At 45.0% G+C, this 548,829-nt stretch overlaps 6 protein-coding genes across 8 annotated transcripts; 3 read left to right on the top strand and 3 right to left on the bottom strand.

The window, feature by feature from the left end:
- Positions 1-53,991: 53,991 nt before the first annotated feature.
- axin2 (axin 2 (conductin, axil)) lies at positions 53,992-73,100 on the bottom strand. The gene is made up of 11 exons (XM_088927556.1): positions 72,846-73,100; positions 69,983-70,932; positions 67,480-67,620; positions 63,746-63,845; positions 62,300-62,440; positions 61,110-61,621; positions 60,275-60,457; positions 59,877-60,107; positions 59,243-59,338; positions 58,338-58,505; positions 53,992-55,534 (listed from the first exon to the last, which is right to left on the bottom strand). The coding sequence occupies exons 2-11, from the start codon at positions 70,807-70,809 to the stop codon at positions 55,408-55,410; spliced, it is 2,526 nt and encodes an 841-aa protein (XP_088783682.1). The 5' UTR covers positions 70,810-70,932; positions 72,846-73,100; the 3' UTR covers positions 53,992-55,407.
- A 21,744-nt stretch (positions 73,101-94,844) lies between these two features.
- On the bottom strand, positions 94,845-239,807 carry cep112 (centrosomal protein 112). Its single transcript, XM_088927448.1, has 26 exons — positions 239,671-239,807; positions 238,068-238,189; positions 237,340-237,530; positions 235,903-236,063; positions 228,010-228,106; positions 225,776-225,853; positions 218,559-218,606; positions 218,339-218,416; positions 200,975-201,061; positions 195,754-195,853; positions 192,852-192,970; positions 192,078-192,221; positions 186,414-186,568; positions 185,133-185,262; positions 184,797-184,889; positions 183,881-183,940; positions 182,294-182,373; positions 166,235-166,370; positions 160,868-160,975; positions 153,997-154,179; positions 139,335-139,565; positions 125,371-125,433; positions 119,099-119,248; positions 107,770-107,859; positions 97,155-97,256; positions 94,845-94,913 (listed from the first exon to the last, which is right to left on the bottom strand). Exons 2-26 carry the CDS (start codon positions 238,165-238,167, stop codon positions 94,845-94,847), a joined length of 2,853 nt encoding a protein of 950 aa, XP_088783574.1. The 5' UTR covers positions 238,168-238,189; positions 239,671-239,807.
- A 1,340-nt stretch (positions 239,808-241,147) lies between these two features.
- Positions 241,148-246,785, bottom strand: LOC148824271 (beta-2-glycoprotein 1-like). 2 transcript variants are annotated; one of them, XM_088927713.1, is made up of 8 exons: positions 246,626-246,784; positions 245,367-245,543; positions 244,370-244,469; positions 243,939-244,015; positions 243,217-243,405; positions 242,269-242,448; positions 241,617-241,814; positions 241,148-241,276 (listed from the first exon to the last, which is right to left on the bottom strand). In XM_088927713.1, exons 1-8 carry the CDS (start codon positions 246,693-246,695, stop codon positions 241,212-241,214), a joined length of 1,056 nt encoding a protein of 351 aa, XP_088783839.1. In that variant the 5' UTR covers positions 246,696-246,784; the 3' UTR covers positions 241,148-241,211. The 2 variants fall into 2 exon arrangements, with proteins under 2 accessions (XP_088783839.1, XP_088783840.1); XM_088927714.1 differs by lacking the exon at positions 242,269-242,448 and having other exon boundaries at positions 246,626-246,785.
- A 4,523-nt stretch (positions 246,786-251,308) lies between these two features.
- Positions 251,309-442,699, top strand: LOC148824270 (protein kinase C alpha type). The gene is made up of 17 exons (XM_088926771.1): positions 251,309-251,713; positions 255,629-255,660; positions 322,024-322,106; positions 363,598-363,709; positions 365,337-365,465; positions 386,149-386,305; positions 386,912-387,046; positions 389,148-389,241; positions 402,521-402,661; positions 404,258-404,431; positions 406,940-407,031; positions 408,344-408,406; positions 409,117-409,255; positions 418,071-418,151; positions 422,176-422,283; positions 427,507-427,647; positions 437,136-442,699. Exons 1-17 carry the CDS (start codon positions 251,544-251,546, stop codon positions 437,298-437,300), a joined length of 2,016 nt encoding a protein of 671 aa, XP_088782897.1. The 5' UTR covers positions 251,309-251,543; the 3' UTR covers positions 437,301-442,699.
- Positions 442,700-454,353: 11,654 nt separating this feature from the next.
- Positions 454,354-480,978, top strand: LOC148824269 (voltage-dependent calcium channel gamma-5 subunit). Of its 2 annotated transcripts, XM_088927875.1 has the most exons (7): positions 454,354-455,038; positions 468,454-468,690; positions 469,678-469,719; positions 473,539-473,625; positions 475,682-475,822; positions 476,930-477,075; positions 477,904-480,978. In XM_088927875.1, the coding sequence occupies exons 2-7, from the start codon at positions 468,483-468,485 to the stop codon at positions 478,159-478,161; spliced, it is 882 nt and encodes a 293-aa protein (XP_088784001.1). In that variant the 5' UTR covers positions 454,354-455,038; positions 468,454-468,482; the 3' UTR covers positions 478,162-480,978. The 2 variants fall into 2 exon arrangements, with proteins under 2 accessions (XP_088784001.1, XP_088784003.1); XM_088927877.1 differs by lacking the exon at positions 469,678-469,719 and having other exon boundaries at positions 454,709-455,038.
- A 40,960-nt stretch (positions 480,979-521,938) lies between these two features.
- On the top strand, positions 521,939-538,259 carry LOC148824268 (voltage-dependent calcium channel gamma-4 subunit-like). Its single transcript, XM_088927280.1, has 4 exons — positions 521,939-522,161; positions 534,659-534,742; positions 535,510-535,650; positions 537,047-538,259. The coding sequence occupies exons 1-4, from the start codon at positions 521,939-521,941 to the stop codon at positions 537,568-537,570; spliced, it is 972 nt and encodes a 323-aa protein (XP_088783406.1). The 3' UTR covers positions 537,571-538,259.
- Positions 538,260-548,829: the final 10,570 nt, after the last annotated feature.

Here is a 548,829-nt window from a genome sequence, read left to right as displayed (position 1 = left end):
GGGGGACCAGTCAGGCTGCCGTCGCGCTTCTAGGTCTGCAAGGAAGAGGGGTCGTCGTGTAAGGGTCACGCGTGTCTTTCTGAAAAAAGAGAGGATGCTTTTCAGTACCATTTTAAACTCATGAACAGCACTTATTTGAGCAAGACATCAGCTATCAGATCCTTCATCAGTTCTACCAAGCGGTGTGCGATAGGCTCACTCTTAAACTAGGCAGTTAGCGGATCTGAGCACAGATAGAAGTGAAGGATACTTTACTGCAGAGCAGAGTGATGAAGCCAGTTCAGAGATGGGGCCAATGCTGGGGTAACACCCCTAATCTTTTCAAGAAACACCCTGGAATTGTTAATGACCACACTCGGTTTTATGTCTCATCTGAAGGACGGTGCCATTTTTACAGTATGGTGTCCCCGTCACTGTACTGGGGCATTAGGACCCACACAGACCACAGGGTGAGCGCCCCCTACTGGGCCCACTAACACCTCTTCCAGCAGCAACCTTAGTTTCCTCCCAGGAGGTCTCTATCCAGGTACTGACCAGGCTCACACCTGCTGAGCTCCAGTGGGCTGCCAGCTGTGAACTGTGTACTCCTGCTAGTAACCCACATTCCACTGACTCCAGTAAGCCCTTTCTATACCGAAACTTCCCAGTCCTCACACCCACATGAGAATGAGCTCTCTAAACCCTTGAAAGGTCATCTAATTAACTAACTAGCACCCAGTGTGTGAATTTACAATGACAGAGGCTTTTAACGACCTGTAGCGGCAGTAGGTGCCTCAGTGCTTATAATTTCTAGTGCCTTCATTAAGTTAAAATAATACATACATCTGCTACAATTACTGAAGAGATTGTGGTGAACACTGCATTAAACATCTTCACTGAGATCAGGAATCTGACAGGTAAACTTCTCTAGCAAAGTCAGATGAGCTACACTGGGGAAGCCGCAATGGATCACATAAATTGATTACAAGTGGAAAAAATAGATAATGGTGTTTTTTTTTTTTAAACTTAGCCTTCGTCAGAAGTGATGAATATGAGTTCCGGCTGATGGGTGTATGTGGAACTAGACTAAAACCTTTCATATCTTCAGGGAAACGGCGCCCCCGTGTGTTAACAGCCCTTCAGTGACACTTTTAGATCTCTTGTTGCGCTCCAGCTAAAACACACGGTTTCTGTGGTCGCTTTCTCTTTGTTCCTGATTCTAAAACTCATTGTTTGTTCTTAACCTGTTCCTGACGTCATCCTTCCGATAAATGTATTGTAAACGTGGCTGTTCCCTCCTCACAGCTTCAACAGCAGCGTGCTTTCACAAAATGACAGCTCCAGATGAAAGATTTGCTCGTGGTGAGGCGCTCCTTCTGAAGAGGCTTATTAGCGCCACGGAGAAAAACATGACCCCGTTTATACGAGACAGTGTTTGGTTTATACCAGAAATGTGTTGTGTTTAAACGATATAGTTAATTTGTGAACAATGTTGCCTACTATATTAATACTGTATATTGCATTGTACTGTATATGCAATGCTTTTGTCCCGCGCAAAGTAGCATGGACTTTAACAACGCTCTTCTCGATGAGAAGCTGCAGAAACGGATACATAGGTGTTTGTCTACTCTCTAAACATTGAACGGAATATTTTCACGATGACCTGATACTAAGACTTATACCAACTGTTACTGCTGGTCACAGTAAACGGTAAGACAACAGTGTACAACCTGTATAACGGGTTGTGTGTCGTCCTGGACTTTTTCTGCTTGTTTTTGGCAAGATTTAACGAGTGACCAGCAACAGCAAGCCAACAGTAGGTATCAAGTCTGAGGGTCAAGTCGTGTAAATGTGTTCCATTCAATGTTTAGAGAGTCGGCAAAAATCCATGTATAGTACATGTTTCTGCAGTTTCACATCAAGAATGACACGTTTGGAAAGCCGTGTCAATTCTACTCGTCAAACAGTGACAAACACGCGTTTCACCCAGTAGTGCTCAATGACACCGTGCTCTACTTCCTGTGTACAAAACACAGTACGCGTGAAACTGTAGAAACATGTACTGTACAGCATGGCTTTTTGCCCACTCTTTGAACATTGAACGGAATACATTTCCGAAGAATAGACAGACAGCTTCACATCAAGAAGAGCATACGTTTGGAAGGAAAGCCGTGTCATTTCTGCTTGTCACAGAAACGATGACAACAATACGCGTGTAACCGGGGAGCGCTTACTGACACGGTGTTGTACCTCATGCATATCAAAGACAGAACACGCGCTCCTTCAGGTTTTTTTCCAAAAAGAGGAGTGTGACGATATTCTACTGTTGTTAAAGTCAGCGCTACTTTTCACGGGACAACATTATTGCATATACAGTACAGTGCAATATACAGTATTAATTAATCAATTGCTTACACTTATATAGCGCTTTTCTGGACACTCCACTCAAAGCGCTTTACAGGTAATGGGGATCCCCTCCACCACCACCAATGTGCAGCCCCACCTGGATGACACAGTAGACAACATTGTTCACAAATGGACTATTGCGTTTAAACGCAAGTTTTCTCGTATCATTTATACTATAAACGAGATACTTTTCTCGTATAACCGCAATAATTTTCTCGTATAAACGAGATACTTTTTTTCTCCGTGGCGCGAATACGCCTCCGTACTCCATAAGCGAGAGACGCTCTATGGAACCGTTCTCTGTAAGAAATGCGCCAAGAATAAGAATATGTTGGAGTTGTAATAGATTCCGATACTGAGATATAGACACGGAACGCTTGCTTACACTAGTGATCCTGAAAAACGTGTGATCTGGCTCGGAGACAGGGGAGTTGGAGACAAAACACCTGTCACGTAAACGAAACTCGGTTGAGGTTCACAAATACGGGGTCCCACTGAGGAAGACAGCTGTTACCCCGCTTAACAAGCTGTCAGAGAACAAAGAGGCTCTGCTGCCCCCTTCCTCTTGCTCTGGGATTTAACAGGAGCCGGTGGGTTGCCGGTTAGAAGTTCCCAGCTGTGGGAGCACGGAAACTAACTTTACAGGCCAGGCTTTTCATCGCGCGTTAAGAAAAAATGTCACCACTTCGAGTAGGCATAACGCGTTTAATAAAACCCTGACACTCAATCTGCGCCCTTTGATCCACTAAGACCAAGGAAGAAATTGAGATAGATCGCCGAGGCAGCACTCTGGGTTGCGCATTTTCACGAAGGCAGTGAAACCGGGTCCGGGTCCGTCCGAGCCAGCCGCGGCCCGGGTCCGGGTTACGCGCCCCGACAGCCGTGGCTGACGGTCCCGCAGAGTTCTCGCAAGACCAGGGGCGGTGTTAGTACAGCAGAAACCGCACATAACGGGTCCCTCTTTTAAAAAAATAAATACAGTTTAAAGAGAGACGAATAACGCTTTAATTTATAAGAGAGGGAGAGAAGAAGTTAAGAATTGATGTGGCCATGATCTCTGTGCTAGTTCCAGGAGCTCCCACTATCTCACAAAGACATTTAGCAGTGTTTGAGATCAAAGAGGCACAAACTCCTGCTGCTAAGCTGAAATGCGAAACTCGCGATTGCCTTTCTCTGCTCTAATAATATCGTCTTTATGTAGTTAATAAACTGCACACTTCAGTCAAACTATATCATTACAGAGGACTTAGGGAGCTAATAATTTAAAAGCACAGAATCGCCTCTGTTCTTCGCTTTGAACTTAACAACATTCTGTTGAGTGAGGAGGGGAGGGGGGACTTCAAAGCGCTGCCACAATAACCGGCGAGGCTGGAGCATCAGGCTGCACAAGCCGTCTGCTCCCGTCGCTGCTGAAGATTAAAGATACGGCCTTATCAAGCCATGGGCAGGACCAGGTGTTCCCATTATAGTCTCCGCGGCCAAGTCATCAGGTGGCTGGCTAATCAATGCGTTTGAGCTTGTAAAGTAGATACAAGTGAATTGAACCTTTCACTTGCTTATTTCCCCCCCAGTAGCTTTTTAGCAAGACCTTTGCTTTTTGTTTTTTCAACCTTTTTCATCTTAAACGAGGTGTGTGTGGGGGGTGGCGGCAGCTTTCAATTTGCTGCTCAGTCTCCCCCCCCCCCCCAGCCGTCTTTTCTGGCTTTTCGGTGAATGTCAGTGGATAACAAAGACCCACTTACATCTTCATCCAAATCTCTCTCTCTCCAGGACCCCGATAAACTTATTTGTATTTTTTTTACATGTTTTTCGGAGCGACAGGCGTTTTAACAAAAGCATCCGTATTTGTTTACAGGCAGAGCCCGAGCCGGAGAAACGGGGTAAACGGAGGCAGAGGGTGTTTCCTGACCCCACCCGCGAATTGACTTCCACAGTGTCCAGAAGCACCTTGGCTTCCGACAGGTCAATACATTCCCAAGATAAAACAATGGCAGAGGATCAATAGTCGTTAATGCCAATTTATAAGGGATTTGGCCATGGGACAGAGGTACTAGTTTCCAGTAACGAGCTCCTGACAGGTGTGTCAAGCCCGACTCTCACCTGCTGGGCGTTATATCGTTTTCTCTGAACTCCAAGTGTTTGTTTGTTTGAATAGTTCTGTCAACGGCGGCTGGCTTCGCTGCGGGTGTGCTGCTCTTAGGAACAGGAGAGGGGTTAACGCCAGGCTGAAACTTTTAAAATAAAGACGAACTCACACGTTTTGGCTGCGGACCTAGTAATTGCATTTTGTAGTTATATATATATATTCAATGACATCTGAACAGCAGCCGGACAAGAGCCCGGGATCCCTCCCGCTCCGAGCGCGTCTCACGGGCCAGCGGCTCGCCTGTCCCCCTGAGGAAGGGCCTGGAGAGAAGCGACCAGTCTGCTCGCACAAGAGAAAATACAATTACTTCGCAATTTTAATTTTTTAAAACTTCTTCTTCTTCTTAAAGTAAACTCTTAAGATACGTGTTTCTCACTAATCCCAGTTCTATAATATAGATATCTGTTTAAAAAGTCACGTTGGCGTCTGATAATGTCCTTTATTCACTCAAGCTTCGTTAATGCAAATAATCAAATCGTTTTTATTCTCGTTTTATATTGGTAAAGGGTGGTGCTGATTTCTCCAGATTTAAGGACCTTTTTGAAGTCCACGTTAACTCTGAAGACAGAGTGATAGGTTGAGACTCCAGCGCTCTTTCTCAGTCCGGCTCATTGCGAAAACCGTCGGTGCTGAAGGTTTGCTTTCCCGAGTCTGAAGCCTGTCCCAGTCTATCGCGTGCACGTTTAATATGTTATTAGTCATTTAAGCCACTAACTGCGCGTGCTAGTGCAAGTCATTTCAAATGACACTTCCACAGTGAGCACTGGAGAACGTGGATACTGGTCCTCATGCCAGGGCGAAAATGCACTAAAGTTTGTGTGCCATTATTATAAACTTTGTTTACACTCGCTGGCGCTTGGCGAATATAAAAAAGGAGATTTGTCTCCTCCCTTTGGCAGTACAGCGCAGGAGACGGAAGCGCTCGGGAACCCTTCGAGGCGCTCAGGTAATTGCTGCGCCCTCTGGTGGACACAGGGAAGATCGCGCCCTGTGTAAGAAAAGCTGCACGACGCGATCAAACAGGAAATCCCTGAACTTCACTTTTCCTGAGCAGCTACCGGCTTTGGATAGCTAGTCATCCATTCGATAGCATACCTATTTTTAAATTTATTTTCATTTAAAGTACACAATACAGCACTGTTTAATGTTAATTTGCCATTAACATTACTTAATACAGGTCTAACAGCTACAGACCAGACTTGGGCAGCCCAAGGCCAGACAGCCCCAGCTGAGACATCCTGTCAGGACCCTGTCAAAATAGACAGGGAAGGGTGGAAAAAAAACACTCAAAGACTTTCTGTGCCCTTAATGAAAATAACTAAGTAACAGACACGTCTGATCTATTTTGACGAAGTGTATAATGAGCAGGCAGTTCTACGAAGTTATTTAAGGTAACAAACAGCAGCCAGAGAGTTTAAAGGTGGCATCACTGACGCGGACTCATGGCAAAAGCCCAGACCGAGGAGACTGTGTCTGAGACAGGCTGAGCCGAGCTGTCCCTGCGACTCCTGTGGCAAACGGGGCTGGCGGGCGCCAGCTGTCTGCAGAGGAGAGCTGTGGCAGTGTGGGAGAGAGGAGACGGCCCTCTCTGCTCGTGCCACAGCTGGAATCTCACTCTGCATGCCTTCACCACCCCCACCGCTGCCCAGGGACCTCTGACCTCTGACCTCTGCCTGCCCCCTACTCCTCGCCAGCTGGCTGCCACCACGCTGGGCCGTGCCATGCTGGGAGCACAGGGCACGGCTGCCCCAGGAGAGGCTGGGAGGCCGCAGGGCATGGGCAAGTGAAGCTCAGAGGGGGCAGAAGCTGAGTCTCAGCCCGACGCCATGACCTTTCCCAACAAAGACCCCCGAGACCCTAAATCTGCCTGGACTCAGACAGCCCGCTGCTGCGCTGGGACACTGGGATACCGGGCAGGAGCTTGCAGTCGGTCTGTTACAGGTGGATGGGATTATTTTGAAATGTGGAAATGTGCGCACTGACAGGTGAGCGTGCTGTTTGAACTCCTCCTCCCACACGTGCCCCTGAGGTGCCGATAGCCTGTGCTCGGAGCCGGGCCCGCTGGCCCAGTGCGGTCCGGTGGAGATGGCCCGCTTCTACACGCTCAGACTCTCTCTCTTGTCTCGACTCCTGTGTGGCAGCTTGCACAAACACAGATCATTTTGCAACCAGCCACGCAGTCAGGAGGAACGAATCCTGGGCAAGTCTCTGCAGGGGTTGGCTCTGCAGCTGTTCCCTGGCCGCAGGTTCAGCCCCAGGGACCAGCAACAGCTCTGCAGCCTGTGGGCCGGCTCTGCTCAGCTCCCCGAACCCAGTTCCGAAACAGGCCAGCTTGCCAACACTGTTATCCCGGCTACTTCTCAAAGCAGGCCAGACAGCTCTAGCTCGGCAGTCTCCCGCTGCCTTGGTTAATTCAAAGAGCTTTTTATCTCTTCTTATTTTTCCCCTTGACTCCCTTTCTAAATGAAACAGGCAGAGATGGGGGATTAACATCACGGCGAGGTTATCCAGTGTGTATTAAAAAGGACACAGCTCTCCACTGAACCGTGACTAGCCAGGAACCAGTACAAAACAGCAGGTCTGAAGGCCTGCGGAGTCTTTTAAAAAAAACACAACAACTTTAGAGCCAAATACGGATTACATTGCGAAGGTTCCCATGAAGCGCATCTCTTGCAAAGGTTTCTGGGATACTGCCCCCTGGTCTGTAGAGTCCCAGTGCTTTTCTAGTTAAGTCTCATAAGAAACAAGCTGCTCACAGCTGTGCACGGTCACAGTAAACTCTCTTCGCATGAGAATTCAGCCCGTACTGAAAAATAACAAAACTGCTCCACCCCACCACTGAGTTAATACTGCTTTAGAACAGTCAGGATCCTTAGGGGTTATTTAACATGATTAGTGATTAGAATAAAAATAAAAATAATCATCATTATCATCAAGTCATCACTTTTTGTCTGGCGTGACAGAAAGAGAATATAAGCCCTCTGCTTCAACATCTACAACAGGCTCTGTGCAGAACCTAGAGCTAAGCTGCATAAAAAAGTCTGCTCTTTTTTATGCTTGGTGTTGTCACGTACACTACACATTACCGTGAACTGGAATCCACTCCACAGCTGGATGATTTAATTGCTGACCTGCAGCAGGGTCAAGTCATGACCCTACCAGCGAATGGGCAGCGCTGTCCGACGGAGAGCGGTCACTTCTGACCCAGAAGAGCAGCGCGACCGCGGGCGACTCCCCTCCTCTCTGTCTCCGCGCCAGCGGGGGCCCGTGCGGAGGGGTGCAGCAGCTGGCGTGCGTCAATCCCGAAGTCAACATCACACTCCTCCGGCTGCTCTCATCTCAGGATCAGGCCCCTCCACGTCAGCCGGCAGCAACCAGACAAAAAGCCGAACATGAAACATTGCCAGCAAGCGGCGTGTTTCTGTAGTGCCTCACAGCGTCTCCGCTGCAGCACGTGCGTGAGATGTCAGTGGTGGTAAAAATCAACGCTGGGTTTTCGAGGCAGAGAAGTCGGAGTCACAGCAGCTCATCCACCCCCAGCTCTTAGAAAACACGGGAAGGAGAAGCTGCAGCCACAGACGCTGAGGAGCTCCAGCCCTGAGCATGCTTGGGAAGCTCAGGTCAGTGCTGACTGGCTGGCCAGTGTAATGACTGCGGTCAGCTGTGGGCCTTCCCAGCCTGCCCCTGCTTCTCTGTGAGGTTCAGACAGGCCCTCGCTGTATCGCTTGAAACATCAAGAAATCCTGAGAAGTCCTGGACTGCCTGTCTTCAAGTGACTCAAATGTGAAGCAGCTGCAGACGTTCTTGGTCACAGTGTGCGGAGCAGACGGGCTGAAAAGGATCAGATTAAAGAGTAGAGAAGAAGAGCATGTCAATAACAGCATAAAAATATCGCTTGCCAGATACTTGATCTGCTGGTCATCATAAATAAACCATGTTAAACTTTCTTTTTGAATAGTGTTATTTTTTATACTTTCTGTTAGTAACTGAGTAATAAACAGTTTGCTTTCATGAAGTATCCTTGACTTATTTGTGTAAGAGAGCTCCCACACTGTGAACAGGACAAATGGTACCGTGACTGATTAAGCCTTAAACAGAAAAGCTGAATGCAGAAATCTACAGAACCCTTTTGAGAGCGCCTCTGATCTGGGCAACAGTGGACTGGAATGAACTCCACAGCTCTGCATGGATGTCCTGGCCCTGGACTGGACTGCAGTGGACTGCAGGTTTGCCCTGGGTCTGCTCTTTCTCACACAGAAGATGCACAAACGCACGTGTACACATGCACGCAAGCTGGCATGCACACCTGGTCAGGATTAAGATCTCTCTGGCTGGGCCCCCGCGCCGGGCTCAGTTTCCCCTGCTGGTGAAGGAGCGCCCCTCTCTCTCGCAGCCTCCCGAAGAGAGCGCTCTTGAGGGCTTTGTGCAATGTAACAACTGTCTCCTCTCAAGAGCGCGGGGGTCAGGGTGCAGCTGATTAGCGGCATTGAAATGCACCGGTCTCTGCCGCTTCCAGGTCACCGGCAGCCCTGGGATAAGAGCCTGAGGAGGCACTGATGGCCGGCGAGCTGCCTTCTGGCCTTGTTAAACTGCCATCAAACACGTCTAGTGCCACGAGTGTCTTTAATCCCCAAGAACAAACCCCCTTCTTCCCTGGGTTGCCTGTCTTGAAGTGAGTCAAATGCGAAGCAGCTGCAAACTTTCTTGGCTGCGATGTGCGGACTAGACAGGCCGAAAAGGCTCATTCGCCAGATTAAAGGCAGTGGTGCTGCAGGTTGGAGGTTCAAAGACCCCAGGTCTTGACAGGGGGGCAGGGGGCTGGGAGTCACACAGACACTCTGAAACCAGCTCTGCAGCATCCGCTGAGCAGCTCAGGAACACACCATCATGTCTGGATGGAGGGACTGGGTTCTGGGTTCAACCGGAAAAGAAGCTGAATTTATTTCATGATGAAAAGCAATACAGTACGGATACAGAATTTCTTGTGGTCATTTAGCCCAAGTCCCCAGTACCACAATGTGTTGTACTTAGCACAGGGATACTGGGATCTCCAGTCACAAAATGTTAGGATATACTTATCAGAATTAAAATCAAGGAATATTATGATAAAATCCTGAAATGCTCTAACAAGATGTCATTTATTCAAGACCTCAGAATGCAGTGTACTGCTGTGGTAATCATGACGTAAAAGCACTGCTCTGGGATCTGTCCAGAAAAGAGCAGCCAGGGGGTTAATGTCCCACACTGAAGGAACAGAAGCACTTCAGTCTTGAACAATGCAGACCATGAGGGGACCTGATACAAGTATTCACTGTCCTCAAAGGTCCTGACTGACAATGTCAACCCACTGAACCAACAGAGACACCCAAGCCTGAGGACACATGGAAACGATGTGGAAATGCATTCGATATGGAGAAAAAGAGGCCCTTCTTCTTTACACAAAGAGTGGTGGGAGTCTGGAACAAACAACCCCGCAATGTTGTTGAAGCCGATATCCTGGTATCTTTCAGGAAATGACTGTATGAGATCCCGGGATCAATTACCTACTAACTACAAAACAGGCTGGAAGGGCCAAGGTGCCTCCTCGCGTTAGTTGCATTGTAAGATGTACAACAAAATGACAAAAACCAACAGTGGGCAAAGCATTCCTAAACATCAATGTCTGTGCCTCAGTCATCCACGTGGTCAGCTCCCACAGCTTGGCTCTCATGAAAGTGCTGAGTGGTGTAAAAACAAGTTACAGAGTCAACACGTTGTGTGATTGACCACCGCTGGACTCGCTGACTGCAAGACGTCTGCACCTCCCTGGGGCAATGACATTGGTACTGTCTGTTCGGCTCTTGCCCTGAATGTGCCCTGTCACTGGAGTAACTGGCACTGTCTTGTCTCATAGGTGCCGTCTGGTGTTTCTGTGACATTCCAGCTCGAATTTTTGTCACTTCATGTGAAAAACATTTTTTTGTAGTACATACATCCTGAACGGCTTTCAATTAACTGGACGCCCTCTGTGTCAGTGTGCTGTATTTGTCATGCCCGGGTTGTGTTCTGGGGGAGTACATACAGTATGGAAGAAGAGTGTGCGAGTGTGTCTATACAGAGCGTTAGAAACGTCTGAGACTAATACTGTACAGAGAGAAGGACTGGAGAGCCTTTTTCAGAATCTATTTCCATGTTGAGTACTAATCTTCATTTTATATAGCGCCCTTCACGTCACAACAGGACACCCCAACAGCCCCCACACACGTGCCCACACTCTGACTCACAATCCTGTTCTCACAATTGGATCCTAATCAGCTGGATGAGGGGTTTATGCATCTGGCAGATTTCTTTTCTGGGGCAGTGGCTGCCTGCAGAGTCTTGTCTCTCCTGGTCCTGTAACGAGCTCGGAAGAAGTTTTGCTGCTTCCTCGGCAGCAAGACGAGGTACCTGGGCAGGAGCCTGAGTCAGAGATGCACCGTCAGATCACTTTTCAGTGCAGCGGGCTTGTGAGGGAGTCGAGCGAGCTTTGTTGTTCGCACATGTCTGACTTCAGAAGACAGCCACTTGTGTTTCCAGAGATGAAAGGTAACATTTATTATTTCGCCGGCCAATTTGTATAGATGTCTCAAAGTGAGAGGCAGTGAAGGGGTGGGGGGTGTGGGGGGGCGCTAAGGTGTAAACAAATTAAATAATTCATGTCTTTTCTAATTGCTGCAGGGGAGGTGTGATATAAAGGGACCCCTTTCCAGAGGAGTTTCACTTTAATCCACTGGAGGAATTTCACTTGACAAGTGATCAAAGACCAGTCATGGGACACCAGGTGCTTTAGTGCTGACAATAATGCATCCCAGCTTTAAAAACAAAGCTTTTCAAAATGTTGTTTGTGTTGTCTGGAAAAGAAGGAGAGAGAGTGTCTTCTTCTTATTATTATTTTTGAAGATATTTATGAAGGACAGATCTGCTGAGATGCAAAAGTCTAATTCCCTGGCATGTTCTGTGCTATTTTCACACGCTGAAGAACTGAGGGCCTTCAGATTTCAAATTAAACCATGCTGAAGACACCTAAACCGCAGGACTCACCATGAGGATGTGGCATAGTCGGGCGCACTGTAAGGATTATTATTTATTGAGCTACAGTCTTCGTTAAGAAAAAAAAGCAACTACTGTTGCCTTCTGCATTTAGGATCTGATTGTAGTCTCCAAGCATTTAACATGAAAAGGCAGGGGAGTAACAAAGGCTTCTTTCAGATCCTTTCTTAATCTGCAAATGAAAGTGCCGCTGTCCCAACCCTCCGACTGTGGCACTGAGGTAACACAACACTGGGCACAGGAGGGCTGTGTGCACCCTTCCCTGTGAAGCTTGTTTCTGATCAACGGTTTCGCTCCTCTAGTTTTAAACACATCTGCAAAGCAGAGCAGGAGGCCTTGTCGTAGACAGGGGAGGAGCTCGGGTCCCCGTGATGAAACACAGGGATGGAAGACAGCCCTGAGCTGCCCACTGAAATGGGCGCTGTAGCCTTTGTCCCCACCCTTGGCTTGGATAGAGTTAGAAAACATGGACACCTACATGGAAATGATGAAGAACATATTTTTGAAGAGCTTCACATCCATGATTTTGGAGACCAGTCTCCCACAGAGATATGACTCTGTGGGTGTGTCTCTGTGCTTGTGTCCTTATGGATGTGTTTGTAGATGTGTCTCTGTGAGTGACTCTGTGGGTGTGTCTAGGTTGGTGTATCTGTTTGTATGCACAGTATATGTTTAGGTGCTGTATGTGATCATTATCAACAATCTTCATTGACTAATTCCCGGAATTAAGCCAGTTCCACACTTTCTGCTAAACGTGCTATCATTACACAGTTCACACCTGCAGACGAATTGATTTCAAAGTCTTTGTTATTTCTCACGGTCCAGGTCCACTGCTACTTCAATACAAGCAGAAAGACCATGAGGAATAGTTCCACCCCAGCATGGATTTAGGACTGTTTTCCGGAAGCTTTGGATTTTTAGTCCAGGGAAGACTGCAGGACCCCCCTGCGGAGTGAGGAGAGACCAGGGAGCAGCTGTACAGGTGGGGAAGGGGTGGAGGAGGGGTGCAGAAAGACGGAAGGCAGTGGCGGCGCACTGCACCATGAGCAAACCAGAGTTGGCAGCAGCCAAATGGCAAGTCATTACAGAACATCACCTTCGAAAGCAAACCAGTTCAGCTCAGCGGTGAAAGGACCTGCTGTTTCAGCGATTCTGGCTTCGGGTGGGAGGGGATTCCAGAGACGAGGGACCTAACAGCTGGAGGTGCCAGACGATTCAAGATCTCCGAAAGACGAACACAGACCCGAGCCCGCGATTAGGTACCCGGGCACTGACAAGCTCTGTGGCGACTAGGAGCGCCCTAACCCACAGAGGACTTCATACAGCATTGCAGCTACCTGAATTCAGTCTGAGATCTCACAGGACGTCAATGTAGGGACCTCAGCACTGGGGGGATGTGATCAGGCAGGCAAGTTCCAGTCAGTCCCCTGTCGGCACCTCTGTGTCAAGCTGAAGGCTTTCAGTTCTGCGGTCTGGAAACTAGCAGACCCACTCAGCTGGGTGAAATGGGTCCCTTCCTCGCAAAACGAGACATTTGGGGCTGAAGAGCATTGTGTCAGTGCAAGGAAGTATTACTGGTATTTACTGCCAAAGCACATGGTTATACAGCTGTTCTCACTGCCTTCTGCCTGCACAGAATAAGGCTATTTTTACAAGTTTGAAACCAGCTCCTGGAAAGCCCCCTGATTACTGACCCAACCCTGTTCAGTCACTAGCAACCTTGATAGGTAAATGGACCTTGAATATGAAAGGATCTTTGTGGAGTTAAAATAAGGTATACCATTGCAATAATCTGCAATGACTATCGCAACTCGTTATATGATAATTTCCTTGGCAACAAGCTGGCACTACAATACAAATAAAACCCATTTCACAGTGTTGCCACAGCAGGTCATGGTACAGTATGGTGCGACATTCTATGGTAATTGTTTCGGTGCAATTTGTTACATAAAACAAAATTTAAAAAAGACAAATACAAATAAATGATTTTTCCTAAATTGTGGATGAAAGTAAAAATTGAACCAAAAGGACATACCATACCAGGACATTTTAAGATACTTATAATAAACTTTCTGCAGGGTTTTCAACAAGTTCAGTGACATTGTGCAGTTCATTTACTCATGTGATTATTTTGTTCATACTTTCCAATCATTACAAGCTCACACTTGCTAATACCTAGGACGTTCTCTTGAGTTAATTTAAGTTTAACAATAATTTTGTCAACATTTGCTCTAAATAATTTCTGTCCTGCTACAGGCAATTCTGTCTTATTCCTGTATACTGGATACTCATTGCACGAAAAGCATCAAATACCTTGCTAATGAAGACATGCTTGTTCATATAAAAGGATGTCATTTTTACTGCCCTCCTGTGTTTAAGTGTGGCATTGCAGGACGTGTTTTGGCCTTGTAGGATAATGGAACTTCTATGATAGTTAAATCAGACAACACAATATTAATGTGGATATAAAAATGCAGAAGGTTAAACTATTTCATTTAAAAAAAAACCAAGATTAATCCTCCAAAAAAACATCAACAGTATAAATTCCAGGAGGACTTTTAAAGGAAAGTTATGATGAATTGCTAAATTCAAAGATAAATGAAATGACATAGGACAGCTGCATTGTAATTGTTATATTACTCTGCTGGTGCCAGGAGCTGTGAAACTAGCCCTAGTTTACCAACAGGAATATTTTTAAATCAGTCATCTGTGCAAATTGAGTGTAGTTTAATGTACCGTTCTTGAATTACCATGCTTAAGTCATTCATGTTCTTGTTCTAATGCTTTAGCAAGGGACACAGCTGGAAAAAAAGATGTGTAATGATACAGATATATGAATATTAACTTGCTCGTATAATTAGGACATAAACTGGAAAACCATCGACTTTGAATTCAAATTAGATCTGGCGCCAGCATTTGAACACGGAGTGTCTGCTTTGCATAAGCCGAGGGTATTAAGCTTAAATTTAAATGTGCCAGGCCGTGGTTCAGTTTGAGGCTGGTTCATGACTTCAATGGGCTGCTCAATAACGTCGAGCCCGGGTTCAAGGCAGCAGCTCTGTGCCGCAGGGAGCTCCGAGCCCCCCGCCGGCCGCAGCTGAGAGCCCTGCCCAGCCGCCAGAGAACGGGGCTCAGACCAGGACCTCGGGATTTCTAACACGCCAACATCTCGGAGACGAACCGGCAGGCAGGAGAAAAAAAACTAACGTGCTCCATAATGTTCTCTTTCAGTCACGTACTCCAGAGTCTGGCCGTTGCCCTTCCAGCTTTAAGGGCTGTTCCCCATGTGCACACCCCCGATCTCGAGCAACTCGCTGCGCCGAGCTGGAGGTCAGAGGACTCTCATGCTGACAATCATCATTAACGCAAGACCTTCCCCTGTGCTTCAGGAGAGGGGGCGCTGCTGGGCCCTGTGGGGTTTCCCCCGAGCGTGATCGATGCACTCCAGCCCTGGCGCGAGGATGGACATGACCCCTCGGGGTTGTCGTGGGTTCAGCTCGCAAGCCAGGCTGGTCATTCGAGCGACGAGCCTGGGCTTCCGATGGAAAACTCCAGGCAGCAGCTTCCGCCTCCTCTAGAGCAAACCAATGCCCGCGGGGTGTGGTGTGTCTTTCTGATACGAAAGGGCTTCTGAATTGTCCTCCCAATATCCAGGGTCACTAACTCTAGGGTGCCGTCACCAGCCCTGACTGCCCTGGTGGAATCTCACCTGTATTAACACATGGCTTCCTCAGTTTCACTGTAAACCGCGACGCTTTACTCTGCTTTTACCACGAAAGCCCCTCAGTGCCAGCTGCACCATCCCAGCCATTCACACGCGGCCGTCTGCGAAGGCTGGAGGCTGCAACCAAAAATGAATCCATAAGAATTATCATAATAAGCAATTGTCACGCTTCTACTAATAATTCATGGACGCGAAGGAGGGGAACAGACTGCTGGTTTTGTGCTCGTCTCTGGACGTGGCCCCTGTGCTCCATGCCCCGGACTCCTCCTGTCACTCAGGGCCAGCGCCGGGCTGCCCCCCTCCTCCCCGGTCATGGGGGCAGCTCGGGGGTCTGCGCAGGAGGGGGCACGAACAGCTGGTGCGGAGATCCACGCTCCAGCTGCCCTGCTCGTCCCCCGCCCCCTGACCCCCGTGCCCCAGGACCGGGCAGTGCGCATCTCCCAGCCAGTGCGATCGGAGTCCAGCTCTGGCAGAAATCCACACATTGGAAGCCGGCCCTCAAGGGCCCCGCGTGTCCCCGCGGATCACAGTCCCAGCGCCGGACCCCGCTGCGCGCCTGCATCTCCTTGCACTCGTCTTCACCAGCACACTTCTCATTCTGCACCCCGGATAAAACAGAGCAGATCGACGCAGCTGGGGAGTCACCCCTGCTTGCCTTGCCTACAGTACAGCACTTCAAGCTGTTCATTGAGCCGAAAGCGCAAGCTAGTGAAACAGCTCTGCCCTGCGAGGCAGGCACCGCTGGGCAGTTCGCTGGTGAGCAGATCGTCCCGCCCAATCCCTGCACAAACCTTCGATAATGGAAAACCGATCAGTTCTGATCATTTTTAGATCTAAGGTTTTTCGAAGCCGTTCTACATGGAGCAGCACAGAGGGAGTTACTGGTGATGCCCGCCAGTCACTCTTGTGCATGGTTAGCTCGTTATAGCCCAGTGAACTCATGGGCAAGGCACAGAGGACTCAGAGGGTAATAGCACAGGGTGAAGCAAGCTGCAGGACATCATGGCAGAGCAAGTCGGGGCACGCTCTCAACGTGCTCAAGCCCAGGCATCGCCAACCAGATTTACCGCGGTGAAGTTTCAGGTGGCAAACGTGCCAAGACAAGGCCAGCGCAGGCCCTGTCCAGGAGTGTCGCTTCTCTGACTGATGTCCACCTCACTTCCACTCTCCTGTGCTTCCGACAGGCTCTACTGGCAATCCCGCATACAGCCCAGACCTGTACAGCACTCCGCACTGCTGTGGTTCAGAGCAGAAATATGAAAGAGTTACATTACTGAGTGTTTAGGTTCATAATATAGTGTTATCGAACTATTACCTAATAGTATTGCATTATTGAGTACATTATATATTAGATGAATATTATAGAGTTATATAATTATATTACCCCTATAATACAGGACAACAGGAGCGTCAGTGCTCATAACCGAAACAGGTCTGTTCAGAACCAAACCAAAGAAACAGTCCATTCTGAGACCTGCCTGTGCAAGCAGAAACCCAAACTTGCTCAGCTTTCAAAAGACTCACATCCAGTAAATAAGAATTATACAACAGGCGGTACATGAAAAATGAAAATAAAATGTTTTTAAGGTTGAATGAGGCAAATTATCACAGGAAAAAAACCCAACAACAGTACCTTTGTCTTTAGAAATCAATCGCTTGGTCATTCTGTACAACTGTTTCGATAATGTGGCTGTGCTGTGCACCAAGCCACACAAAAAAAACAATTATGTTTATCAGACAGACTTAAAAACATATTAGCTGCAACAGCCTTGATCTGCAAACAAAAAGCTGTACTGCAACACCAAAAAAATAACAAGACGGTCTCAAAAAATCAGAAAGGAGAACAAAAAAATAGAGCCAGGAAAAAGAAAAAAGCATTTTTCGCTCTAGCTGTGTTAAATTGGATGTGAATATGACAGATTTCAAAGGCTGTCAAAATAACAAATTTACATCATAAATGCACAGGCTCCTTTCAACAGACCTCTTCAAAACTCTGTCAGGCTTTTAATGGTGGGCTAGTTCAAAGTGTCACTAGACTCCCACTGCTTTAAAAAGATAGAAGTGTACCACTGCAGTCGCTGTGTTCCAGATAATGCCTCTCTCTCTCCTTTTGAGTTAATAAACCATCCTCCTGTCAGATTGTTGATAAATTAAAAAGACCTAGAGACATTGTTTTGCTCCATTATTGTGCACTGGCGAGGGATTGCTGAAAAAACCCACTGCATCGTCCAGCGGGTTCAGAAAACAAAACCAGGAGCCCAGACTGCATCTGCCCGCAGAAATCGTACAGCATCAAAGACGGATTTTTTTTTCCCTTCTCCACAGCGGCAGTTACACAAGTTCTGAGTCTTTAACTTCTGATAGCTGCTCATTAAAAGACCTTCAAAGATTTTTATTGATTTAAAGGGATTCATCTGAATTTTTAATCACTCTCATGGTGCTGTGCTCAGCACTGGCCTGTATTAAGCTATCTGTTTCCTTTCGTTAGAACCGTAACACCGTCTTAAATGGAAACGTTAGGAAAATGTTTCGCTGGATGTACAGTCTGTAGCTGAGAGAAGGGAGGGAGTGGAAAGGGCCAGAGCTCTTGGTATATGTTGGAGCACAACATCACCCTCAAACGTCCACTTTCAAGGTTTGTCCCCAGTCATTTCTCTAATCATGACACCACTGGGATTTATGGATTATACAACTAAATGACCAACTCCCCCTTTAGTCCACGATTTACCACACACTTCTATTCAACAGGCGACTGTTTCTGAATACACATCCGCAAATACCTTCCATGGCCAACGTCAGAAACATTGCAGTATGGCTTTTCAACATCTGTCTTAAGACACAGCTAAAGGAATTCGACTTCGCACAGTAAAAGAAACTCGTGAATGATGATAGTCCCTGTTTTACTTGATTTTTTTGTTTTGTCCGTCCTCAAAATTTTACCAAGTGTTTCCCCTTTCTATGCACATTCATCTTTGGAGTTCACTTCTCCTGTGAAGTGACAAGGATTCCTTTCTTGGGTTTTAATTATGAAGACTTTTGTCGAGTTATGGAAACAATCAGGGAAAGAAAAGAATAATCTAGCTATATTGCACAAATAGGATTTTAAGAATCCAAAAATAAAGGCAACAGCCCAACACCACAAAGTAAAGAAATCTGTAACGAGATCCCCTTCAGAAATGAACCGTTAGCAGCTAAAGACAATCTGCATTTCAGAAATAGAAAAAAAACAACAAAAAAGCTTTAACCGTAATAAAGCATAGTGACTTTGTCACTCAAGAAATAACAGAGGGAAAAAAATCCTTTAGATCTTTCTGCTAGAAGTACACCTTTAAATCTGGATTTCCTTCCAGAAAAATTGCTTTGAAATCTAATGCATAAACATTATCCTCAGTTTTTCTTAACCTAAAGCACTGACTTCTGAGATACTTTGGAGAACTTTCCTTTTTAGATCCTCAGTAACTTAAATATGAAGTGGTTTGGGATTTGGATATTGTTGTGTCTCATCAAAGGGAAAGATCTTTAGCAATCCTCTCCTGTCTGTTCACAGGGTGTCTGTCAACTCTGAGTCTTTAAGAAATGTCTCTCTGCGGTTTATGTAATTTGTTTCAAAAAAAAAAGGGAAAAAAAATCTGAATTTTGAATTTTCTCTTTGTGGAGCCTTACCTGTTTTCCTTGCAGAAAAGAGGGTTTCAAAGGGAGTAAGCACGCACACATTTTTCATTTTGCAGAGAGGAAAAGCACACAATGTTTTAGAGGTTGGCAGTAATTTGCTCAGACTTCAAAACTGTGGCAGGATTGCCTTCTTGAGCGTGTCTTCCCCTGAACGGGGGAGCTGGGGAGCTGGGGAGCGATGGCTATCTGATGAAGCCGTTGAGAAGTGACCGGCGCTCGCTGCTCAGGGTTCCTCATCCCTGGGAGGCTGGGTGGGTAAATGAAGCCCTAGTAAGTGCTGCTCTGTGCAGTGCTTTGTTAACAGGTAAAACACAGCCTGAGCCATCGGCTGGCAGGCCAGCTTGAGGAAACCGCCAGCGGAAGACAGATCTGCTCGGCGCTGACGTTCCCTTCAGAGGACAGACACAGCAGCTCTTCCACAGGGGATGTCATTCCAGAGGCACCTGCACACCGGAGTGTCAGCCTCCTACGCCACTTGTTTATGTTGCTTTTTTTGTGTGCTTTTTTAGAAGTAGGAATTCTAAAAACATATTGGCATGGAAACGCGTGCATGTTCTCTGCACTATTATTATTATTATTATTTTCTGAGGTACAAGGGGTTCCCTTGTGTTGAAACAATTCCAAATATTCAGCAATGCAACTTTCTTCTGGGGGGGGGGTGTAAAATCACACACTGAGTGCTTTTCAAACTAACATATAAGATTTAGGCGGTTTTTCTTTTCTGGGTTACCAGTGAAGATATTTTTAAAATCTTGGCTCATCACCTGGGTTTTTCCCCTCCCGCCCTGCAGTGTTCGGAAGAAGGAGCCCCGGCCCAGGCTCGGCTCAGGGCCGGGGTGGACAGCGCTGTGGACAGTCCAGCCCAGTCTCCTCTGTCAACCTCCCTGCTGCGCTCGGACGCAGACGCACAGCATTATTATAGGAACAAAAATAAAAATGCACACTGCATGGAAAAGCAGGCAAATGGATATTTAAAAAGCCAGTGAGCAAATCAACCTCGTTTTGAGGAACCGTTTTGTTTCAGCTAGAGCTCTGTGCCTCAAATGCTAAAAATAGGTCAGAGGGATTGAAACAGGCAGCGAGCGGCTCCCATCCCCTCGCTCAGCCAGGCACGCCAACCTTGGGCGAGCAGGAAGGACAGTCCAGGAGGGCCTACAGGCGCACTCTCACACTGGGCTCTGCTGCATCAGGCAGCCCGGCCGTCTCGTCTCAGCCGTCTGTGCAGGGCAGAAGTGGCACTGACAGAGATATGACTGGGCCCACTGACGTCCCTCTAACCCCCCTCTGACAGATCCTTTCTTGGCCACTGGCGGACCTCGGTGCAACACCTTCCCTCAGACCCTCGGAACAGACGATGCTTCCTTGCACCCCCTCTGCCTGCGGTCTCCATGCTCTTCAACCAAAACAGCTGCCTGCCCCTGCTTTCTCTCTCCGGCCGTGGGCCTGCGAGTGTGAGTGCGGTCCGCTGCGCCACAGACCTTATGAGGTCCAACGACTAGAGGAAGATAAGGAGCTCGTCGGCCTTCATGGCTTGGGAGCCCCTGAGCTCAAGCCAGCGGAAACTTCCTTCAGCTCAGCTGTCCACCCACGCCGCTGCTGCTGGCCACCTTCGCCGCGCTCTGAGAAGACACTATTAATTTACAGGAGGGCACTCGCCGAAACACCTCTCCCGCCCCCCTGGCGCTCGCAGCCCTGCTCACCTCTGCCCGGCGAGGTGTCTCGTTTGAAGGCGTGCGTGCAAACTGTGAGCTGCGGCGCAGGCTTTCGTGCGGAGAAGACGAACGAGTGAGAGGAGAGGCAGGCGGGATTCAGCACAGAGGCTGTGTGGCATTTACCTGCACCTGCATTTACTCATTAAACACCCCGGCGATCTCTGCAGGAAGAGCTCGCTGCTCTGGTCCTTGCGAGAAAAGCAGGAGAGGAGAAAAGGCAAGACAGCGCCATCAGAATGGGCAGCACTGCAGCAGGGTTCTGCGGAAAGTGTTCATGTGCCTTATCAAAACCCACTGTGAAAGACGCTTGTGCGGGTTTGCTTGTTTTTTTTAATCTGTCGAATTTGGTCTTGCAAATACCCATTATGGCAGCTGGTGCTGCAAGTGCAATAAAGACAAAAGACTGGCTCCTTGAAAAGCTATTCTTCACAGCTTCTCTGTAAGTTAAACCTTGATAGGAGCCAAGAACATCAGGGCCTGTGTGCATGAATGGTTTAGAAACCTCCGAGTCTAAGGCACAAGTAAATTCCAGAAATATTGCCATTTTCCAACATTCCGTCATATTTCCTTGATGTGTTTACCCAAATAGGGCGGTCACACCTGACTTATTACTTGATTTATCCTTCACACACTGCTATTTTTTCAGGTAGGTCGCTATGGAGACTGTTGAAAACTCATCCACACAAGAGGTTTGATCTCCCTTTAAAAATCAAAAATTAAAAATAAAGAACACAGCACTGCACCATTCTGACCCAAGGATCAACTCGCACGATTAATACACTGCAAAATCAATAATCTGCAGCCTTTCCTTCTACAGTGGGCTTAAAACCATCTTTTCATTTAATGAACATTCTCCTCCCTTATTTCCCTCGAAGGCAGAATAAACGTTTCATGACATTATCCTCGCAGTAGGCTACAAGGAATCCATGGCAATTTCCCTCAATGTTTGATGTTCAAACAATTTTTTTTCCAAATACCTCGTTTCCTTGAAATATTCGACATGATTAAAAGGAGACATTCTGTGCACTTTCAATTCAAGCAAGCAGATTCAAAAGCCGAAATGCTGTCTCATACAAGTGAATTTGTTTGGTTTAATGAAACATACAGACAAATGACCGCAGAGATCAGTGTGTCAAAGGAAAATAGGTTGTGAAGCAAGAAAGGTATATCTACTGTTTAGGGATGCATGACAACTTTTAGATCTGATGTCTGTCTGATATCTGTCACTTTTTTCTCAAAGAGCAACCTTTATGTCCAGGAGAGAAGTTAAGTAACAGGTGTGTGTGGGGGGGATGTTGCTATAAAATGATGCCATTGTTGCAGGTAACCTCATCATGTGGGCTAACGAGCTCTCCAGCTTTGAGCTGCATATCTGTTCATAACATGTTAAGATAAAGCTCTGCCTTTCATGCAGTATTCAAAGCAGCAAAATGCAGAACAGTGAATCCGGCCTTCCTGGACATTGCTAGTATTATTACATGACTTTTTGGCATGTAAAAGTCACAAGTTGTATTGGACATTTTTTAGAACTGCAGCTTCTGTCTTCTAGAGGTGATTTTCATTCCCTGGAAATTGAATTCCATGAATTCCACGGTAATTCCCTGCCACTCCTCATGCTTGCTCGCCCATCCCCAGTGCAAACTGTGCCTTAGCCTGCCACTGAGCCCTGGAGTTGTTTTCAAGTTTACTTGGTTCTGCTCTCTTCCACAGAGTCAGAAGAGCCTGGGGAGTCTCTGCGCAGTCAGATGTCCTGAAGTTCTGAAACTGGCTCCTGATGTGCAACAAGAACGATTATCTCTGGATATGGGGGGAGTCTGGCGCTCTCCTTTTAAAAACAGCTGACCGTAGTCACAGAAGGATAAAGACAAACGAGATATTAAAACTTCACTGCGATGTTTCAGTCTGTGTCGGGAGGAAATGAAGTATTACTAAAACAGAGTAGCCTCTGACTTAAGGACTTACTGCATACGACCTGTGGGCAGACCCAATTCTAATTTATCCTTTTTAATTTGCTTAGTTGACGGTTTTATATGAAGTGCCTTTCAGAGATGATACCTGTCTATTTTTCCGTGACAAAGAGCGATCACTCAAGGACACAGCTGTGGTGTCTTGCCTGGGATAGGACCCCGTGACAAGAGCCCCTAGCCACTGCAGCTCACTGGCACCTCTCCGTAAGGGCCTCCGTGCTTGAACCGGCAGAAATAAAAACTACATCTGAGGAAATTCTTCTAAAAGAATACGACCCCTTGCTGTCCTGAAATCAGAACTCGTCAGGTCTCCCTTCATCTCTAAGTGTGGTCTTTCTTGAGTTCTCTTTATTTTTAATAGGTGGATCCAACAGGAAAACTCGCTGTCTCTCGCTGCTCTGATTCACCTATCATGTTCCAAAAACAGCAAACGTTGTCACTCCGAAAACAAAAGCAACTCAACCAAATCAGCAGGATTTTGCTCAGGAATGCACAGAGCTTTTTTTTTTTTTTTGACAAATGGGCCCCTTCAAGTTAGGCTGTATTTTCTAGGCCTCTCAAATGAAAACATGGTGTGGACAGGCTCAGCGCTCGGCAGGCATATGGAGGCAATCATGCACATGTACGCCTTTGTGACGTCATCGTCACGTGGCCAGGTCACGTGATCACGGAGAAGCTGGAGCAGTACGTTCTTCTCAGCTTGTTTTCCTTGAGCCCGGAATTCAGGAAACATTCCACACAAATGCCAAGCCTGTTCAGCTGCAGGAGATGGTATTGCGCTGAGCTTTTCATTAATTTGTTGAGCTTGATATTTTTTGCTACACTTCTAATTTTACTGCAGGCTCTTTCCTCCTGGGAAGTGGTCGCAAGATGCTCTGGTGAATTACATAATTCACAACACAGGCTCCTACAGTAGCACTTGTGTCTGCAACTGTGAAAATGGACCCCAACATAATATCAACAGGGTATTTCAGCAGTCGGGTATTATGTATGGATTTTACAAAGCTTATTTTCAAGGATGACTGTCAACTCCCGATACATGTTATATGTCAGTAAGGTGATGCCATAGTAAATGTCGGCCAGGTGTTTTGTGGGCACTGTGCTGTAATTCTTCAATCTGTTTGTCCTGCACCTCAGTGCACCTCAGCTCAAGGAATTGTCTTGCTTCACAATTATTTCCCTTTTGCCCATGTTTGAGCTGTAGTAACAGCAAAATCAGGAGAAGAATAATTGGAGAGAGAAAAAAAGACGACCATCTCCTTAATTGGCCAGTCTGCTGCACAGGGGACCTGAGCGATGGACAGGCCAGTCAGTCTCCTGGCCTGAGCGATGGACAGGCCGGTCAGTGTCCTGTGCTCCTGCATCTGCGGACTTGAACTCAGTGGGCAAAAGCCCAGGGAATTTGATCCCATTGTTGCCCGTGTTTCGTAAAAAAACGAGAAAATCTGGTATAAATAACTCACCACGAGTCACAACAGAAAAAGATTACAATAAAGACAGAAGCTCCTTTTCAGGCAGAGGTGGCTTTTTGTCTGTTTGTGTGCATTTCCTCTCTTCTCTAAACTACTAGAAACACTCTTGTCTCCTTGTCCAGCATTGCTGAAGGGGATCTGAGGACCCTACCGGCTGTAAAGAGCATCAGAGCTGCAGTGAAAGGGGACTTTATTCAGCTCAATCTACTTTATTCAGCTCTGTCTGAGGGTGTTATTTTTTGTTTATTTGATCCACGGAAGGGAAATAAATCTTGTGGTCATATTAAGATCACCCCATCACAATATGCAATGTGTCTTATCGAATTGTAACCAATGGGCAGGTTTGGTTGGGATATCTTTGATAGTTCCCACAGACGTCATGAAATTGCCGTGTGAGGGAAAGCTTTAAAATATGATTTAATCCATTATTCAACCAAGCAGCAGGCTGATTTGAAATGAGGGCTAGGTGGGTTTGCTGCTTTTGCTCTCAGCGATGTGATCCGATCGGAACCTGCCGCTGACCCAAGTTCCTTCACCGGCCGCCGTGCGCAGCAGAGCACCGAGCCGCTGAGAGCCGCTGGGAGCCCGCAAGGAGGCGAAGGAGAGTCTCGGGTGCCGCCACAGACGGCCGTGCTGTTCTGGACAGTCACAGGCAAGGCTGTTGCTGCTGGCGAGACCTGGGCTTTTTTAGCACTTCCTCGGCGGGGTCTAATGTCTGCCCTCCGCCTGAACAGAGCAATAAAATGTTGCACAAGCTTGTGCAAACAGTTACCTTGCTGCTATTTGCACATCTGTCTTCCTGCTCTCCCCTCCCCCAGACACATGCTTTTCCTGCATTTTTTTCTCTCAATGGAGATAAAGAGGTGACTTTAAGTTCTTTGTGTTTCGTATAAGTTACCAGAGGAGTATCAAGGCCCAGGCCGGGAATAAGGGACTCTTTGTTGACTGCAGGTGTGCGCTTGTGCCAGTCGCCCTCAGTACAGGATACAGGAACAATGAGTTCCTGTAAGGAGATACCTGAATCCGCACATGGAGGTGAGAGAGGCAGATCAGGGTGAGATTATACCAGCTCAGACCTCATGAAATGCGCTCAAAAAAATGAAGGCATGGAGTTAAGGATAACGATCCCACAGTATAGATTCTCTGTGACCACCAGATGCAGAGAACCTGAAAGCATGAAAGCCCCTGCAGTTTCTTTTAATACAACTGTGGGTATGTGCCCCACATGTGTGTTCCTGTATCAAACTGAAGTAAAGATTTCTCTAGACATAGCAGCGCAGGACCGCGGTTCCCTGCACAGGGAGAGTTGAGATTGATTAGGGATGTGGCTCCACCAGAAAGAGTTTGGACCGCAGGGCTGGAACTGTTGAAGCCTATTGCAGAGTGGGCTACACTGTTCTCCGGCTGCTGTTGGGATTCCTGGAGTCGTGCTGCACACGTTTCAATGGAGGTCACTCTTCACACTTACTTCTCAATATTGGTCTGCAGAGCCCTATTTTTTGCACAAATCTCCTCTCCCAGCCCTCCCTCCTACCCATCTTCACCCTTGCAGCTGCCTCCCTGGTTCATTCCTCGTGAGCGAGGGCGGTTGAGGCAGACCTGACCTCAGGGCCAAGGCGGTCGCCTCCGCAGCCGGGCGAGGCCAGTTGATGCTGGACACAGAGAAACGAAGCCCACAGCTGAACAGGAGGACCAGCCAGAGAGCTGAGAGCCGCCAGAACCGGGGAGCAGGCTGGGCTTCTCTCTGCGAGTGGTGCTGCCAGCCGGGTCGAGGGTGCTAGGAGGCCACGTCACTTCTCTGTCAACAGCTCTGATGCAGAGGGCTCACAACCACAAGAAGCAGGAGGGTGTCTTCACCTCTTACTCAGGATAACAACAGCAAAGGACAAATTTCACTGCACTACAGAAATCCATTTCACGGCTGCTGACAGCATAGCTCCCCCCACTCAGAGAAAACCCATTCCTTCAGCACAAGACCACTCTGGGGCTCAGCCCCCCAGCACTCACCCTGCGAGCACAGCCCCCAGCCCCCCGTTTGTACCCCACAAACTACCACTCACAGGCTCGGAACAAAAGAGAAGAAGATTAATGGGTTCATTCGTTTTATAAACGTTTCGCAATGATGAAATAACGTCTCTGTTGACGCAGGAGCTCGGTGAACCCAGCCCCTGGGGGAGGTTTGGGAAATGACAATCAAACCATCTGGGTGAGCTGGGCTTAGTGATGGGGCCTTGTGTAATGAAAGTGTTGTATATCAATCTGGAAATAAATTGCAGGCTGACTTGGTATCATTTTACTTTCTACAGTACACCAGTGCTTCATAAAAAGCCGATCTATGCGACAGACCAGGATGTGAGGAAATTTCTTCACCGGTTTCAGCAAAAAAGGTGCAAGTTCACTTCGCTATCAATGTTAGGCTTTATAGGAATGCTGAATGCATTTTTTAAAAAAAAGTTATTTGTCATTTCATGATAAAACGTTACTTTCTAGAGCAATTTGCGAGTCTGCTACTCGTAAGCAAAATAATATTTGACATGCACTTCGTTTTTTTTTAAAGCATCTGATTTTTTAAGGTTCGAGTCAAATGAACACGTCAAAGTGGTGTGTTGTCTTATATCCAGGACAGACTAATTAAAATCACAGTCACCGTGTGGAGAGCAGCGCACTAGGGCGTGATCGTATTTCACAGGTGTACACGCCAGCCTTACCGCACGGTACTCAGGCTCCAGGTAATCATTATATGCGATAGCATTATCAGGTTTCAGGCAAAGACACGGCGAGCCAGTTTGAAAGAGTCGCAAATGAAGCACCCGAAACCACCGCAATGTTTTTCTCTTCGTGTGGTGCCAGGTTTAAAGTAAGACATTTCAGAAACCAAATAAGACAAATGAAACAGATGAAACGAGCGCCAAGTTTTTTAAAACCACCAGACGCGTTTTTTTTCTCTTCGAAAGAGAAATCTGTTGTGTTTTGTCATCCATTGTCATCCCGCGAACCGACACGTACTGTACCTGTTGTGCACGCCACAGCCGACACTAAACATGAGTTTTTTTGTAAAAAAAAAAAATCATTCCTAGCACTGAAGATGTAAAACGGTTCTGGGAAACGGTTCCTGAATAGTAAATCGTTCTCCACACGGGCGTCTTTGTGCTGAGTGGAGGGAGTCGAGGAAGCTGATGATTGTCAAAGGGAGTGTGTCGGGACCGATGTCACAAACAGCAGTGTGGCTCTGGAATGGCGTAAAGGGCTTCAGCTTTTATTTCATTGTCGCTTACTGGCTCTGGAGGATGGAATATTAAAATAAAGCACTCCATGTGATAACTGCTGAAAAAGGACAGTGAAAACTACAGGCGCAAGTGCAAACTGTTTCAAACCGGCCAGCTTTCAACACGTCCGGTGGAGTGTCGTGGAGGAAGCTAGCCTTGCCGAAGCAGCCGGCCACACCTCTGCTCACCTGTCAGTCAGTGCCGGTTGCCACGGCTACACAATCAGACAGGAAGCCTGTTTCACCAGTGGGCTCCTTCCTCTCAGGTGCAGCAGGCTACTTAAAACTGATCTGGCAGTGATAGAGTTTAGTACTGATCCTAGGCTGCTAAGCATTACAGTGATGACCGTTACAGAAAAGATTTTTATCACCCATGAGCAGTCCATGTCACAACCATTATAAGAGAAAAATTATTGAAAGATTGATTTCACTAGGGATAACAACACCCAAGAATTAAGTGTACTGAAAGGACTGTGGAGTGTTCAGCAAAGATTTGGATTAATCCGCTTGGCCTAGGGCTGATCTCCTGGCCGAGGACGAGGAAGCCAGGACCCCCTGCCGAGAGAGGAGTTACCAAGGGGCAGCTGAAGAAGTGGAGATTGGGTGGAGGTGGGATGCAAAAGATGTATGTGAGGGAGAGAAGGGTGTTTAGGAGAGGAAATGACGTTACAAGTAATTGCTAATTACTGAAAGCCGATTCCGATTTAACTAGGCTGTTGTCATCCCTCCCAAACTTTCGTTACAAACTGCATAAATTGGCTGTAGGGCTGTTGCTATGGTCTCCTATGGTTTAAACGTAGGTTGTTGTTTTTTTTACTGCAATGGACCGTAGGAATACCATGATACAGGATGCCAGAGACTTCAAAGGGTTGTTAACTACAGCACGGTGAAGGCATGTTCAGACCAAAGCAAACGAGCACAGCTTTAAGACTGAGTCTTAAAAGTGTGATCTAAAGCTCCAGTAAACTGCAACAGCCCCTAAACCGATCGTCCTGATGCTGTTGGCTGAAGCTGTGGGCCTATGAGGCACAACGAGAGAACAGAGGGAAGTGCTTGCCTAACTGGCCACCTGTGCCCCGGTTTCACCCTCCTGTGGAGGTGCTTTTCAGCTCTCAACATCCCCAGAGGTGCTGGGGAAGTCTGCTGAAGACATTGCTTCAGGCACGACAGCGGAACAGGCTGAGAGACACTGGAAGATGCGTGCGGGACAGGGGGCAGGAGCCACTTCTCTTCACAGAGCGGATAGGTTTCTGCAGGAGGCTGGCTGGCCGTGTGGCTGAATTTACTGCATCATCTTTTCATCCCAGGGGACCCCAGATCACTTCTCTCTCACACACACACACACGGCAAGACCCTTTACACTTCACCCCTGCCACAGAGATGCAGCTCCACCTGGGCGACCCGGCCCTTCCACACCAGCTGATCAGAGGGAGAAGTGAGGAGCTGCTTCATCCACTGAATTCAAGGGGAACTTTCAAGGCAGGCCTGCCTGAGGTCCTCTGAAGTGGAATCTAGACGGGACACTGGGGTTATTAGCCATCAAATGGGCGGGACAGATTTATAGCCCTGGTGTCGACACAGTGCATCGTCTGTCTGCAATCACTGGAGAAAACAGGGCTCATGCAAGACGTAATTACACTGTTGCAAGCCACCTCCACTCCTCCTTGTCTGGGTCAGACCCGTGTGGGACAAAGGAGGGGGGGGGGGGTCAGAAACCCCAGAGATAATGCAGCACACACTGCCCCTGCCCAACATGTGGAACTCATGCAGAAGTTCTACATTTAAAACAATAGCTCATAACAATGCCTGCGAGTTGAGCCTTATGCTTTTGTGGACATGCTCAACATATTTGATGGGCTAATTATGCAGTTAATTAGCTTTTTGGAAATGCCAGTGTGCTTTAAAACATTCTAGCTACAAAGAAGGTGATGGCGAGGCAACGGAGGTACAGTGTGTGAGCTGGCTGCTAGGTGAGCAGGCAGGTGGAGGAATGTGTGAGTCTCTGAGGCGTGTCTACACTGCTGCACGTCTGTCGGCACTCATCCTCTCCAGCTTCAGCCTGCGAACGGAAACCCCGCACATGCTTCTGTGTTTACATGCCTGCCTGTGCGTGTGTGTGTGTGCAGCTTCATGTTATAAAGCAGTCCTTTTATTTTGGTTCCTTGCTGAAGGTGCAGATGTGCATTATACTGGTGTGAAAGAAAGCTAATTAAACTGCACGCACTCAGCGGGAGGCCCAGCAGACCTGCGGTGCGAGAGACGTGATTGATTTGGACTGTCACACGGCTCAGCTGGGTGTCACAGTGCAGTGACAAATAAAGGATTACAATGTCTCGCAGTAACCTTCCCTTTATTGTTTGCCAGACATCAAAGCACAATGGGGATATTAGCATTTTTAATAAATCGGTAGGGCTTGCAGAATGCCAGAGTGCAGGGTTACTTTAGGGGAACATTTTTATTAACAGCACTTACAGGGTTACATTTTTGTAATGTGGTGATCAAAATCGTACAGAGCATTTTCAGTGAGGTCTTATGAAGACATAGTACAATTATCGTACAACATATCCTATCATTCTGTGTGACATTTTATTGCATCCCCCACATTGCCTGGAAGATGAAAATTGTGTCTGTTTTACTGTACAATAAAGTATTTTACTAGCTTGTTTCTCCAAGCTCAGCGCCTTGCATCTTATATCTACAGTTAATCTTTGCTGCCTGTGTGCAACACTCTGTACGTGTCTACACTAAATGACACCTGAAGAAGGCTCCACAGCCAAAACATTGTGTTTCTCCTCTTCTCTTGTCAGCTTGGAATAAACCTGTATTTGTTCCTTTACACTAAATGGCACCTGCTAGCTGCTTGCCCAGTCTTGAATTTTGTCCACATCTTCAGCTTTCATAGCAGTGGCTAAACCTCCTATCCACTTTGGTTAAATAATTTTCTAGAGTAGTGCAGCCTAGATACACCCCCTGAGACTAACGAGGTGGTGCCGACGTGATTTTTAAAGAACTACTGTATGTTGTTTTGCTAGGTGCTACACAAAAATAGAGAGTTCTTCCAATCACATGGAATAAGATGGCGGGCAGATGCCCTTAGCACACTATACCTGCATATTTGCAATAACTTCCCTTATGGAAGAATGAATATAATCATATAACCGTGGCTCCTTAGAAGTGTAACAATGGTTGCCATTTGTACCAAAGTGAAGCTACACACCATTGGGCACTTCGTGTATGAATAAAGCAGAGCCTGCTGATCACACAGCAGCAGGGATCTTAAAGAGCCTAAGACACTGCTTGAGCAGTTCACGGTAATTCATGATTTCTTTGCCTGGAACGAAGTAGGTTAGCTGACTTTTCCCACTTGGCCTTCAGTGATTCAGCCAAAAGCAGGGATGGGATTAAGGCTAATGGCTACAGTCCTGTCACAATAAATATCAATAGCTTCAATTGTCAGTGCGGCACACAATCGTATCTGCTACGCTACAGAAGGCTGTTTGCTTACTGGTAGTGGCCGCCATAGTAAACCATTCTAAGGCAGGGAGACGAGCAGTCCGACATGGACCTAGAAATCTTTAAAGCCTCTTCTGTCCCTGTAACTCTTATACTATGCACCAAGCGCTCAATACAATTCTGTAGAATCACAAGCTGGGCCACAGAATGAAAAATTGATCCTGAAGGCTTTTTTCCCCCCTCTGCCTTCTCATCAAGTCACACCGCATCTTTTTGAAGTCCCCCAGACTGAGCACACCACTGGGCCACAACAAAGGATTTCTCAGGATCTTTCCAAAATAAATGAAATTCAGATTTCTGCAGGAAGGCAGAATCTCCTCTGTAGAGCATGCAAATGCAGAAGGTACTTGGGCAGGTTAGTGTGCAACATCGAGCTCCTGATAATCTGTTTCAGAGAGTAGCTGAGCACCTTACTCTGCTTTACTTGGTAGCTACCTGTGGCAAGACACCTTTCTAAGACTCTCACTGCACTTCCCAGCAGACTACCATGGGCCACAGGGAGCCTGTCTGTCTCTCTTCTTGCTCAAGGGGCTCAGACACCCGTTTGGTGTAGCCAACTCCTCTAGGTGGTAGCACACAGGTTAAAGTTAGATGCATGCCTATACACTGTTCCATTTCAGACCACAAGTTACAATTCCTCTCTCAGACGCAGCTCCGGTACCCCAAACAAGCGCCAAACATGCAGCCCTAAAAGAAGGCCATTCACCTGGTACTGAAGATTTGCGCACAATTTGGAACTGGGGACAGTGACAGCACCTTGTAACAAGGGGGGAAATGCATACAGTGGAGAATCTTTTTTTTTTAAATGTAATTGAACAATGCCATCTCATTTTGTAACGCATCTGGTCGACATACCTACTCCTGCTGCTCTTCCCCAAAAGGTGGATTGGAATGTGGGCTGGCCTTCATCGCATGGCTAGCTTGCAGTGTTTGTCCTCTGGGCCATTGGAGGTCTGCTGTAGGTGTGGAATAGAATTGGAACATACGAGCACCCATGATCCTCAACAGCCCTGACAAAGTCAGCCCAGTAGGTTCCTTTGGAATGAACGGTGGCACACGAACCAGAGGACACGGGTTCAGGAGGATCCCTTGCCCTGCTGGTGAAGCCAGCACCCTGGTTTATTATTTTAAAATTTAAGGTATTATTACCTTCGCTCTTCTAATTCTGCCCTCCTTACTGTCCCCCTAGCCCGTCTACATTGTATGGGTGACATGGCCTTCTCCTGTTCTGCCCCCAAGCTCTGGAACTCTCTGCCCAAGGATATCAGAGAGCCACCCTTTCTAAACTCCTTCAAATCCAGACTCAAAACCTTCTTCTTAAGAAGAGCCTTTACTGAACTGGTTCCCTTCTTCACCCCTCTGCTTTTCTTAGTACCACCATTCACGGTCTCCTCTGTGTATTATAATTGTGTTTTATCTTGTCTATTCTTTTTATTTATCATTGTTCTAATTCTGTAAAGCGCTTTGAGAAGCCACCTTTAAAGGCGCTATATAAAATAAAGTTTATTATTATTTAATGAAACAGCTGGATGATCTCCTCAAATCCATTACTCACTACCAAATTGGCTAGATGGACCAAATGAACTCCTCCCATTTCTGATCCTTCTTATGCTCTTAGAATTCTGCGAAAAGACTCTCATAGCTGTGTAGCTACACAGGTGCTCATGTACCCTTAGTGTTTCTCAAGAGCTCAAACACCCGAGCAGCAACGGGTGCCCGTGGGAGGAGTCGCAGGACAGCTCCGCAGTCCCAGTGGAATACGAGGCTGCCGTTACAGGCTTTCACACGGGCTAGTCTCTTCACCTTCACAAGATGCAGCTGCTGTAGTCCGAGCTCTCGGAGCGGTGCTCTGAATCGCCGCGGTGTACAGCAGTGTGCTTTACAATTCACTCCAGTGAAAAAGTGCGAGAACTATAATAAACTGTGGTTAACGATGGTCAGCTGAGGTACATCGTGGCTGGCTTTGGAAAATCCCATAGTTTTTCCATTGTTTGTTGTCACCATGGATTATAGCAATTGTCCTAGGTTTGTGCCAGAATTAAGATACAGTATGAAGGAGTAATAGCAGTGTAGAATATTATCACTGTAAAAAGAAATAACAGTATATTTTAGTCTCCAGTGCCCCTGCTTTATTACCACTGGCTCCTCTCCTTACTTCTCGTGCCTGGGGACTCCGTGTAGTGGGTGTTTATTTTCAGCAAATCTTATGCACTAAAGAGTGGAAGGAAAAAAGAGCCTTTTGAACAACTTGAAAACGACCTTCATACATTACTTCTCAACTTTGATTATAATAGAGAGGAACACAAGGAGGCAAATGCTGGCATTTCTGATGTATCTATAATTATACATCAACCAGGATTTTAGTTCATCAAAAAAAAAAACACAAACTTTTCCTACGCCCCTGCTTCACATCAAAACACGGTTTCCAAAGGCATTTCATTCCACAAATTACTACAGCTCCAGCCTGTTTTAACCAGCTTTCCACAAAGACATGTAGGGAATTGTTACCATTATTGACATAATCCCCTATAGGCATTTTTCACATATTGTATGGGGAGGGCAAATGTCTATTGTCGACCCTATGGCTAGGAGCTTTCAAATAATTCAGAAAGCATTCTTTCAATGGAAGATTCCTTCAAATGCTTTTTTTTTAAAAAAAACAGCAAGACTTGAATCTATGCAAAGCAAAACATTTGATGTAAAGAAAGTCAGATGGTATCTTTATTGCTCCCATTATTGCAGCGGAATGTGAGATAATTGGAGTCATATGGCAGGTGAGCTTGTTAAAATGATCCAGGACGCTTTGCTCAGCTCCCTACGATGCTGTAGCAGACATGTCCAATCGCAGCACTCCCAGAGCCAGGGCTGGGATTAATTCACCCTCCCAGGGCCAGGACTGGGATTAATTCACCCTCCCAGGGATAGACTGGGAATAATTCACCCTCCCAGGGCCAGGACTGGGATTAATTCACCTTCCCAGGGCCAGGACTGGGATTAATTTGCACTCTCACAGCTCAGTCTAGGTTAAATTCATGCTCCCAAGCATTGGATTGGGATTAATTCACCCTCCCATGGTCAAACCTGGGATTAACCAATAAGCACAACCACCACATACATGTTCATTCAGGTCCTTAACCAGATCGGACCAAAGAGGCCCAGAGGCAGCGAGGCCCTGCTGCTCCCAGGGCAGTCTGGAGCCCGGCCACTGCGCCGCCCTGCTGTCCAGACTCCATGCTGCCATGAACAGAAGGAGGCTTTGAGGTGTAGGATGTGGGCTTTGGAGTGAGGGTAGAGTTTAGTGGTTTAACATGAGAAATTCAACCTAGTATTTCTGGGCTTCTAGCATGACTTGACGATGGCTTCCACCAGGAAAAATGGCTCTGTCGTGCACCCTAAGACACCTCAGCTCAGCAGGGGCAAAACCACTGGGAGTCCATGGTAAAAGTGGGATATTACTGTGGCACAGTATACCAGGTGGAAATAGGACCCAAGTCTTCGAGCCCAGTGGATTTCTTCAGAGCGAACAGTGAGACACAAACCAGAGAACATGGGTGGAATTGAATAAAACTGCAACAAAGCTACTCAATGAATGTATGTAAAAGTAGTTTCCACCCACTACCCATTTATTGATCCATTTACTTAGGTATCACATACTGCTGTTGTGATTTCATCTACTTCATGTGATTTTATGGGACTTTTTTTATAATTTGCTTGTTGTGTGTTTTGTCCTTTTATGGGAGAAGCCAAAGACAAATTTCCACAGTAGTGGACAATAAAGTGTCTATCTGTGAAGGTTACATGAACTTAAGTCTGGGAATAGGAAGCACTTCTCTACCCAAAGGGTGGCGGGAGTGTGGAACAAGCTGCCGAGCCATGTTGCCCAAGCTGATACTTTTTTAGATCAATTAGCTACTAACTAACGGGCTGCTCTTGTGTGGAACTGTTCCTCTCCTCTTATCAGTGACCCCCAGATGGGGTCAGCAGGGTCTGTAACCTCAGCACCTTTCCCTGTGCCAGCGGCCACTCCACTTCTTAGGGGCTGAGGCGAGGGGCACCTCTGACCCCCCCTCATGCCACTTCACTGCTACAGACCAGTTCCCCGGAGGCCACTAGCAGCGTGCAGAAACGCAAACAAACTGCAGATGACGAATCTGCGGAAGACAATTCTGCTTAGATCTCTGACTTATCCTATTTCTTGGGTTAAGGCATAACCGTTTGATGTCTGGCTTTACATATTAATACCCCCCCCCCCAAGTCGGGAGCCACCGAGAGAGTGCGTTCAGAAGAGCGAGAATTACAGAAAGGGAGACGCTCAGAAAACAAAGTCAGAATTCACCGCCCCTCCCCTCACCCGCGCCCCAAACTCTTCAGCCCCCTTCTGCTGGCGAGGTCACCGTGAAGAACGCGCACAGAAAAACCCCCCAAAACAAAAACGGCTGAAAACAACTTTTTAAAGAGAGAGTCCAATTACGGAGGTCGTTTCCAGCACGTCGCTAATCTGCAGAAGTATCAGTGTATCCTTAGAAAAACGATCAAATAACGCAAAGCTAAATGATCGATAAGCGTCACCTCGTCGCTAACACTGTTTGGATCCGAGGTCTTTGAAACGGCGCGCGCCCCGCAGCTTTACGAACAGGTTTTATCTGCCCGCGGCCTGGTGAAAGGGCGTATTTCGTCTAATTGGTGACAGAATGCAATAAAAAGAAATCATGACGGTCTGGAATTCGCACTTTCTTACCGTACGAGAAAAGGGAGCAAGCGGCAATCTGAAAGGGGGCAGACACACATTAGCGAATTCCTGGCGTTCGCTAAACATCGCATGTCGCAGCACCATTAAAACTTAATCACGGGGAACTTCTTTTAGAGATGCACTTTATTAAAAGAGAAGAAGACACACAAACTCAATTCATTATCACTAATCTAGTTATCTCACTTTCATGTGTCACTTCTGCAGACAATGTGTTCCTGCCTTTTCTGACTTTCAGCGAATGCGCGATGGCGAAGGATTACGTTCATCGCGGGAAGCCTTTGAAAGGGATATGCTAATTTTCCAAAGGAGCAGTGCCAGTGAATAGCCAAGGGACTTTCAAGTCTTAATACCCCTCAGAAGTGCTTTATCTCCTAACACAACCTGCATTACAGTATAAACAGGAAGGGAAACCGCCGAGGCATCAAAGCAGCGCCGGTCCGCGCGTGTAATTTTAGATCGGGTTTAATAAAGGTTATCTGTCGCATGCTAATAAAACAAAGGGGGTGTGTGTGTGTGTGCGCGCGCTTGCCTTTTTTTAAAAAAAAAAGTCATTTGATAATTTGCGTTTAAAGTTCCTCATCAAAGGGAGTGAAAACAGCATGCGAACCTACCCGCTCTCGCCGCCTGTCCTCTGCTCTCCCGGCCGTTCGGAAGGCGTCCGTCGGGAGTGGAGGACTGGCCCGGCAGTCGTTTGTTTTGATGCTTCACTTGTCTACCTCATTTTTTTTAAATGAGGTAAGATCCAGGACTTCATATCTGTTCCCAGTACTTTCGCGCATTTCTCAATATTCACACCCCAGCTCTCCTTCCTAACCGTGTTGCTCTTTTAACAAAAAAAAAACGCAGGGTGAAGTTAGCAGAAGCACAGGCCTGACTGCGGGCGAGCAGATGGACGCATCTGGAGTGGTCTTTCACGTTTCAGACCCCTTGAAGGACAAAGGACACCTCTGCCCCCCCAGTGTCACTCCCCTGCTAAGGACAAGTTCCCTGCCTCACCCGGGTGATGTCCCTGGTGTGTAAACTACCACATGTTAGCAACACAGGACACTGTTTCTCCCTCCCTTTCAGGGCTTTTGGGAGAGCTGGGGACTGCTCCCTCACCTCCATTAGTCTTCTGGGTAATGAACAACAGCAGCACCTTCCTAATTACCATGCTTCACACCTGTCCTTCTGGGCTTTCACCCTCCACCCTTCCAGCCTGAAACTTAGACACAGACCCAGGCTGCTTCCCTCCAAATTGCTCCTGCAATTGCCTTAATGAGCTCAGAGGCATGGCTGATTCCACACAGAGCCAATCCTGACAGCTCTTCTCCCTCAGGTGCAATGTCACCCTCTCCGAGGGCCAGGTGTGCCCTGTCCTGTGAGCAGGTGGATCCCTCGGAAAGCCCCCTCTTGCTGGCTCAGTCCTGCAGTGGGATTTAACAGCCCCTGCGGATCAGAGCTGGTCAGTCACCTGTTGCGCTTCATTAGCAATTTCTAGAGACCCTGGTAACAAATGTGCAGTTCTGATCACTTTAAAAGGTCATTTGTTCAATAAACCCGGGAGTGGTCAGCTTTGATCCTGGAGATCCGAAGGCAGGGTCCTCATTCCAAAAGCATCTCTAACCTGCTTGATTTAGTACATTAACATGCTGCCTCAGTGGAAAACCCTTCTCCATCTTTTGAAAGTGACGAATTGAAGGCGTGACTTTGTTAACAAGGTCAGGCAGGCTCTCTGTTATAGCTCCTGCTGCTGGGCAGAGTATTTCTCTGCTCTTACTGTGGTGATGCGCGTTTATTGCACATTCTCTCTCTTCAGTTACTTACTCCTGCAAGACCTGGGACTGCTGGTGTAAATTAGCTGGTGGTTTCATCTGGGTGTGATACACTGCATAATGAATCACAAGTGTTAATAATGTGCCTGACAAATAAATAAAATAACAGTGCGATTCCGATCTGTGCTTTTCATCCAGCCCTGTTTTTCTTCCCGAGTGAGTCACCCTGCTCCAGCCCGGCGAGCAGAACAGGTCTGAGCGTCAACACCACAGACCTTCAAGGAGACAGGGCAATTCTCTGATCTTCTGTTTGAGAATCTGGGCAAGCCCTCACCCTGGCCCAGAGTAAAAGCAGACGTTTTTCCACCCGGATATCCCATTGGTGGTTTCCAGTGGGCAGGAAAGCTCTGGTAAGAGCAGCAAAGCTGGCCAGCGAGCCGTACGATTCACAGCTGGTGGCCGGTGGCTTCTTCTTGATTTATTCCGGGATTATTGTAAACAAGCGCTCCGAAACGAAACAAATGATTCCCGAGCAATTTCATCAGTTATGTTTACTTCAAAACTGAAAAGATGAAATAACAACTAACTTTTTAGGGCAAAAAAAAACTTTAAGCGACTAACTTAAAGGGAAAACATTTCTCTATTTATTTAGAATAAATCTGAAACAAACATGTGGTAATACAACTGTTTAGACTGAGGGCTTGGATCGCTTCCTGGACCCAAGAGCCAATGGAAATCTTAATCAACATCATCCAGCACTGGGGCAGAGCCCAGTCCCCCCCACAGACCCACAGGGGACTGCGGATTTCACATACGAGCACATTCAGATACACTCTCAGGGCCGAGCAGCCCGGATACTGCAGCTGAGGACGCAGATCTTCACAAAGCACGAGCGTGTCCTACCGCTGCAAGCCCAGAGCGAGCTCAGAATGGGGAGCACGGCTGGGTGTCTCCATCAGACCTCGACACACACACTCCACGCAATAGATCCTTTTGTGAGCCGAGAAGGCCTTGCTTTCGTTCTTCAGGTGATTAAAACACACAGTCGTGTGGCGATTCACATTAAAAGATGGAGAGGTTGCGTTTACACTTCGGATTATTTGCAGCACTGCAGCTTCGTGAATCAGTGTAGCAGTCCACACCGGACACTAGCAGATATCTGAGCCAGATGTGCTGAATGGCTCCTTCTCTTCTTGTATTTCTTATTAGGGCGCATCAGTGGGGTTTAGCCAACTTTACATGGGTGTACATACTGTATGTATCTCACAGTGAAGGCTTTTGCTCCTTGTATGTATGCAAACATACTTAATATACGCATGAGCAAGATGGAAGGGGGCAGCACAGTGGTCAGCGTTACTGCCTCACAGCTCTGGGGTCCTGGGTTCAGTTCCTGGGGTGCTGTCCGCGTAGAGTTCATGTGTTTGCGTTGGTTTCCTCTGGAGTGCCCCAGTCTCCCCCCACAGTCCAGAGACATATGCATGATGGGTTCATTGGCTTCTGGGAAACGCGGCCCTGGCGTGAGTGTGTGTGTGTGTGCGTGTCGGTGTTTGTGGCGGTCTGCCCCGTGATGGACGGGTGTCCAGGCCAGGGTGTGCCCTGCCTTGCACCCACGGCTTGCTGGGACAGGCTCCGGCTCCCCCTGACCTTGTATTGGGTAAGGCAGTTAGAACATGGATGGCTGGGGGGGGTTTATGAAGACCATTGTTCAGAGGACACTCGACATGGCGATAAGAAAGAGCACTGGGCCCAGTGCTGTTCTGAAGTCCCTGCTCTCTCCCTACTCTAAAGGCGCAGGCAGCACAAGGTTCTTTCTTCACGACCAGAAATCTAGAAGAGATACGTCTGTGAAAGAAAGAAAAGGGAAAATCTCAGCAATTTCAATAAGAAGGATGAAATCAGATAAAGAAATTACTGTATATAAAACCAGCATTGCTTCATTTCTTAAGCCCAGGCCTTTCTTCTCATTCTTTTTATCTCTGAGGAAAAATAATGAAAGGGGAGGCTTGCAACCGCATTTCCATTGATGTTAGAATACACAACCAGCAGATTCAAAAAAACTGTCTGGGATCAAAGGGAATGGTTTTCATTCCAATAAAATTATTACAGAGATGGAGCTGGGGTATGGATCTCATTTACTAAGACTGTGAGGCAAATAGTTGTTAAAGAATGGGCTGTAAGTAAGCCTTATATGAAAATACCTCAGATTCCTCTGGATTAGCATAAGAAACCTTTCTGCAAGACTAGTTAATAATACTCATTTAAAATAAATAAATGGAAAAATGAAGCCAGTTGAAAAATGAAGATTGAGCATATTTATTTAAGGCTATTTAAATGAAAGAATAAGATTCCAGAGAGTGCTCAAAGGACAGTAGATTCTTGCTGCTCTGAGCTTTAAGACCTGAAAATTGAAACTATTAACAAAGCACTTATACAGAGATTCAGACTTTCCAGATCCCATTGGAGGCAGGTTCCCTGGTCTAGCTCCCTCCTCACCCTTATTAATTAACGGCTTCACTGCTGTCATGCTCTTTGCCATATTAAATTGCATTACACTCATAAGTACAACTCACAAGGCCCACTTTACCCTTGTGTCATTAGCAGAGACAGACTTGCATGACACAAAAGAATGTGCACATGCCATTGTCCGAGCTCTGCCTGCACTGACATTTTAGATCTCTTCATTCATCCATCTGTCCATCTTCTCACTGCATCATCCAGTGCAGGGTCACATGGGGACATGGTGGGGCAGGACGCCAGTCCATTGCAGGGCAGACAGACATAGACATAGACATGCACACACTCACAACAGGGCCATACAAACTCCACCCAGAGATCTCACCATATGTTGGCATTATTTAAACAAGTAGTTAAAATACAAGCGAGCTTCAAAGTCTTCAAACTTCAAACTGTTCTAGAGCCTGTTTCACAGTTGCAATGTTATGTCGGCCTGTTTGCTATCTGATTTCCAGGAAGGCAGGCTGACCCCCTCCCCCTCACCAGGAGAGACAGCACCAAGTGCAGGAGGTTGTTCAGATGTCCCCCTGTGCACTCTGAGTCTCTCCCCCTCGGAGCAGGTCCTACCTACAGAGCAAAAAAACAACACAAGCCTCCTCCAAGTGCAAAAGGATGCCAAAAACCCTCAGAAATAAACCCTATTAGCAATTACCTTTGTCTCTTTTAAGCCAACTGTTCTATTCTAAACAGCATAGCAATGCATGTGCAAGGAAGCCAGTTCCTTCTGGGCTGTCAGAGTGTGTGTGTGTGCAGGAGAGCAAACGTGAGCACGCGTGTGTGTTAGTTTTTAATGACCAAAGACTCGCCTGCTGCTTGGAGACTCTGACAGCTTTAGATTAAGTGGAGAAACTTCAGCGGTTTCTATAGCTACAGTGGCGTTCAAAGAAGGCCATGCTTCCCGGCATAACAGGGGAATAAAGAGACAATCAGTGAGGGTGAGGGGAGCCGGGACCTGCAGGTTACATGTCAGGAGCAGGAGCAGCTCGCCAGCCTCGCAGGGTCCCAGACACTGCGTCTGGGGTCACTGCTGACACACCACTCTTCATATCTCCCCGACATGATGCTGTCTCCTTCTTAAAGCGAGGCTTTGATGTGACACCAAAGTGACTATCTCTCATCTCTAACGTCAGTATTCTAATGCTTCATTTTTTTTTCTGAGCGCTGACTTCCAAAACTGCCTGGGCTCCTTTGATTTATTTATGTTTTTTTTTTCTATTTAACACGATGCTTTGAAATTTTAAAACACTAATTTAAAGCATTCAGGCAAGCAAAACCCTGTTCGTTTTGATTCTATTGTCTCTTTCAGCTTGACTCGTCTTCCTGTGTAGAGTCATGGACTGTTACTGATCTACAGTAATAAACCTAAAATGAGACTCATGGCATGGCCACTGGCCACTGAGGTTTATTTGCTCTTCCCATAATACAATATGTTTGATCTTTGACTTCATTGGCTTTTTCTTGTGCAAATTCTTTGCAGTAGCTGGTTATTTTTCTCTATTGTACAAACATCCCAGTGCTGGGCCAACACTGGGGTTACTGGTTTATGCCAAGCTGGTTGCATTGGGGGCAATTTAAGCCAATTGTCATGATCCTTTTTTGCCCCAGACCATGGGCACAGATCTGCAGAAAATGGTTCTGATGAGAAGAGTTTGAAACTGGAAGTGTTCCGTCCATCTTCAGACCTCCCAGTCGCGTGTGAAATTCCCAAAAGAGCCCGGAGAAGGGAACGGAATTGTCATTTGTTGCATTAACAGAATAAGCAGAATGAGTTTCTCCAGAAAAGCAGAAATCAAGTACAAAAAGGATGCGTGTGATAGGAACCCATTTGGTCCATCTAGCTTGTCTGATCGCTCATAGCTGAAAGATCTCTGCAGGCAGTTTCTTGAAGGTTTACAGCATCAGCTTCAACAAACTGTTCCAGACACACTTTCCCTTTTTTAAAAAAGTGCCTCCTACTTCCAGAACGAAACACAGCCCCTTCTTAGTTTCCTTGTGTGCTCCACGTAGAAACTGCTGGCAGCTGAGCTGCGTCTTGTGTCCAGATCTCTGCTGCTCCTCACTGCCCGTCTGTCCCCTGGAGCTCGGCAGGACCAGTGCGGCACACGGGGCGGGGGTTGTGCGATCGTTACTGAGCTAGACACTTGGGCGTGCAAATGAAAAGCTATCTGACTGCTCCATTTAGAGCCTCTTTTCTGTTGTTCCTTTGGTGAATGGGGATCTGAAGCCTCGAAAACAAAAACCAGCCGTTCGCATGGAGCGCAGCTCTGCGATCTGTATGGCAGGTGTCTGTCTGTCTCGCTCTCTCCTGCTCCCACCCTGTGTCTTTTCCTCTCTGCTGCTCCCCTCTCTCTTGTCACAGTGGTTTGTGCTCCTGCTACCAGTTTGCATCAATGACTTGAATCATCAGACCACAGTAGGCCGCAGAACAGACCTGGTACAGCTATCATGCCTCCGCTTCCAGTATCCTAAAGAAGACCCCTGTTTGCTGAGCTCACAAGAAGCTTGAGCTCCATTGAAGTTCAAATGGATAGCTTATGGGCAAGAGCTTCGCAGGAGGGAGGTGGGGGGGGGGGGGGACTCTGCACCTTCTCTACTACATCCTACCGAGGAAAAAAGTGTAGCTTTTGGGGCTTTGTTACTTCAAAGGAGCTGCTTCCCTCTGTTTTTCTCCTCCAGATATGTCAACAAAATTGGGGGTAGGAATTTAATTTCTTCAGATGAAAATCACTCGCCGAAGTTCAGTGGGGTTTTGGCATGAAAGGCCCTGGCTCGTCTGAGTCGTAAGAACGTTAATTATTAATGCCAGTCCCCCTGTCCCCCTGCCCCCCAGTCTTCCAGGACCTGGCAATTTCACCCACAGCCTGTGGATATCTGAAAACCTGCCGTGAATCCCTCTGTCCTCCCTCCAGGTGAGACTGGCTCGCGCGGCCTCCTCAGAGGTGTGAGGTGTGCAAAACATCTACCTGGTGTTGGCTTTCACTTGCGGTTTAGGATTGCAGAAAAAGCCCAGCGCCTGATACTGCATTGCAGTGCCCAGGGCAGGCACAGCCCGCACTGTATCAGTTACAGCGAAAAGAGGCCACGGAGTGCAAATCGCTTCACCCAGCAGCAGAGAATCCCTGTCTGGTGGAGCTGATTAAACTTTTTCCGATGCAGTTATCTTAATAATTTAATACACACCCTCTCACAGCACCCCTCAGCCCTGGTTTTAACGTCAGGCGCAGCTGGAATCTGAAACACTTTTCCTTCACTCTCGATCTGTGAGAGCCCCCTTGGAAAATTGCTGGATTTCCTTTCTTTTTTTTTCCCCAGAACCTATCATTTGGACTGTAGAACCAATATTTTATGATAATTATGAGAAAAAGCTGAGTTTCCTGATGCAACAGATGAAGTGAGCACAGCAGCGCCGTCTAACCCTCCAAACAAGAAACATATGGGCCTTTTCTCTCACCCCAAAACACACACACACTTTCCATGGGAAACATGTAAATACAGAGATCCAAAAACACATGTGCTTCGCTGTAAAACTGCAAACAGGCCCTTCTTCACAGCTCCCCCCCTCACACGAATCACATCCCCCACAGCCCAGAGAAAGACAGGCAGAAGAAGAAGCAGTGAAAACGATGTCCCTGAGAATTGTTGGGCTGGGTGAGAGCTTTGGTTATCTGTGTACAGAACAGGGAAAACAAACGGGGAACTGGCGACGAAAGTTGAGTCTTGTCTGTGGGCTGCAATCCCACAATGCATTCCACACATTGCCTACACCATTGTCCTGCAGAGCCCATTTAGTAAAAGTAGTGTGTAGGCCGTGTTAGACAAACATCGGACACAATGCACTACTGTCTTATAAGTATGGCTGCTGTGGTCTGCAGTGGTCTAATCTCCTGCTGAGAAGCCCCACGGGGACGAGCCGGCCCCAGCGTCTGCCGCCGCGGTGTCCTGGAATGCACTGCGAGGCGCGGGGCAGCTCACAGGCCCTCGCGCTCGGGTGCCCAGCGCGGCTGGGGGTGTGGGGATGCCCGTGGTGCCAGGGAGAGGTGGGTGGCTTCGCCTCGGTCCTGGAGCTGCGGTTTTCCCAGCTCCAGTCCGGGGAAGGGAACGGGAACGCGCTGGCGAGCCGGTTTTCCCCTTGGCTCTCCTTCCTTGGGCCCAGAGAACAAGAGTCTCCTTTTGCTTTCCTTCCAGCAGAGCTCAGAACGGCTGGTGAGCGACTGGACCAGCTGGTGACCCAACAGGTCCAGACTGCCACTGTCTCCACTGGGGCTTTGCAGCCGCCTCTGAGCCCCGCAGGCCTGTAGCACCCTGAAGCCAGGATTGGGGCTGAGAGTCCTAAAACCCTCAATTGTACTTGAACTTTGAACAGGAGAGTCACACAGTATCTCTTCAGTCAGTTTTTTCTGCTGCTCCACAGAGCACCACTAATGTCCCTGCATGTAATTCAGAAACTCCAGATATTCATGGACCACTGAGACAAGCCCTGATGATGTGGGGCACTTGTGACGAGTCTTGCGTGATTTACTTTAAATTGTTTTCGCATAATGAAAGCACACATCCGAAAGCATTTTGTGAATATGGTACTCAGTCCTGTAAAAACAGGACTGATGTCTTTGTAGCCTCCCCAGTGTCCTTCTTCAGTATTGTACAGACCTTCAGGGGGAACAATTGAAGATGCACGACTACAGGAAAACATGCCAGAGCTGCGATTTCTGCAGGGAAACAGTCATCTCTTGTCTATGGCGGGGAATGTGGCTGTAAAGATTTGTTAAACTTCAGGTACAGCTGATTTAAAACATCATTACGTTCCACAGTGACATTTTGTAAATAGGCATTGCATTTCACGTTACAGTCTACTTCCAGGTGAGCAGAGTGATTATTTATAGGCATCTTTCCAGCTGAAGAGACTGTGGAAAACAAAACACAAAAGTGAATTTGAAGGCTGTGCGTCTGCTTTTTTGTCTTCGGTTCAAGGCAGAGACAGGACAGGAATGTTTGGAAGTGAGTGTTGCAGGAACAGAGCCGAACAATCCCAGCATTGGTGAGACTCCTAAGAGATGCGACACAAAGGTTTTTGAAACATTCCTTCACTTTGAGGAAACCGCTGTTGTTTGGCGTTTATCTGAGGAAGAGATGACTGACAGCCAGGAGATGCCAAGAATACAACTCCTGCTGTTTGCAGTGTGAATACCAAGGTTTGAGATCTCAGAATAAGAATAAAAAATATGGATCTGTGAGATATTTTTTATATATATACACAACACAGAAAGAGAGACACTCTTTCAACATTTTCCAGGGTAAGGCGAATTTAAAATAGATACTGCTGAGTTTATTTTGCAGGCTTCCACCCAGTAATGCTGGGTTCAAGTACAGCCGAGAGAACACTGAGAGCATTTCATCCAAAATCCCAGCGTCCAAGGCCCGTGGCCCAACACATCAAGCATGAGCAATTCCCAGATTTCGGTCTCATGAAAGTTTGATAATAAGAAGTTGGCCAACAGACTAAGTTGAGTGAACAAACGAGTAAAACGTGATAAACGGACCCAACGTTCTCCACTCTTTTGTGAGCCTTTCTGAAGTGCTCCACCTTTAGCAGTTGATTCCTGCATTTTCCTGGGGGATTTCTGCAAGGCGTCTGCGGTGTATTTGTAGGATTGGAATGGTGACCCAAAATTCCTGAGATTTTGTTTTCGTGTGGTCCACTACAGACCGATGAAAATGCTGTATTCCCAGTGAACCCCCTAGGACACAGGGAGTTTTTAGTGGATAATGCACATTTTAAATCAGGTTCAATGACATTTTAATTAGACTTCAATAAATACAGTTCAACTATAATTTTTACAGAAAGATCCTATAATTGTGCTGGTATGCTTTAAATGCGTATAATGGACATTCAATGCATTCCATATTTTTAACATACACCCTGGGCTCTTCAATACATGTAAATTACACACTACCTTTAGAACTGGTGAGTCACACAGACCAGATTCGCTCAGTCGACACAGACAGCAGTGCAGCAGAGCGACCAGCAAGTCTGGCCTCTCCGAAGGAGCTGCGTGCTCAAAGGAAGTGTGTCTTTAAGATCCAGCTTGTTTTTGCAGGGAGTTGCCTGTTGGGTTAGACACAGACCAAGATGAATTCTGTGGCTTCCCCACAGCATCACAGCTGCCAAGATGCTCTGTTTCATTCATAGAAAGCTGTAAGTTCCATGTGGATGAAAGAGAGCAGATCGTGGACCTGTGAGAGACAGACCGTGCTGGGACCCAGGGCTAGGGGAACAGCACAATGCAGTGTGCCACTGTCATGGCCAACAAGAAGAACCCCTTTATATAAATAGGTAGAGAGTGGAAGCTGAAGCTGTCCCATTGAAAGCGTTTTGCAGATGCTTTTATCCAAGGTGACTTACAGGGACAAGGGGTTGAAGTTTGGCCTCAACATCTGGCGCTGCCGACATGCTGACAACCAGACCTCGGTCTGAACACCTACCATCGACCAGAAGGCCTCGAATCTCTCTACCAAGGTCATTGAGAAACAAAAGGCTCAGGTTGTCCAGACGTTGCCAGATTCCAGTGCCAAACCTACTGTGGTGGTTATTCTCTGTACTGCGACAGCAAGAAGGAGCAAGAAGCTCGCTGGGTATAACGATTAAATAAAACACAAGAAAGGATAACTTTACATGTTACAAACACACTCTGTTCTGGCTCTGTTTTTAACCTGCCTTTCTCTGTAAGGCTGCAACCATCTGGTTCACAATCCTGTGCACACATCCCTGCGAACAGTACGAGTCCTGAGCAACGTGGTCGGTCACATGGTGCCAACTCTCCTGCTGTGGTGGCTGGAGGCCGTCCAGCCCAGAGGCAGCCACACCACAGCCATACAGCTGTCTGGGAAACTGGTGGTGAAAGACAGAGACATGCAAGGCACTATATAGGCTTTTATTATTGAAATTCTTGAGGTTGTGCATCCAAAAACAGAGACCTAGGGTGGACAGAATCACAAACAAATTTGAAATCTAAGCATCATTCAAATGCATCAAAAACAGCCACAGCCTCAAGAGATCACCTCCTACAGAATGATGAAAGCTCTGCGCCCTTTGTTCCCACAGCTCACCTTTTTAAAAAATCTCTCTGCATGCAAAGCCCTTACATGTAGATTGTAATCCCACCCAATGGGCCGTATCCAAATTTCTGTTCTGAGCAGAAGTTGTGACAGGGCTCAGAACTGACAGTGTGGCTGAAAGATCACTTTGACATGCACAGTATCTGATGTCTGCCAGGTCAGTGTCACATACTGGAAGCAGAGTTCAGCCTGGTCACTCTTGCTGAACCATTGCTTCCCTTCACTTAAATTCAAACACCTGCCATTGTGGTGAGAAAAAGCCATTCAGATTTTTACTTATAACTCTCTGAACGTTCCGCTTATAATTGGCTCTCACCCCAGACAGTGATTTAATGTCTAAAATGCTTTGTATCTAAAGTCTGCATGGACCAAAGGAAATGCAAAGACCAAACTGTTCAAAACATGTGCAAGGGCACATCTCACAGATACTCAGTTTGGGTTTAAAATCAATTCCGATGTGTATTTGCAAGAGAAATCTTTTTACAGGTCAAATATCTCTCCTAAAAAGTTCTCAACAGTTCATTCGAAGCCCGTGCATTCCTTGACTTTTTGTAACAATGGTTTTAGAAATGGGTGTTTTACAGTGTTTTTTAAAAATATCATGATTAAATATTTCAGGAGGTTTAATATTCGTTTCCCTTTTAGGATGGAGGGCGTTGAGTCCGAGCAGGCTGACAGCGAAAATGCATTTGCACATTTCTATTTTCTTTGCATGGGTCGGGCCACTGCAGTCCACAGACAGTACGGATAGGGTGTCAGTGGCTGTTTTGTTTCAGGGGCTTGGTATGCAGCCTTCTGCACAGTAAAGATCAGGTTATCAGATCACTGGAACAGGGGCTGAAGTCGACACACTTGAGTGGCCATGATACCAGCTGTAATGAACAGGCATCCTGGAATGGGCCTCACTCTCTGTTTCCACTTTGTGAGAGCATTCAGCAAATAGCAGATCTGCAGTGAAAAATCAAACATATCAGGCTTGAACGTGACTGTAGTTCTCCTGACATGAATACAGGCCAGACCAGTTAGCAGCTCATTTCACTCACAGCAAATGAGTAAAGGGCACCTTACAGTGTGTAAGACAATGGCTGGACCACAGGGGAGGACAGCTGGAAGCAGTTAACACTCCCCACTTCCTTGTTTGGGTAGGAACAGTTGAGCAATCCATAAACATCCCTAAAGAAATGAGCGTTTCTAGACATGTGATGAACGTCAGTATCTTTATAATAGGTTACTGTGGTTTCCTATGGTGAAACAGAATAGGGAAAGCACAGTGAAATCATGATAATGCTTATAGAGCTATAGTTACAGTCTGACAGAAACCATGAGCAATGAAAGTCAATACATTGAGGTTGATATAAGCGTGGTGAAACCCTAGAGGAACCACAAGAATGCTGTGTGAACTGTGGCGAAGGCGTGTTGTGAGGGGACCCAATAAGGTCCTTGAGGAACATGTTGCTTCTGGGTTTGTCTCCAGACTGGAGCCATTTGAGCTCCCCTGTTGTAGAGGGAGGTGTTACCACACAAGGGTAAAGTTCCTGATTCTTGGGTTCACCTTGGTAAACCATGGCAAGGCACAGTAAAGCAAGGTGAGATCATGGTAAAGTAAGGTATAAACTGGAGACAACCAAGGAGAAGCCCAGTAAGTGTGGGGAAAGTGAAAAAGTGAAAGTACCAAGCAGTACGGGCAGCAGTGCGGAGCCGTGGTTGGGATCCTGGACATGGGAACGGAAGGTTGTGCTTTCGAATCACACCTGTAGTAGGTAGGTTTTTTTAGATAAAGTTGCTCAAATTGCTCCAGTAAAAACACCCAGCTGTATAAATAGATCCAAATTGCTTGGGATAAAACATTGGCCAAACAAATTAGTAATAAAAGTACCATGTTAAATGTCCACAAGGGTAAGGGAGAGGAAAATGCGGTAGTACAGAGATGAGGACAGAGGAAGTGCAAAAGCTCGGAGGAAAGAACCTCTTCTTCCAGTTGGTAAACTGTAGTCTTCCTTCTTTTCTGCTGTGTAGTATTTTTTAACAAAAGTTCCTATATTCGGTTGGCACAGTGGTTCACAATGCTGCTTTGCACAGCTGGGCTCTGGGCTTCGATTCCCAATCTATGGTGCTATCTGTGACGAGTGTGGGTTTTCTCCAGGTTCTCTGGTCCTCCCACAGTCCACAGACGTACTGGTAGGTTAATGGGCTTCTGGGGGAACTGGCTCTGGGGTGAGTGTGTGCGTTTGTGTTTGTGCCCGTCTGGCTGGTGTCACATCCAGGGTGTAAGCGACCTCGTGCCCGTTGCTTGCCAGGATGACCCTGAATTGTGAGAAATGGTAAGAAAACGGATGGAGTTTCTACATTGTCCTGTTGCGACACTTACTCAGTGTTGACTGCCCGCTGGCTTTGTTTTTCAAGCTCACCCAGGTCTCAGTGCTCTGGGAGAAACACACGCTTTACTTTTCACCAATAAAACACACCAAAACCAAGATTATGACCAACTTCTTCTCCCCAAGTCGCAGGCCACTATCCAAACAAACAGGGAGCATCTCTGCGCCAGTGCTCTGTGGATAGAAGTGGTTTTGGACGTGGTTCAGAGGTACTCTGGCACTGAAACCCGGAGCCTGAGACATTCACACGCAAACACTGAGCTCCACCACAAACGAAACGAAACATAAAACTAAATTTAGGTTGAAACAAGAAAGAAAGTGGCAAGTAGAGGCATGACCCATCCTCCAGCTGTCTACCGGCTGTGTTCGTGGAGAGGCCACAGTCACAATAGCTGGCGGACCGACGGTTTATTTCCAAACAAAAAAGTCATCCCGTCTTGCATTACAGGCGCTCTGAAGGGGATTTTTTTTCCATAAAAATGTATCCTTCCTGCTCTAATGCAGCCCTGACAATCACCTCCTGCTTTCCCGGTGAGTCTCCTGTAGGAATGCTATTTAAATTATTCCCAGCAACAGGAGGCTTTTCCGTATGTTGCTTTATGCGACGGGACTTTCGTCATGGTATCGTTACACACTGGCTGGTACGTACTGTAGCATTCACTCATGAATCGGGCCAGACTGGAAGAACCTGCAGAGGAAAATGATTAACAGTTAGTTTAGCTGGGATACTCCTCGGTTCGCACTCTTGCTGGTATTACCTGAGCATGGAGAAAATTCCAAAGACTGGAATTAAAAAGAGAAAAAAAAAAACCAAAGCCTGTCTTCACACTGGCTTCTATTTCTTAAAAAAAAATCTTACCACCTTTTTTTTTAAAGGATGAAAAAAATATTTTAATTAAACATTAAAAGACAATAATTCTGCCAAAACATACTGAGTACTAAACTCCACCTATTTATTAATGCATGGTTTTAGAAAAAGGATTTTTCAGATTTTAAACATGGATTGAATATTTTTGGCATCATTTTGAGTGATTGTCCCTTCTTGACTGCCTGTGACGAATCCGATTGACTTTGAGTGTCAGAGGACCCGATGTGCCCCTCTCATTAGGGGAACCGCAGCTGTGTGCCATCAGCAGCTCAGGGGCCTCACCAGCTGTGCAGCCCGGTTCCCTGCAGCGCTGAATCCAGCTTCTGCATCGCCCACCCCGATGGGCATCGGCGAGTGTGGCGCAGTCGTATGCGATGACTCGCTCATTGTAGTGAACAACAGACCACTCGATCGGAGGTCCAGGTTGCTGGCCTGGCCAGGAGAGTCTAGTGACTTGCGGTGACTGACTACAGAGGGATCGAGCCCAGGGACCCCGCTCCCTGCTCTTCCTACAGCAGGACTTCATACCTCCTGACGCTGCTGGTGCAACAGCTGAGACAGTGACAGTCTTACCTGGGACTGGAGCCCCACTGCACGCTTGTGGGATGATCCAGGATGGAATGTGGCACCCAGGGCTCAGACACCAGTGAACCGTTACCAGGTGAGGAAGAGGACTGAGTCCTGCAACAAAATAGAATAATAAATTCCCAGTACTGCATAGCTGTTAAACAAAATATACGTAAAATTTATGAAAAATATTTAGCAAGCTTGGTTGGCATGGTGGAACAGCGGCTAGCACTGCTGGGGCTCTGGGTTCGTTTGCAGACCGGGGGTACTCTCTGTCACGATGCATAGTTTTGGGCCCTATGCAGACGGTATAATCCAAAGTGACTGGAATAAGTCTTCAAGGGAAACACAGACAGCAGAAGCAGGACGGGATGGCAGACAGGGGGGCGTGGCGCAGGCGAACAGGCTCAAACCAGTCCAAACAGGGAAACCAGGGCAGTGTCCAATATCCAAAACCGGGAGGTCCATCCAAGACAAAAACAAGAGTTAAAAACCAGGAACAGGGACATGGAACCAGGAAGTTAAAAATAGACTGACGAGGCCAGGCGTACGAGCCCCGGAGTCAGCAGGTCAGGACGCCGATAGGAAGACATAGCAGGAGAGCCAGGCTTAAATAAAGACGGACAAAACAGGGGGCAGGTGCATGAAGCAACTAAAATCTGAAAGGGTCGGAGCACCACTAAGAGGAGGGATTCCGATCGTGACACTATCCGTGTGGAGGTTGTATGTTATGTTTTCTTCTGGGTGCTCTTTTTCCTCTCACAGTCCAAAGATGTACTTGCTTCTGGGAAAAGTGTGTGTGTGTGTGTGTGTGTGTGTGTGTGTGTGTGTGTGTGTGTGCGCGCGCGCCCTGTGATGGATTAATATAAGAAACTCCAAAAAGTTCAGTTGTTCTATGATTTGGTAAACATTTTTTACCCAGAGAAGACGAGAAGATTCCTTCCTTCGGTTTCTAGGTTAGTTTTTTTTTTTAATCTGTCAAAATCCTTTCTACCCAAAAAGAAAACTTTTTTTTATGATGTAGAGTATAAATTCCCTCCAAGAAACAAACTTCCAAAAAAATGTGGTTCACTCTGTAAAGTAAAACAAAACACAAGACTCCTAATATTAAATCATTTGAATGTTTTTTCTTCAATATACTTTCTTCGTAAACATTCTGGATTCATTTCAAGTTCGCAGCGCTTGATCTACAGTATCTCTAAAGCCTTGAATTCAGTAGTACCTACATAGAGCAGATTCCTAACTGTATGTTCCTTTTGGAAATGTCCATGAAAGCTCATTTGTACTTTTTTATAAAGAGATGATCAGTGCAGTTCCCCAGAAGATCACTGTCCCCCCCCACCTCCAGTGTGAGGCTGGAAGACTCTGTTTTTAATAAACAGACAGTTCAAACTGCAGGGGCTGATCGCCAACAGCCAGGCCTCTGTTAAACTCTAAACTTTACATGAAAACTCTCACATCTCTTTGAACTCTCTCTCTCTCTCTCTCTGGCAGAGCATCCCAGTGTTTATGCGTTCGTCGAGATTGCTGGCGGGACTGGTAGGAGGGCTTTAATTTTTTTTTCCCATGCAACCTCCAGTCTTCACAAGCCATTAATGCCCATTCAACATCAAGGCACGACTTTGAAGTGTCTTCTGGCAACTGCCCTTCACTTTCTCTCTCTCTCTCTCTGGATACTGTACAATTAAATAATTAAATGGATTGTGAAAAACTGCTTTACCTGGCAATTAAATACATTAGCGAGGCTCGCTATGAAAGGGGCTTAAAGCCCACTGCAAATCTACAGAAGCTCCCAGCACAATGGCCTGGACTGGCGGGGCTGACACAGCCTGCTGAGCAATCCAGCCACATGGGCAAGACTGCAACGGGCACCGCGGCGCCAAGTACCCAGCACAGAGCAGCCCTGTCACCTGTCCCAGGGGTACAAGGAGACGTTTCCTGTTGGCACAGGAAGCCCTAAAAATAAACAAGGGGGTTTGGGGCATTCACGGTGGCCCTGTTCTGCAGCAGCAGCCATCCCCATTATCTACTGCCTGGACGTCTGCTTGAAAAGGCAAGACTTTATAAGGTCTCCGTCTGTGATACGTGCAGAGCAAGGGGCAAATCTAGGGTGGGGTTTTTCTTCTAGAATGTCTTGCTGGGGTGTGTTTCACTTGCTGAGGTGTTGCCTAAGCTGTATAAAACTGCAGCTGAGTAAAACTGCTTTGCTAAACCCCTTGGTGACACCCAGTCACTGGGGTAGGACCTGTGAGAGAAGAAAAGTTCACACACACTGCCAGAATTCAGCACCTGTGCACTTATCCCAGATGCTCCAGGAATGATTTGACACAGAGAAGAGGCTTTGAGCCAGGTCTCCTTCAGCTCCGAGTGTTGATGTGTGTAAGTAGTGTGGCCTCTGTGAAACAAACTCGGAAGTGGTGTTTTTCCAGGTGCAGGGGATTTGACTTTCACCTCTGTGCATCTCACCTAAGAACACCGTCTTAGTAAAGCCTGGAGCCCCTGCTCATACCGACTGGAGATTCGAGCAGAAAGGTGTGCTCCCGGACAGACGTTTCCGAACACTAGCGGCCATAGGGTAAAAGAAGCTCGTTTGCAGCATTTAAAACCAGAACTTGGTGAATACCCTGCAAAGCGGAGGCTCTTCACTTTGCTCAAAGTATATACTACAGAACCCATGGAGCTCAGAAGTTAGAAAAGGGAAGCCGAATGAAGGAACACGTATAGAAACTGTATGGTGCCCCATATATTCAGAGGGATCGCGAGTGCTCAGGACTGCAACAGGATTACTCACGTGCAATACACAAGTGCAGCATCCTCCATGGCTTTGAAACACCCCAGGGACGCCCCCCCCACCCCCCAGGGCAATAGAGTAGGGTAATAACTCAGAAGGGGCGCGCCGGCCGAGGAAGGCGCTCGAGTTAGACAACGAGCCACCCGTCCTCCTCACCGCTGGAGGAAACTCTGTCTCCCTTAATAGATCATGTTAATGGCCAATCCAGCAGGAGCCAGATGATGACATTCCAGGACATTATCCGCATTCCCACAAGCCCTGCACCGCGGGAGCCGCAGTGACATCACCCCCCCCCCCCTCCCCAGCAACACCACAGAACGCCAGGAGAGCCGCGCTTTCATTTGAAAAATATAAAATTTTAATAAAGGCTACATCTCTTAATAATTACAATAATTAAAGTACCAAGTAATCTTTTAAATGAAACTCTTTTTTTATATATAATGCATAATTTACAGTTTAAGTAGAACATCAAAAAAAAAAAATGGCATGGAAAAAAAATCCAAAAACATAAAACATGATTACAAGACTTGTAATAAAAGCATAAAAATATCTCTTGAACATAAAACCCTTCTGTAAATGAAGGGAATATTTAACCCTGAATCAGGGTGATGCATGGCAGATTACCTTTGCAGGCACAGGTATGCACTAATAAAACACTAGCAAGAGTGTAATTATTTCTTTTTTACAATATGTACAGAAGCCCGTTTCCATTACACTGTACTATAATACAACACAAAACCACTTGAACTGCAGAGTGACTTTTTCAAAGAAACAGGTCTGAGAATTTGCTGCCATCTGCAATGCCTCTGCGTTCGGCAATGAGCAGCCGGAGACTGTCCTTGGGACGTGTGAGCAGCAGGATATTGATAAGCTCGCTATTTTTACTTCCTTTAACGACAAATGGTTTATTAGTTTAGTTTGTCTGTCGAGTGACAGTTTGTGCTCCAGGAGTCTCCTCTGAACGGGCGGATCACTTTCCTGTGCAATTCCTGGGCCACGCGAGTAAAGGCACTGGATACAATGTACGATGGAGCTTTCGGCTCCGAAACTCCTGTTCACAGCAAGACGGGGAAAAAGCTTTTCAATTCCATTGTACATCAGCAGCATAGGTTAAGACTGGTCGACTCGGACACCAGTGGCAAGCGTGAGGCCTGGACTCTCGGCCAGGCAGGGTGGGGTGTCACTCGGGCCTTGTGTTGGGGACATGAGGACTCTGACCATGAAAGCAGCTTGTCCCGTGACAGGACTGGGGGGGGGGGGGAGGGGCGTGAGAGTTAAATAAATAATAAAACTTTAGAATAAAAGCAACATTATAAGTGTGCCGGCATACATACACTGTGCATATATGCACAAGCATGCCCGCGATGAATAAGCGCAACATGAACCAACAGACACGCGATACAGTTTGATGTCAGTACGTTGCAAATCCCCAGAAAGCCACAGTCTCGTGTAAGACAGTCTCCCTGCAGGAAGAGTCTGTCCCTCCTCTTGGCCCACAGTGGTCATGTGTGGAGCTCCCTCTCTCTGCAACGCCACGCCTGCGCCGCCCTGCTCTAAGGCTCATCGGTTTTACAGTCGTCTGTCAATCCTACTTCACCGGTAGGCCTGCGGGCCTTCAATAGCCCGTCCTCCTCCTGCTTGCGGCCTCCTGGATCAACCTCTTTAGCTTAAAAAAAAACATAGCTTCTTCAAAAGTCCCTTTTCTCCGCGGGGCCGTGTCTCGTGAAAGGAGTTCTCCAGCTGGTCGTCGCTCAGTCGACTCTTTCCACTTTGCCCAGGACTTTGCCCTCGTACATGGGCAGGACGGTGCCGTCATCCCAGACCTCCTCGAACACCGCGCCGCACTCGAACTCGTCGCTGGCTTTCTTGAAGTAGTACCTGCAGCACAGGGAGAGCAGAGGGGGTCACGCTCAGCCGACAACTCGCCGGTCTAATAACCCCGGCATTTCTCACACACGCAGGCATGGACGAGAAACCGTGACTCATACAGGCGATGGCATTTCACCTGTTGTTCCATTTGCCCCCCCCCCCCGAAAAAAATAAAAGAGGGGTTTAAATGAATGATTTGCACAAAACTAAACTACACGTCCAGCTCTGGTCGCTGAAAGACTCGCAGCACAGAGGCACCCCGGCATCATTAGTCATTCAGTATGCAAGCACTGACGCTCTCCATCTGAGAGCAGCTAACAATCATGTGGCTTCTGAAGGTGGATCACGAGGGCTAAATAGCTCTAGAAAGGAAGTTCTCGCAAAGGAATAAATTAAGTATAAAAACAATGCCACAGAGGTTGCTGGCGATTTACACAAATGAGGCCCAGTCAGCAATGCTGAACACACAGCCTGAGGGAACAGGAGACTGAGACTACATCTTCCTAGCCTTCTTGGTGTTATTCTCATTACACTTATTACAATGTTAATTTTTCTTGAGGTTCTGTTCTGCAGATCACATCCAGCAGGAACTGAAACAGGCGTGACTGCAGGGCTGGAAGGACAGAGAGGCGTCTGCAGACTCCTCTCCGGGTGCACAGGGTCAAGTGAGCTCCTGCATTCCATCTCAGTAAAGACACAAGACGCACAGATCTTTTGTGCATAAACATACAAGCGAGCACAAAGAGGCAGCCCCGAGCTAATGTCCAACATTATGCCCGACATGTGAAGAAGCGCTCTATATCATTCCGAAATTAGACGCTCTGCGTTCGTGATTAAAGGTCCCCAAAACCTCCGCGTCTGTACGCTCTCTCTCACTATGGGCTACTGCGTGCTGCCAAATGAAGGGTTTCCACTCGGAAGGCTAACATTTCGGGTGCCAGCGAGTCTGCGTGCTGCCGGCGCACGCCGGCGCGGGCCGCCTCTCGGGCGCTCCGGAGGACCGGGGGGGGGCGCGCCCAGAGGAACGAGCGGCTCCAGGCTGGACCCGGTGGTCTTGACAGCCACGGGTTCCTCAGGGGTGAAAGGTCACGTAGCCATGCGCTGAAGCCCTGGAGAGCTGATCGCTGCTGGCCGGATTTTGTTTTAAAAGGGGGCAGAACAGGAGCTCTTTCCTGATCCTCTTTGCAATGGAAAATACTTCTGTTTTACAGACGAGCGGTAAAGGGTAGAATACCAACGCGCCTTCTATACAAGCGAGGCTGGCTAAGTCACACCGAACAACGTGTGGAAAACAGCAGTTTTTTTCTCCTCCCCCAGCTGCCCTCATTTTAATAAACCAGAAGAGACGGCAGGTCTGCTGGTCTTGACGTAATGGAGACCAGCGAGTGTCCCACTGTCAGGTCTGTTTCAAACGGGCGGCGGTTAGCGGAAAAAAAATAAACCCAGGATCCAGAAAGGAGAAAGTGAAAGCCTTCTCGTACACAGCGGTACGAAGGTCAAGCGCAGTCTGCTGTTTCAGATGCGGGAGGGGCTTCACCTGGTGTGAAATGTGTGCTGGCACCGATCTGCACTGCTGTGGCTGTGAGAACGCCATGGATCACCCGAAACGAAATGAAAATGTAAAAAAACAGCAGCGTGACATTTCACTTAATTATAACCTTATTTCTCAGGGGAGAGAAAAGCAACATCCTCCCCCACAAAAGCTTCAAACAAGAAACACTTATTTGCTTGAGAGAGAGAGAGAAAAAAACTCTTTCCATTGAAACATGTTTAATGTGGCAACATCTTCTCTCTGCTACATCTGGCACCAGTAGTCTGGCAGGAGTGGTGTTACTGTTCTTTGTTGAATTTCTGCCATGTTGAAATTACCCAGCTCCACACATTTTCTGCTATTAAAACCAGCAGACTTCAAGCCCTTTCCTTGCTTAAAAAAAGGCTGCAGCATTGTGCACATACCTTTGTCCAGAAACCTGATCTCTTTCAAAGGAGGATTTACAGCCACAATCATACATGCTGACAATCCGTGTCTTATAGCAGTTAATTCACTAGAAACATTGTAAGGATGAATGAGTGTTCAATAAACTTGGGGAGACTGGTGATATTTAAGTCTAGGCTAACAAGAACACGTAACGTGCCTTACTCACAACCCTGTTTCAGATCAGGGTGCCAGTACTCTGTACGGTGTCTTGAATATGTATATTTCTCATGTGCAAACTATATACTGGCTCTTCTAAAGCATAATAGGTGCACATGATGTTGCCTGATCCAATCATTAAAGAATTTTAGAGTCTACCATTTGTACTAGTCTTTGTGCATAAAATGAAAGGCCTGAGCTTCAAAGGCATGCTTATTAAGTGTGCCTTACGATGAAAATCAATGCCAGATGTGACCAAAGCCCTCTAGTTAAAATTCTCTTTCCTTTTCTGTACTGCGCTGGCACCTCACCACCCCCTCTACCTCAGCAGAAACACACACGCATATAGAGGACAAAGGTCGCCTACATCTTAATCAAAATGCAGCCAAAGAAGATCAGATTCAAAGGAAATCTCTTCCAAACTTGGTTGACATTTAATAGTTCTCTCCTGATTCCCCTCCATTTAAAGCAGAAGAACATTCTTCTGCTCCCTGCAGAGCACATTGAGATTTCAGAACCATCTGAGCGCTAGGCATGGTGATATCTCCCTGGAAAAAACAGCCGCTCGTTTTGAAATTGGATAACCATTAGGAAGGAGCCAATGACCGCATGGTTAGTAATAAGCAAACAAAATATTTCCATGCGCTCCGGACTGGGGGGCAGAAACGGGGTGTTTACCTGTAATTGCCCTTTTTTCGAAGCTGCTCTTTGAAGTGCCCCAGAGTCAAGCTGTGTGTCTTCATCATCCTGCGGTAAGGAATCTCCTCTCCACAGAAGAAGTAAGTGACGACCAGCTCGGTGCCCAGTGTGCTGTGAGCACCAGCCTGCTTCTTTGGCTCTTTGTACCTGCAGAAATGACAGCAATAAGAACAATTCAATGAAGAACACTAATGCCTCATTCCCACCGTCAGGAGCCCAGAGAGAACCAAACAGCAGCCTGGTCTGGAAGCCGGTACGAAAAGATGCCCAAGGACGTCCCAGAAAAGCACAGGTCTTTGCAGATCAGAACCCACGCTCTTCCCCCAGACTCGACAAGAAGACTTTGGTACGCCCAGCCACCCAGCCCATACAGGAAGTGTCTGCGCTCTCAGAAAACAGGGCTGGACCAGCTCTGGCCGAACGGCGAGCCGTGCCACGCGGGGCAGGAACCCGCTGCAGGGAGCCTGTCTGGAGGCTGCGAAGGGTAGGCCCACAGTAATTTAGTCTTCCTCATTTGTTCCGGCTCTTTGTAGCCCAACTTCAGACAAGCCTGCTAGCAATGACAGCTGGCCGGCTTAAGGTCAGCCAATTAAAAATAAAAGGCCGCAGTCAGGTGGCCCTGTCCTGACTTCAAACAAATCTGGCTGAAGATGTGAGGAATGAGAAACCAAGGATAAGGGGAAAAAAACTAATCATTAAGGTTATGTTAACGTTTTCTGGGCCGATCCTCTCTGAAATATCCAGGCTATCTGCGTGCATCTTTTCATCAGTGCATCGCAGCGATAAATAATTCAACACCGGCTCAAAAGGCAGGTGCACGGGAACCTAAAAGGCCACTTTCTACTTTAAAAGAAACACAGACAAAGAAAAAAAAGAAGACTTACTCTTCTGTTTGAAGCCCAGGAGTTGATAAAGGTGCAGTGCCACTTTGGAAGGACACAGGGTGACTTCGTTCTCTTTGAAGGCTTGACGTTGAATGCCTGAGAGAAAACAAAAATAATGTTAACAAGAGTCTGAGAAATGATATTATGCTCAATTGTGGCCGATGGGTGAATGAACACAGCTGCAGAAATTCTACAGTCCGCTGTGCCACCCAGACACTGTGGCGTTTGTCACTCGGTCACTCCCACAGGGGGCAGTGCAGTGGGGAGAGAGGGCTGTGCTGCACACACTGCGCTCTGCAAGTGTCTGTGCAACTGCCTGTGTCTTGCACCAGTCCACAAGGTTAATAACCGCAGACAGGACACAGGTCTCGCACAGGAGCTTTCTGACCACATTCTAAATGAACTGGTGCCTGGCAGTTTTTCTTCAAGCCCCAGTGAGTTAGCCCCACACAGCCACCAGCTCGAAACTTACAAATGGCAAAGCCGACTCGCCATGCGCTGAAGTTGGCACAGGCGCGGCCGGATCTGGTAGCTCAGCGTGCAATGCGGGGCCAGACTCAGACGCTCAAGGCGCGTGATGCCGGGCGCAGGGCAGGGTGGCGCAGCGCGGCGCACGCACACTACAGACTCTTACCTCTGCTTGGGGGGCTTGGAGACCTCTTCCAGACGGCGGCAGGCCTCCTCCAGCTGCGCCAGGGTGTTGGGGGGAGGGAGGGGGGGCATGGCGGGGTCCTGGATGAAGGGGTGCGCGGGCTGGTGGGTCCGCGGGTGGCTGCCGCCCGCCCAGGAGTGCTGCCGGCCACACCTCTCGCCCGCTGCCGGCCGGGACGATTCCACGCCGTAGGCCTTCTTCACGCCCGGGGCACTGCGGGCAAAGGGACACAGCAGAGGTCAGCGTCTGCCCCACCACCAGTTGTGCTGTGCTCTTGGAGCAGCAGTTGTCTGCTACTAAGTTACACCTCGACAGCAAATCTGTGCAATGAATTGACCATTTAAAACGGCCTGGACACGGGGCCTGGTGGGCCGACTCACCAGTGGGCTTTGTGCTTGTTCTGCCTCTCGCTCTCCAGGATCCACTGCCACACGTTCTGCGACCGGTCCGTGCCATCGCTGGGGAGCAGGAGGGGCGTAGGAGGCAGGCTGCCCTCCCCGTTCAGCTGCGCCACGCCGTCACTGGCCTTGCACGCCCTCTTGGACAGTGTGCCTGAGCGCCCCCTGCAGACAGAGGTCAAGAACCACACCACAGTTACACACCACAGGCCCGGCTCGACCCGTATCCCCCACCGCTCCAGCCCGGGCTCCTCTCGCAACCCCTCAGACTCGGAGAAATATCAAACGTAGCAATCGGTTAAAAATTAATGTTTCTTTTCCAGTAAAGATGAAAGGGAACAGTAAAGAAAAAAAAATCAAAGGGAACCCAAATAAGCTGAAACGTTAGGGGAACAGAGTGAATCAAAGCCCATTCAAGAGCATCTCTTTCACCACGAGCGAACAGATGAGGCTGAGCTGACTCCCTAACGAGCCCTTACTTTTTAAAAACCGCTTCAGAATGTGGGACACTGCACAGCGCGCGCGCTGCTGACGCAACCGCTCCCCACACCGCTGGGCAGCGCCGCTACTGCCAGGCCCATCTTTCCCTTTGAACTGGGGCCCCTGCCCTGCCCCCTGCCCCCTGCCCCCACCTGCACCCCTGCCCCCTGCCCTCAACCCCCTGCCCCCACCCCCACCCCCACCTGCACCCTTGTCCTCGCCCCCGCCCCCACCCGCACCCCTGCCCCCTGTCCTAGCCCCCCTGCCCCTGCCCCTATCCCCACTCCCCCTCGCCCCCTTGCTTCCTGCCCCTGTCCCAGGCCCCAACCGCACTCACCCTGCGAACGGCTCCGCGGGGCTCCCGCACTGGTCCTTGGGGTGGCTTCTGCCCCTGGGGTAAGAGCAATAGTCTGCGCTGCCGGGGCACAGGCACTGCACCCTCTGGGCCGCCTCCACCTCGATCTGCTCCTTGGTCTTGGGGCCCGAGTGGTGGTGGATGTAGTGGTGGTGGACGTGCCGGGTGGACTGCTTGCTGACGAAGGCTTTGTTGCTGCCGCAGCCCAGGGGGTAGGGCAGGGACGGGGAGCCCAGGGCTGGGGGCTGCAGCTTGGGGCCCCCGCCCCGGTGGAAGGGGTGGTCCGGGGAGCGCGAGCGGGGCGAGTGGCGGGCCACGCCAGGGGACTGGCAGCCCGGCGTCTTCAGCACCCGGGACAGGTGCTCGTCCAGGATGGCCTGTGGGTCCTCCTCGTAGGCGCCGGCGGGCAGCAGCCCCAGGGAGCTGGGGGGGTGGTGAGCGGCGGGCACCTCGCGGGCAGCAGGAAGCAGCTCGGCCTCGTCTCTCTCTTCCTCCTGCGGGCACAGGAAGCGAAGCGGGGGTTAGGAAGGTGCAGGACACCCCTGGCGGGAAGGGGCGCCGACCGGGACACAAACGGGCAGCCCTGCCGTGCTCTGTGCTGGGCACTGCGTCACAAACCAGATTTAAGTGACAAGGCAGATGGGTGTCAGGGTGTGCCATCGTGCCCTTCAGCCATTCACCTTCCCTGTGGAAATGCCAGCTTCCATTTCCAACCACCACAAGTGCGACAGGGTGGTTCCCTGCGTGAATCGAGCCGCCCTGCCTTCTCGTGCTCGATGAGTACCTGCTGTGCGGCGTCTGACCACGGGCCGACCAGCACAGCGCCTTCGGCAACAGCCCCCGTGAGCTGCAGTACAGCGCGTTACTGCCGAGTGTCGGCAGGACACGGATCTGAGTGAAGGAGGCTTGCAAACAGCTCTGTTTGCAAAGCAATACGGCACGAATGCCTCTGCAGAGGAGACAATAACCCGGATGGAAGGAGCACCCGTTATTCAGCTCCAGCCCCGCCTGTGCCCAGATCAACACCCCACAGCAGCTCAGGCTACCGCTCCTGTTGAGCCGCTCCCCTGAGCTGACCACCGCTGCACGAGAAACATGCGCCCCGTGTCCAGCACTTCCACACACACACGCACACGGGCACGCTGCTCCACAGGGGCGCCGGTCCGCCTCACCTCCTTGATCTGCTGCAGCCGCTCCTCCAGGCTGCTCATGGCCTCCTGCTCCCTCTTGAGCTTCTCCAGCCGGGCGATGAGCTCCGCGGCGAAGGCGGCCGGCTCCACGGGCATCATCTCCTTGGGCAGGCGGTGCGTCCGCTGCAGACACAAGCGGGGAGAGGGCACGGTGAGCCGGCGGGCTGCGGGGCGGCATCGCCGGCCCAGCCCGAGGATCCCAGAGCCGGACGCGCGGCCGGGAAGAGGGGGACGGAGGAGGAGAGCGGGCCGGGACCGGGGGCTTGAGACTCTCCCCTGTCGACGGCAGCTCCGCCTTTATGAGCCGAGGCGGCTCGGCTCACACGGCCTCGCCAAGCCTCCTCCTCCTCCTCCTCCTCCTCCCTCCTCCTCCTCTGCCGCCCTGCTGGCGCTGGCATCACTCCGCCCGAGGCAGGAGCAGTTGGTCGCGCTCCGAGGAGCCCCTGCTTGTTCCCTCTGTAGTACAACCAACCCATCAGCAGCAACTCTGAAGTCAGGCGGCTTCAAAGACTGTTGTCAAACATCAAAAACACACTGGGGTAGGAGGGACAGAAGCTTTAACTCTAGGAATAAAAGCGAGATATAAACAGAAAGTAAAAGGGAGAAAATTAAAAAAATAAGTTGGGGAGGCGTCTGGTGGTGGGGGAGCCAAACGCTTGCGGATCAGAAGAGAAGTGGTACTGTTTCCTGGCTGCACACTGGGCACCTTTGAGGCAGTGTTGTCTCAATAGTGTCCTGTTTTTTTTTGCTGCTCTTTCTTGATTTCACTCTCTCCCTCCTTTCCTCCTTCTCATCTCTTTGTAGAGAGGATGAAGGGGAAATCGGGGGGGGGGGACAGCGCCACACCGCTGAGCCCCGCTGCCTCGAGCTGCTCTGCCTCGGGGAGGGGGGCGCTTGAAAGAGCCGGCGAAGACGAGCGAGCGCAGAGCTATTTTATCTCAGGTTCGTCCGTCTCCTCTGGCCGGGCGTGTGCGCTCTCTGGCTCTACTCTTCACCCTCCTCTTCCACTCCGCCACGCCCCCCCCCCCACCCCGCTGCCCCAGACCCGGGTCCCACGGGCTGGGGGGGGGCAGATCACAGTGCCACCGGGGCGAGACCGTCACCCTGCACTCCCCAGGACCCAACAAGCTTGTGGACCAGCCCACCCCCAGATCGTCACGAGAAACAGGCAAATTCATCTGCTGTTAAAAGTAGTAGAAATATCTGCAGTCTTTTAGCAGCCAGAGAGGGGGGGGGGGGATTTTTGTTCATGACAACAGAACTGTAAACAGCAACATTAACATGCGAAACATGGATTAAGGGGAAAAAAGGATCTCCCCATGAGGAAAGGCCCACTTTGACTGAGAGAGCAGAAAATTCCCTTCTTTTATCAACCGCGCCTGTGAAAGGAGTCCGGTGGGAAGGAGCCGCAGGGACCTGGACACTTACGGGAAAATGAGGTAGAGAAACTTGTCCGTTAATTTTAACGCTCCTGTGCATCTCGCGTTGCAGCTGCTTCTTGCCCATCCTGTAGGGGGGGATGCCATCTCTGCCGGGAAAAGAGGAAGAGGGGGTGAGCTCACAGGCTGGGGAAAGCCCCCCAACAGAAGCCCCCCGGCTGCCATCGCCGATTCCGCCTTCACCCAAGCCAGAGGCGAACAGCGCCCCCGAGGGGAGGGGACACTGCGTGCGACTGGATCGCCAGAAGGGCAGAGGGGCGTCAGCAATGCCCCCTTAGCCCCTCATGTGGCAGCTCTGACACTAAGGACCAGGGACGCCAACTAAACAGAGCACCTCGGAGAGTGACCATCCCACCCATCTCTCCCCCACCCCTCTTCCGGAACCAACGCTCCACAGCCGGTCGCTCACCGGCTCGGGGCAGTGCCACTCCTTTATCCACCCAACTGCAAATGTGTCCTGTTGTTTGAATTCTTTTATTAAAAACCCTTTTTCTGTTTCACAATTGAATTTTAGGTATCTGGGTCAAAGCCAATATAACATGTGAGCAAAACAATTTCCCACTCTACAGTACCCAGCCCTGATATCTTAAATGAACATTTTAATTGAATCACACAAACCGTTGCTCAGAGTTTAGAAGCAAAAACCAGCAAACTCTTGGGTTCTTCTAATAAGCAATCTTAAATCGCATTCCTCTAAAGGAATAAAAAACCTTCTGCGTTTGTTACCATGAAAACGGCATTTGTAAGAACCAACATTTTACATTGGGAGTGTTACAAAAGAGTAACAGAACTGTCTATAATTGTAAACATGTGGCCTAAAACAGACAAGTCCTACGTTCTTCCTACAAGCCCTGCTTCCCTCTCCCTCTCTTTTTAAATCTTTTTCTTTTAAGGTCTGCACTCCAGTCAGCTGCCATTTAAGCCAGGCCAATTATCTCAGCCTTTTTTAACTCAGAAGTGTCTGACCCAGCCCAACTGCAGTTTTACTGCCTCTTTGAAATCTCACACTCATGCGCATACACACTCACTCCCGTCTTCATTTGGCAACGGCGCTGAAACAAGTCTCTGATCTCAGCAACATCAAAAGGCTGGTTTGTAAGATAAGGTAATGTTTGAAGTTCGCACAGCAGCATTCCCCCGCGTCCAAAGTAAATCCATAAATAAGATATAAGCAAAAATCCGCTTTTTTCCTTTTTTCTTTATCTAGAAATGAGATTTAAATTTGCACTGTGCCTTTTAACCATAATAAAAAGACATACTAATCAAATTGTTCCCCCAACGAGAAGGAATCGGCTCTTCTGTTTCACTCAGCAGCGTGAAGCACACTCTGCCAAGCCTCACTACAGTAATGCCCTAAATGCCACACAGCGTTTATGGGAATTTTCTAATTGGAATTTAGACGGCGCACTCTTGTTCTTGAAATTGTCATTAAAAAGACTTATCACAATAGGAACCCAGGGACCATCCAGACTTCCTCACTCAACGAGGAGGGGGTGTATTAAACTGAGGCGAACTCGCAGCCAGCGAGCTCTTCACAGCACGAGGGAACCCAGGTCCAGGACCATCGCTCGCTGCAGCGGCCCGGCATCCTCGCCACCGGTACCAGCCACCCCCTGCCCCACTGCCGCCCCGACTTCACCAGCACACTCAATCACCCCCCGCCCCTCTCGCAAGACACAACAGTGGGGACCCCAGGGGTACAGAGCTATTCAGCAGAGACAGAAACCCCCTGGCCTCTACCCCCTCAGACCCCCAAAGAAAGAAGAACCCCAACAGCTACCGGTTCGCCCCTGAGCCCCTCGACCCCCCCCCCCCCAAATCCCTCCTTGCAAATATTAATCCCCCCAGCAGTTTAATCAACCAAGCTTCGCCACAATCTCTTCTGGGTCCGCGAGGGCCTGGCTATTGTAGTGGCAGGAAGACCAGCCAGGCTCCTTTCACAGGCTGCATTATAGGGATCTCCTATTCACTTGTGCAAGTAATTTTCAAAGCAGCCTGCCTTCCTCTTATCCCCCTAAGCTCCCCTAGACTAACAATAGGCTGAAAGCGATTCAGTTAAGCCTTTCATCCAGCGTGTACTTTATTTCTCCCTCCCTGCTCTCAGCTATATGGCCCTGCAACTGGCACCAGCGCACTGTCAGGGGAGGAGGTGTGTGCATATGTTTTGGTGTGGGGGGGCAGGGAGATATGGGGGTGCATGTACTGTCCGTGCGGAGCAGCCCAGGTGCCCTCGCTCTGGTCCAGAAATGACTAACCCCGGAACACATGATCACACTCCACAGGGCCCAGTAGGAAGAAATAAAATCACCATGTGACTAAGCTCTCTTTCATTTACTGCCAAAAGTTTTCAATGAGTTTGTCTTAAGGCCTGCATGTCTCTTCTCCCCTCCCCGCCTCACTCTCTTTTATTGTCTGAAGGAGAACAATTGTATAATTAAAGAAATACTTTCGGTATCTGACTGGCCTAGCGGGGACTGAGGTTATTCGGGGTTGTACTTATTTGTTGAGAACGGGAGGGAGAGGGGAACCCCACCCCAGGAAATGGGGGCTTTATCTGCGGAACATTTTAACACAAACTTCAAAGGCCACTCCGCAAGGGTCCAGCAACCCGTATCAGCCATCGAAACACATAAACCAGCGGAAACAGAAATCACAAACTCTGCGCAATGGACTCCAATGTGACTGAACAGGGTGATGCTGGAGAGGCTTTTTTTGTTAGCTGTCAATTAAACACAGGTTGGCCTAAATCTCCCAAGACTCATCACACACCAACATCCAGCAGCCTGGAGACCGAAGACAGTCATTAGAATGGCCCAGTTCCATAGGGGTGCAGAGGTCTGACCTTGTCCAGCCCTTACAGCACACACATCAAACAGCACTCCTGCTTGTCGGCTTCAGAGTCGTGCCATACAAAAAAAAGCTCCCTGCCTCACTTCCTTCAGAAATGTGAGGATGGAGAAGCATCAATTAGCACTCCAAAGCAGTATTTAAACGCAGGCACAGCGCAAACACTGGACGACAACCTCAAACAGGCCACGCGTCCGAGCCAACGCCTTCTGCCCCTGCCCTGTGGCCATCGCTGGCTGTCGATGCCTCTGCACTAATTTATTACACCTCCTTGAGATTCTGAACGCTTTCCAGCCTCGAGGATCCCAGAGCAGTCCGCAGGCAGGAGGGGGCCCGGGCTCATCCAGCCCGACCGTGCAGGGCCCACAGCACAGCACCCCAGGGTGGAGGAGCTGCTTCACCGGAGCACTGCTGGGGCTCTTCCCGGACTGCGGCGCCCAGAGTGGACTTCAGCCTGGGCACCAGGGTAAACAGCCCTGCTCTCATTAACACTAGCCTGGGTGGGATCTTTAATGGCCAAGCAGTCAGGACCTCAATGTAACGGCACAGTGTCTCTGGTCACCATACTGGCACACTGGTTTGGAAATTCTGGTCCGGTGGTGAGAGCGCCACCTACTGGTCTGCCGGCGCCACTGACGGCAACAGCCCAGGTTCCCCTGGAGTTTGTGTTTTCACCAGCTTTCCCTCTGAACGGATCCACCTGAAACCTTTCCGGGGGCTCTGCACTGCCAAGAGCAGCCGTCCCCCGATCCACAGGGGGGCTCGGACCCCGACACGGACGATGACACCCCAGCACGCTTCAGGACACGTTCGCCCCGAGCCCGGCCCCGCAGAGGGCAAAGCGGAGGAGACGCCCGAGGCGACCTGGACACTTACACACTGCTGTCGGTCATGGACAGGGAGTCGTCGGTCAGCACGTCGCTGGACATCTCGCTGTCGTTGGCGCTGGTGGCGGGCGCGAAGCCATAGCCGGAGTTGATGTGGTAGGGGCTAACGGGGTCAGTGCGGCGGCCGGACCTGGGGGGAACCAGAGGCGTGTCACTGCCCCGCGGACGGATCGGGTCACAGCACGGCGCGAAGGCCCGGCGGGCGGCGAGCTGCAGGGCCACGCCGGGGCCCGGGGCGGCCCGTTTCCGAGAGCCTCCGCTGCGGGCCCTGTGCGCGTGTGTCCGAGTGTGCGCACTTCACAACTTCAAAGGCAGCCACCCCTCTCCCCTCTCCCCTCCCCCCCCCTCTCTCTTTTCTTGCTGGGGTCTGCTGATTTTAATAATTAGAGTCATTTACACGAGACTCGGGGGCCTCAGGAATGGGACAGCATTGCTCTGCGGGGGTTTCCCCCCCCCCCCCTTTTAAAACTGTTCTTTCATGTCACCCCCACCCGGCAGGCAGCCCCTGTGAAGCCCGAAGTGAGCAACACACTTGTCTCCACCGACAACAGCACTTCCTCCCCCCCCCCCCCCCGTGAGTCGGGGGGTCTCTGGTGCTCTGTGGGCTGTGCCCCCAGCTCGCTCTGGCCCGGGTGAGGGGGCTCCCCCCTCCTGCCGCGGTGCATTCCTGTTGCACCAGAGAGGGGGGGGGCAGAAAACTTGAGCTGTGAGCCCGGGCAGGCCGGAGCGCAGGCGGGCCGGGAAGGGGGAAGGTGGCCTCTTCTTTATGAGAATGCCTACTGCAGAGAGCAGCTCGCAGAGAAGCAGCGGGGCTGCGGCCTCAGGCCCCGGCTCCAGCCTGACCTTTGGCGGCTGCTGGAAGGAGTCAGGTATTTAGCACAGCTGGGATCGGATTCTCCCCTCCCCTCGCTGCCTCCCCTTCTCCCCGCCAGCCCGCTCTCGAAAGCGGAGATACAAAGGCATCCGGGGGAACATACAGAGGCCTAAAACGAAAACGGGGGGAGAGAGGGAGAGAGCGCCGAGCCGAGCCGAGCCGAGCCGTGGCGGCGGGAAGGACCAGGAAGGACGAGTTCCACGTGCTCGGGCTGGAGCGGTGGTGGGGCGGGGGGGGGGCGCACCGATCAAGGTGGGGGACACGGCTCCTTGCGGAAGGCCGGACACCCCACTAGCACAAGCCCCACCAGCGCTGCCCTCGCGCGAAACCCTCAGCCCCTCCGCTCGCTCCGGACACAGCGCGCAGGGAGCCGAAGGGCGCGGCAGGTCCTGCGGACACGGCAGGGCACACCGCTGGGGTTTGAACCTCACGGTGATCGGGAAAACCGCGCAGGCCAGAAACACACGTATCAGCGTCTGCAGACGGGTCTTTCCCCCCCGACTTTATAAGTAGGAGAAAACAACTTCGCTACGGTTTCAAAGAGAAAAAAAAACAGAGACAGCCCCAAACACATTAACAAAAGCGATTAGTGCCGTTTTCCTGTAATTATTTTTTTGAAATCGACACATGATTGTAATTATGGCCAGATGGCGAGGAAGTGTTTCTGCCGTGTGGACCTGTACGTCCTCGGCGATTCCGGCTGTGGAGAGTGCAGCGCTCTCGACTCGGGACACAGCTGAGCAACTCATACAACTTCTCTACTCGGGTCGAACTCAAGACACTGGGGCTTCCCGTGTCTCCCCTCTCACCCTGGCGTACGAAGCGCCACAAACCGTTCTCTAAAAAGATAAATGTGCAGATGAACATCAAAGAAAACGAAAAGGAGAGAGCTGTCCGGTCTGAGCGGGTTACAGCGGGTAACAGGAGCGATGCGTTACTGTGCGTCTGCCCCTCCACACGGGGATTCTATGAAACCGGAGCATTTGCAAAATATTGTTGTTGTTGTTGTTGTTGTATTCCTGTCAGGAATGGGTATTCCTGCCCCCGCGCATCGCGCGCCTGGAAGGCTTGGGGAGCAGGGCAAGGCGCGCGCGTCCAAGGGGACAGGGGAGCGCGCGACGGCCAGCAGAGGGCCGCCGGCGGCGCGCCGCGCGGTCGGGAGGACAGGTGAGCAGGGGCGGCCGCTGCACCCCCCCCACCCCCCTCCCCGGGCAACGCGCCGCCACCAGCTACCGCCCCCGTTTTCCGGCATCACGACCGCCCGCTCCTCTCTCTCCCACTGCAGCGAGCCCCCCGGCGGGACCGTACAGACCCGGGCCGCGGCGGGGGGTTCAACACGCCGAAGAAGGAAAAGTTTCTCCAAGTGCTTTTTAACAAACCGTGCCCACCGCAGACACCGCCAAGGGACAGTGCGTTCCTGTTCGCAAGGTCTGGACTATTTTAGCCGGATGTTGTACAAAGTTTAAACAGTGAGTCCAGGGCTCAAACTATTTACGATCCGCAAAAGACGGAGCGGGTGAGTTGCAGAGGTTCGCCTCCAAACGAACAGGCCAGCGAGAGGAGGACTGGACCCTCGCTCGCCCCATCACATGTTAAAAAGAAAGGAGCCGCTTCTTACCTGTGTCCGCTCTCCAGCACCTCCGCCGCCCGCAGCGAGGCGGTGGCCCGCAGGGCTTTCGCCGATAGTCCCACCACCGAAGGCAGCCCCTCGGCTCGGAAGTCGTGACAGCTCCACTCCTCCTCCTCGTTCAGGGTCGGCAGGTACCCGCACACCACCTTCAGGCTCCCGAGCGCGCCCGCGTGCACGAGCCCGGGGCTCTCGCACCCGGTGCGCACGTACTCGAGGTATATGTCAGACGTCAAAAACATCTGGTAGGCGTTCTCCTCCATGGTGGCTTGGATCTCCGTCTGCGCCTGGTCAAACATCGCGGAGTCTATCTGCTGCTTCTTAATACTATCCCGTATGTAGGTCTTCGTGGCCGGCTTCAGCTGCTTGGCCACGATGCTGTTGTTCTCGATGTACCGCTTGTAGATGGCTTTGGCAACTCGTAGCGTTTTGGTATCCTGCAGGTCCATCTGCCTGAACCCGTTGCAGGCGAACCAGAAGTCCAGCGTGTCCACGCATTTCTCCCGCTCCAGGAAGGTCCTGAACAGGTGGGCTCCGTCCTGGTCGCCCAGGAGCGAGTGCAGGGACTTGGTCCAGCGGGCCAGCGGCGAGTCCGGCGAGGCGCTGCCTTCCGGTTCCCCCAGGCCGCCCTCGTTCCTCCTCGGCGTGGACCCCAGGGCCGCGAGCGTGGCGGCTTTATTGACTTTGCTCTGGGGTCTCATCGCGGAGATCTTGTTCGGGTGGTGGCATGGCGCCTCTCCCTCCTCCCCCGGCACCGGAGGGCGAGGGGCATCTTCTCTGAAGCTGCTGCTGATGGGCTCCGTGAGCAACCTGCTCATGTCTCCGATCTGCAGCACTGGAACGTCTTCGCCTCCTCCTCCTCCTCCTCCTCCGAGCTCCGCGCAGTAATCTCCTCACTCTCTCAAGTCAGCGGGGGATCTTCTGAGAACCCCTTCTCCTCTCTGAAACAAAGTATTGATCTAATCAAAACCAGATCCGCCCAACTTCAAAGACAGGCATGAAGTAAACAGGCTTTTCAGACCCTTTCAGGTCTGAGCAGAAAGGAAGAGAGAGAGGGGGGGGGGAACAGCCCCGCTATCTGTGAAGTTAATCTGCACCGGAGAAATCAAATGCGCTTTTTAAACAAGAAAAAAATCAGATGTAGAAGAAATTTAGAACTTGAACGACAGGATACCAGACTAAGCATCTCAAATCCTCTTAAACGGGGGAGTTTAAATGCATTGTTTTTATATGAAGAAACTAGTTTTAACCAGTTTTTAGAAGCAATTATTTTTAATAAAGTATGAACGCTAGAAACGTCGCTGCTGCGGCGGACAACAATAGTTCCGCCGTCAAACGACTGTCAAACTCTGCGCTTTGAGAGGGACAGCAGATCTGACAGAGTCCAAGCGGCCACAAGGTACTTCATCGCACCCGGACCCTGTCTGACCTCTCCCGGTCTTTTCAGAGCGGCAGCGGACTCAAATCAAAGCGAATCGGTAAGGGGGAAAGTGCACCGTCTGATCGGGCGTACAGTTCAAAGGCATATAATTAATCGATAAGGCGCGTGAAAGCCCCCACGCCGGGGCGGGCGCCCCCGAGCCAGCTCCCCGGATCGATGCTTTGATCACTTCCCGGAGTTCGCCTCCGCTCGGGCTCAGCTCCGCCGCGAGCAGACCCGGGGCGCCCTTCAGCTAAATCACTGCTCGCTCATCGCTTGTCCCGGCTGCGGCTGGCCGAGGAAAGCGCAGCCCTCCGACCGGCCGGCTAGCTCTTCCCGAAATGCTAAAACGTTTAAAAAGATATACACCAGCCAGGCCATGTCGGACGCCCCCCCCCCCAAAAAAAAAACTGGCCCGGCGCTTCTGCACCCGACATTCAGCTGACTCCGGCTGCACGGAGAAAAGTTGCCTCTAGCCGTGAGGTACCTGCGTGTTTTTCACACTCCAGACACCGAACCCGAGCACTCCTTCCCAGCGCACGTCCGATACCTTTAGTCCCACAAGCACAAGCAAACTGGGGGCGCCAACATCCGAAGCCGGGACGCCGAACGGAAAGCAACCACACAACATCTCGCCGTTTTTTAAAGATTAAAAAAAGAGAGACACCCCTCCGACACACATGTGCCTCCCTACAAGACGAGACAAGCTCGCTCTTACCAGCGAAGGCAGCCTTTGGCGCGGAGTGGCATGTTCAGAGGATGCGCCTACAGACCTAGCACACGGCAGGCTTCAGAAAGAAGCAAAAAAAAACACACACACACACGCACAGGCGAGAGGTGAGAGTGGGCAACTTCAAGAGCCAGGGTCCTCGTATCTTTCCCTCTCACGGATCTGGGTTCTTATAAATCCGACAGCAGGAAGAGCCGCGCTGGCCGACGAGCCGGCTGCAGCCCCGAGTCGCCCCGCGAGTGCGGTTCCGTGCCCGCAGATCCCCGGCGCTGGGCAGGCTGGTCTCCGGTCCCGCCGTGCCCCCGTCCTGCTCAACGAAGTCCCCTCGAGTGCTCCGGCAGGACCCTCTCTTCTGAGCGAGGAGGGTGGGGTGTGAGCGAGTAGGGGGCTGAGCACACACACACACATCACACATCTCGCACTTTTTTTTTTAACAATCCTTTTCTTTTTTTTTAAATTAAAAAAAAATCTTCTCTCACACCCCCTTCAAATTAAAAATAAAATAAAGAAACCGAACGCAGACGCACGCGAACATCGATCTATACGAACAAAACATCAGTTTCTACCTTCTTTTTAAATTTCGCCCAAAGCCAGAGAGAAAATAGCCTTTCTCCCCCCCCCCCGCACTTCAAAGCCAGCCAACAGCACATCAAAGGAATAGAGAGGGGGCCAGCGCCAGGATCGCATACATTCTTGTAACTTACCATCGACCCATGAGTTCACTCCTCCAAAGAAATATCCCTCGTCCTCACCCGCAAAAAGGGGGGAAAAAAAAAGTAAATCCACAATCTCCAGTGCGCCGGAGTCCCTGGCGTTCCCGTCGCTGATTTATTATTTGCAGGAAAAAAAAAGAGAAAGAGCGGGCGAAAAATGTGACTTTCTCCCCCCCTGAACGGACCCGTTTCGCCCGCTGCTCCCCAGTCGCGTCCCGGCGCTGCTCGCCAGCCCCTGCGCTGCTCTAGGCGGACCGGGCTGCGGGTTTAACTGCGGACATCAAAGCGAGGAACCGACGGCCCGGTCCCGAAAGGTACATAGAAAAATAATGAGCTCCCCTCGCCTCTTCGCGTGCGGAAAAGCGCCCCGCGGTCGGTGTCGGTGGTGCCCGTCTCCAGCCCACAGCGCGCTGCCCGCCCGGCACTGCCGAGCTCTTTTGATTTTTCTTCCGAAAGGCGCTCGAAAGGCTTTATTCGAAAACGGAGTTACTACTAAGTTGCAAGGACCTTATCAAAGACTAGCAATCTTGAGCCAGCTCCCTGAGGCTTTGGGACGTCAGGAGTAAGTGATCTGCCGCCCCAATAGCATTATCCCCGCAATCCTTCTGTTGCTACATCAACTTTAAAGACACAGGCCTCTCTTTTCTCTAAAGACGTGCACACATATATATATTTTTGTGTCAGATTTTAACCGTTTCGTGCCCGGCACGCACGGAAGAAGAAGGCAGACGACGGGATCCTGCTTCCTGCTCCAGCGCGTATTTCCACCAGCGTGTTTTTACCGACAGTTTTCTTTCTGTAACTCTTTATAATGCCCGATTGAACAACAACAAAAAAAACACAGCCCGGTGGGGGAGAGTCTTCCTGTGTGTAATATGGGATGGGTTCCGAGCGTCACTGCGAGGATGCGCAACCAGGAGATGAGCTACTGATCTTACGGCCGTGGCACTTCAAAGAATATATTGTTGCTTTGATGTTGAACATTAACTTTAAAGAAAAAGATATAATTAAATAAATGAATTCTTAAAGGGGGGGTGCAGTCTAAAGCAGCCAACAGCGCCGACCTCTGAGTCTATCATTTAAATAAATTTCTTAGAATATTTTTTTTTTACATTTTTATTTTTATCAGTGCTTCGAATGACTAGTTTATCCTCCTCCCCGTGGTAATCCTTTAACCCCCCTACCAACCAGAAACACACACACATTCAAACATTTTCTGAAACATTGAACAGCTCACTGGTTAAAACTGTATCCAGCACATGACGTTATACTGGGCACCAGCAGTCAGGATCGTGTTTTTGCTCTGCGGGGAAGAGGTTAAGGTCGAATTCTACATGTCTGAACACGGGGGTTCGGCTGTATATTATGGACTCAACTGTTTTTTCTAGTTATATAGTTGTAGGTCGGAACACCCCCATCTTCAATTGTTAAATAGTTATTGGTGTTGTGAATTTATATATATATAACAATGACACCCATAACAAAACAAACAAAATAGCACCCATTGTAATCGTCCCCAATGGCCAAGGAGATGTGCTCATACACACATATATATACTGGTATTCACAATCGGACATTTAATAAATGCATCAGTGTGGAGCGAGAGTGAGTTTTAACGGTAGCGTATGCCCCAGGGCACAGCAGAGCAAAACGATTAAAGTGCGCTAGGTAATTGTAAACTTCAGTTTCATCACAGTTTATACTTAACTCACAATAATAAACCCTTTTCAGCGCGGGTCTGGGTAACCTATCATTAGCGTTTCATTCAAAGTTTTTTTTCCCCCTGCTGCAAACTACAAGAAAGTTGCGCAGTTCTGTTTTAATTTAACCCCGAACGCCTATACGCAGTAATGCGCGCAATGCATTTACAATGTACGGTAAATAATAATTAGCGACTCGGTCTCGTGCTTCTCTCCGTTTTAATTGCAGTTCCCGGGCGTGTAGGTGCTGCTCGCCGCGCTCGCCTTACTGAGCGGCATTTTCTGCATATCTGGTCGAACACGCAAACAATAACTCGCTGCCTTTGATGTTTGTCACAGACAGCAGAACAAAGAGGCTGTAGGAAATTGCTTCAGAGTTTCAGCTTCTTTTTCGCAATTGGATGAGGGATGTTTACTTCCCCGTCTAGGCAGATACCCCTTCATTTCACACGAAAACCTCTCCTTTTAAAAAAAATCACGCTTGTGTAATTATTATAGACCACTGATCAAACTCTCCTGCCGGCGTTTAGCGCCGAGTGAAGATACAACAAAAGCGTTGAACTATCGGGAGATATTTTCATTTTCGCGTGTCGACTCCTCCAGCCCATTAAAGAGCCTTCCTTTGAACAGTATCTAAACTTCGCGGTATGTTCTTGTAGATTAAAACTTCGACGTATGCTGTCCACGCTCAGCTGGGGAGCCACGGACGGAAACGTGGCCGAGTTAAATGATAAATTCGTGCAGATCATGGGTTTACCCCGGACGTGCGGGGAATGTGTCGGCAACACACCTTTTACCCGAGTGGTTGAGATAACGCGTTGGTTCTGGCGTAATTACATTGCAGTTTACTGATTAATGACAAATACCGCGTGTGTATGAAGGATGAGACCGTGCTGTGGGTGAAAACAGTTTTCGAGGTAAAATCAGAAACACATTTGGTTCAGGATACAGCAAGAAAACGTGAATGAATGCATAATGACCCTGGCTATAAACACAGTTACACAAGCCTACTGGTAGCACCGTTTTCACCCATTTTTCTCATTCGTTTTACAGTCGCCATAAAGCCTAAGTGGTCCGTTTAGTCTCCGTCCATCCATTTTCTAATTCAGGGTCATGGGGCACCCGGAGCCTATACCGGCAAGCAACTGGTGCAAAGCAGGGTACAGCCTGGACGGCACACCAGTGCACCGCTGGGCACACACACACACTCACACCAGTGCACCGCTGGGCACACACACTCACACAAATGCCAATTTTCCCAGAAGCCAGCTAACCTACCAGCACTGTGGGAGGAAACCAGAGCACGCAGAGGAAACTCATTCAAACACAAGAAGAACATGCAAACTCCACACAGACGGCACACCTGGTGTGGAATTGAACCCAGGGCAATATTATTAACCACTGTGCCACCCCTCCATGAGTGCTCCCATGAGTGAAATGGAGGAACGCCATTTTAAAGTGATGTTCAATATTCCGTTTACAGCAAACGTCAGGACACTCTTAAACCTTTTTAGTAGCATTTGGAGTCATGGGACTCATCCTTAAAAAAATCTTTAAGAGTCGGACTTCAGCACGGCACACTGTAGACATTTTGTGTTTTGTATATTGGCCAGATGCACAAAGACACTCAGTTTCCGATGCTTTTGCCATAGCACGAAAGTAGAGAGCTTGCTGTTGTACAGAGAACCATGAGGACGACACAAGAGCTTTCCCAGAGGAAGAGGAATCCTTCCACAGAGCAGCCTCAGGCCCAAAAGAATTGCATGAAAGCACAGCGCGAGCCGGAACTTTCCCCATATGACCTGATTCACAGAAACTGCCACCGATGAAGCACACAGCACCCTGGCGCATCTGATCAACGGGGTTATCTCCTTCGAGACGGTCCACCTTCCTCGCTCGCGAGTGCCGACTCCCTAGACAAACCGTGTGGACTCCAGACTCCGCAGAGCGGACAGGTGGGCAGACTCATGACCCCATTCAAACTGCGGGCACCCCCTGGGAAACTGGGGCACTTCACCATTCTCTTGTCTTTCCCTGTCCCCATGCAGAACTGGGAGTACAAATGCCCCCGGTGCAAACAAGAAAGACCTGTGTCTGAGTGGCGTTCCTCCGCATGTTTTTCAATGGTACTGTTACGGTATCGACCTGGATTGCCCCCCTACACACAGCTCTGAGGTTCAGAGGGGTTACGGGCCGGGTTCTGCAATCAAACCCAGCCTGATCCTAGCACCTGGCAGTTTGGGGCGAGTAGAAAATACATTTTTAATAACGGCGGAATATTATTTTGGTCTCAGCTGCTGCATGGAGCTCCTGCTTGTTTCCCTGCATTAGAGACTGTCATCGGCCCCATGCCTCCCCCCTGCATTAGTAAGTTTAAAATCAGAGAAGAGTTCGACGTGGGGAGGGAGTCCCAGCCTACATAAACACAAAGCTGCCTAAACACCGAGACCCTGGGCATGCATGGACACACCTACACTGGCACAAGGGAGCACAATGAGCACACCTGAAGTCACACTCAGATCCAGTCCTTCAGGAGTTCACAAGAGCTGTTTTGATATTTCTAGATGATTCACCTTGGCTCACACTGCATTCTGAGGGTTTAGATGCACTCTGGCAATCCCTTGCACTGCCGTTGAATTCTGGAGGCGGGTATTATCTGGCACGGCTACTGTACGCTGTGCCATCCCAAATTACTTCTCCTAATTCATGGCTCCCACACTGAAGATTCTATATATACATCTGGGCAGTGAGAGGCAGAGCTGCAAAATTAGTACCAACTGGATATCATCCCCTGCATGACAATTCCATTGTTCCAGCTTCTTACAACAAAACACAGATTCTCTCACCAGAGCCTGACATCAAACGGCAAAGATGACTTATAAAAGCAGTAAATAAATGCTCGTTCAACAGCTATATGCAACCTACACATCATTATTGTATTTCCCCTGACAATGCCTTTGTAGCCTATCCTTGGGATACAGAAATGTTTTTTTTTATACATTAGGTGCAGAATAAAAAACTGTTTTTTTTCCAGCCCTTGCTGCAGCAAATAAAATATGGGGAGTGCGCAAAGTTACTTTATATACTCTATTGCTCATCTAGCTAACAGTAGTGTTTGAAGGATGGGTTGCTCACACACAGTCATGTCAAATGTATTGTGTCAGGGCTTGTAGGTTTCTCTACTCAGGTAATGAAAACGTAAGAAAGTGCTAAAGACAAAAGTCATAGGATGCTGTACAGTCTTGTGTTATATTATATATATATTTTGAATGCATTTCTGCAGGGGAACTGACAAACCTGACAGTACCGTGATCGTAACTACAGATAACACATCAGAGCTCATGTCACAAAGCTTCATGTACCCCTTCCTGGTGATCAAGTCATGGAGTGCCCAGTTAACCCTGATTAATGTATGTGAACAATGCAATGCATTGCAATATACCCTTGGCCTATAAATATCACAGATATAAATACACCCTGTAAAATGTCATCAGTGGTTTTCAAAACCATGAATTCCTAACTCCCCTTAAGTATCAGGTACACATTGCACCCTACATAATGGGAGTATTATTACAAACTTTATTTGTAACAGGGTTTTTAAAGAATAGTCTAATTCATATTGTTTTTATTCAGACCAGGTTAAACATATCTTAGACAGTAGACATAATCTAAGACAATTTTTTTCAATCGTTATTAATATCTTGGGAGTCAAAAGGCAATATCTTTATTATCTACTCTTCCTACCACAAAAGAGCCCTGTAACATGTTCTTGTTATTCCTTCACAACAAGGTAGACAATATCAGAAGCTGGACTCAGACCAGCTGTGTGCTGAGCTGGGATTTGTCTCACTTGTTTTGATAGGGGAAACTCTCTATTCTCTTTAACTGTCATGGTACAGAACGTTCTCTTCACGACCGTCTGTCTTAATCCTTTTTCTCATCTTATTGTCTTCCTGTTTTTCAGCTCTTTGCCCATTTATCACAAGATATTAATGAATTACCTACTCTGCCATCGTCACTCAAGTGTGCAGCTATTTCTACCCTGTTAATAAAATATGTCTGGTAACATCACGACTGTACAAAGCTCTTTGAACTCTGTCAGTCAGGTTTCAGAAGTTTCAACAGTACTGAAAGCACTCTGGTGGCGGTGACTAATGATCTCCTCATGGCTCCAGAAATTGGCATTGCTGTATCACGTCTATGTTTTACTGGAACTCAGTGCTGACACTGTTAACCTCTGCAAGGTTTTGATTATATACCTGTGCTAGCATTTCTGGAGTTGCTCTTAAAAACAATCTGTGTGTCAATAGGAGATAAAGCCTCTGATGTCATTCTGGTCACCTCTGGTGTCCCACAAGGCACTGGTCTGGGTCCTCTATTATTCAGCATCTGTATGTTACTACTTGGCCAGATCATCTTTCATCACGTTCATTAACTTCAACTGTTAACCTGGAGACAGTAGCCCTAGCAGTCGCTATCTCTACTCTTGGAGTCTGATTAACTAGATATTAAAGTGTCTTACAGTGACTAAACAAACAAGACTGAGATGGGGCTACTGGGACCTTGTAGAAATGTACAATATGAACAGGACATTTGTACTGTATGTATATTGTATGAGTATATGCAGGCCCCTGGTCAAGCTGGCCAAGACAGGGGACACCGCTGGGGCTGTCAGACCTGCTCCTCGGGCAGAAAGAAGAAAGGATCAGTCTGCGGCGAACTCGAGCTCGGCATGCCCCACGCTCCACTGTGACAGCTCTCTGCGGAGGAAGCATCGGAGCCTTTTTTAAAAGCCGTTTCGGGTGTTTTGCTCATCAGCCTACAAGCATTACCAGTGCATTATCACTGAGATCCCCTGTGAGTGAGTGGCCACCGCAGACAAAGACTTAATAAGAAGACGGAGATAGCCAGGTCAGTTTCTCTATACAGAATCCCCAGGAGTCAGAGAATGCTGATGGACTTAAAAGATTCTGGAACTCCAGAGTGGATGGAATATAAATATTTTAGGAGCATTTCCTTTTAAGTGTGATACTAGGCTAGTCTGCTGTGTTTAGTTTCAGTCCAATAAAGTGATATAACGTGATATATTACTTGGAGAACCGTTGAACGGTTCTTCTTTGAATAAGAATCACAGGTGTCCTCTGCTGACCTGCAGAAATGGGGCATCATTTTCAGACACCTTTTGGGACTGAGATCGTGTGTCAGAGCAACGCACCTCGAGCCCTTGAAGGCTGACAGCTGTGTCAGTGACAGCACTTTCTTAATTTGCCTCCTTTATTTGTTTATGTAAATAACCCTCCTTTTCTCCTGAATAAGAATGGCGGCAGAGCAGGCTTTGAATTCTCTGTGGAATCCAAGGGTCAGGTTCTCAGATTTCAGCCTCTAACAGGATTTAAATTCAGTTACATTATATTGTACTGTAGGTTGTGTTCCCATGATGTCCCCAGTTTCATGTTCATTCATTCTTCGTGTTGTGCTATGCAACGTTGTCAAACTCCATTCATTGTAGAAACAACAATTATTTTATCTAAGATAATTTAGATGAAGGTCTCAGCAAGAAACCAGCTCAGTTTCATCAGAATGGGTTAACGCAAGAGGAAGCCATTTGTCCTGTCGAGCTCTTCTGGTCACTCGTGCCTGTGTGATCTGAGCAACTGTTTCTCCCTGAAGGGTGTCAAGCTGCCAGCTTCATCGACATGGCTGGGAAGCCTGTTAATCATGGCTGAACGATCATGCTGATGATTCCAGTCAACATGCCTGTGCTGCCGTTACCCAGAGGAACATCTGGGGAATGCAAGGGCTGCTGCTCTCGATTCAGAAAGTCCGTCAGCCTTGATTGGCAAACCCTGGCGCTGCACCACGACCACTCGCCCACCTCTGTGTCCCTGGCCGGGGGCCGGCAGGAGCTCGGCCGTGAAAGAGTGCTGTAAGGCCTCAGTGCAAGCTGACCTCCTGCCTGACCCCTCCTTGACACTACACTTTACATCTTCGCAAGCAGACACGGCCCCTTACAAAGCACTGGTGGGCTGGGGAGAGCACAAGGCTGCTGGCCTTTATGGCTCTGGTGTCTGCTTGTGAAGGTCCAATAAAACAGGGTTACTGATGGGATAGCAGGGGCGTTGTGAAGGCAACCCTGGCCGCAGAGGTCATGCCGGCCTCTCCTGCTGGTAGGTGGTTATACAGGCCTCCCTGCTGTGGGGTGGAATTACTATATATAATGTATACATATATATAGACATGTTTAATTTGTAAAAAAGCATCCTAAAAGCTGAAAGCAATCTGCCATGGAGCAAGAATAGCTCTGATCTATAAATATGCTGCTTCGCAAACCTTAAAATACCAGGGCAATTTTTCATGGTGCATGATACAGCGCAGAAGGTTTATCCCTTAAAAGCTCTGAAGTACCATCGTTCACACTACGTGCTTCCGCAGCAGGGGCACAAACTTCCAGTCTCAATCTTCGAGCAGCTCTGGGCCAGAATAATGTCGATTACTTTGGGATTTTTCAGTGATTCTTTGTTGTTGTGTACCAGGAGGCATTAAAATGTAACAAATTTTGTTTGGTCTAAACGCTCATTTATTGCATTTATATGAAATCAGTGTCTTCATCCAAAGCCCCACCTGCAAACTGTATCATTTCTGCTAGTTTTGGAAAACAGCACCAAGGCCCAGAATCTTGTGAAATCTGTCACAAATTAACTCTTTTTTTTGCTATTATAATAATTTATCCATGGCCTGATCATTAAGAGTAATGTCTACTTCGTTGATTTTTATATTATCATTCCCATTTGATATAATTTATATTATAATTTCCAATTTTATGTGTAATACCTATGCTAGAAAGGCTAGAAGATGCAATCTGGCAACTTTAAAAAACAGATGAACTTTATGGGGGGATTTGAAACTTTGTTTTGTGTTTTCCGAGGAGCGTCCGTGTAACAGCAGAACGCGTCTGTTAAGGCCGACATTAATTGTGAAATAAATGATTTGGAGTGGTGCTGAGGACACAGGGACGGGCTGCCAGTCCTGGGCTGGAGGGGTGGGGGGTGACAGGATCAGCTTCAGGACTTCCATAAACACTAATAAAACTGAGAGGAAAGTGTGCCTGCTCTTCTCTTTGAACAACCTCTGTGATCTCTTACTGCTCTCAATTACCGTATTGTCCCTCTGTTTCTCTCTCCAGCTCAGGGTTAAACTCTTAGCAGTTCGCTTTGAAGTGATTATCCCTTTATCTCAGGCCAGACCGAGGAATTTCTGGAGGACAATAGAAAATGAAAAGGGTGGGGGGGGGGGTTTAGGGGGGGAGGGAGGCTCACAACAATTAACTAGCAGGTCGCAGCAGAGAGAAGTGTGAATGTCCGGTTTGAAAGGGCCTGTCGAGGAGAGGGAGAGACAGGGAGACGGAAGAGGAGCTGGAGGAGTCCTGGTGCTCCGCTTGTGGGGTTCGGAGAGAGGGAGAGAGGGGGGGAAAAAAGGAGAGAGGAAGGGAGAGAGAGAGAAAGCAGTTGTCAGCAGAATCAGATGCCATGGAAGGCAGCAGGCGAAGATACAATTAAAGTGTGGAGTTAAGAAGGGCTTTGAAGTCGGACATGGTACATAACACTCTTAAAGTTAGAAAAGGCCGCCATTCATCGGCTTGTTATGGGCTGTTAAGAGGATCTAGTTAAAAGAGACAATTTGGGAAAATAAACTTTCATTTTTAACTTTCAAATAGTCACTAAATAAGTATGTAACTGGCGACGGGCAGAATACTGACATTGCTGCAACCTGTACAATTTTAATAAAGTTATGCCTGCATGGAAGATTCCAGGCATAGAAGGTTATTTATTACTTTTTTTTTGTTTTTAATCCCATTTTTCGCTTGACTTTAAAGTTTAACAATGTATCGAAACAACGTCTAATGTTCATCCTAATCCCCTTCTTGCCATGAAACCTTAAAGGCCGTGGTAATGAAGTCTCACAATGTGGCAGCCCTTTTTTCCCTGTTTTTTTTAAAGGAGGATAGTGAAAATGCAACTTAAAGGTTTTTCTTTTTAATGTTCATTAAAGTCCCAGAACGATCCTCAGATTACTCACTGGTGTTGATCTGCTTTGAATAAACACAACCCTGAGCACCAAAGACTCAAAATAATGAGACACAACTGTGGAAGGGACTGTGGCCATAGGATCTATTTTCTTCTCTAACCCAGGCAAGCTAATGCAGAGAATTTAAGGCTGAATTAAAACCAGAAAAAAGAAAAAAATTAAGAGGCTAGAACATGCTCTTGTGAAAGGAGGAAAAGGGGCATTCTGTTCCCATCCTGCGCTGTCAGAAATGTGTTTTTGTCATGTTTTTAGATGCGAGATGAGTAGAAAAAAAAAAGCTTTTATTCTCTCTCATATATTAGCAACAGCAACAGCAGCCGGTCCTGCTGACGGACGAGTGATCCTGCTTGATCCACTCTGAGTGAACAGTTGCTGCAATCAGATCTAGGCTTTGTCCACAATCACTCAACCTTGCTGTAAAAACCAATGAGGGGGACGCAGTCAACAACCAGTGCCTGCTTGCTAGCCAACCTCAGCGATTCCCCTGATTGTGGCTGTTGTCTTTCATATCCTGAGGAATAGTTCATGTTTGCCTCTCTTTCCTTCTGACGGTCCAAGACTGACTGCAGGTGGAAATGAAAGTAAGCTGTCACACTCCCGCCCGTATCCCACGGGGAGCCGAACGCAGCCTGAGCGCTGGGTGGGATGGTGCTCGAAGGTGTATGAAGGCGCAGCTGGGGCCCAAGCCATGTGATCTCTTGCCAGGTGTTCTCCGGAGCGAGTCAGGGTGGGGCCCGGGTGGCTCAGCGGGTTCGAGCGCTGTGCTACCGAACCCCATGAACCCGAGACTGTCACCGTCGGCCCTTTCCCTTCCACTGGCATCGCCTGAAACCGGGGCCCGAGGAGACCTGGGGGGTGACGAGCAGAGAATCACGACACTGGCAAGAGGCAGAGCCCGATGTGATCTTACAGAGCAGGTGCCCGTGGGTTTCTACAATCAGCTGACTGAGTTCAGCAGGTGCCGAGCTGATGTGCGATGCTCTTTGGGCCTCCTGACTGGTGAAACCAGGCACACCAGTAGGGTGACTGAAGGAGACAGCAAGTTCTTTCTTTACGCTAAGAGTCGTAGGTGTCTGAAACAAACGGCCTAGTCTGAAACCGAAACTCTGGGACCCTACAAGAGACAAGCACGTGCGAGTCATTGCAAGCCAAAGCAAGCCTCTGCTGCATCCTACTAAAAATATGAAATGCTAAAAAGAATAAAAAAAGACAATAAGGAAAACACGTATGACAGTATGTTGTCTTGCAGAACTGACAAGGTGCTTGTAAAACTGTCTGGCCTTTGACTTGGCGCGCAATTAACAGCTGCAGACCTGACAGGAAATCCATGAGAAAGGATGAGTGAGCCGAGCTGGCGGGCTGAGGGGCTCCGTGTCAGACACGGGGGCACTGCCTGCCCCTCCACCAGACAGCACGGCTTGGGGAGCGTGCTCCTGCTCGAAAACAAACAGTCACATTCGACAACGAAAAATAATAGGTTATTTATGCAGTGTGCATGAAAAATAAAACCACATCCTCTGAGGGATTCACTCGCCTATGAAAAGCACAACTGGCTCCGAGAGCTGATTTCCTCGTTTTGCTACTGAGCCCAGCCATGTGTTCATACTGCAGCTGCAGGTTAACATAACTGGGGAAAAGAACAGGCCGTGGACAACATGAGCTAGCAAACCTGGCCTACTGCAGCTGAAATTAAATCACTTCATGCTTTCACTACACACGATTAAAAAGCTCATTCAGGTAAGGCATTCAGCCTGTCTCACCTGTGGTGTAGCTAGCAGCTAATTAAACACTAAATAAGTATGTAAGTAATTAAAAGTAGTTAAAAATGAAAATGTATTTTCCCAAATTGTCTCTTTTAACTAGATCCTCTTAACAGCCCATAACAAGCCGATGAATGGCGGCCTTTTCTAACTTTAAGAGTGTTATGTACCATGTCCGACTCATCCCACCACTTCTTTTGGAAAAAAGCCAGGTTATTGACTTCAGGATCACAGCTGGACAGCTTTCTTTTCATGCACTTACAAGGTTTAATTAAAAATGCTGAACTAATTTGATCTTTTAATTGAGATTGTCAGACTGATGGTCAGAGGGAAAATCTGGCTGACGCGAGAGGTGAGCACGGTGGGTCAAATACTTTTTCTTTGCTATGTTGAGGCCTGACACGCTAAAGTTTTTAAAGAAATGAACAACAAGTCTTGATGTGTGATTGTTTGCAATTTTTTGGTTTGCAGAGGGGAAAGAAAGTGCCTCTGACAGCATGACCATCGTTGATCATTCATGAGCAGTTTTGCTGTAATCACGTATTGTGTTGCAAAAAATAATTCCTTGCTTATTCATGACCAAAGTGGGACACATTTAAAATAATTTCAGTGGACCAACTCCACCGTTAAGGCATTTAGATTGTTTAGAGCTGTGTATTAAAAAAATAAACTTTTAAGCTTTTTCTGCATGTTTATGGCAGGTTGGCCAGATTAGTCCCAGCTGTGCTGTTTTAGTTTAGGTCTATGTGCACGACTATGTGTATGATCGGATTGCTTATTGTAGATGCCCACTGAAATAATCAATCAGACTCTTTCCTCCACACAGAGCTCCAGCGGGTTCCCCCTTGTGGCTCTGTCGGTGTGCTGCAGAGCCCTGCAGAGCCCTGTGGAGCCCTGCTGCCCACAGATCAAGCCATCCAGTCCAGGGTGCAGCAGCCTCTGATGGGGGTCGGGGGCACCTGGCTAAGCCCTGCTGGGGTACCCTCGACTTGCCATACACCAGTGACCCCAGTGACACCTGCCGCTGGTGCAGCTTTTGGGGTGCTGTAGTGGCGAGCACAGCAGGTTAAATGCTGCAATTTGCAAACTGGGAGAGAGGTCATAATAGAAAAAATAATAACTTGCCATTCAAAATAAGAAAGTGGTGAAGGACATTAAATATATAAGTTGAATCAGAGAACAGGAGCGTGGATCGCAGCATGCTTAGACACTTCCTCCCAGCTTCTAGCCTTTTCTGATTAAAGTTAAATTTGCCCTTTTCTCCTTTTGTTAGTAATTTGTTCATCTATTTTTAGAAAATAAAACATTCCTCTTAAAAACATAGATAAATTCCCAGTGAACAACACTGCTTTTCATCCAGCTATATTACGGATTGTGAAATATTCAAGGGCTGTGTGTGTGCAGGCACCATTTCACAAACGGTACGGGCTTCTCTTGTTTTTATGAAATTTTAAAAAGACTGGCAAAAATGTGTTTTGACCTGTCCCTGTATCCGACCACCACTACGCTACACACACCGCCCAGCACTTAACAGGAGCCTGACCAAGTCCAAAATGCTGCTCTGCCTCGGCAGAGTTTTCAATACACACAAAAGATCCTCTCTCCTTTTCCCGCTCAGTCATTCGTCCTTTTTAAAATGCCCCTCAAAATGACAGAACAACTTTCTTTCTAATAAGAAAAATAACCTCCCCTTTGCATTCCAATATTTCCTCAAGTGTGTTTTTTTCCTCCATCTCTGTTTTGCTCATTTATGACTTTGTGAGTGTCACAAACATTTCATCCCTCACTCAGATTTTCCTGAGACAGTCCAGCTTCGCATATCTCTACAGCACATCTCTGGTCTCCTCTTGGCAAAAGGTCATTCTGGAGAGCGACTGTCATCCCCTCTGTTATCTCACATTCTCATCCAGCTGTTTCAACAACCTCACAGCCTCCTTTCACCTCTCAGAACTACAGAAGGTGTTATCAGGCGACAGCCCGCAGAGCCGCCGAGCATCTCCAACACTCGCTGGTCCTGACACCTTGAGATGAAGCAAACCGGCCAGGGGTCCGCACTCCAAGTGCCAAAATAACTGAAGCTCTTTCACGTAACGTGATCTCATGCCTTTACTCTCTCGTGTAACCAAGGCAGATTTTGTTGGGGTTTTTTTTACCGAAAAAAAACCCATCCCGACATTTCAATATTTACATGCTAAAAGCTAACAGCCTCTATGAACAAACTTTTTGAAAGACACACAGTATGTTTATCAAAATCGTTAGGCGATATGTGCCGAGACCCTGTATCTGCGAACTGCGGATCTTCTGCGGGACACGAAGAACCGGAGTGCCGACAAAACACACAGAAGCGGTCAGTTCGGGCGCCCTGGCGCGCTTTGAGTGAATTACAACGCATAAGAACAACAGAAGCAAATAAAGAGGCAGCTGTCAGCATCCCTGGCTGTGAGAGGAGAAGGCTGCTGATGTCTCTTGGGTTTTTCCCTGTGCTCTGCCCCCCGAGTGGGTGGCGTCCCGGCTGACCATCAGACAGCTGGGTCACACCACCGGACCCAGCGTCCGAGAGGGGCGGCGCACCCTGGATCAAAGGGCCTGGCGGTGACCCCTGCCTGCCTGTATCCAGCAGGGAGGTGCCAGGCAGTGTGCAGGAGCAGGCTGGGAAGGCAGTGTCCGTGCGGGCAGGCTGCAGTGAGGAACCAGCCTTTGAGACGTACAGTAAAAACATGAAATAAATCCAATCGGCGCTTCCAGAGAGAGGCAAGGCCCCATGCTTGTGTCCCTTAAAGCTCAGATCAAAGAAGCCTGGACTCTGAATTCCTTAAGCATTATAATGCATCTCAAATGTCTTTATCTGGTGGAAATACACACTTTAAGTCTCCAGTTGTCTATGTATTGGGGAATACAGCAGCTGCTTGTGCACACGCATGTGTGTTTACGTCTTTTCCCTTGTCTTTCAGTGTTCCTGGATGCGAGAGGCAGTGGGGGAGGGGGCTGTGTGTGAACTGTGCCTTTTGTGCTAAATCTTTCCAGAGCAGGATACTATTGTTTTGAAGATTTCTTTCATCTTGCAAACATGCTAAGATATGCAGCGCTCCCCTGCCCCTCCCCCTAAATGTAGGTCCTTGGCTTCAAAAATGCTCTACAGTGCATTATTTCCCAAACCTTCAGCCCACAGGACTTTCTGCAGTCTATCCCCAGTTTGCGAATTAAGATTTGCTACCTTGTTTCTGACTAAGCAATTCTTAATAGGTGATCAACCTAGGATGACCAGACACAGGTGTGAAAGACACTGTATCAGACACTCCCACAGTGAAACTGAGAATTAACGCTTACAGAACTATCTTTACTGATCTAAATCAGGAAGAGACTTTTTTTTTTGTCCATTGATTCTTGATGCATCATTTAAACTTCAGTCACAGTAACACAAATCGTTTTACAAAATTCCTTACTATTCATAATTAAGTTATTTGCTAAAGGCCTTCATCAGATGGCACACTATTCAGTGAGATTCCTACAGCCAACATGTTAAGGAGAGGAGGAAATGTGTCTCCCTCAAGGTCAGTATCCAAAATTGTCAGAGGTGTCAAAAAGTGTAAGTAGTTAGCATCCTCTCTCTCCTATCATTCCAGAAGCACGGAAATGGATTTTTGAAGAAATTCTGCAGAAGAGTCCTGTGCTAATCTAAAAATAAAAAACTGCAAAATTTGAAACCACATAGAAGAATACAGCAGTGCATATTAAAATTCTGCTCATCTTTCCTTCAGCTCTTTTTCTCAAAAGACCTTCTGACCCTTACAGTAGATCTAGAGCCTTTTAGGCACAAGGCAAATTTCTCCAAAGAAACATCTATCCAGTTTAGTGACAGGCTATAGTTTAATCCAATTGCTGTTAATACTTTATAATTTATGGAAAGTGCCTCAAGGATGCTCTGTATGGAAAGGCTAACTATATAAGAATAAAACTGATAGATTGAAATGTACAAGATTCCTGTGAGCTAGTCTTAAACTATATAACTAGAACAGCAAAAACTAATTTATGAAAACATAAAAAAGGGTGTGAGCATAGCAAAATTACTTTCTAAAGGTTTCAAGATTTAAAAATAAAATATACAAACTTATGAAAGCAACTGCACACTGTTTTCAGTGATTGTTGGCACAAAAACTGTACCTTAGGACTAACAAATGCCTTGGGTTTACTTCAAAACAACATGCAGGTTTTAATTAAACTTGAGTGCCTGTTGTTGGGGAAAGGATTTGTTTCTCATGAATGAAGAGGTGGTTGGATGGCTTTTGCAAAGAAAAAAACATCAAACTCAAACCTGGAACCATAAAATGTGGGGCTCTCAGACTTCAGAGTGAGCTTCTTACGGCCCCACAGGTGTTTGTTTTAAAATGGAAATGAGGTGATCAGTTAAAAGCGATTAGCCCTGATCCCCACATGAAAGGAAAGGAAGGACAGAGGCTGATTTCCCCCTGTGACCTCTTAACAGCTCACAGTTTTATTCCTTGCAAACTATGATTTATGGACTTAGCTGCTTAGTGATCTCTGAATTAAGCTAACAGTTTTTCCTAAAACACCTGTTGTGCATTACTGCATTACCTTTAAGAAAGAAACAAAAAACAAATCTACCAGAAAGCCACATTCCCAAAGTCATACCTGTGTTTATAACAGCCCTACAGCTTGCTGAAACCCGAAGGCTGAAAAAAATGATTTCCAATTGGATGTTTTTTTAAATGTCTAATTACAGATAGCTTATCTTGAAGGAAAGGCATCATTAAATACAATTATCTTTAATTTAAAGAGCTGCAAAAACAAGTATACTTACTTAAATCTATTTTAGCTCATTAATGAACCTTTTGAAAAGCAGGGCCTAAATTGCATGCGTTGCCACCACAAATCTTCAAAAATAAAGATTTCTACAATTTTTTTCAAATACTTCCCCCTACTGTCTTTTAAAAAACATGGTTCATAAGTGGCTGTTCAGTCTCATCCTTGCAGCAGCTTCTCTAAAAACATTGCTTTTTGCAGACACTCAGATGACAAACAAATTCATTTTATGCTAGATTAAAAAAATAAAAGGGCCCATTACTGGATGGACACTTCAAATATCACTGAAAAATTACAGGCAAAGACATCACATAAAACATGTGTAATTGCTCCTGCTAAGCCATCGCCTCAGAAATAGAATCTCACTTCTATCCCCTTGCAGCTCGAAGAGCAGATAATATGTTTACAGTCAAGTTATGATACCATATTTAAGTGCGCCCTTTCATTTTTAAATTCGCTGCTGAACGCTTTTTTATTTGCAGCACTTGATAGGAAAAAAAAATTCCATGTTAAAGTAAAAAAAAAAATGCCCTCCATTCAATGGTGACTTCCTGTTCAGCTCCCACTGAAATGTGCGGGGGGGCGGGGGGGGGGTGCTTTCTCAGGGCCCGTTCTCCAGACAGCTCTGAACGGCCCCGAACGTCCAGCCGGTAACTGGGTGGCCCTCATGGCCAAGAGGAAATGAGCCCTGTGGCTTCCCGGATCGGCGGGAGTCTGCGGACCTCTCGCGGGAGAACTGCAGCGGTCCTGTGGGGCCCGCAGCGGGAGAAGAGGAGGACAACGGCAGGACACCAGCACGCAGGTGTGTAGCTTACGGCTGGCTCTCCCTCTCTGTTCGGAGAGCTGAAGCTTTGTCCTCCCAGCAATTAAAGAACGGGCAATTCCAAAATCGGGGGTTATGGAAAGGAACGAAATAAGTGGCAAATTCAAAATAAAAACATGGTCCTGGTCTGTACCAGTTGCTGCTCTTGGACTCTGAATTCAAGAGATATCAGAAGGGACTGATCTCAAGCTGCTCAGCTGGATTAACCTGGACGCTCTTGCTGTGCATTAAGGCCAGCCTTGCGTAAAGCGCAGGCACCTCTGACAGGGCTATTGTAAGGAGAAAGTTAAACATACAACAGTATGTGCACTGAAACGGACATGAAATATGGGCTAAGCCACAATGCAGGTATGTCCCCCTGGCATGTGTGCAATACCTTCACACAGACAACAGGAGCAACGGTTTCTGCAAAGCCTGTGCTTAATGGTTCAGAGGAGAGATAAAAGGGGTGTCATGGGATGGTATAGAAAAATGTCAGCTCAAATTCAAAACAAGAGAAATTCCCCAGAGACCAGAATCTTGTCCCTAAAGCCTCCCTGCTTTCTTCTCCCTGACTACCCAGCCAGGAATCAGTTAAAGCGTCTCTCCGGAGAGGCCTGCCTTGCCTTGACCCGAAGAGAAGACCACACCACTCCAGAAGAGAGGAAAATCACCCCTCTTAACCTCGCCGTGCTCAGCTGGCATAACACATTTATTAGGAGAACCTCTCATTTTGTATTTCGTACCTAGCTCTCAAAAATCAGCATAATGGGAAAGAAAAAAAGCGAAGCTATTTATTTTTCTGGCGCAAAGTGCATCCTCAAACCCCCCCATCTCTCACATCCAGCCCAGCTGCTGCACCAGTCCTCTCAGCAGCAAGGCTGGGGCTCCACGGATGAGACGTACAGTTGTGTATGACCATGCTCTGCTGACAAAATAATACAGGCATGCAGCACAAAAAACATTTTAATAAAAGTGGGATGTGGTTAGGTCATATAAAAATAATAAAATACAATCAATACAAAAACCTTCATTTTTTTTGTTAGAAAAAGTTAATACCTGATACAAAACAACTTAAATAATTGCGTGATGTATAATGCAAAATTCAATTTGACCACAATGAAAAAAGAATATGAAATGAGATTAGAAAAATAAATAATGAAACACAAAGTTAAAAAAAAACAACGCCACTGTGATGTGTGCAGATCTCCTTATTGAAAGACACTCTAAGGGGACAGTGGAAACTGTCACAGTTCTCACATCTGCAAGCGATCTCTGCATCTCCGGATCTCCGGACTGAGCAGGACCAGGTGTGGACGAGGGGGAGGGGGCTGTCCGAGTGCAGCAGTTACCTATGAGGAAGCACAGAATAAGGGCGCTATCACCTGGGAGAGAACAAAACAGCTGGGAGACAAACTACTACAGTGTCATCTGGGGACATGATATATCTTTCCAGTCAAAGACTGAATAAACAGAATCACACACATGTAGGAATCCATAAAACAACACGCTGTTTGTTCTTGAAGTCTGGATTACAGCACCAAGCCCAGCCAAATGTACTTTTGAACCAAAAGCCCAAGGTGGTATAATGTGGGGTTGTGTCTATCAACACAGTGCAGTCAAGCTAATTATCTGTGATTCACCAGGCTGTGAAGTGTGATTCAGGAGTGATTTGCTGTTTGCAGTGCTAATGGCTCAGGAGTTCCACCACTGTGGTTCACTGAGCTCAAAGGCTCCACAGTTCAGATCCTGACCAGAACCAGGGCACAATGGCAGTCACTCCCAGACGGCTGCCTTTTTTTCCTAAACCCACCTACACCCCCCCCCCCCCCAACTTTGAAGGACTTCTTTTTTTTTTCTTCTTTCTCTTTTTCTCAGTCTTTCTCTTTTTTCTTTTTTTAGCAGACAAAAAAATTCTTACATTCGCAAAAAATAATTAAAACACATCAAGAAAAAAAAGATTAATTCAAAAACTTCCTCCTCATATTCTTAACATCCAGTGCCATTCAGTCCAGTGTGTCTAACGGGCCCCAAACCTTCCTATACTCATTACCTTTCCCCTGTAAATTATATGAAATCTCTTCAAATTTAACTTGTGATACAGCCTCTTTAATCCATTCTCTGTAAGACGGTCCTGTACTGTCCACCCATTTTTGCAATATTATTTTTTTTAGCAATAATACAGTCAAGAAATTATTTTTATATTGAATTGCTGCTTTTATCTTTGATAAATCACCCAGGACACATGTAATGGGAGAAAGTGGAATTGAGATATTTAGGTGCCTGAGAGCTTTCCCCATTGTGGAGGTCCAGAATGACTGTATGTGCTGAAAATACCATAATAAGCGCAATAAAGATCCTTTATGTGTGTTACATTTTGAACACATGCCTGTTTTCTGCCACTTCATCTTTTTCAATTTTTCTGGGGTATGATAAAGTCTATTTAAAATGTTGTACTGAAGCAGTTTGTTATGTAAAGCTCTAAATGGATAACTAACATTACGCCACACAGTATCCCAGTCTGTCCTCTGACCCCACAGCTGTCCACTGAGATGCACAACTATCAAAAGACTTGTCTGACCTTGTATTGATAAGGTTGTAAAATGTCCGAGCCTTCACTTGTATGTTAGTCTGCAATAGTTTATTGCTATAATTATCCAGTTGATGATTTAGTTCACTTGAAGGAAAGGTTTTAGACAGCAAAATTAATTTAAAAATTTAGTTTTAATTTTAAAAGTTTGATGAGATAATTCAGAAAAAGGCAACAATTTGTTATCTCTAATCGTATGACCCAATTTACTAACACCAACTTGGATCCATACTGGCCAATTAATTGGTCTCGACAGTATAGTTAGCCAGACAGATGTTTTGAAGTTCCCCTTTCTCTCCGTTGCTCAGTGTTTCCATTGCAGTTCAAGCAGGGAATTATTGGAATCACTGAGACGCTTCCCTTTCAACACAACAAATAAATACAAACCTAAAACTATCTGAAGGATTAATTAAATCCAATTAGAAACAGGGTACGTGGATGTTTGTTTTATCATGAGAGTGAATGAGATAAAAAAAACCCATTACACACCTGTTAGACCTTCAGTCATGTATTAATGATCAGCGTGCAGTGCTTTTGGGACATCATCATCTCACAAACATCAGAGGTTTGGGCTGCAGGTGATTAATGACCTGTGTTACTGACACTCTGCTGGACTGCGAGATCGTCTCTCTAACATAAAGCAGGGTGCATACACAGGCATCAATAATTTGTAACTAACTTACTAACCAAGACATCCATGTGTAGTTTACATATACCCTATTCGTATTTTATTTTTCACTTGATAAAATACTAGCAATTTGCATGTTTCAATCTGTGTATATTACATAGGCACACACACACATACAGCTGGGCCAGAATGTACTTATGCCCTGTATCTGAAACAAGACTAACTTCGAATTGCAATGCTTATTATTATTTATTAACCTGCACCTCTTCCCGAAAGAGTTTTAAATTTTTGGATCACTCAATTCATCCTAGTGAGAGACAAGCTACACGTTCTTTATGAAAATAAAATCCCTGCTGAATACAGGGCCTCCATCGTGGCTTTTGTCAAACCTCTTACTTAACCAGCGCATCTCTACTGCGCATTTACGCTTTGCTGCAGAGAAGGTGAAGCTCTTTAAGGAGGTGAGAAACTGCGTCAAGGGACTCGACACCTGATCCAGGAGAGACAGCTTCCAGCTGCTTCCTGAAGGAAATCAGGAAATCGGTTTCAACAACTGAGCAGGGCTGCTTGTCCACGCTCCCACACCCCTTTAAATCCTTCAAAATTACTCAGTTTTATTAATAGTGATAAGCCAGTGTCCATCATTGTAACCTGGTTTGGCAAACAGCACTGAAATCCCAGGACGAATGGGTAGATGATGGAGCAGGGGTCAGGACTCAAGGCTCCTGAGAGGGTCCTGGGATCAAATCCAGGTAGGAACCCCACTGCGGTACCCTTGAGCCAGGTACTGTACTCAGATTCATCCTAGGAGCCAGAATTAGTTTGCAAAAACAAATCAGCTGTGGCAATGTAATGTGTATCTGTGACGGAAATGTACATTGTTTTCGATAAACACATCTGTCAAACATATTACTAATAATTCTCGTAGTCAGCACCTCGTAGTGCCTCATCCTTAATGGAACAGAGCTGTCTTGAGGTATTACTGTTTTATGACAACACTACTAGTGTAGACAGTCAGCGTCCTCACAAGATACTGACAGTTTTAACAGGGAACTTTACACTGCAACACACCTTTACACATTTCACAACTGCATCACACTTCCGTTCAACCTGTGCTTTTGGCTACCATCCCCTCCAAATTCATACCTTTATTTTACCTAAAAAATCTGTAATTGGTGAAAAGCCCCTCGAGTAGGGCTCAGCATGCTAACAGGCGACAGGGGATCAGTGAGCTTTCCTGAAGGCTGCTGGGAGAGATGCTGAATCCCAGGACAGCACAGTGACACCTGTAGGCCGGGCAGGGCCAGGCAGTCCAGGACTAAGTGAAGAGCCGTTCGTTTCCCCAGGAGGGAGCTCTTCCTGTGTCTTCAAGAAGACTAACCATCCCCTGATCTACCACAGGTGCTGCTAACCGCCCGGCAGACCCATTCATTAGGATCTCCTGTCCTCGTCTCCTCGGCACACCTCACAGGTTCTGGCAGCACTGGGTGGAGCAGCAGCCGTTCCGACCCCTCACCCCGCCCGCTCAGACCTCTTGCACAGTCCCGGAGACGTGTGCCGAGAGAGGAGGAGAGGACAGAGCCAGCCTGCAGGTAAACCAACAGTCACCTCCTGCTGCGGCAGGCGTCCAGGTCCTCCTGAAGGACAACAGCGCGCTTCTGGAGGAAGTTCACCTGAAACGAGAGACAACGGAAGTTCCTCAGACCAGCTGCAAAAGCCGAGATGGATCCAGAGCCGTTCTGAAAGTTAGTGGCTGCAGGGCAACGGGCTCCACTATATCAGCAAGCACAATACCCTAGTCCAGAGCATTTTCCCTAAACAGGGATGTTCAATTTTCCCAGTGCTGCTCTACCTCTGCAAGTTGCGAATGCAGAAGTTTTCAGTGCTGTTCCATGGCAATAGGCCCTATTTTGAAAACGGCAGTACTCCAGCAGGCCCTCATCCATGCAATAATAGCAGACGAAAATGTTGTCAAACGTAAATGCAAATGTTTTTACCCCTTTTTTTTGGGCAAAAAGACTGCCTTCTTCCATTTCTATATTTTTTCCAAAACAGGAAAGAAAACCATGAATTTTGTTTGCAACTTGATAAGAATGCGCAGCCTGATTTGTTGAACTCTGTTTCTGAGGCACCGGGGTGAAAAAGCATTTTTATTGTTGTTTTTTTTTTGTCTTCTTCAAAGACAAAAAACACTGCTTTGTTTTACTCATACTGCCTTTGCCCAGGCAATACAAAACATCCTATTGTGAACTTATTTCACGCAGTTTATATAATGAGAAACAAAAAGAAAAACATTGGCTGAAGACAGTGATCAAAATGTTTAATTAGCTCAAACTCAATCTAGACAAATTGACAAAGAGGACTTGAGAGGACCTTATTCAAATATTCAAAAACAACCTAACAGATATCTTCAGAATCAACAGTGAAACATTAACTTGTGGAAAACGTTCCTGGAAAGTACAAAACTATTACAGACACTTCTTTACACAAAACATTGTGGGGGTCTGGTACAAGCTACCCAGCCATGTTGTTGAGGTCGATACCCTGGTTTCTTTCAGGAAAAGGCCGGGAGAGATCCTGGGATCAGTTAGTTACTAAAAACCACATGAGCCAAAGAGGCCAAATGTGTCATTCTCCATTGTTACGTTTTTTTATATTTTTTTGAGTAGATGAGGCCTTTTTTGCCACAACGCATAATTTGCACTTATTATTGCAAATTTGAACACAAAGCTGTGGTTATCAAATGCAAAGAATTTGGACAGGGCTATTTAAAGACTTGCCTTTGTTCAGCAGGCTCTTGACTGCTGCAGTACAAAACATCTATTGTTCGCTTTAAAATATTTAACACAAATTCTCAACCACAGCTGCATGTACAACAAGGACTGCTGTAACTAATAACTAATTTTATTGAATCCCTGAAGCCCATATTAATGTGGTTCCACTGTATAATTGTCTATAAACTGATCAAATGGTTCAGACACTTCAAAGCACAACAGTTAAATCACATCCACGTCCTTTAAAGCGAACTGCCACTGCTTGCTTCTGACATTGGCTTCAAACAGACAAAATGGACCCAATCAGACCGAAACCTTCGGTGAAAAATTAGCATATCTTATTCAAGACATTTTTTCTTTCATTTTCATGTTTGAGGAAATATATTTTCATGTTTGGCGCAGCAGAAGGCGTACTGGTTAAGCCACATCAAATAAGAGAAAACACAGGGATATCTACAAGTTCCCAGGAGGCTTTTGAGCACATTGGCTCCGAGTGCAATAACATCTCTTGTGCTGGTGTTGTAATTTCTCTGTGCAAGTATGTCAAACACTCATCTCCCCCTTTGTAATGCCTTCTAATTGCAGCAACACTCCTTCACTTTGAGAAACTGGCTTGGTTTCGATTCTAGTAACCCAGGCAAGTCCTTACACATCATGCGCAGGCACTATTAGGAAACAGATCTGAAATACTTCAGGACAGGAAAACGACTTGTCAACATTCCTAAACTAAATAATAAGACTTGTTTGTCTGCTGTAGGAATTGTGAGTCGTTGCCTTAGATTGGCTCTAATTAGGTTGTCTCGGCGAGAATCTACATGAAACCTTTGAAAGCGCTCCATAAATACACAGGTGCGGATTCTTCAGTAAAAATGTTAGGTTGAGAAAATGCTTCTTGTACCCCAATATTTTCATCGATGTCTGGAATGGCTTTAAGCTGGCTCCATGCCACTTGGCTGAGATGGCGAAAAGAGAAGAAAAGAAACACAACGTTTCGGCTGTGGAGCCTTCTTCGGGTGTGACACGCGAGCCCACACCCGAAACGTTGTTTTTCTTTTCTTCTCTGTTCAGCATGGAATAAACCTTTGCTTGTTCCTTTGCAGCCTGCGCATGCTGACGCAGCTCCCTACTTGATCTACTTGCCTGAGATTTTAAGGAGGCGATGGTGTCCTCCAGCTCCTGCCTCAGAGCCGCAGGCATCAGTCCCTTGATCTTCATCTCGCACTCCTGCCGGACACGGGTGACCTGAAAAGGGAGCAGTGAAGTCCTGTCACATATTGCACGCTCTCTTCCACCAATACGAGTGCAGTTGGTTTTGTTTTCTAGATTCTCTACAAATATTCCACACCCACCCTACAGAAGCACCACCTTTCTTGCTGGCACAGAGCATCCTTTCTAGTATGGTGCTGCTGTCTTAGCGCAACCAAATTTTGTGTCCAGTATTGTGCTACACAGATGCTCTAATTTCAATAAGGTTTCAAATGCAGGTAACACTGTGGGCATGCCATACCTCCCAGTCCTTGGGTATTTTATCTTATTATATAAAGGCATTTATTCACTTTGCTAACACCTTTATCCAAATTGAAGGTTGAGGGGAGGAGGGCAAAACTGTTCCATAATAAATCAATCCTTTCAATCATGTGGTCATCATACTGTATATGTAGCAGCCCTATTATAAATGTGCTTCTGTTATAATGAAATGGAGGTTAATGAAAGCACTCTGTGTAAAGGAGATTAAAGAGCACTGAACTGTGTGCCTGGGTTTCCTTAGGCTTTATGTCGTTAACTGTATGGCTGAAACTGCACTGACTGTTCCAACTCACTAGGCTGTGACCAGACCTGCTGTAATAAGGTTCACCACGAAGGCTGTGAGCAGGTGTTGTGTAACAGTGAAAACTGACCACTTGATTGGCAGATTGACGGACTGAGTTACTCCAGCAGCTCTTTACCAACGAGCGATCCCCCGCATGCTGTTCATGACGTATCTTCAGCCTTAAGCCTTAGCTTTGGAAGGCCTGGAGAAGGAGAGGAACGGGAGCCAAATGCATAAGTGCATATAGGCTCATAGTGCACAGCCCCTCACACCCAAGGAGCTCACAGCCCACTCGCCGGTCCTGACAGTGTCCACTACCCACTAGTGCACAGCCCACTCGCCGGTCCTGACAGTGTCCACTACCCACTAGTGCACAGCCCACTCGCCGGTCCTGACAGTGTCCACTACCCACTAGTGCACAGCCCACTCGCTGGCCCTGACAGTACCTGTACCCACTAGTGCACAGCCCACTCGGTGGCTCTGACAGTACCTGTACCCACTAGTGCACAGCCCACTCGCCGGTCCTGACAGTGTCCACTACCCACTAGTGCACAGCCCACTCGCTGGCCCTGACAGTACCTGTACCCACTAGTGCACAGCCCACTCGCTGGCTCTGACAGTACCTGTACCCACTAGTGCACAGCCCACTTGCTGGCCCTGACAGTACCTGTACCCACTAGTGCACAGCCCACTCGCTGGCCCTGACAGTACCTGTACCCACTAGTGCACAGCCCACTCGCTGGCTCTGACAGTACCTGTACCCACTAGTGCACAGCCCACTCGCTGGCCCTGACAGTACCTGTACCCACTAGTGCACAGCCCACTCGCTGGCCCTGACAGTACCTGTACCCACTAGTGCACAGCCCACTCGCTGGCCCTGACAGTACCTGTACCCACTAGTCCACAGCCCACTCGCTGGCCCTGACAGTACCTGTACCCACTAGTGCACAGCCCACTCGCTGGCTCTGACAGTACCTGTACCCACTAGTGCACAGCCCACTTGCTGGCCCTGACAGTACCTGTACCCACTAGTGCACAGCCCACTCGCTGGCCCTGACAGTACCTGTACCCACTAGTGCACAGCCCACTCGCTGGCTCTGACAGTACCTGTACCCACTAGTGCACAGCCCACTCGCTGGCCCTGACAGTACCTGTACCCACTAGTGCACAGCCCACTCGCTGGCCCTGACAGTACCTGTACCCACTAGTGCACAGCCCACTCGCTGGCCCTGACAGTACCTGTACCCACTAGTCCACAGCCCACTCGCTGGCCCTGACAGTACCTGTACCCACTAGTGCACAGCCCACTCGCTGGCCCTGACAGTACCTGTACCCACTAGTGCAGCAGACAGTGGCACGGCACTCTTTACCTGGGTCCCAAGCACTGTGACGAGTTTACTATTGAGGCCATGAAGATTCTGATAATAAAGATAAGCATTTAAAAGCACGGGGTTCTCCTGCAACTTCTTCTTAAGAGAAAAACAGAAATCTTTCTCTTTAGAGAAAAAGAGAGCGAAAGAAAAAGAAATGACGATTGCTTTTCCTAAAATAATTTTCCTGTTGTGGATTTAACTGACTGTTCTGGCTTTTGGTAATTAATCTTTCTGGGCACAATGAAAGGATTGGGAAGCACTTCAAAGGGGAGAGTGTGAATTATCTGAAGACAGAGCTCAGTTTGTGTCCAAGTGCAGTGCGCAGCAGATTGGGGCTTCTGCCAGTTTGGCAATTTTACATTCGTCACAAGTGTTAGGCCAATAAGGCATCCGAAAAAATTATTCGGTTTCCTTTCTGTAGAAAACACATCACAAAAAGAGAAAATATTTTTGTCTATTTAATTCCAAAGGTCGGTACTCAAGGTTCAGTTTTAGATTTGTCTTCACTCACTTACAGTACAAGCACAGGTCTGTGAGCATTAACAGCAAAAACTTTTGAAAGGGGAAGACGGGCATGTTCAGGAACAGCTACAGGTGCTACAAACAGCACACAGCTTTTTGTCAGAGAAAAATAATTGCTAATAGACTGTTTTACCATGGTAAAAGCAGAGAGAAGTGTGGCAAAGCACTATAAAATCATGAAAGAGTACAGAGAGCTGCAGTAAAGCCTGACACAAATTATGAGACACCACAGCATACAAAGAAAGATGCATGTTGTCAGTGTGATAAAGGCAGGGAAATAGCTAACAGATATACCCTGGTGAACTTGCATGAAAGAAACACACAAAGACCATAAGCCTTCAACAAATTCCATGGGCACGCAGCTTACAGTACACAACCACAGCACAGACAGCTCTACCAAAACTACAAAACAGCACCTCCAGATATTTCCTATAAATCAGTAGAAAACGTGCTCAGCAGCTGCATTAGTAACACTGGCATGTCAGAGACATAACACTACTACACCACCATTGCATATCCTGCTCAGGGGACCAGGCTGAGAGAGACTTGGTAGTTGGTACTTGGTAGACTTTTTATTTAGCAGGGGGCTCCTCAAAAGAATACAAAAAAAATCTTCACCACGTCGGAATCATTATTCAGAACCTATTTTCCGAGCTCCTGTGCTGAAGCCCTGATTCAGAAGGGTTGCCGAGGAGCGTATGTCGTGCTGCCTGTGGGAGAAAGCTGTGCCCCCACCCCACCGGCGATGCCAACCTGCCGCGGATCTCAATGTCCTCAAAGAAAGGCTTGTAGGAGGAAAGACAGCGGCTGTACAGGATTCCCCACCGCGGAATCGCGAAGCAGGGAACGACTGGAGCTTAATAAGCAAAATGAATAACTACTACCCTAAGGTGTCCACATATTACCTGCTGAAATTAGCTATGGTATAAAACAACTGTGAGCCAGGCACTCTGTTACACATTCCATGTACCTGCTTAAAGTTGTACATTTAGTTGTAAAGAGTACAGACCTCACTTTACCCTAGAGCAGGATGGTTTCACGTTTGATCTAACATTTAAAAAAAACTGAAAAAGACCCCCCAGCAACAGATTCCTATTTTAATTACAAAGTAGATCTATTCTGCACATGAAAAAAAAAGAAACAAGGAAAATATGGGTAATGAACAGTACTTGAAGCAGCTGGAAAGGCTAGATGAACAGACACACAAATGCAAGAGGGACAGAGCTCTTTTCGCAGCTCTGGAGCTACAGGTTTCACACTTCTTAAATAAGACGATGCTTTATTTGCAGTTCCAAAGAACTCTGCAAGTTATTTCTCTCTCCATACTGTTTGTTTAATGTTTCAAAGACCACTGCTTTTTAATATGCAAACTGAAAGGCCCAGAGACCGTGCAGGATCCCATAACAGATGTCATGTTTACTCCAACAAAATCTCTGTAATTGCGAGCTGTGTGCGGGCTCACGTCTGTCCTTACTCATTCCGCCAGAGCGAGGTGATGAAAGCACTTTGTCACATCGCACTGCAGCTCTGTCACCGCTGGCACCTAACCTACTGTCTGCCATACAGCAGGAATTTACTTTCGAAAAATACTGATCTCATTGTCTTGTCCATTAACACATTTTTCAGAACTTCATTGAACAAACAAAATAATTTTAGAATTCACTCTGGGGTGAAACAAAAGATTGCATTTTGGTTAAATCATTGGTAGCCCTCAGCATCCACAGTGCTTTAAAAATCTATTCATTTAAATACTGGAATGTCCCTCCAGTGTGTCCCAGCTCTAACTCAAACAAGTAATATCCTATATTACTATATATTTGTATTATATATAATACAAACAATTAGCATAACTGCTTAAATAAGAAAAAAAAAACTCCAACTAGACTTTGACAAGTTCTTTTTCCAGATAGCTCTCCTTCCTCTCTCTATATGTATACTTTAGATACATAATTTATGTTAAGAAGAAAAACCGATTGTGTAAAGCAAGATTTCAATTTAAAATAAATGTGCCAAGTCTGGGACTTGTTCACTCAGTGCTGAAATAAATAAATGATATTCAGTTCTCTAAGTGATGTGTTCAATGCTAACAAACTGGCTCTGAGCCATTCTGAGGATTCTGAAACAGCACCAGATCTAGACAGGTTTATTGTTCTCTGATGGACAGGTGATCAAAAAGAAAAGATCTCTTAAATGCATCTATTTATTAAGAGATGATACCATCATCTCTCACTTACAAGCTTTAAAAGAAAGCTTTTCATCTCTCTGATTTTCCTGTGTTTTTGTTTCCAAGGAAAGCGTTCCATATACCAGGGGCTCAGAAAGGCACATTGTTGGTTTTTATTCTTAAAATGACAACATGTCATCTATATATAGCCTTTAAATTGTACTCAGATTTAACTTCTCCTTGCGTTGGTTGTCACAGGCTGATGTTTTTGACAGCTGCCAGCAGAGAGAGACGAGCGCTCAAGGTTCTGAAGTTTCAAATTAAGTTTGTCGCATCGTCAGCCGCCTGATGTTGGCTGATAAAGGGAGCCGAGATTGCGAGAGCTGCTGAAACGAGAAAGTGACAAAGGCCTGTCAGATCCATCTCGGCGAACATCAGAACCCCTGCACCTCTCTCAAAGCCTACATCCCCACATCTCAAGACATGCGCGGCGCATTCTGGGAGAACCGTGTCAAATTCCTAAGTGATATGCATTGAAACAAATATCACAATAATAAAAAAAAAAACTTTTACGGGACAGTTCTCTCTTTTGCTATTAATCTTAAAAGCATTAAACATGAGTCACTGTTAAGCACAACAAGAGAAGTATCGTGAACTTTTCAGCTCCGTCTGAAGGGGACTCTTCTGAGGTTCAAAAGCACCTGAGGACCTGCTGTGCAGGAATGAGAACAGAAGATGTGTGCTCTTTTCTCCCTCCTTCTTCAGAGCCAGAGCTGCTTTGCATTCTTGTAACAAAATCCTTTCTGCTTTACCAGGGGTTGAAATCCCTGCCATTTGTGAAGAAAAAAGAAACGGAATCTGTCCGGATCCCGGGCAATGGTCGAGACCGCGGGCGGCGACGCTCGACATGCTTCCTCACTTCCACGGGGTCTTGGTTAGAAGGCGTGGCCACGCTCCTGCAAGCTGGCGCTCCCAAGGGCAAGGGATCTTGGAAATCCACGGACGACCAGCGCGGACTCCACGAGGCCTTGCGACTCTCGGCAAGGGAACAATCGAGGGGACGCAGACCAGCGCTCGTGCTCATTCTCATTAGGGCTGTTTTCTTTTTTTTTTTGCCTTTATCTGCCGTCATCAGACCATTACTAGAACATACAGCGTGTACAGTAATAAATGAGAGGAGGCGCTTTGGCCCAGCTAGCTCGTTTGTCCTATACAGTGACAGGCTGCCTCCCACTCTGTACCAAGCAGTTCCTTCCAGGGTTTTCTATAAATGTCATCGTCGTCATCGTCATCGTCATCGTCATCGTCATCATCATCACTCTTCCTTGATTAGCATTTTCAAGGTCATTTGCTTTGATTCCAGCACATTTCAAGTGCCTCTTGCCTTTTAAGACTATGACGTTAGAAAGCTTGGTTCCGGTTTCTCTATAGCTCTCTATTAGGGTCTACAGTGTCCTTCAGGGAATCTCAGAGAGAACAGCCCTGAAGAGACACATCTGATTAATGTTACCAGAAGCTGCGATATGCTGTATTCAAGAGTATTTAAAATCCATTTAAAAACAGGTGGGCTTTACCACCCGTTAAAACAAGAGTCTTCTTGCAATGCAAAACGTGCACTGACAATTACAACAAAACACACCAGATCTGATTTTTAGCTCAGACTAACACAAGCTAAAGCTGGAGTTATTCTAAAGGATCAGATTTCATGCTCAGGAGTAGTTAATAGGACGTGTGACTGCACACACTTCAGTAGCATGTTTTGGATTAAAACAATGCCTTTGTAGCTGCTGAAAGGCAAGACACCATACAGAAATTCAGGGTGAGCCTTTTGTTTTTCACAGGGAGACAATGGAAGCAACATCGAAGAGAGATACAGTATCTAGGTCTTTGGGTCTGGTTCAGTTTCCTGGTTACCATCATGACAGAATTTATTCCAGTGTAGCTGGGAATCACCACAATTAGTCAGTTAATGACGAGGTAATTCAGTCACAGTCATCCAGTTTTGTTTTGAGATTTCGCTCACAGACACACTGAAGACCGAGGTTTGATTTTAGCATTTTTTTTTTTTACAGAGGAGCCCTGTATGTATTCCTCCTGCCTGTGGGCAAAGATAAAGAAAGCCCAGCTGAGTTTTAAAGACAGCACAAATAACCATAAAAGACCACCCCCCCCCAAAAAAAAAAATCAAGGTTTTAAAGAAGAACAGAGGGAGCCAAGAGAAAAAAAAACCTTCAACATATGATCAAAAAGGCTAATGGTGCAAATTCTACGACAGTGTTCAATCGGACGAGATGGCATGGGCTCACAGCAACAACCTTCTCTCCCTTTTGCAATTTATACTTGTGTTCTTGTACAGTGTTCCTGATTGCAAAGGGCTCCAAAAAACATGATGTTGTTTTGGTTTAGGTGCTACAGAGCATCACCTCTGTTACTCAGAGTCTAACCTGCTAAGGGCTGTCTGACAGTGTGGCACTGTGGTGGTTGACGCTACACTCTCACAGCTACATGGTTCTGAGATTGATTTCAGACTTTGCCCATCTGCGTGGAGTCTGCATGGTCACCCACAGTATCATCTTCAATCTTTATTGTATTCAAATCTATAAATCATAGATAATATTTTTTCTTTGTCAATAAGCAGAGAAAGTTGGCATGACAGAAAACTGTAAAATTAGGTCCAGTGTGATTTTTATTTTTTTGCATGCTTGGAAGGAGAGTAACTGCATTTTGTTAGCCTCATGTCTACAGGCAAAAACCTATAGTGCAGCAGCAGCAGAAGAAAAAATGTTGGGGTGGATCTGGCCAAAAACTGGTAACTTCAACCTGCTTAATAATTTTCGTAGTGGGGCTGAAGCTGCAGATGTTGAAAAAAATGATTGGCGAAGCTCTGTCTTCAAATGAGGTCAAAAGCACAGAGAATAAAACAATGGAGGGGGACAAGAAACGCTGACACATTCTGTCCTGCACGAGCTGAACTCTCTGCTGTCTTGTTCTGGTAGTATTTCCCTGCACAGGAACTTCACCTTCACTTACATCTGCCCTGTAAAGGGCAGCTATGCATTCAAAATAGGTTGCACTAGCAAGGCAGCGAGCCTCCTCTACATGAACACAAAATGAGATGACATCAGCTGACTGTGATCTGCTTGGGTCAGGCCTGCTGGTCCTGCTAAGCCACAGAGAACCCTTCAGTTTTCCTGGGGTCCACACTAACTCTGCGACAGGCTGTGCGGGGCTCACAGTGCTGAAAACGGCCGATGGCTTTGGGAAAGGATCGCTTTCCCAGTCCTCATCCTACAGATGGGTGCAAGCTTGCAGTGGCAAGCTGAGCTGCTGGCAAACTCAGTTCAGTGCGGTGCAAGGTGATAAACTGGGTCCTGTTTGGTTCTCAAACACATTCCAGATGTGGACTGCTGACCACGTTCCAGAGGGCTGGTGAATAACCTTCACTGCACTGATGCAGAGAGGACAAACACACTCAATGCAAATGGTAAATCCTGAATACTGTAGGAACATCTCTGTTGGATTTGCTAGCCACTTTTGTGCTGTGCACTGTTTTTTCTGAGTTACAGAGAAAACAATTCCCGAGCACTTCGGTGCACTGCAGAAAACACAAAAAGGTTTCATGTCTGTTTTGTCTGAGGCTTTCAAGCCTTTTCTGTTCTATGCAGCATGACCTAATACATGAAGTTGTCTTGGCTGCTCAGGCAGATTCATCAGAGCACATTCTGCAAAGTAAAATAAACCTAACATATTAAAAAAAAGAAATAAGGTGATAGTTTCGAAGAAAAATTCTGCCTTTTTTATGACACAAAGCAGTTTGAGCATAACCTCTGTTTTTTTCAGTGAAGTCTTCATATTTGTTTTTTTATGGTGGACCCAGTCAGATGCCAGAGATCCCTCCTGTTTGCAAAGCACCACTGACACAAATGTGAAAGCCATTTCAAAGAAAGTCTGGGAACATCTGTTTGAAGTCTGGACAAAAACAGGGTTTCTTCATGCGAGGGAGAGGGATTGTATTACAAAGACTCAGACATGTCCAGGATGATAAACTAGAGTAATATCATTGTATGGAAAGAAAGTACACCTTCAACTTTATTACCCAGGTCATAGACTTTCATCTTAGCCTCTCAGACAGCAGACAGAGCTGGTGTGGTATGCAGTTTTTATCAGTTAGGGAGAGGATACATTTTAAAGAGATTCTTCTTTTGAAAAAAGTGCTGAGCAGCCCTTTGTGGTGTTAGGAGAAGCCAGGTGATGAACCTGAAATTCAGAGTATGCAAAGACCACTGCAAAATGAGCAGACGACACGAGTAAGACTTGTACAGTGGCCGGTTCTTTAACAGATTGGAGCAAGACCACATAGGTGCCCTCTACCAGGTGACCCAGAGGCAAGAAACAGCAACATGCTACACAGACTTCAACGGTCACAAGAGTCGCACAGGCCCATGTTTAAACTGCATACCGTGGGCCTTTTGTCAATGGCCTTTGATGTTTCACTTTGTGTTTTTATTGCTAAAAAAAGTACATCATCTTCTGCAAAAGGAGAAACAGAGGGAAAAAAAAAACTTCTTAAAACTTTGAAAGCCTGGTGTGGGTTTGTCACCGACATGCATGCGAACAGCAGGACCGAGGCATGAAAGGAGCTGCTGTGACATCAGAGTCTCTGGGCTGCTGGGATAGCTGTGCTTTAGCTAGGACAACTTTCATGCTATTTAAGCTAAAAAAAACTGCAGCTCACAGCTGGAGTCCTTGTAAAAACTTTTTGAAATGGCCATGATATTTAATTTGGAATAGTTAAGAGAGATTTCACACAGTCTTTGAGTAACCACATCAGATTTTAAACAAAAAGGGCTCACATGACGGCGTGTAAGATCACAGTGAAGCAGGTTAACCTAATAATATTTCCTGTTCTTTAATCAGGCTATCAAGAGGTTAATTAGTGTTCTGGATACAACTCCAGGTTAACACGGGTTCCATGCAAGAGAACTATGAGAGATAATGCCTGCAGCCTGCAGTACTTGCACTGCACAGTACTTCAAAGACAAAAAGAGGAGGAGAGGAGCAGGGCTTGGAGCTGAAGGGGGTTCAGAGCCCCTGGGGACTGACTTGGCTGGGTAAGATCCACGGTGCTGTGTGCTGGGGTCACTGTGCGACCGATACACAGTTCTCGACACATACTGTAGGTACTGATTAAATCAAATATTCAACCCCAACCAATCACAGGAGGAAACACCGGGGACTTAATGGTAAAATATATTGCCCATTCCCCCATCCTCCTTTCTTCTTCCCTCCTGAAACCAGCCTTAAAGAATGGCCAAGTTGTGACTGTGGATTAGCAGAGACTGGGGGGGTCAACGTTTAGCCCCAATCAATGACTTAAACTCAGAGTTCTGCAGCCCACATGGTCATCAGGCTTTGACCAAGAGCAAGAGGTACACCTGGTACACCTGGGCAACTCTGCTGTGTGCAAAAGAAGAAACGTTGCACAGTGCAAACCTGGATGAAAAGTGATGTACTCACACACACAGGGCAAAGGCTCTTCGAACAGTGTCTGATACAAAAGGAGGTCAGAATGTCTTCATGTGTTGCTCACATACCAAGCCAGTGAAAACACTTAAACAGAAGACATTTATTTATTTTAAAAGTTTGAGCAGTCTGTTATTAAAGATAACAGGGACTGAATTTGCGCTGTGAACTTGAGCGGCCAAAGACAGCTCTCTGTGCCCCTGGCACTGACTGTTAGTGCCGGATTCTGAGGAATTCTGGAAATGTGTGAAGAAGGAAGAGCTCATCCTTCAGTCTGATGGGTGAAACTAGGTATCGGATTTAGTGGTAAAATATTTTTCTTTAGCCCCAGGGGCAGAAGTCTAATAAAAAAACCTAGTGTACCTGCTCCTGATGCTCCAGCTCTTTGTTCAGAAGCTTCTTCTCCGTAGAGTTCAACAAGCTCTGGAGATTCTCTATCTTATCCTGAAGGGCCTGAAAGAAATGAAGAAGAATTTTAAGGGAAAAAAAAGAAGAAACTGGAAAAGTGAAACTCTTTGAACAGGGGTGTCCTGGTGGTTTCAGCTTGAAACAAAAGGCACAGTGTGAGTTTAGGGTTTCACTCATAAAGTCCACAGTCCCTGTGTCTCCAGAGGTGTAAGAGCTGTGCAGACTGCAGGGGTTATGCGATGCCAATATTGGGCAGCTTGGGTCAGTGAAAACGACCGTGACCCCTCCAGACAAGGCCACGATGAGTCCAGCACACAGTGAGAACGGCATGTTCAACTGAAAATGCTCCCCCCAGGTTACTGACATCATATTTATTAAATAATTCAGAAAAAAACACATAAAATACATTGTCTGTTTAGTTTTTAGGTCAGTAAACTTAGTTGGAAAAGCAGTTTTCTGCCTGCTGGAGTGGAAACAGGCCCTTGGATCTTGCACTGAGCACATGCACTGCTCTCTCTTTGCTTATTACTTCCGAATATCAGCATGTAAATATAGCAGTTTAAAAAAAAACATTTCTCTCCATGGAGACTTCTAAACACAAACAGGTTTGCTTCTTTCAGCGAAATGTGACTAACCTAACTAACTAATGGTGGGGGAGGACTGGGACTGCCCTCAGGATGCCGTTACAAACCATGCCGTTACAGAAAGCTACTTTTATAAACTCGGAAAACCCTTAGATCAACAGTGGAAAAATGACTTACCTCAGTCTAAAAATAATAAATGTGAAAACTGTCTACAAGCTTGGGTCTTCCTGTCTGTCCTGCAGGAACAGAGCAGCACAGTTTCCCAGGGTACCAGGCTGCCCTCTATGAGCTCACTGCCCAGCAAGAGAGGGAGGGTGCCGCCCTACTGGCCGACATGAGAAACACACGTGCTCTGTGCACTGGCGTTTACCTGAGGAACTCAAAGCTTTCGCCACCACGATCCTGAGCGGTCAAAGCCAGCAGCATGGAGCTCTGAAGTCAGGACCAGAGAGTTGTGTGTTGAAATCCGCGGTGGCACGCTGCTGTTGCACACTTGAGCAGGGAACTTCAATAAATTGCTCCCACAAATACCCCAGTGTATAACTCTGTCCTCTCCAGGACTCTCCAGGTCATCATTATAAATAAGAATTTGCACTCAATTGTCTTATCTGGCGACATACAAAATAAAGGTAGTGTGGAAAGACAGATGTTTTTTCATAGCTTTGTAATGACAAAATAACAATGTGGTAATATCCTGATATGAGATCATCATGCATGCGAAACTATAGTCTGAGTATCGTTTAATTGTGCTAATGCTCCTGACACACACTGGGGTGCTCCTGAGCTAAACTGCACACAGAACATACCTCTAGATAAGGCAGTCTTTAGCAAAGGGAACACACGGACTTGTGCAAAGTCTTATTCTAATTCTCCCACAAGCCAGATTGGGATACATGATACAGAGAGTTGAAAGAAGTTTTACAGCACAATGCCAAAAAAATCTAGTTTACAACAACACCGCTAACGTAGTGCAGCTCTTTTCCTTACAAAATACACCTGTATCCCAAGAAGACAAACTCTAAACTTCTGACAGACAGGGCTTGGAGAAATCTGGTCAAGGTGATGCAGAGAAGGCGAGTGGCAGAGGTGTGGCTTTAGGAACCAACATCCTGGGAACACCTCTGCTGCCTTAACCACTAGATCACAGAGCCTCCTGGAGCCTGGGTGCTGCTAATACAGTGACCTTCTTCGTTGTGACCTTCCTCCTTGTGGTACGACGGCACAGGAGCATTTTATTCTTGGATCCCGTCTCTGAGAGGAGACCGGGCAGAAGTTCGACAGAACTAGTTTGTGTTGTCCATGAAAAAGTGTGTTTTAACGAGAAAGTGGGTTTTCTCGTTACAGTACAGAGTGAGCCCTGCGTTCCTGAGATCAGCATGCTGCCCGATTCCTCGCCTCTCCTGATAAGCAGACACTGGGATGTTTCAGGAGCTCATATTAGAGAATAGAGGTCTCAGGCCAGGACACGACAGACAGAAGACTGGAAAACTGTCTTGGTCTGAAAGCTCTGTGAGCTGGTGGTCATCTGCAGCAACGATGGCCTTCAGCCATGTGAAATTAGAAAGCAAAGGAAATCTGACCTGTCTTACATTTTAAACTCAGCTTTATAGGTGCTGCAGGGATTAACCCTTTGCTTTAAACAGGGTTTAGTAATTTCTGCATAAAATATTACTTTCACACAAGCCAGGTGTCTCTTACAAAGCAAGGCTGACGTCACTGGTGATGCCAAAACGTTTATCCGTGTGCAAAGGGAGTCAATGGAGGTGATGAGGTAACTCACCGAGCTACTCAAGATCTTTCAGCAGGGCCCGGCAGTTACAGGCGTCAGCTGAACACAAGGATCTTAAGGAGTTTTAGAGTTTATCCCAGGTGCTGCCCAGTGAACTTTAATCTGCCCTGCATGAATCAGTGATTTTCACAGAGAATCCCTCAAAACAGGGCCAGATGGTTGGAAGCGATATACCCTTTATCACCTCCCTCAGTCTGGTATAAATTAAAACGGGGCGAGAAATTCGGAAAATTCAATTTCCTCAGGGGGGCCAGTATTGTTACGACGGCCATGGTGTTATAAATATGCATGGCTGCTTCCTTTCTTTTTTGACTGGCTCTGCTTCTCAATCCTTTTCTCTCAGAAGACATGAATCGCCGGTGTTGACTTGCGTTTAAAGAACACACACACCTCCGAAGGTGGGACCTGCTTCCTTGTCTTCTTCCCTGGGTGGTCTTTGTGTAAAGATAAGGAAGGCATGTTAAACCCTCTGGAAGTGAAACACAAGTTTGGCTGTCCTTTTAAATTCCAAGCCTTGTTTTGTTAGCACTAGACCTCTTTTTATGTGGAATTCGGAGTGTAGTGAGCTTTAAGAGCTCTTCCAAACTCCAGATTAAAGGGATTCCTCTAATGACAACAAGTCAGAAGAATGACTTCTTTAAAGTGTAGGAACCCCTCATGTGCAGGCCCTGAGCTCTACCGAGCAGGTATATAAATCTGTTTGCTCAGGATTTCACCCCTTTCCCTAATGCCGAGAGACTCCCTGCCTTTCCGTGTTCTTCAAAACGGACAACTGCTCAGGCACGAAAGAGGAGAAGAGGAGAAAAGAATGCTGAGGAAAGGAAATCTTATGGTTTTTAACCTAATCCACATGTTTTCGCTTCACATATGGCAAAACTCCTCGCTGGTGGGAAACCTTTTTTTTTTGTTACTGCAACACAATATATATTCTCAGAAAACGGCTTTGATGTTTGCTTGTGCTTCAGATGTCATTCAGCTACTGACGTTAAACTAAAGAAACAAAACCATCTTTTGCGGTGCTTCTCTCCGTGTCTGGCAGGGCCTCGGATGCCTCGATGCGCAGGCCGAGCTGTGAAGACGCCCGTGGAGCCGCCCGGTGCGGCTGTTCTCGGCCTGCTCCCCGGGCCGCCCACGGGCCTGCCTCAGCGCACGCCCTGCGCCACCTGCCACGGCTCACACGCCAGCAGGGCCCGCTGAGCCCTTCACCTGACTACCAGCACAGCCGGGGTGAGCGGGGAGCCAGACGCTGAGCAGCGCGATTAAACTGCGCCTAGTGCTGCTGTGTCTCGGTGAAAAAGCAGAACAAACACCGGGGCAAACTGTGGTTGCTTCTTGGAGCTGTAGCAAGAAGGCTTGACCAGGAAGGATGAAGACGACCGTGATAATGACAGTAGAGAAATGCTAATTGTCCTGGGTGTATCTGCAGTTTTGCTCCTTGTGTAGAAATTGCCCACGGACGGTGACAGAATTCTGGTTTGGTACAACCGTACAAGAGTTCTGAACCAATTTTGGAATGACCCCTACAGGATGAGAATCAGCACCGTTGAAGGCCGAGGCAGGGTAGACCAGAGTCTTCAGTGGTGGGAGCCCGCTACTCTCTACCCTGCCAGATCCACATTTCAACGCCTCTGACCCAAGACACCCCCCTGCCTTCCCTGTCAACCACAGCTTTCCTCTAGGGCAGTTAGGCCCATCGGGCCCATTTGGGTGTGTAATAGCAAATTGATCTCAGAAACCCAAACAACCATTTCTTGAAAGGAGGCAGGGTCTCGGTTTCACAAGATGGCAGGGCAGGTTGTTCCAGCCTCCAATAATGCAATGACGTGCCTCCAATAGTCAGTTTAAACGCTCTTCTGTTGAGATTCCACTTGTCTCCCCTGGATCGCTACACACTCTTGTAAATGTCCCTGAGAATTGTATTTACTTGAAGCAAGTCCCATTGTAGTCAGTTTTTTAGCCTGTCAATGTTTGTGTTGTGGTATCTCAAACCTACAATGTTTGATATGTATATCCAGATATGTTGAACCCGACACATCCATCTATCCAACTTCTAGCCATTTTATCCAATTCAGGGTCGAGGGGGAGCCGGAATCTATCCCAGCAAGCAACGGACACAAGGCAGGCTACACCCTGGATGGGGCACCAGTCCATCGCACGGCACAAACAAGACACAAACACACCCACTCACACCAGGGCCACTGTTCCCAGACTCTATCCCAGTTAACCTACCAGCATGTTTATTGATTGTGGGAGGAAACCAGAGCACCTGGGGGAAACCCACAGACTGCTGACAGATAGGTCAGGAATTGAACCCAGGGACCCAGTTCTGCGAGGCTGCGAAACTGTCGTTGCTAGCCACCGCGATGCCTGAACCTGGAACACCACCGCCTTATTTCATAATAAGATGTATAATTTTAGATAAAATACCTGTAATTTCACCACCAACCCCACCCATCTCCCCTCCTTTCCCCACCACACACGTCATCTATCCTTCACCTTCAAATTCATTTCTCATATGAAGGAGAAAACAAAAAAAAAACACTGTATTGCTGGGATGGGAAGAAGTATCAGAAAAAGAAAATCTGAACCCGATCCTTGAAAAGCTGTCCTTCCCAGAGGCAAAGATATCTTTCAGCCAAGCTGCTGCCTTGTTGCTTTCAATAACAGCTGAGTAAAAATAACTAAGGGTTAAACTCTGGCAGAGATGCATTTATCAGCACTCCCACACAGAGAGATGAATCAGAGTGAAGACACCAGCGCATCCGAAAGAAAGCTTTCCTGGTCTCACAACAAAGACATCACTGAGCTCCACAGATCCGCATGAAGGAGCCTTTGCCAAGCCCACTGCAACTTCTGGCTTCTGAAATCTGTCAGTTACGCGACATCAAGTAACAACCCAATCAGACTGAAATAACTCGGCTCCACCCCTACAGAGACAGCATGGAGGACTGGGTTGTCCTTAACAAACTGCATAAAAAAAGCCAGGGCTTCTGTGTCAGGTGCCACGCCTGTCCCCATGACACAGCCGTAAGGAATACCATACTCCACCACCCAGGCAATTAACGAGATCCTGTCACAACTTCATAACTAGTTCCATTACATGGCCACAACAATTCAAAAACCTCTTTGATGTTTTTTTTTAATCTTATTTTAGGCCTCCAAAGGGGGGACTCAGGGTGTGAGAGAACATTTTTTAAAATCTTCTGTCCCGACATGGGAATTGTGCTCTTGACTAATCAATATAATGTTGACGTGCTGTTTCAAATGGAAACAAAACAAACAAAAAAAAACATATCCACAAGTAGGTGCTTGTTCTTAGAAATTAGGAAGAAACGGACTTAATAGACTGGTGGAACTAAAATCTTTTTACTCTGTGACCTCATTTCTCGCTGCAGTAGGAACTGTTAGAATTTTAACAAGTCATTCATGAAATACAGATCTAATTCAAGAGGAATGAAGATAAGAGTTCTGGAGGTACAGTGCTCACTGCTTATTTACTGATGAATTCACTTGTAAAGCAGTCTGGCTTAGCTTAAGCCCTCTCTAAAACAACCGGAGAGGAAACAGTATCACTGCAGCCAGGCCCTGGAGCCTGCAGTGAGAACTATGCACTGAGGTCTGCAGATTAGCCTGCTCACAGCTAAACCATCGCAGTCGGCCCTCATCGTGGGAACTAAGTCACGTGATTCAGCACAGCAAAACCACCAAGGCCAGCAGGGAGGCCGAATCCCGTAGCAGTGAAATGTCAATATGTGCTTCACCCCGTGATTTTCCTTTCCCAGTGGGACCGGCCTGCTTTCCCGATCGCTACATCCACCAGCCCCTGAAACCTGGAGCATGTCTAGTTGTCAAAGATCGTCCCGCCACCTCAGGCCCAACAGGTGTGTTTACACTGCCACTTCTCATCGGGGTCTGTAGTCTTCTCAGTTACCACAGCCAGCTGAAGACCTGAGAAAGGTCACAAAGCAGAGGCCATTGGGTCCAGCTGGTGTGGTGAATAGCCGATCGTAGCTTTCTCCAGACCCTTATTCCAAGCTTAGTAAGCCAGTGGCAGTGGCCGAATGAATACCAATACAACATGTGAATTAATAAGCATTTATTTCATTTAACACCACTATTATGAATTACTGATCTATCTGGCTGATGCTTTTATCCAATGCAAAATACACTTGCACCCACTTTAATAGCTGGGTCTTTTACTGGAGCAATTCAGGCAATGTATCTCGCTCACCGCCTTCCAGTTTCATGTCCAGATCCCTTAGCACTGCTCCACACTGCTACTACCCTATGACAGACAACAGACATAGTGATCCCTCATATACCTTATTATGGGTGGGGTATGGAAAGACGACAGTATTCAACAGGTGTTTCTGCACTCTCTTAATTGGATCTCTGATATAAAAATCTGGATGATTCAAAAACATCTTCATTTAAACTGCGACAAGACTGAAGTCATGCTACTCGGCACCTCCCATCACCTTCATAAAGCCAATGCAGGAACGCTGTCTGTGGACGGCGCTGTGCTTCAATTTCAACCAAAATGGAAGAATTTAGGGGTGATATCTGATCCAGGCTTGGGTTTTGACCCTCACATACAGAATACTGTAAGAACGTCATTCTTCCATGTCTAAAATATTACCAGACTACAAACTATGTTGTCTTTGCAGCAAAAAAAGCTGATCAACACATTTGTCTTTGATTACATCAATGTCCTACTTGCTGGGGTATCAAAATCCACACTGAACAAACTCCAATTATGTTCGGAATTTGGAGGCCGGAAATCCTGTCCAGGTCGCGTGCAAGTGATCACGTTGCACCAGTCGGGATCCTTGCACTGGATTCTTATCAGGTTTCGAATCGACATCAAAATCCGTATGTTCACCTACAAGACCCTCATGGCTTGGCACCTCAGTACCTGTCTGACTTATTACCCATCTACTCCCCACCTCCCAACCTTCGTTAGCCTGACTCTGGTCTCCTCTCATTCCCCTAAGACAGGGCCTTTCCTGCTGCACCCTAGTAACTCAGGAATTCCACCCCCAAGGATATCAGAGTCACCTGCCCTGAGTGCATTTAAATCTAGACTCAAAACCTTGCTTTGCAGAAAGGCTTTTATCTAATTAGTGTCTGTGTCTGCTCCATTTTCTAATGGCCAGGTAGTGTATCTGCTGGTGCACTTCTAAGCACTTGTCTTTCTTATATGTGCTTATTATGTAACTTGCTACCCTTGTAACCGTTTACTCTCATTCTAACTTGTTTTTTTGTGTTTACACCTAATGTAAAGCACCTTGATATGCTACTTTTAAAGATGCTATAAAAACAGCAACACTATTATTGTTGTTGTTATTATCAACCCATTAAGAAAATTGCAATAAAAATCTCACACCTGCAAGGTTACCTTGGTGTCCCTGCTCTTAACATTTCAAATCAAAATCAAATCCAAGTTTAATTATCAAATGCACAACAATACAGCGTGCAGCAGTAGTTGCTGGCAATGAAATGTATTTTCTGCGAGCACAAGAATCACAAAAAACACAAAATTAAGGTTACGAAAATAAAGTTGCATAACAATAGATAATAATGTAATAGAAATTGAATAAAACTCAATATGAATAGAGCTGCTATGTGTCCATGGTGTATGCAATATATTATGTCCAAGTAGTGCAGTATGCTGAATACAATGAAAACTGTATGTCCATGTAGCCATTACTACTGTATGTAACCATTTCTAGTTTGCTTTTCAAATCGGCCTCATCTAGCTTATGCCCAACACATGGGACGCTACTGACGTTGCCTTTATGGTGCTTTGAATAGGAAAGCCGACATGCTGTGGAAATAGATGGAGTGCCATGTTGAATTTTGGCTTTCATATCAGATTCCTTGGATGCAGTCAGCATCTCATTTGGATTGAGCACTCCGGTGCCGGATGCTCTTCCTCTGACAGTTTTGATAAATTTTAGGTAAAGTTTAAACTTCAGGTTTTGCAGAGAAGAATACCACTTGCATTGTCAGGATGCTTAGTGTATATTTTTGAGGAGGAAGCTGAATGGGTTTGGGGTGAGTCAAACTGTTTCAGAGAGGGAGTACAGAGTGTTAGTAGAAGGCATCCTTACTGTCGGTATCACAGTGTGATGTGGTAGCCTGAGCATTAAGAGTAAAGGTAAACCGGGCAGAATTGTTGATGCTGCTTGTAAAGTAATTGGTGGACCACAGAAACAGTCTAAAGGGCTGTAGTACAGTGTACTGCTGTTCAAAGGAGAGCTCAGTTTGTCATTGACGACCCCTCCCTCCCTCTTCATTCCCATTTCCACGTGCTGCCTTCAGGGAGGCGGTATAGAATGCCTTTGGCCAAGGAAAACATCTACAAGAAATGTTCTATTCCCTGTGCAGTCAGTATATTAAACGCAGCTAAGTGACTTTTTCCTGTATGAAACCATTGGATTAGTATAATGACAGTGTAATATAGCCAGAGTGACATGTGTGTATATATATGTATGTATTGTTGCATGGTTAGGACTGCTGTTTGTTTTAACATGTATTTATTTTATGTCGAGTGTTATTTGTTTCGGTTTGTTAGTAGTGATGCCGAAGACAATTTTCCACCCTTTGAAAGAACAGTGAAGTTATATAAAGGTTAAATTTGAAGAACCGTCATGTATTGTTACAACACACAATAACCTACAGTATGTACACGCTGCCCGCGCATCTTATCACAGTCTGTGTGGAAAACCATCATCGGGCAGCAGGGGCTCGGGAGCTACAGCAGCACGGAGGAGCGACAGGAGAGCCGGCAGCAAGGGCTGGGTTTCATGTGTGAGGGTTAAGGGTTAAAATATTCCCAGGGACGCGGGCAGGTGAAAGGCTGCAAATACAAACACTACCCTGACTGCGGAAGGGCTTCGCTGTTTGTTTTCTAGGAGTCATCTTTCTGACAGCAGCCGCACGGCACAGCAGGGGTCCTGTGACGGCGGCGGCCGCCTCTGTAGGCGCTGCTGCGATTTGCGTTACAAAACATCAAATGTGTAACGTCTCTGAGAATTTGCATCGAGCCTTTTGATCTCCGGGATTTAAACAAAGCACGACCGTGTATGCAAAAAACCGTGAAGGTGGCACCTCGAGCCAAAAAAAACACCTTTGTGTTGAGATTATTTTTTTTTAAAAAGTGGGATGGAAATATTTCAAACATGATCTATGCCAACACGCGTGAAAAAAAAATGGGTTTCAATGCTTCTCTCTCTGAGCGGAAAATGCACAGCAGGACAGCGACACAGGGTGAAGATGATGGTCTGGAGAAGCTTCTAGCTTCCTCCGAGGGACAGCAGGCTGAGACGGCTCCGCAAGGGATTCTGAGATTTCAGAAAGAGGGAGCACTTCAAGCCAAATCAAAACAGATCAGCGGTTTCATCTTCAAGGAGAAAAAGGACTTCTGGTATGAGGCCGAGCAAGCAGGACTACTGTACAGGAATTCTTACATTTCAGTGTGCGGCGCTTTGATGGTTTTCTTCTTTTGTTTTAGCCTTTAGCATTTGTAAGCGGTCTTTGAAGCGCGCAGCTGGGTAACGCTGTCGGTATGCAACGTGGTCGCTCTGCGCTCTGAAGACAAACCTGCATTCCTTTCTCAGCCTGCCTTTCTTATTTCCCACTCCCGGTGTCTCTGGAACTTTAATCAGCAGCCTGCAATTAACAGGCCTTGTTAATGTACAATTAATTCTGAGGGCGGGCGATAAAGAAGGAATGCTTTCTAGTTGTGCAGCCCCAGCCACATCCCTTGATAGCTCACACATGCAACGTATTGTGGTTGGAATGTGAGATGTGGACATGGGGAATGTTTTCTTATAATATCCTGGTCTGTGTACAAGGAGTAGAAGGTTTGCAACAAAACCGAGAGAGACCGCTAGGGCCAACAGTGTCAGTGTCAGTTACTGGCTATGTAGTCTGGAACGTGAGCGCTCAGTTCTTGAAATCTTAGGTGCTGAATCTACAAGAAATAAGAGGGGAGACTGCTTAATTTAAAAAAGAAATAAAGTACTGATGCCATGTTTGACAGCTCACAGAGGGCCCAGTTTTTGGGATGAGATCCGACAGCCAGGCCAGTTGGAACAGACTGCAATGACTGGAACAGAAGCAAGGCCCCTGTCTTCGACAATTTCCAAACCTGCGCCCCGACTGGGGACAATGGTGTTGCCATTAAGATCAGCCAGTAAGCCGAGCTCCTTGCTACTTGGTCTTGACATGTAACATCCTGCCTTTCTCATGTTCAGATGGTGAAGCAGTTGCTCTCTCCTCCCATGATCTGCTGTGCAGTGGGGCTGAAGAGCTGCACCCAGGAGGGAGGCACACTTTAGGCCTGGATACGGGGTGTCCCTTCTTAAATATAAAGCACTCTGGGATGCATTAGAATGAAAAACTCTTTATAAAATGTAAAGAAATGATGATTATTCTCATTATTCCTGTCGTGTTGTGCTGTAATGCTATTTAAAAAAAAGTGGGGTCCGAAAAGCAATCACAGATGCTTCCCCCCCTCCACACTTTCCATTTCCTCACCTGCAAACTGCATCTGTTAGATCACATCACAGGCTGTGTAGTTGGGAATACGAGTGCTCAATTCCTGAAATCCTAAATCATCTTTGGTAAGTTTGAAAGCTTTGAAAAGCAACATCTACATGTGGGTATAAATGTGATGCATGATGTAATGCTGAGTTATTGAATGCACTGTTAATTCCATGCACTTCTGGGTTGATTATAGTTTCCATGTTATTTGAATGGGATGCTTGCTCTAAAGAACAGTGCTATGGAAGCACAGCCCATTATTCTCCAGTACGTTTCTTTTACTGACGGTTGGTTCTTTTACTGTGTTGGCTTGGCCCCCAGGTTTGGAAGTATCTGCAGGGGGAACCGGCTGCATTCCTACCCGGATTTCCCTCTCGTGATCGCGGAGCAGCTGCCTCCTCTCCTCCTCCCAGCGCGCGGCTGTCTCCTGGAGCTGGTTCTCCGCTGCCCGCTGGCGCTGCCGGCTCTCCTCTCTCACGGTGCTCAGGCTGGTCTGCAGCTCCGTGATGGTCTGCACACACGAAATCCAATCAATCAATCAATCAAACAAACAATCAATCAACCAATGCATTACCTTTTATGACTGACCTGTCTAAATCGTCATGCAGGACTATAAGTCAAAAACGAAACATAATACTGTTTTGCTTGATGCCTTGCATTTTGATTCAACAATTAATTTAGAAGAATTTGCAACTTTCACTGACCCTGGTGAGTTTTACTCCTGGCTGGTAACTTGGAATGCACCGCTTGGAGCAGATCTCAACAGTTCCAGTTATTTTGTGGATCAGTGCATGTTTATGTTCATATATACACATAGAAACAGCAGCATTCCCACTTATTTAATTGATCTGGATGTCTGAACACTTGCATCACAGTCACTTTACTGCTGCTGATCCATCATGCTACTGTCAAATGTTTAAAACGTGGTAAAGGCAACACGTCAAAGATGCAGAGCATCTTTCCTTAAAATTAAGATGCTGCTAGTGAGTGGTTCACACAGGTTGTGTTTTTTTTTTACATTTAATTCAGTGTCCTGCTGGACCGTGTCTGGAGAGTGCGGGGCTCCTGTGTGTGGTGTGTTCAGGCTGGGCAGCGTAGAGATGGTCTATGACTAAAGATGTCACAATATGGACCCCTCTTCTAGACAGAGGGACTGTGGAGTCTCGGATTGAGCCCCGTGTGAACAGGAAACTGAAGAGTGCCGCTCTGGAAATGGAACAAGCTTCTGTCTGGACTGACCCCGCTCTGAAGAATGAACGAGCAACAGTGTGAAGCTCTCAGATGTAAATGTTATAATTTGTGAAGCATTTGTGAACCCTCTGGTCAAAGGGGCTGGTCATTAGGACATGGTAGCCCATAACTGGAGTCTGGCTGCCTTCAACTCCAGAAACACCAGTTAAAAGTCAGTAAAGACAGACAGCAGCTATCTTAACTCAGAATACAGTGAATACCTACTCAAGAAAGTAAACAGAAAAAGTAAAATAAATAAAAAAAATTCACATAATTTTCAGAAAGAATCTAACTTCTAGAAAAAAATAATACATCCCAGAGTAAGAATATATATGTACAACCACATGAACAGCTACACCTAAAGATCCCTCCTACTTTCAGTTTTCATTTTCTACTTCAGAGAAGCAAAAAACAAAACAAAACAAAAAAAAACCTCAATGCACTATAAAATAAAAATAAATAATCCTTCCACAGATAAATCCTATCTATTTTCAAAACAGAGTAACCCTCAGTTTGCGAACTTGTGGCTCACATCAAAATAAAAAGTACAGGCAACCGCTTTGAAATCCTCTTCGAGTCAAAATTAACATTTTATTTAAACCCGAGCCAAGACACGGAGAACAGGGCACTGCGGCTGGCTCTCAGCAAGACGGATAATTGTTTATTGTGTATAAACTTCGAAGGAACAATCTTACTGGAATATATTCATTGTGTGGGTGTTGGGAGTGAACACTTGGAACAACCGCAAAGAGAGAGATTAGGGTTATTCTGACAGCGAGGGAGCCACATAAAAGTCACAAATGACCCATTATTATGGTAACATCAGTTTTCTTAGTAATAATTATTTCGCAATATAGACCTTCAAGTCTACACTTTAGCCTGAAGGAGTACACTAATACTGCTTTTTTTGCTGTACCAGTCTTTTACTACCTGTTTTGCTGGCCCTTGACTGCTACGTCACTGGGTTTGTCTTTAATTTTACGAGTATACTACGGCTTCTATTTCGGGTGTTTTTCATTCCTCACTTGGTGTTTTTTCCCTACTACAGAGTATTCAGCATGAGCAGGGTGCCTCTATGACATTCTTACCTTATATAAATCAGTTTACTCACTGCCACACTGATGGACTTATAGCCCTTTCCTACATAATACTTCTATTTTTTAAGAAGTGTTGTATTTTTTTCAAGTGTTTATCTTATGATACTCACTTCTCACATACTCGTTTCTCTAGGAGAGACAATATAAGAAATAAATGAATTCTTGCTTTTTACACACTTTTCTTTCCTACCCGTTTGAAAGTGTGTTTGAAACTGAACAACGCTGTGGAGAACGATACATGGAAATATCACTCTATGGAAGGAGCAGTGTTTTTTTTACATCACACCACTACGGAGTGACACTGTTCACGAGAAACCACACGTAGGAGAACCAAGCCTGTCCTTGCTCAAAGTTTAATAGGAAGCAGTGTCATTTCACCTCGTCTGACAACTGCAGACCAACAGAGGAAACCAGCAACATAAGCCTGTTTATGTGGACGTGAAGCCCACAGGAGAAATATGCAAGATGGGAAAAAAAAAACAAATCATTCCCTATATTGTTATTAGGTTCCCCCGCCCTGGTATGACAAACAGCCGATAACTGAACAATATGAGGTCAAAGACAGTTCACACGAGGAGTCTTCACAGGGTGTGTGTTCTGCCTTAACAAGGTGAAAGTTAATTAAGACATAAAAAAAAAAACTGAAATCCCACGGTGACGCACAGCTTGGTGTGGTATGGATGTAACCGAGGCAGTTTCGACACAGCCCATGATGCTGTCGGGCGCACTGTGCTACTGCTGTTTTCCCCAGGGGTCAGAGCAGGGGAACCAGGGCTCTCAAACCCTGGCTCAGTTTCTAAGAGCAGTGGGGCAGCAGAGAGAGTGGTTTCTCAGGGATCGGTATTTGGATCACCACTCTGTCTCCTCCAAACACAGCTTGATGGCGACAAGTGAAAATTAGTCAATATGAACAGTTACAAATGAGAAATGCTTGTTTGCTAGCATACTGGATCCACAGCCCAGAGAAGAGAACAAAGGAATTTGAAATACTACATGGGCAAGATATACAGATAGAATTGATTAATCTGATTAACCACAAAATACCTGCACTTTAAGAGGGAAAAATAATAAAAAAAAATGGTAATCAACATTTTAAGAAGAGTGTGGAAAAAGCAGTATGACACATTTCTTTCAAATCTTCAGACAAGCCAAGGGTTAATAAGCGATCTTTTCACATTTATGTGATGTTCACAATTGAGTGATGTTTTCACATCTCAAAAAGATGCACAGCACTGGATTGGAGTTTTTGTGTCAATCGTTAGTTAGCACTCGTGGCAACTTTCACACTGCAACTCTTTTGATGTTGCGGGTTGTGTAACCTGATAAGCTACTTTTGTGTACAAAGTCTTTATGTCTACTTTAAGCTCTTTTTGTGGCCCTTCAAATAACAACTTAAGATAGGCAGAGATAATGAAGCACAATTATATCACACAGGATAAGTCTTTACCCAGGCAGACATTTTCAGATAGCTTTATAAAAAGAAATAATTTGAAGCTTGACGTTAAAGGCCAGTCACTTGCCGGACAAAACCCCCTTCAAAAATAAGCCTGGTTTAACTCAAAATTAAAAATAAAGCTACAAAACTAAGAGCGTCAACATACTATGAGAAGGACAGTTTGAAATTTATGGCAGCTTGGAGAATTTAACTCGCCTAACAACAGTCAGTTTAAAAGATTAAATCTAATGTTAAACATATGTCTGGGGTCGAAGAATTCACCGAATCAAGGCTTGCTCATGAGACACGTGGAAAAACACCAGGGTTAGATCTGATACCTTCTGTGCTGGTCTGTTTGGGCTCAAAACTTCTAACTGTTCAGGATTTAACCTTCGCCTAATGTGAAACATAACCTATTTCGGGTTTGCTTTTGTAAACTCAAGACAGCAAAGAAAAGAAAAAAAACAGCAGCCACAACGTAACTGTGAGAAGTGCACAGCCTAATCACAGAAAAAACCCTCATTTTAATGACAAGATTCCAATGTGCTTGCTAAAAGACCCCTGGCATCTTAAAATAATTTTTCCACTGTTCTTCCACCACCTTGCTATAAATCTCAGCTTTTTTACATGAGAACGTGTGTTAGGACTGAAATGACAGAGAGGTCCTTTCTGTGGATGTGAGGTTGTAGACCACAAAATTCAAAGGAGTGACTTGATTCTGTTGGGCTCATATTTTACACTTTGATCTCTACACAACACTCTGAGATCCACATCTCCGCCACCGTATGACTAACATTGATTTAGGAACAGTGACCCCTGTGAGCAGTGATTTTTCAGACACTTAAAAAAACCCCACTGCACGATGATCACAGAGGAACATTAAAGTTCAGTGGATACTAATGGATCACATCAAAGGAAAACTTTGGATACACTCAAGACCATAACGTCCAGAATGAGAAATGGCCGTTGAGATCTGCCATGGTTGCTCGGACCCTGGGCAAGTGATGCGGACCCTTTAACGCTACGGAAAGGACCTGAAACCCCTGTGTAGGCAGCTGGGAAAAGTGTAAACTAGGAACCCATAAGCATATAAAGGGGAGCTGCAACGCTATTTTCATATTTCAGGGTTAGAAAGAATCAGCATTGATGACTGCACTTCAAACTGCAATAAAAGTCAAACGTACACAGTCATTTGTAAAAACTCCAATTGACTCCAATTTTGGTGGATGCGCAGCGCCATTTCCTGCGATTCAGAATGAGGCAACAAAATATCCGATGACATGCTGCGGCCAAATGACAGTGTAAACAAGCAGGCTTGTGAACACACTAGTTTCAATCCAACAGAAATAGTGCTCTCGACTTCGAGACGGTTTTGCCGACAAATACTACTTACTTGTCAATTCTGCATGAAGATCACATTGGAAACTTTCTGCAGGGAAATGTCTGCCCCACAGACTGTATTTATTTGCTTGACCATCGCTTATGTTAGTCATTACGGAGACCAGTTTGCATTAAGGGTCGCATCTCTTCGCAATTCTGCTTCAATTTAAATTCATGGAAACTCAAACGCGAATTTGTGACAACATCGGCTTAGGGAGGATCGGCTTGCCCAAGGACATCAGAGAGTCACCTTCTCTAAACTCCTTCAAATCCAGACTCAAAACCCTCTCCTTCAGAAGAGCCTTTACTGAACTGGTTCCATTCTTCTCCCCTCTGCTTTTCCTAGTACCACCATCCACGGTCTCCTCTGTGTATCGTAATTGTGTTTTATCTTGTGTTTTCCTTTTTATTGTTGTTCTCGTTCTGTAAAGCACTTTGAGAAACAACCTTTAAAGGCGCTATATAAAATAAAGTTAATTATTATTATTATTATTATTGGGTACTTTCACAAAGTTAATTCAAAATTTGGAAATTCTTTCTACAATGTCAATGAATAGATCACAAAAACAGAGGAGCCATGCAACCCATCTAGCAGTTAACTGATAGATAATAGGTAATAATAGGTATTAGCCAGTAACTAATAGATTTGAGGATCTCATCCAGCCATTTACTGAAAAGCCAGGGTATTGGCTTCAACAACGTTATAGCAAAGCTTGTTCCACACACCCACAACCCTTTGTGTACAGATGTTTGTCCTCAGTTTAAAATACACTTCCACACAGTTTGATAGCTAAACAGGTCTCCATTCCAAGAGGAAGTCTGAGCAAAGTCCGACAGTGATTTTAGATTTTAAAGCATTTTTACTACGAGGGAAGAGAATGCAATGGCTGCTCTCCGACATGCACACATTTCTCATAAATTTACAGCTCCCTCACCCCCCCACCACTGACATGCAGCCCTGCATCTCTGTACATAGGGGTGGAGAGCTGAGATAACATTCCTTCAGCAGCCCTGGAACAGAAACGCAGGCTATCTGATCAAGGCATACAGACTGCCAGCTGTCTGGCAGAGAGGCACACTGCCCCAGCTCTTGCTGCAATCCTCCCTGCTATGGCTCCCCTGCACAGCTCACCTGGTGCAGCCTAGGGCTTCCTAATGGGAAGCACATGGAAGCAAGCTGGGGTACTGGAATCACCGTGAACAGAAAAGAAAAAAAAAAGCTTGAGAATATATTTGTATAAGACAGGCCTGCGTATCTGTGTTTTATCTAGATTTATTTGTCCAGGAACAGTATGTCTAAATTTTGCCAGGGATGTGGTGTGTTATATGCATGTCTGTTTACCCAGGGAGGTAGGGGGTGGGGTGGGGGGGAGTGTTTTTTCTTGGAATGCTAATGTTAGTTCTTTGAAAATAATTCTTTTCAGCCTCTCTCTCCCTCGCTCGCTCTCCCTCTCTACAAACTCTCGCTATTTTGTGTGAAAAATTGTTTACCTGTGAAGATTTGGCAAGCTTCTGGCTGTATTCCTTCTCAATCTGCTTCAACCTGCTGTTGGTCTGGGAGGAACAAAACAAAAGGCGAGAGAGAGAGAAGAGAGAAACATGAAACCCGATCGGCTCAGAGGAAGCACACGCACAGACACTTAGCTGTTGACCCCTGTGCTTGGCACCTCATCTGCATGCCTGTCGCTGAGTCTCTGGGCTCCGTGCCAGGTCCGACGCCCCTTTGTGGCAGCCAGAACAGCACAGGGGTCTGCCTTTGATCTGCAGCCAACGATTCATCACTTAAAAGGAAGAAAAATCCAACCTCTGCTGCCAATTATTAGAAAAACATAAAGGCCTCTGTGAAAAGAGAGAGAAAGAGGAAAAAAACGAGGCACAAGTTCATCAGGATGACCTCACCTCAGTCAGAACAGGAGCCCTGCTGCTTGTTAAAGACTGCAAGGACACTACCTGGTAATTATTTATGAGTAGGTATATGTACATAACGTCTAAATACACAAGCTTATTTTATACATAGTTTGTATGTGCATATATAATGTACCCAATGCACTACCAAAATATTAGAGAGTACTAATGTTCCACAAGAGTGAACCATCCTATCCAAATCAGCAGGTCAGCAGGAATGATTCAGCTTGTTAAAGTCCCATGACTGGAAAGGACTGTGAAGCGGACCACAGTGCTGTGCTACGGGGACGAAGAAATGACTGTACAAGTCGCACAGCTATTGGCGCACATGCTGTGGGAACATTGTTTAAGGCCACATCAGACCTGGCTGTCGTGTCAATTCAGACAGCCTCAAGGTGGTTTTCGGCTGTGTGTGGCAGATATAGCACCATTAAGAGGAAACACTGATTAGAGAGTTAGCACCAAAGGCACAGACCAACAGAGTCCATGTCATGTGAGAAAGGCACTGAGAGGTCAAACTCCTCCATGCACACCTGTAAACACCTGTTGTGGCCTGCAGCAGCTCTACTGCTGTACAACTGGAGGCAGGCAACCCACTGTTAGGGGGTTCTCTAATATTCTGGGAGTCCAGTGCTATATCTGCATAGACATGTACATACATGGTTAAAACAAAGTACATTATTAGTACAAATTGCCAACACATAATGAGACACACATTTACAACATAACCCTTTAAGTATCACTTCCAGCTGTCTGCGAGATATTCTTACAGAATTATGTATGTGACTTGTGCTGCCAAGCATTTTTACATCTTGAATTCCACAAATTCCATCTTTTGCTTCAAATTAGAACACAGATTTCCACAAACTGAAAACCTTCGATTCCTGTAAAAACTTACTTATTTATTCAGTAATGGGATTTTAGGACAGGAGGGGGGTTTTTGGTTTAAATGGTTGCTTACATAAGGGAACTAACTGATTAAGATTAATAGATGCAGGTCTTAATTTACAGTGCTTTTTTTGTTTAAGTTACACCAAAGGAAACGTAAGTGCAAATACCATAAAAAGGATATCTGATTTACGAGATTGGACATTTTCAGCATTTTCAGTAAAAGACCACAGACATACCTCTTAGGCTTTTTACAGTACACTATAAAAAAATAATGGTCTTACTGCCACAGGGGACGTAAATGTGCCAGTATTGTATCACTGATTGAAAATACAATCAAACACTTCTTCCCAATGTATTTTTATTGATAGACCAAAAGCAGAGCCATTCTAAAAAACACCGCCTGTGGGAACCTGGAGAGAAATGGAGCTTGGAGAGGTTGTACGAAAAGCACTTGGGGATGTTTTTCTGAGAAATACCCCAAGATTGATACATGACTAATATGCACGTAAGAAACTGTGAAAAAAATGCTTTTCACATCTGATGTTGATTAAAAACAGTTACACTTCGTTTGAACATGGGCTGCAACAATGCAAAATGTCTGAAGTGGTAAAAATGATTGTGCCATGCAGAAACCTAAATAACCCACACTCTGACTCTGCAGCAACGACTCGCGCACGTTAAACTTTCATACAAGGAAAGGTTAATATTCAAAGTCTTATTATTCAAATATTAAGCAAAAACAGCAGTACAACATCGCAAGGGGATAAATCATCTTTTAATAAAAATACCTGAATAAGGCCACACTTGTGCTTTTCCTTTTACTGTTTCAGAAATGTAGCAAACCTGGTTTTGTACAGATACCTGTATCTGGCAAGCAAACCTATTCCCTCTCTGGACTGATTCACCAAGGTACTGAAGCTTTCAGGACTCTCTCATGAGAGGTACATTTCTAAAACAACAACAACAACAGCAAAGAAAACCAAAAACTACTGGTTCTCCAATTTGAAAAACTGAGTATTCAACTATAAAGAGGAAAGCTCTCCATAGAGACTCTGACCCTTCTCAGCTGAATATTAAGTAAATATTCTTCCCTGCTCCCTTAAACATCAGTAGACAGAACAGAAAAAATTAACTCCTTCCACCCATCTAAAGGAACATAAAGATCTGATTATAAAAAGAAATCTAGAACTGTAGGAGCAGAATGAGGTGAACAGCAGTAGAATGAGGTGCTCACTATACCACTTCCAGACTGTCAGTCACTCAGTTGAGGGCCAATGGCTATCTCTCGGACTCTGCCGCTGTTTCATTAACATTTGAGGTCAGACACACCCAAAGGACCCACGGGATCACACACCGAGCACCCCGAATCAACAGCTCTGAAGGACTCACGACAGGGTGATCACACACCAAGCACCCCGAATCAACAGCTCTGAAGGACTCACGACAGGGTGATCACACACCGAGCACCCCGAATCAACAGCTCTGAAGGACTCACGACGGGGTGATCACACACCGAGCACCCCGAATCAACAGCTCTGAAGGACTCACGACGGGGTGATCACACACCGAGCACCCCGAATCAACAACTCTGAAGGACTCATCTGAGGGTGATCACACACTGAGTACCCTAAAACAACAACCTCGAAGGACTCGTGACAGGCTGATCGTACCCCGAGCACCCTAAATCAATTCTGAAGACTACCAACAAGATGCAGCGTTCTCTGTCTGAAAGTCTCTCAGCTGATGCAAAGGAAAGCAAACAAAATCAAAGCCTTTCAAACCATCACTGCAGTCATTATCGATGTCACCATAGAAACCATTTCAAAAAGTATTTTTGTAATTTGGATTGTTCTCATTTTTCCCCCCGCTTTTAACAATATGACCCTAGAATAAAAAGATTCCCCAGTGAAAAGAGAAGATATCTCCTTTCTCTCTGGTGGGGTCTATTTCTTATCACGAAATGGCAGGTTCATCAGAGGACAAAATTATAAGTAAAACCCCTCCTTCAAAATATGGAATGATAGATAGATAAGACTTTATTGATCCTGAAGGAAAACTGATGTGTTACAGCAGTCCAGCCGAAGACAAGCAAAAAATAAAAACAGACATCAGAATAGACGAAAAATTAGAATATGTACAGTAATACAAAATAAATATAAAATAAAATAAATAAATAAAAATAAATACATAGGTGTGTGCAAAATATGATCATAGTCACTGTAAAAACAATAAAAAAATATTTAAAAAAAATCTATTTTATCTTTTCTTAAATTAAGGGAAGTACAGTTAAAATGTTTGCATTTATCCTTATGTTGTCACTGTGGTATATCAAGGTAAAATGAGAGACAAAAATGCAAAAGTAGAGTGAAATTATGGTAAATCATAACACATGCAGCAGCCAGTAAGAGCAAAGACAATGTATAGTAAAATTACAGAGAGCAATGGCAGAACTGGAACCAACCAGGTTGAGCTACTGGGTTAAATTTTCCTTTAACTAAAAAGGTGTTTATAAGGATATATAATACAGTATAAAGATAATATATATAAAATATGTGTTCTTTGTTTCTTTCTTCTTTTTTTACTGAAGAGAATGTGGAGACTAAGATAACTGCAAGACAAACACTTCAGTCTGTGCTGCACAGCCAATAGTATCTGTGTTTGCTTTACTGGTGAGTACCTGTGCCCTGCCACTGGCATTTTAATGCTTAAGGCAGTCTGAGGCGATATCAGATACTACAATCGCTTAATAATCCTGCTGGAATGGAACATGGATGCTTTGAAGTCTGTGAAAAGAACACTGGTACAGTATTTGGAAACAAGAACATGTACTGCCTACAAAAACTTAATTAACAATCTATAGCTGGCATTGTTCCAGCTGCTAGCCAGTCACAGCGCAGTGAAAGAAAAAAAGACTTTGAGGATGCAAAGCCAGCTGCAGACTGCTGAGAGATACAGACACACAAGTACATCAGTGCTTTGCAAACAAATATCATTTGGAGAAACAGGAACAGCAGACAGAATTCAGCCATTGTAGACCAGGCCTAGGCTATGATGTTTTCTTCCTCTTGCTTCATGCAAGAGATAATATCACTCTGAAAATGCTCTTTTCATTTTAGGAGGTGGTGGTGTTTGCACCTTGAAATAGAGGTTTTTATCTCACAGAAACCAGGTCTGTTTGCAGCACTGTTGGGGGAAAAAAAACGCCTTGTTCCCTTGGTGAAGAGCTCAGTTTTTAGGAAACAAATACAGCTATGAGCATTCTGGCACCTACAGCTCTCCTTAATCGAAAGATGCTTGTCTGGACCTTTACACAGTTTACTCCAAACTTTTACAGCGTCTTCATAGAGAGTTGAAAAATGGAAAAAAATGCAAAGCATTTCACAATTTTGATTAGTCTGTGACCATCTGTGCCCAGGTGAGTTATAGAAAAAGTTGTAATAAATCAGTGATGTCAGTCAGAAAGCAGCATTAGTACCTCAGTACTGTATTGTACTGTACGGTGGCAATGCAACAACCAGGCAAACTCTTTGTTTTAAGGGACAAATAAAAAGTCAAACCAGATCCCTTCCCCAGTCATTCCACCACACTTACAACAAACACAATGGTATCGAGCAGTTTAGCATCATATTATTTAACATGGCCGTCAGGATTTTCTACACCTTCATTTTTAATTATTTTAAGGGCTCCAGTTTATCTCTCCCTTTGACCCCCCACTGTTGAAATGGCCTGCCTTGTATTGTAGCATTACAGTTTTCAGCTCTCTGGTTTTAATGACAACACGAATTCCTCCGCCACAGTGCCTACCCTCTGTGCATTCCTGCTACTGCCCTTTCCGTCTAACCACAGTCCTGGATCGTGTGGTCCTGTTTTTATTATTATTATTATTATTATTTTTAATTGTGAGCATCTTGGTCCTGAACCCTGAGCACTTTAATTAGGAGTGTATCATTCCAGCAGCTGGGGGCCGTTGGTGGGAGACCCGATTAGCTCAGACCTTGTATGCATTTCAGAGTGGATTTGCTGGCTACGCGGCTTATTTTGCGCCAGAATGAACGGCAGCGTTTGTTCCTCTCCCCTTCTGATGTCTTAAGAAGACGGCTCCCTGCAGGTCACCCCTTTTGATGACCTTCAGAAGGAACGGAGGACAGGACTGGACAGGGGAAGGGATTACCGAATCAATTACGTCGGTGACTGAAGCCAAAATGAAAACTCTTGAAGTTCGGTTTGTAAAAGACCTGCTTTTATTTACTGAGCTGCAAAAGGCAGCAATCAGCTCTTTGGCTCTATGCTTATTAGACTCCCTCCATGAGTGGTGGTGCTTTCGCCTCTGAAGTCCTGCCTCCTCTTACAGCTACAGCGCAGTGGCCTGCTTTTGACCCAGGGAGGTTCAAGTCATTCATCTCTGCTTTGCCCTGAAAAAAAATCAATCAGGCACCTTCACATCAATTTCGGATTGAGCCTCTAGGAGCAGAGCCTAGCTGCAGGCTCAGAGGGAGGATGAACCTCGGCTATTTCACAGGTTCCCAACATCCCTGGTTCTCAAGAATCCATTACCTTCTCATTTTTGCTTCTGCTAAGCTCTTAGGTTCCTTATTGAAAATGTGAAGGAACAAACATTTGTCACATAAGAAAGAAAAATAATGAGTAATAAATAAAGACCTGGAACTTGTGTCGAGTTACCGTGCCTGTAAAATAAATCACAGTTTTCAAAACAACAACAAAAGTTGTGAGCTTGTAGGTCCTGAAAGGCCTTAATAAAGGTCCAATTAAGAAACGTGATCAGTTGCGAGTTTCAATTAGTGCTTGAGTGGGAATGAAAACCAGCGGACACTGGGGCCAAGGGGCCGGGAAGGGCTGAGCTGTTTGACCTGTTGTGTCCCAGTAAGGCCTGCAGGCCTGCAGGATGGGACAGACGGAGGCAGGACTCTGGGAAGGAGGGAACTGGCCACTGCAGCAAAGCAGGAGAAGCCGTAACACACCTTGCACACCATCCCAAAGCAGGTGACACACGGCTGCATCAGTCCCTGATGAAGCCAATGCTGACCGGAGCAGTCCGTTCGAACCGAACGGCCCGTGAAGTACGGTAAACCAACACGCAGAGAGGGCGTGAAAAGGGCTTTAACACGGCAATGAACATTCTCCCGCAAAAATGATACTATCCCCTTTCTTTGCTATTAATCTTTTCCCCTCCATTAACAATCTCCTATTCCAGCAAACTGGGACTGGGGCTTCACGGCCGACCCATGTTCATCGAGGACGGAGTTTGAGGGTTCAGGAACACGGAGTCCAGCCACAGACTGAGACTGGATGACATCCTTAGATCACTAAGCTACAGTACTAATAAACACGCTGGGCTGCGCTGAGAGGCTCCTCTTGGTTACATTCTTTCTGAAACTCCTAATGCTCTTAAGTCTCTTGTGGTCCTGGTGATGCCCTTTCTTGTTATACTGCGTTCCCTCAACCTTGATGGTTTAGATTTCTCATGTTGTAAGGGGCTGAAACTTTTTAGCTGTTAAGGCCTGGGCTCCTGACCTTTCTTGATAAGGTAGTCACACTGTGACAGCCTATATCACTTTAAAATAAAAAAAACAATAAAAAAACTTAAATTTCTAACCAAAGACCCACAAACCGTTCTAAAACACCCAACAGGCCGAGATAGTTTAAAATCTGATTTTCTACAAGTTAAACACCCCTACACCACTGTGAGGTGATTGTGAAATTTCTTTGATCTTTCTTCCAAATTTATTGCTCTACATAATCCATGACAAAAAATAATGTGATTTACTGTATCTCTAAATGGCAGAAAACCGGCTGACAGAAATTAATAAGTTAGCACAAGAAGAAAAACCTTCTGGCAGCAAAACATACAAATCATTATTGAGGCACTTCAGTATCAAGTTACAATGAAATAAATGCTGACTGAACACAGACTGCAGACCCGACTCTGAGCCCTGCGTGATGATGGCTTGCTCTGCTGCACCAAGAGCCCAGTCTGCCAGTATTCTCAGAATGTGCACAGCTTGCAATAACCATCAGGTTTTTGCCGAATACTTCTTTTCTCTGCTTTTCCTTTTAAAATGAGTCCAGCTGAACTGAAGCCATTCCCATCATGCATGAAAGTCTTCTGCTTTTAAATCTTCTCAGAGCTTGAGAACAGAAGAAGGACACAGAAGCACACATGATCTGGGACAGTAGTGAGGGATCTGGACCTATTTCTGGAGAGTCCTGGGTTCAAGAGACCACTTTTTTACCCCAGTTACTCCGGCCAGCTCTAGGAATGTAAGAATGTGCAGTGGCATTACTGGGAGTTAATCTGTGAAGGACTGGAGAGCCCAAACTGGGAGGATTCTTTAGCCTCAGCTCAGTTAGAGCAACAGAAATTAAGAAAACCTTGGAATTCAGCCTGATCTTTCACCGTGACCTGCTCTTCGAAAAGCATGCACCTTAAGGCTCACTTTCAACATAACATTTTTGACAGAACTCATCTTGCAAAACATAGTATTTTATAAAAAGGTTCCTATAAAATGATTCACACTAAAGTTCTCAGTTTGTGGAGAGCAGGTTACCTATTTTAATTAACCTGAACTTTTTTTTCCCACACATTTATGAATGAAATTAGAACAAGCACACATACTGGTGTTAACTGATTATGTGGTCATAATAATGGGGGACTTCCATGTGGAAGACTACAGCTGGATTTCATCAGTGAGGAAAGATGAGGCTGGAGAAGTCAAGCATGGGGAATGACTCAGATATAAACCTGATCACAGCACTAAAAAGGTGGGCAAGATGTCCTTTTTTTCTGGGTGGAGCTCAGCACAATAAGCTCCGCGACCCTGCCATGGAGCACAGGAAGGGAAAGAAGCTTCAAGCTACTTCTGAGCCGATTTGTCCTCCTGTGGGTAAACCCGCACGAGCTGGGGCGCTGCTCTGGAGTGCACCTGAGGGGAGTCAACTCTCTCCCACAGAGTCGGGAAGCCAACGCCGGCCCCCCTGTCCTGCGCCCCCACTCCCCACGCCCCGCCTTGGCACTGCAAGGACGCGTTGCGTCCCGCGGTCTCGCGGGCACGACAGGAAAAGAGATAAGGGGCACAATGGCAGAAGAAGGGAAGCAGGCAGCTGTGTTTTAAAAGGGAACAGCACACTTGGGCCAGGCTTGTGAAGCGGCAAGTTCCTTTTATATAAACGCTAGAAAGGCACAAAGATGTGGCTGTTTCCTAAGCACTTTTCAGTGGTCCAAGGTTACTTCCGCAGAGCATTGTTAGAGCGTCTTCTGATCTACTGAGGTCACAGTTTTCTGAGCACTGCCTGGCTTCCATCGCCAGCAACACGCACTACAGATGGAAACGGCAAACACCACCCTCCGTCCAAAACTTACATCTGCTCGTATTTAATGTATCTGCCTCGGCTAGATCTTTCTGTAGCTGGTGTTTTGTTTGAAACTTAAAATATCCGCACCAGTGGTTTGCTCTACACCTAGTTACCATGGCGATTTCAATGGGAAGATGCAGTAGGGCGCCTGGAATGCACACAGCTGTTGCTGTCAGCCAGAGAGAGAAAGTACAAAACAACACAAATACACATCGTCCCTGACAGCTTCTGATCCACCTCTCTTTGCTTTTTACAGAGATGCAGACATAAGGCTTGCCACCCTGCCTCTTAATCCAGTCACTTGCTAGGACAAAGAATAAATGAACCAAAAGGTGTTATCGTCAAGCTAGTTTTCAATTAATTAGTTCCTAACCTAGTTTCAGATACAGGTTGCCAATAAATCATGACCAAACGAGTTATATGGGCTGAATGGCCTCCTCTTAGTGGAGGGACCAGTAGGGGGCGCTCACCCTTTGCTCTGTGTGGGTCCTTATGCCCCTGTATAGCAACGGGGACACCATACTGTAGATGAGGTGCCGTCCTTCAGACGAGATGTGAAACCAAGGTCCTGACTCTCAGCGGTCATTAAAAATTCAGGGTGTTTCTCAAAAAGAGTAGGGGTGCTAATTTCTGTGTCGTGGCCAGATTTACCCCCAACCTCTACCAGTCTTGGTCTCCTAATAATCCCCATCTCTGTACTGGTTTCATCACTCTGCTCTCCTCCCCACTGAGATCTGGTGTGTGGGGAGCGTTCTGGCACATCATCCAGGTGGGGCTGCACACTGGTGGTGGTGGAGGGGATCCCCATTACCTGTAAAGCACTTTGAGTGGAGTGTCCAAAAAAGCGCTATATAAGTGTAAATATTACTACTACTACTACTACTACTACTAATATTACATATATATGATTTTTAATTATTATTATTAAAAATTGGCTGCTGTGTATAACAAGCCATCCAGCTAGAGTGAAAGTCCTTTGTTAGCAGGAAGAGGCACAGAGCTGCAGTTTCCCCAGGCTGAAGCTGCAGGTCGACAGCAGATCCAGGGAGCTGACCCACGAACAAAACTCATCTTCTGCCACTAAATACAGTAACGCCATGCAGCAAGTCTGTGCTCTCTTAACTGGAAGAGGCAGATTCCTAATCCTACCTGTTCAAAGACTGACGTAACTGAGGGCAAATTCCTAAAGTTGTCTGGGTACAGCTCGCGCCAAACTCGACCTTTTCAGGGTGTCTATGTTTTTATGTGGGGGAGGGGCGTTCTCCACACATGTGAAAGGGGTGTGATGGCTGTATGCATATCAACAGGTAGCTGAAAGAGCTACAATAGGTGCGAAAAGCTGGCTGTAAACTTCTGAGGCTAAGTACAGACAGGTGTGCTCAGAACCAATTCAAAACATTTCTTTAGAGCTCATCAGCAGCCTTCTCTTCATAACACTCACCCCCATTCCAAAGCCCCAGACCCATTTTACAGTTTTCTGTATTCTGTATTTTTTAATCCACATAAATTCTGAGCTCTGCTAGCTCTGTTTTGCATAGTTATACTATACAGGAAAAATACCTGGAACAATTGGACTGTGCATCATGGCAATTCAAGTTTTTGTTTTCTTTTTAATTATTTTTCCTAAAAATGATTTCCATTTGTTTTTCCCTTAAATACTGTCGGTTACAAGATCTTATTAAAGGTGAAATAAGGTCTGACATGATTTCAGCCTTTACATCAACATAAGCTGAAACTTCAAAAAGGGTGTGTAGACGTTTGATGTCCACTGTATTTAGGAAGTTCTGAATTTCAATTCAAATTTCTGGAGCTCAAATCAGAACCTATGAAACCTTTGAAAGTTTACAATGGCAACCATGCAAGTGCCCTGCCATTTTCCTTATCCCCTTAGCAAGCACGGACCTCTCTTTGCCCCGGTTAGAGCTGTGTCTGTCCTGCTCACCATACTTCTCTGTGCTAATCCACTCTTTTCTTAGGCGTTACAACACTATCACAGTTTCATCATTCCTAAAGCCTTAATAAGGGAAACATGATTTCTCTGATGGTTCAGTTCTGTAAGCATACAAACAAACATAATAATAAATAAACAACAAGTGCCTCTTTTGCAATTTCCAGGTAAAGCCCGTATCAGTCGGCAATAAATGTTACAAAGCTTTTAAATGCTGCGGAAACATGCTACTGTGAGGCTAGTGAGCCCAGGGCACTGTGCTCTCCAGAAGGAAGAACCGATGCTACTGAAGAAGGAGAAAGTGGAAATCTGCACGGATGCCTCCATGCTCTCCAGACCACCAGACGGGCGATTCCCCTTCAGCAAACACTTGTTGCCCAACATGTCCAGGCTGGTGACCTGACCAGCACTGGCCATGTTTTGAGCTCGGCGACCCTTCAGGTAGCGTATAAAACACTGACTCTTCCTCGCGTGAATCAGGCACAAGAAGAGCAGGCTCATCAGAAGTCCGCTCTGTTGCAGCTGGACACATAGAGAACCGAACGCTGGCTGGACTGGAAAGGGTTCAGTCCCATGGGTCTGTTTGGGTGGCTCTTCCTCAGCACGAGCTTGTTCAAGGCCTCCCTGCCTTGTAATAGTAAGCTGGAAGCTAAGGTGAGGGATGCCATTAACAGCTGTAGCAAAGGCACAGCAGGAATATCCAATGGTGCAGCATGACCAGCTGAGTTCCAACTCAAACAGAGCTAGAAGTTTATCTCAGTGGGCAATACGCATCATTCTTCCATATTCTTTAATTCTCCAGTTTATATTTCTCTTCCCTCCTCCTTTTGAGGGCAACACAGACATGGAGCAATCAGCGCTGCCATCTGATCTTTTTGATAGTCTGTTGCTCAGTATTATTTTTCACAATCCCTTCAAACAAGCTTATTTAATGAAAATACGCTCCCCAGCTTCATGGGTTTAATGGATTTTTGTCTTTTGTTCATAGATTCTGTAAAATGCGCTGAAGCTCTGACAGCACATTTTTAAAAATGCTGACACGAGAGGGAAGAGGATTTTTGTCAGCGTAAGGCTATCCAAGCTTACAAAACAGCCCGCAATGTCTTTTAAAAAATATCTCACTCTACAGGTGAAGTTTGAACTTTGCATACCTTTTAAAGTTTGTGAAAACTGTTTATGAAAGGCTTTTCAAACAGAAAAAGTCAAGATCCATACACAGCCTACATCTCGGTTTTTATGCATTGTTGATCACGTAATTCGCCTTTCAAAAAATGTTTTAAAACTCTCTCATTAGTTAATACCGGATTACTGTACAGTCAGTCCAGCACAACAATACAAATCAAAAGAAATAGTTCAATGTACAGCGTTTAAAACATTCATAAACGAGCTGTTCTACCACTGCAGTGCAGCCTCCAATTTTTAACAAAGAAAAACTGTTGGGGTGATACAAAGAGCCAACGGAGCACAAATTAATACCATTCGGCCCATTTATCATGTTTCTTGAAAAATGCCAAGGTATGCCTTTCATCAACTTGAGTGCCTTGTTCCATACTCCCACCAGTCTTTGTGTACAGACGTGCCCCCCCCCTTCACTCAGTGATAAGTGCACTTCTCTGTAGTCTTCCTTTGCTCCACGGTCTTCACTTAATCATGGCCTTGAGGATTCTGAATACCTCAATCTGATCACTTCCAGTCTTCCCAGTTCAAAACTAAAAAGGGTCAATTATTTTCATCTGTACAAGCAGGAAATTTCTTCAAGTGTGGCACTGTATCTGGCCACCCTTATCTGGAATGATACCAATGCAGCAATTCTTGAAGCCCCAGTAGTATCATGCTGTTATTGCAGATTCAGAGAACTGTACCACGTTGGTTAAGCAAGACCTACATTTTCTAAAGCCATGTTGACCATCCCCTATAATTTCCTCGAGTGCGATTTAACTGGAATTAGGAACTGTAGGTAATGCGAAAGGATATTAAAGTAGATCCAGCTCTAACTGGCAGCCAGTGGAGGGGTCTCAAAACAAGGGTCTGTATTGAAGGGTCTGTATTGTTATGCCATGTTTTGTTTCAGCAGGACCACTGGAAGGCCAGACTAAAAAGCTGTGACCTCAACTCTTTGAGAATGATGTAATGCTGTCTTCACTGAGGTATTCTGAGGGGGGGGGGGGTAGGGGGGAATTTATCGGGCTCCTAGACATCTTTCTCCTGTTCGTCTTTGATAAACTAATGCTTTTCTTTAAACTAGACCTTTTGCCTACTAAGGGCAGCTGCACAGCCTTTAATATAATTTCACATCTGGCTTTGAAACCGGGTATTTCCAGGCTCAAAGACAGATTATACCAGGTCTATGAGCTCATAGGCTTTTTTTTTTAAAAAAAGAACATGATGAATTTAAAAAAGAAAAGAGTTCCTATCTGAACTACAAAATGTAAACAGCCTACGTCTTCAGTGTTTTTATTTTACATACATTTAGAAAAGAAAAAAGGCATCATTTAAAAATCAGGATTCATTTGGAATAATATACCACCATATGGTACCAAAATGGAGTCACGATTTATAGACATTCGCATACCACGATAATCCAGAGCAGATGTCTTCAGAGGCTCCATACAAGTGACGCATGAGTATTAATGAAAGCAGTATAGCTTTGACGGGCCTGATCAGAATCACAGGTCCTGATGATCAATGTCATCTTTCCTAAGGTCCTGCAGGAGACTCTGGTTCATTTCAGCAGGATGAACTGCTATCGTAAACAAAAAGCAGAGGGATATTGCAGCAAGCAGACTAGCTCCCCACCGCCCCATCAGCGAGACACTCACCAGTCTGCTTTGTTTTACTGTGGGGCACAGCAAAGGCTCAAAGGAAAGCCCGTGCTAGCCCTTTTCTTTGAGAGGCCAAAAGAAAACTTTACACCTAATAAAAAGAGAAGAGAGACTGATAAAGAGGTGTGCCTGCAATATCAGCTTCTCCTGCCATTAGCAATTGACGGAAAGCATAATAAACACTGAACGTGCTTTTCAAGCAAAGCGAACAAGCCCATCTGTGCATCTGATTAAAAACACAATTTAACAATCGTGTGCCAGGAAAATATGTTTGTGAGCTGCGTTTTCCCACAATGCAGTCTTCTTCGAATTCATCACGCGTCCTTTTTATTTTGTGAGCGGGTTAAACTCACACCATAGGCAAAAGTCGAGATGAACCAATCCTGACATGTCTGGGGAACAGCGCAAGCTCTGCCTCTCCGGAACACCTTCAGATTAATATCCGGGTCCTGTTAATTCCCGATGACTGATCTGGCTGTAGGGAAATTTTGTAAAGGAGGGGGAAATCGGGGCCGTACCTGCTCCAGGCCGGCCTGCCTCTCGGCAGCATGCGCCCTCTCCAGGTCCACCCGCGCCCTGTCCATCTCGGCCCGCAGCCGGCCCAGCGCCGCCTCCTGCTCCTGCGTGGCCCTCTGCCGCTCCTCCTCGCGCTGCAGGCTCAGCTCCAGCAGCTGCTGCTTCCGCTGGGCGCCGGCCCGCACGAGCTCCTCCCGCAGCCGCTGCACCTGGGCCTCCAGCGCCGCCACGGCCTGCGGGAGGAAGAGGAGGCGCTCAGGGGCGATCCCACCGTCCCCGGCGGGCGGGAGATGGGCGCTCGCGGCCGCGTCCTCTCGCAGGAGGAAGCAGCCAGGCTAGTTCCCAGTCTGACGGGAGCGATGCGCTCAGACACAGGAAGGGAAGTGAACACAGAGGAGACCACGAGAGTGGTGTCATTCAGGCATCAAAGATCCTGAAAGGCATTGATGCAAGTTGAACTAGACTTATTTTTTAACACAAACCAGCCACCATACAAAGACCTGATGAAAGAAGAGGACATCTGGAAGCATTCAGGGCAGAAAACAGGGAAGTTTCTTTACAGAGACTGGAACTAGCTCCCCAGCCATGTCGTTGATACTTATTCCACAGGATCCTTCAAGAAATGACTTAACTGGATTGTTCAATCACTCAGCTACAAGCAAGCAAATGAGCAGGATGGGCTGCATGACCCGTCCTCATCTGTAACATTTCATACTCTCTCGTTTTCTGCTCCACCATACCCCCTCAGACTCTGTCACCTCGAGTCTTGGAAAGTACAACACCAGTCGCTGCAGGATGAGGCAAAGAAAAACACTAATGCAAAACTCCTTCCCAAGAGTTCACAACCCTTGTGTTACACTTCAGATTAGAGACTGTACAAGGCATGTGTATAGAATTACTGTAATAGAGTGACATGAATGTGATGAAAACCAAGATTTACTATAGATTTACTAGAGACCCCTAATGCTAGACTATGGGGTATATAAATCCTCTTTATTCCATATATAATAACATTAATGGATTTTTATAATGGAGACCTAACTGAAGTCTTACCAACGTATAGCAATGTAAATTACAGAAAAGGCATGTTGATGCCCTTAGGATGTAGCGTAAACTTGGTAAGACAAGACCACGAAGCAGTGAGAAATGATGGTGCATCTGAAGTTAAAATACTGGAAAACCAATGTAAAAAAGGGAATTACAAAGCACAATACACGACAACCTTATAACTGCAGTATTTCCTCCTAAGGATGGCAGAACACCGAGAGGATACCGTTAGAAAGCAGATTTGTGACATTTCTGAATGTAATGGCTAAAACATGGCCGAGCCACAGAGAAACAGGCCACTGGATCGTTCAGTGAGGCTCTGGGCCGACCCGTTCGGGACTGGCGCAGTCCTGTGAGTTACTGTGCCGCTGAGATCACAGGCATGCAGGGCCACTCCACTTGGCTCTGAGAGAACGGGCGGCACCCTTTGGATCTGAGTCCCAGAGCTCTAAACCAGAAAAAAAAGAAGGACAAGGCAAAACAGGGGCTCGGCGTTCCATTACATCAAAGGCCAACAATCAGCAGATCAGCACAATCAAATCCCGGGCTTGAGGTCACTTGCTCATGAGTTATGGAAATTGTTGCCACATAACTTTTCTGAGGAAAACCAGGGACAGACATACGGCCACTCGCCTGTTCGCCCACAGCCAGCTCTTCAGTATTCATTGTAATCCTCTCTTTGATACATCCACAATGCACAGCATTAAACGGCACTCTCTATAAGGAACACAGAAAGCCGGCCCCATTAGAAAGTCAATTGGTCGGCATGAATAGATGTTTGCTACAGCCACTCTTAAAAAGCCACTGTTGCAGTGACCTTATGCTCGACCTTGAGTGCTTTGACCTTTCAGAATTGATTTTGCTCAGATTAAAGCCTTTGATTTAATACATGGCTGTAAATAGAAAATTAAATTACATACCGAGACGATAAGCAACAGAAAAAGATTATTAAATGATGATTTAAAAAATGTTGTTCAGCCATACAGTTGTCATTTAATAAACACCTGAGCTGGAGCGATATTTTATTCAAGACGACACCTACAGTATTAGAAATATTTAAATGGCTTATTTTTCCATGTAGAACCTGTCATTTCACACAGATGTAAAAAAGAAACCAACCGCTGCTTAAAAAGACTACATACTGGAGAAAATGTCTGTTTTCTGTAGTATTTGAGTTCCTGGTGTATAACAGAGCAACCCCCCCCCTTTCACAACCTAACAAATTATGACTTGAATACTGGTAGGTACATAGAGGTTCAGAACAAACTCCATTTGAACTCCATCTGAAATTCAACCACTCACACTACTGACGCGATCCTCAGAGGGGAAGGGATTTATCAAGTCACATGGCAGGAGGGATGAAAGAGTCTCATGGCGACTTCAAAAGAATTATCTTAGATTTCTCAGGGTTTCACAACAGAACTAGTTCCCAGCAATACTTGGGCACAGTGATTCATAGTCAGCTGCACACTGACTTCAGCGGCTTCACCTGTTTGGTCTTAACTGAAAAGATGCACCATCCTTTCCTCAGGAGTCTCTTTCCTTGTTATTGTTATACTTATTTCTATCTGAATTTTATAGCGGTGGAAATTGTTTTGCAAAAGAAATTGGCAAAGACATGAAATAACATTCAATGTTAATTATTACTATTGTTTAAAAGCACATGATGCAATGCTCATGTGAAGGTTTTAATGAATGCACTTCAAGGAACAATCAAGCTATAATTAAATTGGAGTATGAGGTAACATTTAATCTGGTCTCACAAACAATCAAACATTTAGGATTACGCAGATGGGAATTTAAAACTTCAACAAAAAAACAGCAGCACATCAGTGATACTTAAAATATCTGCAGACATATTCTTAAACAACGAGTCTTTGAGGTATTTATTAAACAAACCCCCTTTTAAAAGTAGTGATCAGCGCTGGATTTCTATTATCATTAACTCCTCATCCAAAGACACAGTAATTAAAAAGCCTATTTTTTTAATTCAAAGGCGCTTCAATGCCCTTTTCAGGATGCTTGTTTTAAAATCGGCCATTCTCTTTATTTGACAGTCCCAGAAGCCCCCAGTGGAGGAGGAGGAAGACAGGAGGGCGATTGCTGTCCTGCATTGCTGCGGTGCCGGGCCAGAACCAGGGCCTCTGGGCCTCATAGTTTTCTTTCCAAACACACTCCTGCTATTGACCAGCTCCCTAAAAATTGTGCTCTTCTAAACTAACCCTTGAGCTTGCAGTTTGGGATTTCACCACATTTCTTCATGCAAAATATCCTGACTTTGTAAGGCGACAGGTTGAAAATTAAAGGCAAAAAACGTCTTTTTTACCACTCTCTTTACAGCTAACAAGTATAATAAATAACAATGCTGAGAATGAGCGTTGCTGAGACTGTTTTTGGGAATAAGAATCACAATCAATAAACTGAACAACTATCTGCTACACCACAAAAAGATGCAGGGTTTTCAGGTTTTTCAAAAAGATTGAATGCATTTTTAAAAAAAAAGTCTTCGTGGCCTCTTTACATGTTGCACGTCTTGTCGATCCCAGAAGAAACAGCTCTGCCTGGCGTGACCGGGTGCTTCAGAAGGATTCACTGCAGGGCGAGGAAGGAAACAGCCCTCCGCTGAGGGTCCCAGCTGCAGGCCTCAGGCCTGCATGCCTCTTCTTTGTATACATACTTTGCATCTCAAACTAGGGTCAGTGCACAAGCCCAAACTGTCCAGCTTGAACCAGATCAAGAAGCTGCACCGCAACAAGCTGTGCTCTGCTTAATCTGAACTGGGAGGTACACAGACAGACCAAACACTGTAGATAAAGGCAAACTAAAATCAAAGGATTCACCAGTGAAGGCTGCTGAACATCTCCTGTTCTGTGTAAATTACAGGCAGGAAGAAAATGTCTCTTACATTAGGATACTGACTGATGAGCCATTTCTTTCCTAATTGTTGATGAAAGTCTTAAAAACACAAACCAAAATGGAGCAATAGTTCAACTTTATCTGATTGCAACTCGTTTGAAGCTCGTTAGACTGTTTCCTCTGTGTGTTTGAGCCAGGCTGATACAGGCACCGTGCCAGCGTGTTATCCCAGCTTGTGGTGCTGGACAAAGGTCACTCGCACTCCAACCGCATGGAAGATACTGGTCCAGTGTGGGGACCTCACCTGTGATAACAGTTTAAGAGTCAGCTGATCTAATTCCAGCAGGTCAGGGCTTGCATGCAAGAAAGAGGGGGACTCTAATGTAATAAAGAAAGCAGAGGTACGGGTGCATAGTGTTATTTTTACTACTGTAAGTATTTCTTTAAAGAAGGCATTACTTAGCTGTTACAAGGAAGTGACAAAAGGCTTTTATACCACAACAATGTGCTAATAGTCATCTTGGAAAGTTCAAAAAGTTTTCAAAAAATGATTTAATGATCTACGGGAAGCATTAAGCCTCAAACAGCTAGCTGAAACAGAGCATTGTGCTTGAACTGCGTAACAGGGTCTCTGAGATACTGAGAAATGTTGAAGGTGTGTGTGCTGGGTGGGGGGATTTTCCCGAGGAAGTGTTGTGCCATATCTGGAATTGATAAGCTCTGTAGCTTCAGCCAAGAATGCCTCATTGTCTGATGTCCACTTCCACAAAGTTTCCCCATGCCAGGGGAGCAGCAGCAGGTGAGCAACCCCCCCACCCCAAACCCAGCGCTGCCAGCCTGCCAGGGCAACGGTTTGGGGAGTCTCCTACAAGCCAGCTGCCCCCTTTTACAAGAAGGAGGTCAGAAAGGCCCTATCGGACTCCACAGGCGTACCTGCCTACAGAAGCCCAAGAGCTACAAACACACAGAAAACAAATAAAAAAAACAGAAATGCACACATGGGGAACCCAATCTATATCATCTCATCATTACATTAATATAATTAGCATGTGCATAATTAGCTACACTGCAGGACCATCATTAAACATTCATAGGCATAAATATCTCCTCTTTCTTGTTACGTATGCCTGCCTCCCCTAAATGATAACTTGAGGCATCAGAAAAATGCTGTGTTCGCTATTTAAAAAGCACAAATCACCAGCTAGATCATACCATTGCAAAACAACATTCCAGAGGACCATCAGGCTAAGTGTATGTATGTATGCACACACAGTTAATAATGCAGGCCTAGTCCAGATACATCCAGCACCGCACAAGGCGATGAATCCTGAACTGACGAAAACCGCATGTGCAGTATGCGCTGGGCAGAGAACAATCCCTTCACACATGATCAGCTCTTCTGACTGAAAAACTACATGAACTGGTTAAAAACCAGTGCTGGAGAATGCTGGGTACTTTCTCTTTAAGCACTTCCGAGACAAGCCCATTTGGATGGCCATCTCCCATGCTAGCACACATGCCCTTACGCACATGGCTTTAATTTCTGCTGCCTCTTATCTTCTTTTTTCAGGTATTAAAAAAAACTACAGAATAAGAATCTGTTTTCTTGCTATGCAGAAAGAAGAAACGGCCTACACTGGAGTGTCCTGCAGTGCCGTGTCTATTGAATGCAAATCAGAAGCCAGAGCACTAGACGGTTGCAGCATTCATTTCCAATTCGAGAACGGTAGCGCAATCAGAGGTCCCAGGTGGATAAAAGGAAAGCAGTTCTCTGAATATTAGCTAATGCCACATTTGCAAGTCTTCAAGGGAAAATCCTGAGCTGTTTGGGGGGAAAAAAAAAGAAAAGAGAGATCATTTCTTGCAAAACCTATATATGAATCACTTTGTACTGCTGGACTGATGGAAGCGATGCCTGGGTTGGGATTAAACTCTTTTCATCATGAAACCCCATCTGGTATCGAGACCACGTCTGTCAAAGCCTCCTTCCTTTAAAGTCCCGTTTTTGATTCCACATCAATTTATTCCGATCGCAGCTGTGTGACTTTAAAAAAACACGAAAGGACAGCACCGGCTTGAACCACACATATTCCAGGCTTGAAAGGGACTGCTATAATTAAAAACAATGGGCATGAAAGAATGATAAATGGATCTTTTTCCCCCATTTTCCCCAACAAGTGGCCTTAAGTCCAACAGATGTTAGACCTTTTAAGATGGTACTAAGCCAGAAAGCTGACATTAAAATTGGCTCCTGGGAAAGCGTGGTGGCTCAGTCTTTCACACGCTGGTGTTTCTCTAAATTATCCAGACCTCACCATTGCCCTGTTGCACAGCAATGACTAATTAGGACTTTACTGCCTTTGCTCCAGAGTAAAGAGAAGGATGGCTATCAAAACATAGAACTTCATTTATTCTCGGTTTTCTGATACCAAGAGCTTTGGTTTCTTTACAAATTCGGCTGGTTTCCTCTGCACCAGCAGAGCACAGGGGGAGGTTGTGTACTTGCTGTGTTGAAATACCCAACCTGTTCATATGATTGAAAGTCATGTACTGTAAATTGGCAGGAGTCCTTGTACTACTGCAACCTGTAATGTACAGTAGGTAATTAATCTAAATATATTAAAGCATTAGTACAGTGTGTGGTGCAGTTGATCTGTCTTAGTTGTATTTATATATTTTGATACATTCACATAAATTACCGGGTCTGTCTCTCCTTGTCAAGTTGATCTTTATACACCAGTGTCATCCATACACAGAATCAATCTGTAATCTAATGGTGTTGAACGGCACAGGGTGAGTGAGGGGCATATGGGCAGGATATCCTTTTTGGGAGGGAGATGCATGTAAGGACAAGGAACCAAGGAGGAATGGTGGAAACTCGTTTTTTAAATCATAAAGGTTGGAAGTGCTGTTTTGCGTGTATTGTAAAGGTGGCAAAGATGGACAAGTCTGCTCTCAGAAAAATACCTTTGCTGTGGTTTACAGATGTGCACATTACATGAAATGAACCATTATAATGCAGAAGGAGAGAGTCAAGAACACAAGGGAGTGAAAATTAAAGTCTGCTAACCTCTTATGCATTATATAATTAAGATCTGAAGTCCTTTTTATGCAAGGAAGCCAAGTTTAAACTAAACAAAGAACGAGCTAAAACCGACAGTAAGAAGCAGCTTTTTAGTTATATGGTTAGCACTCTTTTAGGTACAAACAATAGGGCTGCCATTAGCAATGCTGATTTAAACTGGGGGCTAGTGTTACTGGGGCTTTACGTCAGGATGGGATAGCACCTTTGGCTGTTCAGATTCAGGTGAACTGAACATGCTAATATAACACTGGACTATATCACATTCAAACGGTTCTACAGCTCAACTATTTTTCTGTTCATCTGGGGGGGCTGGTTGCCACAGGCTGATTACCCCTTCCCCGCCCTTGTTGTGCCCTTGGGAGAATGTAAAACCAAACTAGAAATGGATAAGCAGCTGATTAAAGTGCCACATTCAAACACAACTGGGTCTGGCACATACTACAGGAGAGGCCTGGAGTCCACTTAGTCTTCAACCCTGTTACTGTTTTAAAAAAACAGTTTGCATCAGCATGCTCTCAAAGAGAAAGCAATGACACATCTGTGCACATGTTCAAGTCATTTTGGGGACCATGGTCCAGTTCAAAACTGCAAAAACAACACTCACGGTATGTCTGGGTTTCACAACACTTTATGGTGGATCTGCTGACCTATATTTCTGCCTTTTACTGTTCTGTAATAGCAGCAATACTTAATCGTATATTTCTATTTGACTGTGTTTTAATTGGAGATTCGCATTGAAGGGGATTTCTTAAAGGACATCATCCTGCCAGGAAGCCAGGGAAGAGCCAGAATATTACAATACAGAGCAACTATTTTATGATTGAAGTTAACTATCTACATACTGCATAAACGTAAAGTCTCTTCCAAGTAATCTTGTGAAGTGGTTCACGTGAGAAGACGGTGACTGAAGTTCTAAGGCAGAAAACATTTCAGTAAACAGAATACAGGAATACAGTACGTGAGCCAGCCTGGGCCAGAGACTCCAAATAAATATAATATAAATCTTCAACCCAATCCTTCTGAAGAATCTGCAGAGCTTTGCGAGCTAGTGAGAAAACCTCTGCAGTGAAAAACTGCAGAGATGAGCCATAATGAAAAAACAAAGCCAAATCTGACTGACTTAATATGCCTGCGCTTTTGTTATGATACTGTAAGTGTTTAAAATTCTCACATTGAGCACGTGTGGCACAATCTGAAAACAGCTGTGATGCTGCGAAGTCTACATCTTCTTGTCTTAATTAGCTGCTCTGGAAGATGCTCTTTGAAGACTTGACAGCATCATCATTTTGCCAATCACTGCTCTGGAAGGAGATAGCTGCGTTCTCTGCCTGTGATCTCTCTCTGAGCCAGGCCCTTTCAAGTCCACGCAATATTAATGGTCTTGGGGTGCAGGGATAACTTGTGTGGAAAAAAAATATCCTTGAAACGTGCTTGAAGCACAAGACAGCCGATTTTAAATGATCTAATTAAACATTCCTGTTGTTAAAGACAACAGCCCTGAAGAATTCCCATTGTTAGTCTTTCTCCAGTGGTAAACTACCACTAATTTCATGTCTGCTCCAAATCAAGTGCCTTCAAAGGGAATGTTAATCTTGGTCTATTACAACACTAATAGAGTGTCGTCAATTAAAATGCTTCTGCAAGGTCTTATTCTTCTTAAGCATTCAAACCAGACAGTATATCAATCTTTATATTCAGCAAGAGTATTCAGTGCAGTGGTGCTGTAACATGACAGTGCACATATACACAACACATTAAGCAATTAAGGTTTTCATTTTCTGGACATACAGGGTGGAAAAAAAAAGAGGTATATCAGAAAACGACAACAATATCGTAAAGAACGGGTGGTGGGGGGTCAAAAAAACTTCCCTGGGCTTCCGTTGACTTCCCTTTCCATTCAGGGGCTCTCAGCCCATTCTTGTTATGAGATACAGCGCAGGAGGACAGCAATACGTCAAAACAGACTCGGGGTTTGATGGGGACAAGCTAACAGGCTCAAAGCAGCATGGTCAAAGCTGGACAATTCTTTTAGACGCCTTCTACAAGGTATTGATTTATTTCTTTTGGTGACAAACAATCTTTGCACCATTTATTGGTTATTGTATAATATAATTAATAATTAATTATAAATTACAGAAGCTCAACCCTCTCTTCTTTGGTTTCTTACCCCCTTCTCTGAAAACCCCATACTTTCAATTGCAGAATAACTGAGTGCAGCTGCAGTGTACCAGACTGGCTATCCTACAGCAGCAGGAAGCAAGAGAGAAGCCACCTAGACATGGGTTGTGGTAGCTGGACCCCTGTGCTGTCCTTGGATGCAAATACCGATTGTGCACTGCTGACACGAGCACTCAACCTTCAGGAGACGTGACTTCACTCTTGTGCATCTTTAAATGTCTTCAAATCTGACTCGAAGTAATAAACTCGCGAAAACATCTGAAGAGCTGTCAGTGAAATAAGCCCCACGTTGCGCGCAATGCAAACTTAAAAGCAAAAACCGACTCCCCCCCCATCACCACCAGTCCTGTCAAAAGAAACAGGACAGTTCTGTTCAGATCAAACCCCAGCTGTCACACAGTTTTCCTGCACCACGTCATGGCTCCTGTCAAGCCTGCACAGATCACGACAGTGTTTGAAAATACTAATAAAGTAATAGACAGCTGGACTCTGGAAGCAGGACAAATAACACAATACACACAAGGAAAACATATACATATACATAAATATATTCCAGAACTTCCAGTAATGACAGAATTGATCAAGCTAGGGTAAACCCTTCATTCAAAATTTTCTCCGATAACACACAGGGTCCGGCAGGGCCTACTAAGGGCTTCCGAGACACACTAATGTTCTGAAGACTGTTCCAGAGGATATATAAAGGTACCTGTGCTTTTAGATGGCAGGTTTCCAGGTGCTTTCATTGCCTCAGTTTCTCTTAAAAAAGCTCAGGGAAACTTCTCTCAAGAAACAAGCGGTATCACAGAGTTCATAAAAGAGGGCGAGTGTATCATGCTACTTCATACCTTACTTGTAATCATCTAGGCAGACTGTTCTGGCCTGGTGTCTCACACTACAGCTGTAAATTCTTCCTCTTGCAGAAGTAACTACATAATTGACATAATTTGTTGTGTTTTTTTGCTCCTTTTTGTCCTTGCAAACAATATTCCACTCTTAACACCACAAAGTAAAATATGTATATGATATCAATGGTAATAACATTGTGAAATGTAATCTTGTAATTACTTGCTTCCTTTCTGAAATTGATCCTATAATATTAGAAGTCACATGGGCTAAATAGGTTTGTGAAATTAAATCACGATATTAGTGCCACAAGTATGTACTACACTGTTGTAGCCAGGTTCTGGTGGGCAGCAGTAATTGATGCATATGCAGGAAAGGTTTACAGATCGTTTCCAGGTGGACCAAGGTGAAAGGCTTGTTCTCCTGGCTGGAGGTGCCTGGCCTTGCTGCCAACACAGTGTGTGTTGCCCTGGTGAAGAGACCCTCTGGGATATGGGCATCTGCTAAATGAAATGGATGTTCTGAAGATACACCTTATAGTCCTCAGTTGGGACCTCAGTGGAGGCACAGTGGGGACCGGGCTTGTGTGCAGAACGAATGTCTTGCATTAACTCTGCAGAACCAATCAAAGTAATTTTCATATAAAAGTGTTAAAAGCAATTGCTAACTTGGTAACAAAACTTTTTTTTTTGGCATCAAATGTGTCCTCTGTTCTTTTGAAGATTTAAGCAAACTCTGATCCTGTTCTTAACATCAAGAAGCTTAAAACCTTTTCTCTTCATACTGTATTAACCTTCTCAGCAAACCGAGGAAGGGGACAAGTAAAAGAACTCATGTGGCTGAAAACAAGAAGTCTTGATTTCAGAAACCAAAAAGGCAGGTCTTGTGAAGCGTGGAGGATGAAGCGTTTCTTGGTCTCCCGGGCCAGAGAGTGAGTAACGAAACCTGGCTTCAGGCTGCAGTCTTTGGATAAACAACTATCCTACGGTGACTGGTTGCCAGCTCCTAGACCTCCATCTCCAGAGAGCAAAACATCATTTGATTCTGTTCGTTTGTCCTTTCATCTTTAAAGAGAATTGGGTAAGGCTGTGCCTGAGGGGTGTCGAGATCACTGCGCAGGTCCCAGAACAAGGTCCCCAGGATGGGTAAGTTGGGCCCCACGAACAGTTTTTTTTTTGCTACTGGATCAAGAGGCCTGAGGTTTCGTATTAAACACAAAATAAGCTTCCAGCCAGCAATCCTGGATCCCTTCAGAGCTCATGGAGACCACGAGCCAGGCCAGGGCCGGTGGCAGAGCAGGGAATACAGCGGAGAGGAAAGATGGTCATGAAGATCTCGGACTGAGATCCAAACAGCTGTGACTGGTTAGCAATACGTGCGGGGTAACATCAGTTATAACAATATACAGGAAGACAAAACTCGTGTGGGGAAAAATAATCCACAAATCATGAAGGATTGACTTGTATGAAATGTAAAATTATAACTTTTTTCAAAACCAAGTTACCCAGCGGTAAAGTGGATGGCTTTGACTGCATGATAGCTCAGGGAAAGACGATCCCTGCGTTGGTCACTGAAAGAACGTCTGCCCTGTCACAGCCTTCTTTCTTCTGGGCCTCCTCTGAGTAATAACAAACCACTATGTCCTTATGGATGTTTTCTGTTTCAAAGGAGCAACTCATTTGTTCCTGTTCCCAAAAATACCACCCGACAATCTCCCTACAGAGAAAACTCAGCTCAGAAAACTGGGAGACTCACCACATCAAGAGATGAGTCTGAATTCCGTTTGTGCAACTGGAATCTTACTCATCTTCAGGACAGGGCTGCTACCTGCTCCCTGTGCCAACTTTCCACACTGGAACATTCAAACCAGTGGCAGAAATTCCACTAACAACCAAGTCCCATCATGCGAACATGAGACACACAAAGCTTTAATAAATAATTAATGCCCATGATTAGTCATTTAGTGGATGCTTTTATCCAAGAACCACACTTCCTGCATCCATCCTTTCAGCCTCTTCTGGAGCGGGCTGAGCAGAAGGAAGCTCGGTGCTTTGCTCTGGGTGACGCACAGCAAGGAGGCGGCACATTCCAGGAGTTGGAGGGGTCAGCCGTAATCTTTCAATTGCATTTTATTTTGCATTTAGGAAGATTTGTGTTTTTCGGTCTCTATCTATTTAAACCTTGCTCAGAGGAATCCTGAAATGTGGAGCCCTGCAGGGACCTGAAAGACTAAGCTCTTTGGCTATACCGCATGTCAGTATTTTGCACCTTTATTTCTGATTCCTCCCACTTCCTAGTTTTCTAAACGTGTATCTCTTTCCTGGAGCTCGATGAAGAATGACTACTCCCCTGAGCCTGGATGCAAGGACTCTTGTTTCCTCAGACTCTCCGGCAGTCCTTCCCTCATCCCAACCATCTCAGCAGCACCAGGCCCTGTCTTGGTGAAGCTATCACCTTCAGCCAGGTTCAGTCACAGCAACTACTTTGTGAGGCTCTACTACTGCACTACACCTCCTCACCAGCTCAGGCCCACTGCACTATACCTCCTCACCAGCCCAGGCCCACTGCACTATACCTCCTCACCAGCCCAGGCCCACTGCACTATACCTCCTCACCAGCCCAGGCCCACTGCACTATATCATTTCTCTAATGGCATTGTGGGATTGATTTGGGCAGCATCCTGTGGGGTCTGAACTTCCCTAACAAAAGTTAATACTTTTGCAACTACTCCTGATTACAGAGACCTGTGAATTGATGCATATCATCCAGTCTCCAACTCTGCAGAAGACAGAGGACCCTAAATAATTCCAGGTGATGTTATGTATGAGCTCAGCTTGTTCAAGACTGTCAGCTGTGATTGTCCCAGTCTGACAACAGACGAATGGTGGTAGCCAAGAAGATCATGCTGGCCACCATGAAGTACTTCAGGAGATTATCAAATAATCAGATGAACTATAAAACCCATGTGAATACCAAAAGGAGTCAGCAGACTAGTAACGATTATGACAACCTGGGCTGCTGTTTGTCAATGGTTATCATGAGTGTGCTGCTCTGATTATGGCCACTTTAAGTGTTCAGTGAAAATTTAACAGTTCTTTAACGTCTCATAATACATCATCTGAGATACTCAAACACAACAGTCTTGACACATGATTCTTTAATCCTATGACAATGCTTGAGTGAGTGCCGAGTGATGACAGAAGTTGTTGCTGAACAAGGTCCTAATTAGATGTGATCCTCAAGTTCCTGCAGACGTACAAGCCTGGTGTCCACCACACGTACACGTGGGGAATGAACAGACTAATCAGATGTAAAATTGCGAGCAATTCACCCATTTTACCCAGTTTCTGAGCTCGTTCTTTGGAAAAACATCCATCAGCCCCTCCGTAGCTCTGCTGAAACTGTCTGTCTGGGACATCACAGGAATTACAGTGTTTTGCTTTAGTATCAAATTCTGGCCTTGAATTGTCAAACTGGTGTGTGGGAGAGGTTCTTCAGTTCCAAACTCCAGAAGCTTCACAGAAGATAAATCGAGGTATTCAAATAATACAGACATAATATTAATTTTTTTATCTCAAGAAAAAGACAACATATAAAGGTACAAAGTCTAACTCCTTTGTAGGGCACAAGGGCTCAGTCTACCATACAGATCTGCATTTGTTTCAGATATATTATCACTTCTTAAATGGACTTTTGCTGCAGCTCTAATTTTTCTGATGCAGGGAGCGAGCCACAGCTCCAACCTCTCATACAGCAGGCTGCCTGCGTGTGGACATCACCATAAGCCCATAAGCTGTCCTTCATAAAGCAACACCTCTGCTGTACTCTGGCTATGAACCAATATAGCTCTTTCCATGCTGACAGCGCACATTTCAAGTTTGAAGCGTCAAACATATCCACAGCTGGGGGTCGTTTGTCAAACGGCTCCCCACCGGGACCTTGGGACGGATGGACTGGTTGGGGTGGGGGGTGGGGTGGGACAAACCTGCTGGAGGAGAAACAGACATTATAACTGTCTCACTACCGAATCCTTGTTCATCGACATTCTTTTTAAATGCCAGATACAAATGAGACATAATGGAAAACAAAATACTTCTTAAAAAGGAGAATGGTGTTGGCTACCTGCAGTGCAGAGAGAGAAACAAAGGGCGCCCCCACCAACTGCAGCGCATTTCCTAGGGCTACAGGCGTTCGCGGCTTCACATTCGTGATGCGAACCCCACAACACAGGGAAAAGAATGGAAAAATGCAACCTAGGGTTTGGAATAAAAGGCCCGAATTGCACTGTGCCGGGAGATTCCTTTAAATCTGGCAACCTGTGGTTCCTGCACATTGGTCTTTTCACTTCAAGCATTGAAAACCCACTGCGCAACGGAGAAATACGGGATCGCGTGAACTCGGGGCGTTTTGTTTCTTTTTCTTTGCTTTATGTCTAGGCAAGAACCCAGATGTCCACCTGCCCGCACACGCGCCATTAAGAATTCTTCTGAAAACCACAACTTACAATGGATTTTACAACCTCATCTTGTCTTGTAAGTGGATGCTACTCGCCAAAACACTTTAAATGACCGCATATTTCAGTAAATACAACATCACACGTAACAAGCAGAACGACGGTAATAGCAGAACCAGGAGGCATGAGAATGGTACCCCACCTGAGTGTCCCGTTTCCTCCACTCCTGGGTCTGGCTCTCGTGTTGTAGCATAGCGGCCCGGGACTGCTTCTCCAAATTCTCGATTTCCCGTTCGTGATCCTGGACCAGGCTGTCCTTCTCGGCATTGTGCTGCTGGAATAGGTGCGTCTTCTCCTGCTCGTGCTCCAGTTTTAGCTCCACGATCTGATTGGGCAACGAGGAGCAAGACTTCATCAGCAGAACATCCCTGTCGTCATGACAACTTGTCCACAGCCCTGCTCTTAGGCTCTTTTTGCCTCACGATGGAATAAGTCGGCATGCTTTTACATCATCATTACCTCATTTTTTCTCACATTTAATTACCCGTAGAGGTTGCAGCACTGCGCGATTCCAGACCCTGCCTACCCTTGTGTCCCCAGAACAAGGTGCGGAGCAGGCCAGCTCAGGCTTACTCTGGGGTGCAACAACCACCTGCTCTTTCCAGCAGCATCGTCCGCTTCCGAATTTCTAGGACAGCAAGCAAGCTGGCTTCAAACGATGCCTGTTCTCCGTTCTCCCAGTCCTCTTTACTCACAGGAGGCAGCAAGCCATACGGAGGAGCAAAATTAAAAACTCAACCCAACAAATGTGCTCCTGCAAGCTACTTCGACTCATAATCCCATTGTTTCCAACGGACTGCGGTAAGTAGAGAAAAAAAATTGTAAGAGAAGGAAATGGGGGTTAATTCCGAAGTCCCAATCTAATCTTAATGCCATTACTATTTTCGAGTTTTTTTTAAAGATCCGGCTCAGACTGTCGCGTCCAGCAACCCCCCACCTTGCCCCCAGACCAATCCCGTCCCCCCCACCCCACCCCGCCATCGCGTTCCCACCTCAACATGGTCTTATTCTACACCCACCCCCCACCCCCCACCAAAAAAAAATAACGCTCCGCATTTCGACAGCACGATATTTCCTGGTGCATCCAGCAAATGGCAGGAACGGCGCATGCATACAGTTGCTGTTTTCCTTTAAAAAAAAAAAGAAGGAAAAAAAAAAGAAGGAAAAAAGAATGAAAGGCAGAAAGAAAGAGCGAAGGCATTATCTCGTTGTCAGCTACGGTACTCCGACACAAACAGATGTACACGTATCAGAAAGGCACCTGCTGTGCTGCATCTCTGCGCCATGATTACATATAAAGGCGGCGATTCCCAGAGTCCTTTCCCAGTCCCATCCACGCTGGAGACGGTGACCTTGGCCAGTCGCTCACTCTCCCCGCCAGGGCTGAATGGCAGCCCAAGACCAAGGGCCTAGTCTTCGCAGCTTTGATACTAATCCTCCCACATTGTGCTCCACGGCACCCTACCTGGCCTGCGAACTATAGGCAGTGAAACAGGCATTGAAAACAGGTAATGAATGGAGGTCTGCAGGAAGCCAGCTCCTCTGGCACAGTGCAGGCCACACAGCTGCTGAAAACAGTCAGTTGCATTTTTCTTCAGTTTTGGTGGATTTTCAGAAAAGAAAAAAAAGAAGTATAAAAAAAGAACTGCGCCCCCCCCCCCCCCAGCGCAATTTATACACATACAAGAATTTCAGTGTGAGAAAGACATTTTCTTCTCTCCAAAAGAAAAAAATCTGGTCTCTCACACACACACAAGTAGAGAAAAATAAAGAGACTAACAGTGGGAGCCTGCACAAACTGATCCTGTCTGTGTAAAAGAATAGCGCCTGGACCACTTAGTCTTAAAGTCACAGCACCCCCTTTCTCAAATACTACCACTCCTGTGTCAATATAAAAAAATAAAAATATACAGAAACCATTTTGAATTTTTGCATACTGCTGTTTTTTATCTGTCAAAGCAGAAACAGAAATTTGGGAGGGAATAAATTTGGACATCCAGACTATGATCTAGTAGTATGTACGAAGGTATTCCAAAATTCTTTTCAGAAAATAAAAAATTCCTAAAAGGCAACCAGAGATATAACACAGAACCAACCGCTGCCTCTGAATTTGAAACACAGCAAAACGCATTTACGACTTAATGGCCCACTTAACTGATGTTAATAGGATCGCCACAGGAAAAAGGCTTTGACTACATTCACAAAAAAAATACCCAGAAAAACACAGAAGGATAAGGAGAGTGTTGAAAGAGAAACCTTTTTTTAATTTACGAGCTTGACTGGAAGGAGCGATTTGACAAATCGATTCAAAGCAGATTGTGGTTCCTGATATGAAAACTTTACACATGTATGAGAAAAATGAACTCTTTTACAAAAAAAGGCAGAGAATACAGGACCACAACAATAAAAGGAAAACCCGAACCTCATTGTAACGTCATGTTTAGACAGCCGTGATTATAAAAGACTGCTGGATAAAGCTTTTGGGGTGGCAGCAAAGGCAGATTTCTCACCCCGTCACAGCGCCCTGTCATCAGCCTGATGTGATTATCACCCCCTGCCTCGGGGGTAACAGCGAGGCTGTCGGACATGGCGAGGCAGCCCCGGCAGTGATGTGCGTTCGTGTGAACCCACTCCGCATCGCGGAGTGCCGTCGCGCTGGGAAGATGACCGCCGCATGGGCTAGGCTCAGCAGGGGGCAGGGCGTCTGCTCTTCAGACAAGGGGTCTAGTCTGCGCCCAGACTCTTCAAAACCCCAGCGCGGGATGAAGGGTGTCCACAGGATGAAATGTCACACCATTTCTGTTCGGGAATCCCTTCTATGTGACTTCAAGACAGCGTGCTTCTGCTGTGTCATGTCAGAACAGAGGTCGCTGTGTCGGAAGACTCTCGATACACGAAACGCACCGAAAACAAAAATCTCTGTCTCCTGTCCTTCCAGTTCTCAAATTCCACTTAGTTCTTATATTCACCAAAAACCGTGATGCAAGCTGGAGTGAACATTAAATAAAAAAATATATGTTCTGTCTAAAAAAATCCAAACGATGAAATATTTATCGCTCAGTGAAGTCTTCCTTAAAGTGCTTTTTGACCTGCTCATGCTATGCAATTAATAACTCTTGAAGGATGTGTTACTGTTGCCACACAGTAAACAGAGAGAGATAAGTGAGAGCAAAAGAAGATTGTTTGGAAACAGCAGCTGACATTACATTTGGACTTCTTAGTTCTTTCTGAACTTTGTAAGCATTTTAAGCAAAAAACAGAAATGAAGAAATAAATCCATAAAAACTCAACCAGTAACTGCGATAATAGTGTTGTGATAAATCTCACAGGGAATCATTTTGTGGTTCGTGGACCTTTTGTTCAAAAGAAAAGTGAAGAAGTGAAGAAATGAAGCCAGAGCTGCCTAGATGACACAATTAAGTTAAACATTGTTAGCCATTTCCTACTGTTTTCATAGATGCTGAGGGCAATTCAGTCCCATGCTGCAATCTCAGTTACAAGTGTAAGAGTGACACAAGATCATTTTAAATTTGGCAATATTGCAAACAAATGTGACCCAGTAAGAAAGTGTGATGAGTTTACAAGCAAGCACACACACAGAGCCAAACTGAGCTAAATTTTATCAACGGGGGATGAGCACATTTTTTTTCACGACCACGTTAGTAATTAAATGACTGCACAGCTGTCTTTGAAAAGGGCCGTGTGTGAGGAGAGGCAGCAGGCAGGCTAGCTTCAGCGGCACTTTTCACTTTTCATCACGAGATGCCCGTGTCCTGCAGACAGGAGCATGCCCACGAAAGTGGGCCGGGCTTCGCCTGTGTGGGAACTAGCTAGGACCACCCCTGCGATCATTACAGCCCTCAACCAGACTAAATCAGGGGCTGTCTATTGTAGTAGCAATTGTGGACCCCAAAGTGCTCCAGTCATCAGCAGAAGTGACTTGCAACAGATCTTGTGACAAGCAGCCTTCTGTTGAGGTTTCTTTTCTGCGTTTCCTTCCAAAACGATTTAAGGACGATACACAACTTAAATACAGCAATTGACTCAGTCTTGTGTGACCAGTGCAAATTATGGGATCGCGCTGTGCTGCCTGAACTCAGGAGTGTAATGAGAGACACAAATGGTTTAAATGGTTTTTGGTTGCATGTGAAAAAGTTCTGTGTCAATTAAATGTTGTACAAGAGCATTTTTCAGAAACCCCGAAAAATGATGCCAAACCTGGGGCAAGAGGCAAGGGCCTGTCCTCTGGGTTATTGCTCACAACCATTTCAGTCTTTACCTTCACTGCCTCCCTCCCCAGGAGGGCTGAAAACAGGAGGGTTGGGCATCCTCTACCCACACTGCTGAAGCTCTTTTACCCTGGGCACCGAAGCCACTCGGCAAGAGAGGAGAGTGATCTCTGTGTCTGGGTACACAGACACATTCATTAGACCAAGTGTCATCATGCTAAGTTCCCTTCAGCAAATCTCCTTAGGTTGCAAAAACATGAAGTTTGATTTACTCCAAGGAACTCATTGAAAATGCATCCCGGAACATTATTCTGATGCACTCACAACCCACTTCTCAACACAAAGACAGCTTGATCATCCATGGAATGTGCCCAGTGGTGAATGGTGTATCCCTTACTATGCCACTGTTGCGCCCCCCATCCCGTGGGGAGGTCGATCTGGGGATCCCCACCAATGAAAGGCAGCTGGACTGGGCCAAGCTTTGAAAGCCACACATTTAGGGAAAAGAAGCTGGGACCACTCAGTGAAAGACATTGTGACAAAGAGCCACCGAAGATCCCCTATAGTATTTTCCCGGGTTCCTGTGTGATGCGATGTCCATGGAAAGACTGTTTGAATCCAACTGTTTGCATCTTTCTTTTCCTCCTATCATGTGGGAGGCCCACCCAGAATGCAGCAGAACATCCAGCTGGATCAGAATTTGATTCACCAAAGAAAGCTGTGCTGGGTTCCATGGGGAACTAAGACACTTGACCCAGCAAGCAAGGAATGGTGCTTACCGCAAGGAAAACCAACTACAATGTGCCAGCTAAGCTGAGTCTCCCTCAGCTAGGCTCACGGGGCTCAACCCCAAAGGCATTCTAGTGCTGTCTGCACAAGGCTGAATGACCACCCTGGTCAACTGCAAGAGACAGTCCACACTGAAGTGGGCGGCAAACATCGAGATTCCCTGGTAGGATGCAGAGGGGAGAGGTGGGGCCAGACTGAGCCCAGATAAGGAAGATGCAAAATGAGGCGAGGAATTTGGTTTGGCGTTCAGGTGATTGGACAAGTGCTTCACTGCTGCACCAAGAGCGAGCTGGTGTGAACTGAAACTTCGCACAGTACCATGGAAGCCGTGAAGCATAAAGCGTGGAACACATTTGGTTCCGAATTGATGGGCAGGCACAAGCCAAGCTGTATGTTGGAGAACCAAACACTATTTATTTGAAAAAATAATAACCACTGCTTTAGTGCGGGGTTTTGCAGGCAACCATGGAGCCAAGATTTTCTGTTTTTTACTGAATCCACGCACTGATCGGACCTTATCAGCAGTTTTTCACATTTACTTGTGATTTTACTTCCAGGGCTTAATAAGTTCCAGTCTTTTGTAAGACAAGAGAATGCTGGACACGCAAGAAAACATGATCAGTTCGCTTACAGTCAGTAACTGACAGCTCAGCTGGAGTGAAGCCCAACAACCACTGAGGCTCCAATACCCAGAATGGGGTCATTCTGCTTTGGAGGTGAGAGTTTCTGACTCAATGCTTACAGACAAAAAAATGACAGTAACAAGAATCTTTGAAGGATGGAATTTTAAAAAGTCCCTGGTGCAAGGAACCAATCACTGGTATCGGGATGCTGTAAGATACGCTCTGCATACATGAGACGAGCATTCACATTATTAATGGCCAAAGCATCTTTCTTCAGAAACTTAAAAAAAAACCTCATCACCACCACCTTCATCTCAGCAGGTGCCTTTCTGTGCAAGAGCTACACTGATACAATCACTTGTAGAGCTTATGTAGCTCACTCATATTCTGTTCGCTTTCCTCTAAAGTCTTTTAGGGCAATGCAACACTCTCGACTTCCTTTAAGAAAAAAAAAAGAAGAAAACTTCAAAAGAATCACAAGCCCACAAGCACCGAGATAGCAATCGGACAACTTAAATTTTATTGTGGTTGCCATGCTACCCATCAGAGCAACCGAGAAGAGGGTGCTTTGAAATGCTTGGAAATATTGATAAAAAAGTCTGCACTGAGCTTTAAAGAGCATAAACCCTTACCATTGATGTGTCTTTTTTGATGTCTCGAAATGTGTCATCTAATATTGATGTCATTTAAATTTGGGGCTCTGAGACATGCCCTACAGACATTCTATTTTAACAAACGCGATCTGGTCCTGGAGGGTTTCAAACGTTCTGAGGTTAAAGCCAAAAGATCTGTCAGTCAGAAGTTGCACTATTAACATAAGTTTTTCCCTGTTTTTCTCACAAAGTGATCCAGTTATATAGATAACAGATGTCCTAGCAAGATAATTAAATTCTGTCTGCATCAAAGGTAACTTTCTTTTTGCACCATGAAGTGAAACACATTTTTTGCATGGATTTATTAATATGTAACATTATCATAAATGAAGGGGTGTTGTGCTTTTAGATTTGTAATCAAGACACATTGATGTAATTGTCCAATAAAATACAATACATAATGTTAGAGAACTTAAACCTACTCAGAATGCATATACTACATCCTCCAGGCTAACTCTTTAGTCTCTAGATTTGCCACTTTCTTTCTGAAGTCTGCCTGATCCATAAAGTGACGCTTGGCATGTTTTAATAAAATACCCAGAGGGCGAGATTGCTGTGATGTATTTTGAATGGCAACAGCACTTGAAGATTTTGAGTTACACAAAATAAAATGGACAAAAATGTAGAAAGACACACAGACAGCTGGACAGAGTGACAGAGATGAGAGATGAAAGCCAGACGTAAAGACAGAACTCATATCAAACTCGCAGAGGACTGACCTGTTGCTCATATCTCTGCTTGAGTTCCTCAAGTTGCCAGGTGAACTCTTTAGATTGCTTCTCACGGAGACATTTTGATCTTGCCAGATCTGCCTCGACTTTCTCCATCTACAAAGTGAAAAGAAAGAGAATTTTTAATTCTGTGCTTGTGGCCCTGAAGAGGAATCTGACCTATTTCAACACTCAACAGCACAAGGCCCAGTCTGCGTGGGGCTGGAGCTGGTGCGGCCTGTGATACTCTGCCCTAATACCCTGGGCCGACCAGCAGGGGGTGCCACTTTGACCAACAGGATGATGGTCAGAAACCCATTTTTGATTTCAGAGGACTGCAGTTTCTGTATGAAAGAACATCAGCCCCAACAGTGGGGCATATGCTCCATAATGCAGGTCAGTAAGCTGGCATTTATGATTCTAGCAAATCTGCTTTAGCAAACATCCTGACTTAGGGATGCCACATATACAAATTAAATAAAGATGGAGATGCTGGCTATGGCCCCAGTATAACTTCTATGGCAGAGCTCATTGGTAAAACAAGAGCCTTCAACACTGAGATCTGGCCTTGACAGGCCTTGATCCAGAGATTGGGACAGCAGACTACAGATAACAGGGACTGGTCCTTTATTTCTGAAACCAGATGAGTGCATTTTTTGCAATTGCTGTCTGTACAGTATACTGTTTTAGAGATTTCTTAAAAAATAAAATAGTCTAGTAAATTCACGGGGGATAAAGTGAGCCAGGTGTACCACATGTGTTTTCCAGTAACAGTGACTGAAACAGATGTTAACTCATCACTCAAACATTTCACATAAATGCTGCATCCACTGAAAGGTTTTGCCAAGCATGGTAATGCCATCACAGATGCTAGTGTAATGAAACAGAGACAAATGACCAGTGGAAAAACTGACTGCCGAAGACAGGTGTGAAAACTCCTGCCTTTGTGGGTTTTTCGAGTGGTTACAATGGAAACGTACATGCTAAGTGCATTACAGCCTGGCTGGCTCCCACACCACGCGTAGCCCTCCCACACACCCTGAAGGAACTCCGATTGGTGAATCTGGAAATGACCCACCTCTTCCCTTAAGAAAGAATTTAATACAGCACCCAACAAGCTGAACCAACCAATTCCACACAGCAACTTTACTACACATCAGAGCAATTCACAAAAATATGGAAAGAAACCCACTCCTTCAGTTATTAGTTCTGTTCTATTCTGTCTGTTGTGGACATATAATTTAAAGGCTCAGCTCAAGAGCTTGCAAGCACACAAGTATGTACTGTATACCCGAGGGTCACTGTACTCTATGTCCTACATGTTCTCATATGAGGACGCTACCCTGATACACAGAGAACTTAGTCAATCCGAACAGAGTAACGTCATCGGAGGCCTGTTGTTCTACACTAATTAAGTTCACAGTGGCATGATTGCTGGCAATAAAAAACTACAGCTCTGAAGGCACTGGACATGTGATGCAGGAAAGTGATTTTATTCACTTCTAAAGCAAAACATGTTTGTCTTTCTTCATTAAAACTATTCCATAATAGCATTAACACTGTCCGAAAATTTAAAAGCCTTCTTCTGCACACAGAGGCCACACAAAGGAAACCACACCGCTCCAAAGGGCACCAAACTTCACAGAAGTTCAGAACCATCTGACTCCAGGATCCGTCTGCTCAAAACCTTTGTTTAACACCCTTCTTTCACTCCAGAGGGGCGTGAGGTGATATGTGCAGATGCTTCTCTCACTTGAACGTAGTGTCAGACACACAGAGGCACATGGCAGAGTACGGAAACTTTTAATAAGGCCAGTGAATAATGAGGTCTGGCAGGGCTCAGGATGTGTTTTATCGTACGGCTAAGGCTGCAATTCATCGCCTACGAACTGGCTTTGAAGTACATTATAAATTAGTAATATATACTGTAGATGCTGAAACAGATCTTCTCATTGAGATTACTCTATACTGCCTTCTTTCATGATATCTCTCTCCCTTTCTTCCAGGAAGTTTTCAGCTATATGCAACGTCCTTGGAGATTTCTGTGTGAAATTAACCCTGGCATGCACAGCTACCCACAGTCTACACTGTTCCGACATGAAAGACGGGAACAGGAAGGCGATGGTGATGAGTACTGCTGCCTCACAGTTCCGTGTTCTGGGTCCGATTTTAGCTCTTGGGTTGTTTGTCTGTGTAGAGCCAGGTGCTCGTACTGCCTTCCAGCTCTCCCAGCTGGGCCTGAATGGCTGCTTGGAGCCAGTCACCCTTCTGAACCAAATAAGAGTGAGGGGCAGAACGGGCTGCTCTGACTTGCGGCCGATGTTCGGATGCTATGTGCTGATGTATGTTTTCTCAGAAAGGGTGACTTACTGTTGCAGGCAACAGCTTCTGAAACAATGCCACAGTGGGCAGACCCTCAGATGCTGGGTCTCGAAATGATTGCCAATGACCAGTCAGGAGTGCTGACGCACCCGTAATGATTAATAACAAAGACAGTTGGGCGACAGAAACATCTGTCACTAAACTGTGAAGGAAGGAGGGTGGTGGTGACAGCTATAATGAAATTACTGCTATACAAAAGCCATGCCATGTCTGCAGGGCATAGAGCTGCAACCTTGAAGACAAGTCACTGCACGCCACCACAACGTCGCAATACAGCAGCTCGTGCGAGCCAGGCGGACAGGCGAACAGTGAGGGACACAAAAAACCTGCAATAAATGCAACACAGGCTTCAATCACCATTTATGCTCATTTAAGTATTTGGGTCAACGCCAACCAGTCATTTGTATGGTACATCAGCACAGACTGATTAAACATGAATTAAGACAAAACACAAAATTAGTGGGGTTTTTCCATACGTCCATACGTTGTACATAAAGCGCCTGAGGCCCTGAAGCTACAGTTTTAAACTTTTGTGAGGCATCTGGAGAGCGAGTCCTCAGGATTTGCTGGTGTGAATCCTCCTTGGTGTTAGCATGTAAAGTTAGAGCGCCAGAGTCATTCGATTTTCGTTATTTAACCTTGCATTATCGAAACCGACACAGAGAATCTCAAGGGATCTGCAGTTTGCATTTCTGAATCTTATCGCAGCAGAATTAGTGGCCAGGAAGATGGCGCTGACTACTCAGTTGCAGCCACTGGCAGTGTGCGAGGCATTTTGTTTGGGCAGACGCAAAGAATTTTTTGTTGTCTTTACAACAGGCATTGGTTACGGTATCTTTTTTACGGTGTTCATACTTTGTCGAAGTATTCCTATGTTCCAGTGTAGTGAAGCACCATTACACTATATTGTATCTAGAGCAAAACTGGAATAACTATAAAAGTGAAATAATAAAGCAAACTATAAAAACAGTACATACTAAAAGTATGAAAATATAGTATTTTCTATCATTAGGGTGAAAACTATTGGCAAATTTGTAGGAACTGTCTGATTCCAATGGTTGTATGTTGCCGAAACTTCAGTGAATTTTTGAGTCCTTGCAGAAGATTCTTTTCCCCAGGGAACATCTTCATTTCATTAAACGGAATGACTCAAACATGGATGCAGCGCTGCCTGCATTTTTAACTGGAAGAAGTGGCTTATCAACAGTAAAAGCTCGCCCCAGTGAAGAACTCTGCACTCTATTTACAATTTTTTAACTATTTAAGGCATCCAGACCTACTTCCGAAATTTCAGTCGTGAAATAGTAAAAATGAATTGTAAATTTCATTTTGAGCATTTGTGCTGCGATAAAAAGGATGACGTCATGCCAAGATTCCACTGATAAATTTGAAGTCATTTAATAAAAAGTTTGTAAGCCCTGATGCAAATACCTTAAGGACAGCAGTAAAATTTCAACTCTAATTAGGCTATTTTTAACTTCAGGAACCTAACCATTTCTTTAATCTCAAATCTTGGAATATACAACCACATGGTTTCTTAAATACTAGAGTTAACCTAAAAGCCAACAGGAAAAAAACAGAAAAACTATGAACAAAGCCTGAAAGTTGTTTGTAAGCCGAAGAAGATCCCTGAATGACAGAATCCACACGTATCCTCACGTATTAGCCTCCAGCACAGCGAAGCTGGTTAAAGAAACAGCGCGTGAGTGAATATTGAACACAGCTGGGTTTTTCGTTTTCTTTGTTATTATTATTTTTGCTTTGTTTTCCTTCACTTCAAAGATTGGAGTTCATGGAGGTTAATAAACAGTATGTTCTGCAGAAGGGGACTGATTGCACTCCTCCCTTGTGGGACTCATGGGGCATGAGAGGGCTCTCCCTGTCCAGTTACCCCACGGAGGACAGGTTCTGCAGGGCAGGGGGGTGCTGATGTCCTGGGACAGGCCCATGTTTTACCCAGCAGTGAGAAAGGAAGGAATTGGCACAGAGCAATGTGGCATCGTGATTTTCCTCAGAGCTTCTGCAACTAAAATGGATGCTTAGCAAAGACTGAGGCCATCCTCATCAACAAGAGTACATTATAAGTGACTGTTGAAGTTCCTGACGAATCACGTTTGCATCAGGGAGGCTTCCCAAGGTGAAGGCGGAGGCAGGTGTTTTAGGGAACTATAAAAAGGAGACTGTGTAGGCATCATGCTAAGCCAGAGGTTCACTGTCGTTACCTTCCACAGTTGTAGAGCAGAAAGCAAATACAAGTTGCCGGACTACAAAAAAACAGTTTATGCCGGCTGTTCCAAAAACAAAAGAACAAAACATTTTTGTTCAGTCCTCTGTGTTTCTTTCTCTTCAAACTCTGAGTTTTTGGTAAACAGGATACGGCACACACTATGTGCGGGATGAGGCTCACCACTGTGGTGAAGGGGATTTTTATAAGGCATGATGTCAAAACCACTGAGGCAATTTGGGCATCACATCTTGCCATTTTATCCTCTCTGTCTGTTTCAGTGTACAGCCGTGGGCATTGTGGGCATCACTGCAAGAATCCACACAGAACGGAGCACCAGCATGACGGTGTACTGTCCAGCAGACACAGGCCTGTGTATAGCAGGGAAGTCAGACTTGGATCCTGGGATGCTATTGGGTCCTGTTCCCATTGTGTTTATTTCTTAAGGATCACAAAGCAGGGACAGATATCAACAGCATCAGAGAATGTTCAGATGCAGAAGTGAGTTCCAATGCCAGTGAGGAGGAAGAGTGTCTTGGCTGACCGAGGCACAAGAGACTCTCACATTGTCCACATACAAGATATGGAGGATGCTGGCCAAGCACTCCACAATTTAAGGCTCATTTTAAGACCAAAAAATGGAACAAGGAAATTAGAGAAAAAAACAGTTCCTGCACAGCTGCTCCCAACCCAAAAGACAATGACACTGTCATGGGGAGGATGTAGATCTGAGCCAGTCTTCACAGGGACTGCTCCTTCCTGCCTCTCACCTGCTGCTTCATGTCAGAGTAGGCCTTCTCCGAGCTGAGCTCCACCTGCCTCCTGAACTGCTCCAGGGCCTGCTCCGCCTGCTGGGCCTGCAGCTTCTGCTGCCCCGCCAGCCGCCCCAGCTGCTCCTCCTTCTCCCTGAAACACAGCAGAAGGCACAGACCCGGCCACACATGAGCTCAGCATGCACCCGGACCAACAGACGAGTGACAGAAAGCTCTGCCGCGCTCACAGTACACAGTGAACCCCCTTTTTTTGAAGGAGGGCGTCTTGTGAGGCCAATGTCATGTTTGTACGAGATGACATGACACAAAGTGCGGCCTCTCTCCTCACACCTGCGGAAACTCCAAAACAACATGGAGTTAGGAAAACTCTGCCTAGCAAAAGAACGGACAGGAGGCTTTTGTAGTGACATTTGCCATTCCGTCTCTGGAATCCTGACCAGGTCGAAGGTTGAAATCTCATGGGTTCAGCTTGCAAAGCTGCTGCTGTTCCCTTGAGCAAATTACTCCAGCAAATTCTGCTATATAGATGCCAATATATGTATTCAAATTAATCGGCATATACAACCTCTGTAACCTCATATCCACTCTAATTGAGTATATAGGTGCATTTCCATCTTTGAACAGCTGTTCAAAAGTCTGAGATAGATTCTTAAAAACCAGAATTAGAATAAATGCATCTTCTGAGCATCAACAACGTGCTCAGAGCCTCCACTGGTGTTTTCTGCTGTTACAGCAGCAGTCTCATATTAATACCGCTGAGTTTGGGCAGAGATTAAACCAAGATTGTCATTCGGCATCTTCAGCTCAGCAGCTCAAGGTGACAACACACAAGCTGCCAATACGAAGTGTCTTAAGAGCTCATCCAGCACATGTACCGGTCAGGTCTGATGAACTGGTTTTCAGGTCTTCCTCATCATTAATATCATTTGTTCCCCTCTACACAGCTACAAAAGCAAAAGACTACTTTCTGTACTACAAACATAGATCTATGAGAGTTAACTGATAGGTTATAAGAAACAGGCTGAGATTTAAGTGGATGATCACCAAAGAATTGTGTTTCTGCATAAGGAAGGAAAAAACGAGTGAAAAGAGCACAACAGTTCAAGATTTTATCACAACAGTACATGCAAATCAACTTTACAACCAAAAAAAAGTTAATAAGATCGTAAAACATATGTCCTAAATACTTTAAACCTGTGATACTGTATCTTCACATGATAAACCTGCAAAGTATTGCCTCTTAATTGAAGAATGCAAGGAAGGCATTATAGCCTATTCACATGGTTCAGAAGATAAGGAATTATGTTCTTTATTAATCCTTGGAATTACACAGAAAATCCAGAAAGTCATTTGGACAAAAAAAAAACAACAAAAAAGCTGTGAGTATGAGTTCAGGATCCAAGAGGTATTATTGGAATTAGAAAGTAGATTCTTCCCTAATGGAATGTTGAGGTATTAAGACTACAAGATGAGCCGCACACGAGAGTTTCTTTTGGAAGAAATGCATATTTACTGAAAGGAATTACGACCTCAGCTCTCACATCTCATTTCAGTTTTTAATGAAATGTGTTATGCTGGGATTAAATATCATAGATATGAATAAAGGCAAGGAGATAAAAGGCTAGGGTTTTCTGCTGGTTTAGTGCCACAAGTTGTCTTTCATTTGCCAATCAAGGAAAACCACTTAATATCTGCACACCCCTTATGAGAGTACAGTTTATTACTCTGATGTGCTGCATAGTCACAAATATCAGTGACAGCAATATGCTGATTCCTTAACATTATAGAGATACAACTGAACAGACAAGCGACGATACCAGGCTGAGATTACATGGGGTAATCTCAGTCCTACACGGCTCTACATCATTTCTAATAGGTATTCAGGAGACTTCAGCCACACAACACACTCCCAACCACATCCACTGCTATGCTGCAACACAACTACTCACATCTTAGTGCTCTTTCCTTCATACAATAACAATAACTTTCAGAGTTCTGCCACTTTTCTGCCGGGAACACTGCACTCTCACTAACTGCTTCTCTCTACCCAGAGTATCTTTATTTGAGGACATTACAGAGATCTTCATGGAGGAAAAAAAAAGAAAGAATAAGAGACAGTACAGAGGCCATCCAAGCCAAACTACACATTTTAGCCATAAATTCATAAAAGGATTTCAGCTACACATGATTATAGCTACACATACAATAAGCGCTACTTAAAATAACTCATGTGCTGTTTAGTTTCAAGGCCCATGATGTGATATTGCCTATTGCATTACAAAGTAACTGGAAAAGTAAAAATACACGGATCACACAACTCAGGAAGTAAAAATAGTGCCTTTGTTCTGTTGCTCTGTTGCCACTGCTATGACAAACTTGGGCTCCCTCTTGGGAATGGCACTAGGCCTTCTTTTTTATATTCCCTTTTTAATGTGTTGCCAAACAGTAGACACTAACAATAACAGGAAATGCAGCCTTAAAAATAAAAAAGGAACTGTAGGACCTTTCCTCTTTATAACATTTTTTCTTTGTAATTTTGGTCTCTCTCATGTCTGACATCAAAGATCCAGAAACTGTTTTTCCCGATGCTGTGTACTCTGTAATTATTAATCTGCCTCGCAACATGACTGCCTGCAGGGCAAGCCCAGACACAAAAGACCTTCTCTGGAGCTCTGATGTGGAACACACACATACACAAAAACATTCACACGACAACCGGCGCACAAACTTTCCAATGAAAGGCTCCGAGCTTCGGCAGACGCCGAAAAGGAGGTGTGTGTGTGTGTGTGTGTGAGTGATGAGCACACAGGAGGGGAGAGGAGCTTCTTGCACTCCATGAATACAAAACCGGATACTTCTGTGTCTGCCAGTTGCTCACCTTGGGAGTGTCTACTCCCCCCGTCAACCCCCATCATTATACGATTCAGTCACAAAAGTCACTTCGCTTTTCATTTTGACGTTTCTTTCTACTGTTGCCATAAAAGGCAAGACTTGCCCCTTTGGAAGCTTTCCTAAACTAAATTGTGTTTCGTGGCTTTTGTTGGAGAAATGTCTTCGTTTAGGAGAAGCCAGAGCCACTCTCAATGGAAGCACAAAGAATATTAGTCAAGTACTGTAAATGGGACAGCAACAAGCCCAGAAACAAGCCCGCGTGTCCTACATGTGTCAGTCGCAGAACCGCCCATCTGAGGTATTTGCAGTACTTTGATTTACCCTGTCTGGAAGCACTGTAAGAAGTGTGTTGCACATCAGCCCAGTTGAGGAGACAGGTGACCCACTCCACTCCCGCACTGCAGATGCACACACACGCCCTCTGCCGTGACTTACTCTGATTTCACTTTACTTTACTCTGCTTTTATCATGAACCTGAAAGCGGTAAGAGGTTAAGGGTAAAAAAAAAGAAGAAGTGCATCTAAACCTTTCACACAGAGTTGTGGGAGCTTGGAACAAGCTACCCCAGTCATACTGTTGAAGGTGGCACCCTGGCTTCATTCAAGACACAGCTGGACCAACTAAATTAAAAACCAAATGAGCTGGATAGTTTGAATGGCCTACTCTCGCTTGCAAACTTTATGTCCATAAGTTCTATAGTGCAAATCTTACCAATATTGCACAGCGCCATACAATATGATGTGTTCAACTGTGATGATAACCTCCATGCTTTGTCCCAGTCCTTGCCATGACCCTTTGAATAATTTTGTGCCCTTTCTCCCTCCCAATCTATCAATACTACTGCTGCCTGCAGAAGGGCTGATTTCTCAGTGATGCAGGATCTATATTTAGGCTCAGAGCTGCTGGGTGGCCCTTCAACTTTGAGGATTTGTCAACCAAGTTTTAATGGTTAATTTGCCTTTTTTTAGAGAGAGAGAGAAATGTAAGGCCTCCATTACAGTCTATTCGGTGGCCTGCTATCAAAAGCCACAACACAGATTTTCAGATCATCTAAACATAAAAAAAAAACACTTTTTTCACAATCAGAAACATTAAAAAAAAATTTGTGTGGATATTTTTTCCCCAACAACGAACTTTCTTTCCCACTCATGTATTTGCTGAGAGTTTCTTGATTCACCCATTTTCTGTTTTTGTTAGTTTCTTCTCCTTCCCGCTAGAAATGAATGGAGAGCAGTGTGTGAGGTGGGTGGCGGCGACAGAGGGTGTGGAGAGTGGTAGCTGGCAGAATTGTCACAATCAATCAGGATGCTCTGGGCCTGATGAGAGGTTAGAGAGAGCTGGAACTGCCTGAGCTTTGAGGTCAGCAGCTTAAAATGGTTTTGGGTTGGGAAGTGGCATCTGAGGAGGTCCAAATTACAGGCACGGAGACAGAACCAAGGAAATCCTCTTAACCTTCGAGACGTGGTTTGTAGCAGGAAGACATTAAGAGAGATGCAAAACACAAGTGTCAGAAAGAGGCTCAGTAATACTTCCTGTACACTTTGTGGCGAAGAAGACTGGAAAGCTGAGCCCACCTGTACCCCCCAGATCCCTGACAGTCCACTCTCACCCACATATTTGTTTACAGAAAGAAATCATGCTTCAGGAAAGTGTAAATCCAAGCAAATCTCCAATTTCACTCCCCTGCACAGCAGTCTAAGCCAGTTCAGGTTTTCCACGCTGCAGACTTTGGGATACAAGTCAAAACCAGATGCTGACATCTGTTACCTTGCTGAGTGCAAACCTGCAATATGTGCCCACAGATTGCTGAAGTCAAAATGGATCAAATTCCTGTGTAACGGGAGTCTGATTTTACTCCTGAGGCAGACGCCACAGAACTGGCCTGACTCACAAAAAAGGCTTTAATCTTAAGCAATGACCTTGATTAGTTATAGATCTTCACGAATTTAAACAAAGAAGCAAACAAACAGAGACTCAGAAACATGAAACAAAACATAATAGGGTTACAGCAGTGAACAGCATAAGAACTCATTTCATTCCTGTTTAAGTTGTCAGTGTGTTATTAATATCTGCAGAGAGTAATTAAGGGCTGTTCAGAAAATGCCGCAGTTCATCAGGGTGAATTCGCACAGCTGGTATCCACATAATGAAGGCACTGCTACTAATCGTTGACTCCAGACTCTTTTGTAGCTGTTCTCATATTAAGGCAGGAACATATGCAGTGTGCTTTATCTAAAATATAATAAAACCAAGTGATCCCTAGATAAATTGCGATATGTGCCTTCACATAACCAACCTCATCATTAGAAATGAGCAACCAATATTGAAATGAATGATAAAACATAGAGAAATTCTTTTATTTCCTTTCTTTTTAGATTTAGAATATATTCACCTGTAATCTAAAGTGGACTGAACACTTTACCGGTACTATAAGCACAACATCTGTTTCTCTATCCACAGTGGGAAATAAAACTGTGCATCAGAAGTCTAAAGGCAGCAGAATACCATGTGATCATTTTAATTCACAGCACCTATTATGGTATTCCTTCAAAAGACAAAGAGTAATGTAAGGACTGAATCTATATGATGTCTATAATAACACTATTTCAAGTGCAGCTGGTATGGACTATGAGTCACTGCAACAGCACTATATTCTGGCCGTCATTTCAGATGCTCCGGATGTTTCATTGGTGATAAAATTATTCACCAATAAATTATTAAGTGTAATAAGTGTTGTTTAACACCCCCTATAATTTCATTGAATACTCATTCATCCCAGAAAGCTGAAGAGAATGTTGAGCGAATTAAGTAAAGTTTCCCAGACTGTATATCTTTAACTATACGTTTACATATAACCACATATATCCAGCACATATATGCATATGTATATAATGTATATAAAAGCAGAAATTCAAGCAGGGAACTGTGTCAGTGTCTGCTGGCTGCAAAGAAACAAGTAAAGGTTTATTCCACACTGAAGAACGCGCAAAAACCACAATGTTGTGTTTTCCTCTTCTACTTTTTCAGGGTGATGCTAAGCTGTACTAGTTCACATACAGTACGTACATATACAGGCAGCAAACATACACTTGTGTGAGCATGTATAAATGTACAGTATAAATGCTTGATGGCGAGAATTAAGGTCTACAAGCATACGGAATGTATGCAGATTGTTTCGTTCTGGCAAGGGGATGGAGGAAGACAATGTGAACTCATCCAAACGGAATGATAACTAACCCAAAGCCAGATCAAAGGATCCCGCAGTTAGAAATGCAAAACTGGAATATTTATTCCCTTCAAAACAGCTCTCTTGTTCCCTCCCCGGAGACTGTGAGAAACACTGTTGTAAGAAAAAAAAAGGCTCTAACTCTGAAGAATCACAAAAGACAAATAAATAAAGCAAAAATTAGAAAAGGAGAGAATAGAAAACATTCTCATGGTCACAAACTCTGGTTGTAGTCGTCAAAGAGAACAAGCTTGTCATAGATATTAAATAGACAAACAGTCGGGTTATAATGAACAGAGCTATTGTGTGTTTACAATATGCACGCCTTAATTTGGAATAATCAGGTTTATGTTATATGTTCAGCCTGGTATCAAAAGGGCTAACATCCATATGTCAGTCATTTCGGGCCAAGAGCACTGGAGCTGATTAAAGCAGCCGTCAGAGATACTGCTTCGGAGTCAGGGGAAGAAGTGGGCACTAAAACTGCAAGTCATATCCTAAATTAGCAATGATACACACCACCAAATTAACTTCCATCAAACATTTCCTTGTTCCAGCTTTGCTTTCCTGCTTTTACACCAAGATCAGGATTTTTAAATAAGATTTTCTCCGACCTTAGTTGTCAGGTTCTTCGAATTATCCAATTGAGCGCAAATTAACTTACAGATAAAATGATTTTAGTCAAGAACTGCAGTGGAACCAATTTGGCCCACCAAACAAACATGAAAACCTCAGGAAAATCCCATTCTGTATTGTTACCTATCCTGGAAAAAAAAAAAACTTTTTTAATGAAACAGTCTGGCGGACCAGAGATATGGGAAAAGCTAAGCACATTAACAGAACAACAGGAAAGAGAAATTTAACAAGCACTGGTGTTGTCAGGGGAATACAAACACCAAGTTACAGCAGCAGCACAGCCCTGCGTCCCTCCAGCCTGAGCCCCTGCTTGAGGGTTGTGTCGTGCAGCATTACTGCTAGATATTAAAGAGCAAACCGGGAACCCGCTGCAAGGCGCCCAGCCGTGTCTCTGATCTGACGAGACTTCCTGATCCTGCGCGCAGTGAAAGACGATATGACAACAGACCACCGGGTAGGAAGGCCTTTCCTGAGACCAGCTGACAGCTTCAGTCACACGGCAAGGCTTTAAAATAAACCCGACTGAGCGCCGTGCGGGAGGAAGAGGCATCCACTCCACAGCTGTCCGGGAGATCATCAGTACCACCTGCGTGCCCCCTGCTCTCCCCATGTCGTCCCCATTCCTCTATCTTCCATTCCAAAACCTCGGAAAAAGACCCACCGGGCTGACCTGACTTGGCACTGAAACTAATTCACCGAGCAACACTTTCAACTTGATGTTATTTTTAAAAGTCTTCTTTGAGATTGGCGATACGGAAATGACTAGGGGTAATTGGATCTCATTAGATATAGTATAGCTGGTTCCAATACAGATTTGTTACAGTTTTACATTTTGCAGAAGAAACATACACGAGGATAGCAGAAGCTAATTTGTGGATGAGTTTTATATTAAATATCATAAATTATTCAGAATACAAATATTTTCTCCAAAGAACCTACGATCACAACTGTTTTTAATGTGGTCTTCTACTGCCATCTAATTAAAAACAGGCTGCTCATTCCACTGTTCTCCTGCCCAGCGTGTTTACATGAAAGATACACTTTTCGACCTCAGCTTCAACGGAGAGGCAGAAATTGACGAATGCTCCGGGAGTAACGAGAAAAAAGCATTTACGCATGCACGTTTTTTCTTCCCCGTCGGCCATTACAATGGCCATGATAATCGCTGGGGTATAAAAAGGTACGTGCTAAAACCTTTATTTTTCAAGGAAGGTTCAAACAAAGGGAAGAAAGAGCAGGACTTATCTAAGTTCAGAAAGGTTTTAACTCGAGCAGGGTGATGACTCAAAGGCTATTCTTGTTGTGCCTTTATTGAGGTCTCCTGAAGGGAGACCAGTGTGCTGTCTGCCCACTTTGTATCGTGCCCCCTACAGAGAGAGTCAGACCAGCAGGCTGCAGGGGCTTGTGGAATGCCTATAACACACAGTGGAAACTGTGACTGCTTTTGATTTAAATGGTTTCAGATGCTCCTAGGAGGCACATAGCAAAAAACAGCTGGTTGGTTTTCCATTGATTCACACAAAAGCTCAGTGTCTCTTAAAGGAATCGGGCAGAATTAGTCTGTCTCTCCAATTATAGGACATGCCAATCTTTCTATTTAAATCACTGTCAATTATTATTATTTTATAATACAAAAAAGACCTGTAAAATCTCATTAAGCCTCAATAAAGGTTGTGTCCTATTTTTACATATTGTATTACAGGAGACGGAGAAGTCATTATATTCCAATACTTTTTTTTTTCTGCCACTGAAGATAAGATCTATCAGGGGTACTTTGAAGTCAATCTTTTTTTTTTTAAAAAAAAGATGATTCACTTTGCCTTCCACTACAATAGCTGCATATCAACAGTTTAATCTAGTATAGGGGCTGATTTGTAGAAGTCACATGTTAGGGGATTTCAATCATGCATTAATAAAGAGAAAAACACATTGTAAATCAATGTAGATAACCAATGTACTGGAAATGGAATGTTTGACTTTGTTACAAAAACCGAGTGATCTAAGAAAGAACGGAACTGATTCAATTTCTTTAACGCTCATATCAGGACCAAATGTTCTAGGAGTCTTCTGATGCTTTTTAAAACAAAGCCAGTGAGTTGTTCAAAAAAGCGTAGAGATGCCACTTCCAGATCAGATGTTCTTGTGACGAGGGAACAGGAATGGAGGGGGAGAGAGAGACTGGGAAGGCAGAAACAAACCTGGAACAGGCAAATTAATCTGAAATAAATAAAAGCTGGTTCTTGGACGCTTTTCTTTACACAGACCTCAAAAATACATGGGGGAGGACGAGCACGAGCCTGCAAACGGTTTACAGTGCTGAATGACTCACCATCACTTCAACACATACCTGATTCGATCTGCCTTTCTTTCCACACTAAGTATATACACACACTAAATAAATTCACCTCATAGCGCCCAGACTACGTGCAATATTTCAGCTGGATAAAAATTTGTTTATAAGCATCTCCTCTACTTCACTTTGTAGTACAGAAACATCGCAACGCTACTGTTTCTCTATGTCATGAAGCCGGCAGTAAAGGCGCAGCTCCTGATGCTGGGTAAAATGTATATTATTGTGCCTTTCTGTTTGTCATCAATATCGGTGGGACTTGGTTTCAGGGAGCTCAGTTCTCCTGACGGACGACCTGAGTAGCTACAAAGATGTGAAGATTTGTTTTGCCCCTCCAGTTCTATTTAAGTCAATCCTGACACCTCTCACTTGGACAGGGCTGGTCAAAATCCCACTGTAATGGAGGAGACCTCCACCACATGAACATAATGAGCCTACTTAAGAATGTGTTGGTGTGAACTGGAAATACAGGTGCAGCACCCAAGAAAAATTGGGTGCAAAGAAGCTCAACCCGTCATGATCGGCTGCCTAATTAAACATGCGTCTTAATGAGTACAAAAACTCATTAAGACAAGAGTGTGATACGGAGATGACAAAAATGCAAACTGCAAAATGGCCATGTACTTGCAAGTTAGCCACAGCCTTGGCTATTCAAATTACCATTAGACTGTTAACAAAGTAAATCAGACTGGGCAAATAAGAGCATAAGCTAATCATGCTATCAGGGATGTCAAGGTCACCACAGGCCTGGATTTCTCGTTTTCGGAGATTATCCTTGGTCAGACTCATTTCAGACTGCATTAGTTTTAGTAAATACTCTTAATAGCAGTCTCCTGAGGTGCCAGCCAAGCAATTTATTCAGCTATCAGTGTGCTCAATTACTGTGGGATGAGAACAGCTCTACTATTCAATCCTTCCCAGTCTACCTGCAAATAGCGTAGAGGAGTGTTCTGAGAGATAAGGCAGCTTCAATTGAACATCAGCTTATTGATTTCCACACAAACCAATCTCTCCAAATCAAAAAAGGTCACACTGTGTAAAAATCAAAAGGGGCTTTTGTTTCACAATTGCATGCTGAATCGCTGTTGGGAAGGCTGTTCTATAACAAAGCTGTGAATTTAAAACATGCATTTTAAGTGTGCCTAACCCACTTTAATAGTCATAAAAATAAAAATAATAGACCAGATTTCTTTACCTGCACTTTTTAATATCTGTGCAGTGTGTACATTTAAAAGGATTATGTGGTTTCCTTTTTTGCTGTGAATATTAATTACTTTTCTTGCGTGCGAGTGTGCTTTACAACCAGAGGAAAAAGCAGCTGCATACAAGCTGACTTCTCTCTTGGAAGCTGAGCTTTGTTCATCTTAGAACTCTTAAAATATGAATGACAAGTGCCACTAGCTTTCAGGGCTCAAAGCTCAGCCAAAGGAGCTCCCCAGAACCTCTCTAATGTTCTGTCTTTAACTCTCCTGTTTTAAAGTCTTGCCCACCTGCCTCTGCTTTATCTTCCCCAACAAACGCCAAGCCTTAGCCATCATGATGTTCCCTGCTGCATCACTGAGCTTCCTGCTGCGAGGCCTGGATCCCTGAAGCAGACGCCTTCATGGTTAATGAAAGGCAGGTAGCACTGCCCTCTCCGCACTGCAGCACAGGCTGCAGGACGGCGCTGCACCTTGAAAGAGGAATGGTTTTGATCAAGAAGGACTGGTGGTGGTGCGGATTCTGTATAGATCAGCCAGATTCCTGAGGAAAACGGAAATGCCGATGGCCTGAACCTTTCTCCTGAATGGGAGATGTTTTTATCGCTGGCTCAAACCAGGGCCCGCCTGCTCAGCAAGACTCGCTCCCAATTAACAATTGCTTTCCACAACATGTTCTGTTTCCCAGTATGCTAATTTCCTCTGATGATTACAGCCACACGGGGATGAAAGCAACTGCAGAGAAACTTTTGAGTATTTTCTTTTTTTTTTTAGGGCTTTGTAGTGTTTTATGCTGTTGCTATAGAAACTAGAAATCAAATCTACGTTCAGGTTTTCATTTGCATGAAGAAATTCAAATGCAAAAAAACATTAAAAAAACAATGAAAGGACAAATCCAGCATGCTTGCCACAAACACATACCCCGCAGAAACAAAAAGCGAACAGGCTTTCATTGTAAACCACTTCATGTTCCCTAATAGTGATGAGCAAATAAAATAATAAAAATACAATCAACGGACAAAAAAGGCTTCTAAATCCATCGCTAAATAATACCACCTCGCCACTCGTTCTATCTTTTCAAATGCCACTATGTCTTTTTAGACACACCATCGGGCAATATTCACTCCACACGAGCGCTACCACCCTCCTTTGAAGTCCCTGATTTGCTCTAAAGCTGGAGCACTTACCGTGTCGCCCGTCAGGGTCTGTGCATTAAGACTAGCTGCAGGTGAAAACGGGCACTGCCTTTTCGGCCCACAGCAGACAGCAAGCCGAATTGGCTTCGGCTAACAAACCGAATCAGAGCACGTACAGTGTTTCGTCAGCTCAGTGCCAAAAGCAGCACTTGCCTTTCTGAAGTCTGCACAGCGCTGCATGCTTCATTATTGATACTGATTGATTGATTCAGAGATATATGTCTGCGGATTCAGGCCATTTCCCTCTGATGTGTGGAGTACTGCAAAAGCTGAGGTACTGTTCAAGAGTCCTGTGTCTGAGGGCACCTTACGCCCATGAGTCATTGTTTAAAGTTAGAATTACACGCTGGTGTGGACAGCGTATGGGAGTGACATATCTTGCTGGAGGCTGTAACAGCGTCTGTGTCTTCAGAAAATGCTTAAACTTTCTGTTTGTAAAAAGCAGAAAACACAGCTCTGATATGTGGTTTTAAACGTTTCAAAACCGTTTCGATGACATTATAAAGGAAAGATGCCTATACAGAATTTCAGTGGCACATTTTTTTTTTAATGGAAAAATGTAAATGGTGTACGAGGTTGAAATTAAATGTTTTTTTTAGCTAAGAGGCAAAACTCAGCCATAAAGTCAAAGCAAAATAAATTAGCAAATAAACAGCCAAATGTCAGACACTTTTCTAAACAATAACTGACATTTTAGTCAATTAATTGATTATAAATTTGCATATCAATTTAGAGTAAACTCCAATTTCAAGCTAGCTCTGAATGATTTTTTAGACTAAAATACTAAGTCTCTTAATCTGTTTTGTGATATAATTAACATTAAAAAACAGAGGTAATTTAAAACAAGGACTAACAAAAACAAAGACACAGCTTGCATAAACAACTTTGCTGATTTTTTCCTGTCCCGTTTCCAAGCGAAACCTTGCTTTCTGCTAAGCTTCTTTCTCATGTTTTGGCATCAACAATGTTTTTGTAAGTCATAAGGAGATAGGAAACTGATTACAGTACACAACCCCAACACCACTCATCCTCCACGTACTGCAGTTCAAAGGATCAGGAATCTCATATTTTAGTACCACTGCACATTCCTTAAGTCCTAATCTCATGAAACACTGAAACTGAAAAAACTCAGCAACACTGGCTACTGCTCAGGATATTTACCATTTATACACTTTAGACAGTAATGGTGTAAAAACACTTTCTTGTTTTATAAACTATAAAATCTGGTAATTTGTCAATACACAAATAATCACATGGTTTTATTCATCCTTTATCTGCACTTTCGTTCTGTTTATCTTCACTAAAGTCTTTTAGGCTCACCTCCCAGTTCCCCCGATTCTACCCCTGAAGTGGAGGAACTCCCTGGAAATTAAACTTGACACTATTACCAAAAACAGCGGGCTGATGGGGGACGCACACTCTCTTTGCACTTTGGGAGATGTGCGACAGGCATTCGGCATGCCGTCATCCTCGGAGCAAGAAATCCCAGGCTGCACCACTGAAGTCCAAGCATAGGAAAACTGCCCCAGATTTCCTTTTCAGATCATGGCATCATGTTTGGAACCGCCTGTCGTGTCCATTGTGCACAACACACTGCGTTTCTAAGACATAAGAACTTGGATGACTCCTCTCATCCACTCTTTTTAGAATATACTCTCCTACCCTCTGGAAGGAGGCACCCGATCCTCTGTATAAAGACTAACAGAGCATTTACTTGAAAAGAACAATGAAATGACCAATGAAAAGATTGTTTTGGAGGTAGGGATCTCATTACTATTGTTGCTGATGTTGTTTTAGACATTTTACCAGCTAATTGTCTGATTTTAATTTTATGATACTATATTGAGCTCTGACCCAGCAATGTTGTTAAATGTTGTTTGTATCACGGTATCATACTGTTGCTGTATTGTATTATTGTCATATATATTATATGTTGTGAGCACTTGATGTGCAAGACAAATTCCCTTAGAGGGAATAATGGTTAATTTAATTTGATTCCAGTGCAATAAAATTTGATGTGGAACCGGAGCCCAGCTTGTTCCAAGACATAGACCAGGCACCTGGGCTACTCAGTGGACAACAGAGCAAGAAACACTAGACAGTGAGGCAAGTGCGGTGGACACAGCATTGAGACATGGGTGCAAAGACAAACAGTATCTGCCGCAGTCATCTTCACAACAACAGGCAAAATTACAGATGATGTAATTTCTGTTTTGTCAGGCAAAACTCGGACGCCAAATATGGCTGTGTGCTGATGCTTCCTCTACTGTAATTGAATCTGGAAAGCAAGTCCTGAAGGAGTGTGATATCTCACAAGGAAGAGCCAAGTAAACAAGCAGTAAACAATTACATCATATGTGGGACTAAACCAGGGCTGACATCATCCCCAAGGCCTTGGACGGGGGGTGTGCTGGGGTGAACAGGACATGAGGTTCTATAGCATTTGCAACAAACAAACAGAAAAATGGTAACAGCTCAGACTGGAACTGGAGGGTATTCCTTACCGGGCTGTTGCAGGAGGGGAAAGGAAAGTGGTTTAACAACGTATACAAAAGTCAGAGAACAGAGCCCCCACCACCCATTCACAATTATATCACAGCTGCTTTGCCCAAAAAGCTTCCATGTCTAACGACTTCCACATTCAGCCACAAAATTCTTGTGGTTAAACTGGGCTCCTAAAGCTCTGCCTTGCTAGCGATAACAGACCATCAGAGAAAGTTCACTCAGAGCCCAGAGATAGCATGCTGTTGACTCAGGAACACAGCCTGACAGGAGAATGAGGTCCTTCCCAGGTTTTGGGAAATATTGACTATAATTTGCAATTATCTTCTTGTTTCTGTTTCTCCTGAGTACTTATTATCTTTTTATTGCATCACATAGGAGCTGAAATGCTACTCTACCTGGAGAGTTCAAAGACGGTTTGGGATGAACTGTGTTTAAATGAAGAGAAGGGGCATATTTGCTCCTGAGGAATCCTCCCAGTTATTTTACATCATTTCACTATGAAATACCAAGAGTCTGCAGGTAAGGTGGGGGCTGCACATTGGTGGTGGTGGAGGGGAGCCCCATTAACTGTAAAGCGCTTCAAGTGGAGTGTCCAGAAAAGCGCTATATAAGTGTAAGCAATTATTATTATTATTATTATTATTATTATTATAAGGTAGAGGAGGGATGAACTGGGATTTCACTTTAGTCTTTCAGCAAAGTTGTGATGTACTGATTTTTCATTTTCATGCATGAAGAAGAGTTTTTTGACCAATGGAATTTGCTTACTGTTTAATGACTCTCAGCGAATTTTCTCAAATGACATCAGGCTCTGGCTGCACAAATGTTTAATGATCAAATATCTCATAATGTTAAGCCCTATACCTTTTCCCTTAGCTACAACGGTAACTTTAATGTTACCAGCAGCGAGCAGCCATATCACTCTGCAACTCACAACTGGCAGCCCACTGAAGCTAAGCAGGTGTGAGCCTGGTCAGTACCTGGATGGGAGACCTCCTGGGAAAAACTAAGGTTGCTGCTGGAAGAGGTGTTAGTGGGGCCAGCAGGGGGCGCTCACCCTGCGGTCCATGTGGGTCCTAATGCCCCAATATAGTGATGGGGACACTATACTGTAAACAGGCACCTTCGGATGAGACGTAAAACCAAGGTCCTGACTCTCTGTGGTCATTAAAAATCCCAGGGCGTTTCTCGAAAAGAGTAGGGGTGTAACCCTGGCATCCAGGCCAAATTTCCCATTGGCCCTTACCAATCATGGCCTCCTAATAATCCCCATCTATGAATTGGCTTCATTACTCTGCTCTCCCCACTGATATTACTTTGGTCGTTGCGGCGGCTCTGTGGCTCAGGATCTGCACATTTGGCTGGCAGGTTGCCGGTTCGTCTCCCGTGGCCGGCAGAGGAATCTTACTCCGTTGGGCCCCTGAGAAAGGCCCATAACCCCAACTGCTCCAGGGGCGCCGTATAAATGGCTGACCCTGCGCTCTGAGCCCCAGCGTCTCTCCCTGTCTGTGTGTCTCATGGAGAGCAAGCTGGGGTAAGCGAAAAGAGACAAATTCCTAATACAAGAAATTCCTAATACAATAAAGTGATCTTATCTTATCTTAGTACTATTTCATACAACTGCAGAAGAAGGAAAATATGACATTTGGGATAGGATCTAATACAAAGCATACTAATGTTTCTTATATTGGTACATTACATAAAAAGGTTTCAAATAAGAGGAGGGCATTTTTCCATGGCGATACATGTAGCCCATTTGGTTGTTGTCAGTACAGTAACTGATCCAAGGATCAAGTCTGCCAGCTGAAGGTATCCAGCACATCTGGACAGCCGGTTCCATACTCCCACACTTTGTGCAAAGAAGTATATTTAAAATTGAGAAGAGCAGAGACTTCCACAGATCCTATCCCAAAGCTTCCCAGTTTTTTACTTTACAGCCTTTTACACTTTAGAGCTGCTGGCATAACAAAAAGACGAATGTATTTTGCATTTGTCTCTAAGTTGCTTGGCTGAACACACAGTAAAAACCAGGAGTCTGGGAGCAGGCCTCACCTGAGGGCCTCCTCCAGTTTGCCCATCTTCTTCATGGCATCAGCCTTGTCTCTGTCCGCCTCGCTCTGCAAGGCGCGGACCTGCAAGGGTAAAGGCGAATACAGTCACTTCCCACTGTTCCCTGCTGAAACCACTGCTGCTGCATTTAGAGTACCAGTAAACTGAGAATTAATCATAAAATGTGCCACAGAAACACAGGTAATAATGCCTCTTCTGATGCATTTAATAGTGAAACTCTTCTACCTCCTATAAGACACTGCTTTACACCACCAGTTGCCCCTCTTCAGGGCTTTAAAGCCAAGTTTCAGTCACACGCTGCTTTCCTTCATAGTGTCAGCCAAAACCTATCGCCAGTTACAATTCCTGTGCAGGACTTGCGGCAGGAATACAACACAACTGTGACACACCTGCCAAGCGCAGATTATAAACCTATTCCTGATGGTGGTTTACCACTGGGCTGAAGTCAGTCATCAAAAGCCCTTCCCCCATTCACCTCAGCACGGGGGTGTAATATGTAATTGGTAGAAAAGCCAGTTTTATCTTAACCTGAGCAAACTAGTACTGGGGGTAAACAGCTACAACAGTGACAGTAACCCTAATATTATACACTCACTTGCTAAATATTAGAACCTTCTATACAATCAAATAACTGGTGCAACTCAGAAAACAGCTCAAATACAGTGTTTATTCTACAGGGATTTGAAATACTTGCAGCCCAATCCCATCCCATGCTTCCAGTTTCAGATGAGGCTTAGACACAGGTCATGGTGTGCTGGTAGCGGGATGGATAAATGGGGATCGTTACAGCCAGGGAAATCAAACAGCCTGTCTCATACTACACAGGCCAGACACACTTAGCCTTCATCCAGTGCAATGGAGGTACCTAATATTTTAGCCAGTGAATGAACATTTAAAGAATTGTTCAGTGAAGTCCAGCAAACAGCATCAGGCTCACAGTGGCCTGAAGGACTATACAGCTTCCTTGCAGATGTGCACCTGAGCAAAGCCCTTTTCTTTACAGCTTAATTGGCACAGCAGGAGCACGCCTCCGGCTCAGACCAGGTGCTTTTCCTGCTATGAGCCACACTTCAACCACCCATCTCCTGATTTTGCAGGTTAGGCCAATTCATTAGGCAACAATTCCCCCTTTACAACGTGTAACCGTCTTTGATCCACCATCAGTGTGTTTTGATCTTTACAGGCCAGGTTCTCAACGACACAATCAGACCACAGAATCCGGACAAAGCTGTTCCATTTTTACAACATCCTAAACTGATCAAGGCACCTGATCTGTTTTGCCCCTGGTGTTCTACCTGTCCCTCTGCACTGACTTCTGCAAAACCTGCTCTCCAGGTCAATGGATTCAGAACTGATACCTTCACAATCAAGAATACTTATTTCCAGCTTTTCGTCGCTTCGGATATTCAACACCAGAACTGCTTAAAAACTCCTTGAATATGAAATATGCAAACAGATCACCAAAGTGCTTTACTAAAACTATGAATTTGAATCATTGTTCAAGAATGCATCCAAAAAACGAATTCGCTTTTTAAAAAAATCTAAAGCCATTTGTATTGGGAAACGGACCTTTTTGTCGTGGATATGTTCCAAGTTTGATGTCTCTTGATGAAACTTGCTTTCTTGTTCCTGCAAATAGAAGCAAGAAAAGGTCATTTCATAGGCAGAAAATTCAAATGTGGATTTACGAGCTAAAGCCTGTTTAAGTGTTTTAAGAGTTTTAGACTGTTTATTCTGCCAAGCCCATGTCAGCACAGCAAAATACAACAAGTTTATGAAGGGCTCCAGAGCGGATCGGCCAGTAAGGCAGCTTGCCCAGGTCAGGCTTTGTGATCCAGATGCTGTGGGTTCGAGGCTGGGTCACGTCATTAGCCAAGTAGGACTGGGATCCCCCAAGCACACAGTTGGCTGAGCCCCACAGGGGGGTAATAACTGGTGATTCTACAAAAAAAAGCTCTGGATAATCAAAAGGGGAGTTTATTGTAATTAAGGAACAAGAAATACCAAACCTCCTTATTAAAAAATAATAAGGAGAAACACAAAATTTTGGATGCAGAACCATCTTCAAGTGGTTGTCGGGTTTATTCCAACGAGTTTCACATATTGCATGTCTCTGCTCAGCATTTTACAATGATAAGAAGTCACCGATTCAGCACAACAAACACGAACTCCATGTGAGCAGCACGTGGATGCTATAACATTCTGGAGGCTTTTTTATTACTGTGTCGGATTTCGACCGCACTGAGCGATGAGCACAGGGGCCTGAGAGGCTAAGTGGGTTTGAGGCAGTATACTGGTGGCACCAGGGTCTGGGGTTCTAACCCTGCCTGCTCGCTGGTCCCACACTGTGGGGTCACTGGCTTGTTGGACTCGTTGGTGATACAGGGCCTGAGTGAGAGACTGAATTGAGGAGGAAGAATGCACTAGCATGAGTAGTGCTCTCAGTCTTTTCGGGGCCTAACAGTGCTAACTGACCCCTACTCACCCTCAGCTGTTTCTGCCTCCTGTGTTCAGTGTCGCGGAGCTCTTGTTTAAGCTGGGTTACCATCTTCTCTAACTCTTCAATCACCTCTGAGGCCTGGAGTCAGAGACCACACAGATTACTACAGGATTATTACACGATTATTAACATACTTCTTTTCTGATACGCACCTATAATATTCACCTTACGCGGAACACATTCTAGGTTGAATTACTGTAAGTGTCACTGTTCTTGTTAAATTATAAATTATTCAATTCCATCTGAAAACGTTCAAGCAGACTTAGAGGGAAGTCCACGTATTGTGCAGTCTTTCGCACTTAGGTTAAAGTAGAGGACTACCTTGGCTGCCGAGAGAGCATGTTCCTGCTGGAGGTGGCTGAGGTCCGCGTCACGCTTGGTTTGCATCCTCCGAACACTCTGTTCATGCTGCTCGCTGAGCTGATCCTTCTCCTTCAGGAGGGAATTATTCCTTTGACACAGAAGGGATATCAGATTTCTTTGAGCTCAAAAATAACGCCCTGTCTTTGCAGTCCTGCCACTGGTACGACCCAGCATTGCATGGTAAGAGTGCAAAGGTAGGGATTTATTAACTTTAAGTCTTCAGCTGCTTATTAAAAAAGACAGAGCTACATCCTTTGAAGTTCACATTGAATAGTCCTGATGCAGAGAACTGATTATCCCATCAAATAAAGAAATAATTCAGCATAAAAGAATACAAAATGCTTAAACCTTTTGACTATGAGAAGTTAATAAGGTTTGGTATTACTTTACGCAAGCCTCCTGGGACTTGAGGCTTCAGACGGGATCAGAAGAAATGACATAGAGCAGCAGACCTGACTACCCAATTCCAGTCCTGCAAAAGTCTACTGACATTGCAACAGTAACAGTGAGGTCTGCTGTTAGCAATGCTCTTCAGCAAATCTCTTGGTCTTAACAGACTGTCAGCATCCAATACTAGTTTCCAGACAAATCTGCATATTTATAAATATTTCAAAACTGAACTTCAGGACTTCAAAATCACACCCAGTTAAATATGGTACCGAAGGAGGAAAAAGAGAGATGTAAGTAATGTATGAGTACTATTATTTATTTAAGGGCAGCAATGAGAGTTCTAACTTTTACTTCCTTGCAAGAGGTCCACAAGATATTAAGGAGAATGGGTATTAAGAACCATACACGTTTAAAAAAGTCAATGCCAAACCTATTAATGTGTGAAAAGAATCTAATGAGTATATAATCCGCCCTTTACATAGACGGATTAGGACTTGAAACCACCAAAGTGGCAGGGCCTGACAGTGGATGAAAGAAATCACATGGGTCACACAGCTGGTGCTCCCGGACAGAAGATCACTATACACTGCTGCACAGCTCCTGGGTAGGTTTACTGCAGAGTCATCTACTGTCACTACACTCATCAGGGCCGAGAAAGTCACTCTTTCCGATTTTAAATGTCCAGAACAGACAGGTGGACCTTTATATCGGTGCCTCTTGATGATGGTGAGAAATACTGGGGGGTATGAAGAGGAATGGGGCTCGGCGGCCCAGTGTTCCTTTCACGGAGTTAGCGGCTGACACCAGAACCCCCCCTGAGGTCAGGGTCCCTGGAGCCCCGTCTCTCACCTGCGGCAGGCCTCCTGGAGCTCAGCGCTGATGCCTGCCACCTGGATCTCCAGCTCAGCCTTCTCCTGGGACACCTTCTGCCGCAGCGCGTTGCTGCTTTCAACCTCCACCGTGAGCTGCTGGACACGCGCCTCCAGCTCTTTGACCATCTGGTCCTGCAGACGCACGGACACAAGACAACAGCCCAGTGAGCCACTGGAGGGCTTGCGGCGGCAGGAAAAAAGTTTCCTCTGTCTCCCACACCAAGGTTGACCATACATCCCGTTTTTGCTCGAAACCACATTCAAGGATTGTCCCTGGAGTCACAGCTCTTGTTTTAAAAAAATGAATTATCTGTCCTGTTTTCCAAAAAGCAAATGAGCTGCAATGGCACAGCCTACCCCACCTTGTCCCAGAAAGTGCCAAACCCAGATTTCCCTGTTTTCAGCATTGGGGAATATGGTCAGCCTACCCAGAACGCCCAGGTGCAATTCTCCAGAAATGTAGAGGGTGTACCATAGACCTGCTCCCCCTTCCTGGCCAACCTGCCAAGGACAACCCTCAAGGAGCAAGAACGTCAGGGCGCATACAGTACATACTTACACATACTAACTCATAAATATCAAGCTGCAACAGAAATTATTACTGAAGATAACTGAACCTAAGAATGGGAGCTCTATTTAATCATTGACCGTTACTAGTTATAAATCAGAAAAACACCTAGAATCACAGAACAGGGAAATTAGACACTTGCCACTGTTTAAACAACAATAATTATGGTCAAACCAACCCAGAGCCACAACAAAAAAATTCCTTCAACAATTGAACTCATAAAAAATGAACGGCCTACATATGCAATTACGAAAAACAAAGAGAGGCATTTTGCAAAACACTGTGGGTGTTTCTTCAGTTTTGTTTGTTATGAAAAACTCACAACTTCACAGGAGATTCTGTATTTTTTCAAAATCCCCACACCAAATGAAAGGAAGAAAAAAAGAAAAAAAAATCCTTTGTGCATTCTCTACAACGTAACCAAGGCTGAGCCCTTTCACTCTTGAAAGTGTTACCTGACAGGGCTTCCAAACATACGCTCCTGTACAGCTCAGCAGCACTTATTTCTATTCAGGGCAAGCGGGTCTGCAGTCCATGGGCCACAAATCGAATTCCAGTTTCATGCAGTGTTTAGAAGCTCGCTTTAAAGTCCTTTCAGATTTTATCTGGTGTTATTTTTAAAGTCACCTTTGATGTTGCTGTAAGCACTTTGTTCTATACAGAAATCTGAATGTGAAAGGAAATTCTTATTCGGAAAAACACAAAAGGACTTGGAAAGGTCTGACTATTCCAGAACACAGCCAGGACGGCCATCACTTCTGCCAGATCCAGTGTGTGTGTGTAGATTTCCATGCTACACACATACAAACAGTAGATAACAAGGTTTCAAAGCTTTCAGGTATCTGACTCATTCTTTTAGGTATTTGACGTATTCTTTACGCACTCTTAGCCTCTTTGTTCCAAACACAGAAAAAACAAAAGACAATACTTCAGGAAAATGTTTATGATCTAGCAATCAAAGTTCAGGACTGCCCAAAGAACACAAGAAAGTTACGGTAAAACCAGAACTGCTGTTTGAAGACTCATTGTGCAGAGTTGCTAGGATTAAAGATGGCACACAAGGCAAGTTTATACACCTGATGAATGACATTTGATTAAAGATTCAGCTTACAGCACATGGCACTGCTGGAAAAGGACCGAATTAATGGGAATGGTCAGCTACAACTAGGCTTAAAGGGGATTTAGATCAACAGTTTTAAAACCAGCAAAGTATCTGGACTCTCAGCTCTTCTTTACAAACCTGACAAATTCTGAATGAGTTTGCAGTTCCTCTTCAGCATCCCCCACCTAAAATAGCGACGTACATTAAGGGTACTGTGCTTTAAGATTCTTGAATAAGTGTAAAAATAAGACAAACTAAACCCATAAAATGGAATTTAAAACTCACTTCCTAAGGAACAATGTCATGACATCACAGTGTCAATCCACACAGAGGACTGAGAGCTCCACAAATCTCAATCAGCTTGCTTACTTGTTCAGCACAGAGTACTGTAGTTAGAGGGCAGCCGTAACCTGCCTGCTAAAAACCAGGCTCTTCTAAAAGTCAATTCTAAAACTCGGATCTCTGGCAGATTCTGGTAAATGTATTCATTATTTAATTTAATATCCTGTCTTCATAAGAACATATATTTTTTTAATTTACTACTATAAATAAAAAATGCACCATTGCACATCCCATTTAGTGTTTGTGAGACAGAAGTAAGAGAGTCACTCATGGCTGAGAATGCACCTCAAAAGGACCCTGGCTCCGAGTGGACACAGCACACAGGATAAACATGACGTCAACTGGCCAGGAAACGACAGAGCTCTCACAGTTGAGCAGCACTGCACCCACTATCAGCTGTCGTTGAACAAGTGTCAAAATGGGCTAACGCAGGACACTAGAGCACACTCACATCAAAGGTGAATAAACCCTGCCAATTAGATAAAAACGTAAGAACCAGCCAAAAGCAGTAACAATGTCAGTTGTTGAGTGACTGCTGGAGAATCCTGACTGCCCAGTGTGGGGGCATTGCGAAATCCCATATTTAGTTACTGCAGTGCAGACAACGTTTGGGATGTTAAAATAATGTTTCCCGTCGGAAAGTAGCTGTTGCGAAATCGCCATCAAAGCCCCGGCAGAAAGATAAAAGTCTGCTGACGGAGGAGGTGCCATCAGGGCTGCAGGGCCGTCGGGGGAGCTGCAAGCAGCCATCTGAGTGCCTGTGGGCAGACTCCCACACCAGCACAGATCCGCAGTACGTGCGCTTAGGGGAGGGAGGGGTCACGTGTTTCCGATGGGATTGTCCAAAACATTGGGCATTTCTCTTTTACAATTCGAACTCCCGGGCAATCAGGCAAGAGGGAAACAGGGCAAACCTGCGTTGTGGAGTTAAGAGTGGGATGGATCCTTTGTGTCCACTGCCAAGGGCAGACCCATCAGTGGGAAGCAGAGAAAAAAAGTCCCGTTTAATAAGGGTGAAAAACTAAATAGAGGAATGTGTATTTTTAAAAGAAAGCATGAAAGATTACCAGAATTTTACAGCCCTGACAGAAGACAGTGATGTCATCTGGCCTGCACTGTGTGCCCTTTTTTTGCTATTGTTGTGAGGGGATTAAAGTAATGTTGTTCAATTTGATTTTTTAAATATTTTCACAAAAGTCTCTAGTGTAATTTTATTATCATCAAGGGTTTACAACTGGTCTACAAACAACACTGCAATTGGTTTTAAAATGTATTTTGAATCCTGAGCATTGCAAAAGCATTCAAGAATAAAGCTGGAGGAAAACGGTCTCCTCACACAAAAGCTCCCATCTGTAAGACTGCCAAGGCCTTCTCCTGTGACATCATCGCAGCTGCTGCACCTCTCTGATAGTTTTCAATTTTCGCACCAGCAAGGTAACGCTTGAGCGGCCCAGAAACAGACCAAAAAAAGAGAAGAAAAGGAGCGAAAGGAGAGAGAAACATCAAGATGCCAAAAACAAAACCGGGGAGCGACTACCCAAACTCTCGCGCTCGCTTTAACTGACAAATTGACATCCTCAAACTTTAGGAGAACAGCAGAGAAGAGGGAGAAAATCAGCCTAAACTAACAACAGAAAAAAGAGAAACTAATTTCCAGTGACAGAATCCTCTTTCATCTTCAGCCATGCCTTGAACTCTACCTTGTTTAATTATTAAATTGGGGGCTGCTCGGCTGGATCTGCCTGCTTTTGATGGTTCTTAAATTCAATCCTGCTGACAGACCGCGTCCATTTTCCTCTGCATTTACAGTTACCTGTGACAAGCGATGAATGCTAATTTAAAAAATGCAATATTCATTAATGACAGCATGAAGTTTCGTTTGACTGCATCCCTTTTCCCCTCCTGCGTTTGCACAGATTATTACGTTTTCTCTCCTGTGTGCGACTGACTCATGCATAGGTCTGCGGGGGAGGGGGGGGTCTCCCTATCACAGCTTACGACTGTGCCCCCCATCCCACTGAAGCCCAGGAAGTGTGAGCCTGGCCAGTACCTGGATGGGAGACCTCCTGGGAAAAACTAAGGTTGCTGCTGGAAGAGGTGTTAGTGGGGACAGCAGGGGGCGCTCACCCTGCAGTCTGTGTGGGTCCTAATGTCCCAGTATGGTGACAGGGGCACTATACTGTAAAAAAAGGCAACGTCCTATGGATGAGACGTAAAAGTGAGATCCTGACTCTCTGTGGTCTGTGCTCAAAAGGAGTAGGTGTATTACTACAGCGTCCTGGCCAAATTTCCCCCTGGCTTTTACCAGTCACGGTCTCCTAATAATCCCCATCTCTGAACTGGCTTCATCACTCTGCTCTCCTCCCCACTGAGAGCTGGTGTGTGGGGAGTGTACTGGTGCACTCTGGCTGCCGTCGCATCATCCAGGTGGGGGCTGCACACTGGTGGTGGTGGAGCCTTACATAAGTGTAAGGAATTATTATTATTAAAACTTCAGGGTGTCAGGGGAAAAACCTGTCTCTTAAAAGAAAATCAAGAAAATGCACAGGACTAATACCACAGACAGGTGCAGATTTTGATCAACATCCATGTCACTCTTCTGCTAAAACGCTGTGCCAGAAACCCTGGGGCGGGAACTGCAGGAACTGGAGTTAACTGGGCTTTCTACCGGACTGCAGACTCCTCACTGAAGGGATGTGGGTTCAAGCTCACAGTGGCACACTAGACGATGCATCACCAAGCAGAGCTCTGCACCCTGATCACTCCAGTGCAGCCAGAGTGGTACCAGAATTGCTGGGGGAGGCACAGACCCAGCTCCTGTCCAGGGGGGAGTCAGTCCAGTTAGAATTTACACAAACCAGGAGATGTTCCGACCCAGCAAGCCACAAGAACACACTGATTTTTCTCTACCACGCTTTCCTGTGGTTGCACCATGGCACCAGCAGCCTTTAACGCACTCTTCCCACAGTGTTCGGCAGTACACCTTTAGCTGGCAATAAGAAGAGGGAGCGGGGATCACAACTACCACAGTGGCAAGATTAATCGATCACTAATCCAGCAGAATTGTCTGCCTGTGCTTGGATTATAAATGGGTTAGCATGAATCTGATGAATTCCAGATAGCAATCAAACGGCACTATGGCACTAAACAGTCCGGCTTCTGAATTCTGAGGGTCAGATGAAACTCTGCACCTGATAGGGTATCAGGGTATCTGACTGTTTTTTTCAGTAAATGGCTTTCAGCCCTAATTAAATCTTGAGATACTGTATATTGACTGATGGTGCACAGAGAGAGGGCTATAGCTCATGTTCCCTACAAAGTCCATCTAAAAGAGAAAGAAGGGAAATAGCAAAGAGGTCCCTTTCATCGTACATCCTCGAACTTGCTGACCTCTACTCGCCTTTACAGCTAACAGGGGTCAGGTTAAAGCGAAGAGAGCTATTAGTTCATAATCAGACTCTTCTGGGCTTGGGCTATAACTTGGCAAGGCCATTCTGGACTAAGGAAACCTCGATTGCTCTAGTTGAGCCACTAATGAGATTACACTAATTTAGAGGGTGGAGAGCATGACTAATTGGCGGTACCCCACCCCCTCTCTGCTCTCTGTGAGCCCAGCCCACAGTCCTCACCGTGGCCTGCGTCTGCGCGCCATACTCGGCCTCCATCTTGGCAAGACGGGCGTTGGTGTCATCCAGCAGCTCCTGGATGTTTTCCGTGTGCTTCTTCTGCAGCTCAAACTTCTCCTGTTCCATCTCTGCCACCGCGTTGTGCAACTGGGAGCAAAGATGAGGAAAAAGGAAGAAGAAGAAGTGCTTTTTCCATTGCCTTTCAGCATCTTTGCAACACCGATGAAAATGGCATCCCCAGAACTAATCAACCCATCCAGTTGTCCACAGTTTACCTGCACACAGGTCTTATTATTATCAACAGCTGAAGACCATTGAATAGTGCTGTATTGGTCAAGTTATGCTGAACATCAACTTAATTAGGTCATTAAAGGCTCAGAGAGAAAGTAAACCAAAAGAGAATGCAGGCCTGCAGGAATGCGGTTGTTCACTGCCATTTTAACCCGTCTATGCTGAAACAGACCCTACTGCAAACTGGATATCTATCTCTCAGGCCAATGCATGGCTTTATGTCTGACTGTTACAGTTTTGGGTGTGCATACATTCTGAAATGCGTATAGCTGTTCTTTCTTTATCCAGTTCTTACAGTGACACATCCAAACATCCACCAAAATATTTCAGTAATCCCACTGCATTGGAAAATGTGTTTTAAAACCGAACAGACTTTGTTGCTATGTAACATACAACTGCTGCAGTATACAGAATGATGTCCCTGTTGACTGTGGTGCAGTTCTCCGGGAAAATCGGAAAACGTGGGCCTGAGATGAGCTTCCTTACCTTTTTTTCCCACTCGTTTTTCAGAGAATCGGCACTTTGGTCTGAAATTTTCTTTAACTCTGCAATCTGCTGTTCCTTGCTCTCCCGGATAACCTGCGACTCTCGTACCAGGCTTTGAACTGTTGAAACAGAGGACAGACACCATCAGGCCATGGGGCAGGGAAATTCCTGCTGCCTTTGACAGACACGGCACCCAGCCTGCCTGGGCCTCTGCGTCCACCCTCTGCACAGGGCAGAAACCCACTGCCTTCCCCATCCATCATATACACTGGGAGAGAGAAACAAGTAGTTGATAGTGCACAATATATTGTATATAGAGACTTTTATAGTCTTTTGTTTGGATTATAGTTAATAATGCAATTATACAAGTAATAGGTTTATTCCATGCTGAAAAAAAGAAGAAAGAGAACACAACGTTTCGGCCGTGGAGCCTTCTTCAGGTGTGAGAGAGACAGGGCAGTAGGCAAAGGTAAAGTAGCAGGAGAACAAAGGTTGGGAGGGAGGAGGAGTGAGAGGCGGGAGTAGGGGACAGAAAGAGAGGCCTATCAAGAGGTGTGAAGTCAGAATGGGTGCAAAGAGCTGTGAAATGAAACTTCCAATGAATGGAGAAAATTTAAAAGAACAGTAGTCTGTCGGCTGGGTAGAAGAATGCTTCTTCGCTTCCTACACTGGCTATGTCCCTGACCTCTACAAACGATATATTGATGACTGCGTTGGTGCCGCCACATGCTCCAACGATCAGCTTGAGTTCTTCCTGCACCATTTCACCAACTTCCACCCGTCCCTCAAATATACGGTTAACATATCTTCCACTACTCTTCCGTTTCTAGACATCAACTTCTCTATTAACTACCCCCGACTGTCCACTTCAGTTTATTACAAACCGACGGATTCACACAGCTACCTCCTGTACAGCTCATTTCACCCCAACCACACTAAAAACTCTCTTCCTTTTTCACAGTTCCTTAGGTTATGACGATTATGCAGCGACGACATCGACTTCGAGAACCAAGCCCTCGAAAGGTACTCCTTTTTCATCAACAGAGGATACCCCAGCAGTGTGATTGACAGGGCCCTTGCCCGAGCCAAAAACACCCCCCGGACCATCAACCCGATCAGGAACTCCCGCCGTAACAACCGCATTCCTTTGGTGCTTCCTTACCACCCTAACACACTTCCTATCCCCAGGACCATTAACCACAACTTTTCCATCCTACAGGATGATCCCTCCATTGGGGCCCTCTTTTCTGATCGCCCTATCATCTCATATCGCCGACCACCTAATCTGCGTAACCTCCTTGTTCACAGCTCCCTTGACCGCCCTCAACAACCATCCACACCTGGCACTTTTCCTTGCAACAAAACTCGCTGTATCACCTGCAAGTACACAGCCACCACCACACTCATTCAAGGCCCCTCAGGACAATTCCGGATCACCCAGACAGCATCTTGTACCTCCAGCAACCTTATTTACTGTATCTCTTGCAGTAAATGCCCAGCCATCTACATTGGAGAAACAGGAAGGAGACTCGGAGACCGCTTCAGAGAACACGTCAGGGCTGTGAAGATTAAAGATCTCTCCAAGCCCATTGTTTCTCATTTCACCTCTGACGGCCACGACCACTCTAATCTCTCCGTCTGTGTTCTCAAAGACGGTTTTCCGAACTCATACATCAGAAAGACCACCGAAACTAAAATTATTCTGCAGCTAGGATTACACATTCTCCCTTCCCTTAACGACAGACTACTGTTCTTTTAAATTTTCTCCATTCATTGGAAGTTTCATTTCACACCTCTTTGCACCCATTCTGACTTCACACCTCTTGATAGGCCTCTCTTTCTGTCCCCTACTCCCGCCTCTCACTCCTCCTCCCTCCCAACCTTTGTTCTCCTGCTACTTTACCTTTGCCTACTGCCCTGTCTCTCTCACACCTGAAGAAGGCTCCACGGCCGAAACATTGTGTTCTCTTTCTTCTTTTTTTCAGCATGGAATAAACCTATTACTTGTTCCTTTGCAGCCTACGCATGCTGACGCAGCTACCCACCTGAACTACATAATGCAATTATATTTAGGTTGCTGCTAAAGGTAACCTGCCTATTCAACAACTGCAGTGCAGAAACCTGTCTTTGGGACACATGTAGATGGGACACTGAATAGCGCCGTGCAGATGTGCTGTCACAGTCACACTGAGGCAAGTCTGCACGTCCTGCAGAGCTGCATCACTCCAGACACAGCTGGACAGGACCCCCAGACCAACTACCTGCTAAAATCCTACCAAGCTGGAAGTGCAGAGCAGCCTCCTCTGGTTTTTGGACCAGATATCATTACTGCACTGCAATTTCTACAGCCGTTTTGGTGTTAAGGAGTTGAGGAGAGTGTTACGCAGTGTAAAGCTGAGAGGGCTGTACTTTAACCCACTGGGTACCTGATGGCAATTACCCAAAAGCTCCTTATTACAGCCGGAAAGCAATTCCATTTGAAGAGAAATGACAAGTAACAAATCCTAAAAGACATCCCTACCCTGACGGCAAGTGATGTTCAGTTCAGTCACTCTACTTCTTCACAGAGAAGAAGCACTGTTTTAAACAAATGTGTCATTCCGACTCACTCTACAATATCAACTCCACAGACTGACTCCATGTGTTCTGTTTTAAAACTGCAACTCACACTGCTCTGTTTACACTGTGTGCCGTGTTTCTATGAATCTATTTATTGCATTGTATATGCATGGCTGTGGTCTCATAAATGCCCCATAGCTAGTGTCTGTGCCCCAACAGATGGCCACACTTCCAATGTGAACTTGTTAGCTGTGTATGTGTGAAATTCGCTAGGAGAATGTGCTCTCTAAGCCAACAGCATACAATCAAAAGCTAACTATGATTAAGTCCAGGCACATCACACCTTTTTTCTCTAGCTTGCGAATGGTTTCTTCAGATTCCTTCTGCTTGTTCCTGTACAAAGTCTTCAGCTCTTCGATCTCATTGTTCTTTCTGTCCAAAATCTGAAACAAAGCGAGCAGATTTCACTGGACGTTCCAAACCACACGCTCTTGTGTTCAAAGGCACACATCTCTAAAAAAGTATATACACAATGGTCTAGATTTGAACAAGATAACGGCAATGATCCAGAACCAGTGTTCATACAGTTCAGCAGAACTTCTTTAAAAAGAAGTTTAAAAGTATGGTGTCACGTCTAACCACAGAAAAAACAAACCGTACAAAGGCTGCCACGTGCATGTTCTTCCCCTTTGTTGTGTTTTCATACAAGGGATTTTGTTTTACAGTAGGTTGGCTACTACTTCTGCCAATTAATTTCTAAGAGTAAAGAGGACTAAAGGGTCATCATACGGTGCCAGTAAATAACTGCCCCCACATGTATTGCACAAAATGGAATAACTTTGACATAGCAGCCCACTGACCTTCCTGCTAATCGGTTCCTGCCATGCAGTTCTGAGGCATTAGGTTAGCCCAAAAGACACAGAGTGGATTAGACTCACTGAGCTGTGCAAAGACACAAAGCTCCCTTAGCTTTTTTCAACTGTCAAATGAATTATACTTTTATTAAAGGAAAAAAAAACTTTAGCATTTGAAAAGGGGAATTGAGCAGCTGAGCTTATCTTAAAGTTTTTTTTTATTAAGAAACCTTTTTTTTAATGGGAAAATCTAGAGAAAACCATTAATGACTCTGCAGGTGCATCTTTTTGTGCAGGTTCCTGCTGCAGGGTCTGTGTGAACCTTTACTAAAACTGCTTCACGCACATATTTACTTTGAGTTTTTTTTCTCTCTTGTCAACGAACAGTGAGAAGCATGAAAGATCCCTCCGGAAGCAGGATTCCCTTCGTCCCTCTTACATGCAATGGCATCATGAAGAACTAGCAGTAGATCAAATACCATATTCGTGCACAGCAGAAAAGCAGTGTCTCATAAGGAGCTGGCTCTTCCCTGGTGGCACTGTTTCAAGGAGAGCAAGAGGAAAAGCCCATGAAATCTGCTTTCTCTTGAAAAAAGGCAGCTAGAGATTTTTGAGAGAGATGCTGGAGTGAAACCTTGACCTCACCAAGACTTGTAGGACTGCTATAAACTCCTGTCTGTGGCAGATTTTGTGGTGTCTGACATTCCAAATCTTACCATGGAATTTTATACACTATATGCCTTGGTCAACCAAATGAAAACAGAGACATCTAAAGCCGCCTTTAGTAAATTCAGCATTTAAAACATATTGACCCGGACTGTTTTGGCCATGACAAGTTGTTCATCAGACACACCACAGAACATGGTTTGCACATCAGCTAAAACAAGCATATTATTCAGCCCTGTTCAACCCCTGAACAGGACTATCCTTCCATCAAAGGAATCAAGAATGAATGAGTCTTTAACCTTTTACCATTCCAAATGGGAAATTGGGAAATTGATGGGTTAAGGATTCTTGTACCAATCCAATGGGCACAACAAAAATGTTCATACCCGAACACAATATTTTCTAATATGCAGTTGAACTGTATATACACAATGACTTTATTTTTTCCTCAAGACAGAATATAAGCTGTCCATCAACTTTTGCTGTGCATTCCAAAAAGAGCTCCCAGACAGTCAGGCAGTGTGTTCAGCTGTCTGAGTCACATGACAGGGCCAGGGACTAGCTCACGGCCTGGAGAGCTGACTTGAGTTTGGGGGGGGGGGGGGCCGAGCAGAGAACTGGGGTTACAAGGCCCAGGAGAGAAGGGTAGAAGGGGGGGTTGCCATCCACCCCTAATTCTCACTGAGATGCTTCCTTCAGAAGATCATCTTTGCTCTGATGTATTCAAAAGCAATGCAAAGGGACGGAAAGATGCACCTGAGCAAATATTAACATCCTTTATGAAGGCCTTTGATGTGTGACACTGCAGTGCAGATCAGCTGCCTCAGTGTCTGTGATTCAGCCTGGGAAATGTAATGCAAGGAACCTGAGTGAAGCCTTGTCTGTGGTGGGGGATCCGGCGACCAGGACTAACTCAACCTGCAACGACTCTTTCAAACTGAAGAATGTGTTTAAATTTCCAGTTACACCACACACACACGTCGCATACTGGAAGAGAACTTTACGCATTTCAGGAAACGTTTCAATAAATGCGTGACCTCAGCAGCTGGATTTATCTGCATTCAATACAAATAATAAACCTGCTTAATAAGAGCAGTGTAGTGCAGTGGTTGGGGTTCTGGACCCGTAACTGGAAGGTTGCGGTCGCAAATCCCAAGTGAGGCACTGCTCGCCGTTGTACCCTTAAGCAAGATAACTCGCCAGAACTGTTCTAATGAAATACTCAGCTGCACAAATGGGTATAAATGTAAGCTGCTTTAGATGAAAGCAGCAGACAAATAAATTAGTCAAAGAGCAAATACTTTTGCTCTCCCCCACCTTTAAGTGGAAAAAGGAAACATTTTTAGCTGTCCTCATGTCGGCCAAGATATAAGTGAAGCTGTATGAACTGACAGAACTGGACACAAATCTGCTGCACAGGAAGAAACTGTAGGGGTGAGTTTTGGAAAAAAGGCTAAAACAGAAAAAAGCTTTTTGAAATACATAGCCGATGATTTTCTCCAAATGCCACATGGACTTCACAGGGTGATCCCAGCTTCTCCATTAAAATCCCACTCTAATGTAGAGCCATTCATTTTCGTCGTCTCATGGACACAAGATGAAAGATGCAGACGTCACGGTAAATGCGAATTTTATTTTTTGAAAATATTTCAAGGCTAGGCAATCTTCCCTCTTTATTCTCCTAAAGGAAAACATTTTAGCAGGGCTCTCATCTGAGTTACAGCAGCAGGTCACGGCAAGGATTAGGACAGCACAGGCTGTAAAGAGTCAGGCTCCTGCTTTTAGGAGGCTTTGAAGCTTTAAGAGCAGCTCTTCAACAAAAAGCCACCAGATAAAAACTGAGCACTTTAGATTCTACCCCTTGTTTATAGTAGACTAAGGGTTTTAGTTTTTCTACTATTTGAAATACAAAAGGAATAAAAAGCGTATAAATACAGTGTAAAAGGAGGAAAAGGAGAAGGAAGTCCATTAGAAGAGGTTTTGGACATTACGCAAATTTCTGTATTCCTCTCCTGGTTATTTCATGCCAGTCATTCTTGCAATCTCTGAGAGAAAGCTCACGGACGTGCCACTGTAACAGTGTGCTGACCATTATGACCAACGGCAGGCTGTCCTTTAGGAAACAAGCATCACACAATTAATACAGGAGGACCCTGCATCTGGTCAGGCATGAAGGAAAAATCATAGTCTGGAACAGCCTTTTCCAAGTCCCCAGAAGCCACATTATGAAAGTCTTTTTATTCCAAGACCCAGCAGAGAATATCTTTAAATTTAACGCAAAGCCATTGCTAACTGGCAATGTGCAAATGCCATGTTTCTCAGTCGTCATTGTTTTTCTAGTGCTGGAGAATGTTTTAATAGAGTGCTTCAATACAATATCGGTAAAGTCACTTAGCCCTTCCAAAAGAGCCTCCAGTCTGTTTTACAGGAAACACCAGACAAGATTAGAAGCCTGTGCAGCTTCCAAGCCTTTCATGTAACAAACAAGACCAGCCAGTTTCCTTGTCACTGATGTTTTATAAATTGTGCAGCTAAGCTCAGGATTGCCCAGGAACAATCTGACTCACTTCATCACCACACCTATACAACAGGTTTCAGAGCCAGTAAGTGACAGATAAATGTGCTGAAACAAAGCACTATGACAAACGTACTGTATCCTACTGCACAATAAGCTTAGGAAAATGTATTTACTATTTGAGATACTATTTTCAGTAGCTTCAGTGTTCCCCAACAGCCTTTTCACCATCTTCCTTGGGCTTTTATTTCAAAATAAAAACTTCCAAATAATATAAATAGTATTCAATTTGCATAAAATATATGTTATCTATTATAGTTACATAATTCAGCCATATAATTCATTTTTTTCTACATTAAAATGAAGATGTATTTTTAATTCACATTTAAAACAATTATCAACTGTACTGGAATAATTCATTTTCTGCTAAATTAAGCAAAACTCTGTTTTTCACCCTTGGGTGCATTGTGAGGTCCCTGCTTCAGCCAGTTTCAATGTGATTAGGGTACACTCCAAACTACTGGTGTGTGCTTGAAACAAGTTCCCCACAAGCCCAGCACAATTCTGGGATGTCATTTACAGTCATGCCAGCAGCTATAACATCACCTGCAACTCACACCTGGCAGCCCACTGAAGCTCGGCAGGTGTGAGCCTGGTCAGTACCTGGATGGGAGACTCCTGGGAAAGCTAAGGTTGCTTCTGTAAGAGGTGTTAGAGGGGCCAGTAGAGGGCGCTCACCCTGCGGTCCGTGTGGGTCTTAATGTCCCAGTAGAGTGATGGGGACTCTATATTGTAATGAAAAGGCGCTGTCCTTCAGATGAGACATAATGTACTAACTCTCAGTGGTCAGTAAAAAATCCCACAGCGTTTTTTGAAAATCATAGAACATGTAAGTTTCATGCACGGCTCCCACACCCGAGTCTCACAAAGATAAACCAAGACTGAGCTCCATCTGTTACTTTACAGCTGTATCGCTCTCTGGCTCCTACACGGAGCAGCTCGAAGAGCATATCCTTGGACAAGAAAAAAGCCACCTGAAATAAAAAGGGGCTAATGAAGCATTCTTCTGCACAGTGTCCAGATAAGATGATCTTACTGTGAAAAGTCTTAACGAATGTCTCATATGCAACTGGAGGAGGACAGGTTTAGGACTATGGATTTGATGAGGTGCCCTCCCAGTGCAATTTTGAGCCCCACTGGGGACTGTTCCCCAGAGTATTATATTTCACTGTTTGTGTGGTTATACTGTACATCACAGTTATATATAACAGTGCAGTACAGCAGCAGCATTACACGTCCCTTTAATACTCATTTATTTACTGAATTTATTTATTTGAGGCCAATATATGACAATATAACACCTTGTTAGCGAACAAATGTAATCCTAAATTTTTCAAAAATGAAAAACGAAGAGCCAGTGAAAAGAGACACGTGCACCGCTCTGCTGCTGAGTTTGAGACACATGCTCTCTGCAGATGGAAGCGTAAGAAAGGCCATGCTGTTATCGAACCGAACCAGGCTGGGCTCACCTTCTGAACATCAGCATCATGCTTCTGTTGCATCTTCAGCTTCTCCTCGTGGCATCTGGCCTCCAGTACTTTTGTCTTCATTTCAAGCTAAACCAGGGGAGAAAAAAAAAGCATGAACAGCAGGAACCCCGCAAATCTAAATCCATAAACCACCCACAGAGTGCTTCACCCATATGCCCCAAACTACTTTTGAGTCAGAACAAAGTTTCAGAAACTCAGTTAAGGGCATCAAACCTTCAGACTCAAACCCTGGTCTTGAGCAGCCCCAAACCAGTTTGTCTGACAGGTAAACTGTTTTGGCTAAGATTGGTAAAACCCTTTAGATATCTGCAAGTCATCTGTTCAATTAAGAGAATTCTGGTCCATGATGGCTGAAGACTACTTTGATACTAGCCCCTGAAAGATCTGATGACTCAGTTTAACAAATCTATTGTCCCCTATCTCTAGAACCGACAGGTGACTTCATGGTGAGCAAATTTGCTGGATTGGGGATCTCCAGGACGAGGGGTGGATCCCTGTCCTAAATCAAATGTAGCTGAAGAGTCTGAAGGAAGTTACTAAAGAACTATTAATTCCAAAGGAGAAAGTACTACAGCAACGGATCAGCAGAATATAAAAATACCAAATATTTCAGATAAATCAAATTACTATAGGCAGATAACTATGGTGCATGGGAACAAATAGACACACACAGTACAGAATGATTAGTTAAATTTAATTAGGTTTTCAGGAAATATTTTATTTAGAAAAAAAGCAAAAACAAAGATCTTATCAGTTGTAAGTTGAGAAATCAAAGAATGCTTTCAAGTCTATCGACTGTCAGCACGTCACATTTCGCAGTGTTTCTGGAAAAACAAAAAACGTTTCTGTTTTGAGGAAGTTCTTTTATTTGGGCTCAGCACTGGGGGGCAAAAGTTCAAGCACTTCTTCCCCTCCGCATAGGCTGGAAGAGAGCGCATTCTTGGCTTGTCATACACACATGCTTGCATTTCTGTACTTGTGGGGGCCTCCTATTGGCTGTCTTTCCATTGTTACTCACTGTTCTATACTATTCTGAAATGGAGCTCGACACAAGGTGAAAAAAGACCCCAGATAAATAGTTCCTGCACTTGCAGTCTGCAAAGATGGTGGCATTTAGTTTTGTTTTTTAAGTATTTGCTTTGCAAGAAGCACTTCACTGGTTCTCACAAGGTCTGCTGCTCAGGAGTTAGTACTTTTGTAAGGAATAATAATAATAATAATAATAATAATAATAATAAACTTCATTTATATAAAGCTTTTCATTCCAAAGGATCCCCAAGTACTTAACATTTAGGAGTGGATCCACTTCAAACTCAAGCAGGGAGAGGGATGAGAAACTGCTTCAACACTTGAATTAAGGAGAAACTTTAGAAGTGCCACAATGTGCTTTTTCACAGTGGAATTTAACCTGGACACCGGAGTTAATATCCCTGCTCCTTCTTACAGTGCCATAGGCTCTTTAATGATCAAGGAGTCAGGACTTTGGTTTAAAGTCTCATTCGAAGGACAGAACCTCCTACAGCACAGTGTCCCTGGTCACCACAATGGGGCATTGGTGCGGAGGTTGTTCCAGAGCGAAGAGCGCCACCTACTGGTCAACCAACACCTCCTGCATCTGTGACCTTGATTTCCTTGGAGGTCTCCCATCCCCGTCCTGACCAGGCCGGGGTGTGATACAAGGCAACTGGGCTTCAAACAGACGCTGACACTTTCACACACACACCCGCCAGCCCCACGCTCAGGCGACGGCATCAGGGCTGGCTAACCTGGAACGCGGTGTGTAATTTCTGCAAACCACAGCAGCAGCAGCACACTTCCTTAACTGCAGTCCAAGTACCTCTCACTTGTCACCGCACTGACTGTAATTCCCGTTCTGTCTGTGTTTTCCACGTGTTTACGGAAAAAAAAGGCGATGTGTTTGATCTGCTTAATTTGCGGCTTTATAAACACATCGCTATGCAGATGGGCCCCTGTTATCTGCTGCCTAGGGCTCTGATGTGCTTTGAACTGGCAGTGGTTGCTCTTGGCTTGTCTCTTCTTATCTGTTCCCCTCCAGGGCAGGGGTGGCATCCAGACACACACATGGGTTTCAAGGTTCCACAGGACTCTTGCCAACAACATTAATTGAAAGTCAAAGCTTGGCAGCCACCTACAAGCCAGTCATTTAGAAGGGGAAAAATTAAGTGCCAGCAACAAAACAGAACATAAAAGGCAAACTCCGCGCCTGGCGACTTCTACCCCACCTCTTTCTGACAAAAACATGTCAATGGGGTTTCAGTGTATATCTGGTTAATACCTCCTCTTACGACAGAGCAAAGCAGCTCTCATCCTAAGAGGGGACAAAATAACTTTTTATTTTATTTTTGTTTTTTATTTTAATTTCCTGAGGGTTTCAGCAGTAACATAGCAGCTTGTTTATTTCAGGGTCATGTTTTGAAAAGCGATATTATAATTACTTTAGCAGCCAAGGTAAAGACGAACTCTTCATGTTACAGACCAGGAATTCCTCAACCTTGAATTACAATAGACAAATTTGCCAGAGAATTCCCCGTAATTCAGCCTTAGGGCTCACTAGGATCTGCATGGTTTTAACGTCTCCTGCTCAGCAATGTAGTTACTTCAGTTACACAATATGGAAAAAAATACTTTGAGTTGTATTCATGTTAAAAGAAGGTAATTTAAAGAAAATATTTTCTAAAATCATCTACAAAGCTGATGCACTACATACATTTAATTCGGTTTGGATTCCAAAGTTTAAACATCATTAAAAAAGGGGAGAAAATAACCTTAAAGAAATAAATACTGATGGGTAACATTAAATGTAGCTGGGTAGAAATTCAAAATTAGTCAAAATGGGTCAGAGTTAGTCCACATAAGCGAACATTGAAGAATCTGTAGGTAGCAGACAAAATAAAATAGTAACACCAATGTAAAGTCAATTAACAGGGCTGTGTTAGGCATCATTCCAGAATATCTCATAAAAGCTCAACTGGGTTAAAATCTGATGACTGAACAGTACTGTCATGCTCATCAAACCCTCGGGCTCTGTTATCCTGGAAGACAACCCTTTCTGCAGGAACATGGGGTAAAGATGACCCTAAGCACGCTGGGATGTTATTTGCTTAATTAATGCATGAGACACACCTGTGTGGACACCCTCGCTTTCAAAATACTCAGAATTCCTTCCTGACTTACCCAGGTGATCCAATTTTTTGTCCACTTTCTGTATTTCCTTTAATATCTTTTAAAGTCTCACAGAAATGACAGTGCAAAGCAAGAGGAAGATATTGTCAAATAACTGGCAAAAGGTAGCAATTAAATTACATCTTTTGCTACCAAAAGGTTCCTGGCTGTTTTTTTCTATTTTTAGAACCCTGTGCAAGTGACGGAGCTTCCTTGCGCAGTTTCAGATCACATCTTAAAACGAGTCTGTATAGTAAAGTGTCTTTGGTCATGTAACGTTCATATCCTAGTCCCTGTAATTTGCTTTGAATAAAAATGCTTGAGGACCCATTATAGCCAAAACCTAGACCACGGCAGCTGGCACTTCATGCTGAGTTATCAAGGCAGCATTAAATCCTCTTTGGTGTCTTGCGAAGTCTTTGACATCCCATTCCCAGAGTGCTGACAAATGTGCTAGGACACACAGAGCCTGGACACCTGTGAACAGCATTTTCCTGCCTCCTCTTAACCTACTGTAGGCACAGAACTGTGAACACATGACAGCAAGGCCTGGGACCTGTAATGGCACCTCTCTGCTTCTCTTCAGCAGAGGTTTTTATAAAAAGCCTGTCCTTCAGGGGTCAGTGTTTGGACAATTAAGCAATAACACACTTACCTAGGCTAAAGCACGACCAGTAGAACCATTATTCTACCAAACTAACGGTTAATTGTAAATTCTTTATGTTAGTTTAGCTGAGGGATGCTCAGCTTTTGCAGTTTAATTGTTTTTTGTACATAAAAAAAAATTCAAAGTAAATTCACCTTTCTAAAAATAGACCACACTGCAGTGAGCATGGAGGTACAAGGGACTTTATTTTGTTTTTTGTTTAATGAAGACATTTATGAACTCTATACATGCCTGCCAAATTAACCTGACCTGTTAGACAAAGTACAAATTAATACCCTATTTTACAGTGAAAATATATTAAATTTACTGCCTGATCTGTAGTGCAGTGCATTTTTGGACAATAGTATGAAATATTTAATAGCGCAAAAACCTAAAGATCTCTTTAATACAGGTAAACAACGTCAAAGAGGTCAAAATAAACACTGTGACAAAATTATCCAGCTAATAATTACTATCATCCAGTCCTGAAGCATATTCATGCTCACAAAAAATAAACAAATGTTTATTAAGATTTTCCATGCTATTTTTCTTTTAATTTCTAACCCAATAAATACTTTGGTAGATGAAAGGAAATGTATCAGAAATCCCTAGGGTAACATGATTGAAGGCTTACAATTCACATGCTGTTTGTACTCCAAAATTAATTAAAAATTTACAGACATCATGGATTCATAATTCATATATTTTTTTCTTTCTGCAAACACATAAGTTTACATATAAATATAGCCCCTTTAAACATTTGATAATTGCAGTTCTTTCATGTCTGAGTGATTTGCAATTATCCAGAATGTGTTGCCCTGATTTGGCACAGTCTGCCAGTATTGTCTGATGTGTTTGTTTTCCAAACATCAACACATTACAAACTCTTCTCCTTTACAGATTCCCAGCGTCACTGGCTGGAAGCTACTCATATAATACATACCTTTTACACTTCTGAGCAGCTGCTGAACTCTGGACCATAATGCTGGAGGCTCAAACAAGTTAGTGCTCCACGATACAAACAAAAGATATCTCTGTGCTGAAATCAGTCCAAGGAAGAGCTCTGGGGTTTGACACTCCTGTGGTCACATGAATATCCTTTATTGACAGGCTAAAAGAACCATTTTTTAGTCTTGAACACAGAAAACTACAAGGAGTCCTGATCCAAATGCTCACAATCCTCAAAAAACACTGACAAAGTTAATCTTATAGACATGAGTGGAAACTACATGGAAGCATATGTAAAAATTCCTTTACACAAAGGGTTGTGGAAGTATGGAACAAGCTACCCAGCAACCCTGTAAAAGTTGGTACCTGGATTCTTTACAGACATACCTACATGACATCAACTAAATTAGCTAAATGGGCCAAAAGACCATTTGTAAACATTATATTCTAATGGAAGAATGAATTACAGTACTAACATAAACCTAGGTACAGCTCTTGAAAACTTTTTCCATCAGAAGTCTAAAACACAGCACCTGCTAAATATATTTACTTCTTTTTTTTTTTTACAATCACCAAATACAACAAACCTGTCAGGAAAAAAAAACGACTGAAATTACTCCATGGAACCTCGCATGATGTGGGTTCTTCAGAGTAACATCTTCAAATGCGCTTTTTCAAAAAAAGTTTTTCAAACCACATCAGTTGAAGCTTAAACTCATGAAAACCTACCCCCATAAAAAAAAAAGCACAACACATATATTCCTCGTGTTTCAAGATTCCTTCAGTGAAAACATCTTGTCTCAAGGTTTGCATTAGAAACATCAATCTTCTTGACACCCTCTGCCGACATCTGTTATATAAACCGGGGCTGGGAAAGCATTAATGGAGTATCAATAATCAAAAGATCATTCGTTCACAGGTGGGCAGGTGAAGAGTACAGTTTAGCAGATGTTCCGTGTTCAAACAGGGAGCTGAGGTGAGCCAGATTCCCCTGGATCCCACTCACATACACTAACTGTTCTCCCTTTTTGATTGTCAAAACAAGTATCTGTTTGTGGTTTTCTGCTCGGAAGGATGAGAAGATGATGGCTCTTTTCATCTTGAATAAACACAGACATTTTAAAAAATTTAAGATGCGGTTCACCGCCATCTTGCAATTATGCTCCAAAAATACGTTTACTCAGTTGAATCAAAGCACAAAGCGATCGCAGCCACAGTTCAGCACAAATCCCGGTCTTATTTTATTCCGTACTTTCTCAAGAAAATACCTGTAAGAGTTCAATCTTAAAGCCGATGGCTCAAAACCAGGCAAAAAAAATGTAACAGCACACCTCTGTTAAGTGCAGTAAATCACTAAAGAGATAACGCATTTTGATCCTCATGGATTTTCACTGGGCAAAGATTCAAAGTGCCACACTGATCACTGCCCCTAACTTTATGAGGTGTGTGTCAGGAGGAGCCCAGTTTACCAGGACATTTTTTTTTGCCAGCTGTCCTTTAGCTACTCAGAACTTAATTCTTTTTACCTCCGATTTGGACTAGTTTTGAAGATGCTCACAAAGTTTCATCTCATGGTCCCATCAGCTTTCAGGAGCCTGCCCTATGATCTGCATATCAATTATTATATCCATGAAAACATCACTCTAATTAAAGACATTAAGACTACTCAGTGAGACACGTTTCAAACAAACTGCCAGACACGCGACTCTACTTAGTGATGTGTTTATTGATCATGAAGTGGCTAAAAGCAGTGACTGAAGTGGGAACTACTAGGAACTGCATTTATGAAATCCTGGCTTCCTTCAATGAACGCTTGTATGAAATCCTTGGATCAATTCCTTACTGGTAAAAAAACAAATGTGCTAGACAGGCTGAATAGCCTCTTCTCGTTCGTAATCATTATTAGTAGGATCTGATGTCCTTACGAGAGGGAAAAAAAAACAACACGTTTTCTCAGCGAATAATGGAAACCCGTGCTGGGGAAACGCAGCTGAAGATCACTCCAGCTGTGCATTTACCACACTCGACCGAGACTGGGACAAGACTGCTGCTGCACGACCTAACTGAAGGAAGAAACAGGAAGCTGCTCATCCACTGTGAAGACATGACTCAAAGGCACCAAACCAAAACCAGCCTCCATGGCCTCCGTTATTTATTAAGGAAATAAAAACAAGAGGGGAGCAGGGAAGGGTTACATCACTTACCCCTGCACCCCCCGAATCTCTCCAACACCAGTGGGTGGTGCATGGAATAATTGGGGGTGGAGCTGGAGGGACCATTTCATTGCTTAATGCGAACATCTGCTTCTCATTTGACTCTCAAATCAAGCGGTGAAAACTGATCTTACTGTTTTATTTCCCGGCCTCCCCCAGCTTTCATTCATAACCAGAGTAATTGTGATGTTGACGTTTCTCCCATGTTTTTAATATGGGCTGCCAGGACCCGTGAGAAACGCAGCCTTTTCACAATCCCAGCCTTGACATAAAACACAGCACAGCGTATGTGTCAGAGTGTGTGCGTGCAAGTTGTTCAGAACCGGGATAAAAAAAAAATTGTGTCATCTTACGCCCTACTAAAATCCGATACCGAAAATCTATAGTCTTATCACTAAAGTGCGTTTTCTGTTCTTCTGTTTCCTCAACCTATTGTTCTTAAGCATGGCTTCCCTTCTCACAGAGGAAGAAGCAGCTGTAAGTGTGCACTGAAATAATACGCTCCTGCTTTTCAATACCTTGTGGTGTTTTAAACAAAACAGAAAAGCGTGCACCTCATGTAAATATACAAATTTAACATATAATTAAAGACACATTCGGAACCAAGGTGTGAAGAAAACTATGTGACCCCTTACAGCCAGACAAGGATTTACTACTGAGAGAGGCAGCTTGCCTCAGCCTCAGCACAGATGAAAACGCTTGGATTCCTTTCACCAGGGGAGGGTTTTCCAGCTGAAGCCCGATTGCCCCACCCCTCCTCCTTCAGAACAGCCTGTTGTGAACTGTTCTTCTTTCACAGCTTCCCAGTGCCTGCTGGTTCAGGGAATTCACCGGGTTCCCATGCCAATACTGTGCCAGTCTCAGTCAGGCTGGGAGCTACTGTACATACTCTAAGCCTGAAATTATAAGGGAAGAACATGAGAAATGTTACAAATGAGCCAATCGGTTATTGCAGCTCTTTTGGCAGTTAGTTGCTAATTCATCCAAGAATCTCATCCAGTTTCTTGACGGTAGGGTTTTGGTTACAACAGGGAAGCTCTGTGCAGGAGTAGCTCCAAGTATATCGGGTCTTGGTCATGGTAAACCACATACTCTTCTGACATTCTTTCCAAACCAGCTCAATAAACAAATTGAACTAATTAGTGGTTTAATTAACCAATAACTGGAAACAACTATAAAACCTAAAGGACCAGATCAGTTCAAGACCAAGGGCTGACCTGCAGTACAGAATACTATACCCCTGTGCTCAGAGCACGTCCTCTCCTCCAGGCAATGACACAGAAATACCTTGTGCCAGGAGAGCACAGAATCAATGTCTTTAGTCAGGAGCACATTTATGACGAGTCTCATACAAGGTGCACTAAACAAATAAAGATAAAATGTACAGTAACTATAAATTTGTCATTATCATTGAAAGGTAATGAAACCATGAAAGCATTCTAACATATACCCCTGGACAGATTGTCTCCAGATACAGAAACATAACAGCGGACAGCTATCACATATCTCATTATACTACCACACTGCATAAGGAAGAAGCGCAGTTTGGAAAATAACCCCGTTTTGAATCTTTTAGCAATCCTTTATACTGTACACTTTACAGTACGTTCCTCTGACTTCACACACTAATCCTCTGCAGATGCCTTCATCCTGACACCCAGATCCTTTGTCTATAAGGGAAATCTCAGCAGTTCTGAGGCCTTGAGTGCCCACTGACAAGATCAATTTAATAAGCCCCCACTCAGCAACTGTCTTCAGCAAAAAAAAAAGACTGCATGCTTTACTCCTGCAGTGAAGTGCAGAACAATATTGGAAAAGGTATCTCCCAGAGGTGCCACATGTTACACATCACATAACATGATGCCTAGAGCAGAATGTCTGCAAACAAAGAACAGAATCTGGCTTCACAGTCTTCATCCTGAAGAAGCAGATGTTATATTGTTTTTCTTTTTTTTTTTGGTTATAACACAGCATTCCTATTTCACTCAGGAATACACACAAAGAGATTTTAGCAATAAAAGTGGAGAAGAAGGACAAGTACATCCGTCCATTGCTTTGGCCACAGGAGAAGGAAACTTCAGTTCAATGCTGGTGAGGACACAGAGTCGTGGAAAATGGTAACCAAGGTAAACTCAATTTTCTCAGTGTCCTCCTTACAGGGGTGTGAAGAACCCCTTCTGAAGCAGCACTGGGGAGACCAAAGGAATCTGAGAACATGGCGGGAGTCCGTGTCATAATGGCAAGATGCCATTATGTTACAGTATGCCACTATGTGAAGCTCAGCAGGTGTGAGCCTTGCCAGTACCTGGACAGGAGACTTCCTAGGAAAAACTAAGGCTGCTGCTGGAAGAGGTGTTTGTGGGACCAGTAGGGGGGCGCTCACCCTGCAGCCTTTGTTGGTCCTAATGTCCCAGTATAGTGATGAAGACATAATACAGTAAAAATTGACTCACACCTGAAAAAGGCTCTGTGGCCAAAATGTTTTGGTTTTTTTCTTCTCTTTTCAGCATGGAATAAACCTATTACTTGTTTATTCTCTGCGGTCTGTGTGGGTCCTAATGCCCCAGTATAGTGATGGGGACACTATACTGTAAAAAAGTGCCATCCTATGGATGAGACGTAAAACTGAGGTCCTGACTCTCTGTGGTCATTAAAAATCACAGGACATTTCTTGAAAAGAGTAGTGGTGTTATCACAGCCTCCTGGCCATATTGCCCCCTGGCCTTTACCCATCATGGCCTCCTAATAATCCCCATCTTTGAACTGGCTTCATCACTCTGCTCTCTTCCCCACTGAGAGCTGGTGTGTGGTGAGCGGACTGGTGCACTTTGACTGCTGTCACATCATCCAGGTGGGGCTACACACTGGTGGTGGTGGAGGGGAGCCCCATTACCTGTAAAGCACTTGAGTGGAGTGTCCAGAAAAGCGCTATATAAGTGTAAGGAATTCTTATTAATTATTATTATGCACGCCAGAGATCAGAAAGTGAAGTTGATCAATATGCATAAAAGGGAGGAGCAGAAAAATAATTTTGAAAAATCTGGAAAAAAAAAAGGTTAATGTTGGAGGTTTCTTCTTTGGAAAGAAGGCGTACGACCAACTGAACTCCCGAGCCCTGGAAAGAGGAGGCTGGCTCAGGCGGTCTGTGCTCGGCCCTCTCGGGGGACTCCCCAGCGCAGCGTGGAAGTGGGCAGGGAGGGGGAGCAGACGGTGGGTAGCGCTCCCCTACCTCACTCGGAGCGACACCAGCAACCCAGCCTGGGGTACTCCCAGCTGAGACAGGTGTGCCCTGGGCTTGAACGGATCATCTCCCAGGAACGCTGCTCGCCCCGTGAAACACAGCCCACAGCTCTTCCCAGGCCAGCGGAACATCTCCAGGTATCGTAGGCACAAGGACAGGATCGGGAAAGCCTCTGATGGATATGGGCGGGGCCATTTCCCACTAAGTGTGGTTACTCAATGTTCAGGAAAGCTGTCCCGTGTTTTTTTTTCCCAGGATGCACAAGGCAGTGCGGAGATCACACAGGAAAGATAATACAGCACCATCTCAGACTGACTTCTACCTGTATTTACTTGCAGTGCAGGCGCAAAACCCATTCAGGCTTTACAGGAAAGAAGGGATGACTCAGCTGTCTTCGGGCAATGTTTCTGATTTGTTGCACAATCCTTCCCATAATGAGAGAGTCATCAAGAGCAACTTCATTCACAGAAAACTAGAAAAGTTTTCCCTGATTAACTGAGAATAATTATGACTCACAAAGTAAGTATGGAAAAAAAAGCTTTTTTCTTTGGCCTGCACAAACAGGGTTCAAATATCAGTCATTCTCCTTTTATCTTTATGCAAAAACAGCACTGGAATCATTGGTCCTCTGCTTGTAATTAACAGCAATTTTTATTCTAAATAAAAAAAAACACATCTTCTTTTACTTTAGAAGACGCTGGAAATTCACATGTTGAGTTTCTCCTGCATGGAGTTTCCACATGTACAATGACCATCTCTCATGGGAATGCATGGGCTAGCTCCAAGTGACCTTAAGCACTTACTGCATGAGTGCAGTCCAGCTCCTAATCTAAGATCAGATGATTCAGGCCTTTTCATTCTGCCAAAGACCGTTTCTACAGAGCGGACAGCGGAGCCTTTCACATACAGCAGCACATCTGTGCAGCTCACTGCCCGAATGCAATAGAGACACTGCAACTTCAAACTCACTTAAAGATGCTTTTAATGGATTAGCTGTTCTCCTATACAAGTTTGCTGTGGTTTTTCTCTTTTTGTAATACTTCTGTGTGTTACATATGTGCTTATGCACAGCACTATTAGGGTTTTGAAAAGTTCTAAAAAACAGCATTAGAATACAATTGAGAGCCAGCATTGACTATAAACTGAAGAACTACTGTAGAGAAATGTAGAGGCTTCAGAATTACAGTGCATTTATACTGTATATATCACAGTATACAATACATTTACACAGAATGATGGGCATATTCATGCAGTGAATGAGACGTTAATAAATAATAAATGAGGTATTCAGCGTGATATCAACATTGGGACTGTGTTCCCTGTACACTGCCTGTATCTTTACTTAGAACAAAGTCCAGATATCTGCAAAGAAAAAAAGAATACTGTTACCATAGCTACAGTACTCTTAAAGTGACAATATTCTCTCATAGTGGCTGTAAGTAAATGTTCATTCACTAGGTGCAGATCTCACTCTCTAGAATTTATATATAGGCATTTCTGTGCACTGCACTCAAAACACTAAAACACCTTTGCTGAAAGAATGTCGAAACTAACATAGCCAAACTGTCATTGTACTGTATATGCAGCATGTGCATAATTATGAGTCTCTCTCTCAGTCTATTTTAAATGACAGGTATTCCAAAAAATACAGCAAATGCTATTGGTTCTAACACTCATCTGTAGCTAAATATCTAGTCAGCATATAGTGACTATTCATATTCTCTGTGAACATTTGAGTTGATGTACTGTAGGTAGCCTTGGGTAATATCATTTGTACTCTTTTACACAACAGGGTATTTGACTAGAGTAAACTGAGTAAAGGACCTTGCTCAAGAGTACGGCAGCAGTGTTGCACCTGGGATTCAAACCCATACCCTTCCTGTTACAAGTACAAACCACTGCTCAAACCCGTGATCCGCAGTACCGCCCTGATAACAGTGTAGGGGTGATCACTAAAGGTAGCCACAGACAAAAAGAAACTTCAGTGATCACTACAGCCTCTGAAACTCTATAACTCTACTTATATGAATCTGTTTTATATCAATCTGTCAGTGTGAAAAGGTAATTTACACATGGGGGGGGGGGGGGTAAATCACCAAACACCTGGAGTCCAGCACCTGCAGGTCCCAGTTTTATTTAAATGGAATTTGCATCGTGAGGAAGAACAAACGCTTAGGGTCGTGATACAAATTGGTCCAGGTAGAGGACGTTTTTGGAAAGTAGGAAGCAACTGCATGCAGGCAGGCTGGTTCAGAAAGCAACATGGAGATACTGTATACTCATGTGATTTAGGTCATGGGCTAAGGAATACCTCTCAAGTAAACAACAATGTGCAACAAAACTGCAGTCCAGTATACTACATTATGCTCAAGTACAGATCAGTATAGAGTGGTAGCTCGGTACAGTAAGGTTCAGTACTGAGCTGTATGGCACAATGCAGTACAGGTAAATCCAGTTATACTGCAGTATGCGATACTACAGTATAGTGGTATAGCTTGGTACAGTAAGGTCCAGCACAATTGTAGAAGGACAAAACACTTAGCAAATTAGTAAGCCCCAGGCAACGAAGAAGCTACGGCACTGCAGTACGAAATGTAAAGTGAGTAAGAAACAGATTAGACTGAAATCCTACAGTACAGCAACTTCAGGTGCTCACCCGGACATTACCATACACGAGTACTGTATATGTATGACTATGTTCACAAAACAAGTCTTGTGTCCAAAAACCAAACAAACCCCTTTACTTTGATGACTGGACATGCTTGACTGGGGAGTTTGTTTTTTTATAAATTCCACTGTAGATTCTGTAACCATACAGCAGTCAGGGGTAGGGGCTGATACTGGCTGACAAGAAAACGGAATATGTTCAGCCTTTAACAGATTATGGATTTCTGAGTACCCCCTGCCCTTATTTAATATCAGCCTGATAAGATGAAAAAGAAGGGAAAACCCAATGCACAGGCACACTGTTACATTGGAAGCCTCTGTATCCCTACTTTGGCTCATTCTTTTGCATCAATTTTTCATAAGTTCAGATATTTTATCAGAATATTTTGAAACGAAAACCGGTGGGACTATTAAAGTAGATTATTTTAGGCTGTAATTAAAAAAAATCAATCTTTTCCTTGAGGGCTCCTGGGGGATTTGGGAAAAGGCAGTTCAGAAGTGTTCTACAGCGGCACCCTACTGGGAAAACCTGGGCATCCCAACTGTACTTTAAAACATTCCCATCAGAAACAGACTGTTCAACACAAACGGCCTTATGAGATAATTATCAGGGACACACAAATGGGATCTACTGGGAGAGTTCTGGCAAAAAAAAATTACTTCCATTCTGAGCCCAGGTTTAAAGGAGGACGCGGGAGCTGTGGAAATGCATTCATCTCTCTGCAGCCGAGAGATTAGATGAGGAGACGCTAAATCTTCTTAAAGCCTGTGCTGCAAAGTACCAGCTGCAGCACAAATTCCAAATTGCATTTCTCCTTCGAACCCTGCTGAAGAGGATCGTCCTTGATTTATTTTTTATTAGTTACCTGTTATAGAGGCTGTGGCTCAGAATGTGCAAGAGAAAAAAATATAGCACCTCTGGCAATGCCAAAAAAGATTACAAAAAACTAAAACATATCGTGCTTTGAATGGAAAGAGGGGATTCTTTCAGTTGGTTGCGAAGCATTGAGCTGCTCAGTCTAAACCTTTCTCAAAAGATGGAGGCCAAGGATAAACGCTCAGCAAACTTCCAAATCATGACACCACCCAGCTGTTGATGATGATGAAATGCTAATAAACAATAAGTATGTTCCTGCTAATTCAAGAACACAGTCAAGCAGCTGGGACTAAGCGCTCTTGCACCCTGTGTATGAAGCCACAGTCTCACAGACCCCTGCGCCTTATCAGAAACACATCACACGCTCCAGCACCCAGTCTCTCTGGAGAAGCCTGAAAAAATAAACTCGGCAGTGAGAAATGTTTTGACTTCTGTCTTGATCAGTGATAGCCTCCACTTTTTTGTTCATGGGAAAAAGAGAAGGTTGTCACGTTCATCCCAGAGCGATGAAGAAGTCAAAGCCGTGACCTCATTCACATCAAACAATGCACAGCGCTGTACAATGGGTCCCCCAGGCGGGCTCCATTACGAGCCACCCGCCTGTAAACTCCAGACTGAAACCTGCAAAACAAACGTCCTCACCTATCGTGGGAAGTGAAACTTAAAACCACTGTATTGACAGTTTCTGTTTTCCCCCCACACACAACACTGAACCACAATAACGACACTGTACACACAAGTCAGCCCCTCATGCAAAGTTCGGGCTCACCTGCCGGCTCTAGCACTGCTGCGAGAGGACAGCGCTTTTATCTGCGCTGGTCATCTCTGAGCAACACAACAGGCTCCTGAGGATTTTCCCAACGCGTATGCTAATCGTAACTGAAAAAAACAAACGGAGATATAACAGGCTGGAGCAGACAATGTTTTTTTAATCCAAATTAAGTCTAAAACAAAAGCGACTTGCTACTAGTAGTGGTGGCGGGAGCATTAAATGTTATATGAGCCTTACAGCAGGCCGGTTGATTCACCTCCCTATATTTTATGTTCCTAAGCAGACAAGACAGTGGGTGGAATAAACATTAGAACAACTGCGGTCCTAAAGCTAGTCCCAGGATTCATCACTGAGAAGAAGGCCTCAGACACCCGGTCAATTATCAGCAAGATTCACACTACCTACAGCACACGGCTGCCAGTACCATGATTCTAAGGCATGGAAGGGCCACCCTGCAACAAGGACAAGCTACTCAACCTAAACCCAACCATAAAGCTACATAAAGGTGTTCCCCAGGACTCCAAAATGGCAGGATGACATCTTGGGATCAATGAGCTAGGAACATGGGATATAAGCTTGCATTGGTACTTGATGGGAACTTTGCATACGTTTCTATGGCTGACTACACAAAACCCCAAAATCTACAAACTTTTGTGTATTAAGCTCTAAAAGGTCTGCTGGCTACATTCAAGAACTCTAACAGATCTCACTGCAGAGCAGGGGCCCACCTAGTACATGTTCTACAGCAGCGGTGTCCAGTCGTGCTCCCAAAGGCCCAGTTTGTCTGTGGGTTTTCATTCCAGCTCAGCTGGTTACTGGTTAAACAAGGCCAATTCAACCTCTTCAGGGTGCAGTGGGAAGAGACCGGGAGCCCCCTGCAGACAGGACTGCACACCCCTGTACTAGAGCCAAGGCAAGCCTAGTCGCATTTGAACACAAATTCAACAAGATGCTTGGACCAATGCCACATACTGTATTCAGGGCAAACCCACATTAAAGGCTAGCGATGAGGTGACTTCTCTTCCACATACTGTAGGTCAGCGGTTCCCCCCCATAAAAAAAGATACTCTTTCCAGCAGCCACCTGTTTCAGGTTCTCCACTAAGCCCCTTTCTTTCCAGAGCTGCCCCATTTTGCCAGACCAGCACCTGTTTCAGTCCGTTTCCTATAACACGCATCTCTCAAACCACAGGCCTTTAGTTTAGACACTGCCTTTCCCCCAGTCAGGCTATAAAGTAAACACCCATGACAGCGAGCTGTGTTGCAACCTTTCCCCCTGGAAAGAAGAATTTTCAACCCAGAAGCTAAACCTCATTACAAATCTTTAAAGCAAAGCTCTAGGCAATATTCCATTCAGCTCCCAAAGGATCAATCTGACAAATTAGTTGGAGTGTTTTCATTATTCATTTCACAATGCAACCTAAAGACGAGTTGAGAAGTTGCTTCACTGGCTTTTTGGAACATGTTCAGAAACACAAAAGCCGAAATCCTTATCTGCTGCAATAAAAAAAATAGCAGGCCTTTGTACTTGAAGAAAACCAGACAATGTCGCTAAATGTCCAGCTCTGTGAAAATCCCCCCTCAGTTGTACCCTCTAAAAAAGCTAAGAAAATCCTTGCCTGCATCGGTTTTGATATCTCTTCTAGAAATGAAGATGAATCAGAAAGACCAAAATTTACTTTCCTTTTCCACATTTAGGCATAATTAAAAACTCAGCTGACACCAGCTGCTTTACATGTAGTGACCCCGTTTGTGATAAACTAACATCAGGGTTGGACAAAGCCAAACTGTTTGAAGCAAGAAGAGATAAGAGTCAAATTCTATATTCTGCAGCCGCATAACAGCTGTCACACTAATTCATTGCTTTCTCTCTGCTCTTTCACCCCCTTTTTGTTGAAATTAAAAGTGAATAAGGCTGGAGGCAAGACCCATGGCGCCAAACCACTAACGAAGGAAAGAGCTCAGAGACAGAAATCAGGGAGGAACACAAGAGTTAGACTGCATGTACTTTACTAATGCCCTAGTATAGTGACAGGGACACTATACTGTAAGCAGGAGCCGTCCTTGGGATGAGACGTAAAACCGAGGTCCTGACTCTCTGTGGTCATTAAAAATCCCAGGGTGTTTCTCGAAAAGAGTAGGGGTGTTACCACGGCCTCCTGGCCAAATTTCCCATTGGCCCTTACCAATCATGGCCTCCTAATAATCCCATCTATAAATTGGCTTCATTACTCTGCACTGATAGCTGATGTGTGGTGAGCATTCTGGTGCACTATGGCTGCCATTGCATCATCCAGGTGGGGCTACAACACTGGTGGTGGTGGAGGGGATTCCCCATTACCTGTAAAGTCTTTGAGTGGAGTGTCAAGAAAAGCACTATATAAGTGTAAGCAATTATTATTATTATTAAAGACAAAAAGCCCTGCGCCAAAAGTGCTTCCACCAAATTCTGAGCTCACGGGTCTGCATACAACACATGTAATTTCTCTTTGTTTTTAATAACACTTACTGTAACTGACCCTAGCCTTAGAAGCCTCCAGTGTGAGCGTTCATGTTCTGAATAGAATATAAAGTTTACAAAAATGTGCATGCATCACTATGCAATTTCACAAAATGGGACACTGCTGGAAGGGTCTGCATACTTTTGCAATACACTGTATATTTTAATTTGTGTATATTAATGGAGCTGAGTATTAACTTTGACAACCTTATTTCACTGATGTCCAGATTGTTCATGCGTCATAGGACACTTGTTGTGTTTTAGGGGCAGTTATATTATTATTATTACTCCTCCTACCTCTTTCTCATGTGTGTGAACCGATGTCTGGTCATCACAGAAGGTGCTATTTTTTCCCAGGCTTGCTTTGAGGGAAATCTAGCAAGGGAGAAAGATCAGGTTAAGTGATCAAAGGCAACACCTCAAGGAGAAATGGCTTCAAGTGGGACAGTGTTGCCATATTTATCAAAGGCGGGCTAGAGTCTGCCTGGACAGCGCCACTAGGGAACTTAACACTTACCGGAGACAGAGGTATAGGTTTCTCTCGCAAATACCTGGGGTTTTCAATCTGGAAAACAAGACAATGCATCAAACCCTCATAGATTTTTCTTTTTTTTTTTCCTGGCAAGGCTCCCCCCTGCTTTTCTCTCTCGTAAACAATGCCAAACAACTTCAAAGAGAGTTGCTTAAATACACTGTCTTTCATCTACCTAAACTGTTTATCTTAAAGAATATCCCAGACCACTTCTAGGCATTGTGTGCTCTTAGCCCACTTCCACTTTTTGTGTCGGCCTGTAGTCAACACAACCAGTAATGTGAAAATAATGCGAGCCCATTTCTGGGCAAAGCAGGTCAACATGCATATTCACACAACCACACACACGCAACATCCTGCCTCAGTCGAAGCACTTCTTACACCGCTTCAGATTTCTCATGCACACATAGTGCTGAAGAAAGCTAAGTAATACTAAATCTATATCAGAATGATTACTCACATGCAAGAGCGATTCTTTCGCTTCAGAGATAAGCTGCACGCTCACTGATCCTCAATTTAACCCAATCACAAAGACTAGTTTTGAGTTTAAATTTTGCTTTCCATTAATTGTTTCGGCACCTGCGCTATGTATGGTACTTTTCCACCATGTGGTGCTATTCAAGGGCTTCGATCCATGTGCTCCCAACCTCGAAGGGAAACCTGAATTCTGTGTTTGTTGGGAAATCAAACCAGATGCAGAACACAATACAAACAAGGCACTGGCACACACAAAAGACTTTAGATGCACTGTGTGCACGTTGTGTTTTTGGAACTGTTGCATTTTATAGGACATGCTGTGTTTCAACAGCTGCCCTGAAGAGACTAGTCCCCTCAGCATGGAAAAATGACCAAATGATTCTGTGGTTCCAGGGATCAGGCTGCACGTGCCTGCACAGGCACACAAAAGATGCTGATATAACACAAACTACAAATTCAGGACAAATAAAACACACACACACAGACATGCGCAAAAAATATCCTTAACTGTAGCAATCTAATCCTTTTCAAACAGCCCAGCTGTGTTTTTAAACAAAACCCACATGACGCTATTGTTTTCTGCTTTGTTTTTGCCTTATTTGTTTAAAATACAGTACGTGTATTTGGTTCTGAACCCAGCGCTCTGTACCAGTTAAGATGTGGACCAGATGGGACTTCAATGCATTAGCGAGGCTCACGGAAATAACAAATAATTAGTGCTTTTGTGAGAGAAAACAAAGCATATTCCCTGTGGCATCCAGGATTGTGAAAGTGACATATTGGTATACACGGACACGTCTGGTTCCCATTACCCATGTACCGCTACAGCAGGCCTGCCGAATGGGCTAAAGGTCTCTCCTTCCAAATCCATCTGAGTAAGTGCTCAAGATTCAGCTCTGGGATGGGGAAATATTTATTGGGCATGGATCCCGAGACCTGTTCAAAGCCTGGCATCAGAGCCAAAGTGGTCAAAACAAGTGCTGAGACCCCCCAGGGGGCTCCCAACCGGTAAAGACACTCACCAGAGCTCAGGTTGAGCTTTAGGATCATGGCTGTGAGGCTGGATCACATGACTAGGCGAATGGGATTATCTCAGGGATGGAGCACACTTGGTTGAGCGCTACCCAGGATCAGGCAAAAGTCGGTGTGCAGAGCTCTGCGACACACCTCTTTCCCCATTCAGCAGTGATCTGCACAAATCCTGTGAACAAGGCACTTTGCTGCCTTTAACATGTAAGAAGACAGGTGCTTTCAAGGCGGGTTGCAGGAAGCTGCCTATACCTCATTCTGCCCCCCGCAAGATCGTTCGAATTTTGAAGCTATGAGTCAAGACGTAAAAATAACCGATTACTGGCTATTTTAAAAATGGGGTATGTAAGAAAAAAAATTGTTGGCGATTCTAAATGTAGAAGAAAAAGGAATGTTCTGTGCATGGAGCCGTAAAAAACAGAACCGGTCACAATGAGAGACAGGCAGCAAAACCTCGTTGCTCGGGGGTGAGTAATGAGGAAGGGGAACCAAGCTCCATCCTCGTGGGGTTTAAACACCTGGGAGACAAGCTACAGCAGCCGAGCTTTAGCTGCGTAGGAAGCTGGAAGGAAACCAGAACGCACGTGAAAGCTCATGAGACCCACCCAGGAAGGAACGGTCACCTGCATGCCACCTCCTGGCAATGGGTAACACTTCAGTTTAGTGGATGCAAATGGCATTTTACAAAAGCGAAAAAAGTTGTTGACTGTCACACCCAGTACAAAAGTGGTTCCTCCTAGAGGAAGCTGGCCTTGCAGCCTAAATCAGTTTATTGACTTATAACAATTAAAGACAATTTAACTTTTTCTTTAAAGCAGGTTTAATGGTAATGGTGCCCAGTTCCAGAAATCCATCACATTTCCTTTAAACTAGTAATATGTCTTATACTCTTGCGTCTGTTTCTGTAAATATTTCATAATGCTTGGCAACATCTACCATGTATCTGGTGGCTGCGTAACACTAACCAGATGTCCTTTGAAGCAGAATGATTCCACTTTGTAGCTGACAACAAATAACATGCGCTTTTATTACACGGTAAACATTTGAAGCTTTAACATGTTCTTTTTAACTCCTTTCAAGTTGTTCGGCTGCAAAACTTCATGCATCCTCTCTAAACCCACGCAGAAGAGCCTGAGTTACCGCTACAAAGCCAGATTTTGAAATAACCATAATCACACTTGAAAGAAAATATTCAAAATTAACAAGTCATCAACAGGGAGCAAAGGGTGTGTGAGTGTGTGGGGGGTGGGTGTAGGGCCATTTTGCACAATTCGGAAACAAATAAAAGTATAATCTAATGTGAATCATCCAGCAGCAATGAGAAATCACCATAGCAGCTGTTTTACAGGCGGAGGAAAAAAAACACACGCATTCTGTAGGTCTTACAGATCTATATATCTCCACCCACCCTGTTGCCAAGCACAGTCTTAAATAGCTGCTGTTTTGGTTAAGAATGAAGGTAGGTCTATAAAAATTATTTTTGTCAAGAAAGAGTACCAAGCTACGGTCATCTGAACCAGAGATTACATGAAAGCTGGGGCTATCCCAAGGCCCTCCAACAGGCCACTCCATTAAACAACTTTGTCCCAGTCTTTTCTATGAAAACTGCATTTTAATGACATATCCAGTAACAGAGTGCAGTGCCAAAGACAAAAGGCGGTAAACATCCCAATGTGTCAGGAGCCTACAAAAAGCTCTTTGCAGGAATACCATGGGTAGCAAGCGCACCATGAAAGCATTTCGAAACATGATGAAGTCAGAAGATGTGCGGAGATACAAGCAGTACAAAACGATAGCAAAGCAAAGAACAGGGCCAATTCAAGGAAGAACTATAGTATACCAATACCACACAGATTTTCCTCTTTGCTAACTGGACATTAGGTTCCTTGTCTTCCAGATCGCAAGGTAATTTTTTCTGGGAGTCAACCTAATCATTTGTGGAAGGAAAATGTTGAATGTCTGGAGAGTGGATTTGGTTGTAGGAAGAACCCGCGGGCTGAAGCGAAGAGAGACGCTTTCAAGGCTGCGCGTCGGGAAGAAAGCTGCGCACAAGTGCGGCCTGTCACCAGGTCTCTAGCCAAAAGCTCTGCTACCTGATGCCGCGCGAGAAAGATGCATGCAAACACAACGGGCCACTCCCAGGCTATTCTTACACACGGACCTACAAATGAACTACGGAAATGATTAACAAAAACACACGTACATGTAGAGAAAAGGGATAAATTTGACATCAAAAGAAAAAAACATTCAAACAAGGCACAGAAAGAAAGAGATAAGCCATCTTGGAACAAACGGCACCCCGCCACTATTTTGATACGCTTATCTCAATCAAAGACATGTTACTTGTCACTGTTATCTGCACAGACGCATTAGAAGATTTGTCAGTGTATCTTACAGCAAGACAGAGAGCAACATACAAGGCAGCAAAAACAGTAGCCTAAAAACCTGCCTCACAGAAAAAATGTTTATTTCTATGCTTAAGTTCTGCAAAGGAAAGTCTCAGAAAACCCTCTACAGGGGTGAAGCTGCAACAGGGCACTCCTCTCAGATGAGAAAACAGATAGCACTCCGAGAGACGAGGCCTGACCTTTTCAACTTTTCAAAACAGAAAAATTGAAACGGCTAAGTGAGTTATATATAGACATCTCTTCAACCACATGCTTGAAATTTAATGCAGGCTCCTAAACCACAGCTACGTACCACAAACACCTCATTGCACAAAGGCTCCGATAAGATCTCCATTGTATTTTACAGGGAATGTGAGAGAACAGGGCACCATCCTCCAAGCCAGAATAATAATAATGGTCTGGTTTTGGTACAGAATGGAAATGGCATTTGCAAGGGGATGTTATAGATTAAGAAAGCAGGGAAATGCAAGAAAGTGGTTTATGGGTACTTTTGAGCTAGGTGGGGAAGCACAGAGAAGTCTTTAAGGACTGATGCCCTTAAATGAAAAGGTACCCTGACCTCACCAGTCCACCCACCTAGCTGTATGGGTGTCGGCATTGATAGAGTGATTCTACAATGGGTCCGGATCCCATCGGGGGAAGTTGTGTTCTCTGGAACAAGCCTAATTCTGCACTTGGCCAGTCTGGCCTTCACTTCACTTAATGGTAAGGCTTGTATGCCGTGTTCTTGTCTGTAGCCTGCTAGAAGAAGTAAGATCCATTCTTTATTTTGAAAATCACATCGCACTGGCTGATCGGGTGTGTTCTTATGGAGCCTTCGGTACTTTCTGGGGACAAGAAAGGCTGAAATCATGTCTCCTCACCAATCCTGCAAGGGCCAAGCGCACTGTTTGAGCATAAGAAGGCTCCCATCCAGAAAGCCTGGTCTTCAGGCCAATCTGTTACACATGCATGTGCTGGTGGAAATGGATTAGGATCCAATGAAGTCATAGAGCGCACATAATATTTACTGAAACGCACACATTCCTCACAGTACTGGTCTGGGGCCGCAGAGCTCAAGTACGTACCACGCCACCCTATAAATCTCTTACTGGATGATGACAAGAAAAGAAGATCGAAGCCAAAACAAGACTATTGCAGACAGAAGTGAGCGGGCGACTTAGAGCTAGCCACACAAACACCATTTATAGACATGCTTTCAAAAACAACAACAACAGACGGTTTTCAAGGATATTAACTGAAACTGCTCCAATCTGGAAAATGTAACAGTGCCATATTTTATTAATATAGATTTCTACATCACTCTAATTTTAATATGCCCCTTATTTTCCAAAGAGATCATTAGTCTTGGGATGTAGTTATAGGGAGCAGCAGTGTCTGGACTTGATTGGGAAAGTCCACTGCAGTTTTTACACAGAGCAGATGCTGGCTTGGCGTGGTCAGCTCGGTTTACTGGAGTTGCTTTTATGTGAAAAGGGCAAACTGAGCAAGCCTTACTAGTGCGTTTTGCGACAGTGTAAGACCATGATGAATCACGAGCTGAATACACTTTTGCCTTGAGTACACTTGACTCCAGCCCTGCCAGTACACTCCCGAGGGAGTTAAGAGCGCTTGCGCTACTTTGTCAGCATCTTGGGGCTGTGCTCCCAGTTCATCAATGTCACTGGTATCTCCTCCCTGGACTGGGGTGAAACTGTAGGGATTTAAGTCGGAAAACCCTTCCGGCCTGCTTTTGTCCCAAGCCAGACTCGGATACCTTGTGGGGCCAGAGACTCAAAGAGTGGTTCTGACTCAGTTGCTTGCAAGTGGAGGCCCACCCGGTAACACCTCAGACGGACCTCTCATTAAGAGCGTGTTTACACAATCCCTTGTGTTCTACACAAAGCAGCCATGTCTAAAAGAGAAACCGCATCATGATGCTGCAAAAAGCTGTTGTGAACACAGGACTGCTGACAGTCCCATAATATGTGATTTAGATTTCTCGGCAACGCACAGGTTTCCTGGTTCCGTTCTGAGCTGGCACATGTAGGAGAAGAAGAGATGCCCACATGCACTGGTACAAGAGACAGTCAGAGGTCAGGTACAGGTAAGTCAAGCTGAGACCGAGAAACTCGTTTACCTTACAGCTACCCGCTTCTGGAACATAATGATGGCAATTATATACGAGAAGATCCGTGTCTGAGAAGGTACTTTATTACCGACCACTGCAGCTGCACCAAGTCACCAACTTGCTATCTTCAGGAGACACCTTGTTATTCTCAGTTAGCCCGAACACACAACATCTGAATGGCTCCCACACGGCCCCACTGCGCAAACAAGCCCCAGTGAGGAAGAGCAGAGGCTCATTAACACCAAGTATCAAAACGAGGAGAACATGTTGAACTGTGCCCTCTATTTTTAAAATGCAATACTGCTATACTTCTAAGAAAATGAGAACCTTAATCGCAAAAAACAATTCTGACACTATTCCCAGTTTAAATGAAGGGGGTTCCTGTTTGCAAGCCACATGTTGGGGTTGCCTGCAGTGACATGTCACTCAGGACTCGCAGACCGTACAAAAAGCCGAACAAGTACAACGCTTTGTGTTCACGTCAGATTCCTAGGCACGTTATTCCTGAATGTACAACAATGAGGGCACAGGTGGAAGAGAGGGGAAAAAAAATCAGGACTGGGTTTATCAACAACTTCAGCCCAAAACACTCAAGACATAGATAAGAATTAGACAGCCAAAACTGAGAAATGCTGAAACATTAAGTTTACATAAGTTTGTCCCCACCAACTGCACTGATGTTATCAGAATCAAAGTTTTTCCTTTGTCCCAGAAACCATGCTGGTGTCTTTTAAGTATAAATATTTTTTTGTCCAAGAAGTACAGCCTGATCTACTTCAAGGCATTACACTGCTGAAAAACAATATGTACTCTTATTTTTTGCCAACTTAATTACTGTATTGAGTGCATTAAAACATTCTTCCAATCACCAATCACTAAAGGAAGGTTTTCAATTCAGGAATTACATTTACCTCTTATCATCAAAACTCGGTTTTTAAATCAAGGTGGTAACAAGAAAAACAAAAAGTGTATCCTGTTCTGTGCTCAAATAGAACACAGGCTAAAGACCATTCTGCCTTTGGGTGAGCCTCCTAATTTTGAAGCTTGTGTGATGTTTGGAGGAGTTCCAAAGAAGCCCTTATGTCGCAGAATTCCTGCGCTATATAATGTCGTCCAAAGAAGTAATTAAAGGGAAATGATTCTGGGGAAAAAAAGAAGCAGAAAAATTCCAAGCATACCCCAAGATTCCAGCTGTTCAGACGTGCTTCAAGGTCACTGTCATCGGAAGAGGTCACGGGCTTCCTGTGTCGATCGTCCTGGAAAAAAAAGACCAACAAAGAAAACAGCTTTAATTACTGTCTGAGTGCATGACTCGTCATTCACACAATTAGCAGTGTTTAGGCTGTCGGGCTTTGATCTTCAACGCAATGCATTCGACTAACAAGCGAAAGTGGAACGCATGAACTGTACTTCCCCAGCACAGAAACTGGTGCAGCACGCAGGTCACCGAGCTGGCAGCCCATCTGAAGGCTGGGAAGAGAAACAGACAGCACCTAACAGCCCCATGGAGCTGGAAATAAAACGCATTCATTGATGGCATTTAACACAGACATCAATGAGATTTTTTTAAACGAACACTTTGATTAAAATTACCTTAATATATACCATATGTGGGTAAATTAACCTATGTATTATACATATAGTGTATTTTCATTTGAGTTCCATTATGTTAGAATAATAGTCACAACAGCAACTTAATGCCATAACTTTGAAAAGCTACTGGGAACAACAATCATCGTATTTATTTCTCAAAGATGGCACAGAGACTATTCTCATCTGAACTCGGGTGAAGTTGTTAAAACAGCAATCCGCTGTTCCCTGAAAGCATTTAATGTGACACATTTTCAGAGTCCAGGAACCATCTACATTCAAATTGCTTTAAATACTGCCACAGAGCACCAGAACGTGTTCATGTATTCTCTCCCATTTAACAGATTCCGAAAAAGCAAATTCCAGCAGAGGAGCCATATTCTCTCTCCCTTCGCTGTTTTGACTTTATTTAACAGGCCAGTCAGGAGCCCTCTGTTTCTCAGCCAGATGCCATTAAACACATTCTTATAATTTAAACATTTCCAGAAAAATGTTTATCCAAGATATATATTTTTTTCTTCTGGATTCAGTTCTGACTTCTCAAATTAAAGCAAAATACGCAAAGGTTTAGCAAGTCACACAATAGGAACCTTTGTCAAAAAAGGCCATTATTGGAGGACTCCAAATGCCAGTCACTGGTATCCCTTTACCGCTGGTGGTCCTAGTGCTGACACCCAGGTCTACTCTGAACGGATTGCAAAATAAAGCAAAATGAAAATACCTTCGAAACGGAAATCCTTCTGTCTTTTTTTAAATTTCAAGAAAAATAATCCAGAATTGTTTTCATGTCACGGTTTATCCTACTAGTGCCTGCACTTTGAGGAAATTCCTTTCTGTCTGCAAAACAGTCGAGGGACGAGAGAGTGATGGAACAAGAGCCCGGCCCTAACTCATGCTCTCCCAAGGTTAGTCTCCTCCAGTGAAAAGGATGAAGAAGACAAGAGCCATCACCCGCTAAAATTCTGCTGATTGCACTGCACGATACCAGAAAAAGACAGACTTTAGCCCCGGCGCCACGTGATTTCATCTCAGCTCTAGTGTGGCTGCAGACACCTGTAGCCGTATATAAGCAATGATTCCAGTACGTGTAAGTAAGCAATTACCCTGCATACGATCTCCAGATCCTGGGGGACAGCAGTGACATTTCAAGAGAGCTGTCATGTTGCCCACCATGATAAAAGCATTGACACATTCCTTCAAAATTCAGATCTCTATTTACCACAGTAATATGCTGCTCAAAGCTCCATATGGGAAGCAGTATTTTAAAATCCTCATGCTCACCTATAAGGCTTTGCAGGGTTTGGCACCTCAGTACTTGTCTGAACTATTAACGCCCTACTCCCCACCTCGCAACCTTCGCTCTTCTAATTCTGGTCTCCTATCTGTCCCCCAAGCCCGTCTACACTCTGTGGGTGACAGGGCCTTCTCCTGTTATGCCCCCAAGCTCTGGAACTCTCTCCCCAAGGATATCAGAGACTCACCTTCTCTAAACTTCTTCAAATCCAGACTCAAAACCTTCTTTAGAAGAGCCTTTACTGAACTGGTTCTGTTCTTCACCCCTCTGCTCCTACTATACTTAGTACCACTATCCACGATCTCCTCTGTGTAGTGTAATTGTGTTTTATCTTGTGTATTCTTTTTATTTATTGTTGTTGTCATTCTGTAAAGCGCTTTGAGAAGCCACCGTTAAAGGTGCTATATAAAATAAAGTTTATTTTATTATTTTGGGTAGCGGTTACTTAATTCTGCCTCCTTCCAGAAAAAGGGGTGCATCCCTATTGAAACAGACAGGGGCAGGAAAAAAAAAAGATGACGTGCTTACGGTTTGAAAAGCCACATGGTTTTCTTCGTCTGATCTTCCCGTCAGAACGCTGGAGCGGGCTTGCGATGTTAACTTTTCACTGTACGTGTGTCTTCTCCTGAAACCAGTGTGGAAAATAGCAGCCATCAGCATTTCAGGAATTCCATTTAAGATGTCTACAGCATAGGGGTGCAGATACCAATCAGTTTAAGAGAGTAACCGTCGCACAGAGGCTGCAAGTTGCACGAAAGAAGAAAGAACAAAAGATACATATGGGTGGACAAAAGTGTTGGCTGAACACCATCGCCAAAACAGACTGACTAGATCACAGGTTTTTAATACAACTGGAGGGGCCAGCTCACTAATATTTAATTTTCCATTCTACACCCAACCCAAAAGAATTCTCAAATTATTTTCTACTGACAAATTACACAAGTTACTAATTACACGTGCTCTCTAAAGCATATTATACTTAAGCTGAATTATATGTGAATCTCTCTCTCTAGGTATGCAATATATTTTTACAACTAAGCTATTTCACAGTTCAGATGTGTTATACAAGGTAACGAATTATGCCTGGGAGAAATAAAAACCGACACTGACTGAATGTTAAAAGTGTTAAATGGGTAAGCTTTTGCCTTATGAAGCTAATTCTTATACTGTACTTGTGAAGAAGAGTAGCTAACCCTGCTTATTTCAGCTGGGCATGGTTAAGATTTGAGATCAGAGAATAAGGAATTAGGTTATGGTTGTTTAACATGGCTGCAGGAACTTTGCTGTGAAAAAATTCCTGCAATTTACTGGTTGCATTTTTAAAGTGTTTACACTTCGCCTTGTACACGTACAGTCTGTGGTCTACAGCCAGGGTTTTCTTGGGGGGTTGAGATACAATGAAAGCACCCAGTTCTCTCAACCTCACTGTTTAAATTTGAACAAGTTAATCCTGTGTATGACAGGCTGACAGAAGCTGCCAAACGCACAGAAAGAAAAATCCTGGAGCATTCAGGCACATACTTCAGACACTGAAACTGTTTGTACTTCGTGTTCGACAGGCACAGCTAATTTGTTTCACTACCTAATTACGAACATTCAATTGTGTTAATTACATGCACTTAATTCTGGTTTTAACCGATTTAAATAATCCTGAGCTAAATGACTGTCACCTAAATAGGGAAAGGGTTGTGTGTGGGGGATGAACTTATGCTTGGCATTCATGCACCAAGTGCAGTGGAACCAGCTGCACTTTTACAGTTACAGTACATCTGTGATATTGCTTTGCTTTTTCCTCGAGAATTATCTAAAGGTCGTGAGTAAATCCTTTTACCTGTTAATCAATGAAGAGTTTATAGCTGCATCTACCTGAAGAAAGGAAATTTCACCTTGCTCTCCTTACGATTCCATACCATTTTTCTTCCTTTGAAAATGCTCTGTGAAGTTTTCATAAAGGTTAAATATGAGAGAAGCATGTCTTGCTTGGTAATAGCACGTATTTCTTAAAACACCGCTCTTTTTTTAATTTTTGTACATACAGGATATAAACTCCATCAGCAGCCCTGCCTTGAATTCTGAGCAAATGAGAATGATAACCCTGGAAGTGAACTAGGAACTTATATTTCCAATACAACTTCTAACGCAAAACCCACACTACACGCTGACACCATCAGTGTCTTCCCAGTGTAAGCTTTATTGTGATCTGCCAATCACTCAAGAGATACACTCTTTGTTGCCAATCCAATGTATCCATGGTCCCTGCTCCCAGCTCTGCCAACTGTCATAAACAGTTTTGCCAAAACAATAATGGACATAACTGGAAACCACAACAGCTCACCTGCTTTGCATAAAGTACGATAAACGTAGCCAGATGGCACAGAAAGTATGTCAGCATGCTCGAGCAAGAACAAAATGGTGCATTTCACCCTCATTTGTTATCAAGTCAACAGGTGGCCTAAAATAGCTAAATCAAATGTGTCCAGAGGTTTCAGTGTCCAATATCAAAGGAAACGGAGACAAGGCTCCCTAAACAGGAAGGTGCGCAAATCTTTGAAAGAAATTATACCATGTTGTCCCATATGAGATATCCAAAAATACAATAAACAATCCGTGGTACATCATATGGGGGGAAAAAAAGCCTTTTTCACATGAGAAACTTGGAATTAAAATGATTACTCAAACCACAAACTCTATTTATCCACCCACCTCTTTTTTAAAAAAAGTTCCTTAGCAAAATCCCCTATTCTTTTACAGTGAATACAATTATGTACACGCTGACTCAGCATTATGGCAACTATGTAATGTACGCCGCATGTCAGTTCTGGCGATTTCTTGCAACATTTCTTTTAGTTCTTAGTGCATGCCAAACACAATAAACAATATGTCAAAATGAAGTGATGAGCATTTAAACTTGGAGCCCAGAAGCAACATGCAATAGCTTACAGTCAGCACGTAGGCTTTATCAAAGAAGCAGGAGCTCTTCTAACCTCATGGGCCAACCTTGCAGAACGCTATCGGCTTCCTGCTGCTGCACTTTCCCATGAAGCCCCTGAAGGCAAAGTGACTCAGGAAGCCAGGTAAAGGTCACCACCTGCTGGCCAGTCAGAGAACAGAGCGTGTGACCGCTGGCAGCCAGTCAGCGCACAAGGGCAAGAAACTCTTCGGTGTTGTCGTTCTAGTTTTAGCTCAGTCTCGAGATGGGGGTGTCACAGAAAACTTACTTAAGGCTGTATGGGATCCCAGTCGATCAGAGAAAGAACAGAAAAACAACCAAAAAAGCAAATAAGTAAGAGGTGGATCTAGCTCAGTGGCACACTCACACACCTCCTTCGGCTGTGTCCCAAGTTACAAGCTCTGGGCAGAACTATTTCAGTGGCACCTGAAAGTGTTTGGAAAGAACATTCCCCCAGCTCCTGAAGTAGCATTCTAGCTTCTTTGGTTGCCCAGAGGCAAGGCTCAGGCTAACAAAGGCAGAACAATCATCACCGAGGTCTGGAGTGGCTGTGGCCAAAAAAACTAAAGAACGGAAATCTGTCTCCGTAGCCTGTTTCAAGAGCTGGGTCAATGAGATGATCCCCTCATTTGCAATGGAGAGGATTATTTTCCATAGGACAGGCACTGTGAGGCAATTCCATAGGATCTGGGTTCCCTTTCTTGAATGTTCTGACAGAGGTTGAGCTTCTCTGAAAGGTAACAAGTTATAAAGGTAACAAGGTTTTGTCCTATACAGTCTTGAGGATGGCCCACAGTCTATGGTTTGACACTACTGCACCAGAGCTTAGCTGGCTTTCACGGGGCCTCGTACTTATGTCAGCAAAGTTCCCCTTCTGAAAGCCAAAAAAAAATTCTCATCTTAATTGGAGTGCTGCCCCAGTGGGACACTGAAATCAAAAGGACCAGACTTCTTGTTTCAATTTGGGTTGAAACGTTTATTTTTGCCCCTGGGGGCAAAGCTTAAGCAATTTACTTTTCCTGGAGGGAAACAAAAACAATACTAGTAACTAAACAGGAATACAACATAAAAATTTAGTATTAAAAAAATTAAATGAAATATACTCCCTACCGCAGTCAGTTCGGGTACTCGCAGCAAGTTATCAATTAGCAATGTGACACAGAGTCACAAAAGGAAATAAAGGAAATTGCACTTAAGGATTTCGTCACACAAAGATGTTCAGGTCAACTAAACTGCCAGTTCCTTGAAACTGTCACCCTAGGCTCCTTCGAAGAGCAGCTGGATTAACCGATGGTAATCAACTGACTGTAATCATAGAGGCAGGCAGAGTGGCCCCTTCTTGTTTATAACACCTCTTATTTCTGGTGTAAAAGCAAACAACGATCCCCAGTGTGGCTGGCGTGCCGAACGCTAACAGCATACCCAGATGGGACTGTGAACTCGACGGGGCAGAAAACTCTGCTTCCTGAAGCGAAGCGAGGAGGTCTGCGTGTAGATGTGCCGTCAGCCCATATCCTCTGAAGAACAGCCACTTTATTAACGGAACAGAACAAAAACGCAGAATGCTTATCAAAATTAATTTGCTAACTCCCGATAATCGGGACGAGTGCGCAAGCTCTACAATAACCTTCCTCTGGCAAGGTCTTTGTAATGTGATCAGAAAGACAGACCGTTCTAATGCCAGACACTTTCAGGCACTTCAGACTTTCCCCGAGACGGAGATTAACTTGGCAATGGATTTCTTGCCACCAAAAGGAACCCTTTGATAATCTAGGTTCTGCTGAAATGATGAGAGAAAAGGCTACTTTAAAAAAAGGAATCATTTTCAGATTAAAAAATATATCAAAGGAAGCTTGTAAAGAGTTAGGAGAAGCCAATAGACTATAGTTGCACGCCATAATAAATAATTTAACAGAAAAAATACGTGGCAAGTACCATAAAAGACAGAAGTTTTCTTTTCATCCTTGAGAGTGTAGAAAAATGATTGGGAAGACATCAACGCGAGGCAGAACACATTCATCTTCGTTTTCCTCTAGGTTCTAGGTAAGCTGATCTTTGGAATTTCCTTCATTAAGAAAGGGCCGATCTCTAAACTCAAACATTCAAAGAAAGCAAGACACTGAATATGACAAACTAGGGGAAGACAAGCAAGTGTCCGAGCACATAGACAGGCGACACCAATATCCTGCTGCTTCAACCGTTTGCTCAGCTCTCTCTCACAACAGTTTTGTCTTTGAAATGAAGGTTCAAGCGGACAAAGGTCTAAACCACTTCTTTTTTCCAGCTTGCCACTGCTTTTCACCACAAAACACGACCTCAGTTGCTGGCTGTTCACAGATAACACTAATTCTTGCACAGCTGGAGTCGTCCAATAAAGGCCACACACCTCCCAGCACCTCAGCTATCACCAGGGAGCTCTTAAGCCTGCCATAGGCTTGGGCGGGGTGGCATGCATGTGGCAAAGGGGCTTGTTACCAGCTGCACCATTCTTACAGTAATCCCTGGACCCCTTCACATCATCAGTATTCAGGGACCACGAGAACGATGTTTTAACCAGAAGTGCAGTTTTAACCTAACGAGTAAATCTCATTTGGATTTAACAAAACCACCTCTAAAATAAGTTTTTTTAAAAAAAATACAGGAAGCAGAAACAGGAAAACTTGTCTGCTTCCCTCACCCAGTACTTGGGCTTGCCTAAGACGTAGCAAGAACGTTCGAGCTCATGAACAAGTCGATTTGGTCGAGGAGGCACGAATGTCCAAAATTTCAACAAATCAGAGACACAATGTGACCATACAAAGTCATACAAGACTGCATAGCAGGCATAATGAGCAAAATAATAGTGCCTCCTCTTACTGTGACCTGCTAAATTCAATAACGATCTTGCGTTTTCCCTCTGGACACTACATCTTTCAAGTGGTTCCTCTCCAGTGAGAATTAAAGCATGTTTTCATGACTCAGAAGAATCACGGCTATGAAAATGCAAGTCCTTGGCATCGGACAGACAGCAAAGGACAAAGATCAGACCAAAGAATGGCAAGCTAAGCAAAGACGTTTCTTTGTTTTAATCTCATCGACACAAAACAAAAGGCCTTAATTTTCTCTTTTCAGATTGTTGCCTGTGATCTGGAAGCTTTAAAGGTTTATTGCAAAGACTACACATGAAAGATAAGCCTTGCAGCTCAGACGTGCCAGGGAGTTGTGGGGCGAAAGACTATAGAATTCAGGAAGGTGTGTACAGCCAGAGGTCCCATCATACCCAGTGCGGAGTCTTCATCTCAAAAAGAAATGAGTGAGAAAAAGTCATGCTCTCAGGCAGTCTTGAGGCTGCAGTGTGGAGCACTGACTAGAGCTCAGGACATCATACCAGAGAGTCACAGGTTCGGTTCCCAGGCGAGATTGCACAAGATGTACCTTTGAGCAAAGAATTGACTTTACACAGATTGATGAAATAAAGGCAGCCGGGGTCTGCCAATTGTCACTGGAAATCAGTTCTCTTACAATTAAAGAACAACAGAAGAACACACTGTAATGTCCTGTTGTCATCCAATCACCCAGTACAACCCAGAAACAAAGCTCAGTGAAGTCAGTGGACAGATTTGCATTCCATTACACACCAGTATTAACGAGCGTTTGTGAGCTGAAATGTCTTGATGTTATGTAGATGGGAAAAAATAAAGTTGGTTTAATGAAATTCTCTTACGCAAAGAAACAAAAGAAATAAAAACAAAGTAACACTTTCAAAAAAATATAACTGCTCACTCAAGGGCAAAGAAATGGATCTGAAACTCTTACCAAGAAGGGCGTTCATGCATACACCGATGCTGAAATACGATTAATAAATTCTTGACACACAATTTGTTACAGAATAGTTCTCGCCTCTTAAGAGCTCCCCTCAAGAGTTGATTATCTGCGCCATTAATGCGAGGAGGAGAATTGACGTACTTGTTGCAGTTTAGTAACACCCATCACAGACAGCTTAATAGGATTTTCTGCGACTTCAGAGAATGCTCCTACTTGCCTTCTGTCTAAAGAACGCAATCCTGCTAAAACCTGGTAATTAAGAGAGGTCCCTCTTCAGCTGCATCTCCCCCTAGTCCTGCCTAATTCCTTATCATCCACTCAGTAAACATGAGGGATGGAGACACTTGTCACTTTTCACAGCCCTGCTGCTTCGGATTCCGACTTCAAAGGAAGTTTTGAAATTATGCCCTTTTTGATGTTGTTGTAATTAATTGTATATCATTTTGTTTTAGGAGGCTGCCTTTGGGATAGATTGGAGATTTATTTTTGAATTTTTATTGTTCACACTTTAAAAACAAAAACAAAACAGTATATGATTCTTTAAAAAAAAAACTCCCTATTTCCCAGGGCCTCTATCAACAGGCAACACAAGCTCCACCCTGGGGCCAATCAGTTGATCTCTAACTCCAGATGGTGTGGAAGACTTAATTTTTGAGTTTATGTTGGAAAATAAAAGGTGCAGACGAAAAGCAAGATTTTTCACACATGCTGAGATGGCATATCCTTTAGTGTGTGCCATGGACAACAGACAGCGATAGATCACATGAGCAGATGAAAGGAGAATTTAATAATGCATTAAAGAACCATTTGTTTCTTCAAAATGCCCATATGAATATTTAGCATTCTGTTCTCTTGATTCTAAGGTTCTCTTTATAATGCTAATCCTGATATACGTCTGCTGAGCTTTGACTCCCATTCCTCACTAATTACTATGAAACCCAAATCCATTACAGCAAGCACATCATTAAAGCCCATAAACGCTGCACTGTCAAAGGCAAGCATCCCTGAGAGGGGTAGTCTATCTAATAGTGCACAATTGCATGTTTTATAAGAAGCTGTAATTAAGATGTGTTTAATCAAAGCAGCATTCTAAATAAACAATCATGAGAAAAAAAAACAAATATTCTGCTGGTGGAAAAATGGATGGATACAGCAAGGGAGGCATACAGCACAGATAAGTAGGAGAGCGCATGGTCTTCAAGAAATAACAATTTGAAAAGTAAATTGCCCAAACAAACAAAAAATCACAACTGAGAAAGAAAGCTTCACAATGGTCTATGCCCAACACCCTTTCCAAATGATTTTTTTTGACAGACAGAAGACAGAAACACTGCTCCTGTGAGGCTGCAGAGACAGGCTGACCAGGGGACAGCTCTGAGCGCAGAGCTCAGAAGCAAAACTCAAGCCTCCCAGACTCCTGCTGCACAGCAGAACAAGCCATTCCAGGTTTTTTTATGAGCTTAATAATCATTCCAAATACATCTGTGCTTGTGATCCCTATCTCCACACACCTCTCCACAAGAATGAGGGCTCGGATCCAATATCGCCTGTAGAGCCCGCAGTTTGGAAAACGTGGAACGCACCGGAGTGTAAAAGCGACTCATCTAAATCCCCGAATCCGCACTGCAGTCTGGCGCAGGAGAGTGCCGAGAGGAGAGCACAGGTACCTGTGCGCGCGCGGGGCAGATGCAGGAGACAGAAGTCTTTCCCGGGGGGGCGATGACCATGGTTCCTCGTTGGGGCCCAGCTCCCCAGTCACCCAGTCAGGAAGTCTCACAGATCCCTGCTCCAGCGGCCTCCCACACAGCGGCTCATCAAAATAGATCGACTTCAAACAAGGAAACAAACTCAACCATAAAAAAATAAACACTACATTTGTTAGTTGTTAAAATTCTTGTGATACATCAGATGGGGGGGGGGGGGGGTGAGGAATTCTGTGTACATTCAAAATGATCTAACCTTTCTAATTACGCTTTAGTGAACTGATGAATGTCAGAAAACCACAGGACGGGAACAAAAGAATATCATTTTGGGTTGTGGGAGTTTGGAACAGGCTACACTGCCATGTTGTTGAAGCTGATACCCTGGCTTCTTTCAAGAAACAGCTGGATGAGATCCTGGGATCAATTAGCTACTAACTACCAAAAAGGCTGGAGGGGCTGAATAGTCTCCCTTTACTTGTAACCTTTTTCATGTTCTTATTACAAAGGCCACTGGGCCTCACAGGTGGAGGAACACTGACACATGGTGGCTATTCCACGTTACTGCAAAAGAAAGAAAAATAAATGTCCTACAAGTATAAACCACTGTGTACTATATAGAAGAAGAATAATAACAAAAACAAAAAAAGTGCTTTTCTAGACACTAAAAACACTTTAAGGGTAAAGGGGACTCCCCTCCACCACCACCAATGGGTTGATCCCACCTGGATGATGCAGCCAGAGTGCGCCAGTACGCTCACCACACCAGCTCTGTGGGGAGGAGAGCAAGTGATGAAGCCAGTTCATGGGTGGGATTATCAGGAGGCCAGGACACCCAGGTATCACCCCTACTCATTTTGAAAAAGGCCCTGGGATCTTTAATGACCATGCAGGGTCAGGACATTGGTTTTACCTCCCATCTAAAGGAAGGAGCCATTTTTACATTATTTTGTCCCCATCACTATACTGGGGCATTAGGACCAAAAAAGACCGCAGGATGAGCGCCCCCTACTGGTCCACTAACACCTCTTCCAGCAGCAGCCTTAGTTTTTCCCCAGGAGGTCTCCCATCCAGGTACTGGCCAGGCTCACACCTGCTGAGCTCTAGTGGGCAGCCAGTTGTGAGTTGAAGAGCGATATTTAGTTTAGTTTATTGAACACTGACAGCCCACAGCTCTTGTGCAACACCAGAGTTAGGTAAAATCTAATTTGCATCTGTAGTCCATAAGAAGGACAGAGCCAGCAACATACAAAACATAAATTAAAAACATCTAAAGATATAGCATATGATGAACAGATATAACAAAACCATATTTCTAAAACAGATATATTACTATGACTTTCAGGGACAGGAAAAACTCTCCTGTCCGGCTCGTGTTGGTGCCGCACTGCTGTCTGTGCCTACCATGTACGTGGGCAGTGTCTTCAGGCTGCCGGGCTCTGGTCTGTGGGTGAACGGCCCCTCCAGGACTCCCCTCCGCAGCATGTGCAGCAACAGCCGGGCGTACAAGTTGCGATTCTTCCGGCCCATGATGCCTGCGCCGGAACCAGACGGGTCGCACAGCTTCTTGATCCACAGAGCGCAGCGCTGTCGCTCTGGGCGAGGAAGGTTTACAAGACAGGAACAGAGCGACAAAAGAGAAACAGGTAGAACACAGGTGACCACACTCATTGGTTACACATGAGTGTGGGGCGGAGCAGTGGCTCTGTGGCTCAGGATCTACGCCTGTGGCTGGAAGGTTGCCGATTGAAATCCAGCGGCCGGCAGAGGAATCCCACTCTGTTGGGCCCCTGAGCAAGGCCCTTCACCCCAACTGCTCCAGGGGTGCTGTATAAATGACTGACCCTGCGCTCTGACCCCAAGCTTCTCTCTCCCCGTCTGTGTGCCTGTGTGTCTCATGGAGAGCAAGCTGGGGTATGCGAAAAGACAAATTCCTAATGCAAGAAATCATATGTGTCCAATAAAGTGATCTTATCTTATCATTTATAAACACTCCAAAACAAATGGCTGAATAATATTATTATAAACTGGGACAAAATATTTTGGGGCATTGCAGAACATAATGATTTTAGCAAAACATGGCAGTACAGGAGGTTACAGCCGATACCAGTGACATGAGATTTTTTTTTTACCTGATGTGTGAGGTAGTTTTAGGACATAAGGCTTCATGTCCACCAAGTAGTGATCAAATTCCGAGTCCAGTTTCTCCCACGTGTCCTCTTGGCTACTCATTACGGCCTGTCCCTCTGACAAACTGCCATAAAACAGAGATTTTTATTCACATAACCAAACGCATGAAAAGCATATCATTGACAGTATGCATATTATGCACACATAATCCTGCACTGCAAAAGCATACAAATAAATCTGAGGAAAATTAATCCACCCCATACACTGCACGGGATGCAATTGTACTGCTAATGTGGTGCCTGTGCAAAGTATTTGTGTTGTTTCCTGCTCAGGTTTCCTGCTATTATTAAAGGTATCACCAGGGTATTAGATAATTAACTGTCAGACAATTCTGTGAAGCACCCAGGAGTAACCTGTTGCGAAGGGGGGACAATATTTTACACTATCTGAAAGATGGATTCCCTGCTGGAACATGTTTCTTCTTTCTGCTTCTGAGATTGGAATTTACCACCGCTAGCTCCTTCGCAGCCAACCCACAGCGACGCAGCTCACTACAGAAAAGAAAGGAAAGAAACCCTGAAAAGAAACCAGGGTGTCAGGTTCAACAGCATGCCTGGCCAGCTGGTTCCAGACCCCCGCGACCCCGAGAGTGAAGAACTGCCTCCTGGCCTCACAGTTACAGGCACTTCCACGGCGTGCCCACTTGTCTCCTCTGTGGATTCCTGAAGGAGTCCGCAGACTTCACTTTGCTACTAACCTTGAGGAACCTAAATACCTTCCCTCTGCTCTTCTCTGTTCAAGAGTAAAACAGCTCAATTCTTTCAGCCTGTCAGTACGGGACACACCCTCAACCCCAGGGATGTACCAGGCTGGTCTTCTCAGTGTGCCTTCACCCAAAAGCCCTCACTGCTCTGACTCAGATTCACCAGATTTACAGGGTATGCCAGTAAAGCCAACGAAATAAAATAATACCGTTATAAAACACACCCCATTTGATTTTCTAATATGATAAACATCTTAACCAAAGAGTTTCTAATCCGTAACCTGCATCCTTTATCTGAAAGAAAGAGTGAGACACAGAGCGTTTCGGGAAGATGTCAAACTCCATACGAACGACCTGACCGCCATTAATCTCAACCGCTTCATACTGGAGTAGTTCGCTGTGTGATGGACAACTTCCTTTAAACACAGAGAGGGCGAAAAGCTGAAGTACTTAGACGGCATTTCGCGTTTTCTATTCAACACAATACAATACAAGCAAAAAAGAATGCGTCCTGCCTAAAAGAAGAAGCAAGAGCTGAATTATACAGAATATTCTTAGCATTGAAAGAAGCTAACTTTAGAAGGATGCAATTAAATGAGTATAAAATAAAAAATAATTTTAGTCTGGCAAGTAAATGAAAGCTAGAACTAACGAGGACTACCGCAAAGACCTTGTGTTACAAGCAAACACCACAAACACAGTCGATATAAGGTTATTCATGAGCTAAACTCGACAACACTATCGTTTCTGCCCGACGAAAACAGGACCCGAAAACGTAAAAAAAAACAGCAAAGTGGGCAGCTACATTCTGTCGTGTACATAGCAAAATAAAGCATTTTCACCTCTTAGTGAATTTCACTGAACTCGGCGAGGAGTATAAATAAAAAAAAGACAACTCAATATCACTCGCAACAACTCTGACAGCCCCACAGATTTGCAGCTCCTCACGGCTCCAAACGGTTCAAAACTTCCATCCCAGCCAGCGGCACCGACGTCACATCCTATTTCCGCAAACAAGTGCGCGTCGGTTTCCATGGCGACCGCGGCCCACAAAGCCCCGCAGCTCGGGCTGCTCCTGCGAGCGAGCGAGCTTGATGAGCAGGAGGAGAAGGGTCTTACGGTCATATTTTCCCACCAGCCTGCGTGTTGATATTGTAGTTCAATTCCACACCTCGTACACTTGAGAGTTCTGCGCAAAAAAAAGAAACATTCTAAACTCCACCATGTACTGTAGGGTGGAACTGGGGCCGCACGCTTTTTCTTTGAAAGGTATTAAATATGCAGAAACAGAAAAAAAACTTTATTTCCAATGAACAGGTTTCATCTAATTGATATTGATAATTGATCATATTGTAACAGTACCTGTTACTATAAATTCGTGGTTTCTAAGGGCTCAGGCTTCAATTAGCGAGTGCTCGCTATGAAGCTGTTATGTTATTATGGGTTTTGTTTTTTTCAGTCCGTTAAAGCACTTCTCCGCTTAAATGAAAACGGGAGTTCTGGTGACTCGATCGGGGCACTGAGCCGTGTTTTTCGTAGCACGTTCAGAAGCAGGACAGCCGCTGACAGGCCGGGTGCGAGAGACGTCCAGTCTCTCGCTGTGGGAGAACTGGAGACATCCCGAGTGAGACTGATCACGCAGGACGAGCAGGCGGAGAGCAGGAGTGAAAGACGAAATCGCCTGGCGAGCTGGCCTCGGTCAGCTAGGCGCACAGATGGTCGACTCCAGACATAATGTACTGTATTGCCGGTTTTCTTCCCAGGTTTTTCATGCCAGAGACCCGGCGATGTGGATCTTATGGGCCTTCATGCATCTCTGAACCAAGCTTTCAGCCAGTCCCAGAGAGGAGTGGGGCATCTTGACAGCTGCATGTCTCCTGCAGGTATCCCCCCAACACACATTAATGATCATTAATTACCACTCAGTATTAACAGCACAGTGGCGGGTTTTTTTATTGTTGCCCTACAGCTGGTTTCCAGGCTGTGGTGCCTTCCGTTTGGAAGTGAATTTATTCTTAAAAAGCTCAGCGTCTCGGCGTCAGCGGAGGGACCGATTAAGTAAAGTGAAATAAATGCCAGGTGACGCTTTGCACCAGGATAGGACGGTTCTGATCTGCAGCCCTGTCGGCGAATATACTGTCTAAACGTCTTACTGATTCTTTTATTTGAAAAGAAATGGGAGAGTTGCATTCGCTAAAGGACATTTCTTCCAGTTGTTTGTCATTTGAATCTGTAGAACCTGACACAGCTGAAATATTTATAAACTATTGTAGAAATAAAGGGAGATTGGGGGAGAATAAGGAGGTAGAGACATAAAAGGAGGTGTTATAAACACAGTTTATTCTTTTTGTTTCATGGTATTGTGAGAGAGAATGATGAGGAATTAACACATCTTAATTTCTGAAGGTAATGACTTGTACTTAAAGTTGTATTCAGCTGCACCAGGTTCTAGAAAACAAAACACAAGATGTTAATAAATTAGTTTTGCAAATGTTTATCTTTTTCATGTTCTATAACATTTCTGTAACTTTTACTGAGTTTGAAGAAAATCCAGAAATCATAAACAAAAAAAACTTTTTACGATGTTTCTGAAAATGGTTTCACTCTTTGTATCCTCGATGTCAAGTTATTATAATGCAGCTAAATGAAAAAATGTTTTAGAATATACCAAACATAGAAGATAGTAACAGCATCTAAGAAATCTAATAATAATAATAATAGCGCCAGAATGCATCTATAAAAACTATTTTATATCAATGAATGCAGTTTTCTATTGCCATTCTCTCACCTTTGAAGCATTCTGGGATATTCAGGGTACCATCAACACACTGGGTCACCACTGGGTACCCACACTTCTTTTCCTCATTTTTGCAGTAAAATGCCACATATTCAGAATGTTGCACTCGCTTCTCAGGCAGGTCTTCAATCCATATCTTTTTACTATTGTAAAAGATGCGTCCTCTTCGGATACCAATTATACAGGATGCTGGGTTAAAGACGAAACAAGACAAGACATTATGTTCAAGAAATGGAAGGTCAGCTTTTTTAATTTTGGAAAGAAAGAAAAGCTTTCTTTGGCTTCTCCCTAAAGTAGGTCCAGCTTATTGCTGAACATCTTCCACGCCTTCTAAAAACCTGCACATTCGGAGTGAAACTCAGCATCCTACAGCCTCTCCCTGTGCCCTGCGGTTGTCAGCATTGATGTACTGTAGCACACACAACTAATCACATCCCAGGTACAGTAGATAGTTTTCAAAATATTTGTTCAGCTGCCTTTTTGTGTCCTGTCACAGGTGTAAGACATCAAACTTACATGTCAGTACAGTAACATCTGAAATAGATGAGCGGCTTTGAGGGGTTTTTCTGCATCATTAAATATTATACTGAACATAGAAACTATGAGGCAGCACTCTGGCTTCTCCAGCGTCCTTCTCGCCCACCTCTGCAGACTGGCTTTGCGGACCAGTTCCCCGTTTTCTCGCACTGGATTTCCAGTGGGCCATCCGGAATGAAATTAGGGTTGCAGCCGTATTTAATTTTCTCTCTGTAGCCGTAGTCTCTCACGACAGCGAACGTCATGAACCCGTTGGGTATTCCGCTGGGGAACGGGCAAGTCACCACTGCAAGAAACAGAGGGGGAGACTGGCACCTGACCTCTCTCCTCCAGACAGGCTGTTCTACTGTTCTACTGAGAGCTGGTGTGTGGGGAGAGTATTGGAGCACTCTGGCTGCTGTCGCATCCTCCATGTGGGGCTGCACATTGGTGGTGGTGGAGGGGAGTCCCCATTACCTGTAAAGCGCTTCGAGTGGAGTGTCCTGAAAAGTGCTATATAAGTGTAAGCAATTATTATTATTACTGTGAATCCTATACACAGTACATGCGATATGCACGAGACATGAGGCACCTGTGGGCTTGTTTCTCCTGGTGAGACAGCAGCACAAGGAAGCTGCGAACTGTCCAATAAGCCCTTTGGACAGCCAGCTCATGCATTCCCACTGGCAGCCGAAACTTGTTGTGATTGGTATGGTGGTTATTGGGAGTTTCTTTTTTTTTCTGCTGTGCGTTTAGTATGGTACTGTATAGCAATATGAAATCATTAGACAGGCGCTTGTATTCCAAGTGAGAGAGACCAGATGTCACCTGTGGGCACCATCAACCTGCTTACAGGCCCTCTTCTCAGGGGAAACCGGTGCGCTGGCTGAGCTGAGCGCGAGGAGGCACCACCGGAGCTGTAACTGGGACATTCCCGCTGACAAGCCCATTTCCCACTCCTTTCCTGAACCACCAGCCCACCACAGAAACAGCTTTCTGGCCACTGTCGGAGGCACGCAGGGCTCTTCAAAAGCACGCTGATTGTCCCGGCCGGAAGAGCAGGACCCGTACTCACTTTTGCACTCTGGAGGCTCGGTCCAATTCCCATTCGCCTGGCATGATCCGAACTCACTCCCAAACAGGGCGTAAGGTGGAGAGCACTCATACTTCACCACGTCTCCGAACTGCGTCGTGTTTCCTGTGATTTTCTTGGTATGGTGGATCAGTCCGTATTGGGGTATGTCCGGGAGACCACAGGTTACAGCTGAGGTTTGCAAGAGACACAGAGCACAGGCACACAGCAGGCCCCTGAATGAGTACTGTCCATATACAGTATACTGGTACCTGTCCTTTGGCACATACTTTATACTTTATACTTCTTAGTTCAGTTTGTATTCTGTGGCAGATAACAGGGGGGAAGCGAGCAGAAGTAATTTGATCATTTCAATGCAACAGCATATTCAGTCAGACTAAAAAAATAGGTTCTGTCTAAGAAACAGATGGTTTATTTCCGGGGTGTGTTTATGGATTTTTAAGTAACACAACGTTGGCACTCCACAAATGTAAATTACTTGCAAAAACCGCAATGCTGTTTGCAAGGTAAATGCTGACTGTCTCATGATCTTGAACCAGAAAAAGCACTTTGCTGCATAGTGTCGCAGCAGTTTCATTCTGCTGAGAGACTCAGTGCAGATCTATCGAAGAAACTCACCACTGCACTGTGCATTGATAAAAAAAAGGAAAATCCCCATTCTGCACTGAAAACCTGAATCGCCGAGCGACCGGGCAAGGGCCTACTTTCACAAACGGGCAGCGGCTGGCTCCAGGTCCCGTCATGCTGGCACTGGCTGGCGTTGGCACCCTGAAGCACGTACCTGCGGAAAGAGGTCAGGGCCAGCCCGCTGTTAGAGCTACCGATTCGCATGCTGTGAACTTTGCCCAGAACCTCATGTTCCTTAGCGCCCACAGTGCAAAGGAAAGAGGAGGGCTCAGGCGTGCAGCTCCGGGCTCAGGTCTAGATCGAGCCCTGCTGCCCAGAAAGCTTCATTTGAGCTACAGCAGCCGACTCCGTTCTGGACCTCGGCGTAGGGGGGACCCTGGGGAGAGGACAAGAGTCTGAATGCAAAGCCACATTCCCAGCATGATACAGGCCAGGAGTAGGAGCTGCGGTTTGCCTGTGGGTACCTGGTGTGGAAATGGTTTCTCAAAGTGCCAGAGCCCCTCCTTACCCTTTGTGGCAGGTAAAATTCACGACGCTCTGGAAGTTGATGTCGACTGGAAACTGGATCTGTCCATTCAGCAGAGGTCCTGGTACGGGGCAGGATTTTCCTGAGGAAACCAGGATTTAAAAAAAAACATCAATCTAAACTGCACCAGTCCAAAAGCAAAAGCAAATGTGTCACGTTTATTCAGTAGCTGAGTTGGGAATTTTATTTTACACCAAAAAAAAAAGCTGAACTTATTTGTGCAGAGAAGCAAACTTCCAAAAATAAGAGAACTGCAGGTCAGAGTGGAAGAAACCCTGTGCGACTGTGGCTCTCCTCAGAGTCCTGCTCTTTATGGAGGGCTGCCCTGACTGCACGGTGGCAGACCATCCAAGCAAAGAAGCTGCTACAGGGCCACGCTGTGAGGCAGGCATGGCACATAGCACTGCACTGTATATGCTGTGGTTTACCATTGCCCTGTTAAAAAGCAGATATTGCATCAACTCAATGGGTGCAGGAAAAAAGAATTCTCCTGAGATGTTATGCACTAGCCTCGGTAAGGCAAAACCAATGTTATATTTAAAAGTAAATTGCTTTTATTCTGAATTTCCCCTGGAATTTCACAGTTGCACAACAGCCTGTTTTGAGCTGTAAATAACTGAACAAACAAATAACCTTGACACTCCACAGAAGCAGCAGCTCTGGCCAGGAACGATGGAGTCACACCTCCATTTCACCAGCTGACCTCAAATTTCATAGCGCTTGGTCTGCCAGGGACCTCTTGCTTTGTCCCGGTGGGCAATGCTTTTTTACCAGTTAACCGTGGCCTGGGGAGTCACACATTTCACTGCACATGGTAACTGTGAAAGGCAGGTAGGCTTCCTAACCGGACCGTGAGGGTGTGTCTGCCATGTGCTGCTCTGTTTCAGCGTGTTTATGGAAAGGCCTGCCTGCGATGTCGTTGCTGCAGACTGAATCTGGGGAATTACGATGCGGTAAGAAAGTGGTGCTGCAGACTCACGGGAGCACTTCAGAGTGGGTCTGCTCCAGGCCCCAGACAGGGTGCAGACCACCTTCCTGGAGCCCCCTGTGGTTTTGTATCCGGGCTTGCAGGTGTAAAAGGTCTCCTCTCCGGCCTCAAACACACGCCTGTCGTCTTCCATCTCCGCGTTCTCTATCAGCGGGGGGCGCCCACACACTGCAGATGCACAGCCAATAAAGTGTGATGTTAATCTGCACGGTGTGCTTTCATAAAAATATTTTACAACTCTTAGATGTTAAACGGAATATTAGGACACTGTTGCAACGCAGTTGACAAATTCTGGTTACAAAACCTTTATTTTACATAAGCACAGCATATATAAGACAAAAAAGCTCCAGCTGAAACTGTGACATTGGAGAGTAGAGCATTAATGAAATTGTTTAATGAACGCTCAAAGACTCTAATGTCTTTCATTTGAACTTGCATAGCTTTCTTCGTGTTCAAGAAGGAGGATAGGCGACCAACCCAGTTCAGTTGTTATTTAGCTGACCAAAAGACTGTGGGTCATTGTTATCCATTCCATTTAATAAACTTCACTAATTGTTTCAGTCCATTTACTGATTTGAGGTGCCTGTGGTTTGAGCCATTATCTTGTTATTTGTAAAATAGTTGTTCTTAATTTTCAAAAGAGGTACTTATCTATTTCAGAAAACTACACCCATGGAGTTCTTCCAAGAAGAAAATTCTCTGGGCATAGATAGACATTCCATAACTTTAATAACTTTATTCCAGAATCCTTTCAGAATAGGACATGTATATAATACATGGGTGTAATGAGCTTTAGTCTTGCCACAATTTTGCCAACAAGCAGTTGTGTTTCTTGTATTATTTTATTATGTTTTTAAAAATCTCATCTGAGTTTTCCATACATATTCCCTCCAAAACCAAGAGTTAGTTGTCTTAAAAGTATTCAGAGAAATCTCCCGTCAAACATTAGAAAGTAATTCTACTTGTAGCTCATTTTCCCATTTGGAAATCACTTTAATTTCTCCTACACTTAATTCATCTCACAACAGACGACTTCATTGACCCAACATATTCTTAATGTTTAATTTATCAAACAGTTTTGCTACAAACTGAATCAAAGGATGAATTTCATCAAAGGTCTTCTTGATTCCCCGTATCTTTGTAATGTAACCTCTGCTTATATTTATATAATATATAAATATATATTATATACAAGGTCGCTCATGGCTACAATACTGCTCAATGAGAAGGCCAGCCAGGACCTACTGTACCTTTGACAGCCTTCGCTGAGGGCTGGAGGGAGACCTCGCAGAGTAACAGCAGAGCTAGTCCCCACAGCATCTTCCTTGGCAGGGCTGAGGACACAATTGCAGGCACAGGGTCTGTCCTCTCCGGGAGAGCTGAGCCGAACTAAGAGAGCAGCCTGCTGACACCGCTGTTTGTCCACCTCAGAGCCAACAGATAAGAGCAGATAAGCCTAGCCAATCATTCCGGTAAAAACACTGCAAACACCGGTCTCGGGGCCTCTGCAGGGCACACAACAACAGTAATAGCAATAAAAATCATCTTTGGGCACATAAGTATAAAGATACTGAAAATGTCTGAACTAAAAATAGTCCATTTTCAGGACTAAATAAAAAATAACTTCCAACTTAATAATGAATAATTCTGAACAATACACATGTCAAGAAAGCAACATTCTTCAGCACAGATTTAAAATAGCGCCACGCTTGAACTCAGCCTCCACCTTTTCTTCTAGATGTTTCTAAATTCTTCTGGACATTAAATATTATAAGTAGTATCAACCCTGGGGTTTCCTTTCTCTTCTGATTTGATCAGGGGCCTAAAGTCCAAACCACAGTTGTATTTACCCAAAGTTGAAAAGTAACTCTCTTGAAATCAATATTTTTTAAAGGCAGCAAAAGAAAGCAAAACACCTGGGGTCTGCCTGCCATGGTCATTAAAGCCTGCTCTTTGTTTGCGTCTCTTAATACTGCGCTGGCACCCACAATCATTAAAGATACAGGCTTCGGAAGCTGCAGTTTTCTCAGATCAGAAACTTCTGTGTGTAAAATTACAGACAGCACTGCGGCTTACACTATATCATCTGCCCAGAGAGAGAGCAGGCAGAGCAGGTTAATATTAACACCAGCCCCTCAGCTCTGTGAGGCGACCATCAGCTCAGCACAGCTCCAAGATGACAATCAGATGAGACACAGTGAGAGCTGCAAACAAAAAATTGTTGGCTGCTTAAGGTTTAAAACACGTTTCCTCTTATTTGCTACTGAATAAAATCAATCGTTCCAGAAGAGCAGTTCATCTAAAGATACTGAAAATGTCTCCTAATGTATCCTAATACGCACATATTGACTTATTCATTGTTTTTTTACTTTGATTTGACTCGGCAAAACTGGTTTGATTCCCCGTGACACTGGTTCCCAAACTCTGTGGGACTCCGGTACAGTCCGAGGAGCCCCCAGAAGATCTGGGAAGAATTTTTCATTTTAATAAGCAGTTTTCCTCTCGTTAGTGTAAATGCCTTGGCTAGGTACAGCATTTAAGATCTAGATTGTCCTCTGGAATCAGTCCAGGGAAGAGCAAGCAGATACTTTCTGGAGCTTAAAGGAGAGCCCTGTGCTGACAGGCAACAAGAGCTGGACCTTTTTAGTTTTGAACAGAGGAGACAAAAAGACTAAAAGGGAAACTTGTACCCAAAGTACCCGAAGGCCCTGACAAAGCGAGCCCAGTGGATCTCTTCAGAACCAACAGTGAAACACAAACCAGCAGACACAAGTGAAAACTGTGGACAGTACATTAAAGGCGAGTGTTAATCATGGTACAAAATATACAGTAACTGTTAAAAAGGAGCAGACCTAACTGTACGCCACTATCATTACTACAATTTCCCTACTGGACCAGTTTCACTGCTGAGTAGGATTCACGCTATAGCCAAAATCTGGTAAAAAGCAGACATTTACAGTAGGTATTCTAATACGCACATATTGACTTATTCCTTTTACTTTGCAATTAATCCTTTACTGTTTTCATATGCTTGCAGGCATCTTACTGTCATGGACTTACGAAACTAAGAAATATTACAATAGGCCGGAGATGGAGTCACTTCCTCTGTACTATATTTGACTGCAACTTACAAACGTCCATAGCAACTTACATTTGCATGCATACAGCTCATTACTGGATCATTTTGGGTGAAGTACTTCACTGAAGGGTATAATAGCAATGTCTCACCTGGAGTTCAAAGCCACAACCAGCCAGCGACAAGTGAAATGTCCTGACCCCTGCACCACACTATTCTAGCTGAACTGTGGACAGCCTAAAACTAACCCTAATCCTAGCATCACTCCAAATACGACTTGACCTTCATTGTAATATTTAAAGTACCTGGGATAGCACAGGGCTCAGGGATGAAGAAGTAAATCTCAATATAGACTAGAAATGTCATGCGATCACTCCTGCTAAGGGAGAAACTGGATCACTTGTCTTGTGCACCTTCCACATCGGAAGGGAACTCCCTGTGGAGTCGCCACTGAGCACAGTATAACTCACCAGTCACTTGTCAAGTAACCTTCCCAGCTGAACCCCTTCCACCTAAATTAGTTGCCTCAAGTACCCCCTTGAGATTTTAGCTAATTCAAACCTTTCAATACATGTAGATGGATGCTACAGCAACCGTCTCAACATGCTTCTTTTCACTTTGTAAAATATGAATATTACTACTGTTGTTTTTCTTATTCTTATTATTACACTGTTATTCATTAATAGGACTCTTTAATTTGACATTGACGTCTCCTTGACAATCCTACGAACCCCCTGCAGTACCGTCACGAGCCCCTAGGGGTTCGTGAACCCCTGAAGCAAAGTATTGTGTAATGATACTGATAAGAGAAATATTATTTATAGCAGTAGCAATTAAATTAAATGGAAACAGAAGAATAAAACAGTGAAGGCACTGTGTCTGCAACATATGTGATCAAAAAGATGCTTATTTCTTTTGAGGATCCCATTGTGGAAGCACAAGACAGCACCCTGGACAGGACACCAGTCCATCACAGGACACAAGACAGGACAGCACCCTGGACAGGACACCAGTCCATCACAGGACACAAGACAGGACAGCACCCTGGACATGACAAGTGTCCATCACAGGACACAAGACAGGAAACACACCCTGGACAGGACAAGTGTCCATCACAGGACACAAGACAAGACCACACCCTGGACATGACAACAGTCCATCAGGGGACACAAAGCAGGACAGCACGCTAGACAAGACACCAGTCTTTCACAGGATACAAGACAGGACAGCAGGTTAATGAAAGAGTGCCATCTCTTGGTCCACCCACACCAAAAACCTGCTTTTCCTTAGAGATCTCTTTTCCTTAGAGATCTGACCAGACCAGGCTGCGTGGTGGTCATGCTGTCCTGTGTGTTAAACATTGGCATGCTTTCACACTGCTACTGTATCAGAAAACCCCCTTTGATCCAGTTAGCTCGTGCTCGTCCATGTGGTGATCTCCTGACCACTGCTACGTTGAGCTCCCATGAGTCTGATCAGAGGCTATCATCGCCTTTGGCTTTCATACCGTTTGACTCCTTGCTCCTGATTTTCCAGGATTCTCTTCCCTGATGTTCCTAGTCTTCTTTGCTCACCTCCAGATTAAAGACCCATCTTTTCCCTTTTCCTCTGGCCTTCTCCTACAGTACATTATACTCCGGCCTGATGGACCGGTGTGAGTTCTGGACCTGTGCTGTTCTTATACTTAACACATGCCCATGTACGGAAAATTGCTCCCAGGTAACAAAAGTCACATTTTCTCAAAATCATGTCATGCTGTTATGCTGACTCAGATGTTCAGTTCAGTTTATTTGTCATATGCAATGACATGCTTAAATGTGTAAAAGCATTTCACAGCACTTAATAATAATTCCTTATACTTATGTAGCACTTTTCTGGACACTCCACTCAAAGTGTTTTACAGGTAATGGGGATCCCCTCCACCAGCACCAGTGTGCAGCCCCACCTGGATGATGTGACAGCAGCCAGAGTGCACCAGTCCGCTCCCCACACACCAGCTCTCAGTGGGTCTCAGAGAGCTCTCAGCTATCAGTAGAATAGAGTAATAAAGCCACTTGATAGATGGGGGATTATTTGAAGTTCATGATTTGTAAAGACCAATAGGAAATGTGGCCAGGATACCAGGTTAACACCCCTACTCCTTTCGAGAAACACCCTGGGATTTTTAATGATAGAGTCAGGACATTAGTTTTTGTCTCATACAAAACAGGGCACCTTTTCACAGTATAGTATCCCTGTCACTCTACTGGGGCATTAGGACCCACATGGACCTCAGGGTGAGCACCTCCTACTGGGGCTTCTAACACCTCTTCCAGTAGCAGCCTTAGTTTTTCCCAGGAGGTCTCCCATCCAGATACTGACCAGGCTCACACCTGCTGAGCTTTAGTGGGCTGCTGGTTGTGAGTTGCAGGGTGATATAGCTGCTGGCTTATTAAAGCTTACACTTATTAAAAGTTGTGTTCTATGGAAGGCAAAATATGTAAGAGAGTTGGATTAATTGATTTTGGTACTGTTACAGCATATGATGCTTTCGGTGCTTTGTGTGGAATTCTTGTCAAACTGTGTAGCCGAGTTGAGGATTTCATTTACTAGATGAAAGGGACTTGTAGAATCAATCTCTGCAGTTCTAACAGGTTAACTCATTCAGGTAAATATCCACGTAGTATAAGTTTAAAGATACCAAAAAAACTGCGTCAGCTTCAGGACTTGAAGTCACTCTCAATAATGTTACAGGCATTTTTTTTTTAATTCACCGGTCATTACGAAGACATCAGCCCTGCAACACAGCCCGACGGCCAGCAGGTGGCGCGCCGCGCTACCATTTTTTTCCATCAGGGAATGAACGTATCCTCCCCAGGAGTGTAATGTGCACTGACGTCAGCCGGAGTCAAAGAAGGAAGGAAGAGTCCGCTGTCTGAGCTGTCATTAACTAGTTGTAGCGCTGGCGAGGGGGGACGCCGCTGGCCAGACGTCTTGAGTTGCAAACGACAGCGCCCGCAGTTCACAGACACGAAACTCCTGCAGCAGCACAAGATAACCCACACAGGACGGGACCAAGCCAAGCCGAACGGAGGGCTCTGTCGCTTTCTGATATGGCTGATATGATACATATCAACGAGCCACCTTCGGCGGACGTAGCGAACCGATTCGCCCGCAAAGGTGCCTTGAGGCAGAAAAACGTCCACGAAGTAAAGAACCACAAGTTCACGGCCAGGTTTTTCAAGCAGCCGACCTTCTGCAGCCACTGCACCGACTTCATCTGGTAAGCGAGCCCTCTTTAAATTCGGCCCCCCTCGCAGTTTCGAAAGTGTCCGCCGACGGGAGTTTTCTGCTGGAATAACTCTTTTCCTGCCTCTCCGCGGCCAGTCTGGTGCAAACGGGGAGGAAGCGCAGCCGCCGGGCTGCGGGTCCGCCGGCTGAGAAGCCCCCGGCGCTGGAGAGCGTGAGAGGCGGTTTCTCCCGTTTCGCTGCAGAAACTTAAGATGCCAAGTTGGGTTTTTTTTCTGTTGAGCCGCGGAGTTCAGCAGGCTGGGCTGGGCTGTGACCGCAGGTAGTTAAGTTACTTGGTGTCCCGGGCCGGCGTCGTGCGGGTCTTTTGCGGTCATGGGGTTCTGCGCCCCTTTAAAGTTTAGGATTCAGCTGGGGGCTGCTGTCTTCTCCAGATTCGATACGAAAGATGGCAAGATGCAGAAGTTTTTTTTTTTGTTACTCCAAATAATCGATATGTATTCAACAAAATTCTGAAAAAGCGAACAGCCCAGGGACCCCCGCGAGTCACCCGCGGTCTGCGTCTCGGCGGTTTTTCTCGTTAAAGCGCTTCCAGGATGATGCTGGATCTACAGGTCTGAAGTTCCCGCACATCCTTCTCGCAATCCCGAAGCAAGTTAAACAAACAGTGCCTTCGGCAGTCGGCAGCTCCATTTAGCAACTGCTCATGAACCGTGATGTCCCCGCGGGGTTGCACGTCGTTCGGAAACCCAGCTATGCTGTAATTTTAATTGCATTAAAACACAAATGAGTTTTGCCACACAGCAGGCATGCTTCTGAACGCACACCGCCTAACACGTCTGTAGGCCGGGGGTTTACAATTAAGATTCGCAACAAGTGTTTCGCAGGCTAATTTCCACGTATACCGAGATTCATTAAAAACGCCGACAACCTGAGTGCTGGAACCAACAGCATCTGTCGCGTTTTTGATGGCTCTCGTTACAGATGTGTGTGACAGTCTGCAGCGCGCTGGTGGGCTTCATTTCCTTGAACGGGAGGCGCGCACCTGCGTGTTCGTGGGTTATCAGTACCAGCGTGCAGTTTCGCTCAGCCGGACACGGCCACTGTATTGGAGAAAACGGGAAATGCCGCTGTCAAAAAACAAACAAACCCGCACAGCCCTGGTGATAACTGCACTTGCACGGTCTTCTTGAGCCAAGCTTTGTTCAAAGGCTGCCGCAGCGGTAGATAATTCCTGGCCCCCTGCGTTTTCAAGCCGTTTCCATTGTTGTGGAAACGGGGCTGCCTGGTTGTGTTACACCGCACGCATCCGTCCACCAGTGCACAGAAAGGGTCTGCAGTCGCCGGCGAGGTGCGGGCAAACCTGACTGGTACCCACAGACGGCTGACCGCCATTAAGCGATTAATCCCCTGTGGAAATAGGGAAATAAATTTTCCCAGAGGTGCCATCTATCCGGTCGGTCACAGACGGCCTGTGTGAATGATGTGGGCTGCTATCTAGAGCTAGCTGCCCCGAATGCTGTGCAGGAGGGTGTATGCAAAACTTTTTTTTTTAACCTCTCTAATTCCCATCTACTAGACTAGACTGTGCGGATATGTATTTCACTGCACTGCATGTCAGCTCAGCACATTTTGTGTCCTAGTGCTGAGGCCAAGGGGTGTGCTCTAATTACAGCAACACGGTTTTGGCGGGGGGGAGGTTGTGCTCCATTAGTTATAAAGCCAGATGTGGAAATGCGTGGCAGGTAACAGCTGAGAATTTGCACCACTGTGGTTAACATTTGGTGTGAAATCTTGTGATTTGTGAAAGCCTGGGCTGGGAGAAACGGAGGAGTCTGCAACAAGGGAAAAAGACACGGTCCTGCTTCACGGAGCCTTTATACGCTTGGTAGGGCTGGCTACGGCTGCTGCCTCTCGAGCTCCTCGGAGTTGAGGGTTGCAGGAGAAAGCGGGCAGGTGGTCTGTCTGGCGCTGTCTCCACCTCGCAGCCTGACCTCCCCAGGTCTCAGAAGCTCAGCTCAGCTGGGCCTGCTCAGTACTGGGGTGGGAGGCCTCCAAGGGAAACCAGGTTGCTGCTGTAAGTGATGCAAGTGGACCAGTAGGTGGCGCTCTGACCTCTGAACCTGAATTTCCCAAATACTGTCCCCAGTCTGAGACATCAAACTGAGTTGCTGACTCTATTGAGTTCATTGACTCCTCAGTCATCAAGGACTCCAGGACAGTACTGGCGTAGTTGCTGCGCTGTGCTCTGGGCCTGTGCTGTCTGGCATTGCTAAAGATCCCTCTTCATTCAGCTGCTGAAGCAGCTCTCGCTGCTCCACCTGATCTGCTGGTCTGCTGGGGCAGATGGGCTGTGTTACCCCTGGGGTGGGGTGGGGGTTTGGGGGGCTGCTCTTCAGTGACGGGGGATGTGGGTCCTCTCCTGTGTTTATACTTCTCTGGGCTGAAAAGCGCTATGTACAGTAAAAGCAAGGCGGAGTTAATCATGAGTTATCGCCCAGGGAGGAGGTAGAGAGCATGCTCTGTGTATCTCGATCACGGCGCCTCACGTACGCCAGCAGGCAGGTGTTGCACAAGGCTGGTGCTCAAAGTGCACGCCTTCGGAGAGTGGGATAAGCTGCCCAGCCACATCACTGAAGCCGATTGCCCGGCTTCTTCCCAGAAGCAACAGGGTGAGGTTCTGGGATCAGTTGGATATAGATGGGCCAGCTGACATGTTCTGAAATCAAAGTTCCCAGAGCTCTCGCACATGAGGTCAGTGGCGCTGGTCAGTGTTGGTCTTCCTCATACAAAAACATTAAAAACAGATTTGGGTTTAAGATCAGAGATTAGGCCAAGACAATTCGATAAAATATAGTCCTGTGAAGAAGCTTCTTTAATTTTCAGGCTGAAAAGAAAAGAGAGACACCATTTCGGCCATGGATCCTTCTTCAGGTGTGGCACTTGAAGAAGGCTCTGCAGCCGAAATGTTTTCTCTTTTCTTCTCAGCTGGAACAAACCTTTGCTTGCTCCTTTGCAGCCTACGCAAGCTGATGCAGCCACCTACTTGAACTACTTTAATTTTCTCATTTTCTTCTGTAATGAAAGTCCTGTGTAATGAATGCTCATTCTCTCCAAACAGCTGTTTTTTTGTCTGTTGTTGATCCCTGCCAATTATTGCGTGCAAACTAAGAATAATTTCAAGTTTAGTTTCATTGGTTTCAATTTCAGAAACTAATGGTGCTGTAGTGTGCTTAGTACTACTGTTCAGAGTGCAGTGGCTTGTAAGAGCACCTTCTGCAAATTTCCTGTTCTTACAGTGAGGAGCTCCAGTGGTTCAGTTAAGTGTTTTTACACTAGGTGTGCAGTACAGTGTTCTCACAGGTTTCTTGCTCTAGAGCAGAAATAGCTTCTAATTAAGATAACAATAATTTAATCACAGTAATACAATATGAATTTGCCAGCCGAGCTACTGATAATATAGATGGAAACAAAAAAAAGTAAAATTAAAAAATGTCTTTCCTCTAGAGTGGTGTTTTGAAGTTTTCAATGAGCTCTGAGAGAAAGATGGAGAAGAATGCATCCTACTGGCCACAGACAGTGGTCAGATGGGCTGCGAGATACGGTACTGTAGATACACAGACATTTCAGCAGATCACTGCTTTACTCCTGAAGTAACGAAGAAAAGAAGAAAATAGAAACGGATAAGCAGCTGAATTAGCACTCTGTGAAGGACTCTGATAATAGCAGTTTTGTTTTCTTTGTGCATCATGCAAATGTGCAAACCTCCCCCAGTGCTAACACTGACATGCCAAGTCCTCTTCCGTGTGGCTAAGAGCCGCGTACTTGCAGGGTGCCGGCCTCCTTCATTACTCTTTACTAACGTTCATGCGAAAACCTTTAGCTTGTCAAACCGCTTGTATATATAGTTCTGGCGTGTTCTGATTCTTCTTTCTTTTTCCTTTCACAGGGGATTTGGAAAGCAAGGATTCCAGTGCCAGGGTAAGTTCTCGATAAAAAGATCTATTCTGTCTTAACGCCTGCTCTGGTTTGTTGGGCAGCCTAAAGGAATGCCATTGTTTTAGCCAGAGAACACTTCCCAACATCTGCAAGCACTTGTTAGGGCAGAGGAGGACGTGGACATCCATTCTCTAAACGGAGATGCCGTCTGTCCTCGTCATCCTTGCCGTGGTAGCGGTCACTTCACTGGACAGCGTATCTTCTGTGCTGCTCTACTCGGGAGTTCTCAGGCTCTCTGTCTGGCGGGTGCCATACGCGTTCACACGAGGTGAAGATTGTGGCACAGAGAGATGAGCTGAGCGGGATCGAGACTGAAGAGCTGTGCGTTGTTGGGGGTTACGCTGGGCGGGAGCCGTTCTCTGTTATTTTAAGAGCCAACGGTGAAGTAGCATCTTCCTATTCTCCTTCAAGGCCAGGAAAGGCGAAGTGGTGACTGTAGCGCGCAGCGCCCGGTGTCAGCGGGGAGGGAGGAGCAGTCATTCCTTCACGCGGAAGAGCTGGGGCGGAGAGGCCCAGCGCTGGCTCTCCGGCCCACGGAGAGGTTTGCAGGTGAAGGGGCGGTGTGTTCGAGCCGCCGTGCGGAGCTGCAGCGCTCTCTGCGAATCCCCGCGAGCCGCGCTGGGGAGGAAGTGGTTGCTTTGCGTGACCCGCACGGCTCGCGCCCTCACTCACTTCCTTTCGCGCTGTTTCTCTCCGCGGCCCCTGAGCTGTTGAGCGCGGTCTGGAAAGCATGCGGGTTGCTGGTGTTGCGGAGCTCGTTCGGATACGGTGACGTCGGCGCCCTCCCTGCGCGTAGCAGGGACCTCAGCTGCCTGGGCTGGGGAAGGTCTCCTTTAGCTCATGCGGCTGGTGCCCCGTTGCGTTACGCCGGAGACCCGGGTTCGCGCCCCAGGTGTTGCAGGACGAAATGGGGTGGCGGAGGGCACGAGCCCGCGCGGAACCGCGGCGGTCACACTGTGAAGTACAGAAAGAACGCAATGTCCCGGGTTTCATCACCTGCGTGAAAGATCCCCTGCTGGCGGAGCGCCGGGCGGGAGGGAAAGGGTGGGCCCATCGCCAGCGGCCCGGGCACACGTGAACCACTTCTTAGTTCCTCGGCTTTGTCCGAACCCCAAGGGACTGCAAGACCTCTAAAAATAGCAAGGATCTCTTGTATTATAATACGAGAAGAAAAATCCGAGGATTTTAATCCCCGCACTGGAACTGAGGATGTTGTTTTCTGCTCCATGCATGTTTACCTACACACTCTTTGTTCCTTTGCACAGTTGGTGACCCCAGCAGCAAGTCCTTTTCCTCCAGGGCTGTGTTTGCTCATATGCCCCACTAAATGCAAAAATATTCTGGTGCTCCGTTACCTAGAACTCAAACCTTAAGTCTATCATTCTGTCCGTCAAACAATAATTTTTCTGATGAGAAAAATTTGTCCAAGACAAAGTGATATTAAGAGAAGCCTTCATCACAGTTGTCTGCTTTTGGCTTGCCACTGAGTGATGATTTGGGTTGACTTGTTTTGTGTTAGTGAGATCCAGTCAGGACAGATCAGGTCAGGAGAAGGGCACAGAATATATCAGTTGAGTCTCTGAATATTGTGGTGAGCACACTTTACGCAGTTGCCAAAGAAATGGAAGGTGTATTGTACCACCGAGAGACTGCCTCGACCTCACTCCAGTCTGCAGTCTGGCAAAGAGGAAACTCCGAGACCAACAGCAGCTTTTAAAGAGCTACAGAGTTCAATGGCCAAGATGGGAGAAAATACCCATGAGACAACAGGATCCCAGTCACTCCACAAACTGGCCTTCATGGCATTGGGGCAGCCCTGTCTCAGACCCTACATGGTACTGTGAAGGTGTTTCTTCGCCCTGTTGCTCCCGTGGGAAGTCCTGTCTGTACGGAAGGATTGTACTCCACACACCAGTCCTCCTGTCCTGACTTTGTTTATCTTGCTTTGCAGCCGAAATGTTTCTAGATGCCGCTCCTGACGTGGCTGTAATCAATAGACTAGGTCTCGGGTCCTTAATTTCCAGAGTTTCAATTTAAAACAAACAAACAAAAAATCCTGCCACACCTGTCCTCTAAAAATAGACTGCCTGGTCTGCTTTCTTTGAGGAAAAAAACTTTTGTTTTGGTACTGTGTGTTGTCATTTGGCACCCAGCCAGATACAGGAGGCAACATCACTCTTCAGAGTCCTGGAGTCGGGACAGCGCTGGGTTATTCCTGGAGTCGGGACAGCGCTGGGTTATTCCTCAGCCACAGCGGAGCCCCAGTCCTGGAGTCGGGACAGCGCTGGGTTATTCCACAGCGGAGCCCCAGTCCTGGAGTCGGGACAGCGCTGGGTTCTTCCTGGAGTCGGGACAGCGCTGGGTTCTTCCACAGCAGAGCCCCAGTCCTGGAGTCGGGACAGCGCTGGGTTATTCCACAGCGAGAGCCCCAGTCCTGGAGTCGGGACAGCGCTGGGTTATTCCACAGCGAGAGCCCCAGTCCTGGAGTCGGGACAGCGCTGGGTTATTCCACAGCAGAGCCCCAGTCCTGGAGTCGGGACAGCGCTGGGTTATTCCACAGCCACAGCAGAGCCCCAGTCCTGGAGTCGGGACAGCGCTGGGTTATTCCACAGCCACAGCAGAGCCCCAGTCCTGGAGTCGGGACAGCGCTGGGTTATTCCACAGCGAGAGCCCCAGTCCTGGAGTCGGGACAGCGCTGGGTTATTCCACAGCCACAGCAGAGCCCCAGTCCTGGAGTCGGGACAGCGCTGGGTTATTCCACAGCAGAGCCCCAGTCCTGGAGTCGGGATAGCGCTGGGTTCTTCCACAGCAGACCTCCAGTCCTGGAGTCAGGATAGCGCTGGGTTACCTGGTATTTGAATAGTCTGGGTTATCTGGATCTGGATAGCTCTGGGATATTCCATGGTAAGAGACCCCACTCCACTGTCTCCCCTGTGTGGCTGGGAAGCTGCAGCTGTCTGTCAGCAGCTGTGATCGAATCCCTGCAGGGGAGGAGCTGCACTCTTCACACATCACACCTATTAATCCTGCCAGAAATAACATGAGCACCGTCACTGTCATGATCATTTTCAACGCTCGCTTTGTCTCGCGTCATTAAGCCCCATGTGGTAATAAGCTAATGTAAAGCCTGGGAGACAGGAGATCCATCTGTCCATGAGCAGAGCTTTGCTCATGCCCTGTGAGGGCTGAGGAAGAGCAGGACCACACGCTGGGCGCTGGCTGAGAGGTTCGTTGGAGAACACACATCACGCATGCTGCACTCACGCGTGACGATTTAGAGACATGCACTGTGCCGGCGTGATTTTGAGAGCTGGGAAGAATCCAGAGCACCAGGAGAGAACTCACATGGCCACAGAACGTGCAAACTCCACACAGCAGCCACCCCAGCACAGAATCAACCCCAGGACCCACGAGCAATGTGGCAGCGGTGACCGCCTCACCGCCTTGCCTCCATGCCGCCCGAGAGCAGAGGTATCGTCGTGCGGTTCTTTTCAGAATTATCGGGCTGGTGTTTGCTTATCGGATGAGGCAGAAAAACTCTGGGAAAAATGATGCGTGTAATCTAATTAACACAGCGCAAGAGAGCCGACGCCAGTTTCACGCTCCCAGGTTCCACCAGCCATGCTTGCTGCTAAGCCTGTTTCTGTATTTACAGAGAGCTTGTCAGTTGGTCGTCTGGCTGCAACGTCTGTGCAAATCTGCTCCGCGGAGAGAGCCGTGTCCTCTTTGGTTCCACTGCTCCGCTGTTCCCAGGCACCCTGCAGTCTTCTACAGCAGATATGATAATTTTAGCCTCAGCTAACATAGAGGAAATATCTTGTATGAACTCGGAGGAGGTCGTTTTGCTGCAGGGATTATTTCTGAATTTCGGGACTAGGAAGGCCGCGCTTCATGTGTCCTTCCTTCTTCCTGCTCTCAGTCTGTGCTGTTATTATGGACCACTTCATTCTCTTCTGTGTGGAACAAATCAACTGCAATAAGCAGATTGGCCAATAAACACCCGGAGGAATTCAGCACAGCTGGGGATTCCTTGCACTGTCCGGAGGGCCTGGACAGCCGTGATTTCGGAAGTCCAAGACCTCGCAGCATCTTTCTGTTTACATTCTAGCTCTGTCCCGTAGTCCTGCAGGGTTAATTTCCCTCTGGAATTCATAGTTTTGCGCACGACGGGAGTGCTGCTTGTTTTTTACAGAAAAGAAATGTCTCCGTTTTTCTTTGTCCTCTTGAAGGTTAAGGTGGTAAAATAAACAGTTTGTTTTTTTTTTTGCAAAAAAGAAGTGGGAAAAAATAAGAAAACGTGCCCTGGGATCAGGGTGCGAGTAAGCTCACGGGGTTCGGGCCCAGGCCCGGGCCCGGGTCCGGCCCAGGCCCTGCAGTGTGGCGCAGGTTACTGGCCCTGGGGCTGCTGGGAGTTACTGCCCGCCAGCATGCTGAGCAGTTTGTGGGAAGGGGGATGGAGAGATGTTGTTTCAGTGTTTCTGTGTTTGTGTGCTGGACTCTCATGGCTGAGATTAAGTACGGTATGTGGCGCGGAACTGGAATGTAGTTGTTTTTTTTTCCCCTTCTTTTGACTTTCCACCAGCGGGCATTCTTTTTTGAAGACTGGCATTGTGGGACTCCATGTCCAGAGAGGAGGGAATCCCTGGCTTCGTGTTCCGTGTTCCGTGTTCCGTGTTCCGTGTTCCGTGTTCCGTGTTCCTTTATCAAAGGGATGAAAGGTTTCGTGTTGTATAGTGAGAAGCGTTTGGAGAAAACGAAGCTAAGTCTGGGAAGGCTGGACAAGAAAAGTTGCATCCTCAAATAGGACAAGCGGTTCTCAAGAGAAGACAGATATATGTGCCTTTCGGTTCTTACTTCCTGTTCCCAGGAGCTCCGTGACTAGAGTCTGTGAATAGAGATGGAGACTGTCCTAAGACTCCCCAGGCTCCTCACCGGTGTGAATGTGTTGGAGAATATGTGCCTCTATTGATTGATTATTTGGGGAATAACTGCTTTGACTTTTGTGAAGCCCTGGCTCTGTTACATTGGTCAAAAACAATCTCCGTGGCGTGTCTGAATAGCAGTGTGCAGATAGTTACCTTGCACACATGCGTAAGTACAGTCCCTTGAGTCTCCACAGCCTGAGCCCTGAAATGTACAGGCTTTCCCAGCTATTCAGCGTACTTCAAATGCTTTAAGGGAAAGATTGTTTTGGATTCAGTAAGTGGGGACAAATTTAGGGTTAAAAAAGCTTGTCAAATTAGACAGTTCCCTTCCTTTTAACAACAAGAGCCCTTTAAATATAGGCATATTTATAGATGGCAGTTTGAGTACCAGCAGTGTAATAATTACAGTACCTTGGTGTTTTTGCTGGTATTTAGTTCTAGTTTGTCTATAAGAGAAACCCTACCTCATTATTTAGTTGTCGTTTAAAAAAATGCACCACTGATTTTCTTTGTCTTGACGGATTAATTGTGCTTCTCTGTGAACCTCATTAAATGAGTGGTTAGTTAAAAAGTAGGAGCACTTTCACATCTTTAAACAAATGAATGAAGGCTTGCACAACCAGTTTACCAGAAAAAAATATTCTGGTAATGATTGATTTTGCTGCTCATTAATATGCAGTGGGTTTTATGGGAGGATAAAGTGTTTCAGCAGTTGCAGTGCTTCATATTAATGTAACAGACTGATAATGTGCTTGATCACACTAGCTGATCACACTGTTGATTGTGCATGTTCTCTCTTACTCCATTCTCTTCTCTTAGTATCAAACATGGTGTAGCAGACCTCCTGATCCAAGGACAGTGACCTCCACACACAGTTCCGGGAGTTTCCCTCCGTAGACTCCAATGAGCTCTGTGTCTCCGCAAACAGCCCTGCTCTTGTGCACGGAAAAGCTCTGCCTCTGTTTGCTGAGGATCTGTTTTCCCTGCGGCAGAACTTCAAATGTATTGTAATGAGATTTCTGGTAATCGTGATTTAGTTTGATTTTGAACTCCCTGTTCAATGCAATGGCTTGAAAGCAGCTTCCTCACCCAGAGAAATGCCTAACAGACTGCAGACTCAGTTCTGTGTGCCTGGAGATGAGAGGTTCCTTTCATGGAGTCGTGCTGTTCTGATGACCTCATTCTCATTATGAATTTTTATTGAGTTTTCCAGTCTGTGGAGTGAGGTGTGTTTGTGAGCAGGGGGAGGGGGCTGTCTTGTTTTTTCCTCTAATGAAGCAAGGAGGGCTGCTCATGCAGCTTAGTAAAGAGGCTCATTAGTGTCAGATTTTATTGGAGCTGGCTATTAAACCTGAGGCTTAGAAAACTGTCCTTTCTGCTGCTCCGAACTACACACACATGGACAGTACGGGAGTTATAGCAGAGTGCAGTGTGGTGTTTACAGTACCGCAGTGTAGTCCAGTACTGTGTGGTGGAGACAGTACCGCAGTGTAGTCCAGTACTGTGTGGTGGAGACAGTACCGCAGTGTACAGCCCAGTGTGGTGTAGTCCAGTACTGTGTGGTGGAGACAGTACCGCAGTGTAGTCCAGTACTGTGTGGTGGAGACAGTACCGCAGTGTACAGCCCAGTGTGGTGTAGTCCAGTACTGTGAGGTGGAGACGGTACCGCAGTGTACGGCCCAGTGTGGTGTAGTCCAGTACTGTGTGGTGGAGACGGTACCGCAGTGTACAGCCCAGTGTGGTGTAGTCCAGTACTGTGTGGTGGAGACGGTACCGCAGTGTACGGCCCAGTGTGGTGTAGTCCAGTACTGTGTGGTGGAGACGGTACCGCAGTGTACGGCCCAGTGTGGTGTAGTCCAGTACTGTGAGGTGGAGACGGTACCGCAGTGTACGGCCCAGTGTGGTGTAGTCCAGTACTGTGTGGTGGAGACGGTACCGCAGTGTACAGCCCAGTGTGGTGTAGTCCAGTACTGTGTGGTGGAGACGGTACCGCAGTGTACGGCCCAGTGTGGTGTAGTCCAGTACTGTGTGGTGGAGACAGTACCGCAGTGTAGTCCAGTACTGTGTGGTGGAGACGGTACCGCAGTGTAGTCCAGTACTGTGTGGTGGAGACAGTACCGCAGTGTGCCACCCAGTGTCTTTAATACTGTTTTGTTTTGTGAAAACCAGCTGAGCTGCCTTTTGCTCTTTTAAGGTGTAGTCACGTCTTGAGGGCTAGCAGACCAATACCTCCCCCCACAAAATACAAATACACAAGGTGTATGTATAGGGAAACGAGGAAGAGACTTTAGATTTTGCTGAGTATGTGACAAGCAGGATACTGTACTGAATACAGCTCCCAAGGGGGTGTAGTGATAACAGTATTAACCCTTCAGTCTGTACCGATGGTGATCACACCCACTTACAATAAACATGTCCAATCTGTTCACCGTCGGCAAGTAACTTTCCCTGAAACTGAAGCTTGTTGTAACAGCTCAAGGCTCTGCTGAGATCAGGAACCCGTATGCGTTTAGGAATGAGGAAACTTGATCCTAGTTACTGCTGAGTAAATGTCAAGGTAAAAGGTTACACTGTTGTTCGGATGACGTTAATGTTTGGGATTGTTTGATATTGGTGAATGTGAGCATGTGCATTTTTTTTCCCCAGAGTTTATCTTCCAGAAACCAACAACAGAGCTTTGCAGAGTTTAGGGTCAAACGTCTCAGGCTGTCGCATTCTCCTCAGCAGTCGTGTTGTTTGAGAAGAACGAGATGACTTCTTCAGGAATGAAGGCAGGCGGACTCAAACTTTTTGATTTGTTTCAGCTGGAGCAGTACGTCCTGCTGCTTTGGGGGGAGCGATGGAGATGGGGTTCTCCTTGGAAAGTTATAGGCAGGCGGGGGCGAGGGATTGGGATTGTTTGGGCTGGAGATTTAGCTGTGGCTGGAGCCTTTTCATCACGTTAGGATTTGCTTCCCTGTCCCAAGGTTAGGAGCAGCTTGAAATGCTTTTTTTCCCCATTTGCTGCTCTCTTGTACACTGTGGCCACAATCATTTACCTGATATTGTGCCAGATTTACTCATGAGAAAAAAAAAGTAAATTAGTTATTTTTTTAGTCCAAATTAGGATAGTCTCTATTTTTAAAATAACAATTTGTATTAATTTTGTATTGCAGTTGGATACGCCGTATATTATGATGTTGTGACAGGGGCATATTTGCCCCTGTTTAGGTTGAATTAATATTTACTAAAAGGACTTGCTTACCTTATGAGAGGTGAGCCACACCAAAGAAACTCTTACAATTCTTGGTGATCCCTAGTGAATCCCCTGGTCTTGCTTGAGGGTGGCCAGTTTATTAATCCTTGTATTTGTTGTCTGGACTAAGGTCTTTTGATTTCTTTTTTGTGTCAAGAGGTTACATATTCCATGGGTTCTCTTATCTTAGAGATTGGGATCTCTCCTCCCCAGTAGAGACTGCAATGATGTGCCTTTTCCTTTGGATAATCTATTTTTAACTTGTTTTCCTTTTTATGCCTGTAAATCACACATTGTAATTTTTAAAATCTGAAGACAGATTTAAATATGTATGGTGCCTGTGTTTGTCCTGGAGGCCTTACTTAGAATTACTTAAAACTGTCATTCTCGCCTTCTCTGTGACTGGTGGAACTGGAATGGTGCGATACCTGACCACTCATGCTTCCAACACACTGATTGCTGGGCCTTCGGGAATCTTTAGTGGCGAGCATCATTACTATGCAGGACAGATGCTTAGCCAGTGTATTCCTTCACTCTTCATTCTCTGTAAAAACTGTGGTTTTGTTACACCTGGTTTGTCAGAGCTGCCACAGTAAGCACTCAGTGCATTCTGCTTTTCCCAAGAAACGTATTCGTCTTCTGTTGGGATTTCTTGTGGTGAGCGAAAGGCATGTTTCTCCTTTGATCGTACTGTGTGTGGGTGTGCGTTGCTTTTAACAAGACCATCAACTGGTACATAAGAGCTAATCTATGAGGCAAGGCTAGGTAGTGCAGTGAATGATTAGCTTGTTAGGTTAGTTTTCCAGTTCAGATACCAGCTGAGTCGCTGTGTGTCACACTTCGTGAGCAACTCAGACCTCAAGCCTGTTGTAAGAGACTCCTAAGTGGTAGCTGTTAATCCGTAAACAATGACAGTTGCTTGGGATAGAAGAATCTACTGAATGTAAGGCATTGCTGTTGGATTCCTTGTTGGAAATATGACCTCTGCCCTGTGTGTGAGCCCAGCCTATATTTGCTCTCTTTCTTCGTCAACACACTATGTTCAGGGCGCCGTTGGTGCCGAGCTCTCGTGTGTTTCTCGTGTGCCGAGCTGCGGGACCTTGAGCCCGTCCTGCCAGGGACAGTACTCAGGCGTGCTGACAGGTGGGAGAGGGTGGCCAGTACAGGGCAGGCGTGTGCCCCAGGTACTGTGCCTCCAGAAATCGTGCATGCCGGCACGAGGAGGATTACCTTAGGGCAGAACGAAATCGTCATTGAATACTAAAGCTTCCTTCGAATTCAGAAGTTTTTGTTTCCAGGGGTGGGGGTCGGGGGTCGGGGGCGGGCCGGAGATTTGACCTCTCTTCAGTGTAACGAGTTGCAGGGGATTTGTCTGCTTCTGGGTATTGCGGTCGGGCAGGTTACGGGATGACAGAGGCGCCTTGCAGGAGGTGGCGCCGCGTGCAGCCTCTCTTCCTGGAGCCTGCTGTGCACGGAGCATGGGTCTGCGGGCATTCCCTTTAGAACACCAGGGTAAAAACGCAATAAGGTATGAACAATGCAAGCAGGGTAAAAGCATGGTACCGCGTTGAGGGCTGTAGTAAAGCCCCATGAAAATGCTGAAGTGGAGTAAATGTGCAGTAAAACTGGGGGTGTAAAATTGCAGAAGTACAAGCTACAATCCTGGAAGGGGCTAGGTCAGGGGTCTGCAACTCCAGCTCCAGGAGAGTGGCAGTGTCTTCAAGGTTTTCACTCCGGCTCTGCTCCGGCTGACTTCATTGCTTAATCAGGTGCCGTTCAGCCCGGAGGACTGGAGGAGGGTTGCAGGCCCTAGGAGGCGGTCGGCTCGGGCCCGAGTGAGTGGCGTCCTCAGGACAGAGCCCAGGGACGGCCTGTCGTCTCTACAGCGGCATGAGCCACTAAAATCTGCTGCTTCGGAAGGACAGAGATCGTCAGGAGGTCGAGTAGATGCAGAAGGAGATAAGGGTGAAGTGCCACTTTCGTGAGTAAAGCTGGTTGTAACAATGCCCTCCTGATGAGCTCCCCCTCTGTCCCAAGGACTGCCACAGGACTTTCTACTGCAGAACTGCTACCCTTCATCGGCAAGTTCAAGACCCTGCCCAGCATGAGGAGGACACTTCTCTTGACGTGAGGCAGGGTTTAGCAGCTCTTCAGCACAGAAAGCCACCTGCAGTGCTGGTAGTGCTCCATCAGGTGTGAATTGTCTGCTGATTTGCAATTCTTGTTCAGCGTTTGGCAGCCATTAGTGCTTCTCCAGCTGAGCAACAGGTGACCTGCTGAGGCACCGAGGGAGGGGAAGGTGCCGATGTGGCAGGCTGGTCCCCGAGGACCAGGAAATGTGTAGCTCAGGTCGAGGCACACGCCTTTTAAGCTGCACAGCCCGGATACCTAGATCTCCTGTCTCTGGAGGGAAGAGCAGCCTGTCTGGAGGTTGGAGGCTTTGGACAGCAGTGCCGAGATGGACATGTGGCTCTGCCAACTGTCAGGAGGACTAAGACCAGGACTGAGTCATGAAAACAGGTCTCTTTGGGGGTGAAAGCACAACGCTGCTGACAAACAAAAGGAATTGCCCTCTTGTACTGTCTTTGTCATCAGTGACGTGTATGTAGCTTGAATCTTAAATTTCATCAAAGGCAGTGGGGGCCCTATACAGTATGACAATAAATGCTGATATTTCAATAATCATAAATGTCATAAATGACATCATTCCCCTGAAATATGTTCAATTTTGAGACTGTGATACAGTTAGCATTTGAATTTACCAAGTAAACCATAAACAGTTGGGTACCTATAAATGGGTTATTAAATGTTAATTCGTTTGCAGGGCTGTGTACTAGACAGTGTAAAAACGCTGTCAGTTGCTCCTAAAGGTATGGGTGGGGGGGAGTCCAGTGCATGCTGGGCCATGTTGGTCACCCTTCCCACATGTACAGTAGCCACTGAGGATATTCTACCCCAGTGCTTTATTTGTGATGTAATCCCTGCAGCAAGGGAAACCCGAGAAGATTAGAAGTATAATTTATAGAAGACTTTCAGTAGCTCCTTTAATAACTGTGCTGTACCAGCAAATCCCCGGGCGAGTGGCTTATTTTTAAAACTTCCCCCTTCCCAGCTGGATCTCCATTCGGGTGATGCTGCAATCCTCCCAAGGATCAAGGCATTCCCTGGTTATTTCCGAACCTGAACGGAGGTGCGGCCCGGGTGCTGGGGATGGCCGCCGCGGGGCCTCCTCGCCCGCTGTGAGCGAGGGGCCCGGCACAGGACCCGCGCAGGTTCGACAGCACCTCGCTCCCAGCCGCGAGGACCGCTAGACGGGACGTTTAAAAATACACCGGCGTGGCTTGCCAGCACGAAACTCAATCTGCCGCTGTCCTCCCGGAGAGATGGGCACCGGGCCGGGCTAGCGCCCCCTCTCGGGACCCCCTGCCCGTGCAGCTCAGGGCGGGAGAGGAGTGTGGGGAGCACGCGAGAGAGGAAGAGGACAGGAGGAGAGGGATATGTAGCTCCAGCAAAGTAATATTATTGTTGGATTAATAGATCTATGATAATCATTTTATTATGGGGGGAAAAATAGCTCTAATGCTATGATTAGAATAACTTTTTTTAAAACTTTTCCCTGTGAGGCAGAGCTTTTCCTCACCACGGCTTCATTCATTCATTCATACATTCATTCATTCATTCCACCAGCCAGCTGCAGGAGGCTGTTTAGACTGTCTCTTCTGTACAAGGTCGTCCTAAAGTCCTAAAATAGCAACTGATTTCGTTAAAGGCGGGCAACACTGTCTTCCAGCTCCGGGACATGTGCGTCTGTTCCGCTTCAGCTGAGAAAAGTGTGTTTGTTCTCCTAACTCCTCGGGGCAGTCAAGCAGCAATCCAGAAAGAAGAAATTGCTCCTGGGTCTGGAGAGTGTCTGCTGTCCCGAACTGAAAAACTAGATGTTCCTTCTCAAGTAGCATCTCGGATATTGGAGTGCTGACGGCTTTAAAGTAAACACCATTCGTTCTGTTTGGTGTTGGAAAGTCATAAAAGACGAGGAGGACTGCACAAGCTCCCCTTTGCACAGCACTTACTCTTTCTCTCTTTGTCAGAGGCTGCAAATTGCTCCATTAATTCATCAAGGTGGAGCGTCTACTCTGCTTCCTGGAGTACTCAGAGCCATGGAAGTGGGTAGCTGGCGGAAAGAATGATGACCTTTCCACAAGCCAGGCGGCAGTTAGTGTAAGTAAGCGGGACGTGGAAACAGTCTGCTCTCAGGTGCCGCTGTTGTGTTGTCGGGGCTGGGTTCGTCACTGCTGGCACCTCGCACCCGTGCTGCCGGTGGATGCAGTTATCGCCCCTCGTGTTTAATTGTCACTCTGTGGCGTCCTGCACATACTGCCGACCCCCGGCGCTCCAGAACCGGACTCCTCGTCCCCAGCAGAACTAGGTTTTCCCCAGACATTGTCTGCCAAGCCGCAAGGACACCGATGTTGGAGGCTTGTCCGTCTGGCTGCTGTTGTTCTTGTGAACTGTAGTGTGGGAGAGGTCTCTCACTAGGTTTTGGAGCACACCGTGCACAATCCGTCATAAAAGACACTGTTCTTTTCTGCCTATTTAATGGGAAAAACACAGACCATAGCACAAACAATGTTAGTGTTTAATTTGGCAGCTGAAAAAGGGACATCAGTTTTGGGATAAACACTCTGAAGTTTATGGGATACACGTGATTGGGGAAATGACCGCTTTTGGTGTGGAGCAGGTCGTTTTCATTTTTTCCGTTGTCTCTTATGTTTCCCGCTGGAGGCTACAGTAAAGCTGATCTCGAGGCAGCTGTGTTTGTATTGGAGAGAGACGGAGGCAGGGAGAGACTGGGAACGGGAATGTGAAGCTTATAGCGTATGGGTGTAAAACCTGACAAAGTGGCAACAGTGTTCCGGTGTTGTTGTGGTTTGCTGATCAGAGTGCTATGCTTGTGGGAGGCATTTCTAACTGATGGGAAGAAATATAGGGAGTTGTGGCTGACCACCATCTGAACAAAGAGGAATATACCTCTTTCTGTCCTGCCTGTGTCAGGGCCTCATAAGCCTGCCCATACAGCAAGGACCATATGATCCAGAAAGGACCATATGATACAGCAAGGACCGTATGATGTTCCATCAATACCACATCAGTTTTGCCTTTTTACTTTTGTGATGCACAGTCCGTCTCTGACTAGGAGCTTTCAATCAGAAGGCTAGGATCGGTTCTTAGAAGGTTTTTGTCCCTAATTAGATGTATTACATTAATAACTAAATTTGATGAAACATCGGGTACACTCACAGTACAAATACATGAAGGACAGTTATTTATAAGCTACGTACATTGGAGAACTTTCAAGTCTGTCTTGGGAGTAATGCTGCTCTCATTCAGTTCGGGGTTTCTCCATGTCACGGCACCCCCTGCTGGAAAGGTTCAGCTCTGCGAGAGCTCTGCCAGGCTGGCCAGCATGGTAGAAATGGGAGATGGGCCTGCTCACAGAGAAAGTGAGACTTTCATGATGTACCACTGCTTCCTTAGGTATATGCGCCTCTTTATTCGTTCAACAGCCTCCTCTCAGTGAATGGTTAATGAACTCTTTGAAGAGAATGACTGCGGAGATGCAGAGTAATCTTGATTTTATATTTAATTTAACAACTTAAAAAAACTGATCCCAGCGAACCTTTTTTTCTCATTTTATGAGCAGTTTCTTAAATTAAGTGCTCAGTAACCACGTGAAGCCAGTAGCACAGTGTGGTGGCTGTAAGCTGGCTGGCTATCTGCAGGTGCACAAAGAGTTTTGTACAGAGCTGTGAAATGAGAATTAATGGGATCATCATTTTTGGTGCCTTTTGAAAGTTTGAAATTAGATGGGGTGTTTGGATTTTATTTTTTTAGGTTTTGATTTGCTTTCAGAAAAAACTATTTCTTTGAACACGGATGTTTTTTTCAGAGTTCTTGACTCGAATAGTTTCCTGGAGTTATCTCTTCCTTGTTCAGAAAGGCACCCTTCTCTTTTCTACACTTTTACAGAGAATAGTATTTGAAGCAGGTTCTCTGCTGGGTGAATATTCAGGCACCAAGTGTGTGGTGCAAGATGGAGCCGCTGAATGCAGTTTAATCAGTCACTGATGAGCTCAATGAAAGTGTCGTTAGTGGGCACTGAGTCATGGGACTGCAGCTTTTCATCCAGGCGCTCGGGAGCCTTGGCTTCGCGAGGGAGAGATGCTGGGAAGGCCATAGGCGCCTGGTTTAGTATTGCAGTAAAAAGCTGTGTAGGCTGACAAATGCGCTCCAGTACGGCGTGTCATGAGTCCTCCAGTGAAGTGCCATCATGATTCACTTGAAAAAAAATAAAAAGGGTTTGAGTGAGCTCTCTTCCTTAGTGAGGGGTAGTGAAGGGCATTAGGATGGAGAGAGCACTTTACATCCTCAGCTGTGGTCTGGGTGCTGAATTACGGAGAGTGGCTCACTTTCCACGCCTGTTAGAGAGAGTGAGGGGTGAGCACACCTTGTGCATGCTTGCTCCCAGCCTCCCCCCCCCAGTCTGACAAGAAGGCAGACGGAGGCTTGAATGGACAGTTCCTGTTCATTTTTAAACAGCACTGGTTAAAGCTTCTCGCCCACCTCAGGTTGGCTGGACACGCGCTCTGTCTACAGACGCTGTAATGATGGTGTATGGCTCTTTGCTCACACTGAGGCAGGACTGAATCTTAAAACACCCCTTAAATCGCAGGATGTTAATGTGTAAATTCAACATTATGCCTTTGATGAGATGAGAATCAGTGCTTAATGCCCTTGTGCAGAGTGAACGTGTAATACTGATCAGCTGTTCACTATTCCTGCCAATGATGAACAGCTGAACAGCGGTAGTGGTTTTGTTCAAAAGCGTCGTGTCGAGTGGGATTTTATAGTGAACAGCTGATCTGTATGACATGTTCACCCCCCAGAGGCATCGAAAGCACCGATTTTGATTGCAGCAAAAAAGTAGTGCTGAATTTACACGTTGACTTCTGTCAGTTTGAGGGCTGTGTGATAATGCCTTCTGGTCTCCAGGTGTTCTGGCGAGCAGAGCCGTCACCCTACAGCTTCTCCCGGTTACCTGACTCTGGCAAACTACACCTGCAGCGCTGGTGCTGCTCTTGCAGCTCTCTTTCTTTAAAGTGGTCTGGGGGTCGTTTGCCAAATGTCGTTTGCTAAGGACGGCAACACTTCGCTGCTCTGTCTTTGCTCATCTTAAAGGTGAAGCTGGGTCTTGATATTAAACCCACACGGTCGTAGAAGGTAGATATGAAGGGGCTCGTCTTCAGCGTTCAGGGTCATTCGGTCACTCAGCCCCTCTCCAACACCTTCTCCTTGAATTTCCATCATGCTGACCCTGCCTGAGTGCCGCATGGCTCCCGAACACCCAGCCACTCCATTGGAAATTATTGGGAAATAAGGGAAATGCCGGGCCAGTCCTGGATTTTCTTAAGGGTTTTCAGGAAGTTTCAACTTAAAGGGATGTTGTGAAATGCCCTCAGGACATGTGACATTGATGGACCGTCAGTGTTTCTAGTGTCACTATTTGCAGAGCGCTTCCATTAGGCTGATCACCCAGCCGGAGCAGACCCCAGCTCAGCGAGGGTCCCAGGGTTCTGTGCTCATGTGTCTGTGCTGTGAATCTGCTTTGCTTTGTCTTGCGAGCCGTGTGCCACTCCTCTGTTTGCTCTATCACGCTCTTCCCAATATTTAACTGGCATTTCCTGCTCTCTAACCGGGAATTTACCATCATAGACGAGCCTAACAAGGAAAAGTAGCGGTGTATTAAAGAAATGTCATTCTTAACCACTTACAGTATACAGTACTTACAATATAGGCTGATTTACTGTACGTGATGCCCTCATTGAGGGTGACTTACAACAGACGTAGGAAGTTGACATTATAGGCGGTACGTTTTATTAACACACAAGTTTATAAAATGAAGAATAAGGTCAGCACAAGCTGGGAGTGCAGAGCTGGCGCGGGGCTCGGCAAAACGAAATAGTGAGATTTCATGCAATGTACAGACGCTGTGGATTGCAAGCAGCAGTGAGTGCAGCCTGCTGGCAAGTACTTTGTGTCCACAGTGAAGAGAGCTGTAAGCAAATCACACTGCCAGCTTTAGAGTCAAGGACAGGCGGCAGGATGTTGCCGAGAGCTGAGAGATCACAGGTGCTGCCGAAACGGTATCTTGTGCAGGAGCTGAAAGGCACTCTCTGGATGCCTTTTTCAAAAAAGGATCCAATCTTGGCTTTATGCCCATCTTTTTAGGTAGGTAGGTGGGTGGGTGGACAGGTAGACAGGTGGACACTTGCATACACAGTGCTGTTTTAAATAATGCTTCTAGTCAAGAGGAAGAAAGAAAACCTGAGACATACAGCCCAAGTCAGCTCCAGTACAAACCCTGCTTCATCTCTGCAAATGGAAATTCAAGCTCCGTCCCGAAAACGGAGAATGAGAAAATGCGTGGACTGATATCTTGATTTCTTGATTGACACTGATTGTATAATTTCCGGAGAGAGCAGGTCATTAGGCCCGTCGAGCTGGTTTGGATCAGATTAATCCCAGGGTTTCCTCAGGAGTTTTTGCCACGGAGGCTATTCCTAACACCCCGGCCTCTCGGCCCCGCCAGAAGAATCCCAGGCGATAATCTTGTCACTTCGCACTTCTCAATTAACTCCCCCCTGTTGGGTCTGTGCGCTGTATCCCCGGACCCCCAGGCTCCAGGGAGGCTGATTCCCGCGGCCCAGTTAGAGACGTGCCCCCGGCCTCCTCTTCGCTTGTGCTCGGGGCTGCAGCTGCTGCTCGTCCGTCTCGCCAGCGAGGATCGGGAAGAGGCCGAGCTCCGTCCAGGCCAGAAATCTTTCGCCTTTTCTTGCATTCGTCCGCGGACGGCTTTCAGATGGAGCCATCGAAGCTCTCCGGAAGAGAGAACAGCACTTCTGCTCAACACGGATAATGATCGGAACAGCTGCACTAGAGCTGAGATGGCTTTGCTGCTGGTTGTGTGAGCCGGTTGGCATGCTGGTGGCGCGTGTGTGTGTGCGTTACGGGTAGAGGCTTGTGGATTTTTCTCATTCCAGCGCCAACACTCTGGGCTTGGGAGAGAATGTTGGCTTTGAGGCCCCTCATACTCCTGCGGAAGAAGGGCTTTTGCAAGGAATTACATAATTGTCGTTGCAAATTTGAGTCTGTGGTTTCTTTCATCTTCTCAATCTTTTTTTCAAAACTAAACAGATGCAAAAAAACAAAAACCGAGATCGGCTCAATCCTCGGGCCAGAGGCCGGCAGAGTTTAAAGGTCCTGAAGAAAAGTGTGCATGTGTCTGACCAGGCAGGCTGTGTCGCATTTCTGTGCTCAAGAGAGACGGAATCTAGTTGAACTTCTTCCCAGAAGCAAACCTTCTGCAAATGAGGACAGTCAAGTTACAGCATCTCCGTCTCCACGCAGCCTTGTAAAACAGACTGCAGCTCAACCAACCAGGAGGAAGGCGTTGAGACTTCGGAGGTGTCATTGAAGGGGAGCGCTCTAGGGCTCAGTCGCTCAGTCACTTCTGCATGCACATTAGTCACTTCTTAAAGTGTCATGTCGCAGAGACCTTTCCAGACCTTTCCCGAAGGCCAGGCAGGGGAGATAAAAGGCTGAGAGCCTGGTTCCAAGCTGGTGAACGCCAGCAAAATGTCTGGGCACTGCAGGCAGCAGCTGATTTTCCTTAAGAGTGCAACGCGTGTGCTCATCGGAAGGGACACTGTCCTGGTCCGGGCTGCAGGAAAGGAAAGGTCTGGGATCTGATCTAGTTGTCCTGAATCTAATTGACTTAATTCAGTCTTCCTCACTTGGGCTTTCTCTTACATGTCAATAAACACAGCTCGGCCCTTTCACCCACGTAAAGGACTGAGTCCCGTTTGCTGTTGCTCTGTCTGCCTGTCTCACACAGCTCACACAGCTGTAATATTGATCTTCATGTTGCTGTGCACGAAATGTGTTCTGTGGAATTGGAGTGGTTTTTAAAAATATAATCAGTCTTATGACATAACCTATAATATATTTCCCATAAACAATTAAACTGGCAGCATGGTTCAGAGTGCTTTTAGCTCTGAATGCTATTATGTAATCCATAGGGAAGACAGTGAGCACATTAGCAGAGATTGTGTTCTTACTACTGTTTTAATGCATTAGCAGTGTATTAGGTGATGGAGTTTAGACTAATGCACTGAGATCTAAATGATGCTATAATGTATGTTTAATTGTCTGTAGTTTCATTTTAATATTATTTTGCAGTAGGATTACAGTTTTGCAAAGCCAGTAGACGTGAAATTCATTGAAACAGAGGTTACTGTATATGTTGAGGACAATAGTGTTTCATAATCCATGGGATTTTTAAAAACTTAATCCTTTACTTAACCAGATATGTCAACTGAGAGCACATTTTCATCCACAGTGAGGATCTAGAGAGAGCCCACTTATACAGCAGGACATTTACTGCAGGAACAGTAATGAGCATCCTATCTGTCTGACCATCCTACCTGAGATCTGAACCCATGACCCCCCCCAGACCTCCAGAGCCCTAACCACTACATCCTTGGCAACACCTACGGCCACAAATAGCTGGACGGAGAGGCATGTGGGAAGAAACTTGAACGAAGTACCAGTAATGACAGCTATAATCTTCATCATCATCAGTGTCACCAGTAGTCCGTCATTACGTCTAATAGTGTTTGGGACAGACCCTGTGTAGAACACACCTTGTATGTTTGGGGTTATAGTGCTTAAGTTGTTGTACAGTACATGATCCGGCTTTCTGGCCTCAGATTCCCGTTGCTTCCTGTGAAATCATTCCAGAACATTGGAAAGGAGTTCTGTGGCAGGAGGGAGTCTGGATGCCGGGCCTGTTTGTGGATGCTGTATTATGGATTGTGTGAATTGCTGTGACAAGATGTGATTCTTTATAATCTGTTGACACGTGCGTGGTCGTCATTTTCTTGGAAATGTTTCACATGACAGCATTACTTTGTATTTCCTTATTGTCTTTTTTTAAAGGCTGCCTGACAGACTTTCAGGGCTTCTCCTGAAGGAGTGTACAGTATTGTTGGCTTTCAGCACTAAGATAAAACCCTTGACTTAAAAAAGAACAGAAGACGATTTTGAAACATTTCTAACAGTGCTAAAACTGTGTGAATTTGCAGAACCAGAAAACAAGACTCCTTTTTCTTTCACAGTACAATTCTAAATAGATGGCGTTGCTGGATGGCGACATTGTATGATGTAGAGATTCTGAGTAGCATCAGTTGTTCAATTATCTCCAGTTTACATCTGAAAGTCTTTTTTTCTTCTGTTTATACTAAAAATGCAAAAAAAAAAAGTTGTGAAAACAAGTTTTCACCTGTTTTCCCACCAACATGGAAAAAAGCGGTAATATTGGTTGTGCGATGAATGAAGGGAAAAGGGCTCAGTGTTTTCCTCTCTTGGCTCGTTTCTTCTCTAGTTCACCCTGAGCAGTGGAAGGGCTGGGCTCCTGTTCGCTAACCCTGGTGCTTCATTCTGGTCTCCGACTTCTTCCTTTTGAGGTTCCGGCATGGTACCCAAGAACACCTCATAAATGAAAGATCTTGTTCCATTAAATCTATACAGCATTGCATTAAATCTGTGACCCCAATCTGTTAAATCTGTGACCAGGAAGATGCTCTGAGACCAGTCTGAGCTGAGCTAGTACTGATTCTGAAATCCAAGAAATGCTCTGACTGTCCTTGGTTCTTAATTTTCTGCTTGTAAAGGCAGAAGAGCACAATGGAAGAGACACGGATCAGGGTTTTTTAATCTCATTAGGCAATAAGGTGTCCATCTTTATTCCCACTTGGACTTATGAGTTCAGAACCACCCAGTTCCTAGGATAGCTTTCCCTTGGCATTTTCATTTCCACCTCCTTCTTCCTAAACATACTGTACTTTGTGTCTTTGAAAGAACAGAATGGATGTTCCTCATTGTCCCTCCTGCACAACTGCTCAGAGTACAGGGGCACCTACTGTAGGAGAAGCTCCAAACTCCAAGCCTGCTCTATCCCAGACTTGACGTTACCTTCTCCCCGAGGATCCAGGATCGGTGCACTGGAAGGTTCTGTTTTATTGTCTACCACCCACTGACCACTACTGCTATTATGCCTTTCTAAAGCTTAGGGGTTTAAATGTCAGTCTTGCAGACTGACATGCTGCTTGGCTGTTCACCCAGTGAAAACCTTCTTCCAGAATCCTTTACTCAGGCCTGTGGTTAACCCACACGGCCAGACTGACAGCTGGCCACCCCAGATCCTACCTGCAGCTCTTCCAGAGCAAAGCGCAGCAGTGCGAGCAGGACAGGAGTCTGGAGCTGCCTCATCACAGCTGGGACTGGCAATGTGGGAGCTGGGGTATCAGGCCTGCCGCCAGTTTGCGTGCCGACTGCAGAAAGCGTACAGTACATTTTCACCTGACTGGGACTGATTCAGAGGGAGAATTCAAGAGCCATTCGTCCAGTTCTGTTTTTCTTGGAGGGTTTGGTAATTGATAGCGGCTTCCAAGGACAGGCCACCTGCTGCTGTTCGTAGATATTAAATAAAAAGAACCGGAGTGCTGCCCATGCTATTGAGTAAGGATTGATTTATCTTCTAAAACAAATCTGATGGTTTTTATCGTGCTCTTTCCGGGCCGGTGTGTTTCAGGCTAATATAATTGAATCAGGGTTGAACTTTAATCAAATAGCTCCTTTTAATAACTCTGTACCCCTGGGACTTCAAAAGAAATGTGATGTGGAAGATTATGCCGTGTTGGTTCACATATGGGCTGGAGAGGAGTCTCAGGGCTGGACTTTCGCTCTCATTTGAACTTGAACTTCATTGCCATATGTAACCGGTACCTGTACTGGTACAATGGAATTCTTACTGACAGAAAGTCTCTCGATTGTTAAAACAAGTGTAAAACACAAAGTGCAGACAGTGCATCAAGACAATATACAAACAAACAGTAGACAATGTACAAGTAAACAATGCAGACATGTAAACAATGACTGCAATAAATCAAATTATAATGAGGTAGATGATGTAGATGTGGTCCGAGAGGCATGGCCAGATGTGTTCACCAATGACACTGCTTGTGGGTAGAAGCTATTGAAGAATCTGGTGGTAAGTGATCGTATGCACTTGTGTCTCTTGCCTGAGGGCAGTGGGGTGAAGAGCTCATGCCCGGGGTGGTGACTGTCCTCTGTGATGGCCAGAATTCTACCACGGCAGCGGTCCTCATAGAGCTGTTTAATCTGTGTGAGACCATGGCTGATGATCTTCTGGGCCACATTCACCATTCTCTGCAGTGCCTTTCTCTCTCGCGAAGACGTGTTGCCGTACCACACGGTGATCCCGTTGGTAAGCATTTACGGCTCAGGAAGTGAATAATGATGACTGTGAATCTCTCAGGGCCCAGTCCGGAAAGGAGGTGATTTGGTTCCGATCACTGAACCAGCCCAGTACTTGATCTGCAATGCATGTCGTGTGACTCAGATTGAGAGCAAGGAGATATTTTTTCCTGTTACTTGTATGGAGCCCATGGGCGTCTGACACTGGTCTAATGGTGATGGTGCCTTGGTGCCACAAGAGATACAGGAGGACCATTTGTTTTTCACCAAAAACAGTGTATTGAAGCTGGGCAAGTGGCCTTACAGTTTGTAATTTTAAATTTTACAGTTTGTAAAAAGGCATGCGCAGAGTTATCCGAGTGCAGTGATCAGGGGCCTAGTGGAAAGAGGAAAGCATTCTTCTCATGTACGGTACTCTTAGGAGCTGTGTAATTTGAAATAAGATATGCACAGCAGCAGGACTCATAGCAGGAAGGTGCACTAAAAATGCAGACAAATCCACCGTGAGAAAGGGAAGACGAGATTATTGTTTTGGCTGAGGGTAGAGCAGGAGCAGTTCTTTGTGCTGCATTTAATGTGATTTTCATGTGATGAATAATGTGTGGGCTGGCTGAGCCGCGAGGAGGTGGTGGAGGAATTTGCATGCTGGCTTCTGCCTGCTTCTGCCCATGCTGGAGCAGGGTACCGCACACTAGGACACCGCATGAAGCGGCAGAAAGCGAGTTTTTGCCCTCTCACGGTGGAGTGGGATTTTCAGAAAGAGCCGGCATCTTTGCGTCTAGCTGGGTGTGAAATGAGAGCGCAGCCAAAACAGCCTTGCGGTGAACGCTGAGTTTAACTCACTCCTGTATTAAAGCTCCACATCAAGCACAAACGTGCTGTTAAGGTACTGAGGGAGCTACTGCAATCGTCCCAAGTCAAATAAACTTCTGGAGTCGAATAAACTTCGACTTGGATCGACCCCGGAGCACGCATGGCATGGTGGGTCATGTGAAGAGGGAGTTATTGGTGTGGTTCCTGGTTCTGCCAGCCTGATTCTCCTGTGCTTCTCTCATGCGTGATGAACACATTGGCCCATTGGCCTCAATCTTGCCCTCTAAACTCTGACCCACGCTGGTGCCCACGTGAACTGCTGTGTTTTTTAAGTTAAAATGCAGTAGCTTGGCTGTGCCATTCTGATACTAAAATGCACAGGCCAGTAATTACAAATACATGCTGCATGCCGGCTTTTGCCTGCTTCTGCTTGTGTTGGAAGAGCTGGAGCAGAGTACACCAGAATATGAGTTCATTTCACTGATGCTTAATGTTGCCAACTCATCCTTTCTGTGTAAAACAAGGCGCTTTCTAACCACAGAGGTCTGGCCACCTGTCAAAAACCTGACAGCAGCACTTTTTCGGTGATAAGTGCGCTACAGGGAAGCGACCGGAATGATCAGGCAGCTGGGCCTGGAGGAGACTCGGCACAAGCGAGGGAGTCAGTGGGAACAGTATTGAATCCAGCAAGGGCACCGAGCCTCCGGATGAATAGCAGTATTAAACAAAACCGCCTCTTTAGTTTGCATACCGACGGAATCAGAGGTCTCACCCGCAGGACGGAGAGACAAGCACAGAGCAGGAAACAATGTCGTGATAGACAACAGTGAGATGTAATATCATCTGTGTTATTTCTTCAAAGCCGCAGAGGCTGAATAGCACAGTGTCCTGTCCCTGCAGATCCGGACCAGCGCTCTGTCCCTCAGGGAAATCAGCGTGAAAACTGGATCCAGGCCCCGTTCTGTTTTCAGCCCTTGCAGCGCTGTGGGATCGGTGAGGAGGCAGGGCTGCATTGCTTGGGGCCACTTTTATAAGCACAGACACAACACTCTAACGGGTTTATGGTTTGTTTCTTCAATCAAACTTTTTGATTTTGATTGGGTTTTTTCCTGGGCAGAGACGCTCAGATGATGATGATGGTAAGCCTCTATTCTGACAGACATAAACGGAAGTTTTCAAAAAGAACTTCGTTCTGCCCTGGCAGCTCCGGCTGTTACCTTGTCTGCGTTGCAGCACTGCTCTGCTGCTAAAGTTGTCGGTTGACTCATGTTCGCGGCTCTTTGGAGGCATGCTCTCTAGAGTAAGACATGAAATCGGCGTAATCCGTTTAAAATATGCCTGCATAAGAAAAATGCACATTTGCACATTGTCAGATTAGTTTTTACCATGGTTTTACCATGCCTTCGCTTAGCTTGACCTTGGTGATCACGGAGGTGCTGGAACATCTGCCCAGACGGTGACCCGCTTGACCACACCCCCCGGCCCCCACCAAGCTCCACTGTGTGCCCGGCTGGGGCTGCAGTGAGAAATGAACCCGTAGGACCTGTCTGAAGCTTTGTGGGTGAGGGGGGGGAATGGGGTTGGTTCGGTACGCTCCACTCTTACAAACAGCCCCCCAGCCCGTGCCCTGTGTAGCGCACGAGGTCCTGGTCATACCCCTTCAGGCTCAGCCCAGGATTTTTTTTTCCTTCTTCCTAATCCCTTGTAATCCATTGATAAACAGCTTAGTTTGATGGAGTATATTATATATCTCTGACATCACGTAGTCTATTTCTCTGCAATCATTTAGTTTCCCATTAATTTCCTTTTTTCATTTCGTTTATTGTAGTTTATTTTATTATTTTAAAAGCAGACGCAGATGCAGTTTATGCATTACAATCAGCAGTTAGTCTGTCTGTGAGACATGTATCCTTCCAGAACAGTGTGTCTGTTGACTTGTTTTTCAGAGAGACCTTCTAGACCAGACGGTTTGTGCCAATTCTTTAGAACTCTGTTATTATTTCAATTATTTCAATACTGGGGCATAACAGTCACGACCTGGCAGAGTCGCTGTCTTCATCGGCTCCCAGACTTCTCTCCCAAAAGTGTCAGACAGACGGTGTCGTTCACCAAGTCACAAAAAATACGACTGCTGTGAATTCACAGTCTGTTCCAAGTGCTCCTCGCTGCTCTTTCTTGACAGGGGTAAGTAGAAGACACTCCACAAGGTGTCAACGTTCAGAAATGAACCTCTTCACCGGGAGTCTCCTGCTGGCTCTAGTTCTATCACGGTCACCTGTGCTTTTGTGCGGGCTGAGCTCTGGCTCCATGCAGCTGCTTGGTCAGCTGACGTGACTTCGGCCCTTTCCTGATTCCTGCAGTCGGTTTTGGAGCGCTCATCCAGCCGTTCCCTGCATGTACTGTAGCTGTCTTGCCATGAATCCCAAAACTTCAGCAGCACCTCTGCCAGCTGGCAGTGTCACATAAAAAAGTCCTGGATTGGTTGGTGGCTCCTGTTGACTCTCCCTGGCTTAGTAGTATGGACGAACATCTTTCTTGTTGAAGAAACACCTCTTCTGGTTTGTTTGACGGGGTGGGGCCGCGCGCGCGTGTATGCGTGTGTGAATGTACAGTGTGTACCGTGCTTGTACAGGGGAGACTGACGCTCCTGTGTGTGGACCCACTGTCCTTGCCTCCAATCTGATACTTCCCTGTAATGATAATCCTTTCCGTTAAGAGGAATATGCAGAGTTAAAATAAAGTGCTGAATGCCCATTTTATTTCGAAACACGACCATTTCTGGGTAATTCCCCTCTTGCAAAATCTCTCTACAGATTTAGTCTTAAGCCGGTGCATCCCCGCGCAATAACACGAATATGTTCTTGTATTAATTTGATGTAATGGATTTCTGCTCTCTGACTGTGTGTAGTAGTGACTGTAGTGCCGAAAAACACTCTTTTTCTGTTCTTATTGCTATTGCTAAATGCCACAGGAAGCAGCATATACAGTAAGCTCATCCGCCCTTGAAATGAAAAGAAGTGTTTGTAAGAGAGGTGAGCTCTCTTGCTGGGTTTTGCCCCTGTCATGTTCATAATATAGACGTGACATTTGTGTCGCTGAGATACTCACTGAATTCTGTTAACAGCACATGTCCCTTATATAATTGTATATGTCCATCGAGAGAAGCAGGGCAGGCAGCCAAGTGCTGGACTTCTGAACCCGTCGACTTGGCCACTAGTTCTGCTGAGAGTGGGTTTGTGCAGCTGAGCTTTGAGAGTGAAATAATTCAGCTGTTTCTTCACTCCAAAATATGGGATTACGTCCAAAATATGCATATGTTGCTTTTATTGTGTTTTGTAGCTGTGATCCTACAGTTATGCTCAGCTAAACCCTTTGGCTGTGCCCATTCCTGCGGTTCCAGGGCTTTAGGATATTTAGGCTTAAGCCTCTCTGTCCATCTCTCCCCAGACCAGGGAGTTGGGGTCAAATCTCGCGATTGATGGCTTTTAATCTCGTGACGCAAGAGCTGCAGAGTAACTGAGGCCTCCAGTTTTGTCTTCGTTCGCTTCGATAGACGCAGTCGGGGCTCTGGATGTGCTCAAGGCAAACTGGGAGGGTAGAAAAAACATGAGCTGGAAAATGAAACTGACTTCGGGAAAGTGGCTTCCTCCCAGCTTCTTAAAACCTTGCTTCCGTGCCACAGACCGCTGCAGTTTTGAAAGGAGTACTTATTTTTTTTTTAACCAAACACTGCACAGCTCACACATTCAGCCAGTTTCGTTATTCGGCATGGTACTAAAACAGCATTTAACATGGAGCACTGGAGGTCGGCTCTTGGCCCCTTAATTAAGTGAAAGGAAAACTGCTGTAAGCTCTGGGCTTTAAGTGTTTGTCCTGGCGGTTTTGGCTGGGTGTTATTGTCCGTGTTTAATCACGAATTTGAGCAGAAGGAGGTCTTTAATTTGGTACAGGCACTCATTGATTACAGCATAAGGCTACTGCTTTTTTCATTATGCCTCTTCATACTTAAAAGCTAAACAAAATCCGAATAAAAAACGTCCAGTGTTAGATTGAAGAAGCCTGACGTACTTTTCAAAAGGTTTTGGAGAAGGGAAGAGCGCAGGAAGCCGTTAATCATGGCGGGGGCATCGCTGCCCTTTGTTGTGTTACTCAGGCTTCTGCCGTGTCCTCCGCTTGCGCTTTTCTTAATTCTCCTCTAGAGCTGCGTCACCGAGCCCTGCCGCCTCGCCCAGCCCCTCGCTGAGGAGCGGAGGTTTCTCTGGGCCTCCTCCCCGGGGGCTGCCAGAGCAGGTGGGGGGTGGGGGTGTTGTTTGTGTTTCCAAGTTTCAGCTCGGATTCGTTTCCATTAAGAAGGCAGATGCACTGTTTCCCATTAATTGGCATGTGGCCCCTGCGAAGAGCTCGCCGGGGCCTGCAGCTGACAGGTCGCCTGAGCGTGCACCGAGACCGGGCCTGCTCTCATCTGGGGCCTCTTTCCATCAGGCCTCTGCAGTGGGGCTCGCTGTGTTTTGGTCCTCGAAGGGCACAGCCGTCCTCGGCACGTCTGCGAGTAGGCTGGCCGGTCCTGCTCAGTCACTTGTCCGCTCGGAGCACCACGGCTGGGATCGGCTGCTGGGCTTTCCCCAGCCTCCTCGAAGTCATCTCGTTTGACCGCGTTTTAATTCCACGACAGCATCTCCTTTAACAGGGTCCTAGCCTTTTCCTGCTGTGAGTGCTGGCCCGCCAGTTGAGGGCGGATTAGTCCACTCAGGCCCTGCTAAACCTGGAAGGCTTGTTCTACACTGGTAGCTACGGAGTTCCTGAATCCCACGTCCCCTCAGGTATTGCCAAGATTAAATGAGCCATCGAAACTGGAATCCCTGCTGCCTGGATTCTGGTGCCTTCACATGTTTTCGCATGCTTTCGTATGCTTTTTGCCTTTAAGTGCGAATCTCTGGAGTCACACTGCTCAGTCGCAAGCTGCATTATCTCATTTTAAAACCCACTGTGGCTTCCAGCCCATGATTAGAAACTGAAATATCACCTGAGTGCACACACCACGTGCTTTCAGTCAGCTCGAGCGGCAGCGCTGGCGTGCAAGCGTAGCGGAGGATGGGAGGGCGCTGTGCGGCGGGTTCGGGGAGGAGAGGCCCAGCTCGGGTGTGGCGGGGTGTGGGCCAGTCTGTTCCTCCCTCCATTCTGGCGTCCACCAGCGAGAGGGCCGCCTCCCGGCGCCGGCGCCGGAGCCCGGAGTGGAGAGGTATTCTCCATCGGCACGCGGCGGGCGGAGAAGTAGATGGTGGCGATGTCTCATGATAATGTGAACCTTTTTTTTATTATCTGAGCGCTCCCCTTGGGCAACAGGCTGTAAATCGAACAAACCTGTCACTTCTCTACCTGTTTGTGTGATTAATTAAACCCAGCGTGCTCCCCTGCACTTTCTCTCCTCACCGCGGGACTGCCGCTGTTTGGCGAGCCAGTGGGAGGGGGGAAGGAGAGGGAGAAGGGAAAATGGGGGAAGGTGTGAATAAGCTGACGGAATGAAATCCATATTCGTGAAGCTCAGTAGAGCGGGAATTCAGTGCAGCCTGATGGATTCCAGCGTCAGTCAATACTTTATCATCCTGACGGGAGTTGGCTTTGCATTTCAAGTCTCTGACATACAGTACAACAACAATTTAAAATCGGCCATGATACCGTGATGAAACAGAGATTCAAGGCCTTCTTGCCTTAAAAGTGCTGGAAGCACTTCCCTATCTCTGTAGATACAGATTGTAATTGGGTTTGCTTTCAGTTGTGTAATGGTAATTAGACCTCTAGGCCAGTCGTTCTCCTTTAATATGGAACATTTTCTTGGGACACCCGTATGTCAGTGGTCGTGACAGCATAATCCAATAAATTCCAGCAATTGATGACTTTAATTGGATCACCCAGGAGTCAGGTGATCCAATTAAAGTAATTCACCGGATCATCTAGTGAAAGCAGGTATTCTAGTAAAGTGTCCATGATTTAGGTTTAAAAGTCAAATGGGATGTGGTTATATGCAAAAAGGAAGTGCAGTCTTAATTTCCAAAACTGCATCAGCTCAAAACGTCTGTTAAGCTGTAGGAAACCCTGGCTTAATGAGCTGGTGTCTAGCGTGTATAGATTGATTACTGTAGCTCGCATCCTGGTTTGACATTAACAGTGTCAGCCAGTGCAGTGACACCCAGCTGAGCGCTCTCACCGCAAGGCCAGGGTAAAGGGCTCGAGTCTGATTGCTCTGGTCAGCAGAGGACGTCCATTCTGTATCCAGATGCAGACTGCTCTCAGAGGGACAGAAAAACAGATGAGCAAAGATAAAGCTGTCTTACCTGTGCATTCCTTAATACTAGTGTTGGGAACTGCCTCTCGCACTCTTAGTGTCTTGTTTTGTTTCAGTGTACATCTGTACCCACTCTGTCTGGCGTGTTTGCACACATTGTGCAGATATTATGCACTCTTCTAAACCCGCGAATTGTTCTGGCCTCCGTGCGCCCTCACTGAGCACAGAAAATGTCATTGTCTCTTTTGTGTAGTTTCGGAAAGGATGTGTACTGCTCGGTGAGACAACGACCGATCCTTCCACAGCCTTGATTGTTGCACAGATAAGCCTGCAGGTGTGTGTAGAGCTGGAGTGGTGTTGCATGCAGGCTGTGCAGTATTAATGAGAGAGGTGGCAGAGATGCCTACTGAAGCACTGGTTAAGGAGATGTACATCTGTCACCACGTGTAACCAGTACAGGGTCATGGGGGAGCCGGAGCCTGTCCCAGCAGGCGGGCTCAAGGTAGAGCAACGCCCTGGATGGGATACCAGTTCCAGGGCACAGACACAGACATGCACTCACACCAGGACCAATTTGCCCAGAAGCTAGTTAACCAGTTGACTACCAGTACGTCTTTGGTCTGTAGCAGAACCGAGAAGCACCTGGAGGAAACCCACGCGAACACGGGGAGAACACGCAAACTGTCATACATGCAAATGTATGAGTGACAAGTCAGGAACTGAACCCAGGACCCCAGCACTGCGAGGCAGCCAAGTTTAACCACTGCACCACCTTGTCACTATATTCTGTTTCCCTTAATAAACTCCGCAACACTGGAAAAGCTTTATGTGCTCATGCCTGATTCGTGAACTGAGGACAAGTGTTCGGATTTATCACCACCACTTTATCCTTGAGTTGCACAGCACCACGCAAGCGTCAGTGTTGTTCCCCAGCCTCTTACTTCCTTGCTCTTCATGTACGTGTGAAGAAATTGAATTTGCTGTTTGTAGCGAAGGGCTCGTAGCCAAGCTGAAACCTTCAGACTGTTATGCAGGCTGTGGAGTGGCAGGCCTCCTGAGATTTTTAATTTTTGCTTTTTTTTTCCCTCAGAAGCATTATTCATCCTCACCCAGAATTAGCCTGCAGGGATGGAGCTGTACGCTCCATGTGTGCTCTCTAGTGCAGTGTAAGTGTTTGCTTCACGCTGTTTAACCCAGACGCCCACTGCTCAGGGTCCACTGGCCTCTGAGAATTTTTAGCCCCTCTGTACAGGATCAATGACATGAGCTCCTCTCAGCTCTCTTTCAGGAAATGCTTGATACAGTTATGCTGAGACCTTTTACCCAAGATAGTGTGTTCTTATACTGTAATTACAGTCTTGGACTATAGCACTCAACTCTCTATCACATGCTCTACAGGGTGTGCATTTTAGGTTAGAAGTGTGTGATGAAAAGCACAGAATTGCCGTACGTCAGCCCAACAAGCTGTGTGAATCAGGGACTCAGAGCCAGCGTCTGCTCTCCTTGTTGTAGCATTGCTCTCCAGGAAGGACAATTACAGCATCACCTCTAGATCATTACTCCTTTTTATTTACTGGAGTCGAGTGCAGCATCTGACTCAATAACAGATGAGGTACTGTATACCTGTAAAGGGAAGTGCTCTTGGCCAACCTTTTGAGTTGATCAATTTCCAAACGTCCTGTTTTTTGCTGTTGCTAGCGATTGCAGTTTGCATTTATGGAACCTGAAATTTCAGTTTTAGTACAGCTTGGAAAATAACATACAGTTACAGATGAAGTTCAGATCTCAAATCTGTAATCGGTTCCATGAGCAACTTTAGGTGAGAAGATACTGTATGTGAACTCTGCTCGAACGCCTCCAGACAGTATTTACAGGCCTAGTGAGGACTGATCCTGAATCTTTGAATGCTCTGACAGAAGTAGGAAGATTTTAGTTTCCTTCATTTCTATGAACGGTCATATAACCTTTTTAAAGAAAAGGTTATTATGGCTCTTGTAACACAAATGAGATCCATTCTAACAGCTTGTGTTTTGAATGTTGCACATTGTCTGAAATGGGTTTGTTTGAGTTCTTGATGTTTAAAGAATAAATATGTAAAAGTTTTCAAACCTCCCTGAGCTTGGTCTGATTGGCAAGCGTCTCTCCTTCGGAGAAACTGGCTGCACCGAACAACGTGTTGGGTGTTGGGCTTGGAGGTGTGATGACAAGATCTTCACATTGTGGACTGACTCCAGTCGCAAGTATAAGGGTGTTTTCAGAATGTACATCAACTTGGTAGCTGTAGACTTTAGATGTCATTCCCTCACATGGCTGCACAGCCTCTGAAACAACGAGTAAAATCAAGTCTGAATTAAAGATCCAGCTGTTTCAAAGACTTTCTAAGCATACAGTTTTTGATTTAGACTCTTTTTAAAAAATATTTCAGCTGAAAATATCTTTATAACCACAAACAAAATGTTTTTTGGTAAATTTTGGTACATTTCTCTCAACAATAAACTGATCAACTTGGCCTGTTGCCCTAAAAAGCCACAATGAAGAACGTTTAGAGTTTTGCCTCTAAGTTCCCATAATCTGGGAAGAGTGATCATCCATTAAGCCCTGTGGCTTTACCATGTCCAGGAAGCCTTGGGGGTGTTTTGAGAGTGTTTACCAGATGCCTCTGGGCACCTAGGATAGCCATCAGTCATTCAGCAGTAATTTCAGTTGATGCTCTCCTGTTGAGCTGTCCTGTTAGTTCATTTTATTTTTGTACTGTCGTGGACTCCCCTCACAGAGCTGTAATTTGCTGTGAGATGGATTTGTTATGAATGGCATCAGTAGCCTGGCCTTCAGATCTGACATGAGTCCATACTGCTTATAGATGTATCGATTCATTGCTGCTGAAGTGTTATCACTGTGTTCTGTTGAGTGCATACTCTGCATTCACAGCTCTCACTGTATTTGATCTGCAAAGTACAATTGGACCTGCTACCTTGAACTGCGGGTGCAGGGCTACCTTAGTGACTTAGTATTTAGTATTCTGGAGGTTACTGGGGGGAGAAGAGCAGACTCGCACTTTGTAGTGAGGAGGCATGCACCTAGACAAGCCAACTTTGTTCAGCACACATCATGCAGTATCGTTTAGATAAGAGAAACTTTCCAGTGGTCCACTGTCTACATAAATATCTCAAGGGCCCTGTTTGTAAAACATTCATCATTTTAAAGGCTTTCCACACAGGTTGCTTCAAAAACTGTTACTATCAAGTCAAATTTAGTTTTTATTGCAGAATAACAGCGGACTCCAGTGCATACAAAACCACCTCGAACAGCAAAAGAGCACTGACTTCACACGCTGGATGAGGAATCTAGATAACTGATTTTTTTAAAATGATGGTGGTCTTTTCTAGAGAGCATTTAACATTGGAGAGAATCTGCTAAAACAAAACTTGGATTGTGGACTATTTGCAGTAGGTGTGCACTGCAGACTTTGATCAGATCAATTAAAAGGTCTTGATCAGAAACTACCTAGACCTTCTCGCACATTAGCGGCATGGCACTAATAAAAATAATAAATAGAATATATAATAGTAATAAAATTGTGTCCTGTTCCATGGGCTTTGTTCAGTGCTGCCCACTTATTCAGCAATGAAGAGGCTGACCTGGACTTGTCACCCTCTGCTGTCCAATCATGAGCCCTTCCCTGTACTTCTCGTTGCCTGTACAGATGGCTTTCTTTAGGGGGGTGTTGAGAGTCCTGAGTGCCAATGCTCTTCTGCTCAGGAGTGAGAACTGACTCCTGCTGCTCATGGCTTGCATTCAGGGTCTATGAAGCACTCAGGCAGGGACAACTGCATGCCCAGCTCCGTCTTCTTTAAAGGAGTGAAGGGGAGCGGGCTGCCATGTGTCTGTGTGCATGGCCTGAGAATGTGTTTCCCCTCTGAATTTCCGAGAATGAGACCCACCCAGTCAGCAGTGCAAGTGTCTTTCAAACACATCAGCTGGTCAAGACGTTGGCACTCCTCCTCTGTACAAGTGTGCCATTCACTCCAGCAGCCAGGGCCAGCCTCTGCTGTGTCTGCCTTATCACAGAGGGACTATGAACCCTGACCACTGATATACGGGCTTTTCCGTGGTGTCCTGACATACGAACATACGAATCTTATCAGTTCTGATAAGATGAACAGCAGAAAGATGGGAGAATGTTCAGCCCTTTTTAAAGCAAATACTAATCCAATAATAATCTTACAGCTTGGTCTTGTCAGTGGAAATGTGAGCTTCAGCAGAAAATAATTTTGGTTCATTTCAGTTCAGTCTTCAGGATCAAATATCCCCTTTGATATATCAACATGCTGTTATAAAATCCTTAATTGTTTTTGCTGAGCGATGAGTAGTCTGGCTGATAATGAATAATTCCATCTGTAGATCTGTACAGCCAAGCAATTTACCTGCATCATACAGTACATACTGTACCATGAATGAAAAGCCTGAAAGCAAGCCTGCTTGGAGCAGTACTCCACTAGAATAATACAAATTATTCCAACACAATGTGATTTCATTTCTTTCCAAATATCAATGAACAAATTATCCTTAGTTATGAAACATGGCTTGTTGTTGAATTGTAGATTAACATGAAAGCTTTTTGTAATTTGAGATTGAAATAATACACTGTGTTATGTTGTGCATATGTGTATCCTTTTTGCCTGCAAATTAGATTCATTCAGGTATTCAGGAGTATGAAACATGCTGCATTATTTTATTGAAATGAAAAAAAAAGGTTTTTCTATTTACTGAATTAGAAAGGCTTGGGTCCAGTACAGTCTCTGAATCCTTGGTAATTGACCTGAATCTTATTATTGTCTCTTATCCCCATTACAGGTTTTAAAGAAATCTCAGATTTTAAGTGATTCTTTTTATATTTTCAATAGAAATGCTGCTACTGTGTGTACTGTATTGTTGCAAAGCTAACTCCTACACATACCAGTATGACCGAGAATTATAAAACTGTGTCCTGTTCCATGGACTTTGTTCAGTGCTGAGTTGATAAGGGTGATTCCCCGTTAACAACCCAAACCCTGCCTTGCTCCAGGGCTTTATGGGATTACAGGGGGAGGTGCGTCACTGAAGGTTTGTCAGGATAAACATGCCTTAGCATTTACAGTACAGTCGAGCACCTCAGAACGACTGTGATTGCTGCCAGTTCAGATAAAGTAATAAAGTCATTCTTTTTGAAGGTCTTTTTATCATTCTTTTTTCTACGATACACTCCTTTTCAACACCATAAATGCTAGTGCCTTACTTCATTCAAATTGAAATAACTTCAGCTCTTTTCAAATTGTACTGTATATTTTTTTTAAATACGGCATTTTTAAATTTTAAACGGCATTTTGCTCTGTAATTGGATTTAATTAAATGGGAATTAGTTGTCCTTCACTCTTTTTCTTCAGCTGTAGCACAGAGGGAATCCTGTGTGTTTTCAGAAAGTGTGTATTTATTCTGCACAGAAACATGCAGAATTATCTGGTTACTCATTACAAACTCTCGCTTGGTTCTCAAGCGAGGCGCGAGTACAACTGCACAGCCCTGCGTGTGTGTAGGTGACGTGTGTGCAGGTACCGAGGCACTTTCTTCTTCCAACATCAGGTCTAGGAATAAGACAGCACAGCATCCAGCAGAGTCGCACTCTCCAAGCAGCGAAACGGTTCATATCCCACAGAAGTCCCTCCCAGGTCCGCGGAGTGACCAGAGGAAGCCTGTCCGCTGCTCGGTGCAGGGATCCTAGTTAAGCCCCTGTGCACAGCGCACCTGCCTTCACTGCCAGCAGAGAGGAACGCCCCTGCCTCATCCTCTCTGCTGGCAGTGAAGGCAGGTGCGCTGTGCGGGTGGTGTGCAGGGGTTACAAGCCTGGAGCTGTGGGCTGGGGGTGCCATTCACCCTGCAGCCTTGTCAACAAGCGCCGCAAGAGGTTTTGAGGCCAAGGGTGCCGGACTGATTGCTTTTGAAGCACTTTTCCTCGTAATAAAGCTAAAGCGATCTCCTAAAAGCCGGCAGAGAGCTTCTCCTCTCAGTGGCCGGCTCCTCTCCCGAGGGGAGCCTCTCCAGCCCAGGTTTCTGCTTGTTGCTCTGAATGGCCTCCTCTCATTCTGCCTACATTTTCTTTGACTTTAATTCGAGTCAACGGACATTAGGGCCAGTCAGCTCTTTTTTTTTTAAGGCATCGTGTTAACATACAGGATCATAGACCTAGAAAACCGGCATGACTCTGTGGTTTGGTGGCGCTGTGGCTTGATTACTTCTGCAGTGTGTTTCCTTCCCATTGACAGGAGACATGCCTTTCCCAGAGGCCGCTTCTCCAGTCTGTGTGCCTGGCGGTAGTTTCGATGGATAATTGGCGTAATGGGGTAACTTTTCATTCCTGGGACAGCTGAGAGGGCCACTCGATGGCCTGCTTTATTTATGGAACATTGTGAACTGATGGAGCTGCAGAAAAACTAAACAATGCATCCATCAGCTTTGTGGCAGACAGAGCCCAGAACAAGTCAATTAGCCTTTCCCCGCTGTGTGTGTATTTCAAGACCATTAATTAACTCAAGACGCCAGAACCCAGATTTCTTGGCCCATTTTGTGCTAAAACCTCTAGAAGAAATTCAATGTGTATGTTTTCTCAGTTGGTTGTTTTTCAGATCAATTCTTTTCCTCTATACTGTGGTATTAACTTCCACTTTAAATTCTGAGATGGCAAAGGAACAGCCAGAGAGACAAAAATAATGCCCAAGGCCCAGACTGCTCCCTTAGACTTCTGCACTTTTTAAGATGCAAAGAAAGAGGACCTTTCGTTTTGTCATCTACCACATTTCTTTTGTTTTTCATGCAAATGTTCTTTGAAGTTGTTAGTATGCAACCGAATGTGGTGTAAAGGAATATAAGAACACAGGCCCAGTCACAAGAGAGAGGAGCTATTCGGCACATCTAGCCTGTTTAGTAGTTAGTAGCTGATTGATGGGAGGATGAAGCCAAGGTATCGGTTTCTACTGCATGGGTGAGCAGCTTGTTTCTTACTCCTACGGACCTCTGTGGGAAGAAGCTACAGTAAAAGCAAAACTCTTAATTGAGATCTTTAAAAAGTTTTCGATATCTTAACCATTTGAACGTCCCCCTTTGGGAACGTTTGGTCACTTGAATGTTTGGTCATGATTATTGTGGGTGTTGTGTGCAGAAGCGGCAACAGTCATGTCAGCTGTCATAGTCTCTAACGAAAACATAGTAGCAATCAGAGTCAACAACTTTTCTTTTCGCAGTGAACCATCAAACTGCGGTATGTGCTGCTGCACACTTCTCACAGTTCTGTCTAAAAACTCTTGTGTGTGTATATTTATAAAAGAGCTGGAAAAGGAATCTCTCCCCCCCCTTTCTTTCAGAGCAGAGTCTCCAAAAATGCATTGTTTGCTCTTTTATTGGCTAAGCCAGCGTGCTGCACACAAGTCCAGGACATTTTTCAGCTTCCTGTTTACAAACTACCACGGAAAACCTGACACTTTCGTTTTCATCGTGAACTCTGGAGGCCCTGCCCCTGTCTCTCTCCCCCATTGTCAGGCCCGTCTCTCGCCCGCGTGGGCTAGGTCACACCTCCGCAAAGGAGCCTGGTGTTTCCTTCGTGTGCAAAGCTTGAGAATTCTGCTGTTGATGAGGGAAGAGCACGCCAGCAGTGTGCAGCTGATTCTTCTGCAGTGCATAAGTTGCATTGTGTGCAATCCTGGAGGTCACACAGCTAATGATACCTTAGGAAAACCCCCCTTGGTAATTTAGCATGGTGTTTCGGCACCTTAACCATGGTTTACAGTGGTTTCATTTCGTGGTTTTAACTTGCAATGTGTGAACTACACTGGACCACAGTAATACTATGATATGTCATGGTAAGCCTTTTTTGAGGCTCATTTGCTGTACTACACAGTGATATTCCCGTGGCTGAGTCCTGTGAAGCAACATGAACGCACAGCATAACTAGGGTAGCTGTAGCAAGGTAGACCTTCTCATGGGTGGTGATGAGTGTACTGTACAACGAGTGTTGATGGGATTACAATGGAGATTTGCACGCAGTGCTCTGGCCAGTTGTTTATACATGTCTGCTGTAATGGAGACAGCCAAGTCAGACAGCCTCCTTTCATTCTAGTGCCTATGAGGTAACATCATGCTCGAATGCTGGAACAAAAAGCCCGCAGTGTTACTGAACGCGAGCCAGAGTCTGTCACCAGCCGTCGCCCTTCAGCGGAGCTGCAGCGTGGGGAAGGAACACAATGGGTGCTGTGGCTGAGAAGTCACAGTGGGTAGGTTTTGCGTTTTAGGTGGGTGTCTCCGTTATTTAAAGATCTACTGACTAAACAGGAAAGAAGAATGGTGTAGACACATTGGATTCGGTTGAAGTCACTGCTTGAAATGTGGGGTGCTTGGCACTAGCTGTGCGTAGCCGCATTGTTCCGAGAAGTCATTATTGGTCATTACCTCCGTTGTCTCAGCCCACCGCCCCCAGCACTTCTGTGCGCTGTCACCCCCGTCAGACTGCGCAGGCGCTTTCCAGCGCAGTGACATTCCTGTTCCTTTCTCTGCACCCTAGCTGTGTTGACATATGGCACTAGTAATCTCTCAGTATAAATAGCAGGGAAATTGTACATTCACGTACTCCTGCAAAAGACCAAAGCTTGCTCTTGTATCTGTATCGGATCAGTTTGGTATCCTGCTCAGGATACAGTACAGCATGCATCTGCAGAAGAGTTCAACTGTAGTAGAAATTATTTCAGAGATATTAATATTTTCCTCAAAAGGAGAGTCATATAATTACTTTCGAACAAACTGTTTCAAAAAGCCATTTAAAATCTCCTCTTTAGCTCTATGATATTATCAACGTGGAAATGGGGTTAAGTTGTTAAGACTAGCCCTCTGCCTGTTGCCAGAGCTAAAAGGATGAGCTGATTAAAGGCTCCCTGACCTGCATTAGCTATCACAGTGCACTGGGTGTCTGTGAAGCAATTATGAGGACAGAATTAATTTTTAAGATGTTTCATTGCAGCTGGAGCCATCAGGTACATGAGGGGTGGGAATAAATGCCAGCGCAGTTTGGATGTTTGTAAGTTTGTAAGTCATCCAAACGGGCCAGTTTGGATGACTTACTGTATCTGACTGCAGTGATGTAGGAAGCATGTCTTTGCCCCTGATGTCATTGAAGGACTCTGGCTGCCCATGGGGTTGTGGTGCTGTCTGCCCCTCCGGTGTTCTGTGATGTCACCTCCTCTGGCAGCCCCTCCAGATGTGTGTCTCATCACCAACATGTGTGCAGTAACTGTCTGTGAGATGATCTGCTCAAATGGGAGCTTTCAGAAAGGCAAAGAGGAGAGCGTTCAGCCCTTCCGAATACTTTATCATGCTTTCATGTTTTTTTTTTGTTAATGATCAAGTGGAAACAAAGCTTCTAAAATTTTCCTGATGAATGATAATTACTTAGAGCTGTGGGCTAAATGTGATTTTTTTAATTTTAATTCTTATGGGATTCTTATTGTTAAGCCTTGTGATGGCTTCTGAACCTTTTTTTAGATTTTGACATTTCTGGTGAAGTCTCAACAAGGCAGTATGATCTTGGCGCAGACAAGCAAAGGGGATATTTCCTTTCTGTAACACAGGGTATTATTAGGTTAAAGAAGAGCACAACACCTACAGCTCTTAATTCAAAGGCCTACTGTGGAAGAGCATTTAAGTTCGTTAACTCAGCCCTTCTTGCTCATTTGGTCTTAAATGTCATGTTTCAAAATAATTTATTAACCCAAGTTGGCATATTTTATCTCTGAAAATAATTAAAACGTCCTGTACCCTCTCCTGGTCGTTGTTGTAACTGGCTTGTTACACAGCCACACCACAACATGAGATCTGAGCCTAATGTCATGTCTGACTCCTTCACGTTAATGTCTTGCAGGCAACAGTGCTGTTGTTCTGCCAATTAAAACAGTCAAATACAAGCCTAAATCGCAATGCACTATGCAAAACCTTTGTTTTGTGTGAGGGTTCTGGCCTGAGAGCCTGGTGGAAAGATCGGTGCTATCACGCTGACAGTGAAGTGTTAAGAACTGAGATAAATGCAGCTCATTAACTTTGCAGCAGTAATGACTGGACATTTTGTCCTTCAATCTTAGGAATGCCTCTGCCCCCATGACGGAGGTCCCCTGTCGTTATCTGCCCTGAGTGAGACACCAAAGGTTTTATTATGAGCTGCGGAAGAAGATAGGACCTTATTTAATAACCTCGCTTCTAGAATTAGATTTAAGCAGTTTATTAGACTTCCACAGGGTCCCTGCTTGGTAGTTAGGAAGCTCCATAGGAAAAGCATCAGAATGCATACAGTAACTTCCTTTTTTCCAATTGGTGTGGTCAGCTAATGTCAGCGCTCTTCCTGGGACTGATGAACGTCTAGGCCTGCATTCTGCTCAACCCGCAGGGATGCTGGGGACGCCGGCCAGTTAAATACCTCTGCTTCGCAGCATGTAATTATATTGCTTCCCAGCACGCATTGCTTTTGCAGTAACCCTGGTGTTGCTTGAGAAAGTGCAAATCTGCACAGTCTGCAAAGAAAAGTGCTGCAGTGTAGATCATCAATCACAACATTCTGCTTTTTTTGTGAGAGGGTACTGTAAGTCTGCACAGAAAAATGCATTCTGCAACAGTAAAGACAATAAATATTCATGAGTAAAATTACTAAGAAATAGAACATATTGTCTTATTGTCATATCGTCTAGGGAAAGCTCTCTGTGTTGAAACAGTGCAGTGTGGATAGAGGCTGTGAAACTGACCAGCACTAAGGAATAGAAATATGAGGCATAACAGCACTGTCCTCTCCTGCACTATGCTGGGCTGTGTTTGAGCTGCTATAACAGCACTGTGGTCTCCTGCACTGTGCTGGGCTGTGTTTGTGCTGCCATAACAGCACTGTTCTCTCCTGCGCTGTGCTGGGCTGTGTTTGTGGTGCTACTGTATAACAGCACTGTTGTCTCCTGCACTGTGCTGGGCTGTGTTTGTGCTGCCATAACAGCACTGTTCTCTCCTGCGCTGTGCTGGGCTGTGTTTGTGGTGCTACTGTATAACAGCACTGTTGTCTCCTGCACTGTGCTGGGCTGTGTTTGTGCTGCCATAACAGCACTGTTCTCTCCTGCGCTGTGCTTGGCTGTGTTTGTGGTGCTATAGCAGCACTGTTGTCTCCTGCACTGTGCTGGGCTGTGTTTGTGGTGCTACTGTATAACAGCACTGTTGTCTCCTGCACTGTGCTGGGCTGTGTTTGTGGTGTAGAATCAAGCAGCTGGCTTCCTCGTGTCCCTTGGTTCAGCACTATTTACTTTGTCTCCTCTACATCGTGCTGTGCCAGGCTGATTTCAGGAAATGAGAGCTCTCATCGGGATAGAAAACATTACCCTGGGAGCACCAGTGTGTAGGATCATACATCAGCCCGGGCTGTGAGCCATCAGCATCAAGGCCACTAACTGTATACAAGGCTGTGTTCAATTGTGTGTGGATTGTGTGTTGGTGGCTGGTGTCACACTATGGCTGAGCTTCCTTGACACAGAAATGAGGGTGTTTTTTTTACAAAGGGAAGAATATATATTTATCTGTGCTTCAAACAATGGTGGAACCTGAAATTAGAGGCTTTGTCAGCCTGTGCCTTCAGCTGCAGCAGAGGAGGGGGTGACGCAAGCGAGCAGGAAGAGAGCACAGCCCAAAGACTGAAGGAAGGCCCAACCCCAACCCCCATTTAAACACCACATCTCTTCAAAACACAGCTTGCGTGTCAAGAAAAATATCTGTCTGAAAGTAAAGGGGGGCTTTGCGAAATAAAATACATGGCACAAACGTAGTTTTCTGATGGAGTAATGAGCTCCATTCATGTGATTTGGCAGAGGTGGGTTTTGCAAGACCCTTAAAAGCTTTTTGGACCTGTAAAGAGACCTTGAATATGGACAAAAGACGCCTGTGAATACTCCGCTGGGCAGGTGCACTCTGCGGAATTAACGAGCTGGTCCTGCTTTATTTCCGCAGTAACAGCTCTGTCAGCTGGGCTGAGCCCTGCACTGTCCACAGGTCTCCTCCGGGGTTTCGCCCACAAGGCAGGCAGCAGCAGGACAGAGCAGAGGTCACCCGGCCTGCAGTCCACCAGAACACCTGATACAAACGGGCAGGCATCTCAGAGTCCAGGTTGCGTGGAAGAAAAAATCTAAAAATCCTGGTGCCAGGCAAGGCTGTGATAGAGAACTTGCACTCTCCCCCCAGTAAACACACCATTGAAACCAAAAGCAGTTGGATAAACTGCAAAACTATCTTGGAAAATGTACACGAGATCTCCTTAATAAATCCCAGACTACAGCAGCCTTCTCCTCTGACTTCCGGAGAAACGGCTGTTTGGAGAAGACTTAAAAACTAGGGGTTGGTGATTGAAGAGGTGTAGCTCTGTTTTTGACAGAATGAGGGGAGACGTGATATTTTAAAACGACGACTCAGCAGAGCAGATTGACGTCTCGGGATCGGAGAAGGGCTTTTTTTCCCCCAGCGTCCCAGAAACGACAGGAATGAAGCTGCTGGCGAACTTAAACCTTAATGCTGTTATGTATTTTTATTAATATGAGATCTGTACTGATAATCAACTCACATTTTACTGCCGCAGGTGTAGTGACAAAGGGAGAGGCGTTTTTCCTGGCTGGGACAGGGTTCTAGAACACAGTTTAACCGACATCTTGTCTGAGTGACTCTAGGCCAAGGGGCTTTACAGGAAAGGGCTGATTAACAAAGAGCCGTAGTTGCACAAACTGCTTCCTAATAGCAGGAAAGAGGAGCTCTAAAACCAGGGCTACTTAAATGAGCATGTCAGTTCCTTTCCTTTTTACAAAGTTGCATAAGACGCCTGATGTGTGCGGCTTGGTGCTTTGCAGTTGGCTGTGTGGATAGTCGGTCACTCCTTACCCCTCTCTAGGGTCCGTCGCCTCGGACTGACTCCACAGGGGCACGGTGACCCCGCTGTGACGACCCGATTAGAAGGAGATTCATTTCCCCCGCTCTGTGTGTCTCGTGTGCAGCGTACTCTTGCTTTCTTTTCCTCTTCAACGCGGAATCTCTGTTCCAAACGTCGCTCTGCTTCCACTGTGTAGCTGAGCTGCAGAGTGAGATCAAGGGGGACTGGGATGGCCTGATGACTGTGGTCGAGCGCCCAGACATCTGCAGCCTGCAGGGGAACCTAGAGCTTTGTGAAGCCCTGGAAAAGAGTTCAGCTCTGACGGCCTCTGCCTACTCTCATTAGCCCCTCTCGGCAAAAGACACATCTTACTTTGCTTCTTAGAAGCCACTTTTATTTTAACCCCTGTCTGCTGAAAATGCTGTCTTGCCCTCTCCGACCTGCCTCTCGCAGTCACAGGATGTTCCTTTAATAATAGCCCAAGATTTCTCTGAATGACTTGTGCTTTCACTGCACACAAATCCACCAGGCCCTTAGCACAGTCGGCGTTTTAAACCAAATGCCATCGCTTTCTTCAGATTGGTTTTTGAGAGACGGCTGTCTCAGCCCTCCACGCTGTCTCGTTGCCACCCTCTCCCTTGTGAAAGATCTCCCACTTGAATAAATCCTCACCAGCTTTCCCCTTTGGAGGTCACGGCTGTATTCAGCGTTTTGAAAACACGACTCATGAAAACATTTTCAAGGCAGAGCTGCCTTTATGTAGCTGCGTTTCTGTGTTGACTCACACAGGGGTGCTAATTATAATCCTGCCATTTAAAAGGTAGCCGATTGACGCCGTGTCATGAATTGATTATGCTTTTTAATTGGTATGAAACATTTATACAGAGTCTATTGAATGACTGTCTGTTCATTGACCGGTGAAGTTAGTTCAGGTTTGGTTAAAGCAGTAGCGGCCTCTAGTGGTAGGGAAGGGGAGGCACAGCTTCTAATACCTGATGGGACCGCAGGTCAGTCTTTGAGGCGTGTGGATGTGACCAAGTGGTGGATGAAGTGTGCCGCCTCCCATGTAAAAAGTGCTTTGGGATCCTTTTGGATCAAAGAGCTGTATAAAAGCAATTCATTATTTATTATTGGCATACGGCACTGCCAGCTTCATGCCCGCATTATAGTGACACCGTTTAATTAAAAGAGTGAAAAGGATAAAACTAATTAGGTGCAGGAGGCAAGGGTTTCCATCTGCAGCAGCTTTCCTGTGTTTCTGGAGGCTGTCCAGCACTGAAGGCTGTGGACACACTGGTCTAGCTAAGCCTTCACGGGGACAGCTGAACTCTCGTCCCGGGTGCCGAGCTGCTCATACCTTAAGGAGACAGAACCTGCAGGGCCTCAGAGCCCCGAGTTCAGGCACAGCAGCAGGGGTCTCCATGTCTGGGCCTGTATGGCCTGTGTTTCTGCTGGGCGCTTGGCCACCTCCGTCAGATCAGTACAAGAGCTTCTCCCAGCTTTTTATCGGGGGACCCCTGCTCTAAGCCAGGGTAATTACCGACTCTCCAGGACCGTCTGTCTCTTTCCGGGCTGGAGCCGGGCCGGCATGTGTGCCGAGTGCTGTCCACCCACCCCCCCACAGGGAGTACTTGGATGTGCTAAAACCTGGACAGTGGTGGCTGACTCTGGTCCCAGACAGGTTTACTGGGTCTCCCTTAACTCTGCACTTTGTAAGCACAATTTTCATTTTGACCACTGAAGCAGGCATTTGTGCAATTAAGCATGTTAGAGACTGTCAGATGGACACACCAGTGCCCTCTAGGGTCTCTGTCACAGCTGGCCATGCCTGGCTTAATTGAAACAGCTAACTGGCGAAGTTGATCCAAACTCCCATTTCTTCCAGGCCTTTATACAGGGTCTAACAGTGACCTATAGGCTCTGCAGGCCCAGGGTTGGCCACTGGATTAGACCATTCTGTTAAAAACAATATTATTCAGGTAGCATAAGGGAGAGATCTGCCTTTTCTGTCCATAGTAAAGCAAACTGAAGAGTAAAAATTACATTGACTGTTCTTATGCTAATCTTGTTCTACCAATCATCAAAAACTCAATTAACGAGGAGGATGATTAAATCCATCCTGGCATTTTCTAGACGGGATTTACGTTTAGTGATCTGGCTCTAGGCTCTGAAGGTGTTAATGAGTGAATTTCTGAGGAATTCTCCCAGGCTGATCCGATGGCAGACTCTGACACCACCGGTACAGGGTTTCTGACGAAAGTCTGCAGTAGATGCTGGAGAAAAATAAGATAATTAAGCACCTTTGTAACTTGATTGTGAAGTGTGACAGAGCGGTTCTCCAATTTAAGATTAAAAAATGGAAACAATTCAACATTGTATGTTAAAGGTCTGAACTGTAATGTAATGACCACAGCTGAAAATAAGGGTACTAAGTGGATATCACAGCTCCTGAATGGTGCAAAATACACTGTCATCTGGATAAGACTGTGCGGAATCATCTGACAAGGAACAGTATTGCCAACAAATGATCATTTAAAAGAAGTTATACAGTATTGTCCTGAAATAATGATAATAATACTGCGTCGTTTGTAACAAGTCATCTGAAGATATTCGAGAATAAAATGATCCACAAAAGAGACTGTATACACGCATTAATGCAGTAAACCGAACAGAATTAAAAGCTGGAGTGTCGATGTGCATTTTGAGATGAGGCTTGAAAGTACTTACTGACTTGTTGGTAAAGATCGTGCTGATACTGTGTTGTGTTATGCAGTGTACTTCCTGTAAACCAGTGACTACAGTGTGAACAGTTGTCCTCAAGGTTGGAGCCCGGTCTGCATAATGGGACCCTGAAGCCCTGAAGCATCATGCAATTTCAAATGCAGCTTGAGTTTAGAAAGCTCAGGACCTGCCATAGGCAGGAGCAGACCCAGGGGCTGGGTGTGGAAAGCAGACCTCGAAAACCTGATATCCCAGATTACAACAGTCTTGGAAAAAGGAGAGCTCTGAACCACAGAGGTCAGTTCCGCTGTTCAGGATCATATGTGGGCGTTCTGTTCTTGTTGCTGTGCCTTGTTCAGTCTTCCTGCCATACTGCTGCTTCCCTGGGGCTGGACAGCAGTGCCCGGCGAGCCCCCAGTCGCTGGCGTTGACTCAGTGTCTGCAGTGGTCACAGGCGATGTCCTTCGGTGCTTCACTGAGGAAGTTGCATGGGAAAGTGGCTGCACCAACAGAGAGAAAATTGAGTACATCACACTGTCTCTGCTGCTGTTTTGGTACTTTGAGCTGGAACATGAATGCGTGAGCACTGTAAACGTTTCATTTTTTTGAAAAGGCAGAACTCCCTGTGTTTATACTGGACTAGCAAGTGATTTTTTTCTGGCCCCGAAAGGCCTGTCGTGCAGGGATTTTAACAGGCCTCACAGACGACCCCGTTGCAGGACTGTGGTGCTGTTAAGCTCTTGAATTATCTAACTGTCCATTAATTAAATTAGATAAATGAGGAGCTGCTGCTCCAACGACCTGCACTGGGATGAGTCTGGCAGATTGCAGCCCAGGCCGTGGTATGGAACTCTTATTTTGACCTTACTGGGTCTGCTCAGTCTGTTGCGAGTTGTGATTGGTCCTGCTATCAGTGCTTTGTCTTCCGATTGGCCCTGCTCAATCTCTCTGTGATTGGTGCTGCTGTCAGAGTTGTGGACTGTGATTGGGTTAGCCATCTGTGCTTGGCTCTCCTGTCTGTGCTATAGATTGCCACTGGCCTTGCCTGTAGAGTGTAGTTGGGTTGCACAGCAGTGCCCTGACAAGTTCTGTTTGTGGGAAGATGACCTCTCAGTTCATCTCTTTCTGAACCTGAAATTCAGTGGAATGTGTTGGTCAAGTTGCAGTCTTTTAAAAAGCACTCTAGAGACTTTGAAGGAATATGAAATAGCAATTACTGTATATGTTTCCACTGATGTACTGTATGTGCCCTAAGAGGCCAAGAAGAGCTAAAAAAATAAATATCCCATAGCAAAATGAAAGGCAATCGCTACGCATCTCCCATGTGTCCAGGCTTTAACCTGGGCAGCAATCGTTGACGATAATTAATTATAGGAAACACTATGGGAAACTTCAGATATAAAACGTGTTTTTGTTTAGAGGTCCAGTGTGTCAGCAGGTATTCATACCAGCTCTGCTCTTACAGATAAACTAGCAGGTTACGGGGTTATCTGATCCAGTTTAGCACATTCTCCCAGCTTCGGGAGCTACAGCTTAAAAAAAGATTTAAAAGACCTATTGATACTCCAGGATCAGGACTTGACACCCCTGCTCTACAGCATATTTTTGTACTTTTAAGAACTGAGAGTTTGCTGGAATAATTTTGTCTAGTACCGCACAATGTGTCCCTCTTAAACTACATTATTTTAAAAACTTGATAGTTTACTTCCTGTTACAAAATCCAATTAAGTTGACAGTGGCAACCCAAGATCAATTTCTGCCAGTGCACGAAAAGCTGGAACATTGCAGTTCATTACTGCAGAAAGCAGCTCTGCAGATACAATAAGAAATCATCCAATACCCTGTGAGCCGAAAGCTTCACAGGGGAGAAAATGAATGTGGTCCTGTTGGCAGAGTAAGTTTCTTTTAAAACATCTGTTTTACTGAAAAACACACAGTATATAACATACATACACCGTCTACTATAGAACCCGAAAGATAAGAGAAAATGGGCAAAAGTGTAAATAGAAATGTAGGCTTTGAACTTACAATACATGCATCCACACACAGAGTGTGACAGAGCATTCCCATTTCAGAGAACTGAAAGATCTCTTACTGCTGTTATTGATGTTCTTGTGGTCACAAAATGTTTGGGAATTGGACCTGCTATCTAAATAAATACCATCTGCTTCTCTGTCGCTCCAGGACTCGTGCTGTAGCTGAACAGGAAGCATGTGGCCTAATTACATCTGTCCTGGCCTAGTGCGCTGACAGTCCGTGTCAGAGGACCTTTGAGTTGGTTCAGACGAAGGGGCTCGAGAGAGAGCTTCTACAGCTCGCTCCTCCAGCCCCTCTCGGACGACTTCCAGTTGAGCTGGCTCACGCACACCCCACTTAACTTAATTGTTCCGAGAAAAGAGCGACTGGGAGGGGAAGACTCATTCCCGCCGTGCTTGGGAGCCGAGCGGAAAGGCAGCCTGGTTTTGCCTCGAGCGCCGCGGGTCTCGCAGGCGGCGCCGTCTCCCCCCACAGCCATGTTCCCACCGGCAGCCTCCCCAGAGTCCCCCACGCCAGGGGACACACAATTCTACAGCATGCAAAATCACCCACAGAACTCGACGATGAGCAAATAAGGAGACTCATGCCATGTGATGTTTTTTTAATATACAGTGTATAAACAGATGTGAAACTTCGGACAGAGGCACAGATTCCTTGAGGAGCTGTTTTAAAAGAATGCAGCATGATCTTGATGTTAGAGCAGGACAGGAAGCTGTCTGGGTCCAGATTTACTCCCTTAAAAATGTAAAGTGTCACAGATGATGCACTTATTTCCTAATACTGTACTGGGTGCTGCAATGTGTGCTTAAGCCACTTGAGCAGCAGCAAGGTGTGCAATGAAACCCGTGGCACAGGAACAGGCGCCGCGGTGTCCGTGCCTCTGCTGCAGCCTCGGCACCGTGCCACAGGTGCCGAGCCGAAGCCAAGCATGCGGCTCGGGACAGGGCGGACAAATCCAAACCCGCACGTTACCGAGCAGCCCGGCGCATTAGCGCCCAAACCCAGCAGACCAAGGGGAACCAGGAAGAACTGGACGAGCATTTTTAGAGCCAAGGTGGCACGGCGGGGCGAGACGCCGCACCCGTTTCATTGTGTTTGCGTGTCTGCGGAGTTGAGGGAAGGGGTCACTTGAAGACTTGCAGCTGCAAGGTGACAACCTGATCAGGGCCTACAAGGCAGTCTCACCGTTCCCCGGTGGAGGGAGCCGGAGGCTGCTGCTACAGTGGAGCTGGGAGAGGGGCTGGGCAGAAGGGCTTAACGACCCCTGTCTGTACAGAATCCGGTCAGTGGCACGGAGGTGGAGGTGGTCTCCTCATCCCAGCGTTTGCTTCTGAACCCTGCTGAGCAATGTGTTGGGGTGTTGCTCTGGGCAGTCCTCGCGAAGCGGTGTTCGAAGAGCAGGTGAGCTCGGCGAGGGCCGCTGAGGGGGAGGCCAGCCAAGCACCCTGTGGTCAGTGCAGGCTGGCAGGTTGGTGGCTTGAGTTCAGATGAACTGTTGGCGAACAGTGGCCCGTCCTTTCTGGCTCTCTGTCTGGAAGCGGAGGCAAAAGCAGGCGAGGTGGTTTTCCATGCTCAAGACTAGAGCAGACAGGGACAGTTTCGCAGGCTTGCAACATTGCAAGATCATGACATTTAATAGTGCCGATTGCCCACGGTGTTTTTTACACAGGTATATAATCCTTTCATGTTCTCTGCTGCTTTGCAATTGAAGACGCTCTGCTAGGACAGCTGTGTTGCTCACATCAGCCGTCATCACCTCACAACTCCTGCGCCCCCACCGAAAGAAGAACAAGTGAGAGACTGTGAACATGTTGCTCGTCTGCGAGTTTCAGTATGTCTGTTTCAGGAAAATAATGTCATAATGTTACTTGGATTAAGGGAGGCAGAATGCCTGTTTTGATCGAGTAGTTCGCTGTCTTCAGTATGTTTAATACATTTGCATCTTCATCTTTCATCTTTCTGTTTCATTTTACTTTGTTGCCTTTTGAATTCAGTTAAGTCTTCATCTACGCATCTTGGTGATCAATAGATAGGGCTATAGATTGATAGAATACAAGCCACCACCTTTTTCACAGGTCTGCAAGTCCGGTGGACATGGAGCAGATGCCTGCGCCACAAGCTTTGGGCATTCTCACCATTTTTAGTGAATGAGCACGACTGTCACGTTAATAAAGCACGCATTGTTTCTCTCGCACTTTGTGCCCTCAGAATATATGAACAGGTCTATCAGTAGTGTGTCGCCCCACTTTGTAATGCGAGGTTGGGAGGTACTAGTAATTAATTTTCTTCACAGACTTTTACCATAGTGTTTTTGTGCTGTCTTTTTACCATCATAAGCTGAAGGAGATTCCCCAGAGAGCATTTTAGAACAATCAAGATCGAATGTTTCTCTCAGAGGGGAACCCCTGATGTTTAAAAGGAAAGTCTAAATCAGATCTCTTTCTTCATTTTCTTTTTTTGTGGTGAGGAAGGGATGTTGTGCAAGCCGGTGTAGGGGGTTTCCAGAGAAGCGATATCTGCTGAAGATAAGAGAGAGGTCTCACAGTCTTCTCCCTCAGTCTCTTTCAGAGTAGTGACACAGTGCTTTCACTCCTCTGACCACAGGTCTTGTGACAGAAGTAGCTCTGAAGAGTGCAGCCAGCTAGCAGAACTTAGAAACCCAGCCATCTCCTGCAGGCATGAACAGATATTCTTAAGAAGGGAAAATGAAGGGCTTGACACACTGAGTGAAGGAAATACCAGAGAGTGGCAATGGGCTCTGTAATCATGTCACTTGAGAACCTCTGCAGTTATCACAGAGCTGTTTCAGTGATTAGGCTTGACCCTTAATCTGGGGAGTAAAAGCTGTGGTTCAAGTCTTCTTGAAAACACGCCGAAGGTATGTCACACCACTTATGCTGGGGGTGGTCTCTCTTTCTCTTAGAGCAAAATGCCTTTGTCTTTCTGAGCTCTAGACTTCTAGACAGCTCACAGGCATTAAAAAACAGAAAAACAATGATGAAATTGGCAAAAGAGCCATTTGAGGAGCTTGAATGTGCTTGATTAGGACTTGAATCCCTTTCCCCCTTGCCTTATGACTTTTCCACAGTAGCATCACTTCTGCAAGAGGAGTTTGTACAGTTCAGTTTGCGTTTGCCTGTGTACCAGTGATGCATTTCGTGTCTCAGTAAAGAAGATTCAGTGGAAATACTGTATGCTGGCAGCAGTCAACAGGACTGTGTGATCAGCCAGTGTGGCAGGTTGACTAAATACACGACATGCAGGCTCTGTGATGTGTTGTGCCATTGATCGTCACAAAGAAACGAGTCTGAGAGTTTACCAGGCAACAGCCTGGGGGAAAATAAAAGCCACTGAGTGCTTTGTTTTTCAGTGGGTGGCTAACAGTGATCTTTAATTGCTTTTGAGATCACAGCCATTTTTTCCTGCACAATGAGCCACAATTAGTTTGATGATAATCTCCTTGCCGGAGCAATTGAGGAATCCGGTTCATCTGAATGTCAGTATTTGAGAAAGCATTAAAAAAATAAAACAAGGTTGAGAAAACCCACTGGGAATATCGAACTTCATTTTGCTGATTGACTGTTTTCGTAAAATGGGACTGTGGTACAGTAATGGTACTGTGCTGTCCTGTGCACTTTTTAATATTACAGGCTTCTGCTGCAAGTGGGGAGGTTATAAACAGTTATGAGCCCTGTACGCCCTGGGCGTTCCAGAGCAGGCGGCCAAGTCCCTGGCGCTCACAGGTACAGACGGCACTCTGAGCCACTGCTGTGTGTCCTGGGAGCTGCACGGTAATTGACCAGACTCACTCTGCGCTGCCCAAGCCCAAGTCCTTGACTGAGCTGCAACCAGCTCCCACTGGGCGACTGGCTGCTGGACTGGGGTTTCAGGGCCGAGTGACTGCAGGAGGAGGGGGCTCGGCTCTGGCAGTGTCTTTGTAGGCCGAAGACTGCACGCGTTCGGCACAGGCCGGTTTACCGAAGAGATACCTACTGTATTAACGCATTTCTGACATTCACCCATTTTCAGATTTTCCAGTTTTTGTATAATGTGAGGCCTGTCATTCTGCGCTTCAGAACACACTTAGAAAATAAAAGTTGATTAAGATTGTTTTAAAAACCTAATGGTTTGTAATAGCCTTACCCGGTAACCCCTGTAGAATTCCCTTTCCTCTCAGTTCTTTGTTTTTCTGTTGTCTGCTGAGCTCTGAATGTCTTGCAGCTTCATGGGTTTCATAGCCTGCTTGTCATGACCTGCCTGTCTAGCAGACGGAATGTTTGCTACACTTCCTACAACTGCCTGACTTTGAGAAGAGGCTTATTGTGGCGTCCGTGCTGGCGTGGCCTGGCGCAGCCTGGCTGTCTGCTGAAGATCTCCGAGAGCGGCTCGTCACTCGTACCCAGTGCCTGTCGAGCCAGGTTACCGGCGGGGGGGGGGCGGGGGCTGTGTGAGGAGACAGAGTACAGTTGTCGACCCAGCAGCTGGAGAAGATCAGGAGGCGTCAGCCTTCAGTTTAGTCTTATCCCAGCCTGCTGCCTGACAGAAACCCTCTCTCTCTGCGTGAAGGAGAGCTGAGGTGCTAGAATTATTCCCCCTGTGCTCCTGGCCATTAGCACATAGAAGAGGCAGAACAGCAGCTCCCACACTGGAGCTCCTCCTTTGCATGTCCGAGCTGAGCAAGAAGTGACTCTGGTTGCGCAATGTGAAAGTCAGTCGCTTTCACAGGCTGCTTTGTGGCTAGTTTCACAAACCATTGATTTAAAAAACCAGCAGTGTTTATTTTGGTTGATGTGTGCTTTATGGTTGAGAGGGAATCAAATTACTGGGAAGGTGAATGACAGGGAATCACGTGAGGAAAATGCCAAGTTACAAAAATAAATACTATAGAGGTAGGCTTCTGGAACAGAGAAGTTACAGTAGCCTTGGAGCCGAGTCTAAAGATTTTCGATGGAACTGAGACGTCTTTTCTAGGAGATTAATTAACCTTCCACAGCCTGATACACTTTTCTGTGAAACTCCTTCCCCGCTGCAGAATGTACACGTAAGAAAAAACGATAGCCTCTTGTATTTACTCTGCATTTATGCAGAAATACGTCATTCGTTTTAGCTTGGAGACCTGGAGAAAATCGAAAAACGGACTTCAAAAACCGAACCTGCTGAAGGAATCCGACACCATTCCTGTCACCAGACAAACGATGCTCTGCGGCTCTGAACACTGCGTGAAGTGGAAGCTGTGTTTTATCTTGGGAAGAGATGGCTAGTGTTCAGCAGCTTTCTGGTGCTGTCTGCATCCACGCTCGTCAGTGTGGAACTGGAGACGGCTGACGATTGTCCACCCACACAGGCTGTTTCTTTGCATTACCTGACTGATCAAAGCAGAGGTAATAGCGATTCCTCAGTAATCATGATCCCGAGCCTCATAGGTTTTCGAAACCAAAACCACAAAAACCTGTCCGAGAGGAAATGTTTGCATGCTCATTAAACATTCTGATGCAAGATACCGCAAAAACGATGATTAGAATATTATATACTTAATGTATGTAATGCAATACTCCTGTTCCCAAGTGTGTATGTAAAAGCTGTTTCATTAACTATTGTAATAGAAGATGGAGATAGAATTGTCCAAAAGGAACAATAGTAAAAGTTGTGCCAAAAAAGGTGGCCTATAGTGATGGATGTTGCCTTGCCAGCTCTGTGTGGCTTTGAACCCTGGTCAATAACGGATTGCTGACCTGCACTGCACCTAGTTATTGATTGGCGGGTGAGCAGTGGGGGGCGGGCTCTGCCGTTATGACATCACCGCGCTGTGGGTCAGGGGGCAGCTCTGTGGGAGCTGTGGTGGGTGACCCCTCGCTCTCGCCAAGTGGTCTGACAGCAGCTGCCCTGTTTTGGCAAGATTTGTTTAGGAGCTCTTCCAATAGTTAATTTAAATGTAATTATGAAAATAGATTTTTTTTTAGAGAGAACATATTTTGGTATCCAGAACCAATTCAATAAGGTTCTGTAGCGACAACATAATTGTAGTATTTTCACACATTTACCATGTTTTTACCTTGTCCTGAGGCTGCTGGGGCCAGCTGTAAAGAGTGGTGCTTTCCCCTATAGGACTGATAGCAGCTGAACTTCTAGACAGAGTGACTTGGAGACCTTCTCCCCTGCTGCACCCCTCTGAAGCCCCTGTGACTGAAAAATTAGAATAGTTAATTATTTCTGTTATACCGTACCTGCCTGTTTTGGATCAGCCAGTGGTGTGTTTTTTTCGCGTCTTGGTTTGCAGTTATGAACCCTGTGACCACACACGGGAGACAGAGGGAGGAAGTGCAGGCAGACTCCTAGCCACACCCACCTGTGAGTCACTTCTGCTTGAGTGTGCTGATTGGAGGAGAGGGGTGTCCCTCACCTGCAGCACCACATGCCTGCATGTGCCCAGGCAGCTGCAGGGGGTTAATCCTACCACACCCCTGGCAGCACCTGACACCAATGCAAAAAAACCACACAGGACTCAACTTGTGGTCACAGAGCTCAAACCGGGCAAGAATCTTTACCCCCCCAGCCACTCAGCAGGTCTGTGAGTTTTTTCATGTTCTAACCCCAGTGCACTATTATACAAATAAATATTTCAGACATTTCCTTCTTCGTTGACATACTTCTTTGCATCTTGCCAGACTTCACCGTCTGCAGTTGCTTTGAATGAAATGAAAACCCTCAGCGTTCTTTCCACAGCGCTTTGAAAATCCTGCTGCAGCTGTGCTCGGACTAGACTGGCCAGCCACTGATCAAAAACACGTGCTGTTGAGAAAGTCACAGCATTGTTACAGTGAGAGCATGGCATGATTAATAATACACATTGCCTGTTAGACAGCTTAATTTATTTTTGTTGTTATTCTGTGATGTCTGTTCCGCGGTGAAAAGAAAAATGTTTGTAATCCTATTAATTATCTGTAGTGCGCAGGAGATGTAAAATGGATTAAATGAAGCACAGAAATCCACACTTCAGGATGTGCACGCAGTCTACCGATAAGCATGGCGGTCTTTGAAAATAATGTAAATACATTCATTACTGACTCCTTGGTAAAAGAACTACAAATAAATCTAAATGGAGCTGCAGTGATTTTGATTTCAAAAGGTGCTTTATTCAATTTAACTACTGTACCTTATCAGCATCAGATCCATGCCAGCTTTCATGGAATTGGTAGAAGAAGGAAATATGAAAGTTATTTACAGAAAGCACTGTGCTTAATCTGTCACCAATTGTGTCCAAGGTTTTGAAACTAGTGTCAGTTTGCCGGTGAGATGAGTTAATATTTAGACAAAGGAATCAATGGCCTGTGTCTGATTTTCTCCCAGATGGTTTTGCACAGATCTTCTGTAACATTAGGACTCATTCCACTTTGGGAGTCGTTCCATAGTTTTTCATTAACACTCTGTAAATCCAATACCCTGTCTTGTTAATGAAAATCTGACATGCTAGCTTTCTGTTTCTACACAAACATTTGATGCAGTCTCTTTAAAATGCCTTGTGCAGAATAGACAAGCAATAATTTACTACTTTGTGCTACTATCTTATGCTAAACCCTTGGGGTCGGCAATCCTGCAGTCTTGTGAGTTTCATAAGTAGTCCTAATGATCAATTGGCAAAATCTGGAGAGCATGTTAAGTCCTCCTAATTAAGCATCAGGTAACTCATTCATGAAATTGAGAAAATGATGGGGCTCAACTGAACCAGGGTTGCAGACTCTGCCCTAGATATGATTGTCAAATTGCAAAGCGCCAGCTGGGAAGTGATTATAGCTGGTTAATGACATGGTCCAGGCAGGAATTAATAACATATTGGCTATAGAGCTCAATTATGTGTGAGCATGGTAGGAGACTCAGGTGTGCCATAATATCTACTCTAACCTGAACCCGTCACCCACCGTTAAACCTAAAGAGCTATGATCAGTCCCAGCTATACCCACAACACCTAGTATTAAGCCATAACGCAAACCTTAACCCGTCATCCTAACTATAAAGTCCTAATCCTTAACCTAAACCCGATAATAACCTGCTCCCACAGCCAGAATCCTGTAATCCAACCATAAAGCCTCCATCGTCTGTGATGAAGAGGTCTTGGGCACCTGAGAAGAAGAGACAGCTGTCCTGGTTCACTTCCTCATTCACGCCGGTGTCAGCTTCCTGCATGTGTTTCTGGGAGGTAGGGTTAGAGAGCTGTCATATGGCCGGCGTAATCAGTGCTGAAAGTGGTTCTTGCATGCGAGGGGGAAGATGGGCTCATCACAGAGTTTTCCACAAGCCCGTGTGTTGCATTGGTCCTGTCCAGGTTGCCACAGTGTGTTAAACAGCTCTGAGCTCTGTCCACCCGGCAGCCTGATGTCGACAGGTGCTTTTATCGCATACAAGCGGAATGCAAACACTGGAGTTTTCTTTCTCATGATCACATGCTAAAGGACGCAGATTGCGAGGCAGCAAGTTGTCTGTTCTCTCCCTTCCTCCTGCCTCCTGTGCTTCAGGTCCATCCTCTGGCCAGGGTGATTATTCCTGTTGAGGGCAGGGAGCCTGTCTGTGCTGGCCTTGGGGTCTTGGATGTGTGAGAAGGGGAATGGCTGAATTGTTCCCCGTTTGTTCCCAAGGCAGAGAGAAAGTTGTGGGTTTTGGTTCCAGACCCCCAACTCTCATGCCTATACAGAGGTTGGCCGGACGCTTAACAGAGCTATTCTCTGCACCTGTGGTAGCTTCTACACCCTTGTCTTGTGCAAGATGGTCTTGTCTTGTGTGGCCTTGCATGGCGTAGAAGCCGAGTTTCCAGGCATGGCTCTGCGCCTGCTCTGCTGTGTGCTGGGGAGGTTTGTCAGAGGTATGTTATCTCTACGTCAAGATTGTTCATCTTTACAGGTGGGCATCAGTGTGCCCCATGTAATTGCCCCTTCTGGACTCCAAATCCAAAGGCTGCTGTGACTGATAAAGCCTGGACAGTGCTACCTCTTACTGGCCATCACATGCTTTGTATTGTAATGCCTTGCTCATTTCTGGACAAAAGGCCTTTGTTTATTGTGGACTCTCTTTGCAATGTTTGTGCTGCTGAATAATCTTCTCCTACTGTACATAGTGCTTGATGTTGCTGAACTCCAAGGGCAGATTCTTGGAGAGATGTGATCTCTAGCTCTTTCACTAGCGATGGACAGCCGGCAAATTATTGCATGCTGCAGTATCAGTGAATCACTGTGTGGAAAGCTGTCTTGTGTACTTAATGATTTGCTACCAGAAATGTCTCTGCTACTGTAAATAAGCCATGAATGATAATCAGTCTTACCCACAGGGTCATCAAGATCATGTTTATATCATTCATTCAGTTTTGTGCCTCTGGGGAAAAAAAAAACAGATTAATGATGATTCATCTGGTTACATTTCCTCCTGATCGCTCCTGTAGTTTCATCACTTGTGCTGCAATCAGGGCCTGTACAGAGACTGGCATTCAGCGCTGTTTGCAGTGTCGTGACTCCTCAAATAAAGCCCTGCAGGAAGCCCAGATGGGCTATTCCACATCAGGCCGAGAGCAGCTGATTTCATTCTAAGGACAGGAGTGACATTCCTGCTTGGGGAAGCATCCATGCAGTTTTAATGTGCCAATAAACAGCAGCAGCTCCGCTAGGTCTTGTATGGCTAAATGGATTTGGAGAAGTGCATTCATGTGTGTCCATTAGAACTCATAATCTTCCCAGAAAATTGAATATTTAGAAATGTGTACATGCATAAATATCTCAAAAAGCTCTAATACATCTCAAAATGCACTAATGACATGATGGTTGATGCACACTATTAAATAAATTAAAAATCAAGAAAAGGCTTCTTCGTATGCTAAGGTTTAGTATCTGTCAGTTTCCCTGCACTGGGGCTCAACAGCTCTCTTGATATGTTGTCCTTCCTTTCAATCCTAGATCCAGTCATTGCAGCGGGTGAAAATAACATTATTAATAATATTATTGCAGCAGGACACCAAGCAAGACCTTTAAATGTGATCTTACGTTTGTGTGCAAATTCCTGTGAAAGATGGTCAGATTAGCTAAACCAGGGAGATTGTGCTCACATAACCACCTATCACAGCTGCAGTTATCTGCAGAGGTGTACAGTGTCTTATGCAGAATCTCAGGTAAGCTTGCATGATCTCTTGGTGTTTGGACTAGGCTCTGCCATCATTATTTCCTGGTGCGCACTAGATGCCCACCCATCGCTCTCTAAAATTACATCAATTTCCCTTTGGGAGCAATAAAGTCTTATCTATCTAAATGAAAATCACATTTCTGGAGGATCCCTGTTTGAACAGCAAATCCTGCACAGTGTTCTGTACTGTACTATTAGTGTGACCTGAATGAGCATCATTAACCTGTTGACAGGCCCTTCTCGTTATTTTTAAAAGTGTTTGATGAACAGGACTCGGACGCAGCTCCTCACTCTCTGTTTCAGTGGGGATTTGCTTTAAGTGTGTGTGTGTTGCGTACCGAATTTGGGTTGGAAGCTGTGTTGAATAAAGCTTGGTCACCATGTACTGTAGGTTTTGTTATCTGACACTCAAAGCCACAAAGATTGTTTTGCGATAAGTCTCCAGCACCGCATAATCAGCCGGTGAGGCGTGTGGTGCTCTGTGCGTGTGGATACAGTGAACTGTGTGCCGTTCTGGCTGAGGAAGTGTGTCGCGGTGCTCCGTGTGGACTAAGGGATTCTGAGGGAAACCTCCTGGGATCTCCATGAGCTCAGCAGCTTGCCCCGCCTCGTGAGCAGGTCCAGCAGTTCGCTGCACATGTTCTCATGGACGGTGCATGTCTGGAAGAAGGACACTCTGAGCTTGAGGGGAACACGCCCGGGTGTGTGGCTCTGTGAGTCTGCCGTGTGGGGGTGAGGTTCACGATGAGCTCTGGAGCAGGGAGGAGAACGGCACTCGCCCGGCCGCCAGCTCGCGCCGGATCGCTGAGCTGTCCCAGAGGCTTGTGGCCTGTAAATTTCATTTATAGTGTCTCTCCTGGGCGCTCCCTCTGACAGCGGGTCAGCATTGGGCTGGTGCGCACGTCATCCCGCAAGAGCAGAACTGGATTCTCCCATTGGAGAGTCTCAGTCCGTAACAAAATAGGAGCTGGAATTGGGATAGGAATTTCTTGCTTTCAGAGTGATTGAGAGATGTTCTGTGTTGTCGTTCGTCTTCTGCTGGAGCCGGCGAGACTCCAAATAAGAATCATCCTGTGCTGTTAATTGAAAATGTGTCGTTGATGTGCACAGAGGAGGAACGTACTGTATATCAGACTTTTTGTGTGTCACCATTTGGCATGAGAAGTCTTCCCAGATTTTATTTATTAATTTTCCTGCAGCTTGCAGTCAGAGATTATATTAAGACGGTTCTCAGTGCCAGAGAATTGAGATGACCAGGCTTGATGAGTGAATACCAAGATGAAGTGACATTTCGGAACTGTAACTCACAGAAGTGTAAAAATCTCTCTGGAAGACTGCTAAAGCCTCTTTACTTTCTGTCAGATTTTTTTTTTTAATAAAAAGCCAGTGTTTGTAGTTTATGAAAAGCTACTATCATCCACACTGAAGGCAATTCACCTGTATCTGACTGACATACAAAACCCAGCAGGTCAGGAAATTATTCATGCCCCGATGAACAAAGCTAGCTAAAAGAAAATGCAAGTATGTGTCAAGATTTCTGAAGGTTTTTAATCAAACTGTGATAAAATGTACAGAACGCAGTGCTAGATGTATCAGTACCATAACTTTACAAATATTTGCCTTGTTAGGAATGTAGAAACTTGTAGATGTCATGCTTACTGCCACTGAGTATCAGAGGAGGGTGAGCATAGGAGCAAAAGGCTCTTCACCATATCAACACAGTGGAAGTCAGAGAACTGCCTGACATCTCAAGGGAACTGATTATGAGCTTCAACAGCTTCATGGACATCTGGTGCCCATCGTTCAGACATTCAGGATTTTATGGAAGATTCGTACCAGGAAGAGGATGTCAGAAAGTTTTACATAAATGTCAGAATGATCCGAACATCATATTGGAAACTACAGTGAAAATGACTTTGAAAAGTATTGCAGCATTTCTCAGGATCCCCAGATAAAAGAGCTGATGTCGTGGATCCTTCCTCTCTGTGAGTAGCCTGCATGGAGGTATTCTGGGTGGGCTACTGCCAGTCGCAAGCTTCAGCACAGACCCGTCATACTTGGGTGTCTTAATAAGACCTGACCCTCCCTGCATGGTCTCTTCCAGCTGTGTGAACAGGACTCTGGGAGCTAGTCGGAGTTAAACACAGCTGTGTCTGTGCTCAGTTGCAGCTCAGAGAGATGGTTAGGAACGATTTGAGATGCATTCGGTTTTTAATGTCTGTTCGGCTTTCAGCTTTCTGGGCTATTCCATCTGGATTGTGTTATCAGATATCAGTGGAAGTCCGGGTTAAGGCATGGCTTGCATAGCTGCAAAAGAAAAATAGCATGTTGACACTGAAGTGGATAACAGGAAGGTCTGGCTTTAGGAATTGAAACAAAATGAATACTTCAATTGAAAAATTATAACAGTGTGTAATGCCGTTAACGAGACCCCATAGTTCCAGTGCCTGGCACCTGCTTCTCACCTGCAACAGCATATCCAGCATGTTCACTTTGTCTCTTTAAATCGTTACTCAAGAACCCCTGATCTGTAGCTTTCAGTGGGTATGAAAACCTGTGACCTGCTCTTTGTAAGACTGTCTTTTTGAGGTTAATGCTGAAAACCAAAATCTCTGATCTTAATAAACAGTTCAAGTGGAGACCTTTAAAAGAGCCATAGTCCACATCTCTCATCCATATTGGACCTCAGGAAGTCAGGGTGTTTGCAAGAAATAAATGTCAAATTCAAAAGAAAAATCTTAAGACATTCAGAGCTTCAGAATGCTTAGTTTTTCTTAGACAGCATGTCATATACAGCACCTGCAGAACATCCCTGGGTAATCTTAAAATAATAGTGAAACATTTTCAAAGAGCATCAGGTTACACAAACACAGTGAGTCACAGATAACAAAGCCTGTAACTAGCAACAAGAGCACACAGCAGGGCCTTCACATTGGAGCAGAAACAATTCGCCCTACTGCTCCTTCCCATCAGCCATTCCTTACCAGCTGACAGAAGGCGGCATTTGTTGCCAAAAGCTGCCGGCAGGAACCAGCTGGAATAGCTCTGTACCAGCAGAGAAACCTGAGCTGCAGTCCTGAGTCGGAGTCCTTCCTTTTTTCATCTCTGGGCTTGCTGGCACAAGAAAATGGAAAAACAACAAAAGAGATGTATTAGAGTTTGAAAACCCAAAGTCACACAAATAAATCATGTGGTACAATATTCTGCTGCAGCTCATTATTTCTCGTTAAAGTGGTGTTGAAATAGTCTAGTGCCTCTTCTGTTGCTGCTGTTTCACCCAATATTTCTCTAGCTCTGTTGGGTTTGTCTCACCCTGAGTATTGACAGCCAGGCTTGCTCTACACCTGCAGCCCAACTGGACAGTTCAGAGGGTGGCTCATAATCACGGAGGGGGTTACCGTCTTGATAGAGTTCTCCCCCGCAGGGCAAGCAGGCACAGGGTTTCATCTGCAGTCTTGCAGGGTAGGAGGAAGGTGTGTCTTGAGACCATGTGCTTACAGATCTGGCTTGGCCCTCGATGTCTCTGACAGCTCTTCTCCCTGCTTGCCAGTATTCTGAAATCGAAGGGAGTTAACGGTGTGACCACTCGCAGTATTACCCAAGCAATCGTGACAATTTATGAATGGCTGTGCAATTTTGAGCACACTGAAATGAAATCAGAAGCGGGTATTTTCATGTCATACAAGAATGCGAGCCGTAAAGACAACAGGATACAGTAACAGTCACAGGGACTGCAAGGATAGCAGAATCAGCATCGACGATCCTGCTTTGCTCAGTGTTGCCCGCCTGTCCATCTCTTTCTTGTAGCTCAGTGGTCACTCTCCTGTCCCTCAGTCTGTGACAGGCCACCCACGGCGTTTCTCACACTCTCTGTGGCCTTTGTTGTTCGAGAGTGTCTTGCGCTGCCCAGGGGTTGCCGGGCGAGTCTGCTGGTCAGTCAATAGACTGTCTGGGTTCTGCAGACATTAAAAGGGCCCCCCTGAGCAGCAGCAGGGCTGGTTGAGTTGATCAAGACCTTCAGGTCTCCCCTCATGCAGAACATGCCCCCTGTGTCCATCATTTTTAATGTCAGACCTTGTCTAGGATTCTCGCATGGCGTCGGTCTGTAATACACAGCTGAGTCCTGGAGAGCCTCGATCCGCTGGGGTTTACAAGCCTCTAGAAGTCTGCTGGGGAAAGGGTTCGATGAAGTAAATAGACGGCTGTTACTCCTAGCTGAAGTGGAACGAAATCTGTAGCCATCGAAGACCAGAGCTGCCCTTGACCTTGGCCTGGGTGATGATGCAGGCTTTCGAGCTTCAAACCTTTCTTGTTCGTTTTTGCGATCAGAAATGCATCAAGCGCCCCACTCTGTCTTTGTGCAAAAGCCATTACGACGTGCTGTCGACATCAAGAAGTTAATCTGCTCCTCGGTGGGCGTGAGCGCAGGCACATGGCTTTGGACGGGACGCCACCGTATGAGCCGGGCTGGCTGAGCGGTCAGAGGCTTTGCTAGGTGTCGAACGTCAGAAGTGTGGCTGGGACAGTCGGAAACACAGCGTCACTGCTCTTAACCTCTGATGGCCGCAGAGTAATTAAAGACCAGCGGAGCGTGTTCCCTGTCTTTCTGAGGAGCTGCTGCTTTGAGCCTTTGATGGGAATGGGGCGTGCAGGAGGAGGACAGGTTTATCCGTGGGCATATGCCTTATGCTAACTTAGAAATAAACCCAGGCTTTTTATCCATTTAGTTCCTGCAAATACAGGCGAAGGTCAAACTGTTTGTGAAGGAGCTCCTCCGGGGGGGCGAGAAGTGGTCGTGTCTTGTCTGGTGTTTGGTGTGCCCCACTGGGATCCACCGAGAACATCGAGAGGGAAGGCGGCTGTCTTTTCCCAGGACAGGCTTGAGACAAGGCTGTTCTGTCTCAATCAGGCGAAACAAGGCAATTAATGAGTTAAAGTCATCACAGCACTGTGGAGGAAGTTCGGGCAGAAGTGTCACTCGGCACCTCGGGGTGTTTGTGTGGTCGATCCAGAGCGACGGGAACTGGGACACGCGGCATGCGGGAGTGGGAGACTGAAATGGCAGTGGAGGAAAAAACCTCCGTACTGGAACCTGGTGGCTCACAAGGCCACAGTTTATCCCAGTTTCTGCCACGTTAAGCAACCAGAGAGTACCTGACGGCAATAGAAGTGCCTCAGTGTGGGAGCAAGCAGCCGCTGTTAACAGCACATGTGTTGCTCGGTCGCGTCAGTGTGTGTGTGAAAGCGCTACTGCTGGTGTCGCTCATCACCAGCGGTGCCACTCGCTAAGCAGTTATCAGGACACATGCGTCTGTGTCATTCAAAGCCTTTTTTTAAAAAAAAAAAATGCACTCCAGGGAAATAAGATTTGCAAAGCCCACTGGAATTTGGCGTGGAAACTGAGCGCTCAGGGTTTTACATCGATCTGGTGCAGGAGGCGGGCAGAGGGGATCTATGATGGTCAGAACCCCGGATCCACTCCTTCCAGTTCCGTGGCCTAATTCACCATTCGAGGACGTAGTACATATGGCAAACCTCTGGAATTAAAAGACTTCATGTGACAGAGTTTTTTTTTTTTTTTAGAAAGACATTAATATGATCAATACAATCAACTTTGTTGTTTTGCTATTGTAAATGTGATTAAATGATACGATTAAGCAATTTAGAAGTAATTAACAAAACAAACTACCCTAAATTAAAAATGAAGCCTCTGTACGCTATCAGTTTCCATCTGGTTTGCAGTAAGCAAGACAGCATTAATAAAACTCGGATCTAAACAGGAATAATTTATTACTATGCATTAACGGTAGCAATATTTCAGCAAATCAAATGAACATTCCTCAACACTTGTCACTGGTATAGGACTTAAAAACGTTATTACGCTGTCTTGCAAAATCTTAACAGAAATTCTGTCTGAATAATATATTAGGCTGTATGTTCTTCCGTCACAAAGATAGCTTCTGAGGGTGTAAATCCAATAAAAACGGTGTCAGCACTAGAACAAGAAGACATTGTGTGGTAAATTTCACTGTTTACAGCAATAATTTTTCCAGGTCGTTTCAAGTAACTGGCAGCTATGCCAAGGCCAGTTTATTAAATGGTCAAATAGACTTGCTGACGAGTTATTTAAAAAACAGTGTGCCTTTCTAAAATCTGTTGTGCAAATAACTGACATTTGAAGTAAAATTAAATAATGATTCTAGAAGATGGATTCCAGTTGGATTATACTTTCCTGGGCTGTGGCCTTCCTGGAAAATTGTCAGAGAGATGGATGGTAAAACGCATGATTTCTCCCCCAGATAAAGGGCTCTGAGGCAATCCAGTGCAAGCAGGAGGGATCAGGACGTTGCTGAGAATTTAATAGCTATTGATTTGAAAGAGGCACATTACACTTTAGCCTGTGCATAATTTATACTTCCATGAATGTGGAATCATAATAAGGTCAGTTGTGAGCCATCATCTCTCATCTTGGCCTATTAAAACATCTGCTCAGTGCGGCTCCCTCCTTTTTTGGAGGCTTTGTGCCGGCAGCCCCTCGGTACAGTTGCGGTCCAGGGGGAGGGTTGTTCGATAAGACGCTCGGGGGGAGGGGGTCCTGGCAGTCTGTGGTGTCAGCCTTCTGTCCTGATCCTCCGAAGACGGGGGTGTCTCTGGGAGAGGAGAGGGATGAATGTGCTCGCTCTGCTTCACCGTCGCTGCGCCGGTTCCTGCAGTGGCGCAGAGCACGCGGCAGTCTTAGCGCAGCGATGCACGGTTTGATGTCAGAGCGTTAAGCCCACACCCTTCACTGCCAGCCTGTGGCTGTGAACCCCATTGACGGTGCTCTTTCCAGTTACACCTGTCCTTCCTATGAAACACTATCTGTTCCGGAAAAAAGCAGCGCCCCCTGGTGGTTTTCCACTCTCGACTGGATTGCCAGGGGTGTCTCAGTGCCACGGCGCTCATCCTTGACCCAGCAGATCTTTCCCGGATGACCTCTGTGATCTAAACTAATTCCGTATTTGAAGTCATTCAAATAGGCCGCTGGCCCAGGAAGAACAGAACCGTTTAGGATAGCTGACCACACCCAGCCAGCATGGCTTTTGGAGGTGGGAGGAAGCCCAAAAAGGCAGTGAAAAAGTGTGGGGAAGGTGCCATTGTCCAGAATCAGCCCCTGTACAGCACGCCACTGTACCACTCATGTGGAACTTTATTAACAGGTACTGTACTTAAAAAATCTCTGTACACTGAACTGCAGGATTCTCTCAAGCATTACCTGGATCCATACTGCTGCTGCTTCTTATAGTCTTAAAAGTGAGCTAAGCAAGACCTCCCTTTTCTGAAACCCTGCTGTTCCCTGCAACGTCTGCATCAATGGGCAGAGGAGCAATGTAGTCGGTGCTTTCTCACAGTAAGCCCGATGTTCCTGGGCAGGTCCCATGTGTGCAGCGTTTCTCTAGGAGAAAGTTACTGAACTACAAATGACATTCTCCCTCTGAAGGATTCTGCATGAATAGCTAAATGTAACAGACCTGGTCCATTACTGTTCTCTTAAATCTCATGATAAGTGCCTGGCCTGTCTATACAACATGGTGCTAATTGTTCCTACCAGTCTAATTACACTCTCTGGAGAGAAAATATCGGACATTATGAGTCTAATGGGTTGAAAATGTCTCGTAGAGCTGTTGCGCTGCATAGTAAAATGCAATAAAATGTTAAACTGTTGACATAACCCTATTGTTGTGTTTAATATTTGGGTATTTGAAAATCATGAGGCTGCTAGCCGGAAGCGTAATTAAATATCGGACAATCAGATGTTGCATAGTTTTCAAAAAGGATGCTGCTTTTCTTTAAGCGTACTTTTATCATCCTGTCTTGTGAGTAGTTAGCTGTAGCTGTAGTTCTAACTGGATTAAAAGGATAGAGGTCAGCAGTGTTTGATTTGGGCTCTTTGACATCGGCCTCCAAGAGCTCTGCGTAATGAGATTAATTATTTTCAGTGACGTGTGAAGCTAGTGCTCTTCACTCAGGGCTGCCTTAACGCCTCTGAACTGTGCTCAGCCAGCAGGCAAGGCAACAGAGCAGGGGTGCTGTCCATGTAATTAAAGTAACCATCACAGAGCAGTGCTGCCCTGGCCCTCCAAGGGTAGGATGTTATACTCTGATTCAGCTGGTGTGAATTTAGATGCAGGAACCTGCTTTCACACCTTCCTCTTCAATCCATTGTTATGTCAAATGGGCATTTTATACCTGGAATCCCGAATCAGTCAGTTATCTACAGTACAAAACACAATTTGAAGAGTTTGAAAAAGCTCTTGATTCTGATCTTGAGTCATTTTCAGAACAGATAAGAGATATGGTTTCAGCAATTTCTAGTCCCGCATCATTGATGTTGGATGGATAGTGGATGACAGAGTCTGATTTCGGCGCTTACATCACTACCTCATAAATATGGAAAACTCCTTATGACTAACCTCAGGAGCCTGGAGGGTGCTGGTCCTCTGTCAGCTGGTCTGTCTGAGAAATGTATGGGGTGAAACGTATTTGATTCCCGAGCTAAGTGCATTCCGTTCAGGGCTCCGTAACTGGGGGCATTTTGCCATCATTATGACCGACGAGTCTGGTCACCGCTCGGTCCCAGCGGTTTCTAAACAATTGCAAGTCGGTGAGCTCATCGCAAAAGCCTGTGAGTGCTGGTCGACAAAGCGCATGGCAACCTGGATGGCTTCCAGTCGAATCACCCGCCTGCCATGTCTTGATTTATTGCGACATGCTTGTTAAAGCATTGTGGGTGACAGAAGCTTGTCAGCCCAAGTAACTAGCATTTCGTTGAGTCCCTTCTATTATGCATTAACTAGAGCGGGGGTGAGGGTGAAACAAGTCTTGGGGTTTCTGCCAGGGATTTCAATGCACAGGTCTGAGCATGGACTGTACTGTATGTGGAATCTTAAACTCGATTCACGTGACACTAAAATAGGATTGTGTTTATCGCTCCTTTTTGATTTCTTTTTAGGACCGTAAGGAAATGAGAAGAGACTGTTTAGCCTATTTGGTTGCTAGTAGATAAGTGATCTGGGGAGAAGATGACCAGTGGTCCTCACACAGATCCTTGTGGTACTCCAGGAATTGTGCAGGATTTGCACAATCTTTTATGTGAAACTTTCTCTCCATGTGTGTACCATCAGAAATCACTTTCAGTCAGGGTAACATTAACAGTGCACAGTAAGTGACAGTTCCTGTCCTGGAAGCATAGAGCTGAAGGCAGGACTGAGAGCACGATTCCTCTTCCTCTAGATGCCAGTCTGCCACAGGCTCAGAAACTCCAGAACCACCTAGAACAGCCTGTCACACGCAGCCAGCATGCATTTTGGAGGTGGGAGGTACCTAGTGAAAAAGTATGGGGAAGGTGCCATTGTCCAGAATGTACACTGTACCATAGGATTCCCCCAAGCATTACCTGGATCCATACTGCTGCTTCTTTATAGACGTCTTAAAAGTGAGCTAAGCAAGACCTGCCTTTTCTAAACCCCTGCTGATTTCCTGCAGGAACCCTGTTTTAGTGGGGTTAACCCTCTAGATCACATTGTTGTTTCCAGTGACGTCATCACTCGTCAGGTGTGCCAGTGTCAATGTGCAGAATGGCTGCTCGCTTTCAGGCTGTTCTTTCTCTTTTTTCATCCCAGCCACCTTCCTCATTAATTCACTGAGATATGCCGGATCCGCGCAGCAGTTCAAGTGGCTCTGTGAAGGTACTGCAGCCGGCCTGCTGTATCCCCAGGAGCCCAGGTGACTCGGTTCTGCCTTGCTGGCTGTAGAGGTTTGACTGTCTTTCTCTTTTCCTTTGCAGTTTGCTGCTTCGTGGTCCACAAGAGGTGCCATGAGTTTGTCACGTTCTCCTGTCCGGGAGCTGACAAGGGCCCTGACACGGACGTGAGTACCCCGCCCACACCTCTCCTCCCTCGCTTGTGTTCTGAATGTAGAGTACCTGTGCTATTTCTTCACTGTACCTAAGGGCCAGCTGGTATGCACCAGTTTTCAGGAAACAATGTTCTTTACACGTAACCGGAGGAGCACAGCAGTCCCTCCCTCACAGCAGGAGAGTGATAAACGAGTGAGGACCGAGGGAAGAGGGAAACAGGGATGGAGATCCTGCAGCACATCTCCGAGCCTTTGGCCTGTTTTCTTTATAAAAGCAGCAAGTCCCGTTTCGCTCTTCTCTTCAACCCACCTGGGCTGTTTTTAGCCTTCTGGAGCCCAGTTGCTCACCGTTACTGCGTTGTGAAATCACCAACGTCGAACTTTGAGCAATACCTGTGTAACTCATTCCTCATACCGGAGCCCATGAAGCCTAACAAGAAATCGCCCGTCGGGTCTGATAGACGGGCTTGAAGCCGCCCCCCCCGAGCGGTCCCGTGCGCTGGTGTTGGAGGTGGGGCCGGGGCGGCCGGGCCCGCATTCCATCTGCTCACCCTCGACTCGCCTTAGCCCACGTGTTTCTGATCACTCACAGTAGCACCATTCCACTTTCTCCACTTCACCCGGTTATGTGTGGAAGAAGGTTAGGGATCGCATGAAATGACAATCGCACCACCCTATACAGCAGCTCGCATTGACCACAGCTAGCCATTCCAGACTTGATTAAACCGACTAATATACTAATGGGTCCAATCTCATGTGTTCTGAATCTTTACAAATTGGCGATTTAACAATTGAACCTGACATATTGACATACTGACCCTGCTAGTTTGTGGCTCCCCTGGACCAGGGCTGCTAAGCCCTAGTTAGGATGAGCCCTGTGCTTTGAACCGAGGCAAATTAGTGCTGTGTCCTTGTTCTCTCACAATGATAACCTGTATCTATTTCGGTTCACAATCTCGGGGTTTTCTTAGAATAGCCAGCTGTTATCAGGACAGGCATTTGACACCTGATAAGTTACAAGGTACTGCTGCTGTGTTATCAATGTTCTTGTTCATTTTCACAAAGATTTCATGTGATCTGTGTTGGACTGCTCTCTTTACAAATTGAGATCTCGCAATAAGATCTCGCAAAAAAGAAAGAGCAATAACTATTTCCAAATAACATCACTTCAGCTTTGCATTTTACCTAAGACTTTCAATGAAATAATTTTGGAGTGGAACTGGTGGCAGATGTGCTTTTAATAAGACAGGACTATGCAGAATTTCAGAAAGGACTCTGTGTCTGCAACAGTGTCCCCAGAGAAATTATTTTACCTGATTTCTTTGTGGAAAACCTTACTTTACCAAAGAGAGATTTTTTTTGCCGTAATCCTTGCCCCCCTGTGGCGTTTGTTTCGATTCCTTGTCACTTACACAGACATGAGAACAGGAATCAACCGGCACCAGGAAAGGGACTATTTTTCAGAGAGAGGAGGCAATGGTGTGTAACTGCATTGAACAAACCACAGAGCAGCAGGTCATCAAGAAATTGCATTGCTTACAAAACCTACTGTTCAGGATCTGTTGTTTTTTTCCTCAGTGCCAGATTACAGTAGAGACCACATAAAAAATAGCCATCAATTAAGTATGATCAAGGCTGTCGATGCCTAATTCAATATCCTGCCTCTAATTGTGGCTTTGCTGAAATTGTACAGTGACTGGAGAATTTTGTAACAGCTGGTTTTTAATGTTGTATTGGATTCATGGTAAGCTGGGAGATGAAAAGAGTAGCAGTGCTTCTCTGTTGTCTGCTGTGGCTCGGGTCCGAGAAGATGATGCCATTCGGAACCGTCTGTGATGAGTTTGTGAGCGGGTAGCTCCCCTGTACACAGGTATCCCTCTTCGGGGTTCCCCCTCACGGCATCTTGTGACAGACCCCCCCTCCACAGGGCTTTTTCACTTCATTTTGGGGTTGCCCCTGTTTCTGTGTTTACCGTACATCTACGGAAGCCCCCCCCAAAAAAAACACGGTACTAAGTTAGTATCAAGAATTTGTCCTGTCTTCTTAATGGGAGCTTGTTATCCTCTGTTTGTTTTTGCTGCTGATGACATGGTGTTCTCACTGAAGGCACAAGTCATGGAATGTGATTTCCACAATGCTTGGACATCATAGCCATTCTGTTGCTACATCTTAGGAATGTATTCAATTTAACAGCAATCAGCACTGCTCCCCCTTGGTGCCTCATTACTGGGCAACCTCATAGAACTTGAACCCCAGTGGCCAAGGCTTTTTTCCCAAAGAGCATCTTTATTCATTGTGTGTCTCTTTCGATGCCCATCCCTAATGTGTTTTTCTACAGTACAGCACTGATGCCCCCCAGGGAGTTCTGTTAAAGATTCATGTGTCGTCTTCAATACCTCACAGTGCAGGTTTGTGATGTTAGAAGCCATACCTCGCTTCTGTCAAGTGAGTGTAAAACAAGCAGTCATGTAAATAGTGCTTACATGTTTCCACAGCAGTGCAGTTTATGATCTTTTCTTATACAGTATGTGCAGCGAGAGCTGAAAGCACTGTTCTCTGGACACATGCGTGAGTGGTGCACACCACAGGTGCCATCTCACAGAACAGAGAAGCCCCAGCCCAGTCGTGATCCTTTGATTTTATGCCACTGAATAATATTCATGAAGTGAATAGCCGGACAAGGCAAACAATAACACCATAATGTACACAGGCGTGTGTTGCTGGTGATAGAGAATGAGACTCTCTTGCAAATGAGTTTCAGAAAATAGTTTCTCATTTAGGAGCAAGCTTAATTCCACCCTCAAGGAAATTGGGGTGAGGGGTGGAGGGTGGCTGTGAGAGACATGAAAATCTCTCCGACGACATGCAGTGGAAGTGTAGATGTAGCAACCTGCAAATGGGTGGAAAAGATCTGTCGCTCGTTGCGCTTGGCTTGTGCCTTCCCAGCTCTTGTGCTGATACACTCCTGTCCATCAAAAGGCTGGATGGGATCTTAGGATCAATTAGCTCCTAACTACCACACGTCAGGATGGGTCAAATAGCTCCTCTTGTTTGTCAACCCTTTTGATGTGGATGTACAGGTCACAGGTGATCTTAATCAGGCATGTGAAATAATTTGCCTTGTGAAAGCCGAGCGAGCACATGGAGATGTGCCCCTTTGTGCCTGTAGATTTTCCCAGGGACTAAAGCTAAACAATGTAATGGAGGGACACTGAAATAAAGGGGGTTGCGTTTATTTTCTGCTCCTCAGATGTCATGTGAAAGTTCTGTCAGCTGAAATAGAGGTTAAGCCAATATTTGAGTTTAGTATTGCAGAAGAAGATGTCAAAACACTTTTGTTCCCGTCCCCCTCCTCGTGGTTATTAATGTAGTGGCATGATCAGTCTATTCAGAGCATGACACCGACAAAGATGTGCAGATGGTGTTATTAGCCAAGTGGCCCCTCTTCTCTTTAATCAAACACCTCATCAGAGATGCATTTCATGAGACTTCGTGTGATTTAGTCAGAAGGGTTTTTCAGCTCTTGTGAGATTCGCCAGTACATTGCAGGTGTGACTTAAAGGTCTTGAACACCAGATCCAATCCATAGTCATCTCTTTCCATGTGTATTTGCCTCAGAACACAATATAAGAAATCTGCCCTTTCTGGTTGGAGTCTGCAGCTGTTGCACAGTGCTGATCTGTCAGTTTTGGAGGTGGCACAAATTCGATTTGACATCCAATAAAGAATGTCACTGAACAGTGATTAACAAGATGGAAGGGGCATAGTTACAGTCCCTGTAACTAAACAGAAAGACCTTCATAATAACGCAGTATTAACTAGAAGGACATTACATGGCCATGTTATTGCCATGGAGCTGGGTATGAATAAAATAAGAAGAAACTGAAATAAACTGGGGACCATTCAGTGCCCAATCTGAGCTCCTGTATCAGTCTGCCATAATAGGGCTCCATATTGTAAGCTTCAGAATGTGTCCTGGTGCTCCCAGTGTTGCCTTGTCTGGAGATTTTGGTTTTGACATTCCAACATGCTGCTGTTGGGTGATGTGCTCCATGGATGTATTTTGTCGGGAAACCAATGAAAACAATGGATCAGATCTAATGAGCCAGGGCCTTTCGTCTGCTATTCTGTTTCTTGGTCAAATGGACCCTAGGTTTGAGGTTACTTTTATGTTGACTGTGGTTTCTTTAAATATTTAATTTTCTGTTGTAGTGCTTCAAGTAAGTCGTAGTTTCCCACAGCATGTATCTGCTTAGTTTTATCACATTTTATCCTCCTATCAATGATCATGTTAATTATTATTTATTAATTCAGGTGGGTAGCTGCGTCAGCATGCGTAGGCTGCAAAGGAACAAGTAATAGGTTTATTCCATGCTGAAAAAAAGAAGAAAGAGAACACAACGTTTCGGCCGTGGAGCCTTCTTCAGGTGTGGACTGAAGAAGATTATTTATTAATGTTCCCCAAAAATGGCAGGCTGTGGCAGGTGTGGAAAACTGTGTGTAAGATGTTGCATGCTTGGTCTTACCTTCATTAACGTCTTGTAATGGCCAGGAACATGATGAGATTGGAATGGTCATTAAGGAGAGTTGTGACTGGATTGGGTGTTTTGATTTTTGCATTTCTGCTTATATGGTAAATAAATCATGATGCGATTCGAATCAGCATGGCATCACAAAGTACGGGGTTTTGCTATAAGCTGTATGTCGTTCCTTTTCTGAATGGCATTGGTGTGTTCCATTAAAAATGACTACTCTCTACTGTCTCCAGCAACAAGTTGTGGACATACCTATCTGTTCATGTGGAAAAAAACCTAATTACCAAACCAGCAGAAACAATGGCTGAATAATTTATGAGAGGGTTCTGAAAGGTCAAAGGATTAGACCTTCAGCAGAAAATAATTGCTGTAATTACCTGCCATATTGCAATTTCCAAAGCTGACAAAATGGATTTCTTTGAAATAGATTTCTAAATCATGCTTCTCGATGAAAGAGTTCACCATGCTCACAAAAGCAGAAAAAAAAAGATTTGCAAGGGCAAATCTGGGGTCTGCTGAGCTATTGGAAGTCATTCATGCTGCCTGACGTTCTGGAGACGTTCTGGAGTTGACTTATGAGGTGCCGATGGGACTTGGGAGAAACGTTACTGGAAAGAAAAAAGTTAAATATCACCTTCTGGAGCACCGGCATTCTCCCTGCCCCCAACACAAGGAAGGTAAATCTTGGAAACAAATTAGACGGAGGGGAGTTTCCTCCTGTCTGAGCTCTGATCTGTAATTTCCCTCAGCCCAGCAGCAAAGCTCAGGATTGTTTCAAAACAAATACAAGAAATGAGCATTTGGAATTGGATTCAGTGGAAAAAGGCTTTCTGAAAGGAACTGTGGTAATGCCTTTCAGAAAGACGGTGACATTTTACTTCTGCTGTGCTGTCCACAATGTGACTGGATTGGGAGTTTTTCTTGCAAAGTGATCCATTTCTCTAGACACGTCAAAGGGCATAGCCAACAATGTGCACTAGCTGTGGTCATGTAAAGAAATTAGATTTTATCAACCCCCCCCCGGGTTTGTTTCCCCCACTATTGTCGGAAAGTCAACAGGAATCATCCCCAGTTATTTTTTGGCTGATTAAAGCATTTCTCTCTGTGCTGGAAAAAACACAGATCTTCCTAATTGTATGATTTATGCCTCATTGATTACATTAAAGCTCTGTTATCCCTTCAGCCTGGTTTGCTTGATCTTGAAAAGATCAGTAATCTCTGCTTTGACCTGAACCAGTCGCTTGCACTTCGCTGCCCCAGCGCAAGGCTTGGTAATGTGCCGGATTAAAAGTGCTTGGCGTGTGATTAAAGCAGTCTCTGGACAGACAGGGGAGCCAGTGGCGAAGCTTATTTACTCTGTGTCTTTTCCCTTCCAGACTGGTCCTGAAACTGTGTCTGTGGCTGCAGGGAAGGCAGTGTTATGCCCAGAGTCTTGGGAGATGGGGAGGTGGCAGTGCAGAGCAGGTCTGCCTGCCTAAGGTGTCTGGCTTTAATCTGCCAGTCTGGCTTTAGTAAAAACAAGCAAGTCTCAGTCTGTTCTTTTTTAAAATCTCCAGCCCTGCCTGCCTGCCTTCTGCTGTTTTTGTTGTTGGTTTTTTGGGGGGGCACATATGCATCCTTTCAGTGGGGGCCTGCTGTACATTCCTGCTGTGGATACAGTCCGAATGGAAGATCCGCTTCGGAGAGACGCCCCTGGCATTCGAAGAGGCCGTCTGCATGTGCCTTCGAGCAGGAGGTGGGCGAGGCGGTCAGTGAGACGCAGTACAGGCCAGCCTGTGTGGCTGGTGAACCGAAGGGAGCAACAGCAGGCACTGTGAAGAGGCGGCGTGGCGCGAGCGGCAGGGTTATCCAAGCACTGCTCGTCAATAGCGTATAGCGTCAATGGCAGTGTGGGGCAGGGCTTAGGGCTCTGGGTTCAAGGTGTCCTCGGTGAGACACTGCAGCCCTGCCCTTGAGCTAAGTGCATTACCCAGATCGGGATAAAAGCATCAACCAAGGAAATACAGTAAATGAAGAACAATAATGATCAAACACAGCAGTGGTAAAACACATTGTGAGCGTTTCTGAGGATAAAGTTGCACAGTTTTTGGCTCTGCAACAGCTGGAACCTTGCTTGGTATTACCTCTCTAGGATTAATCATGATGTTCAGCCCCTAACTCTGCTTTTTACCATGGTACACACCACAGTACAGTGCTCTAAGGTTGTTATAAGCAAGTAGCTCCTGCACACTTTACCAAATAATAGCAAATCACACTCACATCCATGTTCAACTACAGTACATACGTCTTAAATAATTGCTACAGGTATAAGGAACATTAAGTAATATTTGTGAGGATGAATGAGTGTTCAGTCATCTTAGAAGAGGTATTTTGATATATACAGTAAATATAGTTACTTGAGATGCAGAGTGCCAGTTCTTTAAGAAGACAGCTGTAGATGCTCTGCTAATAAATTATTTTGAAGACAGAAATACGTTTGGCTCTGCCAACGGTAACTATATACAGTAAATATAGAAACCAGGGCCCGAGCTCTTTATAGTATTGCTAATGGGGTCGTCCCATTTATAACACTTGTCAGAAGCTGGAAACAGTGCTTGAAGCAGAATTATTGTGACACGGAGAGAGGGCTCTCGCAGTGCGTAAATCTGTGACGTACTGTATGCTGTTAACGCAAAGCACGGTTATGGTGAAACCTCTCTATGTTTCTGTGTTTCTTCTCTCTGTTCAGAGGTGCCACAGAGAGGGAGAATGATTTTATCGAAGACAGCAAGGGCAAACGAAAAGCACTGGATGTTCTTTTTTTGTGTTTGTTTTCCACCCGTTGACTTGTGTGGTAATCCAAGGAGTTCAGGTCTGAGAGGTTTGGTTTTTCTCTTCCTGCCGCTGAAGGAGCAGCCCGTTCCTGAGATGCAGGGTTCGGCAGACAGTGAGTGCTTACTGCTGTGCTCCTCTGCATGGGGACCTGAGTCGCACACACAGAGAGGCAGGCTGCAGGCATTGAAGGGGAACGTTTTACAAGAAAAAAGCTTCCTTTACAATGTTCGTAAAAAATGGATCAAAGTTTTGTGTAAATCTTTTTTTTTTATTCACCTAAGTTGTGGTTCCCCAAAGTGCCATTCTTGTACTTATTAACAATCAGAAATTGAACTGAATATAATTAATAGTGTTTGATCAGACACAAGAGTGGGATGCAGCACAGTAAATTTGCTTTTTTATTTACGGATGTGTTCGTGAGTAAAACCCCAGGCATTTTTTATTCAATATATGTCTCATTTGCTGACTGAGTAACCGCTTGCCTTCCTTGCGAGGAGCTGACGTTTTGTTACGTGTATACCTTAGTGCCAGTTAAATACATACATGCACAGTGTACACTACACCTGGCAGTCCCGAGCAGTATTGAACATGGTGCTTCACTTTTTGCGTGTGTTGGAGCAGGTCTTGTCTTACTTGAGCAAAACGTACTGTGCTGTATGTGCAATATTGTATGCATTGGCCTTTTCAGGGTCAATGTGTAGTGACTCCCCCCCACCCCCACCCAATAAGGCCTGAAGTTCCAACACCAGAGTTTGAATGCAGCTTTCTGATTCCTCTAATTCCACTTCTACCATTCAGCACTCATTCGCGCACGAGAAACAAAGCACAGTGTGCTGTAATGGTGCCTTGGGAAGGCCGGCACATACTGACAAGCAAGCTCCAGAATTCCTCTCCGTACTTTAGTTTACATTGACAGGACCTTGATACTTTTTTTAATGCGAATCCTGGAAGCATGTTGCGCAAGGCAGGGAGACACCTGAGAAGGGGCCGCAGTCCATCTCTGGACACACACACAAGCACATGGAGACCTGCATGTCTTTCGGGGGTAATCGATCAGTGAATGCAGTGAAAATCTGTTGATTTAGTTCATACTGTATATTAGAAATTTTCTGCAGAACAGAAATGCACCAGTGTGCGTCAGGGGCCCATGAAGCAGATTTCACTGCTTTCTTTGCTCATAAAGGGGGAAAAATCCCAGATACCCAGGAGAAATAGATAACATCCCCATCCATCCTTTTACCCAGCAATTAAAGGGTATCATGAGATTCATGAGACACCTTAAGCTTGTAATTAGCACTCTTAGAAATGAGTTCTCATATTCATTTTTAACATCTCTTCACTGATTGTACTGAAAGTGATGTTTTAGTAATTTGAATACCATTATTGTTTCTAATCTGGTGCGGTAATAGCTTCCTAATCGCACGAGAAGAGTGGTCCTCTAAGCGACAGAAGAAGCGGCGTGGTGAGGACGCTGTGCCCCTGTCCTGCCAGGGCCTCCCGCTCACCTCGGCTCGGCCCTGCTCACCAGGGCTGCAGAGTCGTCAGCCGGCTCTTGGCTAGGACCGAGGCCTCCTCAGCCCAGCTGCTTGACCGCTGCTTTGTCCAGAATATCCCACAAATCCCTTGAGACGCTGTCCTTTTTTTTTACCTGACCTCATTAGACAGCTGGGAACCATTTTTCAAGGCACAGGCAGTAACGTGCAGTAACTCGAGAGGAGCTGCCGGAGCAGAGAGGGGAGCCAGGGCGAGCAGTGCCTCATCACGCACCAGAGCGACCTCGCGTTGCGTGGAAATGAGCTCAACGAGCACGTTGAGTCTTCTTGTGTGTTTCAGGAGTCGCAGTCATTTCTGAAATGTGGCCGTGTTAAAAGAGAAGTCTGTTGGTGGCTAGTGAGAGATCGAGAAGGCCAGGATGTCTGTGTGTGTATGTGTGTGTAGGTGTCTGTGCCGGTGTCTGTGCGTATGTAGGTGTTTGTGTGTGTGTAGGTGTCTGTCTCTGTGCGTGTAGGTGTCTGTGTGTGTGTGTAGGTGTCTGTGTGTGTGTCTAACTAGGTGGTTACTGTTAAAGAACAGAATCAAAGTATGCCCGTTATTCTTACACATCATAGCCAAGAAACAAAACCTTTTGATTACTATATACTACAATGCATCCACATGCAGTAAGAAGTTCTGTGAGTTTTCAGAACTGTCTTCCACCTCTCAGTGTTCCTCCTGATTTCAGCCCTGTGCAGGTCTTCCAAGCCGTGACTCGGATCCCCCGGGTTTCCTGAGATCTGAGACCTGGGGAATCGCGACCCATGAGAGCAGGACCCCAGTTTCGAACCCACAGCACTTCAACAGAAACAAAGCTCATCCGAAAACACGACTGCCTGGCACGGACTTGGCTTTCTGTGCCTTATACAAGGGAAAACAGTCTATTTGGTAGAACGGTGCAGAATACGGAAACATGGCAGCTATGCACCCAGAGTCTTTCAGTGTGCACTGCGTTATAGACTCACTAGTCCACAACTCCCCTTGGCAGCAGGGAGCAGCTTGAATCCGCAGTGGCCATGCATTCGACGAGATCCCGAAATATTAACACCCTCTTCCCGGGATCGCCTCCGACTGAGCTGGCGATGAGGGGTAAAGACGCGAGATTGATCGGCGTGTGTCCCGCCAGCTCCACCTGTTTCCAGGAGGGATCGATGATCTGCGGGGCTGACTCCGGCCCGGAAGCGCGGTCGACGACTGCTCTTTCCTTCTCACCCAACCACACGTTCCCTGCCGCTTCCTTCCTTCCTGACATTTCAGTTCAGAGACTCCATACGATGTGCTGCAGGTTGTTTAAGTTCCTCTAAACAGTGTTTGAGAAAAGCATGGAAAAGAATTGTTCATGCACCTCCTGTCGGACTGCCCCAGTCAGAGTCCTGTTCACTGCTGTATATACAGTAGGGGCTGAGCGTGACGCATTATGCTAAACCTGCACCACATGCTATCGGCTTGTCGGAGGCACAGCGGCCGTGTCCAGCCGGGATGTGTTTATTCAGTCACTTGCAAAGTGACAGCAGTGATATGTCCCAGGACCACGGAGAGCTGGTAGATGTTATTATTTTACAGTGTTACTTCCTTAGCCTAGCCTGCAAAAATCCTGTCTTTGATGTAACTCGATCTGGAAAAAGTACAGCTTCTGTGTGACCCTTTTTGGCTGTAACATTCTTTTCTCACTTGTTGGGAATGAATTAAGCCCGTTGCGGACAAATGTGATGTCGTATAAACGCCAGCAAAGCAGAAACGAACGCAAGAGCTTCTGTCAGCGCAGCTGCTGGCTTTTTAGTTTTAAAAAAAAAGTTTTCTTGCTCCTGGCTCTTGGCCACTGCACTTTGCAGGGTGCAGTGTGGGATTGTTCTGTCACCCTTTGGCAGACTCTCGGGGTTCACAGAGCTGGCTGAGATGGGGTCCTGCTGAGGTTCTGTTTTTAGGAAGGGGCAGTGCGCTTTGGGGATTTTCACTGGCCTTAAAACTAAAATATTCGGAATCCCCTCCAGAATTGTCGAATGAAAATTCCAGAGTCCTGTCCAAAATCCCCTTATGATGGTTTATAGTGGTCAATTTACCAGTTTACTACAGGATTACCATACCCTTATTGTGGCATCCTGTCATTTCACTGGGCTTTACTAGCACAAGAAAAGCCTTTGTAAACGTGCTGCACTTCGAATTCTGTCTGGTTTCTCTTCAAGAGTCCCAGAGGCCTCTCTGACGTCGCAGCTGGCGAAGGAGGCAGGAGTGTGTGGTTCTGTAACGGAGACGTCAAGGTCTGCTCTGGGCCACACTCGACTCGACTTGCCTTTGATTTGTTGTCTCGCTGTTTTGGGAAAAAAAAAACAGAAAGAAAACCAGAAAAAAATGATGTTTCATTGAGGTTAATATTTTTCCAGCAAAAGCCGTGTTCCAGTTTGGAGAGAGAGTGCGAGAAAGAGAGTGGACAGTGTCTCGCAGTGTCTGTCAGCATGCTCTGGTGCCGGGCTGGGCCGGGCTGGGCCGGGCTTGAGTTGGTCCCAGCTGCGGTAGGAGAGCCGGACCTGCGTCCGCAGGCGAGAAGGCGATTCTGTGCCGCGGCCTTGGCGAGGGAGGCTGGGGTAGCTGGCAGCTCTCTGCCTTCCTCTCCTCCTGACACAATCCGTCAGGCGAATGTGTTGTTTCAGGGAGTGTGGGTGGTAGGCGTTGTAGAACCGCAACAGCAGCGTCTCGGCATAAAAGACCTTGCTTTCTTCGCTAGTTAGCCAACATCCGCAGAGACTTTCCACCCCTCGCATGCGTCATTATCTGAGACAAAGCCCTCCCGCAGAAAGCAGGCTTCCGAGTGAGAGAAGCGGCTTTGTTTTCTTGTTTCTTTCTCTAGATGCTGCCGACCAGTTCGATTTTTTTTCCCACTCCTCACAGAACGCAGTTCATTTTTTTTTAGTTGTAATTTTGTTTTTGTAAACGAGTGCAGCCTCATTTTGATCTCCTAGAAGTGATTTCAAAGGGCGCAAGCAGTGATTGAGCTGTGCTTGTCTACTTCTCAGACTCTACAGCTTTACGCCTTTAAACCATTCACTGTGGAAAAAAATATCCATCTAGACTGCACATGTACTGTATAATTTATTTTTACCTCATCATCTCTCTTGAATTTCCTGAAATTTCTGCCAGACCTTATTTTTAATGTATAGTAATGTAGCATTACTTAGAAATTTGAAGATTTCAGTATGCTTAAAATGGAGCTTTACAGCTTATGCACGTTGAGAAAACATACATCAGATCTGAACAAATTAATTGGCTCTATAGCAGGGAGGAAAGGGGAAGTAAGATGGGGTTCTTATCTATACTACAATTCCCAGAAGTCTGTGTGGGGGATTGATGTACTGCCCTTTGTCACCTGACCAGTACCATTGATGACAATTGGCCAGGTAATAATTTAAAACCAGGATGCAGAGGCTTCACTCACCTGCATCATCTGTCTGAGCAAGAGAGCACCTGCTGTGCTCTGTGTTGCACCAAGGGAAGAGAGCACTGAGAATGACTTGCTGACCGACCTACTGAGTGAACATTGGATAAGAAGAAACACTCTGGCACTGTGATTTGATGAAGTTAAGATAGAGCTCAGAAAATATGCTATTTTTTAATTTCCCTAAACACTGTCAATATGTCACTTACCTTTGTGTACTAAGACCCACCTTGTGCCCTGTGCCCTTACAGCTCTCACGCTGTAGCAGACTTGAATTTAGGGAGTCCCTGGGCTGTAATAGCTTGGTAATCAAATCTAAGCACATTATGCCAGTGTCTAAACTCGTCAGCAGCACTTACGAGTTGGCAGGTAGACGCTGTGTGAATTCCTTCTTGGAACTTTAAAGATCAAATACGATTTCAAAATGAATTTCTCAATTCAACTTCTGTGACACGGGTACTTTTCTCTTTCTTTTTTCCTCTGTGTTCTCTTGATAAGGTTTGACATTTATGAGCACTCCTTGTCTGTGTTTAATAATCAGATAACACGTTGGAGGGCTCAAGGGATTCCTTTGTTAAAACTGTGAATGTGCTGCTTAGCGTCCCCTTGTCTTGCGACAGTGGTTTTTAGAAACTCTGTGCTGTTATATAAATTGCTGGTATCTGATTGACTTCATAACGGGACAGGGTGGACTTGCCAAAAGAAGAGCATCTCCTCTCCCTCTGCTGTTCATTTCTAAATCAGGCAACAGGGTGGGATTTATTTTGGGAGAAGGAGGTGTTCTGTAGGTGGGTTTGCATCACAGACGTCTCTGACACACTTCAGAGAAATGCTGTGAATGCTGAGTACTAATACCAGGCACTGGGCCATTAGCTAGCATCTCCAGGGTTCTGTCAGGGTTACTCGGTTTTTATCATCTGATTGCGGAAGATGAGGAGAACTTTTTGTCTCGAGTTTGTTGGTTCCTAATGGCCCTGCAAAATGATTCAGCTGTTATTTCTTCCTCAGCTGAGGAAACGGGCCAAGATTCCTGTGCTGTAAATCCCCATCTTTTCACACACAGTGCAGGTTTGAATAGTGAGTCACTCTCGGCTCCTGTGGCGTTCACGTCTTCTGTGTGTTTTTGATGGCTCTCAGGATTCATCGCTGGCGCAGGCTATGCGGAGCACATGGGGAGATGGGTCCCTGTTAATCTACACAGAGTGGAGAAGCAGTAATGATCCTGATTCAATAGAGAAACGTATCAAGCCCGATTCTCCTCAGGTCACTTGCTAGAGGATTCGGTTTATCCTTTGTGTACTCAGAAGACATCAGCTTTCACACCCTTCACTTCTGAGGAGCCCCTGGAGAGAAAGTGTTATGATGCAGTTAGCTCTTTAATGTTCTTGGTCTGAAACAAAGAAAATAAGTTGCTGTTACTGCTTTTGTAAAAATTGCTATTTCGGATTATTTCAGATTGTCACAGGGTCTCCTTCCTTCTCTGGTTCTTATTACTTACATTTATTGAAGAAATTATTTAGATAGAAGACATGAGACATGACCGGCTTTGGCGGGTTTCCGTTAATCATTGAACACTGCGTGGAAAATGACCAAGATCAGACCAACAGGGCGGGAATCCGCAATCCCTGCTTTAGATAAATTACAAATCCCTCCATCCTCTCATGATCAAAAAGCCACTTATTCCTGGGAAGGATTTCCAATTCCTGGAAGCCCAGGAAGCACACGGCTCCGGGCGGGAATACATCCAGCAATGATCTAAATAAGTCTTTATTTTTAACAGAGCGCCGAGCACTCGTAGATGAATTTGGTTTTCCTTCCCACCCAGCGGAGACCAAGTGCAGGTTTTGTATTCACAGAGCCAGCTAAACGAACGACGAATTCCTCGAGAGAGTGAGACCATGACGGAGAGAGAGTTGTTTGCCACGGGGCTTGTCTCTGTGCCAAATGCATCTTACCAGGAAGGAGATCGTGCAAGTGTATCCGAGGGCTCCGAAACGAATGCAGTGAGGGGTTTTAGCCCGTTTGCATTCTAGCTCATGGGCTTGCAGCCGTGATATTCCCTTCGTTCCCCTGCTGGGTGTGGAGCACCCACTCCTTGCGCGGTTGGTCTGGGCCCTACAGCTCGTGCCCGAACCCAGGAGCGATCGAGGGCAGTGGGCTCTGGCCAAGCGTCCAGCTGCAGCTGCTGGCTGTGCCGCTCACCGCCGGGGCAGGACGGCCAAACGCGCGCGCGCGCATGCGTGTCAGCAGAGGGCGCTGATGCTCCCCAGCTCTCACAAGCTGGCGCCGCTCCACTTGCGTGGCTGCAAAAAAAACCCCAATCATTTTACACAGGAAACCCATTAAAGTCTTGTAAATTACTGCAAGTCAGAGTTCAGTGCTGAAACTCGTTTACTGTAAGTTATTATTATCTTTGCTCATTAGCATAGAATTGCATCTGTGGCAGCTCCCGTCACCCGGAGGAACGCAGGGCTTATGGTTTGCGTGTGAAATAATTGATGTCTACACCATGCTAACCAAACAGCTCTGCTAATTGAAGCTCGCTGGGTGGCCTAGCCTGCGGGCTGAGCCATACCGGATCGCTTTCATGTTGGTGCTGGTGCAAATCTTGAGCAGAACCGGTCGACTTCGGGGGCCGATCTTTTCAGCAGCCAGCCCCAGTGCCACAAAGCACATCTGTTCGCTTGAACCAAAAGCAGAATTTTAAACTGCTCTGCTGCATTAAGAGATTAGTGGAGCTCTTGCTTAACTTAATCAACTCCCCTAACAGTGCTCTGTAACACAGCCAGAAAAAACGATAAAAAACAAACACACACAGCAAACTAAAGCAAAATGTTTACCTACCAGTTGAACTGTTAACGTTTTTTTAAAAACAGGAAATAATTGACATAAAGATAAAGATCAGGTATTGGTTTGATGAACCCTTAAAGTACGACAAAAACCGTAGTAATTAAAACAGCATAAAGAATTGCAATAGTTTGGTTTTGAAAGACATTGTCATTAATTTTGAAAGTGTTGATCACTTATCGTGAAGCTCCACACTTTTTCTGTGGGGAGAAGGACTGCAGCGACAAAGTATGGCAGCGACAAACGAACCATTCATCCAGGAAGAGATCGAAACAGATGTTCACAAGAACGCAACAGTTGATCCTAAAGCCCAAATCGATTTTGCAGATTGTTTCTTTGCCCTCTTGCAAACATAAATTCCCAGGAATGCATTCTAATGTGTCATAAAAAAGTAAATGGATTATACAGAAACGCTGAATCTTGTTTTTGGTGCATTACAGCTGCGGTAGGAGTGTGTTCTCTTTTTGCTCTGTCTCATTGTCTCTGGTGATACAAAATGTACCAGGAGAACCTTTTCAAACAGAAGCTGGTCTTGCACGGGAGTCTGAGGTTTCAGAAACTTCATGAAGCAAAAAGTTGGTGGCATTCATGTAACAGTGCAGCCTGAACTCTTCAACACTGCATGAATAAACCATTTTTTTAACATATTGTACTGCATGTATAGGTTGCATGTCCCACTTTCCTATACTGTAGATGATCTTGATTTATCTTTATCTGTTCCAGTGAGGTAAACTCATTGTGTTTGTGCTTCATTTTCCTTCACTCTGCACTTGGCTGTGTAGAGGCTCAGTGGTACTGTAGGTGTGCTGCCCCTGTCTGGCGACCACTTCACTTCTAGGTACGAACATCTGTTGTTAAACTAGTTCACTTCACGCCAAATGGACATTTAAACATTACTTTAGTGGTGTTCTCCTAGTTTTCTTGGAAGAAGAAGGTGATAATTTCATGTCATGCTTCTCCCATCCTTTTCCCATGAATAATCGTTACTGTTTGTCTTTCTCGATTAGAAGGTCATTTTATTAATTTATTTGCATAATTGAGTCATGAGTTTAAAGTTTGCAGTGCATCAGTTTGGAGATCATGTGCACTATTCAAACAGGCTGGAATTCTTGCCGGAAGACACACACCTGTGTGGTGGGATTGTAGATAAACATGGCATTTCAGCTAATGTTTGCCTTCTGGGTGAGCGTGGTGTGGTGCGTTTTGTTTTTTGTTTTTGTCAAAGGGGAAGAACACCAAATTATGTTGGAAGAGGAGGAGGCAAATTAACAAGATGATGAAGGATATGAAGTCAGGGAAACAGCTGGAGGTCAGGAGCTCCCCTCACCATTGGCTGCTTTGGATGTAGAACAGTGTCGGTAGTCAGAATGGTTCTGAGTTAAGGTCAGAATCATTTTATGATCTTAGCTGTTGTTGGCAGTCATGTAAAAAGGTACCCCGTACACTGAGTTTCCAAGCCCAGCACTCTGTAAAAAAAAAAAAAAAAGACTTGAAATAATTGTTCTAGAAAAACTGCTTTAAAACTCTACAATGGTCCATTTGTTGAGAGTTCTGCATAGGCCAGCCGGGATTCTTCTACAGCTGTGCGTGTTGTGTCCGCCTCCCCTGGTGCGCTGTCGGTGCTGCTCCGGTTACCAGTAGTACATCTTGAGCTCGTGAGTCTCTAGGCCCTTGGTCAGATCCGAGGTGTAACAGCGCCCAGTGGTCCAGTAACAAGGGGAACTGAAGGAAACAAAACTGGTTTAGTCACGCCAGTTACGCAACATTAAGGGTGCATTTCTTAACTTGGGATCTCTGTCCAGCTTGTTGTGGTCTTATTGAGCAGCTGTAGCGCCCTGTGGTAGGTCCTGTAGTTCCCCACGATCCCATTTTTATGTGTCCAGACTGTATCGCTCCGTCGCAGACAGTGTGCGAGGCGCAGTTGTTTGATGAGGCCAGTCTGCATCACAAGCGCTGTGCACGTCGACTGTAAGTAACTGGACACTCGTGTTTACATTCTTCCATGGTCGGATAAGACCAAAAGAGTGCGGTTCAGAAATAAACTGTGTTGAGAGCAAATGCCTTATTGTATGTGGGAAATGGTAAGAGCTGGGAATAAACCGTGGGTCTGGAAGACATACCCCTCCAGCCCTCAGCGCGATAGTCTTGTGTCGCTGTGGAGAGCAGCATGCCTCACACATAGAGGGGGGATTGCAGGGGGCTGCGCTTGACTTGCAAATGCTGCCTAATACATTCATTGCCAAGTAAGAAACGCTGTTGACTTTTTAAAGGTCAGGCAGGCGATGTTAAATTTCAATCAACTATTTGCATTTTATATTAAAAGTTGCCTGCGTGAGACTTGCTAATCAGTTGTTTGTCGTGAGATTTGAATTTAATCTTTAATGAGCTGCCCAATATGAAGTGACTGCCAGGAAGCATCATGCTCTGTGTGGCAAGGGGCACTGAGCCCTCCACGCAGACAGGTGTGTGTGCCGACTTTAGTGCGTCTTTTTCACATTAGTAAGACACTACTTGCTATATTTTGCCCTTTTCATAGATGTCAAAATGATGGAACTAAGCACTTCTAGGTGTCTGCTCTGAAAACATTAACAGTATTTAGAGCTGCCTCTTTCCCACAAGAGACTGAAACGGGGAGAGAAGTGGCTCCTGTTTATGTTTGCATCTGGAAAGACAGGATATTTCTTCCTCCACTGCTTCTAACCCCAGCGTGGTCCTGGATCTCAAACCAGCTAAGACTGAAGCTTTTCTTTTGCAGGACTTAAACATCCTGCTGGGTAATGTCTGTAAAGCAGTGTAGGTTTTAAAATAATGGAGCTGTTTCCAGCTGAATCCAAACCCAAGAGAGTTTGGGAAATGAGGTGGGAGACTGTGAGTTGAGAGACACTGCAGACCCAGGCAAGCTTTTTTCAGCACGGCTTCTTGTTGTAAATCCAGAATACGAGCACTGGGGAGCGCTGTGCTCAGTGCGGAGCTTTGAACAGTATGTGGCCATGTCAGCTGAGGGTGTTTGGAACTTCCCTTTCTCCGTTTCTGTGTTTTTTCCGGTGTAATTGCACAGAGAAGCTTGAGAATTTGAATGTTTTTTTACTGATGCAGGCAGAAGAAATCTCTGTGATCCGATGGAAGCGATTGCAGTGCGTCTTTCGATCGACATTTCACAACGGCCCACAAGCTGCAGCCAGCTGTTCCTGGGACAGTTGGAGATGCCTGGCGGAGCGGCTCTGAATGCTGCTGGGATGCAGTTACTGCTCCCTGCTTTCCAAATGCACTTCTGTAGTTTTTCAACTAATCATTGTGTGAAACAAGCCTACTGACTTGAATTATCTTTTGATTAAATGCGCTCAGTGGAGATGTATTGATTTTCACATTGGCTTGCCAAGAGCCCAACCTTTATGACAGGGTTTGTGCAGAGCTGCTGCCTTCATCAGGAGATGTTTTTTTTTTTAATCTGGAAGACTGGTGACAATGTCTGAGCCAAATAGTTGTTGTTTTCCGATGTGCCTGGGAAAGCTGTTTATTGATCAGATTAGAGCTGGCCCTCTGGCCTGTGTAATTTCACATCTCCGCAAAGTGAAGGGGGGGGAGGGGCTGTGAGGTTGGGGGTGTTGGAAGAAAGATTGACCAAGACAAGGAAATCAATACACTTGGATTCCAGTCGGATGGCGTTTCACACTGCATGTGGGCACAGACTGACGTGGTAGCTCAAGCTGTGGTAGCTCAAGCCTGGCTCTGTAGCAGAGTTACATCCAGCACAAACCCCCTCATTGATTATTTGATCAATAGATGATTCATTCAGTTATCTGGACTAACTACTGGTTATATCAAAGATCTTCACTGTCGTACTGTGGGTTTTCAGCGATATCGAGCATCTGTATTCCAGACCGATCCACGCTACAGATCCTTTTTTCTTTTCTTGCACAGCTCGAACCCTGTCCATCTGTAGATTGTAAATTTTACTGTTGCCGACATCTAAATGAAGGGTTAAAAAGCTGTGGGTATCGGCTGTGTTGGGAATGCCTGCCTGTTGCAAGTGGCCTTCTGCTGTAAAGGGAAGAAAGATCAGGTAACATAAAAGGGAAAAGCAGATGTAAATTCTGGAGGCACCACAGGTTTTAGTGTATGTCTTTCTAAGAAAGCTCATTTGTCTTTTGTAAGGCATTTATTGGTATTTTGGTATTTTTGGTAATTGTCTGGTTTTAACCGAAGTACAGTGGCTCAGTTGCAAACCTTGGTACATCAGAAGTGTTTTTCAGGTAAAGAAAAAGGAACCTCTTATCCCAGGTGTATTTCCAACAGTTTGGTCTAAACGCAGCTCGCATTTATTTATTTATTTTGCATGAACCTGATTATCGACTGCTATGTAAAGATAAACCTCTGCCCTGCACTGTTGTTGTTTTCTGCATTGGAAACAACTGAGCCCATCTCTCTTCCAAACATCGTCATCCTCGGTTATGCCAGCAGTTCGAAGGGTCCTTGTTCCCTCTTCCTGCGCCTCATTCTGCAGGAGAAAAAAGAAACCATGTCCCCTGACAATAATTCGGTACACAGCTACGTTTAGCTGCAGAGCCCAGTTCCTTTATTTTCCTGGAACCCTGCTGGATTTTCATCCTCATGTAAGCACTGGCTGTCCTTGTCCCCAGAGCGTTGGTTGCCATGGCTGTCTGTCCGATGGTCCGATCGGGAAAAGACTGTACTGTATGTGCACGGGTCGCCTTCCCTCGGCCCAGCCCTGAAGTGAAATGCGTCTGTGAGCAGCAGAACTGATGAACGGAGCTGGGTGTGGTGCACACAAGCAGGGGGCCGGTCAGAACCAGGAAATTGCTTGTTGCGCAGGCCTGCTCGGGACGCTGAACTGCATTACTGGCTTGGCATTACTTGCGTTTGTATCTGCTCTGATGTTCTTTATGTAACATGACAGGGCTGTGGCGCTTGAAACACTTCTTAAGTGACATGAAATCTCTCGGTAATTTAATAAGGCGAGATGTGTCTTTGTCATAGAAACGGCAAACCAGTGACATCGTCCAAATAGGATGTTTCTGCAGATTAGCTGCGTGTACGTTTTCTGTTGTGTCGTCGTCAGACTGTCGGCTATTACCTGAGCCAGCTCTGTGGCCTACACGTCCAAAGCAGAAAACCTTCATTGAATTGCTCTCTCAAGCCAGGCAGGGTAACCTTATTATATCATATTCAGTGTCGTTTACCAGGCTCTGCTGGGAGTGCTTATTCCTAAAAGCATTTCCTTTGTAACTAATTCAGTAATGCGTGAGTGAGAAGAAAACAGATTGTGGAGCTTTTTTCTTTGAGCTGCTTGTCTTACACCAGCATCAGAGGAAGGATTAGGTCAGGGCATAAGTATGGTCCCTGTGTAGAGTCAGATGGGTGACTTTTTCCAAAATGTAAAATTTGAAGCCAACATATTGCATTGTTCTTTTCCCTTGATTTTCTGTAATGCATCTAATTTCTTAATGCAGTACTATCAACACGGATTACACAAGACTCTACACTGTATGCGTCTTGAGAATAAAAACATTTTGACAGAAATCAGGACCATCCTGATTGGGGATGCGATCTGTCCCTTTCATGTCCTGAATTAACTAGTCTGCTAGACAGTCGGCACAAACACTGTGTTACCATCTGTGGTTTTCTCCTGTGGCTGTTAAGAGATTTTTCTCAGCCTGGATGTGTCCTGTGTGTGGGAGCTGATTAAAGGAAACCAACAAGCTCAAATGCCGCCAGTGTCAGAGGGCCTGTGTCCTGTGCTGGGGTTCCTCTGAGTCTGTGTCGTCCCAGTTACACACAGCAGTCCGCAGGTTTCACCCAAGGCACCGATCTCAGCAGTAACAATGAGCAAAAATGTTAGTACAGAGCACACAGAACCCCTAGGAGCCGGGATGATAAAGACGGCTCCAAATCAAATCATTTTCTTTTTAAATGCTCTCGTTCCAAATTTACTCAGCAGTCATTCATGTATAAACCTGGTATTCTGGTTGCATTAAATAAAAAACCTACTATTTACCTTATCCGTGTCAGGAACATGCAAATGCAACATTTATTTCAGCATTTTGCATTGTAGAAATAGGATTATGCCTTGACATCTCAAAGTCATAAATAGCATATTTATAACATTAGGAACATCTGATCCAGTATGGGGAGTATAAGCAGTACCTCTAATGGGGTATCTGGCTTTTGGTGACTTACTGTATCTGTAATTGCTGCTGAAGAATCTTCATTTTTAACTCCTAATGTACAAGAAACAGTGGCCTAAAAAGATGAAGAACCTCTTCCCTATTTGATTTACGTTGCAAACTACTGTACTTGGCATCATATTACACAAGCAATTAATTGCCTGTCAGAGTCACTAGCAAGAGAGAGTGTGTTAAAGGGCTGGAGTGAGTGAACAAAAACAACAAGAATAGCTTTTCATTGGCAACAGCCTGGACATAATTCATATAAAGTGCATTTACACATATACTGTATATGCTGTTTAGCACTTTTCATCCCAAAGGATCCTAAATCGCTTTACAAACTGTATCATTGTTTTGAAGTGAACGCAAAGATTCTGGTTTCGGTTTGAATTTACAGACTACAGAGTAAGTCTCATGTGAGGCTAAATTTGGTTTTACATCTCAGACTGGACCGTGATCTGTCAAAACAGAACCCGAGGTGCAGAAGTATAAAAATGACTCATGAAGTACATACTGTATTAAGTTGAAGCCACACAGAGGCTGAATGCAAAGAACTACTAGTCTCTAACCCTGCTGAAAATCAGTGCTGTGTCCGCTGTTTTCTGATCTGCTGTGCTTGTGGCACTCATGCATGTTCCCCTGGTTTCCCACAACCCTTCACTGTATCTCACCATGCCTCACCATCTGCTCAGTCTGGTTTCACACACTTCACTCTGTGTTTACCAAGGCCAGCATATACTGTATGAGGGCCGGCGAGACAGGTGCCATACTGACGGTGTGTCTATGTGGTACAGTATCTGCGGAATGCGCGTGCTTTCCTAGTGTGACTGGTTTACAGCTGTTGCCCTGTAGCCCACAGGAGCTCATTCCATGCCAGCGTGGGCACACTCCCCCTGTTCCTGACTGTCTGTGCCTAGTGGCCAAGTACCACTCCACGACACCAGTGACTGAGATCACCAGCACCTTCACGTCTTCTTTGCAGATGCAATGGTCTTTACATTGCTGTTTTGTTCTTTCTTCCACTGTGGGGTACAGGCACAGTGCTCTTTTGTCTTTTTTTTTGTTTTTGTGATGATTTCGTTTTGTCTTTGGTGTGGCAGGATGGTAATTTATTCATAGCATTTCGCGTTGCGAAAAGGAAAGGAACAACTGGGAGGAATTACAAAGGAGCTGGTTGCAGAGAACCACCCCCATCTTTACTGCTCTCCCTGCAAATTAAAAGGAAATTTTAATGGGGGTTTTAGAAAGCAAGAATTTAAAAGGCAATAAATATGCAGAGGTCCTCCGTTGGTGCACAGGTGTTCCCTTGTTCTGGAAGTGGCGGTACCTCGCTGCAGTGTGGCCCTGTGCTAGCAAAGCAGACTGCGAGGGCTTGGGGCAATGGGACATGCGACAGAGTGATGTAACTGCGAGCATACGAGCATTATATATCGTTCTTGCATGCTGGCTTCTGTAGGAACAATAGTATTTCATACAGTGGCACCGGTATCAATGAATTCCATAAATATACTCAGTTGCTGATTAAGTTCACCATGGCAACTGCTACCTCTGATGTAAAAAAGCAGCACCTTGTACAGTACATAACCCGACCACTAGACAGATATGATAAAGCTGCAGTGACGTATTCAGACTGTTAATGACACATTATCAGTATTGTTCAAAGAAAGTGCATGGATTGAAATTGGTTAAAATGGCAGCAAATTAGGTTTTAACAAGATTGTTTCTGGTTTAAGCAGTACTTGTCAGCACCAATCATGTTTTAAGGGAGAAATGTGGAATAACTGAGCAGATATATTAAAGGGATAGTACAATATTCTAGGGATAGTAAAATATTTTAAAGGGATAGGACCCTTTCTTCGAGTTCAGGACCAACACAGATTACGAGGTTAATTTGCAAAGTGTCTTATTCTACATGTACTCGGGCTTTTCTGTAATCTGTCCATTACAGGAAGGAGAGATGTTGGTTTGTGGTTGTCTTTGGGGTGGCCCAGAATTCGATATGTTCCGTCGACAGTTCCAGTAGCTGCAGAGTGTGTCTTGGGGGCTGGAAGGAGTTATGGAATTATGCAAGGAGGCAGATTGGGACATAACACTACAGCCTTACAAGCTGTAGCTGAAGTATTCCAAAACTTCAGTTTGTGCTCTGAAACTTGAAGATAAAAAGCGAGGCAAAGCGAACCATCGTTATGAGGCTTTTAATACATCGAATTTCAGTAAAAGAGTCGAGCCAGAAAAATGTCCCAGGCTTGCTTTCCTGGTACAGGACTTGGGCTGCCAGTGGACGGTCGGACTCTCGGCAAATCAGACTGCCTTCACAGACCACCTGAAAGCTGAAATCTTGAATTTTTTCTTGAATATAATTCAGCCTGAAAAAGCAGCTGGAAAACCACTTGGATGCTGTGGGCAGACATGACTCAAACACACAGACAGCCCTGTGCATCCCAGTTCTGCAGCTGACATGAGAAACGCCAATCAGAACAGGAACTGAATGTTCTTTGAGTCATTCATCCCTCAGTATCACACACCAGCGCCTTCTAGGGAAGAGAGCGCAGAGCTCTTCTTTTTTGATGCCATTAATCTCTGTTCCATTTATTAATTTCTTTTCATTAATGTTGAAATTAATTAATTTGTGGTATTTTCTGTAGATTCCCTGTATCGTCAACATGTTTATTAAAGGCTTTTAGTTTGCTTTGCAGCATTTCTGCACACCTGTTTTTACCGTGCTACTTCTGTCATTTAACCTGGGTTTACTACACTTCGCTGTGTTTATACCCATGGTGCATCACACTAGATCTTAACAGAGTGAGCCGGAAATAGATGAGCTGTGGGCAGCTGCTGCACTTGGAAGGCTTGTGCTTGCTGTGTTTGGTGTTCTGCAAGGAGTGGATGGATTTTCAGTGCCTGACCTTTAGAGCTGTGTCTCAAACCTCCAATTTATATGCAAAGTGTTTTGCAGCACAAGCTGCTGTCTTTACACTGTATAGATTACTATTATTACAGATCAGTGTACAGATAACTGTGTTTGTAACTTAGAGCTCTTGCTCCAGTCTGGAGACAGTGATGCAGTACGTAGTATGGTATATGGCTGTAAAAATACATTAATGGTATGGTATTATGATATTTAATACAATAGTGAGAAGATGATTTCTTCTTTGCAGATGAAGGCAGCAAAACTAGCAGCTAGCAAAGGATAAAACTAATGAGAGTGGTGAATTGAATCCAGCCATTTTCAAAAGATTCTGGCATTATTAGAACAAACTCCTACAGTCTCATCTGTTTTTCATTAAACATGCTGGAGGCAGTTTGTCTCTGCTTTTAAAACACACAGTGCTTGTAGCATATTAAAAATTCACCAAATGTGAATTCACTTTGCTTAAGCCTAGATTGTTAATTAAGTAAAACACAGAGCCACTGTGAAGACAGCTGTCTAAGTGTCCTGCTGGACCGTGTTGGGCATTCATGTAGTCACAGAACAGTGTCAGAATGGACTCTTCATCCATAATCTTTCAGTAACCTAATAAAATGTTTATGTTCATGACAAATTGCAAGAATTATTTGTGCAATATTTTTAAAAAATGTGTGTGCTTTCAGCCTCCTTTTCCACAGTGTAATAACGCAAACTTTTTATTCTGATGAGGTGATTAGAGTAATTGACATGAACACAGAGGTGGCACCATTGTTGAAATGGTTAAGAGTCTCGATCAGTGTTGCACAGGCCAGACTGCACATCGTGCTCGACCCCCTGCTTGACCTCTGGCTGTATCACTTTTCTGTCGGTCAACAGCCTCTTTAGAGAGGAGTGTTGGTTTTGCTCCACCTTGGGGACACTACAGTCAATCACCTAAGCAAATGAGGGCTTTGAAAGGAGCATTTCCTGTCTGGAATGAATGCAGAAAGGATAAAGAAGTCTCCTTGCTGATGGCTTTTTCTTGTGAAATGGAATATTTTCACCCTAAAAAAATGATTGCTTCCATTCCACTCGGCCTATCAGCTAGTATTACCAGTAAGCCTGAGACGCAGATCCAGGCAGCCTGTTACTCGGCTCCCCAGAGCCCTGGGAAGGTTAATTACTGTATGTCAGGCAGTTTCACACTGAGGACTGAGACCGTGTTCCCCGTCACCGAGTGGAGTGTGTAGAGTAGGACATTCCTCCTGTGGAAGTAATCCCTGGTCATGTTAGAGCCGAGAACACTTACTTACCGCTGCTCAGAATTGCTTTGTTTAGAGGTACTCGTCTTGCAGACAGAAGTGCTGATTAGCAGAGCAAAAATGAAATTAATGTGTAAATGATCGTGGGCACATTAGCCGCATGCGGCATATAATGTAAAAAGGCTTAAATTGAAATAGCAATATTTGCTTTTTTTTTAAACAAAATATCCACACTGCAGGAGGATGGTGTTCTTTACTTCAGAAGAGTAATTTTATTCTAACGATCTAAATAACCCACTGAATCTGGGTCAATATGGGGGAGAGTGAACACTGTAATTACTCTTTATGAGGTTGATGTCCTGACCTCACAATTATAGTGCTTGTGAAGTTGCAGGCTCGGATAATACGCAGCCTGACGGGAGTGCTTTTGAAGCTGGCGTTTCCCATTACCTGTGTCAGTCATTGTTCACACTACTCAGCCCATGGAGAGCCCTTGTGCGGAGTACCGCGACCATGCCCTCCATAGCGCGGGTTCAACAGGCTGGCTGATACGATGACAAGAGCCAGCCTGAGTCTTTTCAGCTGCGATATTAACTGTGGAGCATTTGTGTTCCAAACAGATTGTTCTGGAATTCAAAATCCTTGAAGGCATCCATGAAGTCAACCCAGTGGAATTCTTCAGAATGAACTTTATGGAACGCATGGAGACTCTTGTATATCAAATTGTAGTTGAAACTGTGAAACAGAAAGGCACTTCTTTACCTGAAGGGTTGTGGGTGTCTGGAACAAGCTACCCAGCCGCGTTGTTGAATCCGTTACCCTTACAGGACACGGCGGGATGAGATCCTGGGATCAATTAACTACTAAATAGCAAACAGGCTAGAAAGGCTGAAAGGATCGTCCCGTTTCTAAAATGTTTTCTTTCACATATTTTGCATAAAAGTTTGCAAGTTGTCATTATTGTTTGGTTGACATCTCTATCCCGAGCAGTTTACATTTTGACCCATGGAGAGCTGCGTGTCTGACCAGAGCGGTCTGAGTAAAGTACCTGACTGGTGTGGGCTGTGCTGATCTGGGGAGTACACCGTGCAGGAAGACTCTCTCTGCACTCCGCTCGCTAACGCGTATGACGCCCCACCCAGGATGTGAGGATCCACAGTTGGTGAGGCCACGGTACCCTTACGAAGGTGTCCTGTACTTGGCTCAATGAGTTAGCGGAGTTTTGTACCTTTCCTGCCGTTGTCTCGCAGTGCCCCATTTCAGCACGCCGCCCTGTGCTCTCCTGCACCAGGACCTACAGCAGGAGGGCTATGCTCTAACATGACAAGAGTTCCCAAGGCCGGCCAAGCTCACTGAAGGCGCGTTGAATCAGTGGTTGGAAGTGTCACAGGGGCGCGTGCGTCGCTGCTCTGCAGCTGCCTGTCCTCCTGTGCTGTTCGGAAGTGCTGTATAACCCCCCCCTCATCCTGATAAAGCACGGAGCCCCCCTGACCGAGGGTCCTGCAGCTCTTCTGTGGGGAACACCTGCTCACCTGGCTGCACGATCAATGATTGATGACTCCATGCGCCGATCTATGAATTATTGAGAGGGAGAGGAAAAACACAAGCGTTCTAATTAGTATTTCCTGTTTCTCTTAATGCTGGCGATTTGCATTTTGGCTGGAAGGTGTTTGATTTACTAATGCTCCCCTCCTTTTGATGTTTCATACATGCTGTGGCAAAGGAGAACGGAGGCTCAGAAAGGCGTTTAAGCTGGAATGTATCCCCGTCGTGGCGCGGGATGCACACAGGACGTGCGAGTGTGTGGAAGAGCACGCAGGACCCCCGGACCTCGGCAGGCATGGCGACTCCTTGCAGCATTGTGTGTCCCCCTGCTTTCTCTCCACCGGCCTTCTGAGGTGCCATGTGCCGCTCCCTATTCAATTACAGCCAAGCCTTGAAGACGGCCGGCCTTCAGATCACTCGCCTGGCTCTTAAAAGGCTGCTGTGAGCAATGAGCGTCGTTGCAGCGCAGATCTCTTTCATGGAATAAAAAACAACGCATCACTAATTAGATCGGCGACGGCCGGGGGTTTTGGTGCATATAGTAACTTAATGGTGTTTTCTTAACCTGCGTTGATCTGGATAATCATCTCTCCTGGTGCTCAGAGCACTCGCTATCTGTACACGTTGTACACTTTCACTGAAAACCGCCCTGTGGAAATAGTTTGCCTTTGTTCTTTTTTTAACTACAGGACAGTTTTGCATTGAGTCCTGTGCAGTTTTCTATTCTAATTAGCTGGGAACGTCTGGACCAGAGGGAAGAGCGCCACTTACTGGTCCTCAACCTGTACACCCTTGAGGCCTCCCAGTACAGACCAGGTCCCGCCTTGCTTCTAGGATCTGAGGAGATCTAACTCTGCTGTCAAATCACTCGTTTAGGAAAAAGCAAAGGTTAATTCCACGCTGAAACAATTGGAAAAGTTTAAATACATTTAGTAACACGATGAAGACTTTAACTAGGTAATAAAGTACACTTTTATTATTGAAGCCCCAAAACATATTTTATATTTAATTTCAGATGGAATAATCGGTAGTAATCAAAGATTTCATGTGAAGCAACCCAATTTTTTTGTTGAGTCTTTTGCCTCATTAAGCTGCTCTTTGGTTCCTTTCCTTTCTAATGTTTTCAAAGGAGATCGCAGCACATTTGCAGTCTGTAAGTAGAAACTGACTGGGTTAGGAAACCCTGTATTTATTACCATAAATGAGGTGAACCTGAAAACACGCACTTTGAAAGAGCAGCAGAGATACAGCAGGCCTTGACCTGCTGACAAAAAAAACAAAAAAACACTCCACACATCGAGAGCTGGCTGCGATTTTCATCTCAATCCCATAGCTTTGAAAATCGTGTCGAGGCGGAGAGGGGAAAAAAGAGTCTCACAAATCCGTAGATAATTTAAAGGCAATCTTGTAGCATTGAGCTAATTAGCGACAATCCACAAACCTGATTTTGGGAGAGCTGTTACTATTAAGTAGTGAGCTGTGCCAGTCCTGAGCCGGCGCATACTGTATGCCGTGTGAAATGATAGATCTTCGGCTCCTGTACTCAGCCATCGGTATCGGAAGCGCGGCAGGCGATACGCGGCAATGCAGCGTGGGTGGAAATAAGCCAATTCCAGTGATGCGCTTTTAATTGAATGAACGTGTGCCAGTTAAGCGTGCACTTTCATTCATAGCCAGCTGCGGAGCTCCACTCCAGCAGACGCCAGGTTTGGGATGGTTTGCAGTGTGTGCCTGTGCCTGTGCCTGTGCGTGTGCGTGTCGCCCGGTGCGCTGCGCTGCGCTGCGCCGCGCCTTGGGCAGCAGGTCATGATCGGGGTCACGCTGCCTCAGTCTTATTTAGGCTGACCAGACGTCCTCTCCTCTTTTTGAAACCTAAAATATCGGTCCGACTGGTATTTATAAAATTCCAAAAATTGTCCGGGACTTTGTTTTGCTCGTTACTCAGACTGTGTAAACGAACATGGGCTTGCATATTTTCGTTCGTTCCACGCATTACTGGTGGATATTTTGAACTTACACGCAGCGTAGCTTGAAAAGGGTTTGTGTGTGTGTGCCTGCTTTTAATGGCCATGAGAAATAACACTGTCTAACTTGTTTCGTTATATTTCAAAATGTTGAGTTAAAATTGATCATTTTTGCAACCAATGAAGACTTCTCCTAAGTTATGATGTCTTCATTTTTTCCTCAGATGTTAAGACCTTTGTTGTGTTGAAATGAAAATGGAAAAAAAAACTAAGTTAACAATAAGGCTATATTTTAGGTTTTTCCTTGTTTGCCATTATGGAAGAGAAATAGCAACCCTGCAACTGTTTAAAAGTTTACTCAGACGTTTAATAAAAACTAGAGAATTTAAATTGTTTTTTGATTAGAAAAAGTAATAAAGATTCGTTACTTTGGAGGCATGTGTCGAGTGTCGATTACCCCCCTCTCCCCCCCACCATCCTCTTTTTTAAAAACCAAAATATGATTCAATAATAATAATACTAATAGCCCTATCTTATTAGTTTCTAAGGGCTAAACTGTTTGGACTACTGGGCTTCCTGTTTAATAAGCAGATGTTCAGCCTTGGCTCAGGGAGAAGCTGTGGCTGTTTTGTTCTTGTCCTATCAGTTGCCCCCTGCTCTGACCCGCCATTTCATCAAATCAAAGTTACAGAAACTCATAAATAAAACTCACTAGTAAAATACTGGGTCTCACTGTATTTACTCGGGAGTTGTAAAGTACTGGAGTTGGAAAGTTTGTTTTCTCTGACATACAGTGTGATTGAGTGGGTGAGCACTGTGGAGCAGCCCCAGTCAGGACTGCCCTCGGTGCCACTGCTGCGTGTTGCCACTGAAGAACGGTAATTCATGGTATTATAATTGTTGTGGGCTGTGTTTTATGTGACATAAGCCTCTTTTAAGATCCTTAGATCAGTGGTGTCAGTACTTAAATTAACGGATTAATTGCTTAAAATAATTGATTTATCATTTTTAACTGTGGTTTTTGATACCTGATCTGTGGTGCGCGTTTGCCTCCTTCTGTGCTTCTCTTGCATCTCTTTTACCCATTGATTTATTTCACATCCCGGCGTATGAAATCAGCACGTTTCCAGCCTCAGTCTTGGCTTCTCGCTTCACTGTCTGTGTCCGCATGCTCTGTGTCTGGGATCCCAGTCTTTCAGTGTTCAGTCAAAATGTGCTGTCCTGCATTCTGGGGGCTGAAGCACCCCAGGAGCCAGTGTTGGCCCACCTTCTCCCCCCTCCCCCCTGCTGCAATCGCTCTGGCTGCGGCGGTGTTGTGACCAGGGCCGAACGAGTCCTGCCGGCGACGCGCTGTGCCGCGATGGAGCAGTTCCCTGACGGACGGAAGAGTCAGCCCAGAGAAGTGGCCTGTCAACTTTCACGCCACAGTTCAAAGGAACAGGTCTCATGGGGACACAGGCTTCCCTGCACCGCACAGTCACCTCTACAGCTGGTGTCAATATGTGATATTGATATTGTTCGCTGGTACTTTGTGCAGCTAATCAGCCTCTGTCAGTTTATCATTAATCTATAGGTTCAGCAGGCTTAGGGTGTCATAGGGTTCAGAATGATTACTAGCATAGTATTGGCTAATGAATGTACTTCTCTGCTGAGCACGCCAAGTTTATTAGCAGTTGGGTTTCTCGAAATGATACACAAAGTACAAAGGAATTATGGGAGTTTTTGTGACTCAACAGCTGAAAACAAGAATCAGCCATGCGTCATTGTGCTAATAAACAATTCTGTCTCCATTTGAGACGGTACAGTATATAAGCTGTCTGTCTAACTACACTAGTATTGCAGAGCATTTAGATCTGCTAAAGAGCTGTTTTTGTGAAAATTGATTGATTGCTACTTGATATTTTTTTATTTAAGCTCCAAAGCTGTGGTTGTCCTCCTCTGGGGTTGTACTGTACCCTTGCGGGGTGATTGGATCAGTAATTCAGCATTACTGATACTTTGTTCTCTTTATGGTGATACAGCTGTTCCTCCAGCAGGCCGCTGTGCTTTTTTTTGATGTTCCTGGCTTGAGGGTGGCAGATGGGGCTGTCTCACAGGTACACACAGGTGTCTCTTACCTTGTGCGACCAGCGCTGTGCCCTGTTGCGTGACTCCCGCACAGCTGATACAGCTAATGACCCTCTCCTCTGTGGCGTCTCCCCTGCTGAATGGAAAGCCTTTTACATAATGTACTGTACACAAGGCTACCCAGCAATGCCCTGAGATGTGTGCCGCTCTGGGCTCTGAGTGCAATGATCTGCTTCATGGGGCCAGTGTAGTTTCCTACTAGGGTTAAAGGACCCTTGATTTAATTCCAGAAAACCTGGAATACAGAGTAAATTGCTGTGGCTGTGTTTTAGCTTTTCCCAAGGAAACCGGCACACGGGAGGCTTACATTTCACAGTGCTGCTTTTGGCTGGTGGCAGGCGTGTCCTGGGCTTGTATTTGATGGAGTTCCCGACATCAGAGGGCTCCTCTTTGAAGCGACTTCCCAAGTAGCGCCTGGAAATTCCCGCACCCTCTTTCAGTTGAGTGTAAATCCACTGGGGTCTCTTGGCAGGGTATTTATTTACCTGTGCACATATTTAGTCACACACCTCACTGTGCTCTAAATCCAAAAGACTCTGCCTCAATTTCTCAGAGATTGCAAGGTCATCTCAGTGATGTGGTTCTCACTCTGTATCTGGTTTTCCTGAGTCTTCAAATGTGCAAAACAGCCCCCTAATGTAACAAAACTAGACGGAGAGGTGAAAGCTACCGGTTGGGGCTTACAGTAATTTATCATCCTGATAAATTCTGCTTTGTGTCTGGTGAAAAACTAAGAGGTGTAAAAGTGAGTAGTGCCACTGTAAATATTTCATGAATTTGGCCCAAGGAATAAAGGCAAAAAAATATCTGTGCCACACATGCCAATTCCCTTAGATTGCTCAGGGAACATTTTCAACTGTTTTCAGGAGGTAAAATTCAACGAAGATGGCAAATGCCAAGACAAGGAGCAGCCAAATGCAGATTTTCTTGATTTGTTTTTTTTTTCAAGTAAAACCCGTGAGCTGGGAGGGGAGAATATCCGACCCTTTCGAATCAGCTGCGCGTGGGTGGACATGACTAACTGCAGCTGGCTCATTTTCTCTGTAGCTTGGATATTCTGATGCGCAGAGATCTCCTGGTGTTAATTAGGGGTCTGGAGTGATAGTCCTGTATTCAGGAGGCTGTGCAATTGAAAACACAGCCTCCTCCATCAGGGGCTCACCTGAGGACAGACCTGTTGGACAACATACCGTAGTTGCACAAGGATAACCTGTATTCTTAGAGAAATCGTGAGATGTTTTGATTGCTCACCTTAATTTGAGTTTTAAACCTCAAACCTAGAAAACAGGTGTGCTTTCTGCTGGGGTTATACGAGGGTTCTGAATGTTAGACTAAACATTTAAACAGATACCGTCCCTCAGTGTATGTATGACACAAATGCATTATCAGCCCTTTTAGGTTCAATAAAGATGGATCTTCTGGTGGAAAACTGATGGCTTAACTCTTGTTGTAGATGTGTGGAGAAAGTGTCTGATGCAGAGCTATCTCCAGAAGCTCTAATGGGATTGAGAACGTGTTCCGATGGGCTCTGGTAAAATGAATGTGCGCCAGTTGTTGTTGTTTGTTTTACACTAATCATATTTATGCCTTTGCGTGTCTATTGACCCATCACTGGAGATCTTGAGGTGACCAGCAGCGACTCTTTCACAGAGGAGTCTTGGCCGAGAAAACTCACACAGCAGACGGCACTCAAGACACGCACAGACAGATCCACCTCAATGGGCTCATTAATAATATAGATGTGGCTACACCAAGTGCACAGCATCTCTCTGGGATAAAAACGCCGTTCAGACGCCGACCGGTCTTGAGCTGGGGCGGGTCGCCGTGCGCAGCGCGCTCACGGGCCACAGACTGTGGGGGCGTTCGCAGTCACAGCGCCTGGATGAGTTTCCCAGATTGTGTTCTGTTTTCTGCTGAAAACCTGTGTTTAAAAATCTTTGAGCCAGTTGAAAACAAGCTGAGCTATTTTAGCTCCAAGGGGGGGGGGCTTTGGTGACGGAGACATCTGTTACACAGCGAGCCATGCGCAAGTTCTGGCAGTAATTATGTTTTGTAACTGTGTGGCGCGTTACGGCGGTTTGTGCGTTTGTTTAAGAGCACAAGTTTGCTGTCCCTGTCCGGAGAGGCAAGACGAGGAGGAATAGCGTTTTGCTGGGATTTGCGGATAGATAATTGAGTGTGATGGTGAATCCGAGATCGATACGCATAAAGATAACTGCATCTAAAACGTCTACCTATACCGTTTCTTTACACAGAGGGTTGTGGGAGTCTGGAACAAGATACCCAGCCATATCTGTGACATACTGTAGAGTCACATACCTTGTCACGAGTGATATCGGATTCATGTTTCCAATACGCCGCTAATTATTTTTGGGTTCTTTTAGTTTATTTTTTTCCCCTGCAAGTCTTCATGATCATTTTATGATGTTGTGCTTCATAGAAACTACACTATTTTTTTCTATAATGCATTTGATTATTTAATGCAATAAAATGTTTGAAACAATCCCTTCTGTAAACTCATAACCTCAATCCACTACAAGCAGCCGAGTACTGACATAATGTGCTTCTAGCGCCCCCAGTCTGCATGTAGTAGGAACTGCACTGCCAAGTCACTGGTGGCTTTGTAGAGGCAGCCTGTTGCAGGAAAGGAGTAAGAGTGGTTTGGTCTTGATTTCTCTGCACAGTGTGTGATGGGTTATCATTTGTATGCATAGTCAGACAGCATATCAAATGGCTGTTCTCTTCAAAACAAGAAATATTCTCACAGAAAGTGCAACTCAGGAGAAGCACACAAACAAAACACAATAAATCTTAAATCCCCTCTCTACCAACAAGCCTATCAAGTATCAACCACTACTAAAAGTGTTTGATTATCTATCTTTTTACTTCTCAGTGATTTTTAATTTTCTTGACTTCAGCTTTTTATGTGAAGCACATCGACATTCACTGTCATGGAATGTTGTGTAATGAAATTTGCTGTGCTATTTCCTGGGTCATTAATATAAGTCTATACAAGTAGTGTGGATATACCACAGTGCAGCTAGTTAAAAGCATTGCCAAATAGACAATTAAAACATTTGGTAACACATTGTTAATGAAGGGTATTAATAATTAATTATTCCTTACACTTCTTACACTTTTTTTACATTCCTTACACTTTTCTGGACACTCCACTCAGAGCTCTTTACAGGTCATGGGGATCCCCTCCACCACCAGTGTGCAGCCCCACCTGGATGATGCTCCAGTCCGCTCCCCACACACCAGCTCTCAGTGGGGAGGAGAACAGAGTGATGATGCCAGTTCAAAGAAAGGGTGTTCTTGGAAGCTGAGAGGGCACAAGTCTCGTTTAAATAGGTGTGTCTTGTACAGTGAAGCATCTGAAAGAAACTCCTCGACATCCTTTAGTTTTCAGTTGATAATTTATTATAAGTTGTTGCATTTATATAGCATTTTTAAAGGCATTAAATAGTCATGTTTGCATGCGTAGCGGTTTGTGCTGCTCCAGGTTTAGCTACACACACTATTCATATGACCAAGTCTTGTTTGAGGAACTGTTACTTAACGCAAGAACTAATTGTTTGGCTTTGCTCTGGGGACTGCAGTCCAGGCTTGAGTTTTCTGGTGAGCTGCTGCAGGGCTGTGTGTATTTGCACAGTATTTGTGGAGCGGAGGGAAGGACCACTTATCTTGATACACTTTCCTCTTTCAAAGGAACATCTCAAATAATTTGACTATCTAAACTGGTTGTGAACACTGTCCCCCCCAGAGGCAATGAGACTCGTGTGGTGTGTCGTGTTGAAAATACATTAACATGTTGTTGTAGTAAAGGTCCATAAATGTCTGCTAATACTTAATAATAATTAACATCTTGTCGTAAATGCCTGTACATGTTGTTTTAATTGTTATCGCTTTGATTACCCTGTAATTCTTTTGTCAGGTCAATACAGCTCTTTCAGTTGAATCCACAATGAACCGAGCAGCTGTTGCAACTGAAGGGAGGGGTGTTTGCATTTACAACAGATCCTTTCAGAGATCCTGGAGAAACTAGTTGCCATTCAATTACAATCTCGTTTGTCCTGTGATGGCCTCTGTGAGCCCTTTCAGCTTGGTGTTCGACCAGCCCACAGTACACAGACGGCCTTGGTCTCAGTTCTGCATGGGCTCTGGTTCTAGTCCTCTGTCAGATCTCGCAGCTGCCTACGTGACTGTGAACCATCGCGTCCTGCCAGACTGCCTTGAGCCCTGTACGTGTGTGGATGCAGAGGCTTTGAAGTGAGCCGAGGCGAGAGGACTAGCGTTTTGACGAGATTTGCGGATAGACAATTAAGCATGATGGTTTGAGTTTTATTTGTCAAGTCGGGCAGTTTGTTGCCGTCCAGACTTTGACCCCCTGACTGTAGCCTCGCATTATGCCCTACTGTGAGAAATCTGGGGGGGTCTTGGTTGATCTTAAACTCTCTTGTCCATATTCAGCCTTTTCTTGATCACACTGCTGCAGAAAGCCCGATTCACACCTTCATCACACCTCCACCGGATTACTATCATATCCTTTACCCTGGCTCCCTAGCCGCTCCCTGTGCAAGCTTCAGAATGGTCCACAACTCACCTGCTCGACCTCTAACGCGTTCTCTAATGCGCTCTGCTGAGGCACGCGTTTTTAGAAGTAACCTTCTCACAGGTGCGTCTCGGGGTGGTGCTTTCAGCCGCCCTGCTCCACGACTCTGGAACTCACTCCTTGCTAATTTGAGAAATGACAACTCTTTTACAGCTTTTAAACCTAGAGTAAAGACTTACCTGTTTAGTCAGGCTTTTTAGTAGTTTGCCTTTTCTCTTCTTGTTGTGTTTTTATCTCTGTCTTTATTTCTGTTAATCATTTTTTGTATTTTTCTTCCTTCTCTTTTATTTTTACAGGGTTTTGCTTTTACCATGCAAAGTACCCTGATCCCTCTTGATGTACAAGGGCACTGAAATAAATCCCTCTTGTTGTGAGGTGCTTGTACTGTAACAGGAGGAGAGTTCAGAAGGAGAGGCTCTCACTGCTGTCCTGTCATCTCACCTGCCTGGATCAGCTCATTTCCAGGCCCTAACTGCATCACCACCAGGGTCACCAGAGGTGCAGCATCAGACGGTGCCACTGTAGTGACCAGTCCACAGGCACACTTACTCACAGTCTGTTGCATAAAACTGCTTCTAGTGAAAATTTATAGCTGCCTGCTGAGTTTCGGAAATTTTTGGGAATGCAAAAATCTCGGAAGCTCTTGAAGCGAAACGGAAAAAAAAACTACTCAGGAGCACGATCGCTGGCAGCCTCTCTGCTGACGCCGGCTGAGCTGTCTCTGCAGGGGATGCTTTGTGCTGGAGTTTCTGACAGAACGCCTAAATTTAGATCAGAGACGGCAATTAATTTGTTAAGGGGGGTTTGCGAGTGTCACTTACCTTTACATCTGGGTGAAGCATTTTCTTTTAACGCAGTTCTGGTCAGGAGAATATTCCGTTGACTGGGAGTGTGAGTCACTGAAATGCGCTCGTCCGTCCTTTGACATGACAGGCCTGCGATTAGAGAATATGTCAGAGAGGTGGGGGCAGTGTCTTGGGGGGGGGGGGTTGTGTGGTCTGCGCGCTGGGGCGACGGGGAAGCTGGGCTGTGAGACCAAGGGCCCGTTGCTACAAGCAGGGGGTTAGCCAGCCCTGACCTACGTCACACCCTGCGCTGCTCTGCCCTCACCCGGCCCGTTCTTGGCAGCCTCAGAGGCACACCGACAATCCAGTCAACCCGGTGGACGTCTTCAGGGTCAACAGGGAAGCACGATCCAGAGGGCAAAATTGGAACCTAAGGCAAAGTGCTTTAAAAACCCAGAACATGGGACACTTCTTCACACAAAGAGTGGCAGGAGCTGGGAACCAGTGATTTAATTAATTACTCACTACCAAGCGGGCTAGATGAGCTTAATGTTCTCCTCTTGATTGTCACCTATCTTATCTGTGTTCATATACTGTACAGTACACTACATTTCTTTACTGTTGTTGTTAGAATAAAAGAAATCTGATCTAATTTCATAATCCCTCTCTTGTGGGCTCATGAGTTCTTTACCTGCGTGACATCTCCAAGTGAAACAACTGCACTTGTTGTTACCTGTCGTGAAGTCGGAGCTTGAAAGACAATGAGGTGTGGAAGTGTGTGTTGGGGCCGATCGAAGACCCATGGCCATTCTCTTTTTTACCGAGTGCCGGCTGCCATTAGATGAAGTGGTCTTTTGGAAAAAAGATTCACTGGGAACTTGAAGAGTGTAAACAGGTTAAGTGGGTGCACGACTCGGGCTCAGTGATGTCGCGGATGTGCAGAAGATGAAGAGCGTGCTGAGACATAATGGCTGCAGCTGGTAACATCATGAGCAGTGGCGCTAATACCTGTATATTAAAACCCTGCTGGCCAGAGGCATGGGGTTTGTATTTGAAAAACATTTCATAGTGTATCAGACACAATTCACCCCTTCGTTTGCATCAGAGTGACTGAGGTTTTCTCTTGTGGCTGAGCTGCTGCTGGGGACAATCTCTTGTAGAGCCACAGCTGACCTTGTTGTGTCCAAATCTTTGTACACTGAGGGCCTAACCGTGTCCATCTGCATAATTTATGATGGAGCAGACAGTTTATCCTGAAGTCTGTTCACAGTCAAAGGAAAGTCTGAGAGGCTGTTTGGATTCAGTCGAGAGTCTGCTCTGGACCTGCAGTTTGGAGGTCCCCACACTTGGAAATGACTAGGAGTGTGAAGGAGACTGAGACACTCTAGCACAGCTGAAGATCCCCTTGGTGTGTCAGAGGAGCGACTGAGACAGAACGAGAGATGCCCGGCACTGATAAGACATGCTGCCAGTTCTTTGTCTCCAGGCACTGATAAGACATTCCCCCCAGTTCTTTGTCTGGATGCAACAAAGGTTTCTTGGCGAAAGCGATGGAGCTCAAAGACAGTGAAATGCCACCATGCTAATTAAAGCTGTGTGGATTTCTCTGGGTGACTCACGCTGTGTCAGTCAGCAGCCACATAAACAGTGTTTTCCAGAAAGGGCAAGTGCAGAAGTGAAGGCTTTGTGTGCTGGGTTTGTTTCCTGAAATAGCAAGCCTTGTGGTGCTCTTGCAATAAGAGCTATCGTCTTCAGAAAAAGCCGAGACGCAGGTTTGCAACTAGCGTGTTTCTCGGCCTTTCCTCTGCTGGGACATTTGTCATACAGTTGTCATCTGCAGTTGCTGACTAAGCTGGAGCATGGCTTTGTGCAAATGTAGCGTGCTGTATACTTGGCCCTGGGTTTTCACTGGAGGCTCTAGTGGTTTGTATTTACACCATTCCTGTCTGCTCGGAGGTTGAGCTCGGTCTGCCTGCGTGGTGTCTTATCTTTATCTTGGGTCACACAGGCTGTGACTTGCAGGTCTGTAGCTGCGCTGGAGTCATTATGGAGCCCATAAGACCTTGTAATGAAGACGTTGTAATACCTGAAGAAGCATTCTTACCCTTTGAGAACCATTATTCTTCCAGAAACAACAAAGGTTAGATGGCCAAGGCTTGGCTGATGGCCTCTTCTCCTTAACAGGGGAAGCCGGTGATTTGTAAGGGGCACAGTACAGTACGTTAGTGCATTGCACCTTATCATTCCTGTATTTTTAAGACTCGAGACCTAATTTTGTTTAAGTGAACTGTACCGTTAAATAAGGTAAATGAAAATTATAATGCTCTAAAATGAGTTTTCAATTATATAAACACAGGACAGCAGGGCATCTTGTGTTGACACTTGGATTGAAACTCTGTGCTGTGGTGTCACAGTTTCTGGGCACACTCCGATTGTGGATCTCAGTCAGACCGTATGCAGACTGGGCTTGCAGTCCAAAGGTGATGGGCTGTGCGCCCAGTGTGTAAGGAGCACCCAGTTAAACATGACACCAGCATGTTACTCCTGCGCATTGCAATTCTGTGGGAGTGTCCATTACAAGTGTTCATTAAAAGTTGATGCTTGTTATGTATAATTTATTCCTGTCATTAAACATTTAATATACAAAGCTTGAAAGAGTGCTGTTTGAGAGGCAATGAGTTGTGATGACTTTTGGCATGTAGCTACGTTGTACTGTGTTCAAATACAGATTCAAAGAGCTTTAGGTTTCTAACCACTTCACCCAGTTCAGAGTGGGGAGCTAGACCCTGTCTCTGTGTGAGGTACACCTGGACAGGACACCAATCCATCACAGGGCACACACTCTCACACCCAGGGACAATTTTCCAAAGAGCCAGTTAACCTGCAATGCCAGTATGTTGGTATGTACAGTACTGTAGTGCCGCTGTCTCTAAATCAGTCAGCTAGAATGTTTTTGTGTTTCTTTCCTAATTACTGTGCCTGCTTTATTGTTCCCATTGGAGCTGTTTCTGTTAACATGCTTGTTAATGCGTAAAGACTCATGTCGGCCTGTGTGTGTTTAAGTGGGCAGGTATTTAAGAGACGGGAGCCCTGGGGAGGGACCTGCCTCATGCTCTGCAGTAGTGTGAGGGCAGGGGTAGACCACATGAGCAACACGAAGACACTGTTGAACAGCTCAGGGCAGTTGTCTGGTTTGTTTTTGACACTGTAATGTTATTCAAACATTTCAGCCAAGTTTTTTTTTACTGCAAAGCCAAGGCTTAAAAAAAACAAAAACTTAAATCCTTTAAGCATGAAACAGATTGGTCATTACCCACTTCAGTGCGCTGTGTCTGGTCTAATTCATGCAAATTAAAGCTGGGCACGATAATGAGATGCAGGATAGAAGTGTGTAACGAAAGCTGTCCCTCAGGTACAATAAACTGCTGGGGTGCTGAATGATTTCAAACCTGGCTCCTCACACTCAAGCAGAATGGAACTGTTTTTTTCCCCCACTTTATTTCTCACAACATTTGATTTTCTGTGCCACTGTCTGCTACCTAAACATACCCAGTCTTAACTAGAATCACCTGATCTCCCACCTGCCTCCTCCATGGACCCAAAATCACCTCCTCTTTGCAGATGTCTTCTTCAGCTTTTATCCCTGTGGGGGGCGTCTCTAGCTTGTCTGATTGCTGTTAGAATATGGAAATGATCTGAAATAATCGCAGTGTGTTTTAGATACTAACGTAGGAAATACTGAATGAGATTTTACACACATCTCTTGTATATTTTATGCTTGGTGATGCAGGTTTATACAAGTCAGTGTCAGTGAAGAAAGCACTGCTTTGTGCTTTACACTTCAAAATTAGAGGCACAGTATGCAAGCAACGGATGATCATTCTTAGTATTACGACTGAATATCTCAGCAGGAGAGAATGCTTGTGGTAGATATTTTAGAAAGTGTCTTTTTTAAAAAAATAAAGTCTTTTTCACAGCTGTAAAGTTATTTTATTCAGCAAGGGTCCTACATACAGTAGATTGCAGTTGGTTGCAGTCGGAGGAAGGGCATGGAGACCAGTGCTAGCACTAGCTGGTGGCATCTGGCTGCAGAGGCCCAGGCTGCAGGGCTGTGGTGCTTCTTTAAGACCGTTAATAGGAGCCATGGCTCTAAAGCACAAGGGAGGCCCACCAGTCCATCCTCTGCCTCTCTGCGTGCTTCAGAAGAATGTGCGGGTTGGCGCTCTGTTCTGCAGGACTGGCTACTGTCTGTCCGACTACACCAGCTCAATACCGATACCGTTTGCTACAACTGCCCTGATGGTAGTAGTAGCAGATGCTGCAGCAGGACCCTTTCATAAGCAGTAGCTGGTCAGGGCTCTGGGTCGTGGGTGGGAGGCATCCTGCTGTGGAACTTGAGAGCAAGTTGCTTTGCTCGGGTTGTCCCAATAAATACCCTGCCGTAGAAACGGAAGCTCTGCAGGCCATTATTCTTGCATGACTGGCCTAGCTGGTCAAACTAAGAGTTAAGAGATAAATAAGAAGCTTTCAAGCGAAGAAGAATCCCTGTGCTGTGAAATGATTCTCTGAGGAATCTCAGAGGATGAACAAAAAAAAACGTTTTGGCTTTTGAAAACTGAAAAGCATATCCTATCTGTCTAAATCCCAATAAATTGCAGTTGTTTGTCCTCAAATGCCTCCTTTATCCCCACTGTTCCTGCCTTTGCGAAGCTCACACACCTGGACTGGTAGCAGCCTGGCTGGTCTTCTGCTCGTTGCCTCCCGGTCAGGGATGCATTTTAGGGTAGAATTCCGACATTCCTACCTTCACTGGGCCTGGGGAAAATTAAAGACGTGCAGTGTGCTGTACCCGACAGAAAGACAGGGTTGATGGTGCTGGGAGGCGGACCAGCGCTGGGTGTTGCAGCAGTACTGACCCACAGGTCTTGCGATTTGAAGTGAGCTTGACTTGCACATGTGTTCCCCTCTTTGCAGGACCCCAGGAGCAAGCACAAGTTTAAAATCCACACCTATGGGAGCCCGACGTTTTGCGATCACTGCGGGTCACTGCTGTACGGCCTCATTCACCAGGGGATGAAATGTGACAGTGAGTGTTCCTCCCGAAAACCCGCAGCAGCTCCTGTGGCAGGTGGCCGAGGCCCGCGGTGCCGAGCAGTCTGCGCTCGTCCCGGCTCGCCCTCTTCCGAGGACACAGCAGGCGGTCCCGTCCCTTCCCCTTCCCTGCGCCGAAGATTATCAAGCGTATTTATTATCAGTTGATAATGATACTCTGTATAATTGTCATAATGGAATAATAATTACAGTGATTGAGAATATGCAGTGCTTGGGGCAGGTTCGCAACCGGTTCAATGTGTTTTCTTGCCTCGAAAGAGAGTAAATTGTCATATTATTCATGCAGTCAACGCGGGGTCGATAGTTTTATAGGATTGCGCTGTTCAACTGAGCAGACAAGAGCCCAACAAGGCAAGGCACTTCACTTCAGAGAGCGGCCTGTTGTTTTTCCCGTGTCTGGATGTCTGTCAGTGTGTGTGTTGGCATGTCAAGAGGTGCAGCGCTGCGGAGGTGAGTCACGATCGTTAACATGTCCATCCACTGTGAGGACTCCGTGCCGCCCAGGAGTCTTTCATACTTGGGTTCCTTACAAAACTGTTTCTTGGTAAGCGTTAGTGTACAAAGTGCTGTCTGTTAGTGCTGGTTAACAGCGGAGAGAGGATCTGCTCCAACCTGCACGGCCATGATTGTTGCTGGTTTCTCATTCCTCTTTCTTATCTCACAATCCCTTTAACGGGATCATTATTCGCAGTGGAAATAGACTTTTTCAAAGACGATTAGCATGTTTCACTCAGGTGAACATGACACACAGAGAGAAATTGGTATTAGGTCAGATAAATAGACGTTTGCTGTTTATAATTTTTCAGGAGCTTGGAGGTTATCGTCTGGTAGCAGCGTCTAAAACGCAGTACTGGCCCAAGGGTGTTTTGCATGAGAGCAAGTAATGAAACCCAACATAATTCAGGCGGTGGGAAGCTCCGTATATTCATTACATTGGATTGGCATTTCTATTTGTAAGACACAGGCACTGATGCCAACCTTGGGCTCTGGAGCAGAGAGGAGCTGAGAGTTAGATCTGACTCTGCCTGCCTGGGGTCTGTAGCTGAAACCCCTGCCAAGAGGATTAATATTAATTACAGGGCACCGAATTTCAAAACTGTAATTAAACCCCTGTGCTCTTGCTGCCAGGACACTGTCTACCTGCAGCACGAGGTCCTTTGTTCCACGTCAGGGCCCTAATTCCTCTGTGAGAAGCCTCTATAGTTTTTTTCTCCAGCACAGCTCATTACTGCATGAAAAAGGTGCAACCTCGTGCACACCCCTCTTCTCTGACACAGAGGTGCTGAAAGTAACTCTTTCCTAAGACTTGCTTCAGCTCCACAGCTTTGTCAGGCCTGGTGAAAAGCCCAAAGCCCAGATCAGTAACAGCACTGTTACGTTGCTGTAATAGTCTTTAATGGACAGATTCTCTAGAAAATGTGCTTTTCACTGTACAGTACAGTATGTGCATTCCATGCAGTTGGCTGCCCTGTGATTATGATAAAAGAGAAGCACAAGGAGTTGTACCAGCTCTAGACCGGGTGTGATTAAGTGCAGGAATCCCAGCTGAATGATTCGTTCTTGCTGTTCAGTTACCAGGCCCTCTGTTTCTCTCTCGCCAGCGTGTGACATGAACGTTCACAAGCAGTGTGTGATGAACGTGCCCAGCCTCTGCGGCATGGACCACACGGAGAGGAGGGGGCGGATCTTCCTGAAGATCGAAGTCAATGGAGACATGCTGCACGTCACAGGTTGGGAGCAGGGATTGTGGGATTGCGGGATTTCAAACCTCAACAGGAGGGCGGCAGTTCACTGCAGACCGACTTGTTCTTCACGGGTTCTGGGGACACCTAGGCGGTCCTTAGTTCAGCTAAGGAAGCCAACAAATGCAAACAAAACTTCTCACTCCGATGTGTGTAAAATCCACACTAGTGTGCAGCTGACAGTTTTGTGCTCATGAATGGCTCTGCCACAGGTTTGTTTCAGATCGTTTCAAAAAGATTTTTCGAAACTCTAAACTGTGATATTTAGCGGAATGTTTGCATTTAAATTAGGAATCCCTGATTGGAAAAACGAGTCGCCCAGCCTGAAAATATTCATAACTCTGCAGTGCGATCTACTTTCATCAACGTGCAATTAATCAGTGGCGCGACAGAGCTCGGTTTCTACAGGTTAGTGATTCTCTGTGAATGCCCTCTTTCTGTATTACAGGTTATGAAAAAAGTATAAAAGCCATTTGCAGCCCACGGTGTGAGATATTACAGATATGAGCGCTGTAACAGCCTGCAATGTCAGTGGCTGGCCTTTGTGGACAGGTTTTGTGTTTTCTAAATAATCCAGAAGCTATCCCTTAATCTAGGTTGAAGACCTCATGCGCCGCTGTTCTGCGTGAGCGCTGCGGCCGGCTGGAAGCAGGCGGTAGCTTGTATTTTCTCTCCTTCGCCCGTCGCGCTGGGGCTGGGGAAGCTGGGGTCCGAGGCGGAGGAGATGGGAAGCGCTGATAAGTGGAAATGAAGGAAGGTCGGAGGAAATGAAAGACGGGGGAGGAAATGACAGCGTGGCCGATGCTTCAGGAGATAAAGGAAAAAGAAGGGAGAGGAAAAAAAAGAACTTCAGCCGAGGGAAATGAAACGGATGAGCAGGATGTGGCTGCCTCTCTCATCGTGAAAAGCCAACCTTGCAAAAAGTCAAATACCTGGCACAGCGCTGGACATGGGGGTTCAGCACCATCTCCCAGATCATCAGCTTCTCTGGTAGCGGGGTGTGGGAGGGAAGCTGGAGGTCGTTCAGGGCAGTGGCCCGGGTGCAGCGCTGTGTCTTTTTGAGAGCTCTGTTGCTTGTGGTCCCCGTTTCTGAGAGCTGATGTGATAGCATGGTGTTGGATTTTGAGCAGTTCTTTTATTATGTGGGGTACTCAGAAGTAAATTGTTTTTGCCAGCGCAGTGTTTGTGTTGGTGTTTTAGTCTCCTAGGAACCCAGATTCCCCCTGACTTGGTGCTCTAATGAAACTGCATCATCAGTGTTTCCTGAGGAGTTATGGGCTTGTTAGTCTGAGGACGGTAAAGGGTGAAAATGCAGATGTTTGTCTCAGTTCTGATGGGCTGTAAAGCTTACTCATCTCCATGTGGCTTCCTAGACGTTTTGTTTGCTTCAGGATTTTCAGTCTGGTACCGTGCACATGATTAGTGTGTGTTGTCTGTGAAGGGAGAGAGGGAGACCTGCTCTGAGGGCTGTGAACGTTGTGAAGAGTGATGCGAGCTGGAGGAAAATCGATACTCATTACAGCTGAGCTGCTGGTCTCTAATCCCACAGAAGAAAGCCTCAGTGTTGGTGCAGTTCAGTGTCTGCTCTGCATTAGAACATCTGTGTACATTGTCTGTCCGAGAGTGAGCTCTTTGCATTGCATTTTCTGACTGTTTCCCAATGAAGTGATGAGTCCGTTTGTGCACAGGCATTTTCCCAAATGTAAGTTAGCAAATGGAACCATAGACAAAAATACCCAAATCTCCCGAAATTTAGAATGTAAGACTTTTGATTCTGAGAGGACTTGCTCGCCTTTAAATTTGTGCTCTCTCAGGGCCCAGTTGCACTGTATCGGTATAACCTTGTAGCAGCTACCATTCTGCACTGCATCAGTCCTGGATAAGTACAGCTTGGTGTACTGAGACTCCACGTCCACCTTAGACTAACAAGCCCAGAGAATATCCTGGCCGAAACCTGAAACTGGCACTGTATAATCAGTAAAGGTCAGTAGTCACTACTGATATCACACCTGGTAAAGTAACCAGTTCCCATTAGAAACCACTGGCGTATAGGACAGCAGTGTTGTTCCAAGCAAAGGTGGTGCATCACTTTGGTGATACCATTGTGCTTTGAGGTGCAGAAGAATCAGATTTTACTTTGTCCATAGACTATGGAAATTTTCCTTTGGTGTCAATGAGACAACAATAATATTGTACATACTGTACAGAGTACATAAAAACCATCCAGTGGATTTTACAGATGTATACAAGCAGTGTAATATAAATAACAATACTATACAATACAGTGCAGTACAAAAACATAAGATTCAACTGTGACATACTGTACATACTGTATACTGTATACAGTCAGTGCAATGCTGTGAAGGGGCTCATTTTCAAAATTTAAAATAGAATGGAACTTGGAACTTATTAAAATGTTTTCTGTAACTTTGTCCACACGGTTATTTTTAAAATTAGGAGTGTGGAGCATTGAAGGTTGTGTTTTTAAAATGTCTTGAAACATTTTAACAAAGTTGTTGGTAATTAGTAAAATAATCTGCAGAGTTAAATAAAAATTGCTGCAGTAGTATGTCTTGAAATGGAATTCTTAAAAATTCTCAAGGGCTGTCAGTATAATAGCACATGTGCCTCTTTCAGCAGTGCACCTGTGACCTTGTGGATCACTCTAGGATCCTAGAGATTCATAGACTAATGCTCTCAATTCTGGGTAAGGTGCTTGCCGTGTGCTGCCAGTCAGCTCACTCTCCCTGTACGTCCACTCAAAATCAGGCTAAACATATACAAGGCTGTCCATGTAATGACCATCACAGTCACAAACGCCAGCAGTCCAGCCCAGAGTGAGTGAGAAAGGAATAACAGGCAATGATCATGAGAGGAAAGCCCTTCGTTACGGCTGAGTAACCAGCCTGTGTGCAGTATTTCCTGGAGAGAGAACATTGTCAGCCACATGTTCTCTGGCCCAGTGTGCTGGTGTAGACAGGTATTGATTTCTCATTGGCAGGCCTGGCTGGTGAAAAACATTGCTGATTAATCTTATCTGTTCCCATCAAGGTAAGAATTAAATCTGAATTGGATTTGACTTTCTATTAGGGACACAGTGGAATTCTGTTTGCATTAAAATGCTTTTCATGTCCTCCGAACAGCTGCACGCTGATGATAACGACAGAGCAGTCATAATGTTAAAAACAGCGGCCATTGGAATCATTTACCCTGCTGACCAGTCTGTCTTCACAAATCCCCTCTCCGTTGTGTGCACAGATATTCATTATACACACATAGGCAAATTGTATGATTATTGGATGTATAGAATGATGTGGTAACTTTTTTTAATATTACAGTGCCATGCAAATGTAGTGCAATTATATTCTAAAATATACAGTACTTAAGGTGAATGTGTCACAGTGCGTGTGGTCACTTGAAATCACAGGGTTTACCCAAAATGTATGGTACAGTATATTGTACTTATCATTCATATTCATCTCGCTATCACAAATTGCTTGATACCAGAAACATTTGAATACGTTTGGTTTTGCTATCCCAATAATTTTGGAGGGCACTGTATACAGTATATTGCCTTTTGTATACAACATCATGGAGATCCTTATAATGTTTTAACAAATGTGTGTGACCTTTTTTTAAAAAGCAGACCATACTTTTTTTTCCCTTAGTACACCAGTCTGACTTTGTCTTCTGCAGCAGTGAAAGTGTGCTCCCAGTGAAACAACAGTTCTTGAAATTGCAAGAGCTATCAAACAGGTGAAACCAGGGGATGACAAAGGGCTGTTTTCCTTCAGACCACTGTGACTCATAATTACAAGTCAAAGGAAACAATTCTTAGAGGCTGACCTGTACAGTAACTCCGCCAGCGCCGAAGCCCCTCGTATTTCATCTGACACGCCGAGCTGGGGAGAGAGCCAGGCCTGAGGCTCCAGAGAGGTGCAAGCTCTCCATGTAGCTGATATCCTAGCCTCAGGCCCTGTGGAAGTGGTTCATGGTTGACTGCACCCTCTGTGGACAATTGCTCACGTTTAAAACTTAAGTTGATAGCAGGCTGTGTCGGATAGCGCAGACGCTGTTCTCATTTGAATCAGGGAGTCGATGAGCGCAGCCTGCTAGCCGGCCAGATCCCCTCGGTGAGAATACAAGACAAGCTGGGCACCAGCGAGTGTTGTCGTGTGTCAACCAGCGGACAACTTTCTGTGGTGCATAGAACTAACTCTGTGATCAACTTGCATGCAAATTGATTAGATGTAGTAAGAAGAATGCTAATGAAAGACTAGATACAGTAGATAGAATCACTTAATTGGCCGTATACAATTTCTCCTGTATTAGGAATTTGTCTTTTTTCGCATACCCCAGCTTGCTCTCCATGAGACACACAGACACACAAACAGAGCGAAGCTTGGGGTCAGAGTGCAGGGTCAGCCATTTATACAGCACCCCTGGAGCAGCTGGGGTGAAGGGAATTGCTCAGGGGCCCAACGGAGCAGGATTCCTCTGCCGGCTGCGGGATGTGATCCTTTAGTTGTTTAGCTTCAGTGGGCTGCCAGCCATGAGTTGCAGGGTGATAATATTCGCTGGTCTACAGTGAAGGCTTTTTCACCGGCCTTTCAATTTATTTTCTTTATGAACAATCGGCATTTTCAGATTAAAAATAGCAAAAAGTCTCTGGGAGTTGTACATTTACAAGGCTAATTGAAAGGCTATTTTATTTAGAATTTAAAAAATATTTGTGTATAGCACTACAGTTGGGCAGGATAAGGAAAGACAAAAATGAGACGTTGTGGAAAAATGACCTTATTTGACACAAATTTGAATTAGTGTAACAACACGTTTTTCAAACTAGTGTGACGCCGTGGATGCTGGCTTTTTGACAGTGCAGCTCAGAATGTCGTCTTGATATCCTCTGCCCTAACATGACAGGACAGTAGTGCTGCCTTTCGTTTTGCGTTCAGCAAATGTCCGTCATCCTTCAGAAAGGAACCTGTCACTTGAAATGGCCTGGTTTCAGAAATGCTGCTGCTGCTGCAAAACCATCCTTTGAGAATGTGCTGCATGAAAAATGCAATAATGGAGAACTCTTGCGATCGGTGACAGATTTTGACAGAGCGTGATAAAGTGATTTCAGCTTCCACCTCTGTTTCTATGCTGTATTTTCTGTGGTCCCAGAAGCCACATTCTTACAGTAGAGCCCGGAGAGCTGGCTTGTGGTGAACTGCACATTTGCATTGTAGGAAAACCTCCCCGATATGTAAATAGATCCCTCTGCGTCAAACCTGCACCGAAAGTAATATTTGAAAATGAGAAAAGACGCAGGTAAAAGAGATCATGTGTTTCGCTCCATAAGTACAGTGTGTGTATTGCTGCTGCAGATCAGTGCTGCCCTTCTCCTGCTGTCTAACCAGAACTGTGGTCATATGGCTCTGAGGTGTCTGAGGTCATGTGCTTAAAGTAGAGGCGACATTCTGCGAAACGAGCAGATCTCCTTTTGTACCAGGCTTTGACAATTCAATTGCTTGACTCAATTTTTTTTTTCTCGTAAGCCTTTATCTTGTTAAAGGTAGCTATCCCTTTCCTGCTTAATGTGTGCACACCAGGGAGGCCTGTGTGAGGCTTTCCTCTCTTCGTTATCTTCGTTATCTTCCCCACCTGTCACGGCCTAATGTTCTCAGCCAGGAGAGAACATGAAGAGTGGGCTGACATAATGGGCTTTCGACAGGGATTGAACCTGATCAGGAGCAGATCGCAGCCTGGCCTGGGAGAGTGTCATCTGTGAGTGCCCATCAGAATCTCTGAGCCGAGACAGCACAATCCACAGAGCTCAGCAGCACAGTCCGCTGCTCTGACCTTATTGAACAGCTTCCTGGCGTGTAATATCTTTCTCACACAGAGCCGTAGATGTCTTATTCTCCCCTTTTCTTCTGCTCTGTTTGCTGTCCTGGGGAAAGTGTTGCAAGAAATGCATTATTCCCTATTACCCTATGACCTCTTTAAAAAAATCACAGCACTGTACAGGTTGGAAAAGCACTTAGAAGGCACTTTAGAGTCCTTAAGTTAATGGCTGAGAAGCTGAATGTCCAGTCTGTCTTATTGCAGTTTAAAGGGGTGTCTGCTGTTGGTGTACTCTTCCAGGTACACAAACGGATGTCCCTGTACCACTGACCTCTGCCAGTCTTTAAGTACCTCATTCAAACCCCCACCCCAGATCACTTGATCAGAGCTGGTTTCCTCGGAGCACACTGGAATCCAGGCTCTGCGGGCTTCATTGCCAGAGCTGTCAATGTGGATCATTGCTGCGTGGAGGGCGCGTGTTGCATCTTACAGTTCGCCCTGTGGGCTACGTGCTCTTGTGTGTGTGCTGGGAAATGGAGCACTGGTCCTGTCCCACAAAGCCAAGTCATTGCTGTGTGGATTTCAGTGAGCTCCCATAGCTTGCCACAACATTATACGTGTGGGGTTCTCTGATTTCCTTTGATACGCCCTTCGTCCATCATTGACAGCAGGCTTCCGTCTTGCAGCCCTTTTTAATTGCAGGGTCAGCACCTTGGGCACAGCCAGCACAGTACCAGTAGGAGCCTGGGGAAGGCAGTGCTGCAGCTTCGACACAACAGTTACATGTTTAAGTGTAATAATGAACCTGTTACCAGCTGTGACAAGGAGTTGGCGAGTGCAGGGAATTATGTAGAGACACAGTTACTGCAGCAGAAAAAGACACTTGTATTCCTGGTACATGGGAAAGGATCTGATATAACAGGAACATTCGGGAAAAGTGAAATACTCCTTTAAGGCGTTTGGCCTGGAATTCCACTTCTCCTTTCAACCGCTGAGCACGTGTTAGAGCGAGGTTGGTGAGTGGTGTTTGGTTTGCTGTTGTGCAAAATCAGATTGGCTTGCCTGCAGTAAACCAAGGCATCTGAAATCTATTAAATCCAGTATTTTAATCTTGTTTTGATTTAGATTATTAGATTAAATGTGCCAAACAAACAGGTGTGCTGCGTTAAGGGGCTCTCATACCCTTGACCAGATGTATAAAACCAGTTTTTTGTTGCCTGCGGCGGCAGTGTGGTCTAGAGGTTACTGCTCTGGGACTGGAAATGGACAGTTGTGGGTTCAAATCCGGGGTGGGACACCACCCCATAATGCTTTCTTGGGTTTTTTTAACAACTTTTAGCTTGCTGAGATTGTGGACAGCTGACACTTCCAAATGCAATGCCCTCTCTTAGCCGAGCTTCATTATGACTTCAAGAAACCACATAAAAACAAGCTTGACCTCGTTTTTGACCTCATCTCTGGTATTCAGATACTTCAAAACCCATCAAAGGTCACTCTGGCAGACTCATGGAGGTTATTGATCAGCGATGAACCGCCAGTGGGAGAGCAGGGCTGGGACACTACCATTTGCAAGAACCTAACGACACAGGCTTTGTGAGTTTAATGAGGGCGCTCTGCGTGTACTGTCACGTCTATAGCCACACACAGCCTGAAAAAATCTTTGGCCTCTTTCCCTTCTTGCAGTTTAACGGAGCATGCTTTTGTTCGTGTCTCCCTGGTGTCAGCTGAAACTTGTGGTCTTGCTGAAACAATCTAGAATGTGAAACTGTCGACTAGAATAACAGAGGTCTCAGAATCAGGGAAACACGGAGCCGGTTAGAGTTTGGCTGGACTACTTCAGCAAGCAGGACACTCCCAGCAAGCAGGCCCAGATGAAATAGTCCTGTTGAATCTAAATTCCCATGAACTTACACACTGAATTCAGGGAATTATTGGCAATTGCTTTTATTTGAGGACATTAATATGCTTAGCATGGAATTTCTCAGTTTCTTAGTCTTTTTATTTCTGACTTTGATATCTTTACGACATTTGCTGCTGTGTTCTAATGGAATAGTTTTCCCATTAGAATACCATGAGAGTAATAGCCTGTATCTGTAATGTGCAAACCTTTGGCTGACTTGGTGATGGACGCTTTGTTGAACCAATAATTGCTATTGTATAAGGGACAGCTAGCAACTGGAGTTACTGTAGATTATATTAAATTCTGGATACTGTACATTCCACATGCCTCACACATAAATGTAAATCTAGTCTGGATTACTAAAATGTTAGTCTTGAGGCTAACAAAGGTTTTCTTTGCCCAGTGAAGTAAGAGTGTGAATCTCTAGTCCTCAGGGACATCTTTACTTGGCTGAATCCTTTACTGAACTCAGAACCTTTGCAACTTTCTTTCCTACTCAAAGGTTGGAGATGTGAAGTTAAAAATCTCCATAGTTAAAAAGTAACCTCCTACATGTTTAGGAACTGAAAACAATTAAAAGAGTTCAGACTAAATCCATTTATCATTAGGGTCTGTTAAGGTTTCGATTATTTTACTGAGTGCTCAGAGAATTGAGTTTTTCTGCACGCTCTGGTTTCCTCACACCACTCCCAAAAGCATGCGGGTAAGGGCACCTGAGGTGTGTAAGGGGATATGTGTGATTAAGCGTCTGTTCCCAGTACAACATGCTGACTATGTGACTGTAGAGAAAGAGAAGTAGATGAGGTCAATAAGCTGAATGTCCTTCACTCATCTGTGGCCTTAGTGATGTTCTGAATCCATGGTGCCAACCATCCATTAAAGACGAGGTAGTGCTGTAATTTCACAATAATGTCATGTTTGAGGTTCAGGACTTTACAGAGGGAGCTGGCCGTTATGCAGTAGGCATGTAAGGTATTTTGTTGCACTGAATCCCTGTGGGGACTGGTATCGGAAATTGCTCTTTAGCTGCCTATTCCATCTGACAGTGGCAATACTGTTATTGCCTGCTGCGGGAGATATCATGCGCTGGCAGTGTAGTGCCCCAGGCCCTGCCTATTAACATGACATCAGATGGATGTGACTTTGTATCCCGAGTGACTTACAACCTGCAGGAGAAGGGGTTCACAGCGCTGTGCCAGATGGCTGGAGGCAGCAGCCCGGCTCATAGCGTGCACTGAATGCTTGATGCTGAGCACCGTGGCTGCACAGAGCTCTAATGAGCATCCGCAAGTGCGTCGCTGCCCCATCTTGAAGATGCACCGGGCTGTGGTGGACTTGAAAGGCTTGGAAGGTGCCAAAGGTGCGAGAGCTGGAGAGGTTAATGCATGCCCGCCCAGTAGGGGGCGCCAGCAGGTACAGCTCTTCCGTCTCCCTTCATCCCGCAGAGGCACCCTCCCTGGGAGCCGCAGCCAGTGTTATGGAAATCTATTTGTCAAGGAAGCCACAAGAGAGAGTTCTCACCTGAGTAAGGTCTTTATTTCAATATTGCAATATTGGGGGCCCTGCTGTCACTCTGCAGAGCGGGCTGCTCTGCTTGCCGTCTCTCCATGCCGCTTGTTGCTTCTTCCAGGAGCACGACATCATCGCAGTTCAAGGGAAGGTGCTCGCTGTGTTCCCCAGGAGCCCCTTCCTGTCGCTGTAGCGGGAGGAAACTGCAGCCACTCGTTCTGTCATTATTACTCTTTCAATTTCGCCTGACTGAGCTGCAGCAGGGTGAGACCCCAGGGCCCAGACTCAGTCAGGACGTCTGGCCACCAGGCAATTTTGAATTGCACACCCTCCGCCTGAAAGCTTCAGAAAGAAGGAAAACAGTTTTAACAGACAGAGAGACTTTATCGTTCGTGATTTATTAAGGTGACCTGAAGCCGAGGTTTAACCCTGACAGAAAATGTATAATTGATCAAAATCCTTTTGATTCATTATTTCTTCGTTGCGGTTGATGTGCAAGTCTAAGGCAGCGTTTGTGCAGTGCAAAGAAATTGCTTTCCATATATGATGGTTTCTTTCTGCACTACCCTAAAGCTTTCAGACTGTCCCTCTGGAATGAGTTCCTGTTCATCTGATAATAAATGAATTCCTATTAGCCTGCAGTGGCTTCATCCTGCTCACATGAGTTTGACTTCTTCTGTTCTTGTCTTTTCACAGTGTAATCGTGTAGGTCATAGTGTGGCAGACTGCCATTTCCTGTGATAAGGCCAAAACGGTAAAAAAAGAACCAGACAGGCCTGACTCTTTTCAAAGTTTGTTTAGCCTCTGACAGGAATTTGCTGTATCCTCCTCTTCTTCGACTTTGACTGCTTCTTCCTTCTTCATGAATGTTTAATGGTATCACAGAGCTGTGCCTAAATTGCCATTCGTTAATATTAACAGGCTCATTTCGAGGTGCAGGGTTTCTGGGACTCCTGCAGCTCCTGGCCGTGAGCGAGGAGGAGCAGGCAGCTGGTGTGCAGCTCTGAGGCTGGGAGCCGTCACACACTCTCGCTGCCGGGGATCTGGCAGCTGGGGTCACGCGCCGCTGCCCCCTTTGATGCCCACTGTCCGGGGGGGGAGAAGGAGGGGTTTGGAAGGCGCTCTCCCAGAGCAGGGCAGCCTGCGCGATGAAGTCCAGTGGGACTGTCATCACGTCAGGAGGAGAACTCGGGGCTGTCAGCCTCTGAGCAGGACCGGTGACAGCCCAGCCGAGCAGCCGCAGCAGGGCGCCCTGACACACTGGGCTCACTTCTGGGGAAGGAAGGTCGCGCTTATTTTCATATTCATGCAGCTGCCAAACTGCTCCCACAGTCGTAACAAAAGAGAGCAAACTGGCACAGAACAGAGACCAAACTGAGTTGAACATTTGTTTTATTTTTGTTCACTTTTATGAGCACGCATTCTTACTGTTCAGGCAGATTAAAGGCAGAAGAAAATGTTCCTTAGAGCTAAGATAAGAAGAGTAAAATCTTGTAAAAGCCCTTGTGAAATTCTCCCTTAGTAAATATACTGTCTTGTCTTGTCTTGCAGTTTTCTGTGCTTTTTACATGCATGCATCCTTTTACTTTCTCGCTTTTAACTGCTTTAACTACAACTTCACTTTGCTCCACTACTTTGCTTTTACCATAATGTGATGGTGCTTTACTGTACTTTATTCTGCTTTTACCACGATTTGACTGTTACATTTGATCTTTATCAAGCTCCTACCACTTACAGCGCTGCAAAGGTTTCAGAAGGTCACCAGCACGTGTATGGCATCTGTTGCGTATGACAAATGAACCTTCCGAGCAGTGTCCAAATTCCCATTACTTCCAGCCTCATTGTGTAGAGGGAGCCGGATGAATTGATGGTGTTCATTAGAAAGGAAACTGATTAGCAGTGCTCCCGCCACCCAAATTATAGATTGGTCATTTGTAGCTGCCTGCCCACAAGCGTCTTGGCTCTCTTTTGTCGTGGACTTTGTCAGTATTGAACAAATGAGAAGGGTGAGTCTCGGTCTGATATATAGCTGATATACAGTACGTCAATGACATCCTTACCGCTTGCAGCTGCACACAATGCACTGACATGAAATGGTCATTAACACAGAGCAGGAAATCAGCACCGTCCGTGGTCCCCAGTGTCCCTGGGCTAAGGCATTCTATTGTTGAAGCCCCAACTGTGGGCAAGGCAGCAGACTTTGATGAATGTGGGAGAGAGTGTAAAAGAGGCAGGGTGATCTCTATTATTTGCTGAGCAGCCAGGGATGGGTGCTTCTCTCTTGCGATAAGCTTTAATGGAATTATATCTCCCCGGCTTGTAACAGAGGTCATGGTTTGATAAGAAATCAAATGTCCTAATTTGCACGTAATTTGCCAATGCACATTTTTAAACAGGCGAGCAACTTTAAACAATTCTTTGTGGCTTAAGAGAGGATTAGCTAGAGCACAGGGGCGATGTATTCCCAATACACTGGTTCTCTGAATATCACTCTCCTTCTTTAACAAAATACGTCTGAGGATAAGTAACTAAAGATGGCAGAAATAGGTGCTGCTTCACAGGTAATATTCTCAGGAATTGGCAGGTTGCACTACTTCAGTTCCCACAAGAGTTAAATAAAGGGAACGAAATTCTTCACACATATGAATAGGACAGACTGCTCCTCTTTTGCTCTTAGAGGTGTGTATTTAAGTTCTTCCTGTTGCTCCCATGACTTATTGCTGCGCCCCAGCTCAAGGCCATCTCCAGCAGTGAGGTGCTGTCCTAACCCACGCCTCCCCTCGCCCTGAAGGAGCGCGCCTCTTTTCTGGCGCACGTAAACCCCTGTCTGGTGCTCAACAGCTCTGCGCTGCGTCTCCGCCTGCATTGAGACGTCACCATGACAACCAGCCTTACATTTCTGACAGCTGCCACAACTTACAGACCAAAAGAAAAACACAAAACTAAGAAAAAAACAACTGCATTGTTTTCAGTAACAAGTAGCATCAATGCTTTCCGCCTAATGGTTTTTTTTCCTACTCCAGCTGTCCATAGTGAAATTGGTTAGTTTGACCTCTTGACTCAGATGCAAGTCTTCCTTATGGCTGAGGAGTGCCACAGCTTACTTTTAAACGGGTTTAAGTAGGCTTAGGGTTGCCCCCTTTTAATTCGCAATGTCAAAAATAAGATGTGCTTTTCATTTAAACAACAAGCATCATTTTTAAACCTTAGATTTTATACAGCGATTATAAAAAAATAAAGAATATACTGTAAAATAAGGGCTCTCAAAACACCCAGCTTTTCCAGAGGCAGGGCTCCTCTGGTACTCCAGGGCCAAATACCCCTTATTTTGACTCCATCTTGATTTTATTGTCTTCATTGAGCTGATTATTTGCATTAGAAGGCCAATGCCCTGTTTTTTTTAGGTTTTAAACAGTTCTAAATTGAATGAGCACAGAATTAGATTACAGCAACTGCAGCAAATTGTGAGCAGAAACGTCTATGTTTTGTTGTGTCTTTGCCCAGGATTCACAATGCCTCCCAGTCCCAAAGAAATAGTGCTTAGACTTTTTTAAGAACAACTGAATACCACAAAAATAGTCTAAGCAGAATCAACTGCATTTCATATGACATACACCAGAGCTCCTCTGCTTATCATTGACAACTTACAGTTTTCTGTCTCGGGGAAGAACAGTGCTCTTAAGTTGAGGTCAGACAGTAAAGTTTAAACCTGGAAAAAATCATCAGAAAATAAGCTACAGTACTACTCTGGAGGCAAAATTCAATGCAGATCCCTCCTCCTCTGCTATAGATTTTCTGTCTTTCTGTCTTTACATATCTCTCCACATCTGAGCCTGGTGCCTGCTTGTTATTGGGTGCCAGTCACGAAAAGGCCGGTGTCTCAGGGAGAGCCTGCCAGAGGTATATCTTCCCTGTAGCTGCTCAAGTCGAAATGAACAGCATGGAGACTCCTTGGGGAAATCATCTGCTCTGTGCTCTTGAACCCTTCAGATAAAAAAAGACACCTTGCTGCATTAAAGAGGAATTAAGGGCAGATTAGGGACAAGGCAGCTGAAATTTTGGAGGGGGTGCTGTTGGAAATCTCCCATTATCCCAAGTCTTGTACAGTGATGTGGAGTGCCTTCCACAGGGCTCTGAAATGCCACCAGTCTGAGTCATTGAGTTCTGTGGAACCTCCTGCTTCTATCACAATATTTGCTGGCAATAAACTTTACAGACTGCAAATAAAAACTTGTTCTCAGGGAACCTTTAAAGTTTAGGTTGAGGTTCTTATAGGGAAGTCTTTTGTTTCTGACATTATAAAACACCATAAGCATACACAGTTCTGTAAAGTTAGTTGTGCTGCTCCTCTTGGGAAATCCTACTTTTGGCTGAGTGCACATTTTCACTGGCTGTGGCATCTGTGCTGTGTGGACTTGGAAAGCCCTGACTTGCTGTGACTGGAGGTCTGGTCAGTTTGGGGTTGCACGAAGGACTGAGCTCCGTCTGCGCTGCGTACAGGGCAGTGGTGTCCAGTCCTGGTCCTGGTGACCCACACACCTGCTGGCATTTGTTCCATCCGAGCTCTCAGTTACACAATCAAACCCTTCATTGACATAATGACAATAAGATGAACCTGAACTGTTTGTTCCCGGCTCTTGCACATGTTGGAGCTTTAACCGTTGTATTTTGTAACTGAAATAAAAACTTGAAACTGAAGCTGAAAAACACAGTGGTACTGTCTTTATCTGGTTTTGCTGTTATCTGACTGGCAGGCGGCATTTTGTTTCCCTTGTTCCTCATAAGTCCCCCATGGCCCCAGTCAATCCCAGTGTGCCTCAGGGCTCAGTCTTGGACTCTTTGCTTTATTTATTTATATGCTACCTCTCGGCCAAATTATACGCAAACACGGTCTTCAGGTTCAGTGTTATGTGGATGATGCTCAGATTTACACTATGTTAAAACCTCTTCCCCCTCTGGTCTCCGACCTCCGTCACTTATCTCTTGTTTGCTTGGTTGACATCAAATTCCCTGAAGCTAAATAGTGACAAAACAGAAATTTCGCAGGTGGGCAGCAAATGTCAGCTGGAAAAGCTGGAGAGCTTCACAGTAATGGCTGATGGCTTCCCCTTTCACACGTCAGCCCCAGCCAGGGATCTGGGAGTCACACTTGATCCTCTCCTGTCTTTCGAAAATCTGATTAAGACGTCTTTCTTTCATACTAGAAATATTGTCCGCATTAGGCATTTATCAATATCTGATGCCGAGTGCCTGGTTCATGCATTTATAACATCAAGGCTTGTGCCAGGAGGGACAGAGTACCAATCCCTGTTGGAAAAATATTTGCTTGTTCTCTACTGGCAGCTGTAAAAAGGTGGGGACTTGATATCAATGCAGTTTCAAACAAACAGTGAAGGGGAATTACACAGTTTGTCATCAAAAAGTTTGTTTTTCTCCCCTCTCAAAAATGGACCGTAATTATGGTGGTCTTCCATTTTTATGTCCCCGTCTTTTAAATTCCATGATTATATTGCCCTCCTTTCTGTGCTAGTGTCCTGAGAGTTTCTGGGCTCTGTAGTGACCGTGGTGACAGGTTTGCCTGTTCTGCCCATCAGAGATAAAAAAGCTCCATCAAGGCTGAAGAGCAAATACATCTGTGTCTCTGCAGGCCAGCACACCCTCCCACATCGGCACGATTCCAGGTGTGCTTATTTCGTCTCGGAGGAAAGGCTCACTCGTTTGGAGTGGACGTGCTGTAATCTTCCAGCTGCGTCTTCTCACCATTCCCTGGTTTTTGCTTGGCTCTGTGTCCGTCTTTTTGCCCCGTTGTCTCAGGAGCTCTTTCAGCTCAGTCACCCCCTGATCCTCCCTCCCTCCCGTACTGGCAGGTCACGAGCCTGAAAGGCGTCCGATCTCAGCTGCAGTCCCTGCTTCCAGGATATCCATCTAGAAAAACAGGTTCTACTATTTGCAAACTTTCAGAAAATGCCGCATGGTGGCTTCTTCATTTTTGTTTCATCAGATTCATTTTCTTGCTCGGGGTACAGTCTGGTTCTGCACTGGCACGCCCCGGTGGTTCCAGTCTCCTTTGCTCTGCTGCATTGGTTCAGAGCCAGTCCCTCTTCCACTCTGCCAGTGACTGCCTTAAATGATTATCTTGGATTTCAAATTCCCAATTTGCACTAATAGAATCGAACATTTTTGGAGGGTTTTAAACAGGATTACTGTGCACACAAATGAGATTTAGATCAACTGTGCTGTGTCTCTTTTGATGTTATGGAGCCTGCTCTTTTGGCTACTGAGAAATACTGCATTACACTGTAGTTGTATGGGAAGTTTTGTTTTTGTGTCTGAGGATAAAAATTAGACAAAAACCTGTCACCTGTCACCAAAGCGACACTTACCTTTTTAATGTGACTGGACTGCTGGGACTGAATATTGAACTGCAGCTAATATTGTTAGTTGCAAGTGATAAATCCAGTGTCTACACCATGCAGTACGTAGAATGCCTTTTCACAGCAGAAGAGCAGCTCTTGTGAAACAGCCAGTGTGTCAATATTTTCTCAGTGGCGATGCCTGTCTCCTCATCTGTGAATCGTGACGCTGGGTTGTTCTGCTTTGCACTTCTGGGCAGATCCTGGGATAGGGGCCCTTATCAGATCTGCACTGAGCGGACTGGAGCTGGGCTGCAGCTACAGGCCTGGATCACAGGGCCATCAGCACAGCAGATTTGCTTCTACCAGCCTACAACTTCCCATTTTTCAGAGTCTTTTTGTTGTGGACACAAACCTGCTTCTCTTTTCCCCTGCCAGCGGGACTGAATAAACGCCTAAGGGTTGGGTGCCACACCACACTCCATCACTAAACTGCAACAGGAGTCTGCCTCCATCATAGCAATTATACTGTAACTTCCTTAATTCCTCTCCAATGCACTGGTATTTTTCTGTATTTTTATGGACAGTTTTAAAACCATACCTTGCTGTTTGGTGTTAATAACTTGACGCAGGTAGAAGGCTGTCACACCAAACTGTAGACACTCTCCTAGGAGCTGTGTCCTTGAGCATGAGCCACCCCAAGAAAGAAGACAACAGACGTGTTTCATTGTGGTGCTGAATGTGAGAAGAAGAGCAGAAAGGCAATAGCAGAGTATTGCTCGGCACTGGAGAAAACGCCTGTCTCCACCTAATACTGTGCGTGTTTCACTAAAGGCTGCTCATGCAAAACAAGGCCAGATTCTGAGAAAGTGCCCTGCCCCTCCCCTGCACACCACACTGCCTTGGTTATTCTGGCAGCTGTTCCTTTAGTTGTGTGTTGCTGTTGTGTTTGTTCTCCATATCAACACAATGGGCAGAATCCTTGAGGGTACAAAGTGCCAGGCTATTTATGGTGGTTTTATTTTTCTAAATCAAGCCCAGAGTAAAAAGGAGGCTGCGTTCTTCTGGATTGTGTATCTAAGCAACAGCAGGCAGCAGAGAAAAAGCTCCTCGCTGTGCTGTATCCCAGAGAGTCTGGATCATGGGGGAGTGTCGTGCCAACTTCAGAGGGAGCAGGAGGAAATAAGGCGAGAGGTTGGAGACCGCGAAAGGGCTTCTGCACCCTTCCTTGTGTGCTTATACCTGGAACATGCACTGCAACACCATCGCCCTGGAGTGTCATGGCACAAGACGGTGTTCAGGCTGTGCTGGGAAATGTGGCCCGGTGCGCTGCAGGGAGAGAGACGGCTTGTTGCTGTTTAACTGGGCTCCCATCACAGGCGAGAGAAACAGGAGGGGGTCTCTGGTTCCACCTAATGGACAGTCGTGTTATAGCAACAGCTAAAACCATTCTCGTCTTCATAGCGATGCACTCACTGTGGGGTTTTTGTCCTTTTAAAATGACCACAACAGTGAATTGAAGCCAAAACACTGACTGTAGATTTTAAGGGTTTTTTAGAGAGAGCACAGCATTTCATTTGTTTTTATCAGCACCTATTCATTGTACTTTTTTTTAGGATGTTTCTATCCCGCACCCCTAACTGGAAACAATGGTATTATTTTGCAGACAACATGTTTGTCCTTCCTAAAACTGTGCCAGAGGTTTAAAAGTCACCAGCCCGCTGAGGCTTACCGGTTCAGTAGTAACAGCTGCGGTGGGGTGTTTCACCACTGACAGCGGCTGCAGTGATGTTCTCCGGAGAGCACTAGATCTGGTGACTCTCCTGACTGAGCTGCGCTTCCCAGTGGATGCAGCTATTGCTCCTCATACATGCTAAACAGGTCTCGAGGCTGTCTCCCAGTGATTTCCCCTTTCACTCACGGCTATGCTCCCACCAAGCCCCCCAGAACTAAGCAATGTAGCATGACACGGCTCTAATGAAAGCTGCTAAGCCTCGCCGGCCTTCAGTTGCACAGGGGACCCTCTTGTTGAGCAAACGATCACAGCTACTCCATAATTTTCTTTCCTTGTAAATAGCTTTTTGAAACCCCTCCCCCGGTTGGGCAGTTGATAGCAGAGTTACACTTTGCATGTTGGAGCAGGTTATGCAGTATTGACAGCCTCCCTGTACAGTATACTGTACGTTTCAAAGGCAAAGCTTGCAGGCACAGCTCGAAAGTATTCCGCTTGTTTTATAGATTTGTTGCGATAAAGGAAAACTTCTTGAATATAATTTTTTTCCATCTCTAGAAAAAAAATCAAAAGCAAAAATCTTAGATGATATCTAAAACTAAAATTGTGGCAACTTGTGTATTTTTATGTGGCGCCAAACTATTTTGTGGGGTTTCCAGATAATGGTTTGTTTGCAACTAATATGTACTGGAGACATTTTGTATAAATGTATACTTTACTGTGACTATACATTTATGTAGGGGACTAAATTGATACAGTATGACAACTGAGAGTAACAGTCTGTGGGAACATCGATATGTACATCTATATTTTTAGGGAGAAGAAATATTTTCAGGATGAGGTTTGTTGCTCTGTGTCATGGTGCTGGATTGGACTCACAGCCGGGTGGAAGGAGGGTCTGCTAGCCTCCTCTCCAGGACCCAGGAAATATATTTTCCTTGGTTTTAAGAGATGACACCTCCACTCACTTTGGCGCCTGTCTCTGGTTATCGGTACACACTGACGCTCAGCATGAGAGCTCTAATGTGCCAGGGCCATGAAATAGCCACTCTTTAACGCGAGACCTATTGCCTGACACAGAAGAAATGGAGCATTTTGTTGGCTGCGCAGCCTTATTTTCTGTGAACCTGCTGGGATGCCATTATGGCGTTGCTCAGTTTGTGCATTCATTTAGCAGAGGAGGTTTTTGTAATCTCTGCTGGTTCAGGGTTGAGTGATGTCTGAGCTTGTTATGAGACCTTCTGTTACTGTACAGAATGTTGTATTTCAAAATCAAGAGAAACTCCTTGATTTTTCGACTCATCTTTCAGGAGCTTTTCATTCCCCTCGGAAGAGAACGTTCGGAATCGTGGCAGCACAGGAGGGAGAAAGTGAATGGATTCCATATCACCTTAACAACACTGCAGTGGAAATTCTGGGATAGTAAGAACTTTCCAAAGGCAGCTCCTTGTAGTGGAGCTATGTGACAGGTGTTTGCCAGGGAGTGTTAGGTAACTAAACGTTCATTGGCCTTCTGTACGCTACCCCCAGCTTTAGAGAACTGACAGCACAGTACATCTTTTCAGTCCAAAGCTGATTAGCTGAAATGTCAGCCACTGCTACTGGTGCAAAAAGTTCAGGTTAATAGCCTATTTGCACAGGGCTCATCAGATTGTATTTTAATTCGTTCTGATGTAACTTAGCAACCTGCAGCCCTTGCAAATTTATCTTGGAGGGCAGAGTACACAATGCTGAAATTCTGTGCTTTTTATTCTTCTGGAAAAAAAGGAGATAATTCAAATGTGATATCCGATTATGACTTGAATTACCCGACAAGAGATCCCGCTGCTCCTCAATTTTTCACCCTTCAGCGCTTTCCCTTCAGACTGAAGTGACGTCGCAATGTAGGAAATCAAGTGTCGCCAACTACGTGTGTCTTCGGTTCTCCAATCAAATGCTAATTTGAATGTTCCAGTTCTGGGCACAGCCTGTTAGAATCCACGGCGCAGCTCGAAGATGCTGGAAACGCCCCTGTGTGACAATGATGAGGCCAGTGCCCACATGACAGTGCCATGCAGGTTGCCTGCTCTTTGTGCCCGTGCATTTAGCCCTCTGTTTTTGGGGGAACTTGCCCCTTGTTGGTAATGAGGTGGTAACTTGCTGATGTCTGCAGAGCCTACAGTTCTGGGGGCTGTAGAGGCAATAAATGTATAAATGTAAGAACTGTTGTGCTGAAGATAACAAGCCTTAAAGAAGGCAAACACGAGAAGCTTAAAACAAGTTTGTGAAGGACGGGTGGCCTTTTGACAGACTGCAATGATCTGAACAAGCTTATCGTATTCATTTAATCCAGCTGTTACTGAATTATTCATGGCAACTGGCTTCAAAACAATCTATCACACAATCCAAGACTACTGTACGTCTTCTCCAGGAGTTGTCTCGTGCTCAGTTGATGGACTGTCAGCACAATGGCAAATGTGCAGTTTTCTTTGCAGTAACATAAAAACAAGAGGACTGTTCAGAGTTTGTCCATGAATGTTGTGTTTCCTTCATTAATGATGTTATAAGAAGTAGTTTGATCCATGGATAAAGAAAAGAGCTGAACAATTAACGCAGCACTATTCATTTTTTATGTAAAAAAAACAGGTTATTTACTCAGGTTTAGAAAAAATAACATTCATGTTACTCTTTTGAAAATTAATTCTACTTTTAATTTAGGAAAGGTGTGGGCATACACATGAACTAAGCCAAGTGTACCATCTGTTCAGTTTTATGTGGATAGGCACAATGCTGTACTGAAAACATTCCATCAGCAAAACGAATGTCCTAATGAGCTGCTGTCAACCGAGCCCAAAGAGAAAGCTGTTTTTTCAATATGTTTTTATTTCAATACTTGCAAGTCTAATTATACAGGGCTCTATGTTTTGTAATTGTTTGATAAAGCTCTGTGATGATGCAGAGGCTTCTGTGCCTGAGCGCGTTGGCTTGTGTCTGAGCTACAGCACAGCAAAGCCCCAGCTGGTGGCTCTCTACTGTGTGTAGGAGGAAGACACCGGGGGTGTGGAGTGGGGATCTGGAGTGGGTGTGGAATGGGGGGTAATGGGCGGGGTGCAGGAGGGTGGATGGTAACAATGCCAGTTACAATATGCCAGTCTTCCAAAGAAGATCCTGTCATTAATATTGCCTGCATGGGAGGTGAAAGCACAGAGCACCGTATGCCTAAATGAATGCAAAAACAGCATTTAGATCAGTGAATTTTACAGTTAAGGTCTTGAAATAGGCTTGCCTGGCGTTGCCCTCATTTCGCGCTATCGTCTCGCGTGAATAACCATTTCCCTCTGGTGTTGATTTTTTTTTTTACTCTAGTGGGCGAAGCAAGAAACCTGATTCCGATGGACCCCAATGGGCTGTCAGACCCCTATGTCAAGCTGAAGCTGATCCCGGATCCCAAAAACGAAACCAAACAGAAAACGAGAACCATTCGCTCTTCGCTCAACCCCAACTGGAACGAGTCCTTCACCTTGTAAGTAGGTTCAACCTCGGCCAGGGGGCGTGTCCTCGGCCAGGGGGTGTGTCCTGCGCCGTCCTGCTCCACTCACTCTTATGCTTGCAAATAAAGCTCACGCAGCTCTCACACTCTGTGACCTGGAGCCACAGCCAGCCTGTGGCCTTTACAAGCCATGCCTGTGATGACCACACGCGTGTGTTTTGCACTTTGCTCTGCTTGTACTCCCTCCACTGCAGCAAGCTTGAGTAATGGAGCTTGAGATACTGCTGTAGTCATATGCAGCATGGTGGGCCAGCTCAGTACATTGGACCTGCAGCACCAATGTTGCTGGCATCATTGCCGGCAGGGCGAGGGAGGTGAATTCCTCATCTCGCCTTGGGAATCACTGGAGAACGAGACCAGATTCTGAATAAGGCCTGGCCGGCAGACCGTGCTCCTCCACTGAGGAGCCAGAGAACGTGGGTCTACAGAGCGGGGAGATGGCGAGGGGGCATGGTCATCGTTCTGCAATGTTCATGTACCCTCCACTCCTCAGTGGGGGTTAGTGAGCCGGGGAGGGGGGGGCTCGGGACCAGCCGGTCTACAGAACGCTGCCTGAGCTCTTGTGCTCTTTGTTTGCAGCAAGCTGAAGCCCAGCGACAAGGACCGGCGTCTGTCTGTGGAAGTGTGGGACTGGGACAGGACCACCCGGAACGACTTCATGGGGTCCATGTCCTTCGGCGTCTCGGAGCTCATAAAGTCCCCGGTCTGCGGCTGGTAAAGACCCTTGCCTGTCTCCTGCGTATTTAATTTCCCCCTTCAGACCCTCCTGTCTGGAACCTTTAGGTGGAGCTCTGTTCCCATGAGAGGCTTTTGTTGTTATGGTGCATGTCTGGTCCTTTCACATGGCTCCTGGGACTGAGGAGGTCAAAGCTACACACATCAGTGGTTTTAATGGCACCCCCGTCGACATAAACCTGTGATCACTTCCGTTAACTCTGGCAAATGAAGGTAACATCAGTCATAAGAATTGTTTAACGAGAGCTCACATTAGCCGAGAGGCCGAAAGCTGCTAGTGACGCACGTTTGCATGAAGGAAGGTGAATAAAATATCTTGGAAGTTGAATTTGCAGGAGGTGAAATGCGGTTCTTGTCATAGCCTTCTGTTTGCAAGCATCCTGAATTGGCATTTCTGAAAACGCCAGTTCACAAGCCCACATTTTTGGTTGTCACCAGCAGGACACTTTGGAAATTTGGAATCATAGGGAGATAAAAGCCAAGTGAGATCTCGGCCTGTGGCTTGCAGAGAGTGGCCACCACAGCTGTGTTTACAAACAGCTGCTGTATTGACCTGTGACTCAAGACTACTGTGATTGGCAGGCCTGCCAGCCTGCTGCTGGACAGCTCCAGGGCTCCCAGTTAGGGAAAGAATCAGATGAGCATGATAATAATGACCAGAACTTTGTTTAAACAAGTGAGACAAAATCCCACAGAATACAGCATTTCTTTTTCAATGATAAAAAGAAGCATGAGGCACAACTGTGTTTTACTGCAGGTGTTTTAAAATATTTGGAAAAGATAATGCAGAATTCACCTTGTTGACAAGCACACAGATGCGAAATGAAACGCTGGCCATCAGCATGCAGTTTCCAAGATAAAGCCTTCTGTAGTATTGCGCACATCTTAGAGACTGCTTGTTCGTAAACTATTACGTGCTGATGTAAAGAGAAAACCAAGTACTCTAGGTTTTGTATCATTGGGCACATTGTCACATTTTAAGTAATTAGGATGTTAATTGATTAAGTAGTCCTTTTCCTTGAAAAATAAAATAATCATATTCCTTGGTATAATAATAATATCAAGTCATGTGTTTTAAGAAAAACCATGATTTTCTGGCAAGGCAGCCAGGTGCCTTGAGTGAGATTTCCTGCTTCAACAACAGTCCGGAGAATCAAGCTAGCCAGCGGGGTCTCCACCTCCGCCCCGGACCCTCACCTGGAGTGTGCGGACTGCAGCAGCCCTGGGTGGAATAATATGCACCTCAGCACTGCGACTAGCTCATCGTCTTTAAGAAAGTGATCTGCGTGCTCAAGGGGCCTTTCGGGGGAACATCCTAACAGCAGAGAGACATCTGGTGGAGCCAGAGAGAGTGGGTAGTATGTCATTTTCCAATGAATACTGCTTTGGCATGACACGGCCATGATGAAGACGAAGTGTGGAAACGTTGGGGGTGAGCATGATGCCGACAGCCACCTGGTTCAAGCTTTATTGAACATCTTTGATGAGGGCAACCTTACTTCTCTGCAATGCTGTGAGTGAGCCTTTGAGCTCACAGTTTCCCATTCCCAAGTCAGTCCGTAACTATCTGATGTGCAAGACCACACAGAGCTGGGATTCATCAGGACATTGCTGAGGCCTCAACCCAGCCAGCTTTCTCTCCTGACTTGAGTCCAGTGAATCCTCGGTGGACTGGCTCACCAGCGCCTTCCACTGGAGGGACCTGCTCCCCGCTTGCCTGCCCCAGCTGTGCAGAGACCAATCGGGCCTGTGAATCGACACTGCCGGGTTTGTGATAGAGTCTGGTCATACCTGAAACTAACTCCATATCGTATTCCTTTTGACAGAGCCATTTTCCTACTGACGATGCGTCCTGATTCTTTGATCTGTATTCTTGCTCCCAGTTTTTGCGGCTGGTGAACGTGTCCATCATATTCAACCAAGTCCATTAGACCAGGGCGTTGCGTGTCCGTCATACTGGTGTCAGGAGCGACGTCTTGTATTTGTGTGTCCTCTCGCGCCCAAGCTTGCCCTCTCTGGTCATCTCCCGCATGACACTGCAGAGAAATCTCCTCAGCTTTCTTTTTTTAATTCCTCTCAGGTACAAGATGCTCAACCAGGAGGAAGGCGAGTACTACAACGTGCCCATTCCAGACGCGGACGATGGCAACACGGAGATGAGGCAGAAGTTTGAGGTGAGGGGAGGTTTAGTGGCAGCTTGATTGTCAAGATGGTCAAAAATGAGCAGCCACAGAGGAAACTGCATGAGAACAGGGTGTACAGCAGTACTGTTTGCCCCAGCCTGCACAGCAGTGCTTGAGCCAGGACAAAACACAAGGTTCCTTTGTTTCATACTTTCAGTTCTTTAGTAGGTCCAGCTGGGTGTTGTATCTAACAGCTACACAATTGCAGGATATTCAGGGCCATTTGCTTTTAAAAATCTGTGCAGTGTAAGAGGTCTTCATGCTGGCAGTGAAACTGGGCTGTAGTTAACAAATGCTGGGATTTTAGAAACACACTTCACACGAGATAAGATTTATTTTATATGCTTTAGAATAAACAGTTTAGAACAAAATACAGAGAGCAATATTGTTATTTTTAAGATTAGGCATCATTATTCATCCAGCAGTGATATTTATCCTACCACAGCTGTGGTGCTTAATTTACAGAAACATTTTTTTAAAGTTAAAATGCAGTTTTCATATCCCTTTCCTGTCTGAAAGTGCTAAAATAACTCAAATCCTCATTGAACACGGAGTCAGGGGTCACCCTCTATCAGACTCATTTCAACATGAATCGTATCAACATTGTTCACGGGACACGTTCATGAGACGCGAGTGCCAGAAACATTTGGTGCGTAACCTTTGTCCTTTCATCGGATTGCGAACGTTCTCAGTCATGCTTTTGGAGATGGATAAATAAATAATGAAGAAGGATTTGTGCTGAGCGAGGACGTGTTGATGGGTTTCTCTTGAGACTATTTAAAAGTCTTGAGCGGATGAGGTAATGAGAGTTCTGCACATCTGGTTGCCAGGGCAACAGGAGGCGAAATGGTCTCATTAAAGGTAATGGGTCCTTCAGTTCCACACACTCATCATCTGGCAGTCTGAGGAGCCGGACCGCACGGCTGCACCTGTAAGACGGGATCCAAGGGGATTATAGAGGAGGCCCGGGAGGTCCACAGCAGAATCCTGGGCAGGACGTGGGGAACCAGCACAGTAATCCTTCACCTGGAGCCTTTCCCCTCTCCCTCCTGCTCCTTCAGAGTAAACCCCTGGCGCTTGCAGATACTGTACTAGCAGGGAACAGGGAAAGGTCTGTTACCAGCATCATCTTGCCTGTTATGTACAGCAGCAATAGAAATATTTCCTCAAAACCAGCTGTATGGGGGTTGGTAATGCTGAACAACAGTGGTCACCTTTGCTGTTCTGATTTGTGGGTAACGGAATAAATTTCTAAAGTAGGTCAGCGCAACAGAGTGAAATAGCTATGATTTTTTCAGAGGGGAAGAGGGCAGGCAACACAGGTATTTCAAGGCTCCAGGCTCTTTGTTTTATTCAGTTTGTTTCTCAGATGCTCACGCACAGTCCTCCGTGGCCACATATTGTGCTATTTTCACATATCTTTCGTCTTCCAGCCCCTTTAATTTCTAACGTATTGCAGTGGCCAACGTTCCTGTTGTTGGTACAGACTGCCCGTAAAGGTGTGATGAAATCATCGACTGGATGGCAGCGCGGCCACTGGACTCTGCGGTCCGCAACGTTGCCGTGGCGACGCTGCTGGCCAGAGCCGCCTTCTGCCACGCAGTCTGGCAATTAACGAAGGGGCTCCCCCATTTCAACTTGGCTGCAGGGGGCTTTCGGGGCCCTGCTCTGGGGGTCCACATCGGTCTACCTGGGCTAGCGTGTCTCTGCCCCCTGCTGGAATAGGACAGTCGTGCGGCCGCGTTGCCAGGAAAGCAGTCTCCCTCTCCAGTGCGCTGCACGCTCAGCAGATGTGATTATCCCATGCTGCCTGCAACCGAGAGCTGGTGCTCGTGCCGCCTGAGGCACTGAACAGAGAGCTCTGATGAAGGCCGAGCGTTTCCGGTTTAATCGGTTGATCAAGCCTTGCACTCTGTTTCTTTAATGACTGCATTTCTGGCCACCACTCAGTTCAGAGAATAGTCACTAAGTGGGCCAAACATGGCTTACAACCCCCACCCGATACTTGTCCTACTCCTTCAGTTTTGTGCCAGAAAGAAAGTCTGTAGTATCAAAGACAGTTGTTATTTTTTCACCTTCTGCATGCAGAGTTTTAAAGTATTTCCTGGGGTTGGGGAAATGCATCCCTGTCCGTGACTGGATCTATTATTCCCTGAAACACATAGTCTCCAGCAGCCCTGCTCGGTGGACAATGGCAAGCTCCCTCCAACCTCACTGTAGCAAGAGATGAGACTTAACCTCGCCAAAGAGCACGAGTCCTCTGGAAAGGCTGAAGGCTGAAGAAGCCCAGAGGCCATGAGACTGGCTCAGTTTGCCTAAATGACTTGTGTCGTGTCTCTTTTTTTTTCATGCGTTGTGTTACGCACTGAGGCACTGCGTTCGCCATTGTACCTGCACCCTGCATGTCCCTTCCTTTATTTTTCAAAAGAATGATGCAACACGTCCGAGATTTCACAACCATGAGGACGTGAATTTCACAGTGTCGTCGGTGTGACTGCTTTGTCTGGAGGTGCTGTATTGTCCCGTTTCTGTTTGGCTTGTGTTTGATTGCGGTGGAGAAGTGTTTGGATCTGGCTCTGATAAGTATCGGGTCCTCCTGTTCTGCGGCGAGATGAAGAGGTGTGAAGGTGTTTCAGACTCCAGCGTGTGCTTGGCCTGCTGAGAGAGCTGTACTGGGAGTCATGAGTCTTACCTTTACAGGGAGTTAGAGGATGAGGCTTGATGGGAAAGGTTAGGAGGAGTGAGGAAAAGAAATTGATGGTGCCCTTTAAGTATGATTATTTCTCAGTACAAGTGGTAGAAGAGTGTTAAAACAAAGTTAAAATCAACAATTTGAAACTAGCTAGCAGGGTCGTACAGATTTAGCTCTGTCCTTATGTACTACTGTACATGAAAAATTTTATATTTTATTTAGTGCCTTTTATGATGAAGAATTTCAAGGATTTGAAAAAATCTTCGTAATAAAACAAACCAAAAGAATTGGGAATCCACAACGACAAAAACTGTAATAGATTGAATTAAACAGAAATAAAATCTGGAGTATAATAGTGAGTTTTAAGACGATTTAAAAGTGCTAAAATTACATTGGACTATTACAGTACTTTGAGTTTCTGGAACATACCTATAAATAATATGTGTTATTATGCAGCTTTACTATTGACTATTATAATAATTAGATATTTTCACACACATAGTACTGATATACATAAGTATTTCTTATTTTGCCCATGTTCCATGTTTTTATTTCTATGAAATTTGTGTTTTGACATTTGCAGTTTATAAATCAAAGTTATGATGTAGCTACTGCACAGTATACAGTACAGTACACTTATGAAAACAGCACTAGAACTTTTCATTTACTGACTACAGGCATTTCTGTATTTTATATTCACCTATTTATTATTGACAATTAGTTTTCCATAGTGAAGCATGACATTAGTCAGGGAAATTTCTTTTTATTCTGCATTTTCCTGCTTTGATCCATAGTTCTCTGTACTGTGTGACTCCTGTGGAAGTGAGCTCAGATGTGGTACAAGATGTGCACAAAGCACTCATGAAATTCTTCACACCAATCATGTTCATTAATTACAAAAGACAGTTTCAGTTCTCTTAACGTTACATCTTCATCTAAAGAAAACTGGAGCTCTAGAATCGAGCCAGCACTAAATTAGTTTTTCTATTTTAAAAATGCTTAAGTTGTATACTTCATAGAGCACCTTTCAGCTAAATAAAAATGCATAACTGAAAAACAGTACTCATCATAAAGTATTCTTATTCTGTGCCTTAACCCTCCTTTCGCAATGACCCATGAAGCTCTCTTAATTCTGTGTGATCCCACTGGTAGTGAGTTATAGCTCTGGTTTTCAAAATGATATTATTAAGGTATTTTCCAGATAGCAAGGCCAAAAGTAAAGTAAAAGACAGATATGCAAATAGTGTTTGCTTTTTCCAGATCTCTAACTTGTATGGATGCAATGAAATCTGCTCTTTATTGCCTTCATGTCCCTTTAAAATTTTTCCTTTCTCAATTCGGTATTTTTGTTTCTTTCCTGCATAAATGTGCCTTTTCTCCTTCCCGCTTTCAGATTGTGAGAATACTCTGCCTCTCCTATTCCACAGCACCTTCTCCTCCTTTTATGACAAATGGCCGCCTGGCTCCCTCCTTACTAACGCTTCAGTTTCTCTCTCCTGTCTCTTTCAGGACTGCCAAATTAATTTCCACTTCCTCAAGGTAGCTCTCTGTCTGCCCGTCTCCTCTTCCTCTCTGTTGCGCTCTCTCTCTGTGTTGTCACACATTTTATACCCTCTCGCACTATTCCCTGCTGTTTGTACGTAGTTGCTGGCTACTACAAATAGATCCAATTTACTAACAACAAAGCAGAAGCTTTGAGGGAGATCCTGAAGGGTGAAGTTAAGTGTCGAAGGGGGCAAAAGCACGTGTTTAAGAAGGCTTGTTATTCGAAGGTTGTAGAATAAGACAGATACTGTACAGTATGTTTCCAAAGGCCAAGACAGCAGTCAGCCTGTGTGGCCTGTTCCTTTGTACCAGCTGATGGCTAAATTGACCAATTTGAATTTCTGCCAACGAAGGGGTGAAAATAAAATTCAAAACATTATTTCATGCCTGTTGTCTACTAGTTTGTACATAATGCCAGCGTGTTAAACTGTCTGTGACAGTCTATGGACGGCTGTCCTGTCCTGCTGTGCTTAAAAAACAGGAGTGATTGTTAGTAAATTAGTGGAACAGACCGTTTCACGGGAGTCCTGCTCCTTCATGAAACAACTGCCATGTCACTGCATCCCATCATCCATCACTGCACTGGGGCGTCTTGGGGCTGGGGTGGCTGTCACAGCCCTCCTCTCTCTTGGCTGCTCCTGTGTTCGTCTCTCTTGTTTCTGCACAATGGCCTTCCTCTTGTTGCTTTAACTTCTGTTCGTTGTTTGCAACCGCAAGGTAAAGCAAGAGGTAAAGTTTTTGATTCTGGCATGCTCTCCAGCGTAGTCCGAGCGCAGGCATGCTTCTGTGTGCTGCTTCCTGCCATTGAGTGAATTGTCTCCATCTCTGATCACAGCGAGTTGATACCCATAACCGTTCGCTGCCAGGCATGTCTCTGGCTGTCCAGACAGAGATATCCACTGAGGTCTGTCATCGCTGTTGAGAGGCAAGATTTGGTTTGTTTTGAAAGTTGGCTAACACAAAAAAGGAAGTTTAAGCAACAGGCAAACGAGAGAGACTGTGCTTTTTTAAGTCTGGGACATTGTCGAAGTTTGCGGTTTACATGTGAATTATCCCTTTTGCAGAGCTGCCAGCACGCCCACAAATCTGCTTTCAGACTGCAGAAATGGTTTCTCATTAAATGATCCATGCGATTATTTGTCGGAATGGCGTTGGGATTTTTGCTGGTGTCCAGGTGTTTCCTTTAAGTACGCTGGAGGATTGTGGAAACTCTTCAAGGTCGTGTATGGTCATAGCTTGCTGCTGCTTGTAATTGGGTGAACCTAGCTGTGCCCAGCAACAGCTTCTTGGAGGCGTACTGCATGTTGGATGCAACTCAGACATTTTAATCCAGGTCACAATGTTTTAGGCAGGGAGGGCTGACAAATGGTGGAGACAGACTTTTATGTCTTTTTCTTCTGTTGTTTCACAATCCTCTGCTCTTCAGACTGCACTGTAGGACGTGGTGCATTTCTGGCCTGTGCTTTGCAGATTCCCGGGTAACCCGAGGGGTTTATGTCCTCTCTAAGGCAGCCTCGGTTTTCTGATGTGCTGTGTGAAATCTGGAACCAGGCCTTCGAGGTCTCCCCGAGTTTCCTTTCTCCTTTTGGTCATGGTGATGTAACGTGCTGTGACATCACTCTCGCTGTGCCCACAGTGCTACAGCAGCTCAAACCCAGAGCTGAAACCTAAATATCGGTAACAAGCTGAGGTGTAACTATATAAAGAAGAATGAGGTACAGTAAGAATAAGAACAGGTATTTCATGCAAACAATTTGCTTTTAATCCGTTTTATTCTGACAGCAGTCAGACGAGCTGCACGGACAATCCAACAGACCAGAACGACGATATGCATGTACGATATATCACTTGGAATCGAATAAAAAATGGTTGATACGTAGACAAACACCTTTTAATTGTCTTCACTGGGCGGAAGGCGAACCCCACCGTCTCATTTCCATGACATAGAAGTGTTGGGAAGAGATTTGCAGATCTGTGGGAATCGGCTTTTTAATATCCTCTCGTTCTCCGGGCTGCCGAGAGTCTTATTATCAGATCTCGCTGGTGAAAGCACGCTTCTTAGCCACCTTCCTTATCGGAGATATTGCATACAATTTACAATGTTTCTTCTTTGCCTGAAAACACGCCGTGGGGCATTGCAGGAGGATCTCTCGACAGTAAATTGCATTTCACTGCGCACTTATTTTGTAATTTACAAGTCAAGCATGAAAACAAAAAGCCGACCCTTCCTTGTAAGTTTTTATTTCTTATTAGGTCTGTCAAGATGCACCAGCATAAAGATATTTTTTATTGCCAGGTCGACCAGTGCAAACATACAGTATATACAGTAACTTTTGAGCACTTTTTAAAGTTTTTTTTACTTTTGTTTACTTTGTAAATGTTTCACTGTTAGGCGTTTCCTGGCCCCGAAGACCCTTTGTGATTTAGAATGGGCTGTAGTCTCTTGGCCGTGTCCGTTCCTCGCTTACTTCACTGTAAGTCGCAATGTGCGATAGAAATTCGGTGTCGTGTATTGCAGTTTCATCCTTCAGCCACAGGAGGGCATCACAGTACCACTAAATGCTCTCAAGTTCTACGGCCGCTTCTAGAGCATATTCACTTCGTCTCTCATGGCTTCTAATCACTTTCTGGAATCGGAATCTGACTCTATATTTACTGATTACATTAGTATCTATATTATTGTAAATTCAGTTAATTGTTTTTTTTTTCATTTAAGGAAAATGTTCTTTTAATCGAAGAGCAGAGAACCAAGATAGTCAAAATCATGGGGTTATTCAATTCAATTCAAGTTTTATTGTCCCCTAGGGGAAATTGGTTTTACAGCACAGTCAAACACAACACAACCAAAAGGGAAGTGTTACAGGAGAAAAGAAGCAAGAGACAAGGTAGTTGCTTTGCATTGTTTAAGAGTGTGATTGCAGTGGGGATGAGTCTGAGTCTGTGGGTTTTACACCTGGGGGCACAGAGGCGTCTCCCAGATGGGAGAAGTGTGAATTCGCAATGGAGGGGTGAGACACACACTCCCTGATGCTTTTGGCTTTCTTAGTCACCCTCTGTTTGTAAAGGATGCTCAAGTTGATTTGATTATTCCCGATTATTTTGACACTTATATTCACTGATTTACCAGCCTGTTGCAGTTACCGGTACTCGTGTTGCCACACCAGCAAGTGAAGCAGGATGTGAAGACACTTTCAATTAATGATTTGTAGAAAAGTGCAAGAATAGTTTTATCCACCTTAAAGTAGCTGAGTTTCCCAAGAAGGAAGAGTCTCACCAATTGTAATTAAAGCAGGTGAAACGTAGGCTAGATTTTTTGGAACTTCTCTCGATGTGTCATTTAGAATTTTTTTTGGGGGGGGTCTGTCATGATGGATCTACTGTGAAAGGCGCCACATTATAGAACATTATAGAACTGCTGCATGCAATACCGAGATCCAACCGCTAGAGGTCTCCGCAGGGCTAATGATCATGGCCGGCACAGCTCTCGACTGTGCAACAATCCAGGACTGTTATAAAGGAATGCAGAGCGGGTGTCTGTTCTTAATGAGATGATTGTTTAAAAGACCCCCCCCCCACACACACAGAGACCAGCTCATCTTTCTTGTGTCCATGGTGACCAATAATTAGGCCTGCAGGCCAGACCTGAAGGCTGTCTTTAAGAGCTGGCCTGGGGGGGGGGCAGTTCTGGCCAGCTGAGGGAGATGCTGCTGGCGTCTCCCCAGCCCTGTTGGCCAGCGTCTCCCCAGCTCTGTTGCGGGAGTGTTCCCCTGAACTGCTGATGTGCTGCTTCTCTGTGCCTCGGCGCTTGTTTCCCTGGCGACAGTAGAGGCCGTCGCTGGAGCGGAGAGCACCCTCAGCTCGCTCGCCAATGCCAGCGTCTGCGGGTTTGCGTAGTGGAGCCGCTGAAGACTAATTCTGAAGGAAATGACGTAAACATTGGGCTTCTCCATAAGTGGTAAATTAGCTTGTTGAACGCCGATTCATCCTGGCGGCTAGGAGTTTAGGCGTCAGGTACACCTGAGCAGGTGAATCTTCTTACAGGCTCTCTGACCCCGCGAGAAACGGACACGAATCCTGTCCGAGGCTCAGGATGCACCATGGAAGAGCGCCGTCTCCTGCTGCCCGAGCTGCTCTCGTGGGAAATCGGCAGCAGATTGGAGGCCAGGTTGCAGGTTTAGCTTTCAAACCGAGGCCTTCGGTATCTGTTTCCCCTCTTGTGTGACGTCAGCAGGGAGGGCGGCTCTCCGCTGCCCTGCCAGGTCCGCGGTGCGGCTGGTCTCCGGTTCTCCTCGCGCGGCGTCTTGCAGCAGCGGCACTGTCTCGGCTCCGCAGCTGCGAGAGAGCCAGGATGTCAGAAGAGGCGCCTGTGTCGTAAACACTCCGCAGACGTTCCTGCGAACCCCTTCCTGTTCCGACAGATGTCCTGGCAATCCGAGATTTTTAACACCGTCCCCCATTATTGTGTCACACCACAGCAAAGCCTAATTAATGACTTGGCCTCGAAACTGTAATTAGCGCCTCTTTTGGCGCTAGAAAAAAAAACTGTTGATTACAAGACGAAAAGGATCAGCTCCCAGGCTTATGACATTAGAAAGCTGATTTTAATGATAAGACAGTATCTTCACTGCCTCCTGTATGACGTCCTGACAGCCTCTCGTGCCGCTGTGTTGAAGGCGTGAGCTGAAGGGATACGAGCCACAGACTGCAGGATAACACCTGAACCGTAAGGCCTCAAGGTGCTATACAGTCTAGCTCCAGCTGGAAGAAGAGCAAAACACGCTCTTATGCACAGAGCAGACTCAGTCCTGGCCTTGAAAGCTCTGTTCGGCCCCGCCTGTGCTCTCTGGTTTATGACACCCTGCTCACTCAGGGGAAACCCAAGGCCCTGACAAGGCAACCCAGGGGACTTCTGTCACCGAGTCAACAGTGAGGCTGAGTGGCAACTCCTGTAAGTGCAAGCGCGTTTAACGCTGAGTAAAGGATCTCCCCTCGTTCCCGGAGGGTTGTGGGAGCATGGAAGAGGCTACCCAGCCGTGCTATTGAAGCGGATCCCCTGGTTTCTTTTGATCAGCGGCTGGATGAGCTCCTGGGATCAATTACCATCTCACTACCACACAGGCCAGAGAGCCAGAATGGCCTCTCGTCTGCAATCTTACCGTGTTCTTGTGCCTGATAGGATTCAGACCTGGCCGCAGCATTTCTTGACTTCCAAAGGTCACAGGAAAAGTGGGGACTCAGACTTATGTCATGTGATTGCCCAGATTAGGGTGCTGCTCTAATTTGGATCTCAGTTGATCGGAGTGTTTTTTTTTTAAAAAAAGGAATTGATTGAATCGACTAAATTGCAGAATGATGTTGAGCTTTGCTGTGATTTAAACGTGTTAGTGTCATTCCAGAAACATTTCTGTTTTGATCTCCTTGCACAGATAAATGGAAAACAAGAAGTGATAGATGTGTGTGTCTGTGGGGGTGGGGGGGCTGTATAAGTGAGGGAGTGGGAAGAGTAAACTGGAATCTTCCCCTGTGGTTTCAGGATCACAACCTGGAGGACACAGTTAAGATCATGGAGGAAGTAAGATAAGTTTGTGTGTGGTTTTCTTCCCAGAGTGCCTCTTCTTGCAGTGTGGCTTGCAGGTATTAACCAGCCCCGGAGTTGCATTTGCAAAAACTGTGCACAGGGATAGTTTGAAGACTAACCTACCGTCTATATCATTTCCAGAAAGTTAGATTTTGTCATGCTCAGGATTGTGCTGGATCTTATTTTGCTGGCTGCAAATTTGCGCAATATTTCCTCAAGACAGGAACCCCAGCATGAGCTGTTGGAGCTTTGCTTCCGGTCGGGTGCGTTTGACTTAAAAGATCTGACAGCTGCTGCGTGTGTGAAGGCTCTGGTGATGTGCAGCTCTTCTTGTCTGCTGTGCTCATCTTTTGTTCAGTCGAGCATTTAAAAAAATCCCCTGACATTCAGTTTTCATAGCTGTGGACAGTCCGTTTCCAGTGGAGTCAGAGACGAACCTCCCTCAGCGAAATGTATCGGTTTCTCTGATCTCTGGCGACGCAGCTGAAAAAGAACTCCCATGTTCCTGGACATGTCTCCTCAGATTCAGTATAATTAAATTTTCCACAATTTTGCATCAAGAAAACATGCCCACACAGATAAAGAGTTAATAATTAGAAATGTAAAACTAATTAAAGATCAAGATGCAAGCGAAACTTTACAGCTCAGTTTAGCAGTGCTCCGTGTTTGTAAGTTGTAACGCATGCAGGATTTGAGCACTCCACCTTCACATTGGAGGGCAGGTACCCTGTCCGTTGCTCTAGCAGTGCTCAGTGCCACGACCCTCATCTGGGGTCAATTCTTTCCTGAAGTGTTAATCTTCACTGCTGATTAGCAAAACACTTTCTGGCCAAGACAGAGTCTTGCTCGGTTTGATAGAGCACTGCCTACTGCGTTCTGTCCTGGGATTTTAGGAGCAAGTGTTGAATTTTAATTTTAATGGAACGATTTGAAAGAAGGAAGAAAAAAACACCACGTTTTGGCTGCGGAGTATCTTCAGCAGTGAGGGAGAATGATGGGATATCACTGTGCCCAGACCCTGGAGATCTTGGACTGGCCAGTTAATCAGTGAGATCTTTTCTTTTTTCCTAATTTGAAGACACAGGTTATGGTGTCTTTATATCAGGATTAAAAAGATTAAAAAGAGAACGTTTTGGGGATTCATTCCCTGCACAGTTCTGAAGCACAGACCAGACATTCTTTGGCAGTGACAGAAGATTGAAGAGGAAAATTGCCCCCCGAATAACAAGCAGCTCAGTTTCTTGGAATGATAAAGACAGAACTCTTCTGTGCTGCACAATACATTTAGTCTTACATAACTGCTCTTGGAGAACAGTGTTAGTCCACTTTTGTTCAGTTCCTGAAAGAATCTTTCTGTTGAATAAGAGCACTCAACTCCCAGAGCCTCTCACTAGGTCTCTGCACTTACAGACAGCAGAATAAGTTCAGGAAACCAAAGGATTTTAATCTTATATCTTATTAATGGCAATTTTGGTTTTTACAAAAGTATTAATTTAGGGGAGGTAGAAATGATAACGACTGGCAAAATATTTTGTCTGAATGCTGATGATGTCTTTCATCAACTTGTAAGTCTGTGAAATTAACATATTGTCCTTAAGGGTTGTGAATAGTGATTACAAATTCACCTAAAAGATTAATTGTTCTAGAAAGCATAAATAATCCTCACGTGGTAGAAAACTGTCAAAAAGCAGTTTAAACCATAGTTGTGGAAAACATGTCATATTGTTATGCAGTATGGAGATTAATTAACACATTTAGAAGTGTAAATATTAGCTAACCCTCAGTGCAAAAGTAATGTATTCACTAGCTAAAGCAGCAGAAGGTACTGAGCCCTGAAATAAAACACAAGATGCTTTTTATTAAAAAAATCATTATTATGAAGAGTTACAGCTTAGCTGAGCCTGGATTTTTTCACCTTCTCTAATGCAATGAGAGGTACCGTGGAGGACGTGTGTCGGGAGTCCGGCGTTTCCAGCTGTGTGTCCAGGCGTCAGTCATGCTGAAGCCCTGCTTCCCATGCGTGGGGCCTGGCCTGGCAGTGCATCAGATTTTTATTAAAATAATTCGTAATCAGGGAGACTGTGCCTGAGAGAGCCGGGCAGCGCTGTGGGCCGGTAGAAATACCCCAGTGATGACTTCTGAGAGCTCCTCTGGCCTGCAGGGGTCATGGGGGAAGGAAAGTGCGACAGTGTTTTGTCAGAGGTGCTGGGGGAGGTGATGAAACCGACGTCTGCCCTTAAGCCCGGGAAGAGTTTGTCCCGAGTGTGTCTGCAGCGGGCAGGAAATCCGGGGCGCGAAAGCTCTGCGATCTCACGGCACCCGAAATTGTGACACCAGCCCTGAAGCATGTGGGCAAAGTGCCCGTCCGCAGTCCAGCAGCTCTGCTGAGGGGCAGCAGTGGCAGCACCATCAGAAGACAGCGCTGCTGCCCCCCGTATCTGTTGTAGAAGGAGATCGACTGGCGAGATCCCAGTATCCCCCTCTCCTTGATCGTGTCCCTGTACCTGACAAGGCGGTGTCTGTAGATGTACTGTAGACATCAGCCAGCGCTGTGCGCAGTTGTGAGTGGTGAAGACCGCAGTAGATCACTGAGTGAGCACCTTACCATGGTAAGTGTCACCTGTGGTGGTGTTGCGGGTTTGTTTTTTCAGGGGGTGGATGTGGTGGAGACCTGAAGGTTTGGAGAGAACTCATTAAATCGGTCCAGTTAAGCCAGTAACAAGCACGTCGGTTGTTAAGTGCTGAACTGGAATGAAAACCAGAACAAGGATTGAAGACGTCATTCTGTTGTATGAGACCTACAGTACATAAGACAGGTAACTGTGAGAGCAAGAGTAGACCATTTAGCTAATCTTTTTTATTTGCTGGGTTGCAATGTTACTATTGTGGTGCGTTGAGAAGGAACCAATATGCAGTTGTTGCTGTTTATCAGCTCCTGTGACAAATACTCTTGTCTGTTGATGGAGCTCTGATTGCAGCCTGACCTGGCTTGTGGGAGCTCAGGGGTTCGTGTGACCTTCGTGAGAACTTTAAACCTTGCCACCTTGTGTGTAAGAGACATTTTCCACATAGACACAAAATAGGGATTTTAGGGGCAAGCAAAGGGCAGGCTTTTACTGATCGCAGTGCTTCTGCATGGAGAGAGCGCTGGCTGAGGAGCTGAATGAGTTAGAGGTGCAGTAGAGCCTTAAATATGGAAAAACATGAAGTAAAATGAACTCACACAAGTTCACGTACTTCTAACTCGCCGTGCTTCAGTCCTTCACAGCCAAGCTCTGTATGTGGATGAAAAGCAGGACACATCAAATGCATCTTTAAGTTTTATTTCTGTTTTTGCCATCTGTTCTTGAATGCTCGAAGTCCTTTTATTTTCCTCCATCTCTTTCAGTTGCTTGCCACAGAGCTTCCCATCTTTCTTCCTGTAACGCTCCCTGTCTCTGGCTGTGTTGTTGTAGAAAGCCAGGCTCGGCCCCGGGAAGAAGGTCATCAGCCCCCCGGAAGACGTCAGGACCAGTCTGCCGTGCAACAACCTCGACAGGGTCAAACTCTCGGACTTCAGCTTCCTGGCCGTGCTGGGGAAGGGCAGCTTTGGGAAGGTGAGTGTCTGAGCAGAGATTTGAGATTTGGGATCTGACCGGTGCTTTTGTAGTCCAGTCATCTGTTCTTAAATCGGTCACTGCAGTTAGAAAAACCACTGTAGAATATACTGTAGTTCCCCGTGCAGGTAGCTGTCTCCCAAAACCTACAGCGAGCTGCTCTGGTACAGTATGTGATGCTGCTCTAAGCACTTCTGCAAGTCATGTTGTTCGAATGGGAAGATTTGTTTTGCACTGATTCATTTTAACTGAAGACCTGTTTGATTTTTTTCCCAAAGCTTTCACATGTGCAAATTTACGCAGGTTTCTTTAAAAAACCTGTAGTTATGCACTCTATGTCCAGCAGCCAAAATACTTGTTAGGGGGCTGTGGGTACTTAGGCAAAGCAAGTGCTCTCTATCTGGAATTGGCTTTCAAACGGCCTGTTTGCATAATGAGCTGAGAAAGGTTCTAAATGGGAACAAGTCTAGCGACAGGTAAGGCAAAGGCAAGGCTGTGTATTAGCCAGTCAAGGCCTGATTTGTGTCAGGTTTACTGAAGACATCCTGTGTTTGCATTGCAAAAGACAGCTGGTCTTCATAGTTCCCTCACTTCATCCAGTGTCAACTCTGCCCTCTCTCCCAGAGCTCCCACCCTGCCTCCACACCGCCCTCTCTCCCAGAGCTCCCACCCTGTGAGTTCCCACACTGCCCTCTCTCCCAGAGCTCCCACCCTGCCTCCACACCGCCCTCTCTCCCAGAGCTCCCACCCTGCCTCCACACCGCCCTCTCTCCCAGAGCTCCCACCCTGTGAGTTCCCACACTGCCCTCTCTCCCAGAGCTCCCACCCTGCCTCCACACCGCCCTCTCTCCCAGAGCTCCCACCCTGCCTCCACACCGCCCTCTCTCCCAGAGCTCCCACCCTGTGAGTTCCCACACTGCCCTCTCTCCCAGAGCTCCCACCCTGCCTCCACACCGCCCTCTCTCCCAGAGCTCCCACCCTGCCTCCACACCGCCCTCTCTCCCAGAGCTCCCACCCTGTGAGTTCCCACACTGCCCTCTCTCCCAGAGCTCCCACCCTGCCTCCACACCGCCCTCTCTCCCAGAGCTCCCACCCTGCCTCCACACCGCCCTCTCTCCCAGAGCTCCCACCCTGTGAGTTCCCACACTGCCCTCTCTCCCAGAGCTCCCACCCTGTGAGTTCCCACACTGCCCTCTCTCCCAGAGCTCCCACCCTGCCTCCACACCGCCCTCTATCCCAGAGCTCCCACCCTGCCTCCACACCGCCCTCTCTCCCAGAGCTCCCACCCTGTGAGTTCCCACACTGCCCTCTCTCCCAGAGCTCCCACCCTGCCTCCACACCGCCCTCTCTCCCAGAGCTCCCACCCTGCCTCCACACCGCCCTCTCTCCCAGAGCTCCCACCCTGTGAGTTCCCACACTGCCCTCTCTCCCAGAGCTCCCACCCTGCCTCCACACCGCCCTCTCTCCCAGAGCTCCCACCCTGCCTCCACACCGCCCTCTCTCCCAGAGCTCCCACCCTGCCTCCAGTGTCGGCTCTGCCCTCTGTCCCAGCGCTGTGGCCAGGCAGTGAGCCCCCTCTGTTCCACCTGTGTGCAGGTGATGCTGGCGGAGCTGAAGGGCACGGAGGAGCTGTACGCCATCAAGATCCTGAAGAAGGACGTGGTGATCCAGGACGATGACGTGGAGTGCACGATGGTGGAGAAGAGAGTGCTCGCCCAGCGGGACAAGCCCCCATTCCTCACCCAGCTGCACTCCTGCTTCCAGACAGTGGTAAGGACAGCCTCCTCCAGCTGCCACGCCTCTGATGTTACCAACATGGGGGATTTGATCATATTGTTCAGTAATCTAAAATATTCATGTGCAAAAGAAACAGGGTTTCACAGGAACCTGTAAGACTGATACATTTTTAATACACAGGGCTAATACACGTAAGAATTACTGCCAACACTTCACTTGAAAGAGGTTGCAAAACTTCCCTTACAAACACTATACAGCACAATAAGACAACACACAGCAAACTTACATTCAACACCAACGTACCAGAGCCACTGTTGCCAAGTTGCATTAGCAGAGTCATTGTCAGCTCTGGGGCTCTTCCATCGTTTTTTGCCTCCCTCTCTCTTCCCAGAATCCTGCTCTGAGCTTTCGGCTGAAAGTATGTGCTGTTATGAACCCTTATGAATATTCACATGCCTGCAATGTCATTAGCACTGGTGGTTGTGAAAGATTATGCCTGTTGTCTGATCACGTGGTGTAGTGTTTATGAAGAAGCTAGGCCAGCGTCTTTTTAGCCTTGATCAAGTAAAGTGTTACAAAGTTGCATTATAAGAAGTTTTGATTGAATACTGCGTTTCTTAAATACCTCTTTACATTAGCCAGATCCTTTCCTTTTACTCCTGAATCATTCTGATACAAGCTCCAGTCCCTGACACCCTCTCGAGCGCTACGTGTTGACAGTGCTGGGACGCCACTCTCTGATGCACAGGCTGCTGTGTGTCGACAAGTGCATCTGTCACTCCGGTCGAGCCAGAGTCAGGAGCTGTTCTCTGAAAACCAGGGGCTCCTGTACACTGAATCTCTCTTCTGATTAGCATGGGGGGGGCAGAGAGGAGGGAGTGTTATTTTCTTTTAGCGGGAGCTGATGTAAAAAAGGCTTCAGAATTTTTAAATAAGCCTTTTCTTGTAAACACGACAGATGGCATTACAAACAGCTGGATGAGCTAATCTCATTGTACACTGTTATAATATGAAATCACAGTCACAAGCACTGTGTCACAGTTTTAGTGAAAAACTAGGAGTATTTGTGCAGATAGAGATACAGCCTATATCTAAATATATGAATATTATAGATATTTTTTCATACTGTATATTATATTCATGTGATATATTATAAATATATATCGTATATCCAAAAACGAACCAAGACTCACTTCTGTGATGCATCTTAGCCACATGCCTTTGTATAAAAATAGGTCTGCAGTTCGAGGTTCGTAAGCGCTCTGAGGAGCTTCGGAGAGGCTGAGTTGCCAAGCAGAGCCTTCTGTACTTCATTACTCTCTGAGCGCAGTCCCAGTCCCCGTCCACCCCTGTTATTTCGGCTGGTGGGGTTCGGCGCTGCAGGTGTCCAGCCGGGCTTCTTCCTGGCCTCCGTGGTCAGCCCTGGAGTCTGCCGCAGCCGTGCCGCTGCGCAGGGCTGGTGGAATGGAGACCGAGAGGGGGGACCTGTGCTTGCTGGCCTGGAGCTGCGCTGCCGCCTCTTCTGTGCCACACAAACAGCGCCAGGGCCCCTGCACTGGCCCGGCTCCCGGTCTGCGCTGTGATTTATGAGTGATGCATGCAGCTGGGTAGATCACTGCGCTGCGTCTCTTAGGAGACGGATGTGCTTATGTGAGGGAGTGTTAATGGCACTAATTAAAAAAATTAATGAAGCCTATCAGTGCCAGGCTCCATTAGGGCCTTTACCCATTTTTTTGACAGGAGTTTCACTTCAGGGTTTCTGGTGAACTCTTCTGTGATGCATCAGTCCTAAGTTCCCACAGCACCAAGGGAGACTGCACCAGTTAAGCATGCTACGGTTATAAATATTCTCTAATCCTCTACTGGGGCAGTGCTTTTCATGATTAGCCTCACATATCTTTGACATGAAGAGTGAAAGGCACTGGCAGTAGTTTTTGAGATTTGGGAACAGCCCCAGCTCCTGTTGCACCCCGCAAATTCCAGTATGATTGGATTCTTCCATAAGCTGAAGATGAAATCCAGAATATCTGCTGCTTCCTTGTCAGTGCCAGTGTTTTGCACCGAGGCCTTTTCTGCACTGACCTAAAGCTTGCAGTGGAACATGGCGACTAACTCAGTTACTTAGCCCAGTTTTTCAAGCGACTGCATCCATTGTTGAAGCCTTTTCTTTCGTTTCCGGTCTTCAGCATGGAGGCAGGACAAGAGGGAAAGGAGGGAGCTGGTTATAACAAACACGAAATGAATTGGGAATTGAGTTTATGTGGACGTTCTTACACTGAAATAACACGCGTGTGCTTGCATGCAGTGGGTTGGGCCAGCCGTGCTCAGCCTTGAGGTCACACATACATTATACACGTGCACCACACCTGCAGTATGCCACGCATGTATATCAGCAGGACTCTGCCGCACTGCTGTGAGAAGCAGCAGCCGCCTCAGGTGAAATGAGAGGTGATGGAACATGCCAAGGGTGAACTCTGCCCGCTATCTCCCCCCAGAAGTCACGCCTTGGCCCTCATTTCTCTCTGTCTTTCCTGTTCCCAGGACCGCCTGTATTTCGTCATGGAGTATGTCAATGGTGGAGACCTCATGTACCACATCCAGCAAGTGGGGAAGTTCAAAGAGCCACAGGCAGTGTAAGGATCTTCAGCGCTTCCCAGAATGCCTGAAACACAGCAGCACATGGGGCAGCTATTAAAGAAGCCTGACTAGTCAACACACTGTATGACCGTTGCAGGGCTGGGTTTTAATTGTCTGATACTGACTAGAGCCTGCTGGAATGGGCTGTTACAGGTGAACAGGCCTGAGAACTCCCGATCGATTCTTCTCTGTTAAAGAAAATGAATCTTTTTGGAAGGTAGTCTGGAAAAGAGGACCTGGCGAAGACTGCCTTATGGTCCAGATTTAATCGTTCACAAACAAGGAGCCCTGCTGCTGTTCACTGACTTGCTTCTAGAAGCACGGGCTATCGATTTAATGTAGATCAGCACTTAGTCAATGGCACCCTGATATTGAATGGATTTCTCAGCGGGAATGGGCAGGAATGTTATTGTATTTATCGACCGGCTGGCTGAGAATCTCACTGTGTCAGCAGATCCTGCTTGTTATTCAGACATGCTGCTGCTGCATAATAAATGTTAGTCGGTTCTTCTAATCAAAAGGGGGAAAGGGGGGCTTCAGAGGTGGGCTGTCAACCAGAAAAACAAAGAAATCAGCCAAGCTGGAGCGCAACCGTTTTCCAGCGAAAAGCAGAATTCTTCAGAGCAAAAGAAAAAAAGCTTGGAGAGCATGTGCTGCAAACAGCCTTGTTGAATTGATGCAGGCATCTGGCATTTGAAAAGAAAAACCCCAAAAGAGGTGGATGAAAAAGAAACATTTTCATTCCATTTCAAAGCAAAACTGATTATTTACACAGCTCCTGGAGGAAGCATAAGATGGGTCTGATCTGTGTGGTCAGTATGTGTATTTTTCTGCAAATGTAAGACCCAGCACAGGTGCAATCAAGAGGCAGGAGGCAGTTTTCAGTCCTACACAGCCGTCAGAAATCTCAAAAACGCTGAAGCTCGTATTCAGATTCTGACTTCCTCACAGACAGTATTGTGTGCATTGGTGCTTGCGTGTTTCAGTGAGGGAGGCTGTGTTTGGATAACGGCCAAGTCTGTAAGGCTCACACAGAAATCGGACTCATCGCCACTACGTAGCATGACGTTCAGGCAACCTTAAAAATGGACTGAAAAAAAGTGTTGAGATCTTTTTTATGATCAGATATTCAAATTTGCTGACTCTTAGTATCATTCAGTTCCTGAAGCGGTGGGGATTTGTCATTTCCATAAAAATATTCAGTGGGAATTTGTAATGATTGCATGAATAAATAAAATATGTTTTCATGGATGCAGCTCAGCCGTCCGAAAGCCGTGGACCCCTCTAACCCGTCTGCTGTAATTGCAGGTTCTATGCAGCAGAGATCGCTGTCGGACTATTCTTCTTGCACAAGAAGGGAATTATATACCGGTAGGTCCTGCGTGCCCAAGTAAAGGACAAGTGGGGAGGTGAGGGTGGTAAATAGCCAAAATTAAGATTAGAACCCGAAATGATATGAACACCTGTTAGAACCCAGGCTCATCATATCCAGAAGCATGCAGTCACACAGCTGCAGAAGCAGAAAGGGACATATTGTTCAAAATTCATGACCAGTGGCATGAAAACAGTCTGCAGAATTAAAGGAGCCATAAGTACATTAGAGCAAGAAGATGAAGAACTGTAGATTTAGCTACAGTTAAATCAGAGTAATAAAAAGTGGTAATAAAGGCAATAAATTGAATATTTCTTCTGCAGTAGTGTTTAGAGTGATTTTTGAAGTTCTGGGTGTTTCAGGGGCAGGAGCGGCCTCTGTTCCCAGGGTGTGTGCAAGCACTGCTCGGCTCTGACGAGGCTGTGATTGTAACTTCCGATTTGTGAAGTGTAGCTGGGCTGAGCCTCATGCTGAATGTGATTGCAATCACAGGTACATTCTGCAGCAGTTGTGCTTTTTTAAACAGAAGTGGAATGAAGGAAGCTGCTGCCAATGAGCGATGATTATGATTCAAAAGACTTGAATGTTCTTTTCTCCTTCATTTCCCCGTCTTTCAGTCCTCCATCGAGCTTGTTAATCTCTGACATTATTTTAAATTCCCTGCAGTCTCTCCGACGGGCCTGAGCCTCATGCTTCCGTTCTCTTACAGAGATCTGAAGCTCGACAATGTCATGCTGGACTCGGAGGGTCACATCAAGATCGCCGACTTCGGGATGTGCAAAGAGAGCATGTATGACGGGGTGACGACGAGGACTTTCTGCGGGACCCCCGACTACATCGCGCCCGAGGTGAGGAGCTCACGCGTGTGCCGTGTGCGCACGCTGCAGGACCGCGGCTTGTACAGATCAGAGCTGGTGCCCCAGATCCATACTGACATACTGACAGCCAGGCTCCGCGGCACACTGCTCGCTGACGGCTGTCACATCCTGCTGATGGAGAGCAGTCGCGGGTCTCAGAGGCCATGAAGAAAGGAACTGACAAAGATTAGGGACCATCATCCTACCTGCATGCGGAATAGAGCGTGTACCTGTTCGAAGAAAGACAAAAACATACTGTAGAATAGCATGCAGAAATAAAGCAGCTTGTGAGCAGGTTGTGAGCCTAGACCCTTATGTGATTGCGTGAGGAGTGTGCACATACCGGTAAATGAAAATGTACAGACCAATGAATTCGCCTCATTCATTGGTGAGGACAAAGCCAGCTGCCTGATTTACAGGTGTGCTGGAGCACACAGCACGGATTCCCCCTGCGTGGGCTGCCACAGGTCCTTGCAGACAGGAGCAGGTGGCACGGTTTGGGCGAGAAAGGGACAGCAAGCCTCCCCTCGGCCAGTCCAGCACACATTGAGTTCCTCTAAAACAGCGTGCGCGGCCCGCTTGTCTCGCTGGCCCGGGTTCAGCTGCCTGTCCGCCCTGAGAGACGCGGCCCTGCGCTTCCCGCCGAAGAGGAGGTGCAGCAGATGGAAAGGAAGGAATGGCTGCCATTCTCTCGTTGCCACTATTCGGGAATTGATAAGACGCGTCCAGTAGATCCCTTGTTTAGTTAGTCTGCTCGCTGACGAGAGATATGTCTATGCACTCCTCTCCTGTGACACTGAGCTGTACGAACAGCAGTGTCTGCACAGTGCCTTGCAGCCAGGCTTGTCAAGAGCACACTGCTTTAGCCTGATTTTCTGCTATTTTCTGACCTACATACCAATTCGTGGGCATTTTTATCTCCATGAACACGCTGCTTTACATTAGTATGAATTTACATCACATGTGGGTTATCAGCGCTGACTGAACAAGTGCGTCCGATTTAACCATGCAAAAGCAGCTGCAGAATAATGCAACTCTAACAAACACAACCTTACTGCTCTAGTTGTGTACTTTCAGAATCAACAGTGAGACATGAACCAGAAGCCACTGTATGGTGTGTATTTAAAACTGTGGCTTTCTGCACACAAATTGAATACGCTACCCAGCCATGTTGTTGACACCAGTATCTTGACTTCTTTCAAGAAATGGAGATCCCAGGACCAATTAGCTATTAGCAACCAAATAAAAGCTAGGAGGGCCAAAAAGCTCCTCTCATTTGTAACTTTTCGTATGTTTTTAAAATCTAGAGACCTGGAAACATAACCATAACCTTCACTTTGAAGAAGCAGAATTGCTGGAGTCAGTGAAAGAAGAGCTCGGTTAATGTCTTTATCAGCAGGAAACCTGCTATGTCAGTTTTCAAAGTTGATTTTTTTCAGCTTACTATCAAGCTCTAAAGGAAAGTTTTAAAGGACCCACTGTGTTTTTCTCTGCTGCAATTTCACGTATATTACTTTAGAAAGTCAGGACACAGTCTTTGCCAGAACCAGAGAAATACGATCTTTAGAGTTAGCTGCGAAGGCCCTGGATTGATCAAGATGACTGTCATTTTCTCTTGTTGTTCCCCAGGCTCTCAGGAGTCAGTATCTCATGCTGAGGGTCGGTTGTGTGGCTGAACTGTACTAACGGTGAAGTTTTAAGCCACACCGGACTATCTGCAAGAACAGTGGGGTCAAGACCCTTCTAGATCCCAACGCCAGTAAAAGAAAAATTAAATAAAGGCTCTGGATTGTAATTTAATGAAACTGCAAAGATACACTCTTAAGAATTACTCTCTCAGTTTCTATGAAAGCTATTTATTTCTCTTTTTCTAAGGCTTTTTTCTCAATTAGGAAGAGAACATGCTGCTGACAGAATTTGACCCAGCATTTCAGCAGAACCCATTACACTAACGCACTCCAGGCCCTGGGCTGTTACATCTTCCATTTAAAATGTTTTAAAAATCAATACCACTTCTTTGAGAAATATTTATTAATATTCAAATTTGTCTGTAAGACATTTGTTTTTTTATGTCATTCTTTCCACAAACACATTTGTCCTCAGGATATTGTGATATGAATGAGCATCATCTCTTTCAAGTCCTTACCTTTCCTCTCCAAAACTGGCTGGAGCATAATGCCAGAAAGATTCACAATTCCCAAAAATTCTTGAATCTTTTGGGTGAGAGTATGAGTGTCTGTGCCTTACAGCCACTCAGAAGAAGCACAGGTATCATTAGTAAAAGTACTGCAGTTAACCCTGAGGCTTCGGCGTGTTACACGCTAAAAGTGGTGCAAAATTAAAGACATTTTAAGAAAAGCAATTTTTGTTGGACCATACAGTTGTTTAAATGCATTTATTTATAAAGAGCTTGCATAGGTTAATCATTTTTGAATGAAGTTTTACCATAAGACAAAATATTGTAAAGCGCACACATTCTTTGTTTTAATGTTTTGATGAATAATTAGGTGTAATAATAATGAGACACGTTGATTGATCCACTTGTTATCGGGTATTCGGATCAGCACAGCAGAACCGCAGGGGAGTTGGAGAGATTAGCGAGCAGCTTGTGTCTCCACCACGAGCCTTGCCTTCCATTTGCATATTCGAAACTCCTGCTGCAGGCAAGAGCTGCTTTGCCGCGTGTTGACAGTGCTGGGGGCGTCAATGTAGTTTGCAGCCTGGCAGTCTGAAGGCAGGCATGGGAAATCCAGTGGGACAAATTAAGTCTTCACTGGAGCTCTCTTCCATTACAACACCCCGCTGGTCCCCGCGGGTTTCCCTGGTGACCGGCGGTGTGTTTGACTCTAGGAGTCTCAGCCAAGCGTGCCCGTCACGCTCGTGATCCGGGAGGGCGCATCGATATTCCGATCGGTGGAAAGATCGTCTCTTTCTTTACTCCTTGCACTCTAGGCAGCAGGAGGAAAAGCTTCAGCTCTAGTAATTTCAAATGTGGTTTTTTAGTCTCCCAGTCATCCCAGAAATGTGCTGTAGACATGATTAAGGATTTTGTTGTTGAGTGCCCTCGATTTTGGGCTTGCCCTCATCTTGATTCGGTTCTTACACAGCTGGGCTCCTACACCGACTTTAATTACTTTGCTGATTAGGCGTCTAAATTAAGATCCAAAAAGAAGAGCATGAGGCATCTTCGTGGCTGAAAGCATGATCCAGAACTGCCATTTCACATTAGGCCAATGAGAGCCTTCTGCTGCTGCTAACATGTACATGTATGACCGCGTGGCCTGCCTGTCAGATAAGAAGCTGACTCCTGTCATTTCTTCTAATGGAATTAAAAAAGGTGAGGGAAGGAGAGCTTCAGAGGTCACAGTGTTTTCTTTAATTTAGTTCCAAGAGACAAAGATGAGTTAAAGTACAGTGAGGCACAGCTGCAGGCAGCTGTATGTGACTTCGGCTCTGTGATTACACAGCCTTCAGCTCATTCAGGCGGGAGAGCCCTTCGTTAATTGGAGAGTTTTCGTGAGGATGTCGAAGTCCGGTTGTCTGATGTAGTTTCTAAAAAGATCAGTTGTATCTTTCCCTAGTCTGTCTTTCACTTGCTCTGCCATCGTTACTTGGACTCGTGATCAATACACGCTTCAGCCCCAAATTCCCAAATCCCTTCCGGATGGAAATCCCTTCAGTGGGAACCTGCTGTCGAGTACGGGGCTTTTGTGTTTCGCGTTTTGTATTTTGCAGGCCGTGGATGAGCTGAATTTCTTTCTTTCCCCAGAAATCCACAATGATAGTTTGTTTTGTTCTCTGGCTTCTTTTTTTGTAGCAGCCCCTGCTTCACAATATGGCGCAGGAAATGTAGCACCTGCAGTGTTTTGGGGCGCTGCAGTAACTCCTGGCCTGCATGCCAGATCTGTACCAGCGTGGGTCCTGGAGGTTTGAAGTGGGATTTGTTTGTTTGCGATCAGGCCTTTCCTAAGTCCCACATGTCTGCCTCCTCTTCCTGGGGGGTCAGCTGCCACCTCGCTGTCTCACTGGGGCTGACCTCGGCCCTCCGGCCAGCGAGGCCCATCCAGGACGAGTGCTGATTCAATGAACAAATTTTTTTTGTGGGGGGGCAGAAAACATGATATTGTGCAGAATAAAATGTTCAGAGCAGGCAAAGAGGCTTTTCCCCTAAGGACCTCTGACCATTATCTATTTCTTTCATGCAGAAACAAGGGATCGTGTCACTGTGCCTTTGCTGCCTTTGCATTCTGAAACTCTCTGACCTGGTATTCGGAAGTGACTCACTTAGCGATCCGGATTTTAATTTCTCCATTTCTCCGCAGCTGTGCCATAGTCCTGAAATAATACACTTCAGTCCCAGAGGGGATCAGGCTCTCTGGGATTACATTGTGTTCGTTTCGTTTTGTGACGTACAGTATTTCATTAGATTTTTTGTTCTGCGTCATTGTGATTTCATATGGTTTGAATGGCAGGGGAGTAAAATTGAATTGTAGCAGTTCTTTGTAGTCTACTAGCTGTATAAACTACAGTAATAATGAGTTATTCTCTTACATTCCTGCTTGTTCTCTTTTATACTATTATTATAAAGAAGCCAAACCAGCGTGAGCCTTCAATGTCAGTATTCAGGATTTCCTACAGAGTTTTCAGCCGAAGTGCCCAAAGTTTCAGCCCAGATCCTTGATGAATCGGAGAGAGGAGTTTACTTGCCATATCTCATACACATTGGGATTCTTATTCACACTGTTCTCCTGGGACATGGACAGTACGATAGACAGCGCCGCACAGTGTGCACAGTACATTACTGAACAGTATATAACAAATACAATGACAGGAAACAAGGAGTACATGGCGGCCAAGAGAAAAGAACGGAGTTCCTGACCCCTGAACGTGCTGTCAGTTTTGCCAAGAGGATTAACTGTAGTTTTTTTAGATCGTTGTTTTTGTGCTCAGTAGATGAGCCAAAGATTCCCCTTTCCCTGTGGCCCCTATGCAGTGCAGCATGTCTTGTTCTCCATAACTGTTTGTGATCTGTGCAGTAATAATAACAATTCCTTACACTTACTGTATGTAGCACTTTTCTGGACACTCCTCTCAAAGTGCTTTACAGGTAATAAAGCACCTGTAAAGCACCCCTCCACCACCCCCCGTGTGCAGCCCTGCGTGCCAGTACTCCAGTACTCAGTGGGGAGGAGAGCAGAGTGATGGAGCCAGTTCAGAGATGGGGATTATGAGGAGGCCATGAATGGTAAAGGCCAGGAGGAAATTTGGCCAGGATACCAGGGTAACAGGAGAAAGACCTTTAGAGAAAAACCCTGGGATTTTTAATGACCACAGAGAGTTAGAACCTTAAGTTTAACATCTCATCTGAAGGATGGCACCTTTTCACAGTTAGTGTCTCTGTCACTATACTGGGGCATTAGGACCCACACAGACTGTGGGGTGAGAGCCCCCTACTGGCCCCACTAACACCTCTACCAGCAGCAACCTTAGTTTTTCCCAGGAGATCTCCCATCCAGGTACTGGACAGACTCACACTTGCTGGGCTTCAGTGGGCTGCCAGTTGTGAGTTGCAGGGTGATGTGGCTGATGGCTACATAGGTGTCCATGTGTCTCAGCTGAATCTGCAGAAGCCTCCTACCTTGACCTTGTCAGTGCCTCTGTGGATTTTGCAAACGTGCATTGGGTTTTCATAGTCTTCTCCTTGTCTAGTAGATTTCCGAAATGCGGAGATACCGCACTGTTGGTGGTGGTGGTGGTCAGGGGGGGAACTACTCTCAAAATTAAAAACATGACAGCTGAAAAAACGCAGACTGAAGTCTGAAAACATTCACTCATTGAGAGCTCACAATCAGTCGTGATGGTGCCTTTCAGACTGTCAGGGTATTATTCTGAGTCTTTTGTGCATCCTTCTTGTTTGCCAGGGAAGCTCATGTGTGATTTGTTCTGAACCATCAATTTGTTTAAAAGCGGTGAACAGATTGGAGGCCTTTTGGAAATTTGTTCTTGTTTGGTTTGTGTGGATTGTTGCTGCTGCTGCCTCCATCACAGGAGTGGTTCTCCTGCAGTGAGCTGCTTGGACTCCGAGGGCTGAGCTGGGTCTGAGATGATAAGGGTGTGTTTAGGAAGCACAGGGTCCAGTGTTTTCGTCCTGATCTGCGGTGGGCTCACCCGTCCTTCTGTCTGTACTGAGAGGTGGACAGAATGCCTTTATGAAAAACTGCTCTATGTAGTCAATAAATCAGTATTGGTAATAATTCATGTATTAGATGGACAATGGATTTTCAACTATATTGCAAATGGCATAAAAACACTGTATATGTTGCCTATTGCTTACACTTTATCTTTGGTAAAATGTCTTTAATATATATCATTATTGTTACAAAGGCTGCAGTGTCCATTGCATAATTCTTTTTACACAAAAGACTTATTATTCTGCTTAGCAGGTTCTGTTCTTATTTCCTATGGGAAGGTGTTTCATATTATATTTTTCTAGTCACTGTTGACTTCTTTTTATTAGGCCTGGAGATGCTACAGCTTCTCTTTGAATGAATGCTGCAGCTTTTGAGAACGTTTTGCATCACGTTGGAACATCTTGTATGCAGTCTATGTGAAAAGTACAAAGAAATCACTCCTCCAGAGTATTTGGCCCTGGTTCACCAAATCAACTGCACTCAGGATCATCTCACTGATTTAATAAACTTTGGTCTGACTTTTCTCATCCCTGCAGCCCCTGCTAATATCTCATGAATCAGATGTGTCCCCAGCAATCAAATATCTGTGGAGCTCTTCTGTGGCTCAGTAAACCAGACTGTCCAATAGGAGTGTCCAAGTTCAATGCTGTGCACAAACACAGAGCGTGGCAGCTTCTTTGTGCCCAGTAAGCAAGTTAACAGGTTAATGTAACATATTGCCCAGATTTTCACCTCTGTTTTTAATGTGAAAACTGTGTTGGCAGAATCAGAGCACACGACAACAAGGATAAAGATCATAATTAGCTCAGCAGCCCCACTAAACTCAGTGTTTTCTTAGTCTTCTTTATTATTATTATTATTATTATTATTATTATTATTATTATTATAAATATAAATTTATATATTCTGTAAATTAGCTGGGATTGATCACTTGCAATGCCACTCTTCTTAGAGAGGGCTCTAAACACAGCTGTTGGTTTCTGAGTGTATTTGTGTTATAATAAAGATGAAATTCATACTCAAGCTGCACGGTAAAGAAAATACTTCAATGCCCGGAAAGAATGACCAGATTCGTTAATTAGGTTAATCCAGCCCTGATGTTACACACGTACAGGACTCCTTTCTATTGTGAGGCTGGAAAGGGAGACGCTGGAGTTCAGCAGAGAGCTGCTAACGAGCAGGAGAGGGTGAATCATGATGCCGCCCTGCAGCCCCGTCCAGCATCACTTCTCACGCCTGCTGTCAGCGGAGCAAAGCAAACTTTTATCTCACCAGAAACCTGGAGTCTCTTCCATGGGGAGCCGTGTGTTTTCTGGGGGACTCACCCCTACCAGAAGGGCTTCCTTTGGGGTTAAAAATGTGAAACCAAATCCTGTAATTAACCCAGCTGCACCAGAATCAGCTCACCTTGCCACTGCGGTGCTTGTGCACTCCGTGTGGTCAGTGCCTGCAGGGTGAAGGACCAGCTCTTACCTGCCTGGCGAGCTGCACATGCCCACTGCAGGTGACCTGTCCATCTGAAGCAGTTCCTCCTCCATCGTGCTTCTCCCCTGAGATACAGGTCACAACCTGGACTCCATCTGATGATGTCATCCAGACTCCATCTGATGATGTCATTTCAACCACACATGCAGGCCGTGACTGGCTGAGACACTAGGGATCCCCTAATCAGCTGAATTTGTCACAAATGTTTCCAATAAGCAAGAAGATATGGGTCCAGTCACGCATTGTAATTATGCTAGGTCCTTGGAGAGCAGGAAGGGGATTTATAATTAACACTTCGGAGTGATTATATGAACGTGATTGAATAATTTACAAGTCTAATAGTTGCACAGTAGTGGGCAGATGGCAGACTCCCCTGTTTGTCCCTCATGACTCAGTAATACAGTCTGTGGCCTGATGCTTTATGCTTTACATTTTATGACTCTGTCAAATACTCTGACAGTACTGTTTGACATCAGTCTTCCTGATACAGAAATGTAGAGTTTCTCACAGGGTGACATAAAGTGTGCAATTCTACTCCTTAGTTACATATCAACCTTAAATAGATGGTTTTGTTAACCAACACATGTCTGAGGACCAGAGCCCAGCTTGCCCGGCTGTGCAGATCTGTGTCTGAATCAGACTCGCACAGCCTGTATTATTTTGACTTTTTTGTACTTGTAGTGAATTTCACATTTCCAAAATGTACCAATTATTTAAAGATGCCCTCCATCTGCAATTTCAGTATGAAACATCAAACTGCCGTCTCGAGATCACTTTGAGGCTAAGAGTTGCAAATGGATTCTGGCTTCATTATTTTTTTGTGCAGCAGATGTTACACTGTCTGTGTGCTCTGTTTGACCTGAATTTCAGGTCAAAGTAACTTTCTTAAGAAATGTTGAACTGCCAGTCTTAACCAATCCAGGAATTATCAGCAGAAACAGCACTGAAAATATGCAAAGGAAATCGTTCTGGTCTCAGACCTCCACACCCTGCCAAAACTGCATACAGTGGAGGGGTGGGGCTGATGGAGAAGACAGGGTTCAGGTTGTTTTACATTGCTCTTTTACTTCGTGATAGGTTGCGTCTGAAAAACACAGCAAAGTAACGGTGTTTCTCCGCTCCTCCCCCAGATCATCGCATACCAGCCCTACGGGAGGTCAGTGGACTGGTGGGCCTACGGTGTGCTGCTGTACGAGATGCTGGCCGGGCAGGTGAGGTCCGAACTCGACTGCAACCTTTCCTTTTGGAAGATTTGATGATGATGATGATGATGATGATGATGATGAAGCAGCCTTTTATTATCGGGACAAAAAAAGGACCAGTCAAACTCGGGGTCGTTGGCGTTCCGTGAAAACGGAATACCCCCAGCAGGGGGTATTGCCAGTACAGCAGGAAGGAGTTATGAGCCCAATTCTGAAGGGGTCACCCACCCCTCCCCTCACAGTTTGCCCCTCAGGTTCCAGGAGGCAGCGCCGGTCTGCGGTCCCGCGCAGAGGCCCGGGAATCCCCCTCCAGCAGGTTCGGTATCGACCCGGGTGCCTCCATCCCTCCGCCACTGCTGAGTTGTTTGTTTTTAGCATCCATAGAGGCCATGGCTTGGCCATTATCTGATGGCCTGCAGGAATCGTTTGGCTCCAGTGAGCTGAATGGATTCACTGACGAGACCAACCAGCTGGATGAAAATGAACAGTTAATACTCTAGATACAGAAGGGCACTGATACGTGAAGAATTATAATAATAAACTTTATTTTATATAGCACCTTTAAAAGTGGCTTCTCAAAGCATTTTACAGAATGACAACAACAATAAATAAAAAATACACAAGATAAAACACAATTACAATACACAGCACAGAGGAGATCGTGGATTTAAAAAATGGTTTTTTGATCAGGTAAAAGGCAAGTAGTCTTAAAACTCAGACTGTGGTAATTTTATTTTCATTGTTAAAAACCATTAATGCTGTACTAAATTATGTCTTATCCCTAGTTAACATTCTACAATCGCTATCTTGTATGTAAAGCATTGCAGGTTTATCTATTTTTGTGTATTATCTTTTTACTGATGTTTTTTAATGCTTTCATTGTTTTCCTTACAGTGTGAGGTTAGTATGCTGAACAACACTGAGCAGTAATAATAATAATAATAATAATAATAATAATAATAATAATAAATAATAAACTTTATTTTATATAGGTGGCTTCTCAAAGCGCTTTAAAGAATGACAACAACAATAAATAAAAAGAATACACAAGATAAAACACAATTACAATATACAGAGGAGACCGTGGATGGTGATACTAAGAAAAGCAGAGGGGTGAAGAATGGAACCAGTTCAGTAAAGGCTCTTCTTAAGAAGAAGGTTTTGAGTCTGGATTTGAAGGAGTTTAGAGACGGTGACTCTCTGATATCCTTGGGCAGAGAGTTCCAGAGCTTGGGGGCATAACAGGAGAAGGCCCTGTCACCCACAGAGTGTAGACGGGCTTGGGGGACAGTTAGGAGAGCAGAATTAGAAGAGCGAAGGTTGCGAGGTGGAGAGTAGGGCGATAGTAGTTCAGACAAGTACTGAGGTTAGTAAACGTTGCTTCGAATGTGCCCATACTGTACTGACCTGCTCTTCAAAACACACCGGCTCACAAAGATTTAGTTCTTACTTTTCATTTATGAGTCTCACTGAATGTGAGAGAGCCTTAAAGAGAGGCTTTTTTTCTTAATTTCCTTCACGGACGCAGCCTTGAAGTGTTGGGTTTTGGGAGAGGTCGCACACAGTATATATGTAAATAGATTCATTTTACGGGCAAAACAGAATAATCGTTTGTGTGCTTCTGTATAACGTATTGTCCTTTTTGTTATGCTTAACAAAGAAGTATTTAATAATTCTGGTCGTAAATTGCCTCTGGTAAGGAAGGCATTTGTTCAACTTTATATAGGCTGTTGTCAGTGCTCCAGGAGAAGCAGGAGGCTTCTGTGGCTTGGGTTTTTTTTGTCAGCAGACTTTCTTTTATCATATGAAGTGAATGGAGAGAGAGGGCAGTAATGGCTTTAGCCCAGGGAGCTCTCATCATGAAGTCGGTACAGTGATGGAAAGGACCGCGACCTGCTCCTGTCAGACACACAAAGGAAAACCACATTTCTTATCTCGCCCTGCTTTGTTGCTGAGAAGCTCATGTTTCAGTGTCCTTTCTGACTCGCTGCCTCTGTTTCTTTCCTTCTGTTGTTCTTTTCCATGGCTACTTCATTAGTCTTTCTCTTGATGTTTCTTGGTAAGTTCGAGTGCGGAGGTCGGGCTTTTATCTTCATGCATATGCAGCACACTGTGTGAGTGAAGGAGTGACCTTGGTGCACCGCAGTATCGGTGCAGGCTGCTGGGTGAGATTTTTCTTTTTCCACTCCTGGCTTTGTTTAAAATGTAGAATAAGAGGAATAAACATTTTGTTTATCTTAATAAGATGGTAATTCAATGCATTTATGTAGCACCTTTAATCCCAAAGGATGCCAAATTGCTTTCTATTGTGTATATATATAGTAGGAGACCCAATGCATCCAGCACTGAGTCTCCTGCCTAGGAGACGCAAGGGAAGATGGTCACCTAGTGGTTGACCAACACCAGCAGCAACCTGGTTTTCTTCAGAAGTCCCCTGTCCCAGTACTGACCACACCCAGCCCCGCGGAGCCACTGAGATCTGATCCAGCAGTGTGGCTGTCTGCTCTTGGGTACCCATTTCCAAATCCCGTTCAGTAGTAGCAGTAGAATATGCATTTTGGCCCCATGGCTTCCGTGAATCTTGGTTATTAGTTCCGCTTGTCTTATTTCAGCATATGCAGGCACGTGAATTTAAAGTGGCAGCTATTTTGCATGCTCCTGTGGCTGTTTTTCCGAACGTGCGTGGCTCAAAATAGTTACTGAGCCTCGTTAACCATGTCAGAAGGCACTAGCAGTTACTCCTGAGAGCAGTGTGGGCTTGCTGGCATGACACATGACAGGGATTTCACTCCCCTCAGCACTGCCTGCTTCGCGGAATCAGCCACCCTGCCACATTTAAAGCAACACTGCAGCCTCTGAGACAGGAATGCTGTCCTGAAGGATCCATTGTTTGCCTTTTTTTTAACTGTTTTCATGCACTGGAGATGGGTCAGGTCTAATTCAATTCACTAAAGGGCTAACACTGCTGCCCTTAGTAACTTACACTCTGGTTCTGCAGTCCATACCTATGGCGCCCCCTGGGGGGAGAGGTTGTCTGCGCACCCAGTGCATAATCGGCTGGACTTAAAGGGGCAAAACAAAGGGATGAACTTGTTAGCTTTTCTGTTTCAGGCTTTAGCACCTGTCTCTACTTCAAATACCAATGAACACATTTTCTGGGACAACATTTGGTCTAATTAATTCAGACCAAAAACCTGATCATGAAATTTTCCACTTAGGAAAATTTTTCTTTACGGAGTCTGCCTGATTCCTGGTAAACAATCCTGCATGAAGGTAGCCGCTCAGGCCTAGAGAACATTATGAACATTTTCTTGTCTGCGTTTTGGGAGCGCCTGTATGTTTGCCGTGCCCCTGTCGTAGCTGTGTAATGCTCGTTTCTTTCGACTGGAAACATGGAGGAGGAGTCCTCAGCTTGCTCTTACAGTATGTTCCCTGCTTTCAAAATTTCAAATATAATAAAAGGCACTGAACCGGGGCAGAAAGTACATTTTGTGAAGAGCGAATAGTACCCATGTGCGCGCTTATTCTTGGATACAGCACCAAGCCAGAGTTAGTCGGAGCTGAGAGGGGCAGAAGGAAAGTGAAGACAGCTTGAAATCACCCCAAAAAGCAGTATAGAACCAAGGGAAAATTCCTATCTGGGCCTGATGGGCATCCATATTGACTGAACGGTCTCTAAAAGCAGATTTCAAAGACCCGGACAGGGAGAGACTGAGTGCAACAGTTATTCTTTCACACTTGGTTGCACAGCCTTTGTCGACCTCAACACTGTTAATGTGCTGTAATGTTGATAGTACAACAGTTCACTTCGACTGTTCCTGTGACACAGCAAACATGATTCTGACTTTAACCGCGGTTTGTGGACAACAGCAACATCCACGTGCTCTGTTGCTCACCTCTGCATAAGGTCATAAGGCATAAGCCAAGAGCGATTCATTTTCTTACATTTTAATCTTGTGGTCATGTTGCAGGTGGCGTTTAAATGCGAGGTTTTTTACGATCTGTAATATTCTATTTTGCTCTTTTGTTTTAGCCCCCTTTTGATGGAGAAGACGAAGACGAGCTCTTCCAGTCCATCATGGAGCACAACGTGTCTTATCCAAAGTCCCTGTCCAAGGAGGCGGTGTCTATCTGCAAGGGTGTAAGTCTCCGGTCCGCTCCCCTGGGACACACGGGCTCTGTCACTCTGTCTGTTACCACCAGGCGTATGAAAGCATATTTCAAACAGCGAGTGGGTTTTGTGCAAAAGCAAAATGACAGAATTTTGCTGAAAATGATCATGCTATTTGCACCATCAGGAGCATGGGAGGAAGTCTCAGTGTAGGATGAATGGACACTCCTGGGTTAGATATCAGACTCCCATTGCATAGCCAGTGGAGCCAGTCCAGGTTTTAACTGCAACCTTCTATGTGTCTGAGCCAGTTCTTCAGGCTGGAAATTTGGGGATTCTGATTTTAAATTAATGCGTACAGACCAAAATGAACAGGTAATGAAAATAAAGTTAATAAAGTACAGTATATGCACTTTCCTGCATCTGAGCCCGCAGCTGTTTTAAAGTGAAACTAATTAAATCCGCTCTGCTCGTAGGAACTAGGCACTGTGAGTGAGATCACTTGCAGATAAAAGGAGGAAAGATCTCTTTGCTTCATGGATCACCTTCTTACTCTCATTTCTCTTCTTTTGCTTCACCTAGAAAGAGGGAGATGATGGGTCTAAGTGCTGTTACCTTAACTGCAATGTCAGTCTGAGTCTTTATTCATTCCACATGCACTGACGTTTCCCAGCTTCGAATATTTAAACACAGGCAGAACTCAGATTCATTTTCCTTCATGGAAAGTTGTAGGTTTATTTTTGGTGTTGCTGTAGTATATATTTTTTAACGCCCGGGCTCAGACCTCAACTTGCCAAGCCATAATGTACTGTATGTCAAAAGAGGATTGGCTTCTAATCTCACACATATCCTCACTCCCTCTAAAAATCCATACTGTCTTCTGTGCTTTCTCACACACATAAAAATCTCAAACCTGCTTAAAAGGGTCAGCAGCAGTTGTGTGTGAGAAGCTGTCTAAAAAGAAGCACTAAAAATGTACAGTATACACCTACATTCCAGCCTTGACATGTCTCTCAGCATCTAACTCAAACGTTGCATTCGAACTCATTGTGTTGTGTATGGATCAATAGAAATTTGTTTGAGCTCATAGAAAAACAGATGTCATCATGTAATTCTTTCGCATTACATGTTGTGTTCTGCGTCAGTGTTTGACGCTGCTGTATTAATGAAACTGTTGCCCGGCGACTGCAAAGGAGCACCTGGAATTTATCTCTCTGGAATTTATTACGTACCTTCAGGGACAGGGTGATGAAGACAGCGTGCAGAAGGCTTTTAATGGCTGGCTGTGTGCGGAACCTGGGAGTCAGATAGATGTGTAACTGTCAGAGCTGTCGGATGCACTGATTCATGTCTCTGTAGTAATTTTACAAGAACGTGGCGACAGGGTGTTTAAAAATCACCTTGTTACAAGTGGGGCTGGTTGTCGGAGGAGCAGTGAATCCAGGCACCTCCCTAAGTGATTGACCTTTGCTCTCCCAGGGCTGGGGCTGCACTGGGGCTCAGGTGTGTCCCCCTGTGTCAGCAGCTGCCAGTAGACCTGTCAGAAACCCGCAAAGACTCGGCTTTAATTTGGCACTTTCTGCTAAGAGCGGGGATTTCCTGTGGCAGTACACACTAATGAAAGACTGAAGCTGATTTTGGTTTTGACAGACAGACCAGTTGCAGGAAAAAAAAAAACTGCTGCAAAACAGAAGCTCAGAACTAAAAAGGCAGGATTTCTGGATCTCTGAGCTGAGAGAGGCCTGTCCACAAGCCTGAGCTGGGCAATTGCAAGACCGGTGGCAGAGCTGGGTTTCTGAAGGGGAAGGTGATTTGCAAGAACAGGGTGGTATCATGTCCCCAGCATGCTTGCCCCAGACGGACACTGTCTCCGTGGGGTTGTTCTTGAGGGCAGCAGGCATTCTGCCGTTTGTGGTTTTCTCTAGTGCTTCATTTCAGGAGGGACAGACAATGCCCCCATGTGTAATGGCTTTACGTTAAATGAAATGAAGATTAAAAAAATTGCAGAGGAAGAAGTAAACATTAATGCCATGGTGAAAAACTCCATGTTTTTGCTGTGGAGCCTTCTTTAGGTGTTGGCCAAAATGTTGTGTTTCTCCTTTCTATTTGAACCTTTACTCGTTTCTGTGCAGCCGGTGCACGCTGACGCAGCTCCCCACTCGTATGCTATAAAAAAAATCGCAGTTGTCTTTAGCCCACTTGGGCCTTCCCCCTAAACTGAGCCGAACAACGGAGCAGGGCACGTCAGCAAAGTGTGCTGGGAGGGAATACTGCAGTCCAGTATGTCCACCCTAGTGAGAGGAGATTGGCGAGAGTTGGCTGTTGTCTTTGTCCAGTAAATGGGAACAGATGGAGTGTTGCATTCCGCTTGTTTTTCAGCAGGTGGTCATTTAAGCAGACCTGTTCTGTGTATCCTGTAGGACCACAAGACTCTTGACCCTGTTGCTGCTGGACTGTGTAGATACTCAGGGACAATGTGCAGGACAGATAATATATGGAACCTGTCTGTCACTATACATTAGCTGCTGTTCAGAGCAGAACATCAAGCAATTCTGCATTATTTCTGCAAAGAGTTACAGACACCAAGCGAATTAAATTGCTATCAGGATTCTAATTTGACAGATAGACATGCTGCCTGTAATGACAGTTATTGCTTTGGACTTATTGTGATATTCATAGGCTATTTAATTTTCCTGAAAAGCAAAATATATTTTTTTAATGCATATGCAGTACGACTGAAGCATTTTCTGCTGGAGTTTGTGGAAGTTTATCCTGGAGTACCTCTCACGCCAAGAGATCTATTTATTATTTATTAGATTTTGAATGAAACATTCAGCAGTGCAATTTCACCTAGATACCATCACTGGAATGTATTTATGGTATTTTAATAATATTGCAGTCATATCTTCATATGCACCAGGTTCTGTACAAGAACGTGTATTATAATATTCAAAAACATTTTTATCTACTATTTTGTTTACTACTCGTGCTCCTATTGGCTTTTCAAAATTAAAATTGGATTTTTTCCCCTTAAACCTGTCGTGATGAACAAGCATTTCTGCTTTATATTAAGCCTTTTTTTTGCAGTTCTTGCCCAGGAAGGACAGGGTTTTATTTTGGAGGGTATTGCGAGCTGTGTCTGTGGGCTGGGGAGTGGAGAGAGGCGAAACAGACGTTTCCTCCGGACCCCATGGGTCCCAGAATGTTTACATTCTGTTCATGTTGAATGTGGACGTCTTTGGCTGTGTTGCCATTCATGGTTGGGCGGAATTGAGAGAGGCAGGCTCATCTGTATTCATTTGCATTATCGAGCAAAAGCCACAGAGCTCCAGGTGTCACACATAAGTAATGCCTTTCTGTTTTAATGAATATATAGTACATATTGTGGCTTTGACCCAGAAGCAAGCATTGTGTTAAAAAGAAAATGACTGATTTATATTTCTGAGAGTCCCATCACCATGGTTCGCTGCTCGGCACTGAAGTGATAAAGTCCATGTAGTAGCTGCTGTCTGGGCTGTGGTGAGTTTTCCCTTCCAAATCAGGAATTTAGAGCACTTTAGAAAAGTCATTGTAAAAAGTTTCAAAGGGCAAATCAAGTCAATGACAATTCCAGGTGAGCAAAAGACTTACTTTAAAAAGTAAGTCAGTCACTTTTTGAAAGTTATCTGTATTTTACTTAGAAATGGAGAAAGTGCAGCAAATTATTTATCTATAACTAGATATGGAGAATTCAGTAGACACATTCTTTTCCTGAATTAAATTGCACACTGTTTCTTCACTACTGTCTGGTTCTTATCTGATACATAAAAAATGTATTTGGGATTTGTGCCTGCACAAAAGAACAATCTGAACATTTTTTTAATAAGCAAATGATTACCATTTGAAAAGTTCCCTGGATGTTACAATACAAAGAAAACAATAGAATCTTTAATTGACTAAAGTGATTTGAACAAGGCCTTTTGTGTCCCAGTCCTAAATGAAATGCACCTCTCGTTACTGAACCTTTTTTCTAACCACGTAATTCTAATATTTATGCATGGATACAAGCACTTAAATTATTTATAGGACTTTACATTCTTAGAAGTCCGAGTAATGGTCTTGCAGTTGCTGGGTGACTGATTCATTCGCCTGCAAGAATGCAAAGCCACACAGGAGGCTATGTAGCTCCCAATTACAACAAATGCTACAGCAGGATTTTATCAGATCTAGCCTTTGTGAGGCATGCCAGGGAATTGGGTAATGCTTTAAAATAACTGTAATAAATGAATCATAATTCCATTTTGAACGGTGCATGAGCATTTAATGACATAATTGAAATGCATGGACAGGATGCATCAGGATTGTTTCAGATTAACACTTCCTACAGCCTTTAAATTCATAGCATACCATATTAACATACAGTATAACATAGAGTGATCCATGGTGAATACTCACATTTCACTAAACATCAAGTGCAGATGTGACACAGGAGGTTTTATGGGTCTATTTAAATGACTTGAGACAAACTGTCCAACAACATTATTAAAGTTGATTCCACTGGATCGCAGAAGATGAGCTAGAGCTAACAGCTACCTGTACTGTAAATGAGATCCCTGAGTCCATTTTCTCCTACTGAGCCAAATTGCTTCCTTTGTAATTGTAACCTTTCTTAGGTTCTGCTTATGTCCTTTACTATACTGTAGCTCAGGTCTTCGGTGAATTAGTTAAACATGATCAACCATATGAACGTTCAGAATTAAATTAAATTAGTCTGTTTGGCAAGCTCGTTAGATGACTGGTAGTTTGCTGATCTGGGTTTCTTGAAGGAGTTCAAAGAATCTGCCTCCGGCTGCATGCTGTAACTGGGATGCTTGTTCTAAGCTTCCACTATCCTTCACGGAAAGCAGTGTCTTAGTGGTCTTGGCCTTAGACTTTTTGTTAACATCCCTTTGTGTCTCCTGGTCAGTTTTCCATTTGCAGCAGCAACAGGTTTGTAATAAGATTAAATGAAGCCCTAGAAAACAGCTGCAGCCCTCAAAGCCTGTGTGTTTCAGATAAGACATTGATTAAAGCAAAGCTGTTCATTGACACCGGGGTGGTGAGGGAGTGCAGTGAGATAATGTGAACTTGAGCTCTGCATTACCCACCCCTGGCACTGGACTGCACGGTGCTGGTGTCGGCCTTCTGCGACACTGGGTTGGTGTGAGGCCTCATGCACCTGTGTCGTGTCTGATCGTGTGCCTGAGCCTGCTGCCTGTGTGTCTGCCTCTGCAGCTCATGACCAAGCACCCCTCCAAGAGGCTGGGCTGCGGGCCAGAGGGCGAGCGAGACATCAAGGAGCACGCCTTCTTCCGCAGGATCGACTGGGACCGGCTGGAGAACCGCGATATCCAGCCGCCCTTCAAGCCTAAAGTGGTAGGTACCCCCCCGCCGTCGGCTCTCCTCTGCTGGGCATCACCCTCGTCTTCCAGGCTTCTGGGATCAGCCCCTCACATCTCTTGTAGCAGATGATGCTGTTTGCATGCAGAGCTCCAGCCTTCCCACTCTCTGGGAAAAGGACCCCATGGCATAAAACAAGGAAAAAAAACATGAAGCAGCTCTAGTTAGCTTTAACAAACCTGTTATCTTTAAATAAAATTAAAATGGCTTTCTGTAGCAATTCAGTTAATTCTAGTTTAGTAGGTCAATTAATGGATTAAATCATTAGAAGCAACACCATGATTTGCATACAATGTTTCCTTTCGTGTTATGGGTTTAATAGACATGATAGATTTATTGTGGTACATAAAAAAGCCATGCTGCATATACAGCTCTCCTCGATACTTCCAGACAGGAAGTCTCTACCCCAAATTCTCTCACATGACAGTGCAGCTGCAGTGTGTTATACAGGATATTTAGTGGCAAGGGTTCATCTACCTGCTCGAGAGTTGTTTTATGCTTAGCCTCAACACAGCAGTACTTCCCAGAGAACCTTTTTTTTACAATATCATATGTATATTAAATATTAAATTACAATATCATAAATATATTAAATACATGTGTATGCATGCATGCTTTGCTTCCTTTCAGCTTCACTGCGTAAATGTCCCACAGCAATAGGCACAGTTTGACTGAGCTCCAGTCCCCTTGCTCTTGCAGTTCACTCTCCTCCTTCTGTCGTCACTGGGTCTCCAGGGGCCACAGGAAAGGACTGCAAGTTGCACATGTTGTCACAGCAGTAGAACACTGAGTGCAGCACAGAGCCAGGCAGGAGAAAGACCAAACCTGCTGCTGCTGTTCCCGAACTGGTCAGAATTAACATAACGTTTCACCTGGAGGAACTTTGTTGTGGGGTTAATTTTCTATTTGAAAAATTCTAAAGAAAATATATTCATGAGCGCATTCATTATTTTTAGCTGTGCTAATGCTCTGATTGTTCTAGTAAGGAAAGTTCCCTGTGCCTTTACTTGAAACGACAACAGTTCTTTCTTCAGAAAATCACAGAAAATTTCATTCTAATTATCATTGTTTTCAGTTGCATTCAAAGCTCAATTATTATTGCTTTTTAAGGCTGAAATAATAAAAAGGTGTCTTTATAAGCGCACCCTAGGCAGAAACATTAATTAAATCTGAACCAATGTTCAAAGCGTTAGCAGAAAAATTCAAGTCATTCCCTGTTGCTTCTCCTCTTGTTTTCCCCCGTCTAGGAAAGAAATGACAGCTAGTAGATTTATCATTTTTAAGAGAAAAGACAGACAAAGTCAACACATCATTTCAGAAATACGGTGCTCAGTTTTCTTTCTTTTTTTTTAAGTTTGAAAGCTTGATTATTATGTTTAGAATTGAATTGCTAGCTTTGCCACAGCAGTGTATTTAGCTGCCATTTTTAATCCCAAATAAAAGTGACATTCCATGTAGGCTTTGCATTTAAATCAGCAGGGAGAGTATGGAAAAGATTTTGTGTCGGTGTATAACCTCATTAATCATACTGTCTAAAAAGCCCAATGTGTGCCCCTAAGCTGCTGTACACTGGCACACGTGGTCACCATGAGTTAGTTCGCTCATTCATATACAAGGAGAACTTTCCACAACTTTTTTATTCAAAGCACCAGTGATGTTTTGCTTGTGTTCACATGGACCTCGGTCTGAAATGCACCTGCTGTTTCTGGTAAAAAGAAATAAAAGTGTGCATACAGTAGTGTTGTGTAGACAACAACTCGGCACATTAAAGTTGCTGATATGAACTCAACCAGTTTATTTTCTACAGATGCACACAGAAACTTTTCGCTGGCAGGCAGGCCATATCTGCAGCCCTGCAGCCACCTGATCATTACGCAGAAAATATGCAAATGCACCCCTTCAAACATAACATCCGGGCAGCCGGAATGTGTGCTGGAAGGGATTGCAGGAGTTGCAGGATTGCCGTGAATCCTCTCCGGATCCCACGCATGGCCCGGGCTTTGGTTCTGTCCAGTAGAGCCTCCGGAATGCCTAGTGTGAGCCCGGTCTCACCTGACGGGGACTTGAGCGCTGGCATCGTGTCCCAGCGCATGGAAACTGGGAGAAAGAAAAATAATTAACCGAAAGCAGAACACGTGGTTGTCCTTCAGCAAGGTCTCTTGTCTGCAGTGCCCCTCAGAGGAAGGAGCAGTGGACACAGTGGGGTTGCTGTTTATATATCATCATAATTATCTTTGCTTATTTCTTGGGCTTTCATCTCGGGCCTACAGCTTTCAGACCATTAACCAGATTGTATCACAATGCAGACCTGATTGCAAAATAACAACCCAGTAATAAATTGGAACTGTTTAGTCGTCAGAGGATCCTTCCCGCTCCTTAACAGAGCCCTGTAATTTCTGATAAGTGGCGAGGTCAAGGTTTCGAGTAAAAACGAGGTCAGTTGTCTGCCATAGACAACAGTGCCCAAGTAAATCTCTGTAAACTGTGTCCGTCTTAGCTCCTTAGATTTGGCATCGCTTTGATATTGTGGAAATCCTGGACTTAGTAGTTTTAACATGGAGGTGTTTCTGAAATCCTCTCTGTGTTTGATTTTGGACGAGTGTCTCACATTAAGGGTTTACTCATTTTTGAAAGGTCCCAGCCCCATCTGGGCCTCTTCTGTGGGCAGAAAGGTGAATTTAATAAAGCTTGTCAGAGGTGCAATCTGAGGTTTACAGTTTTTCGTGAGAATTTTCAAGAAGTTCAGCATGAAAAACACAGAGTTCAGATAAAGGTGCTTTTTCAACCTGTAAGGAAAAAATACAAAGTTTGGCTTTTTTCTTTTTGTGCTCCCTTGCAGATGCATTTTGAAATCCATCCTCATGGCATCCTCTGTTCCATAAATAGTAATTTTATTTCTATTGGAGTCTGCAGAATCCTGAAGGGTAATGCAAAAATTCCTGCAAACAGTTTGTGCCTGTGTGCTCTCATAAAGAGTTGGCATTCTCTATAGACTCTGGAACACAGATAGGACAAATTCATGTGCTCTGTGTCGAAGTAGAAGAGTTGTTTTGTGGCATTCACGATGCATTAATATTGCTATTATGACATTTATTACATTGCAGTAGATGTGTCACCATTGTGTCAGCTTTGCTCTCCTTCAAAATCTATTATCATTCCTCCCTTATTTACTGCAGCCCAGCTGAATTAATCTTTCATTCTGCAGGGTCTTGCATTAAAACCCACTTTAGCACTGATGACTGCTGTGAGATTGCAATCAATACATAGGAGCAGGTAACACAGAGATGCCTAATGGAATCTTAAGAAATGAATAAGATAAATTAGTACAACAGCAACACCAAAATCAAAAGGCATTTATGAAACCACAGCAGGCTGCCTAGGTACAGTAAGTCAGGACAGTTATCCACTTCTCAGAGGAGTCAGTATTAACAAACACAGTCTTCCTCATGCTAGCTCATTGCTGACCACACATGACTGAAGGAGAGTTTTAATGATATGTTGCAGGTGTGCATGATGTGCAGAGTGAGGCAAGCAACTGGGAGATCAGTGTGTCAGCTTCTGAGTGTGTGGGAATCCAGAAGAAATCAAATTCCTTTCAGCTGCCCCCTCCTGATTATTTTAATATGTCCTCAGGATCTTCCTCTGTATTTTGGAAATCATATTAAATTATTTAGGGCTGTTTCTGTATCTGTCACATATTCCTGCACTCTGGTGGAAATCAATTATACACAGAGCTGCGGTGAAGTAATGCAGGAAACACAGACAGTAGCACTACAGCCTGGAATGGTAGTATATAGAAAAATAGTGTTGAGCTACCTTAAAATCAGTCAAATGCACACTGTACAATTTCCACTTTTATTTGGAGTGCTGGAACAAAATACATTATGACTTGTATTCACAAAAATGTAACCGAAAATTGCTAGTTTTCAAATATTGAAATAGAAATGAAAGCTGCAATCAGTAAATTGTAGTCCATGGGATCAAACTTAATGTAAGTCACTATTCATTCTTTTGAAGGCTTGGGTGGGTGTTTATAGCTTTCAAAGAAAATGTTCTTGACGCTGAATGTGTGGAAATGCTCTGTGATTAGAAACGTATGGTCTCTTTCCCTGCTTTTATCTGACACCCCATCTCTCTCTGCCATTTTTGGGGGTGGCATAATTGTTATGCCATTTTATTACAAATTAACAACAATGATCACAAAGAGACTAAAAGCCTTATTATGATTCTTAAATTAGTATTTTAGAATCATCCGAAGTATCTTCACCTTCGCTCGAAGAGCAACATCAATATTCTTCCTCATGCAGGGCTTAGATTCTCGCAAGTGGTCAGGAAAGCCCAGAGCTCACTCATTTGTAGCGCGTTTCATCGTTCAGGTCCTGACAAAGTCTGGGATTGTGTGTGCCGTGTGGCAGGAAGCTCCTCCTCTTCCACGAGCTCTCGGAGCGCCGCAGACACTGTGACCTCTGGACCTTGAATCCAGGGGTCTGTGCACCTGCAGGTTTCAGTCCAGCTCACCTTTCACCACCTTACTTGAGCCAGCAACTCCCAGCTCTTTGGGTGCTGCTGCTTTGAAGAGACCTGGAAGCCCTGAGCACACGGCGGCCCCCAGGCCCCCAGGGTCGGACAGCCCTGCATGAATCCCAAACCTGGCTATACCGTAGAATAAAGTGTTGAAGTATGGAGGTTTTGAAGGAGGACTCCACCTAGCATCAGCGATGGAGGCAAAGTGCTGGTTTTTCCCCTGTGCTGATGTACGTAGATACGGATCATGGCTATGAAGGGCAGCACGTCTGTATAATGATGCCGCGTCCTTTTACTCCCACGCCCCTGGGGGACGTCCGCTCGTGGCGCAGCACGACAGCCTTTACTGCGAGCCACACTGCGTTCCTAGAAATGCTTTTCAGACAGTAACCCACAGAGCAGACAGCTGGAGCTGGGCTTCGGAAAATGCAGGACAGAGAAAAGTTCTGTTTTGTTTCTCAACCTGACTGATGCAGACAAGTACTTGGCATTAAAACTTAAACCCTTCTTCTCTGCAGGGTCGACGTAATGTAATTTGCATGGGGGGTGTTTTTCACTTCCCTGTAAAAGGAATACATCAGGACACAGTCACAGATCTAGTTTTGTGTTTTATGGAGCATCAGTGTAATATTAATATGACTCCAATAAACCTTTTCATAATTAATTTGATCCATAAAATTGCACATGACAAATTAGCATTATTTTTATTTGCATGGCAGACTAGAATTCTATAATATAGAAATAAGGTAAAAAAGCTACCGAATGTTTCTAGAAATATTGTGTATGACAGTGTATGAACTCGGCCTTTCACATAAAGAGTATTTGAGTGTCCATCATAGTATAATGTAAAAAATATATCATTTTAGCCTTAATCTTTATACTTTTGGTATTAAATGTTTATGTAATGTCTCCTAACAGTTCTTACTTTGATGTTATTTAGTACTAATTAGTATAGGGGCTGGATCTGTCAAGACTCCCAGTGTGGATGATAGTTAACATGAGCTCAGAGACTGTCTTGCAGTGAACCTGCAGTCCTATGAGTTCCGGGAGCTGGTCAGCCCTGTGCAGGGGGTGCTGTGCTGAGTTTTTAACTCTTCTTCTGCCGCGTCGCTGGGTTTGCTCTCCCTGTAGGGAACCGGAGAGTCGCTTGGTGCGTAGCTGTGTGATTCACACACATGGTGTATACGGCTTGAACAGAGACTGATCACTCTTCTCCTCTAATTGCAATTCCCATCGTTAGTTTTGAGCTGTTATTTCCTGACGGGGTGTGTGCTCAGACTGGGGCGTTTCTCGCTGCGCCCCGGGCTGGAGGGCACAGGAAGTAGCAGGAACACACTTCCTGCTCTGTGAGCTGCTCCACTGTCCTGCAAGACGCTCATCTCTGCTGATCAACGAGCAGGAGCCAACTGTCAGGCCCGATCGTCACAGAAACGAAGGCTTTCACTACAAGGCAATTACTCACATTGGTGCTCATTCATCATCTTCCCTGAATAGTAGCATTCCCTTTAAAACCTTACCTTTAAAAAAACAAAAATTCTCTACCCACATATTTACACTGTATACATATATAATTTCATATCATCTTGCATCTTAAATAACAATATAATTAATTTGTAGGAAAACGAAACAAACTTGTGCTAACAAAACACAGTGTTTTAGCAACTGGATCTATATGGCCACCCCTAGTCTCTGACCCATGTGGTCAGAGAGATGAGCACATAACGAAAGAGGGGTAAATTGCAAAAGAGACACAATTAGAGGGAGTTTATATTCTAGTTTCTAAATTCACTTTAGAACCTTGTCAGATACTGTAGGTACTCCCATCTCTGAACTGGCTTCTTCACTCTGCTCTCCTCCACACTGAGAGCTGGTGTGTGGGGAGCGGACTGGAGCATCATCCAGGTGGGGCTGCACACTGGTGGTGCTGGTGGAGGGGATCCCCATTTCCTGTAAAGTGCTCTGAGAGGAGTGTCCAGAAAAGTGCTATGTACAGTATGTGTAAGGAATTATCTCTCACTATATTGCCATGTGATTTGGGGAAAAATCCAGCGTGCTATAGACATGTAAGGCCAGAAGGTGTTTTTGGCACTGGTGTGGTAAACTGTGAATTTGTTAAAGAAACTGTCCTGACATGAAAAGATTTTTTAGACTTGCATTCATAAAAAATATTTTTAAAAAAAAACTTTCTTGAAATGCTAGTTTCTAATTTAAGGGGATCTTCTGACACCTGACAGCACTATAAAAGGGCTGGCTCTCCGCACGTCTCCTTTGGGCTGGAGCAGTTTGTACACTGGGATAAAAGATTCAGCAGCGCTTTGTGTTTTTCCTATTAATCTCCTCCTGCATGCAGACTCACAGCACAGCTCTCCAGGCTGCCTGGGGTGTTGAAAGGCACAGAATCAGGTGCTTCCCCTCCTATTGCTGTGAAGCAGACACATGCACAGCCAGACCTCTGTAGATAGAAAGGGTATCTCCGCCCAGATGGTATCCCGAAGCAGGGCTAAAGCTTCTAAGACCTTCAAACAACCCTTAAAATCCGCTTCCAGCTCACAATCATGTGCAGCCAGACACAGAAATCAATTTGGGTTTCCATGAGTGAGTTTACAGAGTGAGTTTGTACTGCTACTCTGGGATCCCAAGTGCTAATTTTATCTCCACTTAGAAGCACAATGTACAGTAGGTGGACAGTGGAAAAGCTAATGGTTTCCTCAGTATTCATCTGCACCAGGTTTATTCCAATCTTCTTTTCACTCTTTAATCACGTCAGGCGTGTCCCTGTTGTTATAGACGTGCTGAAGATGTTCCTATAGTCATTCAGATGTCAGCCGCTGGGGGTTTGTGGGTAGTTGACACTGGAAATGCCAGGCTTGGATATCTGGAAGACTCGGAGGCGAGACGTGCTTGGAAGGTGTTAATGACGAAGGCGGGCGGGCGTGCTTTGCCCCAGGGGGTTGGTGTCCTCAACACATTGATTGACTTGGAAGAGGGCTTGCTGTAGAGGGCACATATTGATTGTGTGGGGCTGTGTTTAAAATGCAATCACCAGAAGCCTGGACGTGGTTAGGTCTGAATATTCCCTTCTCCCTGATCATCTTTTAATCAGGGTTTTGACCTGTGTTCCCTGAGACAGTTACAGTGGAGCATCTCTGCTAACAGCATACAAGTTGCAACTGAACTGAGAAGTATATTTTGTTGATAATTATTCTGTATAGTACAGCTCAGTTGAATTGATTGCAATGTTTTTTCTGTGCACTTCTTTAATTGGTTTAATTTAATAAACGAAACAGGAAGAAACACATTATTGCTTTGTTGAGCACTTTTCTTCAACATAAGAGAGAAGGCCCTCTTAATTGATCTGAGATCAGTAGCTAATTGATCTGAGGGTCTCAAGCAGCTGTTTCCAGAGAGAAGCCAAGGTACCAGCTTCAGGACACATAACCTGGCCTCTGTTTTAAATGCATTTCAAATTAGTTTCCATTTGTGTCCTCACAGATGGTGTGGGTTCTTTTTGGTCTAACAAAAGGAAAGTGGAAAATAATATAGAACGCAGTGGTACTCAGTAGTGGATTGGTCACAGTTTTTATGGCAATTGTTCACAACCCTGGTCTTAGAGGTTGTCATTCTGCCTGCGTCCTACATCTCCGGTGCTAATTGATTATGTAATTGAACTGCGTCCCTGTTCAGACTTGTATTTAACTTGTTTCCCTCGTGGGAACTGAGCATCAAAATATTTTTATTTCAAGAGTATTGTTTTCAATCACTTCAGCAAGAGAACTTTATACAGCCTCTCCTTAACCCGCTTCCCAGTTGACTTACTGAGTTTTTCAATTCACGATGAACAGACACAGGTGGGGGTGGCACTGTAATCACTGTATAGGTATCAGGAGTGGCTCGGCATCAGGCACGCCCACATTGGGAATGACACAGTAATGAGATCCCCCATGTGGTATTATGATACGCCCACTATGGAACTACCAATGTATTGGACACACCCACTGCAGGATTGACATCACATTGGACACACCCATAGTGGGTGTGGCCACGTCAAACACACCCACCATGCAGATTTTTTCATTCTGTGGAAGTTAAGTGGCTACACTACAGGTAACACACTAGAATGAGGTCACTGTGGCAGGTGAAACTCCAAAACTGGTACTGGGTTGAAACCTAAATCATAAATCCAACTTCACCTTTGAAGAGCTGGAAGCAAAGTGTACAAATATGTGCCAGACAGAAAAACTCAGATCATAATCTGTGTTTAGGAGCTCGACTGGAGAGAAAAAAACCAGAAGAGACAGAAGTACTTAAACTAGTGCTGCTGCAACATTAACTAGTCCAAATTCCCTCCAGAAAATAATAGATCTGATTTTTTTTGTAAAATTCAAGGAAAGTTTATTGTTTTTCATGTTTCATGAGTTTCCTGGCACATGTAATGCTTCTAGTTTTTAGGCAGATGTACAATTATCAACACAGTAATTTATCTGTGAGGTTTTCACTTTGTGTACACGTGGTCTTAATGTTTCAGCGACTATCACAAACACTGGTGAGCTCACGTCTCAGTAGTAGATGAGGAGAAACAACTGTGAAGTTATACTTGTGCGAGATCTGAGATCTGCTGACTGGTTTCTCATCCTCCTGCCTTTGGGGCCCAGCCTGAGCCCTGTAGTCCAGTTGGGGTGTGAGTCATGTCTCCGGCCAACTGTGAGTGGGATCTCCCAGCTGCTGGGGTTATTGCTCTCGCGCTGGGTTGCTCTGCAGTGTGGGCCGCTCAGCAGGTTCCACGCTGTGCCATGCAAGGGGGCTGGTTCTTAATATGGTTTATTTTTTAATATGTGGTCCATGTGGAAAAAAACACAGTGGTGCTTCAGCGCTGGCCTTGCCGATTGCGAGTTCTGGCTCTCTGACGTGCTCTCTGTTTTGTCTCCTTCCTTTCCTGACAGTGTGGCAAGGGGGCAGAGAACTTCGACAAGTTCTTCACGCGCACCCAGCCCATGCTGACCCCCCCGGACCAGCTGGTCATCGCCAACATCGACCAGGCCGAGTTCGAGGGCTTCTCCTACATCAACCCCCAGTTCATCCACCCCTCCATACAGAGCGTGGTATGAAGTCAGGCCGGAGAGGAGCAAGCAGGAACGCAGAACACTCACACACACGTGGAGCTGATGGGCAAAAAAATCTGTGACCCAGGAACTAAAACCAACAACTTTTCATACTTAACGTCTTTCTTAAAACAGTAAAAAAAAAACATATCAGAAGTGTTGTAGGGGTATAATGTGTTAATAAGTAGTGTGCAATGTGGCCAAATCTGGATTCTGAAGGGGCATTTAAACAAACACACAACAAAAAAAACCTACACGCGCTTGTCACTGATTGTGTGTTCACGCATTACCAGACAGACGACCTTCTTCGTCTGCTGGGATTGAGAGAGATCTCGGGAATTACTGACAAAACTTAAAACTTTAGCTGTTTCTACCTGGCTTGCTGCACGCCACGATCAACCTCAAGAATCGAAAGGCTGAAACAAACGGCTCAAGCCATTGTTCCTTGTCTGTGCCTGAAGGGACTGGTTCCCGCCTCGATCTTCTCCGCTGGTGAGCACCAAGTGGAATGGCTGAGTGCGTGAGGTGACGCAGTCAGCACAGCCTTGTCAAACTGCTGGTCAGAGGACCAGGGGGAGCCAGTGTCGATTCAGGGCCTGGCAAGAAATCATGGCCTAAGCCTTCCGGTTCATAGTATTGCTTCCTGCTTTTCTCATACATATACAGTATATAATGATGTATTATATTAAATATATACACACAGTGATAGAAGGAATGCATTTGCCTCTGTTCTATGGTAGAAGCTCTGGGCAGAAACAGCTCTGTAGTGTAGATTACTGGCCACTCCAGGAAGGCTTGGTCTGGAGACCTGTCTTATGACGTTGCTTTCTTTGAAGTCCGATCATTTCTGTGTTAAAAGTTAAGGCGAGGATCTTTGATGGGCCATCATGGTTTTTGTCCAGTTTTTACTTGGTCTCTTATAATGATGCTAAGGGCTGTCAGTGAATACACAGTTCTTAGGACCAACAACCACCTGCGCCTGTGCTGCTAACCTGTGGGCAGTCAAAGGCATGGTTGCATATCAGTGATGAAACCTTCCTTAGCATAGTCTGCTATTGGATAAGTGCTATCTTAATACATTTACTACAACATACAAAATGGAGAAAACACCATGGCATTTTCTGCTGTGCCAAAATGCCATTGTAGTTCATATTTTTGTATCATAGCTGTGTCAAAGACTTTTCTGAAGTTACAGTAATCAAAATTAATATCAGCAGTTATGTTCTGCCTTCACCCTACAGATAACGATCATATTTCTGGACCTAAACCTCACCTATACTTCATGACCCATGATTTGCTTTGCTTATTATTACCATCATGGAATTCTGTAAAACATCCAAATTGCAATGTGATATGTTAGTCACACACACAAATCCACTCTCAATGCAAAGGAATGAAAATATTTAACAATTTCCAAGGTAGGATACAGTGTTGTCTCTTACAATAATATAAACTGTGCAATTTTTAATAAACTGTACAATTTGTCCTGAAATGGGTCTATTTGATGACAGTTAAGTCCAAATGCCACCTTTTTCTAAGATAATATCAGACCATCAGGAGCAGGTCAAGAAGATTAAATTGTTAAATATTAATCCAGATTGAGTGTTAGGGAAAAAAGTCAATGCTTGATAACTAAAAGAACCAGTTTTTATAAATGTGACATGCAAACCTTACTGCATGTTTCTATTTAAGAAATATAGAGTCCTTCTAAACATAAAACTATCAGTCTAGCAGTGTAAATCAGATGTTTGTTTTATTCCAACAGATGTGCTGTATTTGTGGAGGTGGTCTATTGGTTACATGTTAAGAATGAGTTTCTTTATGATGTTAGGGATATCCACTATGCTTGATTCCATGCTTTCTTTCTCTCTTCCTTGGCTAGACATGTTTAAAGTGTCATAGCTAAGCTTGTTTACCAATTTTAAACACACAAGACATTTCAGAAAGTTCCAGGTACTCGCAGATTTTTTCACACCAAGAAGGGAACTTTAATCCAATGGTGATTCGTGAAGAAATAAGAAAACAGTAATAACGAAAGAATGAAAGTGTCTGTAACAACATTGTGGGATATGTCCTCTGTGTATTTAATAACTTTGGTGCCTGTTAGATTGCAGAACCTGTCTGTGAGCTCTCATTTCTCCCGGGATGAGCAGAGGATGTTGTTGGCAGATTTCGTGTTTCATGTGGGGGCATTTTTGACTCTGACACTCAGCATGTGCTGGTAGAATGCATACTTGCCTTGGAATTACTGTTAAGTGACTTAAACAATGTCACCCTCCTGGTGTGCATGTACTGTACAATAAGCAAGATGCATGCGATAAGTGTTGCATGAATCGCAGGTCACGGTATTACAGCATGTAATTTATGTGTCCAGAGAAAATGAGACATTCATCGCAGGATATATTTTTCCCTTGTTTTGTTCCTTTGCTCAAGCCAAATTCTTAAATATAGAAATAATTCAAAGATGTAATTCATATCCTAGAAGCTCGCAGGTGCTGATGATTACATATTTTAACATTCTTAATCCTTCTTAATGTTTGCACTCTCGCTCACATCTGTGCCTAAATTAGAGACCCAAAACAGCAGGCACTTAGTGCACAGAGAAAGCCACGCTAAAAATAAACCTAGACACCACTGGGATGACCAGAGCTGCGAAGGAGAAACGCCACCATTTTAAACCCTAATGATTTCTTCAGTTCTTGCTAAGAAACAGAAAGAAAACTTTCAGTATAACTTTTATAAAGATAAACTGGATGATACCACATTGCAGCATTAATGACCTTTGGTGAATTCCTTGCTTTTTTTTTTTAATACATTTATAAATAAGGTAACAGACAGCTGGTTATACTTTCAGGACTTCTCATGCTGTGAAGCTAAAGATGATCCTTTCAGTGTTGCTCTTCACGAACCACACCTCGGTGTCTCATCCATGAAGTGTGAATGACGGAGGGAATGAGCACAAGCCTGTTTCCATAGCAGCTGTTCATCGGCCCAGCTGTCTCGGGGGGTCCCGGAATGCCATAGCATTCAAATCCACACAGGTGTCCCGTGTGGTCCCACAGCAGAGGCTGCAGTCACACTTCCCAGAATTCAGTTTCTTTGCTCTTCAAGAGGTTTCCCGGGTCTCTTTAAGTCGCTTGAGTCAACTGGAGACCTGCCAAGAAAGGTTAAATAAGTGTGTAAATAAGACTCCGCAGGCCCAGCTTCCTCCTCTTCCTCAGGATGTACATGATTCAAAGTCAGAATGAAATCTCACTGCATTTGGCCTCATAAACGTCATGATCGTGGACCCCCAGGTCACTTGGGATGTTCGTGGGCTTGAGCTCATGCAGGGATAAACCAAAGCCTGTTGTTTGTGTGTTGTTAGAAATAATTGTAATAGTCAAGACCCTGTCAAAATTCCTGCAGACTTTAAAATTCCGCCACTGCCAAATACAGTATGTCCTAAAAGAATGCATTGCTGACCCTACACTAATTACATTTTTACCTTACAGTTTGTCTTTTCTTCTGTGCTTTTATTACCACACGGGTGCCAAGTGACTACATTACTTCTTTTTGCATGAGGGCGCAGTTTCCCCCTGTGGATCACAGGAAAGACGAGACGCATACTGCCTTGTTTCCCAATGTCTTCATCTATACCTGCTTATTCCCCCTGCGTCTGAGGCATCTATTGAACATTGTAAACTTGTATTAGAGGCAGCTCTGAAGTTGAGGTTTGTAGGTTGTAGAAGAAAAAACACAATCTGTATTTTGCAACATACAAGTCAGTACTTCAAAAATTCTGAATGCCACATGTTCCTTACTTTAAAACGTGTACCCAGCAATATACTTTGTACCTCTTAAGATGCATTTTGCTAAGTTAAAATGGTTTTGCATTATATGTAAGCTCCTCAGCTGACTAGAAATACAGTATGTGCAACTATTACTTTTATGAGAATTTCTAACCTGCTTCAGGTATCCCATAGAGTACTTATTTTGTCAAATATATAATGTAAATATTCCTAGCTTTTGGTACATTTAATTTTGGTTGTCTGTCACTGTTCTGATATTCAGTATCCATCTGAGACTCTCCTGAGAACTTTAGCAGTTATAGATTCAAAGTAGGAGAATTTTTTATATTTCACTGTAAGATTTTAGTTCCATATATGTACAGGCCATTGAAATATTTGTATTTGGGGATAGAGCACAATAGTTTAACTGTTTTTCTGACCATACATCTACATTGTATTATTTGGCTGTTTTCATGTTTGTTTTCTAATCATGTGTCAAAACCCTTTTGGTACCTTGTGCCATAATCAAGCCCTGCTGTTTCACCAGTGTATTTCATACTGTTTGTAAAAGCTACTCCGTTTTTTTTATTTCAGCATTTCTTTAGGAGGTATTAAAAGTATCGAATGAAAAATCCTTTTGTAATGGGGCAGGGTGAATTCAAACGTTTCTTATCGATGTTGTAACCCAGTGATTTTATCGCTTTCGGTTTGTCGTCTCTGGAAACTAATGCACATAAAGCTGTTTTGTATTTTTTTAAAAAGCAAAACTTTCAAAATGGAGAGAAGTTTGCACAAATCAGCAGGAATGGGATTTCTGTACGCTGCACTTTGTGAATCCTTAGGCTTTCATATATAGAAATTGATGCACAACTGTGATAACTCTGAGATGTCTACGTGGAACGAGAATGTTATTTTCATATTGAAGTCACGGTGGTCTGCAGGATGGCAGAATGATCTCCGTCTGGCCCTGTTATGGCAGAAAGTGTGGAGACAGAGCAGTTTATCTTGAGAAGTGAGGTTAACCAGGCACACTGTTCTTAGAGAGACTTTTCTAATTCAAATATTTTCCTTTGAAAGATAAAAGAATAGTTGCAGATAGATGCACCATTAGAGATTTTTTATGTTACTGAAAGCATTCTAAAACCAAACTGAAATCCTGCACAATTCCTGTAGTGCTGAAAAAACTTGCATCTGGCTATACTGCATTTGTGTTTTTTCAATGTAGTTCCACCATCTGCTTTTATCAGATCTGGTATAAGCATAACAAAGCCTACCAAATGTACGGTCAGAATAAACGTGTAATTAATACTGTCTTCCCCTTGATAATCTCAGTCTGATATTGATCTAATATACAGTAGATGATGGCAAAAAAAGAGAGGGGTCCCAGTGCTTTCTACAAGAACAGGGCCAGCACAGCAGTCTCTGTGCTGCAGCATGCTGTTGATAGAATGGTTGTCCTTCATCAAATCCTCCTTAACATACTGTATATTATTTTCTTATAATTGCCTAATGGTTCTTTTTCCTTTTTCTTGTTTTGGTCGTTCCTTTTTCTGTTTTGCATGTTCTGCTTTGTTCCCTGTTAACTGTAGTTTGAAGGGTGTGTACAAATAAAGGTATATGACAATGAAGTAATCGAATTTGCATCCACGGCTCCTCCTTGCTGGGGTGGGTACTAAGCGAGGCGCCAAGGATGGGAGAGAAAGTTGCTCTGGGTGTGTTGCCCACACGCCCATCAGGGGTTTCTGTTTTTCCTTTTGGCTTTGGAGTTCGTACATCTTGTTAAACTCCCCCTCCCCGAGGCTGATCCCTGTTGCTCTGCTGATGGAAACCCTGCCCGTTGTGTTCCAGCTGTAAATAAAACCCCCGTCACAGTTCAGAAAACAACAGGAGGACAGGCAGAGCTGGAGAGCGCACTCTCTCCAGGACTCTGCTGGACCGGTGGAGATGTTGGCATTCTGCAGCAGTGCTTATGTACTGTATGGAGAGCTGAGCTCAAATTCAGCAAGATAAAGGCTTAATATATAAGCGGTCTCGAAAGAGCGTGAAATCTGAGTCCCAGATATTTAATCTGTGAAGTTTGAGCTACTGGAATTTGCATTGCTTGTTTTTTTTCCAGTAGTTTGTGCTTCGCTTTAGAGAAAGCCTGCAGCCCCATTGTCCCTTATTCTGGAACAGTCACAATCGGAGGCAACCAAAGGGTTCAGCTCTGAAGTGAAACATGCTGAAGTGGCCTCCTGGTGGAACTGAGTTCTGCAGCAGAAGGAGGTGGATCCATTCCAGGGAGAGCAGACCCTCCCTTTAATCAAGTCTGCTCAAAGGGGAATTTTGTGGGTAAAATCAGAAATATCTTGACTTTCCCGGCAATAATGGGGAAATGTACGAATAATACAAGTTAAAAATAAATACTACAGTATGTGTGTATAAGATTCTGAACTATGAATGGTGCCCTATAGGATCAGGTCAGTTGCTTATGATGGATGGTGTTTGTGTTTTGGATGCTTTCACAAATTTTATACAGTATATTTACATTCTGACATGGAAAAAAAATAACTTCATGAATGATAAAAAAATTCACAGGAACAATTTTCATTGACTGTCTTGGTTGTAACGGTTAAAAAATAAGTCAAAGGGTCCAGGAAGCATATACAGTATGTATTTCTCATACTGTAATAGTATTTTGGGGGGGGTGTAAAAATGTACAAAACCCTCCCCCCCCATTAGTCTGTGAAACTGAGAGATCACCAAGTTTACAAGCTCCTTGCTACTTGAAGGGGTCTAGGAAGTTGTTGTGGCAAAATAGGTATCACTAAAATTCATTTAAAGCCAAAGACACTACCATGATTCTTTTTACCAGCTTTCCTTGTTTTACCAAAGAATGCATGAGCCCCAGCTCCCTTTGCTTGTAATTAAATAGATGTGACTTATGCAAAAGCCCCTTTTATTTACTTTATTAAAAAAAAAAAATCAAAGCCCTGGTTTTTTGTTTTCGCCTTCTAGCTTCTAAATGAAGGATGTTGGAAAGTTCAATATTTCCTGAAAAAAATTCAACAGCAACAGCTCCACCATTAAGACGACGGCGCACTTCGCTGCCAATAGCGTCACATTGCATCACTTCTGCGTGCTACAGTACTTGCTGCTCATCGCCTCTCGTCTCAACCGATGAGGCACTTAGTCATTTCCCAACGCCTTCTAAGTGTGAGGTCTCTGAGTCTGTTTTCCATTTTCCTGCATGTGGTTTTTGTTCCGCTTCAGACCAGGCTGTCCTCCTGGCCCTCCCTGTTGCTCCCGACGCAGTAAAGAGAGCTGAGAGGGCAGTGTCTGAGAGCAGCCCCTACTGGCCCAGTCCAGCCCTGCCGCTGCTGTTGCTTTTCCTTGTGTTGCCAGCAAGGCAAGTGCGCCTCAGTTCTTCCTGCCACAGCACCAGTGCTCCTTTAGCCTTGAAACGTCTACACAGCTAGGCTAGAGCAGGACACCACCAACTGCAGCCGTGAGTGGCGATTACTCATCAACATTTCCGTTACATCTCTCCTCATTTAACCATGGCTGCTTCGCACTGTAGCTCTTTAATCTTGTGAGCTTTGCATCAGCCTCCTCCCCAGCCTGTTATTTCCAACAGGCTTTCATTTTCATACGGCATTGTGCTTGGGAGATAATTTCCCTATTATTTAGACTTTTCTGAGGATCTGCAGGCAATTACAGACTTGCGTTAGAGCAACACCACTAATTGGTGTAGTTTGTCCTGCTTAAATACCCGCAAGGGAAGTGAGGCAGACTTAATGACAGAAGTAGCTGGTTATTGCATTTATTAGCAAAGCTCTTGATCTTATTTTAATTGTGTGAACAAAAGGATTCACCTTAGAAAAGCAATGCTGGCTCCCCTTTATACAGCTGAGTGGAATGGAGCAACTGGGGTAAAGAGCCTTGCTCAAGGTATGGACTCGAACCCAAAACCCACCAGTTATAAAAGTCCAAAGGCTTATCCACTAATGCATGTTTGGAGAAGAAGGATATATATACTATACCACTGGCTCACACTGATGTTTTTTTTCTCCTCTAGGATGCATGTTACTTAACTTGTTGTTGCCACTGTTCTGTGTTTTTGTTTTTGGTGTTTCCTTGATGTCTTTGTATAGGAGGATACATGCAACTAAGTATTTTTTTGAACTTGTGCACATGACAATAAACTCTGCTCTACTCTCACGCTCAGTACAGTGTTGCAGTGGATAGCGCCGCTTCCTTGTAACACTGGCGCCCTGGGTTCAGGTCCTGAGGTGCTGTCTGCGTGGAGTTTGTATGTTCTCCCTGTGTTCACGTGGGTTTCCTCCGGGTGCTCCTGTTTCCTCTACAATCCAAAGATAGACTGGTACATTTATTGACTTCTGGGAGAAAAAACCCACCCCTGCAGTGGACTGGTCCTGTCCTGAGTGTATCCTGCCCTGTGCCCACTGCTAGGCTCCGGATTCCCACTGACCCTGTAACGGATAAAGCACTTGGAAAATGGATGGATGGATGGATTGATACACACACTGAATACATACTGTAGGCACACTTACTATATGCAAAACAAAACTAAATCTATTTGAACAGACGGCTGCCATTCTCCAGTCCTAGAATGAACAATATACGCTCACAAAGGAGGGCTTCACCTCTCTGGACACGGCTGCTGTAGGACTAGACCCCACTCGTGAAGTGCTGCCTGTCTGAAAGAGGCTGGTTTCCTCTGCGCGCTGGGGGAGTGGAAAAAGCTCTGCAACGCACCCCGTTAGCCCCGCAGGAAGCAAGCCCTCTCCTCGTTAGCCTCCAGCTGTAATTAAACACGCTGGATTGCCTCTCGGGCGCCTCTCTGTGCCTCCAGCGCTAACTGGTGCCGACTCCAACTCTATTTTGTAATTCGTTAGGGAACTGATTGTTGATTAGTGTCTTCTAACCTTCCCAGTGCCTGTCACACACCACTACTCTTCCTCAGTTACTCCCAGAATTGTGCGCTAGAGAAGGGAAAGAGTTTGGGATTTCACTTACGGTTATCTCAAGGAAGAGAAGCCAATAAGAACACACATGCAGCTTCCCTACATAAAGTAAAGATCTTTTTCCCCCTGTAGCTCATCATCCAGATAGAATGGGAGGAAATTAGGGCTTCTGCCTACGAGCACACCTCAGAGGCATCAGGCACCTTTCCACAACAACATCTGTGTGCATTTTGTTAAGCAACTCGCACGGCAGTAAACACTGTAAGAATATGACTTGCCATTGTAAACTAAAGGAATCACATTAAATAATTAACTTCTCTGGAAGACAGTTGAACCCCATATCTCCAGCTCTCCAGATGCACGTTCTTGAAGTCTGCACAGTTGACGCAGTGTGATTAACAACTAAGGGAAATATGCCAATGGGGTTTAATAAAAAAAACACAAAGCACTGTTTCTGTTTGTTCATTCTTCCCTCAAAGGTTCAATTAGCTGATAAGTGTAGATAGGGACTAATGTCCTGTAATCAGGCTTAGGACAAGAAAAAGGTATTAGCACATACTATACACACTGCATGGACGAAGAGGTGTATTTGAAACAAGCTTATTGACTAAGTTTAAGACATGATTTTTGTTAAAAACTGTGCTTCTTAGCAACGTTTCATCTTAGTTTATGGTGTATTTAATTCCTGAAAGTGAGTAATTTGAAAAGGCTTATACTTACGAAGGGGGCTTATACTTACGGATGCAGCTCTGGATATAAACACGCTCCCGGCTACAAACACATTTGAAAGACCATCAAATTCCCCAAACTGGTTTTCTGTCATCCACCCCCCAAAGCCATCTTGGCTTGGCCAACAGACCACTGGAAGAGGGATCCCCCCAAAAAGCTTGGATAAATGTGTGTTCCCAAGGGTTACATTCAGAAAGAGGATATAAAACACTTTTCTGCAACATGCCCAACATAACTTGCTAGCCTGTCACCAACAAAGCATGTTACAATGACACCAGCACCAACGCCCCACATTCTATGATGAACACTTGAATGTATAGAATGTAAAAGAAGGCAAGATTACTGCACTTGTCTGGGTTTAGGCTTCCTTTATAGTGACTCATCCCTGTTTTTTAACGAGGTTAGAAGAGGTGGACAAGTAATAATCCGAGTTCTTTAGAAGCAGGATGCTAATGTTGTTTTTTTTTAAAAGGTCGACTGTGTGTTATTCTCCAATTTAACCCCAAGACTCATTCCAGCACCAGGGGACAGGCATGTCGGTTTCATCCCAAAGAGGTATTTGTGACGAGCCATCTCTGCGAAAGATGACTGGGAGCCACAGAGGAGCTGTTCACAGCTCTGCGTTTCAAATGTATCGCACCATCGGAAAGTCACATGCACACCTCCTTCTCTCTCTCTCGTTGTTTCTCAGGCCTGTGTAATCTAATTTGGTAAAGCTAATTGGAATCCCACAAAAGCGGTCTATGCAGCCCCTAATCTCATTATTTCCCAGCTTTCTTGTCTTCCTGGGTTTCACACGCAGCCATAGCAAATCAGCTTCCTCAGAAACCAGGGGCTTCTGCCCTCCCTCCCCAGGCCCCTTGACAGCACACAATTAATAAAGGAGCTCTTCTGTAGCAGAAGACCCACCAGACAATAAAGGCTGAGCTACTGGCTGGCACACTGGAAGGATACTGTGTCTCTGAGCAAGAGCCTGCCAGGGTTAACCCTTCTATTTACTACAGTTGCAACAGATGACTTCTGAAGCAGATATCAAGAACCCCAAATAGCAAGGCACTCCGATTCTATTTTGCAGCTTCGTGACAGGTTTTGTTGTCCTCAGAAAAGCCGAGAAAGAAACAGTAGTTAATTAGGCGCAGTGCTTCGAGACCACTTCCTAAGGTCTCGCACCTAATCTGGTGCGAGAGGCGCAGCAGATCCTGTGACTCAGGCTGCCCACCCCCTGCAGCAGATCCCGACATGCTCTACAGACACATCCCTGACAAGTGTCCTGCCCTCCAGCCTGGTGTCTTAGTTAATACAGCGCTCTGCAGGGGACGTGTAGGTGTCTTCACATTGTACAGCATGCGGAACTCAGGGGTCCCTCTGGCACTGCTCCATCGGGAGGTCTGAGGAGTTGAAATGCATCTGGATGGAATTTCTCACCTCCCTCCTGTAGTCCACTCTAGCAGAGATGCAGCCGATATCCTCCAGTGAACAAGGGGAAAAAAACCTTTTACCTCTACGGTTTACTAGATGGTAAAAAGGCAAAAAAACATGTTTTGTCAGTGTAGTCATGCTTGCAAACTGGTGAGATTTAAATCAAAATTGACCTGTACACATTGATTTAATTAGTTGCAGCATATTTTTAACAACATACCCCAGCTGTGCCGTGCTTCTTAGATTTTAATGGAGGCAACAGCTTTTCTGCAGCTCCGTTTCATGATTCACCCCAAGCAGAACTGAGCACAAACCTTGTTGGATTTTTTTCTACTATTTCACAGTTTAAAAGTCATTTCTGAATTTATCTGGCAGTTCTCGATTCCATCGAGCTTAGACTTTCAAGCACAGTGTGGGCTGACGAGCTCCTTCCTGCAGCACTGATCGGAGGCACAGAAAGGGAGGATTGGTGCAGCGCTGTCTGGAGCAGATTTCTGATGTTCCAGAGGAAAGGCATGACAGACACGCTGCTTAGCTCTGCCATCGATCAACGCATCTAGGATACCCCCCTGTTTGGGGAATTTTCCAAATAAAGGATGTCAGGGATGGGGAGATGTCCCAGTTTTAGAACTCCAGATTGGTGCTGCAACAGGGGCCTGGCTGCTGGATGATTACATCTCACTGCGCCCGCGACACAGCGCAGGGTGCTCTGACAACTCCAGCACAGCGCACAGGGAGACACACGCACGTTATGGGAGACCTTGGGGTTATTATTAGCACACAGGGAGGGAGGGGAGAAGGGGTAAAAATAGCCACAAACCCCGGCAGAAAGTCTTCAAGGCCACGCTAATGTGTCTGAAATACTGGAGTCTTGAGGCAACACGCACGGCACATTCACAAGGAGAGGTGGATAATTTAAGACTCTTGTTCGTAAAAATTGCAGGCCTATTGGTTTGGCAAAGGGACAGTCATAAAGGCTCGCTCGTTGTATGGGTTTTATTACCTTCCTGGACTAAGGAGTCTGATTACCTTGCAAACGCAGTGAACAGATGAGCGTGACAATGGATTTGAATCCTGTGAAATAAAAACAGCGAGCTAACGTGTGAAGACTGAATGATTCTGTTCACCTCTGGCCCTTACCTGCCTCACCAGTTTTTAACGACCACAGGACCTACTTAAATCTGTGCAAAACGATTGGACAGCATTATTTGTGCTGTGCAGCATTTAAAGCTCATCAGAAGGAAACCAGTACAAGATAATATTTTCAAATGAGTTGTTATTTTAGGTCCCTTCCTTATTTTTCTGACATGTTTGCCTGTGTGGACCCGGGTTAGCTTATTGTGTTTATGTTTTCTCATTTTCGCTTACGAACGAGCTTTTAGGACACCATACTGTTTGAGAAATTGGATGTCTGGCACTCTCTCCAGTTGTGTTGCCTGGAACAATACGTTTTGTCTCACCAGTTATTGAACACAGAGTGGTGCACAAGAAAGAGACAGAGGGCATCATCACCTGCAGAGTGGACTCGATCAACAGCAAGTCATTAATACTCACTGTACTCAGGACAGTTTTGGTTCGGTGTAAAATAGGACTGGGTGGATTCAGAGAACAAACAATATTTTTCTGTTTTTAAAGCACATTAATAATTTGCTGTAGACCAACAGACAGGAATGACACGCACCTCTAACTACCTTGGCTTATTAAGAGAGGACAGTCAAGTTTTAATTGAATTATTTGTGCAGTTTTGCTTTGTGGTCATCTTCAGGAATTCTGGACAGATATACTAAACCCCATGGCACAGAGACAGGGTTCATTTTACAACATTTAGATCTGACTGCTGCTACAATGCGGTGCGTCACATTATTTCCATACACCAGTAAATTGACTTCAATATACAGTGGGAAGAAAGCCTACAGAGGAAACCCCTGCTTTATAGACCATTGTAGTGTTTCATAGCCGTTCAGGGACGCCAAATATGTAATCATAGTGGCTCTCTGAAGGCACCAGTTCTGTAGGGTTTGGGCATTTACTGAGACAATTATCAATTGTAGCAGTAAATCACAAAGTTGATTCTTTTGATGGCTTTAGAATCCAACCACGCGACATAACTCAAACAACGCGCACACACAGGTACTAATACACGAGGATACATTTATTAATACATAGAATATGCATGTAAACCTAACAGATCTTATCGAGAAGGTTATCAGAATACAAAAGATATATATTCAATCAGTTACGAAGAGTTACATATATCAAGAGGACATACGTTCAGTATATCATTCATTAAGACCGTTTCGTAAAGTGAACTTGGTTACAACTTCTACATTAGATACTCAAAACAAGTACATAACTCTTAGGAATTAAATTGATATCAACTGGTTGGGATAACAATTGAATTCTCGAGCTGTAATGCATTGAAGTTGAATACTCATCCAATTTCTGGGGATTCAGATCTCCTGCGGGCACAAAGAAACAGTTGCAGGCTTGTTGCTGTCCAATCCGCGCTCTCTGGCTCGGTGCCAGGCTGTGCTGTGCGGCTTGCGACGGTGCGCTGCTGATGCTCACTGACCGGCTAGTTGTGTTGGCTTTAACTAGCAAAGTTTGCACACAGGAGAAAAGTTACTGTGGATCCCAGCAAGTCAGGAAGAGGACCGGTTCGTTCCTGATGAAGAGCTAGTTCTGAATAGTGATTCAGCTGTCCACAGTTCTGACCTGTCCACGAGGCCTGCTGCTGGTTACTCTCTGGCAACCTCCACTCTAGACTCTTAGAACAAAGGAAAGTTCTGGCACTCGGACACACTGGCCGTTCCGTGGTTGTCCGGGCTGAGTCTCGGGATGGTCAGGAGGCGCGCTGCGAGAATGTCCTGCCCTTGGGAGCCTTCTGCTCCTGGGCCGTCCTGCCCTGGAATTCTCCTTTGAATTCCCTTTAGAACAGTCCACAGAATCCTCTCCAGAATCTTACTGAATCTCCCGAATCTGAATCTTGTTGAATCTGAATCTCCAGGCCTGTGTTGCCTGTTTTTACCTGGAGGAACTTCAGCTCGTTGATTGGCTGAAAGTTCCATGGGCATCAGAGTCCCACGTGGGTTACTCGGCCCTACCAGTCCCTGATTGGTTGATCACAGTGAGATATGAGTCACTTAGTCCTGACACTTAGTAATGCAGTCCAGATGTCCAACTGGCACTCCCTAGACAGATAGGCGCCAATGGATGACCATTGATCATGATAGCCAGACTTAGCTAAGTGCATCCCCCTTTGGGAGCTGTCCTAGGAAACCTTAAATCACCCTGCACTAATGGTCTCTCTGTGGCTGCACCACAGAGATGAACAGAGAAATGGGGCCTCATTTGGGAAGCTCAGAAACACTTAATTCTGCCTTATTATTAAGCCTCGCCGCTACACCATAAATAAGCAATTATCAACATCAACATCGAGAAAGTGGTGCAAAAAAAAAAGATGTTTGATTAGAAGGAAGTTGCTAACCCCATTTTAAGCAGCAGACCAGAAACAGTTCACTTTTCACCCAAATGTAACTTTTCAGCCTGCGCGCGCACACATTGCCAAGATCAATATTTAACTACAAGTAAATGCGTGTACTGTAATTAAACCGTAAATATGTGAGTGGCAGAACTGTTTATGTTTTGTTTCTGCGATCAGCCGGGGAGAGACGCCGCTGAAGCCCACCAATCTCCCGGCGGTCCCGGAGCGCAGGGTCAGCCCAGGCCCGCTGCCTGTCGAGCTCGATACCTGTGCAGTCGGCTACACATCTTTAAAGCCTGCGAAGCTGGCCTGTTTTTATCTTCGACACACGTTTCCGGGCTATTTTCGCCAAGATCAATAGGTAAGTCCCCCCCTCTCAATCTCTCTTCATGCTACAGTTGCAAAATCCCGAAACAAAAATACTGTTCACTGAAACTAAAAGGCATAGGCCTATTACGAAACAGTGTGCTACGGTTTTACTAGCAGAATTATTACCGTTAAACTTTACGGGTTTTAACAACTGCTTTACAATGGGTAACGTCAGAAGTCGTCCCGTTTGTGGCGGTAGCGTCTGTGTTCGCGGTAAAGCAGTAGTAGCGGCGGGGCGAGGGGTTATCAGTGCGATGCAGCTCCCCGGTATCGGTCCGGCTCAGTGAGCGCTAATAGCACTCGGCAAGTTGCCGGCTGGAGGCAGCGCCGCGAGGAGAGCAACTGCGGTGCTGCTCGCCCGCAAACCCCCCGGCTCTCTTCACCGCGAGAGGCGCAGCTGGGTTCAACGGGCCGTGCAGACGAACGTATTTGTTTCATTTTTAATCTTATATTCAATCTGTAGAGAGAGGGGGGCGCGGAGGTCCGTGCGCTGTCTACGACTGACGCATTCCTTACTTTTCCGGTTCTCTTTGGAAGTCCGGTCGTTAGGCGGGGGCAGCCTCGGTCCCCTCTTGAAAATGGAAAGCGACGCAGTACTATTCCTCCGGCTAAATTATCCTAACGTGAAAGTTACCCACCTGAGCAGTAAACTAAACCAAACGAGGCTTTAAATTATGCATTATCAAAAAGACGTAATGCACCAGATGCCTGTACATAATTTATGCACCGGCCATATGTCGTTCCGCCAGGAAAGCTATTTTTAGTGAAAGTTTTGCCAGTTTCTGATAAGAACAAAGCAAGGTCGCTGTAATACTATCGGAATCTGCGGAGCATTGACTGTTTTTGCTGCTAAAAAATAGTAATTCAGTAAATGTCCCGGAAGGATCTTGCCTTCAAAGTGCAAATCAGTGCTTCTACTTGGTTTCCTAATCTACATTGAGCCTTATGCATATCGCTCTCTGTACAATATATAGTACTCGACGTCTTACACACACATGTATGTTATATGTACAGGTATCTCTACTGCATCTCTTGGCATAAAGTCCGCTGGCAGAAGCGCCCATTAGGCAGAGACCGACAGTCTTATTGTGTGTGGAGGTTTATTTTCCCGAGTCTCATCTTGGGAAATCAAGCGGTGGCGTCCTGTCTAAAAACACGCCAATTCCAGGTGTTCTGTGGAAGGGACAGGGGAGCTACACGCCACTATTAGCCGAGAGAGCAGGTCGGTGTCGGTTTAGCCACTGTGAAGGAGTGGGTCTCTCCCTGCGCACTTACCTGTAGCCTTCAGCACCTGTGTCGCAGCTTGGGCGAACCGTCACTCCGAGACCCCGGCCTGTCTGCGCGCCGCAGAGGAGAGGCTCGGCCTGCTCTCCAATCGGCGTTTTCACCGAACCATCGGCTGGGGCTGATTAAAGCGTGTTTCTTGGTTTGTCCACACCAGAGCTCAGAGCTCATCAAGCTTTTGCATTTACGTACCGGGTCATAACAGGACTTCGACCCTTCCAATAAAATACCGCATCGATCCTTAATGGCTTAAAAAACCCACTGTAATTAAGCACTAGCCGGAGCGAAGACTTGCAATGGAGTGGAATTGAAGAGAGGAGTTCGGCTACCCTTCACACAAATGCTAATTAAAGGTAATTTGAGGAAATGACTATTGTTTTTCCCGCTAAATGCATCTTCACGTAATAACAAAAATTAAACCGGCTGTTAAACCTGGCTAATTGCAAGGTTACATTTCCCCCAAATAGTCGGAGCACTATTGACGCGTGAGGAGAAGAGCGTCTCCTGACAGGCCTAATCGGCACACGGACCGACCGCGTCACTTCCGCTGAACGGGACCGGCGGCGGTGCCGGGGCGCGGAGGCCGTAGGGGCTGGGTCTCCCGTCTCCATGCGGGGAGACACACGAAGCGCCTGCTCCACCGCGGAACACAATAACACGTCAACAACAACGAGTGAAGAGATTTTCTGAGATGCGCCGTCGCGTTTGAAAAGACCATCTGAGCTGTCCCCCCCCAGGTTTTTTAGGAAATTCTGATTCTGGGTTGACTCGCCCTTCGGTGGTACAGAAAGAGTGCGTTGGAAGTCAAGCGTAAAGGCGAGAATTACAACCTTGTAAACACATTTCAACAGATTCTGTGTCTTAAGTTCAATCAGCTACGCTAGGATGAGTTTATAGGGAAGACAATCAGAAATCCCCCCCATGCCGCCGTCTGCCTATCCTTAATGCACTGGATCAGTGTTACCCGGTCCCATTGGCTTCGCTGGCTTAATTAACTGTGCCTTGGTCAGGGGTAGAGGTCTGGCGTTTTCCAGCCTGCTCTGGATCCTAGCTGTACACGTGGATAATGATCGGGAAGAGGATGTGTAAGGGGGTGGGGGGGGGGTCTGCGCTCCTGCAGATGAAATGCAGCCAGAAAGACGCTATTCACCATCGTAGCGAATTCAAGCACCCACCCACCCCGGCAAGCAAAGGCACGGCGCACTTTCAATGAAAAAAAAAAAACCGACGCACGTCTACGAGCTCCAACTCTTTATCGAAAAAACAACAAATAGAGACCCTCCACCACCACCCCCTCGGTCCGGGCAGCTGGAGATCCCTGCCATCACTTGTGAGCGGCAGATCACGTGACGCGCCCTGAGCTTGGCGAGTCCGACCGCCTGCTCCCAGTGTGGACTTCAGTCTGGAGAGCGGAGTCCAGCGGGAGGACAGCACTGCACCGCACCGCACCGCACGGCACGGCACGGCACGGCACGGCAGCGCCGTCGTTTGGTTGCGTCGGGTCGCCCGGTCAAGAGGGGTGGCAGCCCCTGACTGCAGAATCTCCCCCGCTCGGCTCTCCCGTCTCCCCGAGGCGCTGCTGGAAACGCGCCGCCCCGCTTAACGCGCCTGTCCACGGCGGGTCCACAGCACTGCAAGCGCGGAGCCGGAGAGCTCCAGGAAAGGGGAAAGATTCTCGCTGGGCACCTCGGGCATCTTCAAAACCCAGACTTCTTGTGGAAGGTATTTCCCTTGTCGGTTCTGAACGAACACAGCAAACGTTTTGCGGTTGGGTGTGTGTGTTGTTGTTTTTTTAAGACAGAAGGGTTTAGGAGCTGTGGCGAATGGTTGTTTCGTCGTTGTGTTTAAACAATGCTCAGCTTTTAAAAGTACTTTTGGTCGCTTAGTTTATCTTGTGTCGGTGAGGCTGTGAACTTTACATCAAGGATATTATAAAGTCGTTAACGTTTAGGTACAGTTTTGAAAAACGAACCTAAAAAATGAAGGTATTTCCGTTCTGGTGTGTTTGTGGTTGCTTTGTCACACCTGGATGTTCCTTATGTCGGTGGTCTAGTGGGGGCTATGTTCACAAATAAAAATTAAACGAGACACCTATTTTTTTACTGACAGGCAGAAGTATTAAAATATCATTAAAGACCATATGGGCATCTGTATATCTCCCGAGGTGTGACGGTTTTTACCTGCAGTAGACTTGGGGACTTACAGTCACAGATCACCGCAATTCGTGTAAGCACAGATGCAGTTTCAATCTCGTAATAGTGGACCAGCAGTGAAGTTTTATTGAGCCAGAGTTGGTAGATTACAGAACACCAAAACCGCGCATAATTATTAGCGAGAAAAAGATAAATGACTACTTAGGATATTATTTTTTTTCGAACATGTGTCCAGGCTCTCCGGGATTCTGTCGTGTTTAAACGAAAGCATGTGTCATTAGCTGCTCAATGCGTCTCCTTGGTGCATTTGAATTTTTTTTGCCAGCAGTCAACTGTTTACAGACTGTTGTTATTCAGCTAACTCGGCTCGGCCTTCAGCCTGTAATAGGGGTCGGAATCACAGGCTCAAGTGCCCAGTGTGGATTCCAGCGCTCGAAGGGCGAGCTGTTAATTTAATTAATAATATATCTATATGCAAGATGGAAACCCTGTTTTCTCTTTAAAGAAGCCATCTAAACCGTGCAAAAAACCGTGCCTTTTCGTCTGCATGTTAAAAAGGCTAGAATACGCTTACGACTGCCTGGGAGTATAACTTCAGCACCTCGGACAGCACCCTTATTCAGAAGAAGTACCGATAACGTGTACGGTGTCTTCCCTCGTTGTTTCGCTCTTGTCCTTCAGTGTCTTTCCGTTTCTCTCGGGTTCACGCTGCTTTAAACCAACTGTAGAAAGTTAAGGGAATGTGAGCTATTTTTGTCAGCACCGCTCGATGCCCGCTGATGGTGCAGGGTGAGTACAGCACTTTCTTTTTCCTCTGCTATAGATTGCTCACGGACTGTTGCCCTGGCCCGCACGAATTATAGCCGAGACAGAAAGCGAGCGATTTGACAGGAACAGAACGTCCTCTGACACCGCTCGTTTAGACCCGAGAGCGACATCGTGTCCCCAACTCTGGTTTCAGATGAGCAGCGCGCGTTTCTGCCCATCAGACAAGACAGTAGACACACATCCTGATTCAAAATGTTTTAGAGCAGGCTTAACTGGTTTATAAAACTTGTTATCATGAAGAAACCAATATCTACACGTGATCTGACGAGCTCTTCTAAATTAGTATGGCAGTTAAGACTTAAATGAGTAGTACTGAAAACAGACTGTAAAGTTAATGAGCATTTGGTTGCAGAGGATTTCCAGACAACGCTATTTAACATGATTTATTTCATACAGCTAGGGGCTGGTTTGTTTTACCATGTTAAGTCAGAGGTCAGTGGGCCCAGAGAGACAGAATTGATTAATCGGTACGTTCAACAAGAAAACAACTCCCTGAATCCAAACACTGATATTTTCTGTTGAACACCATTCCTCAGCCACAACCAGGAATGCTACAGTAGACCAGACAAGCGTCTGCTTTTCAAGCTGGGCTGAATCGGGCATCTGCACTTGGGGAAGCACTGTAAGTGCAGGTTTTGAATCCAAACCAACACTAAATCATTTATTGTAAAGTCTGCAGGACTTTACAGGTAAAGCACTCTTGTGTCCTATGTAAGGATGGGGGGTTGCTTTATGTGTAATATAACGTAGTGTAGAAACAAGCTATATTTGGGAATCATTAATTTGGGACACTGTGTACAGTCTCCACTCTCACAGCACAGCATGTTGCTATGCAAGGAAGCTTGACGTTGCGCTTTGTGAAGTGTCTATGCAGAATTGGTTTAAAAAACGAACCAAGCATTTGTTGAAACTCGCACCTGTACCTGTGCAGGTATTTTTAAATCCCAAGTCTGTTGTCCCCCGCAGATTGGTGTCCTTGTACTGAGTCTGGCTCAGAAATTAGCAGCCCTGAAGCAGAACATCTGACATGCCACTTCTTTCCGTTTCTTGCCTTTAACAAGCAGTTCACAACCCATGTTAACCTCAAACATGTATACAGTATACTGTATGTGCATGTACTGTACAGTATATCAGATGGCTGTCTGATTTTGTGCTCTATGTTATGCAAATGCTGTTTAAATGGTTTATGCACAGAAACATGCTCTTGGTATCCATGTTTTAACTGGATTTTTATATGTCCAGATTCATAGGTGAGTTTGAAGACATAGCATGGGCCTAGGTAAGAGATTGCTTACTTGAGATTTGACAAGAAATTGAATGTATCCAAAAATGTTGGTTCATAACATACTGCTAAAAATACTGTTTAAAATCCATTTAATGCTTGAATGAAGGGCAGAATTACAAAAGTGAGTAAAAACAAAGTCATTACACATCAAGACTTGTGTTTCTCACTACCTGTTATTTAGCTCATGGACACTGAGGTGCTGGCACATAGTATGTTCAGTACATACACAGAACTGTACTGAACACTCTTTACAATCATGGTGAACACCGTCTGTAACTCCCAGACAGCAGAAATGTCAAGTGGCCTTGCAATCACAGCAGATAAATTATTCACACATGGAATTTCTGCTAATTTTCCAGCTGAAGGGATGTTCTGGGAAATAATTAACTTTGCTAGAATTAAATTATTCTCTGATTATATCACAGTTATTAATGAAGGCGATATCAAACCCACTTTGTATCTTCTGAGTTGCTTCAGAAACGTAAACCCGGTCCGCTTCCTTCAGGGAAGGTGACCAAAGCTGATTTTGCTAAAAAAATCCAAAATGTTCATCCTGGCTGACTGCCACTCATGGGTTACCCCCTCCCTCCTTCTGTTTTCAGTTCGTCCAAAAATGTTTGCTTTATGTTAATTGTGGCTGGCAGTCACATCGTTCTGTGTTCATTTGAAAATAAACAGAACTGTGAGCCAATTTTAACCCACACAGATTCAGACTGAAGACTTTCTAAGTGGGATTTGTTTGTGGTGGCATCTCAAAAGTAAGTCTTATTTGAAGTTCCTAAAATCAACATGACAGTCAACTGGATGTGTGTCTGGGATTATGCAATATGTTGAAAAAAATGTTTAAACACATTTAAAAAAAATCAAGAAGACTTCAGGATATTTCGGTATACTTCACAGCCTAGTCACAGCATGCCTGGCTCCTGCTGTTGTTGACAGTGTGCTGAGGTATTCGTTAGCACTCACTGATGCAGTTTTAACTTTGGGGGACATTTTCACACTTACATTCAGGTCTGTGTCCCGGAATGCATTGATTGGTGTTCTGTGCATCTGCTAGTTCTTCTTAAACAGATTTCCTCTTCTGTAGACAATGCAAAGTGGGATTTTGCACATTGTCAAATATCAAGAAAATTAAATTTCTGGCTAGGAACTGAAATCTGTTGCATGTTGAAGTGATAAGCCTCCATGCTGGGCTGAAGCAGAAATTAACTGCGGGCTCCTGCCCGACAGAGGCAGAGGCAGAGGCAGTTGTGCTTCTGGATACAGTATAGGTCCTGAGGGGAGAGTATGTGCCGCGGCTCCATCCTTATCATGATTCCCCACAATTTGCTGCTGTTGCGTGGAACAGACACGTATTGCCACTTGTTGCCACACTCTCCGTTAGCATCTGCTATTTATGCTTCAGTAGCAAAGGAGGTTTAATCGAGTAACAGACAAGGAGTCATTCAGTTCCCCCCAAGTCTTCCCTTGAGGTACAGTTGAAAAATGCAGACAGCTCTGAAGCCATTCAGAGAATGAAAGGTCTGTCTTATGTTTGTTGACTGATAAAATGTAAAAAGAAAACCGCAAATTAAAGAGCTCTGGAAGTCCCTGGACATACAGTATTGTAGGCATGAGCTCTTGCATTATGATGTTTTGCCAGCTGTCAGGCTTTGCCGTGTCAAAAGGAGGTTTGCACTTGTACCCTCTCCTGCTGTCAGTGTCTGTCAGTTCCTAATTAACTCTGTCCTTGAGGGTCTGGCTGTTGGGTGGCCAGCTTAGCTTGGATGAATCTAGTGGTGTCCAGTTGCTCCGGTTCAAATATATTCAACAAGCTGGGTCACTGCTCTGACAGCACTGGGACTTGATTGAATAGTTGTAGCTTCTTCACTTTTTCCCTAATTATATTTCTGCCATTCCTGATCATTTCTAATCAGTTCAAACGTTTTGAAAAGATGGTTTTATAAATTTGTTACTCTTTGTTTTCCTTTCACTGTCAAGCAAAGAGAGGAGTTCTGTGTGTGCATTTCCTGAAAGAGCTGATAAGTGCTGTGGACGGAATGAGTCCTGTTTTTTATTAGTCGTCTTCATCGGCACTTTATGTGTCTGTGACATGATGACTGACTACAGAAGAGCTCAAATGAAGTCCCCCTTTGACAGGTCTTCATTATGCTGTGTAAGAATTGCAGATGGTAAATTTCTGAGAATATGTAGCATGATGCTGTTTTATCTGCAGTAAGAGGCCTGAAAGAAATGGCCATGAAATTCTGCTGGTTTTAACAAATGAGACATTTGCTCTGTGGTTGAGCCCACTGCTGTGTTGCATGATTTAAATAACATAAAGGAAAACCTCTTAAATCTTATAAAGCACTCAGAGAGAAGAAAGGATTCAGTTTGCTAAGTAGTTTAAAAGCCTTGCCAGTCATCTTTTTAGATCTTTTCAGTGTTTTTAGAGCAAGCCTCTAGAGTCCGGGCAGGACTGGAAAAAGACCAGAGAAGCTTCATTTGCTACCCAGAGGAAAACAGATATAAGAGTTTTAGGGCCTTGTCTGCAAACATATTGCATAACAAACTTTTGGGGAAAAAAAGCCCATTTTATACCTACAGTACATGTCATCTGTACATGACTTGTTCAGAATGTCAAGGACAAACCATAATTCGTACCTTTTTTCAAGTGGTATTTCTCCAGTTCAACTTCAAGGAGAGGTTTAAATGTAGGATATTTAAAAAAAAATCAAACTAGTACCTATTTAAAAATGTGAATTTTTTGCTTTGCCAATATGGATGTGTTCACCTGACACCACCTCCTGGATTTACTATTGAGAGCAAAACAGTACTGTGCAGTACAGTACAACACTTTATGGTACAAATCCTTGATCACATCTGCCTCTGCTGCAGAAACTGAGTACAAGAAATTCCAGTTTCAGATTATTGAGGTAGTAAAAATGCTGTTTAACAGTGTATATTGTGATGCTACATTAATGGGCGTGAGACATCTTTTTTGCTGGTAAAGCATTTGCAGTCTGTGTTTCCTTCCCCTGGCTTGCTTTCATTCTGTGATCGACATGTCCTTAGTTAATCTCTTGGGATTTGCTGGCCAGCATTTAGAAGTGGAAAAATTGCTCAAGTGCAATATTCTGCAGCCAATCCAAGGGCGTTCTTAACCTTCAGTTTATTTAAAGGACATTTTGTTGGATTTTGTGCTCTGCAAGGGGAACTTCACTGGAAAGCTTAATGTAATTTCGGGAACGGGGTATTTACCACCTTTCCTCTGTATGAATCAGGAAACACGTAGTGTTCAGACATCCCTGTTCTATAGTTATGAACTTGAGTTTGTTTTTTTAAAGGAGAGACAGGGTCTCTGAAACTAAAAACACTGCACATTTCCAAGTATGTTATAGTTGAGATACTGTATAAGTCAAGTCATTTCAGGGCAGAAGACTTTCTTCTGCACACAGTGTTGTGGCAGCACAGAGGTCAATAAGACTGTTACATCTTGCAGGACAATACTGTGCCACTATAATTTAATGTAGCCCAAGCTGTGGTGGACTGACATCATAGTCACCAATCAGCATGCTCTGCAAAGGCAAAACAAGCAGGTGTCAAAAGTTTTGTAGGTCAGGAAGTCCTGAGTTCAGTGCACACATTTATCAGCAGCTCTCCGGCTGCACACTGCACCCCTCACTGCGTCATCAACAGGGGCTGATGGCTGCGTCAGCGTGGGGCACAGCCCCCGAGAGGGACAGCACACCCTCGTTTTCACACCCTCGTGATGTTTCCACAGTCTGGCCGGCCCAAGCCACCTTGTCCTTGGGCGGTCGTGTTCTTTCTGACCTTGCTTCAGAGAGAAAAACACTTTCCCAGGAGACAGGGCCTTGAGACTGCGATCCAGTGAACTAGGTCACTCGCTGCACAGCACTTTCATGCGCTTTGCTGAACACCAGCTCTGCGCTTGTGTGCAAGAGGGCATGAGTCTGGGCACCGGCCCCCCCTTCCTCTCTAGGGAGGAGAACGTCCAGACAGTGATGAGCAGGAGCGTGCGGTCAAGTGCGCTGCATGCAAACAGAAGGCAAGACTGCAGCTTCAAAGCATTGCACATACCCATGCAGTGTTCTTGTGAGGCGCGTGTACAGTGCTAAAACATTCAATAGTATGTACATCACAGGCATAAGACTATGAATATATATTTCAGTAACAATTGTGCTGACCCTTTCACTGAAGCAGTGCAAAATACATTTAGTGTCATTGAGCCATTGTATCATCTAGAGAACCACCTTTTGATATCCTTCAGACATTTTTAGGGTAAATGCAAGAAATTAATGTACCCGATGACGGTGCTGCTCCAGCGCTTGTGGTTTATCCTTCTTCCAAAAGCAATGCAATGTGAACATCAGCCCATTTAATTAAGCACGCAACAGCTTTAATGTGCACATACAACCTATCTGAGGAATTTGTCTCGAAGGAGCTGTGGTGCTGGATGTTGAGACTCTACTCCCCCATGAGCTTTCGGTTATTAATGTTTTAAGAGGAGACTGATTTAAATTGCAGGTAAAATGCCCCTCGCCATTAGAGAAGGGGGCATTTTCCTTTTATGTTTCAGCGTGGAATTAACCTCTGCTTGTCCCGTTTATACTGTAGTTCATAGGATATTTTTAAGAGTCTGAGAATGTGAATCACAGTACGAAGAAATGGATGACAATTCCTCCAGTTGTATTAAAACCCTAAAGCAACCCCAATGTGGAGGCACAGACAATGTTTGTGTTTTTATTGATGTTTGTTAATTGAGCCAGGGCTTTCTGTTGGTTATTTTAAGCAGTGGCAAAGCGGACGTAATTGAATTGGAGCTGATCAAGCCAGAGGCGTGATCATTGAGCAGAGAGAAAGGGGTTGACCTACTTTACATGAAGCCATAGCAGTCGGGCTCACCTCTCTGGGTGGGTCTCTGGGTGGGTCACGAGCAGGCTCTTCAGCAGGAGACCAAGACATCCGCTAGCCTCGTGGACATGAGGACAACATCTATCTAAAAACATTTAGACAAAAATTCTCCCTGGGCTGTTGTTTTATTACAAGTGTTGTTGGCTTTGGGTTGGAAGACGATTCCTGCCCAAGTGAGAGCTTATGTCTTTCACAAGATTGACCACGCTGTTCCCTTTACACATTAATATTGATGTAAAAGAAATGAACTCATTAGATCATTTAGGTAAGGATTAGAATTTGGTATTGACTCAGTAAGCTTACTGTCCCTCTCGGGTATCTGCCATATTTCTGCAAGGAGAAGTATAGAAATAAAACTGAGCTGATACTTTGTTGAGTTAGGATGATGTGCATGACCTGTAGCTTGCTTGCTTTTTATTATTTTTATGCTTACCTTCTGGGTCACTGCAGAGGACTGGACTGTCATTTCTTCATGACTGAGCTGAAGTGCGCAGACCACAGAGGAATTTAAACCAATAAAGAGAAGCACTGAGGCCAGGTCCGTTGCACGGGAAGTTCTCCTGGGGTGCTGGTCTCACGGAAACGTGATAATGATCTGGCGCGGAGCTAGTGTCTCTGTCCAGACACAGGACTGGTGAAGGACCACTGAACTCAGCTCTGAGATTTGCCTTCTGAATCAGGCCATTGCCTTCACAAGACTTTGCCTCAGGTTAGCAGAGCATGAAACTGCCTGCTATTACCCCTTAATCCCATTCCGGTTGAAGTGTGCGAGGCAGTGAGACGTTCCACTTTGTGTGTTTCCTGCAGCCTGACGACGCCCACACACGATGAAGAATTTCAGCGAATCCTTCTTCCTGCTTTAATTGTTTGTTCCCTTAACATCTTGACAGGGTTTATCTCCTACCACTTTCTCCAGGCACAGATTAACAGGGAAGACATTGTCAAGCCCCTTGCATTGAACAAAATGTACGGATGTACGGATAATTTTCTAATGATAAATTCAAATTCTGCAGCTTCAGGCCAAGAAATTGTAGTGGTGTAAGCTTTATTAGCATATGTTATATGCAAATAACAGGGTGGTTAGACCTATACTGTATAACAAATATATATTCAGCAACAAATATTAAGTGTATTTTTTCCTACAAACTTGTCTGTGGTGGAGTACTAGATTCACTTCACATCTAGACGATTGCTACTGTATATCAACGGAGATGACCAAAGATTTAAAAAACCTCCTTCAGTCATGAAATGAAATGACCTTGATCTACACATCCCTAAGGGCGGGTGACCAGTCTGCGTGCTGGCTGGCAGGACCGTGGCTCTTACGTTACAGCTCTGACAAGGAGATCCAGACATGAAGTAACCAGGGTCCTTGGCAACCACAGGATGAATCACTTCTGTCATTTTTCTGGGATGCAGAGATGAACAAGGAGAAGCAGAGGCACTCTGAGCAAAACACATTTAACCTGCCAAGACGAGGCACAGGCAGTCCCATTGTTGGTTTCTAAACCCTTGCAAAACCCGCCTGCTGGAACCCTCTGTTTGGAGCAGGGTAGGGGCAGTGGTCTGGGAGATGGTATTAAAAGTGAAAAGAAAGTGAAAGATTGATCATCCTTCTTTTTGCCTCTTTTCCTTCTGGCCCAGCTGGGGACTGGAGTAAACTTTGCTTATGGAGTAGCTGCTTTTGTTCTGAAAAACATCTCAATGCATTCTCTTACCTTTAACGGGTGAGGTGTTGGCAGACGGAATCTGTAACTGGGTTCTTTTTTCCTCTGGGACTGGTGTCTGTGACAGGGTTAATGCTGCGTCCACCATGCTGACATGTCTTGTGGGTGGCTGATGTGTGTGTAGGCGTTGCTTGGTAAAAGTTTGTCACTTCAACACAGCTTGATGCTTGTTTTCAAGACTGTAGTGCGATTGCTTTTTTAGAAAAAAAGCAGTACTTTTATTTATTCTTCAGCAGTTTTGTTTTTTTTATTTCGATTGACTCAGAAGACACAAAGTTGACTGCGTTGCTTAAACTAAAACGTTCATTAGGAAAGACAGCTAGCTGGGTGCTGCTGTGCCTCAGTTACAAAGCTCATGCTTCATACTTGACTGCATTCTCCCATGAACCTGCCTTGGCCTCCAATGATGTCCAAAGGAACATTTCCTGATGGGCAGAATCTGGCACACTGTCAGCAGTACTCCACTCTTTACCTATTCCCAGTAGAGAGAGAAGGTAGTCAAGCATTGGATCCTGTCATGTTTTAGAACAGTTAACGTCTCTTACAGGCTGTACCAGTCAGCTCCTGAAACCACAGCACTGGGGATGCGCTTTGCTTTGTTGTTGCTAGTTTGTTTTGTGACCCACTTTTTCAGTTTAACCTCGATGGCTGAGCGTCAGACAGCCGCCCTGGCCCAGAGTCCCCTGTGTCAGGGAGACGGCTGGCGGCTCAGCTGCAGTCTCTCTCCAGCCTGCTTTGACTCGGGCCACCAGCGGGCAGAGACGAGCCCTGTGCCAGGATACCAGGGCATAGGTGTCTGAGAAAAGACCAGCTTACACTGCATGCTTGAGAGCTGTGTCCTTGTGTTATTAAATTCAATAAATTAATAGTATTCATTTAGATTCCTTGATCGATTTATTGTAAGCTGGTGCATAACATAAGAAAGGTTACAAAGAGGAGCCATGCAGCTCAGCCAGCCCTTCTGACCGTTAGCAGTTACAGTAATTGATCTCAGGATGTTGGTATCAACAACATGGCTGGTTAGCTTATTCCACACTCCTGCAGTACACCCCTTTGTATTTAGAGGTACCTCCTGTTTTCAATTTCAGTGCTCTTTCACATAGTTTTCACTTATGTCCTCTGGTTCAGGTTTCGCTGTTTATCATGTAGAAGTCTGCGGGGTCGACTTTGTTGGTGCTTTTGGGGATTTTGAACAATTGGGTCCCCTTATAATCTCTGTTCAAGACCTACAGGGATTCAATTCTACAAACCTGTCAGTGTAGGGCATTTCTTTTTACCCTCAATCGTATCTGTTTATTTCTCTTTCTTTTGTTTTTTATATACTGTAAAACAGAATAAAAAGGATAGTGTGTGTCAAAGAATAAAGGAAATTAGTGACACTACTATTAATGCAGTAGTGCTAAATAACTGTACAATATTTTCAATATGGAAAATGTTGCTCTTGATGAAGAAACAAAAAACAGGGACAACATATGAATTTCCAATGACAAATTTCTTAAACTTCTGCATACTTTTAAAGAGCTCTACATTTTAATGCCTGCACTGGTGCTGACACCTGCACTGACAAATAGGAATCGATTTTCCGGATTTCAGAAAAGGCACTGTAAAATATTACTGACCATCTGCCCATTGCTTTCTTCTTTGTCCAGATCGTCTCCTCTGCTTCTAGCCTCATTATGCCCATGCTTACAATATCTGACAGCAGCAGTGCCTGCCATGCTTTTTAAAGAAGGAGGGGATTAAAGACAGACCTTTGTCTGAACTGCTTTCTGAGGAATCCCTGTGGGTTTCTCTATGGGTGTGCACAAAGTTCAAAAGAGCACATGATCAGAGTGCTTGTCAGAGTTGGAAACAAGATGCACGCATTACAATAGGTCACTTGACGTTTAATCACTGTTTTAACAGTTTTTCAGGATTTAGATGCTTTACCATAAGTGCTGGCATTCACAACCAGTGACCGTGTCCTGTATGTGTACGTGAAGAAATATGATTGCTGTGCATGTCTTAAGCACTTTTAACGAGTGTCCGTGTGTTACATGCATCAAAAGCTACAATTTCTGCAATGTAATTCTTTTATTTTAAGAAATAAAATGTCATGCTACTGCGTCATGCCACTGTGGTAGTTACTGGAAATAACTGAGAGGATGCAATCACTGCTGGTATAAAAGCCTGTACTTTTCCAGAATTCATCAGCACCATTGTGTATTTCAGGTACCTGCAGTTTTCCATGAACATGATGGAGTCAGTCTATAGACTTACATGATAGATTTATCACATATAATACTTCCACTGATAAAAACTACAATTTTTGCCTTGAAGTGGGAATTGCTGCAACATATTATTTTGGTTTCTGGCTTGAATTCAATGATAAGTTGATTCTTCAGTAGTATAATTGTACACACTAATATTACATATCAGTTCTGTTCTATCCTCAACATCTGTTTAATCTATATCCCAGTGGTTTTGCACTATTATTTTGATGAGTGTGAAAAAACAAAAACAGAAATAATTCAGATTTTTTTCCCCATCAATATTGCTCCTTTTTACTGAAAAAAAGCAGAATGACAATGCAAGATTAGGGGTTCTGTTTCCAACCTTTTTATTAGTTATTAAAGGTTATTATTAATAGTAACCTTTAGGAAAAATTACAGAAAATTTCTACATGATGCCCTTCAGATGTTGATTCTATATTTATGTTACTAAATGTTCAGCTACATGCAATGCATGTAAAAGACTGTAATTTTACAGAAGGCTTTTGTGATACTGTAATAGTTCATTACATACTGTTTTGCTGGATATGTTAAGTGTAGAATCATAAATCATTTGACAGATTTCTGGCTCACACATCTAATTAATATGCATATTTATGTAAATGGTTTCATTAGTCTCTTCCTCTTCCTGCTGAGTAGGTTTGGTGGCAATATGTCACTGAGACCTCAAGGAGACACAAAACATCATTAGTCATCTTCTTTACTGGGAGCTTCCTAATAAACCATTATATACCAGTGTGGTGAAAATGTAGGCTATCAGAACAGAAAGATCCACCAACTTATGTAAACTAATAGTTTCCAGATGACTGAGGAGTTAAAAGTCTGGTAAATTATCAAAGCATGGCTCTATCAGGAGATTCTGAGAACAGTAGGTGTAGTTGATAAAGCGCTGATGATAAGATAACATCACTTTATTGGCCCTATACAATTTCTTGCAATGGGAATTTGTCTTTTTGCAGACCCCAGCTTGCTCTCCATGAGACACACAGGCACACAGATGGGGAGAGAGAAGCTTGGGGTCAGAGCACAGGGTCAGACATTTATATGGTGCCCCTGGAGCAGTTGGGGTTAAGGGCCTTACTCAGGGGCCCAACAGAGTAGGATTCCTCTGCCGGCCACAGGATTTAAACTGGCAACCTTCCAGCTACAGGTGCGGATCAATGTGAGGCATAGCAATATTAATTTTATGGATACAATGGACGAGGAATATTTCTTAACACGAGAGTGCTAATTCACAAATGCACTGCAGTTGAGTATAGAACACTATTCTAAGAGATTATTACTGAATTCCTGCTTTAATACAGCCAGGCAGATCATTATCATTAATGAATTAAAATGGTAATGCAGTACAGATAATTGCTAATATTATGATGTGTGTATTATTAGTAAGGTATATGTAATTAATGTATTAATATATTACAGACCTGTATAACTTCCAAGTTAAAACTACAATATAGTACACTACAGATCAATATCATTACTCAATTCTGACCATAACACAACATTGTAGACCAATATCATTACTCAATTCTGACCATAACACATCACTGTAGACCAATATCATTACTCAACTCTGACCATAATACTACATTGTAGACCAATATCATTACTCAATTCTGATCATGTACCACACATTATAGACTTATCATTTGCGTTTATTTAGCAGGCCTTTTTTATCAAAAGCAACTTACATTTGCATCTGTTTATACAGCTATTTCAGTATACTAAGTACTTCAGGGGTACAACAGCAGTGCCTCATGTGGGAATTTACCTTCCTGTTATAAGTCCAGATGCCTAACCACAGCACCATGCTGCTGTGTCTTACAAACATGGCTATATTCCTAAGTGCATTTAAGCACATAACAGACCACTATCATTACAAAGCTACCAAATTACAACAAGAATGCAATTATTTTGTATTGAGTTCATCCCTGATATTCTGGACCACTTCTCCTTGCAGCTCATTTTTCTACCTGAATCCTCTGCTGGATGCTGTGTGGAATGAGCACATGTGGCAGGAAAGCCCTGACGTTGCTGAGCAGCGTGTTTGCTGTGTGTGGTCTGGGGCTGCTGGGCATTGCGGTCAGCACCGACTACTGGCTCTACCTGGAGGAGGGAATCATCCTGCCCCAGAACCAGAGCACAGAGATCAAGATGTCCCTCCACTCAGGATTGTGGAGGGTCTGCTTCCTGGCTGGTGAGTCCATTTCTCCCTCAGTAGCTGCTAATTTGTGCATGAAATGTATTGTTAACAGTTTGCAATGGCTGCCTCTTCATTTCTTTAGGCTAGTGCTAGACACATAGTTTACATTACTAAAACTGTCAGCATTTGTTCTGCTGTTTTGCATGTTTACTGAAAGATAAAGCTGACAGCAAGATTACTTGATAATTATTTGCGTGGTAAACTATGTCACCATCTGTGTTAGTGTTTGTATCGATAAGTAAAAGTATTAACATTTTGTGGGTTGCCTATTGTCTTACCCGTTTGTCTTCATTAGTTCTTAGTATGAAATATACCGGTGTGTCTCTGTTCTGCTGTCCTACTTAACAGTTTTAAGCACTTCAAAAGCAAATGAGGCAGCAATGGAAGGAAAAATTCTAAACAACTGTGACCATTCCTTCATTCCTCAGAAACGTGTTTTGACTCATTCATAGATTAGTATATAGTCATGGCAATATGTTCTGGTACTGTATGGACACTGATTATCTGTGAATGCTTGTCACCTGGTCACTCCCTCACCACTCTCCTGAACTTCCCTTTCACCTTTCTCCTTTCCCTGAGCTGTCTGCTATTCAACGTGTTTCCTCCACAGGTGACTTTAGATTTTGGTCTCAAAATTCAATTAAACCCCCAAACCTGCTTACTGTTTGTCTGATAGATAGTTGTTTCCTCAGCTGGGTATCCTAAGAAGCCAAGTGCAGTCTACTTGGGATGACACCCCAAAAACCCAAGAAGCAACATTAATTATTAGAGTTAAAGGGCCTTTGTGCTTTATTCCCTCCCTCCTCTCTCTTAGGTTGCGCTGGCAATCAGCATGGGCGCCTGTCTCAAGCTAATGGTCTCTTTAAAAAACCACATGGGACTCTTTACCTTTAGCAGGGATGTACAATAAGACTGATTAGTAGCATGGTAGCCTTTTCTAAATGCAGCCAAGGACACTAATTTTAATCATTTCCTCTGTAGAAACGCCGGCTACAGACCGAGTCTCCCCCTCCGTTAAACCAGGTATTGACAATGTCTGGCTGGAAGGCTGAGAGGTTTCTGGACTGCAGGCTGCAGTGTGTGATCGCGGGGTCTTGTTAAATCCAAACCGGGACAGTTCCAGCGGTTGACTCATTTTTGTAGTTATATTGACTCACCCCAGAAATCTGAAACAGCATACAGTACGTGTGTGACCCCTGCTAAAAATGCATCCTATACTATGCACAATCTGAAACAACTCCCATAAAAGCACAAGCTTAGGATTAGTGTTCTTTCAGTGTTCCTGGCCCTTTGAGGTGTTACACATGGTCAACCCAAGCATTTAATTAAAAACAGAAAATTACCATTTCTTTGGTAAAGATCAGAACCTCAATTTCCATCACAGGGTTCTGGGTTCATGTCAAAGCTCGTGCTTCACTAAATAGTAAGGTTTCTAAAAATAACTTATAGCAACAACAAAGTTTCCAACCTTAAATTTATCTCTAGCTTAATTTGAGCTATTTCTATCTTGAACCTGTGCCAGGGTTTGTGCTGAGACTCCTTCTCGGAGCCCTGATCTTATTGATTAACCTCTTATTGATTATTGCACTATGTACAGTATACATAATGTATTAAAGAGGGAGGTGAGAGAAGCCATGAGAAGCCTCTGCTGGCCCGCTGCTGTCCGATCTGTCTCTGTTTGCATTGTTAACGAGGTGTCCAGTGACTGAATGATTGAAAGCAGTGCTCTCCCCAAGTGCTGATACTGTGCTGCATTTTCATTCTGGTGTAGAATGTTAAGAAACTGCTGTGTTTTTGGATGGAACTACAGTACAAATACAGTACATGTTTATCATTAAACATGTGAGTGGTGGTAGGCGTATGAGAGAATAGAAGACATGAAGTCTGATAAAATCTCTAACCTCATATCCTATGAGGAGGACAGTTTAGGCCTTTATAATTTACTGGACCAAGACTGCCACTATTAAGCTGTTTTCAATAATTTACAATGCTCACTTCTTTTCTGTTGTGAAACCTGATGCTGATTTTTCCTCATTACATTTCATAAATAATACATTTCATTTTTTATCCATGTTTGCCCCAGAGGAAAAGCCCAAGTTCCACTTGATTTCTTTATCCTTTCATTTCAAAGGCATGACTTGGATTTTGTATTGCTACTGTAGCAGCAGTAGTTAGGGAAGCAGCAGCGTTTCAATCAACTTTAGAAGCACTGTCTAATTGAAACTGGTCAGCTATCTATAAATGTAACCTAAGAGGAGACTTACAGTAAAACAGTGCAATGATGTTTCCCTAAAATCTCCAGAAAATGTGAGAACTATATTTTCTACTGCTAGCTTTAAGATGCAAACTAGACTTTCAGATTATCAGGAAATGTCTTTGCTTTTCTTCAGGCTTCTTGAAACATATGCAATTATCAACTAATAGGGCAACTAGACATACTGTAAAGCAAAAATTAAAATCCTCACTCAATTGTTTTAAATGCATCATGCTTCAGTATAAATAGACATCCTGCAATGCTGTCATCTCAGCTCAGATGATGAGCATCCTAAGCCCCTTGGGGCTTGCAGTTTGAGATTGCTAAAATCGCCATGGAGAAGAGGCTGAGATCTTTATCCAATAATACAGTATGGTGTCAGAGTCTCCACAGCACCAGCATGGTTCTCTGATGTGAAAAGACAGTCTTTCTCCTCGGTGAATATTAAAGCAAACACTGCGCTACTCCTCATCAAGAATGCTGTTGTGAAAAGCATCTGTCCTTCCAGGGTCAGGGTCATAGGACATCCAGCATGGATAAGGTGTAGTACACCCTGGATGGGTTGCTAGTCCATCACAGGGCACACATTGGCACAGACACACACACACACACTCACACCAAGGCCAGTTTTCCCTGAAGCCAATTCATTTTCCAGCATGTCTTTGGACTATGGGAGGAAACCTGAGCACATGTAGGCAACCCACACAAACACAGGGAACACACACACACAAACTCCACACAGACAGTACCTCAGGAATAGAACCCAAGGCCCCAGAGCTGTGAGGCTCCAAAGCTAACCACTGCACTTTCCGTTCTGCATTTTTCCCAATGCAAAACAAATACAACCAAAATATGCATCAAGCCCATGTCGGTGCAGGATATAGTCCTGCAGCTCAGTTTTATTCTACTTACTTTGCACTGTCCTGAGACATTCAGGTTGCATCTAAAACTTAATGATTAACTTAATTAATGATATATTGAAATGCTGCACACCCAATGACATTCAAAAATGGACACAAATTCATAAGAGATGTGCAGTGATTGCTAACCTAGTGGGGGTCACAAATGGAAATTTAAGGCCTCAAAAGGTGAAAAGTAGAGAAGAAGCATTGAAGATAAAAATAGGAGACATTTCTCGATGCAAAGTTTAGCCGAGGTCTGGAATTCACTATAGAGCCAAGTTGTTGAATTAGATACTCCTCCGAGAAGCAGCTCTACAAGTTTCTGGGATATGTTTAGATATGAACAATTAACTTAATTAAGCAAACATGGGTCTACCTCTATTTGTGGAACTTATGATCCTGTGTTTTAATAGAAATTAGACAAGTTTAAGCAAGAACTTGAAGTGTGAAGTCACTGAGCTTCATTATAAAAGATCTCAGACTGCAGCTCAGTGAAGCAAGGCCTAGTAGTTTCAGTCAGGGGAAGGCTGACTGCTTCATTTGGATTCGTGCTCCAAGCGTCTCACTTCGTTGCACAGGAGTAACGAGGCCTAAATTAACTCTGCAGAGCAAAGACTTAACACACAATGAAAGTGGGGGGGAGAAACGGGCCCAGAACTTGAAGGACGCTCGCTGAGAGAGCAGTCAGCTTGCCGGAGATGCAGCACGCGGCGCAAGACTTGGAGCTCGTTACGGTTGCAGCTGGAAACACAGCCATGTCATGACAAGCAGACTCTGGGCGTCACTGGAGCTGAGCAGATCTTGTGGAAGCAATTTATTTAGATAACCCTCCCCCGTCTGCTGCACCGTGCTACCATCTCACAACTTAATCATCGCCTTGCGAAGTGTTATGTGGGCAACGTGCTACAAGCTGTTGTCATACTTCACCTAACTTTTGATGTGACCAGCAAAATGCTGATTGCTAGCTGGCACATGGAGAATTGCTCTTGTTAAAAAATCACAGAAAAGGATATTACCACGATAGCACCATACTGTATGACTCTGACGTTCAAATATGCTACAATCCAAGCACTGCTGTTGCATGTTCAACATAACTATAAGGCATTTTGTTGTGAAGCTTAAGATCATGATCTCAAGGGTCATGCTTGGGGAGATGAAATTATCTGTGTGTAGCGGCTGGAATAAAGAAAATAACACCCTTCTGTTTATTGTGTAAACTAAAATAGAGTGGCAGTGAACAGTAAGTGTGGGAAAGCATGACTACAGAACAGAAGGATGTAAAGTCACAGTAACTGTGTTAAACTGGCATGCACGTAGGTTTTAGTATATTCAGGTGCAACATTAGTTTATTCATTGTAATTCTTGGGGGTGTCAAAGGCAAAGGATTTGATTCATGAAAGTGTTTCTGACAGTGCATTTTATTTGTTCAGTTGATGTTACTCATGTGTTACATATTTTCAAAATCTAAAAGTTGAGCTTTTTTGTATATTTGGTCAGTTGAAAACAATATCACTTCACTGTCACTTTATGAACTTCCTCTTAACACTAAAAACACTCATGCAAGCAACTCTGGCTTTCTTGCTCTGACTTGGGCTGTTCCTGTTGTGGCACGTAGCTTCTACATGTGTCTAAGCTGCCTGTCACTTGTGCTGAAACGATTTCTGCTTTGTGTTGCCTGTCTCTCAGGGGAGGAAAGGGGACGATGCTTCACGATAGAATATATCATGCCAATGAATGTACAGATGACATCTGAGTCTACAGTCAGTGTGCTAAGTGAGTGATGATTTATTCTTACTGTATATGTTTGCTTATGCATTTGAAGCTTTCATGAAACACTTTTAGTGGAACCTCCTTAATAAAACGCTAGTGTTTTTACAAAACAATCTTTTCAAACGTATTTAATTCTGCTATAATGGCGCCACTCGCTTCATACAGCTGCTGTAATGCAAACTCTAACACATTTTACAATGTTCCTTCACACTGTGCTTTGAAACAGTGCCCTCCTGTGGTGAAGGTGCAGTAGGTCAGTGTTGAGACCAACAAACAGTAATGTGCAACACTGGTAAAGATCCATCCCTTTCTCACCCTCTGTAGTATTAAATGGAAACATTCCCCCTAAATAGTCATTGATTTAAATATGTTAAGCTGCTTTGTGAAATTACCCTAAACTCAAGCAACACTGCAGGGTAGATTCATTGTGAATTTTAGCATCCATTGCAGTAAACTGATCATGGACCTGGGGGTTATTGTCATCAATGATCATGTTTTATCGATAGCAGTTCAGATCTCTGTAATGTTTTTATTTCTGAGCAGTGCGATTTTAGTTAGACAGATATCGGTCTAAATGAAGACGTCAAAGGCGGAACTGTGTGAGAGATAAGAAAATTCTTATTTTACAGAAATGTCAGTTCAGCCGGCTTCAAAATGGCATGAAGCTCAAAAGGCCTCACTGTGTCTCCTGTAACTTATCTCCTAATTACGCTTTATCTGTTCTGGCTTGAAGCACATTGAGATCGCACGTCTGCAATAACCTACCGGTGTAAACAAGGTCCTGCTCTTGCTCCTCTTTCCTGTCCTCAGGAATGAAATATTTGTCCAATTTTCATGGAGGAACTTCTTTTTGGGGGGGAACATACATTCTGCACTCGGCATTATGCTCTGCAGTAATGTTTTTTCAGCAAGATAAGTTTTTCATCCGTCTCATTGCGATAGCTTTATCCGAGAGCTGCAATCTGCCTTTTCTCTTCGGAACCAGGAGGATGATGTCCTTCAGATGTATCCTTTACCAACACCTCTCCTAGGAGTTTCCTCTAGCTCTAGATCCAGAACCTGCGCTCACTCCTTCCCACTGCTCTTCCAAGGGCTTATCACAAGCATGCTGACTTCCTGTTTAATGGGAGAAGTCCCTCTTGGGAGGGTAGGCTGGCGTCGGGAGGCTGGGGTTGTGCTCCTCCACTCTGGGATCATGCCAGACAGAAATTCCTGTTACTGCCCACCCATGGGGGGGACAGCATGTGCCTGCAGAGAAAACCAGTCTGGGTACCAGAGGGGGCATTTTTTAACGCAGCTTTCCCGTGGCTTCTCACCGTGTTCCTGCAAAAAACTGAAAAGCACAGAAGGCTGTTTGCTGCTTGAAGACACCCGAGTCTTTTGAGCGCCATCTCTCTGGATTGCCTCTTATACGACATCACTGTCACGTTGCGGACTTAGTTTTATCCCTAAAACAGCCACAATACGAGCTGCAGCACTGCTGTATTTGCTCCAGGGACGTTCACACCCTGCAGGCAGCTGTATAGAGACAGAGCTACTGAAAAAGATGTCTGACACTGCTGTGGTAGAGCATAATAAACTTCTCCACAGGTGCCTGGTAAACAATTTGGGAACCTTGTCTGCAGTTGCATGTGGTCACGAGTGGAGCTACACTATTACTCTTAGATCTTCAGCTCTGCTTCCTGTAATTAAATACACACAAATACCCTGGCACCTTAAAATGTAAACTACTTTGTATTCACCTACTTTTAATATATCAGGATTTATATATTCAATATTTTTATTTACCTTTATGTAATACTTTAGCGTGGGTGTCAAATATATTTTTTCTTCTACTGTGTATTTTTTCTTTGCAATATTTTAGATGTGAACTTTATTGAAATGAAAAATGGACTTGATATGCTTAGCAGATGCCATTGTCCAGAGAGACGCTTAGTGCCTGGATTGTGGCTGCGAGCAGGTCAGCAGGTGCCTGGTGCTGCGCACACACTGCCGTGGACTCCAGGGGAGCCAGCCTGTGGTTCCTCACCACGCTGACCCTGTGTCCTCTCTCCTCCAGAGATGATCCGCTCGGCCACCCCCTTCCCGCTGGTCAGCCTGTTTTTCATGTTCATCGGCTTCGTCCTCAACAACATCGGCCACATCCGCCCCCACCGGACAATCCTGGCCTTCGTCTCCGGCATCTTCTTCATCCTGTCTGGTGAGCCTCCGCCGGCCTCTACCTGTAATCCTTCCATTATTGGCAAATTCTTATTCCGACATTTAGATTGATTTCCGTCTTCATCCGCATTTTAATTGGTACCGAAGATTGATACCGAGATGTGAACAAATATCTTGCTAATCATTTATCGACCCAAATATTTTGTTATTTTAATCATGAATTGGCAACAGTTATAAAACCAACTGCTTGGCGTATAAAATATATAGTTTTTACACCAATATATTTATATAGAGGAATCCCACTTCGTTGGGCCCCTGAGCAAGGCCCTTAACCCCAACTGCTCCAGGGGTGCCGTATAAATGGTTGACCCTGCGCTCTGACCCCAAGCTTCTCTCCCTGTCTGTGTGTCTGTGTGTCTCATGGAGAGCAAGTTGGGGTCTGCGAAAAGACAAATTCCTAATGCAAGAAATTGTATATGGCCAATAAAGTGATCTTATCTATACTTCCTTTCCAGAAAATGCGCCGTCTTGCTGTATACAGCTAAAACGGCCCCGTGCTTGAACTTCCTGCACGTTGCACTGTGCATCTGATTGTGTAGCTTGTGGAGCCCTTTAATAGGGATTAGCACACTTACAGAGAGCAAGCCTGTTAGCCTCTCCTTTTGCGGACGGGTTTAACCTGGCCTCCTAGAGAATCACCACATCGCTGTGTGCTCACTGGTAGGATTAATGAGCACATTTCACTTAGACTCAGGCTCTGCTGTATTGTTTCAAGAGATTTACACCCCAGTGTTCACAGCTGTCACAACTGGCACATGGCTTATATCCCGGTAAAGTCTGTTGGCTCTTGACTAATGTCATGCTGATGGTGGGGTTTCATTTTGTGCTCACCAGTAGAGACAGTGATGAGAAATCCAGGGTCCCTGTGTCTCCAATGTGCAGCAAAGCCATGAAACCTCTGTGATGCTTTGTGATCATCCACAGTGTGGCTGTCAAGTACTGCAAAAACGTGAACAACTAGTATGGAAATGTGAAAGGTGGTGCCCCCTGCTGGAAGCAGGCCAGACTCATTGCAGCACCTCATGCGACACTCTTCTCCTGTATACTGAGCGCTCCTTCTAAACTCTTCCCTGTCTCTGCGAACCAGGCCTGTCCCTAGTTGTTGGATTGGTGTTGTACATATCCAGCATCAACGATGAGATGTTAAACAGAACAAAGGACAACGAGGCCTATTTCAGCTACAAGTATGGCTGGTCCTTCGCATTCGCTGCCATATCCTTCCTGTTAACGGAGGTAAGTGCTCCTTCCCGTTTTGTACACCCAGTGGGTCTGTGGATCGCAAAGAGCCGTTTCCACAGCTCTCACCTGACCGAGCCTCCTTGTCTTTCAACTGTGCTGCAGTAAGGTTTGCCAGCGCACTGACAGTGCCAACCACAGGACACAGTCTGACCTTTTCGCTGTTCTGTTAATGCCCTTTCCTTTTTACAAGATGACAATGACAAGATGACAAGAAAAAAATAAAAGGCGTTATTACAGTAAAGCCATAGAAACCAAAGTCAATCCTGCCCTATGCAAAAAGAATCCATTTGGAAAGCCGTATCCCAACCGTTACCCTTGGGATTAGATGCACACTCGAGTCATCATCTGCACTCTGTCCAGCTCCAGGGACAGAGCGCTGTCTGACTCAATTTCTGACATTCTGCCATGTGTGCTGGGCATGCCCGCTGCTGGAGATCTAGGGGTCACCTGGCTTTGACTGGGAATGAGAACGGCTTAACAGACTAATTATTACATACCTAGTACTATACTGAACCAAATACTGACTCAGTTGGTCTGGACAGCCACCGTTCCCAAGTCTTTCATCTCTGCACAAAACCCTGCTCCCCAGGAGTGAGGGGTACCATCGTCATGAAATATCGACCTCATCTGTGTATATAATACCTTGATGGGTCACTTACAACTTGGCTTCAGATGATTCCCCCCTCCCTAAAAGTTACTAATGCCAGTGAAAGGGAACATGTGGAACAGGAACCACATGGAGGGGAGTAAAATGTCAGTGGGAGGCGCTGGCTGCTCTGCATGCTCCGCAGCTGATTTCCCGGCTCTGTGCCCTGTTGGCAGAGCGCTGGCGTGATGTCGGTGTACCTGTTCATGAAGAGGTACACGGCCGAGGAGATCTACCGGCCGCACCCCGGCTTCTACCGGCCGCGGCTCAGCAACTGCTCCGACTACTCCGGCCAGTTCCTGCACCCCGACGCCTGGGTGCGCGGGCGCAGCCCCTCCGACATCTCCAGCGAGGCGTCCCTGCAGATGAACTCCAACTACCCGGCCCTCCTCAAGTGCCCCGACTACGACCAGATGTCCTCCTCGCCCTGCTGAGCTGGGGGGGAGGGGGGGTGGGCGGCGAGCAGGTAAGGGCGGGGGGAGTTTAGCAGCCGGCGATCGGCGCTGCCAACCACGCTTCCGATAACATCGCACGAGGGAACCGCGGAGTGGTTTTGCCAGGAAAGGGGAGTCGATGCCTTTTTCTGTACGTCTGTGTGTGCGTGTGTGTTTTTGATTTGATTCTGATCCCGTGATCGTGCGTTTCCTGTCGGGCGAAACGCACCTGGCCTGCGAACGGGAGCGAGCCCAGCCCGGGGGAGAGCAGGTCGTGTCCACAGTAAGAAGACTGCGCACGGCGACGCAGACGCTCCTCCTGGCCTTTTTACATTCATGCTGGCAAAACAGAGATTCGAGTGTTTGTGTTAATCCAGCGAAAGATGCTTCGTGAAAATGTCACGTTACCGTTTGTCAGCTGCTCAAACATCAGCGCTTAAAAGTTTTCTGCAAAGGAGTGACGACAAGAGCTCGAGTCATACTGCAGTCGAAAACCATTTCTCAGCATTTCGCTTTCGATTCTCTGTTCCGGCTTTAATTTGTAGGTGGGGAGAGGTTCTTTGGCATAAAATTATTATTTTTGTAAATGAACATAGTATTACAGTACATTTACTAAATGTGATTCTCTTTCCGGGTTGTTTAACGTCCACCTCAGGCAAGGTGCTTATAAACTGCAAAATGTGCAAACAGCCAAGTTGGTCTAGGGTAGTCTGTATTTGTGTCAATACCTTCAAGCACTTGTTATAGATCACATTATATCATGATATTAATATAATGATGACTGGTAAATTTACAACTTTTTATTTTAACACTTATCATAAATCGTTCTTTTAAGGAGCCCCTTCTAACAGTAAACACCATTCTGAAAGCACATTGCTGTTTCAGTGCAGGCAGGTCTGTTCCGACAGCAGAACAAGGCAAAAATACGCCACTGACAGACACCATTGTTGAGTTTCTACAAAAGTACTATGCGACTCGGTGCATTTTCGTTACCTACAGTATTAAAAATAAATAAAATCCAGCATACTTTAAAATGCACATTTTACTAGCATAAGTTTATATGTAATTATGTGTAATAATTTTGAAGGGATATAAATACAACACATAGGATATAAAAATTAGTATTTATACTTTGGATGTGCTGGAAACATGCTAATCGCATGTACAGACCCATCAAAATGTAAGTATTACAGAACACCAGAGGATATATGGACTGTGTGGCAGGTCAACATTTCTTTAACATGAATTCTTGCAAAAGAACAACTACATAGTAATTTTATATTGATGTAATTACAACTCATGTGCTCCAATATACAGTAGCATTCGCAGGCACTGACTTTGTTGTGCTTCAATGGGATTTTCAACAAAAAGGAAATGGAAATCTTACAATGTAGTAAGATGTTTTTTTAAACATGGCAATGATTTACTTAGGAAGCTGGCGGAATTACATTTTTCTTACATTCTTGTGTTTTTAGCAAAGCTGCAAGTTTGTTTTTACATTGTTTTAAATCGTTTTTTGTATGGTTTAAGTTTGCCTCTGTAATTGAATGTCTTTTTTCTGAAGTAGAGGACAAATAGCCCCAATATTCACACAAAGCCAAACATCAGCTCCTGCTTCCTCCACTGTTCTGACCTTAACCTTCACCCTTTACTGTATTAATACACTTTCTCTGTACAAGGAGAATAGTTAGTGCTGTGCCTTCTGCAGGCAGAAGGGTGGCGGACTAACCTATAATTCACTTGTTTGATTCTCAGTCATACTCTGTTTTGACGTGTGGGTGGAATTTCAAAATGACTTCTGAACGTGAATTCACATCCACCAGAGATTTCCACCTCCCCCTCCACGCTTTGAGGTCTGGAGTCCAGCAGGTTTTCTAGTTGTCCTTACGTTACACACTGCTCATCACCGGGGAGAAAGGAGAAACTAAACCAGTGAAGGTGTAGCGGCCCCTATGCTGTTGATGTAGAAACCTGTGGGAATGTCAGCTCCAAGGTTCGGCATTTGAAAGCCCAGACCCATACCTGTCTATTGCTACAGGATCCCACAGTATTGATCCAGACGTTGTGCATTTTCCTGTTAGCGTTTATCATTGTCCGCAAACGCTCCACAGGGATTTACACAAATGAGGCCCACAGGTCATCGTTACACTGCTCCTTTGAGGCAAGCAGTACCATTCAAGTCTACAGCCATGAGCTCCCACAAAACACGCGCAAGTCTTAATGCAGTGCAGGTTTGAGACACAGGTACGTTTTTCTTCCATTTATACTTCTTTTAATACTAATAATTTACAATTGTTTCTTTTCCGAGTTCCACATCAACCCATTCCTATTCCTTTTTTCTCATTCCAAAACCTTCTCTGGGACTTATGTATGAAGACGTTTTTATGTCCCATCAAACCATTTTTTTCTGCAGTCTTAATATTGAATTCTAATACTCTGTCTATTTTTCTCATTTTAAAATGGGTTTGTTTAATGATGTGTATATAAAAAGAAGTGTATATATATATTAAGCATAGACTTTTATATAAGCTTACAGCAGTTGTAGATGGTTTAATATTTTGTAAGCACACTTGGAGCAACGAATCTGTAACCTTATCAGTATGCTTGTAATAGCTGCTTTCCATTTTGCAGTGCATATTTTCAGAATGTGAGCTTTTGCACATGTTGTAATTAAATACAGTACTGTAGAAAGTATATAACTTTTGGGAAACAAATACTGTTGTTATGGTTGTTCTTTTTACAAGCAGTCATTTTTGACTGTTATTGTACATTTCTGTTTCTAAGAAATAAAGTAACATTGTTGTGTTTATTAGTGCATTTTGCTAGTGGAATAATCATTATTTCATAGCTCAGAAGACAGAATTATATAGACCTGTATGCCCTGTATTGAATCCAAGTAGACATTCTAGTATCATGTCTTAAATTAATTCACTACAGCTTGCTAGGATAAACATATGTTCAAGACACTAGGAGACGCATCACTGATAACTATGCACAGCATAACAAACAGTATTTACCAAATATATTAAATGAACAGTATCAGAGTGCCAGTACTGTAATTGAGTGCAGCTCTACACAGAGATGCAGGTGCAAAAGAGGGTTTAAGTCAGTATTATCTCTCTCTGACACCCTGAGGAGGCTCTAAATCAAGGGAACTGAAGGCTATGAAGAATGTTTACAGTATGTTTTCTTTTTATCAGTTTTGAACGTCACTTTCCCAGAACAGCTTGGAGATCTATTGTAGATTCTTACACTGTTTGCCTAAATAAATATAATGTAGACATTGTTTTAAAAAAATCTGTCAGTTTACGAAAGTAAAACGGTCTTTATTGTTACTTCAGAGTGGTACGGTATATTGTGCACATTTGCAATTAACCAAACAAATGCTACATTCATGGGTAAATGTGATTTTTTATGCAATTAATTATCACATAAACAGAATGTATCAAACTACCCAAACAACCTGAATAGATGCTCCAGTACTTCTGGAGGATCTGTGAAAGGTTTTTAAAATTACACCAAAATAAAATGAATTAATATACAACATGTGTAAACCGCTATTAAACTTTCAACAGTTTGACGCAAAACTCCACTAGAATTGTAGGCTTTTAAAAACGTATATAATGGAATTGCGTCTTAAACTCATAATTTGTGTTCAATTGAATTGTCGCTAAATAGGTAAGTGAGTAAGGAAAATGGGGCTGTTGTTTTCCACTCCATTAAAAGTCTCTTCACTTTCATCAGCACACATGACGACTCCTGTTTCACAGAGACCAACACCTGGACTAAACACCCATCCCCTTCTGAAGCTGGAGCTCCTGCTTCAGACCTATTTAAATGCTTTAGACAAACACTTTAATGCTACTCAGAGCTGTAGTTTTGTTGAGCTGAGGGGTTCAAAAGAATTATCTTTGACCTTTTCCCCTGATCAGACAGCTGCCTGGTCCATTTGTGTTCTGCGGCGAAGTGGGACAGACCATCAACGCGCCCCTTGGACTAAATCCCTTTGCATTTCTATGGGCAACAGCAAATTACTTTTTGATAAGGCGTCAAAATTTCACAATGACAAAATCGCAGGTGAAAAGTCAACACATGAAAGCACAAACATTTTCCAATCTGCTTGCCAAATGATATGGTTGATAGTTTTGAAACGCACGCAATTGTCATTCTGTCTTCCCTCAGCCAGCATGAAGCTGACACTGTTGGCAGTAAGTAATGAAGGATGCATTTGGCGACTGTCTTTCTAGAATGAGTTTTCTCCACTCCAGCCGGCAAAGGTCACTGGAAGACTTATCTCTTTCAGAACAAGGTAATTATCCCCTGTGAAGTGGAAACGCTTCTCAGCTATTTGAAGCGATAAACTTTGACCTTACCCACTCTGTGACTCCTTCCCGATACCAAAACAAAAGGAATAAAATAGAGAGAAAGGGACTTTTAATGTCATTTTTTAGAAGCAAGAAGAAACACTCCCCCCCCCCATCTCTGTCATTTAAATGCAGAGGCGAGACATTTGAAGAGAATTCCTGGCAACTGCGGTGAAATGGAATTATGATTATTTAGACCTCATAACAGTGTTCTCGAGAAGATATTTACAAAGACGGGAGCTGCATGAAGTTTCAGAACCGCAAGGCAAAAACGGTAATGTGCATGTTTTGTTATGATTGTAGAAGGTGCAGACAGGAGTCTTTGCAAAACGTTCAGGGTTTAGTCTGCTTGGCTATAGGGATGATCTCCTGGCCATGTGAGTGAAGAAGTTGGACACCCTTGCCTAAACGGAAAGGGTGCCGCACTGATGGTGCAGTTGGAGCTGGTGGGAGGATATCAGAATGAACAAAGCCTGGAACGAGTCTCAGACAGGCGGGCCCGGTAGATGTGGGTTTATTACAAAGTGCTACTTAGATGTTCAAGTAGGAAGCTACGGCAGCATACATAGACTGCAAAGGAACAAGTGAAGGTTTACTTCATACTGAAGGGAAAAGAAACAACGTTTCGGCTGTGGCCTTCTTAAGGTGTGAGGGAGAGAAGGGAAAGTAGCAGATAAATGAAGCACAGGAGAACAAAAGACAGAGAGGTTAAGATGGGGGGGTGAGCAGGTGAGAATGAGTGGCCAGACTCGGGGAGAGCAGGAGGAGAGGTGTTAAAGCCTTTGTCAGACTACAGGAGAGTCGGAGAGCGTGTCAAATTTAACGGCTGCAGTTGCTGAATCTCGCTGCCTCTTCTGTCCTAGAGGGCGTCAAATTCTACGACTGGGAATCGCAGGGGGTGACTAATCACACGACAATCCCACACGACTTTTCATCACGGTTCCAAATCTCGTGTTGCGCCGCAAAAGTACCGCGAGGTCGCCTCATTTTGTAAGCCAATCAACGTGGAGCACCCCGGAATAAGAGGAGGAGCACACCACGAAAGTAACCAAACGACAAACACGAAACATCGAATGTCTGTGCTGGCTCCAGAGTTCGACGAGCCGCTCCTCCATTTGCAGAGTCCCAAACACTCGCTCTCCGTCTTTCCTTGGAGCCGCACTGTACTTCCGGTTGAGCGCTCATTCAACGGCTGTTGACTGTCGCAGACACAAAAGCCCACCCCTACAACTTGCAACTTGTGAAGGGAAGAGATGTGGTGCTACTTAGTCTGTGTTGTTTCTTTCAATATTTTTCTGCACTCAGACTTTGGTTTCAGAAATACCCTACAGTCCACCATTTCCAATACCTTCAATGTGCAGAACGTCCTGCAGCCTATACTCAACGTGCTAATTAATCACTTCAAGCAATAGATCAATTGATTGAAATTATTAATAACTATTATTTGGGAGAGCTCAGCTAGATCCAAATATGGGAGTCAAGGACCAGGAATGAGAGCCAGTGGTGCGAAAGTTCATTTATTCTGTCCAGTTCTTCTCAAATTTAAACACAAGTAAGACCTGACACACGTGATTCCCTGGAACCTTCATTGCCCAAGGTAATTCCCTGCAAAACAAAAACTAAGCTGCTGAGAAAGTCACATGGGGCCTATTACACCACACAAAGTAAAGCAATTAAGCGTCTAATTTATTTTTTATTTGTTACAGGGGCTTTCATCTGGAAAGCAGATGAATGTAGGTTTTTACCATTAATTTCCTTGGTTTATGTTTTCATCCAAAGCTACTTACAGTACATCTGTGACCAATGACATACAGTAGCTGGGAATTGCAGGGGAGCAATCTGAAGGAAGTGCCTTTCCCAGGAGTTCACTAACTGTGCCACACCAGCGACTCAAACCCACAACCTCCCAGTGATGTGTCCAGAGACCTGCTCTCTCTGCTCCTCTGCTTACAGGCAACAAAGCACATGATCTCAAGTATGGTCTTCTCTGGAGGTCTTACAGTTAGATCTGGGAATCAATATATTTTTTCCCCCCCATTACCAAAACATAAAAATGCATCTCGCGAGGGGTTCATTTTCCTCTTCTATTTTAATAGAAGAATATAATAAGGATGCAAGAGTAAAAAAAACAACAACTATGGGACTGGCAATGGAGGAAGTTAAAAAAAATCTGCAAGGCCAACTAGTTTTCAACATATTCTCAAAAGTGCATGGTCTACCACTGTCTAAGGGTGAAAAGGACTTGCAGTAGTGTTAAGAGTGCTTCCAAATGATCACTTTACTATCCGTGACATCACGACAGCCCAGATGATAAAGAGGGGGTCACCACTGTTTTGATGCCCTGGAGCTTCCCAGTGTCCCAGCATGCCTGGGCGGGCCCTGGACTACCACACTGCCGCCATGGCAACCGGATCCCAACATTCCACCCTCAGAAGCGTACGGTAGGTTAATAAAGCCTTACATCACTGCCATCCGCTCCAGACGAAGCTGGAATAAACCAAGGCTATTGCCTAGCTAGCCATGAAACATGTGTTGCCATTCACTGCACTGCAACCCCCTTATATTAAAATGAACACTGTCACACAACTGCAATTAGGAGCTGCCTGTGAACAGTGAGCTCAAGCAGCTCCTGAAGATGCTGCATTTCAGCTCATTGTCACCTCGCTAGGAAATAATTACATCCTACAGTCGCTGCAATTTGTCCCCCTTTTATTTAAAACACTACGTAAAGATTTTTCAAATAGTAAAAAATACAGCTGTGGAAAATTACATCTATTTCATAAAATAAAACCCCCTGTAATTATTTACTGTATAAACCTCTGGGGTGGAAAAAATGTACAACATCTGCTGTTAAATGTGAAGTGGAAAAAATGCTTCATTTATCTTATTCTGTCTATACGAAAGCCCCCAAAAAAACTAAGCTAATTACAGCTATATGAATATATTAACAATGATGGTTTTGAGGTGGAGAGCACGCTATACAGAATGCAAAGGAACAAGTAAAAGGTTTATTCCATGCTGAAAAGAGAAGAAAGGAAACATTTCGGCTAACCTTTACTGGTTCCTTTACAGCCCACGCATGCTGACGCAGCTCCCTACTTGAACTGCTCGACACAGGATGTTCTTGCCAGTATGCAATAACAAAGCCCTTTTCTAAATCAGCTGGATGAATAAAATATCATTAAGGTGACCATAGTGCACTGCACCAAAATCACTGACACACATTGAGACAGGGTGGAATTTCAAACATCCTCTTAACCAGAAAGAAATTACCTGGCAAATTCTTACACGTTTGCCCAGGCACTGACTGACAGGGTCTAACTGCAGTGCATGAAGAGCAAGGCACCGCGGACAGCTGTTCCACTTCTGCTGCGACTGATCGCAACGAACAAACGAACAACAAATCCTTCACTCTGATCTCAATCACCTCATAGTCCAGTTGAGGCTCACGGTCACTCACCACCTTGCCTGGCAGACCACGGGTACAAGACTGGACACACCCTGGAAAGGACGCACCATGCCCTGGTCACAAACTGAGATTTGAAAAGATCCATTACATTTCACATGACCTTTTCAATTGACCACTGGCAATATTTGGAGATGATCCATTTCTCGCACACACACACACACTTTTAACTGATAAATATGCACCGTGCAACAGCCCATCACATTGACTGTACTGCTAATGTGACATTCACATATAACACAAAACAGAATTTTTACTTCCTTTAAAAAAATACAGTAAATGCACGTCTTCCAAGACATTGACAGCCATGACCAGAATGACTAAAGAGATAAGGCTCAACAGCCCTTCGGAGAGGTGAAATACTGGGTCATTAAATCACGAAATTAAAACTCTCACTTGTTTCAGTGGCATGCAATTAACCAGGCTTTGCAAGGTGTTCCAAGTATAATCAGAACAGAGGACTGAGTGCTATCACTTTTGCCAACACTGCCTTAATGTAAGGTTTGCAGGGCTTCTTGCTGTTATTATCCTGACATTTTCAGTAGGCTGTTACAGTTCAACAGGTAATTACTGTAACCATAAAATCCATTGTCCTTCCCCACACAGTACAGAGAAACCCATTCAATGTTCTGTTCTTTTTTCCAGTACTTGCTTTTTTGCATCTGATTTTTAATGTAAATTAAGAAATCCCACAAAGCAGGAATATACTTTTTTCAAAAACGATTTAAACAGTTTAAACACTAACATTATACAATATGTTTAAACATTAATTAACTGAACAATACTAATTCATTTTTATAAGACATTTGCAATACATAATCGCAATTCATCAACATGCAGGATCAGCAAAGCTAAGCTGCCTTACTTTTACTCTTTTTTTATCTGCTCTTTAAGTTCATTATATTCTTTTACTTTACATAGATGCTGTTCTTTTTTATTGTTTTATAAAGGGGTGTCTTTCTCCTTACATTCTTATGAATTGATTTATTTAACCATGGATTTTGATCCGCTTCCTCTTGAAACCTGCGCTATGCTTTAAGTAGAATCTGGTCAGTCTGCTGAAACTTGTTCTCCACTAATTCCACATTTAACCTCATCCCCTCCTGCTTATCTTCAGCTCTGTCTGCTCACAGAATGCTGCCCTGAAATGATGAAACTTTCAAACAGAGGTTTTGGACTCTATTTGTACAGTTTCAAATTATAAACTACGTCAAACTGAGGGTGAAGATTCACCATCAAACAAATAAACAGATGTTTGAAAACTACAGAATAACAAGGAACAATCAGAAGTATGTGTGAATTAAGTAATTAATTAAGTAATTAAGATAAACACACATCACAGGGAATATTCATACAGTATATAGACTAGGTACATCCATAACACACAAAGTGGCAGTGAAAGATGCCTTAACAATTTCAATACAACTCAGAAAAATAGAGGAACGTTTCTGATAAAAGTCAGCAACTGCTGTACACAGGACTTCATAATATAATCACTGAATTGTGAAGTCAGCTCAAAAGGCTAGTCTTCAAGAAGGGTTAAAAATATATTTAAACTAGTTCTTAGAATAAGATCAACTTCATTTAATCAATACTTTTTTTGTACTACTCAACCAAAACAACGAAAATCTCTTTTGAGAATTTTGTAGTGGGATCAAATTGTAAAGGCAGACAAAGAGAAGCATCGACCCAAGGTCTCAGAATTTGACTATGATGATGGCTGTTCTGTAAAACTGTTTTTATACTCAACAAAGAAGCATCAAAGATGCTTGAAGTACAGTACATGCAGTTTCATGCTGAATAAATGACTCTTTTGTGTCAATGCTTGACAAAAAAGCATCTCTTTCTACTTATTTAACACAAGCATCATCCAAGATATGCAACAGGATGGATCAAAACTGTTCTTAGCATTTCCTTCTAAATGATATACTTGAATTTGGATTGTTAATGGTCGAATAAGGATTAAGTTTTAATGAGACGAACAACTGCCATTACAACAAATGAACCAACCTGAAATATCCATCCATCAATTTTCTAGCTACTTTACCCAATTCAGGGTCGCAGGGGAGCCGGAGCCTATCCCAGCAAGGAACAGGACACAAGGCACGCTACCCCCTGGTCGGGACACCAGTCCATCACAAGGCACACAGACACAAACACATGCACCAGAGTCAGTTTTCCAACGAGCCAATTAACTATCGGCATGCTTCTGGACTGTGGGAGCAAACCAGAGCACCCAGAGGAAACCCACGCAAACACGGGGAGAACACACAAACTCCACGCGGACAGCACCCCAGGAACTGAACACAGGACCCCAGAGGTGCAAGGCAGCAACGCTGACCACTGTGAGATCGGGCTGTCCAGCTGACAGATCTTCCTCCTCAAATTTTGTCTTTATCTTTGATTTCCATAATTTGTGTTTTTTTTAATGCATGGCAAAAACTTTGACCATGATGCTTTCACTGCCTTTGCTTTGTGTGTTGATACTCCTCGTTTAAATTATGGAAAGATATACTGATGAAATGCCTTGTCTGGCACAAGCACTAGAATCTATTACAAAACTCTACTGCCCCCCCTAGCGAAAAAGTATTGCCAATACAATTTTAACTATGTTTTACAAGAAACTTAACCGCACGATAAAATACAGCCTAGACTACAATAAGCACATGTGCACTGTCTCACTGTAGCATTATTGAATTAAAATATCCATACATCCCTTTTATCGGAAAACCACTTCATGGAGTTTGTAATGAAAGTTCGGGACGGATGACAACAACCACATTCGATCAGACCTTGACTTCATTTCCTCTCCTTATCACTATAAATACTGTACGTGCTCGCCTTCTCTCCCTAGACCCTACTTCGACCTCTGCAGCTGCCCCTTGGTCACTGGTCACTCTGCATGAAGGTCCTGGCCTCCTCGTCCTGTGGCCTGAAGGTCAGAGATCAGCCCTCACCCAAGCGGGTTAACCCACATTTTCACTCAACACTCTCTAACCCTTTTAACACACTACCTTCTGGGATGTTTTTAATCCTAGTGAACTCCTGGGTGAAGGTCACGACAATACGAAGCCTATTCTGCAAATGAAGGTGCAGGACAGAACCACACCTTGGACTGTGAGGGTCTGGGCACCTAGGTCATTGCAGGGAGGCCCGATGAGTTCATTAACCCCGGCCAGGGCTTCGAGAGGAGCCCCGCACAGAGCATGAAACCAAGGACCCAACAGCCGCCACCCCCCTAATTAAAATATACACCCACAATACCTGTGATAAATGACAGTCTTTTTTCAAATGAAATCCCGAGATGCACTACCGCGTCCTTTTGACGGTTGAGTCGAAACCCGTGGCGGGAGCGCATCTCCACACACCGACTTCTGCAGTGAGACAGACGACAGCTTTGAACCAGAACAGCGCCAAAATCGCGCAGCCCCACACGGCACCGAAACGCTGTACAGTGACCCAGATTTTTATAATAGAGTTAAAAGAAATTGTAACCACACCTTACAAAATCCCCGTTTCACCTTCCATCCGGAAGTGGGCGTGGCTGGAGCGGAGGGGGCGTGGTCATGACAGCGGCGATGACGCTGAGTGAGCTCAAGCAGGTTTTTTCTTTAGCATTTTTCTTACAACAACAAACATATATACAATACACACATCATTAGGGCTACATGGAACAGTTGCATTTTACAAAAAAAGATTAAATGAGGTAAATAAAGACCACATAAGCTTTCCCGTTCTTACACTTAGAAATAGTCTGGAGATATGCACCTATGTCTATGTGTTGAAATGTGGGTCTCTTCCCTGACCATTTCATTTTCTGTCTATAATAACAAGTATAATGATTAAATCAATGACAAATTATATTATGTTTGTATATATTTCAATAGGATTAAAAAGCAACGTTTCTTTTAAAGAATAAATGTCAATATTAGAATCCTTCTTTATTTAGAATTCTTTAAAATAATTCTTTAGAATTATTGCAACTTCTGCAATTTCCCTCACGGGATCAATAAAGTATCTATCTACATATATATAATTTTGCAGTTCAATCCAGAATGTTTTAATGACAACACATAACCCAAAAAAATGTTGTAAAGCTTCCAGGCTGCTTTTGCAAAAGTTTTCGTCTATAAAGACACAAGAGTCTTTATAGGGTAAATCTGATGAACAATTTGGTACGACACCTCCTTCAGTTGTACAATTTACTTGACATCATCCATATTTTATTTCAATTAGCCTCCCAAATGAGGTGTTCCAAAATTGTTTAATTGACAAGATATTGTCAGTTTGCAAAAGGGATCTTAAATATTTATTATTGCAACTTTAACTCAATACATCTGTTTCTTGTAGTCTAATACAGGCTGTAAAATCCTCCATGGTTTCTGAAGGACAACTATTACAGTTTCTGTAAAGAGTCAATACCTCCATAGGGACAGCATTGGTTGCAATATAGTATAGTATCAGACTTAACAGAAACATTATATCTATTTACAACGTCTGTGTAATTATACTTTCAACCATCAACATCAATTATTCGTTTTGAGTTCAAGCAGAGTGCCGTCTGCAACTTTGCAACTGGATATTCAAAAGGTTTGGTGATAAAAAACCCTCAATCCACAAACATTACACACCCTTCTCCAGATCTTTATCTGGCTACCATTGAGACATCTGGGTTTGCCAGACAAAAACGACAGTATAATGCGTGTAAAAACATCATCAGCAGGGTGAAACCGACCCTTCTAAGAAGTTATATCACTCATCACCGCAACAGATCAACAAAATTGTCAGGAAAATGCCCGGCCTCATCCCAGATCATGCTTCCGATCTTTAATGGGGCTCATATCCAGTGAGCAGGACACCCCTGGCATACCTGTGCCATTGCCCACTTGGAAGAAAGCTTTGACTACAGGAGCAGCAGGAGGACGCACACTGTGCTTCAGGAGTGTTGTCCTGACTTGCTACGCTGCAGTAGGGTTTTTCCCTGCTGCTCTGGTTCCCAAAGTATGCTGGGTCGGCATGTACTGTACTGTAGGCATGGGCTCAAGCTCTGCTACAACTTTCTTGCATTTTCGCTTTTTTCAACACAAGGTGGCACAAGAGCTTAAAAAACTGCATTTGTCCTGGTAGTTGGAGTTGGATGGAGTTGGAGCCCGACAAAGATCAATGGGAATAAAATATCTCAACAGGAGAAGAAGACAATGGAAGGGAAAGAAATTAGACGCAGAGGGACCAGCCGAAGGCTTTGCATTTGGGTACAGAATTATAAAGGCTGAAGTGTGCAGATAAGGTGCTGTGTGGATTACAACTTGCTCATTTTCAGTCTCTGCCAAATTTGTTTGTTGCAAGTCATTCTCTGGGATTCTGAAGTGCAGGATTTCTGCATTCATTCTAATTAAAATTATTCTAAAAAAGACTCGTTTAAAATTTAAAAAATGTAATTAGTTAAACCAGCAGGGGACCATGTCTGGAGCTTTTGAGTGCCCTGGTCTGTGGTGCTTTATTCCAGTTAGCACAAGAGAGCTGCAACAGTGGCTTCTCTCAAGGCCAGGCTGAAGATGTGTTCCCTTGAAAGAGCTTTGATGTAAAGTGTTTGTGCCTCACAGTGTGTCACACCCAGCCCCGCTCTGGCTGTGTGTGTCTCCTTGGCAGAAAGAGAGCTTTATAACAACAAACTGACACTTCCATTTGTGCCAAACCCCAAATACGAAAATAAAAAAAATCATTAATGAGAGCCTAGTAAAAATTAAATAGGTCAACCTGATCTGGGTACTTTTAATACATGTTTTGAGTTGAAGCATGGCCTATAATTTAGACATTTTGTATTGCTGTATTTACTTAATTAGTGTACTTGTACTCAATTGTAGCGCACACTTGCAGCATTCCTGTACAGACATTCATTTACCTTTTATTGATAAAATAAAAAGTAAATAAAGTACAAAGCATTGTTTATCCTGCTTCTTTATTGAAATGATTAACAGAGATGAAACAGGAGCAATAATATGAGAATGCCTACCTACCAGTTAATCCCAAAGTACATCACCAAAAAACACAAAGAGAATTTAAGCTTCATTTTAGTCCCCTGTTAATCAAGGGTTACAGGGCTTTTGCCTTTTTCCTGCACTGAAAGAAACAGGTTTGCAATTTGCTTTCGCTGTGCCTCTGACACGCTTGACCCCATGTGAGGCTGAGTGGTATTGTTTGTTATTGATTGGAAGTTGACATTTTGCCCTCTCCTCGCACCCCTGGTGACTGTTCCTGCATCCCACTGAGTTCTGCCTGGTAAAACTCTTCAGTAAATACTGACTACAGGATTAAAATAGCAATCTTAGGCAGAGCCCTGCCCTCGTAGAACAGAATGAGCAAGTCTCTAATCTCAAACTCACAAAAAGAGCAGCAATATTTCAACTAAAATATGAGCTAATTCACTTCAGGAGGGGAAATCTCTTCCTAGGCTAAAGAGCAGAACACAGCTGCAAATTAATATTCCCCAGTGGCCGAACACTGATCCTCAATTATCCTTTACGATAGGCTCTATGTATTATTAAATTAGTGCTTGTCTTTTTATGGGATTCAAAATACCTCTGAATCCATCTCCCCTGAGGCGTGCTTTCCTCACTGTTCCTGCTCGCAGGCTGGGCCGTGTGTCCCTGCCAAGGGCTTGGCGGGGCCTCTGTGTCTCTCTCACTGTGGAAGTAGAATAGAAGTTAAAAAAAGAAGCAGAGGAACAAAAAAAGAGGCCTTTTTTACTGGCGTTAATGGCATGGAGGTGTTTGAATAATGGCATTGGAATTCAGAATCAAGTTCCCTCGTTGGAGAGACCATTTTGCTCCCTCTTTAAAAGGGGCTGCTAGAGAAACAAGTATAAAGGAGAAACAGAGACCAACGGAGTAAAGATAAAAAACAACATTAACAATTGCTATATTTTTTTGTAGTACACGAGGAGAAAAATCGATTGAGGTATTGTTTAATGTGCGACTGACAGAGACAAGGACATTAGCTACTGTAGCTGTCTATGTAATCATTGACATCTGCCCTGCCTAGTGAGACTGCATGCAGTGCAGGATTTATTTTTTTATAGGACTGTTCATGCTGAATCTATCTCCTCTCAGCTCTGTTTTGTGCTTCCAGCTGTATGACGTGTGGGTTGTTTGTATGTCAAAGTGTTTGTTGTTTTTTGCAGAACTCCAACCTCTTCTGCTTGACATGCAGGACATGCCCCAATTGCATGGACCTGAGATAAGCTTTCAGAATCGCAGGCCCATTACAGCATCATAGGAGAGGTAACGTGTAACATAACAGGCAGAGTAAATAGAAAGTTAGGTGCCAAGATTAAAAGAACACTCCAGCTGCAAATGACTGCAAGACCTCTATCTGCTACGGCGCTGAAATCCGGACCTTGACATGCTAGCCATTTCCATCACCAGCACTGCTTATAGCATCCAGGAAGATGATGATGTACGTTTATTAATTCATTCTTGCCAGAAGCTACAGGTAAGTTAAAAAGTCCCTGAACAGGCTGGAAGAGAAGTGAGCCCCGTGGAAAAAACTTCACACCGAGGCATAGAATCTCCACCTTCTTGTCGGAGAATTGCCTTGATTATGTCCGCTCTGTTGTAGGCGTGTGCCTCCTCAGCCTCTTTGATTTCTCTGTGTTTATTTCTACTGGATCAGGGGCCCCCAACACCTCAAGTGATTAATTGTGCCTTATTGGACCAGCTGCACCAGTGAACACAGCCTCTGAGCTATTGAACATGTAGATGGCTCCAGACAACCAGGAAGGCTGTGGATGTGTGATCCCCTGTCAAATACAGTACAGAGCCTTATCAAGTTAGGGAGAATATTGTTAAGGCATTCAGCTGAGTGTTCTCCACTGTTCTGAGATGGAGCAGCTAACACAATTTCCCACAAGGGTACAGATATCTGTAATAATGCTAACACTGCTATTATTACAACAAAGACAAATTGTTATGTAGACAGGCTCCAAGAAATTTTAGTTTAAATTGAATGTACTGTAAAACAAAAACAATTCACAAACTTCATTTTGGCTGTGTCATATATCAAGATGTACGCCAGTGTATGCTCAGCTGATCAGCGTTTGTGTCCCTTTGCTCTGCATTTTCATGGCTTCAGCCATCACACGAATAGATGCACAGGAACCTAAAGGACTCTACAGGAGGTCAAGACACATGGGCGAGGCCCAGCAAAGTGCCAGTAAGATGAAAAAGAAGAATAACTGGCCCTTGGTCTGTCCTGCAGTCGGTAGACAAAATTAGCGATGAATGATAAACATTTTCCAGCAGTATGGGGACACAGTGCCTGGCTGTGTCATACTATGACACACCTGCCAGGGGAACATGTTCTGCTGGAAGGGCGATTAAGGATTCCCCAGTGATTTGAGAAGGACGCTACTGTTCATTTGGACATGCTGAAGACAGATGAGACAGTCATTAACTTGGTCTGGGAGCATAAAGGCAAAGAGTTTTGGCTAAGACCAGGAATTCTTTCCCTTTTGGGTTTTCTGTCTCACTTGATGTTGAACTAACTGATCCTAGGATCTAGGATGGTTTTCACATTAATGAGAGCAAGTACAGATTGGGGGAAAAGAGGGAATTAATAATTCACAAACCCTTTTTGTATTTGAATATATAATAATGTACACTACTTTCCTTGTATCAGGCATAAGCAGGCAATAAAATCTGCCGTACTTCTATCCAACAGCCTTTATGAATTTTTGCATGTATACATCCCTGGGGCCTCCCTAGCCAACTGTTTCTCCTGCAACTATCTAAATAAAACCTGATTGATCATTTATTAGTCCCCGGACCCTCTGTTGGTACTTGCCCTGATATACATTGTTATTTAAAAACCATCTAAATAAACAAATGCTACCATCTTAGAGTCAGTCCCTGTATCATCGCTTGCAGACACAGTGCAGAACTGCAGTGGCAGCACTAAGTTTGCTGACTCTTTTATCCAAAGCAGTTTTTCAGTGGACCATTTTGCTGGAGCAATTCAGATGAAGCACTTTGTTCTAGGGTTCCAAGATCAGGACCCTGACTGCAGCTCTACACAGACACCTGTTTAAGTGTCATTCCAGCACCTATATCATTCTTCTGCTCACAGCTGGCAGCCCCCTGAAGCTCAGCAGGTGTGAGCCTGGTCAGTACCCAGATGGGAGACCTCCTGGGAAAGCTAAGAATGCTGCTGGAACAGGTGTTAGTGGGGCCAGTAGGGGGCGCTCACCCTGCAGTCTGTGCTGGTCCTAATGCCCCAGTGTAGTGACAGGGACACTATACTGTGAAAAGGCACGGTCCTTTGGATGAGGTTCTGACTCTCTGTGGTCATTAAAAATCCCAGAGAGTTTCTTGAAAAGTGTAGGGGTGTTACCCCAGCATTGGCCTTTACCCATCACGGCCTCCTAATAATCCCCATCTCAGAACTGGCTTCATCACTCTGCTCTCTTCCACACTGAGAGCTGGTGTGTGGGGAGTGCACTGGAGCACTCTGGCAGCTGTTGCATCATCCAGGTGGGGCTGCACACTGGTGGTGGAGGAGGGGATCCCCATTACCTTTGAGTAAAGGTAAAGTGCTTTGAGTTGTGTGTCCAGAAAAGTGCTATATGAGTGTAATAAATAATAACAATTAAATAAAGTTTTCAGACAGTGGTTGTACAGCCTCATGCTGGAGATGCTGCTGTGTGATCAGGCCAGAGCAGTTTCATTTTCCTGCTGAAGTACATGACAGCTGTTCTGCACTGGCCACTCCTGTGTGGATGTGTTGAGGCTGCAGACAGTGTTCCTGAAGATCCGACAAGGATGAAGCAATGACAGGGAAATCAACACAGGTCATGGAGAAACTGCCTAACAAACAGTCAAATTCATTCCTCCAGACTTCATGGTGATCCTGCAATCATGTAGTAGGAGTCATAGGAGAACAGCAATTCTCCCTCACTATCTTGAATGGTTCATTTTTAGGGGTAACTCGCTATGAAACTCCATTTTCTGTAAAAGGAAAAGCTATTGTTTTTTCTTTCACAGAGTACAATGCACTTAAATAATTTGACTTTACTTAAGGCTCTCTGTGCTTAACTTCACTCCTTGTGGTTATTTTTCCCTCATATGCATTAGTCAAAATATTCAGCACTGAAAATGTTTAAAATGGCATATTTCATTTTATGCTGGCAATCAAATCACTGTTTCTCCATGGAAGTGTAAAACTACAACATGAGGGGCCTGACGTGCTACACAGAGCTGCACAGATGTTTTCTACAAACCACGAAGAGCAGTTCACATCGCACTTCAAAAATGAAGAAAAAAATAAATGTCACAGTTTTATGGAAAAACATGTTTCTCCCATGAATTGTAATCTGTCTTCTATGTGCCATCACAAAAATAAATTTACAAGCACATCCAGATCTTAAATATGTGTAGAGAACATGCTGAAATAAAGCAGAGATATACAGTACTATACTGTCTCTTTCCTTTTTGCATTTCAAAGCTGCTTTGTGCTTTAGTATGCCTGACTGAACTCTAGATTACATTTCTGGTGTACCTTCGAATCCAGCAGTCTTAACATTTAAATGTATACATATTTATTATTCATTTAAAATGAAAATGACTTGCTTTCTGATTTCTAGCATTTTATTTTAATGATAAATGTATCTTACAATGCATTCATAAACAGATGCCAAACCAAGGCAAAATCAAAAGAAGTGTTAAAATTAATGAGAATATTAAATTAACTATAAAAATGCATGTGCAGGGTTTTATTTAAAACATTTGTAGATGCATTTTGTTCTGTTTGGCTGTGAGCTATTAGATACAAATTGGTACTTTTTATACAATTAGCTGAATTGTTTTCTGCTGAGAATTCAGCACTTTGTTTTCTTGTTGTCTTGTTTCTGCTGGTAATATGCCAATCAATCAAGGGTTTTACATTATTGTTGAGCCCAGTGCACATCAATCACTGTCACTGTGCACTTTGGAGGGACTGGAGGGCCATAGAGAATCCTGTCAAGCAACAGTTAATCACGCTGATAAAATGCCGTACTGCCAAACTTCGGCTTTTGTTCTCACATCCACTGGAAATGAAATGTGTGGTGTTACACACACTACAATGTGTAAAAGAGAGACCATTTTAAAAGACATGCTGAGAGATTTTGTTCTCTGCTGTGTTGGTGCAGAAGGCACCTACAGTATACATGTAAATACAGTGAAGTTGAGACATCAAAAGGACAGTGGAGAAGAGATCCCTTCTTTTGGAGATACAGTATGCAGAGGTTATTTTCTTAGGCCTTCTTCTGCCTTTTTAGCATAATTATTACTAACTGCAATTTTTGTATTTTAAGGTCAGCAATCAGCAATGTACTTTTGGAACATTTTGAGTCTCCGAACCTTCAACGATGAAAAAGAAAAGGTAGAAAACACACTGTCACAAGCAGGCATCTCATTTCCTACTGCTCCTCCCTAATCCTCTTCTTCTCCTTCTTGTTTTTCCTGCAGGAGCTAAAAAGGCCGCCAACAACAGTGGGCACTTTCTAAGATGTCCACTTGCTTTACAGCACTGCAGTCAAACAATTTTGCTCCAGACTGTTTTTTTTCGGTTCTGATGCCGGAATGCGTTACGTCTCGTAAACTACCCTTTGCCTTTTCCGAGTTGTGATAAAATAGATAAATAAATAAAAGTGTTTAAAAAGATTCTATGAATTATTTACTGAAACTATACACTTGTGGTGCATGAATAATTCCCCTTGTATAATCACGGCCTGTCTCTCCAGGCTGCCCTGGAGAGCACATTCACACTCGCAAACCCATCTCGACACATTTGCTGTGGGGTCAAAGGTGAAGCCAGCTGTCCACCTCCCCTCCTTGGCTTCAGTAATCACCTTGTGGAGGATTCTGGGAATACTCACATTCCACCTGGTACAAATCACAACTCCCCCTTTTTTCTTTCTCTGACTATGACGCCGAAAGAAACTGTCTGCTTCCATAATAGGATGTTATTAAAGGAAATTGAAATGAATCTGTTCTAAGCATCCGTTCCTTATCAGAAAGCTGCCTGTTCTTTGCCAGGATCATGGCCAGTGTCTTGTAAGCACAGGGTGTGAGAAATAACTCCACCCTGGATGGGACACCAGTCTCACATGACCAGAGAGACCATGCACACTCCACACAGAAGGTTCCCCCGTCCAGAGTCAAAATTGGGATCCAAAAGCTGTGAGGCAAAATTAATAACTACCACAACACTGTGCCAGCCAGTTCTAAAGATAATCCAGTCAATTCTGTAAATAACATCTTTCCTGGGTGACTCATTACCCTCCGAAAGAATCCCCCAAATCTGTCCTTGCTCCTGTTAGGCAGTCAGAGATCTCAGAAAGCTGCTTTGTGAAACAGCCCATATGAAAGCAGGTTTTGCGTTCTCATCAGTGTCCACCATGAGAGAGATGTGCACTAATTAGTAACACAGAGGGCCCACAAAGAGGGAGATGGAAGAACAGTCCGGATCTAAACTCCTGGGATTGCTCCATCTGGACTTTATCAGAGGATACACGGAGAGAGAAACATTCCACCTACTGTGCTGCATAAGTCCCCAAGCAGTTTGATGAGGCAGTCATGAAACAAAACTGCAACAGAACTAAAATAACTACAGGATTAATTTGGGATTTTTTGCCTTGATTTTGCAAACAGAAACAACTCGCAGATGCTGCCTGTGATGATTCCATCCTCTCAATGGCTGTCAGACTCTAATTTTTAAACCTAAATAGATCTTCAGCTCATCAATAATTCAAGCTCTGGTAGGCCAGTCCCAATCCCCTTGATTTGTAGGTGGATCTCGGATAGGGAGTAACCTACTGGTGCAAAACTGGAATCCCCGTTTGGGTTGAAAGTTAGCTGTTACCAAATCTCATCCACCCTTCCACCCCCTCAAAATCCCCATGCTCATATCGGTAATATACTGCATCTACTGTATTCCTTCTTCAGACAATTGTACCTCTGCTGTTCAAATCTCCTCTGCTCTAAAAAAACACCACTCTGAGTTTATGATGTTTTCTTCTGTTCATTATTTCTTCACCTACAGTGGCTGTAATGTGAAAGAATAACTGCAGTCCAGTGTTTAATAAACTCAACCAGTGGTAGAAAATCAGGAGGAGGCACACTGGAGAGATGCTGGCTTCATGGCTCAGACTTACTTATCTTTCAGACTTCGCCCCCTAGCAACTTTCTCTCAGTCTTTTGGGAATAACCACAAGTAACATGCTGGAATTTTTTCAAAGAAATTAAATTAGATGACAAGCCCCTGTTTTGCAAGACAAGATCTACTTCCAAAATGGACAACTCATAAGAATGGGGATACAGGTCAGATGAAACGCATGGTTTATTTTGCTTTAAAAAAAAGTTCTGGCAGTACTTCCCACAGGACATTTCAATGTTAAGAATACTTTAACATCTAAATATGACTCCATTGGTAGATGGCAATACAAAAATCCTGTCTATAAACTGAGTCACTGGTGCAGTAATGGTGCACAAAACCTCCAACTCACAAATCCACATCCACTCCGCCAGAGTGTGGTGTGTCCTCGTGAAAATGTTGTGCAGCCATTATAGCGTAAGAGAGTGCTTAGAGCAAACATGCTCAAAAAAAGGAGTCCTTCTGCACTTGTGGATTCTCATTAATTTAGAAATTCCCCTTTTGACTGTACTGCAGTAGTGATTGGCATTTGAGAAGCAGACCTGGCCTTCTGGAGTTTCTGATAAACCCTCTCTAACTATCCCTTTGTCTGTCCAGGGCTGCTGGTCCGCTGGACCTGCAGAGTGAGTCCACTAACGTTCACGTTCTGGTTCCAAGCCAGAAGCCCCGGGCTTTGTGCACTTAATGTTTCACTCCTCGGGGGGGTATTCTCTCTGTTTATGCAAATTCACCCCGCCAGAACACCAGACTTTCTTCAGGGCACCTTTATCTTCCATTTATTTCCATTTCGAAAAGAAGGCAGAACTGAGCATCAGCAGAGCATGCAACGACTCTGGAGCTGGACGATTGGCAGTGCTGTTTGAATGGTGGCAGTGACTCTGCTTTGCTTCTCACAGTGTAGAGGTGTGCCACACATCTCTGTTTGCTGTAAATGGAACTGAGAATTCTGGAGAAAGAAATATCTTAAAAGTCTTAAAAGCTTTAATTAAAGTACGACACTGAGAATTTATAAAGATAAAGACTATCCTAGCATTTTTTGTACAAGAGAAGGAAAGAAACATTTCAGTAGACGTTCAACTTAAACTGGATTGGTCAGAATGATGTGTTGCTGTATTTTCAGACAGCAGCATTAACACCTTGTCGCGTAACCTCATCAGGTCTCAAGAACTAAGCAAAGATGGGCCTAGTCAGTGCTGGGATGAAAGACATCTGGGAAGACTGGCATGCTGCTGCAAGTGGTGGGATAGACCTGTAGGTGGCACTCTTCTCGTACAGAATTTCCAGAGCCTAGTAAGGTCACCATGGAAATTGTGATGTAAGGAGTTTATTTGTTTAAACAGAGTCCGGACAAGTTTGTCATTAAAGATTCAAGGGCACTGTGTGTAAGAGTAGGGGTGACCCTGATGTCCACCTGGCTACATTCCACTCCAGGTTTGAACAATCTTTCCCCTTCAATCCAGCCGATGAAGTAATTGAAGGGCTTTCAGGAAGGCAAAGAGCTCTGGCAGTTAAGGATGGTTCTGTAGCAGTACGTGGTTTTTTCCTCCAAGAATTGTAATGACTGCATTCTGAGACATTGTGTGTGCAGCTCTAATGCAATTAGTGAAAAAAGGTTTTGTTGCGGGATGCAACAGTTGAAATATCAAAACGGTATCTTCCTTTTAATCTTCAGGACTGCTCAGCTTGTTTAGAATCCTGATTAAACTCTGGGGAGATGGAGATGCATTTCAGAAATGCTTTTTCAATACCTTTGATAAACATACTCCCAAGTGCCCGCCTTGAGCTAATATTTTAACAGTTATTTTGTTGAAAGCTGTTCAGCATAGCATAGCATTTTCATAACCTGAATTATTATCTTCCTACCTGTTATTGTAATGTCAGGTTTGAAATAGTCCATAATTCCAGAATTTAAAAAGTGAAGGAATTCTGTAATGCTAATACTGCTAAGCATGTCTCTCTAATAGCTCATTGAACAATTTTAATACAGGAGGAAGAGGCACCGGCTCCATCTCATTTATTTCAAATGCTGGTCAATTTTTAGGACAAATTAAACAAATATTAGCAACTCTGATTCATATGTAAATTTAATAGAAATACAGATTCCAGCAATACATCCCCTGGCATTCTGAAGACTGGCATGGATCACGTTTTGCATATGCAAAGATCTTTTGTTTCTCACCATTAAAATGTTAATGACTCATTCGGACCCGGGAATGAATAAGTTGATAAAGACAAAATAGGATGATTGTCTTCATTAATGTCACCCAGGTCTGGAAATTGGAAGCTGTAAGGATCCTGACTTGGCCCTTGGCCAAGCAACCTGCTTTGTGGATGAACACTGGTCTCCAATGGTCCAGATCTGATAGCAGGAGAAGTGTTGATGGATTGACTGACAGGTGACTTAACAAGCACCAGACCACCCTTGCAAGCAAAAAAGAATTCCCTGTCTGACCCTTTTCTATTGTTTTGCTGCCAACTGCACATTCATTTATCCCATATAAACCGACGAGCACAAAATAGACAGTGGTGTGTGTGTGTGGGGGGGGGGGGGGGGGGGGAAGCATTGTTGCCACTCATTCCTGGACTCACACGATGCTGGTGTGCCCTCTTTAAGAAATGTGCATGTTTAGAAAGGTTTCTTCTCACCTGTTAGTAGATGGCACAGAAGACCCCCTGCTTGTGGTAAGATTGATGCCACAAATAAACAAGAAGTCCCTCAGCCCTCAGACAACATGTTAAACCTGTAAAGGATGACATCAGCCATGTACGTAAGACATGCTGCCCGTGCGTGGGCAACTTCAAGTCCCTGTAGTATCAATCTTAGGTTTCCAGCTCCATTTCCACCCCTTATACAAACTGAATGTCCTCACATTCCAGACAGTTACACTAAGCCATTATCAGGCCCATTTTCCATCCATTTTCTAACCACCATATCAGGGCCTGTGGGGAGCTGGCGCTTCTCCCGGCAAGCAGCAGGTGCAAGGCAGGATACACCCTGAATGGGACACCAGCCCGCTGCAGGGCAGTCACACAGACACGCACACACTCACCCCAGGGGCAATAAACCCACCCGCATGTCTTTGGACTGTGGGAGCACCCAGAGGAAACCCATACAGTAATAATAATTAATAATTCCTCACACTTATACAGCACTTTTCTGGACACTCCACTCAAAGCGCTTTATAGGTAATGGGGATCCCCTCTACCACCCCCAGTGTGCAGCCCCACCTGGATGATGTGATGGCAGCCATGGTGTGCCAGTACCTTCTCCACACACCAGCTCTCAGTGGGGAGGAGAGCAGTGTGATGGAGCCAGTTCAGAGATGGGGATTATTAGGAGGCTATGACTGGTAAAGACCAGGGAAATTTGGCCAGGACGCTGGGGTTACACCCCTACTCTTTTCGGGAAATGTCCTGGGATTTTTCTTGCCCACAGAGAGTAAGGACCTTGGTTTTATATCTCATCCGAAGGACAGCACCTTTTATACAAGTATAGTGTCCCCGTCACCATACTGGGGCATTAGGACCCACTCAGACCGCAGGGTGAGCGCCCCCTACTGGCTCCACTAACACCTTTTCCAGCAGCAACCTTAGCTCTCCCAGGAGGTCTCCCATCCAGGTACTAAGGAGGCTCACACCTGCTGAGCTTAATAGTGGGCCCCATCATCAGTCCCAGGTCAGGTGAGCTATTACTAACTGAAAAGGCCTGCAGCTGTCGTCACAGTGGCAGTCCTATTGTCATTGCTCCCTGCCACTGATGAATGACATATACAATACTTAACTACCCATTCAAAGAGGGGCAGAGTGGGCTCCCTTCCCTATTAATCCACCCTGACTGCAGTAGCTCTGCCTCAAAGGCAGCTGGAGCACGGCTCAGGGGAAGAAGTGGAAGACAGTGAGGTGTCGATCTTTCCCATAATAAGAGCCATAACACAAGCCCAGTTCGATCCGTCTTGTACTTTTTTGGTTCCTCTTGAGAACTCCGTCTTCTTGTTTCATCCTCGCACTGAGATTCCCCTCTGAGTCTGTGTCATTCCGTGCTGTAATGTCTTGATCTGCAACAGATGTTCTCTTAGCTGGTCCTCATTACCACTGCTTCTGGGGCTTCACTCGTTGACAATTAGAAGTTACCTACTGTATAAGAGCTGGTGGGCTCCGGGAGCAGGAGTGAATATCACAGTCCTTGAGTGCACAAAGCCTGTGTTTTATTTATCTGGTTATTGAACTTCTGGTTTTGCTGTAGGGGCTGCTCTAGTGGTAGGAATCTAATCGTTTTCACTCCCAGTCTCCTTGCGAGCCAGCAATCCAGACACTGTGAAGAACTACATTTAATTCATTTTAACGCCTTCTTGCATTTGGATAGTAGATTTCCCTTTTACCTTTCAAGGATTTCTTTCCAGCAGCTGTTTTTCAGGCTCTTATTTATTTCTGCCTTTCTTCTGCTGTGTGTTTCTCTTCTGTGCCAGCTTTCTTCCCACACCGTAGTAGGAGCCGAGCTCAGGTTCCAGCTGTGTGGCCCTTTTTGGCAGAGTGTGGAACAGAAACAGAACAAATGCACAGACATCTTGGCAGTGGTTCAGGCCTGGAGAGACATTACATTACGTGCAAGATATCAATACCCCAGCTTATGTCTTCAGCAATCAGAGGCACTCTGATAAAGCACTCTAACCCCTTCTCTCATGGGGAACGTTAACTATAGAGCAAAAACTTTTTTCGTTAAAAAAGCAAATCCACCATTACAGGTCTCAATTTCACCCAGCACCAGGGCGTTTCTTGTAAGAATCCTAGGAAAGCATGAACACAGAGCCTTACCAGTGCAGAATTCTCAGTTCTTCGTGCTTCTTCAGTTCTTCACGGCATGCAGTTCTTTGAAGTTACTGTCAGGGATTATGTAAATATATTTGTGACATCGGCTGCTCAGATCACAGCAGTATGAATTAAAGAGCACGAAATAATCCTAACATTTTAATTTAAGAAAATCCTAGAAGTCTTAGTTGCTTATTTAAAAATATGACGCTTGGTCTTCTCAACGCGTTGAATACACTTTGTCTTGTCAAGTGGAATAACATGTACTGACAGATCTGAACCAGCCTTATCATAAATCACAACAAGTAAGAAGTGGGGGGATGTGTTATATGCTGCTTAAAGTCTTTGATTAAACCACTACCACGTGGTCTTGGGGACTTTGTCTTTCAGGTGCTAATGTAGTCTGTATATGAGAAAGTCGCTCATCTGCACTTGGAAATAAAATTCAACTCCTTTAGACTGCAGCGATTTAAAATGAAGGTGCATCAATTCAAAGAGGATACAGCTGCAACCCTAGCCTTATTTTTTATCTCAGCTCTCCAGCCTGCTCGCAGCCTCTGTCTAGACTCTTTATCCTTGGTGACATCACAGAAACCTGAGGATTTCACAGATTTTTATCTCCTGTTCTTTCATATTTCTTTCTTCCCCTCCAACGCCAGGCTAACACATCTCTCCAAATCTGATCATTGTATTCTAAAGCAAACAGAATAATCTCTGTGTCCTCCTGCTGCTCGTACTCTTCATAACACGGGAAATTCAGACCAGTCATTCCTGCTCATTGATAAAGCTGACAGCTTCTACGTCTGGACATCTGCCTTGCTGTAATGCATTTTGTCATGTTGAACAAGCTTTTGATCTCATTGTGAAGCAGGAGTCACGTGGAAGAGACTAGGGAAGCTGTTGCTGAGTTAAATGAGCTATGAGGAGCTCAGGAGGAGGAAAGTACATCCGCACAAAATTCATTTGATCTTCTTACCCACTTAAAAAGGGCAGGTGTATTAATGCAGCAACTGAAACTGCAGGGCAGTTATAGGCTCCCATACTGTAAAATGTAGTTAACACGATCAGATTCTATAACAGCCACCTTTCTCACTTCATTTTACTTCATTAGATTTAATTGATCCAGTAACCTAGAGATACTTAAGTTCAGAAAATTATGTGATATGTGCAAGTTGTTCCCTTGTGAACATCTATGGCGGCGTAACATTGGAAAGTCATAAAACATGGTTTCATTGTATTCAAGTAAGCACAGAAGGGGGATAATCAAACAAAATACAATCTTAACGGCGAAAAAGCACAAAATATCAAAGCAAATACACATTTTGTAAGAGCTGTTACAAATTCAGCTAACTGCATTTTAAAATATAGCAACCAATGTAATAATGTGTTGAAACTAAAGCATATCGAATTTCTTTTTTTTATTTTTCACATGCAGGACACAACAGGCAGTAAAGAGTCACTCTATCACCAGTCAGCTTCCACCAGTCATTCCTCTCTTTGCGCTCCTGTACGACACTCCTGTTTGATCATTCAAAACTGAATCCTATAAGAACGTAAGAAAGGTTCCAAACTGATCCCAAGATTTCCTAAGAAGAAGCCAGGCATCGGCTTCAATAACATGGCTGCGCAGCTGGTACCTCACCCCCTCAACTCCTTGCACACGCCCCTCTGTCTCATTCTTGTTCTCGTTCAAAATCCCGTCTATTGGAAAAGACGAGAACGAAGAGGATATTTGAGGAGAGTTTTTTTCCCTCTGTAATACTGAAATGTGAAAGGAAAGAAGGGGAGGGCAGCGCTGCCGTGCGATGTGTCTCTTGAGAGGAGCGGCCCCAGGGCTGCGTGTCAGGGAGGCTCAGTTACAGCCAGCGAGCTCCGACCCTCGGCCTCAGGCAGGAGCTGTGCGCTGCCTCTCTCACGCCACCTTCCACACTTCTGGAAATCAGGAGCTCCGTCACCAGTTGCCATTGGTTGTTTTTTACTCAGAAACAGGAGCTGGGCCCTGTGCCTCCATGAGGCTCATCCATCAGATGGTTTGGGGACTTCCTTCTCTCTGGCAGGGATCTTTGTAGACCAGCAAGCCCCGCCAGGGCTAAGCGGTTAGAAAATGGATGGAATTGTTTAAGAAGGGGGCTGATGGCTCAGGCTACCAAACCAGAATGTTAGCTACAACGAGCAGAAAGAAATAACCCAGACAAGTATTTTATTTCGGTCTGCTTTGTTCCTTCTTTCTGATGTCAATTTCTTTAGGAGGATCTTAAAAAGCCCCAGCTGGTGTCCAAACAGAAGTTCGAGAAGTCTGTGCCATCTTTGCTTGGGGAAGGGGCATTTTGCAGATCTGGTGATATTCTGTGATCACCAGATCATATCACATATGATATTCTGGCCTTTAAAAATCAGAATATCACACGATCGCCCACTACAAATTCAGAACTAATATGCCATTAATGTACCTGCACAAAAAGCTTTGCTCGTAGAGCCTCTGAGGGCTTCGTACCCTGCAGAGCTCTGACACTATTACTGCTGATGCTCTTCCCAGCACATGAGCAGGTGAGACAGTGTGTCTTACAAGCTCAACATGACGGTGCTTGATGAGAGCACAGCTGAGCTGCAAGAGCCAAGCAGACCGAGCCAGGGAAAAGAAGCCCCGCAACACATTTACTGTACATGTTGCGCTGCAGAGCCTATTCGGCTGAAAGACAATGCACGCGAAAGAAGCATTGAGGCATAAGGTCACATTCCAAAGAGCACCAGGACTCAGCCTTACTGTGGCATATTTAAATGCCACCCAAAACCACGCGGAGCAGTAAAGGACACACGTGCGTGACCTCCAGGGGACTTCTCAGCTATTTTTTGAAGTCAATATTAGTGCGGAGCCTGTGCTGGAAGTACATGTTGTAATGACATAAATATCGGTAGGCCAGCAACATGTTCTGCCTCTTTATTGTTAAATAATTCTGGCAAGAAAGCAGAGTTTACGGCCCACGCTGTTTTGCGATGGATTTTTTGTTATTCCAGCTGCCTGTATGAAAAAAGCTATTAGCTGGTTGCTGGCTGACGATCCACTTTGATATCGACCTTTGAGAGTGTCTGCAGACATTGTGAACTTATCAACCTTCACAAGAGAGACAGGGGTATTGAAAGTTACTGTACCGAGCCCTGCATGGGGGAATAGAAGCTACAGTACTGTATGTCCAGGGCTCTGTGCATCTAATTTTCTGTAAACCCATCATTTTGGTTTCAGGACAGATGGAACAAACTGACGGCTCGTTAAATCCTCCTCGGTCCTGGATCTTCTGTCTGCTTCACACAAGAGGACACTCAAGAGGTCAGTTCAGTTTCCTGCAGGATCAGAGCCCTGACTGACACTTTCAGGGAATGAAACAGTCATCGCCATTCTCTCTTAGTGCCTACAGATGTGATGAGTGAGAGCATTAGCTCACTGACTATCTAGCTTATATCACGCCCCACACTCTCCCTCGCAAACACCGTTACATTCCCAAACCCACTGTTTCACAATCTCATTCCTAATTGAACTCGTCACATTCCCACAGGCTCCAGATTCCACAGATTCTCACTCCCGGACCAATTATCCAGCCACGTCCCTCTCCCTTCAGTATTTAAAGTTCCCTCACACACCAACCCATGCTCACTATTGAGAAGCCTCTTGAAGTATTTGTGTGCGCGTCTTTTGACTGATCTCCTGGTTCCTAATCTTTGCTCCTGCCTTTTGACCATGCTCTTTGGATTTGGTTTTTAGGATTGTCTTTTTGGATTTCCCTGATTACTGGGCTCATTGCTTCTCCAATCGACCAAGCTCCTGGATTACGTGTTTTGGATTGTCCCTGTGCTGCTCCACATTCTGCAGGATTCACAGTTACACAAGGATCCTCCTATTCTACCTATTGGTTCCCTGACAGCTTAGATGTATTCATTTAAATTTTAAAAAAATGTTCCTATTACTATTTGTATTACCATACCTCTTTCTTCTATAAATAATTCTGTATATATTGTAAAGCATTGTTAATGTTAGAGAACTCTGGTGCAAATGGATGTTTCCTGACATTGCTTCTGCTTGAAATAACTACCTGGCCTGTAAGCCGTCTGATGGATATTTGTGATTAATGTCAATTTTGGTCAGTTTAAGGAAAAATCCATCAAGCAGAATCCACACAGATACTGACATTCCACTTTGTGTCACTTTATTCGCTTGTGTCACGGCTTTCTAAAAAGAGGTTTCAATTTCTTCCAGGGGACGGCTGTGTCAGTGTGTGTTGGCTGCAATGCAAAAAGTATTTGTTAAGATTGAAAAATAAAATGGGAGGAAAATGGGTCACACACCTGAAACATGTTTCTCCTTTCAATTTTGTAGCATAGAATTAACCTTCACTTGTTTAATTTCTTGCCCAGTTCCTAATTGCTGAAAACTGTGCACTCATCTCAAGCTGTAAGCGATTCAGACATAAGAGCTCTGTGGCTGTGGAGGTCTACGATGTATTTAAATAAACACCCATCCATTGAACAAGCTCATAGGCCAAAACACAGAAACTAGTCAGGATGTGTCACCCAGCTGGGGGCACATTTTAATATGTTTTGTTCTCAAATTTGAAACAAGAGTACAACACACTTGTAATTCTGAACTTTGTTCTGAAACAAAAATCTGTTTGTAATTCGGTTAATTTTTACAGTGGTAAATGTTTTAGTAGTTAAAAGCATATCTTGTCTTTCACAAGGCCTTTTTTGTCCATCTGCCCTGACAGAAGTTTCAGGAAAACTGCATAAGTAATCAGGAAATATAAAAGCAAGATATAGCAAAATAGAACAATACCACTAAGACAAATCTCATGAGCATGGTCTTTCCTCATCCTCGAAGATGCAATTAAAAACCTTAGACCTGTCTGTCTAACTGAAGGTACTGATCACACTTAGCCTTCATAATGTGTGAAGAGGCACATGTAGGCGCAAGGTGAAAACAGGATAGAGTATTTGACAGCACTGTCCATGAGTCCCACTGTCCAGGTGAGCTGGTGAGCTGGGAGCAGATAATGATTGAGTAGTAGAGCCCCTGGACTAACACAAACTGTGCACATAGAAGTACGGTATGTTTCAAGAAAAAAATATTACCCAACTAGCAGATTCACCTTGAATGGAGAGCATCTTCCTGTTTTGCCAGATTAGAAATGCAAGATTTTGCTTTCACCTGCACCAATTTTACCACATTTTACAGCCTATTAAAACGAAGAAGATTTTTGTCTCATTAAAATTTTACAGAAATTGCCTCTTCAAGAAGCATGATGCCTCTAATATACTGACTCAGAAAAAAAAAGAAACAAGAAAAATGAATATCTAAGACAGGAAATAACTTTTTGGAGACCAGTCTTGAAAGAACCTAGAGAAGCTAGGTCTGTTTATGTGGAAAAATACAGACAATTTACTTGAAAATCCCCAGAGCAAGTTCAGGCCCCTTTAAAAAAAAAGATGCATGGTTTAGAAAATCCTAAGAAATAACCAATTAGAAAAGGGAAAGTGTGCAAATAATCAACATGTTTTACTAGCTCATTTCAGATTCCATCCACTATCAGAAAGCCACTGGTTCCCAGTAAGGGCCATGGCAACACAGAGCCTGTCCAGCATGTCTTTGTGAGGAAGTTGGAGTACCCATAGAAACCCCTGTGAGTGCCAGGGGAAACATGCAAACTCCACACATGGTACCCCCCCAGACTGGATTCGTAGCCAGGACCCAAGACCTGTGACGCAGCAGCATTCACTGCCATGCATGCCACTGTGCTGTCTTGTATCAGATTACTAAAATACAATTAAAAATAGTCAAGCCGTTTCCAGGTTTCTAAACAGGATACTCTACAGCACAGCAGTGTGTAAATGATACTGTACATACATTAAAAGTGTGTATACGAAATAAAGAGCAAAGCTGTTCTTTAAATAGCTCAAGAACTAAAACTTTGTGAATATACCTCCTGGTTTTGATGTAGACCCTGAGGAGAAACAGTCAGATTTTCAAACTCCCTTCCTTCAGGTTTAGATACTCCCTTCCAGTAGCCCAGCAGTGTTGCTGTGAACATTACAGCACTCATACATACTGTATGAATTCGTCGCCTCAGGGCAAACAGTTGAATTATTGACAGCAAATTAGTGTGCATGCTGTATAAAGCACTGTACACTGTGAATGCACAGATGGCTGCAGTCGCTCTGCAAACCCCTCTGGATGAGTCCAGTAAGCAGAACACCTGGAACTTCTACAGGTCGCCCGACAGTCAGATACCTACACATCCCATGAAGGGCGCTACAAACTCTTCATTGTCCAGCATGTTATGAAATGTTTCTGTCTTTTCCCTCACAGGATCAATAAAGTATCTATCTATCTAATGTTAGAGGCAGAGTTTCAGGGTTGCCATACCAAACATAAATATAGGTCTTTTCCTGCTGTAAGATATATTGTTGCCGTGAGATATTTTGTTGCTTTTTTTATGCTCCAAGGCAAGATGATGTAATTGAGTAAATGAGTGAATATCCCCCCATTGTACTGTAGGTACATTTCTGAGTATGATCAGGAACCAGGTGGGTCTGAGGGCACTTGCCTCCTCTCTCACTGCATCCACAGGAGGGCCATGGAGAAAGGGACAGTTTAGAATAACTAGTCAAACCTAATCTGCTTGTCTGAGGAGCGTGGAACATATCTGGAGGATTTGGCACAAAACCCCAACCCCCACACATGGGGGAGAACATGCAAACTCCACACAGACAGATGTCTAACCAAGGAATTGAGAAGCAGCACTGATAACCACCATACTGCCACACCTGTGCTATACAAGCTATACAGACAGCAACAAAGTGTGGTACAATGAATCAAACACCACATCTGACAGACCAGAAGGAAAGGTATGTTGCACACAAGAAGCAACTTCCACCCACAAGACACAGCAGAACTGTAAGAGTAGATATGCTGTTGGGCTGAAATGGAAACTGGAAGCATGAACATGTAATGTTACTTGTTTTATGGATTTGGGGTATTGTACGATTAGATAGATTTATGTGGTACCCACTCCTAGATGTGGATAGCCAAAGACCACAGCTGGGGTAGACAACGCCAATGTACAGTATCCTCCTATTCCTGCACAGCAGTAGATCCCATGGCTTGCTCTGCGTCCTATGAGTCTGCAGTGCTGTCAGTGGGAGAGCCATAACTCCATCAATTACAGTATCTCCCGTGGTGTGAAAAATGGCGGATGGTTTATACCGAATGCAGGTTTTGGAGGTAATTGTGCACAACCCTGATCTGTGGTGATTCTGGTAAGAAGGTCATAACAGACAAGCTGAGTCAAGTGTAGGGATCCAACATGATGCAGATAAAGAAACATTTTGAAGACATAGGTGCAGGCATACAGATGCAGATATATGGCACTTTTGTCCTCTGCCTCAGCTCAATCAGATCGACAACGATCATTATATTTGAATTGACAGTGTCTGTGAAGAGGAAAGGACCTCTCACAGCCCAGTGTCAGGCGCACCAGCGTGATCCAGCTGTAAATAACACACACAGTATTAGACACAGGTAGATCAATGGCAGTCCTTTGCCTCTAGACATTCTACATTGAACTAGGACGCTGCAGTACTGAGAGACAGAAACCTTCATTTCAGGCTTACTAACATGGAAGAGACTTTATAATGTTTTGTTCTATAATATTGTCTTTACACTCCTGGACTCTCACAAGCACAGGGCTATTTTAGTTTAGAATGCAGAACCCCAAATAACAAATTAGCAGAAAGACAAAAGCTTAAATACGGTACATTTTTTAATCTGTGGGAGACTTGTTAAAATAATACAGAAATATCCAATATGCTGTTAGCTTACAAATGTCAAAATTATACCTATGCATAAAAAAGTTAAAGGATATTCTGCCTCTGCCTAATAGTGGCTCCCTGCAGCTCTGCTATATAATAAATACATATTATTTCAGCAAATAGGCAGCAAGCCTGAATAATTAATGTCTTGCTTGCAATGGTCTTCAGGTGTCTGGGTATTCCTGAACAAATAGTTACACGCTCTTCAGAGAAACCTAACCAAGCTTGATGAATTTAATAAAGCTTTTTGTAAACGCTGGGGTAATTTTAGATAACACTCATATGTGAAAAAACGCTTTTCCGATCTAAAATGGGCCATGCCTTCCCCGAACATCTTGGTTTCATCCAATGCAGCAACTGTCTCCAGATTAACATGTGACATTAGTTTTAATGAGAAGGCAGAAAGAGCTCGCTTTTCTCTCCGATGCACTCTACACCGGAGTGGTGGTGCGGTGAGATATCACGGGCAACCAGAAATCCGGGGCCAAACCCAATCTTCAGGGCTGGAGATGTGATGTAATGATTCGGATTACTAATCCTGTAGCGTCAAAGCAGATGACAGGCTGCATTCCAAAACCAATTAAAATCCCTGAATCATGTCCACGCCTGTAGGGCAAGGAGGCTTTTATTTTCTAATTAATTAATTTCTGCTAACGAGCTAGAAAATGCTAAAATACCATTTAAACCTGCAGATAATCCTCTTAGAGATATCCGACATGTATCATTAGTAATAAACAGTGTCTCTGTGTTTTCTGAATTAGGCCTTTTCCTTTTTTCTTTGCAGGCTCTGCAAGAATCTACATGTCTTGTGATGCACTCTTGTGATAAGATGACGGGATTTCCCCCATTTCATTTAATTAATGGTTACACTAGTTACAACACATTCTGGATTTAATGTGTATCTCTAGACTTTTTATGTAAAGTGTCAGGGCCCACACACTGGATCAATGCTGTCCCGAAATCATATGTTTTATTGGGCCAACATCTTTTTTGTGTCTCAATATTTGGCCAATACAGAATTCCAGACCTATGCAGTGTATAGATGTATGAGACTGTGTTGATGGACCATCTTTCAAAAGCTTTTGGCTGCACTGTTAGGTCTCTGTGTCTTCTTCTATATATTTTTTTATTCATTAAATCACCCTGTAAAATTCTATGCCCTTGAAGACACTCATCTACCATTACAAACTGTTTTAAATAAACAAAGCAGGGTCATGCCCAAGTGCTTTTTGAAGGCAGGAGGCAGTGAGGTTCCATTGCTGGGTTCAAAATAAAGGTATTTGCTCTCTTGCATCCTCACGCCCATTAATTGCTCACCTCGTTTCCCTGGGAACCCCAGCTACACCTCATCTAGGGCTCAACCGCCCCTGCCCCTGCCACAGAGTGAAGAAGACACAAAGACAGAGACTGACCTGCGCTTTCCGAAGGAAAACAGCCATTCAAAGGGGACCAGATGTCCATGTCAAAAGAGGGGGAAGGTTCACTGCCTCAGCAGAAGCTCACCAACCACAGCCAGTGTCCAGCCACACTGGCGAACTGCCCTGACTGACCAGCGCTTAGTCCCCGACGTAGTCTGGGACCCGTGAGCACAAATTCATGACACGCTGGCAAGTGAGAAGTGAGAGAAAGGACCTACCGTGGGCTGGGACCTCAGCGGTTTGAGATACCGGTTTGGCTTTAACCTGCCTGACCAAGCGAGCTGTTGCCTGGAACTGAGGATGACGCGCTCAGAGGAAAGGGATGTCGTGACCTCAGGTACACGAGAGTGCGGGACTCATTCTTCCACGGAGTGAAGGGTGAGTTCCTGGGTCACAAACATTATTTAAAACTCTGTGCCGCACGTTGTCCCCTCCAGCTGTAATAAAAAGCAATCATCAGCCTCCCAGCTTCTCTTATTTCTGGAAATTGTTTACGGATGATCAGCGGGATTTCAGCACTCTTACTGTCCCTACACAAGGCCATCGGAAAGGAGCTCAGATCTTCCTTTCTGAAAAAAAAAACACAATTGTTGTTTCTTTTAACACTTCACTTATTTCATCTTTCTAGGGTTGAGGCAAAATAAGCAATGAGTGAAATGAACAACTCATGTGTTTTCTTCTAGTTGTTGTGGGAAATGCCACCCACAGCAAACCCTCTTAAAATGTGTATCCATTTTGTTTTTTCTTATCTTGTTAACTACTGTCCCAGATTAAACAGGGCAATTATCGGAAGCAAGCAACAGTGCTCTTACTTTGATGTTTCACAGATCTGTTAAGGTTAAAACAAGTAATACTGGAGATCTGGAGATTTTTCAAACCTTGGGAATGAATCGGAAGTTTCTCATGTAAAGCAGTGGGAATTTCGTTTTTCGGTTTAAGAATTTGCACCTTCGGCTTTCAAGGAATGAATTAGGTGTGTACTCGAGGGATGGGTGTATTTATTTGCAAGGATTTGTTTCCACCCACACCTCCCACAAGTCTCTGCTCTGTTTGACATCATTCAAAAGTGCTTTCACGGGCGACAAAATCAACTTGGGCTGTTTTTGGCAGCCCTGCAAACGAACAAAAACAAAAGCATCCCTAAAAGAACAGAAAGAATCTTGTTCAGTTTTCCGGCATGTCAGGCTTTCCCTGTAATGTACATTACTGCTCCTGTGTCTTCCTGGCTCTTTCCACAGGGCCCTGCTTGCTGATCACCGACAATAGTTCCTGATTTCTGAAATGAATCCAACTGGGCTGCAGATTTTCAACTCGTTGTAGAAAATCCCCTCGTTTTTTTTGTATTGCATCACATTTTATTTGTCGGGGGCCTGGATTGTTCAGCGGCACTGTGATACACAGATGAGATTGAAATCTCTTCGGTCGGATCTTAGTTCATTTCGAATGTAACCAAAACCTTTCTGTACCTGCTTCGCTCAGGGAGACTCTTCTGCTGTTAATTGATACCAACTTGGGTTGCTAAGCAACAGCTTGGCAGTCAGTGGCAATTATCCCTACATCACAGGGCTGTCACAGTTCATGCAACAGACAAGGAGCTTCCGAACAGGACTTGATGGGCACCTGATTTTTGTCCACCCCAGCTGCACTGGAATAAAATCACCAATCAGCACACGCATGGATACTGTGAAGACAGCGGCTGGCAACAGAGATCTCTTTTAGGTTTAATGTTCTGTTGCTCCATTCGGGGTGGCTGCTGGTCACCCTCAGAAACTTCTGTGAATGAAGCTGTTTGGCCACTCAGTTTCAGCACGAAGCAGAGCTGCCACGGATGTCGGAAAGGACGCACCGTGGAATGACAGGAGAGCGAAAAGACCTTATGCGTAGCGGCGAGACGGGGGTTAGCCCGGGCTCAGCTGTTCAGGGAATGCCATATAGAAACCTATGCCCTCAGATAGCGGATGTGGGGCGACCTGGTGCTAGGTGAGTCTCAGGACATCCGAACATCAATGCTGAGCTAAGGCAGAGTGAAAGACCCGGAAATATATAGCCCCAGAGAGAGAGAAACACCGGAAGGACAGCCAAGCACCGGAAATGAGAGACAGGACAGAGGGCTGCAGAGGGTGTGACAAGAGTAGGAAGAGCAGTAGAGCTTTCCATAAGCACTGTGTTTAAGGCACCTTTGAACCCTTCTTTCTTTCTGCAGCTTTGATCTCCATGTACAGAATGGCACTGTCCCCCCAGCAGAGTGGAGCTTCAGTAAAAAGAATACTCTGTGAGGTCGTGTCCGTGCCATGTGTGTGAAGCAGAACCTAGTAAATTGATTTGACTAAAATCAAAATTTTGATTTTTAAAATTTTAAGCACTCCGATATCTTATTTGAAAGAAGGTTCATTGCGATTTGCAAGCTAAAGCACAATAGGATGCATGTTGTTGAGCTCATTTTAGTCCCATTTAGACACTCAAGAATATCACTCATGCTTTATTAATGACCTCACCTGTCTGTCTCTGTCCAACTGTGTGCAAGCAAGGCAGTAAAAGATGATTGATTAATTAATTAATAATTAATAATAATAATAATTGCTTACACTTATATAGCGCTTTTCTGGACACTCCACTCAAAGCGCTTTACAGGTAATGGGAACTCCCCTCCACCACCACCAATGTGCAGCCCCACCTGGATGATGCGACGGCAGCCATATTGCACCAGAACGCTCACCAAACACCAGCTCTCAGTGGGGAAGAGAGCAGAGTAATGAAGCCAATTCATAGATGGGGATTATTAGGAGGCCATGATTGGTGAGGGCCAATGGGAACTTTGGCCAGGACGCCGGGGTTACACCCCTACTCTTTTCGAGAAAGATTTTTAATGACCACAGAGAGTCAGGACCTCGGTTTTACGTCTCATCCGAAGGACGGCGCCTGTTTTACAGTATAGTGTCCCCATCACTATACTGGGGCATTAGGACCCACACAGACCACAGGGTGAGCACCCCCTTCTGGCCCTACTAACACCTCTTCCAGCAGCAACCTTAGTTTTTCCCAGGAGGTCTCCCATCCAGGTACTGACCAGGCTCACACTTACTTAGCTTCAATGGGTTGCCAGTTGTGAGTTGCAAGGTGATATGGCTGCTGGCATTATGGTTAATTAACTAACCATTCCTGTAACATGACTGGTCCCTCTTGAAGTCAACCACAAGCAAGGCTGAAACTCATTTACACAAGTCAATCTCCTTCCTCCAGAGAAGCCCTCGGAATCCTAAAACATTCCTGAGACTCTGGAAAGCAGTGAGCAACCATTTAAGGATTGTTCCAAGCAGCACTTCAATCGCCTTCAGTTCCTGCAGGTCTTAAAAGAAGTTTGCCATTCCTGTCGGTAAGAGCAGTTGACCAACCTTGTCTCGCCTGGATAGGAAACCACAGGCCTAGTGGCTCAAATTCACAGACAGCACTGAAGACAAGCAAAGCAAAATGTGCCTTTTAGGCCATTACTCAAACTTTACCTCTCATACACACACAAATTGCTGTCACATACACATAAAATGCTCTCACACTCTCCATTTTACCTCTCACATGCACGCACAAAACGCTCTTACATTCATTAGTTTTACCGCTCACATACACATAAAATGCATTCACATTCACTAGTTTTGCCTCTCACGTTCACATTGTGAAGGAGTGCAAGGTAAAACTAGTGAATGTGAGAGCGTTTTGTGTGTGTGTGTGAGAGGTAAAAGTGGGAGCTTTTTGTGTGTATGTGAGAGCAATTTGTGTGTATGAGAGGTAAAGTCTGAATAATGGCCTAAACGGCACCTCATAAAAACGCATGTACTGTATGTTGTTCCGAACATTTTTCCTTTCCCATTTCTTAAAAACAATCAGATCAGTACCTTCTTCATTGCACATGTGTGCCCCACACAGATTTAAAACACGTGGAGGACAGAGGCTCTCTGGAGTAGGGTGGAGCTCCCTCAGAATATTGCGACTCCTCCTGCTTTCAGACTCAACCACAAGCTTAAAATCCTGTCCAGCTGGGCCACAGCGCTGTAGTTTTCTGGCACTAACCGGTAATCTGCAGTAACTCTGCTAATTACTGGCTCAACGGGAGCTGTTTAACAGGTGTTCTCTGCTTTCCTGCAGCTGTTTACAGACACCTGTAAAACCTGCAGAACAGTGGCCTGTCAGGAACGGAAGACTCTTGCTATATAATAACACCCCCCAACACATCCCCCGTCTAGTCCTCCAAAATGTTAAGTATTGGAGCTGAGCAACTGGGCAGAAGACATCTGTAAGAATATGACCACGGAACTTAAAAGTGAATTGTACAGTACCATCGTACAACCGAGCCTGTTATTGCTGCCAAGCTCATTGCTGTAGGACTTTCAGTGATGTATTCTTAGATCAAAGTGCAAGCACTAAAGGTACGAAAACATTCAGGAAATGATATATATAGTATAAAGCACTTTGGTGTGGGTCTGCAAAACCTGAGCTGTTAATCAGAATCAGGTATCCTCCTTACATTTTCCATTCACAACTGGGATTTCATACAAGCAATAATGACCCTATTGCAGGGCATTAACTGACAGATGTAGTGGGAGGCTTGGGTTAGAGGACAGCGGCAATTACACTGCAGTCTGCAGTGCCTACTCCCTGCTAATTTTGGCAGTGTGTTATTTTATTGTGATGTTTGAAGTAACCATAACAGATCATAGCTCGGTGAGAGGCAATGCAGAACGACCGTACTGGTAGCCTATAAGGATACAAAACCAACTGGTGTGCTAGTTGTTTTAATCAATTAAAGATCATCATCTTCATTATCATCATCAATTGAGCTTCTCAAGCAATAATTAAACAATCTGTTGCTCTAAGACTGTGAAATGACGTCCCAGCTCTTATCAGCTCTTATCAGTTCTTGCAAATCAGTCAGCACTTTCAAACTGTGTCTTGAATCACAATTTTATATTCTAGTTTTTAATTTTGCTTTACTGTATTTGTAACCTGAAAGTTTTTCATCTCCTGGGCTTATATTAAAGTATCTCACGAAGCATTGTGAAAGGAGCTATATAAAATGAGGGCGAATATTAAAAGATCATTATTATCACATCCTGAAAGAAAACGTAACGTATCCACTGAGTGGCTGAATCTGACCTGTGTGTGAAATAAACACACACCCACACCGATAGACAAGCACACGCAGGTTAAAAATGTGCTTCTTTCCTTTTCACTGGAGAAAAATGAGAAGATGAGTCAGACATGAGGTGCTCTGTGCCCCAGGAGAATGAGCACACAGCTGCGAAGGTGATTAAGGAAGTCACAGAACCAAACACGAGTAAGGTTACATCACCAGCAGTTACTGTAAGTCCATCCCAGAAAATCTGGAATCCTGCAGGTTGCAGATTTACTTTTCATTAGCGATTGAATAACCAGGAAAAACAGACGGCTTGGCTTCCTGTCCCAATAATTGGTTCAAGTTCAGATGTTACAGACTGGACCCCACTATTCCTGGTTAAAAGAAAGGCACAGGTACAGTAGGTGATGAGGTATATTTCTCTTGCAGCACCATGCAGGCTCTATCTTTGATAAATAAAACCTACAAGTTGTTCTGAATCAAGGCTGATTTTTAAAGGCCTTTACATAAATAAACAAATACAGCAATCTCATTTTCTGGGGGTCTCATATCTTCTGGTTTTTGTTCCAACCCAGGAGGTCAATTAAACTAGAGACCAAATTATTTTCTTAACTAGATATACTGTACAGTATATACAGCAGGACTTTTCTTAAGATCAGGACATCCGCTTCATTAAATGTACAGTAACTGTACCATCCACACCAGGCACTTTCCCCTGCAACAGAGCTCGCTATATCACCTGCAAATACATATCTAACAACACGCTCATTCACGGCCCCTCAGGACAATTCCGGATCACCCAGATGGCATCTTGTACCTCCAGCAACCTTATTTACTGTATCTCTTGCAGTAAATGCCCAGCTATCTGCGTTGGAGAAACAGGAAGGAGACTCGGAGACCGCTTCAGAGAACATGTTACGGCTGTGGAGATGAAAGATTTCTCCAAGCCTATTGTTTCTCATTTCACCTCTGACCGCCATGATCACACTGATCTCTCCGTCTGCGTTCTCAGAGTAGGGTTTCTTAACTCTTATAGCAGAAAGACATCAGAAACTCAAATTATCCCGAAACTTGGTGCACACCTTCCCCCTTCTCTCAACGACAGACTTGTTTCCTTCTAATTCTCTCTGTTCATTTGTAGGTTTCATCTCACACCTCTCCTCACCTCTGTTGACCCCGCACCACTTGATTGGCCACTCTGCCTGTCCCCTGCTCCCGCCTCCCTCTCTCCTGGCTGTTGTTTTCCCAGGCTATATTACCTCTGCTGACTGCCCCATCTTTCTAACACCAGAAGAAGGCTCCACAGCTGAAATGTTGTGTTTTCTTTCTTCTCTTTTCAGCGTGGGATAAACCTATTACTTATTACCAGTAACTGTACCTATAAATCAGCACGGAGTCTGGTCAGGAGTATTGGACTTATTCCCTGTCTTAGCCTTGGGATTAGAGGCTGGAATGCAGTCATGAGGGGGTATACAGTGGGCGTTATACAGTCATGAATTTTTCAGAACCTCGGCTCGCATGTGACTTTCGCCATCCGACTTGGAAAAGCGAGCATCTGCTAGGCTCTGAATGGCTGCTCTGAGTGGCCTTTTAGAGCTAACTAGCAACTTGCCACTTGTTCGTATAATGAGAATCTGCAAGTTCCGATAAATTGAAAATAAATTCTACTGTTGTTGCCAGCCCAGCGAAGAAGGTAGGACTCTAAGGCAATGTCTGATCCATTGCGGCAATGTGGACTTACACCACTTTTATTTTAGATGGGCAAAATTAGCAGAGGTTGCTCTCAGGGACTCTGTAAAACACCATGTCCTAATAAGCCTGTGAGACTCTTTCAGTCCAGGCTGATTTATGACACACTTAACTGAGACATGTGCTCAACACTCATCTACTCCCTTTTGCAGTTGTAGTGACTGGAGTACACACCTCGGATGTGTTCATTTCCAGGTATTTAGTGGTGCCCTTATAAAATCTGTTACAGAGTCCCGAGAGTCTATAACAACATAAGAAAGGCTCCAGACGATGGCAGGCTGAATCATTCGATACGCAGTCGCTGGTTGATCCCAGGATCTCCTCCATCCGTTACCAGAAAGGAGCCAGGATATTGGCTCCAGCAACACAGCTGGGTGGCTTGTTCCAGGCTCCCACAACTCTGTGTGTAAAGAAGAGCCTCCTCTACTTGGTTTTAAAAGTGCATACACATGCCTTTGAGCCCAGTAATGTCTCTGGTTGCTCTTCTCTGCGCAGATTTAAAGAACAGGATTATTGCTTTTGTAACAGGGTTAGCAAAACTGTTCGCCCTATTCTCAATGATGGGATCAGTTCTAAATGTTCTTGTATGGGCTATCTGTAAAAAAAACTAAACAAATAAGAACTGGCATTATTTTAAAAAATCAACGTTCTTGGCCACCAGAGAGCTCATTAAGCTGCCTCCCATTGGTGAGTGACCGGAAGATAAAAGAACAAGCCGAGGATGAGTGAATCATGCCCTGTGATGGACTGGCGTCCAGATCGGGGTGGGTTGGCTGCAGACCCAGGCTGCAGCTCATGGCGGTCCAGTCCAGGATTGCACTGAGCGGATATTGAGAGTGGATGGATGAGTCAAACGTTTTTCTGTTTGTTTGCTTGGTGATGCCTCGCTCCTCAGTGATTCACCCATGTAATAGGCCTGTGGAGCAGCAGTGTGCTGGTGACACTATGAAACACCAAGCCCAGCAGTACCTACTTCAGGGGTTCAGGAGATTTTGCAAAAACCTCAGCCTCAGCCTCACCCTCCCTTGCCCCACAGCTGGAACTGGGCTCGGGCGTTGTTTCTGGGAGCTGTGGTGTTATTGAGAAACCCGGGGGAGGGGAGAGTCGACACCTGCCCTGTCCTGCTTCACATCCCTCACAGCTGCCTTCAGAGGAGGCGCAAAAAGAAGCCGTGTTCAGCTTCCGCCGAGCAAAGATTGATACATCTTCCATCAATCACACCTCCCCGGCATTCCTCCTCGGGCTCTCCATACGTTGAAATCCATCTCCTCCTACTGACCAATTTCTGATGCATTTCTCTTTTCTTCCCCGATTCCGACAGCCGAGTATTTACATGTTTGTTTCCCATTGGTTACTCCCGGGGAAGGTGGGGTCAGAGGAGCGCTTCAGAAGCGCTTTCTGAATCAAACCGTCGGAGTTTGTGAAAGCGGTTCGCGGCTGCGAGGAGACGACGGAGCGCTAGACGACCAAGCGGGCGAGCGAGCGCCAAAGCAGCAGGCAAGAGACTATCGGCTCCGACAGCGGGAGCCAGGGCAAGGTTTTGTTTTTTCCCCCCCCAACAACAAACAAAAAAAAAAGATTTCGAGAAAGTATTCAGGGTTTTGGTTCCCGGGTCCATACCGTCCGGGATTTTTCATCCAAGTTTGCCACCCATCAAGGAGAAGTGCTGAAAGTTGGCAGGAAATGCGCTTTGACAGAACTAAGACCCAACAGCCGTGACGCTGCCCGGGGACACTATGAACGAGCGCTTGTCGGCTTGACTGGCTTCAGTGTGTACATGGAGCGCGGAGTATTATGAGGCAGCATGGCTTGGTGTGATCGCGGGGTTCAAACGCTGTTGACCACAGTGGGGGCATTCGCGGCGTTTAGTCTGATGACCATCGCGATTGGCACGGACTACTGGCTGTACTCCAGGGCGTATATATGCAATGCCACCAACATCACCACGGACGAAACTCAGTCGCAGCCCAAGAAAACTAAGGGGGATCTCACACACTCCGGGCTTTGGAGAATCTGCTGTATCGAAGGTATCTCTAGCAGCGTGGGGTTTATTTTCTCAACGCGGGTCGGTTTTCTTACAAATCCGAAGTCACACTCTCAGAGTACAGAAAGGCGGGGCGGGATTGTTTAAGCGGGCGAGGATGGCCGTGAAACCTGTACTGCTGTCGTCTGCAGAGCCGTGTGGTTGAATGTAGAGGGTGGGGAGGCAGAGGAAAAGTTACCGGGGAGGAGCGGAATCGAACTGTCTGAGAGAGGATATCGGGGGGGGAGACGAGGGATTGGCGTTTTCACAGAAGCGCAGACAGCGAGAGACAGGTTATCGAGTTCAGTGTGGAAACGACAAAGAGTTCATTTTCAGGTGTTTTATTTTCTGACCCGGGGTTCTACAGCTGAAAGATAATTGCTAACGTTTTTTTTTTCTCCTCATATATTTGTATACAGTGTAGGCTATTACTGGAGAGTAATAAAAAAGACTGTTATCGACAGGTTTCTTTACAGAAAAAAAAGAGATAGTTTTCTAAAATAATCATTGCTTTATGAAAAAAAGGATCAAGTGGTGGGAAAATGCGCGTTGTACGAAATATCAGAATTGAACGAACGGAGACGTAAAATGCGCTTCATAAACAGTGCCTTCATTTAGCTCTTTATTGTATTTGATGCTGTTGCTTGGCAACTGCATCTCTGAAATTGCTATGGAAACATGGGCAAGGTATAAAAATAGACAAGTCTGAAAACGCTTTTTTGTTGTTGTTCTGGGAAAGAAAAAGTAATTTTTATATAGGAGATCACTAAACAGATTTTCGATGGGTGTTTTAGTTGTCTTCGTTTTTCTTGCGTTTCGTTTCTGCTTCGCGTGTTTGTTTTTTTGTACACAGTGGAAATAACACGAGAGAGAAGAGTAAGGGTCGGGGCGTAGTTTCCCTGCAACTGTGTATTGTTCTGTAAGATAATTGTTCAGTAACTCACCATCTATCACACTTTATTGGAAATACCGACGTTTTGTTTGTAGACCTTGTTTTACAATTACTGCAACCTTCTCACTCTCTTTGAAGTCACTTATATTTAAAAAAACGATCACGAAAAAGCACAGCAGACCGACTCTTAGGACTGTTACATTTCCAAAAACATTCAGTTTATATGTTGTTCACAATGTTTTGAATACATTTTTCAATAAATAACACAAACAACATACATGGGAATATCATTTCACGTTACCGAGATCTTGCCTCAAGGGTGGGGCTTCACTGCACTGAGTCACAGAAGCCCCTAACATTAAACAGCAAGGGACATTCTTTGCTGAATTAGTCATTTAGATCAATAAGCGTATTAGTTACTGCTTCTCTATTCAGATTCCCCATTCAGCACCCTGAACCGTCCTACTTCGATTGATAAAATACGACTTTTACACGTCCAGTTTAGATGTCATTTCGATTCCGTGTAAGTCTTGTGTGCAGTTCTCGTCATCACGATGCAAAAACGATACTGCTGCTCTGGAATCAGTCCAGAGGAGAGTAACAGATACCTGTACATTCTTGAGTTCAAAGCAACGTCCTGCACTGACCGTGTAAAGCAGCCGAAGCCTTTTCATCTCCAGCAGACTACGAGGGAACGTGCTGCACGTTTCCAAATTCCACTTTAGCTCTTGCAAAGTCAAGCCCGTGGATGTCCCCAGAATCAGTAGTGAAAAGCGATCCAGAGGACCAGTTGAAATTAAGGGAAAGCGCATTTAAAATGGAGAACTGGAGTCACCGCTGTACACAAAAGGTCGTGGGAGTCTGTAACAAGCCGCTCGGCCATGTTCTAACCCGATAGCCTGTCTTTTTCAAAAGAACGAATTGGACGTATTCCTTCGCTAAAAGCGGTCCTACCGTAATAGCCTCCTCTCATTTTATAACAGTTCTTACATTGCTATATTCGTTCCCTGTTGGGGGAAAAAGCTTCTTTTGTCTCCAGAATGGTACTGATTTAAACGATTACACCAGTATGCAAACACAAACATGCCATCTTCACAACCTCGGAAAGTCTCCTGTACGAGAGAGCAAGTTTCTATTGCTCGGAATGGGTGCTGCGCCCACAGGTACTACACGGTGAGCACGATACCGGCAGGCTGCAGCGATCAAGCGAGATCGCTATCCACGGTCTGTGGTGCTGAACCTCTGCTGTAAACCATTAACATTCCGCCGGCGTGAGCACACGGGCAACGGGTATCACGGCGACGGGGAATTAGACAAGCCAGGGTTGTCTTTTCCTCGCTCCTGGAATGTTTCTCTCGACTTCCGCACGTATTGTCTTCAACTGTTAGTCATTTTAATTCGAATATTCCCTTTTAACTTACTCCACATGTACAATGGTCCACGATTCCACGCCCCCTCGTTTCCGCGTGAAAATAAGCAATGCTTTCGATAGAGCCCCAAGTCCAAGCGAGGCCCCCCAAATTGCAACTAAGACTACAAGACATGGGGTTTTCAATTCGCAATGTTTCTTCAATTTTCCAAATCACTTAAATTCTGTTAATTTTTATGGCGAGTGCATCTCGCCTAGATACTGACAATACGCCTTACTGCATATTCAATTTTATTATTTAAGTCTTTACCGGTTTTTTTGTCAAGATATTTGATACTGAGAGGCTTTCAAAAGTCCCTAAATGTTATTTTCGTTTCGCAAGTTTCTCTAGACATTTGTAAGAATGTCATTCATTCAAAAAAACAAGAAAGAGGTAGACTTACTGACGTTCGGAGGCTCACAATTAAACTCTCTTTCTTCTGTTAGTTTTTTTTTTCCTGTGAATTTCAAATTTGCATTACAGGTTTCGAATTAATGTTATGTAAGCCTTCTGAGTTCTCAATATGGAACGCAAACGCATTTGATTAAAGCAACTAAATATTTTATATTCTTGCTTTTATTTGGTTCTTTGTTTTTTTTTATAACGCAGTGAAGATTGAACCACAGGGCACAAATACGGCCCAACACGATCTTCAAGTTCGTCTTCATCAAAATAAAAAATCCGTCGACAGCGAGGGTGTTCTATATTAAAAACAGAATTGGTAAAGCGGTAAAATAATTCTAGGTATATTGAAAGAAAAGTCGACTATATCTAGAGAACTACATTTAAACACCATTCAGAAAATAAGACAGAAGTAAACGGATTTGTCTCGCACGTTTTCCGGATTTCGTTCCTCAATGGTTTTACAATTTAGCAGGTTGCAGCGAAGGTCCGAGTTTTGCCCGATGAATGACGCTTTTGTTGTTTTGAAAAAGGTTGCCTTGAATGTGCCGGGGGCATTCATCACAATGAAGCGCGCATCCTCCCACTCCTGCTTGGAGGTCACTGTCTCTGAGGCTGAAACGTGTTTGCAATCCGAAGGGACAAAGACGCTCTGTTGTGATAAACAGGCCCGGCTTTCTAAATACTTCCAAATACCTCAGCTTATAAATCCCATCATTGCAAACGGGTTACACGGACAGCGTCTGACTTGCACAACGCTAATGCAATTCCTGTAAGTCGTACAGTACAGGGTTGAGCAGCTCACACTGAACAGACTATCCCGTCTCTACGTGATCTCAGGAAGGGTGCGCACGTACTGCTCCTGCAGCGAGGAACCGGGGTGAAGATAAGTTGTTTCGGGATTTTAACTAACATGGGAAATTGCAAAGACGTTATGCGTGAGTAGTGAGCTGAGGGCAGGACTGTTGACCTAGGCAGACTGACAGATTGGTTGTGAGCCACCACACTGCCCTCCGGCGCCAGATCCCAAGTGAGGGCACTGCATCACTGATTCAGCCTTGTTGGAATGAGCAGCAGAGGGCTAAAGACATGCACCTGGATGAAAGCGCTGGTCAGGGGGCTCTGGGATGTAAGAAAAAGCTTGCGACTGATCTGAGCATTGCAAGCAGTTCTTTTCAGGAACACAAGACATCCATTCCCCTGTAGAGCCCAAGACACACCTGATGTGTTGATGTATTAGTTCAAGGATGGATTAAAATGATTTCGAGTTGATAAGAGAAACAGCCATCGCAGTAGAAGTGTTTGTTACCAGCTGTTTTGCTTTTAGACATTCAGCACAAGACCAATGCAAAGGTTAAGGTGTGAGCTTGGCCGCACGTCGTGTTAATTGTAGTGACTGCAGATTTATGCAGTATAAAGAATACATATCAGCCAGAAAACACAATATCCATGTCCTCAGCAACAGGCAGATCTGTTTGCGTGCTTCACCAGGTGACGGAGGTGGTGTGACCAAGCTCAGCAGAATGTGTGCTCAGCACCCTAATGTGTGGTGAAAGGACTTGCAATGGAGCAGCCGGGTTTAAGAATTAGAGCCAGGGCACCATTTTTTAAATCGGTCTGTGCAACAGAGGAATGATTTATCCAGGGTGATTTTGTTTGTTAAAAAAAGTAGGAAAGAAAAAAATGGGGACTGCCGCTTTGCTATTCCCTTTGGCACTCTACAGGTTTGTAATTAAAATGCAGCAGCTGAAAGGGCAGGGAGGCTTTAATTAGCCAGCAGGCTACAGCTTCCGGCACTGCTCTGCGCTGAAAAGGAACGATAACAAGCAAACTGTTCTGTGCCAGACCTTGTTGTGAGAGCTGTACACTGAGAGCTACTCACATCTCAAACATGATCTCGCAAAAGGATGTTCTGCCCTCATTGGTCGACGCAATGATTCAGCATCCAATCAGTCATTTTACAGCCATCTGTAGCTTCGAAAACCACTGAGCGATGAAGTTGGCTCTTGGCTGAAAAAAGCCGTTTCCAGCTCGTTCACAAATTCTGACACTCAAGCATAAGCAAGGGGAGTGCGCGCGCACACTCACACAAAGAGATCCCTTTTCCCCGAGGAAAGACAGGTAATCTGGTGTTTTCCATTCAGCTACGGTTGAAAGTCTCAGTTGCAGAAACTGTGCCTTTACTAAAAGAACCTGTCCCGACAAAGAGAGAGGCAGAGTCTGTCACTTGTATACACACAAGCGGATATGTAGTTATTGCCACCTTGGACCTAAACCAAAGTTTTCAATGTTCACTCAAATTTGAGTCAGTGTTACACTCACGGAGTCTCTAACAGACATTTTTGGAGGAAGGTTAGATCTCAGTCTTGCACACTTCCACTCTCCTACGTATATGAGTCTCCCACCCTGGTCTTCCCTTTGCATATCTCTCTTACACCTCCCCCTCCCCCCGATTCCCCGTCTCCACCCCTGGAGCAGCTCCCTCGCTCATTCCTTGCCAGCGGTGGGGGGGGGGGGGGGGGGGGGAGGGGTGCAGCTGGGTGAGTCACACCAGATACCCTCTACATTACTCTTCCCTCTCTCACATTCATTAGGAGCTTACCAAACTACCGAATTAGAATTCCACTCACACACTAACACACTGTGAATTAGAATTCCATGGCCGAAACGTTGTGTTTTCTTTCTTTTTTTTTTTCAGCATGGAATAAACCTATTACTTGTTCCTTTGCAGCCTACGCATGCTGATGCAGCTCCCCACCTGAACTACTACTGAATTAGAAGTTTACTTAAGTCTCTTTCTTCGTATACTGTAGCAAGTGGTAGTTGAAATAGTTTTAAGACACAAGGCACCCACATATGCAGTATGCCTGCTACTGTAGCTGCAATCCAGATGACACTGAAAGGGTGCCGGCTAATCAGACTTCCCACGGCTGGGATGTGTGTTTTCACAGAGGAAGTGATCCTCTTCAGAGTATTATACACCAGTACAGGCGTCCCAGCAGGGGATGAGCTGACAGGCATGAAAATTTCAAAAGCGATTCACCAGCTGATAGACACTCATCCCTACATACGGCACATAATCACAGCGATGTGTAAAACACTCACTGAAAAAAAAACAAGCAAGCAAACCAAGAGCCTGGCTCTATTGTGTGGACTGTTGCTTTTACCATTAATATGTCTTTTGTGAATGTGAGCCATGCAACGGACAGTTTTTAATTTTACTTCGAATGCTTTTCTGTAAACCCGTTGAAGGAATAGATGCATTGATTTTGCATGTGGATTAGAAGCTTCAGCTGCTCCAGCCTGGTGGTTTTCAACATTTTAGTAATGAATCAGTTTTAGCGATGAGGCATCTTTGCTGCCTGCTCTCTAACGGTGACGCCATCCTGCTCGGAGCTGAGTGTTATGTATTGATGGTATCAGCCCACCAGGTTGGGGTTTGGTATTAAAAAAGAATGAAGATGTCAAAGGCTTCCTTGGAGACATTATGGAAATCTGATTCTTGGAACAGACCTCAGGTTGCTATGGAGAAGATGTGCTCTGTAATGCACTGTGCAGACAGGCCTGAGGGACCAGAGCCCTTTTCCAATGTGCTGCCATGTCGGTAGATGAGGTTTATTGCTTCACTGTGAGATGCTCGTGCAAAAGGCACCTGACTTCTCATATTACAAAGCCTGGATATCCCAACCGTAAATCATCTGGACAGGGCCCTACTTTTTCATTTGATCTCCTAAAAACGGATACTCAGTAAAGTACAGACTTTAATAAAAGAACAACACAGAAACACTGCACTACATCAACCGCAGTTCCAGCTAGAGTTGGAATTGGAGATGCTCAGCAAACAAGTGCTGGTTATGAATTATTTTGTGTCTCAGTTTTAAGCTGAATGCATTTTTTATTCAAAGATATGAAAAGAATGCACTATTTTATCTGTTTAATTTCCCTGCCAGATTTGCATGCACAATCTAACTTTTTTCTCTGAGATGTTTTTACGAGAATGAGAGACACTGAATATATTAAATGTTTCCCCACCTTGTCCCTATCCCTGTCAAGCAAGGGCTGCTGTGTTGCCTGGTCAGTCAAACAGGAGGAGCCTTGTGATATCTATAGAAACTCTGCTCATCATTGCAAGGAATCCAACATGCTCCCAGGCATTTCTGTACAAGGAGAAGATGGAGAACATGAGCCACACGGCTCTGATAAGCAAAGGAGAAACCCACTACTCCAGAATGCCAGCCCCCTTCATGTGCCACGGGCTTTCTGAACACTCTCAAGAGTCCTAGTTAGTACTGACATCGTAACTGCCTCGTGTTAAACTTTTCAAACTGTTACAGATACCGGCACCCAAAGTCAATTTGCGCAGTGTAATAGTATATTAAAGTATGTTAAGGAAATATACCGCTAGGGACCACAATACAGGCTTTTCTGCTTTCTGTTAAGCATTAAAGTCATCCATTTTCTTAATCATTGCATAGATTTTCACACCATGAAAACAGAAACAAATGTAGCAATTAGGTAACTACATGTAAAGTCTACAAGTACACCGGTAGACCTGTTGCTTGGACTGTTGTGGTTTATACCAGCATGGCAGTTGTCTACGTGATATGGAATATCTTGCAGATTACAAAATTATTCTTGACCAGTAGAGGCACTTGCTTTGAGAAAACATAGAGTTCAATGGTGCCGACTTTACCTGTTCAAACCTGGGTTTTGAACTAGCTGGCAGTGACAAAGATTCCCCAGGGACTGGTACACGATCAGCAGAGCACAGCTCCCTCTACACACCAGGCATCTGTGGGCTTGCATTGATGTCACTGTGTTGCACCTTCGGTCAGCACTAAATTTCCCATAAGGCTCTGCGGGGCTCGCAGCATGTCAAAGGAGTGGCTCTGGGAGCTGGACGAGTAAGAGAACAGGTCTGCGCCTCCTCGATCTCCCCGCGCAGCACAAGCCCTGCTGGCAGAAAACCAGCACTGGCTGTCCTGCATTGGGCTGGTATAAAACACAAAAATAAGAATTATGCAATTCAAAGTCCTTTAAAAAAAATCCAGTATGTAGAACATTCTTGAAGCACACTGAAGCAATTCAAAGAAAGAGATTTTAATATTTATGCTTAATTGAGATCAGTATTGTAATGTACTGTATTATTCTATTAAAACTATAATATACTATAATATAAAAACTTAATATTTTTGCCAACAGCCAAACTATTTTAATGACTATTTTAAAACTATTTTATAACTATTTCAGAGTAACACTATCCAGTTTCAATATATAAGCTCTTACTTTGTCCTGGAACAAATGTCCTTTCTAAAACAAGTGACTAGACAGGGACACTTCTGCTCTGTTTTCTTAGACCTATTTTTTTCTAATTAACTTGGTGTTCCTGATTAGATAATAGACCCAATTAAAAGCATGCTGTGCCACGAACATTGTGTCACAGCTAGATGGTTGTACTTCATTTCACCCCCAGAGTGGGGATATACTGTAGAGCCAGACCTGGCATAGCAGTGACAACCTGAAAGTTTTTGTGTCCCTTGTGCAATACAATATATTACTGGGATAGGAACTGGGAACCGTACCTCTGACCACTGGGAATGTTCATATTAAAGGGGTAAGCACAGAAGCTTTGTCTACATTTGCTGTTATGCATATACTGTATATATATTTTAGATATACATCTATATTTATGTATCAAGGAATATATTTTTCGTACATAGGAAGTTGAAAACAGACACACAAAACTATGGTACCGTACCAGAATCTGAGACATTCTCTTCATGTTCTGAGTCTTGAGCATCAATTCCAGTAAGAGAAGCCAGAAACAAAAGGCAGCCGTTTTGCCCATGCAGCCCACTTGGTAGTTAGTCATCCCGCTGTGTCTTGAAAGTCACCAGGGTGTTCCGGGGCTGCTCCATATTCATACAGACCTTCCCTCCTGTTCTCAGTCTGAGATGCATTTCCCCTTAGCTTTCACGTGTGTCCTCTGGGTCTTGTTTCACTGTTTATCCTGAAGAGCTCCACAGGGCTGACTGCATTGGGACGGGGATGTTAAATATTTGAATCTGGTCTCCTCATAGTCTTCTGTGCTCTAAAGTACAATATTTAGTTTTTACTAAAGTAAGACTTTTACACGTTTGTAAAGTAAAATATTCAGTTATTTTGGCCTCTCATTCATTCAAATCCAAGAACATACCTGATAGACCGATTCCAGATCCTGCAAACGGTGTTACTGAACAAATGTTCAGGAGGAACCTGACACTGCGGCTCTCCTGTGTGTAAATACTCCCCATCCCCCCTCCCTCCACCCCAGCTGCACCCTTGCTGCAGCTCCCTGGCTCATTCCTCCTCACTGATGCTTCCTCAGACTTGTATAGTTCACACTGCAGTTTTAGGAACACTAACCCATTACCTGCCGGCTCATTTCTTCGTCAATGGAATCTGACTAAACTACTAAATATTGTCTGAGAATCCTGGTGATCAAAACTACTCTTCACCATTTTCTGAATGAGGTTTTACCTGTGCACCGTACACTTTGGTCATGACATCCCTTATTTTACATACTATGCTTTTAACTCTATAGTCTGGGATTGTCTTTGCATTTGTATTGCTTTCCTACATTATCTGAATATAGATGTGTCAACATAAATATCTAAGCCATAATTTCTTCAAAGCTCAGTTTCTCTGCTCTTACTACCTGCATGTAGCACTGTGCACTTTTTGAATTTCCTTTAGAGTTCCTAGAGTGTGTACTGATCCTCCTTTTTGCTATCATCTTCAAATTTCACTTGTTTACTAAAAACGCCAGAATGCAGATCACTGACATTAATTAGCAAATACGAACTGTCACAATCTGTGCAAGACGGAACGTTTTTTTTCTTCCTCTTCATATAAAACACATTTTCAGGAACATTTCCCTTTCTGAACAATTTCCCTTCGGTGGGATCTGATCGGTCTCCATTCCCAGTTTTTTCGTCCTTGTGAAACTACATCACCATCTCCATTTTGTTATTCTCATTTTTGTTATCACTCCATTCTGAATGTTATAGTACAAACGGGCACCTTAGTAATGCAGGGCAGTTATTTCACCTTGTATGTGCTGATTGGAACATTCGGACAGCCTTGTAAGGCAATCTTCCCTGTCCACATCAATTATTTAGCATTAGCATATGGTGAATTAGTCTTTGCAGAGGAAGGGCTCTGCTTCAGAATACCTATGAAGCAAGCTTTTTTGTGTCTGCCAGGCTGTGCTGAACACGAAGTTAATTAATGTGTAAACGCCTGTGCACATGAAAGCAGAAGAAAAGGACGTGGTTGGGAGGAGAATTCAATCAGAGTGCGCACATTTTCACACGGCAGCCAGGCTGCTGCCGTCAGGGCCTGGCCTGCTCATTCACAGTCTGAGACCGTGGAGGTGTCTCACACATTATGTAATCACGCCACGGCCATGTCTACCACTGGCTGTGCACAGATAAACACTCGAAGGCTAGCTTCCGTTGAGAAAACAGAGGTTAGCTCTCCGCCGCGCCCAGGAAATTTGACCGTAGTGGTCATAATTAGTGCAGAGAGGGGAGGGAAATGCGGTGTGAGAACTGCAGAACAACACGCTGAACATTTCAGTGGGTTAGCTCTATGGACCAAGTTCGGCTCTGAGTTTCAGTTCGGTAGCCTGGAAGACGGCAACAGAAATGTTAAAACGGGGTGACGTTCTGCAGGCACACAGATGGAAATCTGATACTGTTGTGCCACTTCTGAGATCGGCTCATGGGCGCTGGGGCTGTAACATTTAAAATGGCCATTTGCAAACTGGTTAATTGCCAAGCATTGTGGGTAATCAATTGCTAGTATGCTCTCAAATACACAAGAACATCGCTAAGTAGTGTTTTCACAGATATAAGTTAAATAAAATGCTAACAACACAACAGTTTGGATCACTGATGAATTTCTAAATGTTTAATGGCGCACTGGTGCTGGCTTTTCAGAAATGAATACACAAGTGATTGGGAGCAAAAGGGACTTGGAAACGTTTTTGAAGCGGGTTGCTGGTGTATTTTTTTCAATGGAAGCTCTTCGCTGAAATTTGGGGGGGGGACGACAGCCCAGCCACATTTGTTCTGGCTGTTCTAAATCATAATCGTTCCCAGCGTGAATTTTTAAAGCTCTACATCGCACACAAATCCTTCTCTTTTTGTATTTCAACTCACACATCCTTCCTCCACCCCACCTTCGCCTCTGCAGCTGCCCCCTGCTCACTCCGCACTCTGCAGGGGCTCCAGCCTCTTCGTCCCACACCTCCCTCCCACCTCAAACACAGCTCCAGTAATTCTTGGGTATCGTTATCCCTCTTTCAATACCATTCAAGCTTTTGCTCTTCCTGGGATTGTCTTTGCGGTCTTGCGTCATGTCTGTGTCTGGATTGTGATGAACACACAGAGAGTAGACAGCTGGAAGATACAGAGTATTACTACTTATCCAGCCTGGGCTTCGGTGCTGGAGAGGAATCGCACTTCGAGCTGAACAGGCGGGTGGCAGATGGCATTTTGCGCAACCCCATCGCAGAGGAGCACATGTAGATGTCAGACCTGCAATTCAGAGCCCCTGTTTGTTATAACCAACCTGTCAATACAAAAACATCACCTTAATTCAAAATAAGAAGAAATCAAGAGAAGGTCTAAACTGACTTATGCATTCTTGCTTTCAGTGTATATGATGTCATAGTTTGAATGTTTGGATTCCTGTTAGCTGACCTTTACATATTGTACATACTGTAGATAATCTCTTTCTCTCTATATATATTGTCAGCATTTATAATTCATAATGCATCCTTAGTGAAACGAAACGGTGAGTATTTTAAACCTGATTAGCATTTTTGTTACTAATGTGATTCGTCACTTCTTGTTTCAAAGAAAATAGTGAATGAGGCATTTTGGGGTGTTTAAAAATAAATCCCTGAGCATATGGGGGATTGGTCACATTAAATTAAACAAGCCAGTGTCTGACAGTAATTACAGAGCAATTACCATGCCAATATTCTAGAATTTTTTCTGGTTCATTAGAGAATGGCTAATTAGGGTTAAGGTTAAAGCAGGGGCTAGAGATGCAAATTACTTGAAAATGCCGTTAATTACTGACTAGTTTAAGGAGATTCTGGACTAATTTAGCACCGTCTTTCAGAAACGGAACACAACGTTTTGAATTTGGTCATTCTTTCTGCTTTTTATTTTTATTTTAGCCTCCTTCATTTACCTTAAGAAAAATGTGTACTGAAATAAAAACAAGAGGGTGAATTTGTGTACAGTATGAACAGTTGCATGGGAGGGAATGCATGGGAGGGAATACAGGGATGTTATTATCAAAAGCTTTAATAGTTCCTAATTGGGAGCAGCTAACTGATGCTTTTGGTGATGGTTGCCTGAAGCACTAACTCCAGGGCCTGTTGAAGGGTTAGGCTGTGAGGAGCTGTATTAATCCTCCCCTCACGACTACAGGAAAGGTGCTGTGAGTGCAGGGATGGACGTGCGATTGCAAGAATTCAGAAACTGCCGCCCATGTTCTGCAGACAGAGAGACCTGCATACAGCCCCCTTGTCTGGGCTGACGCAGGCCCCATCCCACTCAGAAAATGTTGTCAGACCAAATACTCGATACTCTTTGGGTGCTAAATGGAGCCGCTGATGCTCAGGGCCCAGAGGAAAAGGGGGATATTTTAAAAATCCCACAATGAGTTTTGATGGTTATATCATGAGAAATTTCTCCCATTCCCATCTCGGATTTATTCCCTGCTACTGCTCTTTTTTAGGCCTAAACAGAGGAAGCTGTTACCGAATCAATCACTTTCCAGAGGACAACGACTACGACACTGACAGCTCTGAATATCTTCTCCGTATGTACCCTGCTTCTTCAGTGTGTGCATGCCCGTTTCTGTCTCATGCTGCTTTTATTTCTGATTTACAGTCCTGTAGTTCTCAGGCATGTTCAATCTCAAGGACATTCTGTAAGCTACATAAAATGCTTGTAACTTGCATTTGTGATCAGTGCAATAATGATGCAATATTTAAATGGGGGGGGGGTATAGAGGGTGAATATTTTCTGTAAGATATAGGGAGTCCGATTGAGAAAATTATAGCTTTTTACTTTCTCTGCCATTTTTCATTCTTGGAACAGCAGACCCTTTAATTAGAAAACAGACTTGTCACAAGCTGTGATTTTTCAGAGAGAATAGTTTAATGGCGAGGATTTTGCAGTAAAGGGATACTTAGAAATCACTTGAGACGTCGCTCACAGACGTACTGGAACAAAACTACGAGCTGTTGAACAAAGTGCCTTCACAGGCGACTGCAGCACAGTGCAGAAATCTGCGTGTGAGTGAAATCAGTCCTCCAGCCATACGAACCCAAGTGATTTACAGTGACTTACACACAAAACCATTCTCAGTGGGACTCCTTGCGCTCAGGGAAAATTCCCCTGCCCACGAGGCGTGCCTGGGCCGAGGCCACAGTCACAACGGAAACAACTGTCCAGTTGCTTAATTCAATTACACTGGGGTGGGCAGTTTTCTCTGGCAGTTAGTCCGCACGGAAAAGCAGCTCCTGTATGTGAATATGACTTCCTTTTCCCAACCACATGCACTACAGCTTCTGTGATCTGCAGGTATAGTTCGTGCCTCCAGTATATTTCCCATCCTCAGCACCATCCTGCTGCTGCTCGGGGGATTGTGTGTGGGAGCTGGGAGAATCTACAGCAACAAGAACAACATCATTCTCAGCGCTGGCATCCTGTTTGTAGCAGCAGGTAAGGAGCAGCATTAAGCCCTCAGCCACTTAAGTGCACATTTGTCTGCTGGTAGCAAAGAGGCAGCAGTCAGACAGTAAAATAACTGCACTCAAAAACCATGAATTGACAATGTTATTACGCGATATTATATCCGTAGTTACTGAGGAGTTCCTTTGTACAATACAGTGGTGTATTAAAAGGGAACATGTTTTGGGATTAAAAAATGGATTGCGTTTCACATTTCTATTTACTGTGTTAAAAATATAGGTTTAATAGAGGATTTATTTGAATATGGGTGATTATAATTTAGAGACAAGCTGTAAAGTCCAAAGTCCAAGCTATAAAATGCTTTTCTGTGAGTACAGTAAATAGGTGGAATTTTGAAATGCTTTTGCTTTAAAATGTCTAAGGCTCCATTCTTCTGGTAGGCAGGAAAGATGGGTTTAAGAATCTCTCAGGGTACATAAGTTAACAGAAGCTGACTCTGCACTTCAAAGTTATTTTACCAAAGAAACAAAGGAGCCTCATATGGAAATTAATAATCACCATGGAGACACATAGCCAAGAGCTGAATGCTTGTACATTGCTGAGGAGCGAGAATATTCCAAATGAAGACCAGCTGGGTCTGTGGGTGCTGCTTGTGAGGAGTTCAGCAGGCTGATATCCTCCAGATAAAGCAAACAGCAGCGTCACCACATTAGTAACAGGGTGCAAAGTGATAAGCTAATCCCCAAGAACACTGTTCGGCTGAGAATGAGACATTACAGCAGAAGCTAAACAGCAGGGCTGAGGAACTCCAGCCCCCTGTCTGTGTAAGAAAAGTAAGACAAGTGTTCTCTTTGGCTCTGCAAACCCACAAACTCAAACCAGCCTGTGTTCCCCAAACCCTGGCCCTCAGACTGCCACCTGTCCCAGAAGCTAGACTGACTGACCCCTGCAATAACATTCCGTAATATTACTGGTTGAGTTGCATTCATGCAACGCAAAACCTTTTTAGCCTAGGGGGAACATACCGTAGGGAGCTGGACCCAGGTACAAAAAAATGTTGAGAAAGGGACTGTCTGCCCTGATCCTGCAGGGGCCGTCCTGCTGGTTTCACAGGAAGAGGAACGTCCTCAAGGGCTAAAGATAAAGGCAGTGCGGTAGCTCCAGCCGATTAGTCAAATAATAGATGCAATGAAATCATCAAGACCCCATCTGGTACGAAAACCCAGTGGTTCCCCAAGACAGAGACAGAGCGTTCTTGCTGACTCAGTCATGGAAGCTGTTCGGCTATGAGCATGAGAGAAAGGCAGCAGCAGACATTGTAGGAGACGCCCTAGGAAAGGGCAAATGCCTCCTTATCTCATGCTTCAGGAACTCCATTCAGCTACAGACCGTTTCCCTCCTTCCCATTTCTCTCTGTGCCCAACAGGTCTGAGCAACATCATCGGCATCATCGTCTACATCTCCAGCAACGCGGGAGACCCCAGCGACAAGAAGGATGAGGACAAGAAGAACCAGTACAACTACGGCTGGTCCTTCTACTTCGGGGCCCTGTCCTTCATCGTGGCCGAGGCCATTGGCGTGCTGGCGGTCAACATCTACATCGAGAAGAACAAGGAGATGAGGTTCAAGACCCGCCGGGAGTTCATCAAGACTACCTCCTCCTCTTCCCCGTACTCGAGGATGCCCAGTTACAGGTATCGCCGGAGGAGCTCGCGGTCCAGCTCGCGGTCCACCGAGCCCTCCCCGTCCAGAGAGACCTCGCCTGTGGGCCTGAAGATGGTCGGCTCCGTCCCCATGGGCGACATCTCCATGTACACTCTGACCAGGGATCAATCGAAATCCAGCACCGGAGCCTCCTACAGCCCGGAGCAGGACTCCGGCTTCCTGCAGGTGCACAACTGCTTCCCGAAGGACAAGGATGGGATTAACAGAAGGACGACACCTGTATGAAAGCACGGGAAGACTCGGCTGAGAATATCAGTAAACGAAAAAAAAGGAATAAAACAATAACAACAACAAGCTCCAGATGAAGATGTTATTTTGCAGAGGACGGCCGAGGACTCAGTGCAAACTGACATGGGGAGTCAGGATAATGGGTATTAAATGGAAGCAGGAAGATAGCATCTCCTTTCTGGAACAAAGTGTCAACAAATCTGAGTGATGTGCAGGAAAGGAAGTGAAAGGAGATGGTGCTGGGGGGAGGGGGACAATTAGGAGCACCGAGCCTGAACTCATGCATTAAAATACTACAGAGGTACTGGGGGAAAGCCATCCGTGCATTTTAAATAGCACTTTGTGAAAAAAAAAAGATGATAGTTTTCAAAGTACAGTAAAACCAGATTTAGTAGCAATATATTCTGTGATACACAGGGAGCCACAGTGACAACCCCCTGTCCCAGCACACCCTTGAACCTGGAGATTCCTTCTACGGTTTCTGTCATCGATGTCGTTGTTGCTGTTGTTGTGAGTCACGTGTCTGAGTAGATGTTTCTGAAATGCACGCTGACTGACGGTAGTACCTAAGCCTGCATCGCATAAACTGGTGCTAGTTGAAATGTAGCCGCAAAGCAAAGGCCTCCCACCCCCTCCTCCAACCGCACACACCAAGTTTCTCGCAGGTTCCGTTTTCCTGACATTTTTCTGGGCTTGCTTCTCCGGCAGTCGGGGAGAAAAGCTGTTTGCTCCATGCTTTCGGTTCTGCTCCTGCGCTACCTTACCAAGTGTCCCCATCCGTACAGCTTCTGCTCAGCTAGCATCCACCTCACAGGCACAGAGACCGTGCCATCACACTGGTCTTGTCATCAGATCTTTTACACACTGGAACAGGAGCCTCAGATTTCACAACAAAAATTAAATGAAAAACTTATCCTCAAAATCTTATCGTCTAACGTGTTGGGTACCTAGAAACGTTCCAAGAATAGGCAGGGCTTGACTTATTTTGCTCAGGGAAGGTGTGGTCATGGGTTCCTTTTCAGGGGGGACAACAACAAACGCAAAACAAAAGTTTTTAAAAGGCTCGTTTTTAAAGAAGAAATTTTACCTTTTTTACACTTTTTTTGTAAATCGCAGAAAGACTGTTACTGTCCTAGCACAGCGATAAGGAGACGCTTTTCTTCTTGCCTTCAGAATGACCATGTCTCAGGCTTGGAGTAACGTTTGAAACTGTGCATCGTTCCAAAGCAGAGGTCTTGTAGGCGGCAAACAGTGTTTTTTATGCAGACTCATTTCATATAAATGCCAAAGGCGCTGAGAAATGCAAATGGAAGAAAACCTGATGTTACTTACAGCTTATGTGAACACATCAGCAACCGTAAGAAAGATCACCTTGGGCTAAAAAAATAGTCTGTATGAACTTAATAAATGAAGACAACTGACTTTTTCCTGCACTGTCAAACAGCATTGAAATTCACATCTTTAGAGTGAAAACCTAATGTTTAAGTACCGTCACATCAAACAGGAAAAAATCTGTGCTGAAGGACTCTAATTACAATAGAGTGTGTATTGCTTTCTGAAGGACATTTTGAATGTGTTTGGCACAGTGCAGAAACGAAGGGCTATGAGGAACATTGGCAACACATTTGTCCCAAAAGGTCTCTCCCCCTTGTGTGTCCAACATTATTTCATAGCAACATTGTAGTCAGTCATCAGTCAAGGGAGTATCTTGATTTTACAGTGACGCACAGATCAAAATTCTGTATTACTATACGACAGTATTTTATTGTACAGTATTAAACATATTTTCCAGTTTTTCTGGGTGGGTTCCAGAAGGCTCACACCATTCTGCAATTCAGAATCTCTCGCCACTCGATTGAAAAACAGCGGAAGAGAGAGAGGAGTGTGTGAATCCTTTTGTTTCGTGGAGATCAGTGCAATAACTCTCCTGCCAGATCACTGCCTGTTTTAAAGCAGCCCAGTCTTGTCACTTTGATAAAGCCAGCACTGTTGCTCCTCAGCATAGCTCCTCACCTCCCCAAGTCTGACCCTGCAGCATGTCTCTTATCTGGGAGATCATCTAGTGTCTGATGGGACCAGTTGTGCGTTTCTCTTCTTCTCTAATCCTTGGCAATACCCAGGAATGTTCACAGAACTCCTAGGGCATTTAGAGCTACAGAATCTATTTACCAGACCCTGTGTCCCTTGCGTCGTCTGCTGCACCATTCCCTGACTCAGCCCTGTCAGGAACCTAGCAGAGCCCAGAGAGCCATGCCAGCTCTAATATGGCAATACAATCTGCCGTTAGCTTTGCATGGAAAACCAAACAAGACATTTCATTTTTCCCTTTTGCTTTTGTTTCCGAAATGGGTCTATTGATGCGGATCAGTGTTACAGCAGCACCTACTCACACGCAAATGTTACTTTGAAGATCCCCTGCCAGGCGTGACATCTGCCTTGTTTTCACTCATGTCGCTGGGAATTCCACATGAGGAATTATGGGACTCTTGTGTATGTTAGAGTAAAGCTGGAACAGCTAATTAAGCTAATGAAGATGCCTGCTTTGTTTCGGGGTTTTGTCACAATCTTAATTCCTACACATTTTAGAAAATAGAGATTGGCGAGTTGTGCTTACGTCCCTCTGCTTCTCATACTGCTGTAGTAACAAGCTCATTTTCAGAGGCATTACGCTGGAAACATGCCACAGTTTGAAAAGAGATTTTGTTCTGCAGATTCTTCAGACAACCAGAGCTCGCAAGCTCTATCAGAGTCTCTCCTGTGCCACTGTCTGCCAGTTAAAATCAGTCTGACTGAATCACAAAATGGCAATATTAAGTCAGTCAATGGCACCCAGTGGTTTATTTAGCCAGAGCATCTGACAAACACAAGAAGGATATGCAGGTACCACACAGAATGGCACTGCACACTGCAGTCAAACCCAGGAGCCAGAAACAGGGAGACAGTGTTACTGACCAGTACATCTCCATGTTGCCCAGCAGCTCTGCTATCACACACGATATAAGCTGGATGAAAGAAGAAACAGTCCGAGCCCATCGAGGGCCAGATTTCAAAAGTTGTTTGTCTGCTTCCAAACTTTAAAACCTCAGAGGACTGCAGGTCCCTGCGCTGTGTCTCTGATGTGGAGCAGCGGGCAGGAGATCGTCCTCATTGCTGAGCTGTTTGTCTCACTTACAGACGTTCACAGCATGTTGCAGGAGCAATGGCTGTGGTTTTACTTGTATTAACTGTAAAGACATGGCCTTATAAAACCAGGATATTTGCAAGAGTAGAGTTCTGCAAAGATCAGCTTGAGAATCAGTATTGAACAGCCTGGTCTGGCAGTGGGGCGGAGATATCGGAGAGTATCACGTCTCTTTTGCTGCAGCTTTCTCCTGAGGCTTTCTTTTTTGCAACTCTACTTTAAACAATCCATGTAACCTCATTTTTTCTTCACATCTGAACTGATTCCGTAAGAACTTTTTTTTCTGGCAGAGGAACTGATCGTGCCAATTCTTCCTTGGGGATCTGGCCTGCACAATCGAGCGACTGGGGAGGGCGTCAGGGTGGGGGCTGGCTGTTCACATGTTCTCTCTGAGGAAATTCCCAGCAGAAAGAAGATGAAATAAAATAAACCAGCCTGAATCCAGACAGTGGAGAGGAGCAGGCAAATGATAACACTAAGAAAACATCAGCCAAGATGAATAAAAATGTCCAATTTTAAGGAGGGTGGAAATTGTGAATGTCAGCACACTGTTTTTTCTTCTTTGCACTGTTAGCTTTGAACTTCCATTCTCCTCCTTAAATGGTTGACATTTACCTGAATGAAGGTTAAATCCCTGGTTTTCTTTCATGTGAAAGAATAATCGCTTTGTGGCTCCCTGCAGCTGTTGCCACCAGCCTTCTCTCTGCCTTTATCGGGGCATGTTAAGCTAATTTCCACTGCGCGCTGAAACTGAGTGTCTTCCCTGAATAAAAGGACAATAGGCAAATAACAGGTTCTGGAAGCAAAGAGCACAGAACTCCCAGTGGGGTGCAATAACAGTGAATATCTGGGCGCCGTGAGAGGCCCAGAGTCTGGAAAAGAAACATCAAAAAACGAGGGACTGCTGATGACGTCTCTCCTGTCCCAGCCAGATCAAAGTGGCAGCACAAAGCCCTAAAACCCAGTGTTTTGATGCCTTTACAGAACCACCACCGTTGTCAGACCCAGTCCTTCACTGAGTCACCGTGCTCAGCTCAACATCAAACATCGCCATCGTTCTCCGCCCTTTGACTGCCAAGAGGGGTGCAGTGGAGAAACAGACATGTGAAGAAGACGGCCGCCTCCGGTGGAGGAGATTTACAGTCTTTGCTCCAGCTGTGTCTTTTAACCAGGTGTCGTGACCTTGCAGTTTCCCTGAGTTTGCGTCCTTTGCTGAGACTTTTCCCTTCCTGCACCACTGTGAGCTTCTGCAGCTGCGTGGAGAGGGAGGCTGGGAGACTTCGGCTGTGGACCAGTCTCACTTTGGGGATGGCCACGCCGCAGCCAGAGAAGGAGGAGCAGGTCAAATTTGTTTTTAAAAACTTTATAACCACTGGACTTGGCATGAAGCTATAGGGTGCGAGCTTGAACTTGTGAAGACACCCACGTTCCTTTGGGTTTCTGTGTTCTCAAAAAACAGGTTACCGGTATGTGCAATTCACACGAAGGCCTGCCCTTGCTGCTGTTATGTGCCTGTGTTTTGGAGACCCAGCACAACAGCAGGGCTGATGAGGAGATACAGCAGCTCGCTGTCCCTGTGCTTAATTCCTTTCTCACTGCCTCGCTGCTCACAGCACAGATGAGCGTCTCACGTCTTGCTATTTTCCTCCATGACAACGTTTTAACGCAGTTCTCACGTTTAATTTACTCTACCGCTGAGGAGCTATTGCCTGTCTTTATAGAGCATCAAATAAGACGTGATCAGAAAGATTGATTTTTTTTTTTTTTAAACCTAGGATTAAGAACGTCACATTGTACATACTTGAGACGCCGGTATGGGAAATAAACTCCAGGCTTTTCTAACCATCTACAACTTAAGCCTCGTTTTTAAAACTAAAACAAAAGATTGGGGGTACTATTTTGTTTTAAGAAGTTATCACTTGAATTATTCAATTATTGTTAAATGTGTCCTTTTTTGTTAGGTTCACTTGGGAAGTGTTGAATTTCAAGACGTATTTTTTACGAAAACGAAAATGAGAATTCTATTTTATTGTTTGTAGATTTGTGTATGTTAAGAAGAAAAGCTAATTTGTTTACATGAAGTCTTATTCTAAACAATGTGCCATAGTTGTACATACAGTAGGTAGTTTCTGGTGACAGAGCCATCGCCATGGCAATCTGCAAAATAACTAACACGTGGAATGCATTATATATATTTTTCCCTAAACCTGTGCAGCATTTATGAAAACAGAACTTCTATTTTGTTGTTGTTACTTACGGTTTATTTTAATTCTCCTTCAGCTGTGTTTGTCAGGTGTGCTGCCACAACGCTCTTCTCTCTCTGAAATCCCGCCCCCACCAGGGGGCGCCACCCTTTCAGACCCGCTGCCTCTACTCGCAGTGAGTCGCTGTTACTGACCGACCCCTGCTGGTCGGACCTTTAGTGACTGTGTGTGCAAGACCCAGCTGCAATAACGAGGGCGTCGACGGGACCAGAAGGCGCTCGCGATTCTACTCCGAGCAGGTCTAGGGCCCAGCTGAGACAGCAGTGCCAGAGTGAGGAACCTCCTGCTGGAGGAAAAGAACTCTGACACAGAAGACAACCCACAGGGCGGTCCTGAGGGGCCTCATGGCAGCTGTGTTAGAAACGAATCAGACAGAAATGGAAACGTTGATGCGGACAATACTGTCAGTGTTACACTGCAAGCTCAGTACAACGACTATGAGATTTGTCTTAGGATTGCTCCAAACAGCAAGCTACAACTGTGTTTTTCAGTGTCAGTTTTAGAGGGGGTTAAAAAGACACCCTTCCCACCCTGGAGCAAATGAGGCTGTGTTGACCCTTTCGTGGATGAGAGGTACGTAAATTAAGTGCAGGGTCGGCTTCTTTCTCCTTGGTTGGTGTCCCTGTCATATCACTATCAAAAAGGTCTCCTTCTTTATGTACTTATTATACTGTACATGTATCTTTGAGTGTAATTTATTTGTTGTTTCTAAGTGTGTACCGAGTAAGACGAAAACGCCAGTCACTCCCCTTCTTTGTATGAACAAATTAAAAATAAGCAAAGTTGTTCTGAAAAATGTTTCTTGGAGAGTTGCGTTTGAATTGTTTCCACCACACCTTGCCCCTTTCTGAAACGTTTTGATTGATCAGAAGACACAGAAAAGGTCCTTCATTTATAAGGTTTATTTCTTTGACATAAGAATACAATACCCAGCTGAAATTCCTAACAACTGAATTGGGGGAATGCAAACAGCTCTTATTTTAACCTGTCAAGAACGGTTGTACGTTTCAATAAACTTGTTAACAATGTGGCTTAACAGCACTCTCCTGAAACAGGCCTTTGCAATGAATTAAAACTCAATTTGTTGTATGGATTTGAATATACACGCATGCAGCACAGGCCCATGTAAGGTGGGGAGGTTTAAAAAACGAACTAGCGGTGGAAAAAAACCCAACCTACTGTGTGATGAAAAACACGTGACACACTGGGTGGATTTTCAGTGTTGACAACAGCACAGGAAGGAGGAACTGTGGAGCACACTTGTCCAGGGTTCACACTGAGTATTCCTTACAGGACATAGCTGGGAGGACAGTCCTGGTCCTGAAAAGCAGCAGCCCAGCAGGTCTTGCAGGTCACCCGGAAATCATCCATTTATAAAGACTGGGAGCACGTGTGATTTTTGATCGATTTAGTGAGTTAATTAGTTCAATTAAGTCATGAATGGCCATCTGGGGTCCTTGAGGGCTACAGGGTTTTCCATTTTCAAATTAAATCTGAACTACTTGATTGAACAAATCCCCCCACTTCACTGGTCAAAACAAAATTCTTCCAAGTGTTTAGAAACTGATGATTTCAGGGTGACCCAAAAAATAAATACTGTTGGATTCTGGCTCTGCATGGCCTGGACTGGCCACCTCTGGTGTACAGTTTTAACATCATGACAATATTCATGTATAGAAAGTAACAGTGTTATTGTATGTACTCAGAATACATTCTGTGTTGTTTAGGCTATTCTGTTTATCTATAAAAGAAAAATTATCACTTCAAAATGCTGAAAACCTGGTGGATTAATTCTAAAAGCCCAAAGTGTGTTGGCCATAACTTAATAGCAGCAAAATAACCTATAGGCCAAATTAAGGCTGTAAGACACAGGCACCGTCACCCAAAAAAACCCAGAAGAGCTCTTTTCTGAATGCACAGCACACATAATGCCTGAACTGCATTAGACAGTGGTATATTGATCTTTGTAACACCAGGTAAATGCCTTGTTTGGAGACAGAGGCAAGATGCATTAATTGCACATAACAAAGTATTTATATCTTAGTGCTGGGATACTTCCCTGCTAAATGCTGTTTACTCTGAAACAAGGAGACGCACTGTGAGAACATGTAGACAACAGCCCATATCATACCTTCAGAGAACAGTCCCTCCATTCAGCTCCTTCACCTACTGTAGCTGATGGACACTTTTCCAGCTCCCCGTAATCTGCACGCTCTGCTTCTCTTCATAATGTGTGCTATCAGATTCCAGAGACGAATGCTGGAAAACAGCTAAAAAACTAGCAGATATCTGAACAGTGGTGTTTCTTTTAAAAATGCTTGAGAAGGGGCTGCCTAGTGCTTCAACCAGAAAAGGCATTCTCTCCAAGCATAGGTTGAGCTCTGTGATGGAGATGTCACAGGTTCAAGCCTGCACCACATGGCTAGCTAACTGCCCAGATTCCCCCAGGGAAACAGTGGGCCTTGTGACTTCCTGGGAGGCTCACAGTGATGTCAGTGATGTCCTCCAATCTGAACTGAACCTCCAGCAGTGCTTTCAGTGTCAGATGATGAAGTTGGGCGTGTCTGCTTTACCTCAGTCTCCAGGTTGCATACTGGACCCGTCACTGTGAGCCGAAACGCCGAGACAAGATGGACGTTCCATTTTCTGTGGGCACAAAATAAAACAAAATAAATCAGCAGTTCAACAGAAAACAGCTCATGAAGGAGCTAGACTGCAGGCGCTGAAATAAAAGGCATTTGACAGGATAAGCAGAGTACAGACAGATTAAATGGAACAGGAAACATCCTTAAATATAATCACGCTCCACATATACTGTACAGCTTTTAACAGAAGTGAAAGTGACGTGAGAACGATTATTTAGACTGGGTAGCTAACAATAAACACAGTAATGGTTTTCCGCTGCTCTCTGAGTCTGCCAGCTTGTGTTATACAGTATATATCTATCTATAAGCCGAGGACAAACAACCACAAGGCCGGTCGCAGTGCCTTTTCAAACTCAGCAAAGCAAAAGTCGTTTGGTCTGCGGTTGCCATCTCCTCTGTGCACCCAGGCTCACTTTCCCTCACAGCAGGACCCCTGAAAGAGAGCTGTCTCACCCTGTGTTAACCAAGTGCTCTCTGTCTGAGCAGACCCCCCTGGGCTCGGGGGCTGCACGGCAGCTGTCCGCAGAGGTGGCCGGGCACAGCCGGAGGGGTCACTCCCAGCTGGCTTTCTAGGTCACAGCTGCTCCTCAGGGGATGCCAAAGACAGAGGCCTGTCACTGCGGAATGCCATCAGGGCCCCATGCATGGTCATCTTAAACACTCCCTTTATGATAATGACTGCAGTGACCTGTTAAAAAAATGCAAAATATTTATTAGCATTATTGTACCTCAATTGTATATTAATAAACAGAATCAAATATGCAACTTTTGTATGTACTGTATGTAGCCATCTACCGTACAGAAATAGGAAGTCTTTTAAAATTAAGCATTTACTAGGAATTAGGCAATTGTGAATATTATGCAGCTCTGGCTGTATCACAGTGCTATGAAAGCAGAACTATGTAACAAGACTTCTAATTCTGCCTCATGCATATAAGGTCAAAGTTAGCAGCGGTTTGCCTTTTATATGGTTCTTCAGCATGGTATATTGTACTTAACCACTGACACAGATGCATATATGGAGGAATGATTTTTCAGCCCATACTGTCTTTAATGGCAAAGCTACAGTATGAACCATGGGAATAGACATCAATCAGCGCTTGCCATTTTGCAACTCTGACTCCGAGTGCCTAACCAATCTTTCTGTCAGCCGAGTAGTCCACGTGGCTATGGGCAGTTCCACACATGAAAAGATTGAAGGTGGCACAGTGGCGCAGTGGTTAGCATCACTGCCTCACAGTGCGAGGGTCCTGGATTCAATTGCAGACCTGCGGTGGTATCTGCGTGGAGTTTACAAGTTCTCCCTGTGTCCGTGTGGATTGTTTGCTCCAGTTTCCATCCACAGTCCAACTACTGGTAAGTTAGTAGCCCTGGTGTGGGTGTGTGTCCTGCAATGGACTAGGTGTCTCGTCTAGAGTGCCCTTTGCTTATTGGGAAAGGCTCCGACTCCCCCACAGCTCTGAACTGGAAACAGCAGTAAGAAAAATGGATGGATGGATGAATGGAAAAGGTGGAAAGTGAGCTCCTCAAGGAGAGCTTGTGGGACACGGTCTGTGTGCCTTCAGCAGTAAAGCGTCCCAGGGTGCTCTGTGAGGGGTGTCCACTGGAGAGGACAGCCGCTCTGTCCCTCACTCACAAGCGCCAGAGCACCGAACCTGAAATCTCCTGACCTTTGAATCCACATTAGCAGACTAAAAAAGAGAATAATACAACAACACCATGTGAATGTGCTAGGCAAACTAGAGTCCAGATGTGAAGAGGTTAACCAAAACCTTATCCCAACTGCGGACAGCTGTGTTCACCTGTAGTCCCAGGGATCTTCCTTCAGCATTAGAACCCAGGTGTTGCAGGAAAGATTATCTGCATTAAAAATTGTACAATGAAACCAAATCATTTACTGTACCATCTTAAAGTTTTGTTAATGGTGCTGTAATTGTTCTTACTGGAAGCTAAAAACATACAATCGCACCTTCAGAAGGTCAGTCAAGTATTTCAGAGACACATGAAAGATTACAGAAACGGGAAAATGACTGCAGTCATATACTGTACACACCTATATTTAGAACAGCCCATTCCTCCTGCAGCCTCCATCGAAGGCATATCAGGACTGCTTTAACCTACTTGATATGAGATGGCTAAATTTTGCTCGACCTTGTTACAGATGGCCCTAGGGCTTTTGCAGTCTACTTTTGCTGGAGTTAAGTTGTGTGTCTCAGGGAAATAAGGCGCATGGTGTAGATTCCCTCTTCAGACTTTCAGGCTTTGCATAGACCTGTTTATATCCACACTTACAGAGTAAAAGCATTTTGCTCAAGCCATGATGAAGAGAACTTTGAAAGATAAACTAACAGCATTGCAGTGAGGGAGGGACAGTAATAGATTTTTAAAACAATCTACAATGCCATCAGACCAAAAGCAGCAAAGTTAGCTTATATACAGCATGACATTTTGAAGGGCATCAGAGAAGAGATAACTGTGATCGTGAATGGATGGGTAGATAACCTTTCACACTCCACCTCAACAAATGTGCTCACTGGATTCTGGTCAGCTTTGAATCCCTGTGGTGAGCTGCCATACCTTGGGCAATAGTGCTTTCTATCTGAAGCTCCTTGAGACTTTCAGTGTCAGCCTGTGGTCTGACTGCAGGTTGGAATTCTAGGAATTCTCATTCCTGGGTCCTTATTTCGGGCAGATGTCCAAGGAATGAGAGGCTGTCTACCCAGAGACATGGGCAGTAAATCTGCTGACTGCAGAAGACCCTTCAGCTACCCAAAAGAGAGAGGGGGGGTTGAAATTGTCTAGAGGAAAGCTGAAAGAGGGAGGAAAATCTCTTCTCCTGAGCTTGCAGGAGGCCTGGGGGTTCCCTGTACAGTATATCGCAGGGTGCCCACATATAGACACAAGCACAGCTTAGCACGGAGAGAACATGCACAGTAAGCCCCAGACTGGAATCAAGTTGAGGACTCATGAACTACCAGGCAGCAGCAATAACAATATGCCACTGTGCCACCATAATGTGAAGACAGACAGTAGTTCTTCGTTTATGTTCCCTTAATTTGCTTTTTTCCAATTTAGTGTTCCTTATAATATATTTCCTCATTTAGAATGGAATAATTCTTACTTTAACATGCTTGGCCACAAAGTCTTCGAGAGTGTGTTCTGCGTG

Source organism: Atractosteus spatula, chromosome 11 (assembly GCF_055471065.1).
Source record: "Atractosteus spatula isolate fAtrSpa1 chromosome 11, fAtrSpa1.hap1, whole genome shotgun sequence".
Lineage (NCBI taxonomy): Eukaryota > Metazoa > Chordata > Actinopteri > Semionotiformes > Lepisosteidae > Atractosteus > Atractosteus spatula.
This window is presented reverse-complemented; position numbering and strand designations above follow the sequence as displayed.

Excerpts from the sequence above, each read along its gene's own strand:
- axin2 (XM_088927556.1), bottom strand. The coding sequence starts at position 70,809 with ATGAGCAGGTTGCTCACGGAGCCCATCAGCAGCAGCTTCAGAGAAGAT. Across the intron at positions 67,621-69,982 it reads GTGCTGGAGAGCGGACACAG|GTCCGGCCGCCGCACTGACC; the intron begins GTAAGAAGCGGC and ends GGTTCCCCCCAG. Across the intron at positions 61,622-62,299 it reads GGCTGCAGCAGATCAAGGAG|GAGGAAGAGAGAGACGAGGC; the intron begins GTGAGGCGGACC and ends CTGTGCCCGCAG.
- cep112 (XM_088927448.1), bottom strand. The coding sequence starts at position 238,167 with ATGAGTAGCCAAGAGGACACGTGGGAGAAACTGGACTCGGAATTTGAT. Across the intron at positions 237,531-238,067 it reads AAAACTACCTCACACATCAG|AGCGACAGCGCTGCGCTCTG; the intron begins GTAAAAAAAAAA and ends TTCCTCGCCCAG. Across the intron at positions 160,976-166,234 it reads ACTCTGACATGAAGCAGCAG|ATGGAGAAAGTCGAGGCAGA; the intron begins GTGAGAGGCAGG and ends TTCACTTTGTAG.
- LOC148824271 (XM_088927713.1), bottom strand. The coding sequence starts at position 246,695 with ATGCTGTGGGGACTAGCTCTGCTGTTACTCTGCGAGGTCTCCCTCCAG. Across the intron at positions 245,544-246,625 it reads CTCAGCGAAGGCTGTCAAAG|TGTGTGGGCGCCCCCCGCTG; the intron begins GTACAGTAGGTC and ends GTGCATCTGCAG. Across the intron at positions 243,406-243,938 it reads GCCGCTGCCCGTTTGTGAAA|CTGTAACCTGTGGTCTCCCG; the intron begins GTAGGCCCTTGC and ends TGCAAACCTCAG.
- LOC148824270 (XM_088926771.1), top strand. The coding sequence starts at position 251,544 with ATGGCTGATATGATACATATCAACGAGCCACCTTCGGCGGACGTAGCG. Across the intron at positions 322,107-363,597 it reads ACAAGGGCCCTGACACGGAC|GACCCCAGGAGCAAGCACAA; the intron begins GTGAGTACCCCG and ends CCCTCTTTGCAG. Across the intron at positions 389,242-402,520 it reads AGATGAGGCAGAAGTTTGAG|AAAGCCAGGCTCGGCCCCGG; the intron begins GTGAGGGGAGGT and ends GTGTTGTTGTAG.
- LOC148824269 (XM_088927875.1), top strand. The coding sequence starts at position 468,483 with ATGCTGTGTGGAATGAGCACATGTGGCAGGAAAGCCCTGACGTTGCTG. Across the intron at positions 473,626-475,681 it reads GTCTACAGTCAGTGTGCTAA|AGATGATCCGCTCGGCCACC; the intron begins GTGAGTGATGAT and ends TCTCTCCTCCAG. Across the intron at positions 477,076-477,903 it reads TATCCTTCCTGTTAACGGAG|AGCGCTGGCGTGATGTCGGT; the intron begins GTAAGTGCTCCT and ends CCCTGTTGGCAG.
- LOC148824268 (XM_088927280.1), top strand. The coding sequence starts at position 521,939 with ATGGCTTGGTGTGATCGCGGGGTTCAAACGCTGTTGACCACAGTGGGG. Across the intron at positions 522,162-534,658 it reads GAGAATCTGCTGTATCGAAG|GCCTAAACAGAGGAAGCTGT; the intron begins GTATCTCTAGCA and ends GCTCTTTTTTAG. Across the intron at positions 535,651-537,046 it reads CATCCTGTTTGTAGCAGCAG|GTCTGAGCAACATCATCGGC; the intron begins GTAAGGAGCAGC and ends TGTGCCCAACAG.